The 429,836-nt window shown below is 44.3% G+C and overlaps 4 protein-coding genes and 1 long non-coding RNA gene across 5 annotated transcripts; 2 read left to right on the forward strand and 3 right to left on the reverse strand.

Annotated features, from left to right (window-relative positions):
* Positions 1-3,417: 3,417 nt before the first annotated feature.
* Positions 3,418-169,313, reverse strand: PEX1 (peroxisomal biogenesis factor 1). Its single transcript, XM_030200341.1, is given in 27 exon segments — positions 3,418-3,710; positions 6,671-6,800; positions 7,721-7,912; positions 19,382-19,612; positions 22,663-22,839; positions 26,895-26,998; positions 27,082-27,224; positions 36,066-36,130; positions 54,940-55,074; positions 63,138-63,304; positions 64,671-64,860; positions 77,591-77,745; positions 82,367-82,537; positions 91,900-91,996; positions 95,860-95,992; positions 96,083-96,177; positions 109,854-109,960; positions 125,815-125,938; positions 139,634-139,753; positions 148,835-149,053; positions 149,055-149,593; positions 149,596-149,607; positions 149,693-149,789; positions 149,791-149,808; positions 150,561-150,644; positions 159,930-160,073; positions 169,156-169,313. Coding segments are annotated over 27 exon segments (3,915 nt in total). The 5' UTR covers positions 169,276-169,313; the 3' UTR covers positions 3,418-3,564.
* LOC115468588 lies at positions 91,994-110,214 on the forward strand. The gene is made up of 3 exons (XR_003941893.1): positions 91,994-92,668; positions 94,610-94,615; positions 110,204-110,214. It is a non-coding gene; the product is annotated as an uncharacterized LOC115468588 (long non-coding RNA).
* Positions 169,314-169,652: 339 nt separating the features above from the next.
* On the forward strand, positions 169,653-218,353 carry RBM48 (RNA binding motif protein 48). The gene is made up of 5 exons (XM_030200380.1): positions 169,653-169,798; positions 191,230-191,420; positions 198,967-199,112; positions 208,866-209,401; positions 218,157-218,353. The coding sequence occupies exons 1-5, from the start codon at positions 169,685-169,687 to the stop codon at positions 218,244-218,246; spliced, it is 1,077 nt and encodes a 358-aa protein (XP_030056240.1). The 5' UTR covers positions 169,653-169,684; the 3' UTR covers positions 218,247-218,353.
* A 5,190-nt stretch (positions 218,354-223,543) lies between these two features.
* EFCAB1 (EF-hand calcium binding domain 1) lies at positions 223,544-295,763 on the reverse strand. Its single transcript, XM_030200391.1, is given in 7 exon segments — positions 223,544-223,801; positions 245,102-245,206; positions 253,719-253,870; positions 272,668-272,721; positions 272,724-272,771; positions 279,605-279,760; positions 295,649-295,763. Coding segments are annotated over 7 exon segments (648 nt in total). The 5' UTR covers positions 295,731-295,763; the 3' UTR covers positions 223,544-223,750.
* Positions 295,764-312,376: 16,613 nt separating this feature from the next.
* On the reverse strand, positions 312,377-407,162 carry FAM133B (family with sequence similarity 133 member B). The gene is made up of 11 exons (XM_030202875.1): positions 407,050-407,162; positions 384,194-384,291; positions 383,406-383,484; positions 377,621-377,695; positions 377,488-377,520; positions 368,734-368,799; positions 355,285-355,377; positions 340,021-340,071; positions 332,222-332,314; positions 324,617-324,667; positions 312,377-312,463 (listed from the first exon to the last, which is right to left on the reverse strand). The coding sequence occupies exons 1-11, from the start codon at positions 407,071-407,073 to the stop codon at positions 312,377-312,379; spliced, it is 750 nt and encodes a 249-aa protein (XP_030058735.1). The 5' UTR covers positions 407,074-407,162.
* Positions 407,163-429,836: the final 22,674 nt, after the last annotated feature.

The raw sequence follows: 429,836 nt of genomic DNA on the forward strand, positions 1-429,836 counted from the left end.
AATAATTTGAAAAATCATAAATAAACTGAAGAAAAATAATAGTTATGGGAAAAATATCCTGAAAAATGGAAAGCACCAAAAGGTAAAGTTTGATATGCTGAGGAGAGACCTCTCTACTCCATGGAAATGCTAGACTGCTGGACCCGTGCATGCGTGGTGGAGGCACTGCCTCAAAGTTTAAAGTGACAGTGCACTATGGCAGTGTCCGCATCAGGTTCCATGGATGACATCACCCCACTCGTGAGAATATCATGCCTATTTGTCCTTGGAGAATGCACTCTACACTGGTTTGACTACAAAGGTTTGCACCAGCTTCAACTGATTCAGAATGCTGTAGCAAGACTAATAGAAAGTTGCAAGTGACATGACATCCATCATTTTGCAAAAACTTCACTGGCAACCAGTATAATATAGATCTAAACTTAAAACTCTAGATCTGATCTTCAATGCCCTTAAAGAAAATGTCCCAAAGTACTTGAAGAATAGGATCTCCCCTCAACAAACCTCCAAGGTCACTATGGTCGTCCCAAGGTGTACCCCTAACCACACCCTCTCCAAAGGACATCACACAATGTGATACCCACCAGCAAGCCTTCTCTGGAATAGCCACCACACTCTGGAATGTCCTCCCTGAAAAGGCTTCGCTTAACACAAGACTACCTCTAATTCAGGAAGTGGGTGAAAGCTTGACTCTTCACCCAGGCCTTTAAAGGAAGAAGTAACTAACTTGCTAGTCACACAAACATCCAAGGAGTGACACCAGCTGCACATACTATCACAGGATACTCCTAATCTAGCTGAGGACAATACTCAAGCACCTTTATGACTTAAAGTGCAACTTTCTTTAAATTAGTCACTTTGTTTTCTAACTCCTGTTACTCTGTCTTATCTGTATGTTCCATTTTTGCTTACACCCCCATGCTGTCTATTAAAATATTTTATTGTATATTGGGTTGACGTTGTAATGTAGTATACTATGCCATACCCTGTATTGTTATTTGAATATTTTAACAGCTGTAACTGTCTATTACCTATGTTTGACTTATTCTTGCTGCACACTGCCTTGAGTGAATTCCTTCAAAAAGGTGTAAACAAATCCTATTAAAGAAACTATTTCTACACTCGAATCACATTGAATTTGGTATAGGACACTGGGAAAACCACCATAAACATGCAAATGTAGCAACGTAAGACTCACTAACTCATGTTAGTGAAGGAGTGGCCTAGCGGTTGGAGTAGTGGACTTTGGTCCTGGGAAACTGGGTTCGATTCCCACTGCAGGCACAGGCAGCTCCTTGTGACTCTGGGCAAGTCACTTAACCCTCCATTGCCCCAGGTACAAATAAGTACCTGTATATAATATGTAAGCCGCATTGAGCCTGCCATGAGTGGGAAAGCACGGGGTACAAATGTAATAAAAAAAATAAAAAAACACTGAGGCTACAGCTCAATAAGGATGAAATATTTCCAATCTCCAGGAATCATGGGACAAACATTCACAACACTGCACCTGTTGTAAGGATTCCTCTGAATTCTGCTATACAGCTCATTAAGTGGCACCAGTCATATAAAATCAACTGCCCTTCCTGAAAGCAAAATCACAAAAGTGCAAGAACTAAGATTTCTAACTACTCATTTCCTTTGTGTGTCTGAAGCAAAGTTTTGCAGGCAGTGCTCTTTATATTTTAACATTATACTATAGATCTAGGTTCATTAGGCCTCTTAGTGGGTTGTAGAGTTTGTAGTGAAATGTTGCGTTTACCAATTCCTGTTAGTCTACTCTCATTTCTTGTAGTTAAGAGTGAGGGCTGGGGTCAGATTCAGAAGCTAGTGCAATTAAAGTTGTGATGAAAAATAGCTGGTGATTCCTATGAGATCTCGCTTCTTCCTCTCCAGTCCCTTCATGATTTTGATTTTATGGCCCTTGTCCCTTTAGGGTGCTTACTGTTCTAAATGCTAATCGCTGACAGCCAAGTCTTTTTGGTTGCAGAATCATAAACAAAAGTTAAAGATCAGGTTGACGTATGTTAGCTGGCAGCCTTGAAGATACTATCCCTTCCTGGATTTACATCATTGCATGCATGAAAATATAGTCCTAGTTTCTTACAAATATTAGCGCTAAGACCTCCAGGGACAGACTTAAAGATCTCAATATGTGTACTTTGGAAAAATGGCAGGAGAGGGGAGATATGGAGGTATTTAAATGTCTGTACCATAACAAACGTACAGGAGGCAAGTCGATTTCAAATGAAAGGAATTTCTACAATGAGAGGACACAGATAGGATGTGATAGAGGACAAATTCAGGAGTAAGGAAATAATTCTTTACAGAAAGGGTGATAGATGCATGGAACAGCCTCCTGATGGCAGTGGTGGACATGAAGACCATCTGAATTCAGGAAAAAATGGGACAAGCACAGAGGATTAAGGGAGAGGAAAGGAGAGTAGATGGGCAGACTGAATATACCATATGATAATATTCAGAAAGATTTGAGGGTTGCATCTAGAATCCACAAACCTTCACTGAATGCAAATTTACTGTAGTATATGTAGTATTCTAGTATCCATATTGGATTGGACAAATCTGGAGTCTTCAGTATAAGAGCAACAAAGGCTGGTGTAGTATGTGAGGTTTGAGATCTCACAGGACCACAAGGTCTTCAAAGCTTATATTAAACTATCTTTTGTTGGGCTTTTAAGTGATATCACAACATACAAATGGATTAAAAGATAAAATTATTAGGAGGATGCTAACTGTGATGGAAACAGCATTTTGAACAAGTTACAGAACACAAACTGCATTCATACACTCCAATCCATATTTGGTACATGTACATTATATATCAAGAAAAATAACCTGAAATGATATGACTATATGAATTTGTTTTGTAAAAATAATTCTCAGGCTTACAGTTTTCACTGAAACATTACACTGTCCAATATTCTTAAGGAATTTTATATAAGTTTTTTTTGCCTGTAGTACATGTTGATACTGTATCCAAGCCAATCTATTTCAGTAATGGGCATGAAATCCTTAGCTGCTGCCCATGATTATCCTTGAACTGAAATTTCTGGGAAATAAGCAGTTTCCAGAATTTGCATTTGTACATTCTTCCTTAGTATGAGACATGTATCTTTCATTACATGGTCTTATTTCATTCATTTATTTATACTCTCCCAAAGGTTTTCTGCTATATATAACACAGGCAGTACGCACCAGGTCATACATTCTCGAGCAACGCTGTAATCCAATGGACATATAACTCACTAGTTAAGGATTATTTTCTCAACAAAGATAAGACCTTCTCTTTCTAGAAATGATACTGTCCAATAAGCTCGGACTGTGCTGTTAGTCAACAAAATGGTGAATCAAAGCAACTAGTATTAACATTATAAATTAATTAAAATATACATCAAGCATAGCTTACACAAAATAAATTGATAAGTCTTAAATAATTTACAGTACTCAAATATGGTTTAGAAATTAACCACTCTACATTAAATCAATATACATAAAAATAAAGACTAATTATTCCTTTAAAATTTGACAGTCTATAATTCACTTTTAGATTTGCACATCAGCAGCAACCCTGTATATAGGGAAAATAGAAAAAAAACCCGAAGACATTATGCTAAAGTGACTTTCTGCCCTGCTCTTACAGTGGCTCTGCTCTGACCTTTCCTCTTGCCAGGATTCTGGAAATGTCATAGCTAGAAACAAAGAAAGAATGTGTGTTACTGGGGCAGTCATCACCTGAGGCCCTGCTCAGCAAAAATCAACTCTTCAGTTGGAAGACAGAGTGGAAAGGCAACATGGTTACTGACAGGCTTGGGTTTTGTCTTTTTTTCTTTAAACACATACCAACAATCCAACATTTATTTATTATTATTATTTATTACATTTGTACCCTGCACTTTCCCCACAAAGCAGGTTCAATGCGGCTTACATAGTAACTAGAATTACAGAGTCTTTACTAAAAACTTAATACCAACAATCCAATATTTATTTATTTACTAATATTCTGACAATCTGAACATTTGTTTTTTTTAATGGAAAAAATTGCTATCGTTAACAATGTGTTGCAGGTCTATTGGGTCAGATGAATGGGTCTGTGGAATGAGGTGGGCTTCCCTCTAGAGATCAGATAAACTGGGGGAGAAATAACCATGGTAGCCAATCATTGATTCTTAACTTATGGAAAAGTTCATTTTGGGCTGGTTATTATTAGGGACAATTGACAATTCTAGTTAACATTTTTGTAAGACTGCAATCCGCTTAAAAATTTTAATCACAATTAATTGCACAATGAAAGTTATTTTAAAATGTATTTGTATTATTTATTTCCCACTGCAGCTCCCAGTGACTTTGGACAAATCACCTAACCCTCCACTGCTCCAGGTACAAAATAAGTACCTGTATGTAATATGTAAACCACTCTTGATTGCAACCACAGAAAAGCGGTATATCAAATCACATCCCCCTTGCCTTTCCTAAAGGACTGATTAATCTCCCTCCCTCTGACCCCCAGATCCAACATCTCTCCCTTTCCTCCCTCTCCTTTTCCTCCATTGTCTCTTTCTTTTCTGGGGTCCATTATTTATTTCTATCTCTCTCTCCCCTGCCTGCCTTCTTCCCTCCCATTGTCCAGCATCTCTTCCTCCCTCTTCTCCAACCCATGAGCAGCATCAAGCTGGAGCTCACCATCAACCATAGCTTCCACTGGTGGCCCCTCCAATTCTGCAGCTCACTCCCCTTCCCCCCATCTGGGGTTCGGCATCTGCTCCCCCTCATACTGTCTACCTTAAAAGGTGGTCTTCTGTTAGTTCTCAGCAGTAGCAGGATTGCACATACGCTGCCTACGACCTGCTCCAAAGCTGTCCCTCTGGCCCATCCTGCCTCTTCTGACATCATTTCCTGTTTCTGCATGGGTAGGATGGGTCAGAGGGAAAAAGAATGGAGTGGAGGGTAGGGGGTTGTTATTTGAATCGCAGGGGGAGGGAAGATGCCGGATCACAATGATGACAGGGTTTCGGAGTGGAAGCAAACAGAAGAGATGTTTGGAGGAGACATTGCAATGTGATTCATTATTTAAATTGCAATTAATAATTAACTGTTTCATACTTTCTTCACAATGCATGTGCTAGAATTACATTTTATCAGCTGGGGATGGTACAGAAGCAGCATTCATAGTCTATTTGGGAAAGGGGTATGGGGCATAGGTGAAGCTTCCACTTACACATTTGTAATATACACACATTTAGTTGCATACACTCATATCAGCTCTATGGTTGGCATACGTGCAGGTACCTAAATGTTACATAAACAATACTGGGTTATGCTAGTATTCTACAATGGAACTTAATCATTTTGATTCTGTTACAGAATAGGCTCCTACTACGTGGCTTTGGGGCACCTAAATCAGATACACAGTGATAGAATTGTCTCCCAGTGGGTATTCAGGATGCTTGTGCACTGGGTTCTGAAAGGAGGTTGGGCTATGGTAAAGACTGCTGCTGCTGCAATGACAGTACTAGATTGGGGGTGGGGTGGGGGCTAATGTTGCAAGTGAAGATTTATGACAGCATAACAGCACAGGCTACATCTGACTGAGCAGGAAGCCTAAGAACAGGAAAACATTGCTACCCTTTCTTCCTCACCCTCCCTCCAAAAACAAATCGCATCTTAATTTCATACAAAGGAATACTCCTTCCCATTCCCTACAAACAGAACACTTCATGTGTTTAAGACAGGACTGAGGCACATCAACCAAATAATCTCAATGGCTGATGGCCTTGCATAATATAAAAGCTAAAATGTAGCAGACTTACTACCATAGCATCAGTACACTGTTTTAGCTGACCATTAAAGAACTCAGGTGGTTGCTTTATATTTCGCACTTCTTTTATTATGATTAATTTATTGATTTCATACTCCTTAATGTTCCCTCTCTTCCCTCAAGTGTTTTAGTGGTAAGGTAAAGTGTGGGGAATTGGAGATTTGGGCCACATGTATAAATCAAATCACTTAAGAAGAAACCACTCCTAAGAATGCCAGCTGAAGAACACCAACTGTGGTCAAAGTTTCACCCACTGGCTGTTTCAAGTTGTGCAAGTCCACTCAGCTCTTCCGCACTGCTATCATTTCAGCATCACAGGGTTCCCTGTGATAGCAGTGTGGAAGAGCTGAGTGGACTTACACACCTTGAAACAGCCAATGGGCAAAACTTTGGCCACAATCAGTGATGGAATTTATAGCCAAGGACATTTGTTTGAAAGCTAAGTGTTTTCTATAAAGTCACAGTTTATGGTTCACCAGTATAACAGCAGAGCACAGAGTTTTAATGATCTTAGGCAGAGAAACCTGTCACTAAAATACTAAAAATAAGGTGAAGGTGGGGTTCACAGGCTTTTTCCTCTAGCATTGATCTCACTCTGAAGCATTAAGTTTGCTATTGGTTAAAGAGTGTATGCTTCAGCTGGCATTCTTAGGAGAGGTTTCTTCTAATATGATTCAAACTGGGTCTCTTCTACCCTCTGATTAGTAGTTTGTAGAATATAAAACAAATCACAATAACTCCAGTTTTCTGTCTCACACTTTAGATACTTTAAGCAATTGGTGCTACTGATTTAAAAAAAATACAAATGATAAATCATACACTTAGCATACTTACAGCTCCATAAAACTCTTCCAATCTTTTGACTGATTGACGGTCTTGTGTTGCCAAGTGCAATCAATAAATGGGATTGGCAAACACACACATTATTTTTGGCTGGTCCAGCTTGGATATGGGACACATCCTCCTTGACAAAAGAAGAAGAAAACTAGGTAAATGGGAAAATACAGTTGCACGGAGCTATAGATCAGATTCAGCAGGCAGAAAACAGCTAGTTAATGTCAAGGAGAGCAAAAACATGCTCACAATACATATTTGTTTCAACCACATGGCCCAATAAATCTGTGTATAATACCACACCACCTCAGTCATTCTTGCAAATTCTTCACTAATATGTTCCTTTGGCATCTCACAATAAAGAAAAAAAACTGTTACCATGAAATGTACTGAACTTATATATCAGTTATTTTCACAGCCTGAAAACAAAACTAGCTTTCTTTGTTGTCCCTCCTTTTTTCCCCCCTCATTTTACGCGTAACAAGATTTTCTTCATCCTTTTACACAGCTGGAGAATGACAACAAGAGCACGAACTCTATCTGAAGGTTCATCTTGAATCACAGCTCTACAGCACATAGCATGCAATGAAGAGGGATGTATGAGACACTTTCTCCTGAAGTATATAGGCTATCTCCATGTCAATTATCCACTGCTACTATAGGGTGACTAGTCTGGCTCTATCTCAACATGACTGTAAATATTTGGTATCACACATTTAGTTAAATGTTTAGTAGAAATGAGTATGAGGATATATCCTGACAGTTACAGCCCTGGTAGGAGTTTAGTGTCACAGGACCCTAATCTACCAGGGCAATAAAAGGAAAATATTGTTCCTGGATGTAACCATTACACATCTCATATCAACAAAAAAAGAGCTATATTTACCTCACAACAGCCACAAATGTAGCTATTTAATTTCCTTGCACCACTGTACTTCCAAAAGTACTATCCAAGCATGGACATTGTTTTTGAGATAGAGAGAAAAGTGAACACTTACACACTGTGTAAATCAAAAAACATAGTAGAAATCATTTAGAAAATTGTTATACCCCATTCCTGTAGTTGGCCTTGATGACACTGATTTCAGTCCTGAGTTGTTCTATTTGCTCCTGATTAAGCTCCTGGTATCCTTCTTGTGAAGATGCTATGAATGCTAAAGGCTGTGAGGAAACTAGATCTCTTATAATCAAGCCAGTAAAATCATGTGTTATGGAGTTTGGTCCAGAAAGGCACTGAGAATTCTGTGAAGACAGAAGGCAGTACATTATTATGTTATGTGCATATCTGTATTATTCTCATTTACTGCAGTAAATGAAGCATTGATTTCAGATAAAGCGAAGTTAGTCACATGTAGCAGTTGTTCTGAGGACAGCAGGACATATTCTCACATATGGGTGATGTCATCCAACAGATCCCGGTGTGGAGAATTTCCCAGCCACTGTTGCAAAGCATACGACAGCTCCTCCTACGGAAGGTAGGTAGGTATGTGAGAATGTGTGTCTTGCTGTCCTCGTAGAACATCTGCTACAAGTAACTGTTTTCTCTGAGGACAAGCAGGACACAGTATACTCACATATGGGAATCCCTAGCTACCAGATTGTCTGAAATAAAAAAAAGGGGGAATAAAATAAGGCCTGCAACAGGCTAAGGCCTAGAACTTTTTTCTTTTCATCAACCTGGAAAGTAAACAAATGGGCCGGGGGAGGGGGGTGAAGTTGAATTCTAGACCCCGAACAGATTCTGAAGGACTGACCAAATTGGCTGTAGCATTGGCAGTTTTGCTCTAGACAGTAGTGAAATATGAATGCATGGACTGATGACCAAGTCACAGCTCTGCAAATTTCCTCTATGGAGGCTGACCTCCAGTAGGCTACCAATGCAGCAATGGCTCTGACATTGTGATCCATGATATGACTCTCCAGAGTCAGCTCGACTTGGACATAAGTAAAGGAGATGCAGTCTGCTAGCCAACTGAATAAAGTGCGTTTACCGATTGCTGCCCCCCATTCCTGTTAGGGTCAAAAGAAACAAAAAGGTGGGAGGAGCTTGAGTCAACTTTAGATAGATGACCAGGGCTCTTTCAATCTACAGTATGCAGTGCACCTTCACTAGGATGGGCATGTAGTTTCAGGAAAAATGTTGGCAGAACAATTGATTGGTTAAGATAAAATTCTGACATGACCTTAGGATAAGTAGTACTAATGATTAGTAGTTAGTAGGATGTGTGGGAAGAACTACTCTGATTTATGAAATCACGTGTAAGGTGTGTATATGCCTTCCTATGCTTGGCCTGTTCCTAAGGGCTAGGCCTAAGGCCTGTACTTTGCTCAGTTTGGTTCTCACATGTAACAATATGTGATGTCTGGGAGATGTTAGCTGAGCAGTCCCTTGTCTTTCAGGATGCGCATTACTGACAACCTGCTCCAGGGAAGAGAACTATTGTTTGTATTTTTGGCTCTGTGAGATGCTAATAAAGGTAATTTACTGGCTGCGCCTAACGGAGTCTAAGTTCTCTTTCTTATTTTTCCAGCTGTTGAGGCTGTAGTGCTTTCTCTCCCTGTGGGGGCTAAAGGACAGAAATACACAGGTGGATCACTTATTATAGCCTGAAGCCTACTAAGTGACCACCACCAAGAATAAGACTTTACAGATCAAAAACTTCAGGTGGCAGGTATCAAGTTCTTGAAATGGAGCTTTCATCAGCTGGGTGAGAATGTCACTGAGATCCCATGACACTGTGGGAAGCTTGACTGGGGGGGGGGGGGGGGGTAGTGGGGGCTGAGTAATAGCAAACCTCTCATGAATCAAACAAGAGACTGTACAGATATTGGCTTACCTTCTACACACTGATGGTAAGCACCAATTGCATTGAGATGAACCCTAACAGAGCTTGTTTTGAGGTAAGACTCTGATAAGTGCAGAAGGTACTCAAGCAGTTTTTGTGTAGAACAGGAAAAAGGATCTAGGGTCCTGCCCTCACACCAGATGGCAAACCTCTTCCATTTGAAATTATATGACCTCTAAGTGGAATCTTTTCTGGAAGCAAGCAGGACACAAGACACCCTCATGCAAATGGAGAGTCAACTACTAAAATATTAACACCCGAACTGAGGGGGCCAGGATCTAGAGTTGGGATGCACAAGTAATCCCACGTTCTAGGTAATAAAGATCAAATATCCACCACAGAGGTAGAGAGAACCACATCTGCCTCAGCCAGTAGGGAGCAATGAGGATCATGGTCCCTTTGTCCTGCTCGAGTATCAGTAAAGTTTTTGCTATCAGAGGTATGGGAGGATATGCATCCAGAAGACCCATCCCCCAATGAAGGAAGAAAGTATAAGAGGCTAGTCTGCTATGTGATCTAATTCTAGAGCAGTACTGACGGACCTTGCTGTTTAAATGAGTGGCAAAGAGATCCAACCAGGGGATGTCCCACTCTTGGAAGATCTCCCGGGCTATGCCCTGTTGAGTGACCTCTCTTGCAGTTGTATCACCCTGCTCAGCATTTTTAGCCAGGTACATGGCTTTGAGCATGATGCTGAGTTTGGACGTCCAAGTCCATAACACAACCACTTCCTGACACAGGAGGTACAAGCCTGTGCTTTTTTGCTTGTTGATACAATACATTGCAACTTGGCTATTTGCCTGGATGAAAATGATTTTGTGCATCAGCCTATCTCAGAAATTCTTTACAGCATTCCATACTGCCCATAGTTCCAGAAAATTTATGTGCAGCTGAATCTCCTGAGAGGACCACTGACCTTAAGTGTGAAGCCCAACTACTCTAGGTTGGCTGCATTTATCAACAATGTCTTGTGGGGAAGAGGAATTTGGAATGGAGTCCCTTTGTCAAACTGGGTCAAATTGTTCACCATATGAGGGACTCCTGCAGCATAGGAGTGACAACAATAACATCCGTCAGGTTCCCAGTGGCCTGCAACCATTGAGAAATTGAGTCCACTGGACCGGTCTCAAATGGAGACGAGTCATGGACAACACATGGAGAGTGGAAATCATGTAGCCTAACAATCTGAACATCTGCTGTGCCATGTCCTGCTGGATCTGGCGGACCTGGAGCACAATGCAGACTATGGTGACTGGATGCTGGTCTGGGAGAAAGGCCTAGGCCTGAAATGAGTCTAGCAGGGCTTCTATGAGCTCCAATCTTTGGACAAAAAAAGATAGGACTTTCGGTAGTTGACAACAAACCCCCAGTAGCTCCAACACCCAAATAGTTCTGGACATGGATTCTTGAGCAGCTTCCTCTGATGTGTTCTTTACTTGCCAATTCTCTAGAAGGTAAATAAGTGTACTCCTAGTCTACATAGCAATGCTGTGACTACTGCAAGACATTTCATAAAAAACCTGGGAGCCGATACGAGGACAAAAGGAAGGATGCGATACTGGTAATGGTGTTTCCCTACTGAAAATCTTAGCTATTTCCTGTGACTGGAATCTAACTGAATGTGTGCTTAAGTATCCTTTAAATCCAGAGAGCATAGCCAACCTTTTACCTAAATCATGGGAATTAAGGTGCCCAGGAAAACCATCCTGAACTTTTCTTTCCCCAGATACTTATTCAAGACCCTGATGTCTTGGATGGGATGGAATTATTCTGTCTTTTTGGGGACCAGGAAGTACTTTCTCCCTTGTTTCCCTTGAAGGAATAGATTCAACCACATTGGCCTGCAAAAAGAAAGAGCGCCCGCAGAAGCAATTCCCGGTGTTGACAGCTTAACTTTGATGTTCTTGAAGCCAATTAGGAGGGAGTCTTCACTAATGAAGGATGAAACCTATTTGCAGTATTTTTAGAACCCACTGGTCTGGGATTATAAGGGGACACCTTTCCTGGAAAAAAATTCAACCTCCCTCTTACTAGTAGCATATCTGGCACAGTCAATGTTACTGTGGTTATGCTCTCCTAGAGCCATTAAACAACTCATCCCTTGTTTTGACTGGGGAGCTGATTGGGGACTTCTGAACCCTCTGCTACCTCAGGCGAGAGCGAGGGCTCTGGGCTGACTGGAAAGGAGGGCCCCTACACCTATGAGATTAGTTGGGTCTCCTCTGTCTTGCACCTGAATACCTCCTTGAAAAAGAGGTCGCAGCAGGAGTGGGCCGGGAGAATGACTTGATATCAGCCTGCTTTTTGATGAGGTCGGTGACATCATCCACTTCATCACCAAAAAGATTTAATAACCTGGCAAGAAATCCGCACCAACTTCTCCTGAACTGTTGGGTACAGTGGCATGCATCCAGGTGAGGCTGCGCATCCCAATACCCATAGCGGAAGAACAGGATGTCACATTAAAATCATAGGTTGCCCATGCCATGTGCTTTCGGCACTGCTACTGCTTGGTTACTACCTGGTGAAGATCTGCTGCCTTCTCAGGTGGCAGAGTGTCTGCAAATTGTGTCACACTGTTTACTAAGGACTTCAAATGCATGTTCATGAGGAGCTGATGCATGCTCATGAGAAGCTGATAAGAATGTATATGGGAGGCTAGTATAATATTCTGAAACACTTTTGTCCCAAAAGGCTCCAAAGTCCTAGCATCTCTCCCCAGGGGCACCGAGGAATGAGACTTGAAGCTTTTAGCTCTTTTGAGGGTAGATTCAGTAACCATAGAGTGCTGTGGAAGATGGAGCTTCTCGACTCTATACATAGAATTGGCCTTCTTGTGAACAGGCTGTACAAAGAGGGTATCTCCCAATGCTTCATCTGTACCACCTTAAGGATGTTGTGAACAGTTACTGTCACAGCATCCTTAGGGGGGGCATCAAAGTCAAGGATGTTCTGCCCTGGGCTCACCCTCAATCTTCAACTTAAATGGGATGGTTTAAGCCATCTCCCGAACAAAACTAGGAGAGATCCTCCCTCATGCAAAGAGGAGGGATCTGAAGGAATTAACAAAGATCCCTCCTCTGAGAGAACTTCTGGCTCTTCCTCAGAATCCCAGGAGCAGTCCAAATCAGATTCATAGTAGTAGTCTTTTATTTGAGTCTTCAACTTCCTCGGTCAACTAGACTCATGCCCAGACTCCGGGCAGGAGCGCCAAGGAACAGTATGGGACCTGGACCTCAAGGAAATTTCCTCCTCTGCAGACCTAGACACCGTCTCTGCCGACACCAATCCTGACACCCTTCCAGGCAACAGTGTCAATGCACAGACAACAAGAAGCGAATGGGCCTCCAGGATGGGCTGGACTGACATCACATCCAATGTCAATGCCCTCAAAGCCTTGGCATCGTGTCTGTCAAGAAGATGCCCCAGCTCATCCAGGCATATAGCCCAGATCTGCTCCTCAAGGACAGGTACTGGTAAAGTTGGGGGCTGGGGCTCAGTCAGTGCGGTCGGCCTGACTTGGGAAAGCTGGTCTGCAAATGCCAAATCTCAGGGGGGGGGGGGGGGGGGGGATAATCAACCCTTCTGGTGAAGATGCTTCTTGGGTAATAGCAATGCCAATGACCTGGTGACATGTCTTGAAGGGGACTGATGGTGGTGCTTCTTGGCCTCTGCGTGATATCGGCACTGACAAGGATGTCATCAAATCCTTACAAGTCCTCAGGGTGTGGTCCAAAAGTATCATAAATGCTAAGAAAACTAAGAGAAAAATAAGAAAAACTGGTCCTGTGCAGCATTTCAACACACAAAGAAAGAAGGCCACAAGCTGAGTCAGAAGTGAAAAAGGTCAGGAGAGCACATCCTCACTGCTCTGCGAATGAAGAGACACTGTCTGGTCCCATGTGGAGGTGGTGGCTGGGGGGGTTGGAGGAGAGGAAACATGCATGCATGTACAGTGCGGTCTTCCAAAGGCTTCTAGAACAGTGGCTGGAAAGTTCTTGGCACCGAGCTCTGTTGGATCACATCACCCATATACGAGTATATTGTGTCCTGCTTGTCCTTGGAGAAATATGTTATATGCATGCAGGACTGTGCATTTGTATACAAGACCAGTAATATTTTATACTGTTTGTAATCTTTCAACAGCAAGTATTGAGGGCTGGTGTGCCATAAATCAACATAATAAATGATAGCGTCACCCATGAAACTTTCCCCATTATCTTCCAGCTGCGCCAGACCTTTCTCCAGTCAGCATGGCTCTTCCTTCCACTGAATGGAATGCACAAAAGCAGACAAGACTCATTGCTGGATGATAACAAAAACTTCATTGTAAAATCAGAATTTAAAAAGTTTCCTTTATCATCCATCAAATGGTCTGCTTCTGCGTACTCCATCCTTTTGGGACTAGCAGACGGCTTGCCAATCTGTTTCCCGGGATCTTTCTTCCACTGTGCAGAGCTTCTGTTTAGTCTATACATCTGCAGGAGACAAAAAGAACTGTACAGAGACAGGCAAGTGCACATGCATACCAATGGCTCCAACAAATATGTTCCAGGAGCTTTATTTTATATAAAATGAAGCTCCTGGAAGATAGTGTTTGTGAATGCCACTGGTGAGAACATATGCTTGCTTGCTCCGGCTTATAACCAAGCAAATCCCCCAGCAGGCTAGGGTACTCTACCCGAACTTGAAAAGTCAATGGTAGGATGCACACTGCCTCACGTGCTCATCACTGCTTTCTGACAGGGCAGGGTTGTGCTCATGGGTGGGACAATGTGTAGTGGGCTTTATATACAGGTTGTCTTTGTGAATACATACATGTTTTTTTTGTTTAGCCTTTCTCCAGTTTCTCATATTTCTCCTGTTTTACATTAGAACCAACAAATGAGTAACTTTTGTATTATTGCCGCCTGTATACCTCTTGAGATCACAATAAGGACTCTAGTTATACTTAACAGCTGTCATGGCTCCGGCTGTGCCCCTGCACCCTGACTCACCTTTTTTTCCAGTGATCTGGCTCTGTGACTTCTCCGGACTGCCTTGTACCTGCACTGATGTATCTGTTGCCTGTTTTCTTGCTATCCAAGCCTTGCTCTGGTGTTCCTGCTATCCAAGCCTCACTACAGTCTATTCAAGTCTAGTTCCGACATCATCAGAAAGTCCTTCATAATGCACCTTGGAACTTTCATGTGTTTAACTTTGCAAGAGGTCTCTTACCCTTGTCTTTGTGTTCCCTGTTTGGATCCTATTCCTGCTCGGCTTTATTCCTGTATAGCTTTGTTCCTGTGAGTCTTGTTCCTGTAACCATGTAGCCTTGCTTCTGTAAACCTTTGTTTACTTCTGAGTCTTGTTCCTGAATGCTTGTTCCTGTTTGTCTCATTTCTGTAACCATGTACCTGAAAGCCTTGCTTCTGTAAACCTTGCTTTAATCCTGTGTAGTTTTGTTCCTGCCTACCTGTGTTTCTATGAGTCTTGTATCTGAAAGCCTTGCTTCTGTAAACCTTAGAGGAGCGGCTGCGAGGGTCAAAAATTTATATCAGGCGTGGATGCTGTTCATAAACATCATCGTGGAAGCCCAGGCCAAATATATTCTGCGCAGAGGCGTAGCCAGGTTTTGATCTCAGGGGGAGCAGACTTTTATAAAATAGGCGCCGGTTGGTGTCAGCTAGAAAGCAGTGTCTGTGTTGTTGCTCAAGGGCTGTGGCAGGCACTGATTAATACAGGCTGTCTCTGTTGCATCCTGCCTACAAGGAAACAGTAAGTTACGCAGAAGAGGTCCCTGGATTGGCCAGAGGAGGCAATATGTCTTCTTAACTACAAACTAAAAATATTCAAATCGTGACCATCACCTCAGGAATAGAACACACATTCCTTCCACTGCTAGACACCTTGTTTAAATCAGATGGGCTTTTATTTGTGTGGTGACTCTACAGGATGTGGAGACCACTAGTCTTCAGGATATTAATTTGGGGTAACAAGGGCCACCAAAGGCAGCCCTTGCCCCAGAGTGGCTGAGCCTACTTTCAAATAGGGCTAGACACTTTGCCATTCAGGTTTTCAGGCTATCCACAATGAATCTGCATGAACAAGATTTGCATGTAATGGAGCCAGTATATGCAAATCAATTTCACGCATATTTAATATGGATATCCTGAAACCCTGACTGGCAAGGGGGTACTCCAGGACCAACTTGGGAAACACTGCCCTAGAACACAAAACTTACCACCCCATAACAGCCCTAACCCATCTATGAAAAGACAGTGCTATATATATTTCACTGGGTTTTGGAGCACCAATATACCTACTATTGGGAAACTGGAACATGCTGCACTGTTACACATTCCTACACAGACACTACATGCCAACAGAATTCTTCACCTCAGTCGCACATGCAGAACATGGACAGACCCTCATCTATATAACATGAGTAGCCATACTGGGTTAGATCAAAGGTTCATCTAGCCCAGTGTCCTGTTTCCAATAGTGTCCAACCCAGGTCACAGGCACCTGGTAGAAACCCAAATTGTGACAACATTCTATCCTACCAATCTAATACAGAATAGGGAGCCACAAAAACAACAAAAGTTGAAATAGAGATCCCCTCCTCTCTGCCCAAGAAAACCAGACTCTATAAACAGTGCTATACTGGTAAAAAGAAACAGAAAAGCATTTTCTCCTGTACTTTCCAAAATAAAAATAGAAAAAATATACATTTTACAAAGCAGGTACATCTCAGTCCTTACAAAGTATTAAATAAAAATAATGTTTTTTCTACCTTTGTTGTTTGGTAATTTGGCTGGTCCCAGTCTTTTTTTTCCATGTTTCATGAGTCAGCCTTACAAATTCTTTTCCAGGCTGGCCTTTCCATTTCTTCTCTCTCCTCTTGCCTTCTTCCTTTCCTTCTCTACATCTATTTACATAGTAACATAGTAGATGACGGCAGAAAAAGACCTGCACGGTCCATCCAGTCTGCCCAAGAAGATAAATTCATATGTGCTACTTTTTTATTTGTACTGTCCTCTTCAGGGCACAGACCATATAAGTCTGTCCAGCCCTATCCCCGCCTCCCAACCACCAACCCCGCCTCCCACCACCAGCTCTGGCACAGACCGTATAAGTCTGCCCAGCACTATCCCTGCCTCCCACCACTGGCTTTGGCACAGACCATATAAGTCTGCCCAGCACTATCCCCACCGCCCAACCACCAGCCCCGACACAGACCGTATAAATCTGCCCAGCACTAGTCCCGCCTCTCAACCACCAGCCCCGGCACAGACCGTATAAGTCTGCCCAGCACTAGCCCCGCCTCCCAACCACCAGCTCTGCCACCCATTCTAGGCTAAGCTCCTGAGGATCCCTTCCTTCTGCACAGGATTCCTTTATGTTTATCCCACGCATGTTTGAATTCCGTTACTGTTTTCATCTCCACCACCTCCCGCGGGAGGGCATTCCAAGCATCCACCACCCTCTCCGTGAAAAAATACTTCCTGACATTCTTCTTGAGTCTGCCCCCCTTCAATCTCATTTCATGCCCTCTCGTTCTACCACCTTCCCATCTCCGGAAAAGGTTCGTTTGCGGATTAATACCTTACAAATATTTGAACGTCTGTATCATATCAACCTTGTTCCTCCTTTCCTCCAGGATATACATGTTCAGGTCCGCAAGTCTCTCCTCATATGCCTTGTAACGCAAATCCCATACCATCCTCGTAGCTTTTCTTTGCACCGCTTCAATTCTTTTTACATCCTTAGCAAGATACGGCCTCCAAAACTGAACACAATACTCCAGATGGGGCCTCACCAACGACTTGTACAGGGGCATCAACACCTCTTTTCTTCTGCTGGTCACACCTCTCTCTATACAGCCTAATAACCTTCTAGCTACGGCCACCGCCTTGTCACACTGTTTCATCGCCTTCAGATCCTCAGATACTATCACCCCAAGATCCCTCTCCCCGTCCGTGCCTAGCAGACCCTCACCGCCTAACACATATGCCTCTCTTGGATTTCTACTCCCTAAGTGCATCACTTTGCATTTCTTCGCATTGAATTTTAATTGCCAAACGTTAGACCATTCTTCTAGCTTCTTCAGATCTTTTTTCATGTTTTCCACTCCCTCCGGGGTGTCCACTCTGTTGCAAATCGTGGTGTCATCCGCAAAAAGGCAAACTTTACCTTGTAACCCTTCGGCAATGTCACTCACAAATATATTGAACAGAATCGGCCCCAGCACCGATCCCTGAGGCACTCCACTACTCACTTTTCCCTCCTCCGAGCGAACTCCATTCACCACCACCCTCTGGCGTCTGCCCGTCAACCAGTTCCTAATCCAGTTTACCATTTCGGGTCCTATCTTCAGCCCGTCTAGTTTATTTAAGAGCCTCCTGTGGGGAACCGTGTCAAAAGCCTTGCTGAAATCTAAGTAGATTACGTCCATAGCACGTCCTTGATTTAATTCTCCTGTCACCCAGTCAAAGAATTCAATGAGATTCGTTTGGCACAATTTCCCTTTGTCATTTTTGTCATTTTCAGGGCACAGACCGTACAAGTCTGCCCAGCACTATCCCCGCCTCCCAACCACCAGACCCGCCTCCCACCGGCTCTGGCACAGACCGTATAAGTCTGGCCAGCACTATCCCCGCCTCCCAACCACCAGCCCCGCCTCCCACCACCGGCTCTGCCACCCAATCTCGGCTAATGACATATTCTAATAAATAGAAAATAAAATTCTTTTTTTCTACCTTTGTTGTCTGGTCGTTTTTCTAATCATGCTTATCTGAGTCCTGTTTTCCTCCGTCTTCTCTTCCTATGACCCTTACCAGGGTTGCCTTGTCCACTTAACATTTCCTCTCCCTCTATGTCCACCATCCATTTTCCCTCAGTATCCCTGCTCTTATCCTCCTGCCATGTTGAGCATCTCCCTTATGTTCTTATTCTTGCCCTATTCAGCATCTCCCCTGTATCCATATCCCTACCTCCTCTGACCAGCACTGCCCTTGTGTTCTTATCTCCCCCCTCCAATTTCTTTTCCTTCTCCCTTTCCTTTCTCCCAGGGCTAGCATATCTCCCCTCCCTGCTGCCCCCTCCCTGTGGGTCCAGTAAGTATTGTTCTCTCTCTTTCTCCCCCACTCCCTTGCAGGTCTAGAATCTTTTTCTCTTCCTCCTTCCCTGAAGGTCCCAGCATCTCTCTTCCCTCCTTCAGGTCTCAGCATCTCTTCCTCTATCCTTGCGCCCCCCCCCCCCCCCACTCAATCCAGGGCTATCCTTTAAACTTGACTTTGTGGGCAGCAGCAACGCTAAAGACAGGCTGCCTCTGACCAACACGGAGCCTTTCCTTTGCTGTCTCCTTTCTGTCCACTGGAAACATTAAGTTGTGTCAGAAGAAAGGTCCCGGGATGGCCATCTGTTATTGAGATGATCATGTGGGAAGCCACTGCTTGCCCTGGGATTGGTAGATTGGAATGTTGCTACAAACTGGGTTTCTGCCAGGTACTTGTGACCTGGATGGGCCACTGTTGGAAGCAGGATACTGGGCTAGATGAACATAGTATGATCCAGTATGGTTATTCTTATGTTCTTATGCTGCTGCTGGCCACAAAGGCAAGTTTAAAAGACAGAGGGGGGGGGGGGGGGGGAGGAGGGAGGAACAGATGCCAGGACCTGTGGGAGAAAGGGGAGAGATGCTGGACGCAAGGGGGAAGAAAGACAGATGTTGGACTCTCTGAGTTTGCTGCAAGGCAATTTAAGAAAAGGTGTGTGGTCAAGCTGTTGTGCAGCTTAGAGGAAATAATGATCAGGAAGCATGGGGGAGAGGGAGATGGCAAAGTTTTACAAAATTATTGAACAAATACTTATAAAAAGTTACCAGTTCTGACGGTGTTCCATTTCCTAGTTCGGATTCATAAGAGCTTCCAAAGTAAAGGCGCCACATATTGGAGCGAGGATCTTCATGGACTGGCTCCGAAGATTCCATGGATAACAGAGAAGGTTCTATACTTTCTTCTGCATCCCCTGTTGAATCATCAGATCCACTACTATGATTTAGGAAAATCATGGAAGACAGACTGATGTCACTGTCAGAACTAGAACCTGTCTCCTGGGTCAAAAGAGAAAAATGTCAATTAAAAAAAATCTGTTAATGGTTAAACTATATATATATTTATCTACTGGTATTTATATCCCACATTTGCTGAAAAGTAATATCAGTTCAATGTGGCTAACATATATAAGAAGTTATGTATGTACACACACATATATACATATAACAGTACACAAATCTAAATGCAATACTAAGGAATTATTTTAGAAACAATCTCCTTCCCGTTGAAATCTATAATCCTTTAAGTGATGATAAACTGTGGTCTAAATTTGCTATAATATCAGAATCACAATTAGAAAAAATAATGATGACTGTCAATAATTCTGGTTGCAAATTAGACTATCTTCATCCTTCTGATGTGAAAACATTAAAAGCCTCGTTTTTACCTTTGTATACTCAAATGGTTAATGCATCTTTACAGGAGGGCATTATGCCATTGGTTTTGAAATTGGCAGCTGTGAAGCTTTTGCTTAAAAATTGAAAACTCAATCAGACACAAACTGACAATTAACATCCAATTTCTTCATTACTTTTCTTTGCAAAATTGATTGAACGTGCTGTGTTTCAACAAGCTGTGTTTCAACAACTTGATGAATTTTTACAGCAGCATGAAATTTTACATCAATATCAATTTGAGTTCCGAAAGGACCATGATACTTAAGCATTATTAATATCATTGTTAGACAGTGCAGGACAGGTTTTGATAAGGGTACTAAGTTTTTCTTAGTTACCCTGGATATTTCTGCAGCTTTTGATACCATTGATCATTCTATTTTGTTGAATCGATTACAATTGATCGGATTATTCGGCTTTGTATTAAGCTGGTTTAAATCTTTTTTGAAAGCCAGGAAGTTCTGTGTGTTCGAAGGAACAGAAAAATCGGAGTCTCTGGTCTGTCTGACAGGTGTTCCACAAGGCTCCTGTTTTTCAGCGGTGTTATTTAATCTTTTTCTTTTACCTTTTATGTACATTGTTGAGATGTTTGGGGGTGCAATACAAGTTGTATGCTGATGACATACAGTTTGTACTGCCTATTGAGAATTCTTTTGAAGATACTTTTGTTAAATTGAGATTTTACCTTTCAAAAATTTTGCAATGGATGTAGAGAAATCGTTTGAAACTGAACATTTCAAAAACGCAGATTCTTTTCCACTCTGGTACAAAAGGGGTAAATTGTCCTAAGGTTTTTAACATTGACTCTGCTAATATCCCTGTTGTTCATCAGAATTGAAATTTGACTCTACATTATCTATGAAAAACCAGGTTGGAAACATAACAGCAAAGGTATTTTAGAAATTAAGAATTGTATTACATCACAGGTTTCTGTCAAAAAGTTTCATAAAATTTTTCAGTCTGTAGTTTGTCCACTGTTAGATTACTGAAATAGTTTGCTAATGAGGATTACCGGTAACATGCTGAAGATGCTACTAGTTCAGAACGCTATAGCCCGAGTGATTAAAGGAGGCTCTCATTATGATCATATTAGTCCAATTTTGAAATCACTGTATTGGCTTCCTGTAAAATTTGCACTGAATTTAAAATCTGAATATGAAGTATCTCTGATATCTTTGTATTTTGCATATTGCAGAAGGAAATTATTTCTGTTTCTATTTCTCCAGTTGTGTTGTGCAGGTAGCATCCAGTTTCTTGGTGTTTCCAGTTCAGTCCGCACATCTCTATTTCTACTACTAATATGTGGACATTTATTCTCTAATTTGGTCAAGCTTTATCTATGTTCTGTATGTGTGACCAAGCTGAGCTATTTTGTGAGCATACCATTTTTGTGTAGGGGATTTGCAGAAGTCTAGCTTGTTTTCTTTTCCTAGCAAGAAGCATGCTCTAGGGACTGCTGAGGTATTTGCAATATCGCTTTTTCATAGACTCTGAGGCTGGTTGCAGGGGGCATGGCTACTGTGAAGCAGTTCCCTCAGTGGTTACACCACTCCTGCCTCGGAGTACTTCTTTTATGCTACATATAAAGCACTGATCAGAGATAATAATTAACAATACCCTGGTGGATAATGAAAGGTCTGTTAAAATTAAGTATGATTTAGGAAACAATCAAAGCAGAACAAAATACTAACAAATCGGTGAAAACCTATTTTTAAATGTTACCCAAAACCTATTAAAAAATAAACCATAATTATACTATAGGTCACTATGTCTGTGTGCATTATCTGAAGCATTGTTAATTCTTACTCTCATAGATGGTAAATAGATACTGTCTTTCAAAGATAATTACACTTTCTGTCATGTCATTTGTTTTTATATTCCACTCATGGTTGTAGTGCTAAAAAACACAAAATAAGGAGCAACTATGTACTATTTTCTTAACATGTGTAAAGTGCTGCTTTCATCACAACAGTGGCGTTCCTAAGGTGGCTGACACCCGAAGCGGATCGCCGATGCACGCGCCCCCCCCCCCCCCCGGCGAAAGGACGGACACCCCCCCCGGGTGCATCTTTACCAGCTGGGGGGGGGGGGGGTGCCGCGCGTCTGTCGGCAATGCTCGTTTCCTGCTCCCTGTGCCCCGGAACGGGTTACTTCCTGTTCCAGGGCAGAGGGAGCAGGGAATGAGCGTTGCCGAAAGACGCGCGGCACCCCCCCCCCCCCCCCAGCGGCGAAACAATGGACAGCTCCCCCTGGCGAAACAACACTTCTCCCTCCCCCCCCCGCGGGTGCATCTTTACCTGCTGGGGGGTGCCGTGCGCCTGTCGGCTTCGCTTGTTCCCTGCTCCCTCTGCCCCGGAACAGGAAGTAACCCGTTCCGGGGCAGAGGGAGCAGGGAACGAGTGTTGCCGACAGACGCACGGCAGCCCCCCAGCGGCGTGCACCCGGGATGGACCGCCCCCACCCCTTGGTACGCCACTGCATCACAAATAGTCCAGAGGATCACATGCCCAGGATTAGAATAGAATCATCTTCTCATAACACTGCATTAACTACTGTGTCAGGGAAGCAATCTGTATAAAACTGAGGAATCACAAAACTTTTTGTTATTTTATTATTGACACAAATACAACCATACTTAATGAGTAAAAACATACTTGTGGTAAGCTTGATAGCAGGCTGGCATGTACTGCCTCTAACTGGGAATTGTAAAGCAAAGCTTTCAGATCAGCTCCTGTGAAATGTTCTGTCACTGCTGCCAAATACTGAAGGTCCACATCCTGTGTCAGATGCAAAGAACGGCTCAGAGCTTTTAGGATTTCAAGCCGAGAGGCCTACAAGGAAGGAAACAGTAGTTTACACCTAAGAAACTTCAAAGCTCAAAAAGCTTTTTGTTTTTTAAACAACTATTCTCCATTACTGTTAAAGCCATAGACATGGCAAACTCAGCAACAGTAACAGGCAAAGGACCTTGCTGCAGTATAAATTATCTACTCTCAAATTTTAGCCAGTGTTTCATTGAATCCATGCAAGAAATTCTGAACCAATACCACCACCATTGGCTGTCTGAGGTCACACACTATCAGAAAATACAAACAAAAATTATATATTTTGCAACTGCAAAATACTTGCCGAATATAAAAAAAAATGGCTTAGAACAAACAGCCTAAGAATAACCCCACCCCCCGTTTTATATGCTTAGTGCAAAAAATTTATAGAAAAAGGTCAGTTGTATGAACTTAATTCAATAACTGGCTGTTAATTAGTGTTAACTACCAATTAATGGCTATAGTGTTGTCACCAGTTAGCAGTTACACACATAACTGCTCTTAGAGGCAGATGCAGCAACCAAACGTAAAAAAATCTAAATCGTTAAAGTCCCTAACGATTTTAAAATAACGAAAAATGCACCAAAAAAAAAAGTCACACATGCTGAGATCGGTATTGAAACGTACAATGTACCAAAGAATCACAATACACATCGTTAATCGGCCCCCAAATCATGCGCAGAGCAGCCAAGCGTTATGTTAGCTGCTCTGCGCATGCCACAAACAGTCAAAACACAGTCAAATCACAAGCACATGGCTCCCAAATCAAACCAAAAATAAAAAAAAAGGGTCGGGAGGGGGCAAGGGCGCTCATCAGGAGCGTCCTGTACGGACGGCCTTGCCCCCCCCCCCCGCTGCTCGCCACTTTCCGCCGCTCCCCCCACCCCGAAAAAGCAAAATGCTAGCTGCCCCGGTCCCCCTCCCTTCCTCACTACTCTGTCACCTCAGCTCCGCCTCCCGACATCCTCCGTCCTGTGCCCCGCCCCCTTTTGGGGTCGTCGCCGCCATTCCCCTCCTCCATCGGGCCCCCCTCCCTCTTACCGGGCCCGTGCAGCGCCTCTCTCCTCTGTCCGAAGGCGCTGCACGGGCAAGAAGAAAGCTGAATCAGCTGATGCCTGCCTTCGCGATGGCGCGTCTTTCTCCTGCTGGGCCCGCCCCTTTCTGACGTCGGTAACCTACGTAGGTTACTGACGTCAGACAGGGGCGGGCGCAGCAGGAGAAAGACGCGCCATCGCGAAGGCAGGCATCAGCTGATTCAGCTTTCTTCTTGCCCGTGCAGCGCCTTCGGACAGAGGAGAGAGGCGCTGCACGGGCCCGGTAAGAGGAAGGGGGGCCCGATGGAGGAGGGGAATGGCGGCGACGACCCCAAAAGGGGGCGGGGCACGGACGGAGGATGTCGGGAGGCGGAGCTGAGGTGAGAGTAGTGAGGAAGGGAGGGGGGCAGGGGCTGCTTGAATTTTGCTTTTTCGGGGTGGGGGAGTGGCGGAAAGTGGGGAGCAGCGGGGGGGGGGGGGGGGGCAAGGCCGTCGGTACAGGACGCTCCTGATGAGCGCCCTTGCCCCCTCCCGATCCTTTTTTTATTTTTATTTTTTTATGTGTTTTCTGAGGTCCTTTGGACCAATCACAGCGCTTTTAGCTCTGCTCATGCGCTGGGATTGGCTCAAAGTTTGTTTATTTTTTCACTTAACACTTTTTCCTGGCACAGAGCTGTCCTAACGAGAGGTCCAGACCTCTCGTTAGTTTTCCTGCCTTTTTCCTGCGTAAAGGCAATCGGAAAAGGTTAGTGCATGTCGTTTCAATGGGGTTTTCACACTAATTGCTCATCTCCATTCCGTTTTCGTTAGCTGCTACTGTCGTCGGAAAATAGGCTTAAGTGCATGGAAAGGATAGGAAATTCTTCCCTGAGGGCTCATTTAACGATGAAAAACGTTTAGTGCATCTACCTCTTAGTCACTCCCAGAGCATGCAACTTAGAGGGGGGTATAGGTAGTATGGGTCATGTAAAGCAGTTGGGCTCACAGGTTACAGAATACTATTATTTACACGCCTAACTGCCTATAGCTTGGCGTGCCACTTACACCAGCCTTTGAGCTAGCATAGGCGCTCTCACATCTAATGTTAGGCGAACAGATGTGGAACCAGTATTCTATAACAGCAGGTTCCATGCGGAACTGCCGTTACAGAATTTGCACTTAGCACACATCGTTCCAAGTGCCTAAATTTTGGAACTGTATCTTGAATTTACCCCTTTTATCTACAGATCATCTTCATCTTACAAAGATTATGTGAAGGGTTATAAATCAGTCAGTAAGCTAAGTGAGAAGTAACTGTCCCAAGCTCAGTAAATCACAAGTAAGGTACTATTGCTGCAGATTACTGCAATATAAAGTTTAGTTTATTCTGATATTTACTATACTGCCCTTTGACAAGCAGACTTCAAAGCAGTTTACAATCTTAACAATAAACATAAACAAATAAGAGTATCAGCAAGAAATGGAGAAAGAAAGCAGGTGATATAACATGCTCCATTCACAGTGGAATGTGGGAACACTTTCATAAATCCAATAATTTTACCTCATTATAGAGAAAATATAGTGGGATAGGCCGATACATTTTCCTTACACTAAGGGGCCCTTTTACTAAAGGGTTGCCGCGTGGCAACCCCGAGCTACCACTGGCCCAACGCAGCTGCCAATGGTAGTTCTGCCTCGAGTGCACACCATTTACGGCGTTACAGAAATTGTTTCCGTAATTATTACATGTTGCCCGGTTACCGTCGGGTTACAAGGAAGCCCTTACCGCCATCTCAATGGGTGGCGGTAAGGATTTTCCACTGCTTGGCCACGTCAATATTTTGCCTTTTTTTTACCTACTGCGGTAAAATGGGCCCTAGCAAGCAGCAAAAACGGCCCCTGCCACTACCACAGGGCCCTTTTTACTGCAGCTTGGTTAAAGTAAACCTAAGTGTCTAAAAATAATGGAATTGATGGCACCAAGGGAAGAGTACAAACAAGCTATTTCATATTTAGTTCTACTGTGAAGTACTTTAATTACACGAGTTAACAGAAAACAGACATCTGTTCCTGTTCAGGCTTATCCTGAACATTTTTTCTGTTCAGATTCTGTTACTTAAACATCTTTCTGCCAGTGATGCACAGCCTTTATAGCATCCTATGCCTTGTGGTTAGTGCAGCGGACTCTGATCCTAGGGAACTGGGTTCGATTTCCACTGCAGTTCCTTGTGACTCTGGGCAAGTAACTTAACCCTCCATTGTCCCAGGTACAAATAAGTACCTGTATATAATTTATTTATTATTACATTTGTACCCCGTGCTTTCCCACTTAAAGCAGGTTCAATGCGGCTTACATAGAAATAGGGATTACAAAGTATTGATAGAGAAAATATAAGTAAGTATAGCAGAATAATAAAAAAGATAGATAGGTAGAAATGGGCAGGGGTGAAAGGAGTAGGAGAGGTATGAGCAAGGGTAGGTAAGCATTGGAGGAGGGGTAGAGGAGGCGGGAGGGGGATGGGACACGGGATAAGCAAATGGAAATTTGGTGGAAGATGTAATTTAGGTCATTGTCGTCGTTTCCTGGATATGTGTTGGGTATACGAGTACATAGGATTAGTCACATTACACTTAAAGGTGAAAACAGCATGCCATGCATACTAAAAGCAGTTTCTCCATCTACTGTACGTAAGGGTTAAAACAGAACAGAGCTTTGTATCCCAAGCAAAACATGCTGGTGCTCAGACTACAGTGATTGTGTTCTTACCTCCTGTAACAGATCTGCCTGCTCGTTGGCTTTCAGAGCATTTTATTTAGAGGTCGGAAAAACCACAGAAAGGCAGTATATAAGTCCCATTCCCTTTTCCCTTCCTTAGCAGAGAGGTTAATCTCAAAGTCTCATTCAAAAATCCTGTTAATTTTAACTTCCAAATTCAAGTACTGGTTCTCTTTTAGCTCTAATGTTTTATAAATTAGTAAAAACTAGTGAAAAAGGCCCAAGTCTGACCTGTGACTTTAACCAGTTTCTTTCCTAATGTATTTATTTACCTCATCTGGAGGTGGGCAATATAGGCATTTATCCAATCTGCCAGGCCTCAACAGAGCAGGGTCAATCAAATCAGGGCGACTGGTAGCTGCTAGAACATAAACCCCTGTAAAGAACGAGGAACAAATGATATGTACTTGCTGAGTTCTTGGTAGTAATACAATAATGAAATTCATTAAAGCAAATTACCCTGTAAGCCTTCTACACCATCCAGCTGAGTCAGCAGTTGATTAACTACCCTGTCTGTCACACCAGTATTATCATGACCTCTGCGAGGAGCAATTGAGTCAAATTCATCAAAGAAAAGAATGCAGGGTTTAGCTGCTTGTGCTCTGGAATAGAAGACAATCCAATCAGCGCAAGGCAGAAAATCTACTTACTCGTTTTTTCTCAAGTAAAATCAAATCAATTCAGAATCATTAATGTATTTGCTTAGTAAAATGCAATGCTTTACTGTTTTGATAATTCATTATGTTCAGTTACTGAGTATAATTTTTAAAACAATTTTCTCAAAAATTACTTTTATGATGTAAAGCGAATGCTACATACCTGTAGAAGGTATTCTCCGAGGACAGCAGGCTGATTGTTCTCACTGATGGGTGACGTCCACGGCAGCCCCTCCAATCGGAAACTTCTCTAGCAAAGTCCTTTGCTAGTCCTCGCGCGCACCGCGCATGCGCGGCCGTCTTCCCGCCCGAAACCGGCTCGAGCCGGCCAGTCCAGTATGTAGCAAGACAATACACTTCAAGGGAAGACACAACTCCAAAGGGGAGGCGGGCGGGTTTGTGAGAACAATCAGCCTGCTGTCCTCGGAGAATACCTTCTACAGGTATGTAGCATTCGCTTTCTCCGAGGACAAGCAGGCTGCTTGTTCTCACTGATGGGGTATCCCTAGCCCCCAGGCTCACTCAAAACAACAACCATGGTCAATTGGGCCTCGCAACGGCGAGGACATAACTGAGATTGACCTAAAAAATTTACCAACTAACTGAGAGTGCAGCCTGGAACAGAACAAACAGGGCCCTCGGGGGGTGGAGTTGGATCCTAAAGCCCAAACAGGTTCTGAAGAACTGACTGCCCGAACCGACTGTCGCGTCGGGTATCCTGCTGCAGGCAGTAATGAGATGTGAACGTGTGGACAGATGACCACGTCGCAGCTTTGCAAATTTCTTCAATGGAGGCTGACTTCAAGTGGGCTACCGACGCAGCCATGGCTCTAACATTATGAGCCGTGACATGACCCTCAAGAGCCAGCCCCGCCTGGGCGTAAGTGAAGGAAATGCAATCTGCTAGCCAATTGGATATGGTGCGTTTCCCTACAGCCACTCCCCTCCTATTGGGATCAAAAGAAACAAACAATTGGGCGGACTGTCTGTGGGGCTGTGTCCGCTCCAGGTAGAAGGCCAATGCTCTCTTGCAGTCCAATGTGTGCAGCTGACGTTCAGCAGGGCAGGAATGAGGATGGGGAAAGAATGTTGGCAAGACAATTGACTGGTTCAGATGGAACTCCGACACGACCTTTGGCAAGAACTTAGGGTGAGTGCGGAGGACTACTCTGTTATGATGAAATTTGGTGTAAGGGGCCTGGGCTACCAGGGCCTGAAGCTCACTGACTCTACGAGCTGAAGTAACTGCCACCAAGAAAATGACCTTCCAGGTCAAGTACTTCAGATGGCAGGAATTCAGTGGCTCAAAAGGAGGTTTCATCAGCTGGGTGAGAACGACATTGAGATCCCATGACACTGTAGGAGGCTTGACAGGGGGCTTTGACAAAAGCAAACCTCTCATGAAGCGAACAACTAAAGGCTGTCCTGAGATCGGCTTACCTTCCACATGGTAATGGTATGCACTGATTGCGCTAAGGTGAACTCTTACAGAGTTGGTCTTAAGACCAGACTCAGACAAGTGCAGAAGGTATTCAAGCAGGGTCTGTGTAGGACAAGAGCGAGGAGCTAGGGCCTTGCTGTCACACCAGACGGCAAACCTCCTCCACAGAAAGAAGTAACTCCTCTTAGTGGAATCTTTCCTGGAAGCAAGCAAGACGCGGGAGACACCCTCTGACAGACCCAAAGAGGCAAAGTCTACGCTCTCAACATCCAGGCCGTGAGAGCCAGGGACCGGAGGCTGGGATGCAGAAGAGCCCCTTCGTCCTGCGTGATGAGGGTCGGAAAACACTCCAATCTCCACGGTTCTTCGGAGGATAACTCCAGAAGAAGAGGGAACCAGATCTGACGCGGCCAAAAAGGAGCAATCAGAATCATGGTGCCTCGGTCTTGTTTGAGTTTCAACAAAGTCTTCCCCACCAGAGGAATGGGAGGATAAGCATACAGCAGGCCCTCCCCCCAATCCAGGAGGAAGGCATCCGATGCCAGTCTGCCGGGGGCCTGAAGCCTGGAACAGAACTGAGGGACTTTGTGGTTCACTCGAGATGCGAAGAGATCCACCAACGGGGTGCCCCACGCTTGGAAGATCTGGCGCACCACTCTGGAGTTGAGCGACCACTCGTGAGGTTGCATAATCCGGCTCAGTCTGTCGGCCAGACTGTTGTTTACGCCTGCCAGATATGTGGCTTGGAGCACCATGCCGAGACGGCGAGCCCAGAGCCACATGCTGACGGCTTCCTGACACAGGGGGCGAGATCCGGTGCCCCCCTGCTTGTTGACATAGTACATGGCAACCTGGTTGTCTGTCTGAATTTGGATAATTTGATGGGACAGCCGATCTCTGAAAGCCTTCAGAGCGTTCCAGATCGCTCGCAACTCCAGGAGATTGATCTGTAGACCGCGTTCCTGGAGGGACCAGCTTCCTTGGGTGTGAAGCCCATCGACATGAGCTCCCCATCCCAGGAGAGACGCATCCGTTGTCAGCACTTTTTGTGGCTGAGGAATTTGGAAAGGACGTCCCAGAGTCAAATTGGACCAGATTGTCCACCAATACAGGGATTCGAGAAAACTCGTGGACAGGTGGATCACGTCTTCTAGACCCCCAGCAGCCTGATACCACTGGGAGGCTAGGGTCCATTGAGCAGATCTCATGTGAAGACGGGCCATGGGAGTCACATGAACTGTGGAGGCCATGTGGCCGAGCAATCTCAACATCTGCCGAGCTGTGATCTGCTGGGACGCTCGCACCCGCGAGACGAGGGACAACAAGTTGTTGGCCCTCGTCTCTGGGAGATAGGCGCGAGCCGTCCGAGAATCCAGCAGAGCTCCTATGAATTCGAGTTTCTGCACTGGGAGAAGATGGGACTTTGGATAATTTATCACAAACCCCAGTAGCTCCAGGAGGCGAATAGTCATCTGCATGGACTGCAGGGCTCCTGCCTCGGATGTGTTCTTCACCAGCCAATCGTTGAGATATGGGAACACGTGCACCCCCAGCCTGCGAAGTGCCGCTGCTACCACAGCTAGGCACTTTGTGAACACCCTGGGCGCAGAGGCGAGCCCAAAGGGTAGCACACAGTACTGGAAGTGGCGTGTGCCCAACTGAAATCGCAGATACTGTCTGTGAGCTGGCAGTATCGGGATGTGTGTGTAGGCATCCTTCAAGTCCAGAGAGCATAGCCAATCGTTTTGCTGAATCATGGGGAGAAGGGTGCCCAGTGAAAGCATCCTGAACTTTTCTTTTACGAGATATTTGTTCAGGGCCCTTAGGTCTAGGATGGGACGCATCCCCCCTGTTTTCTTTTCCACAAGGAAGTACCTGGAATAGAATCCCAGCCCTTCTTGCCCGGATGGCACGGGCTCGACCGCATTGGCGCTGAGAAGGGCGGAGAGTTCCTCTGCAAGTACCTGCTTGTGCTGGAAGCTGTAGGATTGAGCTCCCGGTGGACAATTTGGAGGTTTTGAGGCCAAATTGAGGGTGTATCCTTGCCGGACTATTTGCAGAACCCACTGATCGGAGGTTATGAGAGGCCACCTTTGGTGAAAAGCTTTCAACCTCCCCCCGACCGGCAGGTCGCCCGGCACTGACACTTGGATGTCGGCTATGCTCTGCTGGAGCCAGTCAAAAGCTCGCCCCTTGCTTTTGCTGGGGAGCCGCGGGGCCCTGCTGAGGCGCACGCTGCTGACGAGAGCGAGCGCGCTGGGGCTTAGCCTGGGCCGCAGGCTGTCGAGAAGGAGGATTGTACCTACGCTTACCAGAAGCATAGGGAACAGTCTTCCTTCCCCCCAAAAATCTTCTACCTGTAGAGGTAGATGCTGAAGGCTGCCGGCGGGAGAACTTGTCGAATGCGGTGTCCCGCTGGTGGAGAGACTCTACCACCTGCTCGACTTTCTCTCCAAAAATGTTGTCCGCACGGCAAGGCGAGTCCGCAATCCGCTGCTGGAGTCTATTCTCCAGGTCGGCGGCACGCAGCCATGAGAGCCTGCGCATCACCACACCTTGAGCAGCGGCCCTGGACGCAACATCAAAGGTGTCATACACCCCTCTGGCCAGGAATTTTCTGCACGCCTTCAGCTGCCTGACCACCTCCTGAAAAGGCTTGGCTTGCTCAGGGGGAAGAGCATCAACCAAGCCCGCCAACTGCCGCACATTGTTCCGCATGTGTATGCTCGTGTAGAGCTGGTAAGACTGGATTTTGGCCACGAGCATAGAGGAATGGTAGGCCTTCCTCCCAAAGGAGTCTAAGGTTCTAGAGTCCTTGCCCGGGGGCGCCGAAGCATGCTCCCTAGAACTCTTAGCCTTCTTTAGGGCCAGATCCACAACTCCAGAATCATGAGGCAACTGGGTGCGCATCAGATCTGGGTCCCCATGGATCCGGTACTGGGACTCGATCTTCTTGGGGATGTGGGGATTAGTTAGAGGTTTTGTCCAGTTCGCAAGCAATGTCTTTTTTAGGACATGGTGCAAGGGAACAGTGGACGCTTCCTTAGGTGGAGAAGGATAGTCCAGGAGCTCAAACATTTCAGCCCTGGGCTCGTCCTCCACAACCACCGGGAAGGGGATGGCCGTAGACATCTCCCGGACAAAGGAAGCGAAAGACAGACTCTCAGGAGGAGAAAGCTGTCTTTCAGGAGAGGGAGTGGGATCAGAAGGAAGACCCTCAGACTCCTCGTCAGAGAAATATCTGGGGTCTTCTTCTTCCTCCCACGAGGCCTCACCCTCGGTGTCAGACACAAGTTCACGAACCTGTGTCTGCAACCTCGCCCGGCTCGACTCAGTGGAGCCACGTCCACGATGGGGGCGTCGAGAGGTAGACTCCCTGGCCCGCATCGGCGAAGCTCCCTCCGCCGACGTAGTCGGGGAGCCCTCCTGGGAGGTGGCCGCAGTCGGTACTACCTCACTCCGGGCGATGGGCCAGCCGGCGCCACGCTCGACGGTACCGGAGGCGCAAGCACCGCCGGTACCGGAGGGGTAGGGCGCAACAGCTCTCCCAGAATCTCTGGGAGAACGGCCCGGAGGCTCTCGTTCAGAGCGGCTGCAGAGAAAGGCAAAGAGGTCGATGCAGGCGTCGACGTCAGAACCTGTTCCGGGCGAGGAGGCTGTTCCGGGCTGTCCAGAGTGGAGCGCATCGACACCTCCTGAACAGAGGGTGAGCGGTCCTCTCGGTGCCGATGCCTGCTGGGTGCCGACTCCCTCGGCGACCCAGAGCTCTCGGTGCCGACGCGGGGAGGCGACCGGTGTCGATGCTTCTTCGATTTCTTCCGAAGCATGTCACCGGAGCTCCCCGGCACCGACGAGGAGGACGTAGAATCCAGCCGTCGCTTCCTCGGGGCCGAGGCCGAAGGAGGTCGGTCTCGGGGGGGGCTGTACCGCAGGAGCCCTCAGGGTAGGAGGAGACCCACCCGAAGGCTCACCGCCACCAGCAGGGGAATGGACAGCCCTCACCTGCACTCCTGACGATGCACCACCGTCCGACGACATCAGCAGACGAGGTCCCGGTACCACCGACGTCGATGCAGCTATCCGATGTCTCGGCGCCGATGCAGAGGCCCGATGCCTCGATGCACTCGATGCAGGGGCGGCCGAGGAAGATGGTCTGGACGCTGACGACGTCGATGCACTCGAAGATCCCGGTGCCGATGCCGACGAAGAGCCCGAGAACAACACGTTCCACTGGGCTAGTCTCGCTACCTGAGTCCGCTTTTGAAGCAGGGAACACAGACTGCAGTTCTGAGGGCGGTGCTCGGCCCCCAGACACTGAAGACACGACGAGTGTCGATCAGTGAGCGAGATAACCCGGGCGCACTGGGTGCACTTCTTGAAGCCGCTGGAAGGCTTCGATGTCATGGGCGGAAAAATCGCGCCGGCGAAATCAAAGTCCGAAATGACGGAAAAAGAGCACCAAAAAATTTGTAAGGGAGAAAATCTCGACCGAGGCCGAAAAGAGGCCTACCCCGACGACGAAAGAAAACTTATCGGGGCAAAAAGCTGGAAGTACGGGGAGGATTAACACGAAACCCCGGGGGGGGGGGGGGGGGGGGGGGTTCCGGAGCACTTCCCGACACTTGAAAGACTTTTCCGAAGAAAAAACACGTCAAAATAAATTTGGACGCGCGAGGTCAACTTTCCGGGGCTCGACACGGCGAAAACACGACCGTACCGAGTGCGGACAAAAGAAGACTGGCCGGCTCGAGCCGGTTTCGGGCGGGAAGATGGTCGCGCGGGCGCGCGAGGACTAGCAAAGGACTTTGCTAGAGAAGTTTCCGATTGGAGGGGCTGCCGTGGACGTCACCCATCAGTGAGAACAAGCAGCCTGCTTGTCCTCGGAGAAAGAACTCTACGCATAATAGCTACCATATTCTTGTCTTTGGGTTCATACTATTGTAGCTAAAACTTCTTAGTTGCTACTAGGTTATACAAAAGTCAAACAATATTCAACAAGTTAAAGGCCATAAGTTAAAGACTATCTAAATAACCTGTTTAAACACAAATTAAGTATGTCAATGGATCAGTTGCTCAGGACAATACTGAACCCCACTGCCATACAATTGTTGTGGTCGGTGTGTTATTCATTATGACTGACTGAACGATATATAAAATAAATAGCAATAAATACATATCAAATTGGTCAACTATTGGTTTATATTCCTGCAACTCTGTTTTTTAGGCGCAATCTCAGTGGTCTGCAAACTTCATTCATTATCTGTTACTATTAAAATCAACACAAAAATAACTGATCGTTAACTACAACTACGATTTTTCATAATCCCTTCAGGCAGAAAGGTTAAATTAGTTCCTACCTGCAAATTTTCTTTCCTTGAGTCCCTTCAGACAAGTCCAGACACCTGGGGTTTATGCCAATCTACCAGCAGGTGGAGACTGAGAAAACACTGAACTGCGATGTCATACCTTAATAATCCTGTGCAGCAGCTTGGTAGTAAGCCAGTATTCGAACAACAAAGCAGTAGCCCAGGACTTAAAACAACATTCCCCAAGAACTAAGAACCGTTCAAAAGACATCCATTAAAATCTTACTCCCTGATATTCAAATCTTTTTACCAGTCACATACAGCCACTGACCTGTTAAATAGTACATCGGTGCCTAACCGCTGAATATTGCCAGTTAGCGCCTAGCAGATAACTGGCTATACTGCATGACTTATCCGGTTAAGCGATAATATTCAATGCCTAACTAGGTAAGATTAGCGATCAATAAGGACTGCATAAATAGCTGTCCTATCTTTAACTGCTAAAAACTGGTTAGTCCTGAATATCGACAGTGTCAATGAATTTTTAAGTGGGTTTAAAAAAAACCCTCCATATTCAATGTCGCTCTCCGGAAATGGCCCGGTATTGAATACCTGGGCTTAACGCTGGTGGTGAACAAGAAAAGCTCTGCTCACCGTCGGCTGAATATTGGGCCCTGAACTTATAGGAAATCGACCAATACAGTCACAGAGAGAGTTGAAAACAAATTCTTATTACATCTAAAAGAACAAATACATAGCTGAAAATTATCACAGGGTGGCATCTGGACAGGTCTGGAGGGACTCAAGGAAAGAAAATTAGCAGGTAAGAACTAATGTAAGTTTCCTTACCGTCCCACAAAATCAGTCCAAATGCTCAGGATGTACCAAAGCAATAATTACATTGGGTAGGACCTCGCAATTCCCATTTTTATCACTTTGGCCCCAACAACTGCATCATTTTGTGCCTACAGATCTAGCCTGCAGTGGAAGACAAAGAAGTGCATGAGGGTTCAGATCACTGCCCTGCTTATTTCATGTGATGGAACCAAAGAATGTACTGCCTAAGAAGCAGACAGTCCTCTCATGAGAAGCAGGACTTTTGGGTGCTGCCATTTGGGCACCGCTGTCTGGGCCCAGTCATTTGGGTGACTATGCACACTGGCACCAGATTTTGCCATTTGGGCACCGCTGTCTGGGCCCAGTCATTTGGGTGGCTATGCACACTGGCACCAGATTTTTAGGCACCCAAAATGGTGGCATCTAAAAGTCCCTTCCCTACTTTCCCTATTCCTGCTGAGTCAAGTTGGCCCTGAACCAAACATCTCTATTTTTCTCCTTAGTAAAATGTTTACTAGCTGACATTTAAACCACAGTATTTCAGTGTAGAAATCACTGATAACCACTGCTCGCCCAGGCCTGCCCATCACAGTGACTATAATCTAAGCCCAAAGATTAAGTGACTTGTTTAAGGTCATTCAGTAACAGCCCAACAACGCATTTGCCTCTGTGTTTTAAGTACCACACTGCCAAATGCAACAACAAATAGTACTTGCCCAAAGTACATAGACTAAAAGCTCAGAAAAGTTTCACAGAAAGATTATTTGGAATCATCTGCTTAGTACAGCAGAGTCTTGATTATCCGACAAACGAGACCGATAGGTGGCTGGATAATCAAAAAGTCAGGTAATACAGAAAAAAGTGGATGAGGGCTAAAAGAGGCATAGTGAATGCATATTTCAAAAGAGGATGCAGTAACAAGTGTTTACAAGTTTAATGTGCCCCAAACATCTTGCCTAGGACTGCTGCCTTTTAACTAAACGCGATGTAAAGAAACCCACAGAAACCCACATGCATCCCATAAACAACGCCGTTACGTCACCTAGGTCCGTCGGATAATCCAGAAGGTTGGATAAGCAAATCAGCAAGACTCTACTGTATGTTAATTTTTAAATCATACATTACATATACATTAATATTCATTTCTTAATACCAGAAATCAGCATGACGTCTGATATATACAGTTGGCAGATCAATACTCACCTGTTAAAGACATCTCGCACAGCTTGTTCACTAGCTCCAATATATTTACTAAGCAGCTCTGGGCCCTGTTAAAAAGTAATGAAGATTTTATTTTTCTTTTCCTATTATTAGATTTACTGTATTATATAGAATATTGTGAATTTCCAAATCATTTTGATCTAATATCATCTTTATGTAATTATGTGACAATCAATAAAAGATTAATAAAAAAAAAAGTAATGAAGATTTGGGTTAGCTACAGGTTCAGTAACAAATGGACTGAACTGAAAGATCTGTGTAGCTGACAGTTCATTTAAAACAGGTATGCCAACCTATCAAATTCAAAGAGCTGGCTAGGTTGAAATAATTCTGGAGAGTATGCAGCTTCAAGTGCTATACACCTTCAATGCTATATCCTTCTAAAATAAAATTAAAAAATATTCAGGGCTTGTCTCTGGATGCTAAATTACTGGGTTGCAGTCTATCCTCTCCCAAATCTCTGGCAAAAGTGCAAGACTCCCATCTTGCTTCTACAAAAGGAATAAATACAACCGTAGTCACAGAGAAAACCTTTCAATTCAAATGCTCTCAATGTACAACACTAAAATACAGCAACTCTATACAGTGCTCAAATGCTTCTTTAGAGCACACTGTTCTACATAATTAATTTCAACTGCTTCAGAAGTTACACGTTATAGTTTTGACAGTCCTTGCCAGGACCACAGCGATAAAACTTATCTGCAGATTTTTATGCCCAAATCATGCTGTAAAGGTGTGTAAATACTTGTATATTCATTCTAAACTGGCTTCAGCATCACACAGTTACAGCTAGAGATAAGCCTTGTACTAGTAACCTTCCACAGCTCCCAGAACAGGCATGGATTTTAGTTTCCATCATGAAAACACCATTGAGGTTTCTTAAAGTGCATTTCTCAGACTGTGAAAAATTTATTGCAGTGTTAACAATAACTGATCTGCCGCTTAGGGACATAGGGTTGTGTGGCCGCTTGACATAGGAAATGGGAAGCCCTGAAAGCAGTACCTTCTTGCTAAAGGTTGTACAGCACCAGAGAAAGTACTAGGTATCTGGAAAGCACATTGGACCCAACTTCCATTTTTGATGTAAAAAACATCACCATAGTTTACTAAAAATTTCAGCATACATGCTAATTTTGTCAAGATGGGGGAATACCTAAAGGAGCTGCTAGCTGAACGGGAAAAGCTTGGGGAAACAGAATAGTAGCAGACAAATCTGAAATGAGTATTTTAGGAGCAACAAACCATTTTGTTACGAAAATAAACACCACCAAGAGGAAAAGAAGGTCACTTTATTTCTCAACAATAGCAGTGGAAAAGGTAAGTGAAAAGAGGTTAGCCTTCATAAATTCAAGGCACCATAGAAAGCTGGAAGTAGTCAGGCAAGCAAAGATGCAAATGGAAGAACAAATAGCCAATAAGGTATTCAGAGACAAGACATTCTTTAGATATATAAGTGATAGGAGAAAGTGCAAAAGAGGCATTGTGAGGCTCAAAGGTAAAGGGGAACTATACATATAAGCTGATAAGGATAAAGCAGAATTGCTCAACAAATATTTCTGTTCTGGGTTTACAGATGAATGGCCAGGAGTAGGACCGCAGAAGACAAATGCTAATAAGACAGAATGTGTGGTAGACGTCTCCCAAATTTCAGAAGACTTTGTTCGTGAGGAGCTTGCTAAAATAAAAGTAGACAAAGCGATGGAGTTGGATGGGATACATCCCAGGTTACTGAAGGAACTTAGGAAGTTCTAGCAGCTCTGCTGGCTGACCTTTTCAATGCAGGACTGGATAACGGCGGATGTGATCCCTCTCCACAAAAGCAGAAGTAAGGAGGGGAGGAGGTCGGGAACCACAGGCTGGTTAATCTTACCTCAGCTGTGACTAAATTAATGGAAACGCTTCTGAAACAGAGGATAGAGAGGTTTCTGGAATCAAATGGATTGCAGCACCTGAGGCAGCATGGTTTTACTAGAGGAAGGTTTTGTCAGACAAATCTGACTAACTTCTTTGACTGGGTGACCAAACAGTTGGATTTAGGGGAAGCGCTAGATTTCAGTAAAGACTCTGACACGGTTTCTCACAGGTGACTGATATATAAACTTGGTCTGGACTGAAAAGTCAGTAACTGGGTTGGAAACTGGTCAAGTGGAAGAAGACAGAGTGGTGGTAAATGGAGTTCACTCCGAGAAAAAGGATGCTACCAGTGGTGTACTGCAGAGATCGGTACTTAGCCCAGCTCTTTTTAACATCTTTATAAGTGATATTACAGAAGTATTGTCGGGTAAGATTTGCCACTTTGCGGATGATACAAAACTCTGTAATAGGGTAGACACCCTTGATGGTGTGGATAGCATGAAGAGGGATCTTACTAAGCTTCAAGAATGGTCCAGAAAAATGCAGGGTCATGCACTTAGGCTACAGAAACCCAAGGGAGCAATACCACTTAGGAGAAGTACTTCTGTGCTCAAAAGAGCAAGACTTGGGGGTGATCGTCAAAGCCAGAAGGATGCCTGGGTGCATAGGAAGAGGAATGGCCAGCAGGAAAAAGGAGGTGATAGTGCCTCTGTATACATCTCTGGTAAGGCCCCATTTGGAGTACTATGTGAAATTCTGGAGACCGCACCTTCAAAATGATGTAACCAGGATGGAATTGGTCCAGAAGGCACATAGTAAAAAGGTCAGTGATCTTCATCATAAAGCATATAGAGACATCTAAATAACTCCGTGGCATAAATGAACAGGAGGCAACTCTCTTTCAACTGAAAGGAAGCTCTAGAACAGGAGGGCATAAGATGAAGTTGAAAGGGGATACAATCAAAAGTAATACTTCTTCATAGAAAGGGTGATGGACGAGTGGAACAACTTCCCAGTGGAGGTGGTGGAGACGAGGCCTGTATCTGAATTTAAGAAAGCGGGGGACAGGCATATGGGGTTTCTAAGGGGAAAAAAGAGATAGCAGATGACATGGATGAGCAGATTGGATGGGCCATATGACCTTTATCTGCCATCACATTCTATGCAGCAGAATTTTCAAGGGCTGTTTTACTGCTTTTCAGCAGGAAGATCTGGGAAAATCCTACAACACAACCAGATCCCTAAATCAAAATTAATGCATTTAAAAATGTTGACAAATGCTGTTAAAGTCATCGAAAAAAAACACACTTTACTACAGTACACCGACAATTAGGAAGGAATGCTTAAGTCACAGGCAAAAGATCTAGATGTCTTAACTTTAAGAATTAGAAACCAGATCTGACAATGTACACATTAAGCCCTTCTATGTTCCTAAATTTAGACTTCCAACTTTACTAGTCACCTAAAAGTGAGCAGGGCTTACTTGAAGGAATGACACTAGGTGCAACATGACACCCCTACACTCATGCAGTACAAGCTATAATCTTTAAATGGTTCACTAAATCATTTATTGGCTCTATTGCTTCATTTATTCATTCACTCTAATTTATATTCTGCCAATCACAGTATTCCAGGCGTATCATAAAACATAATATACAAAACCACTAACACAAATTGCACAAACCCAAAAAAGAAAGTTAAGATGTGGCAAGCTTGATAAATTGATATGAAACACTTTTTGTTTCATATCTCACGGTATCGTGAGGGTTTTCACCTCCTTTTTTTGTTGAAGCTTGATAAATTGACCAGCAAACATTAAAGGCTGCCAAAACAAGAAAAACCTTAGTTTGTTTCTGAAATCTCATGGGATCGGTCTCAAGATACAGTCCAGCTATCCTAGTTACATATATGCCATGATGACATGCCTCCACTTTAGGCATATATGTAAAGGAAGGTGTCAACAGATATTCCTGATTGGTTAAATGTAATGTGTGGTTAAATTGATAAATGTCAATCTCAGACCTGGTGAGTACCTAAATGGCTTCTCTAAAGTCACAGAAATTGTCTAGAGTGGGCCTTGGGGGGGGGGGGGGGGGGCTGTGCCTCTCCCACAAAAAAAAATGTTTCAGGAAGAAATAATATTGAATTGCCGCCCCCCCCCCCCCCCACTGCCAATATGACTCCCTTGCCCTCTTCCCTCCCCAAAGTAAGCAGGCAAACTACAATGAAGCCTGCGGGACCTAAATAGCAGAAATAACTTAAATATGCTCACCATTCAATAGAAAGCCAATGAAAGGCACAAAAGCAATGTGTCCCCTATACTCAGTAAATAGATAAACGAGGACATTCTCAATCAACTTTAAGAAGAAAGAAGCCCTAATCAAAGGGAATTAGAACAATCTAAGGGGGACATAACCAGCGAAGAATCAAATAACACTCATCCATGAAAATAAGTTGCCTCAAGTAGCACAGCAACCAGATCTTATAAGATCCAGCTGATGCTTCTGATTTAAGGACACTTCAAAATAATTATATAGGAAACAAACTGAAAAAAAAATGTCAATGCTAAAGAACAAATCAGTTTGAGTACTCAAGCTACCAATCCTTCCTGGTTCCTGAACAATTCCAAAAATTATCAAATGAAACCTCAAAATTTCCCAGTGAGGAATTACAACATAAATATATGCATCACAAAGCGATACTCCTTCAACTGCAAATGGAGAAAAGGTACTATCATTGGTTTCTATAATAAATGGGGGGGGGGGAAAGAATGTAAAAAAACTCCATACACTGGAGAAAAACAATTGGTTCCAAAAAATCCACCCTTATGTCTTCAAAAACTCAGAAACCATGAACGAATATGCTTGTACAAAACTCATAATCATATTCTATAATAAATAAAAAAATATCCAAAATCAACAGGCCTGCATCTGAACATCAAAATCTTAAGTGGCTCAAGACAAAAATATAACACCCTAATACTTATCAAAATAGATGATTCCACTTCAGGGACTGTCTTTAGTATGCTGTTTACACCACGCCAATCTGGATTAAATTCAGTTCCTGTCCCCCAGTGCACTGCTGAAACTTGTTGAACAGAAAGAAGCACATCAACAGAGGAAGGTTTCTTTAGGAAAAGTACCTCACTGGTGCTAATAGTGAGCCACCTTAGGATAGGTGGAGTTTGCTTGCTGAGTCAGAGGGGCGGTGCTCAGGCAAGGAAGAGATTAAATGTCCTAGAACAGAACAGATCAGGGAGGCCCCAAGCAAGGATCCTCGTAGGGTGCTCTGGCTCGACTGCAGTACCAGGGAATATGAATGGCCTAGCTCAGATGCTTGCACCCTGTGTTGTAAGAAGCTTCAAGTCTATGCCCCCAGGGATTCCAGTGATTTCAGGGATTATGTGAGAGGTAGTTGAAGTCTGCCAAGGTAGGCCAATTATTTCTTGGCTACTGGAACTGTGATAATGCTAGAGGAAGTTATTGCTAAACTGGCTAAACTAAAACTAGACAAAGCGATGGGGCTTGATGGGATACATCTTAGGGTACTCAAGGAACTCGGAGATGTTCTGGTGGAACCACTGTCTAACCTCTTCAATGCTTCCTTAGAGGCTGGAGTGGTCCCAGAGTCCTGGAGAAGAGCGGATGTGGCTCCTCTGCACAAGAGCAGAAGCAAGGAGGAGGTTGGGAATTACAGACCTGTAAGTCTGACCTTGGTGGTGAGTAAACTAATGGAAACGTTTCTAAAGCGGAGGATCATGTGGTTACTCAAATCAAATGAACTGCAGGACCCGAGGCAGGTCGTGTCAGACAAATCTGATTGATTTCTTTGACTGGGTGACCAAACAGTTGGACGTGGGAGGGGTGCTAGATATGGTGTACTCAGACTTTAGCAAAGCTTATGACATGGTCCCACACAGGCGACTGATAAATAAATTGAGTGCCCTCAGTATAAGACTTAAAGTGACTGACTGGGTTAAAAAGTGGTTACATGGAAGGTGACAAAGAGTAGTGGTAAATGGAGCTTGCTCTGAGGAAAGGGCTGTTATCAGTGGTGTACCACTGGGTTCGATCCTCAGGCCAGCTCTATTTAACATCTTCTTGAGCGATATTCCGGAAGGAGTGTCTGATAAGGTTTGTCTCTTTGCGGATGATACCAAACTCTGTAATAGGGTGGACACCCCGCAGGGTGTGAATGGTATGGATCCAGCGAAGCTTGAAGAATGGTTCGATAATTGGCAACTAAGATTTAATGCTAAGAAATTGCGGGTCATGCACTTGGGGTACAAGAATCCAAGAGAATGGTAAAGTATAGGGGGTGAAGTGCTTCTGTGTACGAAAGAAGAGCTGGACTTGGGGGGTGATTGTGTCTGATGGCCTTAAGGTGGCCAAACAGGTAGAAAAGGCAACTGTCAATGCCAGAAAGATGCTTGGGTGCATAAGGAGAGGGATGACCAGCAGGAAAAAAAGAGGTGATAGTGCCCTTATACAAGTCTCTGGTGAGACCCATTTAGAGTACTGAGTGCAATTCCGGAGACCGCACCTACGGAAAAATATAGACAGGATGGAGTCGGTCCAGAAGGCAGCTACAAAATTAGTAGGCGGTCTCTGTCATAAAACATATAGGGACAGACTTAGGAACCTCACTATGTATACGCTGGAAGCAAGGCAAGAGAGAGGGATATGATAGAGACGTTTAATACCTCAGTGGCATCAATATACAGGATGCGAGCCCTTTTCAAATGAAGGAAAACTCTGGACTGAGGGGGCATATGATGACGTTAAGAGAAAATAGACTTAGGAGGAATCTAAGAACATACTCTTTCACCGAAAGGGTGGTGGATGCATGGAATGGCCTCCTGATGGGGGTTGTGGAGACAAGGACTGTGTCAGAATTTAAGAAAGCGTGAGACAGGTATGTGGGATCCCTTAGGAAAGGAAGGGTTAGTAGTTACTGAGAATGAACAGACTGGATGGTACATTTGGCCCTTATCTGCTGTCACGTTCTATGTTTCTCTGTGTCTATACTGAAGTGTGTAGCCATAAAAGTGCAGAGTGTATATGCTGTGGCTTCAGTGTGAACCTTAATCAGAGTGCACAGAGTGTAAAGGCCAGTGCAATTAGCTGAGAAGCAGAATCTGGAGCACGTAGTGCTCAGTGTGAAAATTAAGGTGGAGCAGTTGAGAAACCCAAACTAGAGTAGTGATTGTAGCTGGAGCCAGAGTTGAAGCTGTGGTCTTGAATGCCTAGCAGGCTAGAGTGAAAGACTCCAAGCTGTGGGCTACATATAGAAGCCACTGCATTGTAAGTTGAACTGGAGCAGTTGGAGATCTTAGAGTGGAGTAGCTGTTTCAAGCCAATGCTCCAGCATATAGTTATGGGAGACCAGTGAGTGTGCCTTGAGGATTAAAGAAGTGAGATTCCTGGATGGGAATCAATGAGTGGGAATGGAGGAGGCCTGGATAGCCCTGCAACAGCACCCTGTGAATAAAGAGAATTACTGGCCCTGGGAGTGGGATGCGGCTGAGGGGAAAAAAAAAAAAGGCAAGGCTGTCACAGGAGTGACTGACAAAGAACCTACTGGGGTAGCCAAGAAGGCACCATGAGAAATCAGCCATAAGAGTCTCCAAGAGGGAGCAAATTAAGCGACCTGCGAATGTTCCAAGGGATTCAGAAGATTAAGTACCTTGATAAGGGCAGGAAGCCACCAGTAAGACAAGTGGCTGTACAGCAGAAGGAAGTCCGATTGCCTACAGAAGGTAACATAGTAGATGACAACCATCCAGTCTGCCCAACAAGATAAACTTACAGCATAAAGTATGATGGATACTGCATATGCATATTGATTTGGATTTGTCCTTGTCATTTTCTCTTCCCAAATATGATGGGAGAAGTGAGTGGCGGCCTTTAAATGAATACTTCCTGATGTTAGTGCTGTCTTGGAGTGAATGACCTCTGGATGATATCTGATGTGTGTGTTGTTTATTTTATTTTATTATTTATGCATTCTTGTATCCCACTGTTATCCAAAAACAAGTTTCGGTTCAAAGTGGGTTACAAATTACATTCTGGTTAACAGTTGATTTATAGGTTGACAGTTACATTATTGGTTCATTTTTACAGATTGGTTTGTACTTATTGCGATGGTTTACAATTACAGTTTACCTTTTGGTTGGGACTTAAAATTATGGATTACAGTCAGTAAACGGAATGGGCGTCAGTAGCTAGAGTATTTATTGTAAAAAATTTTTTTTAAAGAGGTAGGTTTTCAGTTCTTTTCGAAATTGAAGATAGTTCATTATGCTTCTTGTGATCTTTGGTATTGAGTTCCATCATTTGGAACCCAGGTAGTTAAATCTGGCCATGTGGATCCATTTGTAGGTTACGTTTCTGCAGATGGGTAGGTGAAGAAGGAGATAGCTTCTGGTTCCTGGGCTTACATTTCTTGGGGATAGTTCTATCATATTTAGAATGTATTCTGGAGACAAACCAGATATATTGAAACAGCTTGCATTGCAGATTCCACAGTACTCACAAAGGGACAGGGAGAGTCTGGCACAGATACAAAAACTGTGGTGGTAGCAACATCATCTTACACACAGCTACGCATCCTAGCCACGTATGAGTGAGACCATGCCAGGGATGCAAGGCCAGAAAGAGGTCTTGGAGTACCCCCTGATAATTATATTTATAAAGATTAGAAAAATCTGGGCAGATGTTTACTCCCAGGTAACAAATATATTGCTTGGCCCACCCAAACGGCAGGGAGGCCATCAAAGAGTGTACCCTATCATGGTCCAGGTTGATATTCAGAATCTGCTATTTAGTAGCATTCATCTTGAAACTAGACATAGTACCATATTCAGTTAAAGTCTGGATAGTAAGAGGTAAGGACATTTCTGTTTCTGTGATAGAGAGTAAAATATCATCAGCAAATAAGGAAATCTAATGTTCATCTGCCCCTACACATATACCATAAATACCTGGAGTTTGGCATATGCGGGCAGCTAAGGGTTCTACCGTCAGGGCAAATAAAAGAGGGGACAAAGGACAACCATGTCGTGTCCCTCGCCCTAGTGGGAATACCTCAGAATAACCACCATTTAGTTGTACTCTGGCTGTGGGTGCGGCATACAGTGCAGCTATCCAAGATTTAAAATGGGGTCCAAACCCTATAGTATCTAAGGCCACGTGCATAAATGACAATTCCACATGGTCAAATGCAATGTTGGCGAGCTTGGATGCGGCGAAAGCCTTTGACCATGTGAATTGGGGATACCTCTTTCAGGTGTTAGATTGGATTGGGCTTCCTTCACTTGAAGCACGCCACAAAGTCCCTCACCTGATTATCTCTGGCTTTCCCCAGAGACCGATGTACCCGCACTATCTCAATATGCTCCTCTGGAATTATATCACCACCTTCAGAGAGCAAGGAACTGACTATACGTTGCACTACCAACTCACAGTTCATATACTCTGGGGTCTCCGGAAGGCCTCTAATTCTGATATTACTATTACTATTTTCTAGGTCTTCTATTTTCAAAGCCAAATCAATATTTGTAGTTGTCATCTCTACGTTTATCTATAGCCAAAAGAGCCTCTGAATGCTCCTCCAAGAGGTGCTCTGACTCGTCAATTTGCCTGCCTAGCACACCAATGTCTCTCCGCAGGTCAGAGCTCAGAGCCGCAAGATCTTCATGCACTGCTTTAATATCGGCTTTAATCTCTAGTAACCATTTCTTGATCTTTCCCCCTGAAGCCAACTCTTCCAAAGTTGGCCTTGCCTCTGTTGGAGCTCCCCCAGTCGCCGCTGCCGCAAGTGTTCGCATGGCACACCTCCGCCATCTTGCCTGCTTCTTCCTGCGGGGACTGTACTGCCGCAGAGTATGAAAAGTGGATGAAATCAACACTCTTAGCTTTGGACGAAATCAAATTCAAAGCTGCAGAACCCGAGGGATCCTCTGCCGCGCTGGTGAGTCTTTAAGGATAGGATGACTGTGATATTTTGGCGATTAGCTCTTGTGGAACGGAGAGCAGCATTCTTAAGCTGCCATTTCTGAGAGTGACATCACTTTCCCCCATACAATTAGATTTTGATTGTTACTTTGTAAGTTTCATCATGGTTTTTTTAATCAGTTTATTTTTTTGTATTTCCACTTTGAATCATTATTGGCGATCTAGCTGTCTATAAGTACTCTTGTAATGTAATGAGTGGCCCTAGCTCAGATGCTTGCATCCTGTGTTGTAAGAACCCTCCAGGGATACCAGTGATTTCAGGGATTGTGTGAGAAGTAACTGAAGACTATGAAGGAAGACCAATTATCCCTCGGCTGTTGGAACTGTAATTAAGCAAGAGAAGTTACTGCATAATGAAGTGTGTAGCCATGTGAAGGACTGGCTGTATGGGACTGTGCTTGAAGAGACTTTATTAGAAGTACCAAACCTATGAGGAAACAGGGCTGATTATTTCTCTTGTATACATAATGTGTACATAAAGTGCTTTAACTTTTGCCTGCAACCAGAGTGTGCCATATTTTGTGAGATCCTGCATAGTACTACAAACATCTTAAGCAAGATTTATATATACTGAGGAGAAAAAAAAGACCTCAATTACTTTAAATCGCCCTTCTAAGACCACTATTAATACATAGTGCAATAAATCATCGGTTCTAAAACTCCTCAACAAAAATATCAGTTGTTCAATAAATCTTTCATATGCTCTGTTTCCCTAACCAAACCACAGTCACATTTAAGCACACCTCCCCTTTTAAAACAGTTTGGTTAAGAAACAAAACATATGAAAAACTGAAACCATTTGAAATAGGTGAGAAAGCAAACCTGAGGCCTCAACAGGCATTTGGAATCCTCATTAGATAAATTACAGTTAAATAGCACACTGTGCAAGTATGAATTTAAATTACTGAAGAAAACATTTTTCTGAAGGGTTTTTTCCAGACCAATGATTTGCTGCTCTGGCCTTAAAGAGCAATTTGAAGTAATTTTGAGATCCTTTTTCTTCTCATTATATATAAATTCTACTTATGATAACATTTTCTCCATTTTCAGCAATATTTGTGTGTGGAAGTATAGCACTGCAGGCTACGATAAGATCAAGAGAATGAACAATGTACGTCTAATACAGCAGTGGCGTAGCCACAGGTGGGCCTGGGTGGGCCGGGGCCCACCCACTTAGGGCTCAGGCCCATCAAACAGTAGCACATGGTAATGATAATGCTGCTCTCCACAATACTGGCACCTTCGCATGCTCAGTTTTCAGCGCATGCCTGCTGCAGACTACCAAGGTGGAGACTGGAGAGAAGCATTTTCTAACCAGCTGAGATATTTTTTTGGTGTGGGGGTGGGGGGAGAGAACATTTGGTGCCCACCCACTTCTTGCCTAGGCCCACCCAAAATCTGCTGTCTGGCTACGCCCCTGTAATACAGTAATACAATGTTAATACTGGAAACCTTGGTGGCCATTTTTCTCTGCTTGGGAGACATTATGTATTTTGCTGGAAATTGAACCTCTTCCCTGAAGATACGAAACCTGGTCATGTCGGTGGAGGTTCTTCAGCTTAGAAATCAGCTGCCAGTTAAGTAGTGCTAGTGATGTTACTGTGATTAATCAAATTCTGAACATCTTTTTGACTATTTTTCAAGTTACGTTTTAAAAGCTATAAAATGTTAAATGAAAAGTGAAAAATGAAAAATTGTAAAAAAACAGATCGATGAAGATCTGTACATCACTGCTTTTGAAAACTTGACAAGCAACGTTGATGCTGTGAAGTCTGATGATCCTTTATATGAATAATTGAATAATAAATTGGTGAGAGTGCAGTAAAACATGAAGACAGAGGTATTTTTTGTCTATTAGATTGTAAGCTCTTTGAGCAGGGACTGTCTTTCTTCTATGTTTGTGCAGCGCTGCATACGCCTTGTAGCGCTATAGAATGCTAAATATAGTAGTAGAGGGGACTTTCACTGTGGTAATAGATTGCACTTTAAGAAACAATTGCCTGGGACTTATTTTTGTACATTATATACATCCCTGCATGAAAAAGATCTTTTGCCCTTTTTATTGGATTTGACATAGATACTGAAGGCACACAGTTTAAGATCACTGAACGTTTAAGTTAGTTAGGATGAAATGCTTATGAAGATTCACGAATAAAGCGAATGCTACATACCTGTAGAAGGTATTCTCCGAGGACAGCAGGCTGATTGTTCTCACTGATGGGTGACGTCCACGGCAGCCCCTCCAATCGGAAACTTCTCTAGCAAAGTCCTTTGCTAGTCCTCGCGCGCCCGCGCGCACCGCGCATGCGCGGCCGTCTTCCCGCCCGAAACCGGCTCGAGCCGGCCAGTCCAGTATGTAGCAAGACAATACACTTCAAGGGAAGACACAACTCCAAAGGGGAGGCGGGCGGGTTTGTGAGAACAATCAGCCTGCTGTCCTCGGAGAATACCTTCTACAGGTATGTAGCATTCGCTTTCTCCGAGGACAAGCAGGCTGCTTGTTCTCACTGATGGGGTATCCCTAGCCCCCAGGCTCACTCAAAACAACAACCATGGTCAATTGGGCCTCGCAACGGCGAGGACATAACTGAGATTGACCTAAAAAATTTACCAACTAACTGAGAGTGCAGCCTGGAACAGAACAAACAGGGCCCTCGGGGGGTGGAGTTGGATCCTAAAGCCCAAACAGGTTCTGAAGAACTGACTGCCCGAACCGACTGTCGCGTCGGGTATCCTGCTGCAGGCAGTAATGAGATGTGAACGTGTGGACAGATGACCACGTCGCAGCTTTGCAAATTTCTTCAATGGAGGCTGACTTCAAGTGGGGCTACCGACGCAGCCATGGCTCTAACATTATGAGCCGTGACATGACCCTCAAGAGCCAGCCCCGCCTGGGCGTAAGTGAAGGAAATGCAATCTGCTAGCCAATTGGATATGGTGCGTTTCCCTACAGCCACTCCCCTCCTATTGGGATCAAAAGAAACAACAATTGGGGCGGACTGTCTGTGGGGCTGTGTCCGCTCCAGGTAGAAGGCCAATGCTCTCTTGCAGTCCAATGTGTGCAGCTGACGTTCAGCAGGGCAGGAATGAGGATGGGGAAAGAATGTTGGCAAGACAATTGACTGGTTCAGATGGAACTCCGACACGACCTTTGGCAAGAACTTAGGGTGAGTGCGGAGGACTACTCTGTTATGATGAAATTTGGTGTAAGGGGCCTGGGCTACCAGGGCCTGAAGCTCACTGACTCTACGAGCTGAAGTAACTGCCACCAAGAAAATGACCTTCCAGGTCAAGTACTTCAGATGGCAGGAATTCAGTGGCTCAAAAGGAGGTTTCATCAGCTGGGTGAGAACGACATTGAGATCCCATGACACTGTAGGAGGCTTGACAGGGGGCTTTGACAAAAGCAAACCTCTCATGAAGCGAACAACTAAAGGCTGTCCTGAGATCGGCTTACCTTCCACATGGTAATGGTATGCACTGATTGCGCTAAGGTGAACTCTTACAGAGTTGGTCTTAAGACCAGACTCAGACAAGTGCAGAAGGTATTCAAGCAGGGTCTGTGTAGGACAAGAGCGAGGAGCTAGGGCCTTGCTGTCACACCAGACGGCAAACCTCCTCCACAGAAAGAAGTAACTCCTCTTAGTGGAATCTTTCCTGGAAGCAAGCAAGACGCGGGAGACACCCTCTGACAGACCCAAAGAGGCAAAGTCTACGCTCTCAACATCCAGGCCGTGAGAGCCAGGGACCGGAGGCTGGGATGCAGAAGAGCCCCTTCGTCCTGCGTGATGAGGGTCGGAAAACACTCCAATCTCCACGGTTCTTCGGAGGATAACTCCAGAAGAAGAGGGAACCAGATCTGACGCGGCCAAAAAGGAGCAATCAGAATCATGGTGCCTCGGTCTTGTTTGAGTTTCAACAAAGTCTTCCCCACCAGAGGAATGGGAGGATAAGCATACAGCAGGCCCTCCCCCCAATCCAGGAGGAAGGCATCCGATGCCAGTCTGCCGGGGGCCTGAAGCCTGGAACAGAACTGAGGGACTTTGTGGTTCACTCGAGATGCGAAGAGATCCACCAAAGGGGTGCCCCACGCTTGGAAGATCTGGCGCACCACTCTGGAGTTGAGCGACCACTCGTGAGGTTGCATAATCCGGCTCAGTCTGTCGGCCAGACTGTTGTTTACGCCTGCCAGATATGTGGCTTGGAGCACCATGCCGAGACGGCGAGCCCAGAGCCACATGCTGACGGCTTCCTGACACAGGGGCGAGATCCGGTGCCCCCCTGCTTGTTGACATAGTACATGGCAACCTGGTTGTCTGTCTGAATTTGGATAATTTGATGGGACAGCCGATCTCTGAAAGCCTTCAGAGCGTTCCAGATCGCTCGCAACTCCAGGAGATTGATCTGTAGACCGCGTTCCTGGAGGGACCAGCTTCCTTGGGTGTGAAGCCCATCGACATGAGCTCCCCATCCCAGGAGAGACGCATCCGTTGTCAGCACTTTTTGTGGCTGAGGAATTTGGAAAGGGCGTCCCAGAGTCAAATTGACCAGATTGTCCACCAATACAGGGATTCGAGAAAACTCGTGGACAGGTGGATCACGTCTTCTAGACCCCCAGCAGCCTGATACCACTGGGAGGCTAGGGTCCATTGAGCAGATCTCATGTGAAGATGGGCCATGGGAGTCACATGAACTGTGGAGGCCATGTGGCCCAGCAACCTCAACATCTGCCGAGCTGTGATCTGCTGGGACGCTCGCACCCGCGAGACGAGGGACAACAAGTTGTTGGCCCTCGTCTCTGGGAGATAGGCGCGAGCCGTCCGAGAATCCAGCAGAGCTCCTATGAATTCGAGTTTCTGCACTGGGAGAAGATGGGACTTTGGATAATTTATCACAAACCCCAGTAGCTCCAGGAGGCGAATAGTCATCTGCATGGACTGCAGGGCTCCTGCCTCGGATGTGTTCTTCACCAGCCAATCGTCGAGATATGGGAACACGTGCACCCCCAGCCTGCGAAGTGCCGCTGCTACCACAGCTAGGCACTTTGTGAACACCCTGGGCGCAGAGGCGAGCCCAAAGGGTAGCACACAGTACTGGAAGTGGCGTGTGCCCAACTGAAATCGCAGATACTGTCTGTGAGCTGGCAGTATCGGGATGTGTGTGTAGGCATCCTTCAAGTCCAGAGAGCATAGCCAATCGTTTTGCTGAATCATGAGGAGAAGGGTGCCCAGGGAAAGCATCCTGAACTTTTCTTTTACGAGATATTTGTTCAGGGCCCTTAGGTCTAGGATGGGACGCATCCCCCCTGTTTTCTTTTCCACAAGGAAGTACCTGGAATAGAATCCCAGCCCTTCTTGCCCGGATGGCACGGGCTCGACCGCATTGGCGCTGAGAAGGGCGGAGAGTTCCTCTGCAAGTACCTGCTTGTGCTGGAAGCTGTAGGATTGAGCTCCCGGTGGACAATTTGGAGGTTTTGAGGCCAAATTGAGGTGTATCCTTGCCAGACTATTTGCAGAACCCACTGATCGGAGGTTATGAGAGGCCACCTTTGGTGAAAAGCTTTCAACCTCCCCCCGACCGGCAGGTCGCCCGGCACTGACACTTGGATGTCGGCTATGCTCTGCTGGAGCCAGTCAAAAGCTCGCCCCTTGCTTTTGCTGGGGAGCCGCGGGGCCCTGCTGAGCGCACGCTGCTGACGAGAGCGAGCGCGCTGGGGCTTAGCCTGGGCCGCAGGCTGTCGAGAAGGAGGATTGTACCTACGCTTACCAGAAGCATAGGGAACAGTCTTCCTTCCCCCCAAAAAATCTTCTACCTGTAGAGGTAGATGCTGAAGGCTGCGGCGGGAGAACTTGTCGAATGCGGTGGTCCCGCTGGTGGAGAGACTCTACCACCTGCTCGACTTTCTCTCCAAAAATGTTGTCCGCACGGCAAGGCGAGTCCGCAATCCGCTGCTGGAGTCTATTCTCCAGGTCGGCGGCACGCAGCCATGAGAGCCTGCGCATCACCACACCTTGAGCAGCGGCCCTGGACGCAACATCAAAGGTGTCATACACCCTCTGGCCAGGAATTTTCTGCACGCCTTCAGCTGCCTGACCACCTCCTGAAAAGGCTTGGCCTGCTCGGGGGGGAGAGCATCAACCAAGCCCGCCAACTGCCGCACATTGTTCCGCATGTGTATGCTCGTGTAGAGCTGTAAGACTGGAGTTTGGCCACGAGCATAGAGGAATGGTAGGCCTTCCTCCCAAAGGAGTCTAAGGTTCTAGAGTCTTTGCCCGGGGGCGCCGAAGCATGCTCCCTAGAACTCTTAGCCTTCTTTAGGGCCAGATCCACAACTCCAGAATCATGAGGCAACTGGGTGCGCATCAGATCTGGGTCCCCATGGATCCGGTACTGGGACTCGATCTTCTTGGGGATGTGGGGATTAGTTAGAGGTTTGTCCAGTTCGCAAGCAATGTCTTTTGAGGACATGGTGCAAGGGAACAGTGGACGCTTCCTTAGGTGGAGAAGGATAGTCCAGGAGCTCAAACATTTCAGCCCTGGGCTCGTCCTCCACAACCACCGGGAAGGGGATGGCCGTAGACATCTCCCGGACAAAGGAAGCGAAAGACAGACTCTCAGGAGGAGAAAGCTGTCTTTCAGGAGAGGGAGTGGGATCAGAAGGAGACCTCAGACTCCTCGTCAGAGAAATATCTGGGGTCTTCCTCTTCCTCCCACGAGGCCTCACCCTCGGTGTCAGACACAAGTTCACGAACCTGTGTCTGCAACCTCGCCCGGCTCGACTCAGTGGAGCCACGTCCACGATGGGGGCGTCGAGAGGTAGACTCCCTGGCCCGCATCGGCGAAGCTCCCTCCGCCGACGTAGTCGGGGAGCCCTCCTGGGAGGTGGCCGCAGTCCGGTACCGCACGCGTACCGACGTCGGGGACCTCACCCCGGGCGATGGGCCAGCCGGCGCCACGCTCGACGGTACCGGAGGCGCAAGCACCGCCCGGTACCGGAGGGTAGGGCGCAACAGCTCTCCCAGAATCTCTGGGAGAACGGCCCGGAGGCTCTCGTTCAGAGCGGCTGCAGAGAAAGGCAAAGAGTCGATGCAGGCGTCGACGTCAGAACCTGTTCCGGGCGAGGAGGCTGTTCCGGGCTGTCCAGAGTGGAGCGCATCGACACCTCCTGAACAGAGGGTGAGCGGGTCCTCTCGGTGCCGATGCCTGCTGGGTGCCGACTCCCCTCGGCGACCCAGAGCTCTCGGTGCCGACGCGGGGAGGCGACCGGTGTCCGATGCTTCTTCGATTTCTTCCGAAGCATGTCACCGGAGCTCCCCGGCAACCGACGAGGAGGACGTAGAATCCAGCCGTCGCTTCCCTCGGGGCCGAGGCCGAAGGAGGTCGGTCTCGGGGGGGCTGTACCGCAGGAGCCCTCAGGTAGGAGAGACCCACCCGAAGGCTCACCGCCACCAGCAGGGGAATGGACAGCCCTCACCTGCACTCCTGACGATGCACCACCGTCCGACGACATCAGCAGACGAGGGTCCCGGTACCACCGACGTCGATGCAGCTATCCGATGTCCTCGGCGCCGATGCAGAGGCCCGATGCCTCGATGCACGCGATGCAGGGCGGCCGAGGAAGATGGTCTGGACGCTGACGACGTCGATGCACTCGAAGATCCCGGTGCCGATGCCGACGAAGAGCCCGAGAACAACACGTTCCACTGGGCTAATCTCGCTACCTGAGTCCGCCTTTGAAGCAGGGGAACACAGACTACAGTTCTGAGGGCGGTGCTCGTGCCCCCAGACACTGAAGACACGACGAGTGTCGATCAGTGAGCGAGATAACCCTGGCGCACTGGGTGCACTTCTTGAAGCCGCTGGAAGGCTTCGATGTCATGGGCGGAAAAATCACGCCGGCGAAATCAAAGTCCGAAATGACGGAAAAAGAGCACCAAAAGATTTAAAGGGAGAAAATCTCGACCGAGGCCGAAAGAGGCCTACCCCACGACGAAAGAAAACTTATCGGGGCAAAAAGCTGGAAGTACGGGAAAGGGTAACACGAAAACCGGAGCACTTCCCGACACTTTAAAAGACTTTTCCGAAGAAAAAACACGTCAAAAATAACTTTGGACGCGCGAGGGTCGACTTTCCCGGGGCTCGACACGGCGAAAACACGACCGTACCGAGTGCGGACAAAAGAAGACTGGCCGGCTCGAGCCGGTTTCGGCGGGAAGACGGCCGCGCATGCGCGGTGCGCGCGGCGCGCGAGGACTAGCAAAGGACTTTGCTAGAGAAGTTTCCGAGTGAGGGCTGCCGTGGACGTCACCCATCAGTGAGAACAAGCAGCCTGCTGTCCTCGGAGAACTATCTATTTTAAATTCAATATCATCACACAGAGTACTGTTCACAGGATTCAAATGTAGAGCACTGCATTAAAAAAAAAAAAAAAAGATCAGCTACAGAACATTCTGTTGAGCCGAAGCATTAGCTTTTATTTCACATTCTTACCACATCTCTATACTTGAAAGGGAGTGTCATTGTCCTGTGCCAGTTACTTCTTATCCTCCACACTCTTGTCAATTGTGTCAGACAGTATGCTGGTACTTAGCACCTGCTTGCTGAGACCTAAGCAAAGTCACCTCTACCCAATGTCTCTTGGTTTCAAGTTTCCCATTCCAATATGTTCTACTTAAAATATTATCACCAGTCTTATGAAAATCTGACCATGATTAAATCAACATAAATTAAAATCTAGGAGAACCATATTTTATATTCAAATTAATTATTTAGATCTGCATTAACAGATGCACTTAGGGCTTGCTCATTAAGGGCCTCTTATCAAACTGCACTAGCAGTTTCCACTGAAGCAATGCCGACAAAGCCTATTCACTTTGAATGGGCTTCATCAGCACTGTTGCGCAGGAACCGCAAGAGTGGCTTGATAAAAGAGGTCTTAAAGCTTTTTTGTGTGTCTGTGGGTAAAAAGCTTAGTGGGCTTAGCTTACCTTAATGCTGATAAAATTCATTCCACTTTCCCGCGCAATTACACTTGCCAAAAGAGTTTTCCCTGTCCCAGGAGCCCCATACAGCAAAATGCCTGACCGCTGGCGTATGGGTAAATTTGCAAATAACTCTGGATACTTTGGAAATAAAAAGAAATATACACATTACAAGAAAAAAAGGTAAAATTATGTATAATCATACCTGATAATTTTCTTTCCATTAATCATAGCTGATCAATCCATAGACTGGTGGGTTGTGTCCATCTACCAGCAGGTGGAGATAGAGAGCAAACTTTTGCCTCCCTATATGTGGTCATGTGCTGCCGGAAACTCCCTCAGTATGTCGATATCAAAGCTCCTCCGCAGGACTCAGCACTTAGAGAATACACCCACGAAGGGACACTCTGCCCAGCTCACCACCGCCGAAACGGGGGAGGGAATTAACCCAGCTCATCCCCACACAAGTGGGGGAGGGGAATCCGTCCAGCTCATCCCCGCGGAGCGGGGCAGGGACACCACACCCGCCGATGCGGGGGGATCTGGCTTATCCTGCAACCGCAAACGCGGGAGGAGCTGACTGACCCTAACACCGCCGAAGCGGGAGGGGTACAAAGCTGCCCTACAGCCGCACGAAGCGGGAGGGAGTGCCGGCAGAATTTTAAGTCTCAATCCAGCCCCGTAAAACGGAGGGGAGAGGAATGCAGCAGCTCACTGTAACACAAACTCGTCTTAACTCTTGAAGAATCCAAGTGAAAAAACTTGAACACGAAGTCTTTCTGAAGTAACTGAAGACTAACTTGAACCTGAAATGCAACCAGAATAAAACAGTACAGATATCTGGGAGGGGCTATGGATTGATCAGCTATGATTAATGGAAAGAAATTATCAGGTATGATTATACATAATTTTACCTTCCATATCATCAAGCTGATCAATCCATAGACTGGTGGGATGTACCGAAGCAGTACTCACCCAGGGCGGGACCTTGAAATCCCTGACCTCAACACTGAAGCTCCAAACCGGGCCTCCGCCCGTGCAGCCACAGTCAACCGGTAATGCTTGGGAGGAATGTATGAGCCGAAGCCCAAGTTGCCGCCTTGCATATCTCTTCCAAGGAGACGGATCCGGCCTCTGCCATCGAGGCCGCCTGAGCTCTCGTGGAGTGAGCCTTCAGCTGGATAGGCGGCACCTTCCCCGCGGCCACATAAGCCGCTGCAATGGCTTCCTTGACCCATCTTGCCACTGTAGGCTTAGCAGCCTGCAGACCCTTACGAGGACCTGCAAACAGGACAAACAGATGATCCGATTTCCGGAACTCATTGGTCACTTCCAAGTATCTGATGATGACTCGTCTCACATCCAGATATTTAGAGCAGAGTACTCCTCTGGGTAGTCCTCCCTACGAAAGGAAGGGAGACAGAGCTGCTGATTCACATGGAAGCGAGAAACAATCTTGGGCAGGAAGGAAGGCACTGTGCGAATAGTCACTCCTGCCTCAGTGAACTGCAGAAAAGGCTCTCGACATGAGAGCGCCTGGAGCTCGGAAACTCTTCTGGCTGAAGTGATAGCCACCAAAAAGACTGCTTTCAACGTCAGGTCTTTCAGAGATGCCCTCGACAAGGGTTCAAAAGGCGGCTTCTGCAATGCTCTTAGCACCAGGTTGAGATTCCACGCAGGCACTACTGAGTGCAGAGGAGGGCGCAGGTGATTAACTCCCTTGAGAAAGCGCACCACATCTGGCTGCGAAGCCAGGGAAGCACCCTTCAGGCGGCCCCTGAAGCAAGCCAGAGCCGCTACCTGGACTTTAAGGGAACTGAGCGACAGGCCTTTCTCCAGACCTTCTTGCAGGAACGCCAACACTGAAGAAATTGGAGCAGTGAAGGGAGAAAGTGAGCCTGCTTCACACCACACTGCAAAGATACGCCAAACCCTGGCGTAAGCAGTAGAAGTAGAGCGCTTCCTCGCTCTCAGCATAGTGGCGATGACCTTGTCTGAGAAGCCCCTCTTCCTCAGACGCTGCCGCTCAATAGCCAGGCCGTAAGACCAAAGGGGGAGGGATCCTCCATCACCACGGGACCCTGATGTAACAGGCCCTGCTCCACTGACAGCCGCAGAGGATCGTCGACTGAGAGCCTGATCAAGTCCGCATACCAGGGACGCCTGGGCCAATCCGGTCCCCACCAGGATTACCCTGCCGGGATGCTTTGCCACCCGGTCTAGCACCCTGCCCAACATGGGCCAGGGCGGGAACACATAGAGAAGCTCTTGTGTCGGCCACTGTTGGAGAAGAGCATCTACTCCCAGGGATCGAGGGTCCCGTCCTCTGCTGAAAAAGCGCGGCACTTGGCAATTGGCCGATGACGCCATCAGATCTAGGCTCGGCTGGCCCCAGCGCTTCGTGATGTCCAAGAACGCCTGAGCAGATAGCTGCCACTCTCCGGGCTCCAAGGTATGGCGACTGAGAAAGTCCGCCTTGACATTCATGACTCCGGCAATGTGGGCCGCTGAAAGCTGCTCCAGGTTCACTTCCGCCCACTGGCAAAGATTCATAGCCTCCTTGGCTAGAGGGGCGCTCTTGGTACCTCCCTGGCGGTTGACATAGGCCACAGCCGTGGCATTGTCCGACAGGACCCGTACAGGCTTCAACACCAGTACCGGGATGAACTCCAAAAGCGCCAACCGAATGGCTCTGAGTTCCAGGAGGTTGATAGACCACTTTGCCTCTGCAGGAGACCAGAGCCCCTGCGCTGTCCTTCCCAAGCAGTGGGCTCCCCAGCCCGACAACGAGGCGTCCGTCGTGACGACAATCCACTCTGGGTCACCAGAGGCATTCCCGCAGACAACTTGTCTGTCTGCATCCACCAGCTCAGCGCCTTGCGCACTGCTGGGTCCAAGGGAAGGCGCACAGCATAATCCTCCGACATCGGAGTCCAGCGCTGCAGCAAAGAGTGTTGAAGCGGTCTCATATGAGCCCTGGCCCAGGGCACAACTTCCATCGTGGCCGTCATAGAGCCCAACAGCTGCACATAGGTCCCAAGCCCGAAGGGAGAGACTACTAGGAACTGGTCCACCTGAGCCTGAAGTTTGACAATCCGATTGTCTGGCAGGAAACACTCTGCCCACTTGGGTGTCGAATCGAACTCCCAGGTACTCCAGGGACTGAGTCGGGCGCAGCTGGCTCTTCTCCCAGTTGATGATCCATCCCAGGGAGCTCAAAAGAGCAACTACCCGGTCCCCAGCTTTGCCGCACTCTGCTTAAGAGGGGGCTCGGATCAACCAGTCGTCCAGATAAGGATGGACTTGTACCCCTTCCTTTCGTAGGAAGGCCGCGATGACCACCATTACTTTGGAAAAGGTCCGCGGAGCAGTAGCCAACCCGAACGGGAGGGCTCTGAACTGGAAGTGTCGTCCCAGGACTGCAAAACGCAGAAAGCGTTGATGAGGAGGCCAGATGGGAATATGCAGGTACGCTTCCTTGATGTCTAAGGATGCCAGGAACTCTCCTGCCTTCACTGCCGCTATAACAGAGCGGAGAGTCTCCATGCGAAAGTGCCGCACTTTCAAGGCCCCGATTGACCCCTTTGAGGTCGAGGATAGGCCGGACAGAACCTCCTTTCTTTGGTACCACAAGTAAATGGAGTAACGTCCCTTGCCAAGCTGACTTTCTGGCACCGGAACGACCGCGCCCAGGCGGATCAGATTGTCCAGGTCTGCTGCACTGCCACAGCTTTGACCGGAGACTTGCAGGGAGAGAGTACAAACCCGTCTTTTAAGGGTCGGCAGAACTCTAGTTTGTAGCCGTCTCTGATGACTTCCAGCACCCACGCGTCTGAAGTTATTGTGGTCCACTCGCCCAGAAACGAGGACAGCCGTCCTCCAATCTGCACTGGGGCGTGGACCAAGACCCTGTCATTGGGTACGAGACCCTGGGGGAGGACCGGAGGGAGCACCTCCGGACGGCGGGTCTCTGCGAAAGGAATGCTGCTTGGGGGAGAAATTCCTCTTGAAGGAAGAGGGGGCAGAGCCCGACTTGCCCGGGCGGTACCGACGGGCTTCCTGCAACCGTCCTCTGGAGGTACCGGGACGAGTACTAGCCCGAGCCCTGACCTCTGGTAATTTCTTGCCCTTAGACGTGCCGAGATCGGTCACGATTTTGTCCAGCTCGACCCCAAAGAGCAGCTTGCCTTTAAAAGGCAACCTAGCCAGGCGGGATTAGAGGCGTGGTCAGCAGACCAATGTTTCAGCCAAAGCCACCGCCGCGCAGAGATTGTCTGAGCCATGCCTTTCGCTGAGGCCCTCAAGACATCATACAGCAAGTCTGCCAAATAGGCTAAGCCCGATTCCAGGGCCGGCCAATCAGCCCTCAAGGAATGATCCGAGGGGGAAGCCCGCTGCACCATAGTCAGGCACGCCCTGGCCATATAGGAGCCGCAAACTGAGGCCTGCAACTTAAAGCAGCCGCCTCAAAGGACGACCTTAAGGCCGCCTCCAATCTTCTGTCTTGGGCGTCCTTTAGGGCTGTGCCACCTTCCACCGGCAACGCCGTTTTCTTAGTCACCGCAGTGATTAAAGAATCCACGGTAGGCCACAGATAGGCCTCACGTTCACTCACAGCCAAAGGATAGAGGCGGGACATAGCCCTAGCCACTTTAAGGCTCGCTTCTGGGACATCCCATTGAGCCGAAATTAAGGTGTGCATGGCATCATGCACGTGGAAGGTTCTAGGCGGGCGCTTCGTCCCCAGCATAATGGCAGAGCCAACAGGGGCTGAGGGAGAGACGTCCTCCGGAGAGGAAATCTTCAAAGTGTCCATGGCCTGTAACAACAGGTTGGGCAAATCCTCTGGGCTAAAAAGCCGCGCTGCAGAGGGGTCATCCGCTCCATCCGAGCGGGGATCCGTCTCCTTCCAAGGAATCCGCAAAGGACCGTTGGGAGACCTCAGACACGCTGCCCTCATCTACATCGGAGGAGACAAATTCCTCCAAGGCCTGGGAATCAACCCGAGGGGCGTTTACCTCTGGGAACCTCAACCTCTTTACCAGACGAGGGAGCAGGGGCAGCGTTGTGCATGAGGAAGGCCTGATGCAGCAGCAAAACAAACTCGGGGGAGAAACCCCCCAGACTGTGCACTTCCGCAGTCTGGGCAACAGCCCTAGACGCACCATCAACCGGCGCTCGCAATAGCGGGGGAGAGACATGCTGCGTATCCAAAATGGCGTCCGGCGCGAAACTCCGCGAAGGAGCCCGCGCGGGAAGAACGGCTCTTAACTTTAGCGCTTCTGTGCCGTCGCCCAAATTAAGGGCGTTCATGGCATTAATGTCTCCAACCTCAAGGGCGGCCCAAGAAGAAGCCGTCCGAGCCGCGTGGCCGGCCAAGATGGCGGAGGCGAGGAGCGGGGGATGGGCGTTTATGGCGGGAAAAGCCGCCACGCCGGAGGAAGGACCGGGACATTCATCGGTCACGAAACTGTCACCCAACAAGGGCGAATCAGGCTTGAAGACCCCCGCATCCCCTCTAGAAGCGCTCAAGCGACCCGGGGAGCGACCCTTTGCGCCCTCGCCCTCCGACGCCATATGCCACGAGGAGAAGAATCGGGGAACCCCCTGCCCGCTATAAAAAGGTAAAAATTACCTGCTGTCCGCTCCGAGTGGTAACGACCTGGTGTCCCAGTGAGTAGGTGCAATAGACGCTTAAATAAACGTCGAAATAAACGCCTTTAAGGACGTTCAAAAATTTTTTTTTTTTTTTTTTTTAACGGAGCCAGCGGGAGGGGGGAGAAAAGGAGGGACCTGGCACCACCAGGTTTGCACTTGCTCAAAAGAGCCCTCAAACCCCAGGCACTCAACAAAACCTAAAAATTAGGCTTGGAGGCCTAGCCAGAGCTGCTGCTGTGTGTGACCACCACCTGCTGAGATAGAGAACATACTGGGGAGTTTCCGGCAGCACATGACCACATATAGGGAGGCAAAAGTTTGCTCTCTATCTCCACCTGCTGGTAGATGGACACAACCCACCAGTCTATGGATTGATCAGCTTGATGATATGGAATATATGTGTTATCTGATTTATCAATTCAAGCAAATATCTATCAATATGGTTGATTCCTGTTAAGTAATAGAACACCTATATTATTCTATTACGTATTGTGTTGACATCTTTGCTTTACCCTTCGCTATCACCTATCAAACATATAAACGGCGAGTGACCGTACTCACTCGCAAAAGCGCAGTAGACTTCCCTCTCTGTCCCGCCCCCGCGTCAATACGTGATGATGGGGGGGGGCGGGACTGAGAGGGAAACTGCGCGAAGGGGAAGGAACCGCCGAGGTCGCTACCGCTCTCCCTCCCCCCCGAGGTCGCTGCCACTGGTACACCCCACCCCTCCAGAGTCGCCGCCGCCACCACCCCTCCACCCGGCCCGTCTCTTCGCTATTCAACTTATATCTCCGGAGCAGGCAGATCAGCTGAGCTGCCGTTGGCCTTCCTTCCTTGCCTGTGTCCCGCCCTCGCAGACGTTACGTCACACGAAGGCGGGACACAGGCAGAGAAGGAAGGCCAACGGGAGCTCAGCTGATCTGCCTGCTCTGGAGATGTAAGTTGAATAGCGAAGAGACGGGCCGGTGGAGGGTGGCGGCGATGGCGACTCGGGGGGGGGGGGGGGGGGGAGGGGCCAGCGGCGACCCAATAGCCTGTTTTAATAGGCTCAACGGCTAGTAATGTTCTATTACATATTGTGTTGACATTGTAAACTGTATACCATGCCATACTTTGTATTGTTTTTGAATATTTTTACTGCTGTAATTGTCTATTGCTCATGTTTGATCTATTCTTACTGTACACCACCTTGAGTGAATTCCTTCAAAAAGGCGGTAAATAAATCCTAATAATAAATAAATAAGGCCTCATGAACACTCCTTTCTTAAAATCGGGATAACTTTTGAAAAGATGTCCTCCTGCAAGCACAAAGATTAAATATTACACTAACTGTACCTTAAGGGTAATTATTTGATGGCTGTCCTGATAGCAGCACATATGGACAGGGAGCAATTATTTCAGCTGCAAATGCAGAACAAATGTCATACTTGCTGGTTCACTCCCTAATTAGAGCATATTAATAATTCAGATTTTATGTTTTAGGATTTTATTTTGCCTAGTAGTCCCTCTTCTGGGATCCTTGTGCCATGAGTCTTAATTTGAAGCTCCCCTAGTTTTGAATGGAGTTTTTGGGTTGACACAGTGCAGTGAACAAATGAATGTTAAGTGCCAGCCAGCTCTCTGAGCTACCAGCATATATAGCTGGAGCTGGAAGAAGTAGGTACATCTCAGTCCTCCTCCTGATTCTGCGTAGGGGTTCAGAGAGGTTGGCCCCAGCTCAGTTTCCAATCAGAATACTGCCATTCTCAAGGGCTGCTGTCCATTCTTTTGGAATTGACCAGGAGGGAACTCAAGAGCCTAGAGTATGTGCTTTGACTAGGTGGCTAAGATTAGATACCCAATGATGAATGCTCTAATTCCAAATTGCTAAGTTTTAACTACTTAGATTTAGTATGATTTTTAAATGAATACCTAGCCAGCTAATTAATCAGGCTAATCTTTTTGGAAACCCTGCATAATAGTTATTTTATAATGCTTTGACTATACCACATTCTTCTTTACTGAATTTTGTTTAAACATTATAAACAGTAATACGGTGCTAATACTGAAAAACCTCTGCACAAATCTCCTACACTTGCCCAGTTACACACACAATAAAATTCCAAGTCTTGTAGGTGTATGACTGATGCCTTAGGCTTTTTACACGGGTTATTACTTTCATTTGTGGTACCACTTCAGAAGGCTATAACATTTATGTAATTATATTCCTGGGGAGGAATACTTTGGGACTTCTAACTAAAAATCTGTAGCTAGAACCACACTTATGACAAACTAATCTACTCTAAAGTACTTACAGTAACTTCCACATCAGAAAGTGTCACTGCGGCCAGCTGATTATCCCTTGGTTGAACTGGCAGGACAATTTGCAGTTCTACAGTATTAACTGTTGTGAGTTTTAAAATACAGATGCCTAAACAGTTGCTTTTAGGGAAAGTGCAGCTTGTGATCTAAAACTGTTACACATCTAAGATCTAGCCACTTAAGTTGATCACTAGACCTGACTGACTGAGGTGTCTGGATCTGGCTGTTCAAAGAAAAGAGGATACCTTTGCTGGCAGCTGGATTGTGTCCAGAAGAATCTGCCGAACATCATGCAAGCCACCAACCATTTCCCAGTCTAAGTCTTTTGGTTTATGAAGGATAATATTTCTCATGGATGCAGGAGTAAAGCCTTGCAATGCCTTTTGGAAGTCCGAAGTTGATAACACTAATTCTGTAAAGAAATTCAAAAGAAAGCTATGTTTCATGCATTCTTTATTTTTTTTTTTAACTTCTAACTTGCTCTATCTACAGTTCTGGGAGAAGTACAAAAAATACACATAATAAAATCAACAGCATAACACAGCAACATGGAGGACAATATCAGCATTCTAATTAACAACTTATCAGGGAACCTGAAATAAAATTAAGAAATTTTCAGGGCACATTGCTATTACTTATTAAACCAGAAAACATTATATGTAACTTCAACCATCATAAAATACAGGACATGTTGCCATCACTAGTTAAACACCTAAAACATGATAAAATAGGGATTCAATCCAGATTCAACATTATCATCACTATCATTACTATCACTAAAACAAAAAAATTAAAACTAATGAGAAGGCAGATTATCATCAAAACTCAGCTGCAGAATAAAGTTTCAATAAAAACAAGTAAACATTAAGGTAACTCTCTCAAAAGCAAATCTAAAAAAAGTTACTCCTTGGAGAATTCTGTGCAAATTCTGAATTTGGTAGAAGTCCTTGCTCTTTTCCCACTCCCACTGCTCAGCAAGAGGGGATGGTGAACAACTGTACACTGAGCCATGTCATCCTCCTCTGCTGTCCACAGCAAAGCTGTTCTTTTGAATTGTGTGGCTGTATGGAGGTCCACATAGTTTAAAAGAGCAGTCAGGGCTAGGACAGTAGAAGATGACAACAACCTGATATGTGGCCATTCATCATCACCTCTTACCACATGATTGTGGGCAGGGAGGAAAAACAAAGCAAGCTGGGGTACAATGCTGGAGCAAGCTAGATATGTGGAGGAGGGGGGAGATTGAAACCTTGGAAGGTATACAGGACTAGGAATCTAGCTGTGAGTTAGATGGAGAGAGAATGGAGGGGGAGAAAAGGCTGAGGGGGGGGAGACAACTGTGGTTGGAGAAACAGCACAGGTTGGTGAACATGGAGTTTGAGGAGCGGTGGGGGAGGGTTATGTCAGACCTTATGATGGAGAAATTCTGTAGAAAAAAAATTACAAAAAAATATGATGAAATATCAGAACAAAAATATTACATCACATAAAAACAAGCTTTGCCTTGTTTTTCTGTGGTGTGATCCCAGCAAAACTGACTCATGAAAAATCAAACGATGTCTGGGGAACAATCAGATTCCTTTTCATGAGAACCTTTGGAAGCAGACACATCCAAAATTAAGCAGAATTACAAAACAGCTTAACTGAACCAAGAATGGCTTAACATGAAAGTTTTCCAACTGATAGTGTGATTATCTGAAATACTGAACAGTATCAGACAATGGGACTTTCTTTTAAGAACAGATATATTGTGCTTTTTATCAAGCTATAATGCGTACCTTCTTTCACATATGTCCTTCTCTTTGAGACACAAGCATGTATGGCACGATCCACTATATTTATGAAATCTACAGCCACAAACCCTTCTGTTTCCTTTGCAACAAACTGGAGATCAAGCTCCTCCAACGTTTTTACATCAATGCCAAGTTTATTTTGTATAACAGAACACAAAATTTCACCTCTTTGCTCCTAATCCAAACACAAAAGAAGAGAATTTACATATTACATCAAAGAAAATAAATACTAAAATATAGTCTGAAAATTATAATCTAAACTCTGTAAATCCTCCTAGATACCTGACCCTTATGTATATCAAAGTGTTCTCAGTCTTACAGATGGTACAAAGGATTTAACTTAAATCAAGCATTTCTATTCCACCTGTACCTAAACAGTACCAAGCAAATCAAAATATAATCAAATACAATATAATAAAATTATTTTTAGTAGAACATTAGTTCTGAAGGAAACACAAACTAAGTTCATTTACTCCCAATTTACAGTACAAATGGGCATTTATGTTTATATTTGTTATTTTATACTGTTAACAGAATGTTAAATCTCCTCATAAAGGCAGTTAATTGGGAAGGTTTATTGCACCCGTTACGAAGACATTTCTTTGTAGATTGTTTCCATCAAGTTATGTATTGTTGTTTTTTGAAACTTAATAAAAATGAGTTGAACATAAATCCCAATTAATCTTCAGATTTTGTTGAAACTTTATATAATTCATAGAAAAGCCAATGTTAAAGCATTCCACTCAGCTGCTGCCCTATATTATACAGATCTTTCAAAGCTAGATTTCAGAAAATGGCATGTACAGTGGGGAGACATTTTATACAATTGGGTCAACCTTCAATCTTGCCAAAAAAAAGGGGGGGGGGGGGGAGAACAGTAAAGTGCCTGCCAAATAAGCCAGGACCAGCCATACATTACTTTTAAAGCAAAAAAAAGTCAAAAGTTTGAACAATATGTGAGCCTCAACCAGCAGCCAATGTAAATGCAATACAAGCGGGGTTGCCCTCTTGCCTCCCTGACCATTCAATCAATTTAGCTGTCACATTTTGCATGACCTAGAAACAATGTAATAATGTAGCAGGTAAACTTAAATAGCAAATAATCTGTCATAGACTGTCCTGTGAAAAATAAGCTTTAATCTGTCAAATCATTCTAAATTTGAAGTATACCTTATGTTCAACGTCATCAGTATATAACTCCATTGTTAAAGTTAAATCTAAAATAATTTGAACAAAACAAGAGGACACTACCTGCAACAGTAGGGAGAGGCAAATCTATCAACCCCCCCCCCCCCCCCCCAACCAAACTACAATAAGTTTGTCTTCTGTGGATTTCATTTAAGATGGAAAGGAGTCACATATGCACTCACCCACTAATTCCCAGGATGACTGAAACAGCATTAATAAAAGTGTTTCTTAAATTCTCAATTGTTTAGTGGAATTGATTTAATAATTTTCTATCCTGGAAAAAACGAACACAATACATCGTACATCTTGTCAAACAGCAGGGATGGTTTATGTGAAATGATGCCCCTGCTCTTTATTACATATGGGAAAAATGCTTCAACCCTTAAACACACATTTAATTGAGTATAAGAGCTCAGTAGCCTAGTGGTTAGTGTAGCGGACTTTGATCCTGGTCAATTCCCACTGCACCTCCTTGTGACTGTGGGCAAGTCACTTAACCCTCCATTGTCCCAGGAACAAAATAACTACCTGTATATATGTAAACCACTTTGAATGTAGTTGCAAAATACCACAGAAAGGCAGTATATCAAGTCCCATTTCCCTTTAAAGTCAAGATTTAAACACTCCATTGGTGGCTCACTAACAAGCACATAAATGTGAGGATCTATGTTTTAACTGTATATTAACATATTTGCTGAGGAGATATTAATCATATATTGTTAGACTGGGAACAAGCTGTGGAACTTTCAGTTAGAACCAGGATGAATAAGAATAATTAGTAGCGATTCCTTCACAGGTTTACCTATCCCAGGTGTTTTGTTTATTTATGCCTTTAAGCAGAAATACAATCAAGTGACATAATCAGCATGATGATATATGCGCTGGCTCCTGCATTTTACAATGGTTAAAAAGTGTTTTGTGTTCACTGGAGGGGCTGGTTAATTGCTGTGTAAAAGTATTTTAGCATTATGGGTGATGTAATGTGCCTCTGTGAAATTAATGTAGTTTTAAATTTGATTCAGCATTGTTTTCAATAATATTTGTGGTCTAGTAGAATCTATTTAAATTTTTTTAGAAGATTAATCTCCCCCAAAGAAGGCATGGAGATGTCAAAACACCTTTAATCTTCAATGGTGGCTGCTGGGCTTTTAGAGGACTGAATACCACTGATCTGGAGGAAAATTTACGTTTGACTTTGCACTGCTATTGCAGATAAGTGAATGATTTTCTCAATATCAAATACAGTTATGAGATTTGGACATAAGATAGACATGAATGCATCAGACAAAATATTGTTCTTAATTTGATATTGTTTGGACTTGGAATTCAAAACAGCATGGACAGCCATTTTAATTGATTTTTATGACAGACATGTTAGACACTGAAGTTTGTTTATAAAAGTTTTCGGAACACCAGTTGGTGTTGGAGTACTGTTATGAATTTTTTAGAAAAATGAGGGAAGATGACTGAAATTATAAGACTTGGATTGGAACAAGTGTACACTTTATAACATGGGAGTCCTTTGACTTAGTCTCTGGACACAAATATAATTTCTGACACTCTCTTTCAAATGAAAATTGAAAAATACTTAATTGGAAAATTAAAGTTTAAATACCTGAAAATTTAAAAAGCACCGTTTTTGAAGTGTCATTGCAATGTGATGCTATTACACATCCTACATTTCTAAAATATAGAACTGATAAAACAGTCATCCATATAAGAAACAAAAGAAATATCCAAATCATGAAGATTCTCCCCAAAAGAACTCAAAAATACATTCAACAATAGCAGAGACAGTGGCAGACCTTGCAGAAACCACAGACAAGTTGCCAGGGCATAGTAAATTCATCACACCACTTAACCCTGCACGTTTGATTATGCAGAAAACTCTCCAACTGTTGCGAAGACCCTACCAGAAATTTCCACACTACTGAACTCCAGTAAAAGTAAATCATGATCAGTCAAATCAAAACTAACTTACAGATCAATCTGTATCAAAATATCCTGCAGACCCCGATCTAATACAAACCTAATCTCTTGAAATATGGACACAAGTAGTCTCTGTGCTATGGAAACTCCTGAATCTGGACAGAGGAATGCAGAGAATTATAAAACTGCAGAATATAAGACTGAAATTGAGAAGCAGTAATAGACTGCATCAGCTTTCCCATCCAAGGTAAGCTAGCCAAGAGACGATAACATGCACACAAGGCTAAATCACTACGACCATTTCAAGAATTGGGGTAAACACTATGGGTAAAACGGTTGATTTTTTAAAATATTTTCTATATTAACTAGCCGTTAAGCCCGTTAAAACGGGCAAGATTTGTGTTTTGCAAAATGTAATAATTCTCACCTCCATCCATCCATGTCCAGCAACCCTCCTCTCTCCCCTGCCCTCCATCGATAAATGTCCAGCAACTCTGCTCTCTCCCCTGCCCTCCCCCCATGTCCAGCAGCCCCCTCCTGTCTCCCCTGGCCTCACCCCATCCACTGACCCTGCTCTCTCCCCTGTCTTCCCCCCATATCCAGCAACCCTCCCCCCCTGCTCTCTCCCCTGCCCTCCCCCCATGTCCAGCAACCCTCCTCTCTGCTCTGCTCTCTCCCCATGTCCAGCAACCCTCCTCTCTCCCCCCTGCCCTCCCCCCATGTCCAGCTACCCTCCTCGCCGCCGCTCCCTCCCTCCTCCGTGCAGGGCCTCCTGCACTGACATGAGAGTGCCTCTCACCTCCGTGTGAAAGCGCTGCAGGCAGCAGCAGATCGCTCTGCTGCTGCCTGCAACGCTTCCACACGGAGGTGAGAGGCGCTGTCATGTCAGTGCAGGGGGCCCGATACGGAGAGGGGCGGGGAGTGGCGGCGGCGACATGGGGGGGGGGGTGGAGGTTGGTGCGCCGGCGATGTTGCTTTGTCTCCAGGCAGGCTCCAGTGGCAGCGTCCGTTTCCCTCTCTGTTCCGCCCTCTGACGTGATCACGTCTTGACGCAAGGGCGGGACAGAGAGGGAAGTCTCTACTGCGCATTTGTGGCTGAGTCGGTCACTTGTCATTTATATGTTTGATAGCCATGCCCTGATTTTTCCATTACCGTGTGAGCCCCAACCCCTACCTATTATATAGGTGTAAGGGCTCATGCGGTAATCAGGTAGCACACAACAATGTGGCTGCACTAACCAATTAGTGCAGAACCCGCCCACTCTTCAATCCCAGCATTAAAAAAATACAACTTATTTTTAGCACGTGGGTAGTGCGTGCACATGCAAAAATTACCACAGCAATCCTGAGCATGCCCTGCAGTAAGCCTTTTTTTTTTTGCTATGGTAAGTACGCATCAATATTTCTGCAGCTTAGTAAAAGGACCCCTATCCTGCTTATAATTGAAAGAGAAAAACGCCTATATTGTGACCCAAATCAGGAGATGGGTGTCTTTCTCCCGTGGGCGCCCAAATCGGTATAATCAAATGTCGATTTTGGGCGTTTCCAACTGCAATCCGTCGCGGAAACAGGTAAAGTTGACGGGGGCGTTTCGGAGGCGTGGCGAAGGCGGAACTAGGGCGTGGTTATCGGCCAAGGAGAGATGGGCATCTTTAGCTGATAATTGAAAAAAAAAAAAAGCGTTTTTACCGCGATTTTGGGTCACTTTTTTTTCACGAACAGGTCCCAAAAAAGTGCCTCAACTGACCAGATGATCACTGGAGGGAATCGGGGATGACCTCCCCTGACTCCCCCTCCCACCAAAAAAACCCCATTTTAAAAACTTTTTTTCCAGCCTCTATGCCAGCCTCAAATGCCGTACCCACCTCCATGACAGCAGAATGTGTTCTATCCTCTCACAGCCTTTCCCTGGTTCTGATGTGGCTCTCGGGTGAGTGTGACACCCTTTCTGTTATGCGCACTGCAGAGTCACATCAGCAATGCATTGTGGTGGGTGTAGGGTATTGGGCTCTGTGATTCCACTAGCTTGTGGCAAATGCTCACAATGTTGGTAATTGGTAGGCTCTACTCCCATGGTGATTTTCCCCCTGCTTACTGGGTCAGAGTGTGCCCTGTTTTGTTTCCGGTACTCCATGAGGTAGTGGCCATTTTTGTAAGCCAGTTTTAGATCCCTTTCACGTGTTAGCCATGTTACAGAACTTAGTTCTTACCTTGAATGTGGCTGAAAGAGGGCACTATACAGCATTCTGCCAGCTCTGACCTACTGCTCATCTCAGTACCAGGGAGACTCGTTGCCAGTGGGGCACTACCTCTGATCTGCAGTTAACTGTGAGTAAGCGTGCTTATTCCAATAAAGGACGTTTTCGGAGAGATTAGTCAATGTTATATAGCAGCAACAAGTCCTAGAGGCCTGCGTGTATGCAGGTCCCTGGAGCACTTTTAGTGGGTACTGCAGTGCACTTCAGCCAGGTGGACCCAGGCCCATCCCCCCTACCTGTAACACTTGTGCTGGTAAATGGGAGGCCTCCAAAACCCACTGTACCCACATGTAGGTGCCCCCTTCACCCCTAAGAGCTATGGTAGTGTTGTACATTTGTGGGTAGTGGGTTTTGGGGGAGGGGGGTTGGGGGTTGGGTGCTCATCACCCGTGGTAAGGGAGCTATGCATGTGGGAGCGTTGTCTGAAGTCCACTGCACTGACCTCTAGGGTGCCCAGTTGGTGTCCTGGCATGTCAGGGGGGCAAGTGTACTACGAATCCTGGCCCCTCCCAGGACCAAATGGCTCAGATTAGGACGTTTTTGAGCTGGGCGTTTTTAGTTTCCATTATCGCTAAAAAAAACAAATGCAAAGCGGAAAAACGTCCATTTTTTCGAAAATACGGTTTGTCCCGCCTCTTCACAAACCCGTTTTCGGACATAGACACCCATGGAGATAGGCGTTCGCGTTTGATTATGCCCCTCCACGTGACCTAAATCTTCAAGATATTCACCTTCCATCAATGCCTGGGTCACAAATGTCCCCCTGGCAGTTCACCATTTAACTGGTTGATTTTTAAACAGGTGGGCAGGACAAAGATCCAAAACACAATAGTACTTTCAACTAATCTTGCATGCCCTTCAGTGAAAAAGGCAGAAACTGTGCCCATAATCTACCTTAATACATTCCAAATCAACCTCCTCCACTTGTATCCTTCTCTCCCAAACAATAATGCCTGGCAGAGAAACAGTCAGAGTAGATATGTTGGTATTAAAATGGCATGCTAAATCTGATGGAGTTAGTTTAGAAGAATCATTGGTCTTTTCAGATGCTAAAGGACATATCAAGTTATTCACAACTGAAAACAACTTCTTCAGCTTATTCTGAGCTTGGGCTTGCTCTTTCCCTTTAATAACATATTCTTTCCTTGCAGTTTTAATCTCTTCCTTGTAGGACCTAAACTTAAGCGTCACTATACTTGCAAAAACAGATCCTGCATTCTCCTTGTCTGACACGCCAAGCTCCTGCAAATCACTCTCTGCTTGGATAACTGCTTTGTAAACCAGGGGTTCAACTGCTTTTCAATAGCTCTTAACCTATAGGGAGCTTTTTGATCCAGACAGTTAATCATGACAACATTCCAATCAATTATTTCCCTAGCTGAACCACTCTCTTTAATTCCAGGCAGAACTCAAGACCATAGATTTCCTGTAACTATTCTACCACAAATTAAGTACTAAGGGCCCAATGTACACAGCTTACTGTGCTGTTAACATTTGCTTTAGTCTGGTTGTAGCCAAGTCAGAACTGGGATGCCCTGCTCATAACATCCAAAAAAACCTGTCCATCTCACAGCCACTTTCAAACAGGAAAGACTGAAGCCAAATCTACAAATTAAGAGTAGTAAATCACCTGGACTGGATGCCATACATCCAAGGGTACTCAAATACTCAAGAATGAAATTGCTGATCTATTGTTAGCAATATGTAACCTGTCATAAAAATCGTCCATGGTACCTAAAGATTGGAGGGTGGCCAATGTAACGCCCAATATGCAAAAAGGGTTCCAGGGGTGATCTGGGAAATTACAGACCGGTAAGCATGATTTCAGTGCCAGGTAAAATAGTAGAAACTATTATAAAAAATAAAATTAAGGAACACAAACATAGTTTAATGGGACAGAGTCAGCATGGGTTCAGCTAAGTGAATTCTTGCCTCACCAATTTACTTTATTTCTTTGAAGGCATGAATAAATGATAAAGGAAAGCCAGTTGATGTAGTTTATCTAGATTTTCAGAAAGCTTTTAACAAAGTTCCTCACAAGAGACTCCTGAGAAAATTAAAGAGTTATAGGATAGGAGGCAATGTTCTGGTGTGGATTAGGAATTGGTTATTAGACAGAAAACAGAGGGTAGGGATAAATGGTCATTTCTCTTAATGGAGGAAGGTGAATAGTGGAGTGCCACAGGGATCAGTACTGGGACCAGTGCTATTTAACATACAGTGGTGGAAATAAGTATTTGATCCCTTGCTGATTTTGTAAGTTTGCCCACTGACAAAGACATGAGCAGCCCATAATTGAAGGGTAGGTTATTGGTAACAGTGAGAGATAGCACATCACAAATTAAATCCGGAAAATCACATTGTGGAAAGTATATGAATTTATTTGCATTCTGCAGAGGGAAATAAGTATTTAATCCCTCTGGCAAACAAGACCTAATACTTGGTGGCAAAACCCTTGTTGGCAAGCACAGCGGTCAGACGTCTTCTGTAGTTGATGATGAGGTTTGCACACATGTCAGGAGGAATTTTGGTCCACTCCTCTTTGCAGATCATCTCTAAATCATTAAGAGTTCTGGGCTGTCGCTTGGCAACTCGCAGCTTCAGCTCCCTCCATAAGTTTTCAATGGGATTAAGGTCTGGTGACTGGCTAGGCCACTCCATGACCCTAATGTGCTTCTTCCTGAGCCACTCCTTTGTTGCCTTGGCTGTATGTTTTGGGTCATTGTCGTGCTGGAAGACCCAGCCACGACCCATTTTTAAGGCCCTGGCGGAGGGAAGGAGGTTGTCACTCAGAATTGTACGGTATATGGCCCCATCCATTCTCCCATTGATGCGGTGAAGTAGTCCTGTGCCCTTAGCAGAGAAACACCCCCAAAACATAACATTTCCACCTCCATGCTTGACAGTGGGGACGGTGTTCTTTGGGTCATAGGCAGCATTTCTCTTCCTCCAAACACGGCGAGTTGAGTTCATGCCAAAGAGCTCAATTTTTGTCTCATCTGACCACAGCACCTTCTCCCAATCACTCTCGGCATCATCCAGGTGTTCACTGGCAAACTTCAGACGGGCCGTCACATGTGCCTTCCGGAGCAGGGGGACCTTGCGGGCACTGCAGGATTGCAATCCGTTATGTCGTAATGTGTTACCAATGGTTTTCGTGGTGACAGTGGTCCCAGCTGCCTTGAGATCATTGACAAGTTCCCCCCTTGTAGTTGTAGGCTGATTTCTAACCTTCCTCATGATCAAGGATACCCCACGAGGTGAGATTTTGCGTGGAGCCCCAGATCTTTGTCGATTGACAGTCATTTTGTACTTCTTCCATTTTCTTACTATGGCACCAACAGTTGTCTCCTTCTCGCCCAGCGTCTTACTGATGGTTTTGTAGCCCATTCCAGCCTTGTGCAGGTGTATGATCTTGTCCCTGACATCCTTAGACAGCTCCTTGCTCTTGGCCATTTTGTAGAGGTTAGAGTCTGACTGATTCACTGAGTCTGTGGACAGGTGTCTTTCATACAGGTGACCATTGCCGACAGCTGTCTGTCATGCAGGTAACTGAGTTGATTTGGAGCATCTACCTGGTCTGTAGGGGCCAGATCTCTTACTGGTTGGTGGGGGATCAAATACTTATTTCCCTCTGCAGAATGCAAATAAATTCATATACTTTCCACAATGTGATTTTCCGGATTTAATTTGTGATGTGCTATCTCTCACTGTTACCAATAACCTACCCTTCAATTATGGGCTGCTCATGTCTTTGTCAGTGGGCAAACTTACAAATTCAGCAAGGGATCAAATACTTATTTCCACCACTGTATATATATATATATATATATATATATATAAATGATATGGAAATTGGGACTACGAGTGAGGTGTCACGTTCACTAAACAGGAACTGAGTTTGTGAGCCCTTGGGCCACTGCCAAGGAGCAGCAGTGGCAGGCAAAACCACCCCACACCAGAAGCAAGGCAGAACAGACGTACCGGCAAATCCAGGCAAGGTCTCTGGCGGTCAGCCAGCAAGCAGAAGACAGGTCCAAGCAAAGGTTGAAAAGGCAGGCTGCAAGCAAAAACAAAGTCCAGGTCCAGGCAAAGGTTCAAAAGGCAGGCGGCAAGCAAAGCAAAGTCCAGGATCAGGCAAGGTTCAAAAGGCAGGAAACCAGCAAACACAGAAACAGGTCCAGACAAAGTCTCTCAGGCAGAAGTGCACAAGCACCCACGACCAGCACCTAAGACACAATGCAAAGGCAAAGCAGCCAGGTTTCAGAATGGCTAATAAGCCCAGCAGCACCTGGAGCTCAGCTGCAACCATCACCAGGAAACTACGGGTGCTGTGTAGGTTCAATCTGAGCAAGCAAGTCTGGCAGCCCGGAAGATCCGGACCGGACTAGGCTGAAATCAGGAACGGGTGACGGTCCACAGCAGCCACCGGTTCTGGCCACCAGAGGGCGAGGTGAGCACAGACGTAACATGAGGTGATTAAATTTGCAGATGACACAAAACTATTCAAGGTTGTTAAAACACATTCGGACTGTGAAAAATTGCAGGAAATTGAAGACTGGGCATCCAAATGGCAGATGAAATTTAATATGAACAAATGCAAAGTGATGCACTTTGTGTTGGAGCAAAGCAAGCACTAGTACTAATAGTACTATTAGGAGCACTATGCCTAACCATCCATGTGACTATATGGATCTACATGGTCCTACATACATGGCACTATCCAGCATTAAGATCCTAATTATAATGTGCAAATTCAGACATCTCCTCTATAAAGGCTCTAAGACATTATGGAGACATCAAGTCTAACAAAATAACAACTCTCATTTACTGTACAGAAGTTGCTGATAGTGTTATCAGCATTGACACAGGTTGTTAACAGGATTGATGTCAATGCAACAAACTGTTATCACAATGGAAGTAAATACAGGACACTTGGAGCTACTTGTTTATGTTCTTCAAGGATACAACATATGTCAGCAATAGAGATAAGGCTCCCAATTTCTCCATAAAAGGTAGCTCGTCAGGGTTAGCTGCTGTGTGTCCATACCACATCCGAGGGGCAAGATCTATGTTGAACCAGACTGACATCTAAAGAATATGCTGACGTCTGAAGGACTACATTAGGCTGTATGTGTGCCATGTAAATCTTTGCATAGTGCCCTGGGGTTAGAGTGACTCTTTATACTTTAGAGTCTAGATAGGGAATTATATACCTTTACTCCAAGCTATTTATGAAATAGGATTTTGTCTTTATTCCTGTTTATGTCATTTGCTGCTACTGTAAATAAAATAAGACCCTATTTTTTTTTTTAATAATATTTGGGTGTGGAGTTAGTTTCTTTTATTATTTTGGCGCATGGGCTTGGATCTAAGGATAAGGGGTAATACACTTACTTCTGGCACTTCCCTAACCAATGCTAGTCTGGTTGGGATGCATTTTACACTAAGTGTCAGGGTCAGGTACCCCCAAAACACCCCAGAGTGTATCTGTTTTGTGTCCACAATTGGAAAGAATAATCCAAATCATAGTTACCTGATGCTAGGGTCCACCTTGGGGGTCAGCAAGCAAGAAAAAGATCTAGGTGTTGTTGTAGATAATATGAAAAAATCTTCTGCTCAGTGTGCACTGGTGGCCAAAAAAGCAAACAGGATGCTAGGAATTATTAGGAAAGGGATGCTGAATAAGACCAAAAACAATATAATGCCTCTGTATCATTTCATGGTGCGACTGCACCTTGAGTATTGCGTTCAGTTCTGGTCACTGTATCTCAAAAAAGATATAGCGGAATTAGAAAAGGTTAAAAGAAGAGTGAACAAAATGATAAAGGGGATGGAACTCCTCATATGAGGATAGGCTAACGAGGTTAGGCCTCTTCAGCTTCAAAAAGAGATGGGTGAGGGGAGATATGATTGAGGTCTACAAAATCCTGAATAGTGTAGAACAAGTAGAAGTGAACCGATTTTTTACTCGTTCCAGAAGCATAAAGACTAGAGGACAGTCAAATTACTCAAGTTACATGTAAATACTTTTAAAACAAACAGGAAGAAATATTTTTTCACTCAAAAAATAGTTAAGCTCTGGAACTCTTTGCCAGAGGATGTATTAACAGCGGTTAGCATATCTAGGGTTTAAAAAAAAAGGTTTGGACAAGTTCCTGGAGGAAAAGTCCATAGTTTGATATTGAGACAGACATAGGGAAGCAACTGCTTGTTATGGGATTGTTGCCACTATATGGGTTTCTGCCAGGTACTTGTGACCTGGCTTGGCCACTGTTGGAAACAGGATACTGGGATAGATGGACCACTGGTCCGACCCAGTACAGCTATTCTTATGTTATCCCAGCTATGGGTTCATTTAAGAAACAGGATGGGTGGAGGGTAAAAGTTGGAAGAGGTTGGTTAAGAATGTTGTAATTGGTTTTGGGGGAACAGGACAATAAGAAACAAGGTCTTCCTCCTCAACCTATGGTTATGTATTGTAGACTGCCAAAACTCAACAATGTATTCAGTATTCATTTTATCATGATGGAACTCTAATTGCCAGGTTTGCTTGGACATCTGTATTGCTTATGTTGCTCCATGTTCCTTGTCTTATGGTATTAATAAAAAAAGATTCAAGTAATAAAGCATGGTGTATGAAAGAAAAAAAACAGCCACACAGATTTCCTTGCAGAACAGAGGAGTAAGCCTAGTGGTTAGTGCAGTGGACTAAAAAACCAAGGGACACAGGTTCAAATCCCACTAACTTTTTTTTTTTTTGTAAATGTGATCCCTCCAAGAACAGAAAAATATCTACTGTATCTGAATGTACACCACAATAGACTTCAGGCTTACAGGTGTCCTATATCTTTAGGTACAGTAAGTATTTTTCTGTTCCTGGAGGGAGCCCCAGAAAAAAAATTTAACAGACTTACAGTGGAATTTGAACCTGCGTCCCTTGGTTTACAGTCCACTGCACTAAACACCAGTCTATACTCCTCTGACTTGCTTGTTGCTTTGTTCAGAATGGCCATAATACCTGCAGCTGAAAGAGCCTGGTTTTCCTTTCTGGTTTCGCTTTCAGGGAAGAGGGGGGGGGGGGGGGGGGGGGGGGGACAGCAACCACTGAGGGATTAAGGAGGGAGTCATGCCTTAATTCCACCAGTGGTCAGCTGCTTAATCAGAGCACCATTTTGCAACTTGAACATGACTGAAACAAGTCTAGATAAAAACGTCTTTTTTAGACATGAATGTTTTTTCTCATTCAAAAATTGATGTTGGACACCCTACTTCTGTGCACCCTCCAGTCCCACCCAAACACATCCCCTTGCTATTGGCACAAATTGCAGTGTGAAACTTCTAAATTCTGACTTTCGAGGATTTGGATTTTTTTTAGGCATTTTGAGGCATCCATCTGCTTTGAATACGAGCACCAGTGTTTTGAAAATTTTAACATGAAAATATATAATTAACAGCAAGGTCCTTTCCCTTTCTGCCTGTTTGTTGCATGCTTAAATAAAAAATAAAGGAATGCAGACGACTATTTACCTGTGCTGGCGATGGGATTCGTTTGTAGCACTGGAACAGGTGGGTCCCCTGAGTGGAAATAAGTGAGGGATGCAGGGAATGCTCAGACTGGCTAGTGGCAATCACTGCAATTAGACTGCCTTGAAAAATCACATCCTGCATCTTGTCTTTCAAAGCTACAAAATAAGAGACATCATTAGCCTTATAAATGATAAGTATATTTAAACAAGAAATAAATTCCACATCTCCAATCACTACCACAAGATGAAGCAGCACCATTCAGGGGGATAACAACATTTGATCTACAAATATTTACGTTATAACCATGTATTATTCTGAATAATCTAGCTAATGCATCTACTTTGAGTCAAGAAGCATACAGAACCAACTCTGAAGCATTATGGTTAGAGCACATATCCATGAACCCTGGATATTTTTACTACTCACGGTTATGTTCTACCCTAGATCCCAAGGAAATATTTTTTTCTAATCAATCTGGATTAAAACACACCATGAAAGTGTCTACCAAAGCCAGAACAAGGATGGTGTGTGCCCTAGGCAAACCTTCAGCTTTACACCCCCTCAACAGAACAATCACCATCAGCTTACAAACATCCTATAAAAATGCAGCCAGAGTTCTTCGAGTTAGTGTGGCTGTCAGGATCTATTTCTTTGCCTGCAGCTGTCCTTTGCTGCCCCCAAGAAGCTGCTGCCTTGGGTGACCTCCTAGTCTTACCTAACGGTTGGGCTAGCCCTGGGGCCTACCTGATGGTTCAACAGCAATGCTGTGCAGGAAAGCTAATTTGTCTTTCAAGACTAGTTTTTGCTCTTCAGACAGTCTGGATATATCATGGAAGCAGATTACCTCTTTTCCAGGGAATTGTTCCTCCTGTCTGGCTAACATTGTGCCAGGTTCTGGAAGGAACGTGGTCTGTGCTTCTCAACAAAAGAACTGTGGCTGCAATGGCTGGGCTAGACAGGTGATGGCTAAATTCCCAGGAAGTCAGGCAGGAAGATTCATTATACTTTAACCCCTTTATGAAAAATCCCTAAACCCAACAGAATACATCTAAGATGGTGCAGTTAAACGATTTGCCTTATATCATGTAATTAATAACAGAAAGAGGAGTTAAACTAGGACTTCGGGTTTCATGCTTTGAGTCAATGCCAGTTTATTAAACAGAGGCATTAGTGTCACTACCCTACTGTGTCAGCTCCACTGGCTTCTAGCACATGGGCTCCCATCTCACCAGGAGGTATCAGTCATGACAGTGATGATGCAGGGCAGTATGTGAAATGGGAAGCTGGAAAGAGCTACACTGTCATGCCATAAATCCAAGGATTTCCTGACTTCTGGTGACAAGAGTATTTTGGTAGATATGTGTTGATGATGTTTATCCCAAAGAATTATGTGAACCGTGAAAGTCATGTGGCCTAGGGTCTGCATGATGTCTTGAGCAGTCAGACAGGTACAGCACTGTAGATCTGTGAGTAACTTTTGCAAAGATTGTTTCCTGTTGTCTGGAAGATAGAGCTTAATACTGCACATGTCAACGGCACTGGCATGGAATAAGATTAGGCTTGGTCTTATTTATTTATTTATTTGCTGCATTTGTACCCCACATTTTCCCACCTATTTGCAGGCTCAATGTGGCTTACACTATGTTGCAAAAGGTATAATCATAAACAGAGTAAGAGGTATGGTCTAATTTAACATATTACTGTGTAAGAAATTAGGTAGATAGGTCAATAAAATCATTTACATAATACAAAATAAAACAGGTAAGATATAATGACCAATAGTGATAATGTGATTAACATAATCAAATTAGAAGGGATCAGTATTAGTTGGTTTAGATATAGAATGGAATCAAGTCATTAAGGAGGATTTTTATTGTAAGTCTCTTCCAACCCCAGATTCTGAAGTGTTGATATGGTGGCTTGTATGGTGTTAGTCGCATTCTGTGCTATCTGAACCAACACTAGCAAAATCTCTAGATGGGAAAAGATGAAAAGTTCTCTCCTGTACCGGTAGTGCTGATTTAGAAATCTGAATCATGAACTGACAGTGGCGAGGGTGGTTAGGTATGTGTGCGTAAGTATTTGAACTCCAAAGAGGCAAGCCAATCAAAGGCATTGAGCTGGGGGAACAGTAATGGCCAGTGAGTTAATTTTGAACTTCTTGCACATAAACTCGTTGAGCTCTCGCAAGCCAAGGATGGGTCAAAATCCTCCTGAATTTTCCAGAATGAGCAAGAATAAAGATGTGCTCTCCAGGAAAAATTTCTGGAGGAGCTGTAGCACTGCAGATTGGGAGTGAACCCTAGTGGTAACCAGTTCAAGCAGGGATATCTCTGACTGCAGAACAGGCATGGAGCAGCTGGAGGGGTGTCCGGAAGCTCTGTTGTCATTTTGAACATTTTATAGCCCAACATGAGAGCTGTATGTTCTGGAGGAACCAGTCTCTTAGCTGGCTTTTTATGTTCCCATTCAGAAGATGGTGCCTCTTTAAGAGAATCAGCATTTCTACTATGAAGGTTTGTCACTTTGAGGCTATCGGACTTCTCCTTGTTTTGACTGTTTTACTGCTCTATGGTCTGCTATAATGTGGGCTATTGCAGGGGCAGAAAGAGTCCAAGGGGCCATTATACAAGATAGCAGGCTGGGCTTCGCCTGAGCAGCCTGCTTCTGGTAAAGGGGAGATGTGGCTTTAGCAAGAGCGTGGCAGGATCAGGGTGGAAGCATGACTGTGCCTGCACAGTGCTGAAGCACTTGTTTTCTGTATGCACCAGGAACCAATGTGGTATTAGTATCAAGTATGTTGGCACACATAGAAACTGCCATTTAAGTCACTGCTCCCATGGGTGCCAATTTCAGGTCCACTGGGAGGAAAGAGTGCCATGGTGTCTTCTGCTTGGGAACTGGTGGGGTTCTGGCTTGGTCCTGGTGGGGTTCTGTTGTCAGCCATCACTTTCCTTCTATTTGTGCTTTCTTCTATCTCTTTATATTTTTGGAAGTCCCAATGCCATTAAGTAAGCTAGAGGAGGATTTTAGTTCAGCTCTCTTGGTTGTCTGCCAGTTTTTTATGAGCATGAGGAAGAGCTGAAGAACACACTATCATTCATCAGAATGGTAAAATTAAACTGAGGAGAGAAGAGGGGAGAAGCTAGTTAAGGGGAGCTTCTTCAAAGGTTTCCTTGGCTATGGGAGAGCACTGCCACTAGAAGCCATCAGGATGATGTAACCCATTCATTTGGCTGCTTTCCCCGACTGTAAATTGAGATTGCCTTTAATACTTTGTATAGAAATATGTTCCGTTCCACTTTTGTACACATCAGATAAGTGCATACTCTGCTTATCTGCAGTACCTAGCATGGTCCCGCTTTCTATCATAGATTTTAAAGAGCAGCCATTTCAGTTACGAACATGTTGTGCTTAAATGCATGTACTTAAGTGGAACTCCATTTATGTGCAGAGTTAGGTTCTTCAACTGTCCAGCCCACCTGGTATGCCTTCATTGGTGTGCTGCTGCCATTACTGTCCTATTAATAAATAGCACTACACTGTCTTGACTACATTTATGTGTGATTAGTCTGATAATTTACAAATTTGTCTTCTACCCTAGGAATAAATCAATGCGTGCTAAATGAGTCACAGTTCAGAAAGGGTCACCGGTTATGTGCACACTCCAATTACGTGCTAATTGAACTTCAGTCCTGAAGACACGCATTTAACTGGAGTGCACTGAATATGCCATAATGCCTTTAGAAAAACATGCACCCTGATGGAAGAATAAAAAATCTGCTTACCAGAGCTGTTAAGTTTCACAAACTAGGATTCTTTCTAAAAAAGAAAAATCTGACCTTCACTGATTCAAATGGTAACAAAAAAAACTTTTAACAATAAAATAAATCTAAAATCTGTATATTCCTTCCTCTGCTTGATCTGTAAGCTTGGTCTGTAAGCCCTCAGATCTGCTGTCATGAGCATAAGTTTCGTTTTTCCCTACTGCTTGTACATTGACTGCAAAAGTTTTATTTCCCAGTAAATAGCAAATGTTGTTGTGCACGTCTAGTAAATCACATGACAAGGAGAAACACGAGGAACTGAAGCTATGTGGCCCATATATGGCAGACAAAAATTGATTTAACCTTGATGGTGAGTGAGACTGAGGAGATGTTTTTCAACAAATGGTGTTTAGGGAAAGAGAAACCAGGTGGTTCATGCAATATACACAGCATGATGGTATCACGCTTAAGGGATAAGGGAATGACCAATGAGCACAAAGTGTGCATGTGAACTGGAACAGGAGACGCTGGTAAAATACAGGAAATAACCTTTCATGTATTAAGAGAAATAATATCAGAAGAATATAACCTTTTTTGTATAATGAACAAAACAGGAAATATCCTTTTATGAACAATAAGTTAGAATAGGAGAAATCACATAAGAAATTAAACTTATAACAGTATATAAGAGCAGAATGAGAAAGCCTAGCTCAGCAGATTTTGCAATTTCAGCTTGAGCATTTTGCTTACTGGGTGACCCAAACTGCTCCAGAGGGAACAATCATTTGTGTATTGACTTAGAGATTTTACTTAGTTGCAGTGATCTGAGTCTGTCTCTCTTATTCCACCCCTAAGGCCAAGTGTCTTCCCCTCCCGAGGGGCAAGGAACGGGAATACAAATCCCACAAGCCCTCACCCCTTGGGCTCTTTTCCTTACAAATCAAAGGGATTTCAAACCAATGAGAGAAGCTCTTTATGAAATGGTATACTTGGGAGAAGTGAATCTTACCTTGTGCTACATGTCTGTTCTGAAGAGCTTCAGGAGTTTGCTCTTGCTCTGGTGAAGAAGGAACTCCTGCAATATGATCCAAGTCATCTAACAGGATGACTGATGGTTGCCTCCATACTGCCTCTGCTAGGGTCTCCTCTAATTTCTGTTGAATGTGTTCAAACCTTTTACCTGAAACATCAGCAACATTTGTTTTCCATTTTCTCTTCATTGCAAGTTCTCTCCCTGAGACTTTCATGGAGATTTTAGAGTATTTTATTCAAGTAGAATTACTATTTTATACATGTCTAAGAAATGAGCAGTACATGTACACTTCAAAAAGCAAACATGTCCCAGCAGCAATTAAACCTGCTTTGTACCGTAGATGCTCACATTTAAGTCGCAAAATTTATGATCAATTTAGAAGTCAAAAGTCAGGGAGGCAACCTACACATGAATCTATTCGTAGTTCCAGCATTTCTCTTCCCCTTCCTGTATCTCCCAGGGTCCCGTGTCTCATTTTCTGTGCTCTCTAAGCACCCACCAGCATCTTCTTCCCCTCCCTTCCCCACGTGGCCAGTGTCCCCTTACCTCTTCTGCACTCCAAAGGTGTTGTGCGCTGGAGTGGAGCCTTCCTATACAGGCCCGTGCTCAAGTACAGTCATGTCCTGAATATTCATGAAAGATCTGCATGCACTGCCTCCACTACAAGCAAATCTCTCTTATTGTGGATATCCTGAAAACCTGACTGTCCAGGGTGCCTCCAGGACCAGGTTTGGGTACAACTGGTTTAATGTCAATAAGGAAATAGCAGAATTCCTAACAGTAGTAGATTAATGACTGGGGTGCCCCCGTTCATACTGTCAACCTGAATGCACAATCCACTAAACTCAAAGTCCCTGGATCTAAGGTGTTTCTGCTTTAAAATACTGCTTGAACACTGTCCATTGCTGCTGAACGCACATATAGAGGCGTATTTTCAAAGCACTTAGGCTTACAAAGTTACATAGAAGGGAATTTTCAAAAGAAACGTCTAAATCAGAATTTGGACGTTTTACAAAGACGTCCAAATTCCGAACAGCAAAGAAGGTCATTTTCAAAAAAGATGGACGTCTCTTTTGTGTTCGAAAATACTATGTCCTGTGATTTGGACATCTTTGCGATTTGGACGTCCTTTGTTTTAGTCTGTTTTTGAACAAAAGACGTCCAAATGCAAGACGTTCAAAACAGAGGAGGAGTGGCTTAATGGCTAGTGCAGTGGGCTTTGATCCTGGCAACATGGGTTCAATTCCCACTGCTGCTCCTTGTGACTTTGGGCAGTCAAATGCACAAGGGGCATTTTTGGATACGACATCTAAGTCTGAATTTGGACATTTTTTGTAAAACGTCCAAAATCAGAACAGGAAAGGTCATTTTCTAAAAAAAAAAAAAAGTCTCTCTTTTACTTTTGAAAGTGCTGTTTGGAAAAATGTTTTGTGATTTGGGGGAGTAAGGGGAGGTGATCCCCAAGTCCCTCCAGTGGTCATCTGGTCATTTGGGGCACCTCTTGTGTGGAGTAGAGGAGTAGCCTAGTGGTTAGTGCAGCAGACTTTGATCCTGGGGAAGTGGGTTCAATTCCCACTACAGCTATTAGTTATAAAAACAAGCCTAGCTCAGAACGTCTAAGTTTTAGTCTTGGACGTCTTTGTTTTGTTCCATTATTTCTGAAAGACGTCCATGTCTTATGAACGCCCAAGTCCTGCCTTGAACACACCCCTGGCACGCCCCCTTGAGATTTGGACGTCCTTCTGACGGACTTCAGAGAAAGATGTCCAAAAGAGGTTTTGATAATTCTGATTTGGATGTTTCTGTGAGATAAACGTCCAAATGCTGACTTGTGTCATTTTTTGGACGTCTATCTCTTTTGAAAATGAGCCTGATAGTAACCTATGGAACTTTGTAAGTCTGCTTTGAAAATGAGCCCCATAGATTCTTTTCTGCCCAGGAAATCAGAATTTTTATTTCCTGGGACACTGCCTCTCAGTCCCCCTTGATGGTTGATGTACACCACTGCTGTGGCACTGTCTGACAGAAGAAGTACTGCCTCATGCTGAATCAGCGACTCAACGGCCAACAGAGCCAAACACGTGGCTACTGCTTCCATGAGGTCTTGTCTCCAATTGCATGCAGTAGGTTACCTGACCATACACTCCTCAGCCTCTCAGACTGGCATCTGTTGTGTTATCCAGTTTTGTGGCTCCAAATTCATTCCTTTCCCAAAATTCTCCATTTGAAGCTACCAAGCCAGATTGTCCCTGGCTTTTTCTTGTAAGGGCAGAACTAGTTCCCAATTCTGACTCAGGGAAGACCATTGAGACAGGAGTGTTTCTTGCAACGGATGCATGTCAACCCTGGCCCAAGGCACTAAATCCAGAGTTGCTGCCATCAAACCCAAGACTTGGTAATCCCATGTGGTCAACCTGAGACTGTGAAGATGGTTCTTAACCTGACCCTGCAACTTGAACATCCTCTGCTTAGTCAAAAACATCTTTCCTTGGCTGGTCTATAATAAGGCTTCTAAATACTCTAGCCTTTGCAAGGGAACCAGGTTACTTTTAACCAAGCTAATTCCTCTCACTACTCAAGAAATAGCCAGACAACTCCACAAAAACAATTTTGCCCCAATCAACCAGTCGCCTAGTTAAGGTGAACCAAATGCCCTCTCACCACAAGGCTGCCACTACAATTACCTACGAGAAGGTTCTTAGGGCTACAGCCAATCTGAAAGGAAGGGTGCAAAACTGACAGTGATGACCAAGAACAGTGAACTGATAGAAATGCTGGTCTTCCTCCCTCCTCCTCCCTCCCCCACCCCGGATGGGAAAATGCAAGTATGCCTTAGTGAGATTGAGAGAGGACAGAACTTGCCCTGAACTGCCACAATATTAGATTTTAGGACCTCCTTGCAATAACTTGGAATCTATTGAGCCCATTTTACCCCCTTGTTGCTCCTTGATTTTTGGGAACCACAAAGTAGATGGAGTACTGGCCCAAACCCTGCTCCTCATGAGGCATGGGCACTACTGCTCTTAGCTGGAGAAGCCCACAAGGACCAATTCTGGCCCTGTTCTTGTTTAATACTTTTTTAGTTCATCTTGCTTTGCTTATACAAATACTAAATCTGACAGCAATTATCTGTGTGGATGATATATAGATTTTAACTACTGTAGACCTGTCTAACATATAGATAATTATCACTAATGAAAATCTTTATACAATTTACATGTGGCTCAGAAATCATAAGCTTAAACTGAACCTCTCAAAAATGAAGGCCATCCTAATACTTTCTTTCTGAGGCCATAATTTCCCTCTGGCAACACCACTCTGTTTTGCAGATACTCCAATTTAAACTGAAAATCCTAGGTATAATCATTGATAACAGGCTAGCCTTTCAATCACACATCACATTTAATAAAAAAAAATGCAAAATGCTTCTTCAAACTGAAATTGATATACTCCGTTCAATCTCTATTGGATCACAAATCTTTATGTATCTTAGTACATTCGCTAGTGATTAGCCATCTCAATTACTGCAATTCCATTTTTCAGGGTCTTTGCCACCAAGATCTTAAGCACTTGCAACTGATTCAGAATAGAGCTGTGAAACTCAATGTGGGAAAGAAAAATGGACCATGTAACACCTAATCTAAAAGAAGCCCTTCAAGATTTTGATGCTTAATCATAAAATACGTACTGCTGTCTTCCCTTTATCCTTAGCAAGGCATCTTACCCCCATATACTCCAGGGCTGCCCCTAAGATCTACGGGCCAACAACTAACTGTACCCTTTTCGACAAATTTATTATAAATTCACTCATAACTCCTTATTTCAAGTTGTAGGACCATCACTATGGAATGCCATGCCTAGATTTTTACACCCAGAATGCTGCTTTCAAAGTTTCATGACTGGGCTAAAAACATTTTTTGAGAAATATTTTGGCTTGCACAGATAGATCATCCAGAAGTTATGTCTGAACTGCATGACAGTGTTTTTATCTTTTCTCAACTATCCTATCAATATTGTACAATTCCATTTCTTTCCCCCCCCTTCTATCCCTTCTATTATCATTCTTTTCTTTTTGCTATAAGTCTCACTATCTATTTTGCTGATATTGTACACCATTTAGACAGTATTATGATAGGCGGTATATCAAGCCTAAAACTTGAAACTTGTTCAAATTAAGGAGACACCGCCTCTGCTTTGACAGAAGGCACAGAGACTCCAAAAATGTGTCTTACACAGATCAAGCAAACTCTAGGGAATAACCTTTGCAAATTTCTTCTAAGAACCACTGGTGCAAGGGAATTTGGATGCAGATCTAGTAAAACTGCCTTAACTGTCCTGAGGCACAACAGTGCAAGTCCCCAAAACCTCATTGTGGACCCTTAGCTGGTCTGGCACCAGATGCACCAGGATCTCAACCTCTTCTTTTCTCTCTCTCAAAGGAACTTCTCCATAACTGAAACTTTCCATACTGAGAAGGGCGGATTCTTCCTGACCTATAACCCCTCAGGTCACAGAAGCGGTCCCAAATCGACTAACTTCCCTCTTTTGTACTAAGGTACACATTGGATGTTATATTTGCTACACAACACTTAAAAAAAAAAATGCTGCCACTACCAAAGCCAAACTCTTGGCAGAAGCTCTGATTAAATCATAAAAGGTATCAGCCATGAAGGCCACTTCCATCTCCATACAAGCCACCCCCCAACATTTCCACACTTGCTCTGCTTAGAAATACTTGGGTAACTGCTTCATCGAAAACTGGCTACAGCCACTAAACCTCCACAAATTGCTGTCTACAGGGCAAGGGCAGAAACTTCTGTTCAAACTTCTTCTACTAACCTATAAATGTACTCATTCTGCTGCTCCCCAGTATCTCTCCACACTCGTCCTTCCCTACACCCCTTCCCGTGCACTCCGCTCCATGGATAAATCCTTCTTATCTGTTCCCTTCTCCACTACTGCCAACTCCACACTTCGCGCCTTCTGTCTCGCTACACCCTACGCCTGGAATAAACTTCCTGAGCCCCTACGTCTTGCCCCATCCTTGGCCACCTTTAAATCTAGACTAAAAGCCCACCTCTTTAACATTGCTTTTGACTCGTAACCACTTGCCTCCACCTACCCTCCTCTCCTCCTTCCTGTACACATTAATTGATTTGATTACTTTATTTTTGTCTATTACATTGTAAGCTCTTTGAGCAGGGACTGTCTTTCGTCTATGTTTGTGCAGCGCTGCGTACGCCTTGTAGCGCTATAGAAATGCTAAATAGTAGTACTAGTAAGGGCAGAAACTTCAAACGCTTGCTTCAACAAAATCTCCATACAACAATCTTGAGGGTCCTTAAGAGTGGCACCCCCTTCCATTGTTCCACTGGAATTGTCTTCTTGGCTACCGCTGTAACAAGGACATCTATCCTCAGAAGCCTGAATAGTTCTAAGTAAACAGAATGGGATACAATCTGACTATAGACCTTGCTAACTTCAGACCCACATCCAGGGTGCCCTTTCAGCTGTAATAATCTCCTTTAGGGAACTGGGAACCGGAAAAACTCGAGCTGGCCTTCTTATATCAGTGAGAAAAGGATCCTACACCTTAGAAACCTCCTGTGGACAAGAGTCCAAAATATTAAGGGCTTAAAGAACTTCAACAAACAGAGAAGGCAACTCATCCCTTGGAAAATGTGGACTACAGATAATTTTCTCTAGGAGGAGCTTCTGTTAAATCAAGCCAGCCCTCCTGGTCTTCCACATTGGAGTCAACCTTATGCTCTACCATTCTGTCTAAATCTGCCCGACTGTTCCCATCTGGGAAAACATTATAAATACCCTCATCTAGCTCCAAGCAGGGTGTTTTAGAACCCAAGGGCTCCGCTTCCTTGGATTCCTGTTCCCTAAGCAGCTGTCTAGGATTTGTGCAAAAGTAAAATAAACTTTGGAGAAAAAAAAAGGATTCCAACTCGGAAAACTGATTTACCTATGTCCCAAATGCAGTATTGGTGCTTTCAAGAGCATCTGATCTGCTAAGAACTGAAAACCTTTGACTCTCAATGTTCTCCTCTTCTGGCTGCACTATGACTGAACTTCCTGTCAAAATCGGGTCACTATCAGCCTCAGAAACAGACACATTGTGAGTACCTCAGGCTTTTTGCTTCTCTGCTGCCATTAAGATACAAAATCCTCCAACGGGTTGAGGCAGTACACACAGTACTTCCCACTCCCCCTGTTTGGCGGGCGATGTACTACAAGCAACACCAGTTGGCCATGCTCTATGCGTTCTGAGCTATCTGGCAAGTGACACAGAAACCGGTGCACGCAAAACAAGACTGAGATCCAGAGTTCAGATCTAGACAAATGGCCGATTGCTCTCCCCGTAACTTCCCCCACCGCCACTGGCTCCGGTTCTTGCATGGGAAAAAACATTGCATCTGTTCATCTGCCTAGCATAATGTGCTGTTTTCTCTCTTTTTTTCTTTTTAACACTTATTGACGTTCCCAGGGCTCTCAAGGGCCATCTCCCTCAAGAGGGACCAAGGCACAAGCAACCCAGCGAAAAACCCCTGAAGGGCTATACCAAGATGTGGAAAGGGTGGGTGGGGGGGGGGGGGGGGGCGGGAAGCAGAGTCTATGGGTATGACACCCCAAACACAAGCTGCTCCAAAAACTCTGCACAAGTTCTTCTTTCCTTTTTTTTTTTTGTAAACAGATTTAAATTTTACCAATTTTATCTCAATCTGCGAATAGCCAATTTAAGAATTTCCAAAACTCCCCAAACTCATCCTGACTAGCCCAGAATGAACAGGATACTCACCTACCAACTGCTAAAGACTGAGAAATACTGACTGGATGTCAGACAGCAGTTCTCAGTTGCCATCTGCTGGCAGGAGGCAGTAAACCTGTTTGTCTGGACTGGTCTGGTGGACCAATAAGGAAAAATAAAATGTTATGTTGCATGGAGTACCATTTTTGTAACAACTTAATTGTTCATAGCATGAAATAAGCATTCTGAGTGCAATGTTCAGCCTTCCTACGTAGTTTTTAAGTCCTTGGTTTCTGTAAGCAGATTTTTAAAAAGGGAAACTCCGAGATATGTGGATAATGGTAGATTCCTTTGATAACTGCAAGGATACATTTAAACTTTCTACCAACCATTTTTCTTAAATATCAGAATTACTAGGGATATCACAGGGAAAATCTAAGAGGCAGCAAAGTTTTGCACTTACTGCATGTTAACTGCACAATTAAGATGTGTTAAGTTAAAGGTTTAAATACTAAAAGGGCAATTCTATAACTGAACACTTGCATTTACACACTATTTGTGCATACAAATGTACAAAATACTGGCACTTCGACAAGCGCTATTCTGTAAGTGCACACCTAAGTGGCATAACACATGATGCAAGGGGTGTTCACATAGGCGGGGCATGGGCAGAGATTCATTTACACATGCAATTTACAGAATACTGTAAGTTAATTGTGCCCTTGCCACATTTACACAACTGCAATTACACCAGGTCTATGTCTGATGTAACTAAGGACACATAAATGTAAGGCATGCTGATGCGGGGTTACACTAGTATTCTATAATGGAATCTTGGCATCCAGCATAGAATTACCACATATAAAAGTTCTTTAGTGCACATAAAGGGCCAAATTCAGGGGCTGGATTCAGTAAATGGCGCCGAAAAGTATGCACTGGAAAAAAATTGCACTCAGCGCTATTCTATAAAGGGCACTCTGGGCTGAGAACTCTTTATAGAATAGTGCTTAGTATGTATTCCTGCACCTAACTTTGAGTGTGAGGACTTACACCAACTGAAACCTGGTGTAAATCCTGGCACATAAATTGGGCACGCAGCCCCAAAATTTGATAATACTCAGCATAATTCTTTAGAATGTCCCAACCGTCCTATAGCCACGTAGCCTTCTGGATTGCACAGGAGCAAATTTAGGCACATATCTTTATAGAAGCGCATACAGCCAGATCTGTGCGGAAATCCAAATTAGAACCAATTAACATTAAGAATTTGTTAACAGCCAGTTATTGATCATTAACAGTTCATTAACTATTTGTGTGTGCGCGGATCTTGGGATTGCACACAATATTGGGTTGAGAACAAAACAAGAGAAAAAGCAAACCTCATGAACGTGTAGAACGAGACAAGAAAAAATGAGGCAAAAAATGAGGATCAAAAAGTCAATATAATACTTTTAATATGATAAGCGAGTCAACAACCTAACACAGCCGTGTTTCAGCGTGTGAGCCTGCTTCAGGGTTCAAGTACCTGTGTTCTATATTGGGTTAAGTATATTGGTACAAAGTTGTCCTATATATATATATATATGTGGAAAATACTTGTATTCAAGTCTGCATGCGAAACACTGTCGGGTTCTCCTGCAGCCAGAACGCTTAGTGGCTTATTGTTTATTGCTGTATTGCACGGTTGAATACAAGTATCTTCCACACACACACACACACACACACATATATATATATATATATATATATATATATATATATATATATATATATATATATATATATACAGGACCACATTGTTCCAATACACAACACAGGTATTTGACCCCTAAAACAGGCTCACACATCAAAACACACACAATTCTGGGTGCCATTTATAGAATCTAGGGTAGGTGTATTTGCAATTAGTCAGGTGCAATTGCCACTTCCCATTAAATGTGTAGTTAAGTGCACTCATGCCCATTCTCACCCTACCTGTATGATGCACATTAATAACCAGATTCCTAAATATGGGTAATATCTACTTAGAAAATTTGGATTAAAGGTTCTGAAGACCATGAAAGATGGATGGATTTTCTTCCACCATCTTCACAACCATGTTACTCCTCTTCTCATACATTACACTGGTTTCACATTTGCTTCCAGATCCAGCTCAAAATTTATCTAACTCTACAAGTACACTTACTCTGCAGGGTCATGATACTCTCCTCTCATCTCCCCTTCTGGTGATCATTATTCATCAGGCAAGCTGCTCTCATATATGCCTTTTTTCTCCAATGTTAATTCCAGACTCCATGTGTTCTATCTTGAGGCAACATATGCCTGGAACAGCTTGATGCTTCTTGCTCCCTCTATGGTCATATTCAAGTCTCATTTAAAATCTACTATGACCGGATGCTGCTTGCAACTGCTCTGGACCATTGTTGGATCCCTATGAACACCACATCCAGCCTGGCGTTTGCAGTAGCTGTCTTTATTCTTTGCTCCAGCCTGTTACTTCAGTTATAACATCTGTCCCTGCCTTATGGCAACACAGCAATCCAAATCACACAGAGCAGTGGTGTGCAGTTCACAAACTTATGACCTGCTTCTTTCAAGAATTTTGTTGGACTTTTCTGTACATCAGTAAGCCATAAATCCAGGAGCAAACATGTTCAATTCCAAACTCCAGGACTGAAGCTACTATTCTTCCCTTACTAACAGTCAAAATACTTGTAGCTATCACATCTATTTATGGTTGACATGTTCTTACCTCTTAAGGCTTTACAGTCAATTACTTCCACATGGGCTTCTAGCCTATCAAATGCTTCTTTGCAAACAGCCCTTGCTAAAGTTGATTTTCCGCTGCCCTGGAAAAATAGTATTTTGTGATTAGCAGTTGTATATGGTACAAATACTAATTCCCCCTCCCAATCTGATTAGCACACTAATACAAAAGCAGACGAACATCAAAGCAAAACATATTTCTATTTAACAGTACTTAGCTTTCAATTAATATCAAAGAAGCTTACAATACTGCAATGATAATCATGAAATAAAGAATTATGAAGGTAGGTCAGAGGAGTGGCCTAGTGGTTAGTGGACTAGAAACCTTGGGAAGAATTATGGGGATGGCATGATGATCTGGGCCACTTTCCAAAATATAACCCAAACTTCCTAACTGCAAAAAAAAAAAAAGAAAGAATGTGTGTGTGGCAGTATTTTGGGTACACCCTTCCTGAAAGGAACAATGATGAGTGCTGTGAAATGGAAGCAACGACTAGTAAAGCATAGGAAAACCTGCAGAATAAAAAGCAAGCAGGCTGAAAGCAAAATGGCGGCACAGCTAGCACAACTTATTTACTATGCAGGAAGAAGCAGTTTGCAAATTGACCACAACCTCGCTGCAATTCAGGAGCATAATCTCTCCAAGATCCAAACCTCCACTAATGATATTAAGGAAAAGTTGAAGTCTCAGGGAATTCAGTATGTGCAGAAAAGATCTCACACTGTAAGGACTGCATAGGGGATTAAAGACAAGAGTGCAAGAACAAGACATGCAGAAGACATTGCTGCAAGACAGAATGGAAGGCCAAGAGAACCAGTGAGGAGTGAATATCATCAGAATAACTGGTCTCCCAAAAGAGGTACAAAATTAAAGCCTGTTAAACATGGTGGAAACATGGTTCCTTGAGGTTTTATCATTGCCAAAAGAAGAGAGACTGATTCAGGTGAGAAGGCAGAGACAGAGAGTGAAGCACAATGGCAACATGAAACCAAGGCCAATAATAGGAAGAAGCTTGAACTACACTGATAAAAGTAAATTACTATGGCTTTACAGAAATAAGAGGGACTATAAAGGGGCCAGGCTGCTGCTGTTCCAAGACTTTTCAGCCAGACTGGGGAAAAAGCAAAAAAGTTATGGTTTGCTATTGCATGGAGTTGTATAAGAAGGATCTAGCTTGCACTGTGGAATCCAGCCAAGATGTAGCTCACTTAAAACAATAAGGCCTCAGGTCAAAGCTAAGAAGCTCCCTGTAGCAGACCCAGAGGACCAGGTAGTATGAGTATGCAAGGAGTGTGACAGACTGCTGAATGCTACCGTTGCTGGGTTGTTTGATTATGGGAAGTTTGAGACACTTATATAGGAAAGTGAAAAGGCCATGATGTTTAAATATTTAAAAACTAGTGTCACCGATAACAGAAATGGAGACAAAGATGTATCTAAGTATATAAATAACCTGAAAAAATACTTCTTCACGGAAAGGGTGATGAATTCATGGAATGGCCTCCTGGTGGAAGTGGCAGAGACGAAAACTGTAACTGAATTCAAGAAAGCTTGTGAGAGGTACATAGGATCTATAGGGGGAGAGAGGAAGGGATAGTAGATGGCATGGATAAGCAGACTGGATAGGCCACATGGTCTTTTTTGCCTTAATTTTTTTATGTTTCTATAAGGAGTCATCAAGCTACTGCAAGACTCCACTTATGCAGCAGGATTGTTGGAAGACAATGTGAACTCTAAGATTGTATAGTATACCATACTTTTAAGTATATAATGTGCATGTTATGCATTAAACATGCGTGTCACAAACTGCACCTACTCCCTTTCCATTACGTGTGTAAGTGCGCTGCTTCAGTGTATTTTTACTAAGGACGTGCTAATTGCAAAATTAGCACATTTATTTTTAAGTCCTTTTTTTTTAAAGGTGTTTTGCAGGTTTCATGCGTTAATAATGCCTGTGAAAACCTAAAAAGAAAAGCCCTTAAAAACAAATGTGTTTATTTTTCTAATATCCAACTAATAAGAAATAGTGGTAAGCAGGAACTGTATTCAAATGAACTCCTACTACTGGGAATGTACCAATCTTCAATCAAAAGTACATAATATATAATAATGAGAACAGTATCAGCATTGCTAATCATGGACGTAGGTCTCTTATGAGGCATCCCATTCTAGGCCTCAACCCTAAGCAGGGGTGTAGCCAGACCTTGCGGTGGGAGGGGGTCAGAGCCCGAGGTGGGGGGGGGGGGGCATATTTTAAGTCTGCTGCCATACCACCGCTCCCCACCCACTGCTGCAGCAAAGTATCTTGGCTGGCAGGGGTCCCCAACCCATGCCAGCTGAAGCCTTGTCTAGCGCCGGTCTCTGGCGCCGCGTCATTGCCTGCCCTGCTCTTTCATCCTTCTCACATCCTGCACGCTCCTTTTAGTGAAACTTTAAAATGCTTAACTCCACGTTCAAAATCACAATTACTACGAAGACACTTTAAGTAATCAAAAGCAGCACTTAGCTTAATCCATGAGAACAGCAATCCATTCAAGAAGTAACTTGTAGTGTCTTTTTAAGCATGTGTTAAACCTGGTGGTGATTTGATTATGAGCAATCTGCCTTTGAATTTGGCAAGACTCCAGAAGCAGGTAGGAGTGTCCTGCTGAAATGCTAATAAAAAAAGACAACCGTTACTGGGGGATCCTTGCAGTGAATAGTATTGGTGAGCATCATGAGCATCGAGTCAAGACACTTGATGAATGAATGGCTTTTCTCAAGGATTAAGCTGCTTTTGATCACTTACAGTGTCTTTGTAGTACTGTGATCTGGATGTGGAATTAAGCATTTTAATGTTTATATGATAAGAGTAAATGATTGAAAAAATTGGGACTTAAGGTTGAGGCCTGGAATGGGATGCCTCATAAGAGACCTAATAAACCATTCTAAAGTCCATGATTAGCGATTCTGATACTCTTCTCATCTACTATAATAAAACTCACCCTCAACGTTCTGAGGACACTGACGTCACTGAAGCCAAGCCCTGACTTCCTTCAAAAAGGTTTGAAGGTTCGTGGTGGTGAAGCCACCAAAATCGCTCCGGGCCCCGCCCTCGAGGGTGGAGCAATGGCAGAACAACAAAGAGGTTGGCAGGGAGGGAGGCAGGGAGGGGTGGAAAATCGCTCCAGGCCCCGCCCTCGCGTCAAACGTCATGACGTTGGGGGCGGAACAATGGCAGAACAACGAAGGGGTTGGCCAAGGGGGGGGGGGGGGGGTGTGTTGGCGACGAAAACCTTGCTAGCGCCCATTTCATTTGCTCTGAAACGGGCCTCTTTTACTAGTTATTATATATTATGCACTTTAGATTGGAGACTGGTACATTTCCAGTAGCTATGAGTTCATTTGAATACAGTTCCTGCTTACCACTATTTCTCATTGTTTGCTTATTTGATTTGAAAGTAGTGGCTTGTGACCCTTTTTTTGTTTTGTTGTGATCTCCAATTTATTTTTTTAATGCATGTTAACTGCAAAATTAACTGGTTTAGTATGCGTTATATATGTAGACATGTTACATGATGAGTAAAAATATGGTAGTTCACAATATTAAAAAGAAAGCATATTCTATACTATTACTAATGCTAAAATAGCATATGTTGAAAAACATACCCACGATTTATCAGTGCTTTGCATGGACAGAATACCTGCTCCATTTATTAGCTGAAATTACTTTTGGCAGTTCTTATTACTGATCTAGCAAATATGTCTTGCCCATAAAGAATTCAAATCAGAAAGGCGTAACTATTTCATGTTGTCATTACTTGAAATACTGGCATATAATATATTAACTGGGTCAACATACCATTAAAGTATACTATTTATCACAGGACCCCATTCCACAAAATAGTGTTAGCCTACATTAACTGTCATTAAGTGATCCCCTAAGCTTATGACAGACATAAATACCTTTATTCCTGTGAACAGAAGTGCTCCACTGCGGAGTCCCACAACTGTTGTGGCTAGTTGTTGAGATACAGAATTTCCCAAGAGACTGTAGGTGATGTGCTCAAATGATGATTTTCCCAGTTTATCAACTCCTCTGCAAAGGAAGTCAAACATTACATAGGGCTACATTTTAATTCTTTCCTCTCCATTAAAACATAGAAAAGCTTTAAATTTCAGGGCTTACCCCAACAATTGTAGGCCATAAAATGGCAAATTCTGGTCAGTATCATCTACTGAATTTTGGTGGTCTACTTCTGCATTTCTGGGCTGCATGATAACCTATATTGGTCAAAAAATAATAAACTTTAAATTAGAATATTTAGTCTGTCTTACTTCAATATTTACTCTGATTTGCTGATGTAAAGATGCAGCAGTTTTTCAACTCCACCGAATGGCCTTCCTGTGTAACGAAATCACTTATCCATCAGAACATTTTAAAGATGAAATGAAAATACTTGGATAATATCACAAAACTTCATAATCAAGAAAATTTACCTATTTACCTATTACAAATATATTAACCTCTTTCAAACCCTTGAATGATGTCACTCAGGTCACAGATGACTTGATCTCCTGTTTAAAAAAAATGATACTAAGGCGGGAATTCATCAAGCAGCTTTAGGGCTTTAAGTCACGTTATTTGGTCTTTAACGTGCCCCAGGGACTACTTTTGAAAGAATTGGTGTCTGGGACGGGGAAGGTTTCGGGGGAGCAAGGCCCAGTCTGGCGCCTTCAGTAAAATGGTGCAATTACTGAAGAAGGAACAACACTGCTTGCAAGGTGGCTCACAAGCAGCACTCTTCTTTTAAAACAAGATTCAGCAACCAGCGGTACTGAGATCCCGCAGGTTGCTGAATCCAGCAGTGAATCAAGGTGTAATAAAAGGCAATCTTTTATCACACCTTGATGAATTCCCTCTCTAAATGATATTTAGAAGAAGAATAAGTATCAGGACATTCTACCACCAAATTTTTTATCAGTGTCATCTCATGAACTTGAATACTATCAGATGTGACACACCAAGCACCTCAAAGGAGATGTCAAAATATTATTCATTAAGAACACCTTATTAGGTCTTTGGAGTAATTCTAAAAGCCTACATAAGTACATAAGTAATGCCATACTGGGAAAAGACCAAGGGTCCATCTAGCCCAGCATCCTGTCCACGACAGCGGCCAATCCAGACCAAGGGCACCTGGCAAGCTTCCCAAACGTACAAACATTCTATACATGTTATTCCCGGAATTTTGGATTTTTCCAAGTCCGTTTAGTAGCGGTTTATGGATTTGTCCTTTAGGAAACCGTCCAACCCCTTTTAAAACTCTGCTAAGCTAACCGCCTTCACCACTTTCTCCGGCAACGAATTCCAGAGTTTAATTACACGTTGGGTGAAGAAAAATTTTCTCCGATTTGTTTTAAATTTACTACACTGTAGTTTCATCGCATGCCCCCTAGTCCTAGTATTTTTGGAAAGCGTGAACAGACGCTTCACATCCACCTGTTCCACTCCACTCATTATTTTATATACCTCTATCATGTCTCCCCTCAGCCGTCTCTTCTCCAAGCTGTATAGCCCTAGCCTCCTTAGTCTTTCTTCATAGGGAAGTCGTCCCATCCCCGCTATCATTTTAGTCGCCCTTCGCTGCACCTTTTCCAATTCTACTATATCTTTCTTGAGATGCGGCGACCAGAATTGAACACAATACTCAAGGTGCGGTCGCACCATGGAGCGATACAACGGCATTATAACATCCTCACACCTGTTTTCCATACATCTAATATAATAAAACGCACCGTGAACGTTCTAATGAGGACAACGTTCTGAAGCCATCTGACGTCACTCCCTGAGTCCCTGGCTGTAGGGTTCGTGGTGTTCGTGGCGTTCGTGGTGTGAAGCCATCCAGCCGTCTCTGCCCCGCCCTCGCGTCTAAACAAACAAATCCGGAAGCGAAGTGTCAGGAAAGGAGGCGGCGCTCCCGACGTCTACCCTTCCCTTCGCTGTGTTCCGCCTTCAAAACAAGGCGGAACACAGCGAAGGGAAAGCTAGACGTCGGGAGCGCCGCCTCCTTCCCTGACGCTTCGCTGCACGAACCGCCACGGAGGTAAAGTTAAAAAGAATAAAAAAAAAAAAAAAGGGATGCATGGATGCGAAGGGGTGGGGGGGCATGGATGCGAAGGGGGGGGCATGGATGCGAAGGGGGGGGCATGGATGCGAAGGGGGGGCATGGATGCGAGGCATGGATGCGAAGGGGGGGGGCATGGATGCGAAAGGGGGGGGGGAGAAGAGGGCGGGCCAGGCTGGGACATGGCAGAGAGAGTAGCATGGATGCGAGGGGGGGGGTCATGGAAGGGCGAGAGGGGACTTGCTGGAAAAGGATGAATGGAGGCGGCAGGGGACAGAGGAGCATGGATGGGTATGGATTAGGAGGGCAGGACTCAGGGAGAGAGGGAAATTGCTGGATAGGGAAAAATGGAGGGGCCAGGTGACAGATGAGCATGGATGGGCATGGATTGGAAGGGCAGGACTCAGGGAGAGGGGAATTGCTGGATAGGGATGAATGGAGGGGACAGATGGGCATGGATGGATATGGATTGCAGAGCAGGCCTCAGGCAGAGAGGGCAAATGCTGGATAGGGAAAAATGGAGGGGCCAGGTGACAGAGGAGCATGGATGGGCATGGATTGGAAGGGCAGGACTCAGGGAGAGGGGAATTGCTGGATAGGGATGAATGGAGGGGACAGATGGGCATGGTTGGATATGGATTGCAGAGCAGGCCTCAGGCAGAGAGGAGAAATGCTGGATAGGGAAAAATGGAGGGGCCAGGTGACAGAGGAGCATGGATGGGCATGGATTGGAAGGGCAGGACTCAGGGAGAGGGGAATTGCTGGATAGGGATGAATGGAGGGGACAGATGGGCATGGATGGATATGGATTGCAGAGCAGGCCTCAGGCAGAGAGGGGAAATGCTGGATAGGGAAAAATGGAGGGGCCAGGTGACAGATGAGCATGGATGGGCATGGATTGGAAGGGCAGGACTCAGGGAGAGGGGAATTGCTGGATAGGGATGAATGGAGGGGACAGATGGGCATGGATGGATATGGATTGCAGAGCAGGCCTCAGGCAGAGAGGGGAAATGCTGGATAGGGAAAAATGGAGGGGCCAGGTGACAGAGGAGCATGGATGGGCATGGATTGGAAGGGCAGGACTCAGGGAGAGGGGAATTGCTGCATAGGGATGAATGGAGGGGACAGATGGCCATGGATGGATATGGATTGCAGGGCAGGCCTCAGGCAGAGAGGGGAAATGCTGGATAGGGATGAATGGAGGGGGCAGGTGACAGACAAACATGGATGGCCATGGATTGGGAGGGCAGGGCTCAGGGACAGAGTGGAATTGCTGGAAAAGGATGAATGGAGGGGGCAGGGGACAGATGGCCATGGATTGGGAGGGCACGGCTCACACTCTCTCTCTCATATACAATGTCTTTCTGACTCTCACTCTCACACACTCTGTCTCACACAGTATCACATTCACTCTCTATGTGCCACACAGTCACTCACACACTCGCTTGGTGTCATACACTCACTCTCACAGAGAATCTGTGTCTCACACACACTCTCTCTCTTGCCCACACACACACACTCTCTCTCACACTGTGTCTCACATACACACACTCTCATTCTCACACACACTCTCTCACAAACACACTCACACCCAGACTCACTCTCTCTCTCACACACTCACACTTTCACTGACTCTCAAACAGTCACTCTCACATACTCTCCCAAACATACACACTCCAAGGAAAACCTTGCTAGCGCCCGTTTCATTTGTGTCAGAAACGGGCCTTTTTTACTAGTTTCCTAATAATACCCAACATTCTATTCGCTTTCTTAGCCGCAGCAGCACACTGAGCAGAAGGTTTCAGTGTGTTATCGACGACGACACCCAGATCCCTTTCTTGGTCCGTAACTCCTAACGTGGAACCTTGCATGACGTAGCTATAATTCGGGTTCTTTTTTCCCACATGCATCACCTTGCACTTGCTCACATTAAACATCATCTGCCATTTAGCCGCCCAGTCTCCCAGTCTCGTAAGGTCCTCTTGTAATTTTTCACAATCCTGTCGCGATTTAACGACTTTGAATAACTTTGTGTCATCAGCAAATTTAATTACCTCGCTAGTTACTCCCATCTCTAAATCATTTATAAATATATTAAAAAGCAGCGGTCCTAGCACAGACCCCTGAGGAACCCCACTAACTACCCTTCTCCATTGTGAATACTGCCCATTTAACCCCTCTCTCTGTTTCCTATCCTTCAACTAGTTTTTAATCCACAATAGGACATTTCCTCCTATCCCATGACCCTCCAATTTCCTCTGTAGCATTTCATGAGGTACCTTGTCAAACGCCTTTTGAAAATCCAGATACACAATATCAACCGACTCCCCTTTGTCCACATGTTTGTTCACTCCTTCAAAGAATTGAAGTATATTGGTCAGGCAAGATTTCCCCACACAAAAGCCATGCTGACTCGGTCTCAGTAATCCATGTCATCGGATGTGCTCTGTAATTTTGTTTTTAATAATAGCCTCTACCATTTTCCCCGGCACCGACGTCAGACTCACCGGTCTATAATTTCCCGGATCTCCCCTGGAGCCTTTTTAAAAAATGGGCGTTACATTGGCCACCCTCCAATCTTCCGGTACCATGCTCGATTTTAAGGATAAGTTGCATATCACTAGCAGTAGCTCCACAAGCTCGTTTTTCAGTTCTATCAGTACTCTAGGATGCATACCCAACTAATGCATGCGCACATTTTATAGTCTGAAAGAGGAAGATAAACTACTCCATACCTCAAAAAAAAAAAAAAAAAAGTAAACAAGACTACACACAGGGAATCAGAGTAGAGGTGTTAGATTTTAGATAAAAGAATGCAACCATGCAGGAAAAGCTGAAGAAAAGGAAGGGATTTTAGTAGGTCTTTTTCTTATTTCTTTAAACAAGTACCAAAGCTCCTAACAGCAAAACCATGTCTAAGAAACACTGTGTTGCTGAAGCTATTGCCCCCATTATAACTTACACCTCTGTCCAGAAAGCCTGATCCATCGCATAAAACTGAGTCAGTGTGAAACATGCCTGCAGGTTGATTCCCTCAGTAAACAAGTGGAGGAACAGATTTGATGGCATGGCTGAGAAGCATCCATGGCAATGAAAACTACTGTATAGTCCAAGATCTCCAGAAGAGGAGTAGATGAAATTAAATTAGAAGATGATAACTGGACATAGGTCACCAAAGTCAGCAGAATCGACATCCTGACTGCAGCTCTTCTTTTTTGTTTCAGATGTGCTTGTGACAAAAGGAAGTGCAAAAGTGGCACTGTGAGACTCAAAACTTAAGAGGAAGAATATGAGGAGGTTGATGAGAAATAGGCAAAACTGATGGCCTTGATGGCTTTACACATTAATTTTACAAACTTTTTTGAAGACCAATTACAAAATCCTTTGCTAACACTATATAATGCTCTGGGTATTACCCAGGATCTTCCATGGTCTATGCAACTTGCTGGGGTTACGCTGCTCCATAAACCTAAACAAGGATCCTCAAGAATGTGGTTCTTACCATCCCATCTCCTTACTTGGAGTAGATTATAAGATCTTAACCCAAAAACTAGCAGAAAGGTTACAGAATGTGTTACTGAGTCTGGTAAATGAGGATCAGGCAAGATCCCCCAAAGGTTCAATACATTTTAAGCTGATCTCAGAAATAAGCAGTGTATTTTCCCCAAGTCATTTTAATAAAGGTCTATGAACTCTTCCTTTAGGAAGCCGTCCAAACCTTTCTTAAACCCTGCTAAGCTAACCGCCTCTAAATTCTCTGGCAATGAATTCCAGAGTTTAATTACAAGTTGAGTGAAGAAATATTTTCTCCAATTTGTTTTAAATTTACTACTTTGTAGCTTCATCGCATGCCCCCCAGTCCTAGTATTTTTGGAAAGAGTAAACAAACGATTCACGTCTACCCGTTCCACTCCACTCATTATTTTATAGACCTCTTATCATATTTCCCCTCAGCCATCTTTTCTCCAAGCCAAAGAGCCCTAGCTGCTTCAGTCTTTCCTCATAGGGAAGTCGTCCCCTCCCCTTTATCATTTTCATCACCCTTCTCTGTACCTTTTCTAACTCCACTATATCTTTCTTGAGATGCGATAACCAGAATTGAACACAATATTCGAGGTGCGGTCGCACCATGGACTGATATAAAGGCATTATAACGTCTTCACTTTTGTTTTCCATTCCTTTCCTAATAATACCTAACATTCTATTTGCTTTCTTAGCCGATGCTGCACACTGAGCAGAGGGTTTCAACATATCATTGACATCGCCTAGATCCCTTTCTTGGTCAGTGACTCCTAACGTGGAACCTTGCATTACGTATCTATAATTTGGGTTCCTCTTTCCCACATGCATCACTTTGCACTTGCTCACATTAAACGTCATCTGCCATTTAGACGCCCAGTCTCCCAGTCTCATATGGTCCTCTTGTAATTTTCCACAATCCTCTTGCGATTTAACAACTTTGTGTCGTCAGCAAATTTAATTACCTCGTTATTCCCTTCTCTAGATCATTTATAAGTATGTTAAAAAGCAGCGGTCCCAGCACAGACCCCTAGAGAACCCCACTATCTACCCTTCTCCATTGAGAATACTGACTATTTAACCCTACTCTCTGTTTTCTATCTTTTAACCAGGCAATTGATAATTAACTAAGCTTCCTTGACATGGCCAAAAATGTCTGGTTTAAAAACTGATCAAGTGGAAGGTGACAAGGTAGTGGTAAATTAGGTTCATTCTGAGGATACAGGTGCTATCAGTGATGTGACACAGGATCAGCCCTTGGCCCAGTTGGATTTCCCAAGGGGCCTTCAAGAAAAGTTGACCATTTGCTAGTGTTTATAGCCCTCTTATTATGAAACTAGTTGGATCATGTTAAAAACATACATAATTTGGGGTTTTTTGCTGATGATAACCAAATTGCAACAGGGTAGGTTCTGTGGAAAGTGTCGAAGAAATAAAGAGTAATCTAGCAAAGCGCAAGGCATACTCTAGAGTATGGTAGGTAAGATTTAATGCTAAAAAAAAATTTTCAATCACATTTGAGTTGCAAAAATTCAAAGGAGTAGAATGGTACACTACAGGGAATGAAGTTCTATGCACAAAAGAAGAATGGGATCTAGGAGTGATCATATTTCATGATCTTCAAGTAGCCAAACAGATAGATAAGGCAATGGGAAAAACAAGGATGATGGGGTGCATTAGAAGAGAGTGGCCAACAGGAATTAGAAGGTGAGTGCCTCTACATATCTCTGGTGTGGCTTTATTTGGAATATTTTGAGCAATTCTGGAGGTGACATCTTCACAAAGACATAAATTAGATGAGTTGGTCCAGAGGGCAGCTAATTAATTGTTTTGCCAAAGCATATGGCACAGACTTTATATCTAAACATATAAACTCTGAAGGAGAGGTGGTGGGAAAGAGGAGGGTGGGAAAGAAGAAGAGAAGGAGGAGGAGGAGGTGGGGAAGGGTAAAGAGGAGGAGGGGGAAGAGGAATAGGGGAGGGGAGGAGGAAGGGGAAAGAGGTGTAGAAGTGGGGAGTAGAAAAGGTAAAGGGGGAAGGAGGGAAAGAGGGGTAGAATGGGTAGAGAAGGTAGGGGGAAGGAGGTAGAGGGGGAGAGGGAAGGAGGTAGAGGAGGAAAGAGGGCATAAGGGGGAAGAAGAGGGAAAGGGGAAAAGATTCCCTTCACACTAGTGGGTATACTCCTAGACAGATGTACGGTCTTAGAGCTGCAGAGTGGTTGGTAAGATGACAATTTTGGGAGTTTGGACAGTTTCAGAGGCACCCTCCCTTCTGGGCTTGGCACAATACACTTCACTCTGTGATGCTAATGGAAAAGAACATGATCCAATCATCAGTCAAACATTTTTTAAAAACCTTATCTATTTGGGAACCTTATCTCCAAACTCTAACTCTGAGAGCTTGCAGTGGCATTCTCAATTCTTTTTGAGGCCTCATGACCATGATGTGGGCTACTACTAAGTTGTTGGGTTTTTTTCTCCTTTCACCTTCCCCCTTCCCCTTACCACTCTTTGTATATTGTAGCTCAGGAGGCCATAAGAACACAGGCCCTCTGAAAGTTTTGTGGTATTGTTCTCTTACAGGTTGAAGTTTGTTTTCTTTTGGGGTTGGTGAGTGGGGCTTTATGTAAATTTGAGGGACTGCTGTATGTGCCCTTGCTTTGTGTCTGTATTTGGTTTGTGTCCTCCATACATATAGTTTTTACATAAACATAATATTAATTGGGGGGATGGGGGGCGGGGTTTGGAGTGCATTGTAAAATAATGAACTCACAGTTTGATGCTCTGTTAACCTTGTTTGCTCAATAAAAATTGTTTAAACATAAAAAAACTTGTCTAAGTTATGTTTGTCTCGATTTCATTTGTAGAAACTATACCCCTGATGGAGGCAACTGCCAAATGTTGGGTTTGTGTTTATCCAATAAACTTTTATTCACCATACTGGTGTTTCACTGCCATCAATCTTCCTTCTGTTGACCAGTGAAAGAAAAGGGGCTGGGGGGATGAAGTTGGATTCAAATCCCCAATCAAATCCTGGAGGACTGTCTGGCCAAAACTACTGTCATGTTGGGAGCAGTTCTAGGCAAAAATGTAAGGCGGAAGTTTGGAGAGAAGTCCATGTTTCAGCTCTGAAAATATCTAGGGACGTCACTCTCAAATGAGCTACTGATGCCATCATAGCTCTGACATTATGAGCCCTGAAATGACCCTCTTGTGATCGACCTGCCAGGGCATAAGTGAAATAAATGCAGTCTGCTAGCCAAATAAAAACATGTCTTTGCCATTGGCAGCCCCCAACCTGTTAGGGAAAAAAGAAACAAAAAAGCTGGGTGGGCTTTCATTCTCTGAACTTCAGTCTGCTCCAGACAGAAGGCCAAGGTTCTCTTGCAATCCAAAGTGCAGTGCATTTTTGCCTTGATAGGCAAAAAGTCTAGTAAAAATATTAGTAGGACTACTGCTTGGTTAAGATGGAAATATGGCACTATCTTGAGAAGGAATTTCTGATGGGTGTGCATAACCACTCTATTGTTGAAAAACTCTCAAGTGTTAGGTAGATCAACTACTAGAGCCTGGGGCTCGCTTACTCAGCAAGCTGAGGTAATCGCCACCAAAATAGACGGGTAGTAATTGGTTCAAAAGGAGCTTTGATCAGCTGGATAAGAATAGTAAGGTCCTATGACACTGCAGATGGCTTTAATTTCAACAGAAGCCTCACATAAAGCCAACTAAAAGCTGTACAGAGACTGGTTAACCTTTATATGACAATGACAACAGAACTATAAGCATATTGGGGGGGGGAGGGAGAGACTGGAAATTGCTTCTGCGTCTTCCAGTCCCAAGATGGCTGCTCTGACCTTCTGTGACAGTGTTGCAAGGCTGCTGCTGGAAGTTCCAGCAGCTATTTTGGCTTAGGAACTTGCGGTGGCTAGAGTGACTGGGGATCGCTCTTGCCCAGAAGAAGCCAATAGATCACCAGGCCACTTAAAGCAAAAGGCAGGACCCGGGAAGGCCTTTGGGTGTTGGGAGGGTGGAGGAGTTGAGTGTCCTGCCAGCCCTCTTCGGACAGGGGGAGGGGGGAAGGTGGTGGCAGCAGCTGTAACTGGCCTAGGAGAACCTGCAAGGCACTGTTTTCAGTTTTGGTTCAGATTCGGATTTCGTTTCAGCATGAACCAAAATCACCAGTTTTGGTCAGTCTCTAGGCTCCTCTTCCATCTATCTCTAATTTAAATGGGATGCTCTGAGTCATCTCCCTGACAAATTCAATGAACGTAAGGTACACCTGGGAATACGTCTTCATCTGGTGAATCTTCAGATGCCTAGGAGCTCTCTGAATCAGACTCATAAAGATCTTCCAATACAGAAGTTTGAATCTCTGCCTGTATCGACCTAGTGAACCAAGGATTATGCCTTGGCAGAGTGCATCAAGACATCAAGGATCCCCGATTCCCTGGCAAAGTTTCCTCCTAGAGAACGACATCAGTGCAGCAAACAGACTCCAAGCCCTTTAATCTCAGTGTCAAAGTGTGTCCTGCAGCCAGTAACTGGTCTCAAGAATCAGTTGGATCACTTCTGGTCTTGACATCAATGTAAAAGCAGAGGCATTGCACTGGGCAAAGAAGTGCTCCATCCTTTCCTTCAACTTCTTCATAAAGCTGCTCCTTGAAGGCTGCCATCAACAAAGGTGTGCACATCACAGTAGGAGTGGGCATATCTTCTTCAATTATTTAAGGAGTATAGGAAGCAGTGTCTCTTAAGTCCATGGATGCCAGAGCATCCTCTCCGATACCACAGATGAGTGGTCCTTGTTGAGAATGCCTGGAAGACACCAGTGATCTCAGTTCCTCGATGCTCACAGCACCATGCTTCAAAAGGTGTAATGTTGAGGCATCCCATGATCTTTCAGCAGCAATTAAAATAAGGACAAATGCTTCCTCTTCATCAAGTGGGAATCAATCAATGCGAATCTCAATGGCCTCTTATCAGCGCTCAATGTTGAGAATAATTGAGATACTCTTAATGTTGATACATCCCAAAGTGTCTAATGCAGCTCTGGGACCCATGCTTCTGATGCTGATGTCAATGGATTTTTTTGGATTTTGCTCACACCTCTTTCAGTAGTAACTCAAATGAGTTACGTTCAGGTACAATGGGTATTTCCCTGTCCCTGGAAGGCTTACAATCTAATTTTGTACCCGAAGCCATGGAGAGTTAAGTGACTTGCCCAAGATGACAAACAGCAGCAGTAGGATTTGAACCAAATATATTCTTGAACAGTTTCTCATAGCCATGAATCCCTCTCCGACATCACCATTTTATTTTTTTCTTTAAAGAAAAATGAATGGGCTATTGCTGGAATTACAGTCTTCTGTCCAAATAAGCAAACTTTTTCTCTAATGCTGAAATAGTGGCTCTTACCTGCTCCAGGGGTTATAATGGAGGTCTTCTGGAGAAAAAGAACAGAACAGTAGGTGGGTCACCCCCCCTTTCCTCCATTATTCTCTGAGGAAAGGGGGGGAAACAATCTCCTCAAATCTACCCCCACACCTGAAAGGGATAAGAGCCACAATTTTTAATGCTAGACAAGAGGAGGAGAATCTAGCTTGCCCGCCCCCCCCCACCAAAAAAAAATAAATTACTATACACTGTGCTCCATCAGATGTCTTGCAAATTTCTCAGTGTAAAAGGTATGCCATATTAATTTCTAGGAAACCCATTCTGGCAGCACACATCCTTGATGGCTCTTCTCTAACTCCTCATACTCGGGTCATAGAAGGCTGTTCCTCTTGCCGCAGTGCTGATGTTCCTGCCCCTGCTCTCTCCCAGTTTCTGCTGTAGTTGCCTAGAACACTGAGCAGCTGTTTGACAGTGTAGTACCATAGATACAAGGCTATTGGTTCAGACAGCTGCTCAGTGAACCATGTGGTCACAGCAGGAACCAGAAAAGAGCAGAGGTATTAGTACTGTGGCAGAAGCAATGTCCATGTTAACAGCTAGGAATGGGCAGGTGGGGAAGGAAGAGATGTCCCTACTTACACCCCTCCCAGCACTGGAGTTCCAAAGCTGTTTCTCCCACCTCATCATCAAACACCTGGGAGAACCAGCAGACTGATAAGACTACAATTTTTAAAAACACCGAAACACTCTTGTACAGTAAGGAATCATGTTATAAGTTATTTCTCATACCTGATCACTAGCTTTTACATTCCACGAATCCAAAAAGAAAGTAAGAAAATAAAAATAATTAACCAGACAGAATACAAAAATAAATTTTGTAATATATAACCAGAAATGTACACTATGCACACAAGATATGGTTAAGGGGGACGTAATAAAGGCACTGTGGCAACATGAACAAGAACAGGCTGTGCAGCCAGGTAAAACAAGCCACACACACTCAACAAGCTCATCGTCTTTCCACCAAAACCCACTTCTCCTCTTCCTCCACTTTCTATCTCAGTTGATAACACCCTCATCCTCCCAGTCTCATCTGCCCGCAACCTCGGAGTCATCTTTGACTCCTCCCTCTCCTTCTCTGTGCATATCCAGCAGATAGCCAAGACCTGCCGCTTCTTCCTCTTTAACATCAGCAAAATTCGCCCTTTCCTCTCTGAACACACCACCTGAACTCTCGTCCACGCTCTCATTACCTCTCGCCTTGACTACTGCAACTTACTCCTCACCGGCCTCCCACTTAGCCATCTATCCCTCCTTCAATCTGTTCAGAACTCTGCTGCACGTCTCATATTCCGCCAGAACCGATATACTCATATCACCCCTCTCCTCAGGTCACTTCACTGGCTTCCAATCAGATACCGCATTCAATTCAAGCTTCTCCTTCTTACCTACAAATGCACTTAGTCTGCTGCCCCTCACTACCTTTCTACCCTCATCTCCCCTTACGTTCCCGCCCGTAACCTCCGTTCACAGGACAAATCCCTCCTCTCTGTACCCTTCTCCACCACCATCAACTCCAGGCTCCGCTCATTCTGCCTCGCCTCACCCTATGCTTGGAACAACCTTCCTGAGCCCTTACGCCAAGCCCCCTCCCTGCCCATCTTCAAGTCTTTGCTTAAAACTCACCTCTTCAATGCTGCATTCGGCACCTAACTCTTACCGTTCAGTAAATCCAGACTGCCCCAATTTGACCGCCCCTATCGGACTGACCGTTCACTTGTCTCTTAGATTGTAAGCTCTTGGAGCAGGGACCATCCGTCTATGTTTAAATTGTACAGCGCTGCGTAACCCTTGTAGCCCTTTAGAAATGTTAAGTAGTAGTAGTAAATATTATTTATTAAAGGTGTCTTGTAAATGCTCCTGTTCACTTCACAGGAAGGGAGGAAGCAATACTCAAAGCTAATTCTGTAAACATAACAGTGTCCTTGGGTGGCCTGCTCTTGCAGGGCCATATCATACATGAATGTCTCTCAGCTCAGCAGTAACTCTTACTGGTCTCTGGCTTTAAAATGATGTTCATGATCTCTAGCCCACATGCACACATAGTTCTAGACATTATTTATCTTTTATTCTAAATCTGCCTTGAACAAATACAGGAAGGTGGGAAATTAACCTGGATAAATAAATTCACAATTATTCCTGCGTCGCTTCCTCTCATGGGTGAGACCATTACCTTGAACTTCTGCACCTTTGAGAGTGAGTATAAAAAGAGAGCCATGGCAGAAAACCAAATATTTCAGGATGTTTCATGAACTTTGATGTGGTCTCAGTTTCCAAACTGTAACCTCTCGCAACAGGGATAGGCAGTCTTCCAGCTTTATTGATAACTGCTCGGCTGGCAATGTTACTCATAGATTGGTAAAAATGAGTATTGGTTGAAATTGGGTCAAATTCCTTGATGTACTGTCCATGTTAATGGCAGAAGCAAGATTAGTTACAGGTGAAACATGCAAGTTACTGTACATCATCTTCACAGCTGGATCCAATTTCTGCTGTTAAGCATTTTAAATAAGATACTGACTGAGTTTCAACCTATGTTTAACCTTACAGTGTCACTGTTTAAAAAAAAAAAAAAAAAAAAGTCCCATTCCAGTCTGCATGGTTTTTAAGTTCTGCAGTAAGAGCCCCATGTGGTTTATGATTAATTGTGCAATGTGGTCATAGTCATCATCCGTCACAAAAGGTTCTACAGTAACATGTCTGTCAGATGCCAACCCAAGAATAATGGGAAGGCAAGAGATAAGTGCGTTAATAGTCAGCATCTGTGTTATGTCTGGTAAACAGATACAAATTCACAATCTACAGTTCAATAGCCAAACAAGCTCATGTTGTCCAATACCTGATTATTACTTGATATTTACTTTTATACTGGTCTTCTGGAGAAAGCTGGGACTCAGCATAAAAATATTCGTTGAACTGTTCTCTTCAAGGGTAGGATGCACTACAGTAAGGACAAACTCCTTCACTCCTAGTAAAATAAAGAAAAGCTAAATAAGGATACTGGATCCTTTGCAAACTGCATGTGTGTGCATGGGGGAGGGGGATTAAGATCAGAGGGTCCTGAAACTATGTCTCCTCTCCCAAGACTGGATATCATGGCTCCCATTTCCCTCTCTCCCCACCCTCAATCAGCATGATTTCTCCACTATTGCCCCTCTATTTGGACCCCATGGACCCTCATGGCTCTCTTGAAAGGAAAGCAATACTGAAGTGACCTCATCTTCATGATTTCTTAAGCATGGCAGCAGGTAATTAAGTCACAGGCCCTTCTCTCTTCAGACTTCCACCCAAAAGGTGGGACATGCAAGTACCTTTGGGTGCAGCGAGCCTCCAACATCTTGGGAAGACATGGGAGCCATGGTGCAGGATTTTTTTTGTTGTTGAAACTGGGATCCCATGGTCACCTAGCCCTCCCCTGTTCCAGAATCACTGCAACTCTAGTACAATGCTTCAAATATTAATCCCAGAAAGCTTGGCATATTCTGTTATAATTAAGCAATGCTGCTGTTTCAAAGCCATGCATTAACAAAACAGAAAAGAAAAGCAGTAAAGTTCAACCCTAAAGAAAACATTAGCAATACCAATACTTATGTTACCATTCCTTCTTGTAAATCCAATTACAAGCATAAAAAGTGATAATTTTACAAGCTCATTGTCCTTTTTCTCCATGCAGATTATCATTTTTAAATTCAGGCTTCCACCTGTCACATATAGACTGGTTAAAGTGGAACTGCACATTAAACAAAATTAAAATCAACAGCAACAGATGAATGAGAACACAAAAGATTACAAAGGTGTCCATCCGCCTTATATTTGTCCTTCATGAACAAGAAAACCTCAAAAATCTTTATATTTACTCATGTATACACCGCCATTCCAAAGGCAGGGTACAACCATCTACACATATCAATAAGATTAAAATAAAATTTCAAATGCAGACAAATAAGTGAACAATAACCAAAATCATTCCCTTTATTCCATCCTATGAATGGGTATATTCTGAATCACTTAGCTGCTACTCTATCAAAACCACCTGCTGGGACCAGCCCCTGTGCTACCTTGAAGAGGGAGGTCTCCTAAATGGACAGCATCACCCTGGTGAAGTTGGAAATAATCCTGTAGTCAGGACCAGCCCACCAGGGGATGCAATATCCTCTCATACCGATGATGTGTCTCCAGGAGCTTCTGCCCAGAAGGGAAGGGTTAAGATGGCTGTTGTAGCTGGTGATTTGATTATTAGGCATGCAGACAGCTGGGTGGCTGGTGGATGTGAGGATCGCCTGGTGCGAAGGTGGCGGACCTCACGCGTCACCTAGATAGGATTTTAGATACTGCTGGGAAGGAGAAGGCTGTCTCAGTACATGTAGGTACTAGTAACATAAGAAAATGTGGGAGGGAGGTTCTGGAAGCCAAATTTAGGCTCCTAGGTAGAAAGCTGAAATCCAGATCCTCTAGGGTAGCATTTTCAGAAATGCTCTCCCTTCCATACGCAGGGCCCAAGAGACAGGCAGAACTCCAGAGTGTCTATGCATGGATGAGATGATGGTGCAGGGAGGAAGGGTTTAGATTTGTTAGGAACTGGACAACATTCTGGGGAAGAGGAAGCCTATTCCGAAAGAATGGGCTCCACCTTAACCAGGGTGGGACCAGGCTGCTGGCATCACTGTTTAAAAAGGAGATAGAGCAGCTTTTAAACTAGAAACTTGGGGAAGGACAACAGTGGCTCAAAACCGATTGGTTTGGAATAAGATATCTTCAAAGATATCACCAAAACAGGGAAGATAGGGCATCCCAGTAGCGAAGTTGCAACAGAGAGCATAGTAGATCATGTATCTTTAAATAAAAAGCAAACAGATTTTCAAGATTGCACATTATCACTATCAACTGCTCAGCAAGATGTAAATAGGAACAACAGTCTGAAATGTCTATATGCGAATGCCAGAAGACTAAGAAATAAAATGGGAGAGTTAGAATATATTGTACTAAATGAAAAAATACATAATAGGCATTTCTGAGACCTGGTGGAAGGAGGATAACCAGTGGGACACTGTCATACCAGGATGCAAATTATATCGCAGTGATAGGGTTGATCAAATTGGTGGAGGGGTAGCATTGTATGGTAAGGAGGGTCTTGAATCGAACAGGCTAAAAATTCTACAGGATACAAAACACATCTCAGAATCCCTATGGATTGAAATTCCAAGTGTAAAGGGGAAAAGTATAGTGATAGGAGTGTACTACCGTCCACCTGGCCAGGCACCTGGCAAGGATGAACAGACAGATGTAGAAATGTTATCAGAAATTAGGGAGGCTAACAAACTGGGGAACACAATAATAATGGGTGATTTCAATTACCCCGATACGGACTGGATAAATGTAACATCAGTGCATGCTAGAGGGGTGAAATTCTTTGATGGAATCAAGGACTGCTTTATGGAGCCAACAACAGGAGGAACAATTCTAGACCTAGTCCTTAGTGGAGTGCATGATCTGGTGCAGGAGTTAATGGTGCTGGGGCCGCTTGACAACAGTGATCAAAACATGATCAGATTTGATATAGGCTCTGGAGTAAGTACACACAGGAAATCCAATACGTTAGCATTTAACTTTCAAAAAGGATAGCATGATAAAATGAGAAAAACAATGAAAAAAAAATCAGGTGTGGATGCTGTTCAAAAATACCACCCTGGAAGCCCAGGCCAAATATATTTCATCTATTAAAAAAGGAGGAAGGAAGACCAAACAACAGACAGAATTGGTTAAAAAGTGAGGTGAAGGAAGCTATTAGAGCTAAAAGAAAATCCTTTAGAACATGAAAGAAGGATCTGACTGAAAATAATAGGAAACTACATAAAGAATGGCAAATCAAATGCAAAGCTCTGATAAAGAAGGCAAAGAGAGAATTTAAAAAGAAGATTGTGTTGGAGGCAAAAACACATAGTAAAAACTTTATAAGGTATATTACAAGCAAGAAGCTGGCAAAAGAATCGGTTGGACTGCTAGATGACCGAGGGGTAAAAGGGGCACTCAGGAAAGACAAGACCATGGCAGAGAGATTCAATGAATTCTTTGCTTCGGTCTTCACCGAAGAAGTTGTGGGAGAGATACCGGTGCCAGAAATGGTATTCAATGTTGACAAGTCAGAGAAACTGAATCAAATCTCTGTAAACCTAGAAGATGTAATGCTGTAATTTAACAAATTGAAAAGTAGCAATTCGCCAGGACCGGATGGTATACATCCCAGAGTATTGATAAAATTGAAAAATAAACTTGCAGAGCTATTGCTAGTAATAAGTAATTTATCTTTAAAATCAAGCATGGTACCGGAAGATTGGAGGGTGGCCAATGTAACACCGATAAAGGGTTCCAGAGGTTATCTGGGAAGTTATAGACTGGTAAGCCTGACATCGGTGCCAGGCAAAGTGGTAGAGACTATTATAAACCACAAAATTACAGAGCATATTCAAAAGCATGGATTAATGAGACAAAGCCAACATGGATTTAGTGAAGGAAAATCTTGCCTCACCAATCTACTACATTTCTTTGAAGGGGTGAACAAAACATGTGAATAAAGGTGAGCCGGTCGATATTGTGTATCTGGATTTTTAAAAGGTGTTTGACAAAGTACCTCATGAAAGACTCCAGAGAAATTGGAAAGTCATGGGATAGGAGGTAGTGTTCTATTGTGGATTAAAAACTGTTTAAAGGATAGAAAACAGAGAGTAGGGTTAAATGGTATTTTCAATGAAGAAGGGTACATAAGTACATAAGTAATGCCACACTGGGAAAAGACCAAGGGTCATCGAGCCCAGCATCCTATCCACGACAGCGGCCAATCCAAGCCAAGGGCACCTGGCAAGCTTCCCAAACGTACATTCTATACATGTTATTCCTGAAATTGTGGATTTTTCCCAAGTCCATTTAGTAGTGGTTTATGGACTTGTCCTTTAGGAAACCGTCTAACTCCTTTTTAAACTCTGCCAAGTGAACCGCCTTCACCACGTTCTCCGGCAACGAATTCCAGAGTTTAATTAGCATTGGGTGAAGAAACTTTTTCTGCGATTTGTTTTAAATTTACTACACTGTAGATTCATCGCATGTCCCCTAGTCCTAGCATTTTTGGAAAGCGTGAACAGACGCTTCACATCCACCTGTTCCACTCCACTCATTATTTTATATACCTCTATCATGTCTCCCCTCAGCCATCTCTATACCAAGCTGAAAAGACCTAGCCTCCTTAGTCTTTCTTCATAGGGAAGTCATCCCATCCCCGCTATCATTTTAGTCGCCCTTCGCTGCACCTTTTCCAGTTCCACTATATCTTTCTTGAGATGCGGCAACCAGAATTGAACACAATACTCAAGGTAGATTGTGGAGTTCCACAGGGGTCTTTGTTGGGACTGCTGCTTTTTAACAAATTTATAAATGATCTAGATATGGGAATAACTAGTGAGGTAATTAAATTTGCCAACCACAAAAAGTTATTCAAAGTTGTTAAATCGCAACAGGATTGTGAAAAATTGCAAGACAACCTTACAAGACTGGGCATCCAAATGGCAGATGTTTAATGTGAGCAAGTGCAAGGTGATGAATGTGGGAAAGAGGAACCCAAACTATAGTTACGTGATGCAAAGTTCCAAGTTAGAAGTCATCGACCAGGAAAAGGAGCCAGGAGTCATTGCTGACAATACTTTGAAACCCTCTGTTCAGTGTGCTGCGACAGCAAATAAAATGTTTGATATTATTAGGAAAGGAAGGGTCAATAAAAATGAGGTTGTTATAATGCCTTTGTATCACTCCATCATGCAACCACACCTTGAATACTATGCGCAATAAATCTGGTTGCTGCATCTCAAAAAAAAAGATATAGTGGAATTAGAAAATGTACAGAGAAGGGTGAGGAAAATGATAAAGGGGATGGGACAACTTCCCTATGAGGAAAGGCTGAAATGGCTTGGGTTCTTCAGTTTGAAGAAAACACATCTGAAAGGAGATATGATAGAGGTATATAAAATACTGAGGAGTGGAATGGGTAGGCATGAATCGCTTGGTTACTCTTTTTAAAAATATTAGGACTAAGGGGCACGCAACGAAGCTACAAAGTAGGACATTTAAAACAAACCAGAGAAAATATTTCTTCAAACTCGAATTCGTTGCTAGAGAATGTGGTAAAAGCAGTTAGCTTAGTGGGGTTTAAAAAGGGTTTGGATATCTTCCTAAAAGAAAAGTCCATAAGCCATTATTAAAATGGACTTGGAAAAATCCACTGCTTATTTCTGAGATAAGCAGCATTTTATTTATTTATTTATTGCATTTGTATCCCACATTTTCCCACCTCTTTGCAGGCTCAATGTGGCTTACAATACATGAGTAGTGGAAGTATATAAGAAAATATACATTTAGTATAACAGAAGGATCTTGGGTAACATGATAATGATGAAACATGATAGTAGTTTGACAAGCAAATATTGGAAGGCAGTTCTAGATATATGTATAGGAGTTCATATTTGTTGATCTTTGTTGTATGCCTTGTTAAAGAGATGGGTCTTAAGTAGTTTGCGGAAGTTAGTTCATAGATCGTTTTTAAGTTGCACGGCAGCGCGTTCCAGAATTGTGTGCTCAGGTAGGAAAAAGTTGACGCATGAATTAGTTTGTATTTTAGACCTTTACAGTTGGGGAAGTGAAGATTAAGGAATGTTCGGGATGATTTTTTAGCATTCCTGGGTGGTAAGTCTATCAGGTCTGACATGTAGGCTGGGGCGTATTGTACTGTTTTGGGATCGCGCCAGGTACTTGTGACCTGGATTGGCCACTGTTGGAAACAGGATACTGGGCTTGATGGACCTTTGGTCTGTCCCAGTATGGCAACACTTTTAGCACCCAGTCATTGCTGAACAGTGATACCTATTGGCACTTGTACCAGATTTCAAAAATAAGAGCTGTGCCTATCAGCTACAGACCTGTCCATGCAACAGTTAGGGAGTTGGGAGGGCAAAGTCAGTAAGAGAACATGAAAAAGTCCACATGAGAAGTGAAAGCTTCCAAGAAAAATAAAACAAACCCAGAATATGACCCTGCAAGTTGCTTTGAGTAGTGTTTCTCAACCGTGTCTGTGAAGCACACCTAACCAGTCTGGATTTCAGAATACCTAAAATTCTCACAGCCTTGTACATTTTTCATATTCTGCTAGCTAAAAATTCAAAGTACATTAAAACAGGAGTGCGTTTCCCTGATCTACAGAACATACTGTACAGGTCCAACAAGAAAGAACAACAACTATAAAACATTCAAAAAATAATTATGACAAGAAACCTAAAAGTCTTGATTGCACCAGTCTTCACATCCCTTGACAATACTTGGTGGAAACTCCTTTTGCAGAAATAATGGCCACGAGACATTTAGGAGGATTAAAGTCTATCAACTTTGCAGTTTTGCCCATTCTTCATGGCTCAAGCTCTTTCAGGTTAGTTGGAGATCATCGGTGGGCTGCAGTCAAGTCTTGCCACAAAATTTCTATTGGATTCTAGTCTGGACCACTTGACATTCTTTTTTCTTGCTGAACCAATCCACTGTTGTGTTATGTTTGTGCTTAGAATCATTGTCCTGAAAGGTGAAATCTGTTATACTCCAGTCCCAGATCTATGTCAAATACTTTTCTTCAGGATCTATCTGTAACTTGCAAGATCCATCTCTCTCTCAATTTTCAAAAGCTCCCCCCCCCCCCCCCCCCCCCGTTCCGTTCCACTGATGCAATCACCATGCTTTGTGGTGTTAGCAGGCTAATGTGTTATGTTAGTTTTACACGTATCACTTAGCACCGATTATTTATGATGAGCGATTTCTGTTAAGATTACATCTTGAGTAGAGAGGTGTGGTAGCCGTGTTAGTCCACTTTTCAAGGTAATCAATGGAAATAAAACAAAATAAAACATGGAAAAGAAAATAAGATACCACCTTTTTTTATTGGACATAACAATACATTTCTTGATTAGCTTTCAAAGGTTGCCCTTCTTCGTCAGATCGGAAATAAGCAAATGTTGGCAGATGACAGTATATATAAGTGAAACATCAAAGCATTCTAGTGGCAGTCTAACAGGATGGGGTGGATAGGTGAGAGACAGGATGGTAAGAATCTTAAAAGGGAACTTTAAAACAATACAGGAACGTAAGACCTTTGAAGTCAGAATGATTAAATATTTTGACATCCACCAGACAGGACTTAACAAAGATCTGGGTTTTCTAGCCCATTATAAAACATAAAATTGCACTGCTTTGTCCCCCTCCTGTCTCCATGCATATCTCACCTGTCCCTCACCTATCCACCCCCATCCTGTTAGACTACCACTAGAATGCTTTGATGTTTCACTTATATATACTGTCATCTACCAACATTTGCTTATTTCTGATCTGACGAAGGCCAACCTTCGAAATCTAATCAAGAAATGTATTAAGTTATGTCCAATAAAAAAGGTATCATCTTATTTTCTTTTCCAAGTTTTATTTTGTTTTATTTCTATTGATTACCTTGTTAAGATTACTAAATTACTTTTCAAGATGGATGTAAGGGAACTGGAGTTTGGTGTTCTGATACCAATGGGGCCCTATGGGAGAGTAAATCCAATTCAAAAAAACACAGTCCTGTTTTTTTTTTGTTTGTTTTTGAGCTTGGTACATTTTGGAGTGGTAACTGCAGCAGCAGAAATTGGAAGTGAAGGTGTTCTTAACACTCGCTCAGTGCTAAGGCTGATTTATTACATGATTTGATCATTATTTGTATCGTGGAATCTTGGTTACAAGCCAGTAATATGGTTTTAATGAAAGCAGAGTTGCTTACCTTTGATGAGGGTTTCGGGATGCAGCTATATGCCAAGGTAATGTCATCTGATGGAGCCTTGTATGCCAGAGCTCTCCTTGGCCCACAAAATCTAAATTTTGGCCTCTCTGAATATGCACGGAGGTTCTCGTGCTGCTTCGGTGCCCTCCCCTTCCAGTCCATATCATAGTAAAGATGTTCATCTTTCTTCATTTTTTTTTTTGAGGGAATAGAGGGCATGTCAATGCAGCTGCAGATCCCTGTCTACAGCGAACCCCGTTACAGGTAAGCAACTATGCTTTCTCCACAGAAAAGCAGGGGGATGCAGACACACTCCAAGATAAGTCCTGAGCAGAGGGCCATGATGTAAAGAATTGGGTGGTGAAATGTTTTAAAAACAAACTGCAGTTAAGGTACAAAGAAGCTACATAGGACTACTTGACCAAATGCTGCATCTTGTAACGAAGAATGAGATAAGAGTAGAGAATGACAAAGGGACCCGCGGTAACCAAGGGGACAGGGACAAACTTTGTCCCCGTGTCATTTTCTAATCGAGACAGCAATGTCTTGTGAACATATGGACTGACAACCATGTTGTTTTCCAGATATCCACAATAGATAGTGACCTCAGGTTAGCTAAAGAAGTCACCTTTGCCATTAGCTTGTGTGCCCCTACGTGCCCAGGAGGTTGAAGATCCATAACAAAAAAGAAATAACAAAAAGAAATGTAGTCTGCTATCCAGTTTGAAAGTGTTCATTTACAAACCAGTTTTTCCATGTTACTAGGGTCATAATAGAGCAAGGCTCTTCTGCAATCTAAGCTATAAAGGAAAATTCAGCTTGGGATGAGTGAGGAGTAGAGAAAAATTTCACAATATCATTGTCTTTTTGTTTCCTTGTAGGTTCGCATTTTTATGTTTAAATCTTTTTATTCAAAACAGCCTCATTTAATACAGTTACAGCTTGTAACTAATAACCATAAATTTAACATGTCATCAGTGCAACTCCATCCAATCTCTTATGTCAGGGCAGTACAGTTTTCACTTTTTTCCCTCCCCCTCCCCTCCTTCCCCTTCCCTCTCCTCCCATCCCTCCCCCTCCCTCTGTTCTTCTTCTTCCCCCCCTTTATGGAAGCTATTGGTTACAAAACGTTTCTAGGTTAAGTCACCCAATTCCATTTCTTCTCAACTCTTTGCTCTACCCTCCCATCCTCCCCCCGGAACTGTCCATAAATATAGGAGATGTAGGCCAAGACCTCGCAATGGTGCCTTCCTCATATTGGAATGTGGGGGTCTCCCAACCGGTTAAGTACAGCACTACGCGCCCGAGGCGCAAGCACATGTATGTAACTTTTCCAAGTCAAATATAGTTCTCTTTGTCTTTTAAATTTCAAGTAGGTGTCTCGTAATTCCATCAACAACAAGGTGTGGAATCTATTGTGCCATTGCCAATATGTAGGAGGTTCTCGTTTAACCCAATTGACCATTATGCATTTCTTACCGATTAAACATGCTTTATATAGCAATAAATTATGGTGAACAGCACTGGCCCCCACCACAGCGTCCAGACCCAGTAGAGCATATTCCGGGCGCAATAGAATATGTTTATTCAACACATAGCCCATAAATCTAAATATTTTAGCCCAGAATCGTCGGATCTCCCGGCATTCCCATAGAGCATGATAAAAAGTGCATGGATCTTTTCTACACCGCTCGCATATAGGTGAATCCACTCCCCCCATTTTATGTAGTCTCATTTTAGACGTATAGGCACAAAAAAATCACCCGTCCTTGGCATTCTCGTAGTTCTGCGCTACCTATTTTTCTGGGGACCTGCTTCAAAGTGCTTAACAACATTTGCCTTGTTATCCCTCTTTTGGTGTCTGCTGACCATTTCAGTGTAAGGTAATTCATTTGTTTCGGTCTATCAGTGTGCATAAGCCTTTTGTGTAAGAGTGATATTGATATGGCGTCTTCCGTTGGTACTTCATACAGCTGAGCAATTTTGTTCGGAGTATCCATAGCAAGATATTGCCTAGGGATACCTGCAATGTAATGGGAGATTTGTTGATATGCAAAGGTGTCCATCCATGTTACCTTTCCTAACCCTAAAGATTCCACTCCCTTAATCTTACCAGTGGAATCTACCATGTCTTGTAAAACCGTAATCACTTTATGTCTCCAAACTCGGAATCTCGAGTTATCCATTCCTGGCATAAAGTCTTTATTCCCCATTATAGGTAGTAGCCCACTCTGGTGTGCGTTAAATGCCCATGCTCGTCCTAATTCTCTCCACACCATCCGAAGCGGTCGAACCAACAGGCTAGACCTAATATGTTTTGGAAGGGAAGATTGCTTAGCCTGCAACTCATATGGCAAGCTTAAGGGATGAGCCCACTTTTCCTCTGCTTCCCTCGGTGAATGGTAAGTGGTTCCTAATAGCCAATCTCCCACATGCCTCATTAAGCAGGCTCTATTGTAACGTAACAAATCTAGGACCCCCATCACGCTTGCACCTGTTGCATACAGACTGGTTAAAGTGGCACTGTACACTGGAACAAAATTAAAATCTATAGCAATAAATGGATGAGAGCACAAAGGTGACACGATTGATCGGTCACACAGAACTCTGAAATTACTTTGGGAATAAATTTAGGATGGTTCCTCAATAACACCCTGTTATGGAAAAACTGAACGTGTGTGTGTGGTGGGGGGGAATGTACTAAATGCTTGTAACTTGCCAATTCTTCTTGCTGTTATGGCTACTAGGACAACTGTCTTTCAAAGTTAGATGACTGATGGGCTTTCCAGGAGTTTGGCTAAAATAATAATGAGGTCCCACGCAGGAAGGAGTGATTCTAAGGGGGGGGGGGGGGGGTTAGATTCATAAGACCCCTTCAGGAAATGGGAGACCAGAGAATTGGTGGCGAGAAATTTTCCCTGAAGTATTTTGGCGAAAAACTGAGAAAGCCACCAGATATATCCTAACGAATGATGTCTTGAGATCAGATTCTGATAGCTGAAACAGATACGAAAGAACATTCTCTGGAGAACAATAAGCAGGGCTTTCATTAAGGGGTTTCACCTAGATGGAGAAACACCACCATTTACGAAGATATGATCTTGTTTCTGGTTTTCTTTAAGATAAGGGCACCCGCACTTGTCTCACTGGCTCTGACAAGGAAATGATGTCAACATGGCCTGCTCAAATTCCAAGCTGTGAGGGATATGTTCTCGAGAACGCAATGCAGAATTTGTCCATGGTCCTAGTTAGCAATGCTGGGTGATGTTTTCCAGCCTGAATGGACTTCATTTGTCCCTATCTCGAGGAAGAGTCTCTGTGAAATAGTGCCCGATGTGGATCACCATCTCTCTATTGGATCTATGCCTCAGTAGGTGGGTTCAAACTATTGCACCACAGGTCATGAGTATTTTGTATTATCTGGTATCACTGTCCCTGGAGAAGTGCACAATGCCAGCAATGTTAACATTCACGTATATGTCCTCAAACGGATCCACTAGATATAAATTTATTTGTCCAATTTCTACCCTCCCTGTCCCTGTAAAATTGTTGGAAAGAATGGTTTATTTTCAGTTGCTGGATTTTGTTGCTCAACCTGTTTTATTAGATCTCAATAACAGTTTTAGGATGTTATGGGGTAGAGACCTTGCTTGTTTCCCTTATCGATACTATGTGAAGAGGGTTAGATACTATGGATTCAATTTTTTTTTGCTCTTTGTAGGTGTGGCATCAGCTTCTGATTGTGTAAAATGCTGTATTTTATTGGACAGGCTTTAGCAATTGGGGTTGGAAGTTTTGATACTTGATTTAGGTGAGGGTTGAGGGAGATTTTTCATCATGGGTATATACACAGACTGGAGTACCAGAGTGATCTTGTTGCGTCTGCTCTGTGATATATTTAAAACTTGTGGTGTCCATTATCTGTATGAAGATGATATTATGTTATTACATTCCTTTTTCCATTAAGAGAGGGCTTGAGAACACTTTGCTGACTATTTTCAAGTGATAAATTGGTTGGCCACTCAGTAGTTAGTTATTAATTTAAAGAAAAACAGAAGCACAGATAGTTTCATTTGGGGGTAGCTTCAATAAGCCCAAGTTTGCAAAAATTAATAGATTAGACACACCTGTGACGATAGAAGAAGTTAGAAGTACCTAGGGATACTTCTCAACTGTCAGCTCAGCTTGAAAGGACATGTAAGAAAAAAAAAGTGTACAGTCCATACGCTAAAATACTTCATCACCTTGGACCCTTCAATTTCAGAGCATTTTGCAAACTAAGTTTTCCCTGCTTTAATTATTCAAATGCTATATTGGTAGTGTTACTGGCGTCAATCATTAAGTTTCACAATCTGGTTTTCGGCCAAATTTCAGAAATGAGAATGGGGTGGATTCATTATTGGATAAGCTTAGACTGTTAATGAATGATGGGAAAAAAGGCCCTACTTTTACAGTTCAATCTTTCTAGCACATTTGATTTGGTTAACCATGAGATTTTGTTAACTAGTCTTGATAATTTAGGTATTAAAGGCAGTGTTAAGGATGTTAATTTTTAGTAGACAGAACCTATAAAGTAATGAAAAAATAATTTTTTTTTTCAGTGTTGGAAGAGGACCTATGGAACTCCTCATGGTTCGCCATTACCTCCTATGTTGTTCAATGTTTATATGCACTCTCTAGGAATTTGTACTGGAAAATTCAGGTTTTAGTTCTTGTTTTTATATATATTGCTGACAATATAATATAGTGCTTCCTATTAATGTTAACTCAGAGCAGGCCTGAGTTTGATTGAATCTTGGATGAAATTTAAGGATAAAACTACATTTTTATTTGTATTGATCTTGGTAAATAATATAGCGTTTGCTCTGGTGTTCACAGTTAAGAGTTTTAGGAGTCTTCTTTGATAAAACACTATCATTAGGACCTCATATCAATCAGTTAATTAAAAAATATTTTTATTAATGCATAAATTACATAGAATTTGTAAATATTTTGATATTGAGCATTTTAGATTGCTTGTACAGGCACTGTTGTCACAAATAAATTATTTCAATTTAATTTTTCTGAGTTGTTCAAAAACTTTATTAAGAAAACTCCAAACTTTACAGAACACTTCTATTAGGTTCATTTTTTTCCTTACCTAAGGTTGCTAGAATAACAATGTTTTATCAGAGGTTGCACTTGCTTCCTATTGAAGGGAGGATTCTTTTTACATTTTTATGTGTACTTCATAAAATTTTGTATGATACTTTGCCTCCTTATATGTATGTCCATTTTCAATTTGTACCCTCTGAGAGAAGACACAGAAGGTGTACTAACTCCATCTTTTCATTGTCTACTCCTAAAAGGAAAAACATTCTTCATATTATTTCGTGCCTCTTTAGACTACCAAGCAGTAAAAGCCTGGAATGATTTACCCAAGGAATTACAAGTTGTAACTCATTATTTTATTTTTTGAAAACTTTTTTGTTTTGCAAATGCATCTTAGAGACATTTTGACCTCTAAAGTGATTTTATAGACCTTTTTTTCAGTGTTAAATGATTTAGGATGAAATATTAATTTGAAATTATTTTTTTGAAGACCTTATTATATTTTTCACTAATACTGTTCCAGTTATTTAGTTTTATTGTAATCCGCTTAGAACTTTTAGCGGAATATAAGTTCTGTTATTCCATATAGGATTCTTTATAAATTTTGTTAAAGATTTTTAAATCTAATAAGGGATTAGCAAACCCTACTGTTTCTTTAGTGTTACAATACTTTTCTATCAGACTCTCTCATGCTTGTCTCTGTGATTTTTTTGATGTCCCCAATGTTAGGATTATTTGAAAAACGAAACCATGTGACAGAGCTTTTCAGAGATTGCACCTATCATATGGAATAGCCTGCTTGATAAGGAATTTCTGATTGTTACCTTCCATAAAAAGGTAATGGCATTTTTATTTAAAAAAAGCTTTTAATGGTTCCTAAAATAGGATGATATTGTAATATTTGTAAATGAACAGTTTGTTTTTGTAATTCATATGTACACTATGTACAATAACTTTAGTTACTGCATTTTATCTTATGTTTGCTTTTTGTAATGTATTCAAACCAGGGGCGTATCTGCGTGGGGCCACAGGGGCCTGGGCCCCCGCAGATTTCGCCCTGGCCCCCCTCCCCGCCGTCAACCCTCCCCCGCTGCTTACTTTTGCTGGCGGGGTCCGACCCGCAATCTCCATATTTCGGCTTCCTCCGTGGCCATGTGCTTCCAGGAAGTAACGCTGCAGCGCTGATTCGTTGAATCCAGTTCGGCGTCTGACGTCCCGGCACGTCGGACGCCGAACTAGATTCAACGAATCAGCGCTGCGGCGTTACTTCCTGGAAGCACATGGCCACGGAGGAAGCCGAAATATGGAGATTGCGGGTCGGACCCCGCCAGCAAAAGTAAGCAGCGGGGGAGGGTTGACGGCGGGGGGGGGGGGGGGGGGGGGGGAGCGGCGGCGGGGGGGGGGAGGCAAAAATGTGCCCCCCCTCTCTGGCTCTGGCCCTCCCTACCGCCGGATTCCAGATACGCCCCTGATTCAAACATTACAGAGTAGTGAATATAAATGTTTTTAAATAAAATATATACGCACTACCATTGTTTACAATACTTATCTGTGAACATAGACTATGCTAAGTTGGCATCCCAGTGGAACATAGATCTGCCTACTCCCTTACCCAAAACCAGTTGCAGGTCTTTGTGACTAAAGACTTTCCAAAGTATTCCAATTCTGTCCACCACTAGAAAACTTTGTACAAATTTGTTCTGCACTTGTATATCTCCCCAAGACGGGCACACCGTACTGGGTATACTATCAGTGACTCCTACCCCAAATGTCAACTTGAGGAAGCTAATTTGGGCAACATGTTTTGGAGCTGCCCAGAGGTGGCTGCCTTTTGGGACCACATTTTTCCAGTTCTTGCTCAGCTGTGGAAATAATCTGTGAATCCAGACCTGGTATTGCTTCTTGACTTTTCTTCGTTGGCAGTACCCATCCGAAGGCGCTTTAAACATTTTCTCTATCTTTCACACCGTCTTTGATGTTGCTCATCTTGATTGGTTGTTTGAAACTTCTTAATAAAAATTATTTCAACATAAAATACACACACACACATAATGCCTTAAGGCATTTTTTTGAAACCAGAGCTAATCTGAGTTTGCTATAGCAAAAGGTGTGGAAGAATTGTGCAATCAAGACTTTTTGGTTTCTTACTTTTAACTACTTTCTAGTACTTCTGTAATTGTTCTTTCCAGTTTAAAGTGTACAGAATGTGGTGCAGATTGGGGAAATATTCCTTCATTAATGCATTTTGAATTGCACTTTTCTGACAGCAGAATGCAAGTATGTATAAGAGGATGCGTGCACTTTTACAATGAACAGTAGATAAACATTCAATGAAGACTCAATCCATGCATCTTTACTGTGACAGTCCTGAAAACGTATCTGGCTAGGTGTGCTTCCAGGACAGGGCCAAGGAACTCTGACCTAGAACACAACAAGAGAGAGAGAGGAGGAGAGCTCTGATACTTCTTAGTACCCAGTTAGTTAAGTAGGTATTGAACCTGAGTTAAAGTTTGAAGGACAACCTAAAAACACACCAATTTGTTGTAAATCTTTCCCCAGTTGTTTTGACAAATGACTAGGAAATGCCTATTCCTAAGCTCCTCCCATCCTCTTCCTGTAAATGAAATATTGCAACAATTAAGAAATACTAATTTACCTTTATTCTCTAGAGAGCCTATTAGACTCAGAGAAACATATCCTGAAATGCACGGGTTCTAATGAACAGCCCTGAGAGCACCACACAAAATATTTAATATTTAAACTTGAGCTACATAATGGAAACAGAATATTCATCTGTAAAGACATTTTGTACATATCTTAAATAAAGTCTGTGGAGTTTTTAACCTTCTAATAAAGATGGACTACTGAAACCTCAAGCACACAAAGCACAAAATTACCTTCTTTAAGAGGCAGCTGGATGCTATCTGTAGATGCCATAATCCAAGGGAAAGTCACAGAACTCCCCAACTGTACCCAGGAACTGAAGGAAGATTTTATCTCTGCTTCATTTGTATTTTTATCCTGACAATGAAAAGAAATACAAAAAACCTGAAGACCACAGATTAAAAAAAAAAAAGCACAGTAGACTATAAAATTCTATTCTGCCATTTGCCGTTAAGCTATCCACCTCACCCCCAAGGAAGCAGGGGGACTAGATCCAAGATTGATCCTCCCCTCTCTCCTTGCTAAATAAAAGCACCTAAACATGGGAAAGCAATTGGAAATCCAGTCAGTTGTCTGCTAGATATAGAAAGGTCAAACAAGTTGTATTTTGAGCCCAATAAAAACAATTATCATAAATATTACATACTAGTTTTCAAGAGCTCAGCTCCTTCTCAGGTCAGTGGAAAATGAACTAAAGATGTTGCCCAAGTTACAAGTACATTACAGACTACACTATAGCGAAGTTTAAAGCTTTAAGTGTTTAGAAGGAAGAGGATGAAGGATGGTGAAGGGTAAAGCGATTAGAGGGGGCTAGGAAAGGTGAGAAAGACATACACAATGGGCCTTATTCAAGAACTTCCTTATTCTATACCTATGGGGGAAAAATCCATATAGAATAAGGATGGTCTGGTAATAAATGAGCAAATCAATGTCTCTGTCAAACCTATGTTTCAAAATATTGGATCATTTGAAATTTTGAATCTCTTAAATTCTTGATAGCTCTGAAGTTTCTTTTTAGCATCCTGATAAAAATGATACTGATGCAGCCCCCCGCCCCCCCAATAGGAGTGTTACCTTTGTGCCATATCACATTCAGATATTGGCTCCCCACTGAGGAACCTGCTCCAGTATGTACTGTATGTCCCTTCATTCCCCTATACTATTTAGGAACCAAATGCACTATGTGCAACATAAATACTGGTAACAAAATAGTATCTGATCCAAACTCCCTCCCTCACATCTCAAAAACAATCAGAATACACTATTTCAATTGTGTTTTTCATCCATCTTATATCAATTTGCACATGGTAGCCTTTTAAAAATAATTACATTTTGACCAGACTACAAAATTGTAAATAATTACATAACTTTATTTCACCCAGCAAAAATTGACAATTGCTAGGAGTCGCCCCAGAAAAGTGCCTTCCCTCTTATTGCGCCCAACCAGCTTCTGATCTCCTGAGATAAATCAATAGATTTCTACCTCATGACTGTAAACTCTGAATAGGTACATAGGTACATAAGCATCACCATACTGGGACAGATTGAAGGTCCATCCAGCCCTGTATCTTGTTTCCAACAGTGGCCAATCCACATCACAGGTACCTGGCAAGATTTCAAAAGAGTAAAACAGATTTTATGCTGCTTATCCCGAGAATAAGCAGTTGATTTTCTCATCCATCTTAATAATGGTTTATAGACTTTTCTTTCAGTTACTTAGATTAACAGGTTTTGTAAAAAGGTTTGGACAACTGTTTTTACCACATTTTCTGGCAATAAATTTGAGTTTAATTACATGCAGAGTGAAGAAATATTTTCACGGATTTGTTTTAAATTTACTATTTAGTAGCTTCATTGCCCCCTAGTCCTTGCATAACAAGTGATTCACGTCTACCCATTCCACTCCATTTAGTATTTTATAGACAGCTATCATATCTCCCTCAGTTGTCTCTTTTCCAAGCTGAGGAGCCCTAGCTTCCTTAACCTTTCCTCATAGTGAGTAATCCCATCCACTTCATCATTTTTATCACCCTTTTCTGTACCTTTCTAATTCTGCCATATCATTTTTGAGATATTCCAGGCACGCGGATGGCATTCCAAGCATATGGACTTTTCTTTTAGGAGCTTGTCCAAAGAGAAATTAGATCTTACCTGTTGTTTATTTCCTTACGGCCTCCAAACCAGTCCAGATGAATGGGTTGTGCCCTCCTGCCAGCAGATGGAGACCATTAGGCATATTTTCAAAGCACTTAGCCTTCCAAAGTTCCATAGGTTTCTATGGAACTTTGGAAGGCTAAGTGCTTTGAAAATATGTATGCATGACTACTAAGGCAGTGACATCACCCTATAGGAGGTCATGTGCATCCCTGAACCAGCTAGTATTACAAAGCAAGATGGAAACCCCCAAAACCCAGGGGCAAATAATCTATTGAAGTAGACACTAGTCAAACCAACAGAAGAAATGGAGGCCACCTCTTAGAGATGGAACTCCAGTCCCAAATAAAAACTTCGTCATCCAAACTGTAGCCCTGTATTCTCCATTGACTACCTAGAGCAAAACCAAAAGTATCACTGATTGGGAGGGTTCTGAACTGGTTTAGAGGCCTCAACAAAAGGTAAGATCTAATTTCTCATCCTTCTTCACTCTCCAAACCAGTCCAAATAAGAAGTACCAAAGCAGCACTTAACAAGGGTGGGATGCAACCAGTACAGCCACCAATACTTTGGTCCCAAAGTTAGCATCTGAACATTCAGCCTATAGCGGCGAACAAAGGAATGAAGAGTGAACCAGGCAGCAGCCCTGTAAACGTTCTGGGAAGACATCAATGTCTGCTCCACCCATGAAGAGACCTGAGCCCTGGTTGAATGGGCTTTCACTACTGTCTGTAACTGTCAACCCTTCAGAAAATATGTTGTTGCAATCCCTTCCTTGATCCAGCTGGCAACAGTGGCCTTAAAGGCTGCTTGACCCTTCTGTGATCTCCCAAACGAAACAGACAGCCTGTCCAAATGGCAAAACTCCTCTATACACTTCAAACAGACTCGTAGTATTCTCCCGACATCCAACTAGCAGAGTCAATTCCTGTCTTCTGAATCCTGAAGTCCCTCAAAAACTGGGAAGGAGACAGACTGAATGAAATAGAATGAGACCACCACATGAGACACATTACCACCTTCTCTCATGAGAAAACCAAAAATGGTTCCTAACAAGACACTGCTTGCAATCCTCCATCAAGAAGACTACTTTCAGAGTAAGATCCTAGATTGTCAACTGGCGTATAGGTTCAAAAGGTGCTGTAAGAGAACAGACAAGACTAGATTTAGATCCCAAGGAGGAACCACCGTCTGAGGTGCAGGTCTAAGATATTTCACTACTCTGAAGAATTGGGAAACATTCGGATGAAGCGGCTGGGAGTGCCCAACAACTCACCCCCAAAAACTCATGATAGCCACAAGATGCACTCTCAGGAAAACAGTGCCAAACCTCTGTCCAAATCATACTGCAAAAAATCCAGAATCTCACCCACTGAGGCACAAAGAGGCAAGACCCGGAGCTAAAAACAGCCAAGCCTCAAAAATTCTCCAAACACTTGATGTAGGCTAAGAACATGGAAGACTTCCTAGAACTTGACAAGGTGTTAATGACCCTTAAAGAATACTCCCCACTTTAAGAGCCATGCCCTGTCAAGAGCCACTCCATAAGACAAAAATCAATCCATGTCCTGCATAAGGACAGGTCCCCGAAACAACAGCCCCCTTGAGACAGGAAGGATGAGGGGGATCCCCCATCCTCAGTTGGATTAGATCTCTGTACCAGGGCCATCTGGGTCAGTCCAGGACCACTAAAATTATTTGGCCCAGGTGACATTTTATTCTCTGAATGGTCCAACCTAACAGCCAAGGTGGGAATATAGATAATCATCTGCTGGCCAGCTCTGCACTGGCGCATCAAGATCCTCAGACAGTCTCTGCTTCCTGTGACTGAAAAATCTGACAACCTTTCTGCTGTACGCTGTTGCCATCAGGTTCATCGCCTGCATGCCCCACTACTACTATCACACAAAAGGCTTCATCAGACAGCATCCACTTTCCCGGGTCAGCATGGGCACCTAGTAGAATGAAGAAAATTCTTCACCCACTGCATCAACCGAGTCACTTCTACATCCACTTGCTGGCTTCTGGAGCCCCCTTGCCAATTTACATAAGCGATCATCGTCATACTGTCAGACATCACTTGCACCGCTTGGTGCAAACGACCGTCATCTCCAGTCAACTGATCAGCCAAGATGTCTTTCTGTTGACAAGCACCCTTGCACTACCGATACCTAACAATGTGCAACCCAGACACTGAGACTTGCATTGGTCATCACAACCAGCTGCTTGGGCAACTCCAAGTCCATGCAGCAAACCAGGTTGGTCTTGTCCGGCCACCAAGCCAGACTGCACTTTGCTTCTCCTTGTGAAGGAAGACATTCACCTTCTCCAACTGAGACTACCACTGGGACAGCAAGGCATGTTGAAGAGGATGCATATGAGCTCTCAGTCTCACCCAGGGAAGTGCCTTGATCATTGATCATCACTGCCATAGAGCCGATAACCTGCAGGAAACCCCACACCAACAGTCTCAGCTGTGGAGAGGCACCTGGACCTGCAACTGCAGCTTTCTGATCCAACCATCTGGAAGAAACACCTTGTTGCAGCATGTGTCGAAATGAGCCCCTAGGTACTTCAAGTGTTGGAACAATCCTCAGCAGCTCATGGCCAGGTTCACCACTCAACCTAACTCCTTTAACAATGAGATTACCAGGTTGTGACCCTCCTGCTCTCCTCCGGGGACTTCACCCAACTCAACCAATTGTTAAGATAAGGATGAACAAAGGTTCCTTCTCTTTCATCACCACCATCACTTTGGAAAAGGTCCTTGGAGCGGTGGCCAAGCCAAAAGGAAGGTCCCAGAACAGAAAATGGCTACCCAACACTGTCAAACATATATACCTCTGATGTTTCTGCTGGATCAGGATGTGCAAGTAGGCCTCTGCAAAATACAAAGATGTCAGGAATTACCCCCGACGAACTGCTAATACCGTAAGGTCTCCATGTGAAACGAGGAAACCTTCAGGACATTGTTTACACTTTTTAGATCAAGAATCGGACAAAAGGTGACTTCATTAGGATCACTAAATAGGTTAAATACTGTGGCAAGTCTCTTTCATAGTGAGGGACCGGGACCACTGCATCCAATTGGCACAGTCATTCTAACATTGAATATATGGCCTCCACCTTCTGGGAAGCATGAAGGGGGGGGGGGGGGGGGACACGAGAAAGGTGTCAGGTAAAGGATAAGCAAACTCCACCTCCTCGAACCACCTCCATAACCCACTGATCTGGAGCTATAAGGAGCCATCTTCAGTATAACAGCTGCAATCAATCCCCCCCCCCCCATAAGAACCAATGAAGGATGGGCTCCCAAACCTTCACTGGAGCGAATAAGAGAACCTGAAGGGTCCCTGATCACCTTCCCAGCCCTCTTGTTTGCTGCTCTGAAAGAACTGGGTCCTAGACCAGAACCTACCCCACTGGGAACCATTCACTACCTGGACAGTACCCACAAGAATTTCGGAGCCGATCTATGGCCGAAGATTAAGAGGAATCCAAACAAGACTTATCCTCCAGGATCCAAGAAACCTTAGATTCCCCCAGTTTCTTCATCAATTTCCCCGTCCCCTAAAACAGAATCCTGCCTGACTTATACTAGTGGCTGATACACAACACTGGTGCAACATCTCTCTCCCTAATGATATGTTTAGCACCTTAGTACAAACATTAGTATTATCACACTTCGAATGCTGCAATACCATTGATGCTGGCTGTAAGGAATCTTCCTTGAAAAAACTGCAGACAGCTCAAAATACATCAAATTCAATGGTCAAAATTTACACGTGGGCGTGCTAGTTCAAACAGTCACTCAAAACCCAACACTTGAAAATATATGCAGGAATAGCAGAAGTCTGACAGTGACCTCAAATGGCACCTAAAATGGTGTCAGCTCCTGCCAAAACTGCTGACTCCTTGGGCCCCAGACTCTCCTGAGCCACGCTCACCTCCAGCAGCCTCCGCTCAAGCTCCTTATTGCCTCCGATGGTACCTTCACCTGCTCCAGAAGTGCCTTGTTGCAACTCAACACACACATGGCAAAAACCATGGAAGTCGCCACCAGCCGCTGTGCCACACACACACCGCACTGTGTCAGCCTTTCTCTGTTAAGGTAGCCATCACACAGAGCTCCACCAGAGACTATCCCCCGTAGCCTCAAACCCAGAAGGTCAGCCCAAAAACCACATGCTTCATCTTTTTTTCCCCTCTAGATTGCTCAACTCCCAGGGCTCTCAGGAAACCCCTCCAAAGAACAAAGAAGGGAAGAAGGAGAAGGAGGAGGAGGAGGCTGAGGCACAAATGGCAGAAGCTGTCCTGTAAAGGGGAGGGAGACCTGGGGCCCTGAGTGTGCACTCTCAAAGCCAAACTCAACAGCACCAGGTCCATGACAGTATGATTCTCCCTCTCAGCTTCCTTTTGATTACTTCCCCCCCCCCCCCCCCGCAAAGGGGCTACACAAGATGCCTCCCAAACCAGAATTGGGATGCACAGGACTTACCAACCATCTGCTGGAGACTGAGAATACTGACTGATTCAGTGGATGTACAGGACTCCTAACAGGGTGATGTCACAGCCTTCATAGTCAGTCTCCATCTGCTGGAAGGAGCACACAACTCATTCGTCTGGACTGGTATGGTGAACTGATGAGGAATTTTATTTTTTTAAACCTTGTTACACTAACCACTTTTACCATATTCTCCAACAACACGTTCCAGAACTTAATTACACACTGGATGAAGAAATATTTCTTCCTATTCATTTTTAATCTGCTATTTAGTAGCTTCATTGTGTGCCCCCTAGTCCTTGTGAATTGCTTGTTTACTCTTTCCAAAAATACATCTACCTGTTCCACTCCCCTTAGTCATCTCTTTTCCAAGTTGAGGAAACCTAGCCTCTATAACAGTTAGCTTAGCGGGGTTTGAAAAAGGTTTGGATAGCTTCCTAAAAGAAAAGTCCATAAGCTATTATTAAAATGGACTTGGGAAAATCCACTGCTTATTTCTGGATAAGCAGCATAAAATGTATTGTACTGTTTTGGGATCTTGCCATGTACTTGTAACCTAGATTGGCCACTGTTGGAAACAGGATACTGGGCTTGATGAACCTTCGGTCTGTCCCAGTATGGCAACATACGTTCTTAAATCCTCTGTTTTGCTCTCCATTCCTTTCCTAATAATTCCTAACATTATATTTGCTTTCTTAGCCGCTGCTGCACACTGAGCAGAGCGTTTTGCTGTAATATCAATTATGATACCTAGATCCTTTTCTTGGGAGGAAACTCCTGTGGAACCTTGTATCAAGTACCTATAGTTTGGGGTCCTCTTCCCTACATGCATCACTTTGCACTTGCTCATATTAAACCTCATCTGCCATTTGAATACACAGTCTCATAAGATTCTGATGCAACTTCACAATTCTCTTGTGATTTAACAGTGTTGAATAATTGTGTGTCATCAGTAAATCTGATCACCTCATACTTGTTCCAATTTCCAGATCATCTATAAATGTGATGAAAAGCAGCGGTCCCAACACAGATCCCTGGGGAACCCCACTATTTAACCTTCTCCATTGAGAATATTGACCATTTAACCCTATCCTCCATTTTCTTTTAACCAGTTCTTAATCAGGACACCATCTCCTATTCCATGACCTTTCTTTTAATTTCCTCAGAGGTATCTTAGGCACATTAAATGTAGCTTCCTATGAAGATAGTGTGTTTTATCCAACACAGAAAACATGATAAGGAATGCTATATTTGTGAGCATTTAGTAGGCCATCTGGCAAGTTTCAAAATAATTCAAATGGTGTTTTTAATAGATAAACCCCTTCTCAAATAGGATACCTCATTCCTACGAGTGAGATTAAGTGGTATATAACTGAAAGTTCTAAGTGCCTAACTTTCATCTCCATAGGTAAAATGATTTCCTGCCAAGTGCCTAAATTTGAGAAAATCTTCACTTAAAAAAACTTAGGTATTCTAAGTTCAGCTGAAATTATTCCTAACTTTAGGTATCTAAACAAAGGTGCTTAGTTCAGGTGCTCGGCTCTATTTCAATATCGGCCTCTATATGATCCAGCAGAAATCTCACTTTAGAATTAAAGATTTTTGATAAGAGGCAAGAAATGTTACCAAAGTTCTTATAAATAACCAAGACATGAGGTATAACAGTGCCCCAACACTTCAGATGTATGAATATTCACTAAACACCTTCCTATAATGTAATCAACACACAAACAAGCTGGGGTTTTTTTTTAATCAAATATGGTCAAAAAGTGATGATATAGCTGACTTAAATTAAAAAAGATTTGGGTTTGGCCGTTTGAAAGATGATGGTTTCACTGTAGAATTCTATCAGGCGTTTGCAGATCTTCTGGCGTCCAAGTTGCATGTCATATATAACTCTCTCTTATTACACGAGGGTCAAACTGGCTCCTTCTACCAATCCACGATTATTGTTATACCTAAGCCAGACAGAGACCCCTCTAAAGTTGAAAATTATAGACCTTTTTCGTTGATTAACATAGATAACAAAATTTATGCAAAAATTCTGGCTCTACGACTACAACAGATTGTTCCCGACGTAATTCATAGAGATCAAAATGGGTTTACAGTGGTTAGACTGGCTAGTGACAACTCTAGACTTCTTTGGGACATCCTAGCTCACATTGACAGCTCTCGTGAACCGTTTATAGCAGTATCACTTGACGCTGAGAAAGCTTTTGACCGAATTGAATGGTCGTACTTGTTTCACACTCTGGCCTGGTTTAATTTTAGTCCTTCCTTTATCAACCTGGTCAAAGTGTTGTATGCTACTCCGTTAGCTTCAATCTCAGAGAATGGTACCAATTCTCAATTTTTCCCTCTTCGACGGGGCACCAAACAAGGATGTCCATTGTCTCCTCTCCTGTTCAATATTGCTTTAGAACCCTTAGCTATTAGGGCCGCTCCCACCATTGGTGGGGTAGCTGTGGGAGGGGAGATGTTTAAATTGTCCATATATGCTGATGATATCCTATTGTATACTACTCCAAATTCAATTCCCAGTATCTTGGATTTAATCAACTCTTTTTCCTCTCTGTCTGGCTATAAAATAAACTGGTCTAAATCAGCCATAATGCCGCTCAACTCTTTAGTGCATAGATATCAGATATCTCAGTACCCCTTCTCTTGGCAGCCTACTAAAATCAAATATCTAGGAGTCTGGTATTCAACATCCGTAGATCGGACTATGTCCCTTATTAAAGACCAGATATTAACTTTAACCTCCTCCATTTTAAACTTATGGTCTCCGCTTTATTTAATATGGGGGGGGAAGGATTGAGGCTATTAGGATGGTTCTAGCTCCAAAGTTAAATTATAGAAGTTAAATTATATTTTCAGTATGACCCCCCTCGCTTTCCCAGCTTCACTCTATAACAAGATTGACTCCTTATTGCTTAAGTTTCTTTGGAGACAAAAACCTCCTCGTATTGCACTCAAGAAACTTAAATTACCTAAACATTTGGGAGGTCTTAATGTTCCTGACTTCAAAAAATATCACATGGCCTTTCGTCTTGCATAGTCTTTAATGTGGTTCCAAAAGGACGTCTCACATCTCACGCCCAGACAGCAGGTCTTTGAGGCTGCCTTGGTGCATCCTTGCCCTTTATATCTTCTTCCATATGTTGATTTGTATCCATATTGTAACCAGGTACCCCTAGGTGCAGCCAAGGATAGAACAATCTCCTCCAGCCACAGGCTCCCGGCACAATGAAGAAATAGATGTCCACCAGTAACTTCAATCTTAAGGACTTTTATTCCATGCAGGTTTCTAGTACACAGTTCCAACAGCAGCATAGCACATACCAGGATTCAATACAGGCTTACAGGCTTCAGTCTGGGCTCTTTATCCAGTGCACAATAAACAGTAATTCAATTCCCAAGACAAACAGTTCTTTCAGCTCATTATCACAGTTCAGTCACCAAGCAGCAGTTTCTACCTTCTATCCTCTTTACCTTCAGGAGAGTTCAATATTTTAGGGACTCCTTCTACCAAAGGGTTTTCCCCTGCATCAGCTTCACAGTGAATTCAATACTTTTGGGATTTCCTCTCACCCAAGGAATTTCACCTGCTTCAGTACTTTAGGGACCTCCCTGCCCAAGGTTTTTCAGCCTGCAAATACTTTAGGGACCTCCCTGCCCAAGGGTTTTCAGCCTGCAAATACTTTAGGGACCTCCCTCTACCCAAGGGTTTTCCTCTGCCTCAGCTTCACAGTGAATTCAATACTTTTGGGACTTCCTCTCACCCAAGGAATTTCACCTGCTTCAGTACTTTAGGGACCTGTCTGCCCAAGGGTTTTCAGCCTGCAACTGCCTCTCTCCTTCAGCTCCTCTCTCCTGAACTGAACTCCACTGCTGGGGACTCCTTCCCACCTGCCTAATCAATCCCTGGCTTCAGCTACCACCACCAATCATTCTCCTTCCATTAGCTTCCTCACACCCAAACCAGCTGAGTTAAGCATTAGACTAATGAGACCAATGATGAGCTCCTGCACACAGGGTTTCCTAACTCTCTTTCTGCCTAGTGTCAGCCACTCTACACAACCTGCCAGCTTATGCCCATGTCTTCCCTGATTGCAGCTAGGAGTTCAGTCCGGGTTCTTCATCTCACCCTCTGGCTCCTTGCCTGCAATGCCTTCGGGGACTTGTATTTCAGACTGAAACTGCCTTAACCCAACTATCCTGGAGGTGACTTTATCACAATATACAAAACACCTTAGGCTCTTAAAAGCCTCTGCTTCTGATATCTGTACGCTTAGAGCTGGTCTTGGAATTCGCACTGCCTCACTGGAGGAAGTCTCTCTCTGGTATACCTCTGGTTTTCAGTCAGTTCTCCTGCAGTTTCAAAAAGTGGCATGGATGGGAAAGGGTATTTGGTTGTTATCTCATTTGTATATTGCTGGTAATCTGTTATCACCTGATGCTTTGTCTGTTTTGTATGATGTTCCAGTAATAGATTCTGGCACATGGAGGGGCATCTCTAACCATATTTTGACCTTTCAAGTCTCCAATTCTATTACAACTACCCCTTCGTATTTTATCTCCTCCTGCCTCACCATTGCTTCAGGTAGTAAGAAGGCATCTCTATTATATAAAAAACTTCAGAATTTATACGTTGACACTGTCGCTCTGCTAAAGCAGTCCTGGGAACAGGATCTAAGTTTTGATGCGTCAGAATTCGACTGGTACACCTTCTGGGTTGACTCCATGCAGCAGCGATATCCCAATCCTCGTATTTTGTATTCCACAGAGCCTACTGGACCCTGCTCGAGTAGCACAGATCACTAAGAGTGCTAACTTCAAGTGTTGGTCTTGTCAGGAGAAAAGATGGATCCTTGGCACATATGGTCTTTTTCTGCAAAAACGTCAGAGCATACTGGCGACTATTTGGGCGAAATTGTGTCTTATTTTCATCTGCTTGAGACTGCAGCATCTCCTATGAAGTTGTGATTTTGCGTGCCTCTTCTCCTATCATCTCTCTTCTTGAGTCAGATAAGAAACAGTTTTAATATACTGTTAGCTGTCGCTTTGCATTTAATTGTTTCACATTGGAAAATAATGCACATCTGAATTATAATGAATGGTGGAGCTACATCTGTGTGATAAGAAAATATGAAGCACTTCTTGCCCATAAACATCATAGAGTGAAGTCTGTCTTGAAGACTTGGGCTCGCTTAGACTTTTTTTGTCAGGCATCCCATAGCCCTACTTGACCTTTGCCACTAGGTATTGTCATGGAACGTTCTTATATCTACACTTAGATGCCATGATGTGTTTGTTTGTTTGTTTGTTTTTTGTTTGCTTTTGTGTATCCTTTTATGTTGTATACTATTTGCTTTTGTGTATTCTTTTATGTTGTATTTTGAAAACCTTAATAAAAATATGATTAAAAAAAAAAAGATTTGGGTGAGTTTCTGGAGCGCAAGAACATTATGAGCCAGGTAAATCTCAAGTTGGCACTTCTTACTTTTAGGAACAAGCAACACCAAATGCAGTGCTCTATTAGGCTCTGCCAGGTACTTCAAAGTGAACTAGGCTTGTTACACTCAAGGGAAAGGGACTATTCATCTGACTTAGTATAGCAATTAATCTCTATACAGCATTTCCATATAATTTTGTGCAAACCATTTCCAGTACTTCATGCATGTGACCTCAGACTTAATGCCATCAATCTGGAAGATAATTTAAACATTTAGGGGACCTTTTACTAAAGTTTAGCATGCGCTAAGTGCCATGTGGCTCATAAGTATAAAATAGGACATGCAGCATTTAGCGAAAACTGTCTGCTAGCTTGTGCTAAGCTTTGGTAAAACAGCCCCTTATTTTCTTCTCTCTTGTCCACAGCAAGAAAAGCTAAAGTCTGTATGTAGGCCACAACTATTAGCCATGCTACAACAGGCTCTGCTGACACCTCTGTAGCTATATGAACAGTTTCAAAGACACCAATCTGAGATGTAATGAAGGCATCAAATAAAGCAAAAGCTATTACTTGGATAGCATTGGAAAATTCTATAAAGTGAAAAAAACAAAACTCTCTAATCTTACTCTGCCCCAGCATCAGAGACGTAAGAAAGCATTTTCTAACAAGATATGTAGGATACCATTGATCTTTTGATAAAAAGGAAGTCATCCTCCCTAAGCAGTCTAGTTAGTTAATAATATGCTGTTCACAGAAGAACTAAGGGGAGAGGACAAAAACAATCCACTAATGAAAAGCAGGCTATAAGTTAAAAATACCACTATTATAGAAATACCAAATCACTAACATCCCTTTAAAAATATTCATATACCAAATGACATTGAAACAGACCTCAACATTTCTTAAATAAAGCCATCAGCATAATTGCCAGTATACAGAGAAGGAGCAGCTGTCTGGACCTCAACAGCTATGCACTGTCCGCTCTCTAAATGTCATTGATTTATGGCTCCAAGTTTGAGCTGCATGGTTCCTATTCTCCTGTGAAACGCAGGTATTGTCTGGCCAAATTCAGAGCCATGTGGAGTCACAACAGAGGGAGTCACAACAGAGGTAGTAGGTAAGTGGAAAGTCTAACAGGACAGCTGATGAGACCCTGATGGCAGAATAAAGAGAAGCATGGTGGCCAAATGTCCATATCCCCACCTCCTGGCCAGTTGAAGGAAAGATATGGTGCTATGCTGCTCTTCTCTTGCTGGTCAGGGAGAGAGGGAGGGGAGATGTTTCATGCAGTGAGTGTCAAAAGAAGCTCAAGATGGGAGGGGCTATCGATGGAGAGGAAATGCCAGGGAGCATAGGAGAGTACCTCGGGAATGAGAGTAGGTTTGTGCACTGGGAGAAAATCTATCAAAGCCGTCGCCAGCAATAGCTGGTGGTTGCCCTGTGAAGCTACCTAAATTATTTTGAGAGAATCCCTGAACAAATTTGATAAAAGGGACACAGAAAAACACCACTGCATCATATGAAAGGTCACTCTGAAAGCAGTGAGGCAAACTTTTACACAAAGTCTTGTTTCTGACTCTGTGGTAACTTAGTTTGCAAGTCAGATTTAAAACAAATACTAAAAACATTGATTTCATACTATCATTTATTGTTCTGAATTTCTGTTGATGTAACAAACAAAAGGTAAACAGAACCTGACGGATTTAGTAAGAAATTTACTCTTATTTGGTATGTTTGTTAAGCTTGCTAGTTAATGTCCTATATGTTTATTTAGAAATTCATAAATCTTTCACTAACCTTAGCATGCACTAAGTTCTAAGAAACTGCTAATGGGCTTCTTAGCACACTCTAATGTCCATCCGTGCGTGCTAAGCTTTAGTAAAAGGACTCTAAAAGTAAACAAGCTCCCCACTAACCAGACTAACAATTAAAAACTTACCAAAGTCAGTTTGGGTTGTAGCTTAAGTGAAGTGGGCATTTTAGGGGCCAAACTAGATGATTTTACTAGAACAGCTGCAGAAGTCTCTATATTCATCCTCCTCCTCAGGCCTCTGGGAATCTGAAATGATTAATATGATTTGTGGTTTATTATGTGTGATACACTGCAAATAATAAATATCTAAGGTTTACATGATGCATTCAAAACAATTTTAAAAACCATAACAGCAGAATAAAATGGTAAGCATAAAAAAGTAGTACATCAAATCTCAACTAAAATGAAATAAAACAAAAGTAGCATATTCAAAAGAAAAAAAAAAGATTTTCTAAATATGCTGATCTAGAGTTGTTCATAGCACCAAGGATATGCTTGCAAAGCAATAAATGTGACCACCAACAGCTATAGAGAAATTAGGTCTTACCTGAGTTTTCTTTCTTTTAGTCCTTCACACTATTCCAGAACTTGTGGGATAATTATGTCCATCAACCAAGGTAGAGATAGAGAACACTTAAGTAAGCTGTAAGATATAACCCTCGTGAGGTAGCACAGCCTTTCAGCACACCAGCTCTCAAAATGTTCTCCAAACTCTTGAATGGCTGTTGACGTACATGAGAACATAAGCTTGCCATACAGGGCCAGACCAATGGTCCATCAAGCCCAGTATCCTGTTTCAAAAAGTGGCCAATCCAGGTCACAAATACCTGGCAAGATCCCAGAACAGTAAAACATTTTATGCTGCTTATACAAATAAGCAGTGTTTTCCCAAGTCCATCTTAATAATGGCTTATGTGCTTTACCATATTCTCCAAAGTTTAATTACATGTTGGAGTGAAGAAATATTTTCTCCAGTTTATTTAATTGTACAACTTAGTAGCTTCATTGTGTGCCCATTAGTCCTAGTATTTTGGAAACAGTAAACAAGCAATTCACGTCTACCCGTTCCACTCCATTTATTATTTTAAAGACATCTATCATATCTCCCTCAACTGTCTCCTCTCCAAGCTGAAGAGCCCTAGCCGCTTTATCATTTTCACTGCCCTTCTCTGTACCTGTTTTGAGATGATGTGACCAGAACTGCACACAGTACTCGAGGTATGGTCACATTATGGAGCGATACAAAGGCATCATAAAATTCTCATTTTTGTTTTCCATTCCTTTCCTAATAATTCCTAACATTTTGCTTTCTTAGCCACTGCAGCACACAAAGCAGAGGGTTTCAACGCATCATCAACAATGACACCTAGATCCATTTCCTGGGTGGCGATTCCTAATGTGGATGCTTGCATCATGTAGCTATAGCTGAATTCCTCCTTTCCATATGCATCACTTTGCACTTGATCACATTAAACATCATCTGCTATTTGAATGCCCAGTCTCGTAAGGTGCTCTTGTAATTTTCCATAATCCTCTTGCAATTTAACAACTTTGAATAACTTTGTGTCATTCGCAAATTTAATTACCTCACTATTTCCATCTCTTGATAATTTATAAATATATTAAAAAGCAGCAGTCCCAACATAGACACATGGGGAACCTTACTATCTACCCTTCTCCATTGAGAATACTGACCATTTAACCTTACTCTCCGTTTTCTTTTAACCAGTTTTTAATCCACAATAGAACATTACCTCCTATCCCATGACTTTCCAATTTCCTCTGGTGTCTTTCATGAGGTACTTTGTCAAACACCTTTTGAAAATCCAGATACACAATATTGACCGGCTCACCTTTATACACGTTTATTCACCCCTTCAAAGAAATGTAGTATATTAGTGAGGCAAGATTTCCTTTAACTAATCCATGTTGGCTTTGTGTCTCATTGTCATAAGCCACTGCCATGGCGTTTTTGGAGAACATCCTGACAGGAGAACACACTAGAAGCTGGATAAAGACTTCCAAGGAATAGACACTAGCCCTGAGTTCTAAGAGATTGATGGGCCATTTTCTCTTCATCTGAGACAAAGTCCCCTGAGATGACCGAGATAGTGAGCTTCCAAGCTGAAAAGGCTGGCATCCATGGCCACTATCTCCCAGCAAAGCACAGAGAATGGAACTCCCTTGTTCAAGTTCTACTGCAACAACAACCAGCACATGCTTCGCTTGGCTGACGTCATCCATGGGAAGTACACATAGTTCTGGGAGACTGGAGACCAGTGGCTGAGGAGAGAATGCTGAAGGGGGTTGCATGTGCGCCCACACCCTCGCAGCAGCTCCATAGCCGGTCATAGACCCCAGCACCTGGACATGGGAAAGTCCAAGGCTTGTTCTGTCAAAGCAGCAGCCATACTTGACTGTGTAGCTTCTCCCACCTTTTTACTGTGAGGAAAATCCTCTCCCTCTTCGTGCTGAAGAGAACTCGCAGATACTCTATGGACCGAGAGGGCACTAGCCTGCTCTTTTCAAAACTGATATCCCTGCCTAATGACTAGAGAAGGTGAAAAACGGCAGCTTTGCTGTCTGCAAAAGAGAAGACTTGGTTAAAGCCAGTTGTCAAGATAGGGGTGCCCGCTGATCTCCTGCCAATGCAGGTAGGCTATACCATCACCACCACTTTGGAAAACGTTCTGGGAGCTGTGGCCAGGCCAAGGAGCATTGCCTTTAACTGGAAAGGATGGCTCAAAGTTGCAAACCTCTGATGAAGCAGCCAAATGAGAGGTAGAAAGCCACTGGAGATAGAAAAATACCGAAGGGCTGTGCCACCTAACTAGGTTATATCTTACAGGTCACCAGTGGTCTCTATATCCACCTGCTAATCGATGGATATAACTATCCCACAAGTTCTGGAATAGTGGGAAGGACACTATGGAAATTTATTTTATTGAACACTAACCCATTGTAACCAGTACTGGTGCACCTATATACACCAGCCATCGAGCTAGCAAAACTGCAGATACCTAAATGTAGGAGGGACATGCGTAAAATGCATATCTCAAAGCCCTGCTTATGTTTCAACCATGCAGACGTCCCCTTTGCTTTTATGTTCTGTTATGTGAAGCATTACAAATTAATGTTTAGGTGCCCTGCTGCACTTTCATACATAACTGTACACGTTTACCCATCTAAGTGCTAGTGTTCTAGACATTAACGTGCACAAGAGGAACATAAATGCGTGCACCTAGATTACAGAATTGCCTTTCACATGTCCTGTCATAATTTTAATGTTCTAGTACTGCCATTCTTTATGCTTATATAGTAGTTCACATTATTCAGGTACTATGTTGCATACTGCTGGCCTTTTCAGAGAACTGCAACATCTTGACAAATGAAGACTCGGAAAAACTATCAAGGTCCATATTTTTTGAAAATGTAGTTAATGCTGGCACCTAGTGAATGCCTACATTACATATATTATTACAGTTCTAACATTAACTTACAGTGGTTCATTTTATATCAAGCAGCCTTTAAAAATACCTTCTTAATATATATAATACAGATTTTTGTACATTGATCGTTCTTCCCTCAGTCTTCAAACGTATAATCTTTACTCTGACTAAACAAGCTGCTAGGAGAATAGCTCGATCATACTCACCAGGGAACTGTCTTTATAAAGATCTGCCAGCAAATGGAGAGAGACAGAGCTAAACTTCTTTGACTTCTCTTTATAGCCCAATGGAACAACAACAAAAATTAATCAGTATTCTCGTGTCAAATCTAAGGACTGTTATCCTAGGCAATGCCCATCATCAGGTATAGATACTTAGTGAGCAGCAGCCTTTATGGAAATAGTTACTGTTTTCCTACTTAATTATTTAATATACTATTAGTAACCTAGGCTGAACCACCTTAGATACTTTACTGTCAGCACTTCCTGGGCATCACTGCTTTCCAGGCTAGATATACAGTGGTGGAAATAAGTATTTGATCCCTTGCTGATTTTGTAAGTTTGCCCACTGACAAAGACATGAGCAGCCCATAATTGAAGGGTAGGTTATTGGTAACAGTGAGAGATAGCACATCACAAATTAAATCCGGAAAATCACATTGTGGAAAGTATGTGAATTTATTTGCATTCTGCAGAGGGAAATAAGTATTTGATCCCCCACCAACCAGTAAGAGATCTGGCCCCTACAGACCAGGTAGATGCTCCAAATCAACTCGTTACCTGCATGACAGACAGCTGTCGGCAATGGTCACCTGTATGAAAGACACCTGTCCACAGACTCAGTGAATCAGTCAGACTCTAACCTCTACAAAATGGCCAAGAGCAAGGAGCTGTCTAAGGATGTCAGGGACAAGATCATACACCTGCACAAGGCTGGAATGGGCTACAAAACCATCAGTAAGACGCTGGGCGAGAAGGAGACAACTGTTGGTGCATAGTAAGAAAATGGAAGAAGTACAAAATGACTGTCAATCGACAAAGATCTGGGGCTCCACGCAAAATCTCACCTCGTGGGGTATCCTTGATCATGAGGAAGGTTAGAAATCAGCCTACAACTACAAGGGGGGAACTTGTCAATGATCTCAAGGCAGCTGGGACCACTGTCACCACGAAAACCATTGGTAACACATTACGACATAACGGATTGCAATCCTGCAGTGCCCGCAAGGTCCCCTGCTCCGGAAGGCACATGTGACGGCCCGTCTGAAGTTTGCCAGTGAACACCTGGATGATGCCGAGAGTGATTGGGAGAAGGTGCTGTGGTCAGATGAGACAAAAATTGAGCTCTTTGGCATGAACTCAACTCGCCGTGTTTGGAGGAAGAGAAATGCTGCCTATGACCCAAAGAACACCGTCCCCACTGTCAAGCATGGAGGTGGAAATGTTATGTTTTGGGGGTGTTTCTCTGCTAAGGGCACAGGACTACTTCACCGCAGCAATGGGAGAATGGATGGGGCCATGTACCGTACAATTCTGAGTGACAACCTCCTTCCCTCCGCCAGGGCCTTAAAAATGGGTCGTGGCTGGGTCTTCCAGCACGACAATGACCCAAAACATACAGCCAAGGCAACAAAGGAGTGGCTCAGGAAGAAGCACATTAGGGTCATGGAGTGGCCTAGCCAGTCACCAGACCTTAATCCCATTGAAAACTTATGGAGGGAGCTGAAGCTGCGAGTTGCCAAGCGACAGCCCAGAACTCTTAATGATTTAGAGATGATCTGCAAAGAGGAGTGGACCAAAATTCCTCCTGACATGTGTGCAAACCTCATCATCAACTACAGAAGACGTCTGACCGCTGTGCTTGCCAACAAGGGTTTTGCCACCAAGTATTAGGTCTTGTTTGCCAGAGGGATTAATACTTATTTCCCTCTGCAGAATGCAAATAAATTCATATACTTTCCACAATGTGATTTTCCGGATTTAATTTGTGATGTGCTATCTCTCACTGTTACCAATAACCTACCCTTCAATTATGGGCTGCTCATGTCTTTGTCAGTGGGCAAACTTACAAAATCAGCAAGGGATCAAATACTTATTTCCACCACTGTATGGACTCAAGGAAACAACCATAAGTTTCACTTTCCTCTTCATCCTTGCCAGACCAGTACAGATGACTGGGATGTACCAAAGCTTACTCCTAGACCTAGCATTAAAGTGGGGGGGGGGGAAGTCATAGCTGCCCTCTATACTATTATGCCTCCTCAACAACTTATAAGTGCAAAAAAGCAACTTTGGTTCTAAGTGCACAATGATCCAAGCACTGGATTCTGATTTCTGAGCTGCCATGACCAAAATCAGTCTAGTCCTCTTGATTTCTCCATAAGGACGCAGAACATCTCTAAGTGATCTGCTTAACTTCCGGCTCTAATGCCTGCAACCATCACTACCTGCCATTACACACCGAGACAAGCCTTTCTCCAACCTATACTGGAGAAAGGTCAGGTTTCTGCGATTGCCAACTAACCTGATATCAAGCCACTAGTATAGCCACATTAAGGGAGCTGCAATTATGCTTCATAAAATCTGAAACTGGCTGCCCCCTACTGGGGCAATAAAAAAAAAGTAGACCTAGAGTGCATACAAGGTATCCAGTCCCCATCCCCCTTTTCTGGCATAGAAATACCTGCTACTGTCTCTCTTATCAATCCAGGAACATGATCAGGCTGAGAACCTAGTAAAGGCCTTCTAAGAACAGGGAGGGTGGATGACCCAATATCAGATGTATGCTTGAGGGCAGAGAAACAGCAAGTACTCTCCATACAACCAGTTCAATCTAAGAATCACCAAAGCTTGGGAAAAAATGATAAAGGTAACTTTAGGGTGGTTCCCTCAAAGAAAAAGCCACGAGGAGATCGCAAGGGGAAAATGGAGTACCGTAACTCTATCACAAAGCAAACACAGCAAAAGTGACTCAAAATATGTAAGCAATGAGAAGATTAACTGAAGTGTTTGCTGATTTGTTCTACAAGCTGCAAGTTATTATATCACATTGATGTCCTTTAGAAGATTCCTAAGGCAGGCCCAAGTGGCTGAAACACAGCTCGTGTTGAGTCTTGGATGTTGATTAATAAATCTAAAGATCTGTGGTGACTAATAAATCTAAAGATCTGTGGAACATCATCTGACTATTCTTTGAGTCATCTTCACTGTGTTTGTAACTGCAAGGGCTTCCATTCTTCTGTATTTTTGTCAGATATACTTTAACTCTAAGCCAGTTAGGGCTTGGAAAGAGCAGAAGGGCCTGCTATGGTGTCTTCTTGAAGGGTGTGAGGTACAACTTGTATTTCTTAACTGCTCTATTTGCTGACCCTAAACAGGTCCTAGCATAAAGAAGATATAATTCAAAGGAAATCCCACTGGATTTGCTATAGCCACAAAGCTCCAGAGTGCTGCATTCCACCAACAGTCCTGTCCATACACCAGACATTTAAAGCACCAAAAGACTTTGCCCTGAACTGTCATGGACATCAGACCGCCTGTTTGTCAGCAATAAGCACCTGACATCACAATAGCCCGTCTGATGAACACGATAGTGGCAATGGGTCTAAAAATCACCGACTTTCTCCAAGTGCTTGGCCTCCTATTTATTTATTTAGATTTTGCTCACACCTTTTTCAGTAGTAGCTCAAGGTGAGTTACATTCAGGTACACTGGATACTTCTCTGTCCCAGGAGGGTTCACAATCTAAGTCTGTACCTGAGGCAATGGAGGGTTAAGTGACTTGCCCAAGATCACAAGGAGCAGCAGCGGGATTTAAACAGGCCACCTCTGGATTGCAAGACCGGTGCTCTAACCACTAGGCCACTCCTCCACTCCTCATAACAGTCGGTGTTGAGCACCTGCCTTTGCCCAGTATGGACAGCATCAACATACACTGAGTCATGCATCTGAGGAAGGGCACCCATTTTTTTTTTTGCCCAAATTCATGGTTACAGAGAAATCCTTAAGATGCTGCGCCATTTTTTATGCTGCAACTAAGCCTGCAGGTCCTAGGATTTTTTTGGGGGTTACATTTGTACCCCGCGCTTTCCCACTCATGGCAGGCTCAATGCGGCTTACATGGGGGCAATGGAGGGTTAAGTGACTTGCCCAGAGTCACAAGGAGCTGCCTGTGCCTGAAGTGGGAATCAAACTCAGTTCCTCAGTTCTCCAGGACCAAAGTCCACCACCCTAACCACTAGGCCACTCCTCCACTCCCTGTTCAAGCACTAGCTAAGGTTGGGGAAAGGGGTCCTACACACCACCCTTAAAAGTCTTACTGCAGCTTATCAGCTTATATACCTATACATGCTTCATGTTTTTTATGCTTTATTTGAACAGTGTGTGGCAAGCTGAGATGCTTGCAGTTACACCTTTTTCTGCAGTTCCTCTGAGGAGCAAGAAAGCTAGCCTTGTTTATGATGGCAGGAAGAGAGATCCTGAACCTCAAAAGTAATGACTTTTCCAACATCTTACTGAAACTGATTTGTGGGCTTTCCCCTGTAGGGATCTATCAGGCCTCTCCTCTGAGCACAGGTTAGAATATGCTACTACGCAGCTTGGTTTTGCCTGCACTACTTCCCCACTACCCTACCCTGATCTTCTTCTGCTCCCATTGGAGTCATCATCCTCCATCCTTGGGCTCCTGCTTCCATGTCTCCTACTGCTGAATTAGGGCTGATATTAGGCTGTGGAGAGTCCAGTGACCACCTGTGCACAGAGGGAACCCATAGAGAGGAAATGATGGACAAAAGGCAATGGGAGTCAAGAGATCTAAGCCTTTTCCTTTGTTTGCAGCTCGTTGTTCTAGCTGCCCTTCAGAGGGCCTGCTGCTGTGCCTTATCTGATCAGCTGAAGTCACTTATCACTGCTAGGCTCTGGAGCTTGGCCAGGGCCTTCTGCTACTGGTATCCTGCCTTTGAATCTTCTCCTCTTCGCAAACAAGCTAGCAAATATTGAGCTCCCCAATGCCTTGCAATTTAGGGCAGAAGGAACCTCAGTACTACAGAGACGTCAAAGGCAAAGTTCAAGGGGAAGAATATCAACCACATCTATTTTTCAACTCTGGCCTTGGCATCTACTGTGTAAGTAGGCCTGTTAGAGCCTCTGCCACAGGAGCTGATCTTTGTTTCTGTACCACTCTATATCTGTCAATCTGCTGGAGACAGAGAATACAGACTAACTTTCTGGCTTCATCAAGCTATATATAGAAATAAAACAGCTCTGTCCCCATCTACAGACAGGAGACATAACCCATTCATATGGATTGGTCTAGCAAGGCCAAAGAATATGAAAATGTTATCAGAAATAGACTTTTCATTTTGTCCCAGTACTGTGCATCAACTGTCTACCCACGGCCTTCAGAAGGTACTGCTTTTTACTCAGCAATTTACCAATTCAACTCAGGAACTGTGGGACAGTTAATCTTTGTTCTGTTCATCTACTGGCAAATTGAACAGTCACTGTGTTCCTGTTTCAAGTTCAATATAAGTTTGGGAAATTAAGAAGTGAGTGTGCCTTATACGCAAAACTGAATCTAGGTTTTAGGTCTCTGTTACCTGCATACTTTGTTTCATACAGTGCAAACAGAATACCAATGTATTATGATTACAATAGATTGTTGTATCTTAAAGCCTAAAACCGGACCTCATAGGGGCAAGAGGAGGAGAGAGGAAGTAAGGAGGCTGGGCAAAGAGGGGGTAGAAAAATATCTGTTGCATTCTTTTTGTGGTCTAGCACATTAATATCCAAACCACCTTCAACATTCTAGGAAGACATTTTAGTTAGTTAATCATACATGATTTTTTTTTTTCTCTTTAAGATACCACATATAGACTAACCCAGATTTTTCCAACATGCATACGCTCATCCTTGGTTTTAAACTTTATGACATTTTTTAGGTCCTCAAACTTGTGCCAAACAATTTTCACCATGGAAGCCTCAGAAACATCTCGGCCAATGCTCGAGTTGGAATTTTCAGTGCTGTGAGACACACCATCTTGCTTTTGCTTGTCAGAGGATAGCAAACTCTGCCTGTCACTTCTTGGTGCTGTTTTGGAGAGGGCAGTTAATGAGCTCCCCACAGGTTACAACAATATCTGGCAGTAGAGCATTTGGTTCCAAATTCCATGGAAATACATGGACAGAGTTCTCATCACTGTTACTGGGGTGAGCAGATGACGTCTTTGGGATTTTGTGGGGCCAGTTTTTGCATACTCTAAAGATGGCATTAAGCTGAATGAAGGCTAACAAAGTATCTTTGGATGCTGTTAATTCACTAGCATTTAAAAGTGTTTGCTGATTCTCCAAACGTAGAGAGAAAACCCTGCCCAGAAGGCTCCACAGATTTGGAAATTTACTAGAGAGAAATGTCTCTCTTGCATCAGGTATATCCTGCATGTTGCCCGACACATTCAATTGAGCTTCTCTGGTACTCTGGTTGTTTAGAATCTGTTTAGATTTTGACTCATTTTCCCTGAATCTTTCGTGTATGATTTGAGCTGTTGGGGAGGGCAAACATGAGACATCTCCTTCAGGTAGGCGTGGTTTGGGGCAGACAAAAAGCTCTGTGAGGTGTTCTAGTCTTCCATAGGTAGTTGTGGTGTTAGTGCACCTGCAATTAGAGAAAAAGTGTCAGCAGGATTCTCCCTAGCCTAAGGAATCAGTAGTAGCCCTAACATTTGCATCAATATCCTTACCAATTCTGATATAAATGCAGGTGTGCTGCTCAACCCAAATTGGGAAAATGGCTCCAGGAAAGACAATTCGAATCTGATCAAGAAGATGCCTTTCAAGAGGAGGAAGTATGCAGCTCCTAATAAAAACAAACATGGTCAAAAAGGTTACAATAATATTGCTTATGTGCATTTTTGTTCCAGCGGAATGTTAGCGGTGCAAGATACAAAACTGTAACACAGAAAGGAAACTGGTCTCCGTATCTCAAAAAAGATATAGTAGAATTGGAAAGGTACAGCAAAGGGCGACGAAAATGATAGTGGGGATGGGACGACTTTCCTATGAAGAGAGGCTGAGAAGGCTAGGGCTTTTCAGCTTGGAGAAGAGACGGCTGAGGGGAGATATGATAGAAGTGTATACAAATAATGAGTGGAATGGATCGGGTGGATGTGAAGCGACTGTTCACGCTATCCAAAATACTAGGACTAGAGGGCATGAGTTGAAGCTACAGTGTGGTAAATTTAAAACGAATCGGAGAAAATTTTTCTTCACCCAACGTGTAATTAGACTCTGGAATTCGTTGCCGGAGAACGTGGTACGGGCGGTTAGCTTGACGGAGTTTAAAAAGGGGTTAGATAGATTCCTAAAGGACAAGTCCATAGACCGCTATTAAATGGACTTGGAAAAATTCCGCATTTTTAGGTATAACTTGTCTGGAATGTTTTTACGTTTGGGGAGCGTGCCAGGTGCCCTTGACCTGGATTGGCCACTGTCGGTGACAGGATGCTGGGCTAGATGGACCTTTGGTCTTTCCCAGTATGGCACTACTTATGTACTTATGAAACACACTACAAAAGCATATCAACAATGTGACCAAAATGTTCCCATTACCAATATCTCCCAGTCATCAGCTGAGAGGGGTTCAACTGCTACGTGTTCACAAGACAGGACCTGGGAGCAGGGCTTGAGGAACACCTAGGAAATAACAATGACAAAACATTTATTAAAGTTCAAATGTGATATGTTATTTCTACTTTAAGTTCCATTTCTAAAGTTATAACATAGAATATCCAAATTGGAACCCATACAGACAATAAAATCTAATATCTATTTGCAGTTTTTTATCCCATGTTTTCCCTAAATTATTATATGTCTCCTCCCTCTATTGACAAGTCATTGCAACAATAGTCCTTTGGCCCTCATAATTCAGTGCACATATACACCCTGTCTGTTGCGTGAATGCTGGAACTCCCTCCCACACAGGAGCTACAATTATGATCTCTGCAGCACTCCCAATAGAATACAGGTCCAGGAATCAAACCCAAGTCTTTTCATGTAGAAACCATATAAATACCGAGCATGGATTTATGGGTGAACTGGAGCCTACTGGCAAGCAGTTCTAAGTCAGCCAAACAGTGATTGTAAAATTGAAAACAGGAATTATGTAATACAGTTAGAAAGGGAAAGAAAATTACTATTCACTTTTCCATATTTCTCTAGTATAGCAAAGTACTGTATATAAAGCCTTAAAAAAAAAAAAGTAGCTATAATACACAACTCAGAGACTGATGGAAGCAGAATAGCCAAAGAAACACTATGATCCAGGATACAAATTATATCGCAATGACAAAGTAAATCAAATTGATGGAGGGATGGTACTACATATTAAAGAGAGCATTAATCAACCACAATAAAAGATCTGCAGGAAACAGAATACACTGTGGATCTCTATGGATTGAAATTCCGTGTAAGAAGGAAAATAGTATAGTGGGTATACCAACATTCAGTCTTGGACATTATTTTAAAATACCATCTTGGAAGGCTAGGCCTGATGTATCCCATATATGAAAAAATTAGAAGATAACTAAATGTTAGTCATCATGGTTAACAGAGGGGGTGAAAGAAGTATTATAGCCAAAGAACATTTCAAAAATGGAAAAGGATTCAAATGAAGAAAATGGCACTAGCACGGGCAAGATAGATGCAAAATATCAATAAGGAAAGCTAAATGAGAATTTGAAAAGAAACTTGTCATACAGTACATTTGAAGCAAGGAGCCTGTGAGAGCATTAAAGCAACCACAATAAAAGATCTGCAGGAAACAGATTAATTAGTTGGCCCATTAGATGACCATGGGGTACATGGGACACTCGGGGAGTGGAGAGACTAAAGTTCTTTGCTTCAGTCTTTACCGAGGAAGATTTAAGGGAACACCTATGCCTGACATGTTACTGAATGGTGACAATTCAGAGGAACTGAACAAATCTCTGTATGCCTGGAAGGTGTAATAGGCCGAATTGACAAACTATCAGTAAGAGAAGGAAAATCACCTGTAAGGGGATGGTATAGACCCCAGAGTACTGAAAGACCTAAAAAATGAACCAGCAGGTCCTGTAACCTATCATTAAAATCATCCATAGTATCCAAAGACTGCAGCGTGATCAACATAATGCCAATTTTTAAGAAGACTTCCAGGAGGCAGGAAACTGCAGACTGGTGAGCCCGACATCAGAGCCGAGCAAAACAATAAAAACTATTACAAAAAAAATGTACTGAACACATAAATAGACATGGTTTAATGGAACACCAACACAGAGAAAAGGGGAGTCTTGCTTCACCAAGCTGCTACATTTTTTTTTTGGAAGTATAAATTAACATGTGGATAAAGGAGAGCCAGTTGACACGGATATCATTCAAACACTTTCTGAAAAACCAAAGTCCCTCATGAGAGACTCCAGAGGAAATTAAAAGCCATGGAATGGAAGCCAATAGCCTGTTGTGGATTGGGAAAGGGTTAAAAAGATAACGAAAGAATAGGGTTAAAAACTGGTTGAAGGATAGGAAACAGACAGTGGAGTTAAATGGGCAGTATTTCACAATGGAGAACGGTTAGTTAGTGGGGTTCCTTAGGGGTCTGTGCTAGGACCGCTGTTTTTTAATATATTTATAAATGATTTAGAGATGGGAGTAACTAGCGACGTAATTAAATTTGCTGATGACACAAAGTTATTCAAAATCGTTAACTCGCGACAGGATTGTGAAAAATTACAGAAGGACCTTGCAAGACTGGGAGACTGGGCGGCTAAATGGCAGATGACGTTTAATGTGAGCAAGTGCAAGGTGATGCATGTGGGAAAAAAGAACCCGAATTATAGCTAAGTCATGCAAGGTTCCACGTTAAGAGTTACAGACCAAGAAAGGGATCTGGGTGTTGTCGTCGATAATACACTGAAACCTTCTGCTCAGTGTGCTGCTGCGGCTAGGAAAGCGAATAGAATGTTGGGTATTATTAGGAATGGTATGGAAAACAGGTGTGAGGATGTTATAATGCCATTGTATCGCTCCATGGTGCGACCACACCTTGAGTATTGTGTTCAATTCTGGTCGCCGCATCTCAAGAAAGATATAGTAGAATTGGAAAAGATGCAGCGAAGGGCGACTAAAATGATAGCGGGGATGGAACGACTTCCCTTTGAAGAAAGACTAAGGAGGCTAGGGCTTTTCAGCTTGGAGAAGAGATGGCTGAGGGGAGACATGATAGAGGCATATAAAATAATGAATGAAGTGGAACAGGTGGATGTGAAGCGTCTGTTCACGCTTTCCAAAATACTAGGACTAGGGGGCATACGATGAAACTACAGTGTAGTAAATTTAAAACAAATAGGAGAAAACATTTCTTCACCCAACGAATAATTAAACTCTGGAATTCTTTGCCGGAGAAAGTGGTGAAGGAGAGTTTAAAAAGGGGTTAGACGGTTTCCTAAGGACAAGTCCATAAACCATACTAAATGGACTTGGGAAAAATCCACAATCTCAGGAATAACATGTATAGAATGTTTGTATGTTTGGGAAGCTTGCCAGGTGCCCTTGGCCTGGATTGGCCGCTGTCATGGACAGGATGCTTGGTTCGATGGACCCTTGGTCTTTGCCCAGTGTGGCACTACTTATGTTCTAATGTTCTGAAGGGAGGCTGGTAAATAGTGGATACCACAGGGACTGTACTGGACCTGGTAGGTTTTATTTTTTAAACATTTATAAATGATCTGGAAATAGGAATAATAAGTGACCTTGAGAGACAAAGATTGGGCATCCAATGGCAGATGACAAGTGCAAAGTGATGCACATAGAAAATAACCTTAATTATAACGACACGATGCAAAGTTCCACATTTGGAGTACCACCCAGACATCTTAGTGGTTAATATGTTGAAATTCACTCAGTATGTGGCAGCGGTGGATAAAAAGCAATGTTAGGAATTAAGAAAGGAATAGAGATTAAAACAAAAGATGCCATAATACCTTTGTACAGATCCATGGTGCGACTAAATGGGCTTGGGAAAAATCCACAATTCCAGGAATAACATGTATAGAATGTTTGTACGTTTGGGAAGCTTGCCAGGTGCCCTTGGCCTGGATTGGCTGCTGTCGTGGATAGGATGCTGGGCTCGATGAACCCTTGGTCTTTTCCCAGTGTGGCATTACTTATGTACTTATGTACCCTTCTTCATTGAAAATACCATTTAACCCTACTCTCTGTATTCTATCCTTTAAACAGTTTTTAATCCACAATAAAACACTACCTCTCCTATCCCATGACTCTCCAATTTCTCTGGAGTCTTTCATGAGCTACTTTGTCAAACACCTTTTAAAAATCCAGATACACAATATCGACTGGCTCACCTTTATCCACATGTCCAGAACCTGTGAGGTGTAGCAAAGCACTTCATAAGATGGGAGGGATTCTGCAACACCCACTCTAAGCAACTACACCCCAAATGCAGCATTAGCTGCTGTTGCCACCTGTAATCTGTAATGCTTAGCAAAGGTATACGATGAGGCCACTACTCTGTAATGGCTATAGGCATCGCTGTAAGGAGCTCTACCCTAGAGGTCACAATGCCCTTAATAGAATGAAATCGCAAACCTTCTGTGGGTTGTTTACCATTTAGAATAAAAGCTGAATAGATAGGCTCTTAATCGAATGGGAAATGGTGGCCCCGGTTGTCTGACCTTTCCTACTGCCAATAAGGAGGATAACAACCTATCCAAAGTTTTGAAATGAGGAATACTATTTTGAGAGTGAAATACTGAAACCATAATCTGGACCGTCAGATCATACCAGTAGTCTGACAGTTGCCACCTACCAAAAACAGAAAACAGGATGAGCAGCTATCCTTTTAACCTTCACAAACACATGGTAAGGCCAAAACCTGAAAAGGAGTTGATAGCCCATTGTCTTTGAAGACAATTTTGCAGAAATGCAGAATGAGCTCAACTGTGGCTGGGAAAAAAAAGGAGGAGTCATTGACCATTTGCATAAACGATTCAAAAAGTATGCAACACTCTAGAATATAGTGATATGGATCTTTCTCTAGCTTGAAGAAGAGTAACAACTTTTTTTGAGTAACCTTATGCCTCAGGTGCCACCTTTAAGCTGGAGATCCATCTTTAATGACCACCAGACCCCAACCCAGGAATTGAAGCACATGGAGAACCTTGAGGAAGCCCAGTTCACATTCTTAATGAGAGCTAGCCTGAATAAGCCAACAGTCCACAGATAGGAAGACTCAGATGTCTTCTCCACACAGAAAGGCAGCTAGTACTATCATCACTTCGAAGAACATTCTGGTAGCAGTTGATTAACCCAAAGAGAATGTCTCTAAACTGAAAGAGCCTATTCAAAATCACATCTTGAAGAATCTCATGTAGAAGGTACACTGGAAATGAAGATCCTCTTCTTCGTGTCTAAGGCCATTAAGATTCTCTCTTTGGGAGTGAAGCCATTACTGACCTTATGGTTTCCATTCAAAAATGAGAAACCTTAGCTACCAAATAAGCATTCTGAAAAAGAATGGGATATCTTTTGGTGCCCCAATCAGCTTCTGGAATTGCAACTATAGCTCCTAGATATTAAAGCTTTTGTAGAATGGATGGCAGTGTTACTTCTTTGCTAGAGTGGTACATCCTATATAATAATTCTCACCTCCAACGTTCTGAGGCTGCCTGGAACCGCGGTTTCCTGCCAGAGCTGCTCAGGAAAGTGGAGTAGATAAAAGTGACGTCATTCCTGAAGTGCCACTGATTGGCTGCTATGACATGCTGCAGGACGTTCAATAGACAGGAGTGGAAGTGAACAAAGCAAGTCTATGGTAAGCAAGGAAGCCCATTGGTTATCTCTGATTCCACTACCCCAAAGCAGCCGTCATTCCTATACACTCAAAAAAAAAAAAAAAAAGGAAACCTAGGAGCTGCTTCTCATTGCCGTTTTTACAGCTGTTTCCACTGGACAAAAGGAGGGGGGAGACACACAGACCCTGCAACTGGGAGGGGGGGGACCCTGCAATTGGGATAAAGGGGGCCTTTTTTTACTAGTAAGGAGATAAAGAATCTACAAGACGGAGGAAAAACTCCCACTTGTAGCACCGGTCAGATGTAACTCACATCAGGGGTCCCCTTCACAATTACTTGCACCAAATTTCAGAAAGTGATAGGCTGGGAGAAGAGCTATAATCTGGGGCATCTGAAGTGGCGACTGTGGCCCTGGTGGAACACAAACCGGTCCAAGAACAGGCCTATAATCCTGGTCTCTAGCTTGAAAGAAGGCAGTACAGGTGGCTCTACCATTTTGCCCGGCACCAATGTCAGACTCACCGGTCTATAATTTCCCGGATCTCCTCTGGAACCTTTTTTAAAAATCAGCGTTACATTGGCCACCCTCCAATCTTCCGGTACTACGCTCGATTTTAAGGATAAATTACATATTACTAACAATAGCTCCACAAGTTCATTTTCAGTTCTATCAGTACTCTGGGATGAATTTATTTATTATTATTTTATTGTTGCATTTGTATCCCACATTATCCCACCTCTTTGCAGGCTCAATGTGGCTTACAATACATCATGATTAGTGGTAATACATGAGGAATTATACATTTAGTAATACCATCCGGTCCAGATTTGCTACTCTTCAGTTTGTAGAACTGCCCCATTACATCCTCCAGGTTTACAGAGAATTCATTAAGTTTCTCCAAATCGTCAGCTTTGAATACCATTTCTGACACGATTATCGATCAGATGAATTCTCTGAGACAAACATGTATGAGACACAGAAGTGTTAAGACCTGAAAAACACAATTGTTGGTCTATTAGAAATGAAATAGGGCACCTCCATGAAAGAACTTCATATTGACTCACTGAAAATCCAAGAAAAGCAAGATCTTTAGCCAAAGACAGAAAAGTATAAGACAGAGGAGCTGGATATTTTGGTATAACCAATACTGAATCCAGTCTCCTGTGCATGTTCATGTTGACAGACTGGATATGTCCTGATCCATTTTCTGAAGTGGCTAATCAGGAGGAGTACTACATGTTTTACCACAGTCAGATGAGACATTCCTGGAAGATCCTGTCCATTCTCTTACTTTCTTGGTGGTTGGGAGAATAAGGCAACTTTGCAACCATACAACCTCTTCTTTTTTTTTTTTTTTTTAGTGCCAAAGAGAACTGCATAGGAGTTCAAAGCTTCTACTCACTTTCAAACCTAATCCCACTTCCACTAGAATTGTAGTCTTTAAGGTGCCTGCATTTATAAGCTGCTGAAAGCTATCATTGTCATCACAACAAGGAATATAGACTATTGCCATAGCAAATTCTGATTTAGTGGACCTGATGGATTGAATCACTTCATGGATCAGAATGTCCTAGAAAGCTCTGTAAAGCCTTCAAGAATGGAGACACTCCCCAAGAAGACTCTTAAGTAGAGGAACTGAGTGCCTCCAAAACTCTTGTAACAATAGAAGATCTACAGGCAGTCTCCCTTTCTTTAAAGGTTCTCCTAGGGACACTACCTTCAAACTTACTGAGCCAACTCCTTCTGAGAGTGCTACTGAAAGTACAGACTGTGACTCTCAGTCAGCCATATGTTTCAACCAACATCTTTTACTGAAGTGCTATTCTCATCAGCCATGGAAATACAAGGTTGCCCCTTGAGCTCTCAACATTAGAGAGATTTGAAGAAGCAATAAAATAAATTATGGAACAAAATGTTCCTTTGTTCCCAAGGTTGTACTAAAGTGGGTAATTTCTCCTTACAGTCTTATTGGCATGCACTCTGATATGTAGGTTCAAAACAACAAGAGGAGAATTTTACACTGTCTATAGCTCAGGGCTGTAAGACCGTAACAAAAGCTCTTTCTTCAGAGCTGTTTTTATGTGGTAGCTGCCGAAAGCTGGCGCATCTGAATTAGCAAGGGGAGAGACGAACCACTGACCCACAACATTTGCTGCAGAAAGAGTTTTTCAGGCATTTTGTCATTTCCACCATTTTGTCTGTGAAATTAAACTCTGCTGCTAGCTCTTATGGTTCTGCAAATTACCGTATTTTTCGGACTATAAGACGCACCGGACCATAAGACGCACCTAGTTTTAGAGGAGGGAAATAGGAAAAAAAAAATTTTCCTTTTCCCTCCTCTAAAACCTAGGTGCTCCGGTGCGTCTTGTCCGAATCCCTCCCTCCGAGTTCGGGATCGCCCTCCCCCCGGCCCTGTCACCACTTCTCCCTACTCACGTCACGCGATCTTCCCTGGTGGTCTAGTGACGTCGGGGCAGGAAAGAGCCCCCTCTTTCCTGCCCAGCGTGCTGCTCTCCATCCTCCTGTATGCTGCCTGACGGTCCTCGGCGAGATTCAAAATGGCCGCCGAGAATTGACGTCTCGGCGGCCATTTTGAATCTCGCCGAGACCGTCAGGCTGCATACAGGAGGACGGAGAGCAGCGCGCTGGGCAGGAAAGAGGGGGCTCTTTCCTGCCCCGACGTCATTACACCACCAGGGAAGATCGCGTGATGTGAGTAGGGAGAAGTGGTGACAGGGCGGGCGGCGGGCGGGGCGATCCCGAACTCGGAGGGAGGGAGGGAGGGAAATCTCTACCTTCGGACTATAAGACGCACCCCCCATTTTCCTCCCAAATTTGGGGGGAAAAAAAGTGCGTCTTATAGTCCCGAAAAATATGGTAAATCTCTCGAGAACATGGTGAAAACAAAATTAAACCACCTTAGTAAGTAATGAATCAGTTCCGACGCAATATTAAGAACAGGAAATCGCCCAAGCTCCCTCAGGCAGGAGCTCCAGAAAGAAGTCCTGCCAGCTGCCACAAATTTCCCAGCTGACCTGAAAGCAGAAACAGTAACACCGACTAGATTTGCTGCTTAGCCTAAAAATATTCTTCTTTAGTGAAAATGAAACACAACTGGATGTCAGAAGAAGCAGCAGAAGGTGGGTGGGAGGGAATCTGACTCCTCAGAGTAACCCTTGCTGAACAACTACGTTTTTGTTGTTGTTTTTTAATTGAATACAAATTCAATTTTGGATAATCTGAATATTCCCCTTGCTCATCTGGTTACCAATTCTCCAACTGGTCCAGTAGTCAGTCTTATAGCCAAGTCCAGGTGCTACACTGTTTGCTCGTCACCACCAGCTGGAAACAGAAAACAATACGAGGAATCTAGCATTGCACGATGTCCTTATAAGGAGCAAAACGCACAGGACCTTTTTTTTTCTCTGTCTCCATCTGCGGGTAGATGGGCAAAACCTACAGGTTCTGGACTTGTCTGGTGAAGATCAGGAAAGTAGTGCACTTAAAACAAATGGGAGAAAATACTTTTTCACTGAATGCATAGTTAGGCTCTGGAATTCACTGTCAAATGATGTGGCAAGAGCAGTTAGTGTAAAGGGTTTTAAAAAGATCTGGACCAATTCCTAAGGGGAAAAAAGAATCTATGAACCATTATTACAGAAGACCTAAGGAAAATCATCCTGTCAGGTACTTGTGACCTGGACTGACCACTTTGTAACAAGATACTGGACTTGATGACTTTGGTCTGACTCAGTATGGCTATTCTTATATTCACTTTTATTGTTTTCTTATTATTTATGAGTCATTATAGCCAAATCATTCATCTATGACTTTTTTGCCAAGCAAAACTAAAATGGAAAAATATTTTCATTATGAAACATTTATAACTATCTTCTAAATCAAAAGTGGTAGTATGCCTACCAACACTAAACACTGACCCCTGAGGAAGCAAGAGTGAAAGATTCATACTCATGGAAATCGCTCTCCATGAATGGTTTTGTACTGATGGTGGAATAAGACTGTCCTTCCACATGCTTCCCCTGCTCATACCCACCTAAAGCTGGTGGAAGAGATCTGAAGTCTAGCAGATTCAAACAGATTGTCATTGATAAAAATACCATGCTTTCCCACCTGTTCTCCATCTTGCAGGCCAAGTTTCTCACCCAGACGTTGGTTAATTTCTACTGTATTTTCACCACGGTAGTCATAGTGACGGATCTCTACCCAGCTCAGGAATATAGGATCTTCACCCCTGGACACTTCTATAGCTTGGTTCTGTTAAAAGAAAACAAAACACTAATAAAATTTAGGAGGCAAAAGGTTTACTGTTTACACCGCAAGACAAGATGACAGGGGTAACAAACAACTGAACACAACTCAATCTAAAATCCCAGACAGTTCAAACATTATAATAATAATTTCAGGATGAAGGTAGTGGAGGGAATACATCTAGTAGAAGATGCTCAATTACAGAAAATCCACTTCAAAATGCTAAACAGAGTGCATAAAGTGTGAGCAGAGAGACAACCTAATTGTGAACAAATGTAGCGACCCAGAGAGCACTTATCTCCACATGCTTTGAAGTTGCCATTCCATTCAACAATTCCAGGAACTGGTCTAGAACCAATTGATGTACCCCCCAGAGATCCCCATAAGTGTATCTTTTATGTTTAATAATTTTTTTATTGATGATTCTGCATATAATACATAACCACAAGATTCCAAATATAACCATTAAATCTGGTAACATGTTTACAACCATACAACTTCCAACTCAATCATCAAAGAGTTTGTTTTATACTTATCACCCACCACCCCCTTCCATCCTATAGTCTAATCTTACCCCATAAGTGTATCTTTTAGATATGTATGAGATGGATCTTCACTCTGAGGCAAAACTATTATTCATTAGAAGAACATGCTTGACAGTGAAACAACGTATTTTGAGAAAATGGATTAAGGAAGAGCCTCCAGATAGGGTTTTGAGGCAAAATCAAATCAAATGCATGAGGTACAGAGTATGGAATATTTGCAAGTAGGAGAGGAGGGGGAACAATTTGTGCATGTTTGGGAACTCTCTCTGAATTCACCAATTATGAGAATGCATAGTATTATGCTTCATACATTACATTTGTAAAAAGAAGGATGAAAATAGCCACCCAGCTAGCTACATGCCTATTTATTAAATAGTTCCGTAGGCAAATGATACAGTATGTTTTCCATGACGCATCTTAATACATCTTTATAGTGTTGATCTGAGAGTACAAAATAATAACAGGATTTTGGGATTTAAAGGAAGTACATGGCTACTCATAGTACCCAGTCAATGGATCCTTTATTTTCAGTCAGACAGGTTTTAATATATCTTTGTATATATCTGTATTTAATGTTTGGTTTTGCCATATATAATTATTTCTGTTTAGCAGGGTTCAACAGCATCTTTCTGTCTTAGTATGACTGCTTAGCTGTTTGGACACGTCTGTGTTTGTGTTCTTCATCCTTTATGTTCAGGCTTGGAATGTAGTCTTTATTTTTAGCATCAAGTGCAGCAGATAAATGAAAGAATAAATAACATTTCCCATTACTCTACAGGAGTGAACCTTTCTTACTGCATGTTATGAATTTTCATGTGTTCTTAAAACTAACTAAACATTTGCTTACTTCCTAGAAAGTGCCTGGGGAGATCAGAGCATATATCTGTTCACAGAGCTTCAGCAAAGAGATCACTCTCTGTCTTCTCCCAGGCTGAAACTGAGTCAACAGCCAGGATCTGCTGTGTAATTTCAAACTCCAGGCCAATCACAGCCCAGAACAGTCAAGTTTTCAAATTAAACGGGTTACATCACTACAGGCACTTCCTATTATCTGTGTGCTAACATCTGCTGGCCAAATAGGAGAAAAACACTTCAGACATACTTAAGAAATATCCAATACATTTACAGGCTTAAAAGGCACTGTTTCTTCACAGGCTCCCAATAACTCATCGAATCACTTACAAACTTCTGTTTCTGCTATTCAAAACCCTAGCTTCAAAAGAAGCTCTCTCTTTACAGTCTACTACTTCCATATGTCCCTTCTCATTCTCTCTGCTCCCAGGACCACAATCTACTCATTGTCCCAACCTATAAACAAATCCTTCACTAGCACACGTGTGCTTCCATTTTCTCTGTTCAAGGTCCACAACTTTGGAACTTTCTACCTACCGCCTTACGACATCCAACCTCTTTACTAGCTTTCAAGTCAGAATTTAAGACTTTCAGAATATATTTCATTAAAGCACCCAACCATTTTTCTGGAAGAGATAAGAGTATCCTCAATGTTTGCTCCCTCCCCCTCTTTCTTTCAATATAAGGAATTCCTCCCTTTTTTACCTCATTCTCTATTTGTCTAGTTGAGTGCATTCACTATTTCTCTCATATTTTTAAATATATTGTAAACTGCCTAGATGGTACTCCCGGCTGGTGGTCTAGTAAAATGTATTAAACTTGAAACTAAGGCAGCATTTGTTAGAAGTGCTCCCTGTTCCACAAGCAGGGCCAAAGAGAAAGGCAGAGCTCTGGAGCCTCGATGTGTGGAAGAGGCAATGGTGCAGAGAGGAGGGTTTTAGATTTCTAAGGAACTGGGCAGCATTCTGGGAAAGGGAGAGCCTATTCCGGAATGATGGGATCCACCTTAACCAGGGTGGGACCAGGTTGCTGGCATCAGCGTTTAAAAAGGAGATAGAGCAGCTTTTAAACTAGAAACTGGGGGAAGGCTGAAGTCATTCAAAAGCACATGGTTCAAAGATATCACCAAAATAGGGAAGATAGGGTATCCCGATAGCGAGGATAAAATAGAAACCATAGTGGACCAGATATCTTTAAACAAAAAGCAGACAGATTTTCAAGATTACAAATTATCACTGTCAACTGCTGAGGAAGATATAAATAGGAACAACAAATATGGTTTGAAATGTCTATATGCAAATGCCAGAAGCCTAAGAAATAAAATGGGAGAGTAGAACATATTGCACTAAATAAAAAATTAGATATAGTAGGCATATCTGAGACCTGGTGAACGGAGGATAACTAGTGGGACACTGTCTTACCAGGGTACTAATTATATCATAGTGATAGGGTGAATCGAACTGGTGGACGGGTAGCACTGTATGTTAAGGAGGACCTTGAATCAAACAGATTGAAAATTCTGCAGGACACAAAACACATCTTGGAATCCCTATGGATTGAAATTCCATGTGTAAAGGGGAAAAGGATAGTGATAGGGAATGTACTACCATCCACCTGGCCAGGATGAGTTGACCAAAAACAGCTCACCCCTTAGGAGTGCTCCCTGGGGACAGAAGATCGCTGAGCCCTTAGACCTCAACTCAAGAAGCTCGAGAGGCTGTACCACCCTCATATGCTTCACCAATTTCTCCAGGTCTTTGCCAAAGAGCAAGCACCCCTAAAAGAGCAGATGACTCAACAGTTTCTTAGAGGCTGTGTCCACTACCAGTGACGAAGCCACAGTCAGCAGCACCCCCCTCCAGAGTGGCTACTAAACAAGAACCCGGGCAGACCAGGTGGTAGAGGATGTCAGCCAAAAAAGCCGTCCTAGACTCCAGGCGAGCGACCTCTGGGAACTCCAGAAGATGCTGCAACCAATGCAGTATGCCCCTAGCCATATAACTGCCACAAGGTTTTTTTTTCTCTCTCAAGGCTACCAAGAGGCATATTTTCAAAGCACTTAGCCTTCCAAAGTTCCATAGGTTTCTATGGAACTTTGGAAGGCTAAGTGCTTTGAAAATATGCCTCCAAGTCATTTTATTACAATTCTATTTGTCTTTGGGGTTTTTTTGTGGACCATGCTGTTTTATTGGATGTTTTGGGAAATTTAAGTATTGTAAGATATGTAATACGATGGTTTAAGTGTTTTTTTAGAAATCAAACAAAATAAAAACATGGAAAAGAAAATAAGATGATACCTTTTTTTATTGGACATAACTTAATACATTTCTTGATTAGCTTTCGAAGGTTGCCCTTCTTCGTCAGATCAGAAATAAGCAAAAGACATTTGCTTATTTCCAATCTGACGAAGAAGGGCAACCTTCGAAAGCTAATCAAGAAATGTATTAAGTTATGTCCAATAAAAAAGGTATCATCTTATTTTCTTTTCCATGTTTATTTTGTTTGATTTCTATTGATAACCTTAAGAGTGGACTAACACGGCTACCACACTCCTCTACTTAAGTGTTTTTTTTAGAAAATAGGGTTTATAGGGTCTTTAAAAAGCAGATAAAATATCAGCCTTGGAGTACTACAGTGGGGGTTCCGCTGGGCTCCCCCTTGTCCCTTCTCTTATTTAATGTTTTGATGACATTAGGAGCATTTTTTGACTTTTCAAAAAATGTTATGTATTTGCAAATAGATAATATAACAATTCTATGTTAGTAAAAACAGTTGAAGAAAGTATTAGTGAAACAGATACTTATTTGGAGACTATGGAACAACAGGCTTCGCATTGTAAGCTTAAACTAAACACTGAGAAGATGAAGATTTTGCGTTTATCACCACCAACTAGGGTTCCTTCTAGTTTAATTTTGAAATTCCGGGGCTCAGATTTTTCTTTGGGGATGAAGAAACCTCCTGTTGCTGAGAAGCAGAAGCAGGAGAAAATATAGGTTGAGGGAAAATGACCGCCGTTCCCACCAATATATCAGAACCATGGATCCTGAAGGTTCAACGGCCGTTTCCAGAGTCAGAAAAGGCCCATCACACTGGGGACAGACAGAACCGGCATGTACTCAGCGCCGGCTATTGCAAACGTTGCAGAATGTGCCAGCCAGCATATGCAGGCTTGCCTCCCCACTTGGGCCTGCCTCAAACCAGGGCTTTGGAGCCTCCACCATTATCCAGCTCTCTCAGGATGCTGTTAACAGGGAAAACTCCTGTACACTCTTGCAGGATTCCCCCGTTTAGGTTTTTTTTTTTTTTTTTTTTTGGGGGGGGGGGGGGGGGGTTCTTAAAGCTGCAGTAGCACTTTTAACTAAGTAAAAATAGCTATTTTCCCTTAAATAACCAGGCCAGAACTTTTTTTTTTTTGAGCCTGAGAGCTGCGGGGGAAATCACCCAAACTGGATATATGGGCAAAAAGAGTGAGGGCATCTTCAGCAGGGCCCCACAGGACAGAGCCAAAGCCTTACACAATGGCACTAAGAAGTGCCACTGGGAAATGTGGAGTCAAGATCCATGCTCAACCCCAGGTATGGTCCTTGACCGTGAACCTGGGAGCAGCTGTTAGTATCGACTGTGCTGTGAAGCTGCGGCCAGCAGAGCAGGGGACTAGGCCAGAGACAGGGGCACTGAACCAGCACGACCTACCGCATGCTGAAGGTAGAGCAAAAATTCTGGATTATTTCAGGGAGCACCCTAGAAAATACCGGTGATGTCACTGGTAGAATTCAGTTTTTGCTACCTCCACCTGCAGGTAGGAAGGGATAACATCCATCAGTACAGAACAGTGGAGCAGACACAAAGGAACTTTTTTTTTTTTTTAACAAACATTTAGAATATACAGAACATTGATTATTCGAACTCCAATTATCCGGATGTCCAATTATCTGCATTGCTTCTGTTCCTTATCTTTTCCATTTTTTAATCATAATCTCTGTATAGTTATCACATTATGCCTGAGATACAGTAAAAAAATATAACATCACAAATAGCTTGATATTTTTTCCCATTTATAATTGGAAACAAAAAATAATGCTCAACATGTAACTCTCAAAAGTATATTGTTGTTTTAAAAAGGAATGTCCAATTATCTGGATCTAGGCTACACTCTTGAAAACAAATCAAACTGCATGGTAGAATAATTACATAAAAAAGACAAATCTAAAAAGAAATACTGTCTTTATTCTTAAGACCACAAAAGGGGTGGGGGGAGCAATCCCTATATGGAAATAAGGCCGATGATACAATTCTTCAAGGAAAAGAAAGGAAAATAAAAACAGATGAGAACAGCTAAGGAGGCGCTAATAAAGTAAGTCCTAATACCTAATGAACAACCAGTAACCATCAGGATAAACGTAAAGGAGGAAATCTGTTTATCCAGGATTTTTTTTTTAAACAGTAGGAGGTCAGAGAAAACATTTAACATTCAACATGCTCACCACTCAAAGACAAGGAAGAGAGCACAAAAGCATTTCAAGAGGAAATAATTCTCTGCCTTACGCCTTTCCTATGAGGCTCCAGAAATAAAAGGATAATCAGAAATATGTTACCCTAGAAAACACATTTTTAAACTTGAAAAATAACTTCAATGTCCAAATATTATCATGTTCCAATACATAAATCACCAGCAGCGTTCCTCTTCCATGAAATTCTAGGTCAGAAAAAACTATTAATTTTACCACCAATCCTTTGTCCTTACACCATCCTCCCCCAGATGCACCTTGGCACTGGGATAAAGGCTGAATGAAACCAGTGGTTCCAGTTCCAACCAAAACCAAATCCATGGCAAAAATCCACCACTCAGTTTAGGCCGGAACTGGAAATGTGGTCCCACCCACCCCCAACAGAAACCCGTTTCTTCCCCAGGCCACCCACCAACTCTGCCCTTTTAAAAGCCCTGGTGGTTTAGTGGCCTCTTTGAGGGAGGAGCACCCTGAGTTGCCCTGCTGGCTGTGTTGTGAAAATGGCCACCAATGCTGCCGCAGCAGGTCGCAGCTGCCATTTTGGAATTGGGAATGGCATGAGCAGAAGCACCTACATTCTGTAAAAATAAACCTCTAAAATTCCAAATGATAAACCCCTAATAAACAAATCAACTGCATTTAAAATATTGGGCAATAAAAGATATCCACATGAAATACTGATGTGTTCAAAAATGATTTGAAATTGAGGAAAAAAAGCCTCAAATGCAAAGGGAGTACTCCGTTGTTGATTCTCACAACATAAGGGAGGTCCCTTAAATCATCACGAGCAAAAACCTCCTATGTCAAAAGTTAAGCTACTATGTAGTTCTTACCGTGTATTTCTACTGAACGGTAAAGAAAAATGTACTTATCTCTAAATCTTACAGTCAAAATGACACCTCCCACAGCCCGACTTCGGCCCAAGTTTCAAATTCTGCCTCAGGGTCCGTGGTGTCCGACTGAAGAAATAACGTACACGCTATCACCGGCTTTAACTTCTGACCTTTGCATGTGAGGCTTTTTCCTCCATTTCAAATCATTTTTTAACACATCAGTATTTCATGTGAATATCTTTTATTGCTTATCAGTACTTGATTTTGTGATATCCTTGACAGCTCTGTTTTGTAATTTAAAATAATGGGGTCAGCAACACAGAACATGTATAGCTCATATTAATGAGCAGAAACATATAGATACAAACTGAAAAGAAGTCCACCAAAATTCACAAAATGACAAAAAAAAACAACCTGTTTTTAAGTGTCAGAGCAGCAAACAAAGAAAAGCAGCAAAAAACATACAATGGGAAACAAAAAAAAAGTGGTCAGGCCACATTGCATAAAATGGGTAAAATGAGACCTGTGACACATAATGCACACTGCTACACAATAATGCCATGGAGCATTATTACAACAGCCAAAAGTATTACTTCAACAACCACATGTAGATCCAAACCTGGCAAAAGAATGGTGAACCTATATTTAAGAAGACAAAACAGTAAATTATTTAATACACATTTACATCCCACATTTTCCCACTTAGTTGCAGGCTCAATGTGGCTTACACAATACCACAATACATTATGGACATGAAAGCTTACAAACAAACAAAAAAAAGAAATATAGATTCTGTACACTGGAACCTAAGACTGATGTGCCTTTCTGCATATAAGAGTTCTGACATTAGTACAAAAGGTAGGTGTCTCATCCACTGGAATCTGGAAACACTAGAACTACAGAAAAACATGGATCACAACCTTTTTTTTTAAAGAACTGCAGAGAACAAGCATAAACCTCATTCATATCATAAGCATGGCTATACTGGGTATGATTTCAACCACTCAAATTTGCTGAGTGCTCTTGTTTTGTGCCAGAGGGCTCTCCTCTGACTGTCATAAGGTTTAAAGTGTACAGGTGTGCTTGGAAATTGTTTTATCATCAAGCTGGTGGTACCCAATATCATGGGATTTATCTGCCATGTTTTCCTGGTCTATGCATTTATATGTAGTACAGAATACCAGTTAGGTCTTGGTACTTCTATTATCACTTTTCTTAATTTTTTTCTCCTTTACCACTGTGGCCTGTTTTCTTACAACAGACCTTTTATCACAGGAATGGCCCAAGTAATCACAACTTCATTTTTCCCTTATAGGTAAAGCAAATCAATTTTGAAACACTACCCCAGGCTACAAAGTCAATATAGCTCCTACTGGGAAAAGCTGATTAGAAAATACACAAACTGGATTGTTATCAAGCCCTACAGGTCACTTTACATCAGTAACACAAAACCTTAAAAAATACAAAATAACCATACATTAGAATGTGGATATAAAAAATGGAAATTACAAGAAGCCACACTCTACATATAACACAGCACAAGTAAAACAGAAATATATTTCTCCTGTACTGTGCAAAAATATCAATGATGCATCTTTTCGAAGCCTGACCAAAAAATTAAACATTCCCTTTCCCCCCTCCAGAAAAAAATGAGCATAAAAAACTGAGTGGGGGAAATGGAAAGAGAAACAGCAGCAAAATGCACTAAGAAAACCTAATCAGATCGAGAACAATTCCTCAATCTAAACTTTCCCAGCCGCAAAGGAATTAAATACAAACAGTCATATGCTACTACTTTTGCGTATAAAAGCACACAGATCTAGAACGCACTACCCATGGCTGAAAAACATGGACAACCTAACCAGCTTTCGCAAATCTTTGAAGACACACCTCTTCAACAAAGCCTACGAAAGGCATTCTTAATAAATCATTCCTCAAATCACTCAGGTACATCAAAAACCGCCTCTCACAACACCTTTCTAGCACCTTGCATCTAACTCATCTACTTTCAGCTTATGTATTTAAGATCATGTAATGACTGCATCATAACAACACTCTGTAAGCCACATTGAGCCTGCAAAAAGGTGGGATAATGTGGGGTACAAATGCAATAAACACTATGGATGAGTGCCAGAACCTAAGAATTGTCATTTCCGCACTTTTATCCCCCAACTTACTACAAATTCTCAATTAGGCCAATGAAGTTTCTGGAGCTGGTGTGTAACCAAACCATACCAGCAGAGCTCCGCACCCAGTGCAAAGTTCAGTCTCCCCGGCCTCGAACGGTGAGAGCAGCCGGAGACTCCTGAATTGAGCCACACGGCCCGTCACCCTCCTCCGTGTACGTTACCTGCTGCAAACGCAACTGCGCCACCAGCTGTCGTGAAAGGTGCAGGAAACAGTTCCTGACATTACTAAATCTCAAGGAGACTGCACAGCCGCCTCGAGCGCCGCTTCCCTCTCCAAGCATCACGCACCCCGGGTCGCGCCGAAGCTGCCGCGGGCTGTTCCGGGCCGGCTAGTGCGCACTGCGCAGGCGCACTGTCTGCCACTACTACCATCTCTGATCTGGGGGAATAAGGAAGTGAAGTGGTTGAAAGATTACCTGCAGAAACCAGCAGTTTGCATATATTTTTACTAGTGAGAGATTGTTGGTGAACAAGTTATGGGCCTTACAAATGTGATTAGTGAATGTATATACATTTTCCCTCCCAGAACCTTGTCAACACTGTTTGGAATCCCCTTTGTGGTGGAACCAATCATAACAGTGCTAGGGCGGGGTCTAGGAGTTCTACAGTTTCTGGTTGGCTGGTAAGCTGTTCACCGTTAAGCAACTAGAGGGGAAAACACACGGGTTGTTGCCTGCTCAGCCGCTGGGGATGGCGATGGCGGTTCAAGCGGCGGAGCTTGCGCAGCTTAGCCATCATGAGCAGCGGCAGCTCTGTTACACAAGGCCTAAGTATCGTGAGGGGCGGCGGCCGCGAGCAGTGAAGGTAAGAAGGCCTCAGGATGTCAAGTGCGTTGGTTTGCTGAGGCAGGTAGTATATTGCTTGGCAACGTGCATATTTATAACGCGTTCAGTTTATTGACTTTTCGTGAAACAAGTTTAGTTTAATTGATTTGTAAAAATACACCGCCGCTTTTGACACTGTGAATTATGACTTACTTCTTGCCACACTGTCCTCATTTGGGTTCCAGGGCTCTGTTCTCTCCTGGTTCTCCTCCTATCTCTCCCCCTGCACCTTCAGAGTTCACTCTCATGGCTCTTCCTCCACCCCTATCCCACTATCTGTTGGTGTTCCCCAGGGATCGGTCCTTGGACCCCTTCTCTTCTCAATCTACACCTCTTCCCTGAGCGCCCTGATCTCATCGTTTTCAGTATCATCTCTATGCTGATGAAACCCAGCTGTATCTGTCCACACCAGACATCACCGCAGAGACCCAGGCAACGGTATCAGCCTGCCTATCTGACATTGCTGCCTGGATGTCCAACCGCCACCTGAAACTGAACATGTCCAAGACCGAGCTCATCGTCTTTCCACCAAAACCCACGTCTCCTCTTCCTCCACTTTCTATCTCAGTTGATAACACCCTCATCCTCCCCGTCTCATCTGCCCGCAACCTCGGAGTCATCTTTGACTCCTCCCTCTCCTTCTCTGCGCATATCCAGCAGACTGCCAAGACCTGCCGCTTCTTCCTCTTTAACATCAGCAAAATTCGCCCTTTCCTCTCTGAACACACCACCCGAACTCTCGTCCATGCTCTCATTACCTCTCGCCTTGACTACTGCAACTTACTCCTCACTGGCCTCCCACTTAGCCATCTATCCCCCCTTCAATCTGTTCAGAACTCTGCGGCACGTCTCATATTCCGCCAAAACCGATATACTCATATCACCCCTCTCCTCAGGTCACTTCACTGGCTTCCAATCAGATACCGCATTCAATTCAAGCTTCTTCTTACCTACAGATGCATTCAGTCTGCTGCCCCTCACTGCCTCTCCTCCCTCATCTCCCCCTATGTTCCCGCCCGTAACCTCCGTTCACAGGACAAATCCCTCCTCTCTCTACCCTTCTCCAACACCGCCAACTCCAGGCTCCGCTCATTCTGCCTCGCCTCACCCTATGCTTGGAACAACCTTCCTGAGCCCTTACGCCAAGCCCCCTCCCTGCCCATCTTCAAGTCTTTGCTTAAAACCCACCTCTTCAATGCTGCATTCGGCACCTAACTCTTACCATTCACTAAATCCAGACTGCCCCAATTTGACCGCCTCTATCGGACTGTCCGTTCACTTGTCTCTTAGATTGTAAGCTCCTTGAGCAGGGACCGTCCCTCTATGTTAAATTGTACAGCGCTGCGTAACCCTAGTAGCGTTTTAGAAATGTTAAGTAGTAGTACATAAGTATTGCCGTACTTGGACAGACCAAAGGTCCATCAATCCCCGGCATCTTGTTTCCAACAGTGGCCAGTTCAGGTTACAAATACCTGGCAAGATCCCAAAAAAGTACAAAACATTTTATAATGCTTATCCCAGAAATAGTGGATTTTCCCTAAGGCCAATTTAATAATGGTCTATGGACTTTTCCTTTAGGAAGCCGTCCAACCCTTTTTTAAGCTCTAAGCTAACCGCCTTTACCACATTCTCTGGCAACAAGGTCCAGAGTTTAATTACACGTTGAGTGAAGAAACATTTTCTCCGATTCATTTTAAATTTACTACTTTGTACCTTCATCGCATTCCCCCTAGTCCTTGTATTTTTGGAAAGCGTAAACAGATACTTCATGTCTACCCGTTCAAGTCCACTCATCATTTTATAGACCTCTATGATATGACATCTTCCCTTAACCATCTTTTCTTCAAGCTGAAGAGCCCTAGCCGCTTTAGCCTTTCCTCGTAGGGAAGTCGTCCCATCCCCTTTATCATTTTCGTTGCCCTTCTCTGCACCTTTTCTAATTCCACTATATGTTTTTTGAGATGCGGCGACCAGAATTGAACACAATATTCGAGGTGTGATACAAAGCCATTATAACGTCCTCAGTTTTGTTTCCCACTCCTTTCCTAGTAATACCTAACATTCTATTTGCTTTCTTAGGTGCAGCAGCACACGGAGCGGAAGGTTTCAACGTATCATCAATGACACCTAGATCCCTTTCTTGGTTTGTGACTCCTAATGTGCAACCTTGCATGACGTAGCTATAATTCTGGTTCCTCTTTCCCACATGCATCCTTTTGCACTTGCTCACCTTAAATGTCATTTGCCATTTAGATGCCCAGTCCAAGGTCCTCTTGTAATTTTTCACAATCATCCCGCAATTTAACAATTTTGAATAACTTTGTGTCGTCAGCAAATTTAATTACCTCACTAGTTACTCCCATCTCTAGGTCATTTATAAATATGTTAAAAAGCAGCAGTCCCAGCACAGACCCCTGGGGAACCCCACTAACTACCCTTCTCATTGAGGATACTGACCATTTAACCCTACTCTCTGTTTTCTATCTTTTAACCAGTTTTTAATCCACAGTAGGATATTACCTCCTATCCCATGATTCTCCAATTTCCTCTGGAGTCTTTCATTAGGTACTTTGTCAAACGCATTCTGAAAATCCAGATACACAATATCAACCAGCTCACCTTTGTCCACCCCTTCAAAGAAATGTAATAGATTGGTGAGGCAAGATTTCCCTTCACTAAATCCATGTTGTCTTTGTCTCATTAATCCATGCTTTTGAATATGTTCTGTAATTTTGTTTTTTATAATAGTTACTCTACCATTTTGCCTGGCACCGATGTCAGACTCACCGGTCTATAATTTCCCGGATCTCCTCTCGAACCTTTTTTAAAAATCGGCGTTACATTGGCCACCCTCCAATCTTCCGGTTCCACGCTCGATTTTTAAGGGTAAGTTACATATTACTAACAATAGCTCTGCAAGTTCATTTTCCAGTTCTATCAGTACTCTGGGATGAATACCATCCTGTCCAGGAGATTTGCTACTCTTCAGTTTGTAGAACTGTCCTGCTTACCTGAATTGATTTCTTTCATACTTAAAAAAAACTTTTTCCGAATGGAGTTCAGTAATATTTGATTGCTGCCCCCCTTGATGGTGCCTGATGTCAGGGAGGAAAGAGATGAGGCATCCATCCGGTCAAGCTATCTCTGGGAAAACAGTCCCCCCGCACCCATCCCCAAGATCAGAACAAGTCTAGGGAGCTAAGCTAATAATTTTGAGATAGTTACTCTCTTAGATAACCTCACTCAATACCCAACAAAGTTTAAATTATCAGGATATTCAATTATCAAAACAATTTACTCAAAAATATATGTTTTAACATTTTTGTAATATTATTCGTGTGCTCAGAATCAGGTGACTAGGGAGATCAGTCAGCACCAAAGGGGTAATTTATTTATATTACATTATTTAAGTCTTATATTATGCAGTTCACTGTGGGGAAATACAAGATTTAGGATTTACAAATTTGCAATCCAAATAAATTCTGTACAACATTCTACAAGAACATTTTTCTATTGCGATTCAGACATTTGTTTGAAATACATTTTTAGTGCTTTTTTAAACACAAGATATTTTCTTAAAGATCTAATTGAAGATGATAGGGATTTCCCAAACTATAGCAACCTGGTAGGGTAGCAAAAATGACCATAATCTTGAAGATTTTATATTTTTTTTGTTGCTGGAAAATGTAGATGTACTGGGCCAAATTGACAAGTTGAAGAGTGATAAATAACCTGGATGAGATGGCATACACCCCAGGGTACTGAAAGAACTCAAAAATGAAATTGCTGATCTGTTGTTAGTGATCTGTAACCTGTCATTAAACTCATCTGTAGTACTTGAAGATTGGAGTGTGGCCAACATAACACTGTTTTTTAAAAAGGGTTTCAGGAAAGCCTGACTTCAGTGTTGGGGAAAATAGTGAAAACTATTGTAAAGAATAAAATTACGAAACACATAGACAAACATGTCGTAATGGGACAGAGTCAGCATGGGTTCAGTCAAGGGAAGTCTTGTCTCACCAATTTGCTTCATTTCTTTGAAGGTATAAACAAACGTCGATAAAAGTGAGCTGGTTGATGTAGTGTATCTGGATTTTCAGAAAACGTTTGACAGAGTTCCTCATGAGAGACTCCTGAGAAAATTAAAAAGTCTTGGGATAGGAAGCAGTGTCTTTCTGTGGATTAGGAATTGGTTATTGTACTGAAAACAGAGGGTGAATAGTGGAGTGCTGCAGGAATCTGTTCTGGAAAATGGAATGACGAGTGAGGTGATTAAATTTGCAGATGACACAAAACTATTCAAAGAAGTTACAACACATGTGGACTGTGAAAAATTGCAGGAAGACCTTAGGAAACTGGAAGATGGGCATCAAATGGCAGATGAAGTTTAATGTGAACAAAAGTAAAGTGATGCACATTGGGAAGAATAATCTGAATCATAGTTACCTGATGCTAGGGTCCACCTTAGGAGTCAGCACTCAAGAAAAATATCTAGAATATTTCAGATACAGCGGTTAGAAATAAAAGTTTTATTATTATTATTAATTTATTGTAGACAATACGCTGAAATCTTCTGCCAAGTGTGTGGCGGTGGCCAAAATAGCAAACAGGATGCTAGGAATTATTAGGAAAGAGATGCAAAATGAGACCAAGAATATTACAATGCCTCTGAATCTCCATGGTGTGATCTCACCTCGAGTAATGCGTTCAATTCTGGTCACCATATCTCAAAAAAGATACAGCGGAATTAGAAGAGCAACCAAAATGATAAAGGGGATGAAACTCCTCCCATATGAGTAAAGGCTAAAGATTAGGTCTATTCAGCTTGGAAAAAAGAAGGTTAAGGGGGATATGATTGAGGTCTATAAAATTCTGAGTAGTGTGGAACGGGTAGAAGTGAATCAATTTTTAATTCTTTCAAAAAGTACAAAGACCAGGGACACTCGATAAAATTACATGGAAATACCTTAAAAACAAATAGGAAGAAATATTTTTTTCATTCAAAGAATAGTTAAGCTCTGGAACTCGCTGCTTGAGGATGTGGTAACAGTGGTTAGCTTACCTGGGTTTAAAAAAGGTTTGGACAAGTTCCTAGACGAAAAGCCTATAGTCTGTATTGAGATGGACAGGGCGAAGCCACTGCTTGGCCTGGGATTGGTAGCATGGAATCTTGCTACTAATTGGGTTTCTGCCAGGTACTTGTGACCTGGATTGGCCACTGTTGGAAGCAGGATACCTGGGCTAGATGGACCATTGATCTGAGCAAGTATGGCTGTTCTTATGTTCTTAGTAATAATTGGTTTCATAGGGAATGCATATTGACTCCTTGTAAAAGATGTATTAACTCAATCATGTACAATGGGGTGTTACCATACAATAGTTTAAAATTTTTTTTTGTTACATTTGTACCCCACGCTTTCCCACTCATGGCAGGCTCAATGCGGCTTACTTGGGGCAATGGAGGGTTAAGTGACTTGCCCAGAGTCACAAGGAGCTGCCTGTGCCTGAAGTGGGAATCAAACTCAGTTCCCCAGGACCAAAGTCCACCACCCTAACCACTAGGCCACTCCTATATCTATGTACACAATTTAAACTGAGCTCTAGCCTCAATTGGAAGCCATCATAATCTAAGAAATAGATTCTTACTTTTGAATAGAATACACTAACTGGCATCTGTGTTCTGAATTGTTTGAATCTTCTAATCGAAGACTTAGATCACCCAGAGTGAACAGTATTACAATAATGAATCCTAGACAGTACTAAAGTTTGTACAATAAATAAAGACAGAGACAGATAATTCAAAGTATTTCCAATAACTCTTAGTAGAGAGGATTTTTTTTTACTGCGTTCATTTACCTGAACATTCATGAAAAGTAACTATTTCTACCCCATGTATTTTAGATAGTACAACATTGACTACTCCAAAGACTATTAGAAGGACCTAGACAACAAAAGGGTTTTTCTCTGGAGGATTGCCAAAAGCCATTATTGTGCTTGGACATCTTTTGTACAACTTGCTGCTTAATTTGATGTGCTTTTAGGAAGATTGTTTTGAATTTACGTTCTATCAAAGAGTATACTATTTTGACCCCTGAGGCAGGCAGTTGTCTGCGCCGAAACACATCCCATGTCAGGTCTTTGGCATTAAAGATCTCTACATTGTTCCAGTTTTGAGGACCCCTTTGTGCTTTTTTTGTGTACTTTTGAACCCTCTATTTGAAGGACCTAACCACAAACCTGCAGTAAAAAGTGGGTCTTTCCCGCACACTAAGACCATTTTTACCTCAGCTGAAAAAATGCGCTAATGCGGCCATTTTGTAAAATAACCACATGTGCACTTCCACACATTTTGTAGGCAGTAAGGGCTCACGTGGTATCGTTGCACTAACCAGTAATGCCCCCTCTCCACTCCTGACACATCCCTTCAAAAAAGGTTTTTTAGCATGCACAGATTTGGACATTGCCGCAGGACACCTTTAAACGCATCCATTTTAAGCTGCATTAGGCGTGCTTTAGCCCATTATGCATGTTAGTAAAAAGGCCCTGGAGTAACCTGTTCTAGCGCGTGAGTGTTAAAGATAATATGTATCCTTTCCTCTGCTGCATGGCAGAGAGGACCTCGATCAGGCTTTCTGCCCCTTTCTATGTACTTTAATTATTTCTATACGTATATTTGTTTGCCAAGGTTGAGGACATAATATACACACAGTAATTATTTACTTTTTTGTGTGCTTATGGTGTTTTTGAGTTTGTCCTGGTCCATTTATTGGTCCATATCTGTCCTTGTCACGGGTGAAGGGAGGGGACAATTTTCAAATCAAGGGGCTTCATTGGGGTGTACCTTGAATTTTGTCCTGACTGTACCAGTTTAACTGAATTTTTTTATTGGACAGCAGGATAAGTCAGCCACATGTAGGTGACATCATCCAATGGCTGCTGTTGGAGGGAGAGAGATTATTTTCTTAAAGATCCCTCTGAGCATGTGTGGTAGGCATCCCTGTAGGGCAAATGCAGACTACCCAACTTCCTGTCTCAAGTCAATCCCTAGCTAGGGACAGTTTATCCACATAGGGGAGGGAGGCAGGCAGGTAGGTTGTGTGGTTGACTTATCCTGGTGTCCACAGTGAACTTCAGCTACAGGTAAGAGAGTTTGTTTTCTCCTTGGACAAGTAGGATGCATCAGCCACATGTAGGTGACTCCCTAGCCAGTGGATGTAAATGGGACCAGGTGTGCATTTATTTTATTAAGATTTACTGTACTGCTTTTAACTGCCACACTGCAGATCAAAGTGGTTTACAGTCTAAAATCCAAACAAAAGAAAAGGAGCACCAACATATATAATAGGAAAGTAAAATCAATCATCCAAAACCAAGAGCAGACATAATACAAATATCTAGGTAATGCTATTCAACTCCAGTCTCCACAGTTCCTTTTGGAAAAGCCAGGTCTTCACTTTTGTCTTAAATTGTATTAAGGAAATTCCCCTCTAATAGACAGTGGAAAGAAATTCCAAGTGGTGGGGTCCATAAAAAAAGAAAGCGCTGTGACTGACGCATGCTGTCTGAGCAACACGAAGGCCTGGTATAACTAAGCAATGATCATGTAGAACATGTGCTTTTGCAACCTTTATGTCCCTTGTAATGCTGTAGTAGGATGAATCGGCCCACCCCAATGTTGAAGGAAGTCTAATGAAAAATAGGCAACTCTAAGGTCATATAAACTAGAACTGGTTTTATTGAAAACAAACTACAAAACAAACAATCAAGCAGATTTTTTTGTTTTGTTTTGTAAACTTTTTCAGTGGTAGCAGTGGTTCCCTGCCCTCGTTTCATGAGAAGTACGTTTACAAAGTGACCCCAATGCAGCCTTATTAGACAAAACTTGGCTATGTTGGGCATATTTTTATTAATAAATGTTGGAACTCCTTTTTGGACTACTTTTTTTCCTGATGCTATCTGTTGCTTCTATTTGAAAACCAAACTAGACAAAATGCATCAAGCACATAGACTTATGTGCTTTTGAAATTGAGCACCTAAATGTAATAGAACCTGATCAAAGCACTGCTGCTTAAAGGAACAGAGTAAACATCCAAGGCGCTTCAGGATATGAAGGTGCAGGATTGTAATTTTATCACATTAGAATCGTAATGAGGTTCCCTCTCTCTGAGAAGGAGTTTGCTCTGGTGTGAGTGCCACCTTAAGGGCTGCGCGTCTGAACAATTCGAACACCTGGAATATCTGGTCAAATCAGTAGTGTTTAGTGAATTTGTGGATGGAGGACCAGGTAGCTGTGTTGCAGATGTCCTCCAAGGGTGTGGAGTGCAGATGGTGGTGGGCCATGGCTCACAATTGGTGGGTGTGTGCTCTCTGTGGTGGCTACAAATCCATGGTGCAGTAAGCAATGGCAATGCATTGAGCTATTCATATGGATAAGATCTACTTCTATGTCGCTGTTTCGCCTTGATTAGAGCTGTCCCCATTAACTACTAGCTGTCCATTGTAACCTAAATCATGTAAACTACACTGAACCCTGTCCAGGGGATATTAGTGGTATATAAGACCTCACTTGTATTGTAGGTGCAAAAGGCCCACACGCAGTCCAACAAATACAGTTGTCTTTTTTTTCTGAGATGGTGTGCAGTCCCAGGAAGAGTGTGAGTAGCATTATGGATTGATTACTGTGGATAGCTGAGTAAGAACTTAGAGTGCAGTGGATCCTAAGGATGGCTTGGTCTTCCGGCGCTAGTGTATAGGTGTTAGGTTTGATCGTGAGCCCTTGTACCTAGGTCGAGTTTTAGGACAGGCCTAGGGCAGACCGAGCTCACGCTATACAGAGACAAAGGGCTACAAAGCCTGGGACACTCGGGGAGACCAGTGAGCACCACCAGAAAGGGAAATGGACCAGACCAAACTGGAACCCACCCTTACAGAGTTCTAACGTACGGGCCAAGGCCGAACTGGAACCCAAACACACAAAAGGAAAAAGAACAGAGAGACGGCACTTAGGCCACGCACACTGCGCCACAGAGTCACCAACGAAAGGTCACAAGATCAAACATACAGATACTAACAACAACCAGAATAAGAGAACCCGGGGGGTCACGTGATGCCTGCTACTTGAGAGGACACGGGAAGACGAGGCTCCGCGCCCAACCACTCCAAATCTGCTATATTACGGGTTAAAACCCAACGAACAGCACAAAAAAACTGCCTAAATAGCGAGAAATCGCGGGCGAAAGCTGAGGGGGCTTCTGGGGCGGTATGCCCCCGAGATCACACAAGAAAGCGACGACTTCTATGAAGCACGGGCCCAGCAAGATGGCGGAACAGCGATCAGCACAGAGCGTGCCTGCCACGGTGAGTGCGGATTGGGCGCAGGAAATCTCCCGCTTGGTCTCTGCCGGTTTGGAGGACAAATTGAATAAATTGCAGTCGGCGGTGGACGAAATTAATTAAAAATTTGACTCTCATGCAGCCCGACTCACTGCTGTGGAGAACAGGCTGTCTGTGCAGGAGGACGAGGCCCAGAGCACCGCCACACAGTTGGAGGCACTCCAAAAAGAGCTGGAGGAGATGAGGGAGAGGGTCGAGGAGCAGGAGAACCGCTCCCGACGGAACAACCTGCGGGTGATCGGACTACCCGAAGCAGTGCTGGATAAGGATCTGTATGATTTTTTCTCCAAATGGATACCTGAGCATCTGGGTCTTGAAGAGCATCAGGGCCATTATGCCTGCGACAGAGCCCACCGGATTGGGAATCGGGGAGACAATAACACCAGGCCCCGCATAGCGATCGCGCATTTTGTGAACTGGCAGGCAAAGGAAAAGATATTGAAAGCTTCCAGAGGCAAGGAGGGTTTACAATATGAGGGCCGCCGCCTATTATTATTTAATGATTATTCGACACGAGTGGCACTGCTGCGGAAGGCCATGGCCCCTACCTGTACTGCACTCTACAAAAAGGGGGTGCGATTTGCCCTGATGTACCCAGCTAGGTTGAAAATCTGGGTCGATGGAAAGGCTATTATTCTCAATGATGCGGCTGCGGCAAGAGCTTACATGGATAAATGCAATCAGCCAGATGTATCGGGACCTAAGGACCCAGAATAGAATAACTAGGTGGACTTGAAAGGGCAGATGTGCTACTTGTTTGGTGTTATTTTACGCTAGGGGGTATGATCTCATTGTACCCCAGTGAGACTGGAAAGAACGGCTGGATTTGATTTTGTGCACTTCTCCCTCCTTCTGCAAGACTGGATTATATGGCGGCAGGGAGAGAGGCTGCGGCGAGCATGTGCAACATGAAGCAGGGAGAGGTGAAAATACAACAGCCAAGTTATAAACTGACCAGCTTTTTCTTAGTTTTCTTTGTTGGGTATAGATTTAAGCTTGGAGATGGGCAGTTGTAGTGGCTCTGGGACTCTATGGGCTGCTGCAAATATACCTGTAATAAGTAATGTGAAATACTTATTTTATCATACAACAGCTTTTGGAGGGGTGGGAGGAGGGGGGCTTCGGATGTTTTCGGGTTGAACTGAGTATGTGAAGGATGCGGGGAAAGAATATGACAGGGGGGTGGGAGGGACGAAGGAGGGGGGGATGTGTGAGAGTGTGAGTGAGGATGCGTTGGATGTGTGGGGGGAAGGGAAGGAGAGGATAAGAGATGGGAGAAGGACTTTGGCGGATGAGAGTGCATGGAGCATGGGATATCAGGGATATGAGGTGAATCAGGTGAACAAACTGTGGAAGCAGAAGAGGTATGGGAAACCTATTTGGGATGATGGTACGATCAAAACCTTGCACGTCCTGCTGGGAGACTGGCAAGGTATAACATACAGTGAATTGGGTCATCAAGCACACCTGTTGCTGGTATGGGAAGTTTGAAAATTATTACGCTTAATGTGGATGGCCTACACTCACCCATTAAGAGAACTAAAATTCTCTCATGGTTGAAAAAAGAAAAAGCTGACATTGCATACCTTCAAGAAACCCATCTCACGGCCTCAGAACATCAAAAGCTGAAGCGGGGATGGGTTGGAGAGGTTGGGTACTCAGCATACAACTCCAGACAGAGGGGGGTGGCAATTTTAATTCATAAACAAATCCCATTTCACTGTCATAAAGTGATCCAAGATAAAGAAGGCAGATATGTGTTAGTCATGGGTGAACTATGGGGTCAGCAAATTCTCTTTTGTAACATATATGGACCCAACGTATACTCCCATAGGTTCTTTTCTGACCTTGTGGCAAGAGTGATACCTTACTCTAATTATCAGACTGTAATGGGAGGGGATTTTAATATAGTAGCAGACCCCACCAACGACTGTAAACCCATGAAAACGAGGGTGCGGAGCTGGGAAGATAGGGGGATCCCCTTTGTGACGTCTCAGCTGGGGTTGGTAGATATATGGCGGCTCTTGCACCTTCAAGATGGGGAATATACGTTTTATTCACATCCACATAAGGTATATTCGAGACTAGATTACTTATTGGTGGCACCTTCTCTGGTCCCAAAAATTGTGAAAGCAGAAATAGTGGATAGTGCACTTAGTGACCACTCGGCAGTTTTGATGGCGGTTTCTTTTGCAGCGGAGCCGGGCGAGAGGGTGTAGCGGCTTCCCCCCCTACCTTTACCAGGATAAGGAGTTTAGAGAATTTCTGCGCCTTAAATGGCTAGACTATCAGGCACATAACAATACACCAGAGGTTAGTGCTAGTACGTACTGGGAGGCCTCCAAAGTAGTTATGAGGGGGTACATCATTGCATATGTGGCGGGCAAGAAGAAACAAAGAGAGGCAGATTTGTTGCGGCTCTCGCAGGAGTATCATCATATAAGGAGGGCACATATGCAGAATATAAATGACACGCATAAGGTGCAGCTGACCCACCTTAAAAAACAGATTGATGATATACTACATGCAAGAGCAGAGAGGGATATATACTACCAGCGCTTTAAACTGTTTAAATGGGGCAGTAAAGCGGGTAGGCTGTTGGCAAACCTGGTGAGGCCTCCACGTAAAAGGCAATTAATCTTTTCTATAAAGAACGCCCGGGGAGAGGTATTTACTAATGAATCCCAAATTATGCAACAGTTCATTCAATATTATAGCTCTTTATACAAGGAGCGGGAATATGATGCTGCCCAATCTGCAGCCTTCTTTCAAGGGTTACAGATACCAAAACTGACAGGGGCACAACTGGACTCCTTAAATGGGCCCGTGACGGAGAAAGAAATACGGTCAGGCATAAAAGTGCTGAAACTTACTAAGGCGCCAGGGCCTGACTGGTTTGGCCCTGAATATTATCGAATATTGAGTGACCTGGTGGCGCCACCACTGAAGGCATGGTTTAATGGAATTGTGGGGGAGGGCTTGACTATACAGCATAATGTGGCGCATGTAGTGCTGTTGCCGAAGCCCGGCAAAGATGTGGAACAGGTGGGTTCATACCGACCAATATCTTTGCTAAACCAAGATATTAAGATATTAGCGGCTATCTTGGCTAGGCGTTTGAATCAGGTGTTACCCGAGCTAATTCATGAAGATCAAGTGGGCTTTGTGCCAGGTCGCCATGGTTCTATGAATATCATGCGAGCTTTGATGGCCATTCACAAATTCCGGGGAGAGGGGGGGCTAGAAGTTATAGCTGGGCTTGATATGGAGAAGGCCTTTGACAGTATATCTTGGCGCTACCTATTTGAGACCTTGGGTCACTTTGGGATATCGGGCCCGGTAGTATCTTGGATTGAAGCCCTCTATAGAAGCCCCATGGCCCGACTGATGGTAAACGGGAAGCTTACTGAACGGTTTTCCCTGGGCAGGGGCACCAGACAGGGATGTCCCCTCTCCCCACTTCTCTTTCTATTGGCAATCGAGCCATTGGCCATAAGAATCCGTAGTGCTACACAGATACGGGGAATCCAAGTACGAAATAAGGAGCTTCGGCTGAACTTATTTGCCGATGATATCCTTTTATATTTGGCAAATGGCCCCAGAGATCTGCCTAGGGCCCTTGAGTTAGTCAGGGAGTTTGGAGATTTATCGGGACTGAGAGTGAATTGTGCCAAGTCGGAGTTACTCCCGTTGTCAGGAATAGAGGGAGACCCCGGGATGGAGGGATTACCTATAACACTAGTCAAGGGAGCGATGAGATACTTGGGGGTTTTTCTTAGCACAAATGCAAAACTTTTCTACAAGAAAAACGTGATTAACCAGATAGAAAACATCAGGCAACTGTGTGATAAATGGAAGGATTTACCACTTTCTCTGATGGGCAGAGTAGCCTTGGTAAAAATGATTCTTCTCCCAAAAATTCTTTACCCTTTACAGGCAGCGCCTATATGGGTGTTAAGAAAAGAAGAACGATTGTTTAGGTCAATTATTAGGAGCTTTATTTGGAGAGGAAAAGGGGCAAGGATAAGCCAAGTCAAACTTTCTTTAAGGAAGGAGAGGGGTGGATTAGGCCTTCCAGACCTCCGTATGTATAATGTAGCAGCGCTAATGCGCTTTATCTATGAGGGAATCATAGGTCAGCAGAGGTACCTACCAGAGAGGGGGATGGAGATTTGGAGTAGACCTTGGTCATTTATTAATTTAATCCACGGGGGTCCCAGTGGTGACATTAATATCACTGACAGGAGAGAACTTTTGGGGCCCATGCGGAGAGCTTGGGGGTGGTGGAGGAAGCGTCAACAGAGAACGCCAGATGTTTCACCTTTTATGAGCCTAGTGGGCAATGAAGCATTCCCACCTGAGATGGGTAGAACAGCATTCACTACTTGGAGGGACAATGGATGCAGGATTTTGGGACAATTACTGGAAAATGACACGGACACTTTTGACACATTTGACTGGGTAAAGGAAAAATGGGACTTGACGAACAAAAACTTGTTACAATACCTTCAAATCAGACATTACTGGGCTACCATAAGAACAAAGTATGGGGAAGCGTGGACATGGGGCCAATTAGACAGGATCCTCCTTAAAATCCCATATCAATTAAATAGCCTGTCGACCAGGTACAAAGTGTTAAATGAACATCGGCGGGAAGAGGAAATGAGGATATTGATAGCCAAATGGAATGAAGAACTGGGCACTAATTATACTGAGCAAACATTCCAGAAATTATTTGCAACCCTCTATGACATGGTTAAGGCAGCTGAATTGCAGGAGATGCAATACAAGATCTTACATAGGGCACACATATCTAGGGCAAAAGGGGCAAAGATGGGACTATGGATTGATGATCATTGTATTAAATGCCAAGGGGCGGAGGGGACGCTGCTGCACTCTTTTTTAGACTGCCCGGCTCTGGTGTTGTGGAATGAGGCTATACAGGTGCTTAATAATGTGGTGCAGAAAACCTTGGACTGGGATTATGCAACCCTGCTGCTTGGAGAACAATCACTCTTAATTGGGCAAGGTTTAACTCAACCATATAGGAGGTTGGTATATGTCTCCCTCTTGTTGGTTAAAAAGACAATATTACAGTTTTGGGGTGCTGCAGAGGGTGCATTAGGAGCGGTATGGAAAACAAAAATGTGGGAGGTAGGCACACATGAGAGGCAAATTTACTCCAAGGCTAGTAAACCAGAGACCCGCAGGTATGCCATGCTGTGGGAGGAATGTTTACAAATACTCACCTGAAATTGTAGGGGGCACTGGGAGAAGGAGTATGTAGGGATGAATGGGGGAGGGGGGAGGGATGGTGTGAAAGTTGAGAAGTGGAATGGAATATTTGATGGAGTGTAAGGTATTATGGTTGGGGGGATTAAGTAATAAAATACAATGTAGGTTGTACCAAAGACCTTTGGATAGACATAACTGTTGAATATAAATATGGAATGGTGACTTTGGACTGTACATTGAGCAGTGTTGCTTGTATTTTGCATTTACAACTTGTTATTGTGTGATATATAGTAACATAGTAGATGACGGCAGAAAAAGACCTGCATGGTCCATCTAGTCTGCCCAAGATAAACTCGTATCTTGAATTTGTACCTGTCTTTTCAGGGCACAGACCATATAAGTCTGCCCAGCAGTATTTCCCGCCTCCCAACCACCAGTCCCGTCTCCCATCACCGGCTCTGGTACAGACCGTATAAGTCTGCCCTCCCCTATCCTAGCCTCCCAACCACCAACCCCTCTTCCCCCCACCTGCTCCGCCACCCAATTTCAGCTAAGCTTCTGAGGATCCATTCCTGCTGCACAGGATTCCTTTATGCACATCCCACGCATGTTTGAATTCCGTTACCGTTTTCATCTCCACCACCTCCCGCGGGAGGGCATTCCCAGCATCCACCACCCTCTCCGTGAAAAAATACTTCCTGACATCTTTTTTGAGTCTGCCCCCTTCAATCTCATTTCATGTCCTCTCGTTCTACCGCCTTCCCATCTCCGGAAAAGATTTTTTTGCGGATTAATACCTTTCAAGTATTTGAACGTCTGTATCATATCACCCCTGTTCCTCCTTTCCTCCAGGGTATACATGTTCAGGTCAGCAAGTCTCTCTTCATACGTCTTGGAACGCAAATGCCATACCATTCTCGTAGCTTTTCTTTGCACCGCTTCCATTTTTTAACATCCTTCACAAGGTACGGCCTCCAAAACTGAACACAATACTCCAGGTGGGGCCTTACCAACGACTTGTACAGGGGCATCAACACTTCCTTTCTTCTGCTGATCACACCTCTCTCTATACAGCCTAGCAACCTTCTCGCTACGGCCACCGCCCTGTCACACTGTTTCGTCGCCTTCAGATCCTCGGATACTATCACCCCAAGATCCCTCTCCCCCTCAGTACCTATCAGACTCTCCCCGCCTAACACATATGTCTCTCGTGGGTTTCTACTCCCTAAATGCATCACTTTGCATTTCTTCGCATTGAATTTTAATTGCCAAACCTCAGACCATTCTTCTAGCTTCCTCAGATCCCTTTTCATGCTTTCCACTCCCTCCCGGGCGTCCACTCTGTTGTAAATCTTAGTATCATCCGCAAATAGGCAAACTTTACCTTCTAACCCTTCGGCAATGTCACTCACAAATATATTGAACAGAATCGGCCCCAGCACCGATCCCTGAGGCACTCCGCTACTCACCTTTCCCTCCTCCGAGCGAACTCCATTTACCACCACCCTCTGTCGTCTGTCCGTCAACCAGTTCCTAATCCAGTTCACCACTTCGGGAGCTATCTTCAGCCCATCTAGTTTATTTAAGAGCCTCCTGTGAGGAACCGTGTCAAAAGCTTTGCTAAAATCTAAGTAGATTACGTCTATAGCATGTCTTTGATATATATAAAAAAAAAGAATAAGAGAACCCACGCAAAGAGGCAGCTCAATCTGTGCCACACAGCTTAAACGAACAAGCAGTCTTCACAGGATCCAAACAAGAGCTACAGCAAGCAAAGGGTGGAAGGGAAACCACACAGAAAGCTCAAGCTACCCAGCTAGGCAAGGAGCAGTCCTCAGTAGATCCAAGCAACAGATACAGCAGGTAAAGGATTAAGACAGACTACACAGAGATACTGCTCAAGCTACACAGCTTGGACAAGGAGCAGTCCTCTCAAGAACCAAACAACAGATACAGCAGGTAAAGGGTTAAAGGGAAACCTAAACAAAGGAAGTAAGCTACCACAGACTCGCCCAGCAAATACGGCAGGAAAGGGTAAAGGCAGAGCACACAGGGAAGCCACTCGCAGCTGAACAACAGCAGAGCACACAGAGAAGCGGCACACAGCTAAACAACAGCAAAGCAGACTCCTACAGACTCAAAGAACAAACACAAAGAGAATAATGACAACGACACAAAAGAGAATTCACACTGTGCCACACGTACAGACTATGCAGAAACAAGGTAAGCTTACAGCTGAAGAAAATAATGTTGGGGCATCCTATGCAGGCAGAGGTAGGCTAAAAAAGCGTCTGGCATCTGAAGTCAGCTGCCTCAGATGTCAGCCCAATCCTTGATATGACCAATCAGGAGCAAGACCCAGTCACTACCCTGCTTGTCCCAGTAGGATCATAACAATAGGAAGATTAGTCCACCAGCACTTGTAGCTTCACTGTTGCACCTGGCCAATACACTGGCAATGAGAGAGAGGATTTTCTAGGTTAAGAATTTCATGGCAGTATCTTAAGAGACTTAAAGGGACTTAAAGGGTGGAAATATGAGTTACTGTAGGACGATATTGAGATCCCAGGATAGGGGTGGCATCTGACCAGTGAGTTGAGGTTTGAGGGCTTGCATAAACCTTACCACCAGGGGGTGGGCAGGGATTGGCTTGTTCTCCAGTTGGTCTTGATAGGCTGCAGTGGTACTCAGATAAACCTTAATAGAGGGTGCCCTGAGACCTTGCTTCCTCAAGTGAGCAGGTACTGGAGGAGGGAGGATATCGGGTAAGAGTAAGGGTCAAGGTACAAGGAGGAACACCAGATCTGGAACTTTTTCTATTTGAAAGAGTAAGATTTTCTTGTTGATGGCCTTCTTGAGCCTAGTAGTATCTGAGCAATTCTGGGTACAAGGTTCAGCCTTTCAACATTTAGGCAGTTTGCTCTAGGGTTTGAAAATTGTGGTATAGCATGATGCCCTCGTCCTGGGAAATGAGATCCATTGAGATGGATAGCTGGATTAGTGGGTATCAGGACAGGCATTGCAGGTACAGGAACCTGCCCAGATAGGGTCTGTAAGGGGTGATCAAGATTGCTGAGGCCCTGTTGCACAATAACTTCTGAAGGGTCTTGACTACTGCAATGTGCTTTACTTAGAGTTGTGTTCTAAATACCTCATAAAGCTTTAACTTGTACAGAAAACTTCTCAGAGATTTGATTTTTGGGAGAACGAGTTCACCAGTGCTTCAGAACTTGTGATAAGGCTACATTGGTTTCTGGTCGCTGAACGTATTTTGTTTAAGGCACTTTGCGTATTGCATCAGATATATTTATGGTTATGCTTCCCAGTTATTAATAAATATGGGCTCTAACACTTTATTTGGACACTCTTCTAGGTTGAGGAATCAGCTCATACTCTGACCTCTTTTTTTCAGTAAAATGCGCTTCTTGAGAATAATTAATATCATTTTCTCTGTTATCATCCCCATATGGAATTCTCTTCTATCAGTTATCCGAGTAGAGCAGATTTGAAATTTCGCAAGATGTTGAAAACCTATCTCTTTGAGCAGGGTTAATTACCCCTCTGATTTGCTGTACTCAATATAAATATATAAGACCGTACTTGTTATCTATGTAAGTTTCCAGATATTATTTCTGACTGTACAGTGTGTTGAACCTTAACTTTGGAGAAACATCAGTTAAGAAGTATCACATTGACGTTGACAGATGTGTGGGGGATTTGCATAACGCGGTCCCTGAGCCTAAGGCGTGGCAAAAACATCTGAGACATGTCAGTGTTGAAGGTTGCTTGGAGCAGGAGATGGAACATTTCACATTGAGTTCACTGGCAAACAGGTTCATAGTGGGCCTTCCCCCACTGGTGGAATCTTGTGATGTGGTTTGAGGCACCTCGCACGGATCTAGCTGCCAACTCAAATTGTCTACCAGGGTGTTCAGCTCCCTGGCTGATAGGTTACTTGGATGATGCAGTTGATGGAGATAGTGAACTACCAGATCTAGCAAGCCTCCCTACAAAGAGCAAGTGATCTCATGCCAGCCTATGTAGAATTAGAACATGGCAACTTGGCTGTCTGTCTGGAAAAGAATGGCCTTTCCAGAGATCAAAGATTTGAAGTCTTTTAGAGTGTTGCCTGTGGCTCTGAGTTTCAACAAGTTAGCATGGTGTTGTGATTTCTGGGAGGGCCATGTCTTCCCCCACCCCCCAATGAACTGATGGAGATGATGAGTTCCCCAACAATGTTTGTAGGCATCTGTGGTGATGGTCAGCTGGCACTGGAATTCCTGAATCAGCTTGCCTGTGATGAGGTTATTTTGAGTCCATTCACCTAAATAAGGCCGTTTGTTTATTTATTTAAATTTGGATTTTGCTCACTCCTTTTCCAGTAGTAGCTCAAGGTAAGTTACACTGGTTATTTCTCTGTTCCTGGAGGGCTCACAATCTAATTTTGTACCTGAGACAATAGAGAGTTAAGTGACTTGCCCAAGATCACAAGGAGGAACAATGGGATTTAAACCAGCCACGCCTGGATGTTAAGACTAGTGCTCTAATCACTAGGTCACTCAAACAAGAAGGCCTCCTCTTGTTTATTTGAAAGGGCTGATTGGAACCTTGTAGATTAACAGATTGGGTGTGTTGGTTCCAGTGCCTGTGTAGGTGCCACTTCAGAGGTTGCACGTAGAGTTTAGTCAAAGAGACAACATGGATGGATATGGTGAGGTGTCCCAGAAAACATAAAGGAGACTGAGCTTATACCCTCCTGCTGGAGGCAATTGATTTATTTATTGGGATTTACATATTGAGATTCACTCAAGTCGGTGTATACAGGTACAGTCTTCAATTTTGTTAATGTATAACAGTAGAAAAATGCGCTGTGTGAGGGAGATGATGGCAGGAATGCTCTGGCCTTGGTAGTTCGAATCTCAGCTCAGATATGGGTCAGATAGGTGTAACTTCTTGATGTTTATATAGAAACCTAAGTCTGGAGGAGGGACATGGTCATGTGAAGCAAGGCTTGGGTGTCCTGAGGTGAGTGCCTCACAGTTCTTCAGTTGTCAAAGTATAGGAAGATATACAGATAGATATGTACCCTGTTTGCAGAGGTGCACCGCTGCAACTGCCATCTGTTTAGTGAATGACCGCGGAACCAAACATAGATCGAATGGGAGGTCCCAGTATTGGTACAGTTTGTCCAAGACCTGAAAGCAGAGGTGGTAACTTCTGAGATTGGTGAGTATATGCATCCTGGAGGTCCAGGGCAGCTAACCAATCACTGGCTTGGAGGAGAGGTAAAAAGGTGCCCAGGGAGTGTATCCTGAATCATTCCGTGCAATTGTACTTGGCAATCTTGTACAAGTCAGGGATGGGTCAGTAGCCCCAGTCCTTTTGGAGATAAGGAAGTACCAAGAATAGAAGCCAAGGGTTCCACAATCCGCAGCCCCCGAGCTCATGAGGGTTTACGCCTTCTGGAGAAGAATGATTGCCATAAGTTTGGGCATCTTGGTCACTGGTGGTGGTCTGTGTGGGGGCAGGTGCTGAAGGATGATTGTGAGCACCTGTTGATTAGTGGTGATCTGGGACCGGGCCTCTGCGAAATACCTGATCCAGACCCCTACTGGGATGCATTCCATTAGTGGGTAGTCAAAACCTCTGGCTTGATTGGAAAACTGAGGCTTGTTTCTGCTGTCCATGTTTTCTGGTTCACCTTCTGTGAGGGTAGGCATGATTGTGTTGGTGAGAGTGCTGTCAGTTGATCTGTTGCCACCATGATAGTGATGTGTGGCAGGCTTTCTTGGGGTGGTTGCTGTGAATCTTCAATGGTGTTCGATCGCGTCCATCTTCAGCAAGGGTCTCTAACATTGTACAACTGGCTTTTGAAGGGGTAAATCTCCTGGACCTAGTCTCCAGAATGGTTTCTCCAGAGCAAGGAGCATCACCTAAGGGCTTGTGCATGTTATTCAACAGCGCTGGCATGCTAAGCTACGCTAGAGGGCATGATTCAGTGGAAACCCTTGCAGTGTGAGGGATATGTTGAAGACATTGGAGGCTGATTTGATGAGTGGCTTTCCACATTCCTGTAGGTCAGGGGTTCTCAACCCAGTCTTCGGGACACTCCTAGCCAATTTAGTTTTCAAGATACCCACAGTGAATATGCATGAGATAAAGTTGCATACAATGGAGGTAGGGCAAGCAAATTTGTCTCATGCATATTTATTGTGGATATCCTGAAAACCCACCTGGCTAGGTGTGTTTTGAGGACTGGGTTGAGAACTCCTGCTGTAGGTCACAGACAACTGGCGAGAGAAAGTCTTTCATGCTCTTGGAGAGTGATAGGAGGCTGCTGTTGATCTTGTTCAAGATAGATTCCAGGTAGAGGATAAGCTGGAACTGATGTGCGGCAATGCAGGAGTTGAGTAGTAATCCCTAGTACACCCTCTTGCCCACCATATCCAAGGTTTTTGGGTCTTTGCCTAGAGAAGCACATTGGAATAATGTCTGAGAAGATGTACCAACTTTCCCCAAAGAAAAGGAGCAAAGGCAAGCAACGCTTTCCATATCACCCTTAGCTCCAGTCAGTTGATCGACCCAGGAGGTACAGCAATAAAATGCAGATTGAAAATAAAGTTCAAAAAGGAAATCCGTAAAAAACTTCATCCAAAAACTTAACTGAAAAACCAAACTATTTAAAACTTAAACAAGACTTCAGATGGAGATAGATTTTACTTTGCATGTGTACATAGTATGTACTGTTTGAATTCATTTATCCCTTTCTTTTTTTCTACCTAGGTGTACACTGTCAACTTAGAGTCTCGTTATTTGCTTGTACAAGGTGTTCCAGCTGTGGGGGTTATGAAGGAGTTGATTGAACATTTTGCACTGTATGGTGCCATAGAAGAGTACCATGCTCTAGATGAATATCCAGCAGAACAGTTTACAGAAGTTTACTTAATCAAATTCCAGCGCTTACAAAGTGCCAGGTAAAATATAACATTCTGCAGTGGTAACAGACTTCTGAGAATAACCTCTCTAGCAAGCCAGTGTGGGGCTTAAGTTGCATCTGTTCAGACATACTAAAATCCAGTAGCACTTTGCCTCCTGCCTGATGCTTCCTGTTTGTATCCAGAGATGTAATGTAGTCAACACAGAGCTAATTTCTTAAGTACTTTAGCAACATTAGGTCTACATTTACTACCGTGTGTTAATGTGTAATTTCTCCATCCCACCTGACCAGTCCAGATGTTTGGGTTTGTGCTGTTTTACCTGCAGGGGGAGACTGAGAATTACTGAGCCCAGATGTGATGTTCTTTCTTATGAATCATGTGCAGTCCATTGGCCAATCAGTATTTCTCAGTCTCAAGAAGGTGGCTGGTCTGGCATCCTGTGCAGTAGGAGTGGTCTGGTAGGACTTTTATTTCTTTGGTCAGCTTTAAAAATAAATAAATAGAGAGAGAGAGAGCCAAAGTACATAAAGAGCAGTGAGGGGGTGTTTTTAAAGCAGCCATCTGTAGCGTGGCTTTTCCTTATCCTTGGGTGTAACACCGGAGGGTCCCAAGTCTCCCCCCCCCCTTTTTTTTTTTTTTACCCCTACCACCCCTGTATCTAATAAAGGGACAAGTTGTGTTATTCCTTCGACCTTTCCTATTTGGAAATTCTGGAGTGCCTGAACTGATTAGCTTTTCAACAGACACGTAATTATAGGCAATTAAGATATTAAATTGCCTTTATAGTGATGCAATATATTATTGTAATAACAGCTGGGGAGAAGTCGCAAAACAGTTTTCAATACTGTTCCGGGACTTCATTTTTCTTGGGTTTTTTTTTTTTTTTTGCAGCTCTGGGTAGGCCAAGCACAGTGTTATTCTCTTTACTTATGGCAGTGCTGCCAAAGAAAAGTAAGTGCTGTTCCATGTATGGTACTCGATGTCAGGCTAGTTCAGTACCAAGTGTCAGGTTTGTGAGGAAAAAGCAACTGCTTCTTTTGTGCTTAAGCCTGTAATGCTGTTGGAAGAGCAGTACGCTAGCACATTGAGCCAGGCGGCAGCAGAAGTTGTTTCAGCCGACACAGCTTCAAATCTTTTTTTTTTTCGGAGGGAAGGGCTGCCATATTTACTTGCACTGCAGCAGCTGCTGCCAGAGTGGATCTGCCACAATTGTCTCGTCTCCTTCTCCACATGTGGTTTCTGAGGACCCTTGGTTGAATGTGGGAGATGAGTTTCTGAGGATAAGGGAAGTCTTGCCTAATGAGGACCTTTCTGGAGTTTCTGAGGATAAGGGAAGTCTTGCCTAATGAGGACCTTTCTGGAGTTCCTTTTATCTTTTTTTTTTTTTAAGAATGATTTTGCAACCTTAATCTCTCAGGTGTTATCCACTGTTAAGATTTCTGTAGATAATTCTAGATGATTCTGGACTGCAGGATCCTCTCCTGGTTAGTATTAGAAATTCTTTTGAAGTCCTCAATCACCTGCAAAATATAAAAGGCCATTATTCTCTGAATAGAAGGTTTCTGGTGCCAGTTTTTGAGTTGTCCATGACTAGACTTTACCCAGTTGCAATTCATAGATTCAAACTTCCTAGGGTAAATGCTGTTTAGGCTGTGACAGAAAAAGACAGTTATACCAGTTGACAGTGGAATGGTGTTAAAGGACGCATAGGATTGTAGAATGGAATCTTTTGAAGCAGGATTTTGAAGTCTCTACTTTGGCTTTGCTGGTGGTTGTTTGGGGAGGCAATGTGGTTCGTATATGTTTTAGATGTGTAGAGCATTTAGTTCAGAATTCTATGTAGTCTTCTATGGATGATGTTCAAGTTTCTATCTTTTTAGACTTGGGTACCACCTACATGACTGATGCTTTGTATGATTTAATTAGGGCCTTTCTAAGAATATGGCTTTAATTGTGACTGTTCATTGTTTTTAGTTCATGAACTGGTCTGAAGATGTGACATCAAAGACTCATTTATAAGTTACCATTCAAAGGAGGTTTACTTTTTGTAGAAGAGTTGGAGAAGCTGGTCAAGAGTCTTTTGGAGTCTAAAGTTATTAGGTTGCCAGAGGATTGTCCCAAATCTTCCACTATAGATTTCTTGGATAGGGGACGTTTACAAGATGCTGGTAGATATAGGTGTGATAGGGTTAGTGCCTCCCATTGCAGCAGGTTTCCCTTCAGGGATTCGTCCTTTCATGGGGCCATAGAGGAGGTGAGAAGTTTCCACCAGAACAGCTAATAATTCAGAGTTCACAGTGAAAGTTTGTGGGCCTTCTCTTTACAGGTTGTAAAGGGCAGACTGAAGGAGTTTTACTGGAGGTGGGCCCAAAAAACCACAGATCTGTGGGCGATCAAAGTCATTCACAAAGGGTATGTTGTGGAGGTCTTGCATCCTCTTCCAGAGGCATTTCTGGAATCATCTTGCTGTTCTCACCCAAAGGTGGCAACTGTTTGACAGACCTTAAACAGGTTACTTTATTTTGTAGTTCCAAAGAAAGAGAACACTTTTTGGCCTTTTCTAGTTGGTCAGACTTCCTTAGAGCTCTCAGAAGCATATTTGCACATTCCTATCAGAGTCTAATAATCACTTGCTAAGGTTCCTGATCTTAGGCCAACATTTCCCATTTTGTGTTCTTCTGTTTGGCCTGGTCATGGCACCTAGAACTTTCACTGTGATTAGTGGTAGTCACAGCTGCCTTATGCAAAGAGAAGTAAATGACGGCATATAAAGACCTGTACAGTCCATCCAGTCTGCCCAACAAGATAAACTCATTTTACATGGTATGTGATACTTTATATGTATACCCGAGTTTGATTTGTCCTTGCCATTCTCAGGGCTGAAGACCATAGAAGTCTGCCCAGCACTCTTCTTGTACTAAAAGTTCTGAAGCTAGTGTCGAAGCCTCTTAAAATTTACACTCAAGCCCATCCATATCCAGTCACGATCAGGGCGTAGACCGTAGAAGTCTGCCCAGTACTGGTTTTGCTTCCCAATTGCCGGCGTTTCAACCCAATCTCCACTAAGGTTCCATGGATCCATTCCTTCTAAACGGGATTCCTTTGTGTTTATCCCACACGTTTGAATTCCATTGCCGTTTTCATTTCCACCACCTACTACTACTTATCATTTCTATAGCGCTACAAGTCATACGCACACCTCCCGCGGAAGGGCATTCCACATATCCACCACCATCTTCATGGAAAAAATACTTCCTGACATTACTCCTGAGTCTGCCCCCCTTCAACCTCAATTCATGTCCTCTAGTTCTACCACCTTCCCGTCTCCAGAAAAGGTTTGTTTGCGGATTAATACCTTTCAAATATTTGAATGCCTGTATCATGTCACCCCCATTTCTCTTTTCCTCCAGGGTATTCACATTTAGGTCAACAAGTCTCTCCTCGTACGGGTTGCAACACAAATCCCATACCATTTTTGTAGCTTTTCCTTGTACCGCTTTCAGTCTTTTTACATCTTTAGCAAGATGCGGCCTCCAAAACTGAACACAATATTCCAGGTGGGGCCTCACCAGCGACTTGTAGAGGGGCATCAACACCTCCTTTCTTTCATCCTTATTTGGACAATTGGTTATTAAGAGCAAAATTCTTCAAGGAGAGCAAGTTAGCCACAGCGTGGGTGGTACAGGTGTTGCAGGAATTAGGATGGATAGTCAACATTTCCAAGAGCAGCCTTACGCTGTGACAGTCAGTGGAGTATCTGGGGGTCAGATTTGACACCAGATATAAGGCAAAGTGTTTCTCCTGACACAGAGTGCAAAAGTTATAATCTCAGATTTAGAGCCTCCTCACTCAGACAAGGACAAGTTTTTGGCATTGTCTTCAAGTATTGGGTTCGATGGCTGCAATGTTGGAATTAGTGCCATGGGTCAGGATGCTCTTGCATTGTTTGCAGAACTCTCACCTCTCTCACGTAGATCTCGCTCTAAGTGAGAATTTCAGTCTGGTTTTGCCACTACCATTGGAGGTCAGGAAGAGGCTTCAGTGGTGGTTGCAGACTATTTTTATTTATTTTTTATTTTTATTTTTGTTACATTTGTACCCCGTGCTTTCCCACTCATGGCAGGCTCAATGCGGCAGGCAATGGAGGGTTAAGTGACTTGCCCAGAGTCACAAGGAGCTGCCTGTGCCGGGAATTGAACTCAGTTCCTCAGTTCCCCAGGACCAAAGTCCACCACCCTAACCACTAGGCCACTCCTCCACTGTCTATGCAAGGGAGAGCAGACTCCCAGAGTGGATAATGGTTATGATGGATACCAGTCTGATTGGATGAGGAGCACATTATCTTGACAGATGAACACAGGGCCAGTAGCCTCAGGAGGAAGCCCAGTGGTTCAGCAATCATATTGTCTCAACAGAGGGACACGGGGCCAGTTGTCTCAGGAGGAAGCCCAGTGGTTCATCAGTCGCTTGGAAGTGTGAGTAATTTATTTGGCCTTTTTGGAGTTCTAACTAATGCTATTAAATAAGGTGGTAAGAATTCTTTCCGACAATGCTGTAGCAGTAATTTGTCAACAAGCAAGGTGAAACAAGGCGGCTTCATGTAGCAGACGAGGTTCAAATATTGATGGCTTAGGCCAGTGGTTCCCAAGCCTGGTCCTGGAGGCACCCCAGCCATTCAGGTTTTCAGGATATCCACAGTGAATATTCATGAGAGGAATTTGCATGCAGTCAAGGCAGTGCATGCAAATATAGGAAAGCACACAGAATACTCATTCCAGAGGCACCCTATATTAATCCCCCAAACTAATAGTGGGAAAAGTCAGTGAAAACGGATGAGCTTTTAACACACGTTTTGAAGCTCAGCAAACAACATTCTGCCCTCAGAGTTAAAGATGTTTTATTCCAGAGGTCTGGGGCAACCACATAAAAAACCCATTTGTGTGTACTACTCAACTGAGCTTGAATCCCAAACTAAGAGATTCCAAGGAGTGCGTATCCCTATTCAGGTTATATGTTTTTGTTAATGACACTAGTGGTAATGGCACCTGCTTGTAATACGCCTTATGTGTTCAGTATTTTAAATTGCAATCTAAAATACAATGGTAACCAGTGGTATTGGATGTAAAGTGGAGTGACATGTAACTGACTGCTCGACCTATCTAGGATGCAAATCGCTACATTTTGCAATGTCTGGAGTTTTCTCAGATGATATTGAGGAAACCCAATCAAAATCACATTTGCATAGTCTTAACTGAGGCACGAACAAGGCATACATCAAGCATTGAAAGGCCTTTTCATTCACGTACTCTCGTATCGCAAGCAATTTGCATAAAGTCGCACACCCCTGACTTGCAAGTCTATGTGACCTGTAAAGTCCAACTGATAATCTAACCAGACTCCTAAGTACTTAAATTCATCAACAACTGGAATAGTTTCCCCACATAACTGAGTAGAAGTACCGGATCTTTCCCATTTACCTATAATCCAGCAGGCCACAGTCTTTTTCATATTCAAGACCATTCAATTGCTCCTTAAGATCGCCAGATTCCCTGTAAGCAACATTGAATAGAAGCCATCTCAAACATTTTGGGTGAAACCCACGCCACCAACAAAATATTGTCAGCGTAAACATATGGACTAATTCCAAATTGGTCAATCAGATCTAACGGGGTCTTAAAAATATATTGACAGAATCGGGGATAAATATGACCCTTGGGGGACCCCACAATTGAAAGCATGAGGGAGAGAACTATCTAATCACGAACTATTTCCTGTATTGCTGAAAAAGACCAATCTCGCAAACAAAATTCTGAAACCAGCCCCATACTACCACTTGCAACCCTATAGCCCTTAGTCAAGTCAACAGCAAAGAGTGATCGATAACATCAAATGCCAAGGCTAGGTGATTACCAATACTATATCCCAAGCATCCAAAATACTTCTTAGTTCACTAAACAAAGTAACTAAACTTGTCTCAGTACTGTAATCTTTCTGAAAAGCAGCTTGCCTGAGATGTAATAATGCATGGTCTTGAACACAATCAACTAGCTGGAGAATTTTTGTGGACTGGTGTCAGCAAAACCAAACTCTTTCCCTCCGTCTCCCGAGTGCACCTTCTGTAAAGCAGCTACCTGGTCCCACTATGCATTCATTCGTCTGTCATAGATTGGATGTTCAGGCTCAGGCTGATGCAGGGCTTACTTTGTCCCACCCTGTGTAATTTACTGCTTTGTTGTTATATCCTAAGTGTCTGGATTGGTCTGGTGGGATGATAAGGAAGGGTAAGTTTTAGTTCTTACCTGCTAATTTTCTTTCCTTGAGTCCCTCCAGAGCAGTCCAGAACCCACCCATTCCTGTTTAGATTCAGTATTTTGTATTTTCTAACTTTTTTTTTTAATGCTTTTTGGATGATCTCTTGGTGGCTTTGCCCTAGCTGTATACTTATGTATGTATGATATAGAGAGATATAGATATGTATAAATATAATATCAGAAACCCAAGCATCTGGATTGGTCTGGAAGGAATCGAGGAAAGAAAATGAGCAGGCAAGAACTTATTTACTCTTTATAGTGGAATAAGAAAAGGTACAGAGAAGGGCAATGAATATGATAAAGGGGATGAGATGACTTCCCTATGAGGAAAGGCTAAATCCACTTCTTATTCCTAGGACAGGGGTAGGCAACTCCGGTCCTCGAGAGCCGAAGGCAGGTCAGGTTTTCAGGATATCCACAATGAATATGCAGGAGATAGATTTGCAAGCACTAGCCTCCATGGTATGCAAATCTATCTCTTGCATATTCATTGTGGATATCCTGAAAACCTGACCTGCCTGCGGCTCTCAAGGACCGGAGTTGCCTACCCCTGTCCTAGAATATGCAACATAAAATCTGTTTTACTGTTCTGGGATCTTGCCAGGTACTTGTGATCTGGATTGGCTATTGTTAGAAACAGAATACTGGGCTTGATGGACCTTCGGTCTGTCCCAGTATGGCAACACTTATGTTCTTTATATGACTAGTATTTAGACTCTGTTGCTAATAAGAGATCTTGGGTTAAATAATTAACACATGCTAGTAAATCTAGCCCTTTGTTTGTATTTCTAGATTCACAGACTAATGATAATGAGACGATCTATTCAGTCTGCCAATTTAACCCAGACTTTCTGACAACTTCTAATTTCACCATTAATGCACTAGCTGAAAGGTAGAAACAAATTTTCCACTTATTGAAAGTTGTCTTGGGGCAAGTTCACATTGAAATATGAAGTGACTAGTTGAATTTGACCTTTAGTGAGTTCCTTTATTCTAATTTCAAGTTTTAGGTTAATCTAGGGCTGTATATCAATATCTGGAACTGTGTTCACATTGTAAGTAGTATACTATGCCATACTTTGTATTGTTATTTGAATATTTTTTCTTCTGTAATTGTCCATTGCTTAAGTTTTATTCTTACTGTACATCGCCTTGAGTGAGTTCTTTCAAAAAGACGGTAAATAAATCCTAATATATAAATCTTTCTTGAAGCTGCAGTGAAATACAATGCCATTAATGGCCTGCTTATGGAAATTATTTCTTTTTTGTAGAGTAGCCAAAAGAAAACTGGATGAAAGGAGTTTCTTTGGTGGTTTGCTTCATGTGTGTTATGCCCCAGAATTTGAAACTGTCCAAGAGACCAGAGAGAAGCTGCAGGAACGCAGAAAGTTTATAGCCAAAGCAACATCTAAAAGAGGTGACTGAGCCTTAATTTTGGTTTTATTTCATATAAATGAGATGTCAAAGCAAGATCTGTGTTTTCCCCTACTGTAGGTTTTATCATTCAGGCACCAATGCTCAGAAGCAAATGTGGGAGCTAGCGGCCATTAGCGCTGGACTAGCGCCTGCATTTACTAGCACATAGTGCTCGGAGGCCCTTACTGTGGGAAATAGCGAGCTCACCCCAGACCAGTGCAAATAATATGCTAATAGGATTTAAATTAGGTCATTTCTATTCCCTTCGATGCTCAAAGAACAGTGCCCTTACTGCCGGAAACCTTATGCCAACTTGGAGCTAGCTTTAGGGTGTCTACAGGCGTAAAATAGAGTGCCTTTGAGCTGCTGCAGTGTTTCTGGCCCCCTCATGCAAGCAGGTCCTTCTTCCCTATCATCCTCTCAGAACACTTTCACGAAGTGGAAAAGCAGCCTGGGGAGCACATGAGACCATGAGAGTGAGACCTGACATGCTGCCAAGATGCACGCAGCTCAGTTACAGCTTTCGTTTTTTTCTGATTCTTCAAATACTTTTGCAGTCTAAAATGTTCTCCAAATGGCCGCCTGTTTGCCAGAAGGAATGGAGTCCCAAAGACCAGCCTAGTTTGGCAGCTAAAACATCCTTCAGCTGCTCCTTCTCTCCCTGTATATCTTTCTCTTGTGCGCATGTCCAGGCACAATCCTCCCCCTTAACTTCCTAATGCTCGATGCTAACAGCTTGCCTATATTTGCTTACCATTAGCATTGAGCATTAGGAAGCTGTTTTGCTGCACTGTTCCTGTGCTGTTCCTTACAGCACCAGGAGTTTTGAGCATCGGGACATCAGTGTTATATTACATAAGATTTATTCCTTAGCCTCTGCAGCAGATGAATCCAGCAACTAGTGGGTTGTGTCCATCTACCAGCAGATGGAGATAGGGATTACAAAGCTGAAGGTAGTGATACCAGATGGCCAGCTCCTCCTTCACTTCAGTATATCTCTATCTCTAGCGGGTAGTAAACTGCGTCTCAGCAGCTCCTGGATTCATCTCCTGGGCCTTTTGGCCAGTTGAGCTTTGAGGGTGTTTGGTATCTGTACCAACTTTAGGGATATACTTGGCCTGGGTCTCTGCCTCACCCCATGGTCCCTTTCCTCTCAGAGTGTGGGCTGTTTTTGGGACTGTAGCCTTCCTCACTGGGGGGGGGGGGGGGGGGGGGGGGGGGAGGCACGACAACAGACCTTGTGTTTCTTCTGGTTTCAGCCATTAAAAAAAAAAGTAATACGGGAGACAGGCTCTGCAGCTGCAGGCTGGACAGGCTGCAGAGGGGATCAGTGCTGAAGCATCTCCAGAACCGCTGCCTTTAGCCTGCCGAGCCCAATCAACGGCAGGCTTCCCTGGGATGTCTTGCTGTAGGCAGGAAGTGTGCTGTGCACCTGTGGTGAATGTTTGTTTGACTGTTCCTTTGGGGGGGAAGCACAGCAGAGACCATCAAGCGGTACTCGCATGGTGGCAAGCATCGCTCAGCAACAGGGCTGGGTATGGCTGGGTGTATGGATGCCCTGTCAGACACTGGTGATGCCCTCTCCCCCCAAGTGGTCTGATTCCCACGCCGACATGTCAGGCGCGTGCGCCATTTTTTTTGGCGCCCGCCAACGAGGTGCCGTCTTAGCAGCTTTTAGTGGAGTCAGATGCTTTGCGGCCTGCTCTGGGACTTCACAGTTTGCTGCTGATGGGGGGGGGGTACTTCCTCAGCTGTGGGGCCGCCTTCAGGTTATGCCTCCACTGCTCCTGATTCTGAGGAGTTTTTCCCCCGGATTTTGTCCTTCTCCTTCACCAGGTCTACTTATTGAAGAAGGCTTTGCCCCCTCAGCATTTTCCTGTGGCTACCCCTCAGGAGGTCTGTTTTCCAGGTGGCCCTACAGCATTCTGCAGAGGACCCAGCCTTAAAGAGGAGGTGATTCAGTGCTGCGTAGGAGGTGGGGTTGTTAGGACCCTTTTTGGCTCCCCATAGGTAGTTTCCGGCTCTAGGGAGTCCTTGCGCCCCTCGTGGGTTCCTTAGGAGAAATCTGATGATCCTGCTGCAGAGCGCCTTTTTCATTGGGATGAACTGTCTTCGCTCATTTGTCGCGCCTTGGAGGCTCTGAACATTGAGGACCCTGAGGCACAGGCTGCAGCTGTAGTCAGTTCCAAACTGGTGAGCACGAGGACGCCGTCTAGGACCTTTCCTGTGCATGAGGCCATTCAGGAGCTTATTTCGGCCCAGTGGTCCAATCCTGAGGGGGGTTTGAAGGTGGCCAAGGCTTTGTCTCATCTGCAGTTACTAAGAAGACAACTCTTCCGGTGGAGGACAGAGTGGCTTTAAAGGACATGCAAGATCGGCGGCTGGAGGCTTCATTTAAGCATACCTTTGAGGTTCCTGCGCTGTCCCTCTGGGCTTCTCTCTGTAGTTCTTACGCCACCAGGGCATGTCTTAGCTGGTTACAGTAAGTTCTGGAGCAAGACCAGGAGTCTGCTCCGGCCTTCAGGGGTGCCTTGCCTCACATGGAGTCGGGATTGGTTTATTTGGCTGACTACCTTTATGATCTGGTGCGGGCTTCAGCCAAACAGTTCGCCTCGGCAGTCTCCTCCCGGCGGTTTGTTGTGGCTTTTTCATTGGGCTGTTGATTTGGCATCTAAGCAAAGCTTACTTGGCTCCTCTTTTGGGGCAGACTGTTTTTTGGGGGAAGATTTGGAGAAGATTAAGGATTTCGGAGATTCTAAGTAGCAGAGGCTCCCCGAGGATAAGCCCAGGCCAGCTCCGCGGGTGGGGGCTGCACGACCTCACTTCTGTGAGGTTCAGCGTTACCGACCAGGGTGCAATACAGGGACCTTTCAGCGCCCCCAGTTTCAGCAGCGCGACAGGGGTCAGGCAACCACACTTCCCAATGATAGGGCACTTAGGTGCTCAGGATAGGGGATCGGCTGACTCTCTTCAACGAGGAGAGGACAACATCACATCAGACCACTTAGGCTTAAACATTATCAGAGAAGGTTACAGAATTGAGTTCTCCTCGCCGGTTGGCAAGGTGTTCCTGAAGTCCAGGTGTGCCACTGCGTTGGCAGTCGAGGACACGTTGCACTCGCTCCTGGATCTCAGGGTGGTGATGCCCTTGCCTCTATCTGAGATTTGCTCCAGGTGTGTCAGACTTGTGAGTTCTTGTACCAAGTAGAGCGCTGCTGAGCCCGGTATTCGGTCCAGGTTCTGCTTGGCGGCTGGACAACCCCGGGTTTCACCTGCAGTGATCGCCATTCCCCAGAGGTTCAGCCCCTAGGTGCAGGCGGCCTGCAGGACTTACGGGACGGAGCTGGAAGCGGGGTGATGAATGTATCAGCCAGGCAGGCAGCAGGTCAAGAGAGTAATCCAGGTACAAGCGGCAGGCAGGCGGCAGGCAAGAGAGTAATCCGGGTGAAGGCAAGTCAGTAGGCAGGCAAGAGCGTAATCCAGTTACAGGCAAAAGTCAGTAGGCAGGCAAGAGAGTAATCCGGGTACAGGCGAAAGTCAGTAGGCAGGCAAGAGAGTAATCCGGGTACAGGCAAAGGCAGCAATGAGGGATCAGTAGATAAGAAGCAGATTACAGTTAGAAACACCTACCAAAGTAGAAGCCGAAGCATGGAGTCCAGGGAGAGCTCAGCTGATAAAGTGCTGGCGTCTGACATCAGCAGGGAGAAGGGGCCCAGCCATAGGACAAGAGCAGGGGAAGGAGGAACCGGAAGACCAATAGGAGAGAAACAAGGGAAGCCAGGCAGAGGAAGAGCAGAAATAGGTGGGTGGAAGCAAAGCAATCAAGGAGCCTGGAAGCCAGGCAGAGAGAGAGCAGAAACAGGTGCATGGAAGCAAAGCAATTAAGGAGCCTGCAACCACTGCTTTCTGAACAAACCCAGAGAGGACTACACACACATGGCTCAAGCAGTGCCAGTCAAGTGTGCGTGTCGATGGGATCCCGTGCAGCCCGAGGACGTCGCTTGCGTTGAGGTAGGGCACATGACAAGGTGATAGTTTATTTTGTGGTGCCTTGCAAGGGGGCTCCTTCCACCCTATTCTGGATCGCCAGAAGATGAACCAGTGTCTTGTGGTCTGGCATTTCCATATGGAGGCTCTTCAGTTTGTGGTGACAGCAGTGCAGCTTGGGGAGTTTTTCCACTGCACTAGACTTCAAGGAGGTGTTATCTGCACAGCCCTATTTGGCCTCATCAGTGGTTTCTCCGGTTTGCCATGGGGACGTCATTTCGAGTTTCAGGCGTTGGCTTTTGGCCTAGCTACAGCCCCTCACATGTTTTCCAAAGTCATGGTAGTTATGACATTTCTACAGAAGGAGGGCATCAGAGTGCACCCCTAGCTTAATGACTGGCTGATTTGAGCGGACTTGGCAGAGGAGAGTCAGCACAGCCACTTTCTGGTCCATCTCGCTCTTGGATTCCTTGGGCTGGGTGGTCAATCTTCAGAAGAGCCACTTCATTCTGTCCCAGGTCCTGGAATACCTGGGTGTCCAGTTCAACACGGCTGAGGGCCAGGTGTTCTTGCCCAAGGACAGGCAGGTCAAGCTTCAGTCTGCTGGGGTTGCCGAGCCCTCGAGCCTGGGATTACATTCAGGTATTGGGCTGTATGGCAGCCAATTTAGAGGTAGTGACCCAGAAGTATTAGCGGTGACTTCCTTCGCTGCCCAAGGCACGACAGAGCATGAACTGGTGGCTCCACAATTCCTCCCTGTGGAAGGAAATGCCCTTGGTGCCTCCACAGTGGGTGGTGGTTGTCACAGATGCCAGCCTCTCGAGCTGGGGAGCAAATTGGCTTCACCTTCAGGCTCAGGGGTAGTGGACAGTGTAGAAAGTGGCGTGGCCAATCAACCGCCTGGAACTGTGTGCGGTGATAAATGCCTTACGAACCTTTCAGGACTCGTTGATGGGCAAGGCAGTTCGTGTGATGTCAGGGGGAACACAGTTGGGTCCTGGCCACCAAGGCATGCCATCTCATGGAGTGGGCAGAGGACCAAACAGAAATCCGCAAAAGCGGAGAACTCTATGATCCCACGACTGGTAAAACTGTGAGATAGACTACGGATTCCAGAGACAGTCTTGAGTTGTAAATGTTTATTGATAAGACTCAATACAACGCAGTGTTTCGGCCACAAGGCCTGCTTCGGGAGTTTTTTTGTGAAATTTATTTCAGTATTTCAGATATGAAGCACTTCCAAAAACATCAGATAAAAAATGGTCTTGACAAAGATCTTTTAAGATAAGCAGTGCGTGCCTTCAAGTCTGGACCTTTGCAATGTGCGAGCAGATTTTCTCAGTCGTCATCTGCTGGACTCAGAATGAGAGCTATCTGCGACGGTGTTTCTACAGATTTGCCACAGGTGGGGAATACCAAAGGTAAATCTGATGGCGTCCCATCTGAATCCGTAGGTGCCCACACTTCTGTCGTCGAAGAGAGGGCAGCTCCGCAGGGCTGGATGCTCTGCTGCAACCCTGGCAGGAGGACATTCTGTATGTTTTTTCCTCTTGGCTGCATATCCTCTTCTGAATCACTTGCCACCGGGGTCGAGTCATTGTGGTAGCTCCAGATTGGCCATGGCACTCTTGGTATGTGGACCTAGTGCATCTGCTGGTGGCTCCGCTGTTTCAACTTTCGGTCAATCCCAGTCTCCACCAGTGGCCGATACAGATGGAGGATCCCTCCCACTTTGGCCTTATGGCCTGGTTCTTGAGAGGTCACGTTTGAGGAAAAAGGGTTATTCAAATGTAGTGATAGCTACCTTATTGTGAGCCTGCAAGCGGTCCACTTTGACCGCGTATGGCCTGGTGTGGAGGACCTTTGAGGCATGGTGTATGGCCCACACTGGGTCTCCACTGCAGGTGTCTGTGCCTTGGCTGTTTGGCTTTTTTGCAGGATGGGTTGCAGAAGGGTCTAGCCTATAATTTGCTTTGTGCAGGTGGTGATGTTAGACTGCTTCTGGGGACGGGTGTCGGGCTCTTCTCTGGCTTCGCACCCAGGTGTGGTGCATTTTTTGAGGAGACTCTGCACCTCCATTCTTTGCTGTGGCAGCTTTGTCCGCCCTGGAAGCTCAATCTTGTTCTCCAAGCTTTGCAGAGGGCTCCATTTGAGCCGTTGCGGAAGGCTTCTGATAAGGATCTTACTCATAAAACGGTGTTTTTTTGGTTCTTACCAAAAGTAGTTTCGGCTTTCCATCTCAGTCAGCCTCTTTTTTTTTTTTTCTTCCCTCCTTTCAGAAGGTGGATTATCCAGCAGAGTACGCAGCTCTTTAGCTTGTGGATGTTCAGAGGATTCTCCGGTATTTGCAGATGTCAAATGATTTCTGGCTTTCGGATCATCTCTTTGTTCTTCTTGTTGGTCCCCATTGGGGAGAAGCAGCGTCTAAACTGATGATTTCTTGATGAATTAAAGAGGCCATTGCTTCCACATATATTTTGGGGGGTCGTACCCCGCCGGTGGCATTACAGGCTCATTCCAAGAAGCTACAGTCGACCTCTTGGGCAGAAACAGGTTTGCTTTCGCTGGATGAGATTTGTAGAGCGGTCACGTGGACATCTCTGCATACTTCTCGAAGCATTATAGGGTAGATGTGGCTGCTTCTTTGGAGCAGCGGTTCTGTCTCGGGCAGTGGCGGCGGCTTCCCACCCTAGTTAGGAATTGCTTTGGTACATCCCAACAATTCCTGGATTCATCTTCCGCGGAGGCTAAGGAAGGTAAAATTATGCCTTACCTGCTGATAGTTTTCTTTCCTTTAGTCGCAGCAGATGACGCTAGGATCCCACCCTTTGTCAGCTGTGGTTGGTTTTCCTGCCGTTCAGTTTAAAAAAAAAAAATGAAAGAAGAGTCCCTTGCAAGTGTGATGGTTTTTCTTTTGCTTTTTTTTTTATACGTTGGGAAGATGAGTTTCTGTTGTGTATTGTTGGTGAGGAAGGCTTCCAGTTTTCTATCGTCTGATTCTGCTTTGTGATGAGAGATATACTGAAGTGAAGGAGGCACTGGCTGTCTGCTGTCACTGCCTTCAGCTTTGTAATCTCTATCTCTACCTGCTGGTAGATGGACACAACCCAACAGTATGTTCATTCTTCAGCTATGGTAAAATTATGCCTTTCCAATTTGACCTTGGGACGTCCCTTTCATATTCCTCAGCCACAAAAAGTGTTGACGACAGATGCATCTCTCTTGGGGTGGGGAGCTCATGTAGATGGGCTTCACACTCAAGGAATTTGGTCCCTCCAGGAAAAGAATCTTCAGATCAATCTCCTGGAGTTGCGAGCGGTCTGGAACGCTCTAAAGGCTTTCAGAGATCGGCTGTCCAACCAAATTATCCAAATTCAGACACACAATCAGGTTGCTATGTACTACATCAACAAGCAGGGGGGCACCGGATCTCGCCCCCTGTGTCGGGAAGCCATCAGGATGTGGTTTTGGGCTCGCCGTTATGGCATGTTTCTCCAAGCCACTTATCTGGCAGGTGTAAACAACAGTCTGGCTGACAGATTGAGCAGGATAATGCAACCTCACGAGTGGTCGCTCAATGCGGGCGTCGTACGCAAGACCTTCCGAGAGTGGGACACCCCCTCAGTGAATCTTTTTGCCACTCAGGTCAATCACAAAGTCCCTCTATTTTGTTCCAGACTTCAGGCTCATGACAGACTAGCGTCGGATGCCTTTCTCCTTCATAGGGCAAGGGCCTTCTGTACGCATATCCTCCCATACCTCTGGTGGGGAAGACTTCGCTGAAACTCAAGCAGGACTGCGGAACCATGATTCTGGTCGCTCCTTTCTGGCCGCATCAGATTTGGTTCCCTCTTCTTCTGGAGCTGTCCTCCAAAGAACCGTGCAGATTGAAGTGTTTTCCAACCCTCGGAACAAGGGGGCGCTTCTGCATCCCAACCTCCAATCTCTGGCTTTTCACGGCCTGGATGTTGAGAGCGTAGAATTCGCTTCCTTGGGTCTCCCTGAGGGTGTGTCCCGAATCTTGCTTGCGTCCATGAAAGATTTCACGAAGAGGTGCTTTTGCCCCCTGGTGTGATAGCAAGGCCCTAGATCCTTGCTCGTGTCCTACACAGACCCTGCTTGAATACCTTCTACACTTATCAGAGTCTGGTCTCAAGACCAACTCCATAAGAGTTCACCTTAGTGCGATTTAGTGCTTTTCATCAACGTGTAGATGGTAAGCCTATCTCTGGACAGCCTTTAGTTGTTCATTTCATGAGAGGTTTGCTTTTGTCAAAGCTCCCTGTCAAACCTCCACCAGTGTCATGGGATCTCAACGTCGTTCTCACCCAGCTGATGAAAGCTCCTTTTTAGCCACTGAATTCCTGCCATCTGAAGTACTTGACCTGGAAGGTCATTTTCTTGGTGGCTGTTACTTCAGCTCATAGAGTCAGTGAGCTTCAAGCCTTGGTAGTGCGTGCTCCTTATCTCAAGTTTCATCACAACAGAGTAGTCCTCCACACGCATCCTTAGTTCTTACCGAAGGTGGTGTCGGAGTTCCATCTGAACCAGTCAATTGTCTTGCCAACATTTTTTCCCCGTCCTCATACCCGCCCTGCTGAATGTCAGTTCCAAACCTTGGACTGCAAGAGAGCATTGGCCTTTCACGTGGAGCGGACAAGCCCCTTCAGACAGTCTGCCCAAATGTTTTTGTTGCTTTTGATCCCAACAGAAGGGGAGTCGTAGTCGGGAAACGCACCATTTCCAATTGGCTAGCAGATTGCATTTCCTTCACTTATGCCCAAGCTGGGCTGACTCTTGAGGGTCATGTCACAGCTCATAGTGTTAGAGCCATGGCGGCGTCGGTGGCCCACTTGAAGTCAGCCACTATAGAAGAGATTTGCAAGGCTGCGACGTGGTCTTCAACCCACACATTCACATCTCACTACTGCCTTCAGCAGGATACCCGACGCGACGGTTTGGGCAGTCGGTGCTGCAGAATCTGTTCGGGGTTTAGAATCCAACTCCACCCCCCTAGGCCCATTTTTATTCTGTTCCAGGCTGCACTCTCAGATGTTCTAGTTCGTAGGTCAATCCTTGTTATGTCCTCGCCATTGCGAGGCCCAATTGACCTTCTTTTGAGTGAGCCTGGGTGCTAGGGATACCCCAGTCGTGAGAACAAGCAGCCTGCTTGTCCTCGGAGAAAGCGAAGATACATACCTGTAGCAGATATTCTCCGAGGACAGCAGGCTGATTGTTCTCACAAACCTGCCCACCTCCCCTTTGGAGTTGTCCTTTCCTTGTTGTTGCTTTTTGATCTAACTGAGCGGGAATCTTGCGCGACGAGCGGGAAGATGGCCATGCATGTGCGGTGCGTGCACCCACGCACTGGAAGGCTCTGGCAAAAATTTTTGTTGCTATGGAAGATTTCCGTTTGTGCACTCGCCGTGGACGCCGACCCAGTCATGAGAACAATCAGCCTGCTGTCCTCGGAGAATACCTGCTACAGGTATGTATCTTCGCTATTAATGCCAATTAGTGTTAATTGTTAATTAAGTTGCGCATGCAAATCCAGAATACGACTGGATTTTTACTCTCAACTTTAGTCGCGTTATATAGAATCCGGGCGTATACAGTTAGGATATTTTTGACCTCGGTGGCATGGAGAGAGTTTCTTGTGGAAGAAATAAGTAAGGAGGCAAAATGTGACTGTTTTGTAAACCATTTAAAGTTAGCCACAAATGATTTTATCTGCCTTTGTTTTTTTTTTGTTTTTTTTTTTTTAAAGAGTGGCTTGTGACAGAGAAGACCCAGGACCTCGACCAGAACCCGACAGCTTCAGAATATTCAGAGCACAGTTCACAGCCTGGGAGAAGTGATGGAAGCATTTCCAGGGAGACCCCATACTCTTGTTTCACCCACCCTTTTGATTTACCTTCCTCTTGTTCTGTACCCCAAAACACAGTGACAGCAATACCAGCCTGTGTTGGAAACTGGCCACCTGAATCTTCTGCAGACAATAGCCAGGCAGCTTCAACAGCTGATATAGACCAGTGTAGAGAACATGATATGATTGCATCCACTCCAGGACCCCAGAGAAAAGAGCCATCTGACAAGGGAATTGGTAGATTTATACCACGAACTACACTGTTAGAAGAGCGAAAGAGAAGGCGAGACCAAGAAGCTGCATTTCATCTTACTGGGACCAGTATGGACAGTACTGAAGTAATTGTTGGGCCAATGCTGCCAGAAATACCCAACGTAGACATGGATGATGAATCCTTAAATGTGTCAGCAAATGCAATTCGAAACAAGCTGAAAGAGGTGAGTCTTTCATATAATATATTCTGCCAACAGAGGCCAATATATTAAACATCTAAGTCTTTCTTTTCTTTTTTTGGAGAAGACTGCAGTGTGCAAAATTAGTGCTGAATGCCCAGAAATCTGCACAAATTCCAACATCTGGGTGCTGCCATATGCAAGAAAAGAAAATCGCAAAGTTTGGTTCATCCATATAATAAATGTTTGTGCGTAGTTCACACAAATTCATAGATAATTTAAAATCATGCAAAGCGGGGTGGATAGAGAGGGGATGGGAGGGGGATAGAGAAGCCAAGGTCTAAGGGTTATAGAAAGGGTGCACAATATAATGCTGCAAGTGCAATGCATGTGTATTGAAGTATTATTTGAAAGTGTGTGGGAATCTGTAAGTTAGTAGAATACAATGAAAGGGGAGGGAAGGGGAAGTTTGGGGGGGGGGGGGGGAATGTAAATCTATAGAAAAGTTACACGGTAATATATTGGATTTTCACAGCATAATTTGTTTCTGTTTTGATTCAGCGAAAGTAACAGTATGTATAATGTGCTGGAATGTTAATAAAATTGTTTAAATATAAAATCATGCAAAGCAACTCATGATTAATTTTTTGAAAAACATTTTTGCATAATGAAGGGGTATTGGAACTGAAACCTTACTGGTAAAAATGAGGTATCAGGTTTATGTTTACCTGGGAAATAGTGTACCTGTACTTAGCTCTGTCAGCAGCATTTGACATGTTAGAACCAACCATATTACAACACCATTATGGTTCTGTCCACCCTTATGACCAGAAGAGGTTGCACTATCATAGGTGAAGGAACAGCCCTGACATGTTCCCTCCTAAAAGCAAGCAGTGGATAACCTGTTTTGTTTTATCACTTTCAGCTTATTGTAGAACACCTCAATATTTCTTCTAAAAATAGATCAAAAAGGAAACTTAGAAAGCGTGCATTGCAAAAAAGTCCATTCTCTGGGGTCAAGCCTTTCCGACTTCTAGGTCTAAAAATTTCTAATTATCTTGGAGATTTCACAACCTCAGCAGTATTCTATAGTTTCCTAATGTTGGAATTGAAACACCTCTGTAAACTGAAACCAATTTGGCAAATATGGACTAGGGAGGATATGATTGATTTGCCAACCCTTAGAGATATAACAGAGTTCTCCGAGGACAAGCAAGCTGCTTGTTCTCACGACTGGGTGACGTCTACGGCAGCCCACCGAACAGAAATCTTCCTAGCAACAAAGCTTGCTAGAGCCTTCGAGCGCGCACTGGCATCCCGACAGTTCTTTTCCTTCCACAGTAAGGGAGAGGCTGCCTTCGATCTCTCTTCGTGTGCCCCTGAAAAGATCCTTCGTTTCTGCTTTTTTTCTTTCGTTTTTTGCTCTGTGGAGCTGTTTCTTTTAAAATACAAAAAAAAAAAAAAAATCCTTATTTCCTAGGTTTTTCCCTCTTAAGTTTCCTTTCGTTCCCGTCGCGGCCCTCTTAGGCCGCATGTACGCGTTTCTCCTTTTTGTGCCCTTCTTTTTGGCAAGCAAGCCAAACTACCACGAGAGTGGAGTTACACACGGAAGTGTAATTGGAATACGCTGAGCTGTTTTTCCTTCATCGGCAGTGGATTACAATTGTAGCAGAAGCCTTGCTTTCATTCTTTTTGAGCTTAATATTCATATATCTATATATCACAAGACTCCTGAAGAAGGCGTTTGTAGTGCCGAAACACGGCTGTGTTGAGTTGAGTGTATATTTAAATAAAGAGATTGTTCCTAACCTATGTCGCCTACTGGTGTTGTTCAAGAGCCTACTCCCCCTTCTTTTTGGCACCATCAAGAACTTTGACTTCGCCGCTGCTATTTTTCTGTTCATGACATCGAGGATTCCCAGCGGCTTCAAGAAGTGCGGTCGATGCAACTGGGCAATCTCAGGTACCGATCCCCACTCGTGGTGTATCCAGTGCCTTGGGCCCGACCATCGCCCAGACGTGTGTAAGTTGTGTCTTAGCCTTAAAAAGTGGACACAGGCGTCAAGACTAGCTCAGTGGGACTGTCTGTTTGGAGCTTTGCCCGGGACTTCGGCGTCGACAGCGGTACCGAGGTCGGCGGCGTCGATGTCGGCACAGGAGATGGCATCGACATCGGGAGCGCAGGTAATGGCTGTCCAGAGACTACCACCTGCCTCGAAGACTCCTACTGTGCAGGACCATCGGGACTGACCACTTTTGGACCCAACCCCAAGGAGGCGTGTGGATTCCATGTCCTCATCGGTACCGAGCGAAGGCGAAGAAGCATCGCCATCGGTCTCCTTCTAGACACGGCACCGGGAGCTCCGGGGCATTGAAGGATTTGGCACCCGGGAAGCGTCGACGCCGGGAGGACCACTCACCCTCCATTCAAGAGGTGTCGGTGCGTCAGTCTTCGGACAGCCCGGTACCGCCTCCTCACCCTTTGCAGATTCTGCCTCCGACTCCTGCACCGGCCCCACAGCCTTTCCCAGCAGACTCTGGACGAGCGCATCCAAGCCATTCTCCCAGATCTTCTGGAAGGGCTGCTGCGTCAGTCTGTTCCGGTACCGGGGGGTGCTTGCCCCCTTGGTACTGCTGATGGAAGCGGCGGCTGGCTCTGTGCCTGTGGTGCAGTGTCCGACGCCGGTACCACTTGCGGTATCGGCTGCCACCCAGGTCGACTCCCCATCAACATCGCTGGAGGGAGCTTCATCACCGCCGGCACGGGAGTCGACTTCTCGACATTGTCATCGAGGACGTGGTTCCTCGGCATCGAGACGGGCCCGGTTTCGGACTGCAGTCAGGGAACTCTTGTCAGATACCGAGGAGGATGCCTCGTGGGAGGAAGAGGAGGATGCCAGATATTTCTCTTCAGAGGGAAGATCACAAGACTCCTCAGATCCTACTCCTTCCCCAGAAAGAAAGCTTTCTCCCCCGGAGAGTCTTTCTTTCTCTTCATTTGTCCGGGAAATGACTGTGGGCATTCCCTTCCCTGCGGTGTCTGTGGATGAGCCCAGGACTGAGATGCTCAAGGTCCTTGACTATCCTTCGCCACCTAAGGAGTCGTCCACTGTCCCTTTGCATAATGTCTTTAAAGAGACATTGCTTAGGAACTGGATGAAACCACTAACTAATCCCACCATTCCCAAAAAAGCTGAGTCCCAATTTCGGATTCACGGAGAACCTGAGTTGATGAGGACGCAGTTATCTCATGACTCTATGGTTATGGATTCCGCTCTCAAGAGAGCCAGGAGTTCTAGAGATTTTACCTTGGCGCCCCCGGGATGAGAATCTAGAACCTTGGACTCTTTTGGGAGGAAGGCTTATCAGTCCTCTATGCTCGTGTCCAAAATTCAGTCTTACCAGCTCTACACGAGCATTCAGATGTGGAACAATGTGAAGCAACTGGCGGACTTGGTGGACAAGCTCCCTTTGGAGCACAGCAGGCCTTTTCAGGAGGTGGTCAGGCAGCTGAAGGCGTGTCGCAAATTCCTGTCCAAGGATATTTACGATACTTTTGATGTTGCATCCAGATCCGCTGCTCAAGATATAGTGATGCGCAGACTCTCATGGCTGCATGCCTCTGACCTTGACAATCGAACCCAGCAGCGACTGGCGGATGTTCCTTGCCGGGGGGATAATATTTTTGGCAAGAAAGTCGAGCAGATGGTAGAGTAGCTCCACCAGCGGGGAAACCGCCCTCAACAAACTGTCCCACCGGACGCCTTCAGCATCTACCTCAACAGGTAGAAGGTTTTTCCGGGGAAGGAGGACTGCTCCCTATGCTTACAATAAGTGTAGGTACAATCCACCTTCCCGATAGCCTTCTCAGGCTCAGCCCCAGCGCGCTCGTTCGCATCAACAGCATGCACCCAGACAGGCCCCTGCAGCTCCCCAGCGAAAGCAAGGGACGGGCTTTTGACTGGCTCCAGCTGAGCATAGCCGCCATAAAAGTACCTGTACCGGACGATCTACCGGTCGGGGGAGGTTAAAAGTTTTTCACCAAAGGTGGCCTCTCATAACCTCTGACTGGTGGGTTCTTCAAATAGTCCGGTTAGGGTACTCCCTCAATTTGATCTTCAGACCTCCAAATTGCCCACCGGGAGCTCAGTCCTTCAGCTTCCAGCACAGGCAGGTACTTGCAGAGGAACTCTTCGCCCTTCTCAGCGCCAATGCGGTCGAGCCCATTCCACCAGGGCAAGAAGGGCTGGGATTCTATTCCATGTACTTCCTTGTGCAAAAGAAAAAGGGGGATGCATCCCATCCTAGACCTAAGGACCCTGAACAAATATCTAGTCCGAGAAAAGTTCAGGATGGTTTCCCTGGGCACCCTTCTTCCCATGATTCAGAATATTTGTATTCTGCACTTTCCCACTAAAAGCAGGCTCAATGCGGCTTACATAGTAATAGGTAACACAGAATTTTGTTATGTAAAGTAGGAAATTAAGTATAATGTAGTAATAGGATGGATAGGTAGGTAGAGACAGGTGATAGAGAGAGGAAGGTAAGGTGGGAGATAGTCTGGGTCCATGTCGTTTTCTCTTCAGTATATGTAAGGTAGATGGGTTCAAGAGATTAATCTGGGCCTTTTGGGTAGGCTTGTTTGAATAGATGGGTTTTTAGTGCTTTTCTAAATGTTAGTTGGGTCATGGATTGCTCGGATAGGTCTAGGGAGAGCGTTCCATAGACGGCTGCCCAGGAAGGAGAAAGTGGATCCACAATAAGTTGAAGGCTAAGTGCTTTGAAAATGAGCCCCTAAGTTTCATCATAATAGAGTAGTCCTCCGCACGCATCAGCCACTAAAGAAGAGATTTGCAAGGCTGCGACGTGGTCTTCAATAAATATTTTAAAAGGCTCAGTAATAAATCATTTTCTCAAGCAGCTTTTGTTGTTGTTTAACAGTGCACCAATATTTATCTTCATGGTTCTTCTGAAGTGCGACAGGGTTTTATATACTAGTCTACCCCTGAGCCTCAGGATTTCAGTTTTTGTAGGTCTCTGAAGGAGATTATAGGAAGTTACTTCTCCCCCCCTTAATGGCACATCTTCAGTCACAGAACCACCTTAAAGGAATGGCCTAGTGGTTAGGGTGGTGGACTTTGGTCCTGGGGAACTGAGGAACTGAGTTCAATTCCCACTTCAGGCACAGGCAGCTCCTTGTGACTCTGGGCAAGTCACTTAACCCTCCATTGACCCATGTAAGCCGCATTGAGCCTGCCATGAGTGGGAAAGCGCGGGGTACAAATGTATCAAAAACAAAACACTACACAGCAGGGAGGAGATGACTTAGCAAAACCAGAGCAAAAGGGTGTGGTCCACACAGGAAAAGAGTCCTCAGCCTAGCTCAGGAAAAGAAGCCCAGAGGGGAAAAGTGAAGCAAAGCCCACAAGCATGTGTCTTCACCACTTACATCTAAGTTGCAGAAGCTTCACTCGGGCCCAGTTTTATCTTGGAATCTTGTAGAAACTAACTTTGAATGTACTGCACTGTGAAAAACTACATCAAGAGTCACTGCCATAGACCCTAGGACTTGAACGTAATCCCATTCATGAGGGTTCTGAACCTGAAGTAAGCAATAAATTTGGTCTTTAATCTTAATTCTCCTGTGATCTGGAAGGAAAACCTTGCCTTGTAGGGTGTCAAAATGCACCCCCAAATACTCCAGACTCTGAGGTGGCTTCAACTGACTTTTGTGGAGGTTGATTACCCAACATAGTGACCAAAGAAGATCTATCACTCAAGAAGTGACGGTTAAGCTTTCTTGGAAAGGTTCTGATCAGCCAATCATCTAAGCAGGGGTGAACCTTGATTCATTCTTGCCTTAGAAATGCTGCTGCCACTACTACCATCACCTTGGAAAAGATTCTGGGAGTTGTTGAGAGACTGAAAGGCATGGCCCTGAATTGGAAACACCTCCCGAGAACTGCAAACCACAAGAAACGCTGATGAGGAGGCTAAATGAGGGTATGGAAGTACGCCTCCTTGAGATCCAGAGAAGTGAGGCATTCTCTCGTATGTAAGCTTCTATTGCTGAATGTGTGGAGGGGCATAATTGAACAGGGCGCCCAAGTTTTCCTGAGGGTGTCCTCACAGGACATCCCCACGAAGGGGCAAGGAAACCTGTATTATTGAAACAAGATGGGTGGCCATCTTTCGTTTCGATAATACGGTTGGGGACGGCCAAATCTCAACATTTAGGTCGACTTTAGAGATGGTTGTCCCCAATTTTTGGCAATAATGGAAACGGAGGATTCCCATCTCAGAAACGACCAAATCCAAGGCATTTGGTTGTGGGAGGAGCCAACATTCGTAGTGTACTGGCCCCCCTGACACGCCAGGACACCAACCGGGCACCCTAGGGGGGCACTGCAGTGGACTTCAGAAAAAGCTCCCAGGTGTATAGCTCCCTTACTAGAGAGTTGCACGGGGACAGAAATCCCACCCATCCCCACTGGAATCCAACCCGTCCCCGCCCGTCCCCACGGGGAATCTTACCCATCCCCACCCGTCCCCGCAAGAACTTAACCTGTCCTCACCCACAAGAATTTAATGGTACATTAAAAAAAAAATTCCTGTCAGCTCTCTGTCTCTGGGTTTGAGCCGCAGCACTGCAGGCAAGGAAGGAACAGAAGCTGGAACACTCTGGTGCGCACATGTAAGACTTCTCTGATTCACTGGCACTGTGTGCTAAGAGATGACCACATGCATGCGCCAGTAGGTCAGGTGACATCTGATGCTCATGCTTATGTCAGAGCTGAGGTCTGCGCATCAGCCTGGAAGCAGAGAGGATTAATAGTAATAGTAAATGACAGCAGATAAAAACCGGATCGGTCCATCCAGTCTGCCCAATAGTCACAATCATTATCAATTCATGATTAAATCAACAATGAATGTGATATTATATACTTGATTACGGTCTTTCTGTGATGTTTCTGGGACATAGACCATAGAAGTCCGCCTGGCCCTATCCTTATGTTCCAACTGCTGGAGTTGCCCTCAAAGCCCACTCCAGCCTATTCATCTTCTCATTTGCGGGACACAGACCGTAAAAGTCTGTCCAGAACTGTCCTCATGTTCCAGCCACTAAAGTTGCTGTCTAAACCCTTTCCAGCCCATCCAAAACTAGATTGCAATTTATGAGACACAGACCGTACAGGTCTCCCAGTATCGGCCATAGTTTATCACAGCCAGAGTCACCATGTAAGTGTTATGCGACACATCCACACACATGCAGCCATTTAAGTTTAGGTTTTTTATAACTTCCATTTTCTAAATAGAGATCCTCTGTGTTCATCCCATGCCTTTTTGAATTTCGCCACCATTTGTATCTCTACCAACTCCTTAATGGAGGCTTTCCACATCTGTACTGTTAAAGCAAGGAGGGAGGAGGAGGAGACAGAACTCAAAGAACTTGGTACTCAGTAGGTAAGAGGCTGGCGCAAGTGCAGCATACACTTCCACAGGAACTGCTTCCGTCCCCACGGGATCCCTGCAGAGCTGCTTCCATCCCAGCGGGAATCCTGCGGGATTCCCGCAAACCCCGTTCCCGTGCAAGTCTCTATCCCTTACCTTGTGTGCTGAGCCCCCCAAAGCTCACTTCCCACAACTGTACACCACTACCATAGCCCTTAGGGATGTGGGTACAGTGGGTTTGTGGTGGGTTTTGGAGGGCTCACATTTACCACCACAAGTTTAACAGGTAGGGGGGGATGGGCCTAGGTCTGCCTGCCTGAAGTGTTTGACCTTGCTGTGACACACTATTTTATTTTTATTTTTTTAATTTTCTTTTTGAGTGAAACTACATATTCATTATTTTTCTTATTCCTGCTTGTCTTTTTGTTTGTTTGTTTGTTTGTTTGTTTTCTTAGTTGTTATGTGTTAGCCACCTTTACTCAGGTGACCTAACAGGCACAAGACAAAAACAGAAAGTCTCTACTATTCCTGTCACCTGCATCTATAACCTGCATCATTCGTTTTATTTTTAATTATGTATACCTTTGATCAGTGCGTGTTTTCTAACAGAAAAGGTGCCAGTACTCAAATGCTAGGCCACCTTTCAGGGGTGGGGTGATCACTGAGGGACTCATCCCACAGTTGCTAGGCCCCCTGCAGCCAGTCACAGAATCTATGACAACACAGAATTGGTGTGTAGAGCCTGGGCAATTTCATTAAAACTTGGGGTCCATGGGTAAATTTTAGCAGACAATGGAAAAGGTGCCGGTACTCAGTACCCCCTCAAAAAAAGCCCTGCCCTTGATGCAGGCTTCATGCTGAAACCTGGTCATGTTGGGGTTTTATTTTTGGAACTGTCATATTGAAATTTATATCTGTTGTATACTTTTAGGATCTAAGAATTGTTTCCTTTCTGTCTTTACTCTGGATATTTATTTATGACTACAGGTATATAATAATTTCTTATGTATTTGAGTTAAACTTTTTATTGTATTTGTTGATATCTTTTTTTTTTTATTTAGTTACTATTCTTCAAGCCCTATTTCTGTTGCTCTGTCTTCATGTCTAATTTTGGTCAACTTTTTTCTGGGTTTGACTTCAGGAATCTCATATGTAGAGCAGCAAGGAAATATGTTTCTATTCCTGACTTTATCTCAGTATGCAGCGTTCCTGCTGAGCACAACTGAAATAGGTCAAAGTCACTATCGCGTCATCTCTGTTTAAATGATAGTATCTTGTACTGCAAAGAATTGAAAGTCTATATAAAAGATGTTTTTCTAACTTTGTCATTTTCCTGTTTTGTTACCAGGTTTCTTCTATTCCAGTATTGAAATCAGAAAGAGCTGAAGTAGAAAACACCCAGAGGGCCCCACCGCCAAAGCAGAGGAGAAGAATATAATAACTGAAATATTTGTCAGAAATGTTTAAACAGAAAGGGAATGTTAACAATGTACCTACCATTTGTAAGCAATGCAAACCAAATGTATAATAAAGAGGTGTAAATGCAGATGATTTGTATTAAATAATGGAAGTTAAGCTTCCAGATATAAACTAGAATATTACATTTGCTGAATTGGTTAGAAGCAGAGTGAACCTGGACTGCCTTCATAGGCTGTCTTCAGACAAAGGGTAATGGAAATGCTTTCCCCTTGTGGGTTCTAACATCAGGTAGCCACCTAAGCAGAACTGATTACCATCTAGTATGGTTTCATATAATAGCCAATGTAGAAAGGGCACACAGGTCTGATATTTCAAAAATACCAATTGTGATAAAATGGGGAGATGTATGTGAGGAGGAAGTGCAGAGGCCTAGATTAAAATGAGTTACAGAAAGAGTGACAAATGTTTGGATTAGGGGGTGGATTTTTAAGGTGAGTGCATCTTTTTAGTGACCTCAAAACATAACTTGGGGTTGAATTAAACAATATGACAGGGCTGCCCCCTTCCCCTTTATTTATTATGACCTTAGAACCCTTACCAATTAAAATTTGGGCGATAAAGGAAATGAGGGGGAATCTCCTTGGTAGAAAGGGTCCAAAAAATCCATTTATTAGCAGATGATATGCTGCTTTTGGGAAAGCCAGTCCAGGACATACCTTTTACTATGCCATTGATCGAAACCTTTGGGAGTTAGGATTTAAAAATTAATTTTCATAAATCTGAAATGCTGAGTTTAGGCTGGGGAATTCAAGAGGTCCTTCTGCTGAAACGAGCTGTAAGAAGTTTAAAGTATTTAGGGATCTACTTGAGCAGGGATGGTGGGACAGTGTATAAGTTAAATGTTACTAGACAGCTAGAGAATATTAAGTTTGTGTGACCAATGGAAGGATCTCCCTCTATCGTCGTTGTGCTGCAGCGCACTCTTTTTAAAATTATGGCACTTCCAAAACTGTTATCCCCTTCAAATGTCACTGCTTTGGTTGAAGAGTAAAGATGAGAAATGGTTTAAGAGTATATTACAAAGCTTTCTTCAGAGAGAGAAAGCAGCATGCATTAGTCTGTCAAAATTGGTAAAAGAGGAGGATTGGGTACCCCAGATATTAGACTGTACAATGTATTGGTGCTTGTGCAATGGGTGCATGAATTATATAGTCAGCAGACAATATTTGACACCAGCAACTGGGAAATCAAAAGCAGGATCTTGGGATCCACTAACTTTGCTGCATACTCCTAGGATAAATGCATGATGTAAGGGGTTGCTACCCATAATCACCCCCTTAGAAAGGCATGGCACTAGAGGAGAAACTTTTGGAGGCTGTCCTCATGAATGTTGATGCCACTATACAAGTAGTTGGTGATGCCCCACTTGGTGTACTGTGTCCGGTTTTGGAGGCCATTATCTCGCTTAGGATGTTAAAAAGACTTGAAGTGGATCAAAGAAAAGCAACAAAAATTATATGGGGTTTGGACCAAAAGACAGAAGAGATGAGAAACTGAATATGTATGCCCTAGAGGAAAGGAAGGATAGGGGTGATATGATACAGACATTTAAATATGAAAGGTAAACAGTTGGTGGTCTTTAAGTTTGGATTTGTAAGAATAAAGACCTCGAGCTGCTGTTGTCTCAGTTGTTGGTATCTTTGTTCAGTGGGATTGGGAAGGAGGTTTTGGGATACTTTGGTGTGTCATCTGGTATTCTGATTTTTTTTTTCTAATAAACAGATCCTTTAATAATATGTGAAAGGTATTAATATGCAAACAAATCTTTCAGAGGAAAGCAGGATAGTAGTATCTTTACACTTGGGTGACGTCATCCTGACAGAACCCTGTGCGGACGCTGCCTAGCATACTGTATCTTTAACAGGCTTTTGGCAGTGGCCCCATCATGTGAGTGTGGGATCCTTAGTCTAGCTTTTTCCACTGGGGAGGGAAGTTGCATCTGGTAGATCTCCCCACTCGGTGCTTTTTTTGTGGGGGGGAGGGGCTACATTTGTGCCTTCCTGTGTGGGTCACTGATTATTTTCTTCTTTTTCCCTCATATTGTTTGTTCTGTTCCTCCTTCTATTCTTTTTAGCCTGTTTTGACACATTTAGGTTTTCTTTATCACTGCTCCCAAGACAGTCTTAGGCCAGGATCCCCAGCTCAGTTGGAGGTAAGCCCCTTTTTGACCTCATTACTGAGCCTTTTGATTTAGCCAGTGTTTTTTGTCATGCCTCAGAAGGTATCCAGTGCAATTGGGTCATTTCCAGCACTGGCACACAAAGTTGGTGTGTGGGTTGGCTGGGGCCTGACCATGACCCATCTATGTTTAAAAATGCAAAAAAAGAACACAGCGCATTGGGCCCGCCAGAAGGAACTTTTGGGCTTCTTGAAGTCTGGTACATCGGTATCGGAAGCACCAACCCTGATGGCTGCCAGGTCTGCGTCTGAAACTTGGAATGCGCTGCCATCAAGGAGGTCTCCACCTCTCTCGAAATCGAGAGCTAGTAGCAGGCACCAGGACGGAAATGTATGGAACCCAACGCCAAGGACGCAGGTGGATTTGACATCCTCTTCAGCATCAAGGGACCCTGATATTAGGTGAACGCCAAGAAGCATTGACATCTGTCCCCTTCAATGCATGGTGCCGGAAGCTGTGGGGCATTGGCATTGCCAGCACCCAAGAAATTTTGGGACCAAGAGGACAGTTCCCTCTGTTCTGGTGCTGTCTCAGCCTCTGTGCAGTAGAGACCCCACTTCTGATTCAGCACGGCAACTCAGCAGGCTTTCTCCATACAGACACCAGCCCCAGCCTTACCATGCCTGTCCTCAATGACCAGGTCTGGGCCATGCCGAGAGAGGAGCTAGCAGGTTTGCTTCAGCTTCCAAATGCTCAGCCATTTTGACCTCGAGGCCCATACTCCGCCTGTGGAGAAGTCTTTGACCCACTTGTCTCAAGGGGCATCAGCGGCCTTACTGCACCTTGTACTTCAACGCTCAACATCAGGGGAGGAAGCTCCCTCAGCGTCAAGAGGTGAGCATGCACCTTAGCAGCAGGCCCCAAGGCTGGATATCCTCCAAGCCAGCTGAGGCAGGTATAGACTCTGATGTCATATGAAGACTATTGTGGTAAGTCTAATATGGAAGAGCAAGACTACACCTTGAACACTCCCCGCTGGATGAAAGGAGGAAATCTCTGCCTGAACCCCTCTCCTTTTACCTGTGTTGTCAAAGAAATGGCAGATGTCATTTCCATTTAAGTTGGAGTTGGAGAATGAACCTAGGTCTGAGTTATTCCAGGTCCTAGCGTTTGATTCTCTGCCCAGAGATGCTGTTACTGTTCTGCACAGAGTTCTCTGGGATACACAGATAAAGAACTAGGAGACCCCTCTCTCTGTGCAATTGGTACCCAAGAATGTGGATTCCATGTATCGAATGCAAAAGGATTTGAAAAAGCCCAGTTACCACACCAGAGCACCCACACTCCGTTCCCGGATATCTCCCCCCCCCCCCCCCCCCCCCCCGAGCATGCCCTGTGGTATGCCATTTGCGTTAGGCACACATTAATGCCTAGCACAGCTTAGTAAAAAGGCCCTTTAGATTGTTTTTACAACTTAAATCTATTCATCCCATGCATGGCCTCCTTTCTATGCTATAGGCTGCACCCTTAGATATTTAATTTTTATTTATAAATCATGTATTTAACCAACAATGCCCAGAACTGGTTACAAGAAAGACAGGCTCTCATCAGGCCTCACTCCTTTATCTCCACTGTTACATAGTAGATGACAGCAGATAAAGTCCTGTACGGTTCATCCAGTCTGCCGAACAAGATATTAAGGTCCTCTGTGGCTTGTTTATGTTTGTCTTATTACATTGTATGTCTAAAAGCAGGAATGCTTTATGTGGTTTTTTGTAAAGTACTATGTACACAGGTAAAAATATATAAATAATTAGATTTAGACTGTAAAACCAACAACAACAACAAAAGTAGGGTGCTGGTCACTATATAGAAGTGTGATGTGATATTAATGATGATTGTTAGATCTGCAAGTATGTAAAGAAAGTTTCAAATCCCCACAGACTAGCTGGGCTGTTGCAGTAGGTTAGTGGTGGAAGATGAATGTACTGATAACTATATATTTTGGGTTAGATATGGACAGGGAAAAGTTCTAGCTACGAACTTGTGTGTTCTTCCTTCATATGTCACTCTTCTGGGAAGATGATGACAAAAACTGTCCTGCATAAGGAGTGATATTATATAAGTGGTCACACTTTCTTGAGTGGCATGGACAGGAATATCTTAAGAATATAAAGAAAGTCATTCTGAGTCAGATCAAGGTCCATTGAACCCAGTTTCCCATCTCCTGCAGTAGCCAGTCCATTTCACAAGTGCTCAAAAAGTAGACTGGGCACTGGGGGGCTGGCTGGGTCTTTTTGTACCCTCATTAGTTATATTACTATTGGGTATGTTCTAAAGCGTATTGATGGTACTACAAGTATTAATGCATGCTACATGGCTGTATTACCTGTCACAGACGGTTAACATGCATAAACAAACTTGTATTAGTATCAATGTGCTTTAGTGCATTGATAAAATATACAAAATAACTGATACTTAGCCCAATGAAAAACTATGCGTGTTAAAATGTACAAAATGCCACAGTTGTGTGAATACTAAAAGCATTAACTACACAATAGCAATTTTCCTTACTTTCGTGTTGACCATCTATGACAGTAATAGTCACTGTACGGTCCTTAAGGGTCTGTAGGTGGTTTGAATTTTCAGGATACACCTAAAGAATATGTATGGAATGTAGTATGCATGCAAATCTCTCATGAATCATTAGAGACATCCTAAACCCATTGAGGCCCTCAAGGACCACAAATGAATAACTTTGGTCAATAGTGCGTTCCTCACTTACATATTAATGATTGCTGTAAGCAAGATGCATGTAAAACACTGCATTTACATCTCATGTTAATACAGTTTTAGCACTTCTAGCCTTGTGTTACTACATCAGGGCTTTCTAAACCTCTCCTAAAAACTAAAGCAGCCTATGAAGTTTCCAGGACATCCACAATGAATATGAATAAAATCAATTTGTTTATACTGAGTCTCCACTGCATACAAATTGATCTCATGCATATTCACTGTGGATGTTCTAAAACCAAACTGGCATAAAGCCCTTAAGCACAACCAGGCAGCTTCTTATTAATTTTTGCCTTCAGTGTATGTAAACAAACATGAAAAACTGAATAAACTGATAATGTTCATTGTATTCCGACACAGACTTTTATTGTTACATTACTGAATATACTGCTTTCCAGCCAGTACTGATGATGAAAAGTTAAGACCATTACAAACACAGTAAACAATGAAAGGTGTATAAAGACTTCAAAACTTTTTAAGGTTGTCAAGTGGAACAGTTAGACCAAGTGAAATAAGTCTGTCACAGTCTCCCATTCCTTGCCTTTTCTGTCCTAGGGTTCGTTGACTTGAACAAAGGCTTGTCTTTCAAAGGCCAGGATGTTCTGTGAGCAAGGGCAGAAAAGCAACTGATTAAGAATGTAAATATGATATTGCAAGAGCACTTCTCTATGATCTATTGATGCATTACAAGACATGGGCATTTTCGATATGACGTCCAAGTCCAACTTTGGATGTTTTCCTCAAAATGTCCAAAATTCTGGTGGGGAATATAGCCATTTTCAAAAACAGAAAAATGTCGTTTTCGTTTTTTAAATAGATGTTTTTGTGCTCTGTGTTCCATTAAAAGAAAACAAAAAATAAAAACATGTACAAGTGAAAAACGCACAAAAGCAAGCCATTGGGATGTAGGCGGAGCCAGCATTCTTAGTAGACTGGCCACATAGACATCTCAGGAGAGCAATGGGGCACCCTAGAGGGCACTACAGGTAGGGAGAGGTATGGGCCTGCGTCCACCTGTCTGCAGTACTACATCTGAGGCTGGCATACAGGCTGGCAAGAGGGGGTGGGGTGGGAGGGAGTCAGTGACCACTGGGGGAGTAAGAGGAGATCATCCCCAATTCTCTCCTGTGGTCATCTGATCATTTAGGGCACCTTTTTGTGCCTTATTGTTTTTATAAAAACTGGTCTAACTCAGTTTTAGTCCTGGATGGTTTTGTTTTGTACTATTATGGCTGAAAAACGTCCAAGTGTCTGGCGTAGCCACAGGTGTGCCAGGGCCCACCCACTTAGGGCTCAAGCCCACCCAACAGTAGCACACATTTAGTGGTAGCTGGTGGAGATCCCAAGCTCTACCAGCTGAAGACTTCTCCCTGATGGTAAGAAAAATGCTAGTCTCCACGCTACCGGCACCTGCACAAGCTCAGTTTTCAGCGCATGCCTGCTGCAGACTGCCAAGGTGGAAAGAAGCGTTTTCTCACCAGCTGAGATATTTTTTTGGTTGGGGGGGGGGGGGGAAGAACACTTGGTGCCCACCCAGTTCTTGCCTAGGCCCACCCAACATCTATTTTCTGGTTACGCCCCTGGTGTTAGGGATGCCAAGATCCCGCCCTTAACACGCTCGACATGCCGCCTTGTGATTTGAACACACTTATGATGGACTTCATAGAAAAAAATCTAAAAATTGTTTTGATATACCAGGTAGAGTAGGATATGGGTCTGGGTCCCCTTTTCTACAGTGCACTGTACGGACCACTAGGCAACTCCAGGGACCTGCTTGCTGTTCTAATAGGACTGGTCATACCATCTGAAGCTGTCATAGAGGCTGGCATGTACTGTTTTTCACATCTTTGGGGAGTAGGAGGGGTCAGTGACCACTGGGGGAGTAAGGGAGCTTCCAGTGGTCATTTAGGGCACCTTTTGGTCACTTAGTTGTGATTGAAACAGGTCTAGCCAAAAAAAAGTCTTAATTTTGGCCCTAGACATTTTCATTTTGTTCCATTATTGCAGAAAAACTATCTTTTGGTACTGCTTATGTCCCACCCAAAACATGCCCTCTTGAAATTTGGTTGAGCTGTGAAATAAAACGTCTAAAAACAGGGTGTCAAAAATTGCAACTTGGATATTTTTGAGAGAAAAACATCCTTCTGCGACCTTGTCTTTGGGACATTTTTTTGTTTTGAAAATGAGCCCCAAAACATTTTATTTCGCCAAATACTGAGGAAGTCCTAATCTATTGATTCCATACCGTCCACTAAGATCTCAGGATCAGAACCATCTTGTTATTCTGCCTCTTTCACATGCCATCTACTAAGGAATCCACATTTTTTATCTGGCACCTGCCATGTGGAACTCTCTGCCACAACATGTACAGCTAGAAAGTAGCTTAGACCATTTTTAGAAGGATCTTGAAACACACTTTTTTTCACTAGCATTCTTGGAATTTTGACATATCAGGAGAGACTCCACCTGATGTACTCATGTAATGTCTACTGATTGTATGTAAACTGTCTAGTTGCTCCTTTTAAGCTGTATACTTTACCCTAGAGTTTTTCTCTCTTTTAAAAATTTTGACTAAACCATTATTGTAAGCCACTCTGGTGGGTTGGTATATCAAACAAAGGGCCCTGTTTACTAAGCAGCGCTAAGGGCATGTTAGTGTTTTTGGCACATGCTAAATGCTAAGTCGCCCATAGGAATATATGGGCGATTCTAACATTTAGCACGCACTAAAAATGCTAGTGCAGCTTAGTAAACAGGGCCCAAAATATTTGTTTATTTAAAACATTTATATTCTGCATAGTCCACAGTTCCCCAGCGGATTAGGATATCACATACATAATCAAAATGTCTAATACTAACAATAAAAACATTTATGTTACGACAATAACACGAGAGCTCATCATTTCTCATACCTCTTAATACAAATATCACAGATGACAAACTGGCTCACCCAAATACCTCTTGAAATAAAAAAAGCTTTAAGCTGTTTTCTAAAAGTAAGATAAGACTCCAATTTATACAAATAAACAGGTAGAGTATTCAATAGAGTGGGTCCCATCACTTGAAAAATAAATGATCGAAGACCTAGCAAACTAACCGAATGGAAGCTAGGAACTTCCAAATGTAATTTATTAGCAGATCTAAGGGTTCTTACTGGATTACACAACTTCAAAGTACAGGGCATGATAGCTGGAACATCATTCTTCAAAATCTTAAAAACTATAGTTAAAATTTTAAAATAAATCCTGTTTTTATTGGGCTACCACTTTAAAGAAGCCAGAACTGGGGGAAAATGCTCATGGCGTGGAATCTGTGCAATCGTACGAACTGCAGAGTTCTGTGCAACCTGAAGCAACTTCAACATATAAGCTGGGAGATGCGCAAGTAAAACATAAATAAGCATAGGTTTGTTTGCACATATGCATGCAACAAAGGCAGGAACAGTGGCGTAGTGGGAAGTCAGGCCTTGCTCCCCATAGATGAATTGGAATGGTTAAGGCAGTTGGTACAACAGGGACCCTCCACACGCAGCACAATAAAAGTGAAAAACATGTTCAGTGTACCAGTGGTGACCCAAACGCTGCTAGCTGAAGAAGGAAGAGAAGAACACCAGGACCGGAAAAGTACAGCCTGACAAAAAGGGACTCTACCCCAGCCAGCAAACTAAAAGGCATCAAGCAACAGATGTGGCAAAGAATCATGCAGTCAACCAAACAAACCCCACCTTCACTGGCAGAAGAGGAGGCTTGGAGCTGATCTAGCAGACAAATAAGATAATAAGAGGAAGGTAAGGAGGGCATGAGAGATTGCAAGGGGGTGGAAGTTTGAGAAAGTGAATGCACAAGGGAGAAGAGAATGCCTTTACACTTACAACCTCTCCACTTTCCACCTAGATAAAAATATTATAATTTATTTCTAACTTGCCTATCTCAATAAACAAAATTTACACAAATATATATATATAACAGGAAATTACCGTACTGGAAAGGCAGATTAGTATTTAAATTATGTTTCATATTTACATTTACATAACATAAATGATTAGAAATATGGAAAAGAAAATAATAGGAAATTAAAGAATTTAGAAAATTAACCTGAAAAATTTGTCCACAATATTGTTAGACAAGATCCTAGGAAATAATAATAAAAAAGGTAATAAATTAATATAACAAAACTAAGAGAGGGGGTGCAAAAGTCTGCAAGCGATTTCCAGCATTCAAACTGTTGGTGCATCCAGACTACAAACATCTCCTCATTCATGAGATATTATAAATTCCTACAATTTCCTTGGTTAAAAAAAGCATAGTTAATTGAGTTTAAGGATACTACACACCTGCAGGCAAATTTAAAAAAAACAAGTTCCATCCAAAGCGTGAATTCTTGATTTCAAATCCATGAATTGTCATCTTCTTTTTTTGAGTTTCCTTATTCAAATCAGGTTATCAATAGAAATCAAACAAAATAAAACATGGAAAAGAAAATAAGATGATACCTTTTTTATTGGTCATAACTTAATACATTTCTTGATTAGCTTTCGAAGGTTGCCCTTCTTCCTCAGATCGGAAATAAGCAAATGTGCTAGCTGACAGTGTATATAAGTGAAAACACGGCTACCACACTCCTCTACTTATTCAAATCAGGAAATATTTGTACTTTAGTACCAAGAAACTGTGCAGAAATGTGTCTAAAGTATAATCCTAATATATTATTTCTGTCTGTTTCAAAAGCGAAAGTCACAATGAGAGTTGTTCGATCAGTTATTACCTCGAGGGAACTTTCCAACAATTCTGTTAGATTTAATTGCTGCTGAGGATCATCAGAAAGCGTTGTAGATCGAGTAATATAATAAGCTTTTACAATTGGTGGCAGCGCTTCCTTTGGCATTGCTAATACTTCTATAAAATATTTCTTCAGCATTGCAGTTGGGGCAATCAATGGTGATTTTGGAAATTTAAGGAATCTCAGGTTGTTCTTCCTCATCTGATTGTCTAAGTATTCTGTCTTCTTAGCCATGATATTTCTATCCTGAATAAGTGTTCCAATGGAACTTTGTAGTTTTTTTTAATTCACCATCATTCAAATCAGTTCTTTGGTCATATGATTGAACTCTCTCAGTCATAGAGTGTTGAGATTGTTTCAAAGTAGATAATTCTTATTTAAATTAATTATTTACCTTGAGGAGTGATGCATTCAAAGTCTGGATAGCGTCCCACAGCACCTCAAGAGTTACTACCGCTGGTCTTTGTTTCACCTCAAGACCCACAGGAGCAGTTCCCAGAGTTGGAGAGAGCAAAGGGTTATCAGCCCCTGCTGCATCAAATGATGTTAGATCCACCGGGGTAGAAAAATCGGCAGGGCCTCTCCCAGCCACCGGCGTGGACATACCTACTTCGGGAAAGTCACTTCGTGGCTCCACTGCTGGCATCACTTTGCTTCCTGGTCTCGGGGGTGGTAGTTGAAGAAGTGGGCTTTACGAAGCCGCTTCAATGCTGAGGTCCTCCGACAACAGGGAGGAACCAGTCAAGGCGGGCGTCTGCATTCCCAGTGTTTGAAATCTGAATGCCTCGAGCGTTGTCTGCCTAAGAGCAGAATTTCCCCCGAGGTTAGGAGAGGCTTTCACCCCGGTTTTCCCTTTCCTTTTCCCCATTCGAAAGGGGGAAAAGGTACTACTCTTTGAAGATTACGCTGGAGGTTTCGAGAGCACTCAACACACGTCTCCTCTCATAGATGCCATCTTGTCTCTCCTCCAAATTAGGGGGTCTTAACTAAATAGATTAGTTTTTAGTTTCTTTTAAAAGGCCCATAACTCATAATCCAACCTGATTGTAAGAGAAAGGGCTTTCCAAATAATACTTTAATTGTAGGTCAAACCAAAAACAATTGCTGATTCAATCATAAAAAGAACACCAACTAGTATAGAAAAAAAGCATAGCAGACTAGTAGAACTGTATTAAAAACCATTCAATGGGGCATTGTGTTATCACAATGATAGAGTGGATCAAATTGGAGGGGGAATTGCACTATATGTTAAGGAAGGAATTGAGTCAAACAAAACAAATATTCTACATGAAACAGATAGCAGTGTATAATCCTTGTGGATAGAAATTCCATGTGTGAAGGGAAAGAGTAAACTGGTGGGGCTGTACTACCGTCCACCAGGACAGAATGAACAGAAAGATGAACAAATGTTTACAAAAATTAGGAAAGCTGGCAAATTGGGCAACATTATAATAATGGGTAATTTCAATTAACCCAGTATTGACTAGATAAATGCTATATCAGGGAGTGCTAGGGAGGTAAAATATTTAGATGTAATAAATGACTGCTTCTTGGAGCAACTGGTTCAAGAACCGACAAGAAGGGAAGCTATTTTAGATCTAGTCTTTAGTGGAGTGCAGGGCATAATACGAGAGGTAACGGTGTTGGACCTGCTGGGAAACAGTGATCATAACATGATCACATTTGAGCTGATATCTGGAGTGAAGTCACTAAAGAAATTTAATGTAGCAGCATTCAATTTTCAAAAGGGTGACTATGACAAAATGAGGAAAATGGTTAAAAAGAAGCTGAAAGGGTCAGCTGCAAAGGTTAGGACTTTAAATCAGGTGTGGCCGTTGTTTAAAAATGCCATCGTAGAAGCCCAGACCAGATGTATTCCACATATTAGCAAAGGTGGAAAGAAGAGCAAACGACAGCCAGCATGGTTAAAAGGTGAAGTGAAAGAGGCTATTAGAGCCAAAAAAGCATCCTTCAAAGAATGAAAAAAAAGATACGAATGAAGAAAACAAGAAGAAACATAAGCAGTGTCAAGCTAGATGCAAAGCACTGATAAAGAAAGCTAAAAGATAATACGAAGAAAAACCTGCCATGGAGACAAAAACTCATAGTAATACCTTTTTGAGGTACATCAGTAGCAGAAAGCCTGTAAGGAAATCCATGGGACCGTTGAATCATGAAAGAGCAAAAGGGGCACTCAGGGAGGACAAGGCCATAGCAGAGAGATTGAATTAATTCTTTGCTTTGTTATACATTTTATTTATAACAATTAAAGTTTTTTAGAAGTGACAAATAATGAAATACAGAGAAAATAAAAATAACAGAAGAAAAAAAGGAATATAAAGAAAATAATCACCAACTCTCTTCCTTAGACCTCAAAAAGATTAGGGGGAGTGGTGTAAAGATGAGGAGATCAAAATAAAGTAAAAATAAATATATAAGAAATAGCTTAACCTGATTAATCCCACACTTTTTTTTTTGCTTTAATCAGTTGCTTCCCTCGGTCCACCAGAAAGTTTCTTCATATCCAAAAATTCGCAATTGTTCTAGTACAAAAAAAACATACTTAATACCCAAATAGATGATTAGACATTTACATGGATATTCAAATAAAAATGATGCACCCAAAGCCTTCGTCTTCTCTCTAAGAGACAAAAACAACTTCCTTCTGCCCTGCGTGGCCTTTGTCACATCCGGATATATCCATACTCTATGGCCACAGAATGGTATATGAGAATTCTTGAAATATAGTCTCATTACGGCATTAAGATCTTGTTCAAAAACAAATTGAGTACCTAATGAGTTATCGTGCAAAAACAAAGTACTATTATTAATACAATACTTCAAGTACTAGTCTATTGATTTTAGAATCTTTATTATTCATCATTTTAAAGTCTTCAACTTCTTTACTCAAAACTAACATATCCTATGTGGATATACTACTACTACTACTACTTAACATTTCTAGAGCGCTACTAGGGTTACGCAGCGCTGTACAAATTAACAAAGAAGGACGGTCCCTGCTCGAAGGAGCTTACACTTCCTGCTTGTGCTACACAACATACAAAATCTAACCAAATACTATAACCTTTCATACAATCATTCATACCTGTATTAATAGAGCATATAGGCACCGCTCCTGTTTACTAATATCTTACATCAATAAATCTGGGCAAAACATATTGCTTTTTTAACATTCTGTTACCCATATCAAAGTTCATAAGACAAAAAACGTATTAAAGTTGATCTTCAAGCTATCAAAGTCTTCCTTCTTAAGCAAATAGCAAATGCATAGTCCCAAATAGTTATCACGAGTGGTGCACTTAAAAAAGCTCCTTATCTATGTATCGCCTCCATGGTTTTACTATCGTCATGGGTTCAAGCCCTCCAAACCATATTGTAGAAAAGCGTTGTTAGTCCAAACCCTCACAAATGTGATAGGTCCAAGCCCGATGCGTTTCGCACTAGGCGTCTTCAGGGGCTCCAAATCTATACACAGTAGCAAGGCAGGAGTATAATTACTATCCCCTCCTTTACAAATGCAAACCAAATAATATTTTATATCTTGTAGCGTACCTCAACCGTTGTGAGTTCTCCTAACTATGGGCTATTGCCTCCATGGAATGCCGGAAATGAAATCAACAGTGCAGCTCCGCCTGCGCTGAGAATGAAGTTGAAACCTTCTATGCTATTACTGCCTTTATAGATTCCCCCACTCCACTTCCCCGTTTAGTCCTGTAGGTGTCACTGTTCTCCAATCATGTATTAAACATTGTTCAGCCTGCATCATTCTATGTAAAACATTACCTCTACTTAAATCCATCTGTTGTAAAACAACAAATCTGACATCTTCCAACTTATGTTGTTTATCCTGCCAATGTTTCACTATCGGTGTGTCCACTTTCAATAATCTAATACTACTCAGATGCTGAGCTATTCTATGTTTAACTTTTTTAACTGTTTGGCCAATGTACATTAAGTTGCAGGGACAAACAATAGCATAGATTACATAGGCTGAATCGCAATCAGTGAATGACCGTAATTGATAATGTTTCACACTTTTTTGATTGGGAATTTCCACACTATGGGTCTCCATGACATATGGGCAATATGTGCATCCCTTACACTTATGATGACCCTGACGTTCAGTCTCACCTATACATCTATGTGCCTTAAATTTTTCTCCCAAATTTTGGCCACGTTTAAATGAAAAACGTGGACTTTCCTGAAATACATTATGAATCCCTAATATTCCCCAATGTTTACGTATAATCTGCGTTATCTGATGGGACTGTGCAACATAGGGTAAAATACATATGTAAGACGTTTCTCTTTGTGGTTAGTGCCTTTATTAAACAGCCATTGCCTTTGCACATTATATGCCCTCTTAAATGCTTTATGCACAACTTTTCCTGGATACCCCCTCTCTTTAAATTTTTGTTTCATCTGTCCTGCTTGTGCTAGGAAATCTTGTTTCTCCGAACAGATCCTACAAATACGTAGGAACTGTCCTACAGGTATAACAATTTTTAAAGGAGTCGGGTGGAAACTGGTATAATGGAGAAGGGTATTTCTATCTGTGGGCTTTCTAAACACTTGAGTGACGAAATAATTATTTTTCTATTCAATGTGCACATCTAGAAATTCTACTGCTTTATTTCCTATATGCACTGTAAACTTGATATTAGGGTTACACTCATTAGTCAAAAATTCTTCCAGAATACTAATTTCCCCTTTCCAGATGAGCAGTATATCATCTATATACCGAACCCACTGTTTTATATGTTGTATATGGGCACTCTGATACACATGTCGGGTTTCGAACTGAGCCATATATAAATTCGCTAAAGTGGGGGCTACCGTGGCACCCATAGCTACTCCTTTTATCTGCAGAAAGAATTCTCTCTCAAATGTGAAGTAATTATTCAATATTACCTTTTCAGCTATTTTATTCAAAAATTCTTTTCTTTCTTTGGAGTATTCCATTTTATTTAATTGATGTTCAATTAGTTGAATAGCTTCTCTCTGAGGAATGTTAGTATAGAGTGCTGCAACATTGAGGGTGACTAGCATGACTTGTTCCCCTGCATTTATTTGTAAAGTATCCAATTTCTGCAGCAAGTGAGTAGAATCTCTAATAAATGATGCAACTGTAGGTACTACCATATTAAGATGGAAATCTAAGTATTGAGACAGGGGTTCAAGAACTGAACCTCTACCGTTAACAATAGGGCGTCCTGGGGGGTTGATAGAATCTTTGTGTATTTTGGGCAAAAAATAAATATTTGGCACATTTGGAAATTGACGATCCAAATATCTGTATTGTTTCCTTTTAATGATACCCTTTTGATGTGCATTGATCAATAACCCATGTATATCCTCTATCAACTCTATCATAGGATCTGCGGGTAGAGCCCGATAAAACATATTGTCACATAGCTGTCTGTATGCCTCTTTCACGTATTGTTGTTTATCTTGAAGTACCATCGCCCCTCCCTTATCTGCTCATTAGTTTGTAATTGTTTAAGTGCCCTGGTAAGCTCCTTTGTTAAATTACCATGTACAGGAGAAATGTAAAGAATCGGTTGGAGGTGGTAAAAAAGCTCTGTCACCAGTGGAAGGACCTCCCTGTGAGCTTTTTGGGGCGAGTGGCGTTGGTTAAGATGGTACTGCTGCCTAAGTTACTTTACCCACTCCAGATGGTTTCATTATGGGTTCGTAAGTCTGAGGATGATCTGTTTAGGGGTTTGATGGGCTCCTTTTTTTTTGGCATGGGAAGTGACCGAGGATTGCTTTTGAGAAATTGAGCCAGGATAGGAAGAAAGGGGGCCTTAGATTGCCAGACCTGAGGGCATATAACGTGGCATCCTTAATGCGTTGGATTCATGAGATCCACTCGGCAAGGGTTTTTTTTTTTGCCCCTGAGGAGTTTGGGGAGAGCTGGTGTGGACAAAGCATCCCGTTTGTGGTTTTAGAAGCGGGGGGGGGGGGGGGGGGGGGGGGGGGGGGGGGCAAGGGGAGAGCAGAGGAATCCATTTTTGGTGGCCTTACAGAGAACCTGAAAATGGTGGAAAGGTCAGGGAGGGAGTAGCCAAGGTGTCGGTCCTTTTTTGACGTTGGTGGGTAACACAGCTTTCCTGCGGGGTTGGGAACATCGGTGTTTCGTGTTTGGAGGAGGAAAGCCTGTAGATATTTAGGGCATCTCCAACAGGTGGGAGGGAATGCATTTCCTTCTTTTGGTTCTTCAGTACATTGCAAGGTCTCATAATTTCCCTCCTCCCAAGTCCAGTTCCATTAAAGCTTCCCAACCCCCCCCCCCCCCTTACTTCTCAAAGAGCAACAGTATGTCCACTAATTCTAATATATACTATAAAAACTAATGAAATGCAGCACACTTGTATCACTTGATCTGGCCCAATGTCAGTCATTTAGTCCTAACACAGTTTGTCTCCACCTTGAAAAAGGTTCCCAAACCTTGGTGAAAGCTCTCATCCAATTCATTACAAAAGCTGTCAGCTTGATCATCATGTAAACATATTGTAACTTTGCCATCATGTGTGCTCTGGAAGGTGTTATGGGTTGATTCTAGGCCACCGCCAATACAATGCATTTAGATGTGACAACATGTAATAAACAGTATTCTAATTGTTTAGGTGATTGTGTCCCCAAAATTTCTGCAATTAAAACAAGGACCTGATCCCAAAACCTCTGGGCTTGAGGGCACAACCACCATATATGAAAAAAGGCCCCTGTCTCCCAAAATTCCTCCAACTCTCCCGAGTACCCAAACTATATATTCTTTGTAGGCATATTAGAGTGTAGAACCACATATACAGGATTTTATAACCATTCTCCACCAAGGAGCTAGCAATGGACACTTAATGAACAAAGCATTTTGCCCCATGTTTTGTGATTGTAGCTCTTTCCCAGAACCAGCTCCCAATCTGTTACATATCTTATGGAGAGAGGCCCTGTGTGAGCAGTGCTTTATATATCCTAGAAGTACCCCCTCCCCTCTGGAACCACCCCCGTGAAGGGCCACTTCAAGAGAAGTCTCTTCTAAGCGAAGTTCCCCAAGGGCCTTATGTTGTACAAAATCTCGCAATTGGTGGTAGTCCAAAAATTCTTCCACCAAGTCCTCATCCATCAGTTGGCCCAGGGTGCCCAATCATTTATCCTTACATCTTTTATGTTTAAATCTTTTTATTAAGAAGAATAAAACAAGATAAACACTGAAAGTCTAATGCATAACAACACAGTCCGTAAACAATCTGATACCTACACACTTTCATAAAATAAAAAAAAAAATCCCCCCAAACAACCCCAACCTCTACCCACAACCCCCTTCCCTACTACACCCACCCCAACTCATGGCAGCTAGGTGCCACAATTCAACCAAAAGGATAACTTAAAAGGGTAAGTTCAAAACTCAATTATGCGCTCGAGGTGTAAGTGTTTGCCAAAATCTCTCCCAAATAAGCTGAAAATATTTGCCCCTGGGGGAACTAATGTCATGAATATCCAGTTTCTGCATTTGCAAAAGAAAAATTATCTGCTGTCTCCATAGTGGCAAAGTAGGAATGTCAGAGGACAACCAAAGAAGAAGTATTGTCTTCTTAGCCATTAAGAAATTTCTTGATAAAAACCCCAAAAGGCCCGCTGGGGTGGGTTTTGCAATGACATATTTGCCAAAAAGGAGCTCGGGGGCATATCACACTGCTCCCCCCCAGATCTGAGCCACAAAAACAATCAATTAATGCCAAAAAGCCAGTACTCCTGGACAAAACCAAAACATATGCTCTGATATGCATCAACTCGAGCACATTTAGGATATATATCCATTGCAGTTATGCGGGTTTAATAAGCACGATTTGGAGATACATAGAGACACACAACAAATTTATAGTTCAACTCCCATAACTACATTAGATGTTATAGTGGAGACAGTAGAGAGACTATGATGCAGACTTGTTTCATCCAGTTCAGTTTCCAGGTCCTTGTTCCACTGAGTTAGCAATCAAGTATAATCAATATCAGGAGTGGGGTCATGCCGAAATCTATGTGAAAAGAAAGAGGAACACAGAGTTGGGAGCCCAAAGTGTAAGCTGTAGATAAAGTTTCCTGAACGTCCTCGCATAAATGCTCCTATATCAGGCTCCCCACATAATGTATAAGCTGCAAGTAGGCAAAATGATCTGTAGCAGGGAAACGAAATTCAGTTTGTAAATATAAGAAAGGCTTCATGTGTCCCTCATCTATAAGCACCTGAAAGAGAACTTTGATGCCCTTATTTTCCCAAGATTGAAAAGTTTGTGACTCTGTTCCTGGAGAAAAATCTGGATTTCTCTGAATGGCCAGGAATGGCGTGACTGCTGATGAAAAATGATGCTAGCGGCACAGCCAATGCCACACTGCTCTCAAAGAACGGTTAAAAAATACCAGACTCGTGAAACTCACAAGGTAGAGTGTGACCCATGGTATGAAGCAAATAACTAAAATGAATAGTCTCTATAAGGGCAGTTTCGAAGCTAATAACAGAAAAATGCTCTGTTGCCCTGCACCAATCGTTAATATGCCTCACACCACAGGTTATGGACAAGTAATGAAGTTTCAGCAGGCTCAAAACTCCATGCACTCTCAGAGTTTGGATCTACGCTATAGAAAGGCGTGGACGCTTCCCATTCCACAAATGATTGGAGCATGTGACAGAGCAGCTTTTCATCCTTAGCTTTTAAGAATAAGGGCAACATCTGAAAAACATATTTTAAAAAATATCATATTAATCAAAAGAACTCAGCTCATAAGAGACAAAGGGTAGGCTCTCCATAAATTCAATTTACATTTAATAGACTACAATACAGGAGAAACATTACTATCATACAGTAAAGTTAGGGTGGATGGTATGACTACCCCCAAATATCACAGACTACCACCTGCCCACTGAAGTGGGAAAGTGCCTCACCATCGGTGCTGAACCATCTCCGGCAGCGGCAATACTTGAGAGTTTGATAAATTTAAAGTAAAACCTGCTAACAATCCATACTCTTGAATCAATTGAAACGAGGCTCGCATAGAAGTGGGCAAATCAGTAAAAAATCAACATTAAGTCATCTGCAAAAGCAAGTGCTTTTATGATAGAAAGGCCTAGAGAGACCCCAGAAACATCACAAGCAGCATGCAATACACGTAATAAGGGGTCTAGGGACAATACAAAAAGTAGTGGGGAAAGAGGGCAACCTTGGCACGTACCTCTGAAAATAAGGAAGGTCTGTGTTCTAATACCATTTATCAACAAAGCTGTATCCAGGCCTATATAACAGAGGCGTAGCTAGACTCTGTGTTTTGGATGGGCCCTTCCACGCGCACATGCCCCCTTCCCCCCAATCACATAACATAAATATCTTCCTGGAGATATTTTTTAAGAACATAAGAGGGGGTTTTTTCCACCTACCCCACATCTTTTCCCTCTCCTCTGCGGTGACCCTGAACGCCTTCCCTCCCCAATGTCGGTACAGACATCCTTGGCGCCTGCAGCGATTTATTCTCGCTGCTTGCACAGGCCCCACAGGCTTCCATCTGCCATGTCCCGCCCTCGCTGAAGATATTGCCTCTTTCCTGTCTTGTGGAACGCAGCAGATGTAAGCCTGCGGGGCCGGCACAAGCAGCAAGAATGAAATGCTGCAGGCGCCGAGTACACCTGTACCAACACTGGGAAGGGAAGGGGGTTCAGAGACCAAAGTGCAGATGCCGGGATGCTGCAGAGGAGAAGGGGGAAGAGAGCAGTGTGGCATTGCAGCTGGGTGGGCCTGTGCCCACCCATAGCTATGTCACTACTGTATAAAGAGCCTGAAGTGCCTGAGAATACCAGCCCTGGATGCCTACATAGGAAAGAACTTGAAAGAGAAAAGATCACTGCATTTTATCAAAGGCTTTCTCTGCTTCCAGGCTGACCAACACGGCGGGCTTCTCCTGCTGCACACTAAGAGACTGTAACGACTAGATGGTAAGCTCATAGGCGACTGCTGAGGCGAACTGAGCTGACCAGTCACAGACAAATCTCCCCAAGGTTACAATACAACAGGGATCAAGAGGCCAGGCACGGAGCAGCCTATCCCAAAGGGGCTTCATCTGAGTAGGAACCAAGGGTGCAAGCACAGAGCAGCCTATCCCAATGGGGCTTCGGCTGAGCAGGAACCAAGGGTGCAGGCATGGAGCAGCCTATCCCAAATGGGCTTCGGCTGAGCAAGAACCAAGGGTGCAGGCACAGAGCAGTTCAAACAGTGACTGAAGACAACAGTTGCCAGAGCAGTAAAGCAGGAACTCGATGACCTAAAGAGGACACGAAGTGAATGACGTCCCTTGACCATGCCTAAGCCTCAGCACAGAAAGGCATGAGTTAGGTGTATTTGTGCCTATGGACTCCGCCTAACTCCGGCTGGTCACTGTCGACAAAAGCCCTAATCAGCCCATGGTGGTGGCACCGCTCCTTTCCTGACCCAATGTTGCGGGTGTTCCTGGGTTGGAGGCCCTGCCTGGCAATAAGTGTGCCTCTGCCAACCATGACAATACCCTCCTCCTCAAAGCTCTCATGGTCCCCATGGGAGAACCAGGCTTGACTGGGAATCAGCAGTGAAACCAGTGGAGCAAGGCTAGGACATGGACATGGGCAATGGGTTCCCAAGAACTGTCCTCAGGACCACATCCCTTCCATGCTATAACGTACTGCAGGTGACCACATAGTCACCTGGAATCCATGATGTCTCGAACCTCATATTCTGATCTTTGATCATGGATGTCAGGCACTGATGTACAGGGTTTCAGAAGGGAGACACAAAAAACATTACAGTATGAATCCATAGGAAAGGTAGCAATCATAGGTGATACGTAAGGGGGCCTAGTCGCCGGAGGACTGGTTACAGGCCAATAAATCGTGGAGCAAATTGAGAGGATGGTGTCTTCAGGCGTAGGCGTTGTGTTGATAACCAGACCAGATCTCCCACCTGGAATGTGGATGCAGGACGTTGACGTTTCTCTGCCTCCTTCTTATAGACCTGGGCAGCATGGAGCAGGTGTTCTTAAGTGGACTTCCAGAATTGGGTAAGAGAAGCATAAGGAGGAATCCTCCACTGCGGGTATATCACAAGGTAGGCCTGTGGGTTGGGGTACTCTAGGGTGCCATCCATAAACTATCAGGAATGGGGATGCACTAGCAGAAGCGTTGATATGATTGTTATGGCAGAATTTCGCCCAGGGGAGCAATGCTGCCCAGTCATCATGGGTAGCAGATACATGAGTCTGAAGAAATGTTTTCAAGATCTGATTATCCCGTTGTGTTTGTCCATTGGTTTGAGGGTGATAACCGGAAAAAAAGATCAACTTTATCTGAAGGGTCCAATTTAGATTGCGCCAAAAGCGAGAGGTAAATTAAGTACCTTGGTCAGAGGTGATAGTTATTGGTAGTTCATGAAGACGAAAGATTTGTTGCATGAAGTGGCGAGCTAGGCAGAACGTGGAGGGTCAACAAGGTAGAGGTATGAAATGAACCATTTTGGAGAACATCATGAAGAGTTATGCTAGCCCTTGCTCTCAGTAAAATACAGGCCAATAACACATAATAAGAGCTAGGCTTCTTAAAATCAAAATCATCTCTGATACAAAAGAGAGCTAGCTTGTAGAAATCAGAGATCACCTTTGACACAGTTACATTTCACTGTAGCAAGTGCTGAGCTGCCAAGGGAGGGGGGCATTTGCTCTGAGACTGGCACCTACAAGACGTCATGAGCAAGAGTTGCTATGGTTAAGTAGAGATAGTACTGGGTCAGCTGCACCCCGGGTGAGAACATCCAAAGGAGGGGCTAGGGAAAGTTTGGGGAAAATGCAAAGTCATCTAATAAGATGCGCTCTGAGCATATCTTATTTATACTTAGAGCTTGATAGTATGTGAAGTCATTTTGATCAACTGATAAGGTCCAAGAACCCTGGTGACAAAGCTGGGGTCCATTGAAATGAATAGGGTGAAAATAGTATAAAAATGGGAGTCAGAAGGGTATTAGAACAGAAGGAAGGCTACAAGAGAAGGAGGGTGACAGACGTGTCATGTAATGCTGCTCCATCATATGACTGCCAGATTTGCCTGTACTGCTATTGGTAAGATTGTAATAAACTATCTTCTTATATCCCAGCGAGTCCTTCTGATCATGGAGTTCGTTAATTCCTGGACTGTGTAAGAGCAGTCTGGGGGAGGATGAGGTCAGAATAGGTGGTGGGAACAAGCAAATTATAAACAATCACCACCCAGATGGTGGTGGATCCTTTGGAGACAGGAAGATCTGTGATAAAATCCATAGTAATATGTTCCCATGGATGGCTAGGAACGTAAAGTGGTTGAAGTAGCCCCCAGGCGCAGTTCTGGTTGGGTTTATAGCAGGTGAAGGTAGGACAGCCTTTAACATAATCTTGTACATCCTTCCTAAGATTTGTCCACCAATATCACTGGGAAATCAACTCAAAGGTCCTCTTGGCACCTGGATGTCCAGCAATTTTAGAATCATGACCCCAACGAAGAACTGCCTTCCGTCATCTCTTGGGAACTACCGTTTTATCGGCTGGAAGAAGCGAAGTAGCCAGGATCTTGGTTGGATCAATGAAATGTTTTAAGTCCATGGACTCGTCAGCTATATCTATCATGTGAGAGAGGGCATCGGTGTGTCCATTTTTCACAGCCAGTCTAAACCTTGAGGAAACTGAAGCGCGAGAAGAGTGCCCAGAATGCCTGATGGGGATTCAATCTATGTGCTTCCTTAAGATACAACAGATTCTTGAGATCAGTGAAGACCACAAAGGACTGTTCAGCTCCCTCCAGCAGATGGTGCCACGCCTCAAGAGCCAATTTTATTGCCAATAGTTCCTGATCACCTACGGTGTAGTTCTTTCAGCTGGTGAAAATTTCTTCGAGAAGTATGCAAATGGTGTTGACCTGGGGAGAACACTTCGGGTCCCAGTGAAGAAGCATCTACTTCCACAAAGATGCGTCTCTGAGGGTCTGGATATTGAAGAATGGGCCTGGTCATAAAGGTCCATTTCAAGCGATCAAATGCCACTGACGTTTCCAAGAACCAGTGCCGAGGGTCTGCCTCTTTCCTTGTCATGGCTGTCAATGGAGCCACGAGGGTAGAGTAGTTTCAGATAAATTGTCTGTAACAGTTGGCAAACCCTAAGAGTCATTGAAGGGGCCGGCGTCCAGATGGTTGTGGCCAACCAAGGATAGAGGTAAGCTTAGCCAGGTCCATCCACAGGCCCTTTGCTGAGATAATATAGACTAGAAAGGGTACTTCTGAACACTCAAAGCTGCATTTTTCCAACTTGGCATATAATTTATTCTTCCTGAGGTGATGAAGGACCATTTTAACTTGTTGCCTGTGTTGTTTAAGAGACTGGGAGAAAATCAGGATGGCATCCAAGCATACAAGAACACATTTATATAGAAGGTCCCAGAATATATCATTGATGAAGGCCTGCTGGAGCATTGGCCAATTCGAAGGGCATGACCAAGCACTCGTAGTGTCCTTCTCATGTGCTGAATGCAGTCTTCCACTTGTCCCCTTCTTGAATGCGAATTAGGTTATAGGCTCCTCGGAGGAGGTGAAAATCCGTGAACCCTGGAGGCGGTCAAACAATTCTAAAATGAACTCTACAGGATACAGATTCTTTATAGCGAGGCGTTGGGACCTCTGTAATCAATGCAGGGGGAAGCCCTTGATCTTTTTTACTGACAAAGAAGAAGCCTGCTCCCACCAGCGAAGTGGAAGGACGAATGAAGCCTCTTTCTAGATTCTCTCTGATGTAAGCCATCATAGCCTCTGATTCAGGTTGGGAAAGAGGATCAAATCTGCCATGGGGAGGTGTCTCTCCAGGGAAAGAGGTCTATAGTGCAGTCATAAGGTCAATGTGGTAGGAGGACCTAAGCTTTTTGTTTGAAAAAAGACATCCGCATATTCCCTGTAGACCCAAGGTACTTCTGTGGTCTATTCCAGGCTAAAGTTGCATAGTGGGACTGAATGGTGTACCGGCCTCAGGCAGGTGCAAACAAGAGGAGCTCCAGGCTACCAATTTGTTGACTTTACAAACTGAACCGGGGGTTGTGCTGTGGGAGTCAACGAAGTTCTAATATAACAGTAGTAGTAGTAGCAGCAAGCACCAAAAAGGAAATCTCCTCCTGGTGCAAAACTCCTAGTTAAAGCGGGATAGGTATTGTATGGTGGGTGATGGTTCCCTGGACACTCCAAAAGGTAGAAGAAACAGCAGTGGGGTGAGACGGCATCACCACAGGAATATGGTGGAGCTGAACTAAAGCGGCGTCTATGAAACAACCCCCTGCTCCAGAGTCAATCAATCTGGTGCAGAAACAGAAAAGCTGGTATCATCAGCTGGAAATGGGGAGGGCATGAGAAGGAACTTAGCCCTGTCTCCCCAACTGGGGCTAGGCTTGTTGGTTTCCCAGTTTTCTATGGCACACTCGGGCGAAATGACCCTTCTTGCCACAATATAAGCAGAGGCCTAGGGAGCGCCTATGCAGTTTTTCTGCAGGTGAAGACGATGCATGATCCACTTGCATGGGTTTGCTTTTCTCAGTGGACACAGGTCCTTTGGAGGGAAATGCAGAGGTGTTTGAGTGTGAGGTTTCTGCAAATCATCCTAAGCTTCTAGTACGTTGTCAATCTAAAGCCCACTCTTGGAACCGGGTATCCACTTGAGGCACAAGGAAATCAGACTGTCCAAATCGGCTGGAAGATCTTGGCCCATGAGTTTATCCTTTATAAGACTTGACAATCCTTGCCAAAATACCGCAACTAAGTTGTCATTATTCCAGGCCAATTCTGCAGCTAAAATGCAGAAATGAATGGCGAATTCACCCACGATCGGAGCTCCCTTGTAGAGATTCAGTAATTCTGTTGCTGAAGGAGACTTTTCTCAGTTCTTCAAACACTCTCTTAAACTGGCAAAGAAATGCAGCAAGGTCATTGAGCATAGGGTCACCACGTTCCCAGATAGTAAATGCCCATGCTAGAGCGGGTCCGATAAGAAGTGATACTATGAGGCTTATTTTCAAAGCACTTAGCCTCCCAAAGTTCCATAGAAACCTATGGAACTTAGCCTCCCAAAGTGCTTTGAAAATATGCCTCAATGTAAGCTACCTTAGTTCTGTCTGAAATTAAATCTTTAGCCTGCAATTCAAAGACAATTTGACGACACATTCTATATACTGCCAAAGATCCATAAACCTGGAAACCTGGCAGACCAATCATATCTGGTACTGACACAATTGCAGAGGAACTATCTAAATGTATAAAGAGGAAATCAGTAACAAGGCACCCATATCTATGCTACATTAGCACATAATTGTACAGAATACTAGCACTTTTATGGGTAAGTGTACACTTAAGCACATAAGTGACTGCAGAGCTTCTATTAGGGGCATTTTCGAAAGAGATGGATGCCCATCTTCCGACACAAATCGGGAGATGGGCGTCCTTCTCTCAGGGTTGCCCAAATCGTCATAATCGAAAGCCGATTTTGGGCGTCCTCAATTGCTTTCCGTTGTGGGAACGACCAAAGTTCACGGGGGTGTGTCGGCAGTGTACCGAAGGCGGGATGGTGGCATGGTTAAGAGATGGGTGTCCTCGGCTGATAATGGAAAAAAGAAGGGCGTCACTAACTAGCATTTGGCCAACTTTACTTGAAAAGGTGCCCGAACTAACCAGATGACCATCGGAAGGCATCGGGGATCACCTCCCCTTACTCCCCCAGTGGTCACCAACCCCCTCCCACCCTCAAAAATAATATTAAAAAACAGTTTTTTCCCAGTCTCTATGCCAGCCTCAAATGTCATACCCAGTTCCACCACAGCAGTATGCAGGTCCCTGGAGCAGTTTTTAATGGATGCAGTGCACTTCAGGCAGGCGGACCCAGGCCCACCCCCCCTACCTGTTACACTTGAGCTGGTAAATGTGAGCCCTTCAAAACCCACCCGAAACCCACTGTACCCACATGTAGGTGCCCCCATTCACCCCTTAGGGCTATGGTAGTAGTGTACAGTTGTGGGGAGTGGGGGTTGGGGTTGGGGGGCTCAACACACAAAGTAAGGGAGCTATGTACCTGGGAGCAATTTCTGAAGTCCACTGCAGTGCCCCCTAGGGTGCCCGGTTGGTGTCCTGGCATGTCAGGGGGACCAGTGCATTACGAATGCTGGCTCCTCCCACAACCAAATGCCTTGGATTTGGTCGTTTTTGAGATGGGCGTCCTTGGTTTCCATTATCGCCGAAAACCGTGGACGACCATCTCTAAGGTCGACCATCTCAACATTTAGGTCGACCATCTCTAAGGTCGACCTAAATGTTGAGATTTGGGCGTCCCCGACCGTATTATCGAAACGAAAGATGGACATCCATCTTGTTTCGATAATACGAGTTTCCCCGCCCCTTCGCCGGAATGTCCTTAGAGATGGTCATCCCCGTTTGATTATGCCCCACTATGTACTATTCTGTAATGGCGCAGGTAAGTAGCATAGCGCAAATATACAAGGGGTGGGTGTTCACATGGGCAGAGCGCGGGAGGGACAAGGGCAGGGCTGCATGTTCAACTGACAGAATACTGTCAGTTACATGCACCCCTGCCACATTTTCATGACCACAGTTACCCCCATGTATAGCTGGTGTAACAGTGGGCACATATATGTAGATGCACCTGATACTAGGTTACAACAGTATTCTAAAATAGAACCTAGGCACCCAGATACTGTTATAGTATAGGTTTCATCATGTGGCATCAAAATGCCTAAACAGAGGCACCTACTTATAGACTTGCCCCTTTAATGTCCAGACTACATGGATTTGTGATTTATCAATCAAGGAGGTGATAACTTTTGTCAGCACTGAAAATCTCACCATCTCATTTATGTTAATTCCCACTATAACAACATAATAAACCGTATCATCCTAAACTCAAACAGCAAGGTAAAATATTTCACAAAATAAAAACAGCTTAATAAAAATTTAAAAGGCAGCACAGAAAATTGGCCTTTGGACAATAAATATTGTTGTATAAGTCGCTAGTTCAGTAAAATATACCTTAGTATCTGGTAAACATGGGCCAAATGCTTCCAGCAGAAGATTTTCCTCCTTAACTGATTTTTCAAAGTCGTCATACGATAGCTTGCTATCATGGTCGTGGTCCTGGAAAAGGTGATGCACATGCTGCCTTTTACTTCTGCACAGTTGTATTACCTTCATGCTATATATTTAAATTAGAACATAAATTGCCTTCATGATAGAATATTATATGTTTGAATTCTGTGCAAGACTTGATTATACATTCTCATCTCAGTGAATCAAAAATTAATTAGCATTTAGTTAGCATTCAGTATAGTGGCTATAATATAATCAAACTGATGCATATTACATAAATATATAGAAATGACCTTTATTTGATTCCTAGAATAAACATCAAATGTATGTGCTACAAAGGTGAACATGTTTGGAAAGCTAAAAAAAAGATCCTTTTTGAATAACATGGACTTTATTACTTTTAAGTATCATAGGTAGACTGATTAGCACAAATCTCACTGTGGAACTGAGAGGATTAACTGATACTGCAAGTGAAAAGTAAGTGGCATGAATAAAACAGAATAAATGTGGGAACAGAGAAAAAGGAAGTTACTTCCGATGGGTAAAATAAAATAACCTGAACAGTAAAAGGCATTTGTATTACATGAAGCAATTAGAAAGCAAAGATTCTGTCAATGCACTTTTGTGTCTTAAGCCAGGCAGTACACAAGAAATCTTTTTGAATAAAAGAGTCCAGAAGTATTTTTCTCCTTACAGAGAAATTTGGGAGGAGCCCTTCTAGGGTGGGCAACAATATCCTGCAGTCACACAAATGGTGTTACCAACATAGCCATCAGGTCTGCGTCTGCTCTTCCAGAAACCTGTAGAAAGGCTTCTGAGCTTGTGTGGATGTTTCCCTGCTCCACAACATCACCTTCTCCTCAGTTCATATTTTAGAGAGCTTTTGAAGATGAACTGCAATGCTGTCTTATAGTTTAACATGTACAATGACTGCTCTTCGATGTTATGTGGTGGAGATGGGAAAAAAAATGGTAGAACTGGCTGGTTAATGTGGAAATTTGAAACTACTTTTGGCAAAAACTTTGAGAGCGTGCAAAGCATCAATCTGTTGAAAAATTGGGTGTATTGCTCATAGTGAACAAGAGACTGCAACTCACTGATACAGAAGACTGACATGACAGCAACAAGGAATAGAGTCTCCCAGGAAAGGAACTTTAGGGAACATTATTTCAGTGGTTCAAAAGGTGATCTCATTAAATGTGACAAACATTAAATTAAGCTTCACGACACTGCAGGCTTTTTATTATTATTTCAAAACAATTTTATTACTTTCACCACCATAAGTATCAAAATATATGTTTCACAACAACCATATCAATCACAATATATAATCCCCAACCCCTACCCCCATCCCATCTTCCCCCTATGACTACAAACTCCAGATAACAGGAAGTCTGGTTTCTTATAACCACCTGAACTTTAACATCAAACCTCCCCAATCCCCACAATCTCTTTCCTCCCCCAGGTCCCCCAACCCCACTCCATACTTCAACCATGAGAACCATTGAAGGAGCAAAAGTCAATTCCTGCGTGTGGGAAGACTCAGCATCAACCTTGGAGTCCAAAAAATCCAGGGCCTCCTGACGCGAGCATCTTCCCGGAAAAAGAACAGACATTGTTCTCCGTTTTCCACAGCAACAGCAGCACTTCACCAATTCTGCCACCAAAGGGAAGAAAAAGAGAGGCACTGCAAGGGAGAAAGGAAAGATACTGCAGCTGAACTAGCAGGTGTTGGCAGGTTTGAAGCTGGAGCCGACCTCACTCGCACGAAAAGTGCAAGCCCACCTCAAGGCACCTTCAAGTTTATTTATATTTTTAAGTCTCAAAACTGGGCAAATTTGTGAGGAAAGAAGGGCCGAGGGAAAGCCAGGAGAGAAGAAGGGGCGAGGGAAGGACCTGGGAACCAGATATCCCCCTAAAGCAGGCACCATATAGCCAGAACACCCTCAACTCTATTGAACCAGCCAAGCCTGAACAGGAGCTATCCAGAAAACAGGAGCCTGTGGCACACGTCCATCCACCTGCTGGAGATAGAGAATATTGACTGGCCAGGGAGTGCCACATCCTATAAGGTACAGGACAAAACATTGCTCTATCTCCACCTGCTGGTAGATGGACACAACCCACAGGTTTCTGGATTCATCTGCTGCTCACCCTAAGGAAAGATAGGATTCTCATATTAAAAGAAAACACTTTTTATGTTTTAGGGCCAAGTAAGCCTCCTTTGCCTCTCATGTTACCAAAACATGCATTTGATTTCTCCATTTCCAATAAAATGGAGGTTCTAGAAATGTCCAAGATTGTAAAATACATTTTCTAATTAGCAAACCCATTTACAAAAACACGGCAGGCTTTTCAGTTGGAGGCCTGGAGTTTAGAGATTGTGTATCCACTTGCTCATGGTACACTGCAATTGCATTAAGATGCACTTTCACTGAATTTGTAGAGAAGACTGCAGTTTGACAATGTGAGGAGATACTGCAGTACTAATTGTACAGGTGAGTTAACGGAATTCTTACTCAGGTTAATATACCAAGAATCTTTTCTAATTAAATCCATAGGATTTTCTAGTAGATTCTTTCTTTTTAAATTAGTATCTCTTACACTTCTCAAATTGTGGTATTAAGAATCTTTCAACGTCTAAGTCATAAGAGCTTGGGAACCTAGATTGAGATGGTAAATACATCTCCTCTGAGTTAGAAATGTTGGAACTGTTGGTAAGACAACTGGCTCATCCTGTGTTAGTTTTCTGAGAAATGGGAACCAAATCTGTCTGGGCCAGTAAAGAGCTATCCAAATTATAGTTACTGTATTGTAATAGACTTTGTGAATTTAGTCGCAAATACGACTATTCTCAGTTGTCACCACTTGTGAAAGTTTTCAGGCCACTTCATTGTCAACAGACCACTTGTGAGGATCTAAATGATGGCTCAGAAAGTTGGCTATCTGATTTTGATGTTGTTTAAATTCTTCCTCTTATAGACCTCTTTCTGACTCTTTCCCACGGGGGACTAAAGGTACTTATTTCATATATCGGGTTCTGTATAGTTTCTCTAATCTCCATTGTCACCCAATCATAAGGGGGTGGCATTAGGAGCTGTAATTGAAAACTAATTCCCATAACTACTGCTTTCTGTCCAACACTGAGTGTCACTTGTATGTGATCTACCTTGTAGGCTAAATGTTAGGTAATGAGAAGATAGAATCAATACAAATAGAGACAGAGATAGGTTTAGATAGATAGTTACATTTTATTTCTTACCCAAAGACAAGTCTTCAAGTTGATACAAATACAGACATCAGATTCTGGGTTTATCTGCACAGCGCCCTGCCGTCTGAGAGAAGCGTTGGGGAGGACTCCTAAACTAAGGCAAAATCTCCCCTCTTTTATACACAAACCTCTCCATAGAAGTACATGGTGAGAAACCTTGCTCCTAATCTTTCTCACTTTCTGAGATCATACTTTCCCACGCGTCTTATCAGCATGTTTTGGGAACAAGTTGTTTTGTTTTTTCTCATCGTGCGGTTTGAGATAACAGTTTCACATCTCCCTGTTGCAATACTTTTCACACCATCTTATGAACTCTGTATCATCTTATACAAAAACTATAAGCCCCATTTTATTCATCTGATCCATCATTCTTTCATTACAGGTGCTGTATTTGATTTAAAAATTGTACCAATTTGTGGCAGGACTCATTGTTCAGACCTGCTTTTTGCAGATTCTCAAATATTAAATCATTTACTTGTTGTTTGGCCTAGTCAGTACTTTTTCAGTTGTTTTAGGCTGCATAGCTTTGGCCATCACTATTCCAGTGGTAGCCTTAAAGCCAGGCCATATATTAACAATGTCTAGAAAGATATGATGCTATAAGGAAAACTCCCATGCTGAATGCTAAGTCCCAGATCTTTTGTTCCTCCTGACAAAAAGTAATGCAAGCCTGTTTCTCTTTGCTTGCTGATATAGAACATACAGTGGTGGAAATAAGTATTTGATCCCTTGCTGATTTTGTAAGTTTGCCCACTGACAAAGACATGAGCAGCCCATAATTGAAGGGTAGGTTATTGGTAACAGTGAGAGATAGCACATCACAAATTAAATCCGGAAAATCACATTGTGGAAAGTATATGAATTTATTTGCATTCTGCAGAGGGAAATAAGTATTTGATCCCCCACCAACCAGTAAGAGATCTGGCCCCTACAGACCAGGTAGATGCTCCAAATCAACTCGTTACCTGCATGACAGACAGCTGTCGGCAATGGTCACCTGTATGAAAGACACCTGTCCACAGACTCAGTGAATCAGTCAGACTCTAACCTCTACAAAATGGCCAAGAGCAAGGAGCTGTCTAAGGATGTCAGGGACAAGATCATACACCTGCACAAGGCTGGAATGGGCTACAAAACCATCAGTAAGACGCTGGGTGAGAAGGAGACAACTGTTGGTGCCATAGTAAGAAAATGGAAGAAGTACAAAATGACTGTCAATCGACAAAGATCTGGGGCTCCACGCAAAATCTCACCTCGTGGGGTATCCTTGATCATGAGGAAGGTTAGAAATCAGCCTACAACTACAAGGGGGGAACTTGTTAATGATCTCAAGGCAGCTGGGACCACTGTCACCACGAAAACCATTGGTAACACATTACGACATAACGGATTGCAATCCTGCAGTGCCCGCAAGGTCCCCCTGCTCCGGAAGGCACATGTGACGGCCCGTCTGAAGTTTGCCAGTGAACACCTGGATGATGCCGAGAGTGATTGGGAGAAGGTGCTGTGGTCAGATGAGACAAAAATTGAGCTCTTTGGCATGAACTCAACTCGCCGTGTTTGGAGGAAGAGAAATGCTGCCTATGACCCAAAGAACACCGTCCCCACTGTCAAGCATGGAGGTGGAAATGTTATGTTTTGGGGGTGTTTCTCTGCTAAGGGCACAGGACTACTTCACCGCATCAATGGGAGAATGGATGGGGCCATGTACCGTACAATTCTGAGTGACAACCTCCTTCCCTCCGCCAGGGCCTTAAAAATGGGTCGTGGCTGGGTCTTCCAGCACGACAATGACCCAAAACATACAGCCAAGGCAACAAAGGAGTGGCTCAGGAAGAAGCACATTAGGGTCATGGAGTGGCCTAGCCAGTCACCAGACCTTAATCCCATTGAAAACTTATGGAGGGAGCTGAAGCTGCAAGTTGCCAAGCGACAGCCCAGAACTCTTAATGATTTAGAGATGATCTGCAAAGAGGAGTGGACCAAAATTCCTCCTGACATGTGTGCAAACCTCATCATCAACTACAGAAGACGTCTGACCGCTGTGCTTGCCAACAAGGGTTTTGCCACCAAGTATTAGGTCTTGTTTGCCAGAGGGATTAAATACTTATTTCCCTCTGCAGAATGCAAATAAATTCATATACTTTCCACAATGTGATTTTCCGGATTTAATTTGTGATGTGCTATCTCTCACTGTTACCAATAACCTACCCTTCAATTATGGGCTGCTCATGTCTTTGTCAGTGGGCAAACTTACAAAATCAGCAAGGGATCAAATACTTATTTCCACCACTGTAGATACAGCCAGAAAATGAGATATCTGTAACACCTTGTTAATAATTCATTGCTTGAAGGTTACCATCGCATTGAATTCTAACTGACGTGAAAGAATTTCTCCACCAACATCCATATGTCTTGATACCTACATTGGAAGCATTTGTTGTGAAGAGTCATGCTTGATTGAAAAGGATGTAAGCTCTTTCTCTTATCAGATTTTCTGGGTTCTTACACTATTGTATAGCATCCTGAAGTGGATGGCCAATTGAATTTTCTGAGATAATGGTTGTTTCCATTGGAACTTCAACTGCCATTGTATTTGTTTCATGTGTAGCCTAGTTAATATCACTATGTATATTGTTTTCGCCATGTGACCCAAAAGCAACATTTGGGAAAGGCAGAGCTTATCAACCAGAGTAGTTATGGACACTGCCCTTGAGATACAAATACTGAGTGAGCCTTTGAGCTCCAATGATTGCACTGGGGTTAGGTGTGACTTCCAAAAATCAATTCTAAATACCATGGTTGAAGTATGTTCGCAGTTTCTTTGATCAATTTTGTTAACTAGAAGTAGGCCCTCCATAGTAAACACTAGTATAAGTAATGAAAAATGAATAACCCTTTTCATCACAAGTGTGCTGCTACCACCCCTACACACTTGATAAACACTTGGGGGCAGGGGGGACAGACAGATCGAATGGAAGAACTTTGTACTGGTAATAATGACCTAGAATGTGGAAGTACAAAAATCTACTGTATCTCTCATGAATTGAAATGTTGAGTGTAGGCATCCTTCAAATCTAAAGATGTTAGAGTTCACCTTGAACTTTTCCTTTATAATGAGTTTGAGTTCTCTGAGATCCAGCATCGGGCAAAAAACTCCTAAAACCCACTTTTCTGTTATGTATTTGCAGAATTCTAAGAGTAAAGGCAGTCTTCCCCCTTTTGACTACCATGCTGTAGTCAAAAACCTGCACATTCCTGGGTTGGGGTTGAGTTGACATTTTTTGAAAACTTTTTTTTTGTCCCTTGGTCTCTGCTGCTGCTGGTAGGTTTTCTGCAGGGCTCTTTAGGACTATGATCTGTTATATGAATAAGGATACATTTGCCATCTCTTATACAGGTGGTTGGATCTCTTGTAAGACCGATAATTATGTTTGCATGAAGTTGAAAGCTACTAAAGTTTGTAAGGTAGAACAGTGGTTCTTAATTATGTTTACTGTGTCCTCAACTTTATCCCCAAACAAATTTTCACCTGCACATGAGGCATTTGCCAGTCTGTCGTGTACATTTGCAAGCCTTCTCGCTTAAAAGATATATCATAGAAGGATCCTCTTATAGAAGCACCTCTTCTGCAGAAAAACATCTCTTGTTCAAGATCCAATAACTGGTCCAAAGAATTTTGGCCTTGTTCTCACAAAATAAATAGAACCAAAAGGAAGCTGTATCTTCTAATTCATCCTCCCCTGAAAGTCTGGGGCATTTAGGAGCACCATATATTCCAAATATGTCCCTGCATTTAATAATCTCAAACTGTGTGCTCAAGCTGAATTTTCTATTGACACCATTTGCAGATAGATCAACAAACTGTCAACAAACTGTCTTTAGTGACAGCCATTACTGCTGTATGTACAGACTTAAGCTGAGAGTTAGACTTAGACCCTGTCTGCTCAAGAGAAACAATATGGTTATGTTCAGTTAATTTTTGAGAGGCATCCTCTGAAACTTTATACAGTAGCAGTAAATTATCATGCAAAACCTTTTCCATCCTCAGTAATGTGGTTGTAATACTGAATTGTTTCAGAATTAAGTTGTATTAGCTGAACCAACATTAGATTATGAAGTCAGTGATAAAGAGTCAAAGGAGAACTTATTAGGGGCCAGTACAAGTAATAAATCCTTCAACAATGAATTAGAGCAGTGGTCTTCACTAATTTTTAAGCCAGGGCTATTTTGGATCCAAATGAGCTGAAGGAGGGCCACCAAATGTCTTCCCATGCTAGGGCATGGCATTGCTGACCAGTGTAGGTCAATGACATTCATCCCTACCAGGCCACCTTCAAACTCTTCATTGGGAGGTACTCTCAAGGAGGTGGGCATTGAAGAATAGAGGAATTAGGAGTGGATCTCACAGAAGGATACTTCAATCAGACTTTGATTACCTCCATTATTACGAGTAAGTGCAGGCTGGGGGGTGGGGTTTGACCACCGGATGAAAGGAAGATGGAAGAGGGGGTATCCACATTTGTTGTCTCGGTCAGAGGCCCCATCTCTCAAATAAAAATCCATTGGACCTCTTATTATCTTCTTTATACTGCCTCGGCACCCTCAACCACTTTTCCATTCCCCCATGTGGAGATTCAGCCAGCGATTTTCACTCCTCACGCCTTAAGTGACTCCAAATGGGCAGGACCTGCCGCTTTGGTCATGCCCCTCTGAACACGCCCCTTAGGGAACATGCCTGTGGCCACGTTCCACGGTAGGGCTCAGCTACTGTAGGCCTGCAGAACACTAGCAAGTAATGCCACTTCAGGGGGCCTCTGCCCGTAGCAGTGCCTGCAAGCTACTCTTTGCACTTCTCCCAAGGTAAGGATGTTCCTGCAATTTTCAGTTTTGAAAGTTTTGTGTACTATAGTGTCAGTAGAATGGGACTATGCAAGTTTTTTCACAATTTTGAAGTTTTTCAATGTTCTACAGCCTAAAAACTGCAAATGCCTAAAGTGGGGTATTTGATTTCTCAGGTTAATTACTTTTTTTATTGATAAATGTTTCTCATTTTTTAAACATGTAATTAGTCCATACCTGAAGCTGAAATGTTTCAGGATTATGCAGTTGAAATACCTCTATCTTGTGGTATAAACAAGTCATATACCCCACATTTGGTACCGTTTCGCCCAGCAGGTCACATATAGAAGAATGTGCTTTCCACTAAGAATTTTGTTCTATGATTTCCATTGAATTTAGTAATATTGTTTTGACATTCTCTTGTTTACTTCAAATGCAGGCACTTACCATCTTTTTCAGAGTTATTTCCACTAGGTCTTTTACTCCTTCATCAGGATCTTCCTCCGTCGGCTGTTTAAGGAGGCTGTTCTTGAGCATGTGAAACATTTCTTCACGGGTAATAAAGCCATCATTATTCAGATCATAAACCTCAAAGCAATCTTTTCAAAACATAAAAACAAGCTGTAACATATCTAAATCTCATATGAAATAACTTAAAAATAATGGCACTTTAAGGAAAACTGATATTCCTCCTGTAGCATTTTAAATCTGCAATGGGAAGCGTAACACCCACCATTATCAAATTGACTATTTCTTTTCACATTGTTTTAATTAAAATATATTTATTTCAAATGGTTTATTGATAATAAATATCGGAACTGACAAACAATACCAAAATAAAAGTGCATGCTATCAATTCCAAAGAAGATGCTTCACTCAGCCTTTACCACATATCACTTTTGTCTATTTATTCCCTCAAAACCAACTTAATCCCACCACAAACCCTTGAAAGGGAAGGACTTGGTTCTTATAACCTCCCCTCTGTAGAAGTTACCTACCCTACACCTTCCACAACCCCCCCCCCCAATCCCCACCCTCCTAATCCCCCCACCCCCTACACAGAAACAAAATGCTCCAAAGAGTCCTACATGTATAGTCATTCAAACTCTCACTTGCCGACTCTTACGGTTTATTTAAAATCAGACTCCTCGCCCTTTGCGGGAGGGCCTGCAAGTATGGCTCCCATCAACAGGAACTATTTGGTTCATTTGTGGGTGAGGCGAGCGTCTCTCGTCTCCCATTCTATTAGGCGATGAATCTATGATCTCCACTGCCATTGGATACACTAGTAAACTGCAATTCAGGTGACTGGGCACAAACCTGGCAGGTACTTGAATCAAGGAATTAAAATGGAATGGGGTCATGAAGGCCCTCTTATATTCTACAGTATAATCTTGGCATCCCGTCATCCAATCTCACAAGTAAGTCTGGCAATCCTAGTCCCCCACTTTGCCAATTCCAAAAAAAAATATCATCTTTGTTCAACAACCTAAAAGGAAGTACTTGCATGACAAAAACCATTTGGGAAAAATCATCATGTGAAATAAATTTATCATTCCTGATAAAGACAGGGGAAGAGCCCGCCAATTTTCCAACTTTTGTCTAGTAATGTCCAGGAGATATTTCATGTTTATGAGATAAAGAAAAGCAGGTATTGGCCGTGGTTTGAATTCCTAGATATCAAAATGAGCTGTCTACCCAACGTAAAAGGAAAGCCCTACCCCTAATCTCACTACAAGCCTGCTATGGTAGCTAAGGCCTCCAATTTCTCCAAAGTCAATTTAAACCCTGAAAAAATCCCCCATTCTATAAATGTCTCCAGAAGAATTGGAAGGGATCCGAAGGGATTCAATATATGAACTAATATATCACCAGCAAAGTCAGCTAATTAAAAATTTTTTTTTTCCTAAACAAATGCTCAGAATTTCAGGATTAGTATGAATATTCCTAATTAGTTGATCCAGAGTTAAAATAAGTAGTACTGGGGACAAGGAGCATCTCGGTCTCATGCCTTTACAGATATGAAGAGAGTCAGAAGTTATTCCATTAACTCATAACTGAACTCTTGATTGCCAATATAACGTTCAAATTGCTTCCACAAACGAGCTCCCAAAGCCATATTTTTCTAAAACAGCAAATAAAAAATCCACCTGGACCACGTCAGTCAAAGGTCTTCTCTGCATCTAAGTTGACAGAGAAGGCCGCCCCATTTTTGACACTGCCTCCATCAAGGCCAAGATCTTTCACATGTTCTTAACTTAAATACCTATCATGGACAAAACCCACTTGGAATTCATGAATTAAGCTGGGAAGTATGCAAGCTAGCTGATTGGCCATAATCTTTGCTTCAAATTTTAAGAGATGAATCAATAGGATACCAGAACCAGTGGATCCTGCCCCGGCATATGCAACACCACTATCCAGCTTATAATCGAAAGAGAAAAACGCCTATATTTCGACCCAAATCGGGAGATGGGCGTTTTTCTCGCAAAGGCGCCCAAATCGGTATAATCGAAAGCCAATTTTGGGCGTTTCCAACTGCACTCCGTCGTGGAAACAAATAAAGTTGACGGGGGCGTGTCGGAGGCGGGACTGGGGTGTGGTTATCAGCCAAGGAGAGATGGGCATCTGTAGCTGATAATCGAAAAAAAAAAGGCGTTTTTACCGCGATTTTCGGTCATTTTTTTGGACCCTTTTTTTTCACGAACAATTCCCAAAAAAGTGCCCAACTGCCCAGATGACCACTGGAGGGAATCAGGGATGACGTCCCTGGACTCCCCCAGTGGTCACTAACCCCCTCCCACAAACCCCCCCCCCCACTTTAAAAACTTTTTTCCCAGCCTGTATGCCAGCCTCAAATGCCCTACCTACTACCTCCATGACAGCAGAATGTGTTCGATCCTCTCACAGCCTTTCCCTGGGTCAGATGTGGCTCTCGGGTGCACTACAGGGTCACATCAGCATTGCATTGTGGTAGGTGTAGGGTATTGGGCTCTGTGATTTCATTAGCTTGTGTTACAGTCTCACGATGTTGGTAGTTGGTAAGCTCTTCTCCCATGGTGCTTTTCCCCCTGCCTACTGGGTCAGAGTGTGCCCTGTTGTGTTTCCTGTTGTAGTCCATGCGGTAGTGGCCATTTTTGTAAGCCAGTTTTAGTTCCCTTTCCTGTGTTAGCCACGTTAGACAACTTAGTTCTTACCTTGAATGTGGCTGAAAGAGGGCATTGTACAGCATTCTGCCAGCTCTGACCTACTGCTCATCTCAGTACCAGGGAGACTCGTTGCCAGTGGGGCACAACCTCTGCAGTTAACTGTGAGTAAACGTGCTTATGCCAATAAAGGACGTTTTCGGAGAGATTAGTCTTCAGGTGTCAACTGGTGTGCCAATGTTATACAGCAGCAACAAGTCCTAGAGGCCTGCGTGTATGTAGGTCCCTGGAGCACTTTTATTGGGTACCGCAGTGCACTTCAGGCAGGTGGACCCAGGCCCATCCCCCCCCCCCCCCCCCCACCTGCAACACTTGTGCTGGTAAATGGGAGGCCTCCAAAACCCACTGTACCCACATGTAGGTGCCCCCTTCACCCCTAAGAACTATGTTAGTGTTGTACATTTGTGGGTAGTGGGTTTGGGGGGAGGGGGGTTGGGAGGCTCAGCACTCGTGGTAAGGGAGCTATGCATGTGGGAGCTTTTTCTGAAGTCCACCGCACTGACCTAGGGTGCCCAGTTGGTGTCCTGGCATATCAGGGGGGGTCAGTGTACTACCAACCCTGGCCCCTCCCATGACCAAATGGCTTGGATTAGGACGTTTTTGAGCTGGGCGTTTTTAGTTTCCATTATCGCTAACAAAAAACAAACGCCCAACTCAAAAACGTCCATTTTTTTCGAAAATACGGTTCGGCCCGCCCCTTCACGGACCCGTTCTCGGAGATAAACGCCCATGGAGATAGGCGTTTGCGTTCGATTACGCCCTTCCACATGGGCTAAGTTCAGGCTATCTGGCAATGACTAAGCTTCAAATATTTGTTAAACATGGCAGTATGAGGTGTGACTATTTCTGCCAATAGAATCTTATAGAACTCTGCCTGAAACCCATCTGAGCTCAAGGTTTTATGTTGTGGGCTCTGTTTTATAGCCCATTCTACTACTTCATTGGGGAATTAAGCATCTCTTCATCCTCTGGGGCCACCCTAGCTAAATCCCAAAGCCTCCAAGTATATGGTCCTCTCTAAGCCCTCTTCAGGAGGTACCTCAGAATTTTTTTGGCCCTTACCATGTGTTCAAATGTGCCAACATCCTACCTCCTCCTTTATTTCCATATTTATATAACTGATATTTATAATAATGAAGGGATTTTTTTTGCATGCTGATGCAATAGTTCATTTAAAGCAATTTGTAAGGCCAATAATTGCTCTTTTCTACCCCCTTGAAAAGGTCCCAAATCTTTGTCATGCTATCTGAATCTGTCTTTCCAAGCATATACATTTCTTGGTCTCTGGCCATATCAGTAATAAATATGGATTATTATCTCTCTCTTTAATACAGCCTTGACAGCCTCCCAGAATACAGTGGGATTATCACCATGGATTTGATTAGTTGTCAGATAAGTCTTTCAACAATTTTGCAAACGGTCCCCAAAACACATATCCCTTGCTAAATCCAATGGAAATTTCCAACAGCCAACCCTTCTCAGAGAGGATGGATCATTTCACCCATATTAGCACACAGTCTGAAATTTCATAAGGGCTAATTTCCGCTCTCACAATTTGTGTCGTCAGTCCCCTTGACATTAAAATATAATCAATATGAGCCTGGGCAGAGTATGCCCTACATAAGCGGGTAAAGTCTCTCACAGGGATGCAGGACCCACCAAATATCAATGAGATCAAAAATGTCATAGTGATGGAGCAATCTCTTAGTAAGGTTAATTTTTTATGATCTAGGATTTTGTGACTTATCCATATCAGGATCCCAGATTGAGTTGAAATCTCCCCCTAATACCAAGAGCATACCATTCACCATCAGCAGAAAATCTATAAGTCATTTATAGAACCTTTTATCATAAGTACTGGGGGGCATAGATGTTGCAAAACTGCATCTGTTGTCTACCAATAACAGCCTGATATATAAGAATTTATTTATTTATTATCGCATTTCTACCCCACATTTTCCCACCTATATGCAGGCTCAATGTGGCTTACATCACACCGTAAAGGCAATCGCCAATCCGGTAGTTAGGCAAATACAATAATAGAGCATACATTTTTTTAAAATGCAACCCCCACTGGGTCGATATGACCCTGATTTCGATTTATGGACACATTTTACTATTTTAACCCAACATTCTTAAGAGTTCTGCAGAGAAGGGGTTAGGGAGGGGGAGGAGGAATATTATAGGGTACTTTGTAGGGATAATTTAGGGTATTTAGCATTTTAGGATAACTCAGTTTTATGAACCTGGATACAAATTGCAAGTTGGATGGTTATACTATTGAAATTTGTATTGGCTATTTTGTTCTTGTATGCCTACTGTTTTCAATAAAAAAGTAAAGTAAAAAAAAAAAAGAATGCAACCCCCCCCCCCCCCCACACACACACACACCTCATCCTGCAGTACATAATGCACCTAAATGGCCACTTCTTTAGGAAACAGAATCGCCATTCCACCCTTTTATCAATTACAGAGGCATCATGTCTGCAGTTTTGCATGCTCTGCAGCATTCAAGTGCATTTCCTGTAAAAGAATATATACACCTTACTACGCTACAATACCTACAAAATCTTGGTTTATTTAACTGGGGGCAGGATCCCCCCCACATTCCAGGACACGGTATATCAAAACCTAAATAAGCATAAACATAATTTTACCATTTATATAATCGTTAAACATCAACATAGGCAATGAACCCCTTTATTCCGCAAAAATATGGAGGACTGTCCCAGTCACCAACACCCCCCCCCCATCACAATCTGTTTCTATGCAGAGATGAAGTCCTCACATGTGATTGTCAGATTACGTTAAAGACTGGTGTGATAAGATGTGGTACATACAAAATGATGGTACAAGGACCATACAGCCTATCCAGTCTGCCCATCCATACAAACTAATATGTTCTACAACTCTTTCGTCTCCTTTAGGCAGCCTCTGTGCTCGATCTATACTTTCTTGAATTCAGATAGTCCTCATCTCCACCACCTCTGCTGGAGGCCTTTCCACACATCCACACTCTTTCCATAACAGAATATTTTCTTAGATCACTCCTGAGTCTATTTCCCTTTGCTTTCATCCTATGCCCCCTTGTTCCAGAGCTTTTCTTTCCATTGAAAGAGGACCAACTCCTGTGTATTTATGCCATAAAGACATTTAAATGTGCTTAACATACGTCCCCTCTTTGCCTTTCTTCCAAAGTATACACATTTAAATCTGTCCCCATATGCTTATGACAAAGACCAATGACCATTTTAGTAGCCTCCTCTAGACTGACTCCAACCTGTAAATATCTTTTGAAGGTGCAGTGTACAAAATTGTACAGAGTATTCTAAATTAGATCTCACTAAGTCTTAAACAGAGGCAATATCACGTCGTTTTCCTGCTGGCCATTCTTCTTGATATGCATCCAAGCTTGGGTGCACCCAGTTTTCACCATTGCCTTATTTATATGTTTGGCTACCTTAAGATTATTACATGGGATCACACCCAAGTCAGGCTCCTCTTTCACGCACAAAAGTACTTCATCCCACTAAATTGTATTGTTCACTTGGGTTTTTGTAGTCCAAATTCATGACCCTGCATTTTTTAGCATTAAATCTTAGCTGCCAAATTCTGGACCATTCATGATTCACTAGGTCCCTCTTCGTGTTATCCATATCATCGCGCGTGTCTACTTTATTACAAATCTTACCAGACAGCCCTTCGGCAATATCACTTACAAAAATGTTAAAAGGAATCAGTAACATCCCTTTCCTCAGAGTGAGCTCAATTTACCATTACCCTTTGTCACCTTCCACTCAACCATTTTCTAACTCAGTTAGTCACTTTAGGGCTCATACCAAGGGAACTCAGTTTATTTATAGGTCATCGATGTGAAACAGTGCTACAGGCTTTGCTAAAATCTAAGTACACCACATACAGAAGTGTATTTTTACAATCAGCATAAGGAATGTCAAGTCAAATGCAAAGCGCTGATAAGGAAGGCAAAGAGGGACTTTGAAAAAAAAGATTGCGTTGGAGGCAAAACACACACAGTAAAAAATTTTTTTAGGTATATTAAAAGCAAGAAGTCAGCAAAAGAATCGGCTAGATCGCTGGATGACCGAGGGGTAAAAGGGGCAATCAAGGAAGACAAAGCCATAGCGGAGAGATTAAATGAATTCTTTGCTTCTGTCTTCACCAAAGAAGATTTGGGAGAGATATCGGTGCCAGAAATGGTATTCAAAGCCGACGAGTTAAAGAAACTGAATGAAGTATCTATAAACCTAGAGAACGTAATGGTGCAATTTGACAAATTGAAGAGTAGGAGACCTCCTGGACTGGATGGTATTCATTCCAGTGTACTGATAGAATTGAAAAATTAACTTGCTGAAATATTGTTAGTAATATGTAATTTATCTTTAAAATCAAGCATGGTACCAGAAGGCTGGAGGGTGCCCAATGTCATGCAGATTTTAAAAAAATGTTCCAGAGGAGATCAGGGAAATTATAGACCGGTGAAACTGACATCGGTGCTGAACAAAATGGTAAAGATAAAGAACAAAATTACAGAGCATATTCGAAAGCATGGATTAATGAGACAAAGAGGGGCATAATTGAAAGGGACGGCCATGTTTTTCTGAGGATGTCCTCGCAGGATGTCCTCTTGAAGGGGCAGGAAAACCCGCATTATTGAACCAAGATGGACCGCCATCTTTCGTTTAAATAATACGGTCGGAGACACCCAAATCTGGAAATTTAGGTCGACCTTAGAGATGGTCGTCCTTAGACTTGGTTGTTTCTGATTTTTGGCGATAATGGAAACTGAGGACGCCCATCTCAGAAATGACCAAATCCAAGCCCTTTGGTCATGGGAGGAGCCAGCATGCATCCCCCTCACATGCCAGGACACCAACTGAGCACCCTAGGGGGCACTCTAGTGGACTTCAGAAATTGCTTCCAGGTGCATAGCTTCCTTACCGTGTGTGCTGAGCCCCCAAAACCCACTACCCACAGCTGTACAACCATTACCATAGCCCTTAGGGGTGAATGGGGGCACCTACATGTGGGTACAGTGGGTTTCTGGTGGGTTTTGGAGGGCTCACATTTACCACCACAAGTGTAACAGGTGGGGGGATGGGCCTGGGTCCGCCTGTCTGAAGTGCACTGCACCCACTAAAACTGCTCCAGGGACCTGCATACTGCTGCGTGGACCTGAGCATGACATTTGAGGCTGGCAAAAAATATTTAAAAAATTTTTTTTGAGGGTGGGAGGGGGGTTAGTGACCACTGGGGGAGTAAGGGGAGGTCATCCCCGATTCCCTCCAGTGGTCATCTGGTCGGGTCGGGCACCTTTTTGTGGCTTGGTCATAAAAACAAAAGGACCAAGTAAAGTCATCCAAGTGCTCATCAGGGACGCCCTTTTTTTTGATTATGGATCGAGGACGCCCATGTGTTTGGCACGCCCAAGACCCGCCTTTCGCTACGCCTCCGACACGCCCCAGGGAACTTTGGTCGTCCCCAGGGAACTTTGGTCGTCCCCGTGACGGAAAGCAGTTGGGGACGACCAAAATCAGCTTTCAATTATGCCGATTTGGGCGACCCTGGGAGAAGGATGCCCATCTCCTGATTTGTGTCGAAAGATGGGCATCCTTCTCTTTCGAAAATAAGCCTGAAAGTCAGCATGGATTTAGTGAAGGGAAATCTTGTCTCACCAATCTATTACATTTCTTTGATGGGGTGAATAAACATGTGGATAAAGGTGAGCCAATCGATATTGTGTATCTGGATTTTCAAAAGGCGTTTGACAAAGTACCTCATAAAAGACTCCAGAGGAAATTGGAGAGTCATGGGATAGGAGGTAGTGTCCTATTGTGGATTACAAACTGGTTAAAAGATAGAAAACAGAGAGTAGGGTTAAATGGTCAGTATTCTCAATGATGAAGGATAGATAGTAGGGTTCCCCAGGGGTCTGTACTGGGACCACTGCTTTTTAACATATTTATAAATGATCTAGAGATGGGAGTAACTAGTGAAGTAATTAAATTTGCTGACGACGGAGGTCACGTGATGCTAGGCTAAGGGGAGGACGCCGCACGCTAGAGCTCCGCGGGCCCTCGTAAACATCTGCCCTTAGCGACATCAAAAGCAGCTGTAAAACCCTCAAAAAACGCAGATTGTGCAGTGGGAACCTCACAGCAGTGCAAATTAGCGGCGATCTCGGTTTCAACCGCGATGACATCGAAAGCGAACAAGAAAGACGGGACGAGGAGCCGCGTGGGAGAGAGTAAAATGGCGGACGCGGCCTCCTCGGGAGACTCGGTGGGATCAGTCTGGGCGGCGGAGATCGCAGCAGAAGTCTCGAGTCACCTAGAAGCGTCCGTCGACAGAAAACTACAAAAGATCTCGGACCAAATAGAAAAGATGGACGGGAAACTGGAAGGATTAAAAACAGACATGGCGGGTTTCCAACAGCGCCTGTCAGACATTGAAGATCAATCAACACAGCAAGCAACAGCCCAAAGCGCAATACAAAAAAAGCTGGAAAGACTGGAGGCAAAAATTGAGGACCTAGAGAATAGGTCCAGACGCAACAACCTAAGGCTGGTGGACTACCAGAATCCCTGAGAGAGGTGGATCTTCGGGGGTTCTTGGAAAAATGGCTGCCTCAGGTACTTGCCCTGAATCAATTGGAGAACTGTTTCAAGATCGAAAGAGCACATCGCCTGGGGCAGCGAAGACAAGGGGAAGAGAGACCACGAATAGTGATCTGCAGAGTATTGAATTATGAACATAAGCAGGAAATCTTGCGTGCCTGGAGACAGAAGGGAAAGATTCAATACGAAGAATCAACTGTCTTATGCTTCCAGGACTTTTCAGCAGAGGTGTCAGCCCAGCGCAGAAGGTTTTCAGAGATCTGCAAGCAACTATATGAGAAAAAAGCACGTTTTGCGCTGTTATTCCCGCCAAACTGAGAGTCCAAAATGAAGGGAAATTACATGTTTTCACATCCCCAGAAGAGGCGAAGGAGTTTATAAAGCGGTTGCCATTTAACGCAGAGGAGAGCAGCGCATCTATGGACTCCAGAAGTAGTCCGGGACACTGATTGGGAAGAGGGACAGAGAGATTGACCTGGACTACACGAAAAGAAGAAGATGGCCGAGACACAAACAAGCAGTAACAATGAATAATATAAATGTAAATGAATGACATGATCTAGAATGAGGAAAGTGAGATAGTGTGTCACCCATTGCTGAGAGAAGAAGATGTGAGTAATGTAGGGGCAATATAAATTAATATGATACAAGATGTCGTGGGTGAGGGGAGGGCGGATACGTGACCGGTTCTCAAGAGGACCAAATTACGCTTTTGGAAGGTGGGAGGGGGGGGGTAATGGGGGGAGGGGGGGAATGGGAGGGGGGGGGGGGGAGTCAGCAGAAGAGGGTAGGGGGGATTTACATGTCCTGTTTTTTCCTTTTTCTCTCCTTTTCTTTTTTTTTTTTTTTTTTTTGTTTTTTTGTTTTTTTTTTTTTGAACTTTTACTTCCCTGTTCTTTATTATTTGTTCAGAGAGCAGACTATGGTGTGCAGCGGTGTGTGAGCATTCTCATGTGAAATTGGTTGAGGGTCCGCACCCATGGGCTGGGGGTGTGCCTTTATTAAAAGTGTAAAAATCAAGTACAATTGGGAAGCTTTAGAAGCTGATGAGGTATGGTTAAAATAATATCATGGAATGTGGGGGGGATTTCTTCACCCATCAACGTACCAAAGTCTTACAAGCCATGAAGCGACATAAAGCGATATAGTGTTTTTACAAGAAACACATCTGACGACATCGGAACATGATAAGTTTCAAAAAGGCTGGATAGAACAAGTAGTGGTGCCCCGGCGGTAGGTAAGAAAGGGGGAGTACTTATAATGTTCCGTAAGGGCCTGCAATTTCAGATCAAAAGGGTAAAACGGAGCCCGAGGGAAGATTTGTGCTGGCAGAAGTGGAAATGGGGAATGTCACAAATATTTTTTGCATGTTTATGCACCTAATGTTTGGGACAAAAAATTTTACAAAACTCTTCTAGAGCTGCTGAGTCCCTATCAGGGGGAAAATGTTATACTGGGTGGAGATTTTAATTTAGTATATGATACTCAGATGGATAAAACGGGCACACAGACGCCGAATCTGGGTCATGCTGCAGGGGGTTTGCCTTTTCTCTGCAAGACACTAGACCTGATCGATACGTGGAGGGTTTTACACCCCACCCAGAAGGATTACACGCATGTGTCTAGAGCACACCTCACACAGTCACGAATTGATTACCTGTTCATCTCCAGAGCCCTTTTTTCTAAAGTATCAGAGGCAGAGATAGGTCCGTGTGAAGTATCAGATCATTCGCTAATTTGGTTGCAGATGCAAGGATTAGGGGAAGGGGGGAGTAGGGGAGGCTGGAGATTCCCATTAGATTTGTTCTGGGACCCTAAGTTTAAGGAGTACTTAGACGGGAAGTGGAGGGATTTCGCAGACCACAACAAGGAACATCAACACCGACCACGTTTATACTGGGAAACCTCCAAAGCAGTAATGCGAGGTGAGATCATAGCTTATAGAGCCAGGGTTAAAAAGATGAGAGATAAAGAGATTTTCAGATTGGAAAAAGAAATTTGCCAACAAAGGGTAAGATGTGGGGTAAAAATGACTCCGGATGGGAAAGGGGCTCTTTTAGCTACCCAGCAGGCTTTAATGAACTGCTTCATCAGAGGCAAGGAAATCGCATATGTATTATAAATATCAATATTTTATCCATGGGAATAAGGCAGGAGCGTTGATGGGTAGACTGTTAAGAAGAGAAGGGGGTAATAAGAGCATTTTGGAAATAAAAGAAGAGGGAGGTCGACATCTTAGGACAGCCAAAGATATATCAGAGCGCTTTAAAAGATACTATGAACGTTTATACCGGGAACCCATGGATATAGTGCCAGACAGTATGCTTTACTTACAAAATCATACCCTACCCCGAATATCAGAGTCACAAAAGGCACATTTAAATGGCCCAATTACAGAAGGTGAAGTGATGTTGGCACTCCAACAAAGTAAGACGCAAAAGGCACCAGGGCCCGATGGTTTCACCATGGCTTACTTTAAGATAGTTCAGGAGCGAGTGACCCTTCCCCTGTTAAATTTATATAATGAGATGGCCAATACAGGAGAGATGTCGGACTCTATGAACATAGCGAAGGTGATAGTGTTAAAAAAACCAGGAAAGGATAGATTAAAAGTAGGGTCATACAGACCCATATCATTGTTAAATTGCGACGTTAAGATCTATGCGAAGATTCTGGCGAATAGACTGTCTAGAGTGTTGCCAGACTTGATTGCCTCCCCACAAGTGGGATTTGTGAAAGGAAGATCAGTGGGAAGGAATGTTAGGGCACTTTTGGCGTCCCTTGAAATTGTAGAGGCCGAGAAAAGGCCTTCCCTGTTGGTCAGTTTTGACGCAGAGAAGGCCTTTGATCATGTAGTTTGGAACTTTATGTTCCAGGTGATGGAAAGAGTTGGTATAGAAGGCACATTTCGGAGGGCAGTGGGGGCGCTTTATCATAACCCCAGGGCGTTTTTATGGGTGAATGGGGAGCAGTCAGCCTTGTTTAAAATCAGAGGGGCACGAGACAGGGATGCCCATTGTCTCCTCTACTTTTTGTGCTCGCACTGGACCCTTTGATTAGGGAGATTGAGTCCCATCCTGAGGTGGAAGGGGTGACCTGGGGTGCTTCTTCATTCAAGGTCTCTGCATTCGCAGATGATATATTAGTCCACATCACACAACCAGGAAGCTCATTGAGAGCCCTACTGGAACTGTTCCAGGAGTATGGGGATTTTGCGGGTCTCCGGATTAACTACTCTAAATCCTTAGCACTAACAGCACATGCAAGTGTAAAGAGGGAGTGGGAGTCGGGGTTCCCGCTCAAATGGGCGACGGTTTCCTCCCATATTTAGGGGTGAGAGTTGCAATGAGCACGGCCCAATTATACCAACTGAATTACACTAATTTATTAGATAAGATGAAGGGCAGGCTGGGTCAATGGGGGACACTGCCGCTTACTTTACACGGGAGAGTTCACCTGTTTCGTATGGTGGAATTTCCCAAGTGGCTGTATACATTTCAGGTGTTGCCTTTGCGACTCAGACACAAGGATCTCCGCCAGCTATATAGACATCTGCGGAAATTCGTGTGGAGAAATGCGAAGCCCAAGGTAACACTGCAATGTCTCTTCGGACCATGGAAGGAGGGGGGCTTGGGGCTTCCGAATATACGAAGATACAACCAAGCATGTTTGTTGAGACATCTAGGAGATTGGATGTTGGGGAGGCAAGATTACACTCCACGTGATATGGAATTTGATTTTTTTAAGCCAGCACACCCATATTTTTGTTACATTGTGCCAAAAGAGAAATACCAGAACAGGTGCGCAATAGCGTACTACTAGGCCCCTTGAGAGAGGTGTGGAGAGACCTCAATGGATGTGGGGACTGGGAGCAGATACCTCTGATTTACTTCCACTACAGGGAAATGCACAGTTTACACCAGGTTCTGACAGTCCAACATTTCGTAGATGGGCAGAGATGGGGATTACAAGACTTGAACATGTGTTGGATTCTGGAGGAAGGATTTTACCTCTGGGAGCACTGGGGATGGGTATTAGTCCGACTCACATATTTGCACACCATCAGCTGACACACTATGTTAGATCATTGGATTCAAATAAGCTGGAGGGAGGGCACGGGCGTAAATTGAGAGCTTTCTTCCGGGTAATTCCCGGAGACAGATTGTCCGTTTCTGGACTACAGAAAGCTCTGGGAGAGATGGAGAGTAGCAAAGACATGGGACAACTTGGTCAAAGATGGGCGATGGATTTGGAGCACCCACAGTTGCAGTTGGATTTTCGGAAACTGATATCTCGCATACCACAGATCTCTGTAAACGCAGGATTGCGGGAATGTCAGTATAGAATAATTGTTAGAGCATATATGGCAAAGAATCAAGTGTTTAAAATAGGAGGTGTTGAGGACCCGTTATGTTCCAAGTGCAAGCAGGGAGAAGGCTCGTTCTTTCATTCTATTTGGAAATGCAGCATGATCCAGATTTTTTGGAAACAGATATTCATTTATCTGGAATCCTTGGTGATGCACAAGATCCCATTTTCACCCCTAGGAATAATCTTGGATAAATATGAAGTATTCACAGTCTGTGGCAGAGGGGCTCAGCAGCTCATACGTAAGGCCAGCATAGTGGGAAAAAAACTTATTATGGGCGCATGGAAGAGTGAGAAACCTCCAGAATACTGGCATTGGAGGAATAAGTTTCATGAGATCATGGTCATGGAACGTAGGGGGGTGGGATCCTTCCCCAAGAGACGAAAAGCATTTCTGGATGTTTGGGAACCATACATACAGTCGTTGTCACCTAAAGCTCGGAGTTTAATAATAAATAGGCTCTGAACGCATTGTTCCCCCTTTTTTTTTTTTTTTTTCTTCTTTCTATTACATTTTCCTTTCGCAAGCTAGAGGGTTCCAGTCTGAGGACGGGGACCATGGATTAACAGGAAGCGGAAGATGGTAGTAGGGTGAGGTCACATTGGCTTTACGGTCAGGGTGATGGGCCGTCAGAGCCAGGGTACATCGCTATGGTGACAATTAGGGAGCCCGTTATATGGGAGGCCCCTTTGAAGGTTACTCCCAACATTTACAATGTAAGCTCCTCCTGCTCAATAGTAGACTATCAAGCTACAGCGTAGCTTGGGAGGGTCAGCGAGAGGGTGCAAGGATTCATTTGCAGAGTTGGAACGTACTGTTGTAACCAATAAAAAGGATAATTGGGAATTGGGAAAGGGAGGGTGGAGTAAGGGAAGGACTATACAGAAGGCCAAATGGCAACAAGGGCTGCAATTCATAGATGTGGACATGTTATTTTATTGAGTTGTCTGTGGATACTGCAGTATCAAGGGATTTTAACGCGACACATAAGTATTATGGCCTAAAGGAAGGCTTAAAAGAACAGCTTACAACAAGACAAGGGGATGGGAGGGAGGGGGAGGGGGGGAGGGGGGGGGGGGTAAATTCAAATTCACGATGACAAAGTGAAGCAGCACATTGTATGGTTTGACGAGTTGTTTATACATGTTGATTCTGAATAGAACTGTTTCATTTCTGTATTTTGTTGTTCATCAATAAAAATGATTTAACTAAATTTGCTGACGACACAAAGTTATTCAAAGTTGTTAAATTGCGAGAGCATTGTGAAAAATTACAAGAGGACCTTAAAAGACTGGGAGACTGGGCATCTAAATGGCAGATGACGTTTAATGTGAGCAAATGCAAAGTGATGCATGTGGAAAAGAGGATTTTGTACAGCGCTGCGTAACCCTAGTACGCTCTAGAAATGTTAAGTAGTAGTAGTAGTAATGCAAGGTTCCATATTAGGAGTCACCGACCAAGAAAGGGATCTAGGTGTCATCGTTGATGATATGCTGAAACCTCTGCTCAGTGTGCTGTGGCGGCTAAGAAAGCAATTAGAATGTTATGTATTATTAGGAAAGGAATGGAAAACAAAAATGAGGATGTTATAATGCCTCTGTTGAATATTGTGTTCAATTCTGGTCACCGCATCTCAAAAAAGATGTGGAGGGGCATAATCGAACGGGGTGCCCAAGTTTTCTGAGGGCGTCCTCGCAGGACATCCCCACGAAGGGCAGGGAAACTCGTATTAATCGAAATAAGATGGGCGCCATCTTTCGTTTCGATAATACGGTCCGGGGACGCCCAAATCTCAACATTTAGGTCGACCTTAGAGATGGTCGACCTAAATGTTGAGATGGTCGACCTTAGAGATGGTCATCCACGGTTTTCGGCGATAATGGAAACCGAGGACGCCCATCTCAAAAAACGACCAAATCCAACTCATTTGGTCATGGGAGGAGCCAGCATTCGTAGTGCACTGGTCCCCCTGACATGACAGGACACTAACCGGGCACCCTAGGGGGCACTGCAGTGGACTAACTGATGCACTAACTGAACGCAAAAAGCCCTTCCCTTGCCGATCCTTTAGCGATTCGGAAAGGAACGGGCATGAATGAAGGAAACCACATGCAAATGAGCTGCTCGCTGTTAGCTCATTTGCACATGATTTCCTTCCTAAGGAGGGGAAGCCAGTGCAGAGCAATCAAGCGTTACGCGTGGCTGTTCTGCACATGCCAAAGATGGCTTCATACATGCAGACAAGCTGCTTGTATAATAGTCGTCTACAACCTTAAATAAATTGCCGTCTACAACCTTAAAAAAACAAAAGTCCAGGTGAAAAAGTCCAAGTGCTCATCACGGACATCTTTTTTTTTTTTTGAGTATGGGTGAAGAACGTCCAGGTGTTAGGCACCTTCGCTATGCCTCTGTCCGTGCAACGGGGATGTCCAAAATGTGGATGTTTCTGTGAGAAGGATGTCCATGCCTTCGCTATGCCTCTGACACCCCCCTTATTTATTTATTTGGATTTTGGATCACAAGTAGCAGCAGTGGGATTTGAACCAGCCACCTCTGGATTGCAAGACCAGTGCTCTAAACACTAGGCCACTCCTCCACTCCACTCCCTTGAAATTTGGCCGTCCCTGTTGGGGGTGGGGGGGGCAGTTCAGGACGTCCAAAATGTTTGAAAGAAGGACATCCATGCCTCCGCTGAAAACACACACACCTCCTCCCCAGGGGCCTGCATACTGCTGTGATGGACCTGAGGCTGGCAAAAAAGTTTTTAAAGTTGTTTTTTTCAGGGTGGGAGGGGGTTAGTCACCACTGGGGGAGTCAGGGGAGGTCATCCCCGATTCCCTCCGGTGGTCATCTGGTCAGTTCGGGCACCTTTTTGAGGCTTGGTCATAAGAATAAATAGACTAAGTAAAGTCGGCCAAGTGTTCGTCAGGGACGCCCTTCTTTTTTCCATTATTGCTCGAGGACGCCCATCTGTTAGGCACGCCCCAGTTCCGCCTTCGCTATGCCTCTGACATGCTCCTGGGAACTTTGGCCGTCTCCGCGACGGGAAGCAGTTGGGGACACCCAAAATCGGCTTTCGATTATGCCGATTTGGGCGACCCCGAGAGGACGACACCCATTTCACGATTTGTGTTGAAAGATGGTGCCCTTCTCTTTTGAAATAGCCTGATAGTGGAATTAGAAAAGGTACAGAGAAGGGTAACGAAAATGATAAAGGGGATGGGCGATTTCCCTATGAGGAAATGCTAAAGTGGCTAGGGCTCTTCAGCTTGAAGAAAAGATGGTTGAGTGGAGATATGATAGAGGTCTATAAAATAATGAGTGGAGTGGAGTGGAACAAGTCTGTTTACGCTTTCCAAAAATACTAGGACTAGGGGGCATGCAATGAAGCTAAAAGTAGTAAATTTAAAATGAATTGGAGAAACGTTTTCTTCACTCAACGTGTAATTAAACTCTGGAATTTGTTGCCAGAGAATGTAGTAAAAGCAGTTAGCTTAGTGGGGTTTAAAAAAGATTTGGATGGCTTACTAAAGCAAAAGTCCATAGATCATTATTAAAATGGACTTGGGGAAAATCCACTGCTTATTTCTGGGATAAGCAGCACAAAATGTATTGTACTTTTTTAGGATCTTGCAAGGTATTTGTGACCTGGATTGGCCACTGTTGGAAACAGGATGCTGGGCTTTATGGACCTTCGGTCTGTCCCAGTATGGCTGTACTCATGTACTTATGAGGGATGGTGTAGAGATGATCATGATAATTTAATCATCAAAATCTCAAGGGATCCCAAAGTTAATTAATGGAAGCACAAAGCTGAAAGTTTACCTAGACTGCCAAATACCCTTGCACTGGTCTTCCTTCCCACCATTTCTTAACCTCATCTTACATCCCCGGTCCTGTCTCTCTCCCTTCCCACTCACTGCTCCACCCAAGTGCTCAGTTCATCCTGTTCTGCCATCAAACCCAGTCTTTGTTTTCCCTAGTCCCTCCCAGGTCTCTGAGACCTCATTGTCCCACCATCCTCAAGTCTCCACTCTACCTAGCCCCTGAGCTTTTAATTTCCCCAAGTCCCCACTCAATCCCCTAACCCTAGAGTCCCAAATGTCCTCCTGCTCCCAAGTCTTTACTCTCCTCATTTCCTGCTTATACCACCAATTCAATTAAGTCTCTGCTTTCCTGAGTGCACTACCCCCTGTCCCAGATCAATCCTGAGTCTCTTCTTTACCTGCCAATCCAATCCCCAAATCTACACTCTCTTCCTTCCCTGACCCAATCCGAGACCTCAGTCTACCTCTCTGAACCTCAGTCTCCTCTCAATACCTGGTTCCCAGTCTTTTCCCTTTCTCTCCAATTCCTGAGTGCCCTAGCTTCCCTTATCCAATCCCATCTTTCTTGCTCCGAATCCAATCCCTCTGAAGTCACAACAAGACTTTATACTGTGAAGAAACCTCTCTATGCAACTGCTTAAAATATTCCTTTAGGCTCTCTCAGCAAATTTCCCCCTTTCAATGTAAAAGTGCATAGGTACAGATCTTTGTGTCTAGCATGACAGACTTGCTCACTGGAAAAAGAAGAATTTTCTACCTAAGGGGTCCTTTTACTAAGGTGCGCTGAACAAACGGCTTGCGGTAGTGTAGGTGCGAGTTTTGGGCGCACGTCATCCATTTTTTCAGTGCGCCTGTAAGAAAAATCCCTTTTTTAAATTTTTGCTGAAAATGGACCTGCGGCAAAATCAAAATTGCCGCATGTCCATTTTGGGTCTGAGGCCTTCCCGCCAGCCATTGACCTAGCAGTAAAGTCTCACGCAGTAAGCAGGCGGTAATGACCTATGCGCGCCAAATGCCACTTGGCACACGTAGCTGACTCTCACCAGAAAAATAAAACATATTTTTGGATGCGCATAGTGGAAGCGCGCACCAAAAATGAAATTACAAGGGTCAAGCAGTAGCTGTAAGGTAATTTCATTGTTGGCGCATGCTGGGCGCACATAGACGCTCACGCTGCATAGTAAAAGGGACCATAATCTATTAATACAAGAAAAATAGCTGGCCAGAGGTATGCATGGCTCCCTTGGAACCACTTATGTTGTACTCCACCTAGAATTTGCAGGTTAAGTGGAATATAAATGTAAAAAATTAAATTAAATAATATTTTCATTATTAGCAAGCTTTACAATAAGAACTTACATTTGATCTTTTCATCCAAAGTCCCACGAAGAAATACTGCCAGACCTTCAACCCTTCTGTCACACTGATGTAACTGTCATTATCTTTGTCAAAGGCACGGAAAACTGGAAACAAAAAAACAGAATCTATACCCAGTATAGCTTAAAGAGAAATATGATTTGAAATTTCCAAGAAAGAAATGCTATTCTGAATGAAGAGAAACAAGCGGGATGAAAAAAATCCTTCATTAAGATAGTAATACAATAGATGACAGGAGCTAAGGACCATTTGACCCATCCAAGTTGCCAGTTTTTTGTAGGGATATCCAAATCAGTTTGTGTTGTCTTCCTCTGATTCTCTAACCTCTGAACAGTAGCAGAAGTTCATATTAAAGCTCCCCTCCTCCCGCTAAGTACAGATTTGCAAAAAGGCCCCTAGTCCAGCTTAGAAGATCTGGGAGCAGTTGCAAGTGAGCCTTCTTCCCTGGTGGATCATCTGCACTATGGGAACCACTTGGGTAGAAGTTATACTAGTGCCTTCTGGGTAGATAAGTTTACAAGTTCCCATCCTTAACAAGTATCCATACATTCCTCCTACCCACCACCACCACCACCATCATCCCCATGTCTTACCACCAAGTTTAGTAATTATCTAAACGGCTACAAATCCACCCTATCGCTTAGCTGCCTCTGTCTCCCTGACCTCGCTGGACATTAGCCAGTCAGAGAAACTCAGTAGGAATCTATGTGCCATGGTCAGCAATAACAGTAGTATATTTGGATTTGGATTTTAGATTTATTATTCAACTTTTCCAAATACAGGCTCAAGGCGAGCTACATATCCAGGTATGAGTTATTTTCCTGTCCAATGCCACAGTCTAAACTGTACCAGAGGCAATGGAGGATGTCAGTGAGATTTGAACACTGGCTTCGCTGGTTTACAACTTGCTCATCTAACCACTAAACTGCTCTTTAGCATATAATAAAAGTACCACCATCAGGCTGACACTGGAGAACACAAGAATAGCCATACTAGGTCAGAGCAATGGTCCATCTAGCCCAGTATCCTGTTTCCAGCAGTGGCCAATTCAGGCCACAAATACCTGGCAGAAGCCCAAGTAGTAAGCAACATTCCATGCTACCAATCCCAGAGCAAGTAGTGGCTTCCTCCATGTCCATCTCAATAACAGACTATGGACTTTTCCTCCAGGAACTTGTCCAAACCTTTTTAAACCCACATCTTCCAGGCAAAGAGTTTCAGAGCTTAACTATTCATTGAGTAAAAAAATATTTCCTCCTATTTGTTTTAAAAGTATTTCCATGTAACTGCATTGAGTGTCCCCTAGTCTTTATACTTTTTGAAAGATTAAAAAATCGATTCACTTTTATCCGTTCTACACCACTCAGGATTTACAGACTTCAATCATATCCCACCTCAGGCGTCTCTTTTCCAAGCTGAAAAGCCCTAACTTCTTTAGCTTTTCCTCATATGAGAGGAGTTCCATTCCATTTTATTATTTTGGTTGCTGTTCTTTGAACATTTTCTAATTCTGCTACATCTCTTTTTACATATGGCGACCAGATGTTCCAAATGTAGGCAACACAGCCATACGTTTTTTCACGCTATTTGGGAGTGTCCCCGGGTACAGCAATTTTGGGAACATGTGAGATGGTTTTTGTCTCGCATATTGGGTTGGGTGGTTCGGGGGTTAATAGAGCAATTTATACTTGACAAACCCAAAGTATACTATCCTATGAGTAGACATGCTACCCTTTTGTGTCGCAAGTTGACCCTAGCAGCTCGAAAAGTGATATTACAAAATTGGATATCGGCGGATCCCTGGCATATTGGCACTGGATGAATCAAGTGCATCTGTTGGCGACTTGGGAAGGTAGAGATGCTAGGGGATCCCCCAGACGTAGGAAGGCCTTTTTGGCGATTCCTTTATGTTTATCCTAAACATGCATAGGATAAACATAAAGGAATCCTGTTCAGAAGGAATGGATCCTCAGGAGCTTAGCCGAGATTGGGTGGCAGAGCCGGTGGTGAGAGGTGGGGCTGGTGGTTGGGAGGCAGGGATAATTCTGGGCAGACTTATATGGTCTGTGCCAGAGCCGGTGGTGGGAGGCGGGGCTGGTGGTTGGGAGGCGGGGATAGTGCTGGGCAGACTTATACGGTCTGTGCCCTGAAGAGGACAGGTACAAATCAAGGTAGGGTATACACAAAAAGTAGCACATATGAGTTTATCTTGTTGGGCAGACTGGATGGACCATGCAGGTCTTTTTCTGCCGTCATCTACTATGTTACTATGTTACCTGTTTAGTTTGAGCCCTCAAGGGTGTAGCCTCATTGTCAATACTATGTGAAAGGTGAAAGTGATACCTCATCCTAAAGAACTTCGGGGTAGAGGTGGGGGGAGGAATGCTTCATGTGCAACCATCCTGGGTGCCTTTTGGGGCCGCCCAGGGAGGAAGTCTATGAGATAGGGGGGATAGGATGGGAGAGGGGGGATGGGGCAGTAGAGATAATAGGATTTGGATATGGGATGGTGGACTGTGGGAAGGGTAGTTGGTGAGGGGGGGGTATTGTTAAAATGTTAACTGAAGGCTCAGCAGGCCCATTGTATTAGTTTTACTCACTACGTGGAGGGACATGTTGCTAATGTAGTAATTTGTGCTTTGTTATCTTGTTATTGCCTTCAATAAAAGTGTTGAAACATAAATATGGCGACCAGAACTGAATGCAATACTCTAGGTGAGGTCGCAGCATAGAGTGATATAGAGGCATAATAGTATTCCCAGTCATATTTACCATCCCTTTCCTAATAATTCCTAGAATCCTGTTTGCTTTCTTGGCCACCGCTGCACACTGGGCAGAAGATTTCAGTGTACTGTCTACATTGACATCTAGATCTTTCACCAAAACTTTTTCTTGAGTGCTGACCCCCAAGGTGGACCCTAGCATCAGGTCATAGGCGCCGACTCCGTGGGTGCTGTGGGTGCTCGAGCACCCCCAATATTTTGCGACCCGTCAGTCACCCAATGCATCCGAAGTTCCGGTTCCAACGTCCCCAGCCCAACCTACCCACCTTCTTCTCCCTCAACAGCCCTCCTCGCCTTCCTGCCGCCCAGCATTTAAAAATCATTTTACCTTAAGTTGTGACGGCAGTGAAAGGCGCAGGCTCGCCTTCAGCCTTCTCTTCCCTCTTAGCATTCCGCCCTCGTGGAAACAGGAAATGAGGACAGGACGCTGAGAGGGAAGGGAAGGCTGAAGGCGAGCCTGCTTTCACTGCCGCCGTGACTGGAGGTAAAATGAGTTTTAAACACTAGGCAGCAGGAAGGCAAGGAGGGCTGTTGAGGGAGAAGAGGGCGGGCAGGTTGGGTTGGGGGGGGGGTTGAAACTGGAACTCGGGGGGGGGGCCAAAAAGAGGGGACAGGTGGGGTTTGGGGCGAGTCACTGGACAGGGAGTGGAGGTCAGGGGAGAGAGGAGAAATCACTGGCCATGGATGGGAGGGGAGGGCAGAGGAGAATCGCTGGACATGAATGGGAGGGAAGGGGAGAGAGGAGAAATCGCTGGACATGGAGGGGAGGGTAGGGCAGGAGAAATGCTGGACATGGATGGAGGACAGGGAAGACAAGAAGGAGATGCACATGGATGGAGGGAAGAAATTCTGGACGTGGATGAATGGAGGGGAGGGAAGGGAAGGAGATGCACATGGATGGAGGGGAGAGAGGAGAAATGCTGGACATGGCTCCTATGCATCAGGTAACTATTTTTTGGAATGTTCTTTCCAATGTGCATCACTTTGCATTTATCTACATTAAAGTTCATCTACCATTTGTATGCCCAGTCTTCTAATTTCCTAAGGTCTTCCTGCAATTTTTCACAGTCCATATGTATTTTAACAACTTTGAATAGTTTTGTGTTATCTTCAAATGTAATCACTTCACTTGTAGTTCCAATTTCTAGATCATTTATAAATATGCTAAATAGCACCAGTCCCAGTACAGATCCCTGCAGCATTCCACTATTTACCATCCACCATTGACAGAAATGGCCATTTAACTTTCTGTTTTCTTTTCAATAACCAATTCTTAATCCACATCAGAGCATTGCTTCCTGTTCCATGAATCTTTAATTTTCTGAGGAGTCTCTCATGAGGAAGTTTGTCAAAAGTTTTCTGAAAATCTAGATACACTACATCAACTGCCTCACCTTTATCCACATGTTTATTCACGCCTTCAATGAAATTAAGCAAATTGGTGAGGAAACCATGCTGACTGTCCCATTAACATGTTTATCTATGTGTTCTGTAATTGTATTCTTTAAAATAGTTTCCACTGTTTTACCTGGCACTGACGTCAAGCTTACAGGTCTGTAATTGCCTGGATCACCCCTGGAACCCTTAAAAAAAAAATCTACGTTACCTCCAATCTTCAGGTACTATGGACGATTTTAAGGACAGGTTGCAGATTACTAACATCAGATCAGCAATTTCATGTTTGAGTTCTTTTAGTGTCCTTGGATACATGCCATCTGGTCCAGATTATTTACCACTCTTGAAATGTCTTCCAGGTTCACCAAAATTTCTTTTGGTTCCTCTACATCATCACCCCTGAAAACCACTTCTAGTACAGACACCACCATATACCTTTAGAAACCCCTCCACATTCCCAGACACTTAAACATATCCAGTCACACACGTATACTCACCACCTCAATACACTATCTCAATCACCCATACACACACCCATCCAAATGCACTCAGCCACTCACGGCCCCTTGTACTCACAGACACACACTTGTAAGTTCCCTGCTCTGTAATCACAACCTGTCTCCAGCCTCACTCAACTGATACCAGGGGCGTATCTGAGATTCGGCGGTAGGGGGGGCAGGGGCTAGAGTGAGGAGGCACATTATAACCGCCCCCGCCGCCGCCGTCGTCAACCCTCCCCCCTACCGCCGTTAACCCTCCCCTGCCTACCGCCAACCCTTTCCCCACCTACCGCCGTCACCTGCCCTGAGGTCTGCTCCTGCCGGTTTTTTAAACTACTACTTCAGCTGGTGGGGGACCCCAACCCCCGCCAGCCCAGCCGAGGTCTTCTTTAACTTCTTCATCCTCGTGCTGTTAAAACTGCATGATGCATCCTTCCAGTTGGACGGAGTTTGACGTCGCAGCACATTGACGTCCGTACAACGTGCTGCGACGTCAAACTCTATCCAACTGGAAGGATGCATCATGCAGCTTTAACAGCACGAGGATGAAGAAGATAAAGAAGACCTCGGCTGGGCTGGCGGGGGTTGGGGTCCCCCGCCAGCTGAAGTAATAGTTTAAAAAACCAGCAGGAGCGGACCTCGGGGTAGGTGACGGCGGTAGGCGGGGAAAGGGTTGGCGGTAGGCGGGGGAGGGTTAACGGCGGTAGGGGAGTCCAGGGCGAAATCTGCGGGGGCCCAGGCCCCTGTGGCCCCACGCAGATACGCCCCTGACTGATACATTCCACCCACACCCACTCCTATTCCTAAAACATCTAATCTTGCATAAAAAGTAAAGGGGTAGCCAAATGGTTAGTGCAGCAGGATTTGATCCTAGCAACGTAGGTTCAATTCCCACTGCAGCTGCTTGTGACCTTGAGCAAGTCATTAAACCTTCCATTACCCCAAGAACAAAAACTTAGGGCCCTGTTTGGTAAGGCGCAGTAGCGTTTTTAGTACACACTAAACACTAGAGACATCTCTAGTGTTAGCACGTAATCATTTTTAGCGTGCGCTAAAAATGCTAGCGTGCCTCTACCGTGGGTTAGTAAACAGGGCTCTTAGATGGTGATCCCTCTAGGGGCAGAGAAGGTACCTGCATATAGGGCTAGATTCTATAAATGGTGCCTAAAAAAAAAAAATTGACGCTGAAAAAAATGCTTTAGTATTCTATAAGCCGTGCATAAAGTTTGGCACAGTTTATAGAATAACACATAAGAGGAGAAGTCACATGTAAATTTAGGTGCTGCTATTTGCACCACGAAATGTGGTACAAATGCCCATGTCTAAATTTATGCACAAAGCGCCCATATTCTATAATTACATGCGTAACTCAAAACCATGCCCCTCCCATTTCCATGCCCCTGTTTTTGGACCGCGTGTAAATTTTAGGCACATTAGTTCCAATTAAATCTAACTAGTGCCAATAATTGCTTGTTAAAATTCCAATCATTGGCACTAATTGGCTCGTTATTCTATTAAATTGCGCACATATAATCCCTTTAATTAAATCACTGGAAGCCATAAGAAAGCAGGCTGTAGTGATTTTGCTGCTTTGGTTTGGGTTTGGGAAGGGTGGTGGGGCGGGTGGGGGACTTAAATAGAAAAGGAACGACATATGTGGTTTGTAATCACTTAATAATTTTGGTGGACTTTGCCCCCCTTTTTCGTTGTGTTTTTGATGTCCTCCTATATTGATCTAGATTGTATCCGTGTTTGCCTGTTGTCTCACCAATTAAATTGTTTAAAAGTAAATTGTGCACACAAATCAGGGGGAAGCCTAAATTTGTGTGTACAATTTTTGGTGACTTTTATAGAATCAGAGAGATAATGTGTACAGTGTTGCGTACTAGTAGCACTATAGAAATGATTAGTAGTATAAGTGCATCTTTATGTCATGGGTTTAGCATGCACTTTCCATCTGACTGACACAGAGAAAGAGGCAGTTAATTCCTTTGGGATCAGTAGGAGAAAAGTAAAAAAAAAAAAAAAAAAGCCCGAAACACAGTAGAGTAAAATTTCACCCTATTCAGGGCCCAGCAGTCTGGGAAGGCTTTATTCACTGCAGCAGGTGTTAAGCCTTCACCATCAACACTTTCTAGACCAAGCTTACGGCACGGTTTGAGGCCTTAATGCAGCTAGAAGAATTTTATGTATGCTCACCTGGCTACACATGCCCTGATTTGTTATCTCTGTTAGGCTTACCTCTGTCCATAATCATGTCATCCGTCATTTCAAATGTGTTATGCAGCATATTTCTAAACTTGTTCCGATCCACACCATTCCTAGAAGGCCTTTCACTTGGCTCTCCCATTAATATATAAAAAAACCTGATCAGAGCTTCCATTTCACTTTTAGTAACTGTAAAAATAAAGAAAGATCAAACTGAACTTAGTCTTAAAATATTATCCTTAGGTTAGCACTTAAATTATAACTAGAGATCACAGAACAGCCCAGAGAGCAGTTTCTCACATACAAAGATGTATATCCTAAATGTATTTATTTAAAAATATTTGTATACAACAAAGTGGAACAAATATCGACATCTGAAATACTCAAAACAGAACAAAATAGCAGACAACCATAAAAAGCCAATATATAATACAGTAAGGATTAAAATAATCCTGAAAAGGCTTGATTAAATTAATGGGTGTTTACTTTCTTCCAAAAATCAAGTACATCTCTAAGGGCCCTGTTTACTAAGCCATGCAATAGGCACATTAGTGTTTTTAGCACATGCTAATGCTAGAGACGCCCACAGGAATATATGGACATTGTTAGCGTTTAGTGTACGCTAATTTTAACACACGCTAAAAACGCTAGCACCGGGCCCTTAATCACTTCCTGATTCCACAGAATAGGATTAGCAAGAGATAAAGGGACTATAGTGTGGTAAATTTTGCACTTAATTCACATTAACAGCAAATATTAATGTGCAGGAAGTAAAATACTTGTGTGGTAAACGCATATGGTGTGGGCCAACTGAACATAAATAAATAAAAAAAGAACTGTCACAGCAATGCATCTCTTCCCCATATCCTTGGGTCCCCACCACAATCCGATCCCCTCCTGATCACCTCAGTAACAATCTCACAACCTCCTGACACTCCCCCCAATCACAACCCCAAACTCCCCTGACACAACATCCCCACCCCTCTGTCAGAAAAAGTAACTCACCCCCCAGATCCCAACCTTCCCCCTACCCCTCTGACCTACCCGGGGGCCTGCAGTGGTAGTTTAGGAGGTCACCAATGGCAGTGGTCACCCTCCACTACCATCTGCATCAGCAATACCATTTATGGTGTTTTTCTCCCTTTTCTCCATCCCCTCCCCCTCAGTTTGCCTATTTGTGGACGATACTAAGATTTGTAACAGAGTGGGCACCTGGGAGGGAGTGGAAAACATGAAAAAGGATCAGCGGAAGCTTGAAGAATGGTCTAAGGTTTGGCAATTAAAATTCAATGCGAAAAAAATGCAAAGTGATGCACTTAGGGAAGAGAAATCCATGGGAGACGTATGTGTTAAGCGGTGAGAGTCTGATAGGTATGGATGGGGAGAGGGATCCTGGGGTGATAGTATCTGAGGATCTGAAGGCAACGAAACAGTGTGACAAGGCAGTGGCCGTAGCGAGAAGGTTGCTAGGCTGTACAGAGAGAGGTGTGACCAGCAGAAGAAAGGAGGTGTTGATGCCCCTGTACAAGTCATTGGTGAGGCCCCACCTGGAGTATTGTGTTCAGTTTTGGAAGCCGTATCTTGCGAAGGATGTAAAAAGAATTGAAGTGGTGCAAAGGAAAGCTACAAGAATGGTATGGGATTTGCGTTACAAGACGTGAGGGGAGACTTGCGGACCTGAACATGTATACTCTGAAGGAAAGGAGAAACAGGGGTGATATGATACAGACATTCAAATATTTGAAAGGTATTAATCCGCAAACTAATCTTTTCCGGAGATGCGAAGGCGGTAGAATGAGAGGACATGAAATGAGATTGAAGGGGGGCAGACTCAGGAAAAATGTCAGGAAGTACTTTTTCATGGAGAGAGTGGTGGATACTTGGAATGCCCTCCCGCGGGAGGTGGTGGAAATGAAAACGGTAACAGAATTCAAACATGCGTGGGATAAACATAAAGGAATCTTGTTCAGAAGGAATGTATCCTTGGGAGCTTAGCCGAGTTTAGGCGGCAGAGCCGGTGGTGGGAGGCGGGGCTAGTGGTTGGGAGGCGGGGATAGTGCTGGGCAGACTTATATGGTCTGTGCCAGAGCTGGTGGTTGGGAGGCGGGACTGGTAGTTGGGAGGCGGGGATAGTGCAGGGCAGACTTATACGGTCTGTGCCAGAGCTGGTGGTTGGGAGGCGGGGCTGGTGGTTGGGAGGTGGGGATAGTGCTGGCCAGACTTATACGGTCTGTGCCCTGAAGAGGACAGGTACAAATAAAAAGTAGCACGTATGAATTTATCTTGTTGGGCAGACTGGATAGACCGTGCAGGTCTTTTTCTGCCGTCATCTACTATGTTACTATATGTTACTCCAAACCCCTCTCCCTTCCTCCAGAGTCCTTTAAACTTGCCCTCAATTGCCAACACAGGCAGCAACAGCAGCAGCAGCACTGAAAACAGGCTGCCTTTGGGCAGTCCGTGGGGCTCTCTCTCTCTCTCTCTCTCTCTCTCTACCTCTCTGAAAACATGGAGATGGGGACTAGCAGAGGAAGGCTCCGCGGACTGCCCACAGACAGCTGGTTGTCAGTGCTGCTGCTGCCATTGCTAACACAAGCAGCGACTGAGGCCAAGTTTAAAGGACCCCAGAGAAGGGGGAGGGATGAAGTGAGTGAGAGATGCCAAATCAAGGAGGGAGGGGGATAGAAAGAAGTGAGTGAGAGATGCCATACTCGCAAGGACGAGGAGCCAATGTTGGTATGTGAGCTGGAGAAGGGAGACAGATGTGTGTGTCGCACGCCTACTGCGTGTAATTTGGCATGTCTGCTTATGTACTGCAATTATCATAAGCCTACTTGATTGTGGGTAACAAAAAGAAAACCAATCATTATCTGGGATGTCACAATTTTAGTGAAATTAAAATAGAATCTAAACAGTATACCAATATTTAACCTCTAACAGAATAGATGAGTAAATGGGTCAGGTTGAATAAATTAAGAGTTAGGGAATAAAAAATGTTTAGCTGTCAAAGAAAACAAATAATTGGGATCAGATCTGATACTTAATGCTACATTAGTCCACTTTTTTTGCAGCTTGATAAGCAAAAATAGCAGTAAAAATCTGTTTATATTTTATACTTTTTTGCAGAAGGGAAATGAACAACTAAGCAATCTCCATGACAGCTTTCTAGATGAAGCAAACCAAACCATCAGTTTAAACATGCATAACGGGGCTAAGCCATAAAAAATTAAAAATATCAAAATACACAATCTTAAGGTCACTCATGCCTCTACTGGTAACCAGTGTAGTTTCTGCAAGAGAACAGTTACTTGATCAAACCTCCAGGCATTACATATTAAACAAGGTATTGTATTTTGCAGGGTCTGCAGACGACTTATAAATTTAGCATCCTGCATATATATTAGTAATCTAATTGAGACATTTTTCCCCACCCCAATTCAGAAAACCAAGAATCAAGGATAGACACGTGGAGACTGCTTATACCTGGAACACCGAGGTACAGGTGTGAGCCTTACCCCTGCAACAACATTGGCAGGGGCTGAATCAAGCCCCATTGTGGTGTGGAGACCTGAATTCCATCTGCCACTGTCTGGCCACACTTCTGGTGTCATTGGGGTCTTCTGTTACTCCATAAAAGCGTGAAACTCCTGTGGTGGTGCACCAAAGAGCGAGGTACTAATTTTGAATAATATTTTGTTTTGTATGGGTAAATGTAAGGTGTCAACGCCTGTGTACTTCTTAAATGGCAAAAATGTTATGTTTTCTGAGCCTGAACAACTCATTGATTTCATTGTAGCTAGGGAGCCTGATGCTAGAGTTATTGTGTTGCTTCAAGAACCTTCTACAGGTTAGCACGTTCTGGCTGTAGGTACTGCACATCTTTGCTGCTACTCATGTTATCCACTTTTTCCTTTTATTTTTAAGTTTGATTTTTTTTTGTTACATTTGTACCCCGTGCTTTCCCACTCATGGCAGGCTCAATGTGGCTTACATGGGGCAATGGAGGGTTACGTGACTTGCCCAGAGTCACAAGGAGCTGCCTGTGCCTGAAGTGGGAATCAAACTCAGTTCCTCAGTTCCCCAGGACCAAGGTCTACCACCCTAACCACTAGGCCACTCTTCCACTCTATTTCTTGGCTCCCAAATTATAATTTTGTAGACTAAATAGTTGATTTATTGCTTATTAATGGAAGTTTATCTTTCATCTGAAATTGGTTTCTTTTTATTTGTTTCAAATCTGCATTCAAGTTTTATGTGTTGGATCCTTCTTCCATGTTCTGAAGAATTTTCTTTTAGCTCTAATAGTTTCCTTCACCTAATTTTTTAACCATGCTGGCTATCGTTTGATCTTCACTCCTCCTTTTTTAATACATGGAATATATTTGGCCTGGGCTTCCAGGATAGTATTTTTGAACGGCATACATGCCTGATGTACATTTTTTACTTTCACAGCTGCTCCTCTAAGTTTTTTTTCTCACTGTTCTTCTCATTTTATCATAGCCACCTTTTTGAAAGTTAAATGCTAACGTATTGGATTTCCTATGTGTACTTACTCCAAAGCCGATATCAAATCTGATCATATTATGATCACTGTTATCAAGCGGCCCCAGCACCATTAGCTCATGCACCAGATCATGCGTTAGGACTAGGTCTAGAATTTTTCCTTCTCTTGTTGGCTCCTGTACCAGCTGTTCCATAAAGTAGTCCTTGATTTCGTCAAGGAATTTTACCTCCCTAGCATGCCCTGATGTTACATTTATCCAGTCAATATCAGGGTAATTGAAATCACCCATTATTATTGTTCTGCCCAGTTTGTTAGACTCCCTAATTTCTGAAAACATTTCTACATCTCTCTCTTCATCCTGGCCAGACAGACGGTAGTACACTCCTATCACTATCCTTTTCCCCTTTACACATGGAATTTCAATCCATAGGGATTCGAAGCTGTGCTTTTTTTTGTGCCGGTACACACCGGCACAGCATACCGGCACCTTTTTTGTGAGGTCCGGTGGTGTGCTGGAGCCCCCTCCAGCCCCCCTACCCAGCGATTCTCCTCGCTCCCCTGCTCCCCCTCCTCCAGCCACTCAGGTTGTCCAGTGGATTCTTCGGGCAGGCAGGAAATATCTCCAGTCTTTCCTGCCCGCTGCCGGCGCTGACTCTCCCACGGCGCTACTGCATCGCTCTTTAAAAATGGCCGCCGAGACTTCCAGCGGTGGCCTTGTGAGACTTCTGCTGAAGTCTTGGAGGCCGCCCTTGTAAGTCTCGGCAGCCATTTTGAAGAGCAATGCAGTAGCGCCATGGGAAAGTCAGCGCCAGCAGCGGGCAGGAAAGACTGGGGATCTTTCCTGCCTGCCCAGAAGAATCCACTGGACAACTTGGGTGGCTGGAGGAGGGGGGGGCAGGGGAACGAGGAGAATCGCTGGGTAGAGGGCCTGGAGGGGGGGCAGGGGAGAGAGGAGAGTCACTGGACATGGGGGGCTGGAGGGGGGCAGGGGAGAGAAGAGAGTCGCTGGACATGGGTGGATGGAGGGGAGGACGGGGGGAGAGGAGGGCTGCTGGACATGGGTGGATGGAGGGGAGGGCAGGGGAGAGGAGGGGAGGGCTGCTGGACATGGGTGGATGGAGGGGAGGGCAGGGGGAAGAGGGCTGCTGGACATGGGTGGATGGAGGAGAGAAGGGAGAGAGAAGAAATGCTGGACGTGGATGGAGGGGAGGGAAGAGTGAGGAAGGAGATGAGATGAGGGAAAAGGAAGAGAGGAGAAAAACTGCACATGGATGAAGAAAATAGGCAGAAGCTGGATCCACTGGACAGTCAAGTTTGCGGAGGACCCAGCTTTTACTTACAGATATAGGGCAAGAAATGAAGAAAAGGCGGAAAGTAAAGAAATAAATGGAAAGGAAGCCCTGTAAACAGAGTTAAGAGGACAGATAGCAGCAGAATCAGATACTGGGCCAGCATGATCAGAAAAACAAAGTCACCAGACAACAAAGGTAGAAAAAAATTATTTTATTTTCATTTTAGTGTCTGGAATATGTCCAATTTGAGAATTTACATCTGCTGTCTTATTTCGCACTGGGTATACTGGAGCTATAACAGCTTACAGAAATTATTTATAATGAAAAAAAAATCACGTTATTTTTTTCTCCTATACTAGTATAATATTTTCAATGATGTCTGTTTATATGCGCCATGGCTGGTATAAGGGGTGTGGCTAATGTGGGTATGGCTATAATAGGGGTGGAGTCATATGTGGTGACCCCGCCCACAATGAGTACCGGCACCTTTTTTTCTACAAAAAAAGCACTGCGAAGATGTGTTTTATTTCCTGCAGAATTTTCAATCTTTTTGATTCAAGGCCCTCCTTAACATGCAATCGTGGCCCTCCTCCACTTCGATCCACCCTATCACTATACAATATAATTTGTACCCTGGTATGACAGTGTCCCATTGGTTGTCCTCCTTCCACCAGGTCTCAGAAATGCCTATTATACCTAATTTTTCTTCAGTGCAATATATTCTAACTCTCCCATCTTATTTCTTAGGCTTCTGACATTCGCATATAGACATTTCAAACTATGTTTGTTGTTCCTATTTACATCTTGCTCAGTAGTTGACAGTGTTAATTTGCAATCTTTTGTCTGATTTTTATTTATATTTAAGGACATCTGATCTACTACGGTCTTTTTGCAACCTCACTATCAGGATACCCTATCTTCCCTGTTTTGGTGATATCTTTGAAAGATACCTTATCCCGAACCATGCGCTTTTGAGAGACTGTTGGCCTTCCCTACATTTCTAGTTTAAAAGCTGCTCTATCTCCTTTTTAAATGCCGATGCCAGCAGCCTGGTTCCACCCTGATTAAGATTGAGCCCACCCTTCTGGAATAAGCTCCCCCTTCCCCAGAACGTTGCCCAGTTCCTTACAAATCTAAAACCCATTATTATCAAATTGCCCATTTTGTTTGCGTCTCTGATTTCTTTTATCATTTCTGCGTCTACCTGCTCATCCTGGCGAGGCGGACGGCAGTACACTCCTATCACCGTCCTTTTCCCTTTTATACATGGAATTTCAACCTACAATGATTCAAAGGTGTGATTTGTGTCCTGTTGAATTTGTAATCTATCTGAGTCAAGGCTCTTGTTAATATACAATGCTACCCACAAGTCCGGTCCACCCTATCACTACGATATACTTTGTACCCCGGTTTGACAGTGTCCCACTGGTTATCCTCCTTCCACCAGGTCTCAGAAATGCCTATCATATCCAATTTTTCATTTAGTGCAATATATTCCAACTCTCCCATTTTATTTCTTAGACTCCTAGCATTTACATATAGACATTTCAGAGTATGTTTGTTATTCCTATTTGCATGATGCTTAGTACTGGATACTACTGGTTTGCCATCTTTTGTCTGATCTTTAATTGTATTTAAGGGCACCTGGCCTATCATGGTCTGTTGTGCAACCTCACTATCCAGAAACCCTATCTTCCCTGTTTGTGAGGTATCTTTGCAAGATATCTTATCCCGAACCATGCGCCTTTGAGCGACTGTCGGCCTTCCCCCCATTTCTAGTTTAAAAGCTGCTCTATCTCCTTTTTAAATGCCGACGTCAGCAGCCTGGTCCAACCCTGGTTAAGGTGGAGCCCATCCTTTCGGAATAGGCTCCCCCTTCCCCAGAATGTTGCCCAGATCCTAACAAATCTAAAACCCTCCTCCCTGCACCATCACCTCATCCAAGCATTGAGACTCCGGAGCTCTGCCTGTCTCTTGGGCCCTGCGCATGGAATGAGTGGCACTTTGGAAAATGCTACCCTAGAGGTTCAGGATTTGAGCTTTCTACCTAAGAGCCTAAATTTGGCTTCCACAACCTCTCTCCCACATTTTCCTAAGTCATTGGTACCCACGTGTACCAAGACAGCCAGTTCCTCCTCAGCACTATCTAAAATCCTATCTAGGTGACGCGCGAGGTCCGCCGCCTTCGCACCAGGCAGGCAAATGACCAGGCAATCCTCATGTCCACCACTCACCCAGCTATCTACATGCCTAATAATCGAATCACCAACTACAACAGCTGTCCTAACCCTTCCCTTCTGGGCAGAAGCTCCTGGAGATACATCCTCAGTGCGAGAGGATATTGCATCCCCTAGGGTGCTGGTCCTGGCTACAGGATTACTTCCAGCTGCACCAGGGTGATGCTGTCATTTTAGAAGGCCTCCCTCCTTCAAGGCAGTACAGGGGCTGCCAGATTGGAGGTAGGACTTCTCTACAACATCCCTGTATGCCTCCTCTATATACCTCTCTGTCTCCCTCAGCTCCTCCAAGTCTGTTACTCTAGCCTCAAGAGAATGGACTCGTTCTCTGAGAGCTAGGAGCTCTTTGCATCGAGCACTCATATGTCCTCTCACCAACTGGGAAATAATCATACATGTGACACTCGATGCAAAAGACTGGATAGCACCCCTCTCGCTGCTGGACTACTGTCTGCATCTTAGTATTATAGAGTTGTTTAATTAAACACCTCAACCTTCTCTCCTAAAACATTATCTCCCCAGCATGGGGCATCCACCACTTCTGCTGAACCACCAGCTCCAAGTCAGAAACACGAAGCCATGAGAATCTGCACATTGCTATATTCTGAGCACAGATCCTGGATGCTACATCAAAAGCGTCATACACGCCCCGGCCAAGAACTTACGACACACCTTCTACTTGGCCAACTTGTGCAGTGACTCGGCCTGCTCCAGTGGGAGAGAGACCGCCAAGTCCAGCATCTTGCGCACCAAGTTTCGCAAGTAGATGCTCATGAACAGCTGGTATGACTGAATGCGTGATATGAGCATAAAGGCCTGGAACATCTCCCTCCCAAAACAGTCCACGGTCCTAGCTCCTCTGCCTGGGGGCGCCAAAGCTTAGTCTCTAAAAATCCTGATTCTTTTGAGGGCAGATTCCACCACCATGGAATGATTAGGCAACTGGAGCTTATGAAATCCAGATGTGCTGTGGATCCAGTACATGTCGATGTTCATGGGCATTACCAGGACCAGGGACTCCCAATTCCAAACGAGAACTTCCTGGAGTACCTTGTGGAGAGGGACCGTCACAGCCTCCCTAGGAGGACAATCGTAGCCCCGGACCTCAAGCACCTTGGCCCTGAGCTTGTCCTCCACCTCTAAAGAAAAAGGAATGGCCTTAGCCATTTACTTCACAAAAGAGGGAAAAGAAAGACTCTCCAGAGGGGATTTTCTTCTTTCAAGTGGAGGGGAGGGTTCAAAGGGGATGCCATAGGATCATTCTCTGAAAAAGTACCGTGGATCCTCCACCAACTTCCATGAGTGCTCCTCATCGGTGTCAGACAAAACCTCCACATGGGAAGGCTGAGACCAAGCCTGCCCTGACTTAGAGGAACCATGTCCTCGAGAAGAGCATCAAGCAGTTGTCTCCCACCTCAACTCCAGCGTAGCTTCCTTCACTGATGCTGAGGGAGTGCCGACTTGAGTGGCAGTTGATACCGGTGCCGCACTGTACTGAGGGCCATGCGGGACCTCAACAGGAGGCAGGGTAGGTGTAAGCACCCCCGATGCCAATACACACTGTTGCAAGAAACCATCCAGCAGCTCACGGAGCAAGGCCCAGATACACTCGTTGAGAGCCAACAACAGGAAAGACTGGGGTGCCGACTCAGAGACAGGCTGCAAAACCATCGGGGCTGAGATGGAAGCTGGGTCCTGGCTGCTGGGAGACCGATGCACCAGTACCTCCTGAATGGAGGGGGAGCGGTACTCCTGGCACTGACACTTCTCAAGTGCCAAATCTCTCGATGTCCTGGAGCTCCTGGCACCATGCATCGAGGACGATCGATGCCGATGCTTCTTGGCCTTTCCCGAAATTTGATATTGAGGCTCCTCAGTGCCGACAAGGATGACATCAAATCCTCACGTCGCCTCGGGACTGGGTCCGATGCTGGACTGTCCTGGAGGCCCTGCGCAACAGTCAGCATTGAGACAGGTGGAGACCCACTCAATGCACCACTGCTCCTAGTGTCTACAGGCCTAGCAGCAGCCATATGTACCGACACTCCCGGTGCAGTACTCGACGTTGATACCGACGCTGAGGAATCAGACCTGACTCCAAACATCCTCTCAGTTTTAAGCTTTCTGGCAATCTGGGTCCGTTTCTTCATCCAAAGACCAGAGGACACAGTTAGCAGGGCTTTGGTCAGGCCCTAAACACACCAAGAATTACACCAAGTACAGCGCTTGAACCACTGGGAACTTGAGTGGACATGGACAGAAAAACTTTCGCAGCCAAATCAAACGAAGTGATGGTGTCAGAAATAGGGGCAAGGCACCAGAGAAAAAAAGAACAGAAAAAACCTGGCTGAAGTCAAGGTCTAAACGCAGCCTAGTGATGCAGAAAATAAAAGAAAAAATTGGAAAAAAAAGAAACTAAAACAATAAGGCAAGAAGGAGAAAGGAATCCCGAACATGGGCTCACAAAAATCACAACGAAAAACACTGAAAAGCACAAAAAAAGCTCTTTCCATACCATGCTGTGAAGAGCAGCTACAAAATGCAGCCATGCCCCACCACAATAAAAAAGAACTGTGGGCGGAAAGGCACTCATGCATATGCGGTGGAGTGTGCCGTGAGCTCCACAAAAGCTCTGTTAAAGCTTATCAGAAGCTCCAGACCAGGCAACGCAGGACTGCATTATCCAATTGTGAGAACTATGGCCTGATTGTCCTCAGAGAAATTCCAATTATTGCCAATTAGCACCAATAATTGATTGTTAGCGCCCAATTATTGGCACTAATTAGCTTAAGCAGTTAAACTGAGTGTACAATTTGGGTGCATGCCCAAATTTGTGCACAATTTTGAGCTTTATATATAGAATTAGGGGGATAATTTACAGAATACTATAAGTTATGTAAGTATCTCTAGCATTTAGGCATAACCATTTACACCACCTCTACAGCTGGCCTAAGTGTTTGTGGCTAACTTACAGGCACATATTTTCACAATTACACTGGTATGTTATAAAGGAAAGCAGATGCCCATGAAGAGAAAAAGTAGCCTAATGGTTAGTGCAGTGGGTTGAGAACCAGAGGAACTGAATTTGATTTCCACTGGGCAAGCTTGTGATCCTGGGCAAGTTACTCAACCCTTCACTGCCCTGGGTATACCAAAAACTTAAGACTGTGAGCTGACAAGGGACAGAGAAAAGTATCTGTATGTAATATATAAACTGCATTGGTTGTACCACAGAAAGGTGGTATATCAAATGCCATACCCTTTATAGAATAGGCTTCTACCAGATGCCCAATTATATTACTACTAATACTAACTACTAATCATTTCTATAGTGCTACTAGCTATATGCAGTACTGTACACATTATATGCAGGTATTTTCTCTGTCTCTAGAGGGAAATGGAGGGTTAAGTGACTTGCCCAAAGTCACAAGGCACTGAAGTGGGAATTGAACCCAGATTGCCACGATCAAAGCCCACTGCACTAACCATTAAGTGTGCATCAGAGCAGATGTAACATTGTGAGGGAGATTTCAGAGGAGGGTAATTTTGCACTTAGAAATAACTTCTGTACTTATCTGCCACACAAGTTAGCTGGCCTTTTAGAAAATGACTCTCTTATGTTCTGTATAATGAAAATGAAATTTGAAGGGTTTCTTGGAGCTGGCATCCCAACATGTGAATCACACTGTTGGTTTGCCTTGGCCATTGGGCAAAATGGAAGAAACAAGATGACAAAATCTGATCCTCTGAAAAGGGCAAGGGTGACCCCTAACTGTACTGGCATATCATTGTTATGACACAGATCCCAGCCAATTGAAAACTGGTTTGAATTGAATGTTTCCATATTGTGTCTTCCCTAAATTAGGTGCCTGCATTATAGGCACCTACATTGAGGCACCAGGTTAGCCAAATTCTCTCTTCATATCCCTTCCCCTTTTACTGCCACATAACGTATTCATTGGCCTACACATTCATGTCTTTGCTGCTAAGTTCCCCAACTACTTTTTCTCAAGCCTACCTGCAAAAGTCAGATCCGCCTCCAAATACCTCTATGACCACAAAATGTCATTCACCTATCTCTAGCTGTTTTCAAGTCATAAGGGCAGAGATGCACCACAATGCACAAAGACATCAGTATAATAAGCCTAGCTGAATATATATATATTTTTATCTTAGTGTGATCAGATTAGCAAGACAACTGTAATTCCTCAGCTAGTTTACCTGTAAATTAATTGATTTTTAAAAATACTATTTTGAATCATGATCATCCACAGCACTCCTCATTACTGAACATGCTCCTTCATTGTGTCCAGGGAGGGATAATTTGTATTGTGTTTGGCACTCTTCCCCCCCCCCCCCCCCCCCCCCCCCCTGATTGTTCTGAAATGTTGACTCCTGTCCTTAGGATCCTGACTCAGGATTGTGATTGCTTTGGCTCCAGCATTTGATTATGTATTCATTTATTGCATTTGTATCCCACCATATGGCAGGTTCAATGTGGCTTACATAATGCTAAAAAGGCGGTTACAAAATTTAGATTTGTAGAAGTCTAGTACATAATACATGTGCACTGTTGCTTGGCAAAGCTGAAATGTTATACACAATAACTTTTATGTTTTGTTCGGTAATAGCCTCTCTGTCCTCTAAGTCCAAGAATGCTATTTCAAGATTTTATACCCCATAGGACTGGCCTATTTTATATTCCGAGCAAAACCTCTGGACCTACGGAAGCCTCCAGAGATGACATGCTTCAACAAAATGTGGGCCTTTTATGCCTAATAAGCTTATTTAACAAAATAGCAGACATATAACATCTGAAAGGGGGAAGGGCAAGATAACAATGGATTAGGACGTGTGCTGAGGAGCTCCAATTTCTTTCAAGTAATTATTTTCTTTTTACCTTTTTTTTTCCTGGCTTGTTAGAATTCTAAAGTGCAAGGGGAAGCTTTACAGACAACCCCCCCCCCCCCCCCCTCACACACACACACACACATAAAGTCAAAGATCCAGGTACCATGGCAAACCTAAATAAATGCTTTTGTGTAGCCCTTACCTGTGTTGGGCACTTCTGCTGTTGTCTGGCTGGGAGGAACCCTGAATAGAAGGGTGAAATATCGCTTAGCCAAGAGGTCCCAAGTTTCCTCTAGGATTGCAAAGCCTTCCTGAGTCTGAGTCATGTGGTTGGAAAATCTCTTCCTGAAACAGCTATGGCAGAGCAGTCAATGCCTAACTCTGTGAATCCACTGACATCAATGCTGAGGCAGGACTCCACACACATGGGAGAGAATTTCTGCCTGGGCAACTATGAAGAAACAGTGTGTTTTAAGCCTGTAAAATGCATTAGATATTTTACTATTTTAATTATGCCCTGAAGTGTATGTCTCTTACTTGGCCAGCAGGTGGTGTTTCTTTGTTGTAAAGCTGCTACAGGGAACTGAATGTTCTTTTTCTTTAACACAAGAAGACAAGAAGCAGCAGTATACTTTCAAATCTTGTTGACTGGGCTCCAATTGGCCCAGGAGTTCATTTCATTTACAGTGTTCTGATTTTGCCTTCAGTCTTAGAAAGGAAGAAAAAGACAGATCTCTTTGCTGAGGCTCGATGAATTATATGTCCTGATCTTCCCAGGTACTGTTTAGCCAGTATGCAAATGTTTAGTTAGTTTTCTAATTGATCCATTTTTCAGTTACTTGTTACTGTTTGCTATTTGCACATTTTTTTGTCCACTGTTCCAAGCTCTGAGAATAAACATTTGTTTGTTTGTTCTGTTTGTCTGGACTGATAAAGAATCCTGGTGGTGTCTGTGAGTGCTTCCTGGGAACTGTGGAACCACTGGGAGTGTGGCCCCAGTAACCTAGAAATCACTAGGAATAATTGGAGAGCGGGAGACTCGCCCAGAGGCGGTTGTGACCCAGTCAGTGGGAGGAGAGTGCTAGTGGAGAGCACAAGCGGCAGGTGCAGGGGGTCCTGAGATGTACTGGGGATAGACCCTCTAAGTGGCCATGGGGTAACCCCATGTGGGTGGCTAGGCATTTGTGAGAGCAACATATGGTGGTTGAGGGGCAAAACAGAGGAGTAGTGGACCCCTAGCATGAAAAACTTCTATTGGCTACTATCACCATCCAGTCTTTCCTAAGGCTCCAGGGGATTACATTGGATTCAATCTGGACAACTCTGGAGACATTCCATAAATTTGTTCAGCTTTGTTGTCTGTTTCTTTGGGGAACATAAAGTCCTCCACATCTACGAAAATGGGGACCTAAGATAGTAACATAGTAAATGTCAGCAGATAAAGACCTGCTCAATCCATCTAGTCTGCCCACCAAGGTGACTAGAGTTGAATCTAGCACTCTGCACTTGTTCCACTTTATAATTAAATACTGGTACACTTTATCTCAGTCTTTCCCTGCCAATTTTGGGACACAATCCATAGAAGTTTGCCCAGCACCGGTCCTACTTCCCAACTACTGGAGTTGCCATTGAAGCCCCCTCCAGTCTCGATCCTGATCTGTTTTTGCCATTGACAGACACAGATCATAGAAGTCTGCCTGGCCTTGGTCTTATATCCCAAACTCTGAAGCTGCTGTCAAAGCTCATTCCAGTTATGAGGTCATTTAAATTTTGTTTTTTCTATATAGTGTTCCTCTTTGTTTATCCCATGCGTTCTTGAATTCCATTGTCACTTCTGTCTTCATATCTTCTTGAGGGAGGGCAATCCAGGCATCCACCACCCTTTTTGTGAAAATTTATTTCCTGACATTGCTCCTAAGTCTCCCACCCTGCAACCTTGACTTATGACTTTAGACCCACTATTCTTGCAAGACCCATCAGCCCCAAACAGCTTTAATTGCACTGTGGAGGAGGTGACTACAGAAGTAGTTAAACACTAGGGCATCTGCCAACTATAGGATGGGGGAGAGGAGGTAAATGAATGTCTGAAAAAAGAGGGTGTTGTACCAGGTGGGTGGTGAGGACAGAAGGGAAAAAGATGGGGAGGTTGATAGGAAGACCAAAGGAATGGAAGCTGGGGGCCAAAGAAGTGATTAAATTGAGGTGGAGTGATATGGTGGCACACTTGGCACTAAGTACACACCACCACAAGGGTTGAGGATCATTAATAGACCCCCCTATGGCTGCTGGCCTTCTCACAGGCAGCCATGATCAGCAAAGGCATCTTTATATGCCAAAAATGTAGCAGAGAAAGTACCAGAGCTGAGGAGGAACACTGGTGTACAACAGCTTCACCAGAGCCCAAGTTGAATGAACAGCAAGACTGCTGGCCTGAAACTTTAATGTTTAATTGCTGTGTACCCCCAAACTGCCAGGAAATTATTAGAGATGCAAAACCTGAAACCTTTTGTCTCTTGAACATTTGAAAACGTTCATTTTGATGTTTGGCCATTTTTTCATCACAGGAGCAAAGTCAATAGTGCACACTCTTTAAAAATGTGTCCTATTTAGAAAACAGGTATACTTTCTAAAAGAGTGCACACTCTTTGCCCATGAACATGTTCAATGGCAAACTATGACGAAAACATTACATACTCTTTCAGAAAGTATGTCCTCATTCTGCAAATACAGCACACACTTTTTGAAAGACTGTGAACTATTATCGGCAAAGACAAATCAAAACACCTCCACAGATTTTCGTGTTTGTTGTTCATTTTTTGTTAAATGACATGGGATTTGTCCTTGACATTCCACCTATCACTGCAAATGACAGCCCATCCTTTAAGATTATAGAGCTGGGAGCACAGCTACTGGAGCAAACATAGGGCCATTCCCTCCATAGTGAAAGGGTAATCCAATTTCAGTGTTACTCTATGGCATGCGTACGGTTGTAATTCAGTCTAAAAGAAGGCAATAGGACAAGCAGAACTGCAACTGTACGCAAGCAACTGAGTGGAACCTGGATTGAATTAGGCTGTTTGGTGTACCTGGGTAAGCGGACAACTCCTCTAGCAACATCAATGGAAGGAGTTCATAATAATAACCCGTGGACCAACCCCATCCGAGAGCGGATAACCCAGCAGCCTGTACTTACAGTGCCTGACCGATCTCTGCATAGACTCTGTCAGCTTCTGCAGAGTCTTTCTGCTCATGCGGATTGCTTGCGGCTGAGACATGGCTGCACCGCCGAATCCAGCTCCGCTCTGGGCCCTCGCCCTACCCCTTCCCTTCGGGACCCGCCCACAATCACAACAAGCTGTAACCACGGCGATTGTCTACGTCACGGAACAGTTCACCTATCAGAAGCCGTTCTGCTCGATGGTAATCTGAATCTCTCCCCGACAGACTGAAGATCTATCGAGCTCACCTCAGCTTCAACAATTTCAACGGTGATAAGAGAGTGACAAACAAAGTAGTAGAATTTTTTGGTTTATATTGGGCTAGAAAACCCAGATCTTTGTTAAGTCCTGTCTGGTGGGTGTCAACAGGGGCAGATGGCCAATTTTGGATGGGCCTGAGCCCAAGGTGGGTGGACATGGATTTTACCCCCCCCCCCCCCACCAGTTTGCTCCTCTCTCCACCCATCCCTCCTCACAAACCCCCAAATATTAAATATGTGAGCTGTCAGGGATCCCTAAACCCTGCCAGCTGAAGATTTCCTCCTCCTCCTCCTCCTTGAACAGCCAGCACTCTTCCAAGGCAGCCAGAAGCACTTGCCTCAAGCTGCTGCTGTTGGCAGGCTGTGCATGCTCAGTGCTTTTGCATGTGTGAAAACTGAGCAAGTGCAGAAGGGCCGGTCTCAGGGTCAGCTCAAGGCAAGTGTTACTGGCTGACATTTGGAAGAGCAAGGGCTGCCCAAGGAAAGGAAATCTTCAGCTGGCAAAGTTTGGTGATCCCCACCAGCCACAGCAAGAATGTCACAATTTTGGGTGGGCCTGAGTCCATAGTGGATGGGCCCACCCAGGCCCACCTGTGGCTACACCACTGCAACATATGTAATCATTCTGACTTCAAAGGTCTGGCGTTCCTGGATTGTCTTAAGTTTCCATTTAGTATACTCACCATAAAATCATTGATACAGTGTTCTGGTTTTGTAAAGTGCTGTCCCACAGAGGTAACATCCTGGTTAACACTGGCATTTTTCATATGATGTCTGTGTGAATTAAATCTCTTCTTTAGCATTTGGCTTGTTTCTCCAATATACCACCCTCCGTCACACTTTTTACATTGAATGATATATACCACATTGGAAGATGAGCATGTGAAGGATTCCTTTATGTTGAATACTTTTCCTTTGTAAATGACTGTGGGATCCTGTGAAATGTTTTGACATAGTTTGCAGTTGGATATATTGCGAGCAGTGCCGGTCTTGACAGGGGTGGTTGCACAGGGCCTCGTGCAACCACCCCTGCTATTGCCACTGCTATTGCCACAATCTGACTGCTTTGCCTGTCCTCCCCCGAGCTGCAGGGTGCCCTCCCGGCACATACCTAAAGCCACCCTGGTGGTCTAATGGACTTTTGGAGGCAGGAAAGATCCCCAGTCTTTCCTGCCCACTGCTAGTGCTGACCCTCTTACTGCCGCATCGCTCTTTAAAAATGGCTGCTGACGTCTTGCTTGACCGCCATTTGAAGTCTCGGCAGCCGTTTTAAAGAAGATGCATCAGGAAGAGGGTCAGCTCCGGCAGCGGGCAGGAAAGACTGGGAATCTTTCCTGCCCCAAATACTCCACTAAACCACCAGGGTGGCTTCAGGTATGTGCCAGGAGGTAGGTAGGTAGGTGGGTGGGAGGGAGGGGAGGATACTGTAAAAAAAAAATAAAGTAATATCTGTTTCCCTTTCCCCTTTACGCACAGCCGGATCCCTATGCACTTAAGCTGCTGTATCCGCGTTTTCTTTCTTTATTGTTGGTGGAATTTTTATTTAATCTCACTTAGATTTTCAAACATGCCGGCTTGTGCATACAGATTGTACACAGAGGTAGTATAATAAATAGAGTAGTAATTTGTTATAAATCGTAATCAGTGTGTCATTTGGAGGGGCTGGTTAAAGGGACACCTTAATAGTACTATTAGATTTGTGCAGATATTTTTTTCTCCTGGTAAAGGGCCATTAAACAGACATCATGTTTTGAATATCAAGTGCTCAACATTCAGAGTTTCTATCTATTTATTTATTTATGGCATTTTATCCCACATTAAACATGAATTAGATTGAAACCTGGGAGCATTTAAAATCTTTTTTTTTCCTGTGCCTACATAAAAAAAAAAAGATGACGTGGGAACTTGCTCCTTTTGCTTTGTGAAATGCAGTGGTATATTATAAAAAATGCACTTGCCTTTTTATTATTATTATTACTATTTCACAGAAGAGGTATTGATTAATGAAGGAAGGGTTTCCTTTGTGCAGAACTGTACAGAGTCAGTCTAAATGTGCCAACATTGTCCAGTTCAGCACACTATTAGCAGCCAAGTTCATACAAAGTTAATTATGTTCAGTGGAAAATAAATCTGTTGGCTCAGGCTTCTTGCTATGTGAATATTCAATCACTGTTTCATTATTGCTACCAAGTATTACATATTAAGGGTTTTTTAAATTAATTTATCCAGTCCTTATATGCATATGGTTTTGCTTTTTAAACCCAAAGGTTTCCTATGATAGCATTATGCATATTTGAATTAGGTTTTCTGTACAAGTTTTGCTTGATTTGTCTTTATTTGAAATTTAAAAAATGTTTAAAACACATCATGTCAACAAGGAGCGGGGCTAGGTGTGGCAGGGTTCGGTGGGGCAGGCCTAGGTGGGATGGGGGGCCCCACCGAACTGGTCTGCACAGGGCCCCGCAATTGCTGAGACCAGCCCTGATTGCAAGGATGTGTGCCAGTCTCTTCTTTTTGAGTTGCTATTGGGAGCTTGCTTCTCACTAGTTTGTTTGAAGTTGGGTGGCTGTCAGAAGGCCAACACTGATGGGGATGGGAATGTCTCTTTCAGTAGTTCATCCTCCTGGAGTAGTGGCTGTAGATCTTTTATGATTTTTCTCAATTTTTCTAGCTCTGTGTTGTATGTCACTAGATGAGGAATTTTATCTGTGGCTTTCTTTTCCTTGTACTGTAGAGGTTCTCCCTAGGTGTTTTAAGGGAGGAGGCAATATTCTTGGAGATTATTTTGGGGTTGTAGCCTTTTTGTTTGAAGGATTCAGTCAGGATTTTGAGATGTTTATCTCTGTCCCCTGGGTCAGAGCAGATATGGTGGTATCTTGTGGCTTGGCTGTGAATAATGGATTGACTCTTTCTGGGGAGTAATCAATTTTGAATTTGTAGGATGGTATGTATTGAAAGAACTGTAAAATTGTTCTACAGTTTCTTCCCCCTCAGTCCAAATCATAAAAATATCATCAATATACTGGTAGTATTTTAGGGGTTTAGGCTGATATGTATTCAAAAATGGCTCTTCCAGTTCAGCCATAACAAGTTTAGCATATTGGGGTGTCATACTGGTGTCCATCACAGTGCCCATGATTTGTATTTAGATATCATTGTTAAAGTGGAAATAGTTGTGAGTTAAAATAAATGTGATTAAGTTTTAATAGTTTCCGGTGAGTATTGATGGTCCAGGGTGGATGTTTTTAGGAGTTTCTCACATGCAGCTATGCCATCTGCATGGGGAATGTTGCTGTATAGTGATTTTACATCCATTGTGACCAGAAGGGTACCCAGTGGTAACGGCTTTATATTTTTTAATTTATTCAGAAAGTCTGTGGTGTTATGAAGCTGTTTGTCTTGTTCATGAAAGGTTTCAGTATTCCCTCTATAAATCCAGATATTCCCTCTGTAAGTGTGCCAATACTAGATATGATTGGTCTGCCAGGGTGTCCAGGTTTGTGGATTTTGGGTAGCATGTAGAATGTGCCCACAGAAGGATGGTTTGGTATGAGTTTCTTCAGATGTGGCTGTACTTGTTTTAGAAGTGTTTTGATAAGTCTTTCAGCTGTTTTGTATAATCCAGCTTGGGATCCTCAGTTAGTTTCCTGTAGTATGTGTTGTCTGAGAGCTGTTTGTGTCCTTCTTTGATGTATTTTTGTGTGTCCATAATCACCACCAAGGCTCCTTTGTCTCCAGGTTTGATGACAATGCGTTGTTTTGTAGGGTTTTTATGGCCGCTCTTTCTGGTGGAGTAAAGTTGTACATAATTTTTCTTTTGTTTGCTGGAAAGTTGTGATTTTACCTTATGTCTGAAACTTTCTACATAGTTGTCCAGTTTGTTGTTTTGTCCATCCTGTGGGGTGAAATAAGTGTTCTTTTGTTTAAAATTGTGTTCCAGTCTGTTGGGAGTTTCTTCATTGTGGAAATGTACCTTCAAGCAGAGTTTTCTACAGAATTCTTCCAGGTCTGAGTATAATTGTATTTCATCCAGCTTGCTGGATGAGTAAAATGCCCCAATTTGACTGCCCCTATCGGACCGACCGTTCACTTGTCTATTAGATTGTAAGCTCTTTGAGCAGGGACTGTCTCTCTTTGTTAAATTGTACAGCGCTGCGTAACCCTAGTAGCGCTCTAGAAATGTTAAGTAGTAGTAGTAAAATGAAAGTCCTTTGTACAGTACAGAGACATCATGTGTGATAATTAATAGTTTGAGAGGTTTACTATCCCCATTTTATTTGCATTTCCTATAGTGTGATCGGTGGGGGTTTGCCTGAAGGACATCTGCAGACTTTCACTCCAAAAATAGCTTTGGAACAGCGCGGCATGTAATTAGACATATGATCACAGATAATTGCATGCAAATTTAAGCACGCAATTATCTCTGATCATGGGGTAGAAGTGCAGGAGAATTATGCCAGAGCATGCACTCAGCACAATCCTCCCGCACTTTTTTGACAGGTCTGGGCTGTCAAAAGCCCAAATCTGTCAAACACAGGGGCTGGAGGTCCATGGGACCACCAGGCCCCAACTACCCCTGCCCTGAGCAACGGGGGCTGGAGGTCCAGCGGACCTCCGGTCCCCCCCCCCCAGGTTCAGGGAGGGCTGGAGATCCAGTGGGTCTCCAGCCCCCCTAACCCCACCAGCAAAGGGTCCCTGGTGGTCCAGCGATCAATCCGCCCCCTCCCTCCCCACAATAATTTTTATGCTCTTTTAGTGATTTTCAATTTTATTTCAAGATATATATGTTCATATGGGAAGCTTTCAAATAAAAAAGCTGTACATTTAAAAAACACACATATAAGCAGTCATAAGCATTTGCTGTTGTTTTTATGTAGAAATATCTTTATTGTCATCAGAAGGAAAAATAAAGGCATTTAGTGCAGCACTGAAATCTACAATACAGCATTGCAAGTAACAAACCAAGCTCTGGAGCACTGACAAAAACATTTTGAATATAACCCTCCACCCCTTCACAGACCCCTCAAAATCTCACAACTCCCACCCCCCCCCCAAAAAAAACCCCTGCTCTTACATCCCCCCTACTACTACTACTACTATTTAGCATTTCTATAGCGCTACAAGGCATACGCAGCGCTGATCCCCTCCTAACAGAAAGAATGCAAAACCAAGGAGGTTTAATAAAACAATATTAACCTCACAAGTTTGATATTGTTTTCAATAGTGTCTACAAATGTTTTGGGTCTCTCAATATGTTGACAAGCTCAGCCCACTGAATAAGTCAGATAGGCTCATGCCATCTTCTGTTTTTATTAAACCTCCTTGGGCATCACCATCCACTTCTTTCTGCAGCATGTTTCCAAGTACTTTGTGGTGTTAGCTCTCCCTTGACAACCTGATAACTTTTTGTTGTTGTTAGTTGCTCTGCTCTGAACTCTGTATCTCCATTATGTTTTCTTGGCCTCTTCCCCACATTCTCTGCGCTGTCTTTGTCCCCCTTTCCCTACTCCCATTCCCCCCCAGCACCTGTTCCCACCTGTCCCTCATAATTTGGTTGCTATAACAATAGAAATTAAACAAAATAAAACATGGAAAAGAAAATAAGATGATGCCTTTTTTATTGGACATAACTTAATACATTTCTTGATTAGCTTTCGAAGGTTGCCCTTCTTCGTCAGATCGGAAATAAGCAAATGTGCTAGCTGACAGTGTATATAGTAAAAACATTCAAGCATTACTATGACAGTCTGGCAGGGTGGGAGAATGGGGGTGGGTCGGAGGTATGCATGGGGACATCAAAGCATATCATTGATATTCTAACAGGATGGGTGTGGATAGGTGAGGGGTGGGGTGATCAACAGAGACATACAGCTTTATGGTTTATAATGCGCTAGGAACCCCAGATCCTTGTTAAGTCCTTTCTGTTGGGTGTTAAAATATTCAATCATTCTGACTTCAAAGGTCTTACGTTCTTGTATGGTTTTAAAGATACCTTTCAGTATTCTTACTGTGAAATCACTGGTACAGTGTCCTGGTTCTGTGAAGTGCTGTCCCACCGGGGTGGGGGCCCTACTGGCTGTATTGTTCATGTGATGTCTATGTAAATTGAATCTTGTCTTAAGCATCTGGCCTGTTTCTCTAATGTAGCATCCTTCGTTACACTGAATGATATATACCACATTGGAAGATGAGCAAGTGAAAGATCCCTTTATGTTGAATATCTTTCCTTTGTGGATAACTGTGGGGTCCTCTGAAATATTTTGGCATAGTTTGCAACTGGATAAATTACAGGGACGTGTGCCCTTCTGTTCCTTTTCAGTCTGTGATGGAAGTTTACTTCTGATTAGCTTGTGTTTTAAGTTGGGTGGCTGTCGGAAGGCCAGTACTGGTGGGGATGGGAATATCTCTTTCAATAATTCATCCTCCTGGAGTATAGGTTGTAGATCTCTTATGATTTTCCTCAGTTTTTCCAGCTCTGGATTGTATGTCACTACATACAAAAATTTGCTATAACAAAAATTCCATCCCCCCCCCCCCAAAAAAAAAAAAAATCAATCAAAATACCTTAAATGTGAGTACAAAGTCATTAAGAGAAAAAGACTTCAAATAGTTGTCCCTGCCCTTAAATAAAATACTGGTTAATGTGGCAGTTATTTATTACCATTGCTTTAAAAATGCACACCAAATTGTAATCTTTAAAAGTATGTCTTCTTGAGTGGAGGGCAGATTAGGAGCCTGAAAGTTAAAGGGACATGGGACTGGAGGAGTGGCCTAGTGGTTAGGGTGGTGGACTTTGGTCCTGAGGAACTGAGTTCAATTCCCACTTCAGGCACAGGCAGCTCCTTGTGACTCTGGGCAAGTCACTTAACCCTCCATTGCTCCAGGTACAAATAAGTACCTGTATACAATATGTAAGCCGCATTGAGCCTGCCATGAGTGGGAAAGTGCAGGGTACAAATGTAACAAAATAAATAAATATACTGCCTTTCTGAGGTTTTTGCAACTACATTCAAAGTGGTTTACATATATTCAGGTGCTTATTTTGTACCAGGGGCAAGGTAAAATTATGTATCATACCTGATAATTTTCTTTCCATTAATCATAGCTGATCAATCCATAGACTGGTGGGTTGTGTCCATCTACCAGCAGGTGGAGATAGAGAGCAAACTTTTGCCTCCCTATATGTGGTCATGTGCTGCTGGAAACTCCTCAGTATGCCGATATCAAAGCTCCATCCGCAGGACTCAGCACTTAGAGAATTACACCCACAAAGGGACACTCTGCCCAGCTCACCACTGCCAAAACGGGGGAGGGGAATTAACCCAGCTCATCCCCACACAAGTGGGGGAGGGGAATCCGTCCAGCTCATCCCCGCGGAGCGGGGGAGGGACACCACCCCGCCGATGCGGGGGGATCTGGCTTATCCTGCAACCGCAACCGCGGGAGGAGCTGACTGACCCTAACACCGCTGAAGCGGGAGGGAGCGCCGGCAGAATTTATGTCTCAATCCAGCCCCGTAAAACGGAGGGGAGAGGAATGCAGCAGCTCACTGTAACACAAACTCGTCTCAACTCCTGAAGAATCCAATTGAAAAAACTTGAACACGAAGTCCTCCTGAACAGGAACTGAAGACTAAACTTGAACCTGAAATGCAACCAGAATATACAGATATCTGGGAGGGGCTATGGATTGATCAACTATGATTAATGGAAAGAAAATTATCAGGTATGATACATAATTTTACCTTCCATATCATCATGCTGATCAATCCATAGACTGGTGGGATGTACCGAAGCAGTACTCACCCAGGGCGGGACATTGAAATCCCTAACCGCAACACTGAAGCTCCAAACTGGGCCTCCGCCCGAGCAGCCACAGTCAAGCGGTAATGCCTGGAGAAGGTATGGGCCGATGCCCAAGTTGCCGCCTTGCATATTTCTTCCAAGGAGACGGACCCGGCTTCTGCCATCGAGGCCGCCTGAGCTCTAGTGGAGTGAGCCTTCAGCTGAATAGGCGGCACCTTCCCCGCGGCCACATAAGCCGCTGCAATGGCTTCCTTGACCCATCTTGCCACTGTAGGCTTAGCAGCCTGCAGACCCTTACGAGGACCTGCAAACAGGACAAACAGATGATCCGATTTCCGGAAATCATTGGTCACTTCCAAGTATCTGATGATGACTCGTCTCACTCACATCCAGAAATTTGAGAGCAGAGTATTCCTCTGGGTAGTCCTCCCTACGAAAGGAAGGGAGACAGAGCTGCTGATTCACATGGAAGCGAGAAACAATCTTGGGCAGGAAGGAAGGCACTGTGCGAATAGTCACTGCTGCCTCAGTGAACTGCAGAAAAGGCTCTCGACATGAGAGTGCCTGGAGCTCGGAAACTCTTCTGGCTGAAGTGATAGCCACCAAAAAGACTGCTTTCAACGTCAGGTCTTTCAGAGATGCCCTCGACAAGGGTTCAAAAGGCGGCTTCTGCAAGGCTCTGAGCACCAGGTTGAGATTCCACGCAGGCACCACTGAGTGTAGAGGAGGGCGCAGGTGATTAACTCCCTTGAGAAAGCGTACCACATCTGGCTGCGAAGCCAGGGAAGCACCCTTCAGGCGGCCCCTGAAGCAAGCCAGAGCCGCTACCTGGACTTTAAGGGAACTGAGCGACAGGCCTTTCTCCAGACCTTCTTGCAGGAACGCTAGCACTGAAGAAATTGGAGCAGTGAAGGGAGAAAGTGAGCCTGCTTCACACCACGCTGCAAAGGTACGCCAAACCCTGGCGTAAGCAGTAGAAGTAGAGCGTTTCCTCGCTGTCAGCATAGTGGCGATGACCTTGTCTGAGAAGCCCTTCTTCCTCAGACGCTGCCGCTCAATAGCCAGGCCGTAAGACCAAAGGGGGAGGGATCCTCCATCACCACGGGACCCTGATGCAACAGGCCCTGCTCCACTGGCAGCCGCAGAGGGTCGTCCACTGAGAGCATATCAAGTCCGCATACCAGGGACGTCTGGGCCAGTCCAGACCCACCAGGATTATCCGGCCCGGATGCTTTGCCACCCGGTCTAGCACCCTGCCCAACATGGGCCAGGGCGGGAACACATAGAGAAGCTCTTGTGTCGGCCACTGTTGGAGAAGAGCATCTACTCCCAGGGATCGAGGGTCCCGTCCTCTGCTGAAAAAGCGCGGCACTTGGCAATTGGCCGATGACGCCATCAGATCTAGGCTCGGCTGGCCCCAGCGCTTCGTGATGTCCAAGAACGCCTGAGCCGATAACTGCCACTCTCCGGGATCCAAGGTATGGCGACTGAGAAAGTCCGCCTTGACATTCATGACTCCGGCAATGTGGGCCGCCGACAGCTGTTCCAGGTTCGCTTCCGCCCACTGGCATAGATTCATGGCTTCCTTGGCTAGAGGGGCGCTCTTGGTACCTCCCTGGCGGTTGACATAGGCCACGGCCGTGGCATTGTCCGACAGGACCCGTACTGGCTTCAACGCCAGTACCGGGAGGAACTCCAAAAGCGCCAACCGAATGGCTCTGAGTTCCAGGAGGTTGATAGACCACTTTGCCTCTGCAGGAGACCAGAGCCCCTGCGCTGTCCTTCCCAAGCAGTGGGCTCCCCAGCCCGTCAAAGAGGCGTCCGTCGTGACGACAATCCACTCCGGGGTCACAAGAGGCATCCCTGCAGACGTCTGTCTTCAGCCACCAGCTCAGCGCCTTGCGCACTGCTGGGTCCAAGGGAAGGCGCACAGCATAATCCTCCGACACCGGAGTCCAGCGCTGCAGCAGAGAGTGTTGTAGTGGTCTCATATGAGCCCTGGCCCAGGGCACTACTTCCATCGTGGCCGACATAGAGCCCAACAGCTGCACATAGTCCCAAGCCCGAAGCGGGGAGGCTACTAGGAACTGGTCCACCTGAGCCTGAAGTTTGACAATCCGATTGTCCGGCAGGAACACTCTGCCCACTTGGGTGTCGAATCGAACTCCCAGATACTCCAGGGACTGAGTCGGGCGCAGCTGGCTTTTCTCCCAGTTGATGATCCACCCCAGGGAGCTCAAAAGAGCAATCACCCGGTCCACAGCTTTGCCGCACTCTGCATAAGAGGGGGCTCGGATCAACCAGTCGTCCAGATAAGGATGGACTTGTACTCCTTCCTTTCGCAGGAAGGCCGCGATGACCACCATTACTTTGGAGAAGGTCCGCGGAGCAGTAGCCAACCCGAACGGGAGGGCTCTGAACGGGAAGTGTCGGCCCAGGACTGCAAAACGCAGAAAGCGTTGATGAGGAGGCCAGATGGGAATATGCAAGTACGCTTCCTTGATGTCCAAGGATGCCAGGAACTCCCCTGCCTTCACTGCCGCTATAACAGAGCGGAGAGTCTCCATGCGAAAGTGCCGAACTTTCAAGGCCCGATTGACCCCTTTGAGGTCGAGGATAGGCCGTACAGAACCTCCTTTCTTTGGTACCACAAAGTAAATGGAGTAACGTCCCTTGCCAAGCTGATTTTCTGGCACCGGAACGACCGCACCCAGGCGGATGAGATTGTCCAAGGTCTGCTGCACTGCCACAGCTTTGACCGGAGACTTGCAGGGAGAGAGTACAAACCCGTCTCTTAAGGGTCGGCAGAACTCTAGCTTGTAGCCGTCTCTGATGACTTCCAGCACCCAAGCGTCTGAAGTTACCCTGGTCCACTCGCCCAGAAACGAGGACAGGCGTCCTCCAATCTGCACTGGGCCATGGACCAGGACCCCGTCATTGGGTACGAGACCCTGGGGGAGGACCGGAGGGCGCACCTCCGGGACGGCGGTCTCTGTGAAAGGAATGCTGCTTGGGGGAGAAGTTCCTCTTGAAGGAAGAGGGGGCAGAGGAGCCCGACTTGCCTGGGCGGTACCGACGGGCTTCCTGAAACCGTCCTCTGGAGTTACCGGGGCGAGCACTGGCCCGAGCCCTGACCTCTGGTAACCTCTTGCCCCTAGACGTGCCGAGATCGGTCACAATTTTGTCCAGCTCGACCTCAAAAAGCAGCTTGCCTTTAAAAGGCAACTTAGCCAGGCGGGACTTAGAGGCGTGGTCAGCAGACCAATGTTTCAGCCAAAGCCACCGCCGCGCAGAGACTGTCTGAGCCATACCTTTAGCCGAGGCTCTCAAGACATCATACAGTAAGTCTGCCAAATAAGCCAAGCCCGATTCCAGGGCCGGCCAATCAGCCCTCAAGGAAGGATCCGAGGGGGAAGCCCGCTGCACAATCGTCAGGCACGCCCTGGCCACATAGGAGCCGCAAACTGAGGCCTGCAAACTTAAGGCAGCCGCCTCGAAGGACGACTTTAAGGCCGCCTCCAATCTTCTGTCTTGGGCGTCCTTTAGGGCCGTGCCACCTTCCACCGGCAACGCCGTTTTCTTAGTCACCGCAGTGATTAAAGAATCCACGGTAGGCCAAAGAAAGACTTCCCGTTCACTTTCAGGCAAAGGATAGAGGCGGGACATAGCCCTAGCCACTTTGAGGCTCGCTTCCGGGACATCCCATTGAGCCGAAATTAAGGTGTGCATGGCATCATGCACGTGGAAGGTTCTAGGCGGGCGCTTTGTCCCCAGCATAATGGCGGAGCCAACAGGGGCTGAGGGAGAGACGTCCTCTGGAGAGGAAATCTTCAAAATGCTCATGGCCTGCAGTAACAGGTTGGGCAAATCCTCTGAGCGAAAGATCCGTGCTGCAGAGGGGTCATCCGCTCCATCCGAGCGGGAATCCGTCTCCTCCAAGGAATCCGCAAAGGACCGTTGGGAGAACTCGGATACGCTGCCCTCATGTACATCAGAGGAGACAAAGTCCTCTAAGGCCTGGGAATCCACCCGAGGGCGTTTACTTCTGGGGGCCTCAACCCCTTTATCGGACAAGGGAGAAGGGGCAGTGTTCTGCATAAGGAAGGCCTGATGCAGCAGCAAAATAAACTCGGGGGAGAAACCCCCCAGACTGTGCACTTCAGCCGCCTGGGCCACAGCCCTAGACGCACCCTCAACCGGCGCTCGCAAGAGCGGGGGAGAAACATGCTGCGCATCCAAGATGGCGTCCGGCACGACACTCCGCGAAGGAGCCACGCGGGAAGAACGGTGCTTAACTTTAGCCGCTTTTTTGCCGTCGCCCAAATCAAGGGCGGCCATGGCATTAACGTCTCCCAGCTCAAGGGCGGCCCAAGAAGAAGCCGTCCGAGCAGCGTGGCTGGCCAAGATGGCGGAGGCGAGCAGCGGGGGATGGGCGTTTATGGCGGGAAAAACCGCCGCACCGGAGTAAGACCCGGGACACTGACCGGCCTCCGAACTGACACCCACCAAGGGCGAGTCAGACTTTAAGGCCCCCGCTTCCCCGCTAGAAGCGCACACGCAGTCCGGGGAGCGATTCTTCGCGCCCTCGCCCTCCGACGCCATAGGCCACGTGGAGATCGATCGGGGAACCCCCTGCCCGCTATAAAAAGGTAAAAATTACCTGCTTCTTGCTCTGAGCTGTAACGACCTGGTGTCCCAGTGAGTAGCTGCAATAAACGTTTAAATAAACGTCGAAATAAACGCCCTTAAGGACGTTCAAAAATTTTTTTTTTTTTTTTTTAACGGAGCCAGCGGGAGGGGGAAGAAAAGGAGGGACCTGGCGCCACCAGGTTTGCACTTGCTCAAGAAGAGCCCTCAACCCCAGGTACTCAACAAAACCTAAAAATTAGGCTTGGAGACCTAGCCAGAGCTGCTGCTGTGTGTGACCACCACCTGCTGAGATAGAGAACATACTGAGGAGTTTCCGGCAGCACATGACCACATATAGGGAGGCAAAAGGATTGTTCTCTATCTCCACCTGCTGGTAGATGGACACAACCCACCAGTCTATGGATTGATCAGCATGATGATATGGAAAGGCCATATAACCTATCCAGTCTGCCCATCCAGGTCATCTACTATCTCTTCTTCCCTTGAGAGTTCCTACACTTTCTTTATACAAAGTTAATTTTACAGAGACTTGCGCTTGCTGCTTCTTTGTGCCAAAAGTGTGGCATTGTGTTCTGATGGTGTTACACCCTTTTTCAGGAGGCAGCTTAAGGTGCTTTTCTTTACACAAGCATTTGGCTAAGAGCTCTGAGTGGAGCACCCTGGCCCTTTTCCTTATAGGTGGCTTGCTAATTTTATATTGCCTTAGGCCCTGTGCTGGCCACAAGCCTCACCTTTGGCGTATGTTTGATTTTAACTGTAGATGGTTTTTGTGCCTTTCTTGTATTATTATTAATGGAGATGTGTTTGTAGGTATGATTTTTTTAATTATATATATTTGTTTGTTGGGCTCCACATAGTAATAGTGACAGAAAAATAATAATACCTTGTATTGGTACCTCCTGGTATATGCCATTATACAAGGTATAAGTATTCCATCCTTCTGCATCTCCCCCAGAGGTGTGCTTTGGAAGTGTTCCTTTAATTCTACTGTGATAATGGAACAGAGAGCAGAGAGCAAATAAGGTGCTTGCAGCTACCCTTATGAAAGCAAACTCTATTCTCAACTTTCACCAATATCTTTATTGAGAGCTTAGTAGTAGTGTAACAAGACATCCACAAAACAAGTCTGATACCGAACTTGTCTTTACTGTAAATCAGCTTCAATATGAAGCTGTAAAATATCAAAACCCACTTTTTTACATGCTAGCTATTTTCAGCAAATGTACATTTTAGACACATTGAAGGTAATGAATTACATACCAGCAATAGTTCAGGCTGGACATACTTTAAAAGCAACATAAAGATCCATTGGTAACTACAGTTATACAGTTTAAAATGATTAGAAATATAAATCATGCAGAAGGTTTCAAGGCTGTGCTAAGTATTTCCATAGGACATTGCAAGGTGATACCAGCAAGTGTGCTTAATACGTCTTTCTTCTATCTGGACATTCTTGTGCCTTTAGAAGAAAATGCTAAGCAGGAGCTTCAGGGAGCATCTTGAAAAAGGTACAACTTAACTCCTTCTGAAAATGTTTTACGTTCTAGTGGTATTTCCTGTGGTGGGTTATTAGCTTGTTTACAAACTGATGAAAGACCAGAGTCTTGTCCTAGGCTTTATAACACACAGAAACATGTATACAATTAAACTGTCCTGATAGCATCTTCGCCTTTTCTTTCATGTAAAAAAGGGCCTGCTTTAATAAGATTTTCTACTATAGAGACAGAATAGGAAAATGCCTCTGCAATAAGGCTCAAAGTGGAGTCCAGTTAGAGAAGGATGGTTTAAACTATTTGGATTTTATTTTTTCCTCAATTAAATTCACTGATGCAAGAAACCATGAAAAGATGTCCATGGATTAGGTACCACAATGTGGAAAACAGTAACAGTTAAATGTCTTTGGCTGGATTTAAAGGATGCTGTAGAGTGAAACCTTTGCTCCTTTGGATGGGATGTGACTACAGAAGTGCAGGCTGGGTATATCACTCTACAGGTGGGCATGAGGAAGGATTATCAGCTTTTTCTGTCCTTGGTGCACTGGGGTCAAAGCTTACCAAAGGTGAGGTAAGGCTGTTTGGATTAGAGGGCGGCACCAGGGTAAATGAGGACAAATCAAAGGTAAAGGAGCAGCTCTTCTTTTACAAGGGTGCATTCCTTCAGAAGGAAGATATAGGAGGTTGTACTTGGTGATGAGATAGCTGCAGTCTTGGCCGTGTATTACTTCATGCCACCAGGCAGTTGGGCTGTGCCAATGCTCAACTACAGCATACTTTCTATGTGCTATACCAAAATTATGAGAGATTCTAAACAAAATATTTTATAACCCTTTTGAGAAGGGAAACAAAATGGAGATTTTTAAAAGGTATGGTAAGAGTTCACCACAAACACACAACATAAAGGAAATAAGATCATGTCAAAGCCATCTCTTGTCCCCTTTACTTATAAAAATAGATTTCAGTACTTTCCCCAGCCCCTGTACATTTTGGGCCTCTCTATCAATAGCTGCCTTATTTAAAGGGACAGCAGCAGGATTGGGGCAGTTGGAAAGAAACATTTTGGAAAGATGAACCCTAGTACCTAGTAATCATCTCCATTTAGTGATGCCTTGCATTCTCTAAGTGCCTTTCACAGCTTAAAAAAAAACAACTGAAAATGTTAGTACCTTATTGTGCCACAATACAATAGAAAATAGTGTAGGACTGTCAGTGGGACTCAAATGAAATAACTGTATCACTTTCATTTGCATGTCTTTGTTGCTGCATCAGAAATGTGACATTTTGAGAAACAAGTGTTATGCTTCCTTTTCAATCCATTCCGCATGCATTTTCCTCTGTGATGCAGAGCAACAGAACACAAAATCCAACTGATCTTAACAAACCAGTTTCCAATGAATTGGGCCACTACAAAACACGTTCATAGAAACTGTAGGTATTTAAAGCAATTCTTGCATCAAACACCAAGATTTTTCTACTTAAGGGCTAGGATTCCTCCGTCTCTTCACAGCTTGTTAATCCAGCTCTGATACATACTGTGTATCTTCCAAAAGAAAATTATACAGCAATAAATAAGCCAAAAAAACTGAAAGAAAGGCAGAAAAGAGCAACTTCTGCCTATTTCCTGCACATGTGCACAATGGCCATAAAGATATTATCTGTCTTCATTTTATCAACCCTAATGCTGTTGATATTTATTTCAGCCTGGTCCCTGGCTTGGTGGTTGTTCTGTCAGGGCCTATAGCATTAAAATGATTTTAACTTATGCTTTCCAAGCTAGGAGAATCTCATAACTGCATCTTAGTTATTGGTAAATCTGTATCCTTCCCCAACCCCAAACATTAACTGTCAAATCTAGCATGCTCCTCCAACCTGCTCCTTACAGAACGAGTCTATGGATTGATTGGCTGGGTTATGGAAGAATCCCCATGCTGAGGGAGATCTTCAGCAGGTACCTACAGTACAGCTTTAGTAATTTTTCACAACATTACAGGATATTCACTCAGATTTCAAGATTGCCACCAGTTCGTCATCCTGACAGGCTGAGCTGAACCTTGCGATTAGTAAGCCTAAGTTCTCAAAGAGAACAGAGGTTACTAGTCCATAGAGGGCACAGAGCAAAGCCAGGACTGAATCTAGTCTACCAAAGTTGACCTTCCCCAGAATGCATATCTATCCCTGCTCCGGTATTCTTGTGGATTACAAATGTACTTTACCTGCCAAGTCAAAATTCAGCTTGGCTCTCTGACATATAAAAAAGCCTGTGTCATTTCAGAACTGGGCCATTAGCTGCACTGTAAGGTCTGATAATTCAGATAAAAGAACTGCACATGGTATGAATCAGCTGACAACTGCCCTGGCTTACGGTGGCAGCACAGCAGCTGCCTGGTTGCTAACATAATAGGATGATGCATGCAGTTAGTTGGCTGTCACTGTCTGAGTTTTCTTTCCTCACTGCACCAGCTCTAAAGTTGAGCCTCACATTCCTGCAAATATTACTCTGAGTCACTGCTTGATTCAGCAGCCTTCTTTTTCTTCTTTTTGCTGTGTTTCTTGTGCTTTTTCTTCTTTTTTGACTTGTCCTTAAAAACAATTACAATAGGAAGATTAATCTCAGAGCAAAAGCAAACTTACAAAGAAAAATGCGGTATAACAAACAGTCCTTAAGATTGAGAAGGATTTGTTCAGAATCAAATTGGTTTGAAAAGCATTCAAAGGTTATGAGTTACAGGTTTATAGAGAAGGGATACCCCTAAAAAATGTTGATGAAAGATATAGAAGATTACAAAGAAATATAGAGAAGTACTGTTGAAGGTGAATGAAGAAATAAATAATGAGAAGTTGGTTTATACTTTGAAATGTAACCATTTGTCTAGGGATATCATGAAAGCTTTGAAGAAACACTGGTATACTGTCCAGAATCTAGACCATTTTGCCAATATAAATATTACTATAGCCTATAAAAGAGGGAAGAATCTAAAAGATCTCTTGGTATGTTGAGCACTGGTAGACTGTGAGCCTAAAGGAATACCATCAAAAAAGGCACAATATAGGTGTAGTTTTTGTTCTGTCTGTAACACCTCTTTGGAGACTAAGGAATTTATACATTCTATGACTGGCCAAACTATCATTTAAAGCATTTTGACAACACTGATAAAGTAATCTATCTTACAACCTGCCCATGCAGGTAGCAGCTATATGTTGGCAAAATGAGGAGAAAATTCAAAGTACCATAATATGCTCAAATATAAGACTATTTGAGTATAATCCAAGTTAACATTTTTCCCCTGAAAGAGGGAGGAAAACTGTTAACTAGAGTATAAACCAGAGGAGGGGGGGGGGGGGCAATAGTGTTGGGGACTTTGTGAGGACAACATGCCCCCCTCCACAGCCTTCATCCACTTTCTCTCATGTCTCCCTCCCCCTTTGTTTACCTGTACAGCAGATTTTGTTCTCCTTCCTCGGCGCACTGTCAAACTTGTCTTCCCTTGCATGGCCGGGCTCCGCAGATATGTGAGCTGTGCAGTGCAGTTGGAGAAGTCTCACGGTTTCAATTCCCACAAGACTTTCCCAACTTCCTGCATGGACTGGCACAAGTATCTGCAGAGCCTGGCCGTGCAGGGGAAGATGAGGAATTTGAAACTGCACCAAAGAAAGAGAAAAATATCCGCTGTAGAGGTAAAAGCGTGGGGAGGGGGCAGGTCTGTAGTTATAAGCTGACTTAACTATAAGCAGAGACCCCAATTTTGGGGTTTTGGGGCCTAAAAATCTTGGCTTGTAGTCGAGTATATACAGTAAGACTCACTAAACACAACGGTGGTTTAAACAGAAAATTAAGACAAACCATTACTTCAACATTCACTAGAAAAGGGACACGTGTTTCAATAATTATAGGTTTTTGGTGTTGGGCTCAACCAATGGAGTTTTTATTGGAAGTGAATTTCATTATGAAAAGACTGATTTCTAAGAAGCCAGTTGTTTAAATATATACATATTTTCCTAAAATATATGAACAATTCAACTTTTTCAGATATATCATCCTCTGGAATATGATGTTATGCAGCAGTTTTTCAGATATATCCTCTGGAATATGATGATATGCAGCAGTTTTACTATTTTTAACTAACTAACTAACTAACTATATATATATATATATATATATATATATATACACACACACATATATTGCACTCCATTTAAGTGCATGTCGGATAAGCGCATGCTCTAACTGCATGCCGTACTTCGGTCCCATCAATTTCTATGTGCACAAACTTTGGTTTAGCGAACCACTAATAAGTGCAAGATTCGCTTATATGCATGGTTTAAGACTGCTCCTCTGCAGGAAAGACTCCGCATAAGCACGCGGATGGAATATGGAAGCTGACTGGCGCTTGACAACCAAAGAGATTTCAAATTTACTGCCCCTTTAACTGCCACAGGTAGAATAAGCGAAAAAATGTTGTTAAGAGTGTACACTGGGGTCGTCGTGGCAGTGGAACTGTAAGACTAACACTGGCTGAATGAATAGAAGTTCTTAAAAAATTAGAAAACAAAGTCAAGCATCTATTGCTAAATAATATGGTGTCAATCCCAGTCAAATTTCATGTGTCTTGAAGCAGAAAGACTAGCTTCTGGAAGACTGGCAAAACAATACAAATCCATAATGGAAACAAAAACGGGCGGGAAAAGCTGAGGAGGTAGAAGATGCTCTTCTTTGGTGGTTCTCTCGAGTCAGGAGCAGACAGTTTCCTGTCAGTGGTCCACTGCTCATGGAGAAAGCTAATCAGCTAGCTGAAAGTCTTGGACTAACTGCATTCAAAGCCACTGTTGGATGGTTGGAAAGATGGAAGGAGAGGAACAACATAAAATTCAAGAAACAGCATGGTGAGAAACAAGACGCTGACGACTTTGGTGCTAAAAATTGGGTTGTTTCAGTTCTTCCTACCATCTTGAACGAGTTTGCACCTCGTGACATTTTCAATGCTGATGAAAACGGTCTCTACTGGCGAGCGATTCCTGATGGAACACTTGCATTCAAACACGCCGAAACTACTGGAGGTAAAACATCGACCGACTGACGATCCTCCTTTGCTGCAATATGGATGGGAGTGAGAAGTTGGAACCCCTCGTCATTGGAAAGAGCAAACAGCCCTGTTGCTTCAAGAAAGTTAAGCGACTTCCTGTATCATACGAGGCTAATGCAAATTCATGGATGACTGGGGAAATTTGGAAGCAGTGGCTAAAGAAGTTAGACACTAGAATGCGGGCACAAAAGCATCAGATTTTGTTGCTTTGTGATAATTGTGCTGCACACAGGGATGATGTCAGGCTGTCTAACGTCAAGGTGGTTTTCCTGCCACCAAACACTACCTCTCTGATCCAACCTATGGATCAGGGCATAATAGCCAATTTCAAACAACATTATCGGGCTCTTGTGCTACATCGTCTGATGAGCATTATGGATGACCAGACTGGCAAGGATAAACGTGCTCTTGAACTGGTTCATAATCTATCACTGTTGGATTCCCTACGTATGCAGAAAGAAGCCAGGAATCATGTTACACAGGCAACCATTGTGAACTGCTACAAGCGGGCAAGCTTTGTTACGGATGTGGAGAGGGACAAAACAGATGCAGTTGTTGAAAACGCGCCAGATGAACAGGTTATTGACATCCCAGCCGGTGTTACTGAAGAGGAGTTTCATCGCTACGTAGCTGTTGATTATGATCTACAAACAGCTGACAACAGCACTGATGTCGAGATATGCGCCTACACGCAGGCAACAACAGCTGATGATGAAATGAGCAGTGAGGCACATGCTGACAAAATTCAACCTCCTCCTCCTCTTGTCAGTTTTGCAAGAGTGCTGGAGAGTCTCATCACCGTGCGGGCCTATCTGGACGCCACTGGATGTCAGTGCTATGACAGGTTTTACCGCCTGGAAGACGTAGTCTATGGAACTCACAGACCCAATAGTGTACAGAGGACTATAACTGATTACTTCAAGTAAGCCTAACATCAGTTAACGGAGACTGTATACTGTATGTATAATAATAAACAGTACTGTACATATGTTTATCAGATGTCAAGCTTCTTTGGGTCACAACGGTTAAGTGCACGCTCCGGTTAACTGCATGCATTTCTTTGGTCCCAGACCCTTGCACTTAAGCGGATTGCACGGTGTATGTATGTATATATATATATATATATATATATATATATAGGGTATATATATAGGGTACATACATAAAATTTGTATTTTGAAGGAAACAATTTTTTTAATTATTTAACCGGGTTACCACAACATCAATGGGTAGCCTCTAAACAAGATTGTTTTCTTAAAAAAAACAAAAAAAACCACTGACGTGTTCCATTAAGATTACCAAAAAATACTGGACTTGGGGGATGAGATTAAACAATTTTTTTTTGGTGGCGATTACCACAGGAAGTATGAGAGGCTACCTGTTTTAGTGGTATTTGCAACCTATATAGTTGTAAAAATACATGAGCTGACATGTACTGACAGGCTGTCAAATTAAAGCTCCTGTGAAAGAAAAAAAAAGCAGCTTAGACATCACGTAAGTGACATCAGCATCTGGCAGAAAAATTATTTTATATACTGTTTGTTTCAGATTTTTATTTGATTTTGAGCACACTTGTTTGGATAACAGTTAGTTGCCAAACCTTAGCGTGAGTAAATCAAAGGGCAATTTTTTTATAGAAGTTTCTGCTGCATGTTCAAAAGATATCCATCAGTGGCGTAGCAAGAAGGCAATTTTTGGGTGGGCCAACAGGCTGAATGGGTGGGCACTAGATAAACACCTGCCAACTGATGCACCCATGCCTGCCCACTGCCCTACCCCACTCCAATGGGAGTAGCAGTGCTGGCCTCAGTGGCTGCAGGCCACATTCAGAGCTAGGGGAAATACAAGAGGGTGGACTTTTGAGCCACAGTCCTCCAAAACACATATGCTTCCCCCAAATACGTCCTAAATATTACAGTGGGGCCCTAAAATACCAATACATCTATCAAGAAAACTGAACAAGCCAAAGTACTATAGAATACTACATAGAAAACGTTGGTCACACACAGAGAACACAAACACCAAATACAGAATAAGTGACCACAAACCATAAACAAATTAAATTGAAATCCCAAGAGGCCAGACCTTGCATGTAGCACAGCACAAAGAAATACAAAGAGATGCATTTTCTGCTATACTGTGCAAAAATATAATGATAGCACATGCAAGAGATGGTGTTAGGGGGGTACAACTAGGGCAACTGCATTTGGCCCCCTAGCCAGAGAGAACCCCAGGCCAGCCAGAAGCTGGTGCAGCCTGTTAGTAAGCTTTGGTGTCCCTTCCCAAATATCTGCTTGGGGCCCCAGCCATATCTAACACCAGCTCTGGCAGGATGTACATTTCAAATCTGACATATTCTAATCACAAAATAGAAAAATAAAAGTACTTTTTCTACCTTTTGTTGTCTAGTCATTTTATTTTTCAAGTCATGTTGGTCCCAGGCTCTGGTTTCTACATCCTTCTGTCTTCTCTTAACTCACTCACCAAGGTCTCCTGTCCATTTGATATTTCTACTCTCTTCAAGTCCACTATCCATCTTCTTCCATCTCTGCACCTCTATCTTCCTCCATGTTCAGTATCTCCCTTTCACTGTGATCTTATGTTTTCCCTGTTTCCACATTGGATTTTGTGGATCTGCCTTCCTGTTTTTTGGGACCATCCCTATATTTCTTTGTCTAGCTTCTCCCTTCTCTTCATCCCTAGTGCCAATATATCTCTATCCTCTCTGACTCTACCCCATCCAGCTTCTTTCCCTCTCATTCCATCCCCTTTCCAGCATCTGGTTTGCTTGCTTGATTCCCTGCCTGCCTGACCACCCACCCTCCCTTTCTCCCTCCTGCTGTAGGTTCAGTATTTGATCCTCTTTTCCTTCATCTCCTTGGTCTGGTATCTCTATTTCCCTTCCTCCTTGTGCTGTTCCAGCAGTTTTCTCCCTTCCCCCCAGCTCCCCTCCCTCCTCTTCCTCCCACAAGTCCAGCAGCTCTCTCCCTTCTCTCCAGCCCCCTTATCCTCCCACATCCAGCAGCTCTCTCCCTTCCATTCAGATTCCCTCCTCCTCTTCCTCCCACATCCAGCAGCTCTCTCCCTTCCATCCAGTCCCCTCCTCTTACTCCCACGTTCAGCAGCTCTCTCCCTTCCACCCAGTCCCCTCCTCCTCTTCCTCCCACATCCAGCAGCTCTCTCCCTTCCATCGTCCCATCCTCCTCTTCTTTCCATGTCCAGCAGCTCTCTCCCTTCCCTCCAGCCCCTTCCTTCCACGTCCAGCACTCTCTCCTTTCTATCCAGTCCCCCTCCTTCTCTTCCTCCCATGTCCAGCAGCTTTTTCCCTTCCATCCAGTCCCCTCCTCCTCTTCCTCCTACGTCCAGCAGCTCTCCCTTCCTTCCAGCCCTCCCTTCCATCTAGATCCCCTCCTCCCCCATCCAGCAGCTGTTCCCTCCAGTCCCCTTCCTCCCACAAATCTGGAAGCACTGTTCCTTCCCTCCAGCCCCCCTCCTCCCCCCACTGGTCCAGCACTTCTGCCTTCCCCCAATCTAGCCTGCCCTGCCCCAAACCAACATACCACACTGCCTTTCCTCCCTCGGGTTCGGGTCCAGCCGTTCAGAAGCGTCGACTGCCTCTTTCTGTTCCTCCCCGCCACGGTGTCTGCAGCTTTCTTTTTTGGGCCATCACTTTGGCAGCGATTCACACAGGCATTTCCCCTGTCGCGTCCATCCGGCCCTCTCTGATGCAACTTCCCCCCTCACCCCCCAAACTAAGTTTCAACCTAATTCCGCCCCTCAAAATGGGACTTATGAGACACGATACAAGAAATAAGCTATGGTCAGTAAAAAAAAAAAAAAAAAAAGGCTAGGGAAGGTGGGAAATGACTGGGGGGGGGGGGGGGGAGTCCTTGGGGAGGAATTGTCTCGGGGGAAATTTGTGGGTGGAAACTGATACCCAAAAAAGATATAGTGGAATTAGAAGAGGCTGTCATATGAGGAAAGGCTGAAGAGGTTAGGGCTCTTCAGCTTGGAAAACACATGGCTGAGGGGAGATATTTCTGAGGGCTACAAAATCCTGAGTGGTGTAGAATGTGAATCGATTTACTCTTTCAAAAAGTACAAAGACTAGGAAACACTCTATGAAGTTACATGGAAATAGTTTTAAAACAAATAGGAGGAAATCTTTTTTCACTCAACAAATAGTTAAGCTCTGGAACTCATTACCAGAGGATGTGATTACAGCAGTTAGCATATCGGTTTAAAACAGTTTCGGACAAGTTCCTGGAAGAAAAGTCCATAGTCTGCTATTGAGACAGAAATGAAGGAAGCCACTGCTTGCCCCGAGATCAGCAGCATGGAATTTTACCAGGTACTGGCCACTGCTGGAAACAGGATACTGGGTTATATGGACCATTCGTCTGACCCAGTATGGATATTCTTATGTTCTAATAATGGTATTTCTAATTTTATTTATGTAATTTTTATCTTTATGCCCATTTTAACAGCGCATGTTACATAAATACTTAAGTACAGAAATATTGCCATACTGGGACGGACAAAAGGTCCATCACGCCCAGCATCCTGTTTTCAACAGTGGCCAATTCAGATCACAAGTACCTGGCAATATCCCAAAACAGTACAATACATTTTATGCTGGTTATCCCAGAAATAAGCAGTGGAGTTTCCCCAAGTCCATTTTAATAATGGTCTATGGACTTTCCTTTAGGAAGCCATCCAAACCTTTTTTTTAAACCCCACTAAGCTAACTGAATTTACTACATTATCCGGCAACAAATTCCAGAGTTTAATTACATGTTGAGTAAAGAAATATTTTCTCAGAGTCATTTTAAATTTACTATTTTGTAGCTTCATTGCATGCCCCCTAATCCTAGTATTTTTGGAAAGAGTAAAACAAGCGATTCACGTCTACCCATTCAACTCCACTCATTATTTTATAGACCTCTATCATATCACCCCTCAGTCGTCTTTTCTCCAAGCTGAAGAGCCCTAGCCGCTAGCCTTTCCTCATAGGGAGCTCATCCCATCCCCTTTATCATTTTTGTTGCCCTTCTCTGTACCTTTTCTAATTCCACTATATCTTTTGAGATGCGGTGACCAGAAATGAACACAATATTCAAGGTACGGTCGCACCATGGAGCGACACAAAGGCATTATAACATCCTCATTTTTGTTTTCCATTCCTTTCCTCTCTTACCGATCAACAGTCCCACTTTCTTACCCCTGCATCTGTTATGCCCCCTTCCTTGCCTATTCTTGTCTCTTACCATTTTCTCTTATTGCATTGTCATTTTTAATTATCCTATATAAGCCACATTGTGCCTGCATGTGTGGGAAAATGTGGGGTAGAAATGTACTATAAATAAATAATACCTAACATTCTATTTGCTTTCTTAGCTGCAGCCGCATACTGATGCAGCCATTTTGGCAAAGCATGGCTATGTTGGGTCTTTATATCTCAAGTTTTAAATAAACCTAGACTGTTTGTTTCCTGTTTAGTCTTTTTTTATGGTCTCCTAAAAAAAAGGAATGACGGGGAATATTTTATATCCCTCCTTCCCCCCAAAGTGTTTACAAATGGAAATGATTATTTTTTTCAGGCTAATAAAAAGCTTGTTACATCAAATGGGTTTTTCATTTCCTTAATGTTTTCCTCTTTTGTATACATGCAACCAAAATTTACTCTTGTATTTTGCTGTCTTTGTTTCTATTAACTGACCTACACAACAAGCCTTGGAATAATACATTGAGAGTGATGTCCTTATTGGTGGCCGAATTTTGAATGGATGGCTTTTAGTTCTAATAAATACATTATTTATCAAACTGCAGATTTAAAAGTGATCTGAAATTACCTTTTCCTGTGGGATGTGAACATATAGGCATTCAATTTATCTATAGTGACCAACACTGTACCTGTAAAAGGACCAAGGCAGATTTGCCAACATTAATTATATCTGTAGAATTGGGGATGTAAAATAGTAGATAACAGCAGATAAAAACTTTATTGTCCATCCAATCTGCCCAACACGATAAACTCATAGCATAAGGTATGATGTGATACTACATATGTATACTTGATCTTGATTTGTCCTTGCCATTTTCAGGGCATAGACCGTAGAAGTCTGCCCAGCACGGCCCTTGTTCTCCAACTTCTGAAACTGTCATTGAAGCACCATTCTAGCTCATCCAGATCTGCCCAGCCACAATCAGGGCACAGACCTCAGAAGTCTGCCCAGCACTGCCTTTGCTTCCTAATTACTGGTGTTGCCATCTAATCACCGCTAAGATTCTTTGGAACCATGTCTTCTAAACAGGATTCCTTTGTGTTAATCCCACGCATTTTTGAATAATGTTACTGTTTTCATCTCCACCATCTCAAGCAGGAGGACATTCTAGGTATCTACCACCCTTCTCCATGAAAAAGAGGGAGCCAGTAGTACAAAAAGATATAAAACCTTGTCAGTATTTATAAAGGTTTAAGAAAAGGGCCCTTGGCTGACATTGGGCAAGTTGCTTTATTAGGGGTTTAGGTATCCTGGATACCATATGAACAACCAACATAACCATACAACTTCTAGAAATCAAAAATTTGTCCGCAATTTTAACAGTTTGATTTTATATCATATGTAGATTGAATCTTATCTCAACAGCTGGTTGAATGAAAAGGAAGTTGAGAAAGTCCTTATTGGAGAACTGTCCACAATTTCAGCTTACTGGCTGAAGTACATCAGGAGGAAAACCTCTTACTGTTTTACAAGTTGGTTAAGGCATTTTTGTATTATGGGGGGTTGTCAGGGATTCTGGCAGCAGTTCACAGATGCGGGAATGCCAGTACCGGGTAGTATATAGGGTGTATTTCTCCCGTCAGGTGTTTTATGTGGGTTGTGTGTCTTCTCCTCAGTGTCCTAAATGTAAATCTAGCACTTTCTCATTGCTCCATGGGCTCTGGCAATGTCCCCACATTAAATCTTTCTGGGCACAAATGGTCAGATATATTCGATCAGTGCTTGGCACCCCCTTTTGTTTTCCTTCGAGAGGTTGGATCTGTCCAATGCAGCCTCCATTTGGGTCCGGAGAAAGGAGGAGCTCCTCTTCCTAAGACAGGCATATATCTTGGGGAACAAATGCATTCTCAATCATTGGATGGGAGGATCAAGCACCAGTTTCTGGTACTGGTGCAATAAATTATATGGGTTAATGGGTGGGAATCCTACGGTGCCCAAGGCCATCCTAAGAAACAAAAATAATTTCTACTCATTTGGGAACACTATTTATACACAATTTCTCACAAGACTCATATTGAATCCTTTTCAGAGTTAGGTGGTAGACAGTACGCAGTGCACTGGAACCTTCAGGGTGGGAGGTCAGGGAGGGGGAGGCCTAGTATTCAGTAGGATGGTATGGCTGGGATCCTTCAGAGTCCCAGATCCCAGACAATGGTCTTTTCTAGGACTGCGGGGGGGGGGGGGGGGGGGGAGGTGGGGGGTAGTAAGTTAATGTACTTATAGAATATAGATTAAAAACTGATGATATGTTAAATAGGTCTGTTGTTATAGAGACTGTGTGTACACCTTTTGAATTTCTGTATTCTCCATATATTCATTGACTGTATTATTGGTTCTGTCATCAATAAAAAAATTGTTAAACCGTAAGGCATTTTTGTTTCCTAAGGATAGATAATAGATCATTTTAAGTAATATTAGATGGTGGGAACCTAGAATGGGGCTGAAAAGACTGTTTTCTTGGGGGGGGTGGGGGGGGGTATGTATGTTGTTTTCTTGTTGTAAATAGTCTCAGATGTTCTACTTGGTTCAGGAGAGGCAGCATATAAGTTATTTTAAATACAGTATCTATCTGATCTAAGAAGAGGTTTATATTAACATAGTAGATGACGGCAGAAAAAGACCTGCATGGTCCATCCAGTCTGCCCAACAAGATAAACTCATATGTGTATACCTTACCTTGATTTGTACCTGCCTTTTTCAGGGCACAGACTGTACAAGTCTGCCCAGCAGTATTTCCCGCCTCCCAACCACCAGTCCCGCCTCCCATCACCGGCTCTGGCACAGACCGTATAAGTCTGCCCTCGCCTCCCAACCACCAATCTCTCTTCCCCCACCTGCTCCGCCACCCAATTTCGGCTAAGCTTCTGAGGATCCATTCATCCTCGATATGGGCAGAAAGTCCTATAACATCCATGTTCAATTTCTGAGCCCTGCTCCTATTCTTGTCCAGTGGGACATAGTAAAACTATACAGAGTGTCTTGTCCATAGCACAACAGTGACACACAAAGGTCACAAGTTTCACAAGAATCCCTTACTATGGTTTGTCTTTGCAATGGTAGAACTAGACAGGAAGGGGTAGAAAGCTAAAAAAAAAAAGATGAAGGATCTCCTCCCCAGAGAGTCCAGATGCAGGCTCACGACACTGTGCTCAGTAGAAGTTGGTTGTGATTAAGATGGAAACCAAAGGAAGCAGAAGAAACTGGAAGTCAGATGCAAAGCACAGATAAAGAAGGTTAAAAAAGAATATGAAGAGAAACTTGCCACAGAGGCTTAAAACTCAGAATAACAACTTTTTCAGGTACATCAGAAGCAGACAGCCTGTGAGGGAGTATGTGGGACCTGGAGGAAAGTCCATAATCTGCTACAGAAATGAGGGAAGCCACTGCTTGCCATGGGATCAGTAGCATGGAATCTTGCTACTATTTGATATTCTGCCAGAGACTTGTGACCTAGACTGGCCACTGTTGGAAACAGGATACTGAGCTAAATGGACCATTGGTCTCACCCAATATGGCTGTTCTTATCCTATATAATAAAATGCACCTTCAACATTATGAAGCTGACTGCATGGCTGAGGCATTCCTGCTCTCTGTATCGATCTCCTGAATTGACATCACGTACTACCGGGTTCGTCACAAGCAGAAGTGACCAACCACACGAGGTTTCTCGGCTTCAGAATGTTGGAGGTGCATTCTATTAAATAGGATTGGCCAGTTCCTTGAAGCACAGCCAGAGCTCAGTGTCCTGCACAGTAACGCTCAGACACCGGGGGGGGGGGGGGGGGGAGGTATCTCTATCACAAACACACTCTCTCACAGTCAATGTCTTTCTCTCACTCTCACACACTCTGTCTCACACTGTATCACATTCACTCTCTATGTGTCACACAGTCACTCACACACTCTCTTGGTCTCATACTCTCAGATACACAGAATCTGTGTCTCACACACACACTCTCTCTCTCTCGCACACACTGTATCTGTGTGAAACACACTCTCTCTCACACTGTCTCTCACATACGCACTTGCACACACTCTCATTCTCACAGACACACTCGCACCCAGACTCACTCTCTCTCTCCCAGACACACTCGCACCCAGACTCACTCTCTCTCTCTCAGACACACTCACACCCAGACTCACTCTCTCTCTCTCACAGACGCACACTTGCACATTCACTCTCACATACACTCTCTCAAACATACACACTCCGAGGAAAACCTTGCTAGTGCCCGTTTCATTTGTGTCAGAAACGGGCCTTTTTTTACTAGTGTTCTAATAAGTTTGGTCCTGATGAACAGAGCATCTCCCAACAGCTTCAGTAACACTTTCTAGTGCAAGTCAAAGAAAGGGAAAAGATACTTACTGTGATTTTCTCTCTTTCCTCACTGCTTCTTTTTTTCTTTTTCATATGAATCTAAAGATATAACATGTAAACCAGTAAGGATAAGATTTCAAATAAACATACCTTCCTGCTTGTCCCAAGATAGTATGATATTGTAGAAACTTATTTTATTGCAAATGTAGGTTTATCATTTATCATGCCTCCTCCTGAGCTACGGGTTATATTTCAATTAGTGAGAAGGCAACACAGAAAAAGCACCCGAAGTATTTTTTTCATGGAGAGAGTGGTGGATACTTGGAATGCCCTCCCGCGGGAGGTGGTGGAGATGAAAACGTAATGGAATTCAAACATGCATGGGATAAACATCAAGGAATCCTGTTCAGAAGGAATGGATCCTCAGAAGCTTAGCCGAGATTGGGTGGCAGAGCCGGTGGTGGGAGGCGGGGTAGTGCTGGGCAGACTTCTACGGTCTGTGCCCTGAAAATGGCAGATACAAATCAAGGTAAGGTATACACAAAAAGTAGCACATATGAGTTTTTATTTTGTTGGGCAGACTGGATGGACCGTGCAGGTCTTTTTCTGCCGTCATCTACTATGTTACTATGTATTAAAGTTTTTGTGTTGTTCCAACCTCGGAGGCCCTTTTGTGCTTTTTCTGTGTTGCCTACCGGAGTTGTGTACTTTTGGACCCTCTCTTCTGCTGCCTAATTAGTGGGAAGACCATTTTGGTATGGTCCTTCGGTACCCAGGGATTGAGTTCACCCACTCAGCTAAATGTGAGCACAGCGTCATGATTTTAAATGTCAAAATATTAAAATCTCAATGTGGGGACCTTTGAAAGAATGATGCAATAAAAATGGAGATGTTATAAAAAGCATAGAGGGCATGATGCAGGGAAGGTGGGATATAGATTGTGAGTTAAAAGTTAAAAATAAGGGATTATTCCGGGAGAGTGAGAACCGCAAATATACTCCTGCACTTGCTTTTTGGTTTTGACACCAAAAATGGGTAATTCTCTTATGCGCATAGCTTCTTAGAATGTTTCTGGTATAGCCTTCCCCTTTAAAGCATGCCAAGAGTTTAGCAACTTTGAAGTGGCAAAGCGTTGATATAGCTTGTTTGCAAGAAACAAAGCTAACTGATGCGGAACATGCTAAACTAAAATGTGGTTGGGCTGGGGAGATTTACTATTCCAAATAACAAGATAGCGGCCAACTAAGAGGTCAGCACTCGGTGCGCACCCTGGACCTGACTCTCGTAGAGAGTTGCACGGCGACAGAAATCTTACCCATGCCCGCTCATCCCTGCTGGAATCTTACCCATCCCCCCCACCTGTCCCTACTGTAATCTTACCCATCCCCACAAGAATTTAACCTATCCCCACTCACTCCCACAAGAATTTAATGGTACATAAAAAATAAAATTCCAGTCGGCTCTCTCAGTTTCTCTCTGGGTTCGAGCTGCAGCACTGCAGGCAAGGAAGGAACGGAACTTGGAACACTCTGGTGTGCAGACTTGTCTCTGATTCACTGGCACTGTGTGCTGACAGGTTGACACATGGACGTGCCAGTAGGTCAGGTGATATTCTTGGTGCACAAGTTGAGCACGAAATCCCCATAATCTATAACACTGTGCCTGTGTCAGAGCTGAGGTCTGTGCATCAGCCCGGGAGCAGAGAAGATTAACAGTAATATAGTAAGTGATGGCAGATAAAAACATGAACGGTCCATCCAGTCTGCCCAATAGTCACACTCATTATCAATTCATAATTAAATCAACAATGAACGTGATATTATATACTTGATTATGGTCTTTCTTTGGTGTTTCTGGGCCATAGACCACAGAGGTCCGCCGGGGCCTAGCCTTATGTTCCAACTGCTGGAGTTGTCGTCAAAGCCCACTCCAGCCTATTTGTCTTCTCATTTGCGGGACACAGACTGTAAACGTCTAACCAGCACTGTCCTCATGTTCCAGCCACTAAAGTTGCTGTCTAAGCCCTTTCCAGCCCATCCTAAACCAGACTGCCATATATGAGACACAGACCATACAAGTCTGCCCGGTATCAGCCTAGTTCATCCCATGCCTTTTTGAATTCCGTCACCATTTGTGTCTCTACCATTTCCTTAATGGAGACTTTATGCATCTGTGCTGTTAAAGCGAGGAGGAGGAGGAAGAACTCAAAGAACTTGGTACTCAGTAGGTGAGAGGCTGGCAGAAGTGCAGCGTACACTTCCACAGGAACCTCGCAGGAATTGTTTCCGTCCCCACGGGAACCCCGCAGGAATTGTTTCCGTCCCCACGGGGAACCCCGCAGGAACTGCTTCTGTCCCCACAGGATCCCCGTAGAACTGCTTCCGTCGCAGCAGGAACCCCATGGGTTCTGCAGGATTCCCACAAACCCCATTCCTGTGCAAGCCTCTAGACTATCGGCATTGCCAACACCTGACGTCTGAGAACCAAGTCTAGTGCTCCCGTCGGAGCTGTTCCTGGAACAGACCCAGAGCATAGTGCCAGGCTGCTTGGAGCCACAACAGCATGCTCAAGTGAGCCCCAGCCCAGACCGGAACAGATGCATGGGCCTCTCCTGACTCGGACACATTATTGAAGACCAGGATCTTCCCCATGGCACGGTCCAGTCAGGCACCAATGACCCAGGGGCTCGGTGAGAAGACTGAACTACAAGGAAGGTGAGGGCAACCAAGCACATCCTATGTGGTGGCTCCTGACGTTGATGGGCTGTAACCCATCAGACAACAGTCTTCCAAGTCCTCCTCAAGACACATCAGAGATTAAATTTAACTTTGTTTTCTACATGGTTAACCGCTGTGGCAAAAACCACTGAGTTGGTGTGCTGTTAAAGGTGGTTATTCCTGCACCTTGGGGAGAGACTCTGAGCTGTAGACCATGTGGCGCTTGCGGTGCTGACACCCTGCTCCGAGGTGTAAGACCAAGCATGGAGGTCTGAAAACACGAATGTTCTCCTGCCTACAGATGCTGAGGGATTTCTTCTCCTCGCGCCACTCTTCCTGGCTGTCAGGGTTAGTTGCGGCATCAACTCTTGATGTACTACCTTTGATCCCTCCATACACCCTGCTTAATGCCAAAGATGGCGATTTCCCCCAAAACGGCCTAAAGCGCCAAATGAGCTAACTTGCCTCTACTACCTTGCGCAGTCCATAAGCTGTAGATGACCAGGATACCACCGAAGTAATGCTCCGAGGATAACCAGGATAATACTAGATTATCTTGCTAACACACTATGATATTTTTCACCCTGACCATACTCCTATGTATAATATGTCTGCTCCTATGTTTAGATATCATGGCTACAGGCATAGTTTTTTTTGTTTGTGCTTGACAACTTTTCTTCATTCACTAAAGCACCACAGCCTTGTTACTAAGTATTGTATTACTTATTAATGCACTTGAGTTTGAGGACCACAGGCATTATTCTCTGTGCTGGATAACATTCCTGATCTGTTAATGCTCCACTGCTTTGTCACCATTGCATTGCATCACTTACTAACTCAAGATACATTTCCACTGCAGAGGACATTATACTGTCCACTGACTGCCCCTCTCCTCTGTGGCTTAATGAACCTTTCAGTTTATATATCTAACGTTCAATCTATATCTGTAGATGAGTTGTCGCCACAACAAAGGGCATGGAAGCTAATATTAGAACAATTTCAATTTAGACAAATTGTGAAAGACCCTACACATGCAGCAAGACATATGCTAGACCTAGTATATGTATCACCAACATTACTTCCGTCCATGATTGTATCACTGGTTATCCAAGAAATTGCATGGTCCAACCACACTTTAGTAATTTTTGAATTCTCAATGAAAGACATAAAGGGAAAAAAAAAAAGAGAAATCAACACACTGCAAACAAGGTCCAAATTTGAATTGGCAGACCTCAAAGCTTGTATGACAGATAAATTATCAGTCGATATAGGTAACAGTCAAAACCGTATAGTCAATCAATGGACCAAATCATTAACAGATGCCTTAGATCAGATAGCACCAAAAAAAGACGGTAAAAGTTAAGAGCTCGAGAGAGATCTGCTGTTGGATTACACCAGCACTGAAACAAGTAAGGAAAGACCTAAGAACTGTAGAAAGAGTATGGAAGAAAACAAAAATCAAGCTGCGCATGTGGGCCACCTACCTTTTGTCATTAATGGGGAAAGTAGCACTGTACCATATGATGATTATCCCTTGTTGGCTTTACATTTTTCAAATGTTGCTGTTTCTCCTTACCTCTCGTCAAGTTCAGCAACTCTCTAAAGACAATTATTTATGGGCGGGTAAGTGGGCACAATTACCCTACTCTGTTTCTATTCCATGGGAGAAGGGTGGCCGTTTAGACCTTAGGCGCTTTGCTGTGGCCTGTCAAATATGCCATATAAACTTTTGGTTCCGGGATACCTGTTGCTATTCATATACTCTTGTGGAGACAGAATTTTCACCGGTTCATCATTTGATGCCAAGGACTGTCGCTTCAGACCACTTGTCCTATTATAGGCCCTTGCGACAGACCTGGCAATCGCTTTGCAGTGTCATGGTATGCCTGCAGATGTCACTTCTTTGTTGGCTCTGTCTGGCAATGGTAATTTTGAGCCCGGCTCCACCTCTCCTACATTTCAATGCTGGCTTTTACCCACCTTTATTTTATGTTTGGCATGTGCTTACAGATACTGGACATTTGAAGAGTCTTGCAATGCTTTCAGAGGAATTTCAACTTCAGCCTTGTGACACTTTTGCTTACTTACAGTTATGCCATTATGTCTCTTCAATTCCACGCACCGCTGCATTGGACATGGACAAGTCTGAACAATTAAAAGACATCTGTCTCTAGAGGCGCAGGTCCGTGTCCCTCTGCACTTTCATCATCAATCCTTGCTGGATCGCTTTTGCCATATAATTGGGCTACCCTTTGTTGTAAATGGGAACTCAATTTTCACATACCAATTTCTGTGGAACAACTTAAACACAGTTTTTCTATATATATGCGAAAACCCCTTAAAGTGTTCTACACTGAGAAACACAGTATAAGATGCTGTGTCACCTCACTGTACTTATAAAGCTACTTTATGGCCAGACTCTGGGTGTCCTAAATGTAATCAAACAGCTGCTACCCTAGGCCATGTGTTTTGACATTTTGTTGCTGTTCAGCCAGTGGCGGTAGAGCACCAGTCTTTTCAAAACTACCGTTTGTAAGGAATTAAATATGATCAGTGCAGATGGATCACAACGGTTCTGTAGGGTTCACTCGCCAACACAATTATGTTTAAATACTTATATTCAGCTCCACCTGAGAACCACTCACCCAATGATTTGCAGCTATTATCACTTTACTGTGGGTTAGAAAAAAATTCCGGCTGGAGGGAGGGGAGGCCTTGTTAATCTTCCCCGCAAATATTTGCAGAACGGTCCCTCATAATTCAAGTAAACCGGACCTTGTCGTGACAGCGCCTCTCTCACTAAAGTCACAAGCAAAGATGCTGCTTTTATCAATCTGCAGCCATCCTTTCCAAGGAATGGGCAGCTTCTCTGCCCCTTGACAGAAGGATAAGGGGGGTGAGGATCACTGATAGCAGTTCAAATTAAAAGCAGACAATGGATTGCAGGGTAGAACCAGTCCAGTTCAATCATTCTAAAACTAGAACCATGACAGAAGACAGGGACGGGGGCGGCATTGGTTAAGGTGCCGGGACACTTTTAAACAAAGTGCAACATTTACCTTGAGCCTTTGCACTTTTGCAAGCACTTTAGCGTCCGACGCAAAACAAACGGACAGTCGTGAGTATGTGTTTGTTGCTTTAATACTTACATATGAGGTTGAAGCTTCGCCCCTTTTGCTCAGGAGTACACGTCCAGTGCCAGGAGCAGTAAGGAGATGCCCCAGGTTTGTAATCCCATTGCTGCAGAAGACCAAGTGGCTCAAAAACACTCAGGAAAGTTTACAGGCCGAAGTCTCCGGCTGCCCTCGCCTTTTCTTGACTAGGACAACAGGCGCGCGCGCGCACACGCAAACTAAATAAGAAAAATATTCCTGAATGAGATGAGCTAAGTGACTGGGGGCTTCACCTCCGCCTGCTGCACAGCAGTATGTTAGCAGCAGCAGGGCAGGTTGCAGGCACGGCAGTCACTGACTCGTCTCGTCGGTCTGGCAGCGGCGCAGGGCAGGCTTGGACTCGGAGTCAGCTGTTGCATCGGACTCTGCGCGGGAAGGGAAGGCAGCAGCGCATGCGCCGTTTATTTTTTTAATTTTTAAATACAACTCGCCGGCAGCGCCGCAGCACCCTTGAAAGCAGGTGCCCCCCTGCGGTGCTTACCCCGCTTACTGGGTTGGCACGGCCCTGACAAAATTCTCTGTGCCCTGCCCTACCTCCACCTCAAAATATAAATTACACTTTCTCTGAAGGTGGCTACAATACCCTTTTACCAAGCTTGGGAGGCAGCAGCAATGTCCCTAAGCCACTGATGCCGGCACCCCATGCACGTTTAGCTGTCGGTGGCTCAAGGATGTTGTTGTCAACTGCAGAGCTTCGAAGAAGAGAGTTCTGGCAGTCTTTGGATGAATTCTACAACTGGGGTACTTAGGGTTCCCCACGAGCTATATAGCAAGGGTCAGGACCGATGTTAGCTGTGCTACAGCCCAGGTCAGAAAATAAAGGAGGACCCCCCCCCCCCTCCCTGCCTCCACTCCTATTTCCCCACCTGCCATTACTATCATACCACAAAGGGTACAGGAGTGCACACTATGTGGCAATAATATCAAAATGTTTACTAACCAAACACAATGAATCAAGATATCATATATGGCTCTAAAATAAACTATTGGATCTCCTATATTGCACAGCTATTCTAGATCCGAAGCTCTCCAATTTGTTCTTAATCATTTGCATCCAATGTCTTAGGTTATCTTTTACATAAAAAATGCACTTCTGCACCAAACCTTTTTTTTTTTTTTTTTTTTTAAAGACAACAAAACAGCGAACAGTTCACTTATCTGAGAAGGCAGATTATAGCACTGTAGAAACTTGATCAACACATCCTCACCAAATACAGAACAAGGGATCTCAAATTAGAAATAAATAATTTAGACAAAAATTCAAAGTGAATCCGCACCGGCAGCTGCTATTGAAGCTTAGTAAACAGGGGGGTTAGATTGTAAACTTACTGGGAACAAGGAAATACCTACTGTATCTGAATGTAACTCATCCTGAGCTACTAATGAGAAAGGTGTTGAGTTAAATCCAAATAAAATATAAAATAAAATTAATATTAATATTATGGTGCAATTTTCCCTACGATTCCTTCAGACTAAACAAATATGCCAGCAGGAGACTAGAATGAAACCTAGAGTGTCTCTTTCTGCTGAACAACTTTCTGACAGATCCTTTAAGCTCCACTTCAGGAATTTTATTATTTTTAAAGACAAAGGGCACCAAAATCAAAGTTGTTATTTTAGAAAACTTAAATTACATAAACAGGCATAAGAAAAGAATATTGGAAAGTTGGGAACATTTGGGGATTTAATCTAATATGAGGGCAAAGATGTCAGACTTTGTAATAGTCTGTTACAGTGTTCACAAGCTCAATGCTTCCACTGACCTCCTCAGTGTCAGATTCTGATTCTGATTCAGAAGAGGAATGTCTGTCTCCATGATCAAGCTTCTTTCTTTTCCTGTTCAGACTTTTCTTATCCTGTACAAAATAGAAATGAACATACAATCAGTGTATGTATACACTCCAAGTACCAGCTGACAGCCATGCGATCAGCACTTGATTGTTAACTCAGACTCACTAAAAAGCTGAAATGAATATGAGTTTGTAATTTAATTCTTGGTAATGTGAAAAGGAAGTAGTAATTCATGTTAATCTGTACTTAAAGAGGGAATTCCATGAACATAAATTTAAAATGCACCAAAAATGTAAATACTGGTAAATTATGCAAGACTGTCTGAAGCTGCACATGCAACAGAAAGGTCAGACAAGTATACACTGAGGATAAAAGCAACTTTGAAATTTAATTCTTGCTGCAGAACCTATCCCTTCGCTGCTGCAGGAAATGAAGTAGAGTGGTCTTAAAAGAAATATAAATCCCATACTGCATAAAAACATTCATTCACAAGGTTCCAGGTAAGCTTATCACCCAGATCTTTCTGACCCCATAACAGAGGCTTAGCCAGACATCCAAGTTTGGGCGGGCTTGAGCCCCAAGCAGGTGGGCACGGGAACCCACTCCTTCCCAGGCGATATGGCATCTCTTAACTTCACTCCCCCAATCTCCCGGTACCTATTAAATCTTCTAGGGCTGGGCCGGCAGAGAGCGACTCATACTGGCTTCTTGTGTCGGCCCTGAGCCTTCCCTCTGACACAACTTCCTGGTCTCATGAACAGGATTGCTGCACCAGAGGGAAGGATGAGGACAGCTCAAGCAGCCAGTATGAGTTGCAGCTCACTGCCGGCCCAGCACTGAAGGTACTGGGGGAATTGGAGGAGAAAGTTAACAGATGCCAGACTGCCAGGAGTCTTCAGCTGGCAGGGCTTGGAGGAACCCCGCCAGCCACAAACTGTACCACTGCTGGGTGGGCCTGAGCTCAAAATGGGTGGGCCTGTGTCCACCCAGGCCCATCGGTGACTACACCACTGTCCATGCAACAAACCAGTGGGATCCAGATGCTAGCCATCACATTTTTAGCTGCTGATAGTAAATTTCCGAATAACTAATTCTATTCAGAATCCCCAAGTTCCAGCAAAAATTAACTTGAGAGTGGCATTACTGAGTTCTATTACAGTTTTCCTTTTTCACTGAGACACATTTTGGGGCAACCCTACCAGATATGGTCTAAATGGTCCACATCATCCACCAGCATAAAGGTCTAACAAACTGAGTCTCAAACAAATATGCATTCACCTTAAACTGAGTGCTCTCAAAGGGAATATAACATTTTGATATATGGGCCCAGACTCTGGAACAGAAACAGTCTGACTGTCCTATCTGCTAACGTAAGTAGAATCGGAAATGGTATTTATTATTGAAGTAATTTACTAATAGCTAGCATGCACTAAAACCACTAACACAAGGCACTATATATATGTTAACAACATTATCACAAGCTAACTCTTGCTGTGAGATTAAACTTTGAAGCTGAAACAAAAATAACATTCTCCAGTTCCCTCTTGAACAGACACCTTTGGAAATACTTGAAAATACTGAAAATAAGTTAAGATCACTAGACTGAATGGCTACTTAACCAGTTAGCTCCATGGACCTATTTCCCTTTATAAGTTTGTCTATCCCTCCCTCCCACTCCAAACAGTGACTCTATAGCAATCTAATCCTTGTTTATTGGCTTGGAAGGAAGACAGCTAATTAAAAAGCACCAGATCACCAGGGATAGCCAGGCTTGGCAACAAAATCTCCAATATTGTTTCAGTGATAGCCACAAGGTCTATAATGGAGGAAAGGAAAGGCTTTTTTTTAACCGTTCTTCTCATTTTAGCATAGCTTCCTTTTTTAAAGTTAAACGCTAACATATTTGACTTCCTGCAAGGCCTGAGGAGCCTGCTTCCCCGCAAGCAAATAAGCTGACTCGATAGTCTTCTTCAGCCATCTAGCAACTGTGGGCTTGGAAGCCATGAGGTCAGGCCTCTGTTTGCCAAAAAGCACAAACAATCTGTCTGATTTGCAAAACTCATTTTTTACTTCCAGATATCTAATGAGGACTCTACGCACATCGAAACACTTCAAGGAAGAACACCGAGCCTCTTTTTTTCCTCTCTGTGAAAGGACCTAAGCGCCACAGATTGGTTGAGATGAAATGCAGACAGCACTTTCAAAAGAAAGGAAGGAACCGTGTGCAGGGAAACCCCCGCCTCCAAAAAGCAAAGAAAGGGATCCCGACAAGAGAGAGCCTGAAGCTAAGAAACCTTACTTGCTGACGCCACAGCCAGCAAAAATGCTGTCTCTAGCCAAGATCTGTCAAGGTGGCTTTCTGGAGTGGCTCAAAAGAAGGCTTCTGAAGAGCCTGAAGGATTAAGTTAGGGTTCCACTCTGGACACAGCGTATGAAAGGGAGGCAACAAATGGCCTGCTCCCTGCAAGAATCAAACGATATCCAGATGAGCCGCAAGACAAGTCTTCTGTAATCAGCCCCTAAAACAGGCCAAAGCCACAACCTAAACTTTTAGAGAACCCAACACCAATCCTTTCTGAAGACCTACATGGAGAAACAGTAGGATGTGTGTGACCTGAGCACAGAAAGGAGAAAGCCAATGCTCAGAACACCAGCCCTCGAATGTTCTCCACCCCTGACATACATCATGGATGTAGAGCGTTTAGAAATCTGAAGCAAGGTAGCAATAACCCAATCATAGGAACGTTTTCATCTAAACTGATCCCTTTCAATGGCCAAGCTGCAAAACAAAAGGAGTATGGACCCTTCATGATCACTGGACCTTGCTTCAGTAGGCCGTGTATGTCCAGAAGACAGAGAGGGCACCTGTCCAGCAGTCAAACCAGTTCTGCGTACCACGGCCTCCGCAGCCAATCCGGAGCTCCGAGAATTGTTCGACCCTGGTGCAATGCGATCCTTTTCAACACATGGCCTACCATGGGCAAAGGAGGGAAGATATACAGTAGATGTGTCTCCGGCTGCAGTAGGGCATCGAGCCCAGTTCTTTCCAACGGCTGAAGAACTTGGGCATTTTGGCCTTCCTTTTTATTGCCATCAAGTCCATAAGCGGAGAACTCCATCGGTCCACTATCAGCAGAAACAGTCCGCCTCCACATTCAAGGACACCATGATGTGAGCTGCCGACAAGCAGAAGATTTTTCTCCAGCCAACTATGGGTCCTGGTTTGCTTGCGGATATAAGCCATCTCTCTCACGTTGTCAGAGAAAACACAGACAAGGATTCCGCCAGAAAGGGAGCAAAGTCATGTAAGACAGGTGCCGTGGCCAGATGGAACTTGTAATGAGCTCCCCGATCAGGCTTGCTAGTGTCCTTTGTCAACACCTCACATTGTGCTATCAGAACAGGAGCTCTGACGGTCAAATTCCTGGGCGGCCACCACCACTGCATATTCTGTTTGGCAACCAGCATCCAAGGAAGATGAAGGTCATACTTATGGCGACACCAGAGACCAGCGGCTGAGAAGAGATTCCTGTAATGGCCGTATATGAGCCCCTGCCCATGGCACCATTTCCATCCCCGCCATCACTGATCCCAGTACCTGGATGTAGCCCCAGACCCTGGGCCTCCTTTGACTGAGGAGAAGATGAATCTGTTGAACCAGCTTCAACCTCCTGTCCTCTGTAAGGAATATCTTCTTCCGAGCTGTGTCGAATGGAACGTCAAAATACTCCAGCATCTGAGATGGAGTTAGTCTACTCTTCTCAAAATCGATCACACAACCCAATGACTGCAGAAGACGGACAACTTTGCCCATCGACACCACGCTGTCTGAATAGAACAGCGCAGGAATGAGCCAGTTGTCAAGATACAGGTAAACTTGGATTCCCGGGTACCGAAGGAAGGCCACCACCATCACCATAGCTTTGGTAAACGTTCTTGGAGCCGTGGCAAGACCAAAGGGCAGGGCAAAGCCCTAAACTGGAAGTGACAGCCCAGCACAGCAAAACGTAGAAACTTCTGATGAGGCAGCCATATAGGTATATGCAAGTATGCCTCCTTGACATTGAGGGTGGTGAGAAATTCTCCTGCTTGCACTGAGGCTATCACTGTTCTTACTGTCTCCATGCAAAAGTAGGATACTCGAAAGCAGCGGTTTAGACCTTTGAGATTTAAGGCCGGACAAAAGATGCCTTCTTTTTTTTGGACAATGAAGTACAGCTGGGCGTTATTGCATCCGTCTTGTGTTTTGTACATTTGGGAAGCTTGCCAGGTGCCCTTGGCCTGGATTGGCCGCTGTCGTGGACAAGATGCTGGGCTCGATGGACCCTTGGTCTTTTCCCAGTATGGCATTACTTATGTACTTATGTACACAGAATATCTCCCATGTTCCTGTTCGGACTGGGAAACTGAACAATGACCTGGAGCACCAGCAAGGAAATCTACAGGACTGAACCTCGACCGCCTTGGTTCTCTTTCGACAAGCAGACTGCTTGACGAAAGGAGAGCAACCAGGCAGGAGAACTCCAACTTTAATATTCTGTAAAAATATCCAGAACCCACTGGGTCTAACATGATTTTGGCTCACTCCTCCCGAAATTCCTGAAGATGTTCTCCCACAGGAGGAAGAGGCAAGTGGATCAGGCTCGCATCATTGTGAAGCTCTGGAGGCATTGGGCGCTCTGAGAAGAGGATTTCCTGTCCACATGAAAGGAAGATTGGCATGCCTTAAAGCGGAACGTCTGATCGTATTACTGTCTTGAAATTGAGAGCCTCCTGAAGATGGACAACCAGAGGCGTTCGGCTTATCCTCCAGCAACCGCTGAGCTTGGTTTCTCCCAGTTCTTTCACCAAGTTACTGAGATATTCTCCAAATAGCCACTTGCCCACAAAGGGCAGTTTAACTAGACGTAACTTTGATGCTGCATCCACTGCCCAATGCTACAACAAGAGTTGCTGACATGCCGTGACGGCCAAAGACATACTGCATGTTATGGGCCACAACCCGTAATGTCATAAATAGCATCTGCCAAGTAGGCCAACCTTGATTCCAGCTGGGCGTTATTGCATCCGTCTTGTGTTGATGACTGCTGATGCCACTTCAGGTATGCTCTTGTCATGAACAAGCTGACCACTGTTGCTTGAAGGCCCAAAGAGGTCACTTTAAAGGCTTGTTTCAGTGACCCTTTTAGCTTCTTATTTTGTAAGACTTTTAGGGGAATGCCCCCTTTCACTGGCAAGGTGGTCTTGTTAGTCACCGCCGTAACCAGCGTCAATGCAGAGAAGGCATTTAACCGGATGCACTGGGATTAAAAAAATATATATCTTTGAAGTATGGTATTGATGGTCGATTCTAGTCTATGATCTGAGCTCTTTATACGTCCGCACAGGCCCAGTTCATGGTCAATAGTACTTTGTCAGCCAGCTTCTTGATTCACTGGGGCACTCGGCAAAAGGCTGTCCGCTCTCACCATTGCTCTTTATTCTGTGAGACATCTACCAGACTGCAAAAACTGAAAAACAGCCAAACCGAATCTCAAAGGGTCAAATGTAGTGAATATACACTAATAAATGACAAATGGGAAATACCCTCAGAAACCAAGGTCACTGCCAAGGTCTGACCATCAAGACACTGATATCTATATAAGATTTGTGTGCCTGTGATCTTATCGCTTTCATGGGGTATATTTTCCCATATCTTGTCAATAGAATTGATTCACAATGAAACCATTACTTCAAAACATTACTGAACACAAAAAAACTCCCCAAGCAGCAGCATTACTTAAATAAACAAACTTAGCTGTCTCATTGCTGGCTGAATGCCCCACACCTCAAACTGGTGACTTTCAACGGGGCACAGATCGTTTTGCCCACCTCAGGGCTTCGTCAGGAACCACTCAACTTTAGCATAATTTTTGGGGTATGAATTTCTAGCTATCCAACGATCTGGGCCCCGTTGAAAGTCACCAGTTTGAAGTGTGGGGCATTCAGCCAGCAATGAGACAGCTAAGTTTGTTTATTTAAGTAATGCTGCTGCTTGGAGAGTTTTTTGTGTGCTCAGTAATGTTTTGAAGTAATGGTTTCATTGTGAATCAATTCTATTGACAAGATATGGGAAAAATATACCCCATGAAAGAGATAAGATCACAGGCACACAAATCTTATATAGATATCAGTGTCTTGATGGTCAGACCTTGGCAGTGACCTTGGTTTCTGAGGGTATTTCCCATTTGTCATTTATTAGTGTATATTCACTACATTTGACCCTTTGAGATTGGGTTTGGCTGTTTTTCAGTTTTTGCAGTATTAGATTACCTTAGTGTGATTAACAGCCCATACTTTTCATTGAACTTTGGTCTACATCTACCAGATTCCAAGGATCTTTTGTGTTTCAAGGTGGCGGCTTTTACAGATGATATATCTTAGTCCACCTTACCTGGCCTCTTGGAAGTGTTTTCGGAATATGGGGATTATGTTGGGTTTTAAGTTATGTCTTCACAAATTGGAAGTGCTACCTTCCTCAGCGGCTCTTAAGGCTCTTTAGGGTTACACATTCCCATTGAAGTGGGCAACTAGCTATGCATACAACCCCTTTATGCCATTAATGTACCCCCACTGATTAAAGACACTCGGCAGCTTCTAGAGAACTGGAGAAATCTTGAAATTCAAAATACAAAGAGTAATCCAAAATAACTCCCAATATCCAAGACTGTTGAGTTACTGGCTACCAATGATGATGCACCATTTAATGGTTGGACTGAAGCAGGAACATCAGTCAGAAAGTTACTAAACCATAAAATATTGGTCTTTCTGCATTCAATTTTAATAAATGGCTATAAGCTCAATAGTAATACATTGACTAATTACAGAAAATATGTAGGATAAGTCAGAATAGACTGGTGCCAGAACAAAAATATCATTAGCGTAAGAAAATAAAAATGTGTCTTCGGGTCACAAAATAGCTCCTAAATCAGACATAAAAAGATTAAACAATAATGGAGACATGGGAGATCCTTGAGGGACACCACGTAAGAAAGTTTCCAGGTTTTAGAATGAATACCGTCCTTCAAAACACAACTACAGTCTTCTAAGAAGCCTTTAAACAAGCTAATTACTGATTCTCCCAAACCCAACTTGCTAAGCTTGTGCAACAGAGTCAAAAGCACCCGATATATCAAACTGTAAAAATGCCAACTGTTTCCCCCAACTCAGAACTTTTCAAACCATAGTTAACACAACTAAAAGGAGAGATTCAGCACCATGCTGACTCCTAAAACCAAACTGACTGCTATGCAAACATTGATGTCTTTCAATATATTGTGAAAATTTCAAGACTACCAAAGATTCCATTAACTTAAAAAAACAAAGGAATGCTAGCAACAGGCCAAAATTTTGATGGTAAAGCAAGATCCAACGAGCAGAGTTAGGAATGGGTGTCAGCAAAATTATGATCCATATTGTCTGGATATATTCCAGAACTAAGAATAGTATTAATCAGCAGAGTTATCCACTAAATGATTAAAGGTGAACCTTCTTTTAGAAAGGCAGCTGGATAACTTTCAAGAGGAGACAAACATTTTTGAGTAAATGAGACAATCTGAATAAATGAAACATCAAACAAAACCTATCTTGCTAAAGCATTGTCCCTTAGGTCCGATCTAATTTTTTGTACCTCAGAAAAAAGAAATCCACCAAGACCTGTGTGTTATACTAAATGATCTAATACTATAAAAAATGGGATGATTCTGAATAGATGCAGACACAATTACAATACCTTTGCTCTGTCTTGTTCTTCTTTTGGCTTCTTTTTCTTTCTGGAACTATCCTAAATAAAACGGAATGTGAAGTTATAACACACTCCAAACTTTCAGCACAGACATGAGAAACAGCACTGAATCACTGCCATGATAATCCTTAATTGCTGCTTCACCTGCTCTCTAAAACATTCCAATTTCTTCTAGATGCTTCCTGTCCTGAGATCTTAATAAATAAGCTAACTCAGAAATAGTAAGTCCAGTTAACCTAAGGACTGTTTCAAAAGAAATACACCATCAGCCCAGGAAAGGAGTTTCAAAGCAGCAATTCCCTGCTACAGCTGGAAGTGCCTAGATGGTCTGGTTTTCAAGATTCTAAAATTAATATCCCTGAGAAAGACTTGAATACACTGGAGACTAGGCATGGCATATTCATTGTGCCTAGTCAACAAGCAAAGGGATATCCAACACAAAAGAAAAATGACAGAAAACAGCGTGGTTGCCACAAGAAAGAAAGTCAGAGTTATAAACAAATGTAAAGCCCCCAACACAGGCGAGGTTACCAAAATACGGTCTGTGTCGAGTCCTTGAATAAAATTTGCTTCTCACCACAGCCTCTGGCTTCCCTTCTTGTTGCCAACCACGCTCTTTTCTAATATTCATTATATCTATCCAGAAAACCAGACTGGTTGAAAAACTTAGGCATTTAGTTGAAATCTTTTTTTTATTATTTATATAAATAACATATACAACAAAAACTTTTGTAACACAATATTCCAGACAGATATATAAACAGGAGGAGTTAGTACCGTTCCCTGTACATAACCAAAAGGGCTGGGAAATAAATAACAGAAGTGTTGCAAAACACCAAAATTAAGGGGAAGGCCTTGTTTCTTACAGCCTCCCACCCTTATATATCCAAGCCCTTCAGTTAAAAACTTTGGCATTTAAAGAATGCTAATCATCCCTTAACAAAACGCAGGTGCTGGGTCACCATGGCACTTAGAAATTGCATTTTGGTGCCAAAGATTTTATGGCCCAAAAAGAGAAGAAGGGTACCAAAAGAATTGGTTTATTGGCTAAAACGTGACTTGACACAGAACTGCGTTTTGGTGCCACATGCACCTGCCTCAGGAGTTAGTCAAAGTTGATCACTCCAGAATGACAAAGAAACTTCCACTAATACAGCATCAAAAACACTTATATACAAAAGTGCCACCAGTGTACAAATGCAAATCGCTGTGTTTTTCTTGTATTTTGTCTATCCTACCACCTCCAGTATCAACCGTTGCAACTTTAGTTATCAAAGTTAAGCATGAATTGGAAGTGAAAAAACAGCACCAACAACAGCACTTTCATAAGTTACATACAAACAGAATTTGTTAATCAACAACCAGTGCTGTCCTCCCCCTTTGCCTATATGCATCCCAGAGAGGTACAAGTTCATCTGTAATCTACGCCTACATGCACTTACCCTTGGGACTTCAAGTGCCTACATGTTTACCAATATGAAATTACTAGTTATATCATTTATTTTTAATTTAACATTTTATCACATTATCTCTTAAAATAGCAAAACAGGGAAAAAGAATACAAAAACAGTAATGCCATACATCAACGAAATAACACATTTCAAAGACCACAATTAAAAGAAGAGAAGATCTAAAGAAATACATCGCACTGATTAAAAAAAAAAAAGAAAGCCACCTTACTGAGCAGGTACTCCCTGCAGCACAAACAAGCAAGCCCATCTTCAGGCCCCATCTCCCTCAACTTAACTTGAGATGTCAGCCTTTTTAGCATCAATGAAAATCCTTAAATGAATGGATTTGTAGATATAGTAACATTATTCAACTTTACCAAATAATTACATGGAAAATTAAAAAAAAATGTGGAGCCCAGGAAAAATAGTGCAAGGTAATAGAACACTTTTTCCTTTCCTGGATCTGATGACATTAGTCAGGAAAGATCCAAATTCTACAACCCAAAAACATAATATACAAATTATGAAAATACAGGCTGAGTATACGCTCCTTATCTGGTAAGAATTAGTTTCACCTCAGAAGGAAAAAAACAATATAGAAAGGAGACCATATTACTCCCTAGCTACAAGGAGGTTTGATTGAGAACAGGAGACAGAATGACGTCAAAAAGTTAAAGCCACTTAGGTTAGTCTGTGTTTCCCCTTCCCCGCGCAACCGTCGTTCTGCGTACACTCAAAATAAAGCAAACAAACCTATGAGCTGCTGCATCCACGTTGACGTTCTTTATTCTTGGTAGCATTTTTATTTAATCTCACTTATATTTTCAAACATGCTAGCTTGTGTAGCATATGGATGTACACAGAGAAAGCACAACAGAATAATTTTTCATAGGTAGAGTAGTAATTTGTTATAAACCTTAATCAGTGTGTTACTTGGAGGGGCTGGTTATAGGGACAACCCTAGCATGTGTCATATTCGTGCAGAGATCTTTTTCTCCTGGTAAAGGGCCACTAAAACAGACATCATGTAGCTAGAAGGTTGTTAGGCTGTATAGAGAGAGGCATAGGCGCCGACTCCGTGGGTGCTCGAGCACCCCCAATATTTTCACCTGCTCAGGCAGGGGCGGGGGGTGCCGACCTCTAAAGGGCACTGCTGCCGCTTACCAATCCGACGCGACATCGCAGCAGCTGCCCAGCATCAGTCAAAACACTGCCCCCTAGCCTTCCCTTCGCTTCGCTCGTTCGTCATTCCCTCTGTCCCCCGCCTTCTTCTGACATCATTTCCATGACGGCGGGACACTAAGAGGGAACGACGAACGAGCGAAGTGAAGGGAAGGCTAGGGGGCAGCGCTTTCACTGACGCTGCGCCTGCGCAGGCTCAGCTACTGCGAGTCTGCGACGGAGGTAAATTTAAACAATTTATTTAGAGAAGATGGGCAGGTAGATTTTTATGGCTTAGGAATTGTTTTGCAGATATCACTTTTGAGACTTATCTAGTTGTCTTAGTAAACTTCCTTGAAGAGGTAAATCGTTTTTGGGGGAGGATTTAGAGAAGCTAGTTAAATCATTGTCTGAATCTAAGATGCCTTGGCTTCTGGAAAATAGGTCTATCTAGATTTATGACTAGAGATTTTTCTGGTAGAAGTTGCTTCAGAGAGTGTAAACGTTTTTAGGCTGGGAAGAATCAGTGGTACACTGGGTAGCCATTTTCCTTTCAGATGCCAGTCCTTTTCATGGCAGTCATAGAGGGGGTCACCCGAGGAACTTCAGAGATTTCCACAAATCCGCAATGAAAGTTTGAATAGACTTCCTGAGCCCCTACGTCTTGCCCCATCCTTGACCATCTTTAAATCTAGATTGAAAGCCCACTAACATTGCTTTTGACTTGTAACCACTTGTAACCACTAGCCTCCACCTACCCTCCTCTCCTCTTTCCTCTACACATTAATTGATTTGCTTGCTTTATTTTTGTCTATTAGATTGTAAGCTCTTTTAGCAGGGACTGTCTTTCTTCTATGTTTGTGCAGCACTGCGTACATTTTGTAGTGCTATAAAAATGCTAAATAGTAGTAGTAGTGGACATGGGAGCGGGAGGGCAGGGGGGAGAGAAGCACTGATCGATCATCAATGGATGGGAGGGCAGGACAGGGCCCAGGGAGAGAGGAGAAATTGCTGTACAGGGAGGGGAGGGAGGAGAACTGCTTAATATGGATAGATGGAGGTGGGCAGGGGACAGAGGAGCATCGATGGACATGGATGGGAGGACAGGGCCCAGGGAGAGTGGAGAAATTGCTGGACTTGGATGGAGGGGAGGGAAGAGAGAGGACGGAGATGAGATGAGGGAAAAGGAAGAGAGGAGAAAAACTGCACATGGATGGAGAAAATAGGCAGAAGCTGGATCCACTGGACAGTCAAGTCTGCGGAGGACCCAGCTTTTACTTACGGATATAGAGCAAGAAATGAAGAAGAAAGGAGGAAAGTAAAGAAATAAATGGAAAGGAAGTCCTGGAAATGGAGTTAAGAGGACAGATAGCAGCAGAATCATATACTGGGCCAGCATGATTAGAAAAGCAAAGTCACCAGACAACAAAGGTAGAAAAAAATCATTTTATTTTCATTTTAGTGTTTGGAATATGTCCACTTTGAGAATTTACATCTGCTGTCTTATTTTGCAATGTGTTTCTTTCTGTTTGGTATTGTGCTGCATGCAGGGTGTAACTTCTTAGGATTTCAGGTTAATTTTTGAAGACTTTGAAGAGGGGCTATCTCTGTTCTGCATGTGTGACCGCAAGGCCAAGTGTCTGAATAGGGATTTGTTTGTTAGATTCTGAGATTTTGCTAACACATTGTTTTTCAGAGTTGACAAGACTGTCTGTTCTCATAATTCATGGTCTGTATGCTAATTTGGTTTGTGTCATTTAGAGTATAATGGAGCTGTAACAGTTTACAGAAATTATTTATAATGAAAACAAAAAAAACCCCACAAGTTATTTTTCTTCTATACTGGTGTAATATTTTCAATGACGCCATGGCTAGTAAAAGGGGTGTGACTACTGTAGGGGTGGAGCCATAGTGATCCCACCCCTGGATGGGTAGGGGTGCCGACTAATAGGCTCCAGGAGGGCGCCAGAAACCCTAGGACCGGCTCTGCACCCGCCGGAAGTTCCCTTCCCAGCCAGCCCACCTGCCCGGTGTCCGCCCTCCTCTCCCTCAGTTCTCCGCCGGTCCATCCTCGCCTTCCTGCATGCCGCCTAGAATTTTAAAACTCATCTTACCTCGGGGTCCCGGCGGCAGCAGTGAAAGGCAAGCAGGCTCGGCGCTTCAGCCTTCCCTTCTCTCTCAGCTCTGGTCCTGCTCTCATTTTCTGTTTCCGCAAGGGCGTGACCAGAGCTGAGAGAGAGGCTGAAGCACCGAGCCTGCTCGCCTTTCACTGCTGCTGCCGGGACCACGAGGTAAGATGAGTTTTAAAATTCTGGGCGGCATGCAGGAATGTGAGGACAGACCGGCGGAGGACTGTTGTGGGAGAAGAGGTCATACTGGGGTTGGGACTGGAACTCGGAGGGGGGCCTGGAACTTGGAGGTGAGGGGGGGGGGGGCAGGGAGGGGGCGGGGGAATGCACCACCTGTTAAAAAAAATTCAGCACCCCCAATCTTTTTGAAAAGTTGACTCCTATGGAGAGAGGTGTGACCAGCAGAAGAAAGGGGGTGTTGATGCCTCTGCATAAGTCATTGGTGAGGCCCCACCTGGAGTATTGTGTTCAGTTTTGGACGCCATATCTTGCTAAGGATGTAAAAAGAATTGAAGCGGTGCAAAGAAAAGCTACGAGAATGGTATGGGATTTGCATTACAAGACATATGAGGAGAGACTTGCTGACCTAAACATGTATACTCTGGAGAAAAGGAGAAACAGGGGTGATATGATACAGACGTTCAAATACTTGACTGGTATTAATCCGCAAACGAACTTTTTCCGGAGATGCGAAGGCGGTAGAACGAGAGGACATGAAATGAGATTGAAGGGGGGCAGACTCAAGAAAAATGTCAGTAAGTATTTTTTCACGGAGAGAGTAGTGGATGCTTGGAATGCCCTCCCGCGGGAGGTGGTGGAAATAAAAACGGTAACGGAATTCAAACATGTGTGGGATAAACATAAAGGAATCCTGTTCAGAAGGAATGGATCCTCAGGAGCTTAGCGGAGATTGGGTGGCAGAGCCGGTGGTGGGAGGCGGGGCTGGTGGTTGGGAGGCGGGGATAGTGCTGAGCAGACTTATACTGTCTGTGCCAGAGCCGGTGGTGGGAGGTGGGACTGGTGGTTGGGAGGCGGGGATAGTGCTGGGCAGACTTATACGGTCTGTGGCAGAGCCGGTGGTGGGAGGCGGGGCAGACTTATACGGTCTGTGCCCTGAAGAGGACAGGTACAAATCAAACTAGGGTATACACAAAAAGTAGCACATATGAGTTTATCTTGTTGGGCAGACTGGATGGACCGTGCAGGTCTTTTTCTGCCGTCATCTACTATGTTACTATGTTATGAGAATCAGGTGCTCAACATTCAGAGTTTCTATCTATTTACTTATTTATGACATTTATATCCCACATTAAAATGAATTAGGTTGAAACCTGGGAGAATTTAAAATCTTTTTTTTCCCTCTGCCTAGGTAAAAAAAGAGAAAGATGGTTTGTGGGAACTTGCTCCTTTTGTTTTGTAGAATGCAGTTGTATATTATTATATACAGTTGTATATAATTGTATATTATTAAAACTTAACGCAGAAAAAACACACACAGTCTCATCCTCTCATCCCAATATAACACGAACAAACCCACCAACATAACCACCTCAGACTACACTCTGCCTATCTCAGATAGCCTGAAAGTTCTCAGAGTCATAATCGACCGAAACCTCACACTAGAGAGCCAAGTGAAAACTACAATGAAGAAAATGTTCCACTCAATGTGGAAGCTCAAACAAGTGAAACCATTTTTCCCCCCGAGAGAAATATTTCGCAACTTGGTACAATCCATGGTACTAAGCTATCTAGACTACTGCAACGGTATCTATGCGGGATGCAAAAAACAAATCATAAAGAAACTCCAAACTGCTCAAAACACAGCAGCCAGACATATTTGGAAAAACGAAATTCGAAAGTGCCAAACGCCTACGAGAAAAACTGCACTGGCTCCCAATCAAAGAACGCATCGCGTTCAAAATCTGCACCCTGGTTCACAAAATCATTTACTGAGAAGCCCCAGGATACATGACAGACCTCATAGACCTACCAACCAGAAACACATCAAGATCAACACGAACATACCTAAAATCTCCATCACCCAAGCTGCAAAGGACTCAAATACAAATCAACCTATGCATCCAGCTTCTCCTATATAAGCACACAACTATGGAACGCACTACCAAAAGCCGTGAAAACAACATATAATAACCACCTGAAATTCCGGAAATTACTAAAAACTAACTTGTTCAAAAAGGCATACCCGAACGATCCAACTTAAATGCCTTAACCCAGCAACACAACAAAACCAAAGCTCATACTGGACATAACTTAACTCTTCTTCTTACGATTCCCCAATGTGTCTGTCACACATGAACGTTACTTTACCACAACCTCACTTTGTATTTGTTATAACCGGTATTGGTGATCGCCTCTATGGTACTGTGTAAGCCACATTGAGCCTGCAAATAGTTGGGAAAATGTGGGATACAAATGTAACAAATAAATAAATAAATAAAATATTGTTTATTACTACTATTTAAAAGAGATATATTCAATAATGAGGGCAAAGCTACCTTCATGCAGAAGTCCAGAGTCAGTCTAAATGTGCCAACATTTTCCAGTGCTGTAATATATATCTATTTCTTTTAGTCAGTTTTCAACAGCATTTTCTCAGTTATTACCCACATGCAAACACAATTTTAATGTTAATTAATAAATTCTGGATGTTACTGAATTCTATTATTGTCTCACTGTATTTCCAGTTTTAGCACAGTATAAGTCATCACAAGGACAAAATATAAGAAAACCAATGGACTACATTAGGGGCTTATAGTCCACTTAGTTAAGTTTAAACAAATGAGCGATCTGCATGAAAAAAAAACCATTTTTATTATATTGACTTATGAAAATCACTTGTCCCTGAAACATGCTCAAAACAGAATAATCAATTTGTACAAAAGAGATGAGGTGAACATGTGATTCCATGTGCCCCAATGAAAGGACAGTTTGATTTTACTTCCAACCTTTATAACACCAGGCTTCCCAAAGAGGATTACAACAACAATTAAGATGGACCCATCAGTAAACAGGATATTCTCACTGAAATTGTATAGAACAGTGTAGAAAAATGAGCACAAAATACAGCCTTTATTAGTGCTGTTTCCACCAGCGACAATAATTTGTAAAACTGTTTTAGTGATATTCAGTTTTTATTTCATGATATTTATATCTACATACGGGAACCTTTCAAATAAATTAAAAAGCTGTCAAATAAGTGAAAAAAAAAATCTTTTGTCCGCCTTTTAAGGCACTGCCTATCCAACTGGAATAGCTTTTGTCTTTTTACAGATGGACCACACATTGGCAGTCCATTATTTCTAATAATCTTTTACTATTGCGTTCAATAGCATTTGCTATTGTTTTGGGTGACCTAGTGACTCCACCTACTGGCTTCAACCCATATAGCGAATGATACATACCTGTAGCAGGTGTTCTCCGTGGACAGCAGGCTGATTGTTCTCACGACTGGGTTGACGTCCACGGCAGCCCCCACCAACCGGAAGAAAACTTTACAGGCGGTCCCGCACGCAGGAGACGCCCACCGCGTATGCACGGCCGTCTTCCCGCCTGTGCGCGACCGTTCCCGCTCAGTTGAATGACAAGCAAAGGAGTGAGGAAAAACACAACTCCAAAGGGGAGGAGGGAGGGTAGGTGAAAACAATCAGCCTGCTGTCCTCGGAGAACACCTGCTATAGGTATGTATCATTCGCTTTCTCCGAGGACAAGCAGGCTGCTAGTTCTCACGACTGGGGTATCCCTAGCTCTCAGGCTCACTCAAAACAAGAACCCAATTGACCTACAAAGAACAACTAACTGAGAGTGCAGCCTGACCAGAATAAAATCGGGTCCTGGAGGGTGGAGTTGGATTCAAACCCCAAACAGATTCTGCAGCACCGACTGCCCAAACCGACTGTCGCGTCGGGTATCCTGCTGGAGGCAGTAATGTTATGTGAATGTGTGGACAGATGACCACGTCGCAGCCTTGCAAATCTCTTCAATAGTGGCTGACTTCAAGTGGGCCACTGACGCTGCCATGGCTCTAACACTATGAGCCGTGACATGACCCTCAAGAGTCAGCCCAGCCTGGGCGTAAGTGAAGGAAATGCAATCTGCTAGCCAATTGGAGATGGTGCGTTTCCCGACAGCGACCCCCTTCCTATTGGGGTCAAAAGAAATAAACAATTGGGTGGACTGTCTGTGGGGCTTGTAGTGCAATAGAAATGCTAAATAGTAGTAGTAGTACTGTGTCCGCTCCAGATAGAAGGTCAACGCTCGCTTGCAGTCCAATGTGTGCAACTGACGTTCAGCAGGGCGGGTATGTGGTCTGGGAAAGAATGTTGGCAAGACAATTGACTGGTTAAGATGGAACTCCGACACCACCTTTGGCAGGAACTTAGGGTGAGTGCGGAGTACTACCCTGTTATGATGAAATTTGGTATAAGGAGCATGAGCTACCAGGGCTTGAAGCTCACTGACTCTACGAGTTGAAGTAACTGCCACCAAGAAAATGACCTGCCAGGTCAAGTACTTCAGATGGCATGAATTCAGTGGCTCAAAAGGAGGTTTCATCAGCTGGGTGAGGAAGACGTTGAGATCCCATGACACTGCAGGAGGCTTGACAGGGGGCCTTGACAAAAGCAAGCCTCTCATGAATCGAACGACTAAAGGCTCTCCAGAGATGGCTTTACCCTCTACACGGTGATGGTAAGCACTAATCGCACTAAGGTGATTCCTTACTGAGTTGGTCTTGAGACCAGACTCTGATAAGTGCAGAAGGTATTCAAGCAGGTTCTGTGCAGGACAAGAACGAGGTTCTAGGGCCTTGCTCTCACACCAGACGACAAACCTCCTCCACTTGAAAAAGTAACTCTTTTTAGTGGAATCCTTTCTAGAGGCAAGCAAGACGCGGGAGACACCCTCAGACAGGCCCAACGCAGTGAAGTCTATGCCCTCAACATCCAGGCCGTGAGAGCCAGAGACTGAAGGTTGGGGTGCAGAAGCGCTCCGTCGTTCTGCGAAATGAGAGTCGGAAAACACTCCAATCTCCATGGTTCTTCGGAGGACAACTCCAGAAGTAGAGGGAACCAGATCTGACAGGGCCAAAAAGGCGCTATCAGAATCATGGTGCCGTGGTCTTGCTTGAGCTTCAGTAAGGTCTTCCCCACCAAAGGTATGGGAGGATAAGCATACAGGAGGCCGGTCCCCCAATGGAGGAGAAAGGCATCCGATGCCAGTCTGCCGTGTGCCTGTAGTCTGAAACAGAACAGAGGCAGCTTGTGGTTGGTCTGAGAGGCGAAAAGGTCCACCGAGGAAGTGCCCCACTCTCGGAAGATCTTGCGTACCACTCTGGAATGGAGCGACCACTCGTGCGGTTGCATGACTCTGCTCAGTCTGTCGGCCAGACTGTTGTTTACGCCTGCCAGGTATGTGGCTTGGAGAAGCATGCCAAACTGGGAGGCCCAACGCCACATCCCGACAGCTTCCTGACACAGGGGGCGAGATCTGGTGCCCCCCTGCTTGTTGATGGAATACATTGCAACCTGATTGTCTGTCCGAATTTGGATGATTTGGTAGGACAGCCGATCTCTGAAGGCCTTCAGCGCGTTCCAGACCGCTCGGAGCTCCAGGAGGTTGATCTGGAGATCTTGTTCCTGGAGGGACCACAGTCCCTGGGTGTGGAGTCCATCGACATGAGCTCCCCACCCCAGGCGAGATGCATCCGTCGTCAGCACTTTCGTGGGCTGTGGAATTTGGAATGGACGTCCCAGGGTCAAATTGGTCCGAATGGTCCACCAGTGCAGCGAATTGCGGCAACTGATGGACAGGCGGATGACATCTTCTAGATTCCCGGTAGCTTGACACCACTGGGAAGCTAGAGTCCATTAAGCAGGTCTCATGTGAAGGCGAGCCATGGGAGTCACATGAACCGTGGAGGCCATATGACCCAGGAGTCTCAACATCTGCCGAGCTATGACCTGCTGAGACGCTCTGGTCTGAGAGGCAAGGGATAGAAGGTTCTGCGCCCTTGCTTAGTGGAGAAAAGCCTGAGCCGTCTGAGAATTCAGCAGCGCTCCTATGAATTCCAGAGATTGGACTGGCTGGAGATGGGACTTCGGGTAATTTATCACAAACCCCAGCAGCTCCAGAAGGTGGATAGTGCACTGCATGGACCGAAGAGCTCCTGCCTCTGAGGTGCTCTTGACCAGCCAATCGTCGAGGTACGGGAACACGTGCACTCCCAGCTTGAGTAGATACGCCGTAACCACCACGAGACACTTCGTGAACACCCGTGGTGCAGAGGCGAGCCCAAAGGGCAGCACACAATACTGAAAATGCAGTGTCCCCAGACGGAATCGGAGATATTGTCTGTGAGCTGGCAGTATCGGGATGTGAGTGTAAGCGTCCTTTAAATCCAGGGAACATAGCCAATCGTCTTTCTGAATCATTGGTAGAAGGGTGCCCAAGGAAAGCATCCTGAACTTCTCTTTGACCAGGTATTTGTTCAGGCCTCTCAGGTCTAGGATGGGGCGCATCCCCCCTGTTTTCTTTTCCACAAGGAAGTACCTGGAATAGAATCCCTGCCCAAGTGGCACGGGCTCGACCGCATTGGCGTTGAGAAGGGCAGAGAGTTCCTCTGCAAGTACCTGCCTGTGATGGGAGCTGAAGGATTGGGCTCCCGGTGGGCAATTTAGTGGAGTGGAGGCCAAATTCAGGGTGTATCTGCACCGCGCTATTTGGAGAACCCACTGGTCGGAGGTTATCAGAGGCCACCTTTGGTGAAAAACTTTCAACCTCCCTCCGACCGGCAGGTCGTCCGGTACGGACACTTTGATGGCGGCTATGTTCCCATGGATCTAGTCAAAAGCCCGTCCCCGGCTTTTGCTGTGAAGGCGCAGGGGGCTGCTTAGGCGCACGCTGTTGACGGGAACGAGCGCACTGGGACTGTCCCTGTGCCTGAGGAGGCCTTCGGGCCGGCTGGGTGTACCTACGCTTGCTGTAGGCGTAGGGAGCAGCCTGCCAGGCCCAGGAAAAACGTCCACCTGCAGAGGTGGATGCTGAAGGCGCCCGGTGGGAGAGCTTGTCGAGAGCAGTTTCACGCTGGTGTAGTTGGTCCACCAACTGCTCGACCTTCTCGCCGAAAATGTTATCCCCCCGGCAAGGGACATCCGCCAGTTGCTGCTGGGTGCGGTTGTCCAGGTCAGAGGCACGCAGCCAGGAGAGACTGCGCATCACTATACCTTGGGCCGCAGCTCGAGATGCCACATCACAGGTGTCATAGATACCCCTGGACAGGAACTTTCTGCACGCCTTCAGCTGCCTGACCACCTCCTGAAAAGGCCTGGACTGCTCCGGAGGGAGCTTGTCAACCAGGTCCGCCAGTTGCCTCACATTGTTCCGCATGTGAATGCTCGTGTAGAGCTGGTATGACTGGATGCGGGTCACGAGCATGGAAGATTGGTAGGCCTTCCTCCCAAACGAGTCCAGAGTGCGAGACTCCCGCCCCGGGGGGCACCGAGGTGGTATTCCCTCGAACTCCGTGCTCTCTTGAGAGCAGAGTCCATGATCACCGAGTCATGAGGCAATTGAGGCCGCATCAACTCTGGGTCAGAGTGGATCCTGTATTGGGACTCCGCTTTCTTGGGGATGGTGGGGTTAGATAATGGCTTCAGCCAGTTCGGAAGCAGTGTCTCTTTGAGGACATTGTGCAACGGCACCGTGGAAGACTCTCTAGGTAGTGATGGATAGTCGAGGACCTCGAGCATCTCAGCCCTCGGCTCATCCACGGTGACGGGAATGCAAATAGACATATCCCTGATGAAGGAAGCAAATGAGAGGCTCTCAGGGGGCGAGAGCTTCCTCTCCGGTGAAGGAGAGGGGTCGGAGGGAAGGCCCACAGACTCCTCTGAGGAGAAATATCTGGGGTCCTCCTTCTCCCCCCACGAGGCCTCTTCCTCGGTGTCGGGCATGAGCTCTTGCAGCTCAGACCTCAACCGGGCCCGTCTCGACTGCGAGGAACCACGTCCTCGGTGATGGCGTCGAGCGGTGGACTCCCACGCCGGCGGGGATGACGCTCCCTCCATCGACGTCGACTCCACCTGTGTGGTGGTCGACACCGGTGCCGCAAGCAGCGTTGGCTGCCTCAGCATCGGGCTAGAGCACACCGGCGCCTCCATCAACGGCGCCGGGGGCGCAAGCACCCCCGGTGCCGGCAGAGCCTGGCGCATCAGCCCTTCCAGAATCCCCGGAAGGATGGCTCGGAGGCCCTCGTCCAGGCCCGCTGTCGGGAAAGGCAGGGGGGCCGGTGTGGGTGTCGGTGCCGGAAGCTGCTCGGGTCCAGGAGACGGTACCGAAGCACCCGCGGACTGACGCAGCGACACCTCTTCGACCGAGGGGGAACGCTCCTCTCGGCACTGCCGCTTCCTGGGTGTCGAGTCCTCCCTCGAGGTGCCGGAGCTGGCAGTCCCGTGCGCTGTGGGCGACCGATGACGGTGCTTCTTGGTTTTCTTTCGATGCCCGTCATCGGCGCTCGGCGGCAGAGACGAAGAAGAGGTAGAACCCCCCCGACCTCGAGGAATTGGATCCGATAGGGTTCGGTCCCGATGGCCCTGGGTAGAGGGAGGGGCCGGGGCCGCCTGCCCGCGCGGCTGCTCACCCCCGCCGTCACTGGCAGGCCAACGGTACCTGTACTCCTGGGGTCGGTGCCAGAGTCGGCGCCGATTTCGTCGACATCGGTACCAGTACCGAAGATCCGGCCGTCGACACCGATGCCGTCAAAGTCGACGTCGAAGGGCCGGCGCACGTTCCGAAAAGACGGTCCCGAAGAACTTGCCTCGCCATCTGTGTCCGCTTCCTTAAGCCGAGACACAAGGTGCACGTCTTGGTATTATGCTCCGGCCCGAGGCACCAAGCATGGGTATCGGTTTGCGAGATCTGCCGGCCGCACCGACCACACTTCTTGAATCCGCTCGGGACCTTCGAGGACACCGACGGAAAAATCGCGTCGGCGAAGTCAAAGTCGTCGACGGTGGTGGTGAAAAGGCACACCCGAAAAAGAAAACGACCGCGCGGCCACAACGAAGCGCCCTCGCGGCTAAGAACGACAAGGACACTTTCCCTTTTTTTTTTTTAAACAATTGAAAAAAGAAAATACGCGAACGCGTACGCAGAGAAAGAAAAACCGCAGCTAGGTCGCGATCCGGTTTCCGGGGCTGACAGAGAGAGAGAGAGACGATAACATGTCTCTCTCCAGCGCGGAGTAGAAAAAAACTGAGCGGGAACGGTCGCGCATGGGCAAAAGTTTTCTTCCGATTGGTGGGGGCTGCAGTGGACGTCAACCCAGTTGTGAGAACAAGCAGCCTGCTTGTCCTCGGAGAAAATGGGTTAGATAGCATCGTACCGTCTCCTGCTCTCAATCTAACCTCTTTGCCTAGCTTCTGTCACCAGTGATAACGTTTAAAAACACAAACGGGGGTTTAATCCTCCAGTTTGGCCACAACTGTACCACCACCATATCCTCAATGGAGCTGGTACTATATTAACCTCCCTCTGCACACCTCATACACTATACTAGAGTCTTCGCCAAAACAGGATGAGAAATTAATGCTAGTACTGATTTTATGGAAAGTGGTCTCCACCATGTGCTGTCACTTTACAATCCTTAACCATACAGCTGGGCACAACTACCAAACTTCAGATTCATACACATGTCAGCAAAATGCAGTCAGAAAGGGAGCTACCTTTTAAACCTAACACAATACACACACCACAGATGCAAATGAATCCTAGTACACCAAGGAGTAAATTTTACAGATACTTAGACCTTACTGTTGTAGAAAGTGGGATTTACACGTGTAAATTGTCATATACATATAAGTAATATGAATACACATAGAAGCACACAGATTTAAGAGGTGTGTTTTGGGCCATCCTTCAAAGTATGCATCTATTACCTATTTTAGAAAAGTAACATGCGTAAGCCTCAGAAAAGTTTCCCATCAGCATTTACACCTGCTTAGAGTCACACATAACCTTCAGCTAACTTCTCATTTGGAAGAGTACTTGAGAGGGCAATTTTGCTTACCTATCTACATGTATAAGAAGCAAAAATCACATTGTATAGGCATATGTAGTATTACTTGTACATACAAACCCCTTAGTGATGGTGCTCTTTTTTTAAACAGGTTCATTTATAAATTGACTGCATGTGGCACCAAATATATGTGCTTCTCTGGTAACAATGTACATATATTATGAAAAGGCTCCACATTTGCCAAGCCTGTTATAAAATATTATTGTAATAAATGCATAGACCTAAACATCCATTTCTCTACTTAAATGACCTATACAGTTTTGTTCTTAAAATGTGACCAGTGTATGCATATCAAGCCAGAAACATGTACCACTACATACCATGGACAGATAATAGCAAGCCTTGAAGGGAGAAAAGTCACTAAGTGAACATGGAAGTATGTTCGTTGCCACTATGCAACAGAAGCAAGAAACTTTACCTTGCTGTCAGATTCAGAAGCAGAAGTGGGGCTTTCTGAGGATTTTTGGGAATGCTTTTTTTTTCTTCTCTTTTTTACTTGTTTCTTCTTGTCCTATTAGACATATTTATAAGAAGAATTAAAAGTGTAAAACATTCAATACAGTAAAAATTCACTTACGGTGAATGCACAGACTACCTTCTTGTCAATGGAAAAGATGGGAATTTTATTCTTTTTGCTTTTGTATGTTATGGCAAAATATAAGGGGGCATCTGAACTTCAAGAGCATGCTCACTGTGATCAGGTCACATCTCCAGCAAGTGAAAAAGGTCATAGTGCAAAGCCACACTAATAGCTGCAATCAGCCCAAGGTATACTAGGATTTGGCCTCCACAGAGAACTGGTTCCTGTCCCAGGATAGTCATTGAGCTCAGTATAGGAAGGTAGCACAGTATAACAATGTTATTTCCTGCTTGTGAAAGAAACCCTGTGCCTTTTTTTTACCTTTTACAATAATCTGTAATACTTAAAAGTAAAGCCAGCAAGTACCAAAACATTTACTGCCAAAACAGAAGAGAAGCTTTGTGGTAACGGCAGTAGGTTGAGAACCAGGGAAGCCAGGGTTCAAATCCCAGAGCTGCTCCTTGTAATCTTGGAGGGGGGGGGGGGGGGGGGAGTCATTTAACCTTTTGCTGCCTCAGGTACAAAATCAAATTGTAAGTAGGGCTGCAAGTTAATCACAATTAACTCTGCAATTAATACATTAATTATTAATTGTGATTTAAAAAAACTAATCATACTGCGGCATCTCCTGTCTTTTCTAAAGTCCTCTTAGGCTTTCTTCCACTCCCAACCCCTGTCCGGTTATTAATCAGCATCTTCCCCCTCTCCCACACTGGTCTACCGTAGGTCCTTGCAGCGACAGTGTTGCACATACACTGCTTGCGATCTCTCCAAAACTTTCTCTCTGATCTGTCCCACCCATGCAGAAACAAAAGTGATGTCAGAAAATGCGGAACGGGTCAGAGGGAAAACTTTGGAGGGAGGGAGATTATCAGTCCTTTAGGGAAGGGGGATAGGATTTGATATACCACCTTTCTGTGGTTACAATCATAACAGTTTACATATTATATACAGGTATTTATTTTGTACCTGGGGCAATAGAGGGTTAAGTTATTTGCTCCGTGTCACAAGGAGCTGCAGTGGGAAATAAACAAATGTCTCACCTGATAATTTTCTTTTCTATAGTCCTAGCAGACCAGTCCAGAACCTGTGGGTTATGCCAGTTGACCAGCAGGTGGAGACAGAGACTAAAGGCTTAAGAGCTCTACCCTATAAGAGCACTGTGCAGCCTTAGGTCTTCAGAGTTTCCTATGACCAAGCAATGGAGAGTACAATCCAATCTTACACGCAGAAAAACGGAATATGCTGCAAAACACTACTACTCAAGCCCAGGTGCTGACAAACATCCTTAGATCTTTCCGCATAGGATGTCATCACTACTATAAACCAGAAATAGCCCCATTATGCTAACTCACTGTCTCAAACCATAAACACTTCTTTAACACAGAGTGTTTACAGTTCAGGACAATGAGGCAGCTTGGTGGGACTATTCCTGGTTTGTAGTAGTGACTTCTTCTTGTGCTGAAAGATCTAAGGATATTTCTGTCTGCCAGCACCCGGGCTTGAACATAATGTTTTGCAACATCATACATTTCTCTGCGTGCAAGATTGGATTGTACAGTATATATTAGCATACACAGTACGTTCAGACTCCTGAGGCAGGTGCCCATGCACCGAAACAGCTGTCGTGTTGAGTCTTTTGGTGTATTTTCAATAAAAGATCACACATAAGAATTATCGTGTTTCCCCCGTGTCCTTTGGAAGAGCAACCCATCTTACTCTTTGGTCTGTGTGTTTCAGTTCCTCTGCATCATCACCCTTGAAAACCGTCTCTAGTACAGGTAAATCTCTTACATCTTTCTACAATGATCTAAGGATCCCAAGCATTCTCTCACAGGATTTCTGCTTCTGATAAACCTGAAAAAGTTATTACTACGAGTTTTGCCTCCGAGGCAAGTTTTTGCATCTAACTTGCCAGTGCTTATGTTGATTCTTGCTTTCTTCATTTGGATCTTTTTTCCATATTCTGAAAGATGCTCTTTTGGATCTAATAGCCTCTTTCACGTTTTCCTTTACCATGCTGGCCCGAAAGAGTGACCAGAGTTCACCACCAGGGCCCTTCCCCTAAGATACATCTGCATATCATCTCAGGTGCATAATAAACTATCAAAATTTAGGTCAGTGCTGTGTCGTAAACAGGAAAACCCCTCCCCCACAGAAATGACATCCGCTTGCTCAACTTCCGTCAGTGATGGCAGAGCATAGGGAAGGTACCATCAAGAGACCTCTGGAGCTGTCAGCTAGTGCTAATAAATGTTCTTCACTGTATTCTTACAGTGAAGTCAACATTCAAAATTACAGAGTGTGATACATATTATAAGACCCAAGCCTCTAAGGCACACCACTGTGCTGCTGGCTACAGTATTTTAAGTATTCCTTACTACACTCCCATGGCAAGATGTCAACTTTCAAACTAACAAGAGATGGCGAGATCCGCTATAGACAGAGGCTTCTAAGGTAGGTCGCATAGCTGCCACTTAGTGTAAATAAGTAACCCTTGCTCTACTCCTCCCATGAAATGGTCACTAGCCAAAATAAGAAGCTTGAAGAAACGCTGAATATACAGACTTCAAGAGGTAGTCTGCTGGTGGGGGTGGGCAGAGGGATCTTAAATTCCTCTGAGATATCCCCTTTGCTTTACCGGAAATGTCTGACATGCCTTTTTTTAAATTTGAGCAAGGTTCAAGGTAAAATTATGTATCATACCTGATAATTTTCTTTCCATTAATCATAGCTGATCAATCCATAGACTGGTGGGTTGTGTCCATCTACCAGCAGGTGGAGATAGAGAGCAAACTTTTGCCTCCCTATATGTGGTCATGTGCTGCCGGAAACTCCTCAGTATGTCGATATCAAAGCTCCATCCGCAGGACTCAGCACTCAGAGAATTACACCCACAAAGGGACACTCTGCCCAGCTCACCACCGCCGAAACGGGGGAGGGGAATTAACCCAGCTCATCCCCACACAAGTGGGGGAGGGGAATCCGTCCAGCTCATCCCCGCGGAGCGGGGGAGGGACACCACACCCGCCGATGCAGGGGGATCTGGCTTATCCTGCAACCGCAACCGCGGGAGGAGCTGACTGACCCTAACACCGCCGAAGCGGGAGGGGTACAAAGCTGCCCTACAGCCGCACGAAGCGGGAGGGAGTGCCGGCAGAATTTAAGTCTCAATCCAGCCCCGTAAAACGGAGGGGAGAGGAATGCAGCAGCTCACTGTAACACAAACTCGTCTCAACTCTTGAAGAATCCAAGTGAAAAAACTTGAACACGAAGTCCTCCTGAAGTAACTGAAGACTAAACTTGAACCTAAAATTCAACCAGAATATAAACAGTACAGATATCTGGGAGGGGCTATGGATTGATCAGCTATGATTAATGGAAAGAAAATTATCAGGTATGATACATAATTTTACCTTCCATATCATCAAGCTGATCAATCCATAGACTGGTGGGATGTACCGGAGCAGTACTCACCCAGGGCGGGACATAGAAATCCCTGACCGCAACACTGAAGCACCAAACCGGGCCTCCGCCCGAGCAGCCACAGTCAAGCGGTAATGCTTGGAGAATGTATGGGCCGATGCCCAAGTTGCCGCCTTGCATATCTCTGCCAAGGAGACGGACCCGGCCTCTGCCATCGAGGCCGCCTGAGCTCTAGTGGAATGAGCCTTCAGCTGGATAGGCGGCACCTTCCCCGCGGCCACATAAGCCGCTGCAATGGCTTCCTTGACCCATCTTGCCACTGTAGGCTTAGCAGCCTGCAGACCCTTACGAGGACCTGCAAACAGGACAAACAGATGATCCGATTTCCGGAAATCATTGGTCACTTCCAAGTATCTGATGATAACTCGTCTCACATCCAGATATTTGACAGCAGAGTATTCCTCTGGGTAGTCCTCCCTACGAAAGGAAGGGAGACAGAGCTGCTGATTCATATGGAAGCGAGAAACAATCTTGGGTAGGAAGGAAGGCACTGTGCGAATAGTCACTCCTGCCTCAGTGAACTGCAGAAAAGGCTCTCGACATGAGAGTGCCTGGAGCTCGGAAACTCTTCTGGCTGAAGTGATAGCCACCAAAAAGACTGCTTTCAACGTCAGGTCTTTCAGAGATGCCCTCGACAAGGGTTCAAAAGGCGGCTTCTGTAAGGCTCTTAGCACCAGGTTGAGATTCCACGCAGGCACCACTGAGTGCAGAGGAGGGCGCAGGTGATTAACTCCCTTGAGAAAACGCACCACATCTGGCTGCGAAGCCAGGGAAGCACCCTTCAGGCGGCCCCTGAAGCAAGCCAGAGCCGCTACCTGGACTTTAAGGGAACTGAGCGACAGGCCTTTCTCCAGACCTTCTTGCAGGAACGCCAACACTGAAGAAATTGGAGCAGTGAAGGGAGAAAGTGAGCCTGCTTCACACCACGCTGCAAAGGTACGCCAAACCCTGGCCGTAGAAGTAGAGCGCTTCCTCGCTCTCAGCATAGTGGCGATGACCTTGTCTGAGAAGCCCTTCTTTCTCAGACGCTGCCGCTCAATAGCCAGGCCGTAAGACCAAAGGGGGAGGGATCCTCCATCAACACGGGACCCTGATGCAACAGGCCCTGCTCCACTGGCAGCCGTAGAGGATCGTCGACTGAGAGCCTGATCAAGTCCGCATACCAGGGACGTCTGGGCCAATCCGGACCCACCAGGATTATCCGGCCCGGATGCTTTGCCACCCGGTCTAGCACCCTGCCCAACATGGGCCAGGGCGGGAACACATAGAGAAGCTCTTGTGTCGGCCACTGTTGGAGAAGAGCATCTACTCCCAGGGATCGAGGGTCCCGTCCTCTGCTGAAAAAGCGCGGCACTTGGCAATTGGCCGATGACGCCATCAGATCTAGGCTCGGCTGGCCCCAGCGCTTCGTGATGTCCAAGAACGCCTGAGCAGATAGCTGCCACTCTCCGGGCTCCAAAGTATGGCGACTGAGAAAGTCCGCCTTGACATTCATAACTCCGGCAATGTGGGCCGCTGACAGCTGTACCAGGATGGCTTCCGCCCACTGGCATAGATTCATGGCCTCCTTGGCTAGAGGGGCGCTCTTGGTACCTCCCTGGCGGTTGACATAGGCCACAGCCGTGGCATTGTCCGACAGGACCCGTACAGGCTTCATCGCCAGTACCGGGATGAACTCCCAAAGCGCCAACCGAATGGCTCTGAGTTCCAGGAGGTTGATAGACCACTTTGCCTCTGCAGGAGACCATAGCCCCTGCGCTGTCCTTCCCAAGCAGTGGGCTCCCCAGCCCGACAAAGAGGCGTCCGTCGTGACGACAATCCACTCCGGGGTCACCAGAGGCATTCCTGCAGACAACTTGTCTGTCTGCGTCCACCAGCTCAGCGCCTTGCGCACTGCTGGGTCCACGGGAAGGCGCACAGCATAATCCTCCGACATCGGAGTCCAGCGCTGCAGCAGAGAGTGTTGTAGTGGTCTCATATGAGCCCTGGCCCAGGGCACTACTTCCATCATGGCCGTCATAGAGCCCAACAGCTGCACATAGTCCCAAGCCCGAAGAGGAGAGGCTACTAGGAACTGGTCCACCTGAGCCTGAAGCTTGACAATCCGATTGTCTGGCAGGAAAACTCTGCCCACTTGGGTGTCGAATCGAACTCCCAGATACTCCAGGGACTGAGTTGGGCGCAGCTGGCTTTTCTCCCAGTTGATGATCCACCCCAGGGAGCTCAAAAGAGCAACCACCCGGTTCACAGCTTTGCTGCACTCTGCATAAGAGGGGGCTCGGATCAACCAGTCGTCCAGATAAGGATGGACTTGTACTCCTTCCTTCCTCAGGAAGGCCGCGATGACCACCATTACTTTGGAGAAGGTCCGCGGAGCAGTAGCCAACCCGAACGGGAGGGCTCTGAAGTGGAAGTGTCGGCCCAGGACTGCAAAACGCAGAAAGCGTTGATGAGGAGGCCAGATGGGAATATGCAAGTACGCTTCCTTGATGTCCAAGGATGCCAGGTACTCCCCTGCCTTCACTGCCGCTATAACAGAGCGGAGAGTCTCCATGCGAAAGTGCCGAACTTTCAAGGCCCGATTGACCCCTTTGAGGTCGAGGATAGGCCGTACAGAACCTCCTTTCTTTGGTACCACAAAGTAAATGGAGTAACGTCCCTTGCCAAGCTGATTTTCTGGCACCGGAACGACCGCACCCAGGCGGATCAGGTTGTCCAAGGTCTGCTGCACTGCCACAGCTTTGACCGGAGACTTGCAGGGAGAGAGTACAAACCCGTCTCTTAAGGGTCGGCAGAACTCTAGCTTGTAGCCGTCTCTGATGACTTCCAGCACCCAAGCGTCTGAAGTTATTGTGGTCCACTCGCCCAGAAACGAGGACAGCCGTCCTCCAATCTGCACTGGGGCGTGGACCAAGGCCCCGTCATTGGGTCCGAGACCCTGGGGGAGGACCGGAGGGAGCACCTCCGGGACGGCGGTCTCTGCGAAAGGAATGCTGCTTGGGGGAGAAGTTCCTCTTGAAGGAAGAGGGGGCAGAAGAGCCCGACCTGCCCGGGCGGTACCGACGGGCTTCCTGAAACCGTCCTCTGTACTAGCCCGAGCCCTGACCTCTGGTAACTTCTTGCCCTTAGACGTGCCGAGATCGGTCACGATTTTGTCCAGCTCGACCCCAAAGAGCAGCTTGCCTTTAAAAGGCAATCTAGCCAGGCGGGATTTAGAGGCGTGGTCAGCAGACCAATGCTTCAGCCAAAGCCACCGCCGCGCAGAGATTGTCTGAGCCATGCCCTTAGCTGAGGCCCTCAAGACATCATACAGCAAGTCTGCCAAATAGGCTAAGCCCGATTCCAGGGCCGGCCAATCAGCCCTCAAGGAATGATCCGAGGGGGAAGCCCGCTGCACCATAGTCAGGCACGCCCTGGCCACATAGGAGCCGCAAACTGAGGCCTGCAAACTTAAAGCAGCCGCCTCAAAGGACGACCTTAAGGCTGCCTCCAATCTTCTGTCTTGGGCGTCCTTTAGGGCCGTGCCACCTTCCACCGGCAATGCCGTTTTCTTAGTCACCGCAGTGATTAAAGAATCCACTGTAGGCCACAGATAGGCCTCACGTTCACTTTCAGGCAAAGGATAGAGGCGGGACATAGCCCTAGCCACTTTAAGGCTCGCTTCCGGGACATCCCATTGAGCCAAAATTAAGGTGTGCATGGCGTCATGCACGTGGAAGGTTCTAGGCGGGCGCTTTGTCCCCAGCATAATGGCAGAGCCAACAGGGGCTGAGGGAGAGACGTCCTCTGGAGAGGAAATCTTCAAAATGCCCATGGCCTGCACTAACAGGTTGGGCAAATCCTCTGAGCTAAAGAGCTGCGCTGCAGAGGGGTCATCCGAGCGGGGATCCGTCTCCTCCAAGGAATCCGCAAAGGACCGTTGGGAGAACTCAGATACGCTGCCCTCATCTACATCGGAGGAGACAAAGTCCTCCAAGGCCTGGGAATCAACCCGAGGGCGTTTACCTCCGGGGGCCTCAACCTCTTTACCAGACGAGGGAGCAGGGGCAGCGTTTTGCATAAGGAAGGCCTGATGCAGCAGCAAAACAAACTCGGGGGAGAAACCCCCCAGACTGTGCACTTCCGCAGCCTGGGCTACAGCCCTAGACGCACCCTCAACCGGCGCTCGCAAGAGCGGGGGAGATACATGCTGCGCATCCAAGATGGCGTCCGGCGCGACACTCCGCGAAGGAGCCGCGCGGGAAGAACGGCGCTTAACTTTAGCCGCTTTTGTGCCGTCGCCCAAATTAAGGGCGTTCATGGCATTAATGTCTCCTACCTCAAGGGCGGCCCAAGAAGAAGCCGTCCGAGCCGCGTGGCCGGCCAAGATGGCGGAGGCAAGCAGCGGGGGATGGGCGTTTATGGCGGGAAAAACCGCCACACCTGAGGAAGGACCGGGACACTCATCGGTCACGAAACTGTCACCCAACAAGGGCGAATCAGACTTCAAGACCCCCGCATCCCCTCTAGAAGCGCCCAAGCGATCCGGGGAGCGACTCTTTGCGCCCTCGCCCTCCGACGCCATAGGCCACGTGGAGATCAATCGGGGAACCCCCGCCCACTATAAAAAGGTAAAAATTACCTGCTTTCCGCTCCGAGCTGTAACGACCTGGTGTCCCAGTGAGTAGCTGCAATAAACGTTTAAATAAACGCCTTTAAGGACGTTCAAAATTTTTTTTTTTTTTTTTTAAACGGAGCCAGCGGGAGGGGGGAGAAAAGGAGGGACCTGGCGCCACCAGGTTTGCACTTGCTCAAGAAGAGCCCTCAACCCCAGGCACTCAACAAAACCTAAAAATTAGGCTTGGAGGCCTAGCCAGAGCTGCTGCTGTGTGTGACCACCACCTGCTGAGATAGAGAACATACTGAGGAGTTTCCGGCAGCACATGACCACATATAGGGAGGCAAAAGTTTGCTCTCTATCTCCACCTGCTGGTAGATGGACACAACCCACCAGTCTATGGATTGATCAGCTTGATGATATGGAATAAGCAATTCAGCACCTCCTGCTTAGCTAAGGTTCAGTCTTCTGACAGGTTCAGGGGCTAAATTCCAGCTTGTTCTGAAGCTGAACTGCCTGCCAGCCTCCATCCACTGGAGACACTGTCTCATCCTCTCATCTCAACACAGCGCGGACCACCACACAATACCCTTCCTATCTCAGACAACCTGAAAATCCTTGGAGTTACAACAGACCGTAACTTAACACTAGAGAGCCAAGTGACATCCACAACAAAGAAAATGTTCCACTCAATGTGGAAACTCAAACGCCTGAAACAATTCTTCCCATGTGATACATTTCGCAACCTGGTACAATCAATGGTACTCAGTCACTTAGATTACTGCAACAGAATTTACGTGGGATGCAAGGAACAGACTTTAAAGAAGCTTCAGACCGCTCAGAACATGGTAGCTAGGCTTATATTGGGAAAAATGCGATATGAAAGCGCAAAACACCTCCGCGAAAACTACACTGGCTCCCAATTAAAGAATGAATTACCTTCAAAATCTGCACCATAGTTCACAAAATAATCTACGGAGAAGCCCCTGGATATATGACAGACCTAATCAACTTACCAACTAGAAACACCTCAAAATCAACACGAACATATCTAAATCTGCACTATCCAAGCTGCAAAGGCCTCAAATACAAATCAACCTACGCATCCAGCTTTTCCTACATAAGCACACAACTCTGGAACGCATTACCAAAAGCCCTGAAAACGACACATAACCACCTAAACTTCCAGAAATCACTAAAAACTAACCTATTCAAAAAGGCATACCCTGCCGATCCAACCTAAATGCCTGATCTCTGTGACACAACAAAATTAAAGTAAGTAATGGACATAACTCATTTCCTCCGCTGCACGCTTTCCTAAATGTGACTTTACCACAGGAACTCTATCCTCCCACAATATCACTTTGTAATGCTCTCACTGGAGCCACCAAACGCCTTCCGGTACTATGTAAGCCACACTGAGCCTACAAATATGCGGGAAAATGTGGGATACAAATGCAACAAATAAATAAAATGTTTATCCACTCCTACCCTAGCTGAGATAATATTTAACCATCTCTCTCTGACCTCGTGTGCAACTTTCTTTAAATCAGTCACCTTACTTTCTAACTCTTCTTACTCTCTTACCTATATGTTCCATCTTTGCTTTACCCTTCACTATTAAAATGTTCTATTACGTAGCGTGTTGACATTGTAAGTAGTATACCATGCCATATTGGAGTGGAGGAGTGGCCTAGTGGTTAGGGTGGTGGACTTTGGTCCTGGGGAACTGAGTTTGATTCCCGGCACAGGCAGCTCCTTGTGACTCTGGGCAAGTCACTTAACCCTCCATTGCCTGCCGCAATGAGCCTGCCATGAGTGGGAAAGTGTGGGGTACAAATGTAACAAAAAATAAATAAAAATATTTTGTATTGTTATTTGAATACTTTTACTGCTGTAATTGCCTATTGCTCCTGTTTGTTCTATTCCTACTGTACACCGCCTTGAGTGAATTCCTTCAAAAAGGCAGTAAATAAATCCTAATAAATAAATAAATGTAAGGCTATACAGTGCCCTTATAGGACAGAGCTCTCAAGTCTTTAGTTTCGTTTCCCATCTGCTGGTTGATGGGCATAACCCAGAAGTTCTGGACTGGTCTGGTAAGGATGTTAAGGAAAATTAGTTTGCTTTCACCCTGAATGGGATCTCACCAGTCTAAGCAACATATGCACTATCACAATTAATATGGATATTGATAAGATTTGCTATCACTGATTTTAAGAGGGAAGATGGGAATGTGTATTTTGTTTGTTTTATTAGTATGTATGCATTATTATGGCCCATATAGAACACTTGGATATTATGGCATCAAACACATAAACGGCGAGTGACCGACTCACTCGCAAATGCGCATAGGGACTTCCCTCTCTCTCTGTCCTGCCCCCGCGTCAATACGTGATGACGGGGGGGGGGGGGGCGGGACAGAGAGGGAAACTGCGCCGCCGAGGTTGCTACCGCTCCCCCCCATTCGGAGTCGCCGCCACCACCCCTCCACCCGGCCCGGCCCTCTCTTTCCTTCTGAACTTACACATCCATTCGCCGAACGCAGCAACGCACATCAGCTGAGCTGCCCCTTCCTTCTCTGCCTGTGTCCCGCCCTCGCTGACGTTACGTCACAGGAGGGCGGGGCCACAGGCAGAGAAGGAAGGGCCCACGGCAGCTCAGCTGATGTGCCTTGCTCTTGCTGCGTTCGGCAAATGAATGTGTAAGTTCAGAAGCGAAGAGAGGGCCTGGACCGGGTGGAGGGGTGGCGGCGGCAACTCCGAGGAGGGGGGAGTGGTGGCGACCTCGCGAGGGGGGAGGGGAGCGGTGGCGACCTCGCGAGGGGGGGAGGGGAGCGGTGGCGACATCGCGAGGGGGGGGGGGGGGAAGGAAAATCCCAATACCAGCCCGTTTTTACGGGCTCAACGGCTAGTACAAAAATAAATGAAAGAACAAGAAATAAATTATCACTCTGTAAAATGATATACAATCCATCCCTCTGATAAAATAGTTGTTGTCTCATCCTTACTGAAGTCACATGGAGATACTTAATTTCAATGTTATTCTTTAAACATTTTTAATTAACACCATGTGAACATTACTTTTTCTGATTTTTATGGTCATACACCTTTGAAATATTACAGATATAAAGACTATACATTTAAAATATCTTTAATAATGAAATCTCACCAATGTTGTTCTTCTGGTGACCCTTTCTAATTTGGTTATCACAATGTAAATTATGAGGATTAAATAAATTAAAAAAAAATGTAAAGAGCTGTCAGCTGTAGCCCAACATGAAGGAAAGGCCACTGGCTGTTTATCTAACAGAACTCAAAGCAAGGCAATGAAAATCCTATACAAGGATTGTCCTTAATGAGGCAACAGCTCCTTGCTTAGCTAATACTAAAAGGGCGAGGAGATTTAGAGATCAACAGTTTCAAATTAAAACTGGATTAACAAAAATCCTTAAGAGACAACTTTGTACCCTCTTCATATCTAAATGTTCCCAGCACTAACTTCTTTCGTCTGTCAAAAATATACATCTAGAAAGGAGGGATTTCCCGAATTTATAGAGCTTTACTTCATAAGTCCCAACAATTAAAAATGTGTATTAATAAATGGGAGTCCCTACTGGGTTCTACATATGAACCAGAAACTTGGAAAAGGATATTCAAACGACTACTGTCATTTTCTGTGGCCACCCCCTTATTGGAAAATGGATATAAAATGCTGTTTCAATGATATATGACTCCCAGTAGGCTGTCCCATATGTTTAAAACGGGAAGGGCAAGTTGCTGGCGTAATTGTGGGGCGGAAGGAACGTTTTGGCATATATGGTGGGACTGTCCGAGAATAAAGAAGTTCTGGCAAGATTTACAGATGAGACTGCAGAATGGCCTGGGAGCTGAGGTTGTACTAACTCCTGGGCTGTGCTTGTTGAATATCCCGTTAAGGGAGGGACGTGGCTTACGTCATGGGCCCCTATCATACATTGTAACTGCAGCCAGGATTCTAATTGCAAGATACTGGAAGCAATCGGCGACTCCCACCGTGGATCAAGTATTGACTAAAGTGGACTGTTGTTTGATGGACAAACTTACAGCCCTAAGGCGAGGGGGCATGGTGAGATTTTCAAAAACATGGTCCTCCTATGTGGAATGGCGAGGATTAACGGGGTGACATATGTATAATGAGGATACTCTGTTGTAGGGGGAGTTGGATTTACACCTGAGATGCCTAGAGGGGGGGGGGGGGGGGGGGGGAGGGGGGTGGAAGGAGGTTGTGGATCCATATATGAGAAAGTTTTGTGATAAATGTGTTCAGCTATGTGGGATGTATGTAAAGAAAAAAGTTAATAAAAAGAATTATAAAAAAAAAAAAATATATATATATATATATACTTCTAGAAGGTCCTCATTCATCAGACACAAGCCTAGAAACTCAACCCTTTTCCAATGGCCAGACACAATCATCTTTTCTAAATTCGCACCTAGAGAGGGCCCCTCTGAAGCACTTTTGGAGCCTTTATTTGAATTTATATTATCCTAATAAATATTTGGTTTGACTTTTTACTTGGTCTACTTTGTTTGTGTCAGCACTTTGGGAGCATGCTCACTGCATGTGAGCATCAGACCAGACTTCACAACCTTCGCAGCATAACTGAGCTCCTTACAACCTGGGCAGATGACCGAAATGAATGAAATGCCACAATGGCTTGATCAGAACAATTGCACTGTTCAACTTTATATGACTCACACTGCTGGAATAGTACTCAAAGCCTTTTATTCCCCCCTTCCCCACCAAATACATTCAATATCTCAACAATTAACAACTGGCTCAGCAATCCAAGGCCTTGAAAGCCAGTAACTCATCTTTATATCCTCTGTACTATATAACTATATTTCAGCGATTCCCAAACCTGTCCAGGGAGAACCCCAGCCAGTTAGGTTTTCAGGATATCCACAATGAATATTCATGAGATCAATCTGCATACACTGCCTCCTTGGTATGCAAATCTATCTCATGCATAATCACTGTGGATAGCCTGAAAAGTTGACTGTCTGAGGTTTCCCTTGAACAAGTTTGGGAGCCTCTGCTACATTTGAATCAAAATACAGTGAAAGCTCAGACCTGTATGCTATGCACCACAAGTGCTATGGGAGTAGAAAATGTAAAATAAGTTCTGATTTGAGTACAGCTAGTGCTGGAAACGTGCTTACCTCACTCACAGAGTCTTCAGAGCTGCTGGAAGAATCAGAGCTTGATGAAGAGGAAGATGGAGACAACTTGACCAAAGACAACAAAAAGTAAAGCTTGTGAGATGTAGCATTTTAGGGGTACTGTTCTGCATGTTCTAATCTCTAGTACACACGGGAAGGAGTATATCCTATACATATAAAGGGCACCACCACAGGGAAAAGTAGAAGCATGAATGCTGCAAGTACAGGGCTTGCTAGCTTGAGATATGCATCTGGATTAAGCTCTGCATGTTCCATCAGCCTTGGAAGGTCTTTCCATATTAGATAATCAAATAAAATTACATCTCCAAAACAAAGTGACTCCTGATGACAAATAAAAACCAGTATCCTCTTTCCAAGCAATGATACTTACTGCAGTGCTTCCCAACCTTTTGAAGCTCAAGGCACACTGTCTCAAGAAATGCTGTGTGGCACACCAGCCTCCAAAGAGCAAGGAGCATGGACATGAGTGAGGAAGCAAGCTGAAGGAGGTGCTGTGTGCAGTGTGTGTACTGCACAAAACAAGGCCCAGCTATCCATGCCCTATATGCTGTCTATTAATTCCCAGTCTCTGGGGTTTGTGCTCAGACTACACACATGCTCAAAATGGAGCTCCTGCGTATCTCTTGTTGCTGCAAGGTGTGTTGGTCTAGACCTGGGCACCACGCAGCGGTGACTTTTCTGTGCCACATCTGACAAGCTCTGAAGGCACATTGGTTGGGAAGCACTGACTTATTCATTGTTGAATAGAAGCTCTGAGACATTTTCAAACTAGCCTCTTCCTGCTCTAAATGAAATCCAACCCCCACTATTTTGTCTTAAATATGATTTAAAAAATTCTTTCCTTAATAAACTGCATCCTTCCCACTCTCTTCCAGCTCAAAAACAGGAGTGGCAATTCTCTATCTAAGATGGCCTTTAAAAAACCTATATATAAACTTCACATGAAAACCAATATCATAATATTGTAACTTGCAAGTATTGTATAGAATACTTGCTGCACAAATTAAAGGTATTACTTATCCAAACTCCAATATTCCTAAAAAAAAAAGATATTTCTCAAATATGAAATTAAAAACTATTTTCAATGCAAATCTCAAATTAGTACTTATCTTAGCAATCTCACAGAAACGCTCACTTAGGGTACTGTAATGCTTATACTGGTTTTTACAGTATCACACATCCTCACTTCCCTGTTAATTTGGTTGGCAGTCACTATAGGGTGAAACCTCCTGAATGTTCACAGGCCCTGCTAACCTGAGGGCTACGAGTCTGGTTCAAAGCTAGAACTGGGGCTTCCCATAAAGTACTATTCAGTGTTGTCAATGGCCAGACTAATATTTCTATTTGTAAACAGTTTCTTGGTTATAATCTTTCTATGAGATGATGTGTACTGTTCCTTCCCTCTCTCCTTGTTACTCTGCTGCTACATTCCATGTGACACCAGTTAACATGAGCGCTGCTGATACAAGTGCTCTTTTCTAACTCATTCTCCTAAGGTACAACTAAACACAACAGAGTAAGCAATGGATGCAGTGTCCATGAAGAATGCCCATTAAGAGAACTACAGGCTATGTCTCTTAGGGCTGGGCTGGGCTGGTGGGGGGGGGGGGGGGGGGGGGGTGAATATAAATTTAAAAAATCTTCAGCTACTCGCAAATGAAAGCCTGAGTGCTTCAAAACCCCTGGGTCACAAATGGTAGTGGTGGGGATTGGGCATGTTCCAACTGTGTGCAAAATCTAAGAATAAAACCAGTTTTCTCAATTTACTACTTACTACTATTTATTTCTATAGCGCTACTAGATATATGCAGCACTGTACACTGGACATGAAGAGACAGTCCCTGCTCAACAGAGCTTACAATCTAATTAGGACAGACAAACAGGACAAATAAGGGATAAGGGAATTACTAAAGTGGGAATGATAAAACATAGGTACTGAACAAGCAAGTAAAGGTTAGGAGTTAAAAGCAGCATCAAAAAGGCGGGCTTTTAGCCTAGATTTGAAGACGGCCACAGATTGAGCTTGACGTATCGGCTCAGGAAGTCTATTACAGGTATATGGTGCACCAAGATAAAAGGAACCAAGTCAGCAGTGAAGGAGAAGGGTGCAGATAAGAGAGATTTACCCAGTGAATGGAGTTCCCGGGGAGAAGTGTAGGGAGAGATAAGAGTGGAGAGGTACTGAGCAGCTGCCGAGTGAATGCACATGTAAGTCAATAAGAGGAGTTCAAACTGTATGTGGAAATGGATAGGGAGTCAATGAAGTGACTTGAGGAGAGGGCTAATATGAGAATAGCGACACTGGTGGAATATAAGTCGTGCAGCAAAACTTTGGACAGATTGAAGGGGAGAGAGATGGCTTAGTGGGAGACCTGTGAGAAGCAAGTTGCAATAGTCTAAGAAAGAGGTGATAAGACTGTGGATAAAAGTTCTGGTAGTGTGCGCAGGAAAGGACGAATTTTGGTGATATTATAAAGAAATGACAGGTTTTAGAAGTCTGTTGAATATGTGCAGAGAAGGAGAGAGAGGAGTTGAAGGTAAACCCAAGGTTATGAGCTGATGAGACAGGGAGGATGAGAGTGTTATCCACAGAGACAGAGAATGGGGGAAGAGGAGAGGTTGGTTTAGAGGGAAAGATAAGAAGCTCAGTCTTGGTCATGTTTAATTTCAGATGGTGGTAAGACATCCAGGCAGAAATGTCAGACAGGCAGGCTGATACTTAGCCTGGATTCCTGCTGAAATTTCTGGTGTGGAGAGGTAGATCTGAGAGTCATCAGCATAAAGGTGATACTGAAAACCATGGGATGGGATCAGAGTACCAAGGGAAGAAGTACAGATGATGAAAAGAAGAGGTCCCAGGACAGATCCCAGAAGTACACCAACTGATAGTGGGATAGAAGTGGAAGAGGGTACACTCAAAGTACGATGGGAGAGATAAGAAGAAAACCAGGAAAGAAGAGAGCCCGGAAATCCAAGTGAGAACAGCGTATCAAGGAGTAGGCGGTGATCAACCATGTCAAAAACAGCAGACAGACTAAGAAGGCTGAGGATAGAATAAAGATCTTTGGATCTGGCCAGGAACAGGTCATTGGAGACTTTAGCAAGCGCTGTTTCAGTTGAATGAAGAGGGCGAAACCAGACTGAAGTGGATCAAGAATAGCTTGAGATGAAAGCAAAGTCAAGACAATGGTGCTGAACAGCACATTCAAGTATCTTGAATAGGAAATGGAGGAAAGAGATGGGGCAATAGCTGGAAGGACAGGTAGAGTCCAATGAAGGTTTTTTGAGGAGTGGTGTGACTACTTCACGTTTGAAGGCATCAGAACAGTCCCAGTGGAAACATTGAGGGTATGACAAAAGGGATGACAGTAGGAGAGATAGTGCTAAGTAGATGGGTGGGACTAGGATCAGAGGAATGGTAGTTAGTTTTGAAGAGGAAAGAAAATGTGCAGTTTCCTCTTCAGTGATTTCAGAAAAGGAGGCAGGGGTTGAAAGAGGGTTGAGAGAATGGACTAAGGGAAGGAGAAGTGCAGGTGACTTGGTTGAGAATTCAAGTTTAATCTTGTTAACCTTATCATGGAAGTACTCGGCCAGAATCCGGGGAGGAAGTGAAGGGGGAGTTGGAGGTGAAGGAGAGAGTTCAGTGTGGCAAAGAGATGTCGAGGGTTTCAGCCAAGAGAATGTGTCAACTGGATGTAGTAGTCCTGTTTGGCAAGTGAAAGAGCAGACTGGAAGGAGGTCAACAAGAATTTGAAATGTATGAAGTCAGCATGGGCATGGGATTTCAGCCAAAGGCGTTCGGCAGAGCGGGCACAGGGACATAGGTAGCGGATTCTAGAGGTCAGCCAAGGCTGGGGTTTGGTAAGCCTTACAGAACGGGGAATGGGAGGAGCAAGAGTATCCAGAGCAGAGGAGAGAATAGTATTATAGGAAGAGACTTGGATAACATAATGGTTGAGAAGAGATTTGAAACACTGGAGGACACAGTAGAAGGGTCAATAGACTGAAGATTCCTAAACGTATTGGTTGAGACTGGACGGGACTGGGGGGCCGGATGTTTAAGTGTGAAAGTTATCAGATGATGGTCAGAGAGGGGAAGAGCTGAGGTTCAGAACCTGGAGAGTGAGCAGTTGGAGAAGAAGATAAGATCAAGACAGTGACCATTCTGGTAAGTGGGGAAAGTGGAAACACAGTTGAAGATTGAAAGAGGATGTTAAAGTGAGAACCTGAGAAGTATAAGAGTCAGAGGGATCATTAGCATGAATGTTAAAATCCCCAAGAACGAGGGATGGGGATGAAGGTTCAAGAAAGGACAGCCAGGCATCAAAGTTAGTGAGAAAGGAACTTATCAGGGGGTCGATAAATGACTGCTACTGGAGAGGCAGAGGCGTGAACAGACGGATGGACTGGACTTTGAAGGAAGAAAAGCAGTGAGACTGAGGTGGAAGAAGAGGTTGAAATCTACAGGAGGGTGAAAGTAGTAGCCTGACACCACCTCTGCAGCCAATCGGGCGAGAAGTATGGGAGAAAAGGTAACCTCCATGACACAGGGCCGCAGCTGAAGCAGAATCTTCAGGGCAAAGCCGAGTCTCAGTTAGGGCAAGCAGATGGAGAGTACGAGAGATAAAGAGGTCGTGGATGTAGGAAAGTTTGTTGCAGACAGAACGGGCATTCCACAGAGCAGGGAAAGAAAGGGGGAGGAGAGGAACAGAAATTAGATTGGAGACATCACGGTGTGACCTGCACGAATAGGTTGAGAGCTGATGTGGAGGACCAGGATTGGGATTGATATCCCCAGCGTAGAGCAGGAGAAGAAGCAAGAGAGTACGATGAAGAGGAGAAGCATGACAGCGACAAAGGCGCGATGTACTCAGATAGAATGGAGATGGGTGAATGGAAGAAAGGAAATGCTGAAGGTTGAGAGCTGAGAAGGAAGAAGTCAAAAGAGATGGTGAGATGATGAAAGCACAAGATGGGCATTGTGTTCCTGCAGTATACAATGATTTCAGATGGAGAAAGAGATTGGGAAGGGACAGTACCAAGAACAGAATGTGTACTGGAGTCATAAGAAGTAACTGGGGAAAAAATACAAAGTGTACAGAGAAAATGCTTCGGCACGCAGCACCTGAAGCAAATGCCCTGGGGGGATCGGGGTGGACCTGGGAGTCACCCCGGAGAAGGCTGTGAGGATGTGCAGATGGGCTGCAAGTCCTCCACAATGCCTGGAAGGCAGCTGGTAGGCGCGTTGGGCACCTCCAGGCATCTCCACCTCATCTGAGGAAGAGACCTTTGAATTCTTCAAAACTCATATAGTACAATATTTTTTATTGTTGGTCTTTACAGTATCAACCTTTTAAGAATCCGGTCCCTTCCAGGGCTTAAACATCTACTAAAATGATTTGGCACTAAGCAAGTGCCAAAGAAAATGACAAGCATGCTGAAAGTTCTCATTACTACATGAATCACAATCGGGATTCCGCCCCCTTCATAGTACCGAAACTGTGCTAATCACTCTCCTGGCCAAATTCAAGCAGGAAATAGCTACAGGCAAGAACATACTTCTCCTCCAATTCGGATTGTCGAGCGCTTTTGACATGGTAAACCACAACATACTACTAAGACTCTTAGACTACTTCAGAATTGGTGGAAATATACTTAGCTGGATCAAGGGTTTTCTAACCCCCAGAACATACCAAGTGAAATCAAACTTAAAACATACCTCCCCCTTGGAAAGCAGACTGTGGAGTACCTCAAGGATCACCACTATCACCAACACTTTTCAACATAATGATGATCCCACCGGCCAAGTCCTTATCAAAGCAAGGCCTCAACCTGTTCATCTACGCAGACGATGTCACAATATACATTCCCTTCAGACATGATCTAAACAGAAATCAACAATGAAATGAAACTCGGTTTGAACAACATGGACTCATGGGCAAATTCTTTTCAACTGAAACTGAAAAAACACACTGCCTCATCCTCTCATCTCAACACAACACGTACAAACCCACAACCTTAATCACCCCAGACCACACCCTCTCTATCTCAGTCTGAAAATACTCGCCATTACAATCGACCGTAACCTCACATTCGAGAGCCAAGTGAACTCCACAACAAAGAAAATGTTCCACTCAATGTGGAAACGCGTAAAACCTTTCTTCCCGAGGGAAATATTTCGCAACCTTGTACAATCAATGGTACTAAGCCATACAGACTATTGCAACGGAATCTATGCGGGATGCAAAGAACAACTGACAAAGAAACTCCAGACCGCTCAAAACACAGCAGCTAGGTTGATATTTGAAAGTGCCAAACCCCTCCGGGCAAAACTGCACTGGGTTCCAATCAACGAACGTATCACCTTCAAAATCTGCACCCTGGTCCACAAAATTATCTACAGCCAAGTCCAAGGATACATGACAAACCTCATTGACCTACCAAGCAGAAACATATCTAATTCATCTCGAACATACCTACACCTCCACTACCCAAACTGCAAAGGACTCAAATACAAAGCAAACTACACATCCAGCTTCTCCTATATAAGCACACAATTATGGAACGCACTGCCAAAAGCTGTGAAAACAACCTATGGCCACCTAAACTTCAGGAAATCACTGAAAACCTACCTATTCAAAAAGGCATACCCCACCGACCCAACATAGATACCTACACTCTGCAACACAGCAAAACCAAAGCTCGTAATGGACACCTTATAACCTTTTCTCTCCTCAACCCCTATTGCACCTGATACATATGAACCTTTATTCGACCACAATATCACCTTGTATTTGTTTCTCTACCGGACTAGGCAAATGCCTTTACGGTACTATGTAAGCCACATTGAGCCTGTAAATAGGTGGGAAAATCTGGGATACAAACGTAACAAGTAAATAAAATAAATAAATAAATGTTGGGAATACATAAAGCCAAGCACAGTTCAGATATGGGGGAAAAACACAAGACAACATAAAATTCTGGATCACAATCCAAGAACGTCTAGAGACATTTTGCTTCCTGAATTGTGATCCCAGATCATTCATTCAAAACTTAAGATTCTCCACTCTTCCCCCCACAAATTCTCAACAGAAAATGTGTGATAACATTTTAAAAGGCAGATTTTTTTTTAAACTACTACTACTTAACACAATAAAAATGAGATGCCTAGTGCACAATAATTAAAACTGAGTGCTAAATATGAATTTATAAAAATGCATTAAAGTGAAAGTTAATGTCTACTCTACCTCTGATTAACATCTACTGAATTGGAAGCTGTCTGGTCTAATCCTGAATGCTTTGGGATCCCAAAAGCAGGGCAACACTGCTCCAGGACCAAAGAGATTCATATCGCCTCCCCTCACTAACATTTCTATCTATTAAGTCCCCCACCTGCCTATTTGCACAACATTCACCTAACTAACCCCAAACCCTCTCACTAATACGAATTTCTCCAGCGTAGATAAGTGGGTGACTGGGTAATAGATGAGCGAGGGTGAGTGGGTGTGTAAGGGAATAGGTGGATGGAGATAGGCAGATGGATGATAACTGATGAGAGAGTGTGAGGGTGGGCATGGATAGGTGTAGGGTACAGGGATCTAAGTCTGCATGCCCCAAATTGGGAATCTGATCTCAGGTTCCCAATTTAGGTCTTTGGTGTCTAACTGTTTCAACTTACAATTGACTTCCCACCAAAAGAAATGGGAAGTTAAAACTTTACTCTAGTCAAAACAGAGATATAAGAATGAAAATCCAATGACGAAAAACAAAGGTCTTACCAAAAAAACAGTAAACATTGTTGATTTTGACTCAATGACTCACTTTATGAAGAAAAATTATTGATAAAGAGTTTAAGAAAATAAAATTCAGAAACTAAAGAAAAGTAAATAAAGTAAAAAGGGTTTTTGGACCAATGAATGAGACTCAACCACAACTGACGCTGATGAATGAGCAATTTGCATATTAACAGCAGTTATTTCTGAGGTCCTTTCTCTATAAAAATATGTGTTTACTGTTTTTTTGGTAAGATCTCTGTTTTTCGTCAAGTTAAAAAACTACCTTTGGGAGGAAGATTCAGAACTAAATGTGAAGTACAAATAATTGTGATAAAATTTAGCACACTTTGTTCCATTGGAAGTAATTCCTTAAACAGCTTGTTAACAGATTACAATGCTCACTGCATTAATAGTAGTGCAATGGTTTACATTTGACTTAGTGTAGATTTTTTTTGTGAATTAAAAACCAAACCCTTACAGCACTGGACATTATATTAGTACACAAAACTCAGCACTAACACGGAAGTTAACAGCTTCACTTAGCCTAGCACAGCTTTTTACATCAACTCCTTATGAGATAACAATCCCAGAGTTAATTTGTCAATACTAAGACCATGCCCCTTGTGCTCCTGGATTGTGACCTATCTCTAATTAGAAAGTACAACTTTATTTTCAGCCTTGTCTAGCTAGACATTAAATAACTTAACAAACATTGTAATATAGCAACTGTCAGGAGAGAAAGCCCCCACAGGTCCCTAGAGTCTGCCCAGCTATCTGTCCACAGTGCCACCACAGGCCCTACAGATCACCTGACATCTCTGCATATAAGTAAACTTATGACAATCTATATAGGTTATATTTCTGGATGTTGCATTTTATCCTATCTTTAATTATGACTTTATTCTTCCAGGGAATCAGACATATTTTACTGGAAGAAAAGAAAGAAAACTTTGCTCACCCCAGCAGATTTCTTCTTGTCTTTTCTCTTCTTCTAAAGAAAAAGGAAATAATTAGCCTGACTTCTGCCCTTTCCAGGTCCCAGAGATAAAGAGCAGATGGCTCTCATAGCAGAACAATGACATGTACTGTACCTCTTTCTTTCTTGAAGAGCTCTCACTCCCACCCAACACTTTTTCTCTGTGCTTTTCTAGCTCCTTCTTCCAGCTCTGAAAAACAAAAGCCTAAATTACAAACTGAATTGGTATGCCCAGCACATTGCCCTCACTTCGAAGCCCCCTATACCCCCTCTTAATCCCTTTTCTTGCCCAGACATGGCACCCCAAACCCCATGTCCATGTTCTCATCATCTTACATCAAAAAACCCTCTCACTTATTTCTCCCATATTCTCTTCTTTGGGAACAAGTATATCAGACACTCAGTTGATTATATGTCATTTAGAAATTTACTTAAAGCCCACTTCTTTAGATCTGTGTTCAGCTAATATGAAAAGAAATATTTTTTAAATAGTTATATTCTTGTATTAGTATTAATTGTTTTGTAATGCTTCTTTTAATTTATGTAAGCCGCATTGAACTGGAGCTTTCTTGGGACAATGCGAGGTAGAAATGTCATAATAAATACAATAAATAAATACATTTGTAATACGCACGCTATTCCAAAGGATACAGTTGTGCAAAACCACAAAAATATCAATGCAAAAGCACAAAAGTGAAAATTGCAATGGTTCCTGGGAAACAGTGCCAATACACTAACAAGAAAAAAAACAGAAGTGGAGAAAAAAAGACCTCAGTATATACACGCTCATCAACAATTACATGCAAAAAGCACAACAGGTAAGAACATTGTCAATCATCAATCAAGAAAAAAAAACTCCACTCAATTATAAAATACAGTTAAACCCACTTAATATCACATTCAAGGGACCGTTAAAATCATGTGTCATTAAGTGAAGTTGACATTAACAGGATTAGACATGAACAGAGCACTAAAAGCAGAGAAGACAGATGCAGAGGTTTATTTTCATATCGCAGCTTTTATTCAACAGAGTTGACACAATATACGGTACACCCATTCCAGTAGGTAGTGCGCTTCAGCCGCTAGAGGCAAATCCTGCATGCCCCCTGCTGATTATGTAGGCCACTGTCATTGTGTTGTCCGACAACACCCGTACTGCCTTGCCTTCCTACAGGTTCTGAAACAACTGGACTGCATTCACCACTACCCGCAGCTCTAGAAGGTTGATGGGCCACTTTGCTTCCGTCTCCGTCCAGCACCCCTGGGCAAACCGGTGGAGACAATGGGCTCCCCAGCCCGAAAGGCTGGCATCCGTCACCACTACTAAACAATGTGGGGACGCCAAAGGTATTGCCCGTCGCAAGTTGGCAAGACGGAGCCACCAAGACATGCTGAGCCTTGCCCGAGGCAACCACCACAGATTACACTGATAGTCCTGGAAGATCGGTGACCATCTGCTCAGAAGGGCATGCTGGCCACCATCAAGTACAGCACCTGCACATAATCCCAAGCTTGAGGACTAGGCACCCAGCCCAGAGATTGCAAAGGAGCAACAACTCTGTCAGTAGCCAAGTGACTCTCCTGTTCTGAGTCTGCCCGAATCAGCCAGTCGTTGAGATAAGGATGAACTTGAATGCCTTCTTTTCTGAGAAAGGTCGCCGGCTACCACCACCATGACCTTTGAGAAGGTGCAAGGAGTGGTTGCGAGGCCAAAGGGCAAAGCCCGAAACTGAAAATGTCGCCCCAAGACGGCAAACTGAAGGAACTGCTGATGAGGCTCGATTGTTTCCTCAAGGTCCAGAGCCATTAAAAACTCTCCCGGCTGGTCTGCTGCAATGACGGAATGCACGGTCTCCATACAGAAACTACGAACTTTGAGAAACTGGTTGAGCTTCCTGAGATCCAGGATGGGGCAAAAGGAACCATCTTTCTTGAGAATCAGGAAATAAATGAAGTATCGACCTGTGTGCAGCCTTGGAGGAGGTACTGGAATGACGACTCGTAACCGCAGAAGGTCTTGTAACGTCTGTTGTATCGCCACACGTTTGGAGGCCTCTTTTTCTTATTGGGGACATCAGATTTAGCATCACTTGCATACTCTACTCCCTTTGTTAGACTGATCAACTGTTGCCGAGGTTTGCTTTTTTTATTCTCATCCACTGTCAATAATTATGTACGGTTTTCCAAGGTGTCTCGTAATCTAAATATCACTTGATCTGGATCACCTTGCTTCAGCATTAGACCCTTACTCAGGCTAACAATTATGTTGTTCCTCTCAAAGATTTTTCTCATTCAGAAAAACATCCTAACCCCTAGTATCATCGGGGTCTCTGCCTTTTAAAGCGCAGACTTCATAAAGATGAGCAGATTTGGCTTAAATCTAGGAATCCACACGATAAGGCTTTATATAAGGAACGTCAACCGAGTTACTCTTCTAGCATTAGGTTGTCCAAATAGAAATACTACTCTAATCTTATTAATTCTTGCAACACTCCTTTGAAGAAACTCTAACTTTCTATTGGCTTTGGTTACGCCTGCTCCTGGATCTCCTATTCCATTAGCACCTGGCAATTTTGCCCACTTTTTTGCCACTAAAGTTCAGATCATCATTACTTTAAGAAACTCACCATCTCCCTTCCCACCTTTTCTCAATTGGTTATTTCCCCTTTCTTTTATTGACTGGTACACTACAACCTTCAACTGACACCACTCAGCTTGAATCTAGCTCTTGGACCACTTTCAATGCAATTTCTCTGCTTTTTCTTTCAAAGACTTTGGTTGCTAAGAAGGTCTCTACCTCAACCCTTTTCGTTCATATTTGATTAAAAATCTTGACCTAGACTTTTTTCCGTTTAATCCTAGACCTTATCAATGCTAGTCCTGCTGAAGGTCTGTTTCCAAGTTCTTGTAGGACAACTACTGTTTGTCCTCCAAGAAACCATCACTTGATCCTCAGAATGTTGCCAAATATTAACCAAGTTCCAATAATCCTTTAATATCCAAGGTCCTGGAAAAGGGAGTTTTGTTTCAGTTGAAATCCTCTCTCATGGGATTCATAATTAGTTTTTATTTTGCTGTTGCTGCATTCCTGGGGAGGGGCCCCAGCTCACAGAGGTGTTTGAGAGGGGAATATGCTGGACCATGGGGTTGAGCGGGGAAGAAGGGAACAAGGTAATGGCAGTAGCAGAGTGAAGGGGGGTATTGCCCTCATCCCCAAATTACATCCATGCACTACCAGTGACTCTTTATGGGTAAAAATGAGAATCATGAACACAGAACTAATGATTTCTGTTCTCATCATACTACTTAAAGCATCATTATGTCAAAATTGAACACAAGAACATTACATTAGGGCTTATAACCTAACACCTTTTCAATTCTAAGCAGGTTACAAACTTCTTAAAGCAATCAGTTGTAATTCCTCTGAGAATTACAATGGATTGCTTTGGGGACAAGAAGGAATCTAGCTATAATACGTATTTCCTAAAAAAGAAAGTTTTTATCTTTTTTTGGAACATGAAATACGAACAGTCATACTGGGTCAGACCAATAGTCCATCTAGCTCAGTATCCTGTTTCCAACAGTAGTCAAGCCAGGTCACAAGTACCTGGCAGAAACCCAAATAGTGGCAAGATTCCATGATACCAATCCCAGGGCAAGCAGTAGCTTCACCATGCCTGTGTCAAATGCCTTTTGAAAATCCAGATACACAATATCGACCGGCTCACCTTTATCCAAATTTGTTCACCCCTTCAAAGAAATGTAAAAGATTTCCCTTCACTAAATTCATGTTGGCTTTGTCTCATTAATCCATGCTTTTGAATATGCTCTGTAATTTTGTTCTTTATAATAGTCTCTACCATTTTGCCCGGCACCGATGTCAGGCTCACCGGTCTATAATTTCCCAGATCACCTCTCAAAACTTTTTAAAAAATTGGCGTTACATTGGGCACTCTTCAATCTTCTGCTAACATGCTTGATTTTAAAGATAAATCAGATATTATTAACAATAGTTCTGCAAGTTAATTTTTCAATTCTATCAGGGATTGGATGGTTTCCTAAAGGACAAGTCCATAAACCGCTACTGAATGGACTTGGGAAAAGTCCACAATTCCAGGAATAACATGTGTAGAGTGTTTGTGCGTTTGGGGGGCTTGCCAGGTGCCCTTGGCCTGGATTGGCCGCTGTCGTGGACAGGATGCTGGGCTCGATGGACCCTTGGTCTTTTCCCAGTATGGCATTACTTATGTACTCTGGGATGAACACCATCAGGTACAAGAGATTTGCTATTCTTCAATTTGTCAAATTGCCCCATTACATCCTCCAGGTTTACAGAGACTTCATTCAGTTTCTCCGACTCGTCCGCTTTGAATATCTTTTCTGGCACCAGTATCTCTCCCAAATCTTCCTTGGTGAAGACCGAAGCAAAGAATTCATTCAACCTCTCTGCTATGGCTTTGTCTTCCCTGAGTGACCCATCTAGCAGTCCAACCAATTCTTTTGCCAGCTTCTTGTTTTTGATATACCTAAAATTTGTGTTTTTGCCTCCAGCATAATCTTTTTTTCAAAGCCCCTCTTTGCCTTCCTGATCAGTGCTTTGTATTTGACTTGCCATTCCTTATGCTGTTTCTTATTATTTTCAGTCGGATCCGTCTTCCATTTTCTGAAGAGTTTTCTTTTAGCTCTAATAGCTTCCTTCACCTCATTATTTAACCATGCCACCTGTAATTTGGTCTTCCTTCCTCCATTTTTTTTTAACACATGGAATATATTTGTCCTGAGCTTCCAGGATGGTATTTTTGAATAGCATCCACACCTGATGTAAATTTTTGACCTTCATAGCTGCTCCTTTTTTTTTTCACCGTTCTCCTTTTTGAAAGTTAAATGCTAACGTATTGGATTTCCTGTGTGTATTTACTCCAAAATCGATATCAAATCTGATCATATTATGATCACTGTTATCAAACGGCCCCATCACCTTCTGCACCAGATCATAAGCTCCACTAGGGACTAGATCTAGAATTTTTCCCTCCTCTTATTGGCTCCTGTACCAGCTGCTCCATAAAGCAGTCCTTGATTTCATCAAGGAATTTTACCTCCCTAGCATACCCTGATGTTACATTTACCCAGTCAATATTGGGTTAAAATCACCCATTATTATTGTGTTGCCCAGTTTGTTGTCCTCCCTAATTTCTGATAACATTTCTACATCTATCTGTTTATCCTATCATTATCCTTTTCCCCTTTACACATGGAATTTCAATCCACAGGGATTCCAAGAAGAGCTTTGTTTCCTGCAGAATTTTCAATCTATTTGATTCAAGGCCCTTCTTAACATACAATGCTACCCCCTCCACCAGTTCGACCCACCCTATGAATACGATATAATTTATACCCTGGTTATGACAGTGTCCCACTGGTTATTTCCTTCCACCAGGTCTCAGAGATGCCTATTATATCAAATTTTTCATTTAGTGCAATATACTCTCTCCCATCTCTACAAATACCTGCTTGTGTTCAGAGCTGATTTAAGATGCTCTCGGTGGGCAATTGGTGGTTTCTGAAGCCAATGAAGTGCGTAAATGAGGCAGATTGTTTGATGAACCCACCACCAGTCAGTGGTTATAAGGGGCCACACTCTGATGAAAAAAAAATTCAGCCTCCCTCTCTCCCAGCTTTCAGTAATTCCAAGTTTCCTCTGCCATCCTCCTCCTCCTGCAGCCAGGAACTAAGGTCCTTCCAAAGCTGCATGTGTTACTGTAAGAGCAGGATAACTCAGCTGTTTCCCGCTCCTTGTGCAAACCTTAATTTGAGAAGTGACCCAGTAATCTCTCCTAGGTGTCCTCTCTTTACCTAATGTCATGCTTACTTAGTCCCACCACAAAAAGAAGACCACAAACCTCATTCATTTTTTCTTCAAACTCTGCCAAGGCCCTAGAGCCTTTCTTTTTCTTTTCTAGTTGTTCTTTTACTTCTTCCCTTAAAAACAAAATAGGACCAAATTAGAAAGAAATTTAAATGATTCAAAAACCCAGCCACCTACAGACATCACTGTTTGGTTAGTAGGAAGTGAAATATCTATTTCCAGTGATTGCGGTCCCTATTCTTCATAGTGGAATGGGAGAACAGTTGTTCTAAAAAGGCTGCTATATCTGAAAATTAAGTGGTCTCCAGGACAACCACTAAGGTACTGCCACATTATGCCACCAAATCCCTTAAATAATCCACAGGCCAGGGGTGGCAAGCAAACTTTAAAACCATGAGACTGAACTTTAAATGTGTGGCAGATGCAAAATCACCAAGTTATAGAACTTCAGCTAGAATTAGGTCAGGGCTGGCCAAGCAATGCTCATGGTACAAGGGGGTGTGTGTTGCAGAATTTATGATTGCAGGACAAAAATGTACATTTAATGTGCCCCAAAGAGGTCAAGACGACCGTGATCACGTTACTTGGGGTATTTTAATTTAGTTCTCAAAGTTTAATGGGCATCTACATTTAGTAAGATCATATATAATAAAAACTAAACTAGTATTTGTGTGTTTTACTTGCTGGAGATAATGCTGCTAGATAAAATCACATTCTCCTCAGCAAACAAAAATAAGGAAGTAAAGACTACAGAACAAAATCTGTAGGGGAAAAATCACCTCTACAAACTGGTAAGACGTCCAAGAAGTTACCCAAACTTACCACGTAGGCCTTGGTCTGTTCAAATAGTCCTGGATAGTTGGCCCTCCTGTCGAAGATGGACCCCGTGCCCGAGCCATGGCTATGGGATTCATGTAAGCCTGCATAGCAGAAAAGGCAAACAAGAACATCTTATAACATTAAAGGCCATACTTATGAGACATTAGTGTGCACTGCTGCCACACCCATGTGACTCCTATGGGTGCATTAACATTCACTGTTTCAAAAACGTGACTAAATAATACTGAAAAGTAAATATTTTGGGCCCAACCCTTTCTCAAAGACTAAAGAGACAGAATGCTTTCTAAACAGAGCTATTGGCTCTTCTTCATAACCAGCCTTTAGAACCCTAAATCAACAGATGCTTTCAAAGCCCAGAACTGCATCAGCCTGTCAACCAAATCAGACCAACTATCAAGTAACTCAACACTTGTGCCAGGATGAAGAGCAGGAAAATGGGAAAACACTTTAAAAGAAATCACCAATAACATCAATCATAGCTTCCAAATTATGCACTCTTGGGCAGATGCATTTCAACTGAAACTTAATGCAGAGAAAACGCAATGTCTTGTACTTACATTACAATATAATACTAATAACTTCACCACTATATCCACACCAAACTTTACCCTTCCCATTTCAGATACCATGAAAATTCTCGAAGTAACCATTGATCGAAATCTCACACTGGAAATTCATGTGAAGAATACAACAAGGAAGATGTTTCACTCAATGTGGAAACTTAAGAGAATTAAACCTTTCTTCCCCAGGGGAATCTTTCGTAATCTAGTACAATCAATGGTACTGAGTCATTTAGACTATTGCAATGGTCTTCTTGCTGGCTGTAAAGAACAAATCATCAGAAAACTTCAAACTGCCCAAAACACTGCGGCCAGACTTATATTTGGAAAAACAAAATACGAAAGTGCTAAGCCCCTAAGAGAAAACTTACACTGGCTTCCTCTGAAAGAACGCATAACTTTCAAAATATGCACTCTGGTGCATAAAATAATTCACGGTGATGCCCTGACCTACATGTTAGACCTTACTGACCTGCCATCCAGGAATGCTAAAAGATCAGCACGCACATTCCTAAATCTTCACTTCCCCAGCTGTAAAGGTCTAAAATATAGATTAATACATGCATCCAGCTTTTCATACTTGAGCTCGCAAATGTGGAACGCTCTATCACTTGACCTGAAAATAATTCACAACCTAATTAACTTCCATAAGGCACTGAAGACACATCTCTTTAACATAACATACCATAATGACTCATAATTGGAACCGTAATTCACCATCATTTATTTAATAATCGGATTATTTTCTCCTTATATTGTATTGTCTAATTTTATTATGTAAGCCACGTTCAATATGTGATACCAATTGTATGAAATTCATGTTCAATATGTGATACCAACTGTATATTTTCCCTTTTTTTTTTTTACCTGACTGTTCATTATATCATCCATGTTCTATATATTACCAATTGTATCTGTACTCTGAAATGGCATAAGTCATTACTGAAAATTGTAAGCCACATTGAGCCTGCAAATAGGTGGGAAAATGTGGGATACAAATGCAACAAATAAATAAATAAATAAATAAATATAATTTCTCGTTCCTTAGCATCAGCAGCAGATGAATCCAGAGTCTTTAGCAAAGCAGCCCTGCAGTAGGGTGAGAACCTGAAGCTCCCGCTGAAAGCACCAAAACTCCAAAAGATGAATCCGACCGAACTGACACCCCCAAACAGCAGCGTCTGGAGAAGGTATGGAATGAAGACCATGTCTCTGCCCCACAGATAGCAAGAAGCAAAAAGCTGACCAAGGATATAGGAGTGCTGGGCAAATTTATTAGTACAAACACCCAACGTGGCCAAGTTTCACCCTACGGCTGCATCAGGGGGTAGAAACTATAGGGGAAAATACCCAGCTTTCTCCTAATAGTTATGTCTCCAAATATATTGCAGCACTTCCTCACCAATAGAGCAGATTCACCTTCTCACTAACAATGGTGCATCCACTAGGAAGTACGCAGACGTGATAGCCCCCTGTGACCCCACAATACCTATAAAAGTCCCAAACAAAGGAGCTGACCAACAGAACTTGTTGATCTGTTCCAAATAGTGAAGGAGTACACGACAAATGTTAGCCAAGCGGGAAGACAAAGATTAACTGAGACGAAAGGCAGAAACCACCGCAGGAAGTCAGACAGGAGTGTGTGCCCAGTCACTCTTCAGGAGAAATCCGGAGGATATCAACAGAACAAAGTCTGGAGTTGCGAAACCCCGCTTGGGCTGAAACCTGGATCTCAGAGGAAAAACTAGACTGCCCCGGATGATAGCCCCTGGTAGCTTCCAATGAGGGCGATACTGACCTAACTGGAAAGATCGTGTAGACACGTCCACAGGTAGACCCTGAGTCTTGAGTTACATAGATCTTCCAGCAACTTCGCAAAACCCTCACCAAACAGTGTGCTATCAAAAGGGAACTTAACCAGCCACTATTTGAAGCTGTATCTGCCGCCCAGTGGCAGAACCCCAGCAAACGACGGCCTGTGAACACCAAAGATATTTGCTTGGGCAACTCACAAAGCAAGTCAAACCAAGAATCTGCCAAATATGCCAGCCCTTTCTCCACAGCTGGCAATTCAGGAGACGGTGGTGGACTCTTGGAAGGCATGCGTACCCCGTTATATCTAGCAAAGGCCGGTTGCAGCAGCACGTGAGCTGCAAACAGCCACTTTACAGAGAGAGAGAACTGCTGAACTTGCAGAGATAGGCTGCGCCAACTCCCTAGTTTGAGGTCGAGTTTGGCTGAGAGGGTCCAAGAGAGATGGAGAGCAACAGCTGAGAAGGAAGGAACCTCTAAAGAGGTCTGATGTGGAATCTGACCCAAGGAAAAACGTCCAAGACAGAGACCATGGCGCCCAGCACTTGAACCTATTTCCATAACCCAGGACCTAGTAGGGAAAATAAAACCCGACTGGGGTGTTAATACTTGCTGATGAGCAACAGGAAGAAATGTCTTCCCTAAGCCTATGTTGAAAGCCCACCCAGATACTCCAAGATTGTGTTGAAATGGAATACCAATCCAAAGGACTGAAGAAGAGAGCTGTCTTGAATGAAACTTGCAGACTGCCTGAAAGGAAGAGTCGCAAACAGCCAATCGTGAGGTATGGATGAACCAGCCACCCATCCTGACGAAGAAAGACTGCCATCACCACTACGATCTTGAAAAACACATCCTCGGTGATGTGAAAAGCCTGAATGACATGAGCAGAAACAGATAATGTTCTCCAAGGATTGGAAAGAACAGAAATGTTCTGTGCGAAGATGAAATGTGAATATGAAAGCCCACGTCCTTGAGATCCAAGGAGGACAGAAACTCACCTGCCGCACTGCAATTAGCACGGACTGCAATGTCCACACTGGAAAAAGTTGAACCTGTGAAGTACACACCCAGGTGGAAAGAATCTCCCTGTTTGGAACTACCAAGCAAAAGGAATAACCTCCTGTTCCCCCCCATCTCACAGGGGGACAGACTTGACTGTGCCTAAATGAATAAGCAATTGCAGGATGGCTTGAACGGGCTGATATGTGGGCTGAAGCCTGCACAGAGGTTCCAAGAAAGGGACTGCAGTGGAATGGGAGAGCACCAGTATGTAGCCTGCGCGTTAGTAGTGCCAAGACAGACTGGACTGAGGAAATTTTGTTTTGTTTTTTTATCCAGTCCGCATGGAACCTGAAGAGGTGTCTTGCTATTATGAAACTCAAGGAGTGCACCGAGACCCCATCATTGGGAGGTGCAGAAAGTATAAATAGACTCAGAGTTAAAGCTGAGATCTTCCAGCAGCATGAAAGGCGAACCCTGAATGTGTAATTTGCCTGGGCTGTAGCATTTGGCCTCACGAAACCTCGAGACGATACTGAGAGAAAGGAAAAGAATCCTGAGGCCTGTCCTCTGGCAACCGAGACTAGTAGGTTGCAAGGTCTCTAACCAATTGCGCCAAAGCTCCTCTATAACTAAAGTTCCTCACTAAAAGGTAGTTCGCGCAATGTGACCTAGAAGCCACCTCAGCTGTCCAGTTCCTAGGCCAGAGCTATCTTCTGGCTCAGAGCGTCAAGAATTGGCTGGCCTGGTTGCGCAGTAGAGCTAACGAGCACAGCTGACAGCCAGAGCCAAATGGTGTAGCAAAATATTCTGCACCATTGTGCACAAGGGATGTCAAACTGCAGCAGGACCAGAGCCAGCAGCCTCTGGACCTCTGTGCTCTCAGTTGATTGCGTTAACCACCAATCCTTCCATCCACACTGAAGTAGATCTGCAAAAATTGCTAGCTGTCTACTACAATAAAAAGATGCTCAAGCTCTGGGATAGAAGCTTTTATAGACAATATAACAGACAGCAAGCAATGCTGCTGACACAGTGGTGGCTGGAGCTAGTATGCAACAGCTTTGGCCAGTGCTAGTGAGCAATACCAGAAAGCAAAGCTGCTGCATAAAGAGCACACAGCTAATCTTTAGCACTGTAGCACTAAGTGAGCTGACCCAGACATGCAATTAACTGCCAGAACAGGGAAACAAGAGGGGAGAGTGAAGGAAAACATGACCCAACAGAAATGGGAAAATTAGGTTCTTACCATGATAATTTTCTTTCCTTTATTTATTTATTTATTTATTGCATTTGTATCCCACATTTTCCCACCTATTTGCGGGCTCAGTGTGGCTTACAATAAGATATGAATAATAGAGATACATTGGTTACAACTAGGTTATGGATTACATTGAACAGGGTTGTGCGAGACATTCGAATATCATTGGGAATATAACAATGGGACATCAACTTAAAAACATTGGAAAGAGACAATGGGAAAAAACATTCATTGTTGGACACCAAGACATTTGGTGTATAAAGTTCTGTGAATAAATATATGATTGACTGGATAGCGGGATGAGGGATAAGAAGTGGATGTGCATTGCATTGGTGAACAGTGAGTCATAGCAGATGCAGCCATTACAGATGGGTTGTGTCTATCAACCAGCAGAGGGAGATAGAGAGCACACTTTTTTCAGTGCCTCATACCAGCTTGCTCCACTGCCTCTCCAGTATTTGAAGCTTCCAAAGCAGTATGGCAAACTGCAATGGGAATAACATGAGCTTTCCTCACAGCGAACGATGGCCCTACAACAAAGGGCATTAACTCAGAATGGAGGGAATGAAACATCCTCCCGGAGGGAATAAACTCATCCTCCAAAACATGAAACTGGAGGGAATTAAGTCATCCTCCTTTAATTGAACAAGAATCCTGAAGACTGTTTTCCGACTTTCTCCCAAGGAGGGAATCTCCAGGAAACACGAACAGAACCTGAAATAGATTTACAGCAGATAGCATCAGACAGGGAGGGATTGGCTGCATCTGCTATGACTAAAGAAAAGAAAATTATCATGGTAAGAACCTAATTTTCCCTTCCTTGTCATCAAGCAGATGCAGCCATTACAGATGGGATGTATCAAAGCAATCCCTAGATAGGGTGGGAACAAGCTACACCACGCGCCAGCACTTGCGCACCAAAATGTGCGTCCCTCCTGGCAGCCACATCCAGCCTGTAATGTCAGGCAAAAGAGAGCTTAGAAGCCCTTGTTGCTGCACTACAAATCTCTTGAAGAGAGTGCTCCAGTTTCAGCCCAAGAAGAGGAAATTCCTCTAGTGGAATGCGCCTTAAAGGCATCAGGCGGAGGTCGGCCCGCAAGCAAATAAGCTGAAAAGATAGATTCTTTAAGCCAGCGGGCAATAGTGGCTTTAGACGCTGGAGACCCTCTGCGAGGACCTGATAGCAAAACAAACAGATGATCAGAGGTCCTGAAAGAGTTAGTAACTCGCAGATACTGCAGCAGAGTCCTGCGCACGTCCAACAGATTCTGGAAACTCCTCCTCGACAAAGGAGGGCAAGAAAATAGGTTGGTTTAGGTGAAACGCTGAAACCACCTTAGGCAAGAAGGAAGGCATGGACCGAACCGTGACCCCGGACTCTGAAAACTGCAGAAAAGGGTCTCTACAGGACAGCGCCTGGAGCTCTGACACCCGTCTCGTCGAAGTAACGGGCCACTAACAAGACGGCCTTCAGTGTCAAATCTTTCTCTGAAGCACGCCGAAGCGGTTCAAAGGAAGCACCCTGAAGGGCCTTCAGCACTAGCCCCAGGTTCCAAGCTGGACAAGGTGCACGCACGGGAGGACGGAGCCAAAGCACCCCTCTAAGAAACCGTGCCACATCTGAATGAGCAGCTAAAGACACGCCTTCAACCTTGCCACGTAGGGAGGCCAACGCTGCCACTTGCACCCGCAGGGAATTATAGGCCAAGCCTTTTTGTACACCATCCTGCAAAAAGTCCAGAATCGGTGAGACAGGAGCCCGCAGGGGTGTGATCTCTCTGGAAGCACACCAGACTTCAAACTGGCGCCAAATCCTGGCATAAGCCACGGAAGTGGAACGCTTGCAGGAGAGTGGTAATTACTTTATTGGAATAGCCTCTGCCTCTCAATTGCGCCCTCTCAATCGCCAGGCCATAAGACCAAATCGGCCGGCGTCCTCCATGGTCACTGGACCCTGTGATAACAGGTTGGGAACCAGAGGTAACTGAAGGGGATTCTCTACGAACATCTGTCGGAGGTCCGCATACCAAGGCCTCCTGGGCCAATCCGGGGCGATGAGAACCACTTCTCCGGGATGCAGTCAAATCCACAGGAGCACTCGCCCTATCAAGGGCCACGGAGGGAACACATACAGTAGGCCCGGAGGCCAGGGTTGAGCCAAGGCATCCAACCCCGCCGCGCGAGGATCTCTCCGTCTGCTGAAGAAGCACGAGACTTTGGCATTGGTGCTTGTCGCCATTAGATCGATCACGGGCTTGCCCCACTTGGCACATACAGTGGTGGAAATAAGTATTTGATCCCTTGCTGATTTTGTAAGTTTGCCCACTGACAAAGACATGAGCAGCCCATAATTGAAGGGTAGGTTATTGGTAACAGTGAGAGATAGCACATCACAAATTAAATCCGGAAAATCACATTGTGGAAAGTATATGAATTTATTTGCATTCTGCAGAGGGAAATAAGTATTTAATCCCTCTGGCAAACAAGACCTAATACTTGGTGGCAAAACCCTTGTTGGCAAGCACAGCGGTCAGACGTCTTCTGTAGTTGATGATGAGGTTTGCACACATGTCAGGAGGAATTTTGGTCCACTCCTCTTTGCAGATCATCTCTAAATCATTAAGAGTTCTGGGCTGTCGCTTGGCAACTCGCAGCTTCAGCTCCCTCCATAAGTTTTCAATGGGATTAAGGTCTGGTGACTGGCTAGGCCACTCCATGACCCTAATGTGCTTCTTCCTGAGCCACTCCTTTGTTGCCTTGGCTGTATGTTTTGGGTCATTGTCGTGCTGGAAGACCCAGCCACGACCCATTTTTAAGGCCCTGGCGGAGGGAAGGAGGTTGTCACTCAGAATTGTATGGTACATGGCCCCATCCATTCTCCCATTGATGCGGTGAAGTAGTCCTGTGCCCTTAGCAGAGAAACACCCCCAAAACATAACATTTCCACCTCCATGCTTGACAGTGGGGACGGTGTTCTTTGGGTCATAGGCAGCATTTCTCTTCCTCCAAACACGGCGAGTTGAGTTCATGCCAAAGAGCTCAATTTTTGTCTCATCTGACCACAGCACCTTCTCCCAATCACTCTCGGCATCATCCAGGTGTTCACTGGCAAACTTCAGACGGGCCGTCACATGTGCCTTCCGGAGCAGGGGGACCTTGCGGGCACTGCAGGATTGCAATCCGTTATGTCGTAATGTGTTACCAATGGTTTTCGTGGTGACAGTGGTCCCAGCTGCCTTGAGATCATTGACAAGTTCCCCCCTTGTAGTTGTAGGCTGATTTCTAACCTTCCTCATGATCAAGGATACCCCACGAGGTGAGATTTTGCGTGGAGCCCCAGATCTTTGTCGATTGACAGTCATTTTGTACTTCTTCCATTTTCTTACTATGGCACCAACAGTTGTCTCCTTCTCGCCCAGCGTCTTACTGATGGTTTGTAGCCCATTCCAGCCTTGTGCAGGTGTATGATCTTGTCCCTGACATCCTTAGACAGCTCCTTGCTCTTGGCCATTTTGTAGAGGTTAGAGTCTGACTGATTCACTGAGTCTGTGGACAGGTGTCTTTCATACAGGTGACCATTGCCGACAGCTGTCTGTCATGCAGGTAACGAGTTGATTTGGAGCATCTACCTGGTCTGTAGGGGCCAGATCTCTTACTGGTTGGTGGGGGATCAAATACTTATTTCCCTCTGCAGAATGCAAATAAATTCATATACTTTCCACAATGTGATTTTCCGGATTTAATTTGTGATGTGCTATCTCTCACTGTTACCAATAACCTACCCTTCAATTATGGGCTGCTCATGTCTTTGTCAGTGGGCAAACTTACAAAATCAGCAAGGGATCAAATACTTATTTCCACCACTGTATCTGCAGGAACACTTCGTCTGCAAGTTCCCACTCCGCCGGATCGATCTGAAGCCTGCTTAGATAATCGGCTTGCACGTTGCTCTGACCTGCAATGTGAGCTGCCGACAGAAACTGAAGATGCAGCTCGGCCCAGTGGCAAATTTGTTCGGCCTGCGCAGCTAGAGCTCTGCACTGAGTGCCGCCTTGTCGATTTATGTAGGCCACTGCTGTCCTGTTGTCCAACATCACTCTGACAGCCAATCCTTCCAGGGTCACTTGAAAACCAGAAGCGCCTGAAACACCGCTTTCAACTCTAGGCGGTTGATGGACCACTCCGACTCCTCGGGTGTCCATAGACCCTAGGCATGCTTCCCCTTGCAATGTGCGCCCCAGCCTTTCAGACTGGCATCTGTCACCACTAGGCACCAATCGGGGAGCGCCAGCGGTATTCCTCGCCGCAGCATGCTGTCTGAGAGCCACCACTCCATACTGAGTCGGGCCGCAGGGAGCCAAGAGAATCTGCATTGGTAATCCTCAGATACTGGAGACCATCTTTGGAGTAGAGCAAACTGTAGAGGTCTCAGGCGCGCTCTCGCCTAGGGCACCAGTTCCATGGTGTCCATCATCGATCTAAGCAGCTGGACAATGTCCCAAGCTCGCAGGCGGGGCATCCTCAGGAGCAGACGGACTGATTCTGAAGCTTGCACCGCCTTTGCTCAGGTAGGTACACATACCCCGAGGCTGTGTCGAACCTGGCCCCCAAATATTCTAGAGACTGCGAGGGGGTCAGGTGACTTTTGGCCAAATTGACGACCCAGCCCAGAGATTGAAGTACTGAGACCACTCTGGCTGTTACATGCTGACTCTCTGCATCAGAGTTTGCTCGAATGAGCCAGTCGTCCAGGTACGGGTGAACCCGAATACCCTCTCGCCTTAGAAAGGCAGCTACTACCACCATAACCTTCGAAAAGGTGTGGGGAGCTGTGGCGAGGCCAAAAGGCAAGGCCCGGAACTGGAAATGCTTTCCCATCACAGCAAACCTTAGAAACTTCTGGTGCGGGGGCCAAATTGGAATGTGCAAGTAAGCTTCTTTCAGGTCCAGAGACGTGAGAAACTTTCCTGGCTGTACCGCCACAATGACGGAGCGCAGGGTTTCCATGTGAAAATGCCGCACTCTCAGGGACTTGTTTAATTCTTTTAAGTCCAGAATAGGGCGAAAAGACCCTCCTTTTTGCGGCACCACAAAGTAGATGGAGTAGCGGCCGCAGCCGTGTTTGGCGGTAGGTACCGGGGACACGGCCCCTATCTGAATCAGACCTTGTAAAGTCTCCTCTACCGCCGCCCGTTTGGCGGCAGAACCGCATCAGGACTCCACAAACACGTCTCTTACAGGGGCGTCGAATTCTATTCTGTAACCATCTCTGATCAGGTCCAAGACCCACTGATCTGAGGAAATGTTGGCCCACTCCTCGGCAAAGAGGGAAAGACGTCCTCCGGTGACAGGACTCGAGGAGAGGGCCGGCGCACCATCATTGAGAGGGTCGCCCTTGAACTCTAGGCCTTGAGCCAGTGGCTGTGGAACGTTTGTCCGAGCAAAAGGAGTTCCTCTGCTGAAAACGGACATGAGAAGTGAACCCAGCAGAACGCCCCGGGCGGTACCTTCGAGCTTCACGGAAGAGAGGTCTGTAAGAGGAGTGGACCGCCGCACCCTTAGAGGAAGGCCGAGGCCTATCTTCGGGCAAGCGCTGGGGTTTAGCCTCACCCAGGCCCTTCACAATTTTCTCCAACTCCTCACCAAACAGGAGAAGGCCTTGAAAGGGCAACTTCACCAACCTTTGCTTAGAGGCCAAGTCCGCTGCCCAATGCCGTAGCCAAAGAAGACGGCGAGCAGCCACTGCTACTGCCATGTGCTTAGCCAAAGCTCTGACAATATCATAAAGGGCGCCAGCAAGAAAGGACAAGGCCGACTCCATCCGCGGAGCCACATCTGAAAAGGGCTCTGCTCCATCACCGGGCTGTTCCACTGCCTGTTGCAACCAAGCCAGGCAGGCTGTAGCAGCATAACAACTGCATGCAGACACCCGAATAGTGAGACCTGCAATTTCAAATGACCGTTTAAGTGCTGATTCCAGTCTACGGTCTTGAATATCCTTCAGGGCAACACCTCCTTCAACAGGGAGGGTAGTTCTCTTTGTCACAGCTGTGACTAGGGCATCCACTTTAGGCATAGCAAAGCGAGCCATATGCTCCTCACTCAGAGGGTATAATTGCCCCATAGCCCTGGAAACTTTCAAAGGTCCCTCGGGGTCAGCCCATTGAGCCGAAATAAGCTCTTGGATGGAGTCATGCAAAGGAAAGGCTCGAGCAGGCTTTTTGGTACTAGCCATCCTAGGATTCACAGAGGAGGCTGTGCCACTGGCAGGGTCCTCAATAGAGAGAGCCTGCAGGGCATCAGAAATAAGTGCTGGCAGCTCATCACGGTGGAAAAATCCTCACCACGGAGGGATCGTCCAGATCCTGAGTCACTTCTGCACCAGACTCTGGCTCCTCAGACCATGAAGGCCTGCCAGAGTCCTCCGAATCCTCGCAGCCCGACCACGGGGGGGGGGGGGGGGGGGGGGGGGGGGGGGGGGGGGGGGGGGGGAATGGAGGTGCAGCACTCTCTGAAGGGGAATGAGGCCATCTGCACTTCATATTCTGCCAATTATCAGGGAATAACGCCTCAGAGGGCATACCCAGGCTAGAATCCACCGGGGGGGCATTAGAAGAGGCCCATGCCGGGCTTTGTGGGAGAGCTCTTTTAAGCATGTATGCTTTATGCATTAATAAGACAAAATCTGGGGAGAAAAACTCACCCTGGGCACCCGGATCTCTGCCGGGGCTAGTAGCTCCCATATCAGCCTCACTCCGAGGCCTCCCCCCGGGCTCAGGACTCTCCGTCTCAGTGGAGGTCGCGCCTTGTGGTAAATTCAAAATGGTGCCCGCTGCCAGCTCAGAGCGCGAAGAATCGTCACTCGCCATGCTCGGGCCGGCTCTAACGTCTGTACAGCACGATTTACAGAGCCCCACTGCTGATCTGCGCATGCCACACTTGGAACAGCGCTTTACTGTCTCCGCAGCCATCGCCGAAAACGGCGGCAAAATTCAAAATGGCGGTTCGCGCCAAAATCGCCCCGATCGTGGGCCCACCCGGAGGAATCAGAAAACACTCTTACCTCACTGGACCGAGAATCACAGCTCCGGTCCCACAGACAAAAGGCAAGGAAAAACCTCTGTTCCAGCGTCTAAGCGCCAAAGCGCGACGCAACTTTTTTTTTTTTTAACGCTGTGAGGAAAGCAGAGGTAAATAGAACTCCGGAGGCTCAGGTGAGTGGGAAAGGCAGGGGAAAGGCGAACCTATGTGCCTGCATCCACTGTTGGTGGGGAAGGACAGGGAAAGCTATGCAATGTGTCCACATCCACAGAGGTATGGGTAAGGCAGGGAAAGGGCGAACCTATGTGCCTTTAAAGTGAAGCTGCTATAGCCTCCAACACCCCTGCTAACAACTGGCAAAAGCACAGGAGCAACCTCCAGGCAGATTTTAGATGGAGCTCGAAGAAGCTGCAGCCACTCTGCTAGGGGAGATAGAGAATACTGAAGAGAGGCAGTGGAGCAAGCTGGTATGAGGCACTGAAAAAAGTGTGCTCTCTATCTCCCTCTGCTGGTTGATGGACACAACCCATCTGTAATGGCTGCATCTGCTTGATGACAAGGAAAGAGGTGATTATCACAGCTGCTAATAGGATGCACCAACCAGCCTGAAACCTGTGACCTGCATGCCTAAAGACATCCACCCTCCAAAATAACAGTTGTGCTTCTCAAGCACCGAAAACACTTGCCCCATCCTTGGCCACCTTTAAATCTAGACTGAAAGCCCACCTCTTTAACATTGCTTTTGACTCGTAACCACTTGTAACCACTCGCCTCCACCTACCCTCCTCTCCTCCTTCCAGTACACATTAATTGATTTGATTACTTTATTTTTTGTCTATTAGATTGTAAGCTCTTTGAGCAGGGATTGTCTTTCTTCTATGTTTGTGCAGCACTGCGTACGCCTTGTAGCGCTATAGAAATGCTAAATAGTAGTAGTAGTAGTCTGATCAAGCTCCTCAGCACAACGCTCCTCAGGAAAAAATGCCTCCTCCTCTAAGGAGGGCATATCCTGGTCATGAGCACAAAACAAATCCTGCTCAGCTTCCTCAGAAAGTCTGCACTGTTTGTGAGCTACAGAGGCTCCCTCCAGAGACCGCCTACCTGGAGGATCCACAGGCGCAGCCTTATGAAGAAGAAAAGCCTGGTACATCTGTACCACAAATTCAGGAGGAAAACCTCCTTCCCCCAATGAGAAAACTGAATTTTGCAGTGCAGGAACAGGCCCAGCAGTAAGAAAGGCCTGCAAAACAACCGGCAGCATGGCATTCAAAATGGCGGCGTTTCCCGCCAAAATCGGCACCGGAGACGCGACTGGCACCATAACATTGTACTTGGGCCCTCCCCCCCCCCCCCCCGACGGTACCGCCGATTTATCGGTCGCTGCACCCTGGTCCTCCACAGCAGTGCAGTACCGACACACACCAGCCGCCCCTAAACCCCGTCGCTGACAAACCAAACAATGGAGTTTCTCCGACACTGCTACAGAAAAAAAAACAAAAAACAGCTGATCCCTCTGACACAAACCGCTCCAGAGCTCCCCTGCTTGGTATTACTACTCACAAACGGCTCTGCCTAGACAGCAGACCGGGAGGTTTTTTTTTTTTTTTTTTCAATTAGTAGCTGCCTCTCCCACCTCTAAAGCTCTCCTCCTCGAGGGGGCTTGAAGTAAATTGTATATTGCTTAAAAGCAAACACGGCTAGCAAAGACAAATTAGCCAGCAATCAGGGAGGATAGGGGGGGAGGGACTCGGCCTACCGAGTGTGGCACCCCCGAGGCTCTGAGGGACCCCCAAGGGTTTCAGCCTCCAAAGAGCAGGGGTTTTTTTTTAATGCACAGTGACAGAGAAGAAAATTACACCAACACTGAAAACTGAATTAAAAGAGAAAGAAAGGAATAAAAAAGTCTGAGACTGAAGGGCTCACTACCTTCCACCTGCTGGAGACTGAAATTACTGGATCTTTCTCTAGCCGGTAAGGGCTCTTATTGGCTCTCTAGAGTCACAGTTTTTTCTCAGTCTCCACCTGCTGGAAAGCGTACATAACCCATCAGTCTCATTCTGGGCCGGTCCGGAGGGACGCTAAGGAACTCTGGGTTCTTGTGTACATTCACTATCAAGACTTATCTTGAGGTTTTGAATCTCCAATCTTTCTCTTGGACTAAAGATCTCAGGAAGTTCATTGCATCTGTTTCATTACATTATGAGCTTACTAATTAAGAACCGCTGTTAGGTATTAACTCGGAAGGGTTAATTTATGTAAATCTATGATTTTAATCTAATGTTGTGTTTTTGGTTAATTTGGGGATGAGGGGATAGACAGTCCTGGAGGGGGGGAGGGGGAGAATTGTTATGATTTTTATTTGGACAAGATGGGTTGTGAGGGTCTGTTACTGGGTGGGGGAGGGAGATGAAGCGACAGATCAGATATGGGGGATGTTACAGGTGATGGTATGGTATGTTAAGATCACATGGTTTAAAATTTCAGAAGATAACACTGTTGCAGTCTAATACGTGTGAGGTGGAAGTACTTCAATTGGGTGTACTGAGCACACTGTTGGGGTTCTTTAGATAAAATGTTTAAAATGTATGGATACCAAATTAAAGTGGCTACTTGGAATGTTTGTGGCCTGAACAGCCCGATAAAGAGAAAATGAATTTTGAAACGATTTAGAAATGAGTGGGTTGGTATTCTTTTACTTCAGGAGACCAAGCTTAATCCTGTAGAATCAAAGAAACTGAAGAGAGGTGGTTGGGGAGAAGTATTTTATTCTTCAGGAGACTAAATGAAGAAAAAGCATTTGAAGGGGGGGGGGGGGGGGGGGCTAGAATTGCTGTCATTAAGATGATGATTCTCCTCAGTTTTTATTTCACTCAGCAGCCAATTGAAATCCCATGGGCAAAATTTAAACAGTGGGATAAAATGTTAAGTCACTTCATATGGGGAGGGGGTAAGCAGCCCAAGAGAAGCTTGGCAAAATTATCCCTTCTCAAACAGAAGGTGGAATGGATCTACCTAGTCTCTGGTATTATAAGGTAGCAGTACTCAAAGCTCTAAAAGATCACTATGATCAACTATATGACAAAAATTGTGTGCAGATAATACCAATCAGTCTTTGTCAGTCTTTACATTATGGAAAAAAGCAGTAGGATAGAAGACCCTGAGGCAATGGTGGCTGGGCATAGTTTCCTGCACTCTCTAAAGAGTCACTGGACAACAACTAAGGGAATGCTAGATATATCTGGTAAAAGTCATTCATTTAGTCAGTTGAGCAATTATATGCCTTTCTCTTCTAATTATTTTAACCCTATACGGAAAGCGTCAGAGGCATAGATTTGAGATATCGTAAGGATCTGTGTACTCAGGAGAATGTGAATCTGTAGCATTTACAAGAACTTTCCATGAGCACCAGTTTCAGGCTAATCTTGAGAGAAAACCTAAAGAACTGGAAACAATATTATTTAAGGCCTCTACAGTCATACACAGGCAGTCTTGCAGGCTGATACTCCAACATAGTACACCTGTTCATACCCATTTCAACCAATCAGGATGACTTTTATTCTCTGCAATAATTGTGCTGCTTTAGTTTCAAGGCCAATCATCTGGAAACTTAAAGCTTGTCCTATCTGTCTTCAGCTATCTACTTTAAAACAAGAGCTCTATAAAGTAATGCAAGAATTAGATGCAATTAAAGCAACTTATAGGACTGTGCAGAATCATAACTTCTCACCACTGCCTCAGAGAATAAAACCACAAAGGAACAGATGGTTCACAGTAGGCTCAGGCAGAATTCGTCATGTGACACAGAAGCATCCGCCCACACAAGTGTTGCCACTACAAAATTCTTTTGCTCCACTACAGCACTGTGATGTTCCTGAAACTAAAATTGAAGCAGAAGAAAAAGAAAAAGCAAGGAAGAGGGAACAAAAAGAGGAGAAGGTACCCAAAGAGAAAAGACACTCACAAATCACTAAACCCAAAACACATACTAGGAAATGTAGTTGGAAAGCAATGACCACAAATGCTCACAGTCTAAGCAATAAAATTCATGACCTTCAAGCCCTGATGTTGGAGACTGACTTGGACATAGTTGCAGTCACAGAGACATGGCTCAATGGTTCCCATGAATGGCATGTAAACATACCAGGCTATAATCTTTTTAGGAAGGATAGAGAGGGACGTAAAGGTGGAGGAGTAGCTCTGTATGTGAGAAATGATATCGCAGCAACTGAAATGACAGGGAAGTGGGGAAAGGAAGAAGCGATATGGATCACCTTAACAAGAGAGGATAGAACCTTAGTCCACGTGGATGTTGTCTACAGACCCCCGACACAATTGGAGGAACTGGATAAAGATCTGATCGCTGATATTCAAAAGTTGGGGAAGAAAAGAGAGGTGCTGTTGTTGGGAGATTTTAATCTGCTGGATGTAGATTGGAAAGTTCCTTCTGCGAAATCGGAAAGAAGTAGAGAGATTGTGGATGCTTTCCAAAGTGCTCTGCTCAGACAAATGGTGACGGAACCCACAAGGGAGGGAGCGACGCTGGATCTGGTGCTCATGAATGGAGATAGTGTGTCAAATGTCCGAGTGGCTGCGCACCTGGGAAGCAGTGACCATCAAACGGTTTGTTTTGATATAACGGCTCATGTGGTTAGCGGCCACTCTAAACTCAAAGTCCTGGACTTCAAGCGAACTGACTTTAACAAAATGGGGGAATACCTGAGGAAGGAGCTGATGGGCTGCGAGAACGCACAACATGTGGAAGGACAGTGGTCCAAGCTGAAAGAAGTAATAAACAGGGCCACAGACCTTTATGTAAGGAGAGTAAATAAAAGCAAGAGAAAAAGGAAACCGATATGGTTTTCAAAGCAAGTGGCTGAGAAAATAAAGGCTAAAGAGTTAGCGTTCCAGAAATACAAAAAATCTCAAGTAGAGGAACACGGGGAGGAATACCGGATGAAACTGAAAGAAGCCAAGAGAGAGGTACGTCTGGCGAAGGCGCAAGCGGAAGAACAAATGGCTAGAAATGTACGGAGGGGAGACAAAAACTTCTTCAGGTATATTAGTGAAAGGAGAAAGACTAAAAAGGGGATTGTGAGACAAAAAGATACAGGAAAACGCTATGTAGAAAATGATGAGGAAAAAGCCAATTTGCTAAATAGATACTTTTGTTCTGTTTTCACTGAAGAAAATCCTGGGGAAGGACCGAGAGGGACTGGCAAAAGTACACCTGAGAATGAAGTGGATAGAGCACCATTCACGGAAGAGAGTGTATATGAACAACTTGGAAAGCTAAAGGTGGACAAAGCCATGGGGCCGGACGGGATCCACCCCAGAAAACTGAGGGAGCTCAGAGAGGTTCTGGCGGGTCCTCTCAAAGATTTGTTTAATAAATCCTTGGAGACGGGCGAGGTACCGAGGGATTGGAGAACGGCGGAGGTGGTCCCTCTTCACAAAAGTGGTGATAGGGAAGAAGCTGGAAACTACAGGCCGGTAAGCCTCACTTCGGTTATTGGAAAAGTAATGGAAGCCATGCTGAAGGAAAGGATAGTGAATTTCCTGGAAGCCAATAAGTTGCAAGATCCGAGACAACATGGTTTCACCAAAGGGAAATCATGCCAAACGAATCTCATTGAATTCTTTGACTGGGTGACAGGAGAATTAAATCAAGGACGTGCTATGGACGTCATCTACTTAGATTTCAGCAAGGCTTTTGACACGGTTCCCCACAGGAGGCTCTTGAATAAACTAGAAGGGCTGAAGATAGGACCTGAAGTGGTGAACTGGATTAGGAACTGGTTGACGGGCAGACGCCAGAGGGTGGTGGTAAATGGAGTTCGCTCGGAGGAGGGAAAGGTGAGTAGTGGAGTGCCTCAGGGATCGGTGCTGGGGCCCATTCTGTTCAATATATTTGAGTGACATTGCCGAAGGGTTACAAGGTAAAGTTTGCCTTTTTGCGGATGACACCAAGATTTGCAACAGAGTGGACACCCCTGAGGGAGTGGAAAACATGAAAAAAGATCTGAAGAAGCTGGAAGAATGGTCTAACGTTTGGCAATTAAAATTCAATGCGAAGAAATGCAAAGTGATGCACTTAGGGAGTAGAAATCCAAGGGAGGCGTATGTGTTAGGTGGGGAGAGCCTGATAGACACGGACGGGGAGAGGGATCTTGGGGTGATAGTATCTGAGGACCTGAAGGCGATGAAACAGTAGCCGTAGCGAGAAGATTGCTAGGCTGTATAGAGAGAGGTGTGACCAGCAGAAGAAAGGAGGTTTTAATGCCCCTGTATAAGACGTTGGTGAGGCCCCACCTGGAGTATTGTGTTCAGTTTTGGAGGCCGTACCTTGCGAAGGATGTTAAAAAAATGGAAGCGGTACAAAGAAAAGCTACGAGGATGGTATGGGAGTTGCGTTCCAAGACGTATGAAGAGAGACTTGCTGACCTGAACATGTATACTCTGGAGGAAAGGAGGAACAGGGGTGATATGATACAGACGTTCAAATATTTAAAAGGTATTAATCCGCAAACGAACCTTTTCCAGAGATGGGAAGGTGGTAGAACAAGAGGACATGAAATGAGATTGAAGGGGGGCAGACTCAGGAAAGATGTCAGGAAGTATTTCTTCACGGAGAGGGTGGTGAACGCTTGGAATGCCCTCCCGCGGGAGGTGCTGGACATGAAAACGGTAACGGAATTCAAACATGCCTGGGATAGGCATAAAGGAATCCTGTGCAGAAGGAATGGATCCACAGAAGCTTAGCTGAAATTGGGTAGCGGGGGGAAGAGGGGTTGGTGGTTGAGAGGCTAGGATAGGGGAGGGCAGACTTATACGGGGTCTGTGCCAGAGCCGGTGATGGGAGGCGGGAAATACTGCTGGACAGACTTATACGGTCTGTGCCCTGAAAAAGACAGGTACAAATCAAGGTAAGGTATACACATATGAGTTTATCGTGGGCAGACTAGATGGACCGTGCAGGTCTTTTTCTGCCGTCATCTACTATGTTACTAGTTTAAAAAAAATTATCATCTTGTATTTACCACAACTTGATTGATCTAACTATACCACACAATTAGCAGCAGCATCAAGTGTGGGAAAAATGGCTGGGTAAGCCTTTCGAATCTGATAGCTGGATACGTATTTATGAATACATTTCTAGATGGTCTCAGGTCACAAACTATCAACAGCTGCAATATATGTTAGTGATGAGGTTATAGTGGTACCCTGCCAAGGTTCCTTCTCCCCAAGATATGAGCAATGTAGGACAAATGGGGAATTATGAACATTTATGGTGGGATTGTCCTAAGAATCAATGTTTTTTGACTCAGATCTGGGCATACTTGAGGTGGTGGAGTGGTGTCGTATGGCCACCTGACCCAAGATATGTTTTTTGGGTTTGCTGCCTGATAGAACCTCATGCCCTCCTAGTACAGTTGGTGGCGTCCTTATTACTGGCATCCAAAATGACATTTGTGAGATCCTGGAAGAGTCCAGTAGGACTGGTGAACTCCAGGTGGAATCAGATATACGCAGAAATTAGTGTAATATATGGTAACATATATTAAATGTTTTTTCCGGGGCTCTGGGAGGGGCTTGTTCCAGGGTTTTGGTGGAGGCTGCTGGCTGGAAAAGGTTTTAAGTTTAGTTTGGGAATTGTTAATGGAGTTAGGTGAAGAAAGTGTGAGATGTTTCTTAAATGTGGTTTTATTTTAAAAGAAATAAACCATGATTAGGTGGGAATTGTACTTTAAAATGTTCCTTTCTGTTTTGGGTACAAGTCAGGTTAAAATTAACTTTGAAATTCTCTGTGTAGTAAGTTTTGCAGTAACTTCTATGGGGGAGGGAGATTCTAAACAGATCAGAGAAAAAAAAAACTTTCTTTCTCTGACAAGCTGATTGGTTGAGTGATGTCAGATCCAGTGTTGCCAGGTGGGCGGTTTTACCGCCCAATTGGGCGGTTTTCCGCGACCCGCCGCAGGAAATTTTTGCCCGCGGCGGGTTGCGGTTTTTTGGGCTTCTTTTTTTTCTTTTGGGCGGTTTTCAGGCGGTTTTTTCGGCCGCGGGGGGCGGGGTTAGTGACGTTTTGGGCGGGGTTAGTGACGTTCTGGGCGGGACCGGTGACGGGGAGACGGGGCCTGTGACGGGGAGGCGGGGCCGGTGACGGCGGGGGCGTCAGGGGCGGGGTTTGAGTTTGGGTGGGTTTTGGGCTGTTTTTAGGCTGGATTGGTTGGGGAAAAAATTTTCCACCTGGCAACCCTGGTCAGATCCTCTGGGGGGGGGGGGGGGGGGGGGGTGAGTTGCCAGGGAGACTGGAGTGAGCAGAGCGACCAGGGCTGTGAACATGGATTGAGAAAGAAAAAACGTATAGTGTGTGTCTGTGTAAAAGTAAGAATAAAAGTATGGATTTTGTGAGTTTAAAGTGAAATGTGATATTCAAAAAGGGTACTTTAATATTGAAAGTGAGTGAAGGTGAGCTTTGGTGCTGAGAAAGAGATGATTTGAGCTTAAAAGTGAGTACTTCAATAAACAGACTGCCTTTTTCATGATTGTGTTGCTGAATACATGTGGGGAAAAACTGATGTATTTTGGGTGGGAGAGAGCTGTACTAATAGAAAGCTGTGAGAAGTTTTAAACCAAATTTAGTTTGGTTTGGAATGAAACAGGTATGTATGTCCCAGCATGCAGTGAATGGAATGGTTAAGTTCTAAGGGAATTTAAGGTCATGGAAGGTGGAATGAGAGTCTGTAGGCTCAGGTATTAAGTGGACACATGGCTGCCTACTCTTTTTAGAATAGGGGAAAACAGTTGAGACTCAGGTTCTGAGAGACTGTGATTTCTGCTGGTAGTTATACTAAGTGAAAGAAACTATAAGGGTGTCAGGAAAAAGTGTGTAAGGATTTTAACTCTGACACAGGGGAAGGACTGAGAGGTGAATCTGTGATTTGAAGAAAGAAGCCATTAAGCTGTGTCTGGGGGGAAGGTGTGTTGTTTGTGAGAGTTCTGAGTTCAGTGCAAGCAAGGTTTGGAATCTGACTTCAGAATAAAGAAAATCTAGCACTGCTGTTGTCTGAGTGTGCTGTATTCTCCAGATTGATCTGATAGCTGTGAAGGGAAAAGTTATGCTTTTATATGAAGTCTGTGAGATGGAATGTTGAAGCCTGCTGGATCATTTTAGACTAGGGAAACAACAGTGAGAAATAGGTTTTGTAGTGAGAAAACCTTTAACTTATTTTATTTCAATTAGAGAGTCTGGCCACAGTATTGAGAATTGGTTAATAGTCACCAGAGCCTGAACAAGAACAGAGGGAGTTCAAGGGTCTTGCCTCCATTTATTTTCTTTATAAGTGAGGTTTAGGGAGAAGAAATCTGGGGGAGTCATCCTCTGAAGGGTTCCAGATAAGCTCCAACGCAAGAAAGACATCACCTAAATAAATTCAACCACAGCTAAGTGAGATTGCCAAGGGTGTTGAAAGAAATATATTATTTTTTCACAACATTTTAAGGGAAAACAAAGGAACAGACCATCAGATATTAAAAATCCATGAGATCCCTGCAAAAACACCAATAGTGCACACAAAGAGACCAATTTCTACATCAGGAAAGAGAATAACCACAAATATCTGATTTTGATAAAAGACAATTTAAATACTTTTCTGAAAAGGTTCTTTTCCACCTTTTTAGGTGAAACAGACAAAGTTAAGGGTATACATGTAGTTCTACATTTGAATGTTGAATATGTTATTGCAGTTCTATTAAGCTTCACACTAATTGTGAATTTGAGTTTATTTGAATGAAAATTTGCTTGCATTCGTATTCAATAAAGAAAGAGATAATTTGCAAATCTGAAAGTTTGGTCCTTCCATTTCAGGAACAAATCCTAAATTTAGATTCTTTTCCTCCTTTATTCTTTGAGAGTAAAGGACGAGGTTAGTTTATTTGTTCCACTCCCTTGGCTGTGAGTGTGTGTTCCCTGGATATTCGCCACGACTACAAACATCAGGTATCTGGGAGCACATCACTACAGTCCAGCCGAGAGGGGTGGCAACATTAGAAAATATGAAAAGATAACTGTGGCCTTTACTGGGGATGGTTGGATTACCAACAACTGATGCTTTATTTGATTTGCTTAAAGTCACGATGATGTATGCTTTGATCTCCTGTATGTTAACAAAATGCCTGAGTTGATATATTAGTTCTCTTCTTAAGAATTTAATCCCCTGCCTGTAGTCATTTGGGAATGAGGGAGGATAGGAAAGAGGATGGAGGAAATAGGGTGGGTATAACAAAAATTGTGAACTTGTGTGGATTGTTAGAGATTTAATTATTTTTCTATGTACAGATAATGTTCTTATTATGGTTTTTCATTCTTAAGTTTTCAATAAAAATAATTTTTAAAAATACTGTAGCAGTCAGGTGCTTGAAATCTCCATAAACAGTTGTTCTGCTGCCAGCCCTCAAATGGAATTGTTGCAGGTCTCCTCCTCCTCCTCCTCCACTCCCTCTCCTCCTTCTGTATTTCCCTTGTATTATTGTTTGCAGCAATGAAACATGGGAAGGCGGTGGGGAGTTTAAAACTTTTGATCAGCTGTGAATTGTTTTCAGTGTGTCAGGCAGGTGAACAATGTCTAGGTGTGACACAACAGAAGAAAGATTGAGCACCACTGCCCTAGACCCTACAGCTTTCTCAGACAGCAGAGGAATAACCTAATAACCAGAGGTGCAGCCCGCTGCGAACCGTTCAAATCTTGCCACGGATGCTCTTTAGCAACGCATGTCAAACTGTTAGCTCAGATATAAATATGGTTATAAATCCACTTGGATAAGGAAAAGATTCCTGTATCTCGCCTTAAGCTTTGATTTAATCACGAATGAGAACTCCGAGGGACAAGGCAGAGCACAATGGAGTGGGGCAACCTCGGTCGCCTTTCAGACACGGGGCAATCGGCTCCAATGGCACTGAGCCCTTCCCCCACACCGAAGAATTATTAAAACTGATCTGTTAATATGGAGACCTCTAAAGCTCGGGGGGGGGGGGGGGGGGGCGCATTACAAGAGCAGTGACAGAGGGGGGCAAGCCCAGCCTGGCTCCGACTCGCGCGCACAGAACCCCGCCGCTTCAGATTCCAACGCCGCAGTCCCGAACTGGGGACGCTGCGAGTACTCACCACGCGATTGTCTCTCTTGCCCATGTTGCTGTCGCACAATGGCAGAAAATAAACGAAAACGGGCCCGAACCAACGGCTGCAATGCTACCAACACTCTCCTCCGCAGCCCCCACCGCGCGCACAACACGTCGTAGACAAGCTGAGCGCCACCGGATCGCACGCTCTCACCGTCACCCGGTGCAGCGCCACCTACAGCCTGGGAGGCGCAGCGCTACACAGGGTCGTGCACTAACCTTTCAGTTATCTCTTGGGAAGGTGTGTAGGAGCATGCCTCACAGAGACAGAGTCTCCAGGAACATCTGTGAACCATGGAAGGGGGTTTGGTACTGACTGATAAGTTGTTCTTGCTGGATGTCAGACTTGTGAGTTCTTGTACCAAGTAGAGCGCTGCTGGGCCCGGTACTCAGACCAGGTTCTGCTTGGTGGTTGGACAACCCCGGGTTTCAACTGCGCTGACCGCCTTTCCCCAGAGGTTGAGCCCCTAGGTGTGGGCGGCCTGCAGGACTTACAAGATGGAGCTGGAAGCGGGGTGGTGAACGTATCAGCCAGGCAGGCAGCAGGCAAGAGAGTGATCCAGGTACAGGCAATGTCAATAGGCAGGCAGCAGGCAGGGGAGTAATCCAGGTACAGGCAAAGTCAATAGGCAGACAACAGGCAAGAGAGTAATCCAGGCACAGGTAAAGTCAATAGGCAGGCAGCAGGTCAAGAGAGTAATCCAGGTACAGGCAAAGTCAGCAACGAGGGACAAAGTAGAAAAGAAGCAAACTACAGAGCAAGTAACACCTACCAAAGTAGAAGCCAAAGCACTGAGGCAGGGAAGGGTTCCACAGAAATAGTGCTGGCATCAGGCATTCACTGGAAACAGCTGAGAAGAGTAAGGGAAGCAGCCAGGCATCCAATAGGGAAAGAGCAGAGGAGGCAAGGGAGAGCCCATAGGTTAAGGGCTGAGAGATGGACAACCAGGACACTAGTCACGGGGATCCAAATCCCCATGGAGCAAGGAGGCAGGGCAGAGATGCTGCGAAGGGAACCCCGGCCCTACACCGATGGAGGGAGTGCCATTACCGGCAAGGTAAGGGGCGTGACAGTACCCCCCCCCCCCCCCTTGAAGGTTCCCCCTCCGTCCTGGTCCGGACCAGATCAGGAGCGTGGACATTGGTTGCGGGCTCCCAAGAATTGTCCTCAGGACAGTGGTGTGCTGGAGCCGGCTCGCACCGGCTCACAAGAGCCGGTTGTTAATCTTTCTACCGACTTGCGAGCCGGTTGTTAAATATCGCGAGCCGGCTCTGGCTCTCCTCCCTCCCTCCGGATCCGGTCCCGCTCACCGATTCCTTGTTCTTCTAATTCTTTGGGGCAGGCAGTCTTGCCTGCCCGCTGCCAACTGACTCTCCCCCACTGCCGATTCGCGCTTTAAAAATGGCCACCGAGACTTCGGTGGCCATTTTGAAACGTGAATCGGCAGCGGGGGAGAGTCAGCTGGCAGCGGGCAGGCAAGACTGCCTGCCCTGAAGAATTAGAAGAACAAGGAGTTGGTGAGGGACTGGATCCGGAGGGAGGGAGGGAGGAGAATTCTCTGACAACTCGGGAGGGGGTGGCAGGGGAGAGAAGGGAGTCGCTGGGCATGGGTGGAGGGAGGGGAGAGAACTAAGGGTCGCGCTGGGTATGGGTGCATGCAGGGGAGAGGAGAGGAGGGTCACTGCTGGACATGGGTGGATGGAGGGCAAGGGAGAGGAGGGTCACTGCTGGACATGGGTGGATGGAGGGCAGGGGAGAAGAGGGTCACTGGGTATGGGTGCATGCAGGGCAGGGGAGAGGAGGGTCACTGCTGGACATGGGTGGATGGAGGGCAGGGGAGAGGAGGGGAGAGAGAAGAAATGCTGGACATGGATGGAGGGGAGGGAAGAGTGAGGAAGGAGATGAGATGAGGGAAAAGAAAGAGAGGAGAAAAACTGCACATGGATGAAGAAAATAGGCAGAAGCTGAAGACCAGAAATGAAGAAGAAAGGAAGAAAGGAAGAAATAAATGGAAAGGAAGCCCTGGAAACAGAGTTAAGAGGACAGATAGCAGCAGAATCGGATACTGGGCCAGCATGATCAGAAAAACAGTCACCAGACAACAAAGGTAGAAAAAAAATCATTTTATTTTCATTATAGTGTTTGGAATATGTTCACTTTGAGAATCAGGTGCTCAACATTAAAAGTTTATATTTATTAACTTATTTATGGCATTTTATCGCACATTAAACATGAATTAGATTGGAACCTGGGATCATTTAATTGTTTTTTACTGGAGTAATGCATTGCCACCTTCCCCCCCCCCAGGCTCTCTCCCCGGCTATAGCCAGCTCTGCAATTTGGGGGGGGGGGGTGCAGCGGGGGACCGGGGGGGGGGGTGCAGAGGGGGACCAGGGAGAGAGCCTGTTGTTAAACATTTACCAGCACACCACTGCCTCAGGACCAAAGTGTTTCCAAGACAACAGGTAGAACAGTCATCCTTTCTGACGTTTGGAGTCCAGTATCTCCTCCAAACTCAAGATCAGGCTCAGAATCAGGGACGATAATCTTTTTAGGCTCTGGGTGCCATTTGGAGGTAAAAAATGGCTTAAGCAGGGCCACATGGAAGGCATTGTGGACCTTGAAGTTAACTGGTAACTGGAGACGATAAGTGATAGCTCCCACCCGGAACTGCACTGCAAAAGTACCTATATATATTGAGGCGAGAATTTGAAGGAAGATAAGCGAAGCCTGAAATATCTGGTGCTGAGCCATACCTTCTGTCCAGGTTGGAACACTGGCGCTATTCGTCTGTTCCGATCTGCGAAGCACTTGTAGTTATCCAAGGCCCGCTGGAGATGTTGCTGGACCTTGACCCAAATGCACTAGATGTCAATGAGAGTCCGTTGAAGTAGAGGCGAGGCTTGGGTCTGAGGAATCGGAAGCAGTAGACGGGGGTGGCGTCCATACACAGTGAAGAATGGTGAGGTTTGCCAGGCGGTATGAAGATTGTTGTTATGGGCGAATTCTGCCCAGGGAAGTAATGTAGACCAATCGTCCTGATGACAGTGTACATCCACAGAAAGGTCTTGAGAGTTTGATTGACCCATTCCACAAGTCCATTGGTCTGCGGATGGTAGGCAGATGAGTGGGTGGTGATCTTAAAAGAAGAACACAGCGCTCTTCAGAACCTCAAGGTGAATTGGGAGCCCCGATCACTTATGATTCGTAGCAAAAGTCCATGTAAGCGGATGATGTGTTGGATGAAAGCTGTGGCAAGGGTGGCAGCAGAAGGAAGGGACTTCATGGGAATAAAATGGACCATCCGGGAAAATTGATCCTCCACTGCCACCCAAATGACAGTGTGACCTTGGGAGTTGGACAGATCCGTAACAAAATCCATGGATATCTCCTGCCAGGGGACCTGTAGAATCGGTAGAGGCTGCAGGAGTCCCCACGGCTTGCCCAGGGAAGACTTGTTGTGAAGGGAACCCCGGCCCTACACCGACGGAGGGAGTGCCATTACCGGCAAGGTGAGGGGCATGACACTGGATGCCCACAAGGGCCCCTCATTGTCATGAATGCATGTAACCTGGACAGATGGCATGTGATTGGTCCATGATGGTCATCTGTGGACTCGGAGGGGAGTGCCAAAGCTGGGCATGAGAGGGAGAGAAGGAAGAACAAATGGAAGAGAAGAAGATTTCATGGTGTATGGATCTGTCTTGGAGGAGAGATTGAATTGCCTAAATACATGTGAACTGTATCTCTGTGCTGAGCACAGCACAAGGTCAAGTTCAGAAGCGGCTCTGTGGTTTTCTGTGAACTGAGTAACCAGTAGTTTTGCTGTACAGAAACCTTGGACTAAAAACTGACCAAAGGGGCTCACAGGGGAATTCTGCTGTAGCCTGAATAGGGAGGAGCTGATTCATCACCCCATCTCCTTTTACAGTACTCCTTTCGCAGTTTGATATGTCTGGAGCATTTGACATGGTTGACCATTATATTCTTACTAGACTTCCGGGTAAGTTGGGAATTGGTGGCAATATTATAAAATGGATTGAAGGCTTTATTACCTCTAAATCCTATCAAGTCAAATCATCTACTGCAATTTTATCTCCCTGGTCATCAGATTGCGGTGTACCTCAGGGTTCTCCCCTATCCCCAATTCTATTCAACCTTTTGATGATTCCTCTGGCTAAATCCCTTTCCAAACATGGTCTCAACCCTTTTATCTATGCTGACGTCGTTACCATATTTATTCCCTTCAAATTTAACCTGGCAGAAATTTCCGACAAAATAACCAATGGTATGAATATCCTAACATCTTGGGCCAACGCTTTTAAAATGAAATTGAACAAAGACAAAATTCAATGCTTAATTCTCTCCTCCCAATATTCCACATTTCATCCAACTACTCTCATCACTCCTGATATCACAATTCCTATATCCAACAATCTGAAAATCCTTGGAGTTACATTGGATAAATACTTATCCCTTGAAGACCACGCAACATCCATCACCAAGAAAATGTTCAACTTTGCCTTCTTCCATGATCCTTCCTTCCCCTCTCTCATCCTTGGTGACTTTAATATTCCTGCTAATGATCCTTCCAACTCTTATATTTCCAAGTTACTCGCTTTAACGTCGTCCTTTAATCTCCAACTATGCTCCACCTCCCCCACTCATCAAAATGGTCACTGTCTTGATCTCATCTTCTCCTCCAACTGTTCACCTTCTAGTTTCCTTGCCTCTGATCATCCCTCCTCTGATCACCATCTTATAACTTTTACACTTAAATCTCCTCCCTCCCAGTCCCGTCCTATCCTATCTAATTTATCTAGGAATCTTCACGATATTGACCCTTCATCTCTATCCTCCCATGTTTCAAACCTCCTCTCTATTGTGGCACCATCCACATCTGTCAACGAGGCTGTTTCTTCTTACAACAATACTCTATCCTCTGCCTTAGACACTCTTGCACCTTTGATGACCCGCCCTGTAAGGCGTACAAAACCCCAACCTTGGCTGACTTCTAATATCCGCTACCTACGTTCCTGTACCCGCTCCGCCGAACGTCTCTGGCGGAAATCTCGGGCCCTTGCTGATTTCTTACACTTTAAGTTCATGCTGACCTCCTTCCAATCTGCTCTTTTACGTGCCAAACAGGATTATTATATCCAACTGACCAACTCTCTTGGCTCTAATCCTCGACTTCTCTTCACCACATTGAACTCTCTCCTCAAGGTGCCCCCTCCCCCAACTCCCCCTTCATTATCTCCTCAGACCCTTGCTGAATTCTTTCACAACAAGGTTCAAAAGATAAACCTTGCTTTCTCTACCTCACCAGCTCTCCCTCCACTAGTCCGTTCCCCTCTCTCTCCTTCCCCTCATTCCCTTTCCTCCTTTCCTGAAGTTACTATTGAGGAAACTACACTTCTCCTTTCTTCCTCAAAATGTACCACCTGTTCCTCTGATCCCATTCCCACCCACCTTCTTAATGCCATCTCTCCTACTCTTATTCCTTTTATCTGTCACATTCTCAACCTTTCACTTTCCACTGCGACTGTCCCTGCTGCCTTTAAACATGCTGTGGTCACACCTCTCCTTAAGAAGCCTTCACTTGACCCTACTTGTCCCTCTAATTACCGACCCATCTCCCTCCTTCCTTTTCTATCCAAATTACTTGAGCGTGCTGTTCACCGCCGCTGCCTTGATTTTCTCTCCTCACATGCTATTCTTGACCCATTACAATCTGGTTTTCGCCCTCTCCACTCAACCGAAACTGCGCTTACTAAAGTCTCCAATGACCTATTACTGGCTAAATCCAGAGGTCAATATTCCATCCTCATTCTTCTTGATCTTTCCGCTGCTTTTGACACTGTCGATCACAGCATACTTCTCGATACCCTGTCCTCACTTGGATTCCAGGGCTCTGTCCTTTCCTGGTTCTCTTCCTACCTCTCCCTCCGCACCTTTAGTGTTCACTCTGGTGGATCCTCTTCTACCTCTATCCCTCTGCCTGTCGGCATACCTCAGGGTTCTGTTCTTGGTCCCCTCCTCTTTTCTATCTACACTTCTTCCCTTGGTTCATTAATCTCATCCCATGGCTTTTCCTACCATCTCTATGCTGATGACTCCCAAATCTACCTTTCTACCCCTGATATCTCACCTTGCATCCAAACCAAAGTTTCAGCGTGCTTGTCTGACATTGCTGCCTGGATGTCTCAACGCCACCTGAAATTAAATATGACCAAAACCGAGCTTCTCATTTTCCCCCCCAAACCCACCTCCCCGCTCCCCCCGTTTTCTATTTCTGTTGATGGCTCTCTCATTCTCCCTGTCTCCTCAGCTCGAAACCTTGGGGTCATCTTTGACTCTTCTCTCTCCTTCTCTGCTCATATCCAGCAGACCGCCAAGACCTGTCGTTTCTTTCTTTACAACATCCGTAAAATCCGCCCCTTTCTTTCTGAGCACTCTACCAAAACCCTCACCCACACCCTTGTCACCTCTCGTTTAGACTACTGCAATCTGCTTCTTGCTGGCCTCCCACTTAGTCACCTCTCCCCTCTCCAGTCGGTTCAAAACTCTGTTGCCCGTCTCATCTTCCGCCAGGGTCGCTTTACTCATACTACCCCTCTCCTCAAGACCCTTCACTGGCTCCCTATCCGTTTTCGCATCCTGTTCAAACTTCTTCTACTAACCTATAAATGTATTCACTCTGCTGCTCCCCAGTATCTCTCCACACTCGTCCTTCCCTACACCCCTTCCCGTGCACTCCGCTCCATGGATAAATCCTTCTTATCTGTTCCCTTCTCCACTACTGCCAACTCCAGACTTCGCGCCTTCTGTCTCGCTGCACCCTACGCCTGGAATAAACTTCCTGAGCCTCTACGTCTTGCCCCATCCTTGGCCACCTTTAAATCTAGACTGAAAGCCCACCTCTTTAACATTGCTTTTGACTCGTAACCACTTGTAACCACTCGCCTCCACCTACCCTCCTCTCTTCCTTCCCGTTCACATTAATTGATTTGATTTGCTTACTTTATTTATTTTTTGTCTATTAGATTGTAAGCTCTTTGAGCAGGGACTGTCTTTCTTCTATGTTTGTGCAGCGCTGCGTATGCCTTGTAGCGCTATAGAAATGCTAAATAGTAGTAGTAGTAATGATGTGGATGTTAAAATGTGTGAAACCTTATCTCCCCTTGAATACCTTCCGCAATTTGGTACAATCCACGGTACTCACCCACGCTGATTACTGTAATAGTATCTTCATTGGATGTAAGGCCCAAATCATGAAGAAACTTCAGACTGCCCAGAACACGCAACTAGACTTATTTATGGGAAGCCTAGATTCGAAAGTGCAACACCCCTCCGTTTGAAACTTCATTGGCTCCCTATTAGAGAACGAGTCAACTTTAAGGCCATCACACTGATACACAAGATCATCCATGGAGTATCACCAAGTTACATGGTCAATCTATTAGATCTTCCATCCAGAAACAGGTCAGCATCTTCACGAACATACCTTAACCTGCACCTTCCCAATTGCAAAGGACTAAAGTATAAAACATATCATGCATCTAACTTCCCCTACCTGGGATCCCAACTCTTGAATGCTCTACCCAGATACATTCGATCAACTAGTGAATACCTTCCCTTTAGGAAACTATTGAAAACCCATCTATTCAAACAGATTTACCCAAATGACTTGAACTACCATAAGCAAACATAAGCAACCCATCCATTTATCGGTTCATCTAATCATTACTACTACTACTACTTAACATTTCTAGAGCGCTACTAGGGTTACGCAGCGCTGTACAATTTAACAAAGGGAGACAGTCCCTGCTCAAAGAGCTTACAATCTAATAGACAAGTGAACGGTTGGTCCGATAGGGGCAGTCAAATTGGGGCAGTCTGGATTCACTGAACGGTAAGGGTTAGGTGCCGAATGCAGCATTGAAGAGGTGGGCTTTAAGCAAAGACTTGAAGACGGGCAGGGAGGGGGCTTGGCATAAGGGCTCAGGAAGGTTGTTCCAAGCATAGGGTGAGGCGAGGCAGAATGAGCGGAGCCTGGAGTTGGCGGTGGTGGAGAAGGTTACTGAGAGGAGGGATTTATCCTGTGAACGGAGGTTACGGGCGGGAACGTAAGGGGAGATAAGGATAGAAAGATAGTGAGGGGCAGCAGACTGAGTGCATTTGTAGGTAAGAAGGAGAAGCTTGAATTGAATGCGGTATCTGATCGGAAGCCAGTGAAGTGACCTGAGGAGAGGGGTGATATGAGTATATCGGTTCTGGCGGAATATGAGACGTGCAGCAGAGTTCTGAACAGATTGAAGGGGGGATAGATGGCTAAGTGGGAGGCCGGTGAGGAGTAAGTTGCAGTAGTCCAGGCGAGAGGTAATGAGAGCGTGGATGAGAGTTCGGGTGGTGTGTTCAGAGAGGAAAGGGCGAATTTTTCTGATGTTAAAGAGGAAGAAGCGACAGGTCTTGGCTATCTGCTGGATATGCTCAGAGAAGGAGAGAGAGGAGTCAAAGATGACTCCGAGGTTGCGGGCAGATGAGACGGGGAGGATGAGGGTGTTATCAACTGAGATAGAAAGTGGAGGAAGAGGAGAAGTGGGTTTTGGTGGAAAGACGATAAGCTCGGTCTTGGACGTGTTCAGTTTCAGGATGCGGTTGGACATCCAGGAGCAATGTCAGATAAGCAGGCCGATACCTTTGCCTGGGTCTCCGCGATGATGTCTGGTGTGGAGAGATACAGTTGGGTGTCATCAGCATAGAGATGATACTGGAAACCATGAGATGAGATCAGGGAGCCCAGGGAAGAGGTGTAGATTGAGAAGAGAAGGGGTCCAAGGACAGATCCCTGGGGAACACCAACAGATAAGGGGATGGGGGTGGAGGAAGATCCATGAAAGTGAACTTTGAAGGTGCGGTGGGAGAGATAGGAGGAGAACCAGGAGAGGACAGAGCCCTGGAACCCAAATGATGACAGTGTGGCAAGAAGTAAGTCATGATTGACAGTGTCAAAAGCGGCGGATAGATCGAGGAGGATGAGGATGGAGTAGTGGCCTCTGGATTTGGCAAGGAACAGGTCATTACAGACTTTAGAGAGTGCTGTTTCTGTCGAGTGAAGAGGGCGAAAACCGGATTGAAGCGGATCGAGGATGGCATGAGAGGAGAGAAAATCAAGGCAGCGGCTGTGGACTGCTCGCTCAAGTATCTTGGAGAGGAAGGGTAGGAGGGAGATGGGGCGGTAGTTGGAGGGACAGGTAGGGTGTAGTGATGTTTTTTTGAGGAGTGGCGTGACTACGGCATGCTTGAAGGTGTCGGGGACAGTTGCAGTGGAGAGAGAGAGGGGTTGAGGATATGACAGATGGAGGGGGTGATAGTAGGAGAGATGGTGTTAAGTAAGTTGGTGGGGATGGGATCAGAGGAACAAGTGGTGCATTTTGAGGAGGAAAGAAGGCGGGCGGTTTCCTCCTCGGAGATATCAGGAAAGGAGGAGAAGGAGGTCTGGGTTGGTTGGTTGAGGGAGAGGGTTGAAGGGTGAAGAGGAGGAGGTGGCTTGGTAGTGAATTCAAGGTTGATCTTTTGCACCTTGTCGCGGAAGTAGTCAGCCAGTGATTGAGGAGAGAGTGAGGGGGGGGGGGAGCGGAGGGCACTTTGAGGAGGGAGTTAAGGGTGGCGAAGAGATGACGAGGGTTAGAGCTGAGAGAATTAGTCAATTGGGTGTAATAGTCCTGTTTGGCAAGGAATAGTGAGGACTGGAAGGAGGATAGCATGAATTTGTAGTGAAGGAAATCTGAATGGGTGCGGGATTTCTTCCAGAGGCGTTCAGCAGATCGGGCGCAGGAGCGAAGGTAACGGATGCAAGGGGTCAGCCAGGGCTGGGGATTAGTACGCCTTGTGGGACGGGAGGTGGATGGTGCAAGGGTGTCCAGAGCAGAGGAGAGAGTGGCATTGTAAGCGGAGACAGCCTCGTCGACAGACTCGGAGGACATGATGGAGGGGAGGAGATTAGAAATACTAGATGATAAGGTGGGAGGGTCAATAGCCTGGAGATTCCTGGAAGTAGTGGTTAATGTTGGGCAGGGCTGAGGGGGAGTGTGAAGGTGATCAGGTGATGATCAGAGAGAGGAAGAGCTGAGGCGTGGAAATTGGAGGGTGAGCCAGAAGAGGAGAGGACGAGGTCAAGGCAATGGCCATCACGGTGAGTAGGGGTGGTGGAACACAGCTGGAGGTTGAAGGAGGATGTTAGAGTGAGGAACTGAGAAGCGTGAGAGTTGGATGGGTCATCAACATGTATGTTAAAGTCTCCGAGAATGAGGGACGGAGATGAGGGTTCAAGAAAAACAGAAAGCCAGGCATCGAAGTCGGTGAGGAAGGAAGAGAGGGATTTATCAGGGGGGTGGTAAATGACTGCCACTCTGAGTGGCAATGGGTAGAATAGACGGATGGAGTGGGCTTCAAAGGATGAGAAGCAGTGAGACTGTGGTAGGAGGAGGGGTTGGAAACTACAGGAGGGCGAGAGTAGTAACCCGACGCCTCCTCCGCGGCCAACTAGGCGGGGAGTGTGGGAGAAGAGATAGCCTCCATGGCATAGAGCCGCAACTGAGGCAGAGTCATCAGGGGAGAGCCAGGTTTCAGTTAGGGCAAGCAGGTGAAGGGAATGAGAGATGAAGAGATCGTGGGTGAAGGGAAGTTTGTTGCAGACCGAGTGGGCATTCCACAGTGCACATGAGAAGGGGAGGGAAGAGGGGGGGAGGAGGGGAATAGATATGAGATTGGAGACATCCCGGAAATGTTTGCATGGATAGGACGAGGACAGGTGTGGGGGACCTAGATTGGGATTGATGTCTCCTGCGGATAGCAGGAGGAGGAGCAAGAGAGTGCGGAGGAAGGTGGGGGAGGTAGGGCGACGAAGGCGACAAAGACGGGATGCGCTTAGGTAATCATTAACAACAATGGCTCAGAAATTACCTCCTACCAATCTTCTTACCCTCCATGCTCTTCCCCTACCTCTTTTTCATCGCTCCACTTCCATACCTATCCCTATCCCTTCTCTCATACGTCTTTTATCCCATGTACCCTTGTTCATTTGTCCTACCACATACCTCCTTTGTTGATTCAGATACTACAGATTGTATTCTCTTGTTACTATGTAAGCCACATTGAGCCTGCGATGAGCGGGAAAGCACGGGATACAAATGTAATAAATAAATAAATAAATCTGGACTCCGAAGCTACAGTCTGTGAGGGTGAGTTACAGGACTTTTCCTCTTATGCTCAGGTTTAATTAGTTTTGGTTTTTGCCTGTGAAGGACTGGTTGTCTCAGGGCCTGTGGTCAGTAGCCTAACTTTGCTGCTAAGTTGGTAATCTCATCTCAGGATGTGTTGTTACATATATACATATTTACATGTATATTTATATGTCTATTGGGGTCATCTTTAGTATTTGTGCACAGTATCATATTTTTGTATTTTGCTTTTCATATTGCTATTTTTATATATAATATATATATTTCCATTTTGGCATTATTCCTTTCATTGGAGGACAGCCTAACAAGAATCTAAGGGCAAATTTAGGTACTGGCCATCTCCTTAGCCAATGAGTCCAGAGTAATTGCTGTCTGAGTGATTTTCTGATATATATCAGTGCCTACAATATAAATAAATAAATAAGGCAGACAACAACAGATACTGTGTTGGGGAGGCTGGTGAGTAGGTGAGTGATAAAGACAGGAAGGGGGAGGGAGAAGAAAGAATAAAACTTATCTACAGGTTAGGTAATAAAAAAAAAAGAGATGACAAAGGGAGAAAAAAATGAGACAAAGATCAGAGTTAGAATTAAATGTAAAAGAAGAAGGGAAGATGGTCAGTGAACAGCAGAAAATGGAAATTAGATCCTGGAAAAGAATTTAGGAGAAAGTCATCAAGAGGATGCACTGAAGAAAGACCAGGATCAACCTAAGTGGAAAAACAAAATGGTCAGACAACAAAGGTACAACAATTTTTTTTTTTAGTATTTATTTTACAGAAATTAGATATCAGATTTGAAAATATGGCTTTCTAGAATTTTGTTCTGTACAGGAGGAAATGTACTTCCGTTTCTTTTTTTTTGTGTAGGTATATGTTTCTAATCTTTAGACTCTATTTTTTGTTTTGTTTTTGTTTTTCTTAGTGGACCATCTGTATTTTCTTTCTGCAACTGCAGAGGATTAACATGTAGATTCTATATACAGTTGTTCTTTTTCCAGCTGGAGGTATACTAACAACATAAGAATAGCCATACTGGGTTAGACCAATGGTTTATTTAACCCAGTATCCTGCCTCCAACAGTGGCCAATTCAAGTCACAAGTACCTGACAGAATCCCAGATAGTAGCAAAATTCATTCTATTGATCACAGGCACAAGCAATGGCTTCCCCATGTATATCTCGATAGCAAACTATGGACTTTTCCTCCAGAAACTTGTCCAAACTTGTTTTAAACCTAGATACACTAACTGCAGATAACACATGGTCTGGCAACAAGTTACAGAGTTTATTCATTGAGTGAAAAAAAAACATACCCTGTGCATTTTGAAAGTATTTCCATGTAACTTTCTTTTTTTTATTTTTTTTCATCTTTATTTATAGTTTTTAACAAACATAATAAATTATATGAGTGTTAATACACAAAAAGAAAATTTCTTCACATATAAGAATAGCTACTAATATCTAAGTTCCCTTTTACTATAGTCCACAATATTACACAAAGTAAATGATCCAAGATAAGGAAAATGAAATAGTCCTGCTTATAATAAACAGTAATTTATCTATATAACTATAACTAAAGAAGCGTCTATCCCAAGTGGTTAACTCTAGCCTGCTATACAGTAGTACATATGAGATTAAACTTGTACACTAATTTCTTCTTTGCTACTCAGAAATTCTTCTAATTGCTTTGGGTCAAAGAATTGGTATAGTTTTGATTGAAATTTAACTCTACAAATACAGGGAAACCGCAGAAGAAATTCCGCCCCCACTGCTACTGTTCTAGACCCCAGCAGTAGGAACCTCTTACGTCTCCTCTACGTTTCCCTGGAAAGATCCGGAAAAACTCTTATCTTTGAACCCAAAAACTCAGAATCTAAATGCCTTAAAGATAGTTTAAGTACTGCATTTCTATCCATTTCTAACGCAAATGTTGCAAGCAAAGTAGTTCTCTGTGTAATTACTTCAAGAGATGTTTCCAGGAATTCAGTTAGATTCATTGCCCCCTGTAAAGGTACATTTTCAGATGATTTAACATCTAATTGAAGGTAAAAAGCTCTAGTAATAGGGGGCAATGATGTCTCCTGCATTCCTAGAATCTCAACTAAATATTTTTTAAGCATTTGGACTGGAGAAATCAAAGGTGATCTCGGAAAACTTAAAAAACGAAGAGACAGTCTTTTAGATTGATTTTCCAGATATTCCAAACGTCTAAGAGTAAAGTTTCTCTCCATAATTGAAGCCTGTTCAAAAAGTTCCAGTTTTTCAGTTCTTTCAGTCAATCTTTTGACTTCAGAGGCTTGAGAAACATTAACTTGTAGTTGGTTCAATGCAGTCTCAGACAGAGCTTTAATTGTCTCTATATTTTGAAATATTAAAGTTTGTAAAGCAGTTCGAGTGTTAAATGTCAAGTCCCAAAGTGACTCTAAGGTCACTACGGCTGGTTTTTCTATATCTCCCAACAAAACCTCCGGTTGGGGGGCTTTCACAGCCTGCTCCAGAATACTCACAGCTTTAGAGAAAACTGCATGAGTTGATGGCACTTCCGAAGCTCTTAGGCTGTCAGCTCCAGTTCTTCTCTCCGGTAGGCTCCCTCCCTGAACGCTCAGTATCCCGCTTCGGTCCATGGCGTCAGGGCTCACCAAGAGAGATTCCCTTCCGGGTTGAGGGGGCGCAGCACGTTCGATGGGGCTTAGGAAAGCCCCGTCTCCACTGCTGTTCAGCGGTGAAGCGCTGACTCGAGCAGAAGGAGTAGAGACCATTGTGGGAACGGGCACTGCTCCAAAGCGATCCAAAGTCGTCTGTTTGAGCTGTGGCATTCCGCCCGGGACAAGGGGAGCCTCCCGAACTTTGCCTCGTCTTTTCCCCATCACAAGGACGGGGTAAGGTGCTCGCTTCAGCGAGATTCGATCGGACTCAAAAGCATGTCCGTCGACGCTTCCTACACCGTTGCCATCTTGGGGTCCCATGTAACTTTCTTGAGTGTCCCCTAGTCTTTGCACTTTTTGGAAGAGTAAAAAAATTGATTCAGGTTTAACCATTCTACACCACTCAGTATTTTGTAGACCTTTATCATATCCCTCCTTCCCCCCCCCCCCCACCCCAGCCGTCTCTTTTCCAAGCTGGAACCCTAACCTCTTTAACTTTTCCACATATGAGAAGAGTTCCATCTCCTTAATCATTTTGGATGCCCTTCTTTGAACCTTTTCTATTTCTGCTATATCTTTTTTAATATACAGTGACCAGAATTGCACAAAATACTCAAGGTGTGGTCGCACCATGGAGTGATACTGAAGCATTACAGTATTATTTGAGTATTATTTTGATATGATGTCTAAGTCTGACTTTGGACATTTTGCTCAAAATATCCAAAATCTTGTGAAGACTCAGGCTTAGTGATCCCCTCTGGGGGGAGAGTTCCTAAGAAACCCATATCCAGGGAAAGGGCTCGGGGTCAGAGATACAAGGGAGGGAAGGAAGACCCGGGATGCCCTCAAAGAGAAAGGAATATGGTAAATCCTTCTGGAGTAGAGCTGAACATACCCCAGTTCCCTAAAGAAACAATATGTAACGCTTCCTCTTAAGGAAAGGGAAGGGGAGGAGTTCAGCCCAGCTAAAGACAGACCAGCTTAAACTGGAAGAGGGTGATGGCTTTCTCTCAAGAATGGAACTTATAGATTATTTATTTATATATTTATGGTTAATTTGTATCCCGCATTTTCCCACTCATGCAGGCACAATGTGGCTTACAGTAAATTAAGAAAATTTACCATAAAGGAAATATTTTAAAGAGGACAGAGAATAGACAGAAGGAGCAGTAGCTAACAAAGGGAAACCAAGCAGGCTGGGGTTCAAGAAGGGTGCATCAGTCAGAAGAGAAACTAGGGGAATAAGCTTTGGCAAAGAAGTGAGTCTTCAGCAACTTCTTGAAGAGGATGTGGTCCACTTGCATTTTGAGGTGTTGCGGGAGAGCATGCCAGTATTTAGGGCACCAGTAGCGGAAAGAAGAGGTGAAAATCTTCTTATACTTGATACCCTTACAGTTTGGGAAGTGTAGATGGAGATATGACCGTGCTGTAGGCGTGGCATTCCTGGGTGGAAGGTCAATCAAGGGGAGCATATAGTCCAGAGCAAGCCCATAGATGATTTTGTGGGTTAAGGAGCAGAGCTTAAAAATTATATGCTCCTTTACAGGTAGATTACATAGAGGAGGGCACTCCCTACCTTACCAGGGGAGACAAAGGAGGTGAGAGAGAATGGGAAGCCTCCTGAAGGACAATTCCTATCCTGAAAAAGCAAATGTGGCCTGCTGTGGAGTGTGAGGTGAGCTGCCAGCTCTTCTCTAGTGGAAGGGCAGACTGCTGAGAGCAGAGTGATTGAACCTTGGAACTTTTGAACTGGACACCTGTGACAAAACAGTGGGTTTGTAAGCCTGTAAACTGTATTAATTATTTCTTGAAGTGTATTTCTCTGGTTTGGCCAGCAGGTAGTTGTTACGTCTGTGCTTTCCTCGCCCTCTGGTGGCCAGAACAGGTGGCTGCTATGGACCATCACCCGTTCCAGATTTTAGCTGAGTCCGGTCCGGATCTTCCAGGCTGCCAGGTTTGCTTGCTTGGATTGAGCCTGCACAGCCACCATAGCTTCCTGGTGATTGCTGCAGCTGAGTCTTTCCTGTCTGGGCTTATTAGCCATTTTGAAACTCTCTGGCTTTGCCTTTGCATCGCGTCTAAGGCCCTGGTATGTTGGGGTGCTGGTGCACTTCTGCTGAGTCCAGTTTCTAGTTTGGTTTCCTGCCTTGATTCTTGTCTGTTCTAGTTAGTCTGTGGATAGTTAGATTAGCTTGTTGTTTGTTTGTTAGTCTTGTCTCTGGGTTATAGTTTTGTGTGTAGTCCTTGTCTGTTTGTATCTTAGTGGCTGCTCTGCAGCTTTTGTTTTGTGTCTTGTTAGTCACTTTTTTGCTCCCTGTTTTAGTGGCTGTTTTCAGCTTTCAGTCCTGTCCTTTATTTTACCCTTTTCTTGCCCTGCTGTCCCTGTATGTTCCTTTCCCCTTTGACCCTCAGTCCTTGTTCAAACTAGTTGGGATCCTGTTCCTGCCCTGTCCTACAAGTCCTGCCGGCCACCTGAATCCAAGGGCTCAACCTTTGGTGAAAAGTGGCCAGGTGCAGGTGAAGCCTAACTGTTCATTAAAGCTCTGCCTTGTCACTGGTGTGGGGTGGTTTTGCCTGCCGCTCCTCGGCAGTGGCCCAAGGGCTCACAAACCAGTTTCCAGCTTTGAAAACGTGACAGAATGCAAAGGCCATGAGCTGGGGTTCCAGCCTATGACTTTTTCTTCTGTTGGCAGTCTGGGTCTCTGCCCGAATGCGGTGCCTAGTGCCAGTTCGGAGTCCGGTCTCGACTCAGTTTCTGACCTTTATTTTTGGATAGGGCTCCAGGAATACCGTGACAAACTTTTGTCTGAGCCTGCCTTGAAGAATACTCCTGAAGCTGCAGCTGAGAGAAGGCGTGTCGGCCTGCTAGAGGCCCTTAATTACCCAGTTTCTCTTATTGATCCTTCCATCACGCTCCATGAGTACCGCCTCAGACTTCTCTCTGATTACACCCTATGGTATACTCCTGAAGCCGACGCTGAAAGACAGCATCAGGCTCGCCTGCTGCCTCTGTGGAGCCCTGGTGCAGTTCCTGAGTTCATGCTGAGTTCCAGCCCAGTGCCTGAGCCTGCTCTGAGTTCCAGCCAAGCGCTGGAATCTGCTCTGAGTTCCAGCCACGCTGCTGAGTCTATGCTGGGTTCCAGTTCCTGCCCAGCTGCTGAGTCCATGCTGAGTTCCAGTTCCAGCCAAGTTTCTGAGCCTGTTTTGAGTTCCAGCCCAGATGAGCCTGAGCCTGCTCTGAGATCTTGCCAAGCACCGGAGCCTGTCCTGAGTTCCAGTCAAGCTTCTGAGCCTGTCCTGAGTTCCAGCCAAGCTTCTGAGCCTGCCCTGAGTTCCAGCCAAGATGTTCCTAAGCCTGCTCTGAGTTCCAGCCAAGTGCCAGAGTCTGCTCTGAGTTCCAGTCAAGTGCCTGAGTCTGTTTTGAATCCTAACCCAGAGGATGCTGAGTCTGTTCCGAGTTTGAGCTTCAGCCCTGCTGTTCCGGAGTCCGCTCCGAGGTGGAGTTCCAGCCCAGCTGTTCCTGAGTCCACTCTGAGGTTGAGTTCCAGCCAAGCGGTGCCTGAGTCTGCTTCGAGGTCCAGTCCTGAGAGCGGTCCGAGGGTCAGCTTTGATGCCTGTCCGGATGTCAGTCGACTCTGGTTCCAGCTTCAGCCAAGTTACCCCTGGTCATGCTTTGAGGCTCCTCCGTAGATTCCACCATTGCTACCCCTGGAGACCTGAATTCCCCGTGGAGGTAGGGGGGGGGGGGGGTTCTTGAGGAGGAGGTACTGTTACATCTGTGCTTTCCTCGCCCTCTGGTGGCCAGAACAGGTGGTTGCTATGGACCATCACCCGTTCCAGATTTTAGCTGAGTCCGGTCCGGATCTTCCAGGCTGCCAGGTTTGCTTGCTTGGATTGAGCCTGCACAGCCACCATAGCTTCCTGGTGATTGCTGCAGCTGAGTCTTTCCTGTCTGGGCTTATTAGCCATTTTGAAACTTTCTGGCTTTGCCTTTGCATCGCGTCTAAGGCCCTGGTAGGTTGGGGTGCTGGTGCACTTCTGCTGAGTCCAGTTTCTAGTTTGGTTTCCTGCCTCAATTCTTGTCTGTTCTAGTTAGTCTGTGGATAGTTAGATTAGCTTGTTGTTTGTTTGTTAGTCTTGTCTCTGGGTTATAGTTTTGTGTGTAGTCTTTGTCTGTTTGTATCTTAGTGGCTGCTCTGCAGCTTTTAGTTTTGTGTCTTGTTAGTCCGTTTTTTGCTCCCTGTTTTAGTGCTGTTTTCAGCTTTCAGTCCTGTCCTTTATTTTACCCTTTCCTTGCCCTGCTGTCCCTGTATGCTCCTTTCCCCTCTGACCCTCAGTCCCTGTTCAAACTAGTTGGGATCCTGTTCCTGCCCTGTCCTACAAGTCCTGCTGGCCACCTGAAGCCAACGGCTCAACCTTTGGTGAAAAATGGCCTAACTGTTCATTAAAGCTCTGCCTTGTCACTGGTGTAGGGTGGTTTTGCCTGCCGCTGCCGCTCCTCGGCAGTGGCCCAAGGGCTCACAACCTAGTTTCCTGTTTTGAAAATGTGACAGTAGTGCATATTTTATGTTTAAAGCTGTTACAGAGAAATGACTGTTCCTTCTTTAGTTTTACACAAAGAGGATGTAACCTTCAGTGATGTGGCCAGCTACTTAAAAAAAATGTTCTGGGCTCTGATTGGCTCAGGAGTTCAAATTCAGCCTGGAAATACTGGAGTTTTCTCCTGTCTCAGTTTGGAAGTAGAAACAGAAAGACCTTTTTACTGAGACCTGTGAGCAGTTATATTCTGTAAACTGTGAGCAGCTATATTTCCTGTACTCTCCAGGCACTATCCAGGTAGTGATAAAATAGTTTTACAATTGATCCTTATATAGTTACCTGTTATTTGGATGTTATTTTCCATCTGTTTTTATAATTCATTGTCCAATATTTTTATAACAATACCCCCCTTTTTTTTTATTGAGTCTGCTTGTCTGGACTGACTAAGAATCCTGATGGTTTGTGTGTTGGGTCTGTGAGTGTGTTCTAGGAACTGTGGGACCACTAGGAGTGTGGCCACAGTAACTTACAAAACACCGTGGATAACTTGAGAGTGGGAGACTTGCCTAGAGGCAGTTGGGACCCCAGTTGGTGGGAGGAGGGTGGTACTGTAGAGCACATGCCCAGGTGCAGGCGGACCTGAGCTGTGCTGGGGATAGACCCTCTAAGTGGCCGCAGGGTTAGCCCCAGGTGGGTGGCTAGGTGTTACGTGACAATATCCCTTAAAGGGGGGGGGGCCCACACAGGGCACCAAAGACTCTGAGATTGATTTTGGATTATTGCACTGTGCATTTTGTTTTTATTTTCTTCTGTTTGCTGGAATTATTGGAACACTTGCTGGCTGGAATAAAGGGGAGAAGCATGGACCGTATCACTTTACGGCCCTGACCTGGACTTGTGGAAAATACAAGGCTGGGAGCATGGAGCAATCACCCAGAGGGCTGAAAGAGTCCAGGTCCCAGGGGTATCACAATCTGAATAGCATATATAGAGAGTTTTGAAACAGCAAAACCTCTATTTATTTTAAATGTCCACTTGCTAGATGTTTTTGTGCTCTGTGCGTTTATCTGCTTAGTCCATTTGGTTGGTTTTGCAGGGCTCACACTTTCCACCACAAGTGTAACAGAGTGTATTATTGGCCTGGGTCCCTTTCTCCACAGTGCACTGTACTGACCATTAGGCTACTCCAGGGACCTGCTTGCTGCTCTAATAGGACTGGCTATAACATCTGAGTCTGTTATGTAGTGTTTCTTTCACATCTTTGGGGGTTGGGAGGGGGTTAATGACCACTGGGGGAGTAAGGGGGATCATTCCTTTATTCATCCACTGGTCATCTGGTCATTTAGGACACTTTTTTGTGGCTTAGCCGTTATTGAAACAGGTCTAAACCAAAACATCTTTTAGTCTTGGACATTTTCATTTTGTTCCATTATGGCTGAGAAATGTCCAAGTCTTAGGTATGCCCAAATCTTTGGACGCATTGCAGATGAACAGCATAGAAAAATGTCTGGAAATGGGTTTTGAAAATACTGATTTGGACGTTTTGGCGAGAAAAACATCCAAATGTTGCTTTATGCCACTTGTTAAATGTTTTTTTTTTCCTTTGAAAATGAGCCCCTTTGAAGCATCCAAGATGGCGTTAAGGAAGGATGCATGAACAGCAGTTCCTGCCCCTCAACTCTGAAGTTGTGTGTGGGAATCTCCCCTAGTTGCCTATGGTGAAGAGAAAGGGTAAACCCAGCTTACCTCGCTCCACGGGACGGGTGAACTCCCTTACCACCCGACAGACGACGTTAGAGGAAGCGGGACTGCTGTTGCAGAGAACTCAAGCCGGTGCTTCGAGGGGTCCGAGGGATTCTTCGGACCTCAGCGTAGAGGGAGTGACGTTGAGTCCCCCTCCGATGATAACGCCCCAGAGACCCGGAGGGGAGTTGTTAGCTATGGAGAGGCAACCGACGGGGGCTTCCGGAAGTGGAGTCCCTGCGGATAGTAGTGGAGACCCCATAGCGACCTTGTCTCCGTTGGAAACATCCTCGCAAGTGGGCTTGATGCTGCAAGCTTCTTTGCCCGAGCGACAACTGAGCGAGCCCTCTGTTAGTGTCCGGGAACTTGTGAGACCACCGGTTATCGCAATGGATTCCATTTGGGAAGCGATCCAAGGATTAAACAGCACGTTACTCCAAGTGGCAGGAACTTTGCGAGGAGACGTGGGGAAGCTGTCTCTGGCTCATTCAGAGCTTTCGGGTAAGGTTACTGAACAGATGAATAGGATGGATCTTTTTGAAACCGAGGTAAATTCCATCAAAAACTCTATTTCGGCAGTTATTAAGGATAACACTGTTCAAAGGAAGAAGATAGACTATATGGAAAATCAGTTAAGGAGGAATAATCTCAGGTTTTTGAATTTTCCTAAATCTCCTTTGATTCCAGCCAAAGAAATGCTGAAAAAATACTTTACTGACGTTCTGGGGCTCCCCCCGGAAGCTTTCCCCCCTCTAACTAGAGTGCTATACATCTCTGGGGCTGGAATTGGAAATTTACAACCTCCTCAATCTGATCTGAATTTGACACAGTTTTTGGAAAGCTCAATGGAAGTTATTATGGAGAGGACAACACTGTTGGTGTCGTTTGCATTAGAACTGGACCGTAATAACATATTCAGACTATTTTTTCGCCACATCTCCACACCTTTTCTTGGTTCAAAAATTCAAGTTTTCCCTGATCTCTCTCTCGAGAGACACAGAGAAGAAGAAAAGCTTTTCTATTATTGAAAGTAAGGGTCCTACAATTAGGTGGGACCTTTATACTTAAATTTCCTTGTAAATGCTATATTTCGTTGGAATCTATTAATTATATTTTCTTTGATCCAGATAAACTTGCAGAATTTATTGTCAGTAAAGAGTAATGTACTGTTCGTTTGGATTGTATGCTTTATCGGCTGCCCCGACTTGATTTCTTGCCCTTCCTGTTTGCAAAATGTTTTCTGTATTTGAGTAGACTGAAGTTATACCATTTTTTGTTTGAGTTCCTAGTTCTTGGATCATTTAAATGTGGACTAACAAAATTTATATTTTGCCTGATTGTTTAGTTCAATCTTGTATATTTCTTTAATTCCATATTATGTTTGAGACATAAATGTAATGATTAAATTGAATAAATAAAAAAAAAAGAAAGAAAATGAGCCCCTTTGTCTTATTTTCTAACCCTTATGCTAATAATTCCTAGTATTCTGTTTGCTTTTTTGGCCACCGCCACACACTGGGCAGAAGATTTCAGCGTATTGTCCATGATGACACCTAGGTCTTTTTCTTGGGTGCTGATTCCTAGGGTGGAACCTAGCATCAGATAACTATGATTTAGATTATTCTTCCCAATGTGCATCACTTTTCACTTGTCCACATGAAATCTCATCTGTAATTTGGATGCCCAGTCTTCCAACTTCCTAAGGTCCTCCTTCAATTTTTCACAATATGCATGCGTTTTAACAACTGTGAACAGTTTTGTGTCTGCAAATGTAATCACCTCACTTATCATTCCCATTCCCAGATAATTAATAAATATGTTAAATAGCACAGGTCCCAATACAGATCCCTAGGACACTCCACTATTCATCTTCCTCCACTGAGAAAATTGGTCATTTAACCCTACACTCTGTTTTCTATCCATCAACCAATTCCTAATCCACAACAGATCATTGCCTCTTATCCCATGGATTTTTTATTTTCTCAGGAGTCTCTCATGAGAAACTTTGTTAAACATTTTCTGAAAATCTAGCTACTCAACATCAACTGGCTCACCTTTATCCACGTTTAATCATGCATTCAAAGAAATGAAGCAAATTGGTGAGGCAAGACTTCCCTTGACTGAAACCATGTTGACTGTTCCATTCAACCTTGTTTGTTCTGCTGGAGTCAGGGTGCATTGTTATGTATATTTAATATGAGTATTAGTTGTATTTATTGCATTGTCTGTGTATAGGTAGCACTGTGTGCTGGAGCTTCCTTCCCCTATAGTTTTATTTATTTATTTATTGCATTTTTATCCCACATTTTCCCACCTATTTGCAGGCTCAATGTGGCTTTACATTGATCCGTCATGGCGATCGCCATTCCAGAGTAAAAGATACAAGCGGTATTACATAAAGAACATAAGTGATATAGTAGAATTAAGCAAACAGATATAAAGAGATCAAATTTGGAATAATAGATACAGTGGTAATGCGTTACAGTTCATATAATATGTTAAAGTTCAAAAAATGGGTCGATGCGGTATGCCTTGTTGAAAAGGTAAGTCTTCAGTAATTTCCGAAAGTTGGTTAAGTCACCCATTTTTTTCACCTCAG

This window comes from Microcaecilia unicolor, chromosome 1, assembly GCF_901765095.1.
Source record: "Microcaecilia unicolor chromosome 1, aMicUni1.1, whole genome shotgun sequence".
Taxonomy (NCBI): Eukaryota; Metazoa; Chordata; class Amphibia; order Gymnophiona; family Siphonopidae; genus Microcaecilia; species Microcaecilia unicolor.

Coding starts and splice junctions, on each gene's coding strand:
- RBM48 (XM_030200380.1), top strand. CDS start 169,685: ATGGCGATGGCGGTTCAAGCGGCGGAGCTTGCGCAGCTTAGCCATCAT. Junction 169,799..191,229: donor GGCGGCCGCGAGCAGTGAAG/GTAAGAAGGCCT, acceptor TTTTCTACCTAG/GTGTACACTGTCAACTTAGA. Junction 209,402..218,156: donor TTCGAAACAAGCTGAAAGAG/GTGAGTCTTTCA, acceptor TTTTGTTACCAG/GTTTCTTCTATTCCAGTATT.
- FAM133B (XM_030202875.1), bottom strand. CDS start 407,073: ATGGGCAAGAGAGACAATCGCGTG. Junction 377,521..377,620: donor GCTCTTCAAGAAAGAAAGAG/GTACAGTACATG, acceptor CTTTTTCTTTAG/AAGAAGAGAAAAGACAAGAA. Junction 368,800..377,487: donor ACAAGAAGAAATCTGCTGGG/GTGAGCAAAGTT, acceptor TCTTTGGTCAAG/TTGTCTCCATCTTCCTCTTC.